Raw genomic sequence first — 509,985 nt, 5'->3', positions numbered from 1 at the left:
GGTAAACCTGTGAATGTTTTAAGTACTGGCAAATTAAAAACCAAAGCATCTGCTTGGTAAAATATTACCAGACATCCCTGTGCTTAACTGTCCTACTTCAAAATGTATGATTTTTGACAACTTCCAAGGAGGTCTGTGTAAATTATGGCATCAGGATTCTCAGACAACCACATTTTAAGATTCAACTTTAATAAGAAGATTTATATGTTAAAAAACTGTTCTAGTAGTTTCTAGGCATTTCAAAGTCTGTAATCACAGCTGGGTAACCTATGAGATGTCTCTGGTGGGCACAAGAGCACCACTTTGGTCCCTGGCCCAAACGACTCAGATACAATTCCTATCTCAAAAGTTTTGAATTTATTCTCTCGTCATTTTTCTATTTTTTTTTTTGTTCCCCAGCAAGCTTAGAGGCTAACGCTAAAGTAAAGTAACTACAGGGCAGAGAGTGCAATTGTTCATCTGAGTGTGAGTGGGGACAAAGGACACAGGCGGAGTTTCAAGGGACAGCCGCTGTCCAAAGCTAAATAAACCGAACCCCTGACAAGAGGCACAGGCGGATATGAATTACTAAAATGTGACATTCATTCAATGTGCTACCCAATGTGAAAGGCTCCAGCATGTTAAGGGGTCCCCACTGTCCACAAAAATCATATCATGTTTGTTTCTTTTTTGTCTGCCCAGCCTTCCATGTCAGAACACGGTTATTAAACTCAGCGCTGTGGGGGAGGCCAAGTCGGTCACAACAGCAAACGGCATACGGTGGGACCCACCAGTGAATAGGGGGCCACAGCAGGGCTGGAATTAGGCACAAGTCACACAAGATACAGCCTGAAGGGATCTCTCCAAACTTCAGATTTAGTTTTTAAGGTTACAGTTGTGTTCTTATCTTTAGAGTTCTACTGTCGCTCTTGGGGTGGTCCAATCGGGTTTTCTTTTTAGATACCGATCATTGATTTCATGTTTGTAGAATTGACCAATTTTCTTTATCCTTTTACAAATTTACAGAGGTCATGCATAACCGGATGTTGCAGTATGTATATTAAAGTGCTAACCTTGGTATTTTTACAATTAAAATGCAGATGACAGGTTTTACCTCTTCATTGTTAACAAAAAGAAATTCTGTAGGCTTTTTGTTCAGTGACCATAAAAAAAATCAAATAATAGTTTTCAACTAATACAATGTGTACACAACATATTTATCCATTAATACATATGACATAAAAGAAAATAAAATGCTTGTTATAATTACAAACTGCAGTTCTAACAAGATGTCTATCAAGAAGACACAAGGCTAACGTGCTTAACAGGTTCACATGTTAAACAGACACATTAACAAGCCCATCATCTACTAAGCAGCAAGGGCACATTGTTTCTTCTCCCTTCTTTTTGTAATTAATAACATGAGCCGCGCTACCAAAAACAAGCGCGCTCAACCGTCCACATTCCGACAAGGAGGATCCATTTTAATCAAGGCACAAAATGAAAAGGGCTAAACTCATTACTGCAGCTTCTCTTTTAACTTCTGCTAAAGACGCGCCTTGTCTTTCTTTCCACTCCAAGCTCAGCTGGACTGCTGTACATCTGCTGTTCCTCTCCATGCACAGGGTGACTCCTCAGATTCCTCTTTCTCAGTTTACTTTTCCACTTTCTTTAATGTGTAAACTAACATTCCAGCCTTCTCTCTCCTTATAGAAGGTTTTGGCAACAAAACTACATGCATTCTTTGTCAGGTATCATAATATTCCTGATAAAGGACCACTCTAACTAAATGACTATATGGCCTAGAAAAACAGATACTGAAACAACATTTTTAGGGATCAGGCAATTTATCAATCACTGATTGAGTCACTTGGGGTCAAAAAAATCAGGTGGCTCAGATCACAGCCAATTGAAAAGCTTCACCTACCGCCACGGACATTTTTTATGCATCCTGATGGCACTCTTATCAAGTTCACTTGTTCCATAAGCTTATTCTCTACTAACACTTGTCAAATTGGGTCTTTACAGTTTCCCATTGTTTAGGCCTTGGGTGCCACATCCATCCCAAAACCATCTAAAAGTGTCAATTAGTTTCACGCACTTATCTCTGGGATGTGAATGAAAAACCAGAGGAAACAAAAAAAAAAATAATCAACAGACACAGGGAGTCAAACGCAGGACTTCAGGAGCTGCGATGCTGCAGTGCTAAGCACTTAACAACATTATCCATTGGGATTTTCAACAAATTTGTTTTAAAAGGAAAAACAAAAGAACAAAAAAAATTAGATAATACAGCCAGAAACAATAATCACTGAAATGTACTAATTTTGACTTAAATATTTGATGTACTCATTATAACAAACAAAGTTTTAACTTCACAGCTGTTAACATAATATCAGAAGCCCTAAATAATACCTACTATCAGTATTCATGTTTGATATAACCCTTATACACTATAAATGTTAAAAAATGCTTTATAAGTTTCTGTATTAAAACTGTGAATATTGTATATGGAACCCCGTGTCAAGCAAAAAAAAATTATTAACTCATCCGAAACAAATACGTACCTTGTTCAAACAGACTATTTTTATTTTTTATCCCTGACTGTTATCTCAGTAGTACGGAGCCCCATTCTGTATTAATTTGATCGAGATTATTATTTTCCCACCTTGCACTCCAGTTCTTATTGCGGAGTTCCATACACTTTTCCTGGCACACAGTTCAGTGAAGTAAGGTGTGTGTTAAAAATGAGTGGACAAGAAACGGAACTAGTTGGAAAACCACCGCGGCTGAAACGGTTCTTTTGAGGAGTCCCGAAATGAGTTTGAAACGCAGGAGGATTTACGGAAGTTTCTCAAAAATCGTGATATTCTACAGTCATTGGTGAAAACGTAAATAGAAGAAAAGGTAAGATTAAAATCTAGTCGATAATGGCACTGAACAGACTGGCTGGCTGTACTCTGCCAGTTCACTAAACTGCATACCAGGAAAATTAAATCAAATAAAAAAAATGAAAATCTGTTTGAACGAGTTACAAAATTTGTTCAAACAGATTACTAAGCCATCCAAACTGACTTTTTTTTTTTGCCTGACACCTGTGGGGCTCCGTAATATTAAAGTACAATGGCGTTATTTTCATAAATTACAAAGAATAGACACTAACTTGTCAAAATACTCAAACCTTTTCAAAGAGGCAGACACTAGAGTGTGGAGTCAAATGATGAATGTAAACGATAATTCATGTGTTTCACTTTAACATTTCTAATGACAACTGTAGCCAATTTTTATTTTTTTTACTATTTTTCTTTGACTATGCAATTCTGCAACAGACTCCTGATAGGAAGAGGATGCAAGCCACACGTTATTCCCCAGTGCTTGCAAGATTTTGCAGGGTCTCAACTATGATGCATAGGTCTGAGTTGGTGACACTTTCCATTTAATAGTAAAACATGGAGTCCATAAGGGAGAGGTAAAGCCTACTTTATATACTACGGCTTCAGCCAAATATTCTATAACTTTATACAAAGTGTTATTTTGTGCCACGCAGGTCTTACCAATATATTACAATTTACTCACCATGTCTTCTGGCTGACAACACTGATCTGGGCCTTCTGTCTGTTTAAAGTGGAAATAATAATTAATGACCCAAATAAGTTAAAACTCTGTCTTTTTTAACTGATGATCATCATAATTAAGCGCATCTTAATAATTACTTACTTTTATGTTATTGAGCTTCATTCCACAGCGGTAAGTCATTGCTAATGTGGAGGTAAGGTTAATTTCCTTTGTTAGCTGTCGCCACTTTCCACAATCTGACTTTATACACCGTACCTGTCCATATAAAATTTAACAAATATTAGTCTTTTTTTCCCATAAATCAGCTGTCTGGAGTTCCAGACTGTGCTCCTTAAACCCCACAGACAAACGTCCAGGACACCAAGTAAAAGTACTAGAAATAATTTTAATTTCTTTGCTTTTGATATTGTGCCACAGTAGACACCACAATCACCCCAATAAACAATAAATCAATAATTACAAATCACAATAAAGATCTTCCTCTTCTCCCATCAGGTCCGTCCCACTACCTCTCAACTCCAGCTCTCCTTGCTGGGTCTCCCATAGTCCTTTATATAGTCCTTGACCCGGAAGTGCTCCTGTCTTTCAGACCATGTGATTCATTAGCACTTCCAGGTCAGATGAAGACATGCATTTTTCTTCAACCCAGAAGTTCTTCTGTTCTTCTGTCCCCGTGACTTGGGAGTAATTCCAGGCTATAGGCAAAATAAAAATCCCCGCGTCTTCCTGCAGCGTCACACGATGGCACCCACGGCACCCATCAGGGCTGTGAAGCCGAAACTCCATCTCCCATGGTGCCCTGCGGGAATCTGGGGTAACTCCATGCTGCAGGGAAGACGCCATCTAGTGCCTTGGATATGTCGGTCGGGATGAGCTGCTGGCCGTCCATCACAAGACTAATAATTTGCTTACATATTCTGTTTTTTTAAGCATGCCGCCTTCTTACTTCACTAAACATTTTTAGATTTCCTCATTGAGCTACGTCATTCATTAGCAGAAAAAAAAAAAAAAAAACATTCAAACTATAAAGACATTACACTTGAAAAACTTAAATTACACTAAAGATAATTTATATTATACTAAAGATAATTTTCTGTACTTTTACTAAAATAAATTCCAAAATTACAATTTCACATTTACCAGGTAAGTTGTCTTTAATAATGAAAGGCTTCAGAATCAAAAGCTGCAGGTACTTTTTCTGTCGCCTTGTATTGGTTGTGTGTTACTGTCGCTATTTGGAGTTGACACACCACTAAGAATTTCACTGAACTATAAACACGACAGGACGCTCGACTTTGAACCTGAAAACTCTGCTCCTGACAAACACTTGAGAGGTTTTCATTTCAGGTGTTGTTACTTGAAGCATTGGAATTTAATTAATCTAATAAACCGCAAACTGAAGTCTGATTACATCCATAATTTAAACCTTCATGAACTGTATTCAAGGAATACTCCACCCAAAAAATGTTTTTATGTTACGTACCCCTTAAACTTTGTAGTGATGCCAGAGAAAAATTTTTTACCTCATGTTTTCATGCAAGTGAATAAATTTGCAGTGTGATTTATGATGAGGCAAAAATGAATTATAAAGATTTATAGAGAAGATCGTTTGACATGCAGGAGCTTAAAGGAATATTTTTAAAAAAATATTTTACTTACACCATAAAGTTTGGAGCGAATGTTGAGAAAAATTTTTCATCTAATGTTTACATAAAGCACAGATCTAACAAAGTTTCAGGTTGAACAGACATCTGTGCTAACCAACGTTGAACAGCAGCAAATAATATTGAGAAAGAAATCTAGAGAAAATGGCTCGAATAACCTCCCTCATAGTAGAGTATGACTTGAGTGAATTTCTGCCAAAATACAGTATTAGTTAAAGAATTATCATCGTTCTGAGAAGGTCATCTTATCTGAAAACTAGGGCACAGCCTTAATAATGATGATATATTAATACAGCGCCTTTTCCATCTTCAAAGTGCTTCAGAAATATTCAAAAAGAACAGAAGCAGAAAGAAGCTCAGTCACGATCATCCAAAAAGTAAAACCACATAGCCGAACACCACAGCAGCAGTAGCCATACTTTTTGGTCAATTAAAATCTTACCCAATAAGGAAGCTGCTGGTCGGCCATAAAAGCTTTCAGGCTCGGTTCACTTTTCCCATTTCCTGTCCAAATTCTCTTCCAGCTGGTATACTTCTCATACCCATCTTTGTGACTGTAACAAACAGGTGAATGTACATATTGGGTTTATAAAGACAAGTAAACACCTATAGGGAAAAACAAGAGCTAAACCTGCAAATGTCTTTGGTGCAGTGACATTAAAGGGCAACACGCCATTAAACTGTCTATCCCTCTTCCCTCAGATTGTTTTAATTAGTACATTAAAAGCAATAAGTCTCACCGTTACCAGTAATGACATGTGCAGATGCTGCATGCATAAGATATAGGAAATACTGGGGAAAATCAGCCATCCAGTGAGAAACATCATGCGAATGCTGTCACAGTGGAACAATTTAGAGATTCCATAAGTTTTGACCTGAATCCACAGAGTTGTGGCGTAATGTTGGCCTCTCACCTCCCCTTTGCCAGAAACAATACCTGACAGCTGTGTCATATTTGGAATGACGTGTTGCCCATTTTTATTTCCTCTAAAAAAACATTCATTTTTAACTGCTTTTTGTTCAAGTCAATCAGCAAATCAACAGCAACTTTTTCTGCAAATGCAAGCAATAGAAAAAACTCGCAAGATAGCGACTTCTCAAATCAGTGGCGGATTTAGGCATGGGCAGGGGATTTGGAATGGTGATTACAGCCTGAGCCAGCCAATCCACTAGGGGCGCTGTTTATGAAAGTTAAGTGGCGTGCGCCCACTCTGTAAATTCTGCAGTATGTAAACAAGGGGGAGCCATTTATGTAACTGATGAGGCGTTCAGTCCGGACACCAAATACGACCGTCCCCCATGTCGAAGTCCAATACAGACCACCCACTATGGACACTGAGGGGAGCTGTCCCCAAACCCACCTATGGCTCCAAGTAAACTTCAACTGGCACTGTCACAAATAGTAACTCCAAAACTTTTCCCATTGCAAGTGAACACAACATTTTCTAATGCCAGTTATTTGTTTGAAAGATTTGCAGTTTAAATTTGGAACCCAAAGATAGTACTAGGGTGTTGTACCGTGTTAGCCATTATGAATGTAGAGAAAAGCCAAGCAAAATGACCCCTTTTATTGGCTAACTAAAAAGATTACAATATGCAAGCTTTCGAGGCAACTCAGGCCCCTTCTTCAAGCAAGATGTAATCATCGAAAGCTTGCATATTGTAATCTTTTTAGTTAGCCAATAAAAGGGGTCATTTTTGCTTGGCTTTTCTCTGAACCCAAAGATAAAAATCATTAACTGTGCAGCACCAGTGACCACCACTTTCATCCATGCACATGATTTTTGTTTCAAATCTTATTACATGTATGCAATACACAAAGTCACACATACTGCTGAACTACTGGAACCACAGAAAAACGCTTTGGATGGTAAAATAATGGAAGATTTTTTTATTTGCTTACTAATGCCAAATTGCCCCGTGTGTGTCCAGCATTGGTTCCTGCCTTGCGCCCAATGCTAGCTGGGTTAGGCTCCAAGCAGCCCCAAAGACCCTGTTCAGGACTAAGCGGGTTAGGAAATGACTGGCAGACTATTGTGTGTGTGTGTGTGTGTCATTAGGGCAATACGTCTTTTGAAGGTGTGCGGTTTTAATAATCATGTTTTTAGTCTTATGCGGTTAGAATTAAATTTAAGTTTGCAAAAAAATCCATAAATATTTTATAATAAAACAAAAAAAAAATGAATAAATCAGGCAAGTACCTTCTGTAATAATGATCGAAACACTCATTGCAGAAGTGCTCTCCACATGATAAATGATACCATCGTGATGTGTAGCCATTCTTTGCACACCTGATAACGGTTGAATAAATGGAAATGAATTACGCAGTTCAGTCCTTATATAAACACATTCATTTGGAACTCCAGATTCATACCCAACTGACCTTTCTGAAGCACTAGCAAAGCAAACTGGGTACGTGGCAGTGCATCCGGCCTTTTCACACTTTCTATACTTTTTCTCTGAAGTGTCATCCTCTTCTTCTGTTTCGTTGGCTTTCCTTTTTGCCTGTAAGCACACACACACACACACGAAAACGTTTTATTAAACAGTGCTCTACTGAAAATGTCCCCACTTTCTTCTCTCTTTTTAATGTAATTATAATAATGTATTTGATAAGGTTAACTCTTATAACTGACTATAAAAAATTCCATCTTAACAAAACTTTCAGTAGTAAGGTAGAAAAGTAATTAACACACAATCGCATTCAATATGAATGATATGTGGCACCAGATTCAAGAGTCCAGAAGTTACCCCATTTAAAGGACGAGTTTGGGGTTTCTTCAGTTATTTCCTCACAATCATGAGATATTTCTTAATTTGATACATAAAATGGTGTTCGTGGGCTTGTTGTCTTGCTGTAAAACAAATCCTATCCTATGGTGCTGGTTCTTGCACACCACATCAGGATTTCCCCCCATATGTTGCTGCACTCATTTACCCTCACAAGCCTTCCAGAGCCTGCTGCAGAGAAACACCCCCACACCCTGATGCTGCCACCAACATACTTTGGGCTGAGGATGTCACTAGTCAGGTGTCCAGAAAACTCCATTTTGACGTCATCAGACAACAGAGCCTTCTTCTAACTGATTTCAAAGTCTTCCGTAAGCATTACGGCAAATTCTTGCCGAGATGTCATGTGGCCAAAAGTTTTGAGAATGACGCAAGTATTGGTTTTCACCAAGTTTGCTGCTTCAGTGCGACGGGCCCTCATCACTCACATGCCAGCCTCTGTCTGAATTGGTCTCCCTGCCAGCACATTTTTCAGCATACCTTACCTCCACTTAGCTAGTTTATTGATTTTTAAAGTCTGTCCTGTTTCACTACTACGTGGGCGGAGTCGCAGGGGACAGTAATATAATACATGGTGCTCATAACATAACACATTGGCACATGTGCCACAGCAGATCAAGCAACAGCAAGGTGTCCTTCACAACATGCTGTAAGGGATGAACTGACGTTCATGCTGGAATGAAACCTGCTCCTTTACCTGGTCAGGTGGTCTTCATAATGGTAGGTCACAGAGGGAGTGACAATATCTACTTTCTGTGCCAGAAGGGGAACGTGTAAGGACATTACAGCGACTACATCAGGGCTGGTGTCCTAACAGCCCAGCATGGACTTGGGAACTGGAAAGGATAGAACAGCAGGTGACTGCCTGCTATGGGCAGAGAACTCCCCCTGTATTCTGGGTGGCGGCATCCCATCTGGCAAGCCCCAGTAAGGATGCTTGCAAGGGTGCATAGGAATTGTGGTCCCATGGGCCTGCCCCGTCAGATTTTGTGGGGGCTGCCAGTGGGAACTCTTGGATAATGATGACACAAGGACAGCTGTGGTCCTGACTGATGAGAAAGACAGAGGCACTGTCGACCCCTTGAACCCTCAGATCAGACATCACACACCAGATAAAAGTCCAATATGACTTTATTTTATAATAACGTGCACCAAGCACTCTACACTCCACTATACTCATATAATACACAATCACTACACAGTAATCCCTATAATAACCAATACAATAATCAATCCTCCACTCCCAGACGCATTGCCACCCTTCCACCCAGCTCAGCTCAGCTCACTCATCTGGGGTTTCCCACAGTCCTTTATAGTCCCTGACCCGGAACTGCTTCCAACCCTGCAGTCCATGACTTGTTAATCACTTCCAGGTCAGATTAAAAGTCCATTTCTTCATCCCGGAAGCACATCATTCCTTCTGGTCATGTGATCAGGACGTAATTCTGGGTTATAGGGCACGTACAAGTCCTTGAGCCTCCCTGCAGCGTCCTCTGGTGGCCCCACAGTGTCCAGCAGGGTCAGGAATAAAAACTCCATTGTCCATGATTCCCTGCTGGTCTTTGGGGCACTTCCACGCTACAGGGAGGGTTCCATCTAGTGACCTGGGGGTATTGGCCGGGATGAACGACCGGCCATCTCCCACACCGACCCAGAAGTGCTTCCCAGGGGCAACAGATTCGGCACCAGAGGAACTCCCGCGTCCGGAATTAAAAGAGAGTCCCCCACTCGGCTCAGGGAGTTGAAGTCTGGAGAGGAGACAGACAACACATGCCCAATGGTGGAGGAGTACTGAAGGAGCACGGGAGGGACTGACGTTACTTTACCCAGTACTGGAGTGTGAGGGAGTCTGTTTCCAGCTGGGGGCACTGGCTCCCTGGTTGGAATAAGTTCTTTTGCAATTGCAGCATCTTAAGTAACCCAAAACTATATAGATAAAATATTAAAAGGCAGTACCTCTCCCATAGTGATACGGCAGTAAGAAATCACATGACAGAAAACTTAGCTTTCTTTAATGATGATTTACGAGGCATTACAGACGAGGAAGACATAGCAAGACTTTTATTAAGGAGGGATCTCGACATATACAGTCTGCCATTTTCGTCACTGCACTGGAAGGGTTTTCAGGACCAGATGACAATATCACCCATCAGTCCGTTGGCTTCGAGGTGTTTGGCTGCTGTCCAAGTCTTTTCTACTGTTTTCTCCACGTGCAGGCCCTTACTTAGGTAAATCACGCCATTCCAAACAAGGCAAAGAGAGGTATGCTGACTCTTAACACAAAGAAATAGTGCGTGTTGCCCATTTGTTTGTCTATCTTGTCCTATGCTTGGTCTTGTACTAAATCTGGCTCAGGTGTGCATGTATAAAGAAAAGAAAAGCAGATTTAAAATATTCGCACAGAGCACGGTGACATTAACCTTTATTCTGCTTACAGAGTCACTATGGCACAGAGGGGAGGACACCTGCAAGTAACACACGGTATTGTGAATAAAAGCACAGTATCTGCACCCAGAACTGTGCATCTGTAGTCCTGTCAGGGGTTTGAGGCTCTACAGTGCCACCTGCTGGTCACAGCATACAATGCTCAAAGGTCAAAAAATAAAGAACAAAAATCAAAAAATATATATAATTAAAATAAAGCAGTGACACAAATAGCAAAACGATAGGATCATAAACCAGAGTGGAAACCCGAAAAAATTCGGATACAAATGTGTGCCAGCCCAGCCATGTTTTAAAAAAACATCTAAGTACTTCATTTATTCATTTACTAGCTGTCCTCCCGCAGCTCTGCCCACGTATGGCTAAGCTAAGTGGAAGCAGGGTACGCTCCAACACGTGCTCAGAGGTAGACTGACTCGAACGGAGGCTGACCGTGTAACTGAGGGGGGCCCCGCTTGACTCCCCACTCCTGACATCACACTTCCCCGTCCCTACAGCCTGCAGCCTCGGTCTTGGATTAGCGCAAATATATCGCTCCTGCAAACAAACTCTGATTCTTAGTGTGAGGAGAAAAGTTGCAAAATCAACCGGAATGTTCAAGCAAATTATAGAAAAAAAAAAAAAAAACAGATCTAAATTTGTTAAGTAGTGCTCTCGTGAAAAGTGGACAGATTTTATCTCTTTATATACACACACACACATACAGTATATACACATACATACATACATATATCTATATACATACAAATATCTGTATATACATATACACATGCATACATACATACACACACATATATACAGTCATCCCTCACCTATTGCGGGGGTTACATTCCAGAGCCCCCCACGACAGGTGAAAACCTACGAAGTAGAAACCATATGTTTATATGGTTATTTTTATATTGTCATGCTTGGGTCACAGATTTGCGCAGAAACACAGGAGGTTGTAGAGAGACAGGAACGTTATTCAAACACTGCAAACAAACATTTGTCTCTTTTTCAAAAGTTTAAACTGTGCTCCATGACAGACAGAGATGACAGTTCCGTCTCACAATTAAAAGAATGCAAACATATCTTCCTCTTCAAAGGAGTGCGCGTCAGGAGCAGATCATGTCAGAGAGAGAGAGAAAAATGCAAACAATCAAAAATCAATAGGGCTGTTTGGGCTTTTAAGTATGCGAAGCACCGGCGCGGGAAGCATATCACGCGACAAAGCAGCCGCAAGTAAGCCCAGCAAGGAAGGGAGCAATGTGAAGGTAGTCTTTCAATGTTTTTTAGAGGAGCGTCCGTATCCTCTAGGGGTGCAAACAGCCCCCCTACTTACAATATATTTTAAGCCCTTATAAACTCTCCCACACTCTTATAAACATTTCCCGCACAGTTATACAGCATAAATCCTTTATACTCTCTTAGATATTAGGTAAGATTAGTTGAAATTATGTATGTAAATACAGTTTACATACTATGCACACGCATACATATCATATATCATCAAGTTTTATTTAATATGTAATACGTGCTGTGATTGGGTAGCTTCTCAGCCATCTGCCAATAGAATCCCTTGTATGTAATCAACTGGGCAAACTAACTGAGGAAGCATGTACCAGAAATTAAAAGATCCACTGAAACCCACGAACCAGTGAAAACTCCACGATATATATTCAAATATGCTTACATATAAAATCTGTGATAGAGTGAAGCTGTAAAAGTCGAAATGCAATATAGCGAGGGATTTTATATATACAGAGAGTTGGCCGAGTCTTGGCTATCAGATGAAAATGCCATCAACAGACACTTGGACATAAACCCAGCATATGCCAACTTAAGGAGGACATATGCACTTTAATTTAACGATACCCCCCCCCCCCCTTTGATCATACTAACTTAGTCACCTCCACCCACCCCCCCCCCCTGAATGTGTTGCTATATATTGCCTTTGATTCTTGTAAGTCTAAGCATTATCCTCTGATGAAGACCCCTGACAGGGGTTGAAAGCTCAGGAATAAAACTATTTTATGATACGTGATTCATTTTTTCTCCCTTTGTGGATCTCCAACTGCAAATTTTATATTATATATATATATATATATATATATATATATATATATATATACACACACACACACAAAGCGATAATATGCCACCAATGTAAACTGAAAACCTGAGGCCATACTTGACCACGACTCAGCGATCATCCACACCTCCGTGCAGTGGTCAGCCCCTGTAAGACCAGACTGTCTCAGCGCGTACTCACCTGCCTTCCTGAAGATCTTAATGGTTGGTTTTCTAGGGGTTGTTCCAATGCCACTGGTTTCTTTTTCGCTCTGATCCTAACGGATAACATGGTGTTTGCACAATCTAAAAAAAAAAAAAGAAGAAGAATTTATTAACTGCTCCCCTTTAGTTGGGCTTCATTCTCGTTTGTGGCACTCACTCTGGATGCCGAGTTTCTTTTCAATTAAATTTTTAATCAGAGGGCAGTCTCTACTCTAACCCCCCCACCCCAGTCATAATATATTATTGATCCTGCAAAAAGTATTTGCACCCTTGGTAGTTTTTATATCTTATTGTTATAAAACATTAAATCAAAGTGGATTAAATTTGGCTTTTTGACTCTTTATTGTCAAAGTGAAAACAGGACTCTGCAAAGTGGTCTGCATCATCATTGGGGCAAACCCATTGGTTTTCAAGAGTCCCATCATTAGTTCAGTGCAGGTCCCATTGGAGGGTTTCAGTTGATTGTATCTGGATGGTCCAGGTTGTAATGAGTCGGTACGGTTGGCCTAACCCACACAATGAAGACAAAGCAACAAGCAACTCCACGATGGAAATGCGAGTCAAGTCACTGAATATCCACAGAAATCAATTGTGAAGAAATGGAAAGGGCAAGAGAGAGCTGTAGATTTGCTAGAGCAGAAAAACTGAAGACGACGAGTGAAGAAGGCCACTGAGAACTCTGAAGGAGTCACAAGCCACAGTAGCTGAGACTGTGCAGACAACAACTGTGCCCAAGTGCCTTACAATTCATGGATATATGGAAAAGTGGCAAAGGGAGAAAACACAGAGGACATCTTAACAATAGGACCATGGGAGACCCTGGAAGACGTTTCTGTGGCCTAATAAGACTTCAAGCTTTTTTTTTTTTTTTTTTTTTTTTAAACTATCAGACTAAACATCACGTTACGCTGCACATTATTAAAAGCATGCCATCCCCAGCGTGAAGCATGGCGGTGGCCTCATCAAGCTGGGAGGACACTTCTCTGCAGCAGGAGCTGCAAGGCTCATGAGGGAATGCAGCAAAATACGGGGAAATCCTGGAGGAAAGTCTGCAAGGACCCTGCACCTTGGAGGAAGATTTGTTTTTCCAGCGAGTCAAAGGCCCCAAGCGTAGTGGTGGTCTGTGACATGCGTCTGTCTAGCTGTCCATCTGTCTCCACTGCTGCAACACTCATTATAACGTACAAATTTCGGCTTCAGTTACCTTGTGCTACTGAGCTCCTGAATGGAGAACACCAATTTTAGCTTTTTATTTTTCTCACAGGTGTTGCATCTTTTGTTCTCTCCCTACAACCCCGGCAGCAGTTTAAAATGCACGGACTGGAAGAACTGGGGAGGCGGGTGTTTGGGGATGAGGCTCTGTGGGCGGAGCCTTTGCACTGCAGGGTTTCGCAGCTCTTCACTACACACTTTTTAACAGGTTGTCGCCAAACATGTCACACCTGGCCCCACGAGACTAGGGAACCACACACTGGTAGGCAGCCATGTGCTAAATACTGACCTGAAAGGGGTGAATAATTTATGTGATCAATTAGTGTTTTATGTGTACATAATTTGGACCACAATGCAGATATACATTACAAGTGTTTGGTTTTTTTTTTTGCTGCTGATTAGTGTAAAAAAAGCCAAATTCCAGCTGCTGTGGTATTCAAGCGCCTTCAGCATGGGAGAGGTTCTGGAGCATGAGCAGAACGTGACGAACCACCGAAGGATCCCAAATTAGGACCTGAGTACAGCGGTGCAATGGGTGACACCTCAGCACACAGTAGCTCGAATGGAGTGGAAGAAGGTTTTATTTATTTATTTATTTTTTACAGTGGGCTGGAGTGCCAATCTTGCCCACAACCCTCAGGTTTTCCCAGCAAGTTGGAGGACCTGCATGCAAGGCTGGAATCCGCTTAACGTCACACCCAGGACGGAGCAATTGCAGGTTAGAGGCCCAATAAAGTGCAATCACTTCTGGCATTTTCGGGATTCGAACCAGCAACCTTCCGATTACCGGCCCAGATCCCGAGCCTTAGGAGGAGGTTGGGAGCATGCGCAGAGAGCGCGCTGCCGCACCCACCACACCGCGAACCACCTGGACTGGGACCCGAGTGCAGCGGATGACACTTCAGCACCACGGCGCTATAGAAATAAAATGTATTATTAATATTAATGATGCTGTACAAACAAACAAAAATGGGAAGGCGTTCAAGGTTTTGAATACTTTTTAATTGTATAATGTGTGTGTTGATATATACTGCGTTGTTGTACTGTTGTATATATATATCTATATATACACACGCACGCGCAAACAAACCTACACATTCAATCTCGATGAAGGCTAACGCGTGTACTCCCCGGTTATCCATTCACTTACCCCGAGTCGCTGTAATGCAGATTAACAGGAACAGGCAGTTTAAGATTGAAAGTTCTTCTAAATTCCCCCCAAACTGTAAATAATAATGCCGTTCACCTTGTCACACTGACCCCGTTAGATGAAACACTGAGACGCGGCTCAACTTTCTCACACCTGCTTTAGTCCAAGCCACAGTCGTCTTTCGGCAAAAAGAAAAACAAAAGCCGACTCAGTAAACGAGAAAATGAGGAACTGAGTGAAGTGAATTTAACAGACAAACACGCTGAAGCTGAAAGGGATATCGCTGACACCTACACGGATATCTGTGAAGTTTATTTTAAATCCGTCTCGTCGAACTGTAACGTTAACCAACTCAATGTAAACACCGGAGAGAAGACAAAGTAGGTTAGCCGTGAATGTGACGGACAATGCATTCAAACCCTGAAGGCTGACAGCAACGTACACAAAAAAACAACGTGCACCGACCTGACTCGGAATGCATGACTGCCGCCTTCGTTTCTCGTTTCTCCCGCTGTAAATAAGCGCTCTTCGAAAGCGTCCTGAAGTTGCTGTTATAATTTTTTTTTTCTTCCAGTATGTAACAATACGCACGCGTTCTTTCTTTCCTTGAATACTAATTTGGTAGTGGAAATGAGGCACTTCCGCTTGTAAAGGAAGCCCGCCTAGAAACCATAGATATCGAAAAAGTCGTTAGAGTGGGGCCGCCGCCATCTTACCTGGGTAGTCTCACTGTAAACTTGTATCTCAAGCTGTTAGTGCTGAACCAGAATCACTTTTAGATAGATAGATAGATAGATAGATAGATAGATAGATAGATAGATAGATAGATAGATAGATAGATAGTCCTATATGGTATGATTAGCTACATAGATAGATAAGATACTTTATTAATCCCAAGGGGAAATTGACATACTCCAGCAGCAGCATACGGATACAAAAAACAATATTAAATTAAAGATTGATAATAATGCAGGTAAAAACAGACAATAACTTTGTATGATGTTAACATTTACAACCACCCCCCCAGGTGGAATTGAAGAGTTGCATAGTTTGGGGGAGGAAGGATCTCCTCAGTCTGCCAGTGGAGCAGGATGGTGACAGCAGTCTGTTTTACTCACCAGTACTAAATGTAAAGGAATTTAACTTTGTGGCGGATTATAACAGAACACAGCATCACATACAAACAACATACTGTGGCAGATTAACAGACGGAGAAGCTTTGGCAGAGCTGGCAGTCGCTCAGCTGCCTGTCACCCCAGTACTGATGCAGCAAGCAGCACTCAGGTTTCTCCAGCAACTTCACTAAAGAGTCAAGCAGGTCCATTGTGCAGCACTTGGGACTTGCTAAGTCAAACGGTTAGGACTTCTTGTCGTCCCACTTCAGACACCAATGTACCAACGACCCCGAGTACCAGAGTGGATGGTTTTGCTCCTTTCACAGGCTTGCTATCCTCTCCATTGCCACACTAATTGGAATTCTGTTTGTAGTTTTGTAGGCCTGCCATTCTTATTGGCTGGTGAATGCCAGCTCATACTATGGGCGACCCTGATTCAACTTATCAGCATTGTTACAGTTGCAGAATGGTCCAGTTATAAAAGTGATGTGCAAATGAAGGCTGGTGTTTGTATATTGTGTATGCACACACATACTGTACATATACTCATACATATATACTACACACACACTCATACAAAAGGGAGGCAGGTGAGGTCATCATGAAAAGTAAAAAAACTGATAACATAAAATACATTTGTCCACTGATTTGTGCTATAAATTTGTTTTCTGTATGATTCCAATAATTTTGATAATTCTTATAGTCAACATTGCTGAATTTGCACATTTCCCGTTCCAATACAGGGGAGAAACGTGAGGTGCGGCAGCGACGAGCCTCACCTCCCCTCGGACTGCGCTCTCCCTCACACACTGATGCCTGCGATTGGCGCGTGCCTGTTGCCAATATAAGGTGTGTAGACACGTTTATTATACACCCTGACTTTCCGCAGTCTGGCTAATATCTTTAATAACTGTGTGTGACATATTTAGTCTTGCTGATCGGACACAAAACCGCAGTGAAAAGGCACAAGGTGAGGCAGACAGTACCCTGCCGCCCTGTAGGGGGTGCATGTGAGCCAACAGGCGTGCGTTGCTGCTGAGGCGCCAACAAGTTAGCGACATCAGAAAGTCAAGGGCACTGCCGCTCTCCGTTTATTTTTATTTTTTCTTCTGACTGACTGCCAAAATGGAAGATTAAGATTCTTAAAACTAAAGGAAAATAAGGAGGACTTTTAGAAGAAAGTGACGGAGAAGGACAGGCGCATGGACTTCATTTACACAAAAAGGTAAGACCACAAACGGTTTTCAATTTTATTAAAAAATGGGATCAGACTAAGAAAAAAAACAATGCAATATTTAAAAACTAAATTTTGACCTTAAATAAAATATTCTTTTTTTTTTATTGTTATCCTTCCATTGGACAGTCTGTATTAAATTAATTAAAGCATCAGAATGAAAAGCTTTTAAAAAAACAACTAAATATTTCAATTAAGGTCAATACTGAAATCTGTTTTAGTACACCACCCTAACCTTTCATAGCGCTTTGAGTATTGAGAAAAGCGCTATATAAATGTAATGAATTATTATTATTATTATTATTTCATTTGTATTGAATGAGTAGGAATTGTGGACTTGCAACGGCAAATTGAGAACACATGGAGGGTGAGGAGCAAACGCGCTCTCTGTAAATGTCGCCTTCTTTCTTTGCCAAATATGCGCCTTACCTGTGTGTGTGTGTGAGAATGCTGATGAGATATGAAACAGAACCAGTAGTCAATGTGCCTACTGAATAGTGAACAAGCGACTCTTTGGGGTTCATCTGACTCTGAAGGAGTCACCAGCCATGAACCTCAGCGCACGTCACTGTCACACAGTACATGAAAGAACACACAAATAATGGAGGGTGAAGGGCTAACTACTGGTTTACAAAGACTGGCTGTGGGAGAGAAGCTAATTAGGGGACTGTCAGTTTTAGTTGTAATTGACTTAAAGCACTTAGTTTTTGAAACAAGTGGTGACCTGGTGAGATGAATGACCTGTGATCCTCTGGACACGCTCAGCAACAGATGCAACTGCAGACCTCACAACAAGCTGTCATTTGCTTTTGGAGCCGACTGTTGCTGAACCAAGCCAGACAATAATGGAGAATGTAATCACACTTTCGTTTATGGCTTTGTAGGACTGTACAACGAAGGGCTGGGAAATATTGAACTTCTTCACTTGGAAGTTGGAAGAATGGAGAAGGGATTTATTGAAGATAAAAAGGATGACGACGGTTTAATGACCATCACGATTCAGAAGTCAGCCTACAAGGTGAGCTACTGAAAAGACTGGAGAAGTTAGAGATGGAAAACGAGACACCCACAGAGTGCGGTGTGAATGGAAGAACGTTTCAGGAGTGCTGTGTGATCGAAGAATTAAGGCAAAGGTTAAAAGTCAGGTTTTGAAGTCCATCAATGCCGAGTCTTATTAAATCACACATTATAAAACGAGAAAAAAAATTCAGACGCGAGAGTCGGTAGGCTTTGTGTCATAAGAACCAAGTTGCCCAAACTATCCTACAACACTTCAGTCATTATTTACTGCTCTGATGATGATCTTTCTGATCATAAAATAGCTCATTACGATAGCAACTGATGAGAAGAATTCATAATTAATGGCAGAATTCTGGTATTTGACGGTTCCTCTAGAGTGCCTCTTTCTCTTTCACGCTTGGCTCAAAAACTAACCAGCACATCGTTATCTGATAACAGGCTTAAGTTTCGAGTTTGGCATTTTTCCCTCCAGCCATTTTAGCTCTAAACCATCCTCGAGAAACTGTGACACATACACACCCACCATTGAGATATCGATGTTTTCAGTATCAGGGGACCCTAAAACGTTGAGATCCGTCAAAAACCGGAGTTCAAAATTTTTGACAAATCTAAAGCTTTTGCTCCTCCTCTATAAATGACGGGTTATGGTGGTGGTTGAGGTGCAAAGCAAAATATTAACATTTGATCACTTGGTCCTCTCCTTCCATTTTCAGTTTTATTAAGTCCATCCATCCATTATCCAACCCGCTATATCTTAACTACAGGGTCACGGGGGTCTGCTGGAGCCAATCCCAGCCAACATAGGGTGCAAGGCAGGAAACAAACCCCGGGCAGGGTGCCAGCCCACCGCAGTTATTAAATCTCCATAGTATAAAACTACAGAACAAGTTTTAACATTTGCTCGCTTTGTCCAAACCTTCCACTTTCAATGTACTAAATCGCAAAGTATAAATCGAGAAGACAAGTTTTAATATTTGTTTCCTTGGTCTTCATATTCCGTTATCACTTTTATTAAAACCCAAAGTATAAAACTACAGGATAAGTTTTAACATTTGTTCGCTCTGTCCGCACCTTCCATATTCAGAGTATTAAATCCAACAGTGTAAAACGAGAAGATTCCGACGCGAGAAGCTCAGCCAAATTAATTTTCTCCAACAGAATTCCGTTAGTTGCCAGTCCGCGACTCCGGTTATGGGCCTTTGTCCAAACTGCTCCCGTTTTGCCCTCATTCGCTGCTTTTTAAACTAATAATACGGCAAATAAAAGTTAATAGAAGAATCGGCTCTTAGCGCGGTAAAACAAAAACAACCTTCGACCCACCGGCAATAACCCCAAACGTCCTCGGTATCCAATAACGTCCTTGAATGCAGCGAGGGTGCAACCACGCAGTCGTTTGGTTGGGGGATTTGACAAACAGCACGCCCACTTTTTCTTCTGCGCCAATCAAAGACCTCGGTGGAGTGGGCGGGGCCTGAACTCGCAATTGGCAGCGCCGCTGCGTTGAGACTCGCTGTCAGTGTGTCGTTTTCAAGTCTCTGGTGTTGTTTGAACCCGTGGCCACCAAATGTTTCGTGTGTTCTGTGACCGGATTTTGCTCTGCAGCCCTTGTCGCCAGCTCACCCAGGCTCTCAGACAGGCGCACACCCTTTCGATCGCCCAGGGTTTACTTCGCTCCCAAGCCTATGTTGACGGTCGCTGGGTATCGGCCCCCCGATCCTTTCCAGTACTCGACCCAGCCACTGGAGAGGAGCTAGCCAAGGTAGCGGACTGTGGAGCAAGTGAGGCCGGCGAGGCGATCGAGGCTGCTGCCTCGGCGTTTCAGACGTGGAAGGAGCGCTCTGGTAAGGTACGTGTCACCCTGGTCGCTCGTTTTTCAGCGTCTGAGGGGGCTTAGATGCTTACATGACTGACGAGGCTCACTTGCTATTTTAGCCAAGTCGGGCTCAGCAAATTGACGTTGAGAAGGGACGAAACAGTTCGGCTGATTGATTGATTACTCGTGGACTTTACTCGCTGCTCCTCTTGTAATACCTTTATGGTGGCTACAAAATACGGGAGGTGTTTTCTGCAAATAAGGAAATCAAAATTTAAAATGATAAATCGAAAATGTAATCTCGCTTTTGTCATTTACTTTTCAAAGTGGGGTTTCAAAGGTGTATTTTTCAAAAAAGAGATTGCATTTTCGTTTTATAATTTTAAATTTACATTTCCCTTTTTGCAGAAAATACCTTCCAAAGGTATATATTTTCAACAAAATCACACCTGCACTTCAGGCAGTTTCTCTGGATATTAAATTACGTAAAGGCAATAAAAAAAGATCAAAGCCTCCGAGCTTCGTAAACCGAGCAGAATTATGAACTGCAGCGCACTCGAAACTTCAAGGCCAGCGAGAACCAGCCCAACTTTCATCGATCTGTGTTTCTTTTATAGTGCCTTTCATCCAGCTTTCTGTTTAACCATTACATAATGCTTTTCATCTATTTTTTTATCTTTTATGCCTTTCATCTATTTTTAGCCTCTAATAGTGTTTTTCATCTGTCAGTTGTTCTCTTATAGTGCCTTTCATCTATGCATTTATATTATAAAGTGCCTTTCACATTTTATGCACCCTGTCTTTTATATGTTATATAGTGCCTTTCACGTCTATTTATTTTTCCGTCACTCTTACATAGTGCATTTCGCAAATATCTATCTTTCTTATAATGTGCCTTTTATGTCTATTTTATAGTTCCTTTCCTATCGATTTATTTTTTAACCAATCTTACATAGTAACTTTCATCTGGGTACCTGCCTTATATAGCACCTTTCACATGTATCTTTTTTATAAAGTGACTTTTTACCTGTCTGTTATTTAGTGCCTTTAATCTGTCTATCTTTGGGCATCCCATTCACAGGCCTTGGTAAATCTGAGCTGCAGTTCCACTGTTTTTAGACCACCGCCAATGTTCCAGTTTTAGCTGTCGTACGGTTTACTTTATGTATTCTTATGAGAGGAAATCACAAAAACCGGTGACTGCAATAAGATGATAGGAAATTTTTAAAGATGATTTTGGGTATCAGCAGAACAAAATCCTGAAGAGACTCACAAAAGTGTTCAGTGTAACGGATGAGTTAATGGACAAATGGCGATAAAACATTCACACATTGTGCAAGTACACTCCAACTTACTGAAAACTCTTCTGTTTTTGTCTAGGAAAGGGGACAACTCCTTCGAAAATGGTACGATTTGATGATCCAAAACAAAGACGACCTCGCCAAGTTAATAACAGCAGAATGCGTAAGTATTACAGTGACTGAGCGGCGCACTCTACCGAGGAGGTCTGTAATACCCAGGGTCCAAAGAGCACGTCCTACCGGGACACCCGTCACTCTTAGAACTCCCAAACACGGGCTGGCTCTGCTGAGGGGTCAAGTAGTCACCAAGTGTGGGCTGTGGTGCGCTCTTTAACTCTCTGAGGTAATGCATCATTACCAAAAACTGAAGGACGGGGTACTCCGCTCTGGTCCTGGAGGTCTGCAGTGGCTGCAGGTTTTCATATTAGTTTCATAATTAGAGGTCAGGCCTAGCAGGTAATGAAAACTGGTATTTAATTACGGTATTTGGCTTGTTAGTGCATTTCCTTCTTTATCACGTTGTAGACTTTTTGTTTTCTGAGAACATTAATTGTATGTTTTGTGGTCCTGAACAGATTTGTACCTCTTGGTCCTTCCCTTCTCTCTCACTTATTAACGCAAATACTATTAATGTAAGTACACTGGTTTAAATGGACGCCCATGAGCTGGAGAGCTGCTGGTTCCTTTGTCATTTGCACCTCATGATAGATAGATAGGCACTATGTAACAGACAGATAGATGTGAAAGGCACTATATAGATAGATAGGCACTATATAACAGACAGATACTATATAACAGATAGATAGATAGATAGATAGAGATACTGTAGATAGATACTGTAGATAGATAGATAGATAGATAGATAGATAGATAGATAGATAGATTTGTTATATAGTGCCTATCTATCTATATAGTGCCTTTCACATCTGTCTTTCAGATAGATAGATAGGCACTATATAACAGACAGATAGATAGATACTATATAATAGATAGATAGATAGGCACTATATAACACACAGATAGATAGATACTGTAGATAGATAGATAGATTTGTTATATAGTGCCTTTCACATCTCTCTTTCAGATAGATAGACAGGCACTATATAACAGAGACAGATAGATATTCACATTATCACTTTTACAAAGAAACAACAAAACTGAAGGTGCAGTTGACTGAATGTGAGGCATAAGAGTTAAAAAGACAAGAAGAGAGAAAACAAGCAACAATTAAATCTTAAATGCAGTTGTGTAAAACTAAAATAGACAATTAAGGGCTCTGAATTGTAACAAGCATGTTAATTAAAACTAAGCCCCCCAAAAATATACGCTTTAATAGTAAATAAATGGATTCTAATAAAAATCTGGTTATAGCAAAAAACCTGCAGCCACTCTGGACCTCCAGTTGAGTACCCCCCCCAGCTCCAGAGTCCACATCACTACACTGAAAAAAAAGGAAATGGCAGGTTATTACATTTACAAAAATGTATGTACTTTATATTACATGTATTGTTTCTGTTCCACTTTTGAACATAACTTGATCATGTTTAATTTATTGAATCTTGTGGGGTGTATAATATATTAATTTCAGTCATTTAGGTAGAAGTTGAGCAGCATGGTGGCACAGTGGGTAGCGCTGTTGCCTTGCAGTTGGGAGATCTGGGGACCTGCATTCACTTCCCGGGTCCTCCCTGCGTGGAGTTTGCATGTTCTCCCCGTGTCTGCGTGGGTTTCCTCCCACAGTCCAAAGACATGCAGGTTAGGTGGATTGGTGATTCTAAATTGTCCCGTGTGTGTGTGCTTGGTGTGTGTGTGCCCTGCCCGGGGTTTGTTTCCTACCTTGTGCCCTGTGTTAGCTGGGATTGGCTCCAGCAGACCCCCGTGACCCTGCAGTTAGGATATAGCAGGTTGGAAAATGGATGGATGGATAGGTAGAAGTCAAAATGGTTCCATTTAGTCCTCACCGGAAATTAATACGCACCAAGCGGATTCATCATCAGCGAGGTCGGATAGCCAAAGAAGCCGTGTTCTTGTACAACTGTTGTACATTTTCAGCTTTTGAATACTAATCTTTTGTATTTTTGTTGGTTTGTATTGTTTTTACCAAATAAAACTAGCTTTGGTATAAGCAAACCTGTTTATTTCTTATCAATAACTTTGAACATGAACTATAATAATAATGATATTTATTAAATAGTATGTGAATTTCTCTTTGGGATTAATAAAGTATCTATCTATCTATAAAATGATACTGGAACAAGTATAATTGACAGCCTAAGAAGGTTATAGCTGAGTGAGGGGCATTTTTTAAAACGTTTATAAACCAATTGTTAAATATTATGCTTTATTGACCTGAGTCGTGTGCATTTAACATAACAATTTAAAAGAGAATGAAAAATTTCATTCATTTTATATAAAAATATGTTGTTTCAGGAATTATTAATTTAGTGCATTAAGCATAATTAAATTATTTTTGATAAAACCATGTACTTATTTTTTTTATTTTAATGTGACATGCCATCTTTTTCAGTGTTGCAACAAGTATTTGAATCATGACGATTGAGACGGTGGCACCACTTGCTAAAGTTTAGGTGTTTTAGGCATATCCAGCCGGGGGATTTGGGGTTTACTGAGGTGTTCCCAAGCCAGCTGAGAGACGTCACCTGTCCAGCATGTCAGAGAGCTCCTCTCCATTGGACAAGCCCGGAAACACCACAGCAGGGGGGCGTCCAGGAGGCATCCTAATCTGATGCCCACGGGCTCCTTTCGACGCGGAGGAGCTGCAGCTCTACTCTGTGAATTCCCAGGGTCCAGCAGTATAAAATACCCCAGAAATGACCCCTTGATCATTTTTATACCACAAGGAAAGCCCAGGAAAAAAATTAAATAAAAACTAATTCCTAACAATTCCCAACCTCTGCGTTAACTGTCTTAAATATCCTTGTTCGCAATTTCTGAATTTCCTGAATTCAAGTTCTGACCAGTGACTGCAGCCTGTGTGGCGTTTACCCGTTGCTGTTACGGTTTGGTTTCAGAGTAGATGTATTTTCATCTGTCCAGCGTGTTTCGGTGTACTTGTTGTTTCCCATGCTAGGTTTTAGAACAGGGAGATTTTAACTTCATAGCGATTCATTTAAATATTTATTTATTATCATTTTAGTTTTGTATCATTCTGATGCTTTTTTGGTTTTTCACGGCTTCCACCAGTTTGGTGAGCGGTTGCTACCAAGTGGCTAAGCAAACGACCCAGAAGTGCACAGTTAGTGGCGTCACCCTCTAGACGGTATAAAGGTCACACTGCGCACTTCCTAAACATCCGAGGTTACGGAAACACAACAAACTTCTGTGCAAGTGTATTTTGGTAGTATTCTGTCAGAAGACTTAAGCAACGTTTATGTTCTTCATTCTTTTAATGGCACTTTTGGTACAAATTTGAACTCAGTTTGGGGGGGAATTTCTTTCCCAAGGATTTTAACAGTGACATTACTAATTTTTTTTTTTTGTTTATGACTTGGTTTCATTTTTATGAAATTTTTTTTATACTGTATCCACCGCCATTTTTCAGCTCCAATTGTTAGGGACCTGTCCTTGTAGGTCGTGAACCATCAGTCACAACACAAAGGGAGAAAAGGTCACCTCGTAAAGTTAGATCCAATTCACGGATTCAAAAAACAACAAGTCTTTATTTGCTATTACTGTTGTTGACGACACTTCTGGTGACAGATTTTGTACTTGTTTGTTTTTGTCTCGTGTTTTGGTTTTGGTAATTCTTGATCTGCTGGTATTTGACCATGTCTTTTTTCCCAATTCAGATTTTTAGGTTTTACTTTGCACTTGATCTCTCATTAACAAACCAGGTACAAATCTTACATTTGTCTCGTGTTCCTTCCTCATAAACACAGTCTCTCGTCTTTCAGTCAGGGGTTATCCGACCAAATCCCCAAAAGAACTGTATGTGCATGTGTGTGGCCTGCGATGGACTGGCAGCCTGTCCAAAATGGAGGTCTGCCTTCTGTTCCATGTCATCTACAATTTAACAGAATGGATAATGGGTGGAACATCACGCTAGGACCCATCTGATGGCAAATCAGATGTAATTTAATTTAAATGTCTTTCCTTTTCAGGGAAAACCTCTTAAAGAAGCACAAGGTGAAATCCTGTATGCTGCCGCTTTTTTGGAGTGGTTTTCAGAGGAATCTCGAAGAATTTATGGTGACATTATACCGTCCACCACAAGGGACAGAAGAATAGTTGTACTTAAGCAGCCCGTGGGAGTCACATCGATAATAACACCAGTAAGTATGTGTGATCTGCGAAAGGAGAGAAGAAAGAAAACTCTGACTTTTATAATAAAGCCATGATCTTGTTTTACCATATAGCTGGGGTGTTTGATGAACTTCTCACAGGCATGTTCAAATGGGGTCGAGCTTTTCAATTGAACACCCCATTCCTCCCCCCAGTTACGATGGACATGGAGTCTGATTATTATTGTAAGAAAAATGAATAATAGCCAGGAGATGAAGAACGTGAGATAAGAAATGTAACGAACGAGAGCTGGGGTCATAACTAAAATAGACAAACACTCGGGTGACTAAAATACGAGGGCAAGACAAACATCAGCAGTCGCAGGCAGAAAGGAGTTCAGAAAACCAGAAATGAAAGCCAAAATTAGTAGCTGCTTGATTTGAAGAGAACTGTTGCCAAAGAAATTCAAAGTGTTGTTTATTAAACTGAGGGACGGAGTGTCAGCAAATCATCTAATCGAGTCGCTGCTAGCCGAAGTACAATTAACCCTGCACTGTCTGATGTTTTTCTATTACACGCTTTTATCACTATTGTATTTGGAAAAACACGGCACAAATGTATTCATAGTTCTCGCTCATATCATAAATGTAAGAATTAACATGAAGAAATATCATCAGAATGTTATGAGTTTAGTACCTGTAAAAAATATTTTCCTAAAGTACCAGTGCTTTCTGTGAGGTCTATACATGGAAATATTAGCTTTGTGTCTAATTATTTATTAATTCCATTTTCCTGTTTTAATTTCGTTTATAGTTTTTTTTTTCCCATTCTCGTTTACAGTTCGGCAACGCTGTTTTTTATTTCAAGATTGCCGCCATTTCATGGGCTCCGTTACTAGGATGCTGTTCCTCGTTGCTGGAGCACGCGGTCCGACATGTCACAACGTTATTCTCCTTTTAGACAGCAGGGTGTTTTTTAAATGCGGTTGATTAGGATAAAAGATGTGGTCGGGTCGTAGCAAAAGTGGGAAACATGGAAATCATTAGCACAGGTGACAAAATCGAAACATTAGTCAAAAATTGAAGAGTAAGGTTGTCACCAAAAGAACACCAAAACAACATGTTTTTTAGTATAAGCACACTAAGAGTTTATATCCGTGAACTCGGACAACGAACCGCCTCAGGTGACCTTTCAGCCCGGTGATCTGTCAGCAAACTGGTAGATAAACGTTTAAACAAAAAAAAACAGATGTGCATAAAAAAACAAATCAAAAAAATGAAACCAAAGCCCAATACTAGTGGACAAGAGAACAGGAATGTCAAAACCAAAAATACATGCGAGAAAAGAGCACAAAAGATACACTTTGAATACTCCAGAGATTTGGCATCTGCAGATTGGATAAGGATTCTTTTATCCTATCATGTCGGTTACACATGGGTCCTGACCTTAGAGGACACGCCCCTAGCAACGCTGGCAGTGGACCGAATGATGGAAATAAAAAAGCTGGCGGCCTTTGAGAACCCAACGCCACACCAAATCATGACATCTGCCAATGAATTTGTTTTTAGGTCACAACTTCCATAAACCTGCCCACCACCTTCAAGGAATCCCACATGATGAAGACAAATGCGATAAATAAAATGACAAGGGAAACGATTCATAATAAAATTACAAAATTGAAACAAAGCACAGCAATTCTAACAAGAACAATGGAATCTTCAACCTCAAAAACAATGAAAATGAATGTCGATAGAAAGTCACCCCAGAAAAGAAGCAAATTGACAGATTTCCGACAACACCGAAGTGACCCTAATTTCACCGTCTGTGATTAGGACAAACAAAAACCTAAAAACCTTTGCGCACGTGTCTCTCAGCTGTTCTGTTTATGAGAATCTTAAAGTCCCTTTGACATCGATTCTGGTTAGCATTCTGGTGCTTCAGTTGTCGTTTCAGTAATGACCCTCTTTCTGACTTTGACATCGACTCATTTCTTGGTCCCGTGTACTCAAACCTTTTGTGCTTCTCAAGTCGCCGGCGGTACACTGAAGAGCTCACCAGCATTCTTCTCTTGTTCCAGTGGAATTTTCCCAGTGCAATGATCACGCGGAAGGTGGGAGCAGCGCTGGCAGCAGGATGCACTGTAGTGGTGAAGCCGGCTGAGGACACCCCGTTGTCTGCACTTGCTCTGGCTGAGGTAAGAGATTTCTGAGTTTATTATGAACAAAGCAAGCAAGTCCACGGCCCTTCATGTATATAGTGTCCTTGTATTGTACGCATGCAGACCTACACTTGCATACAAGTAAATGAGGTACGTGAAGAGTAGTGACGAGTACTGAATTCGCTTGTCCTCGACTTCGGCAAAAACACGTAAATGTTTTGCGAATTTTGTTGAACTCAATGAATTGCATTGAAGTAAACGGGGATGGAAGAACTGAACTAGTGTGGAGTGGATTATAATGGTGCTGTGGTCTTTTAAGTGTCCCCGAGGGCTACTGCCAACTATGCTGGCCCGATTTTTGCAGATAGTAAAATGTGACCTGAGCTGTGAGGCAGTACTGCTAGCCACCCTGAGATAAAATTATACTCCCGAGTCCTTTATCTCTCTCCGTGTCTCCAAAGCTCTGATCAGCTACGACAAACTAAAACTCCCAGAGCCTGTGATGCAAAGGATCAGCGTTACATACTTGGGAGTGGCTGTCCCTGTCACTACCTGATCTGTGCTACATATTGAGAAGTACAACAGGCTAAATCCAGCAGTGAAGACGCAATGTACGATGAATTTATGCAGAGCGACAAAGTGTTGTCCGAAGTTTCTCATTATCGTCACCTAATGTATTCCTCAATTGAAAATACCGGAAGTTTTGTTTTTCATTATTATGTTTATAAACCAGGGGCGGCACGGTGGCGCAGTGGGTAGCGCTGCTGCCTCGCAGTTGGGAGATCTGGGGACCTGGGTTCGATTCCCGGGTCCTCCCTGCGTGGAGTTTGCATGTTCTCCCCGTGTCTGCGTGGGTTTCCTCCGGGCGCTCCGGTTTCCTCCCACAGTCCAAAGACATGCAGGTTAGGTGGATTGGCGATTCTAAATTGGCCCAAGGGTGTGCTTGGTGTGTGTGTGGGTGTGTTTGTGTGTGTCCTGCGGTGGGTTGGCACCCTGCCCAGGATTGGTTCCTGCCTTGTGCCCTGTGTTGGCTGGGATTGGCTCCAGCAGACCCCCGTGACCCTGTGTTCGGATTCAGCGGGTTGGAAAATGGATGGATGGATGTTTATAAACCTGCGGTGGGTTGGCATCCTGCCCGGGATTGGTCCCTGCCTTGTGCCCTGTGTTGGCTGGGTTTGGCTCCAGCAGACCCCCGTGACCCTGTGTTCGGATTCAGCGGGTTGGAAAATGGATGGATGGTTGGATGTTTATAAACACTTGGGGTGCAAATCCAGCTGGCATACCAATCAAGCGGTGACAGCATGCATGCGTATACAGTATATCCCATAAATTATTCATGTACGTTTTTTTTGAATGATTATTTTCCAGGCGTTTTTTGTCCTTTTGTACTCTTTGTTAATACAGTATTGCTTAGTTTTTGATATTATTTAGTAATCATGTATTGTGTATCTGTGTTACTTTACTACATTCCTTTTGTTTTATGGGTAGAATTCCAAGGGGGGGGGGGGTCACAATGACATCACTGCTGAGGAGCCGCCCTCAGCCTTTACTTTCAAGTTGAGGAGAGGAGTCCCTCAGAGCAACATTGTCAGTTGTGCAGTGTATGTCCGCGTCGTAAGCATTGTCTTGGACTTTATGATCATTTTTTTGGTTTGTTTTTTGGATTATTGTTCTCTGGATTGTGGATGCGAGTTTTAGGCTAACCCTTGTTTGTCTTTTCTCTCTGCTTTGTCATTTTGTGGTTATTTTTGGCTATTTAATTAATTCTTTTGGTTTAAGAAACATTCTATCTTTGTCTTTTCTAGCCTGTAGTACTAGGGTGTTGTACCGTGTTAGCCATTATGAATGTAGAGAAAAGCCAAGCAAAATGACACCTTTTATTGGCTAACTAGAAAGATTACAATATGCAAGCTTTCGAGGCAACTCAGGCCCCTTCTTCAGGCAAGATGTAATCAACATCTGTAATTACATCTTGCCTGAAGAAGGGGCCTGAGTTGCCTCGAAAGCTTGCATATTGTAATCTTTCTAGTTAGCCAATAAAAGGTGTCATTTTGCTTGGCTTCTCTCTTTTCTAGCCTGTGATTTACGGTTATCCACTCTCTTGAAGGGTATTTTTGAATATTTTCAGGATTTTTAACATTTTAAAGCTTGAGTGCCATTTTGGCTCTGTGCAGGCATTGGAGTATGGGGCCAGGCTGCCTAGGGTGAAGTCCTGGTCAGGTTTTGGCTTATTTTGAGGCCTGTTCACCCCATTTTGTGTTGTGGGAATAGCAACACTCCTCATGGCTACATGGGTGTGTGGTGTGTTTCTCTGGGAGTCACCGATTTCCTTCAAAATTCAGAAAATGTGCTTTAGGTTGGCTGTCCTTATGGGAATCTGTGTGTGTGCCCTGTAGTGTATAGTCATCCCATCCAGGGCTTGTTCTTGCTTTGAGCCCATTGCTGGCTTCTAAGCAAGACTGGGTTGACAAACTAAATAACCAAAGTTCTAAACAACAGGAAGCATACACTGCATCTTTATGGTTTCCTTCTTCTTCATGTTGCAGGTGGCTTCTCAAGCAGGAATCCCACAGGGAGTCTATAATGTGGTTCCTTGTTCAAGAGAAAGAGCCCCCGCTGTCGGAGAGGTATTATGTACTGACCCGAGAGTTCGAAAAATATCATTTACAGGTTCCACTGCTACAGGAAAGGTAGGAAACTTTATCAGTCAGTAGGAAACTTTTACACAACAGAAGCAAATAAATCTTTTTCTATGTTTCACCATTTAAAGGGAAAGCCATCCCAGGATGCCTTATGTTAGGAGCGCATTAGACATCTGAGAAGTTTGATTTGTCTTGTTTCTAAATATTTTTCATTTCTATTGTCTTCATTTGATTGTTCTCTATATTCTTTAGTTGCTGCTGCCATTTGCACCTTCACAACACAATGTGTGGGCAGGCAACATGTCACTCTCCTGAACAGTGTGTTTTTAAAGGCGCCCTGCACACTGAAGTGTCTGAATGTTAGGACGAAATTTGTATTTCAAGTTGTGGGGAAAAAAAATGTTAGGGAACTTCTGGCGTGGAATTTTGTTTGGACTCTCGGGCTTAGACAAAAGGTCACGTGTGTCCTGTCGGCAAGGGCGTAGAGAAGGAAAGTGACCGGGAGAGAAACGTATTCAGAAACAGCCAGAAGTCAAAATACAGAGCAGAAGATGGGAGTCGGATGTTATGACGCTATGTCTTTAAAAAGAGGATGATTTGGAAAAAAATAAAAAAAACAAAAGCAAGGTTGAGTACCAAAGAAGAATTAGACATAAAGAGAATCCCATACCAACACTGTTAATATCCTAGTCTTGTGTACAGGAGAGATACGTGTGTGTGTGCCAACCTTTAAGTAGCCTTCTGGGAGTGAACTAAGTCCAGTCACTGGAAAATGATAAAAAATTATATCTTTTGCCAGAAGCTTTCAATGGAAAAACATCAAAAATGAATTCTCTGTCTAGAAATAATAATAACTGTATTTATATAGCAGCACCTAATCATACATTTACGTGTAACTTAAAGTGCTTTCCACAGGTCAATCAATAAAAACAGTAAAGATATTCCATATTATTTGGATATTCTAGAAACAACACCAAAAGGACTCTACAACCTCTACAAAAATTGAAAGTAAATTCCAGACGATAACAAATGAGGGTCTGCCTCTGTGTCTGCCTGAGGGCTGGCAAGTTAAAGGAATATTCCACCCTAAAATGATATTTTTTTATGTGTTACTTACCCCATTTAGTACGTAGTGACGGTTTAGCAAAACTTCATGTATTCACACAGACTGGAGATAACAAAGTTATCGATTAGGAGACCGTGGTGTCCAAACCCTGGACAACAGCTAACAATATCTAAAACGTCCATGAAAATCTCTCACATTACCTGTGTCACATGATCGTCGACCAGTCGCACGCTCACAACATCCCAAAACACACATATTTTTACTAAAATATTGTTAAATAAACCACCTGTGGAAAACACTCTCAGGAATGATAAGTGGAATTTATCTAAATGGAGAGGATGTAACGGACCTTATCATCACTCTATACTCACTTCTTTATGCTTTTTGTTATTATTATTAGAAATCAATGAAATGTTGCCCGGTCTTTTCAAGGTATTGTTGAAATACGCCGCTGGAACAGTAAAAAGGGTCTCGATGGAGCTGGGCGGACATGCGCCATTCATCGTGTTCGACAGTGCAGACGTTGACAAGGCTGTCGCCGGGGCGATGGGCAGCAAATTCAGAAATTCTGGCCAGGTATGTGGGACACGTAGTAACATTTTTCAAAAGAACCACGTAAAGTCGTTTCTAGCCTCAGTTTACATTTCTTTCTTTTTTTTGTGTGTCCTCTTTTCCTGTCACCTGTACATTTTGTTTTGTGTTCTTTCTTTCCTTCTGGTCCCTTGCGCTTTGCTATACACTTTGATTTTATGGAGGGTGGACTTGAATGCTGCGTTCACGTATTATCGGGCAAACAGTAAATGCGACTTTCCAACTCCAACATGTACTCCCTATGAACACCGAATACAAGTCAGACAATTCAAAAGAAAACAAGACATTCCAAATTCTCAGAGTTGTGACGTAACGCTGACCTTCCACTTTAGTCAATTGTATAAAATAAAAACAAATTTGCTAGAAATTCCATTTTTGTGATCAAATCGTATTTGGATTGAAGTGATATATATTTAATACTAGCTGATTACCCAGTGGCTTTGCTCACTGAGTGCAAGGGAAAAAAATAAAATGTATTTATAAAATAAGTTTGTTAATTGCCAATTTTATTTTTCAACAAATAAAGAGCATTTACAATAACAGAAATCAAAACAAACAACATTATCATATGAGAATATTAAGAAATGTATAAGAAGCATATAAATATAAATTATTAAACAGTAAAATATTAACATTTAAGAAGTAAAGATACATTGAGTACTACTGCAGTGCTTTCGGGTATACTACATTTTTTGTTTGCCCATTAGGTGCATAAATGTATACATTTTTTGGTGTACCTACCCGAGAACACGCGACATATAACTGACCGTGGGAGAAGCATGGATTTTAAACACGCGTGGAGTTCATCAGCTGGTGTCCCTTGTGGAATAACTGGTAATGTTTGACGAAAATCTCCAGCGAGTAAAACAACAGAACCTCCCATTATTTTGGTAGGATCTCTGAGACCTTATATTGTTCAGTTCAAGGCTCTTTTATGTGCCATGGTGCACTCATCCCAAACTATTATCTTTGAATGTTGCAAGACTTTTCCCTTTCCAGAGCCCTTGCGTATGTTGCAAATTGGATTTTCGTCGTGAGCGAGGTTTAATGGTAATTGCAATACCGAATGTGCTGTACGGCCTCCATCTAATAATGTACAGTAGAAGCGATTCCCGATGACGCTACAGCCAGAGCTATGTCACCGTTCGAATCAGGTTTATTAAGAATGTGTTTCCTCTTCCTCTGTGGTCATACGTAATTTCCGTTTCAAACGCTCATATATAATTTCCGTTTCAAACGTGAAAAGAATTTTATATATATATATATATAGATGATTAGTTTGCTCTTTACAGTTTATCTATAGAGTGACAAATCAACGGCAACCTGTTATTGCTCTGAAAAATTCACGTGAAAAGCACTGAAGTGGGAAAGTGAAACGTTACACCAATCGGAGCTCCGAAAACTCTACGGCTGCACGTGAACGCAGCATAATTGACTGGCAGCCCTCAAGTGCCGTGATCATTAGGCCCGCGGTCACCACAGGGCTACTTAAACACGCCTGCCGCCAGAGCCACTTTGCTGTGGCATTTATTGCTTTGCAGTTGTGCTCTTTGGCTTCTTTCGTGCTTTCCATTTAGGGAAGACTTGCCGTCATCTGACCATTTCTGTTTAAGAGTGGGGAGTTTAGGATTTTAGAGTTTCAGACATAAACGTTTATTCTATTTGCCATTAGGGTAATTTATTTCTGTTTTGCTTTATTTCTCACTAACGTTCTTTTTCTTTAATTTTCAAGAAGGGTTTTTCGTTCCTGATCATTCACTTTATGTTTCAATTTTATTCAATTATAGAGAATATTTCATAGCGTAACTTTTGTTTTTCCGCTTTCTTTTCATTGCTTTCAATGGGATCCATCAGACTTGTGTTTGTGCAAACCGTTTCTTGGTTCAGAAGGGAATCCATGATATATTTGTAAAGAAGTTATCAGAGGCCATGGAGAGAGAGCTCCACATCGGACATGGGTTTGAAGAAAAGACTACACAAGGGCCATTAATCAATGAGAGAGCAGTGGAGAAGGTAGGAGACTCGTAATGTTGACAGCATACTTAGCTTTGAAGCAGAAAGCAGGCGCTAAGCTGCAGTTTCTGTGAAGATTGTGATCTTCCTCCAGTTTGCTGTGAAGTTTTTGACTTGGCACTATGGTTGTTCTGGCCGTGGATTTTTAAATATTTTCTCCTGAGTTTCACAGAACATACAAATTTAGTCTTGTGTTCTAAAATTGGCCTTTATGCCCGACGTGAGTACTCAAAGAGGTTTAGCAAGACCACCACACAGATGCTTTCTGCTAGTCTTTTAATTCTCTGTTGCCCTTTTCAAACAGCCTGCTGACAAAATGAGAGAGGCAGCAACTAATAGATAATATTAACAAGAGACCAGGAGATTGTGTGGTTTTCAAGACAAAAACTAAAACAGGTTTCTAAATAGACTTTGGATTGCTAACAAAAACCAGTGGGCCAAACTGTTATCATAATCAAGCTAGAATTGGCAGAAGTAGTTAACAGAAATTCAACAGGAGCCAAAACGCTAAGGGTTCGAATTGAATCAAAATGTGGAAAGTATTGAGTCATGACCAGAAAAATCAGAACCCAAAGCACTAAACCAGCACTTATTGACAAGCAAAATCCGTAATCTCGGACAAACAGTGCTGTGCTAGAATTTGTCTTAATGACAACGCATTGGGGTGCGTCTTGTGGAGGCAAGTCTACAGCTTCTATTGACTGCCTGCGGAAATTCTAAAATGACAGCATGTCACACATAAGATGAAACAAAACAAAAAATGTAATCGTTCTCAAACAAAAATAAAAACGCACACATGAAAGTCTGTAAATGTGCCCCATGAATTGAAAAAAATGTAACTAAAAGGTGAAAAAAATGACTAACGAGAAGATGAATGTTTTCAAACTCCTAACAATAGTATTGTTTAAGCTTTGTTAATTTTATTATCCTTGTGTGTTTTAAATTACTATGCTGCTGATTTCTTTTAATGGGCGCCGCCTCTCATCCTTTCAGTGAAAGTACGACGGAGATTAAAAGGTAAACAGGAGAAAAGATGTGGCCAAAAGACAGAAACGGGTAAATAGCAGGAGATTAAAAATTACAGCAACTAAAACTAACGTGCAAGACAAGAATCAGAGTCGAGGCTACCGGGAGCAAAAGTATTTCACCAGAAAGATTGTTAACAGACGTATTGACAAAGAAAGAGTCGTTTTTTTGAATCCATTAACTTGGACGCTTTTACTCCCTTGAGATAGTGAACGTTTATCCCAAACAACAGGAGCTCAAAAATGGTGGCAGAATCAGCCCAAAAACTTTCAAAAAAGCAAAACTAAGCCATGAGGTGAAAAAATAAAATGTTCCCCCCAAATATCCTTGGGGAAGAAAACCCCCCAATTGAATGCAAATTCATATAAAAAGAGCCAGAGAAGGATGAAAAAAAAATAAACTAAGACCAAATACCCAACGCTGCCATTTTGATTAGTCATGTCACATGACATCTTCAGCGTAATGATATACAGTGGTGTGAAAAACTATTTGCCCCCTTCCTGATTTCTTATTCTTTTGCATGTTTGTCACACAAAATGTTTCTGATCATCAAACACATTTAACCATTAGTCAAATATAACACAAGTAAACACAAAATGCAGTTTGTAAATGGTGGTTTTTATTATTTAGGGAGAAAAAAAAATCCAAACCTACATGGCCCTGTGTGAAAAAGTAATTGCCCCCTGAACCTAATAACTGGTTGGGCCACCCTTAGCAGCAATAACTGCAATCAAGCGTTTGCGATAACTTGCAATGAGTCTTTTACAGCGCTCTGGAGGAATTTTGGCCCACTCATCTTTGCAAAATTGTTGTAATTCAGCTTTATTTGAGGGTTTTCTAGCATGAACCGCCTTTTTAAGGTCATGCCATAGCATCTCAATTGGATTCAGGTCAGGACTTTGACTAGGCCACTCCAAAGTCTTCATTTTGTTTTTCTTCAGCCATTCAGAGGTGGATTTGCTGGTGTGTTTTGGGTCATTGTCCTGTTGCAGCACCCAAGATCGCTTCAGCTTGAGTTGACGAACAGATGGCCGGACATTCTCCTTCAGGATTTTTTGGTAGACAGTAGAATTCATGGTTCCATCTATCACAGCAAGCCTTCCAGGTCCTGAAGCAGCAAAACAACCCCAGACCATCACACTACCACCACCATATTTTACTGTTGGTATGATGTTCTTTTTCTGAAATGCTGTGTTCCTTTTACACCAGATGTAACGGGACATTTGCCTTCCAAAAAGTTCAACTTTTGACTCATCAGTCCACAAGGTATTTTCCCAAAAGTCTTGGCAATCATTGAGATGTTTCTTAGCAAAATTGAGACGAGCCCTAATGTTCTTTTTGCTTAACAGTGGTTTGCGTCTTGGAAATCTGCCATGCAGGCCGTTTTTGCCCAGTCTCTTTCTTATGGTGGAGTCGTGAACACTGACCTTAATTGAGGCAAGTGAGGCCTGCAGTTCTTTAGACGTTGTCCTGGGGTCTTTTGTGACCTCTCGGATGAGTCGTCTCTGCGCTCTTGGGGTAATTTTGGTTGGCCGGCCACTCCTGGGAAGGTTCACCACTGTTCCATGTTTTTGCCATTTGTGGATAATGGCTCTCACTGTGGTTCGCTGGAGTCCCAAAGCTTTAGAAATGGCTTTATAACCTTTACCAGACTGATAGATCTCAATTACTTCTGTTCTCATTTGTTCCTGAATTTCTTTGGATATTGGCATGATGTCTAGCTTTTGAGGTGCTTTTGGTCTACTTCTCTGTGTCAGGCAGCTCCTATTTAAGTGATTTCTTGATTGAAACAGGTGTGGCAGTAATCAGGCCTGGGGGTGGCTACGGAAATTGAACTCAGGTGTGATACACCACCGTTAGGTTATTTTTTAACAAGGGGGCAATTACTTTTTCACACAGGGCCATGTAGGTTTGGATTTTTTTTCTCCCTAAATAATAAACACCATCATTTAAAAACTGCATTTTGTGTTTACTTGTGTTATATTTGACTAATGGTTAAATGTGTTTGATGATCAGAAACATTTTGTGTGACAAACATGCAAAAGAATAAGAAATCAGGAAGGGGGCAAATAGTTTTTCACACCACTGTATTCATTCAGCTCCACTTGTAATTCTCTGTCCAAGATTGTGGATAAAATAAAACAAATCTAGGCATCTGTATTCTGAAAGTATTCACAGCAAAGACTTTTTACTTCGTATTCTTAGAACTCTGGGGTTTGGAATAGTGGTTAGGTGTTGGTGTGCAATATTTTTAAAAACACGTCTGTGCTCTTCTGTCATGATGTGAACAAGGCTTATAGACAAATCTAAAATCGGTGAAAGAGTCCAGTGTGATGGCAGATTAAAAAGTTAACAGCTAATTATGAGTTACCTTATAGTAGAAGATCGACAGATGGATGCCCATTGTCTCGTAAACCGTCTTCAGGGATGTAGTGCCAAATGTGAGCATATTCACAGATCACTCATGTCAATAAAGGATAGTGGGCATCTGAAATAAGAATGAAACAAAATCAGCATGGCATCACAGTATGAATATTTCTCCTTCAGTTAGTCTATTCTTATAAGCTATATTTTGGATAACATTTATTTTTCATAAAAATATTTTATTACATATGTGTAACCATTAACACCTAACAATTAGTGTCTTTTACCACTTCAAAGTTCAAATGGACGTTGCAACATTCGATTGCAATGACTTGAAGATTGAACCCGTTTGACCCTACTACTACTGTGCACAAAGAATTTTCTGTCTGATGCGTCAACTGCAAGAAAATCAAAAAGATTTTTTTTTTTTATAAGAGAAAATGCATTTTTATAGTGAGTTTTGTCTAATAACAAATGCATCTGTATATTAAAATAGTATCCTGATTTTAAATTGACGTCAAAAGCAAATTTTCACTGTAGCAGTCAATGAAGTAATGCTCTAGTGATGTCATGTGATGGGACTTCCAGGGTGTGTGGCATAGCAGCTGGGATCCAAAATGTCATTGCAGGGATTCCAGCACTAAAATAAAGAAAAGCAGAAAATGGAGATACTACAGGACATCCCAGGTTTCAAAACCAACCATCCATTATCCAACCCGCTATATCCTAACTACAGGATCATGGGGGTCTGCTGGAGCCAATCCCAGCCAACACAGGGCACACACAAGGCAGGAAACAAACCCCGGGCAGGGCGCCAGCCCACCGCAGGGCACACACACACTAGGGATAATTTAGCATCACCAGTGCACCTCACCTGCATGTCTTTGGACTGTAGGAGGAAACCCACACAGACACGGGGAGAACATGCAAACTCCACACAGGGAGGACCCGGGAAGCGAGGCCCCTGCCAGGTCTCCTTACTGCGAGGCAGCAGCACTACCCACTGCGCCACCATGCTGCCCTCACTTAATGATGTCTCACTTAAATGTGTTCCAATGCGGTGTCTGTCCTGGTGTTTCTATAAACTTAGGGAACTCCAGTCTCTGTATTACAAACTGCCTGAAGAAGGGGCCCGAGTCGCCTCGAATGCCTGCATATTGTAATCTTTTTAGTTAGCCAATTAAAGGGGTCATTTGTCTCGACTTCTCTTTAAAACCAACCTAAAAAATGGAACAGAATAATGAAACTTAATGAAACAAAAGTTAACCCTTTTTTTTATTGGTCAGTTAATCGACTCCATAGGGTCTCTTGTATGCCTTGACATTCACTCCTCCTTTCTTCTACATTAGGTGGAGAAGCAGATTGCCGAAGCCATTTCTCATGGCGCCCGTGTAGTGAAGGGAGGTAAACGCCTGAAAGGATCATTCATGGAACCAACTCTCCTATCAAACGTCACCAAGGACATGCTCTGTGCTCGGGAGGAGACATTTGGACCCCTCGCACCAGTAATTAAGTGAGGCCTGTTGATTCTAACTGGTATTGAACTGATGTTAATGGTACAGTTTCTCAGGTATGGAGTGCACTTTGTAATTTAGAACTATGTAACGTACAGTCTCAGAATGAAACGTTCCTGAATCTTCAGTCCATCCAAAAAATGTGTGTTGCCTACAAATCCTGGAAACACAAACCTACCTTACCTTATTATTATATTTTGCCAGGTATCTCTTGTCATCCTTGACACTACAATGCTGGTATAGCACAGTGGCACAGTGGTAGCGCTGCAGTCACGAGACACGGGTTCTCATCCGGGGTCCTCCTTGTGTGGAGTTTGCATGTCCCCCAGCCAAAAAAAAAAAAAGTCCACAGACATGCCAGTCAGGTGAACTAGCGACACTAAATTTGCCCTGGTGTGTGTATGTTCACATTACAATGGAGTGGCACCCTGTCTGGGGTTTGTGCCCGCCTTGCACCCATCCCAAGACTGACCCTGGTCTGGATTAAATGAGTTAGGAAATGACATGACAGGACTAAAATGCTGCACTAGATCAGGTTCCCTTTTCTTCTTTAAAAAAAAACAAAAGGACAATTTTGATGCATTTTTATATTTAAATGCTCCATAAAGCATGTAAGAGTCACATAAAAATGTGAAGGACAGCCAAGTTCTTTTAAGTGTGCAAAAATGGAATTTGCAGTCAGGTGCTCACATACAGCGGAGTCAGAAAGCATCGAGACCCCTTCACTTTCTGCTGGCATGTGCTTTGCCTCCGCTTAACTAGCGATACCCGTTTGTTTATTGATTTGTAAAGTTGGTCCTGTGTCACTACGACATGGGCAGAGCCGCAGCGGACAGCTAGTTTCAAATTAAATCTACAGCACAATAGAGTGTGTAGGAAGTGAAGGGGCCTCAATACGCCCTGAATCTACTGTACATATACTGTACACTGGCACATATACTAAAGATTGTTTCTCTTTTTTCACAGGTTTGAAACTGAAGAAGAGGCCCTGACCATTGCCAATTCTGCCCGTGTGGGTCTAGCAGGTGTGATATTTTATTTACCTTAATAGTGCATTTGCAGAGGATGACACAGATTACATATTAAGAGTCCATATCTCGGTCATACGTGGTGCAAGTCACGTCTTTTTTAGGCATAGGAAACGTTATTCACGAACACGCAACAGGAACCAAGAAGAGCTCAGTGTTTTACGGCTGAGATTTGGACACCAGGCCATTTGTCCAATTTAATAACTTGACTCCTCCAATGAGGTCAGGCGCACAAGCTGCTATCTAACTGCGTGCAGTAGGTAATACTCCTCAGTATTATTTGTGACGTTAGCTTAACTTGGGGAACCCCCCCCCCGAGTGTAAAAATGTAGGAGATTTAAAATATTCCAAGACACGCTGCCATGTTTCAAATTTTTTCCTACAGTGAAATCAGGGGATTTCTTTTTCTGACCACTTTGAATTTCTGCCCTGGTAACGTATTTACATCTACCTTTCTTGACAGGGTACTTCTATTCCAGAGACCCAGCTCAAATCTGGCGTGTAGCCGAACAGCTTGAGGTGGGAATGGTTGGAGCAAACGAAGGACTGCTGTCAGCTGTGGAGGCCCCGTTTGGTGGTGTTAAGGAGTCTGGTTTGGGAAGAGAGGGGTCCAAATATGGCATTGATGAATACCTGGAGATTAAATACATGTGCTTTGGCGGCCTGTAGAGCCAAGAACACACATAGATGTTCGTCCAGTTGCTAAACTAGATGTTAGGAGTCAAACGGTGCCACAGTATCAAGACGTTCTGAGGACCTCACCCCAAGTGGCATTTCAGCCCTCGAGATCATTAGAAGTGTACAAGAAACGGAGATCAGCATTATCAGGAAACTCCCACAATGCTACAGACCAAGATGGCTCTTGCTTACGGTCCTAGAATTCCACCTTTTTCTATAGTATTGCTGAAGTTTCAGTCACGGAGGGGTCCTTTGCTGAAAAACTGGCAAGGTTGTTCTTGGTGCAGGGCATAATGTTTTGTATTTTGTTCTAAATCAACTTAAACGTAACAGTTCCTAAATTATAACTGCGTAATGTAACATTCTCAAAATCATGTAATCAAACTGCTAAGTTGGCAGGCCAGTAAGGCAATGGGAGAAGGACCAGAACATGAAAATGCAACACAAAGACTAGAGGGGTTGTTACCAGAACAGGTGACGAGCCCAACACATAACCAAGAATCATGGAACTTAGCCAGAAAGTCCAAATTCATATGGTTTTCCGGGCAGCTGAGTTTGTGTGTTGACACAGTTAGACAGTACTTGTGTGATAGTGTGACAGCATTGTGGTTTATTTTAGCTGCTACCAATAAGTGTGCCATTTTGGTTACAGTTGTCATAGCAAAGCTGCCCAATGAGAACCAGGAGTGTGCGCCATGTGGCATCTGTGACTGTATAGAGGTGGGCGAGTGCACTCCTTAATTATCTAAGATTAGATAAGCAGGTCGATAGGTAGATATGTAGACAGGTGGGACTTAATTTGTCCCAAGGGGGGAAAATAGATACAGTGACAATTAGCGAGTGTGTTTTAGTAAAGTTTCACTGGTAACACGACGCAGCACCACGTGGTCCTCGTTTTCATATGGGTGATGACCCTCAAGTTCAGGTTACACGTAAGCACACACAGCCAAGGCTATAAAGAACACTGCAGGGCCAATTGGCACAATCCTCAGGCTGGCTACATTTAACACAAAGACATTTCCATTGACTACAAGACTTTTTTAGACAAGTAATAACAACATTGAGCATATGATAGGAAACTGGGGGGCAAATGCTTAAAGGATAAGTTAAGTCAAAGTTATTTCTTCACAAATAAGCTATATATATGCATTTGCCATGCAAAATTGTGTTCTAAAGTTAGTCACTTTCTATGAATTTTTAAAAAATAGCTTGCTCACTCTGGCACTTTACATTGTAGTCTATGGGGCACTGAGGAAAAGCTTAAAAACTTACCAAATACAGTACTTCCATTTCTCATGTCAAGACTGCTGTCAAGTATCGATCTGTGCCTGGGAATTATAGACATATTGTAAAATAGTTTATACATATCATTTTTGAACATAAAAAAACCCCCAACATTATGAGATTTAGCAGTTGTAAAAGACGACCAGCCATGTGTGATAGCTCAACACTTAAGTCTTCCTACACAGGGTGCAGTTTTCCTCCAGGCAGACCAAATCACAGTAAGCATTTTGTTTGGATTTACTTCTGTATTTATGTGTGAATTTGCACAAACAAATAGAGATTGTATTCTTACCGCGAGAAATACAGCACCAGGAATATGCGATAAAACAATTATTTCCGGATCCCATTTGTCATCACACAGAAGGGCAGATCAGCACTTAAGAACTGTCTTAGCTTGAAAAATGGACGCATTTGGTAAGTTTGTTAAGCTTTTTTCTTGTGCCGCCATATCCTCCACTGTACAGCACCAGAGTCGGCAAGACATTGGTTAAATTTATAGAAAGCTTTAGAATACAACTTTGCATGACAAATGCAGGTACAGCATGCTTATCTTAATACATAATTCGCCTGCCTCCTCACTCACTCACTCACTCATGTCCGTCCAAAGCCGAATGCGCAGTCGCCTTCTGCGCAGCTGCCTGAAAAACCTTACGAGACCGACATCCAACCCCAACATCGCGGCAGGCGGTGGATTTATAGCCGCAAAAATTCAAAGAGAAAGGCGACTTCGATTAAAGCTCGAGGCCTAATTACGCATTCTGATTCAATTACGCATTCATTCAATACACCTATCTCAGGTTTGTGGTGCTTATACTTATTACTATTCCATATTGTACTGGAACATTCATCATTCAATATTATACTATAGGCCCCGAAAATTCATCAACTAACAGTACAAGCCTGTACAGTAATGAGTAAAGCGGACTACAGTAATCCCTCCTCCATCGCAGGGGTTGCGTTCCAGAGTCACCCGCGAAATAAGAAAATCCGCGAAGTACAAACCATATGTTCATGTGGTTATTTTTATATATTTTAAGCCCTTATAAACTCTCCCACACTATTATAAACATTTCACGCACAATTATACAGCATAAACCCTTTGTATTCTCTTAGATATTAGGTAAGATTCGTTGAAATTATGTATGTAAACACAGTAAAACCTAAATATTATTTTAACGATATCGAGCGTCTCCGATATCACATACGTTACAGCCATTACGACAGACAGGCCACCATCAATAAATACGTACAATGCAAGAAAAATTGTATACAATAAAATGTGTGTACAGTGACACTAAACTATGTACATGTAATAAGCACTGTACGTAAATAATTAATTATGGTTACTCACCAACAATGACACGACGACTTGTCCGATAACGATGAGTTTAATTTTACTGCACAACAAAGGATAGCGTTACAGCTCTTCTAAAGGAGCCTCTTCAGGCGACTGTTTAGCACCGCCGTTGTACTTCTTCCATCACTCTTCAATCCAAATCCCTAAAGCAGATTCCATCCAGACTACTGCCTTATCACGTCCACTTGCAACTCATTTTGTGCCCTGGTTAAAGGACACTGTGGCCATAGATCTTATATGCTTTTCCTCCTTTTTAAATAAAAAGAATCGTGGACTCATTGATGCCGTAATGGTGTCCTGCAGCGGTGTTGCTGTTCCCTTCCTTCAACATATCCAAAACTTTTACCTTTTCTGCAATCATTTGCATCTTCTGTTGGTGCTTGGACACGTTAATGCTGAATGAGTGAGATTAGTACTTCCTGGTTAATGCAGCACTCCGTCGCTAAGCCAATCAGCAGCACACAGGAACTTAACCGCATGCTCTGATTGGGTAGCTTCTCAGCCATCCACCAATAGCGTCCCTTGTTTCAATTCACATGCGTCCCTTGTTTGAATTCAAATGGGCAAATCAACTGAGGAAGCACACGCACTGTAGACCGCAGACATCCGCGAAGCAGTGAAAAATCTGCGATATATATTCACATATGCTTACATTTAAAATCCGCGATGGAGTGAAGCCGCGAAAGACGAAGCGCGATATAGCGAGGGATCACTGTACAATCATTACAAAACAACTTCTTTGTCACTTATCATTTGTTCTTCATACACTGCTGACACAAACTCGTGCCCGTTTCATCTTACGTTGTCGAAACGGGCTCTTTGTTTAGTGAATAAATAACTTTAGCTTGAAAAATATCAAACTTAGCCTTTAGGAAGAGAAGTTGAGTAAGATGACCCCCTTTACTGGCTAACTAAAAAGATTACAATATGCAGGATTTCGAGGAAGCTCAGGCCCCTTCTTCAGGCGAGATGTTATCAAAAGGCCCGAGTTGCCTCGGAAGCCTGCATATTGTAATCTTTTTAGTTGTCATCTTACTTGACCTGTCACCACATTCATAATGGCTAACATGGTACAACACCCTAGTCCTTCAAGAAGACAAAGTTGCCGGAAGTTTCAAACATTTTAATAGCAAGTTAAATGACTGAGGGAAACCTAGGACTTATTTTTACACAACATCTGGTGGGGCTGCACCCTCCTGGCCCTTAATGCAGAAATGCCAGTGTTCGTTATGCAAAATGTTTGGCACTGGAATCTCAATGGCTTTTAATCTAGCAGGGTGCCAGCCACATTGCTGAAACAGTTGATTTTGAATAAGCAGTTTTATTACATCTTCTAAAAAACTTCAATGCAAGGCCAATAGATTTTAAATAGCACACCTTAAAAACTGAAATTGTATTAATGTGACAGTCAGCTGTCAAATCAAGTAAATAGCTTTGCTTTTAAGCCCAATCCACAGCCACCTCAGTGCAACAAATAAATAAATGACCCCAAGTGAGACTCTTCTGAGTTAAACAAACAGGCCGTCCATCTAAGACTATTTTAAGTGTTCTTTGAAAGGAAACCAAGCATATCGAGTACATCGGGTTTTAGGAGAGAACGGCAGGGAGTTTCACTGAAGACACTGAACAGTCTTTCAGATGCAGAGCTTGCAGCCTCGTGGACAAGCTATCTACGCACAAGTTTGACTTGGATCACAAAGTGCTCTTGGTGCAGTTTCTATCAAATGAGTGGATTTTTGTCCCCATCTGTGACCTTTTCGCACAAGTGTGTGACAAATTCAGCCGTGACTTTCTTCTCAACAGGTCATCTTAATGCCGATGGGGCTCCTTTACATTTTCACTCCCTCCTTCAGTAGAAGGGGTTACAGTTTCTCTTAGAGACAAATGTCTGACTTCTGATGTTTTTGAAAAAGATTAGTAGATTTTTCTAGACAGCAGATGGGTGCTTACCAAGGTTGCAGCATGCAACTTACTTCATTTTAAGAAGCCAATTTTTTTTGGATAAAGAAGGAAAAATATTTTTAAATGTTGACATAATATAAGTACGAGTGTGCCAATCACATTAAAGAATCAATGTTGTTTTTTGGAATACACTTTGACAGCATTTATTATGTAGAGTGCTATCAAAATGGACAGCCTCTTTGATGGGAAAGTCAAAGCCGCCAGAGGTTCACTCAAGAGCACAGTTTTCCATGTCAAAGCCACTAGCAGTAAGTACTTATAAAGCAGATCAGAAGGGTGTTTGTGTCCCAACAGAGAACAGAAAAAATACGATAGGCCACAAAGACAGTGCAGAAAGGGACAAAGAGAGAAAACACGTGAAAAACTGAACCCAAAAGGTCAAAACTGGGAGAACAGAACAAAACCCAAAATTGCTAGACAGAATTGTACTAAAATACGAGAAACAAAGGAACAATCACCATAGACCAAAAACAAAAAGCATGCACAATGAATATTCACAGTCTTAGAAAAAGCATTACATGCAGCACAGGCATAAATACTGTTGACAGCACAAGTCACGTCAGTGAAACTCCTTCCTGGTAACCCACCGTCATGTCATAACAATGGATGCTGAAACTGGCGGATCCTGTTAAAAAAAAAAAAAAAAAAAAAATGGGACTGAAAAATGATGAACTTAGTCAAAAAAAAGTCTTAACAGAATTACATTCTCTAAAGCACAAATCCCTCCAATAATTAAAAAAAATCATACAAAATTAAAACAGGTGGAAGCTCAAACGAAATAAAAACCAGTTCTGCCAAAAGACAGAGAATGGCAGGCCACAAGGAGAGATCCAGGACCAAACAAACGTATGGCACCCCTTAAAAAATAAAAAGGTGCTGCAGTAACTCACAACGTTAAAAATAAAACAACTAGGCCAAATTTTACAATGTGCATGAAAAATAGAATTTTTAAATCTATTCTCCATTGAATAAAACAAAAATAAAAAATGAACACTGGCTAAAGAGAAATGTATAATGTTACATAAAAATGCTAAAGAAATCCTAACAGCAATATTTACAGTTTGAAGCACAGAGACTTTTTTTGTTTGATTTTCACTTTAATATTAATGCTCCGTTCCACTTTCGGTAGGTTAATGAAGCAAAATGTTTTATTGTTCCTCAATAGAAAAAAACTATATAAATTTACCGTTATAGAATATTTTTGCAAAACTGACTTTAATGTCTGTCTATAATTTGCATTATCTAATGAAATTCTTGTTTTCATTGTTTTATGTACATATACTTAATAATGTTCTATTAAAAAAAAAATAGTTTGTGCAACAATGTACTGTAATGTATATTCTTTTGTGGAATGGGATTTGTTCAATTTTAATCAAGTATGGCCACAGTTAGTGTAAGGAATGACAATGCTCATTGTGCACACCACCAGCCCCTTATAGAAACAAGATCACTCACCGACAACACTTTTGTCATTCCACTGTGCGAGTCTCGGACCTTTTTCTTAAAGTTCCAGGCAGGAAGATGTAGTCAAGGTCGATGAACAGAACACACATACACACAAATAAATAAATAAATAAACACAGTGCAAAGAGGAGATCAAAAAGGCCAACGTGGAGTGAAATGCATATGGAGAAGGGGAAGCTCAGTGGAATCTTCATAAGGCTGGTTATCTGGAGCTGAATGAACACCAAGGAAATTCAATTCAGTTTATTTTTGTATAGTACTCTACACTTCTTCCAGGCTCAGAGTGTTGTAAATTGAATTCTCCATTGGCCCAATTCCCAGGCAACAAGTCTTTGAAGTAACTGTATTATTGCTTTCATGTCAGGGTAATACCTCTGATCAGGGGGTTTAACTGCAGCACCCGAGCTCGGTCCATATGAGTTGCCTTCAGCCAGTTGCAATGTATAACACACATTTCATTTTAGTCTACTAAAAGACATTTCTCCATTTCCCATTTTCATTTCTGCACATAAAAAAAATAATCTGCTGTCTGAATTACATTAAATCTCAGGGACTTTCTGATCTTATAGATTATTGGTTCTCAGCTGTTCTTACTCTGAAAGTTCCCAATTTACTTCCCATTATCATGTACATGTAATAGCATAATATTTCTAAATTCTACTACGTATTGTTGACATTTGTCAAAGTCATTATTTACTATATTATGTGCCAGTTTTTATTGGTTATGTAGGTGTGTCTGGCACCACAGGTGTCAATTGTGGTTTCCAGAGCGTGCTATTCAGCCAAAGTCGAATACTGTCTGCGAGGCAAAAATAACTAAAAAAAAATAAATAAATAAAATAATTAATTCCCTTACACAAAAGTTTTATTGGGTCGGTAAGTTAAGTCTCACCGTTACTTCAGTATCAGATTCTACATGCATTCTGTGGGTTGCTAGCGTACTACTGCTTGGTGTACATTATTCATGCTGCATCTTGGGTCATGTCGCAATGTATATATTAATGTACAGTGAACTCTGGATGGTTGATCCATTAAACACGTTCATGCACTGAAGTGAATGTCAGCCCTGAAACATCCATTTGCATTAAATCAACCTGATGCTGCAGTCATGAGCAAAGTATATGGTGATGTTTAAAGGTCATGTTTTTATTATAGCCTTTACATGGTTTGGTAAGATGTGTTTTTTTTTTAATATTTATTTTTTATTTACCATGTTTATGCGTTTAATATATTTTTTTGATTTTATTCTGAAGTTTATGTACGGCACTTTGGTCAACATTTGTTGCGTTTAAATAAGCTTTATAATAAAATATTGCTATTCATACTGATTGAAGCCCCCCAACAGTCAGTCAGCAGTAATTACACAACAATAAATTCTGAAAGAAGCAACAGTCAAATAGTACCTCCACTACTTCAGGTCCAAGTCTCTGCTCTGGGCAACTGTTTGGAATTAGCCGACACTTCTGTAATATATAACTCTAGGATCAGCACACTTTATGCTCAACTTTTGTGCTTTTTTATTATACATTTGTATGCTTTTGTTATTATACAGTTTCATATTGATCAGACGTCAGTAGCAGTCACTTACTTGTCTTAATTCTACGTTCAGAGGCACATTTGCTGAAAAATACAATTTACAATATTTGCAATATTTTAGTTTTGTGTGACAGTTACCCGGTTCTAGATCTGGGTTTCACTTCCAGACTTTCTTCCCACCTATAAAATGATTGTTCTTATTTGCCGTCTCTATCCTTGTCACCCATTCTCTACAAAATGACAATAGTATATTTAGCAGCGTTTCTCAAGATTTCTGCAGCAGATTTTAATAAAACACCCACAAAATACTCCATAAAATTAAAAAAAACAATGGAATCCCTTACATAATATCAAATCATTTGAAATTAAAAATATCTTATAAAAGGCAAAGCTAAAAGATTTTATTAATACATTAAAAGAACAATTTTTTGTGAACTGAATACTAAATATTAAAGTTACAGATTATTCCCCAGTGATCACTAGGGAATCTGCCACAGTCTAGCTTATCAAGTCCAATGAGGTCCATATCATGTGGCGTCACCTGCATTCCACTTTGGGTTCTTCTGCAAAATATTCGATCAAAGCGTAGTCTGCACTTATACCTGGCCTGTTTATTGCTATTTGTAGTTGTGTCCCACGTGTATCTGCAGTGTTCAGGTTTTCCAACAAACTCCCATGCATCGCATATGTTGTCAGGCAATCCTCCAGTTTTTGTAACCTGAGAAGAAACAGGTTTTAAAATCCATAAGTATGGTTAACAGAAACACACATAGGGCTACTCCAATTTTAAAAATAGTACTTCTTTCTTTATCTTTATAAGAAAACTATATAAGGCAGACACTGGCCTAAAAACAAATCCACAACTCAATATTCAGTTCACACTTTCTAAATTCTTGCATTTTGTGTTTCTAATTTTAGTAGTGTATGACCATTCATATATATTATATTTCACAGAAGCCTGGGGGTGGTACCCAGCCGGACCGAAGGAGGGCTTACGCCTCCCCTGGAGCACATGGGGGCGACCACCCTGGTGGCTTTGGGGACCACGGGAACAGAGCTTTGAAACTCAACCCTTTAGGGGCCCATGGTTACCACCAGGGGGCGCCCCAATGCCTATGGAGGCTAGGCTCTCAGCACTTCCACCGCACCCGGAAGTGTAGGGGGTGGAGGGGTGGGGGGGAGTTGGTATTTGACCAGGGACACCCAGAGTGCTTCCGGGTGCGCAGCCATTCCCGCACACTGGGGAGTGCCAGCAGAAGCTAATCGGGAGGCACCTGGAGCACATCCGGGTGTGTATAAAAGGTGCCGCCTCCCTCCATTCGATGGCTGGAGTCGGGTGGAAGGGGATGGAGCTCGGAGGAGAGGCGGTCAGGAGAGAGAGAGAGAGAGAGAGGCATTTGGAGAAGCCAGGACTTTGTGGTGATTGATGGTGCGGCACTGTGGTGTGTGCTGTTTATTTGTAAATATTATTGTAAATAAACGTGTGTTGGGTGATAAAACGATGTCTACCTGTCTGTGTCCGGGTTGTTCCCCACAATAATATTTATAATATTTTTTTTTTTTTTGCATAAATAACCTATTGTTTACTCAGCACAAAGGAGAGTCTATATATTTTACAGCTAAACAGTAAACAGTTTTATAAGACTATCAACAATTATTTACTTTGACCAACACCTTAATAAGCCAAGGGCATTTGCAAGGATCTTGTTTGTGGACTTTAGCTCTGTTTTTAATACAAACATCCCAGAGCTCCTAGATAAGAAACTCAACTGGTTCAACCTGCCATTAGTTCACAGACTTTCTCACAGATAGGAAACAGTATGTGTGGTTGGACACACGTCTGACCCCTTAGTACTGGTGCACTGCAGGGATGTGTCCTTTCCCCACTACTCTTCTCACTTTATACAAATAACTGGATCTCTGGTGATTTGTCAGTCAAACTTCTTAAATCTGCAGATGACATAACACTAATAGGCCTCATTTTAAATAATGAGGAGTCCACATACAGACAAGAGGTAGAAAATCTGAAAATGATGCTGCAGCCGCCATAATAATTTGGACCTTAACATTCAAAACACTCAGGAGATAATCATAAATTTCAAGAAATAGTCACCTGCCTCCCAGTGTCTGCGTGGGTTTCCTCCGGGCGCTCCGGTTTCCTCCCACAGTCCAAAGACATGCAGTTTAGGTGGACTGGCGATTCTAAATTGGCCCTAATGTGTGCTTGGTGTGTGGGTGTGTCCTGCGGTGGGTTGGCACCCTGCCCAGGATTGTTTCCTGCCTTGTACCCTGTGTTGGCTGGGATTGGCTCCAGCAGACCCCCGTGACCCTGTGTTTGGATTCAGCGGGTTGGAAAATGGATGGATGGATAGTCACCTGCTCTCCTATCACTTGCTATAAATGACTCAACCATTGGGAAGAAAGAATCATTTAAGTTACTGGGCACTGTGATGTCAAAAATTAAATGGGATAACAACATCACATGCATTATTAAGAAAGCCCATCAGAGAATGTTCGTTTTCTGTCAGCTGATTAAATTTAATCTCCCATCAAAACTGGTCCAATTCTACACAACCATCTTCAAGACCATTCTGACTTCATCTATAACTAACTGTCTGGTTTGGTGCAGCCTCTAGTCAGGCAATGCATTATCAAATCCTGTGAAAGGATCATAGGCTGTAACTTACCACACACTGAAGTCATACATTAGTTCAGGGTAAGGAAGAGCTCTGATCCGACTCACACAGGACATCACCTCTTCCAAAGACTTCCTTTCGGCAAATGTTTTTGTACGGTGAAAGCTAAAGCAACCCATCACCTAAACAGTTGTTTTCCGCGTGCAGTTATTCTTACTAATCAGGTCTGAGCTTCCAATCACTATCTATGTATACCTGCAAACTGGATTGCCTGGACATTTTAATCCTACTAGCTCAATTTTTTTGTATTGCCCTTGTATGATATAAAATTATATATTTTATCATTTTATATTTTATCTCCTTGTATTTATCATTTGTATTCTGTGTGGTCCTTGTAAATAAAATAAATAAATTCTTTGCATTTATATAGCGCTTTTCTCACTACTCAAAGCGCTCAGCAATGACAGGTTAAGGGGGCCTTGCTCAAGGGCCCAACAGAGCAGAGTCCCTATTGGCATTTACGGGATTTGAACCGGCAACCTTCCCGATTGCCAGTGCAGATCCCTAGCCTCAGAGCCATATGTTGTATGTTGCACCAAAACTAACAAGACAAATTCCTAGTGCACATTAGTGTACCTGGCCAATTAAGTGAATTCTGATTCAGATTCTTATATGGTGGAGGGAGAGGCAGTTGGGATGAGATTCTCCTTTGTAAGATTTTTTCCATGAAAATGGTAGGGATAGGCGTTCCCTTTAAATGTACAAGTCCTAGAATATACTCAACATTGCCTTCTAAGATGAGGTGTTGCTAAATTAAAATATTAAGTATGCAAGAGACTAGGTGACCATACAGCCTGCTTAGCAATATAGATTTCCATCCTGAATGCCTTTTCTTGTTCTAGCTGCGTGTCTATAAAGATCACAGCTAATATTGTTCTGAGATTTTCAAGGCAAGGATGACAGAATTTGAATGATGGTAGTAAAAACGCACCGATTATGGTGCTGGAGAGTGGTAATGTTTTGTATTCCGATGAGCACATGCAAGGAATTTCACTGTGTTCTGTAAAAGGAGACAATACAGACCCTATAAACCTATAGTTTTGCACCAGCTCTGTTTGAATAACAAACTTTTCTCAAACATTATTGGAATTATTTTTTCCCCATTTCATTGTCCAGAGTGCATGCAAAGTGTAGCAATTGAAAATCCTAATAAAATTAAAAGTACACTGTGCTCTCAGTATTCTTTATAACTTACAGATGCTTGCTTGCGTTTTTTCCTTTATTATTTCTCACTTCAGAGGCTAAACCATTGTTCCAAAAAATCTAAAGTGTTCCGAATCAGTGGCCACTAGAGGGAGGGTTAATAAAGCCAATGTTCCATTTTGCAATGTTTAGTCACTGGGAATGTCAGACTTGTTGCCAGGAACTATGTCAAATTACACGACTGAAATCACTAGATATGTTGCATTCAGTGACTGCTTGTAGACCTTGCAGCACAGTCATGCTCTAAATTTTTCCTGACAGCCAATAGTGAGCCGCCTGATGGAGCCCATGCTACACGAAGGGTTAACTGGTTTTGAGAGTTCAGTAGCAGTCTCTGCCCTTTTTTTGCCCCCATTCTGTTGTGGTACGTAAAACACAAAACACATGCAAAACCTCCACGTTCTTTATTCCTCATCACTGCGTGTTCTTTATTCACTCCTCACACCCCATGCTTCTGGATGAGCATTCATTTAACTGTCAGCTTTCATGCACACTGTTGTGATAAATATTTTGTATGTCTTTATTTGTAACTTAGGCAAAGCATTGTAATTTAGTGTTACTTTGGTGAGAGGCATTCGTGTTTGCCCCCCTTTACGACAGTTTCTTTGAAATTTATGACAGAGTTGGGGGGTGTGCTTTAAACCAGTTTGGCGAGTGTTTCTCTGCTAAAGTCTTTCAACCCCCTGCAAAAGAAACCATGTTACTTTAACATATGGTCTTGGGGGGTGGCAGTTTTAAGATGTTGTATTTCCCCCCATTGGTCTGAAGTACGGCTGTTTGGAATTGGCTTGGATCAGAAGCTTTTAAGTACCATGATGTCCTATTGGCACTAGGGGTTGGACAGAGAATCTATAAATCTGCTTGCTCAACCACATTCTCTCTGTTACTAACATCTGAAAGAAGCATCTCTTACTAACCTCTGATGATGAAGACAACACAATGGAGACCACAGTTTAGCAGCCATATTGGAACAGGCATACGGCCTGTTCTGAAGAAAGCTGAGCACCAATGATGCCTTAACTAGAGACATTTTTAAATAACTACAAGTCTGTGTGCCGCCTGAAACTACACATCACCATTTAATCAGGTTGTATGGTTGCCAATATTCAAATGTACTTTGCATATTGTTATTATTTATGAATATTACCAATAATACATTGTTTTATGTGTAACTTAACTCCTGCTTGTGTTTTTACTACACCTAATTGCCTATAGATATAGAAGGGAAGGTGGGGATAAGTTATATACTATAATATCTTATAAACAGTGGTAAGTCTGTGAGATTAGGCATTTTGACAAAGGCTACTTATTAATAATACAATAGGATAAAGTAGAGCAACATGTATTACTCTATCAAGACAAAACACACACAGAGCCTGAACCTACGATTAAAGACAAAAGCAATGTAGGAGCGCGTCACGGACTAATGAAATGTTAATGGGCATGTCAGACTAGATGACTGACTTGAGGGGCCCACACCACGAAGTGTCTCTGACTCAATAAGATTATGGAACATAAAGCTATGATGGAAGAACTGCTGGAAAACTCCTCCAATATGACAGGAGCAGATTCTCATTTGAAAAAACAAAATAGTTGGAGGCAAGCTTAGGATGGTCTAGACCAGTGATTTTTAACCTTTTTGGTAAGATGATCTTTTTAAAAAGTTGAAACATTTTATGGACTGGTGGCCAATCCTATATAGCAAGGGGTGGGCGATCCTCTCTTAGAGATTCAAGTTGCTCATTTACTGTCAATCATTCAACCTTCCCTGGGATCCCCCATGAAGTTTAGAGTCGTTGTCACTTGTTTACTGACGATTTTTCATCTATCTTTATGGGTGGGGGTGGGTGTTCCCCCTTGGAGTTTTTAGCTGCTCATTTACTGCGACATTGATCGTCCTTTCATGGACCAGTGAATTTACAGACCGTAGACACACATTTATAGCATTCACATAATGGCCTGGCTTGGCCTGTCGTTTTACAGGCAGGCAAAAATTAGGGAGGCAGCAGTTAGGAGACCTGGGTTCACTTCCCGGGTCCTCCCTGCGTGGAGTTTGCATGTTCTCGTGTCTGCGTAGGTTTCCTCCGGGCGCTCCGGTTTCCTCCCACAGTCCAAACACATAAAGGTTAGGTGGATTGATGATTCTAAATTGGCCTTAGTGTGTGCTTAATGTGTTTGTGTGTGTCCTGCGGTGGGTTGGCACCCTGCCCGGGATTGGTTCCTGCCTTGTGCCCTGTGTTGGCTAGGATTGGCTCCAGCAGACCCCCATAACCCTGTGTTTGGATTCAGCAGGTTGGAAAATGGATGGATGGTCTAGACTAGCAATTAAACCAATAAGAACTGTACATAGCTTCACCTCTTGATCTCTCAGGTTGGTGTCTCCTCCAAAGATCACTATAGCAGAGTCAGGGATGTCGTTCATTTTCTTAAGGACGGTTTTAAGCTGTTTGATCCTTTCAGCAGAGTGGTCTTTAGTACTTTCCAAATGGGACGTCATCAGGTACAGCTCTCTGTCACCAAAGCTGGCCTAGAAAAAACATAAATTCTGTCATGACACATATATCACATTAGTACAAGGGTTAAAAATAGGACTTTACATTAGATGCTTTGCGCAGACTACAAATAAATTAGCTAAAGATAGCTAATGTCCAACACACTTGAAACAACATTGGTTGGGCGTAATTTTCTTTAGGGTTAATACAAAACAGCTTCCTGACTTTTGCTGAACACACTCATATATGTAAACTTTCTCTCATCAATGGCTACCCAAACAAAACGCAATTAATTTTGTGGCAGGAAAGTCAGCCATGAAATGGAATGGCTCTTAATGGATGACCAAGTTATCAAAATAAACATGGCTGGTAGATGATGATACATGGCACACCAGCTGTCACCTGAATCAGGAATTTTTTTTGTTATTTATAATTTTCACTTTTGATTCTGTATTTATTAACTGAGTGAGAGAAGGCATGGTGGAATCATACTAGGATACATATACATTACAGCATTTAATTGACAAAAGAATAACTTCCACAATGCAGGAACAGCATGGTTTATTACCACTATAGTCAAAACCTGCATTACAGTACAACACCAACTTTTCCAACATCAGCAGATATACTGTACAGTAGAAGAAGAAAGCATCTTTTAATACAATACATTTATGCTTACAACAAGCTGTTACAGTAAATAAAATAATTTTGCCGCCTTACTTTCACAGTAAGCAGATTCCTCAACATCTTTGTAGTTGGGTAATCTATGATTTCTGTATTAATGAGTTTTACACGGGATTTCTTCAACATAATTGCACTAAAATAAAATTCATCATTTCCTACAGAAAAAAAATAAACATAAAATTGAAACAAAGAGAATATATGCTAAAATCTCAAAGCAAATAAATGGTTTCTATAATAATAATTTATACAGTTTGTCAGCCACTTGCCAGTATTTCAAATTAAGATATTTGCATGCCTTAATTCAGAATGTGCTTTTCTTTGTCAACTTGTTACGTGATAAGAAAAATCTAATCCATAATCCCATAACACCATTACTTTGGCACACAAAATGGGTATTCTTATGAGCCAGATTTTGCCATTACAGGTTTGCTAGAAGCCAGATTTGAAGGCAGGAATCAACATGCATGTGATACCATCTGACCACAGTGTATGTCTGCAATCAGTCATGCCAGGTAAAGTACAGAGAGGCCAGATACTCTAATGTCAAGTCAAGTCACACATTTGGAATGTAGGAAGAAACTGAAGAACTACAGAAAAGCTATCTGAATATGAAGCTTTCATTATCCACATGGAAAACGTGTTCACAGGTGATCGAGATTTTTGAACTAAAGACAGGACTCTTGACCAATGAATGACAGTAAGAGGTAGATCTTCAATTCAAGATCTTAATCCTGTGTGAATGCATTTTCTTTGTGTGCACTAATATATTTAGTTAATATTTTTGGAAAACATTCATGCATTTTGCACATTGTAGGCATACAACTGGATGACTTGACGTATATTACACAAGTAATGGAGGAATTTTTTCATGGACATTTTTGATATTGTTTGTTGTTGTCCAGCATAGGTCCCCATAGAAACTTATTCTATCAGAATTTTTTTAATCAATTGTCTCCATGAAAATACAAGATGAAAAATGTTTCACAGCCATTATTAGTAACATATAAAAAAAATAATTTATTGTGGAGTATTCCTTTAAAACAGAAAAAAAGGAAATCTCAAAGAGAACAATACCAGTGTCTTTTTACACACAGAGTCTGGTTTATTCAACTGCTGTAAATATTTCTCTCTGAATTCATGATAAAGCACCCGCTCTTGTCCAGTCATGAACCATCCTTCCTTTGATCCAGTACCGCATAATTTGCAACCACTATTTTGTATACTAACTGTTTTAGGATTTTTTGTACTCAAATATATCCCATCCAGTCTTCAGTGCACTGTGCCGCTTAAGTAACATTCTCAGATCCACTCCAATCAGAAAAGCCCCCTATTATTACACAATGACCCAAAAAGTGATAAAACTAAAACAGATTTACCTGCTACTATTGTGTAACTGACTGCTCTTTTCCTCAGATATCCCAAATATGGAGGTATTACTTCTTGTAAAAATACAATGTCTGGTTCATACCTGTAAAAAAGCAATTTTATAAAGATAAGTCCTAGTCTCATGATTCAAGTACTAATGAAGGTTAATTCTATTTGATTATGCTAGACAGTAAAAAATATTCTGCTGGTTTATATATAAACTGTAATAATCCAAATGTGAGTAAAATTCCAGGTAAAAACCACTGAAAGATTCAAAAGCTCAAGCATTCCCGAGCCCAAAAGATAACTTAGTAAAGCAAATAACAGTACCTTTAAAAAATAAATAAATAAAAAACAACAATACAATTCTGGGGTACTTAATTAGGAAATCTGATTTGTGTGACTAGTTGGTGCATATGAAACATAGTAGCTAAGAAAAGAAATGCATTGCTACATTGGTACTACAGCAGCAAAGTGAGGAGAGGGGATTCCAAGTGAAACCTTCCACCAGAGATACTTACAGTACATACAACTACTTCAATCCAGGTTGTAACCCCAAATTGTTTCAATATACCTTTCCCATTACATTATATAAAATCAGAAAATCTCTGTGACAACAGCATATTGTGTAAACTTTGTATTTGAAAAGTATACATCTTGGAGTCTGATGTGTATTAATTTATAGCTATTTTCCCTGATTTACACAATACGGTCTATTTATCTTACAGGGGTCTTTGCAAAATATTGTTCAAATCAATAAAAACAAAGCTGTGTAGTATAAAGTACTATAAAATTGTTTTAGAAGATGGTTATGTCACACAACACAGCAGTAGAACTTTGGTAGGAATTTTGTCAAAAGCAAATTCAGCCACAACAATCCAGTTAAATTAGCATCACAACAGCATGCTAAGCTCCAAGTGCAGTTTTATATTGACTTTCATAATTACATACATAACATTCTCAAACCCATTTAATCCAAATGCTGGGTCACAAGAGGGCCAGAGCCAAACTGACATCATTAGATGCAGAGCAGGAAAACACCCTAAAGTGGGCATCAGTACAAAATATAAAACTTTACCATAGTTTTACTTTGGAAACTCTAACATCTATCTCAAATAATGCAGATATATGCAACAACCATGTATAATCCAAGCCTGGCAAAAAAAGAAATATGTAAAGTCCTATGTGGAATAGTGTGACTGACAGAGTCCTTTTTATATAGTGGTAGTATAAAAAAAATGGGTTAGATATGAACATAATGTGGACAGTAGCTGTTAAACCATGTTAAGAAGTAGTCTTACAATATAGTATTATGGATCAAATTAAAATTGTTAGATATCTGTAATTTTCGGAATATGAAGCAACTCTTTCATTGCTATTCTGCTGATAATGGACAGGGACATAACCTTCAGATTCTCCTGGGGTCAATAGGAGTTATTTTGTTTAGGGCATATTCAGAAGCCATGCTGTTATCGCTATACTGTGATCTCAAACCTTGCAGGTCATTCTACATGTAGTCTCACAGCAACTACTGACGAGCCCAATCATCATGGTGTTTTCAGCTATTTGACATGGCTGTTGTTACATTAGGCTATAGAATTGTGTTTAAAGAAAAGAAAAAAAAAAAAGGTACAATACAGGGCTGAAACAAAGGTCTTGAGGACATCATGATTTTACAATTGTAAAATTTACCTTGTGGACAATTTTCAATGACTTTATCTTCTTCAGATGTTACACTATTTCACAATAAAGATTTTATTAGTACTAATCAACAGCAGGAGTTCATCTTGGCAAGAAAACAATTTCACTGCACTCATTTAACTGTCAATTCTATAGAAAACTCACTTTACCAAAGCCTATTAAGAGATCTTAGAGTAAAGTAAGAAAACCTTAGTCATTTCCTTTATGTTATAGGAGGGAAAGTGTAGAATTTTGGTTTCATTTCAAATTCATTTTTTTTCCTAGATATACACTAAAATATTCAAATTATTCCATTTATTAAACAGTAAATTGTGAAAATGTCTTGATTGGAGGGGTGAACACTGTGTAGTGAATGAGTCTTGGAGCAAAGCATTTCAAATATACTGCTGTGTTATAAAGATACTGATACCATATACAAAAATACACCAAAATTTGATCTGAGAAGGAAAACATCTGGGGGAAAAAGCAAGTTTGTATTTTATTGTATACGTTAACTGTTGAACAGTAGGAAAAAAATGTATATCAAGAAATTGAAATACCTACAGAGCTATAAGAGAACATACACCTCGAGCACGTTCAATGATTTCACACTCATCAAGCCCATCAATATTCCAGGTTAACAGTGAAAAACTGCTGTTATCCTTGTTTCCCAGTTGCTCATTGGCATTGTTTGCATCACCACTGCTACTGCTGGCGCAGTCATTTGGTTCATCTTCAGTCAGATCAATACTGCAGAAAAGGATTAATAACATGCAAATTATTTCACAATAGAGTTGTTAAAAAAATCAAGTTGGTGCAAATCCCAACAAACCACTACATACACAAAAAAAAAATATCAAACATGACTTAATCTCTTTACTGTTGTAGAGAAAGCAAGCAAGAAAAGACTTTGAAGAAGAATCTACTGTCAGTGATGCTAAGGCTTTTAGGAAGATGCAGCAGATTGCCATGCATTACATGGAGCTTCATTTTATTTTGTTGCTAAATTATACTACCTTGTTAAATATTGCAACTCCACTAATAGGAATGAAATCTATATCTCTCTCTCTTTTATATATATATATATATATATATATATATATATATATATAGCAAACAGGTAAGTCTAAAGTTTTGTCACTAGTCCAGTAAGACCTGTTATACTCAATCTCTCTCCAGTATGGCAAAGAGAAATAAATAATAAAAAAAGAGATAGTCATCTTTTTGGCTGTAGCTGAATTCAAATATGTGGAACAAGAAAATCCTTTTTTGTCTGTAGCTTCCTAAAGTAGAGAATTTTCATGTTTTGGAGAGAAACTGATATTGATTTAAAAAAAAAAAAAGATTCATTAAGGTAACTTAAAAATACAGCTAAGACATAACCCAGTGTAATAAATGGTGATTACTGCTTAGAATTACAGACTTATTTTTTATTATTCACACATCACTGCAAAATCCCATTTTCAACAGCCATTCCTTCACTGTCCTAATAGTAAACTCCCTTAGCTTATCCTTGATCAATCAGGTTTAAATGCTAAACATTGGTCATGAGAGAAAAACTTTTCCATCCGCATTAGCACTGCTGAAATCTGTTATTCTGTTCAATTTGCAACATTAGTAATATCTAGGATGGATTTTTAAATCATTTTAATTGCATCTTGATAAAAAAGGATCCATTTCAATCCAAAACATTACAATCTGAGTGACTCTAAACTTTTGAATGTTATGTTACTTAACCCATTTAATTTCTAGTGATGGAGAAAAATAAATAAATCAAATAAATAAATAAATATCATGCTTGTCATGAACTTGACATTCCTGAGCACAATAATCCCAAAAATTGAATACAGTATGTCAATTCAATAAACTCAATTACTCAAAAACCCAGATTATTGATGAAAGGGCAAATGTGGAATCATTATAAATAAAATATTACACAAAAAATGCTTTGTAACACACACACGTTTGGAAGAGTGCAAAAAGCATAAGGAGTTGCCTAAAAGGGTAATCCGACAGCAAAACAAAAGTCCCAATACACAATACTAAGAACACTCAAAAACACAGAGAAAAGGGGTCAAAAATCTAGAAATCCACAAAAGTGAAAGGTTAATCAGAAATCCACGGCAATGGGCAGGTTGCCCTGCCTCCTGGGTAACAACTTGCAATACACATGGCATGTAGAAAATTTTATATTATATATATATAGCAACAGACACTTGGACATAAATCCAGCATATGCCAACCTAAGAAGGGTATTTACACAATAATTAAATGATACACCCCCTTGATCATACTGACTTAGTCAACTCCAACCCCCCCACGGAATGTATTGCTATATATTGCCTTGGATTCTTGTAAGTCTAAGCATTATCCTCTGATGAAGACCCCTAATAGGGGTTGAAAGCTCAGGAATAAAACTATTTTATGATACGTGATTCGTTTTTTCTCCCTTCGTGGATCTCCAACTGCAAATATATATATATATATATATATATATATATATATATATATATATATATATATACTGTATATATAAACACACACTGTAAACACACTGTGTATACATACATATACAAACTAAATGGCTGAAACACAACAATGTTCATGGAGAAAATAAATACATAATAATGCCAACAACATTTCCTAATCACAGAGACTGGATATAAGTTTTAATGTACAATGCATTTGGTTTGTAGTTTCTCTGAGTGCCATTTCCCTAATGTTTACTTGTTTAAGGTTCAATAGTGTATTTGTAGGCTTACCAGAATAGAATTCTGACATTTTTACTTTATCTTACCAAAGGCTGATGTAGGACATGTATATAGGCTGGTTGCAAAAGAAGACCCCACACATTTATTTTGGTTAAACTAAGGCTTGTTAAAAATCCAAATGACACTCATCACTCACTCACTCTCCCATCCCAAGTCCTATACCATACCACCTTGGCCAGCGGTGATAAACTACTACACCATCATACCTAACTAGTGCAACCACTTATAGCAGCGCTACGTAATTTTTTTTTTTTGTTCTTTATTTCGCCTTATACAATTTCTTGTATTAGGAATTTGTTAGTTTTCACATACCCCTTGGGGTCAGAGCGCAGGGTCAGCCATTGTACAGCACCCCTGGAGCAATTACAGGTTAAGGGTCTTGCTCAAGGGCCCAGCAGAGTTGGATCTCTTTTGGCAGTGACAGGGATTCGAACTGGCAACCTTCTGGAAACCAGCACAGATCCTTAGCCTCACCGCTACCACTCCGCCCTGAAATAAGAACTATATAACTCCTGGTGGTCCCTGGTGTGGCCCTGATTAGACATCTGCAAAGAACACATGGGCTGCTGGGGTGGGCCATTTAAAGAAAATCTGTAGACAGAGTTAATCCATCTGTCATGCCTTCAACATCACTGCCTTTGAAGTAACATTTGATCCTGGAATACTACCCCTGTATGATGTATAGAGTGTCTTGTGCCTGCCTGCCATGCTAGTACCAAGTTGGATTGCTTATTGTGTTTCAGTGAAAGGAGCTCTCACAACACCTCTCAACACATCAGGAATACCGGTAGGACTGTTTTTACATTACTTACAGTGAACCGTTCCCTGGATTTTCTCCTTCATTCCACATCATCAGTTGCCACTTAATTGGGACATTGTGTTGGACTTTGTGTTTATTGTGGTTGCCATTTTACTATATTTGTGGTCGCCATCAGGGAGCTGGGAAGGGATTGTTTTTGTTTATTGTTTAGTTAGTTTTCACCTTCTATTTTTGTTTAATATATTCATGTTGATAATTGTTTAACCCCTTTGTTTCCATGTCTCTGTGTGTGAATGGTGCGAGTTGGACCAAGGCTGGGTGCGTTCTTGAAATTCCTACTTAAAAAAATAAATAAATCACTATCCCTGTGGTGGTGTGAATTGTACTGTCTTCATGACCACTACATACTGTGTCACAATGATTTTGACCAGGGAAGCCACAGAATCCTAGTTTAGGGTGGACTGGCTAGATGCTCCGTTAATTAGAAATGTAGACAGCTCTAGATGAATTGAATTATAGAAGGTAGACAGGTAGTTCTTCAAAACAGATAATGGGTCTTCCATTTGGATGCAAACAGCAAAATAGCATCTACTGAGATCAAGGTCTGACGGGTCAAGAAAAAAAAATACATTTGCAGACAATGGGAATTAGCCGACAATGTCAAAGAAAGAAAACGAGAAATTACAAACCAATAAGCCAAAACCAGAGGACAAAAACAGTGCATATACAAGAAAAAAATAAAAAATTGTACTCAATGGCAATTATGCATTTACTAACTACTGACATTTAAACTACATTCCTCACAATCATATCAAGATGGGTGTGTAAACCTAAAGGTATTCTGAAATAATGGTGCAGGAATAAAATATTAACTAAACAAGCCAGCTGTCAATTTAATAACCTTTGAGCAAACCCATTTGTATTTATCTCCTTGTTGTGCAATAATGGCACAGTTTCGTTTTAAACGAAAAAGAAACAAAAATGTTTCACAAAAGAGTTCTCTGTTGGGTGGTTGGTTACGCTCAGCTGAAGATGTATGAAAACAAGGCTGGTAGATCAGTCTTACTGTGATTAACCAGTGTCAAATAGTTTTTTAATTAAAAAAATAAAAATGTTAAAAATCAGAAAAGGAAAAAGGGAAGAAAAGTCTGATTCATTTTCAGACACTGGTGAGAAGAGAAAAACTGACATTTTTTTTTACAAAACAAAGCGTTGGAAAGCAATGGAGAGATCATCCATAGTTACACACCTTCCCTGTTTTGAAATACTATAAGCAAGGGCAATGTAATATAGATAATGTATCATACAGTGAAATCAACAGGAAAATGAAATTCTTGATCATCAAACCTGTATGTAATTTTGTTAGTAATTTGTGCAAAATATAAATAGTACAACATTTATAAACCTTTACTAACATTCCTCTACACAGTATCTCGTTGCAGCACTTGGTGCCACAGCTCCACTGCCATGCTGTTCTCCTGCCTCAGGAAAGGGTTCTTTCATCAGATTGGATGGCCCAGCACAGAGACAATTACAGAAAGGCCAGGAGGAGATGCGCACCTAACTGGCCAAGATCTACAGGGCTTTGACCGTGTCTGACATTGTCTTTGATTGTCTTTCTTACAATTGACTGTGGACGCCCAGGTATTTATTTTCTCAAGGCATATTGCCGACTGGAGTTTAGTACTACAAATTGACACATATTTCTTGGTTTCCGTTTACCTTAATCAGTTTTAACTTTGTTTCTTGTGTATTCTAACAAATCTGTGCCTTTATGCGTACTAATTCCCTGCATGTATTTAGAAATTTGTAAAATCTATTCTTGCTTTTTTACCTTCATTCAGTGAAGATCTCTATATAAAAATACACTGAATTGAATTATATGTGGGATATAATCACTTTTAACGTTATTTTCATTGTGTGCTCTTTTACATATTTAATATAATATCCTGAACGTACCAAGCCACAGTCTCCAGTTCGTTCTTTACACTGTGCTCCTTACTTGTGTTTGGCTCAGCAGAGGGAATAAGCACCACATCAGTTTCAAAAAATGAATGAACTGCTCGCTGCAAAGACAAAAAGTCCATAGTTAGACACAATATTCCACATTTAAAGAATTAAATATAATGTTGACCACACCAATTACTTCAACATAATTACAGAAGACAGAGTAAAAAGAAAAAGCAAACCACCCTACTAAGGACAGGGACAAAAGGTCTTAGTGTACAAAATCAGAAGTTTTTAAATGACTAATTTTGAGGAAATCCAGTGAAGGATAATTTCTGCATTTTCAATTTCACCTCTGTTGCTGCACACTTTAAAAGTAATGTTTTCAGTATTCAAAATTTTCTTTTTTGTCGATACTTTTATTTTTAAATGTGCATTTAATTGTGTTGATAACAACCCCCACCACCACCAAAAAAGGTACAACTGTCAAGATTCAGGCCTTATAAAAACAAGCCAAATGGACGTTGTTCAGATACTTAAAAGATTAGTCGATACTTGAGCGTCTGCATTAGTTATGGGTCTTCCGCTTACCCAACAGTCTTTATGTTATTCTGTACTGTTCTTCACTGTGACTTTATATTTCACAGTTGTGAACCTGAAAAAGTGTTTGATGATGAAGATTTTGTAAGTAGCCAAAGATTAGCTCCTGTGTACTAAAATATGTGAAGTAGAAGAATTTGTGGTTGATGGCATATGTTTCTTATTTCAGTCTGAACTTTTAGCCTTAAAGAGCAATCCACCTTTGGATAATTATTCTCACCTAGTCAACATTTACCAGGACCAGTCCCCTTCACATGCCACTGTGAATAAATGGACTGCAGCATTCCATTGTGACAGGACCCCTTCTCAAAGCTGACACAAGATTTAGCCTTTTAACATCTCCGACAGAACAAAATGTCATCGAGTGGCAAATTATAATGATAGAACATAACAGCAATGGTGCAGGTGATAGCAGACACTATAGGAAAGGGGTATTCAACTCCTGTCCTGGAGGTCCACAGTGGCTGCAGGTTTTTGCTTTAACCAAAATTTCAACTAGAACCCATTTATTTACTACTACACATGAAATGTATTTTGGGGCTTGGTTTGAGTTAACTCGTTTGTTACAATTCAGAAGCCTTAATTGCCTATTTTAGTTTTAAACAGCTGCAGTAAGGTTTTTAATTGTTGCCGGTTTTCTTCAACAGCCATCAGTTAATAATGAGGAGCAAATGACAATCCAGGTAACATGACCATTTAAACCTAATTGCATGCATCATGAAGTATTTGTGTCAAAATAATGTTTTGAAATAAATGAGAAAGAAGGGAAAAACAAAAAAAGTTACAAATCTGTTCCAGACCACAACACGTAATGTTCTCAATAAACAAAAATCTACAATCAGATTAAGATTTGCCTTGGAAGAATTAAGGCACTAACAAGCCAATGCCATATAATTAAATATCAAGTTTCATTGCCTGCTAGCATGTCTTCCAATAATAAAACTGGTTGGAATGAAAATGTGCAACCACTACAGACCTCAAGGACTGGAGTCCAGTACCCCTGCTATATAGAGGTTTGCTGTGTGTCTGTTCAATTAATCCTTCAAGAACAATTTAACATTAGAATAGTTAGTACACTTTGGGTGCACATTATGTTGACAATAAAAAAGTGTTTCATAACTAGGAATGAAATCTGAATACATCACCACACCCTGGTGTCCAAACAACAACTGTAAGGAAGTATGAGACTTCTCCGAAACCAAAGAAATCCAAATTCCATACCAGTGCCAGCAACATATTGTGCACAACTGTTTAACCTTGAGGATGTAGTCTCTACTGAATACAGTCCTCAAAATGCCCACATAACCAACCAAAATTAACATAACTTGCTTTGGCATTTCCAGCAGTTAATGTACTTAAGAAAACTGCTGACCACTGCCCTATGATTCATAACGAAGTCTCTGCTCACACTACACAGGTTGAGAAAACCTTTCTGCAAAACTGTGGCGTAGACGACATACCACACCCATCCCAATCGTTGGACCTAGCAATGTGTAATGATAGAAGGTGTCACGTCAACATAAACAGGTGGTCGCATGATCAGTTCCAAGTAACAAAAGAAAAATTTGTGAACGTTACAAAAAGCGCAAAGGTTGAAAATTAATTGATTTTCCTTCGTATTATTTTCTGCTGGAGCAAATGTTTGCTCGTATAAAAGCCGATGAAATTTCGTCAGTCGTAAACGGGCTGACCACTTGCATGCATTTCGAACTTCTCCTAAAACCCTGACTTGGTCTGTGAGGGTTTAAAAATGTATGGACCGATTGTCGATTTATTTTTTCAACTAAATGACTAATGGTTTATTCTGCTATTTTTTGTAATAACAAAACGCGAAGCCAAAGATTAGTCGGAATGCTTACTGTTACACAAAGAGTGCAAGACTTCAATTCTTATTTGGGGGCATTCATTTTATCTGAAGATGCTGAAAAAGTTGTTCGCGCGCCATCATACGTCACACGGAAAAGAACGTCAAAATTAACAACACCTCTAAATTCCAGTCGTTTTCTGCAAGGAAGCACTGTGCAACCGCATCGTCGGTGCTTGTGACACTGGCGAACTGAGTGCAAAGACGGCGCCTCTCTTCAATCACCGAACCAGAGAGCTCCTCCATCCCCGCTTGTCTCCGTCTCCCAACTGCGAGCAAAATAAGGCGCGTGCGCTCCCAGTCTGCAGGCACAGTGTGCGCCACATGGCCCCGCCTGCGTGACGTCATAAGCACACGACTCTCAACAAACACCCGCTCATGGCAATTCAGCGAATGCCTACCACAGCGCTTTCCTGCGTTTTACAAAAAGGAGCTTTTCAAGGAAGCACAATTCTGTCTGCCGGAGGACGGGTTCATTCTCGAATAACCTCACAATTTCAATCCTGGAAACTGTTTATCGGGAAAAAGTTTCAGGAGGGAATAGTATCTTTACTGGACACGAACGTCCTTTTCAAAGTGTCACCTTTACTGGAATCCTAGCAGCCGTTCCAACTTGACAGACACGATGGGCTCTCTGACTCTGAACTCCCTGAGAAGCATCATGCGTGCTATGACTGATAGCCCCGGCTTTGATCGAGTGTTGTCCAAGGTAAAGTGCCGTCTCTGCAAAATTTACTTTGACCCGGTGGAAATCACCGAGGACTAAAATTATTATACATCCTGCGTTTTGCGAGCATTCAAACTGAGAGTCAGGATCGTAGGAGAGTGAGACTTTGGTGACGCAGAATTGCTTGTTAGGTTTAGGTTAGGTTTCTTTATTTAGTCATGTTTACACAGGAAAACATGAAATTTGCCTTCTCAGTTGCATCTAATAACAGGTAACAGACAGAATGAAATAAAACAGACAAATAGAAATAAGAAAGGTTAAGGTAAGGTAGTTAGATAAAACATATTTATACCAACAAAAAAAAATTTAAAAAAAAAGGTTACAGGATATATATAAAAACCTTAAACATTATCTCCGATATTTCTTATTGAAAAGTCGTATGGCACAAGGAAGAAAGGAGTTTCTGGAGCAATTTGTGTGGGTTTTCAAAGCAACTATCCTTAGTGCGTTAGTGTCCCATTGGATTCCAAAGGCGATAACGATCAAAAATAAGAAACTTTCGCAAATGTTGTTAAGCATTTTAAAGAAATAACTACTTGCAGACTAGTAAAAAGAAAATAAAAAGAAAACAATTTTACACAATTTAAGAACAAAAAAACAGGTACAAAACTCGGAGAGATGCACTGAGAGGTGCATCTTATTATATGCTAGACCTCCGGGATTACACTCCAGAATTAAAAATTCATAAAAGTATTTTCTCTTATGCTTTTGTACGGAAGTCATTTAAAAAGTCTAAATCAGTGGCGTAGCGTGGGTGTCGGCCGCCTGGGGCGGAGGAAAATTCCGCCGCCCCGTTATTTAGGCATGGTTCAAATTTTTACAAGATATTTTATTTTTATTGTGAAATTTTGCCGCCCCCTAAAAGTGCCGCCCCACTACGCTACGCCACTGGTCTAAATTAACGTAAGCCAAACTAATTTGGCTTGTTCATAAGAAACGTAATAGTTTACTTCGCGAGGTAGAAGTATATTATACACAAGAACAGTTGTGTCAAATGTTTGAAATATTAAAAAGCGTACTTCAATTTAAATATTTAAAGTCTAAATTTTCTCGACTGTAATCTAAATTTGTCACTTTTCTTCTCCAGATAGAGTAGAGCCCTAGTAAAGGATCAAAAATATCACATTCGTAATCACTGACCTTAAAATAGTCTAAAAAGATACCCCAGATGGCCTATGTTTGAAGTGTGTCTTGTTTAACCTCCTGAGTGGCTCTTAGGGAGCTAGGACCACCCGTGAAGAATCAAATATCAAACATAGGATCCATCCATCCATTTTCCAACCCGCTGAATCCGAACACAGGGTCACGGGGGTCTGCTGGAGCCAATACCAGCCAACACAGGGCGCCAACCCACTGCAGGACATACCCACACACCAAGCACACATACTAGGGCCAATTGATCATATTTGTGATTAGCAACCTCGAAATAGCATTAAATGACACTCTGTGTGTGAATATTGCCGACCCTCCATTTTTTCTAAGTTGTGTGACCCCCCCCCCCTCATAACCTATCAAGGGGTGAGACCCTGGAGGTGGTTGACGTGGCATGCACAACTTCTGATCATTTTTTGCTGAAGACACCACCGTAAAGTGTGTAATTTTCTGTTTAAAATATGGTATAAAATAAGTGTTTTTTGGGTCTAGGGGGCCAAAAAAAGGGGGGAACCCCAAAAAAGCCTGATGTCTTGCATAACTAGACATCAAGATGAGTTGAACGGTATATCATATGTGGACCCCCCCCCCTTCAACTCCCTCTTTCTTGCAACAGTGAGTCATTTTTATTCAATTTTCAGTATAAATTCAAGACAATTTCAATCCATGCTTTGTATCATTCAACTTACATTTAAGTGTGTGGCTGATTTGAATATTTCTATTCCAATTTCAGTGTAAATTCAATCCATGTTTCACCTTGTGTTTAAACATGCAGGTAAATCTCCTTACCGCAAGCCCTGGGAAGGTAGTCTGTGAAATGAAGGTGGAAGAGGAGCACACAAACCGGGCTGGCACCATGCATGGAGGACTCACAGCCACCCTGGTGGATATCATCTCAACAGCTGCTTTAATGTACACTGAAAGAGGGGCTCCAGGCGTCAGTGTTGACATGAACATAACGTGAGTTTGCTATTACCTTCTATTTAGATTTTTTGTCAAATATAGAATTGTGATGAAACAATCATCTACAGTATCTTCATTATTACCTGCCTCACGTGTTCGTTTTCATGTTTGCATGTGCATGTATTAGAATAGATATTTATTGATGCTGCATGACTGACTAAACATTATAGTTGTTTATGTTTTAAAGGAATAATTTGCTTAAACGTTTACCCTCTCAATGCGTGCACATTTACTTACACTCACTGATTTTTTTTACTTTCCAGCTATATGAATGCTGCAAAACTTGGTGATGACATCCTGATTACTGCCCAGGTTCTGAAACAAGGAAAGACACTGGCATATGCTGTGGTTGATGTGACAAACAAAGCTACAGGGAAGCCGATTGCTCAAGGAAGACACACCAAGTTTCTTTGAAGTTTATTAAACCGCTTCAATTCAGTCCATTTAACAGATACTGACATACTGTAGCCGTCTACGTTAAAACGGATACTTTTTACTGAAATAAGAATTTTCTACAAAGGTTCCTGTATCTTCTGTCTCATTATTGCAAAAATATTCCACTGTGTATTTTAGCGTTTACCGATTCACATAGCTGATCGTAGGTTAAAGTGATGGAGCTTCACGCTGGTTAGCTGTGACGCATCAGCGCCTTCAGGAGACGGGGTTCTAAATGCAGCCTGGTGTTGTGCAGTTTCTGTGTTCTTCCTGTGTCCATGTGTGACTTTTCCACTCACATTTCAAATATGTACCTGTTTGAATAATTTGTGATAGAACCAAATACACGTTGACTGTACACCGCAATATAAAAAACTGGGATATGAATGCAACATTGGAATACTAAACTTGCCCAACTATCGTTAAATGTAAAAAGACAGAAATAAATTTTACCGCTTTTCCACAGGCAATCAGATGGAACTACAGTGGTGTGAAAAACTATTTGCCCCCTTCCTGATTTCTTACTCTTTTGCATGTTTGTCACACAAAATGTTTCTGATCATCAAACACATTTAACCATTAGTCAAATATAACACAAGTAAACACAAAATGCAGTTTTTAAATGATGGTTTTTATTATTTAGGGAGAAAAAAAATCCAAACCTACATGGCCCTGTGTGAAAAAGTAATTGCCCCCTTGTTAAAAAAATAACCTAACTGTGGTGTATCACACCTGAGTTCAATTTCCGTAGCCACCCCCAGGCCTGATTACTGCCACACCTGTTTCAATCAAGAAATCACTTAAATAGGAGCTGCCTGACACAGAGAAGTAGACCAAAAGCACCTCAAAAGCTAGACATCATGCCAAGATCCAAAGAAATTCAGGAACAAATGAGAACAGAAGTAATTGAGATCTATCAGTCTGGTAAAGGTTATAAAGCCATTTCTAAAGCTTTGGGACTCCAGCGAACCACAGTGAGAGCCATTATCCACAAATGTCAAAAACATGGAACAGTGGTGAACCTTCCCAGGAGTGGCCGGCCGACCAAAATTACCCCAAGAGCGCAGAGACAACTCATCCGAGAGGTCACAAAAGACCCCAGGACAACGTCTAAAGAACTGCAGGCCTCACTTGCCTCAATTAAGGTCAGTGTTCACGACTCCACCATAAGAAAGAGACTGGGCAAAAACGGCCTGCATGGCAGATTTCCAAGACGCAAACCACTGTTAAGCAAAAAGAACATTAGAACTCGTCTCAATTTTGCTAAGAAACATCTCAATGATTGCCAAGACTTTTGGGAAAATACCTTGTGGACTGATGAGTCAAAAGTTGAACTTTTTGGAAGGCAAATGTCCCGTTACATCTGGCGTAAAAGGAACACAGCATTTCAGAAAAAGAACATCATACCAACAGTAAAATATGGTGGTGGTAGTGTGATGGTCTGGGGTTGTTTTGCTGCTTCAGGACCTGGAAGGCTTGCTGTGATAGATGGAACCATGAATTCTACTGTCTACCAAAAAATCCTGAAGGAGAATGTCCGGCCATCTGTTCATCAACTCAAGCTGAAGCGATCTTGGGTGCTACAACAGGACAATGACCCAAAACACACCAGCAAATCCACCTCTGAATGGCTGAAGAAAAACAAAATGAAGACTTTGGAGTGGCCTAGTCAAAGTCCTGACCTGAATCCAATTGAGATGCTATGGCATGACCTTAAAAAGGCGGTTCATGCTAGAAAACCCTCAAATAAAGCTGAATTACAACAATTTTGCAAAGATGAGTGGGCCAAAATTCCTCCAGAGCGCTGTAAAAGACTCATTGCAAGTTATCGCAAACGCTTGATTGCAGTTATTGCTGCTAAGGGTGGCCCAACCAGTTATTAGGTTCAGGGGGCAATTACTTTTTCACACAGGGCCATGTAGGTTTGGATTTTTTTTTCTCCCTAAATAATAAAAACCACCATTTACAAACTGCATTTTGTGTTTATTTATGTTATATTTGACTAATGGTTAAATGTGTTTGATGATCAGAAACATTTTGTGTGACAAACATGCAAAAGAATAAGAAATCAGGAAGGGGGCAAATAGTTTTTCACACCACTGTAGGCCAGGCACGGATCCTGTATTGTTTGCATTATGTTTTATTTGTCTGTGAAGTTCCTGGAAACATTACGTGAAATTTCTTGGCACCATTGGGTCCTGGTAAGCATGTGGAACCTGCATTGGCCTGGTCACGAGTAAATGAGGCCGGTGTCTCACTCACAAGGTGGACGGAGCATTTATCACCACCACGGCTTTACTACATTTAAACACTTTGGAGTAACACATTACTGCACCAAAAGAAAAAGTACTAGCACTTAACTGCCTTCAGTGTAAACAGGACTGGGCAATACAGTATATTGAATTTGCAATATCATTTGGTATATCTCTCTATTATAATAAAAAAAAAAACTAGGGGGCTTCGCTCGCCAACGTACGTATTAGAAATCATACAGCCAATAATGGATAGAAATCCATACGTAAAAGTATTGCACTTTACACAAAATTTATCTGCAAAGCACGGACAGAGAAATTCTTGGATTTCTATATGAATCCAAAAGATCACGCTCACATTTGTAATAAACCAGCATGTGACGAGTTGTCAGCGATAATAGTTTTGAAAGACGGAGATATGAAAGACAGTTGATATTCGTGTATATGCATAAGCAAAGCACAATTCAAAAGGAGATCTTGATATGCCAGTCATATTAAAACGTTTACAGTTTCCCGTGAGAATAGCTTTTGCTATGACAATTAACAAATCTCAGGGACAAACATTCACAAAAGTCGGTTTATTTATTAGAGAGAAAGGAATGATATTCACTCACGGGCAGTTATACGTGGCGTTGTTACGATGTAAGTCCAAACACGGAATCAAAATTCAATGCGATCTTGAAGAAAAGTTCATTTCAAATATTGTTTTTACTGACATTTTAAAGTAAAAGTGAAAATAATGCATATGTAACTGTAATAGGCTAGAACTCAGTATTCGAGAGAAATTGACATTTCTGTGTGTTGCTTAGTGTAATGGGCTATAAACCAGTGTTTTAAAGAAAAGGCAGAATTTCTGGAAAATTCTGCTGCAGGTTATTGTTGATGGCTATCTACAGGACATAAATATTTACCTGCCTAGCTAAATATTCAGACTGCTTTGATTTAGTATCTCATCTACACACGATGTGGGGATACAGAACTGCCTGCTTCCTTTGAAAATGAACGACTTCTGGGGACATTGGTTTCTAATCAAGCACTCAAAGTAAATGTGCTTACACTATTTGTTATGCAGAGGAAATTGGCTTGCACTATTGTTTCACTGATTGCCATGTTGATCTATGCAGAAATTGAAGCATTTATATATTTCTGGGTAAAGGAGAATAAAAAGAAAAGAGAAGTATGGTCTGGGACTTGTGACGGCTGCCTGTTTCTTTTATGCTTTTTCACCATATTGCTGTGGCTATACCCTGTAGCAACAATGGCTTATACCTGGCCCAGGTTCCCCTAGGCCTGAGGTCGGTAACATAACAATTCCCATGAAAATAACAATCTCTTTAAATTGTGTATCTGGTTAAACAAAACCAGGGGTGAGCGAGCAGGGGGCAGAGACCCCTAGTTTAATAAAAATCAATCGGCAAAGGCCTTAATGGTCAGCACTTTTTTTTGATTTTGCAGAACTTCTGAAAAAAAAAAAAATATATATATATATATATATATACAGTATATAAAATATGTATGTATGTGGCGGCACGGTGGCGCAGTGGGTAGCGCTGCTTCCTCGCAGTTGGGAGATCTGGGGACCTGGGTTCACTTCCCGGGTCCTCCCTGCGTGGAGTTTGCATGTTCTCCCCGTGTCTGCGTGGGTTTCCTCCCACAGTCCAAAGACATGCTGGTTAGGTGGATTGGCGATTCTAAATTGGCCTTAGTGTGTGCTTGGTGTGTGGGTGTGTTTGTGTGTGTCCTACGGTGGGTTGGCACCCTGCCCGGGATTGGTTCCTGCCTTGTGCCCTGTGTTGGCTGGGATTGGCTCCAGCAGACCCCCATGACCCTGTGTTCGGATTCAGCGGGTTGGAAAATGGATGGATGTATGTATGTGTGTATATATATATATATATAAATAATGTATGTATGTATGTATGTGTATATATAGTGTATATAATATAAAGTAAATGTATGTGTGTGTATGTATGTATCTTCCAGCATCACTTTTGAACGGCTGGAGCGATTTTCATGACACTTGGTACATGTCATACTGTAGTGTGAAATCAACCCTAACCCCCAAGTCCTTCTTTGATCTAGTGGTCTTGTATGTACGTTATCATCCAGTTGACACTTGGAATGACCACCAGAGGGCGGAGTGGTGGCTCTGAGGTTAGGGATCTGCACTGGCAATCGGAATGTTGCCGGTTCGAATCCCGTAAATGCCAAAAACGGACTCTGCTCTGTTGGGCCCTTAAGCAATTGCTGAGCGCTTTGAGTAGTGAGAAAAGTGCTATATAAATACAAAGAATTATTATTATTTTAATTAACTGGAGGTGACTGCCAGCATTCTTTATGTCTGAACGCCATCACCGCCCGTCTGTTGCTTTTGAAATTAAATCGAGTTGGCCGGTTCCGAGTGTCAACTGGATGATAACATACATACAAGACCGCAAGACAAGCACATTAGTGAGTCTTCATTGTTTGTTAATTTATTTTTATTTTTAAAGTTGTTTTTTTTTCTTTTCTCAAACAATAAAAAAAAAACACTTTATTTTCCTCCCGGGTAACGCCAGGTATTTCAGCTGTGTTAGCAAGTGTGGTGTAAAAAGTCCACAAAGTCTCCAGAGTTGTGAAAATGAACGAGAAGAAAAAACAGGAGGAGGATCGGAAGAGGAGAAGTTTAGAAGATGTAGGGTCAGCACTGCGGTTTGCAGATGGTTTGTTTTTACCCAGGATGTCAGTACAAGCAGAACAACATCTAGAGGATCAACATGTTACTGCATCTGAAGATGCCACTCAGGCGTGTGCACGCAGCGTGTAAGCCCCTCGTCGCATCCGTCCATGGAGAACACACGTTCTCCACTACTGAAACCTTACAAACGGGAATAAAAACAGCAGCCTTTGTAGTGTTACTTTACGTGTGTGTGTGAATGATTCCATGTTTGTGTATCAGTTAGAGTCAACTGCATTTTATTTTAATTTTGAGTTTGTATTTGTGTTTAGCTGGCTCCTAATGCCTGTAATAAAGTCTGCCCTACTTTGTGTCGTGGTGCTTCAAGAAACCGCCATTTGCTTCCTTGGGACATCCAACTTGTAATATCACAAGTTGTATTTACCAATGATCAAACATAAGGACTTAGAGTTATTAAAAATATATATATGTATACTGTATATAGTAGGATAAGAATAGGCATCCAAGCCCAGGAGGAGCATGGTTTATTACCTGGACGGGAGGGCCAAGAGGAGTAACGGATGAATTGGCTGGCTGGACAAAAGATAACTTTGTGCCCAGCCGTTATAAAATAATGGATGGACCAGTGGAAGCCAGAACTTGGGAGCAGTTCCATCCCCACATACAGCAAGTGGCAGCCCAGTGGGGACACCCATAGTGAGGTGCTTAGGAGTCGGGGTCCCTGGGTGTCAGTAGACGACACTGTCGGGGCGGGGGTTTGCCTCCCTACTTTCTTTACAGGCCAATAAGTACTTCCAGGGAGACTTGGCATAGCAGCGGAAGCATTCATAGGTTCAGCATAACAGGGAATCTATGCATTAAGAGTCCGGGGTCAGTGGGCAACATGCAGCTGGAGGAGTAACGAGGAAGAATTGTGTAATTATTGTGTATTTTGGCCGATTTCTGGAATGTGCTCTGGAGTGAATAAATATCCGTTATTTTATTCTATTAATGGGTGTTGTATTGCTGTGTCTGTGCTTTCGGACTCTGGCACCCCCTTGTGGTCACTATATCTGTACACACACTGCTCTAAAAGATCAGCTGATGTCTACAGCAGGGGTACCCAACTCCATTACTGGAGGGTCACAGTGGCTGCAGGTTTTCGTTCCAACCAACTTGGTGTCTAATGCTATAACTTGTTAGCGCTTTCATTCTTCCAAAACAAAATCTTTATCACGTTTTAGATTTTTTTTTTCCCTAAGAACATTATCCACATATTTTGTAGTCCTCTCTCATTTATTTCAAAACATTTTATTAACACACATACTTGGTGATGCCAGTACACTGATTTAAATGGAAACGCATTAGCTGGAGAGCGAGTCGTTCCTTTGTCATTTGCACCTCATTATTAACTGATGGCGAGTTAAGAAAACAGGCGACAATTAAAATATAAATGAGGTGGTAAGGGTTCTGAATTGTAAGGAGCGAGTTAACTAAAACTAAACCCATTAATAGTAAATAAATAGGATCCAATTTAAAATTTGGTTAAAGCAAAAACCTGCAGCCACTGCGACCCTCCAGGACCAACGTTACTCACCATGGATGTAAAAAATAACAAACTCGTGTAAATGCATTTCGATCCGTTTTTTGCGTGGTTAATAAATCACGAGCTTTGTCTTTCTGCAGACACACACCAACACGGCATTGGAAGACTCTCATACAAGTCGAGGACATATCAAGTACCGGGTGGCGCAGTGGTAGCGCTGCTGCCTCGCAGTAAGGTGACCCGGGTTCTCTTTCCCGGGTCCTACCTGCGTGGGTTTCCTCCGGATGCTCCGATTTCCTCCCAAAGTCCAAAGAGTTAGCCCTGCCCCGGGTTTCGTTTCCTGCCTTGTGCCCCGTGTTGGCTGAGATTGGCACCAGCAGACCCCCGTGACCCTGTAGTTAGGATATAGCGGGTTGGATAACGGATGGGTGGATATCAAATAACAGGCCTTTTCCAACTATTTTTATTTTATATTTTTGAGGCACATCAATAGAGTGTTAAATTTCCAGAAAAAAAGCAGTTTCCTTTGCTAACATTTTATATTGAGAAAAATGATGCCAGGTTATGGACTTTTTATAGAAAACAGGTCTTTACTCATCTATGTAAGGGCTGATCTTCAGGTCTTTACTGTGTTTTGAGATCGTACCGGGATAAATTATATCACATTTTGATTTAGATAGATAGATAGATAGATAGATAGATAGATAGATAGATAGATAGATAGAGTAATTTCAGTATCAATTGGGAGACAAGAGCAGCAAAAACAAGACTTGGATTTTGGGGGGTGGCAAGGGGAGGGGGGGGCGTGCCCATTCGAGCGGATTTGTCCAGTGATATTCTCCAGTTATATTTTGATAAAGTCCGCGTGTTATCTTGCAAAAAATTTAGCTGAATACTGTAATGAGAAAATAGGCGTATAAATGCACAACTCTCTCATGTTCGACGTACACTCCTCTATCATGAAGTTTCTTTTTAAACACCCGTGGACACATCTATTTAAACAGGATCTTTAACACAAACATCTTGCCACATTTACATGTTAACAGTCCATTGTATAACTGAAATAAAGTTGCTGCTGCTCCAGGTTGAGAGGAGCCAGTTGAGATGCTTTGGGCATGTCGTAAGGGTTACTCTGGCCACATCCCACCGGGCGGAGAACCTTCGGCTGACCCACAGTTCAACTGTCTCGGAATTGTCAAGGAAGAGCTGGAATCTGTAGCTGGGGACAGGAAGTCTGGGGCTGACCTGTTTGACCAGTTGCCACCATGACCTTCACCAGGGAAAGGAGTCAAGCACATGAGCCGATTGTGTCATTTCTCTAACCCTCTTAATCCTGAACAGGGTCATGCATAGTATGTGGAGCCTATCCTAGATACTGTAGTGTATGGCACAAGGGAGGAATAAATCCTGGACAGGGCACCAGCCCATCACAGGCCAAACACACACTAGAATTAAATTTAGTGTTGCCAATTCACCCAACCTAAATGTCTACAGACAGTGGAAACAAACCCACACAGACACAGGGAGGGCTCAGGACAGAAACCGTGGTCTCCTTACCACAAGGCTGCAGCTCTACCACAGTGCCACCCAGATGAAATGGTGATAACCTTTTTTTCACATGAGAAATTTGTATTTAAGTCCACCCCTCCCTGTAGCATTAACTCAAAATTAGAATCGGGAGCAAATATTAGATCATTAGAGAGGATCTTGTCTGAAGCTGTCCTATTTAAACCTTCGCCATGGGAGTCTGGTTTGTGTGTGTGTTATCACCATGCCTAGATCAAGGGAGCTTTGAGGCCTTCACAACAGAGTCTGTGAAAGGATTTCAAAAGACCTTCAAACAATTTAAAAAAAAAAAAAAATCAAATGGAGAAGACTCCACAAACATCTGCCAACTTGTTCAGGCCAGACCACCCGAGTATGTATAGCCTGAGAGCAGAATGCAAGATGCTGAAAGAAGCCTCTACCCCAGAACTTCACTGTGGGATGGGGAAGTGCACAAGTCTACCATTAAAGAGAGACTGACTGCACAGCAGAAAAAAAAAATATCAGGGTAAGACTAAAAAGTTTACACAACGCAAAGAGTAGGACCTCTGGTTAAATTGTGCTCTGGGTGGACAAGACAAGGAGAAGTTAGTTACTTATCCACAGTATCAGAAGGCCTGTATGGCAAAAAACCAACAACGGCATTTGACCAGAAGAACCCGACGGCAACTGTAAGGCACAGTGGTGGAAATGATTAGATCTGGAGTTGGGCTGCTGCAGCGGACCCCGAGAATCTCGCCATCATAGAATCCAATATGAATTCTTCACTGGAGTAGCACGAGACTATCCGAGAGAAGATTGAAGCTTAAACCCTACAACATTAATATCCAAAACATACCAGTAAAGCCACCAAGGAACGGCCAAGTCAAAGTGCAGATCTGAAGCCCATCGACGCACATCAGGGGTGCAGTTCAACGGGATGTGCATACAAGACACAACTCTGAAACAACTAAAAGACTTCTGCATGGGGGAAGTGGGAAAAACTCTCTCCCACCCAGTAATGGGAAACACCAACTTGAGTGGGCAGTATCATCTATTAGAGGCCAAGGGATGGACTTCCGTTTTTCAGCAGACTGAAATAGCACATCTGTTCATTTTGCGTTGTATAAATTACTGAAAAGTCAAATTAACAGCCCCAGGATACTATTTAAAATGAAGAGCAAATCTTGACATGTCCACATTCATTAAATAAAGAGAAAACATTTCATGGGGTGCACTTTTATTCTCCACAGGACAATAGAAGTTAACACCTTTGAAAGAAAGAAATAGCTGGAGCCAGGCCACCGATCTCCTGGTGCTTTGAAGACGACAGAAACTGGCAAGATAGACCTGTTTAATCCCTTATATGTGAGCAGTGTGGGGCTGGAGCCTGTCTCAGCGGCACTCAGGGTTAGGGCAGGAACCAACACTGACTGGAGAGCCATTTTACTGCAGGGTGGGATGCAAGATGACAAATAAAAATACAGTGTTTCTTTTTCACCCTTTTATTTTGTTTAATTTTTCAATTTTCAAAAAAAAAAAAAAAAAAGATGGCAAATAGATTTGCTATTGATTAAAGTCTGGTCATCAAGAACCATCTAACTGAACACAACAACACTCTTTAAGAGCTTTGCCTATTAAAAATATAATTCAACATAGACTGCCATTTTGTTTGCTTCCACCTTTAAATGACTAGGTACATTAATGTTTCTCTAAATTAACCATCCACCCCCCAAGAAACACACAAACGTATATATTTTAGTACCTAGAATTTATAGAACTTGCTTTCTTGGTAATAGATTTCACAACTATAAGCAATCAACACAATTTTGAATGAAGCGTAGTTCTGCAGCAAAACCATTTTACTGCACGTGAGTTACGAACTGCACTGCCCATTATCAAGCTGCTGAAATTACAAGGTTGCTTCTATGGTCTACCTTGCATTATTTTCGTATAATCCTAAAGTAACAAAACTTTTGAGCGCTTAACAGCAACGCAGGGAATGAAATCCTAAAAAGTACCAGCAAACTGAAAAATGGTTCAGCAAAAAAAAGGCATGAATGCCAAAAGTGAAATGAGAATCTTTGATTGAAGATTTCCCCTCCCCTTTTATTGCGCTCTTTTCTTTGCATTATGTGTTTTATTAGCTGTATTAAGACATGGATGTTACATTTTCTTTTTTGCAACATATTCCCTCATGTTATAACACGTCTAAAGACATTCTAAAATTCACTTGGCATTCTGTAACAATAGTGATTTTTAGACTACACGGTGAGTGTCAGGGGTTTATGACCAGCTCTATTTGAAAAGACCACCAGAGGATCAGACATTTGTTCCGGTTTGTATGTATACAGTTCCTTCATTTAACTCATATCCTGTGCATCACGATACTGCAACGTGCAACCCCTCAAACCACAATGTTTGTGCAAAACTGGAAACATGAAAAGTATTAAAAAAAAAAAAAAAAGTTCAGAAATAAAGTATGGGTTTGAAGAAAAAAAAAAAAAGGCAAATTAAGAGATTCAGGATGTATGAAATCATTAAACAAAAAAGAGTGCTCCAAGCACAAGTTCACTTGTCTTCTAAAAATCGCTGTAAAAAAAAAAAAAAAGAAAAAAAAGAAAAGACAGATGCTGCTGGTTTCATTTTCTGGGATCTTCCCTGTTTTGCTGGCCCAGACCTTAGTCTGGCAAGTAGGGACGGAGGTGGTCCTCAATATTTCCCATCCCCCAATGGGTTAGCTGGTCCTGCGGCAAATACAGGCAAATGCTGCATAACTTGAAAACTGTGGTCTTGGATTTTGGTGTCTGTATAGGAAAAAAAACAAACAAAAAAAAAACAAACACAAAATGTAATTATACACATATAGAAAATACATGAGCCTGACTTGTAAACAGAGGACATACAAAAATGTTACGATTTTTTTCAGTTAAGGAAGACTGATGTTTTGACGTTTCTTATACTCACTAATCATGGCATTGGACAAGTGTTCGCAGTATACAGGACAGGAATGACCCTATTATCACAGACACAGAAAATTATATATACAGCGACCTCAAATGTGTTACAGTAATCCCTCCTCCATCACGGGGGTTACGTTCCAGAGCCACCCGCAAAATAAGAAAATCCGCGAAGTAGAAACCATATGTTTATATGGTTATTTTTATATTGTCATGCTTGGGTCACAGATTTGCACAGAAACACAGGAGGTTGTAGAGAGACAGGAACGTTATTCAAACACTGCAAACAAACATTTGTCTCTTTTTCAAAAGTTTAAACTGTGCTCCATGATAAGACAGAGATGACAGTTCAGTCTCACAATTAAAAGAATGCAAACATATCTTCCTCTTCAAAGGAGTGCGTGTCAGGAGCAGTGACTGTCACAGAGATAGAGAGAAAAGCAAACAATAATAGTGATCCCTCGCTATATCGCGCTTCGCCTTTCGCGGCTTCACTCGATCGCGGATTTTATATGTAAGCATATTTAAATATATATCGCGGATTTTTTGCTGGTTCGCGGGTTTCTGCGGACAATGGGTCTTTTAATTTGTGGTACATGCTTCCTCAGTTGGTTTGCCCAGTTGATTTCATACAAGGGACGCTATTGGCAGATGGCTGAGAAGCTACCCAACTTACTTTTCTCTCTCTCTCTCTCTCTTGCGCTGACTTTTTATGATCCTGACGTAGGGGGATTGAGCAGGGGGGCTGTTCACACACCTAGACAATACGGACGCTCGTCTAAAAATGCTGAAAGATTAAATTGAAGTTGGTTACCTTCTGTGCAGCTGCTTCGTGAAGTGACATGCTGCACGGTGCTTCGCATACTTAAAAGTACAAAGGGCACGTATTGATTTTTTTATCTCTCTCTCTGCTCCTGACGGAGGGGGTGTGAGCTGCCGCTTTCAACAGCTTTGTGCCGCAGTGCTTCGCATACTTAAAAACCAAACAGCCCTATTGATTTGTTTGCTCCTTTGAAGAGGAAGATATGTTTGCATTCTTTTAATTGTGAGACTGAACTGTCATCTCTGTGTTGTCATGGAGCACAGTTTAAACTTTTGAAAAAGACAAATGTTTGTTTGCAGTGTTTGAATAACGTTCCTGTCTCTCTACAACCTCCTGTGTTTCTGCGCAAATCTGTGACCCAAGCATGACAATATAAAAACCACCATATAAACATATGGTTTGTACTTCGCGGATTTTCTTATTTCGTGGGTGGCTCTGGAACGCAACCCCCGCGATGGAGGAGGGATTACTGTAAATCAATAGGGCCGTTTGGCTTGTAAGTATGCGAGGCACCGCAGCACAAAGCTGTTGAATGCGGCAGCTCACACCCCCTCTGCCAGGAGAGAGAGAGAGAGAGAGAGACAGAGAGAGACAGAGAGAGAGAGAGAGAGAGAGAGAGTTTGTTTTTCAGTCAAAAATCAATACGTGCCCTTCGGGCTTTTAAGTAAGTATGCGAAGCACCGTGCAGCATGTCGTTTCAGGAAGCAGCTGCACAAAAGATAGCAACGTGAAGATAATCTTTCAGCATTTTTAGACGAGCGTCCGTATTGTCTAGGTGTGCGAACAGACCCCCTGCTCAATCCCCCTACGTCAGGATCAGAGAAAGTCAGCGCAAGAGAAAGTCAAGTCAAGTCAACTTTATTTATAAAGCACTTTACATACAACAGCCGCTGACCAAAGTGCTGTAGAAAGAGAAAAGTAAGCCAGGCAGCTTCTCAGCCATCTGCCAATAGCGTCCCTTGTATGAAATCAACTGGGCAAACCAACTGAGGAAGCAGGTACCAGAAATTAAAAGACCCATTGTCCGCAGAAACCCGTGAAGCAGCGAAAAATCCGCGATGGGAGTGAAGCCGCGAAAGGCGAAGCGCGATATAGCGAGGGATTACTGTACTCCACAAAGGAGGCTGGTTGTTTACTACTCATCAGATTTTTTGTAAATGTAGATACAAGTTCCGTACTCAGCTTGCATTATCAGAAGTGGACCTTCCACTTTTACAATTGCATTCAGGAGTGGAAAAGTTTCCTTTTTTCTGCATTTCTTTGTGTACCTCTATCCTAAAATAGCAAACTTCAAACACTAATGGCTTTTTTTTAAATGGCCATTAATGCTTAACTATCATTTTCACTTTCATCAGATAAAAATTAAAGTTGATTAACATGAGCAGACATCCAGATGTGGCTCACCATTTCTGTACCCAGGAGAGGAGGAATGAGAGACTCTCCCCCCAAAAAATTGGAATCCTTACTTCATAACTCAGCTACACACAAGAGAATTGTTTCAGAGCAGCACCAAAAAAAAAAAAAAGCCACTCCTACAGAGGAAAAATCCTTGAGGCCATACAACATTCTAAGTACGGCTGTGAAGCTACCATAAAAGTCAATAACTGACATATTTGGTACTAAGCACAAAACATTGCATCAAGATTAGACAAGATTCTTACAACAGCATGCACTACACCATATCCAAAGAATTTTAATGGAGCCCAGATTAGAAAAGATGGCTTCAGTGCATCAAAGACAACACTCTGAACTAAAGATCACCAAAATAGAAGCCAAAACACAGCTTCATGTGTCTGTTGCTGGTTTCACATTCCTGTACGATCGACAATGCTAAACTTTGTAAAAAGTGCCAGATAAGCTCATGTCTGCAGGCAAGAGAACACAAACTGAACAAAAGGATGGACTACAGATAGGGAGACAAATGGCTGTTATGCTGGCCACTCTCAAATTTTATGATGTATAATAATTTTTGCAGACAGACAGACACTTTATTAATCCCAAGGGGAAATTCATAAAATAAAAACAAAACGTAGTAAAAGTAAGTGTTTCCAGGGAACGAATCCACATAAAATAAAGTGATAGGAGTGATCAATAAATAAAAATAGAAAAATAAAAGTAGAAAAGTACACAGTGTCATACATGGAGCTGCTGAAAAGGCTGCCACTCTCGGCGGCGCCGGAACAGTTTGAACAGACATTTCTGAAGACCTTGGCAATGAATATTTGAAACTATTCAAGTTTATAATCAATATAGGTTTGAAACATATATATACTAATTATCAGGTATGCATTTCTGTTAACCAGGGCAAATATTCTGCCATCACTGAAGGTTTGCCACATTTCTCGAAGATCACAACAAGACAAACTAACAGACACTACCATAAAGTTCAAAGGTAACAGTCAACTGACAGTCACATTTTTAGCAATGTAGTACAATGATGCCATTAAAACAAGTACTATGGCAGGGGAGCAACATGTAAGCAACAAAAGTATAGATAATCAGGGTATACACCAAAGTGCCCATGGGGCACGTGAAGAACAAAGAATTCACATGGATAATATCCAGGTGCAAGATTCAAATCCAGAATGTTGGATTTTAGGCAAGAGCAGACAATGACCCTAGACTCAGAAAAAGTGGTTAATTCAAAGGACGGCCAATTAGTGGAAAGCTAAGCCAATCCTAAAGTGTCACAAGAAGAAATGTTTTAAAATGCACTCGTATACTAGGAAAGTTGAAACATTTCGGAAGGTAAAGGGTAGCAAAATCTTACATTCTCAAATCCACATAATCTAAGCAAGATTCGGGTTTATTTTCAAAAATGCAAGGACTGGACAAAGGGCAGTAGCTTGCCCTGCACAGAGCACTATTGCAGTATCCACTCATACATAACCAGTGTCTCACCAATTTGCTTAATTTGTACCTCTTTGTAGACGGGAGGGTTGGGGGGATGGAGTTGGTGGTTGTGTGCGAGTCAGGTAGACATGAGAATGAGCAAATTATATATTGACAACCAGACATAGAAATCCAAGCCCAGAGAAGGTTGAATCCATTAAGTAACAAAGCTAACCAGTACTGTGCTGCCTAGTAGCAATAAGTGAGAAAGAGAAATCCAAAGTGCAACTGCAGGGGATACAATAAGGAGGCAAAGTGTAGGCAGACCATAGCCTTATTATGCTAACATATGCAGAGACAAAAGCAGCAGAAGTGGTAAAAATAAAAGCGGTGCAGTAAGCTGTACTTCCGAAGGGCTCTGAACTACATTTTAGCAGTGAAAAGATCACAGCAAATGAGTGGAAAAGACTTGACACATGACAGCATTCTAAATTAAACAAAAAAAAAAAAAAAAAATGTATAAATGAGTTTAAGTTCTGAAAACTTGTACGTCACATTTTGCCTATTCTAAATCATCTCCAAACCCCAACCGATGGTCACTGAATCCCTGCTTGCATAATCGGCAGAGGAACAACAAGCCTAGATAGACACCTCTGCCTGACTGACATTTTGGATCAATTTTGCAAAATTCCTTTGCCAATCAGAATAATTATGTCTGTAAATTACCTGGGCACATCCCTTCCAGGTAGTAATACTCTTTATGGTGCAACTGTAAAATATCATGTACAGGAGTATAAACGCCAATGGCGTTCACTTTAGTAATGCATGGTTGGAACAAAAACTATCATTTTGTCAGCTGAGAAACAAAAAACAAGCCTCTAGTAGTAGAGATGAGGTCAAAACATGTACTTACACCTCAGCTAAGAGACTTTAAAACTCCATGTTTCACAACTCCACATATGTTGTGTTGCCATACGTTTCCTGTGTTAAGTCAATTAGAGTATCCATTTTATTTTGATTGTTAAAAATTAGTAACTATGAGAGACTTTTATTGTTCACTGTTTCAGATTTTCAGTAGGTCAAAAATTTCACTGGAAATTCACAGAAATCGATGTCATGACTTTTAGAAGCCTCCAACTGACCAGTGGCCTTAATCGGAGGTAATCAGGAATGAACCTGTGGCTGTGTTTAAGGCCCCACTTTTACAGCCAGTGTCACTAGTCAAGGTCCTGCTTAGGAGCAATTTCCAAACACCTGAAGGTACCACAAGCTTCTGTACAAAACATTTTGCACAAGTATCTAGTGACCACACAGACACTGAATCATTCTGAAAGAAGGCATGAATTAACTTCCAGGGAGGACTAAACTTTGTTGCTATAGGTTCAAATGAACCTCTGATCAACAAAAGGAACTGTCAGAAAAACTGGAGACTTCAGGTATCAAAGTTTCTAGATGCAACACTGCAGAGTCCTTCATCACCATGGCCTAAGCAGTTGTTCCACAAGGAAGAAGCCCCTACTCGAGTACCAACATAAAAAGTCACACTGACGTTTGTAGGTGATCTTTAGGACAAAAACCTGTTCAATGCTTGCATGGACTGGGTGTTGGAAAGGGTCAAGGGGTCCAGTGGCTGTGGGTGAAGAAACATTCACTGATCCTGACTTTGCCGACGATGCTTTGATTTTCAGAGTCAATGGAGGCTCTGATTGGGGCTCTTGAGAGACAGAATGTGGAGTCTGAGTGTCTGAGAGCTTGTAACAGACCTGGATAAAAACCAAGATCAAGGATTTTAAGGACTTCTTGGATACAGCCATCAGCAGTGTGCATCTACAGAGAGAGGTTTACTTACATCGGCACCGACATTTATGTCTCTGGTGGCTCTTCCTATGAGGTCAGTAGATGAATTGGGAGGACTTGGGGGTCACGAGGTCCCTGGAAAGGGGTGTGTGACGCTCCCAATATCTTTGCAAAAAGAACAAAGGTTCAAGTCTTCAGAGTCATGGCGCTTCCCGTATTGGTAAATGGCTGTGAAACATGGACGCTATCCAGTGACGTGTGATGAAGGCTGGACTCCTTCAGTGCTGTGTCTCTTCGGTGTATCCTTGGGCACCACTGGTTTGACTTTGTCTCAAACAAGTGGTTGCTCATGGAATCCCGAATGAGGCACATTGCCTGCGAGGGAGTGTCAGTTACGGCACTACGGTCATGTGGCACAATTCCCCCAAGGGTGATCAGGCTCACTGGGTCTTTACTGTTGAGGACTCGAGCAGCTGGACCAGGCCAAGGGGACACCCACATAACACCTGGCTGCATCAGATAGAGGGTCATTTCTGGAGGGTGGGATTGGGCCAAGTGTCTGCCCTGTGTCAAACAGGATCATGAGCCATTTAGTCGTGTGATGAGTGCGGCAATGCACTGTACCAGTACATGCTCGCCAAGCAGACTTGAATTAAACAGGGGCAACAATTAAGAACTTTACTTTTTGATATTTGCCTTGAGGTTCAGCCCTAGCAATTACTTACCTGCAAATGTTGCTTGTCAATAAAGAGGAACACCGTTTGGCTAGGGTTGTTCATAACAATTCCAGCCTTATCCTTCAGACTCAGTGCATGTAGAAATTGCTTCTCATAATCTCCATGATGAAACTCAAACTTGGCCTATGAAAGAAATGTTGTTGAAAAGTTTAACTTGCAATGAACTTCCAATTTCAACATAAAGAAATGACACTTGCAACACACTTCATTCTTAAAGAGGGGACTTGGAAACTATCATTAGTTGCGCTTTATGTAACATCTTATGCTTACGTCATGTTCTCTGAATGTTTCTAATGTGAACAGTTTATAATCAGTCACTTCATCCTCCTGCTTCTGGATAAATATAAACACATTACAATAACAGTCTACGGTAGATCCTATTCTAACCATATCATATACAGTATATACGAAAAAAATAGTCTAAAGTCTTTTCTGGTAATTTAATTTTATATTTCTGTGTTGAATGCAATAGTTGTTCCAAATCTATTATCCAAATGTCCAAATAGATCTTTTAACAGTAAAATGTAAATTAAAAGAAGCAGGCTCTCCACCAGATATACATACAGGTAATCCTTCAGTGTATTTCATAAGTTAACTACATTCAGAATACAGAAGAAATTAAACCTTAACACCTTACTGTGTGTTATAAACATGGTCAATAGCACTCCACTATACCCAACACCATGGTCCATTAACATAAAATAAAAATCATCCAATTTACTTTGAGCTATGTAGTGTATAAAGCCTGGTTACTAGGACTAGTGCAATGACGGTTCCGTTTTTCAAGCCAATTTTCTCATGTGAGGTCTATTCCTACTGTTCAACTTCTTGCTTGAATTAGGTTGACTAAAGGCCATGGCATATTACATGACTGTTATAGTAATCTGGAGTCGCAGACTTCATTTACATCATTTTAGTGACTGTGAGGCAGTCGCTGCGTATCCCCATGGCTGCCAGCTGTATAATCTGACATGCTCCGTGAAGATCAGCAGGCATAGTAGTTAAGGCAATGGACTTTAAACCCGAGGTTGTGAGTTCAAACCTTGTTGAGACTGTGTGAACATAGCATGTCACTTCACCTGCTTGTCCTGTAACTGCAAACACAAAAGACATGGAACCAATTGTATTGCAAATGTTGTAAGTCAGCTTGGCCCATTACTAAACATTTAGAAATTAGCAGTCCTGGGGCCTCATGTATAACGCCGTGCGTAGAACTCACACTATAACATGGCGTAAGCACAAAAGCGGGATTGTGCGTACGCACAGAAAAATCCAGATGCAGGAATCTGTGCGCACGCATACTTTCACGTTCTTCTACTACATAAATCCCGATTTGCGTGAAAAGTAACGCACGTGCACGCGCCTTCTGTCCCGCCCCAACTCCTCCCAGAATTACGCCTCTTTGAATATGCAAATCAATATAAATAGCCTTCTGTGAAAAGACAATGGGAAAAGCACGGGAGAAAATAAGAATTTCAGCGAATACCAAGTGGAGGCAAAGGAAAAACGTACTATTTGTTGGTTTAAACAGTGGTATAATCAACAAAAGAAAGCTGATCGAGTGACAGTGTGTCGGAGAAACTCGAAGGCTCAACTTCACAAAGTCGCACAGTGCCCGAAATAAAAAAGAAATCACATATCAAAGTCGCCGTGAAAAAGCGAGTCGTAGCCCACCGTCTGAGTGTCATATGAAAGCTTATTAGGGTACAGACAAAAAAAAAGGCACACAGTGGGGAAAAAAGCACGAAATGTCAACTTTAATCTCGAAATTTCCACTTTAATCACGTAGTTTATTTTGCCATTAAAGTAGAACATCATAAACTTCATCTTAAAATCGTTTAATTTACTAGTTTCTCAAATCCTATTGTAACTAAAGTGGCATGTTAAATGCTTTGTTCTGTATTTGATCTTCTATGTGCTCTATGTGTATGAATCACTACCTGCTTTTTAAACGGGCTTTCTCTTTCTCCGACAGGACACATACTCCATTACATTCTTGATATTACAGCTCTCTGAATAATTAAAATACTGAGATGTATACGTGATATCTTTTTCATGATGATAGGAATGAAAGCATGTTATTAAACATGGGAACACGGTGGCGCAGTGCTTGTTCATGTCTCACGCAAGAGGCTTGCTGCGCCATGCGCAACCTTCAGTTAAATAATTTATCACAGCAGTACTGTCTCTTTCAAACGTACTAACCTCCAATTCCTGTCCTTACTTTTCTTTCTCCAAAAACTCAATCGCCACACAATAAGCTATGTAATAGACGTGAAGCCATCTGTAAGCTTAGAACTTCGATTCTTCAAAACTTTTAAGGAACATTGAAATATCTTAGTAGTACATGTTTAATTATTATATCCGTCTATCTTTCCAGTGTCGCGTCAGCACCAGCAATAATACAGCGCAAGGCAGGAACAATTACTGAACTAGCTAGCGCTGCGGCACCGTGTCCTCACATGTTTAATTATTAACAATACAGATTATTTAAATGAAGTTAAAGTTTTATCTGTATAATATAATCAACATGTTTTGCTGCATTTCGTCTTAGAAATGAATACCGTCATCACATGTAAATACGCGCTTTATAAAGTGGCGCAGGTTGTGCAATATTATAACTGTAGTGCAAGTTTACAGTGAGGTGATTGTACTTATAAGTAAACAATTATATAAGGAGCAGTTGATGGACTGATTTAGTGCCTTTAGAGTTCTTGGGATGAAACTGTTTCTAAACCGCGAAGTCCGTACAGGGACTAAAGCGTTTGCTGTGGCTCAGGCAGCATCTGCTTCATGCTGTGTACCGATAATTCTCTTTCCAATCAGCTGCTGCTGTGATTTCCCACTCAGATACAGTAATATAAATACTCTGAGTAGTGCAGTGAGAGTAATGTGGAAAAAGATGATCTGCTGTGGCAACCCTTAACGGGAGCAGCTGAAAGAAGATGCAGTGAGAGTTACAACGCTAAAGCAGTTATGGTATTTGGAATACTATGGCTATTCCCTGGACCATTATATTGCTACAGGTTAATTACAATCAGATGCATTACACTAATAAACAATATGCAGTTAATTTCAGTGTATTTATAAAGCCACGCCAGGAATGTGGATTTAAGAAAGAAAGAGTGATCACACAGGAACAGTAGCACTGCTTTGACACTGGGTGCCGCCAGTCTGCAAAACCGGGCGGATAAATTGCGTACGCCAAGGAATGAGTTACCGTGGAAATGTGCGTGGCTTTACGCCAAGTTTAGGTTTTATACATCGCGATTTGAGCGTGGAAAGGTTCGTACGCAACATTTCTGTGCGTACGCACCGTTTATACATGAGGCCCCTGGACATCCAAAAAGCACTCCTTCACTTTGAAAGTGTTTTGTTTAATTTCAGCCCACTCTCTTTAAGGCTGCACCCCCCCATCCCCCTCATTAGCCAGTTGTACTTGTAGTTGAAAACTAACTTTTAAACCATTTGCACCTTCCTGTCATGGCAAATCCATTTTGTTTACGTATTCAAAATATACAAACAAAAGCTGAGCACAGAGAAATAAATACACTCTTGATTCACAGAAAATGTTTGTCTTTACTGGGAAATTATACAGATACACACAGTCAGGAATTTCTGAGGTGGCACAATGACTTCAAACTGACTGAATTCTGTATTTTAAACAGCAAGATATGTCTTCCGATTGAACGGACACACCTCACTAGCAAAAACTGAAATATCTCAGTTGTTAAAATACACTTAAACTACACAGAGCAAGTTCATGAAGTTCACCTATATTTTGTTTTATGAATAAGACTGCTTTCCAAATTACTTAAAATATTAAAACTCTGGATGGCACTCCTACATTAGAGAAGACTAAATATATCAGAAATATTCAGTGTTCGTAGTATTTGAAAATTATTTTGAGATTGTTACCTGTACAGGCCTAAATTGCTCATCATCAGATCCTTTCCACCTGGAAAACAGGAGACAGACTATTTTGTCTATATCATTTCGAGGCCAAAGAATGAAGTCCATCTCCTGAGTGCAACCTATGACATCCTGGAAAAAACATTGCATTTTAAATGTAAGTTATTATTTCAATTCCATTTACAAACATTCAAGCTTTTACACTTACAGTAGTTTAAATGTAATATCTAATACATTTACTTAGAATTTGATCTTATTCCTCATATGTGCGTAGACACACAAATCAACTCGGAGGGTGAATGAACTCGACAACTAAACGGTTTTGAGAAGATAAGGTAACAGGCACCAGACATGTTGGTACGAGCTTATCAGGGACAGCAAACCGCTTGGGGGGTTTTGGTGCACTGCAGTGTCCTGGGTGTATCAAGAATCAGTCAACACCCACGTCACATTATCAGCTTTACTGGAACCCAAGCAAATTACATTCAGCCAATTGTCAACCTGAAGCACATTGCTGATAGATGGGAGAGAATGACTTCTGCACAGTATAATGCTGCAGTTTATTAAAGGAAGTGCCACAGTGTTGCCAAAGTGGCACATGAGGACATGTTGTCTTGAAACTTGTCACAAAACGCACATAGCAGCTGACAAAGCTCCACTCTAGTTAATGAAGTGACAGTGGCACTCCTTGACAAATCATTAACTACTAAATGTACGACTCAAGTAAATTTGGCTAATTTGCATTGTGTAATACATTTTTACCAATGGTATAATGTAAAGAGCAAGGACAGTGTTTTTTTCATAAATAATTTTTTTAAGAATACAGCTGAAAAATCATGATACATCATTCAGTTTTCACTGTTAACTCAGATCCAGGGTAGGTTTAACTTACTATACAATATACAAAAAAAAAAATATTAGTACCCTCTACACAGTGCTGTTCAATTTTATGTACAAAAGCTAATCAGGGTTCAGCGCAAATTCTAAAGGGACCAATTCTACAAAAAATTATCTTATTACATCAAATTTTGACAAGGCAATTAGCGACTGAAGAGTTATGTAGAACTGTGCCAGTCCTGTGGTCCTATAAATACCACCCACAGATAGTTCTGCAAATTTCATACCTTCTGTCTGTTGTAATCTGTATAATGAAACATTTTCCTTACCCTGCGCATTGACTGGTAGCGAGGTGCATGAAGCTGCACAACATCCTTGTGCAGAAGCTCTAAAGAACTTTCCAAAGAGTAGCTAGAATCCCGTACACCTTTTAGAATATTCTCCTCATAATTATTTGTCATAACTGGTAACACTTCAGCCACTTCAAAAAGTGCAGACTTTTTCTTCTGCAAGAGAAATAGGTTTTATTGAAATATTAGAAAAGCAGTTATTTTTATTGCAACAGTAATTTATACAAACTGTTTTACAAAACAGTTAAAACAACTTATACAATTGACAACAGTAAGGTGGTCATATTTACAGTACAATAAACCTGAATACTGTCAATTGTGCTACTGTTTAAATACTCAAAATTAACTGAAAAGGCTCAAGTCATTATATGTAAATGTGTGCTACTCCAAATGCCATTGTGCAATATCTTATAATTTTTTCAGTTCAACTAACTAGGAATATTCATACAGCTTTTGTTTATGATGGATAGTTTGTTTTCTATTAAGTTGACAAGGGATTGATCAATAAGAAAAATCCGCTATTTTCTTTACAAATGTGGGCTACTCTACAGACCACCACTGTAGCTTGAGACCAATCTGCTCATCAGGTGAAGCAGCAAAACAAACGTAGCACAGCTTAAGAATTTATCAAGTAGAATTTCTACTTCCAGTGGACGTGAACCTCTAGTGCTAGTGTGGGCTAAGTGAAACACCACATCTGCAAACTGATAGCTTTTACAGTTCATGCACCTTTTGAAGAATGTGCCTGAACAGTGGTGAGGAGTCAAAATACTTAATATTACACTACCCAAAAACAAAAAAAAAAACTGTTGGTAAAATATGCAAATAGTTTTCCAACAATGTACCACTAGACTGTTAACTAAATTAATGAGACTTCACAACCAGAATTTCATGTATGGAACTTTCCAACCTGTATTTAGGAGGCATGGTCAGTATAAAGAAAGCAGAAATCAGAACCCAAACACATTTCTCCATCTACTGGTAAAACCACAGCAAAGTATTTACTAATTTGCTTTGTCATTAGCCAATAAATAAACACCCCCTCCCTCAAAAAACCTCCAGCAGCAAAAAGGGTGGAAAAGATGCAGAAAGCAGGAAACCAAGTAAATAAAGTCAAATTTAAAAAATACAAACCATCATAAAAACACACCACCCTTCATAGGAAGGCATTAAAAGGGAATGAACAAAACAGAAAATCCTAAAATGTAGTTCTTCATGTGGATGCAAGGCATAACCAATACAGTTTTTAGTGCTGCTGCCTCAGCTCAAAACAAGTTTGAGTTGTACCTGTCTCAAAGTGCCAGTTCTCCCTGTGCCTGCATTGGTTTCTCATGTAATCCAGATTAATCCCATATCCCAAAGACATCTAAAATGATCCCTTAACAAGTTTAAATGTGCACATTAATGGTCTTGCACTGAACTGTTACTCTATCCAGTGTCAGAGTCTATCCACATGGGCTGTAGCTCCCAACTCATATTTGCACTACAGACTTGGGTATTAAATAAATAAATGCCAATTTAGCCATCGCCAGATGTTTTAAAGAAACGCAAATCTAATCCGATTCCACCAACTATTCCAGCCAGATATTAATAGGTTTAAACCTCAATGTAACATAAGAGTTTTAAGCGTTTAATCTGGAGTCCAGTGCTTTGCACACTTCTAATGAGCCATTTTTGCCTGTTACATTTGCTTTAGCCCATTCAGGTTTTTAAACACGGCATATGTGATCTTTTATTATGTCACTATTTGTTAGTTAACAAACAGGTATGTAATGATTGCAGGATATCAGATCAGCCTGAAAACCAAAGAGAGGGGCTCAGTACTAGTGACCTAAAGCTTCAATGTGTCCACAGCTGACCTGATACACATGTCCATGGGTTTGTACACTGCCAGGTTAAGCTACGGCTCCCTGAAACCAATGAATTTTGACTAAATTAATTAACTAATCTTAATTTAGACTAAGCTTTACTTGTCAGATATCAGTAAGATGTGCAATTTTGTTGAGGCTGTTACCATGTAATCCAAACGTTGGGTCCTCAACAAAATTAAACTCAAATTCTTTTATAAATTTAAGCATCAGTTGTCCCACCAGTAATTCCTACAGAATCACACAAAATCCAATTCAGAAAAAGATTCTTGCACTTTCTACATGAAGTTGCGGTGAGGTGAGCATACACTAAGTAATTTTCTCATGTTACCTACGAGATTGGATGCCGTTTATAATTAACAGCTCATTCGTACAATGCTACCACAAAATTGTAGAATGTCTTTTGAAGACCCAGAACAATAGAAGTTTCAGAGACACGCGTGCGAAATCATAAACATGAAAGACGCTTCCTGATTGGTCAATGGGCCAAGAAAATTGGTTCATATGATTCTTCAAATTCATTTGAGCTTAAACCAACAATGTCTACATTTTATGACATGTTCCCAACAAAAAACACATTGAGAAATCCTAAACTAATCAGACTGCATCAGAACCTCTTATTATGTCAGTAGTTTACAACCTTCAAATACTTTCAGTTTTGTAAAAATCTGAAAAACCACTCACTCGGGAGCTCAAAAGTCAAGTTATACACGCAAAATGCACGTCCATCCTTATCCAGTTTGAGAACCAGCCTCTCATGGGGTGATGCATCAACAAATTTTAGTAAGTTAACCCCTCCCCCCCAAAAAAAAAAACACTGATGAAATTATTCCTTAAAATTTGGACTCTCCGTAATCCAAAGGCAACTACCACATTTGGTAATGAATGCTTTGTGCTATATCTTATGAAATTTCCACATTAGTTGAAAGTTCATATACACAACTTTTTTGTGGTCCAAATTTGTCCCGTTTCCCTGTTTCACCCGTTTGACTAGTTCTCACTAACAACCAGATTTGTGGCAGAAAGGTAACTCAGCCATTACAACCAAAGGTCTCCTGCTCCCAGTTTACATATTCAGATAATTAACCTTAGTTGGACCCAGTCATGTAGTGGATACCCAACCAGTCTGCAACTCGCCAGGATTGGTTTTGTCTTAAGATACAGGGACAGAATTCTGTGTACAAGGGTTCAGAACCAATGAGCACTCAGTTGGAAGTTCAATGCATACAAATACAGCAACTAGGACTAAGCAACCCAGGGGATGTTTAGCAACTCACAAACAAAAGACAACTCATCTATCTGGAGTCTCATTTTATGTACCAAGTCAGAATTCTAATTTTCCCTTAGGATCAAATAAACTATTGCTAATCTGACCTAATGGGGAAACAAAAAGGCTGCAACTGCAGCAGGACTCACAGTACCTGGAAAGCATTCATAGTAACATGCTGCTTGACAAAGCCAGGGCTCGGACAGTCAGTAAACAGAGCAAGATCTCAGCTCTTAGGAAAGTCAGCAGAGTTGGGCAATCTGTCATGCCCTTTGATTTCTAGTCATATAATGCGACATCCTTGGGTGTCATCAAGCTTGCACTCCCACAACTTGAAGTTGTGCAATATGTCACAGGCTTTAGATACATTTGTGTGACCTATCATGTGTTAAGGATCCAGTGCAATTTTTTGTATGTATTTAGTCAAGATTTTAACCATAAACTCGGCCTTCTCATTTTTTGTCAGAGAGGCTTTTAAAACTTGCACTATGTAATACAATAAGTTTCACCACCAACTTCCCCATTTCAAAACGAAAAAGAACCTCAGCTGTCCAAATGCAACAAAAATACCAAAAGGTGTTTTTGCACCACGATGTACATGCTTTGTTCAGTCTTATTGTACAACAGCAACTCTCTAAGGCACTTTTCAATGCAGAACTTTACATTTTTTACTAGTGAAAACCAGGAAGAATAAGTGGTTTGCTCAGAGTCAAGCAAGCAAGCAAGCAAGCCCTGGGCAATGGCCGATGCAGCGCCATTGGCCAATTTCAGAAACACCAACAAGTAACAGACTGGACTGGTAGTTCCCTCCATCACACACAAAGTAAATTTAAAACTCACCAATTAGCCTGATGCTGTGTTCATGTGATACATGGTGAATATGATTTTCTGTTCTGGAAATTCCATTTGAACACCGTAACAAGCTTGGAGCTAGAAGCTGGACAATTCAGAGAAAACAAAACCAGCCAAGTTGCAATGTGACACTGACCTTTTACCTCGGGCAATTTTATATATTAATAATCTGGTCAGTCAGGAAATGCCAATTTACATCTAATTGCACTTGGAGAAAAGAGATACATATTTTAAATACGTTTATTTTGCTTATTACTTTCACCAAAAGAAAAACATTTCTCTTTGCTTTTTTGCAGAGCAAGTAAAAGGCAACAGCAACCTCACATTTCTCAGAATAGTCCGTCCAGAAACACACATGACCACTGAACTGGGAAGGTGAAATGTCACATGTCAGAGCTCTGAATAGTCCAAATGCAGATAGATAGATAGAGATAGATAGATAGAGATAGATAGATACTTTATTAATCCCAATGGGAAATTCACATTCTTCAGCAGCATGAACACTGCATACATAACACACACAACTCGGAGATGAGGGAGGAACACTGAAGGAGCACAGAAAATCCACATGCACATGAGGAGATTGGGAAATGAGTCAAGTGACTCTGATTACACCATACAAGGCTTCAATTTAATCACCAGATTATGTACTTCTGACAGGGACAACATTCTGTAAAAGCATGTTTCACAACTCAGATCTTGAAAAATTGTTTGGATTTCAACCCACAGATTTGCTGTTATTTACCCACCTTGTCTTTGAACACAAAGGCGATGTACATCTTAAAGTCGAACTGATCGGCCAGACTCTCCTTTTTCTTCCTAAGCTGAGCTCGCAGGCGGTTCATAGTTTGTTTTCTTCGGGAGTTTGGGTCCCCCATTGTGAACTACTGGTGTCACCCTGCTTGTTTATGTCTATATATCGCATTTACATGGAATGGGGGCCAGGAAAAAAAAGAAGAACAAAAAAAAAAGCTGTCCTATCCTACCTGTGCTACCCTACTTGAAGATGGGGCTGCTCTTAATAGAAACTCAAGTCATTTTTTCCTATTGATGAAAGGATCATAGAGGTCTATTTAAATCTAAACGCTTGCTTCCCAGGAGATCATGCCGATTATACTAAGTGCTAACCCTATAGCTGTAGGTTACAACTCCGGCAAGGATGTCATTCGGGTGTCACAGCACAGACCCAAACAAAACGACGAGCTCTTTGAACTGCTAAAGAAAAAAAAAAATAAGAAAAAGCTCCGGCTAGGGTGCAACTTCTTTTCCTTCCATTTTGATCGCTAATGACACGAACTGAAAAGGTGTTGCCAGAGCCATACCTTACTACACAACTGCTACCGAATATTGAACGAAAAGGCACACGCACTCAACTCACTCATTCACCCGCCTCAAAGTCTGTCTTCTCTCAGCCTCATTCATGACCGATGTTGCTTTCTGAACAGACTTCACTTTTTGTTTTTTGTTTATTTTGTTTTTTTTTTTTTTTAATTATGTTTATGAGCGAGTGATTAAAGGAGGGGCCGAGACTAAGGCTGGCAGAAACACACACCACACATGCATGGCACCGTAGGGAGCGGAAAAACACGGCGAGGTCATCGTAGAGTTCGGCGGCGTCACTGGGAGCCGAGCAATCCCAATCATAATGGTGGTGGCGACGGCCTTCGAAGTAAAAGCCTGTTGAAGCAGACGGCTACACCGGCTCTCTCCTACTACCTACAAGGGCGACCGCGGCCTGCATTACGCTCTTCGACTCATCTGCTGCCTCGCTTGCTCTCGATCGTTCGATCTGTCGGTGGCTCCTTCCGATTCGCGCGGACAACAACACAAAAAGAAATAAATAAATAAAAGTTACATCGTGGCCTTTCTGGACGACCTGCGATTAGATTTGCATAGCTACACTGACCGCAGCTACTCGCTGACCATCGCACGCTCCCAATAAATTCTCTATTTTACTTTCGACGTTTGGATTTTGTTTCGTTAGGTTTTGTTTTTCACTTTTCCTCCGTGTTGAGCTCGGTCGCCTTTCTTAAACGTTAGCCCCCGCCCACCAGAAAGCCATGTCAAGATAAATTTACAAACCACCCGAAATCCTGCATCCTTTCGATAGACAGACGGCTGTTAAGACTCCCTAACGGACCCATAGTCGACGACGAAGGAAGTAAAAGACGTTTCTGTCCGCTGTTTGTCTCTTCTCACCACCGACGACACGCCTTTCTTTCCCAGCCGGAGAACGAGAGACCTCAGCAGAACAAACAAGCAGCCAAAATGGCCGGAGCGCGTCACTCTCGCCGACTACGTCATAATGCCAGAAATGGTCGCGGGGTTTTAGTGGTTATTTTTACTATTACTATTTACATCTCTTCCTGCCTGATTAACTTTACCACGAGTATTACATTATTTCCGAGTATTCTTATTTGCAATTAGTGTACTTAGGACTGACTTGTCAGTTACTCTTACCGTAATCCTTATAAATAAAACGCCTTAACTTTTATGCGCTTCTTTTAAGTATTGGATATTCCCCTTATCCAAACAGGAAATATGATTTCATATATAAGATGTGTAGTCTTTATATAAATAATAATTAACACTAGTATTTAAAGGGTTTGCAAACACCCAGAAACGTTCATGTTTCCGATTATAATTGATGCCTTTTTACAAAGATTCCATTAAATTGATATAAAAATACAAGAAAGACATTGCTAGCATTGCTAATGACTGTCACTGCCTGAAATGATCGATTTTTAATTTATTATTCACAAAAGGGTGCAATTTCTTTAGGGTTGGTGTTTTGTATAGCACTCTTCATACAAAAAAAGACGTCATAATTGTAATTTTAATTGTGTCCCGATGGGCAACTCTCTGAATTTATCTTTAATTAATGGTGGAGAAATGCTAATTGGTTATTAGATAGGCTGACCGGATTTTCATGGCACTTATGAATTTCCCCATGGGATTAATAAAATGTATCCAATCTAATCTAAAAGGGAACACAATTGATTGTTCCAGACTGGTAGACTCAAATTAGATTGAAGAGTGAGGAGTTTTAGGCAACTTGTAAAAATGTACATTGAAGAGTGGCGTTTTGGTCATTTCAGAACGGGAAAAAGAAAAGAACATTAGAACAATCTAGACAAGAACAGGCCATTCAGCCCAACCATGCTTGCCAGTCCTGTCCACGTAATTCTTCTGAAATGCCGTTGAGTTTTGAAGGTCCTACTGTCCACCACACCACTTGGCCGCTTATTCCATGTGCCTGTGGTTCTCTGGCTGAAGATGAACTTCCTAATGTTTGTGCAAAATTTACCCTTAACAAGTTTCCAGCTGTGACCCTGTGTCTTTGATGAACTCATTCTAAAGTCACTGTCTCAATCGACTGGACTGATTCCCCTTCATAATTTTAAGCACTTCAATCAGGTCTCCTCTTTATCTTCTTTATCTTAAACTGGGAAGGTTCAGCTCTTTTAATCTTTCTTCATAATATATCCCCTGTAGTCCAGGAATCACCTTAGTTGCTCTCCTCTGGACTGTTTCCAGCACTACTATCTGCACCCAGGACTCCAGATGAGGCCACACCAGTGCATTATAAAGCTTGAGCAGAACCTCCTGTGACTTGTACTGCACACATCAAGGCGCTATATAACCTGACATTCTGTTAGCTTTCTTGATGGCTTCTGAGCACTGTCTGGCAGATGAGAGTGACGAGTCCACTACGACTCCTAAATCCTTCTCATAAAGTGTATGTTCGATTTTCAGAGCTCCCACTGTGTATTTAAACTTAAAAACTGATGTTTTGTTAAATTCTGGGACCCTAAAACATAAAAACAGTAATGTCTGCTAATCCTAATATTAGAGAAACCTTTGTAATTGCATTAGCACTGATGAAACCTGTTGGGGTACAAGGTACTGGCATTCCTAAAGTTCAGCATTAGCCAAAATTAAACAGCTTACTCAAGAAACGTGTCAGTCTGTTGTTATTTTGCAAAATGAGGGTTATTCCATGTGACAGTTTGCCAAGAAAGTGAATTTCATGAAAGGTGTCTTAATATTGTCTTGAGAGAAGAGGCAGAACTGGATCAGACCTGGACAGAAAAAGAAGGAGAAGGTGTAGGTGATTAAGAGGAAAACGACATGAGAGTGTATGGTGTGAGAAACAAACGCCTCACCGGTCCTCAGTTGGCATCTTCCTTAAATACATTCCAAATACCAGTGCAATTTGCAACAGAGAAATGATGACTCCAGGATGCTGACCATAATATGCTTTCCCGGTCCTCTTCCATCCAAGGTCTGTGTTCTTTTGTCCATTTGATCTTCTTCTTTTGGTTTGCAAGTTTCAGATAGGTCTTTTTCTTTGAAACTCTGCCTCTAAATCCAGCATCCCAGAGTTGCCCTTTCTCGGTGGCAAATGACACTCGTATTTGGTGTGTGTGCTTGTAAGGCATTTGTTTCTCACACTACACACTCAGATGTCCTCATCCTCTTATGCAGTTGTGTATCTGGGCCTTCTCCTTCTTCATCTTCTATCCTGGTTGGATCCAATATATGCTCTTCACACATAAATGTTCAATAGGAAATATCTGGTAGCACTTCAATCATATCTGCATAGACATCTACAAATATTCAATACTCCTTTACATTTATCACGCCAAAATAATTTACCAGCAGCATTTCTTTAAGAGCTTGATCACATAACTTAAAATTAAGTGTGGGCTTTGTAAACCTCTTTGTGTTTTACCTACTGAGAGTTTAAAGCTCCAGCTATTAGCCCACTCTTTTACCTCGTTAAGATAGATAGATAGATAGATAGATAGATAGATAGATAGATAGATAGATAGATAGATAGATAGATACTTTATTAATCCCAAGGGGAAATTCACATACTCCAGCAGCAGCATACTGATACAATAAACAATATTAAATTAAAGATTGATAATAATGCAGGTAAAAAACAGACAATAACTATGTATAATGTTAAATGTTAACGTTTACGCCCCCGGGAGGAATTGAAGAGTCGCATAGTTTGGGGGAGGAACGATCTCCTCAATCTGTCAGTGGAGCAGGACGGTGACAGCAGTCTGTCGCTGAAGCTGCTCTTCTGTCTGGAGATGACACTATTTAGTGGATGCAGTGGATTCTCCATAATTGATAGGAGCCTGCTGAGTGCCCGTTGCTCTGCTACGGATGTCAAACTGTCCAGCTCTATGCCAACAATAGAGCCTGCCTTCCTCACCAGTTTGTCCAGGCGTGAGGCATCCTTCTTCTTAATGCTGCCTCCCCAGCACACCACTGCGTAGAAGAGGGCACTCGCCACAACCGTCTGATAGAACATCTGCAGCATCTTATTGCAGATGTTGAAGGACGCCAGCCTTCTAAGGAAGTATAGTCGGCTCTGTCCTTTCTTGCACAAAGCATCAGTATAGGCAGTCCAGTCTAATTTATCATCCAGCTGCACTCCCAGATATTTATAGGTCTGCACCATCTGCACATAGTCACCTCTGATGATCACGGGGTCCATGAGGGGTCTGGGCCTCCTAAAATCCACCACCAGCTCCTTAGTTTTGCTGGTGTTCAGGCATAGGTGGTTTGAGTCACACCATTTAACAAAGTCATTGATTAGGTCCCTATACTCCTCCTCCTGCCCACTCCTGATGCAGCCCACGATAGCAGTGTCATCAGCGAACTTTTGCACGTGGCAGGATTCCGAGTTGTATTGGAAGTCCGATGTATATAGGCTGAACAGGACCGGAGAAAGTACAGTCCCCTGTGGCGCTCCTGTGTTGCTGACCACAATGTCAGACGTGCAGTTCCCAAGATGCACATACTGAGGTCTGTCTTTAAGATAGTCCACGATCCATGCCACCAGGTATGAATCAACTCCCATCTCTGTCAGCTTGTCCCTAAGGAGCAGAGGTTAGATTGTGCTGTGTTGTTGTACTGAGGTCTGTTTGTAAGATAGTCCACGATCCATGCCACTAGGTATGAATCTACTCCCATTAAACACTAATTAATAATAATAATAAATTTTATTTATATAGTGCCATTCCCATGCTATTGAGTCATATTTCTGCCTCTGATGCATCTGTATTTTGTGATTTACCCATCCCATATATGAAGAAAAAATATTATTTAAACAATAGTAAATAACATGTCCCTGTTGACCACCATTCTCCAAATCTAAAAATCCACAATACACTGAAACCGACATTATCAACACCAAACGTTCTAATAATAATAAAAAACTCAAACAGAAATTGCATAACCCCCATTTCATTATCTCAGTTTAAAGTCCTTCCGTCCACTTCATATGATCTTTCAAACTGAAGGATACATCCATCACAACTTATTAACCTTTGCTATACTAATATCATATTTTAGATTTATTACTGAATCCAGTGTCATTCTCCCTTTTCGAAATCGTTTCTCAAACGCCTTATTATCAAACGTGCCATAAATTTAACGCTATCTGTCTATAGCTGTAGTACTAGGGTGTTGTACCATGTTAGCCATTGTGAATGTAGAGAAAAGCCAAGCAAAATGAAACCTTTTATTGGCTAACTAAAAAGATTACAATATGCAAGCTTTCGAGGCAACTCAGGCCCCTTCTTCAAGCAAGATGTTGTGGTGAGCGCCCTCTTCTACGCGGTGGTGTGCTGGGGAGGCAGCATTAAGAAGAAGGATGCCTCACGCCTGGACAAACTGGTGAGGAAAGCAGGCTCTATTGTAGGCATGGAGCTGGACAGTTCGACATCCGTGGCAGAGTTGCCTCGAAAGCTTGCATATTGTAATCTTTTTAGTTAGCCAATAAAAGGTGTAATTTTGCTTGGCTTTTCTCTGTTTATAGCTGGATGGACTTGACGGTTGTTTTTTAGTGCTCAAAATCCCCCGTCTCCGTTTAAGCCCCACCCACGACGGTGATTGGTGGAAACATTCGGAAGCACATGGCAAGCGAACGGCGACATGAACTTCCGTCTCCTCTACCTGCGCTTGTAGGTCACATGACTCCGTGACCGCGCACGCGCAGTATTTATATGGAAGCGCGCGTCTTGGATTGAATTCTCAGGTAAACGGGGTTCTGCAACGTGGGGATAAAGAGAAAGGAGAGACTTTTGAGTGAGTAAATGTGTTAGGAATGGCTCAGAAATGTTAATTCGTAGTGTATATGTGGATGTAGTGCTAATATGCTTTTTGGAAAGGAGGCACTTCCTAGTAGTTTATGTAGTAGTTCCAATGTGATCTTGGTGTGCAGAATATTCTTTTTTTTTTGAGCGCGGTGGGTTCGCTTCTTCAGTTTGTTTTTTTTTTCTTTAAAGTATGCATTAAAATTAAACGATGCTGTTAAAATAATGTGCAGGTAGCCGTTGAGTTCCAGGTGACGTCCCGGAGGTCTCCCTCTGCTTTTCCCGCTTACCTTTTGTTTATTACTTGACCGCGTCCCCGCCAATTTCCAGTCGAGATCCGGGCGGTGTTGGATGTAGATTTCTCATATGTACGTGTTTGTATTTGTAAGTTTAATTTTATTCGGGAGTGTTTATCCTTTTCTTCAGGTTGTTTTCTTTTTTGTTATGCTCAACGATGGCTAGGTAATATTGGATTTTAAAAGGTCACCTGTCGTAACCTCTAAAACTCGAAATTCTAAGGGGGCAAAGGGCAGGAGGTGGTGTGTTCTTGACGGACGCGGATTTTGTCACTAATAGTCCCTGTAATAGTCTTAAATAAACCTTTGCTGTTGGGCTCATATTCCAGGTAGATGCAGTTCGCTTGAGTTTTATCGATCTGGTCAAAGGACGGTATGTGCTCGTGTATTTTAAATTAGAAGGATCTTCAGAACAAATTACAGTGAGCATTAGAACTGCGTGTTTGGCAAAAAAAAATGATTGAAATAGCGCGAGATGCCAATTGAACTGATTGTATTTGTCGTAGAAATGCCAGAGTACTGGGTACAAAGAGCGCATGTGCGACAAATGTTCTAGTCGGGCTCGCACCAAGCGATGAAGAATAACTTTTTTTTTTCTTTCTTTAATTCTAGCACTACATTTTAAATGATGAATACTGACTTGAGAAATCGTATGGATGTTCGTGGCACAGCTGGGACAGTTAAAGTAAGTGCTTTCTGGTCTAATGCTGAAACCCTTTTGTTAAGCAAGTCCAGTTGTTAATTCCTGTGCTTTAACAATATATAGTACACAACTTTAACTGAAGTGCTTCTCTGTCATGCAGGAAACCTGGTGTGGGAAGCATTCATGTGTCCTAGTGATCATTTTATAATTGGGTTAACATCCTCAAACTAAGTCTGCAAAGAACAGCATGCTTGGTCTTGATTGTAAAATTAGTTAAATTCATTGGCATATTTTGTAGTACTAGGGTGTTGTACCGTGTTAGCCATTATGAATGTAGTGAAAAGTCAAGGAAAATGACACCTTTCATTGGCTAACTAAAAAGATTACAATATGCAAGCTTTGGGGCCTGAGTTGCCTCAAAAGCTTGCATATTGGGCTTAAAGGGGCTGCTCTTAACTGGTTCAGGTCATATCTAATTGGGAGGCACTTTACAGTGACTTTAAATTCCTCTTTTTAATCTACTGCTCCTCTTAAATGTGGTGTTCCTCGGGGATCCATTTTGGGTCCTATTTTATTCTCTATGTACCTTCACCCTATTGGGGCTATTTTCAGGAAATTTAACATTTCTTTTCACTGCTATGCTGATGATACAGGTTTATATTCCCGTCTGCAACTCTGCAATGAATCAACTACACAACTGTCTTTTTGAAATAAGATCCTGGATGGCTAATTTTCTTAATCAGAATCAAAATAAAACAGAGGCATTGTTCTATTGTATGTAAATCATTCTCCCAAGCAAACAAGTACCAAACAAATGTTTCAACTTTTTTGCAGTTCTTTTTGAACTGCAGTTAGATGGGTCTGACAATGTACCTAAAACATTTTTATTAAACTTTTTTTTCTTGTTTTTGTACAGAATGTCTTGAGCTATTTAAGTGTATTTTATAGTTGTATCCCTTTCCAGTTATGCATAGTATAAGTAACATAGCAGCAATTCATGATTAATACTGATATGGTGTGTATTGTGTCTTATCAATGGATTTAGTTTTAAGAGGTAATTATTCACAAAGTCTTTTCAGAGTTTTGGGTTGGTACACTTTTTAGTTCTAAACTTCAGCATTGGTTTGTTTTACTGTAGAGCTTTACAAAGGGAGTCGGTGGTGCCCCAATTCCTAGAAAGACCTTGCAAATGATCCAGCCGTCTGCCACAACAGGAAATCTAGTTGGGAGAAATGAGGTAAATCTTAAAACCTGCATTTTTTTTTTTCTTTTTCTGTAATCTTTTTCTTTCTGGCATTTGAGTAGGGATATGACATCAGTATGTATAGATGCATTCTTAAACATTAATTTGACATTAGTTCAAGAGAACTATATTATCCTTATGAAAATGCCATTGTGGTATGAAACCCATTTATCATTCTAGGAGGTTAAGCCATTTCCAAAAAGAAAGCTTTGGGCTGCAGAAAACTCTAGAAGTTCAAAAAGATCTAAAGCTGAAATTCCTTCTGTTCCATCTGGTACTGAAGACCAAGTCATGACCGATGAGGCTTATGAACTTATGGTTAAAGGTAAGTTTTAGTGTGGTCAATCTTGTCTTGTTAATGTGTGGTGTGTGTTTTGTAAACTTGGCTAATACGGTCTAACTTTTATTTTTTAAATTAATTCAAACTGCACTATCAAATTGTGATCTTTGTTAATTAAAACTTGTTTGTCAATTTATTAAGCAAAAGGGGGGGTGGGGGGTACTTGTTGGTCTACTACAGTGTTTAATAAAAAAAACTCGGAAAACATGAGACAGCAGGCCTGACTGCAGAAGTAACATTGAAAATGTTTTTGTGGCTGTTAAGTGCTTTACTGTACAGCTGCCTGGCATAATTTTGATTATGGCATAAAGATGCTTATGTTCCGAGAACATTAAGCTAATTATACTATGACTGGGGTTAGTTAACAATTTTTGATTATTCATCTAGCCCCTTTTGCAGTGATCAAATATTGTGTATTGTTTGGGCAGATCTCATTTTAAAAAAAAAAAAGCTCCACTTTAGTCTAGAGTGCAGTATCGGTTATCCCTCAGTTTGTGTAATAAACTTGACAACACTCCTTTTGGCATTCACAGTTCAGAACAGTAAAAGTACAATGTTTTTTAAAAAATCTTTTTTTCCTCCCACCCCTACCTAAAGAAACCCCAACAGCTGCATACTGGAAAGAAGTGGCAGAAGAGAGGAGGAAAGCCTTATTTAAAACTTTGCAAGAAAATGAAAAGGTAATTACTAGCTTATTTTGTTGTGGAATTGTAGTGCAATTGAGTTGTAACATCTCTTGTAATTTACATGTACAATATCCAGGGACTGAATTGAATTACTTTGCCCAGGGTTTGTTTCCTACCTTGCGCCCTGTGTTGGCTGGGATTGGCTCCAGCAGACCCCCGTGACCCTGTAGTTAGGATATAGCGGGTTGGATAATGGATGAATTGAATTATTTGAACATGTCCCAGTCCTTTAGTGAAGTCTACAAACGATCTGCAATTTTTATTTTCTATAATGTCTGTTTCTTCACTCTTATCACCCCTGTATGTAGTGATTATTTAGACTGTTCATTTTTACTAGATCTTATCGTGGAGTGTGTATGGATGTTGGTTTATATTGAGCTGAGATGAAGGGATAGACCTCAGCCAACTTTCACAATCAGTGCATTTTCTTCCATGCACTTAAAAAAAAAAAAAAAAAAAAAAAAAAAAAAATTGTTAGTCACAAACCTGTTTTCTAAAATGCCATGTAAACCCTTATTCCGGTTAGAGTAACTGAGTTTTTTGGTGTCCGATATTGGTTAATGCAGGTAAATTTCTCAAAGTAAACCCCCCCCCCCCCCTTTATTTAAAAAAAAAAAAAAAAAAAAAAGTGCGTAACCTAATGCAATTACTTTATTGAAGTTGTAATGTATTACCCCATCAGCACTGGGTATCGGGTAAGAAAGAAGCCCACATACTGGTATGCCGGTTCTTTGCATTGTTCAGTTGCACCACTGAGCAGAAAAGTGTGATATGAATCCGGTAGTTGTAAAGCACAATTTTATCACAGACGTCATGATTGTTTTATGGATTGTTTTGGTGCAATTAAGAACTCCAGAAGTGTACTTGTGCATGTAAATGAAGATTTATAGAAACCAGGTTTCTGCCTTAACAGAGTTACACTCCTTATTTTGGTTTTGTGTGTGCATGGAAAAATATTTATTGCATGGTCACTGCGCTGTTAATTTTGAAGAATTTAAAAGGGCTAGGAATGCAGTTGCATTTTAAGCCTTTTTTCTGGTTCCCATATATCTGTGGAATTTTGGTGTGGAGATTAATGTACATCACCAATGAGTTGAAACAACTAAATGGCTAGAGCAATAAGGTACATGGTAGTACATTTATTTTCCACCTATCAAGGTTGACTCGATTTCAGCAAAACATTTGAAAGTTCTTAATGGATGTTTGTTTTTGTTTTTTTTGTTTCTTCCCCTCCCCAGTTACATAAAGAAATAGAGTCAAAAAATGAGACCATATTGCATTTAAAGCAAGAAAATGAAGAGCTGCTAGAACTTGCTCAACATGTACAGTACATGACCAGTCTCATTGAGGTATGTGTGTGATATTCACCATTTTCTATCTTATTTATATGGAAACCATGTCCAACTATTTTAAATTGCAGTTGCTTATAAATATGCTAAATGTAAATCCTGTTCATTGGCAGGTTAGCTCTATAACCTCCAGAGTAGTTAAGGAAAAGTCACCAGTTATTTCCACACTACTCTGCTCAACCATCAGGTTTAATTGCTTGATCACATTTAATTGTTTTAACTAACCTACAGGATATTATATGCTGTAATATTTGTTGACTAGGAAATAAACTATTAATCTGGTCACAAAGTACTTCTTTACATATCAAGCTGGCACTCTGAACCTGGATAAAATATGTTATCACTGCAGTGTGAAGACGGCTGTGCTCTCTTGGAGCTAGCCAGGCCATAACATCTTTAATTTTGTCCCACACAGCTTGTACATCAAAGCTGTGGCAGTGGGTCAGTAGCAGTCCATTACAGGGTACACTCCTCACACTGTATGCAGGACCAGGTTAGAGTAATTCTTGACCCAACTGCACATCTTGTGTGTGAGAAACATTTTGAAGCATCTGGAGAGAACAAACACCACAGTAACTGGGCCAGCATTTTCAGCTAGGTTTCTGCTACCTCTTCTTGATCATGGATTTTAAAGTACCTTTCAAGGATCAGTTGTAGCATTGTACCCATGGAGGCTTTTACCAGTCCTCACCTTGCTAATTGGACTAGAACATTTAGAATGAATGTAATGTATCAAAAAAAAAAAAAAAAAAAAATTATCTAGCATCCTTGCATTGATTTTTTTTTTTTTTTTTTTTCTTTCCTTTCCTCTCTACTAGAGATTAACTGGGAAAAGTCCAGAGAACTTGGAAGCGGTGCAAGATCTTGTTTTGGAGGAGCCAGAAAATGTAGACACAATTTTAACTGATGCTGAATTTGTTCATGAGGATGCTTGTGATGAAAACTGTTAAAGCAATTTTTATTGAAGTTTGTTTTAGGTTTTTAATTCCCTAACAGCCCTTCAGATTTTTTTTTTTTTTCTTCCCCTTTACGTGAAAGGCTAAACTGTGTAGTAGTTATGTTGCAGCTAGGCTGCTGCTCAGTTTTTAATGGACTTTTAGTGCAGTTTTAATGCACATTTTGCCTAACGTTTTGTATATAAGTTTTTATCTGTACCTACTCCGTAATAAATGTCACAAACCACTTGTTTTCATTGCAAAGTTTTTGCAGTTAAAGAAGCAATTCATGCTTAAGTGTCATCTCTTTAAAGGGTAGTTTAAATTACAGATTTGGGGGAGGGGGGGGGACTGCTTTTAGCAAAGTTATTTAAAACAAATTTATTTTCTTAATCTAATGACTCCAGTTAAAGCACAGGCAACTGTTTGGGAAGACTTTGTTTTGGGAAGTTTTTTAGAATATACTTAATCCCCAAGGGGGAATTTCTTTTCACATGGCCTTTTGGAGGTCAATCATATACATACTGTACTTTTAGCAGAAGCATTAGGTCACTAATTTGTAATCCTTTTGAAGCCTAGAAATCTTGTGGTTTGTGGCTACATATGCCTTAACCTTTTTAACTTTTTTTTCTATCCTTATTGGTAGAGGACAATATACTTTGATTCCATCCAATATGAAATGCCCTCCTTTTGTGTATTATGAAGCCTGTAGATTGCATTGTTTTTGTGTGGGTTTTTTTTTTATGCTTTTCTGTTGTAACTGGCTTTCTAAACTTGCCAGTAAAGTGGGCTGAAGTTTTAACAGTCAGGCCTGCTGTCTGTTTTCTAGGGATGGGTATTGCTTACTGGTCTGGTTATGTGTTTGCACTCTCCAGACCAACAAACACACAATCCATTAACACCATTGGTCTTTTTAAATGTTAAACTTACAATGCTAAAAGGGCACGTGGTGAGTATCATTAGGTGCTTTCCTGCTGCAGGAACTAGGGACTTTTTAGAAACGGGAACTTTTGTAGCATTACGACCACAACAAATTTGGCCATTTATAAAAAAAACTGAACACCAACCGCACTATCAATGTCTGTGGAGTAAAACAAAAGGAACCTTGCTTTCTGAAGAAGTTCTGCTGTGGGCAAATGTCTACCTTTGCAATGACATGTTTCATTCAGGAGCGGGTTTCTGCCTTGTTCTGAAAACTAGGGCTGGCTTCTTGCCAAGTGCCTCTTCTTTTTTATTGGTAATATTCTATTTTAAAGGTGGGGATCTTTTATGTGAAGGTCACTTAGGATGACAACTTTTATTATCCTTTGTTTGAATTACCCAGCCCATTTAAAAACAACAAAAAAAGAGACCTACCACCAACAGCATCTGAATACCCCCACTGACTTTTATCAAGATCCTTCTATTAAAGGGCACTCCTCTGTCTGCCACCTTGATATCATTTGTTTTATTTGGCAACAAGGGGGCTTCGCTCGCCTACCCCCGGCGTTTTGAACCCGTGCCCGCTGGGCAGCCATAGTTTCAGACGCGCGTTGTAGGAGCTTGCGTTGTTTTGAATCCGTGCTTGCCCTGCTTCTGCGGTTTGAGACGCGCGTTGTAGGCGTATATCCATCAGTCGAGCTCGTTCGGTTTGAACCCGTGCCTGCTTTGCATTCGCAGTTTCAGATGGTGGGTCGCATTCGCCGTTTTGTACGATCCCAAGCAGCACATTATTCCTATGTTCACTCCACAGTAGTGCCACTCACAATATGGCGGCAACGCCTGCGCCTTCCGTATTATGTCAGGTTTTACCATGCTGTGTAGGCGCCTTTGCCTTTCGTACTTTCCCGCGCAATGTAGGCGCCTGCACCTTCCAGGTCTGCCTCCGCTGTGTGGTGTGGACGTTTAACTGTCGTGTTTTTCTGCTTTTTATATTCTGTATCTCACTGTGCATGTGTTTCGTGCCTAGGTTTTTTTTAAGCTGTTGCATTCCAGTTTTCATCATCTGTAACCTGCTCTCTGTGTTTGGCGCCGTTCTTTAACCTCTTTATGACGTTTTACTTTGTTTCCTACTCTGTCTTTTATTTCTGACCTCGCTTTATCCTGCTTGCGGCATGTCAGACGGTTTGTAGTCTCTCCCGTTTCGCTCTGGGGCAGGGGGCTTTGTGTGGCGCCTGCGCACTGTCTCCTGCGTCCACGGGCAGGTCCCTGCGTCCATATCCGGTTTACCATTCTCGGTTAGTAATATGGATCAGTTATTAGACCATCCCATGTGTGGTTTTACATGTGCCAAGATACAACTGTACCTGGTGAATTTGTACTTCAGATTTAATTTTCAAATGAGCTTTAGTGGCCCGTCTAGTAGAAGCTGCTTCTGTGTTGGTGGATTGAAGGAGGTTCAAGTAATGAGAATGTGAGGTGTACTGCAATAGCAAAATGATTGCAGTGCAACCATTTGCAATGGGGGAATTTGGATTACTCACTAACATACAGATGAGGATACACAAATGAAGGTTAATGTATTGTGGGCCTTGAGTTTTATGGTTGGGTCAATTGCTGGTTTAGAAGGATAACTGTGGTTGTAATTTGTTGCTGTGCGAGTGTCTGTCCTATAGTGTCTTCTCCATTTACTTTCTCCTTTAACTCGAAATTGGTGGAATATGAATGCCTGCTAATAGACCAACTGCCACTTAAGCCAGGATTGGCACTGTCCTTGAGTGTGTTGCTACTGAAATGGTCTTTAGTCTGGTGTTTGTAGGCTAATGTTCTCGCCCATTTGTCTCATAGCCTGGGGTATTTGCATCCAACAGTCGGGTTTGTGACAGGGGAAGTAGCCATTCTATTTTTTCCAAATAATATGACCGTTGTAGCCAAAAAACGTAAACAACTATCACATTTGACATTTTTATTGGAAAAAGCAACACTGTTCCTGTACAATTCAAATATAACAAAATAACAGTCCCACCCTTTGTATTAAAATAAGCTTGACATGAATTAGTATATAAAAATAATTGGTAATGATTACAATCACAGCACAATCACCATGGTATAAACAGATTTTTACATGTATTATTTAGCTTCAACCCTCAGCTAACTGCAGATCACAAACACTCGCAGTGGAGTCCATGCCTCTCGGGATGGGGCACTGGCAGCAGCAGAATGTTAAACACTGGATCTGAAATGACCTACGCGGTTTGACAGGGAGAACAGCAGCGAGAGAAGCAAGTCTCTCAGGACACTCATAATTGTGGTACAGCCTGAAGTGGCAGACCTGGGACTTCTTATATAGCACCTTTCATATTGAACCCCATTGTATGATAATTCACAGCTGTAGTATTAATTTTTTAAAAATTCCTTATTTTACTGCAAACACACAGAAGCAAAATTTCACACAGATCAGGTGCGGACTAAAGCAGACATCTTGGCATTTAAAATAGCATTTCTTCTGTCATAAGCTCCATCTCTTGAGGTGTGGATCCCAATGCGCCAGTGCAGTGACAATGATGTAAAGTAGAGGTCCTAACTCTCTATGGTCATTAAAGACCAGGGTGTATCCAGCTGTCCTGCCTAAATTGTCACCATGTGCTAGTCATTCTGTTCTCCTAATCATCCCCCGTCTTTTATTGTCTATCTCATTAAAGTTAATGTGTGATAAGTGCACTGGTGCAAAAATGGGTGCTGTCACATCATCCAGGTGCATGCTACACATTAGTGGTGGCTGAAGTGGCTCCCCACTCATTGAAGCGCTTTAGTAGTGAGAAAACACTACATAAATGTAATTAATAATTATGATTATTATCATACTTCTGTAAAAAGAACATTTATTTGGAACAAATACTGTACTATGTTTTAAACAACTGAAAGGCACCATATAACAAATAGACAGAAATGAAAAGCACTTTATAACCTAGAACTGAAAAATAGTATATAACAGATAAAATGCCTTTCAGTCTATTATATCTATTGTGTATTGCTTTTTGGTTCTGTCTGTCATATAGTGCCTTTGTTACACATATGGAACTTAAAGGTACAGTCTATAACTATCTGTTATGCACTGATTTGTTTTTGTTGATTTAATTTTACCTGAAATATTCCTCCATAGAATGAACTTGACCCAACAACATTCCGTCATTGAAGTAGTGACTTTGGTACTCAAGGACACACAGCGTAGACTAAGAGAAGTGAATTTAGGACAGAAGCCAGGAAGCAATTCTTTAAACAAAGGGTATAAATTAAACTAGCAAGGCATGTAGTTTGGAGCTTTTAGAAGACATACCTGGATGATGGTTTGGTACAAGAATTAGTAATAATAATAATACATTTTATTTATATATCGCCTTTCCCATGCTCAAGGCACTTAGTTAAACAAATGGACAACACATGCGCTAAACAGTGTCTGGATTGTCAGCCTTCCAATGTTCTAAAAAGTACCTGATGATAACTAATTGTGAAGAAAAGTGGTTAGTCAAGTAAACGAAACGAAAGTGAAATAAGAGTGACAATTGCTTCCCATAACCCTAAAGATATTCCTGCAGTTTCAGTCTACCGTTCAAGTTCTCCTTCGCTTTGTGAAAATCAGGGTCTTGATGTGCTCTACGAGAGACGGTATGACAGTCGGTCTAAGTCGTGGGCCTGTTAAGTTTGGTACATTTTATTAACTGGATTTTTTGGAGGTGTACGTTGCTAAGCTGAAAGTTTTATATCCAGGAGATCCGACATTTTGATGTTAGTTTCTTTCTATCTGCTTTCCTTTAAAACAATCATTTTTGACGTGTTCCTGCGACACCATTTAGGATTGCCCACGGGCACCGTTATTTTGTGGTAGTTGTATCGACTGTTGCCAACACAAATCTCCCAGAGTTCCACAGGACTGCACAACTCAGGTCCTCAAGTGTGTGTGACCTGTAAGTTCTGGCATGTGCGACTTTTAATTTATCCCATCCATCCATCCATTATCCAACCCACAGCTACATCCTAACCACAGGGCCACGGGGGTCCACTGGAGCCAACACAGGGCACAAGGCAGGAAACAAACCCCAGGCAGGGTGCCAGCCCACCGCAGGACTAATTTATCCCCGTTTTGGATAAAAAAAACTTTCTGATCCCGATATTTGGACTTTCTTCTCGTTCAACGGTTTTTAAATTCTTGTCTTGCGTTTCTAGCTTGGCGAAAGATTGCTTTGTCTTTTTGGTTTTGACCCCTGTTTGTAAAGTTTTGACCACGTTAAATCTTCCAATCCCGTATTTAAAATCTTTTTGACCGTTTCTTGTTGAAACAGAACAGGGCCATTCACTTGGAGACTCTGAAACACCCGTACATCCTTGCAGATATCTGATGTTCTGCATCTTCTTGCCTTTTAAGAACACCCTTCTGACCAAATTCCTTGTCTTCTTTCCAGAAATGATCACATACCTTGATCAAAAATATGAGTCAGAAGATCTTCAATATTGCGAACGTTATGTTTTTTAACATACGTATAAAACTGGAAGAGAGTTATCACTTCCTGAGGAGAACTGGAAGGAGAGAAGAGAGAGGAGGCCAGCTCGTTCCTCCCCACCATTTCCTTGACGATAGACCCAATGGCTGAAAAAGATTAAACAAAAAAAAAAAAAAAAAAAAAAAGAGTATAAAATTTTGTGACACCACTGTTAAACTTACTCAACCTCCTGTCAACGCTGCTGAAGGTCATGTAGTAGAGCCGAAACGGGCGTTCTATTGAAGCATGCTGTCAGTCAGGCGCTGGGGCTTCGAATTACTGCGCATGCCCACAACGCAGTTACGTCATGTATTCCCCTGTTTGTTGACACGCCCATTGAATCGGATAGGACTCCAGCTGTAGGCGGGGTTTGACAGCGCGTGTTCTCTGTCACTGCACGTAGAATGGAGCTGCCTTACCTTATAACGGTGTGTCCCGCATGTTCTCTGGAGGTTTTGTGTTTGAGCGCTTAACGGACTCTTTTAATAGTTTGGCCTCATTTCGTGGAAGTTGATCTTATCCGCTGTCTCACTCGGGGTTCACAATTGTGCCACGTTTTCTCCCCGCGATTGTTATTCCTTGCTGTTATTCACATTACCGGCTTGTTTTGTTTATTTGCTTTGTTTGTCTTATACAAAAATTCAGAACGTGATTATAACTGATTTGCGACATGCATGCACCTTTATACTTTCCAATGGATTGTAGCTGCGTTTGTCGAGGGTTTCCAAAATAATTAGAAATACATCAACTGAGTAGGTTCAGACATTTTGGGCTATACAAAATTAAATTGTATTAAGTTTGAAGTGCATACAAAGTATTCTACCTTTTTTTGGGGGGTCAAGCTAAAGTTATAAAATGGAACGAACCTTAACAAAACTGATGATGTCATTTCTCAATGTCGTCTCCACACTTGTCAATCAATACACTTGTGCCACCTGCCTGGAAGTGCCCGGATTATAAAAGGTTTGGTCTCGTCCTCGTGTACTGCTTTCTTCACGTCGTCATCTGTCTTGATGTTTTTCAGTGATCCAAAAAGGTGGAAGTCACACGATGCCAAATCTATGGCAATGCCTCAAAGTTCAGTTTCTCCAGACAAGCGTTGGTGTTCATAGCAGTGTGTCTGTCATTGTCTTGACAGCAGTACCCGCCGCTTGGATCGAATAGCAGGCTTCATGTCAGTCTCCAGCAAGTCACAGTAACTTGCACTAGTGACTGTGGTACCCCTCGGCTTGCAGTGTTCGACAATGACTCCGGTGCACGAGTGGTTGTGAGGACAAGACCAAACCTTTTATTCTGCTGGAATCTGGGCACTTTCAGGAAGGTGGCACAAGTACATTGAGAATGGTGAAGACTCCATTGAGAAATGCCATGATCAGTTTTGTTAAGGTGTGTTCCATTTTCTAATAAATCCCATTTTCTAACTTTAGCTTGACTCCCCCTCCTATAATCCAAGTGTCTTCATTTCAAACACACGAGTTTTGTTATTAACATTAACTTAAAGGCATCCATCCATTATCCAACCCGCTATATCCTAACTACAGGGTCACGGGGGTCTGCTGGAGCCAATCCCAGCCAACACAGGGTGCAAGGCAGGAAACAAACCCCGGGGCAGGGCGCCAGCCCACCACAGTAACGTAAAGGCATTCTAAGTTAAAGTAATTCATAGTTTCCTCTGTATTTTGTGTTGGGTATCTTTTAGCTGTTAAAGTTGCTGAAACTGCGTGCAGTATTGTAGATCTAAAGACCTACCGTAACTATCAAGGTGTGCTACGGTAATACAATTCGACAAAGCAGGATGAATCCGTGGAACGCTGGCATCACAGGTGTGAAGACACCTCATATGGGGCATCAGTCCATTGCATGGCACAGTTGTTCATACCTTGTAAAATTAAAGGCAATGTTCACACTGCAGCTAAATGCAACTCCATTCGGATCTTTGGTTCGTGGATGTGTTTGAATTTTGAAATAGAATTTTTCAGTATTGCACATAAGCACTGGGAGTGTCAAAACAGCTCTGTCACGGTAGGAAGGTCAACCACAAGGCAGGGAAGAAAGCCATCGCTAACCACCTCTTCCAAAGAGACCTGAGCACAAGTCCTGGGATGGACTGTAACGTCATTTGTGGTAATTCTCTAGACGTTTGGCTTTTCCACCTCCATAGCTACTGAAACTATGGAGGCACTGGAGGATGGCACCTTTTTGGAGTACAAAGTGTAATAAACTCTGCACCGGACAAGCATTTTACAACTAAAACTCACAAAGAGAGCTGCTTTTGTTTCCTTTTGATTTGATTGCCATTATTAGATTTTTTGAATGGACATTTCATATATTTCTTGTCCCTCCTTGGTCACCATTCAGACCCATTCTTTCAGAAACATCATTATGTTTGTTCTCCACGAAAACATGAAATTTAAATTTTTTTCTTGGCCACCACTACAAACTGCATGGAGTAGGAAACATAAAACATTATTATTTTAGGTGGCGCAGACACTTAGCAAAAGAAAGACAGGACTGAACGCTTACCTGCTCCAATACTGTCTGGGCACTTATGGCAGTGAGCAATGCAGTCGCTCATGTTCTTCCTCACTGTGGCTGCGCTGGTGTAGTAGACGTTGTTCGGTCCGGCACACTCTTCCCAGAATGATAGCAGGGCTGGTGTTTCATTAAGAGCTGGAATTACTTCAGATAAACAAAGCAAATCAAATCTCATTGCGTCACATATAAAACCACACTCATCTGCACAGCTGCCCGCACACCTCCTCATTTTTTGCCCATGAGGATTTTGCAGCTTTGAATATTGGATTTGCTGCAAATGAAACACACAAGCAAAATCGGACGTGACCAAGAAATGAGTGTGTGCAAAATGGACGGCAATTGATTTAGAAAGAAAGGGCAATCATCATGCCTTGTGTGTACGTGTGGGCATGAGTGCATCCTGTCTGCTAAAGTATGGCTGCACACGGTGACTGCTTGCCCATTGAATTAGCTGAAACAGCACAGAGGAAGGATGAATCACAACGGAGATGACAAAAGAATGGAGAAGGGATGACCCTGAATCTCTACTAAGGTCAAAGGGCCCTCTCAGGACACGGAACAGAAATGAGTGAGCAGACATGTCAACAATTAACCTCTGTTTAGTGCCTTTCACTCCATCTATCTATCAATCTTTTATATAGTGCCTTTCACACTATTTTTATATAGTGCTTTCACACTATCTCTCTATCTTTTATATACTGCCTTTCTCTTTTATATAGTGCCCTCTCTTTCTCTCTATCTATCAATCGTTTATTTAGTGCCTTTCTATCTTTTATATAGTGCCTTTCACACAATTTTTATATAGTGCCTTTCACACTAGCTATCTATCTTGTATATAGTGCCTTTCACACTATCTTTTCTATACTGCCTTTCTTTTATATAGTGCCCTCTCTTTCTCTCTATCAATCTTTTATTTATTGCCTTTCTATCTATCTTTTATATAGTGCTTTTCACACAATTTTTATATAGTGCTTTCACACTATCTTTTATATAGTTCCTTTCTCTTTTATATAGTGCCTTCTCTTTGTCTCTATCTATCAATCTTTTATTTAGTGCCATTCTATCTATCTATCTTTTATATACTGCCTTTCTCTTTTATATTGTGCCCTTTTCTCTCTTTCTCTCTATCAATCTTTTATATAGTGCATTTCACTATATTTATCTCTATCTATCTTTTATTTAGTGCCTTTCTATCTCTTTTATCTATCAATCTTTTATATAGTGCCTTTCACACAATTTTTATATAATGCCTTTCACAGTATCTATCTCTCTTTTATATGTAGCCTTTTTCTCTCTCTCTCTATGTCTTTTATATAGTGCCTGTCTGTCTGTCTGTCCTAAACACACTTATTCCAGTTAAGGGTTTCAAGAAGTCAGAGCCCATCATTATTTATATAATTCTGTGTCGGCCTGCTGGTAAATTTTCTGTTCGTGGGAAGCTCTACCGTAACATTCTGAAATGTGCTTAAATCATCGAGGGTTTGGGGAGCAGAGCCCATCCCAGTGGCACTGGGCACAAAGTAGAAGCCAGCCATGGATGGTGTGCCAGTCTATCACTAGGAATAATTAGTCTTTTAAAATTAATTAATTAATCATCATTATCATATTTTAAGGTAGTGATGAGGAAAAAGTAACGTAGAAGGGATATAAAGACTTTAATTTAGAAGAGGGCAGGAATTACTCTATCCACTGGTTTCATAACATGAAATATTCATTTTCACATTTGTATGAGCTTGTTTAATTGCATAATGTTTCATTTGATTTATTTATTTATTTATTGTTATAGTGAAGGAGATTCAAGTTACAAACCTTCTGCCGCCGAGGAGGCGATTCCAGTCCTTTCCATGCTAAATTCTCCGATGGTCCCCAACACCAGAGCTTGGTCGGTGATTTTCTCAAGGAAGATCTTCTGTAGAAGTGCATCTCCCTCGGAGGAGATCAGCTGCTGTCAGAGAGAACACTAAACACGGTGAGTCATTTAGACCCGAGAAGAGGGATTACTGAGTGACTGAAAGTTTTACTAAAAGTTAAAGGACACCAAATTTGTTTTTCTCTTCTGCTAAAAGATAGCAAGATGAAAATTGTAGTTTTGTATTCTAGTAAAGTTTAGTTTGAAAAAAAATGTGCTTTTGTTTTCCACTAAAAGTCAATAAGATGATCCACCGAGGATGTCAGGCCTTGTCAGATTTCTTATCCTGCTCACTTGTCTCCTGCTATTCGAGTTTCATTTTGGGTTCTCATTTGACTCTTTTTGGGGAACATTCACTCAGAACACATCCACCAAAGTGCACACAGCACCCCTCACTCTTCGTCACACCCGTCCAGCCCCCATGCTGATCCCACTCGGTGGTCTCCGGGGTGAGGGCTCAAGGACCGCGGCTGCTCATAAAACTACTAAGATGCGTTTTCAACAAGAGCTGTTTGTGTTTTTTTGTATGTTTTATTCTGTATTTAATATGCTAACACAACACTTTGATATTCCAGACATCTTTTTTGATTACATTTTTAGAAAAACTACACAAAATGTGTATATCTGATTTTTTTTTGATATATCCAATTTTTTCTTATACATTTTATCCTGTTTTTAAAATGTTAAAAACAACATTTTGATATCCAAGATGTCCTTTTCAATTTACATTAAAAAACTGAACAAATTGTGTATATCTGGTTATTATTATTATTATTATTATTGTATATCTTTCTTTTTCTTACCTCTAAGAGCTGGATGCAGTATTGTAAATGTGTGACAATGGCCAAGTCCAGGCTGTCACCTCCTGCTGTCAAAGGCGAGCAGGCGGCCCCTCCGCTTTGGCCAAACTCCGTGTTATCTGCCAGTGTGTCACTCAGGTGGCTCATAGTATCGTTGCTCTCTGAACTGTTTAAACATAAAAATGAAGAAACTCTTGAAAATCAGGAGTCGATGCTTTATGACTGCTGTCATGGAGGGCAAGCTGACAGTGTGAACGGTGACGGAGTGCGCATCTCCACACAGAACGACATGACCGGGGCTGGGATGCCATTGTTATGGTCACACCAGGGTTCCTCCATGTCTCTTGTTTAAAGTCCTTCTTAGTTCTGTTGCTTTGCACCCTCCCCCACCATAACCAATCATCTATGGGGGCGGAGCGAAAGCTTTAGATTCGTCAAAAATTTCGATCTGCAGTTTCCGCCGGATCTTGATGTTTTAGGGTCCCCTGATATCGAAAACATCAACATCTCAATGGTGGGTGTCTGTGTGTTTGTCACAGTTTCTTGAGGATGGTCTAGAGCAGGGGTAGGCAACGTCGGTCCTGGAGTGCCACAGTATGTGCAGGTTTTTGTTCCAACCCAGTTCCTTAACGAGAACTCAATTATTGCTGATGAAGCAGATATTGCTTAAGTGACATTTTAATGCTTCATTTTAGTGGTCTCGCTTGTTAAGGTTCTCCAACCTTAATTGCTTATTTCAATCTTAAACTGCTGCATTCGGTGTTTTAATTGCTCCTTATTAGCAATAAGATGTAAAACAGGGGTAGGCAATGTCGGTCCTGGTGGAGCCGCAGTGGCTAAAGGTTTTCATTCCAACCCAATTGCTTAATTAGAAACCAATCATTGCCAATCTCAGACCTTATTTAATTTTATGGCTTGTTAGTCTGTGCAATGTAAGGCTTTTATATCGTAGATTTTTTTCCTTTCCAAGGATATCATCCAAATGATTTGAAGCCTAAAACAGATATTTTCAGTCTGTCACATTTTTCTATTAAGTGTTTTATTAAATCAAACCGTGCATGATGAACACACACAGATGTAATTGGAAAAAAGCTAGCTGGAGAACTGCTGGCTGCTTTGTCTTTTACATCTTATTGCTAATAAGGAGCAATAAAACACTGAATGCAGCAGTTTAAGATTGAAATAAGCAATTAAGGTTGGAGAACCTTAACAAGCGAGACCACTAAAATGAAGCATTAAAATGTCACTTAAGCAATATGTGCTTCATCAGCAATAATTGAGTTCTCGTTAAGGAACTGGGTTGGAACAAAAACCTGCACATACTGTGGCACTCCAGGACCGACGTTGCCTACCCCTGGTCTAGAGCAAGAGTTCACAAACTTTTTTCGGCCACAGACCCCTTTACCAAAAACTTTTAAAACCGTCGACCCTCTAGTCATTTACTTTACTTACTCAAATTAATACATTTGTATAGTACTCGATATTAAATATTTCACTAGATATCAAACTTTTCATTTTAATCACTTGTAATTAATGATTGAAAAAGATATAAGGACTACGGAATATGGCATTATCTTGCGCAACATTTAATATCGAAACCTGCACTAACGAAAATTAAAGCAAAAAAATATGAGCAGAGTTTTTTTTTACATTTTTGACATTTATGAAATATATATGTAAATTCAAAATAATTTGTGAATTTCCCCTTGGGATTAATAAAGTATCTATCTATCTGTAAGTACAAATATTGAAATCACTTTATTAAACATAAAAATGAAGTGAAAAAGTCAACATATTCAGACAGAATTAAACAAAAATAGTCCAAGCTGTACTGTCTGCATTTCTTTTTTGGTTCAGTCATATTATTATCTGAAGAAATAAAAACTTTTATTAACAAACAATTTCGATAAAAAAAAAAATCTTGATTAGGTACCTATTGGAATCATAGATATTTTGAAGTAACAAACAAATAGCAGTAGTAAGGGGGTCTATTTTTGTTGTCATCAACTCCCACATTTTTTTATTGAAACTATCGACCCCTAGAAAGTTCAAATCGACCCCAGGGGATCGATATCGACCACTTTGGGAACTCTTGGTCTAGAGCTACAACAAACTTGAAACTTAAACCTGTTATGAGATGACGATGTCTTGATTCATTTTTCAGCCAAATCAGGCAACAGAAAGAGGCACTTTCTGTTGAGGAGCCCTCAAATGAATTTTTGATAATATCTCAAGAGTTATGGCAAGTACCGCAATTCTGCAATGAATTATGAATTCTTTTCGTTAATTGCTGTCACAATGAGCTATTTTAGGTTCAGAAAGATCAGCATCAGAACGGTTAATAATTATTGAAATGTTATGGAATAATTCTGGTAACTTGGTTCCTAGGGCGCAAAAGCCTGCTGACGCTCACATCCGAAATTTTTTCATTATTGTTCATTGTTTTTCAATATTGTTCATTTTATTTTTGTTTAATTACGTATTGTCTCTTACTTTTATTCTGTTTGGTTATTATATAGTATCTACAGTATATGCATGCTGCAATTTAGTCATGTTCCTTGTGGTTTGTGGGTGGACCCTCCAAGAGGAGGGGCCACCTGTCAGTCACTGTTAAGGGTCCGCCCCCAGCCCCATAAACACAGGCTGGGAATTGAAGTCCAGGGGGGTTCATTTCGATTGTCCTCTGGTGGCTTTTGGTGGTAATTGTGAATATTGTGATTTTATTTGATCTTTGCTCAGGTTCTCCACTTTTTGCTCCTGTTTCTTGGGTCACACTTGCAGATTTCAATTTTGATCATTTTTTTTTTTTGCTCTTTTGAATTTTTTGTAGTCATTTTCTTTTTTATTCAATAAATCCTCCTTCATGAAGATTTCTAGTGGCCAGGGCCCCCGATCAAATGTTAGTCAATCTGGAGTTATGATGCAAGAGTAAACGAGTTCATTGTATTTTCAACCTCCCTGGTCCATGAAGATTTTCTCATCTTCTGCTGGTCCACAAGTTAAAAACCACTGCTCTAAAACCATGAAAGGAAACTGTCTGGAGGCTACGGAAATGAGAATATTGAGATGGATTTGTGGAGTAAAACAAAGCTTGATGAGACCAGGAATGAGAGAATTAGAGGTGGGGCGCAGTTAAATTTGGGTAAATCTCTCAAATAAAATACAGGAAAGAAGTTTAAAGTGATACAGGTATGTCAGGAGAAGAGAGGGGAGAAGACTCATGGATACAGAGGTGAAGAGGATGACCAAAGAGAAAGTAAATGGACAATGAGAAGGGGAATCTAAGGTAGAAGGGGGTATATCAGGTGAGGAAGTGTATGACAGACGAGAATAGAGGAGTCTGGTCAAATATCGTGACCTCACATGAAAATTTGAAAAGCCTTAGTAGAAGAAGTTCTTGTTGGGTGGCCTTATCAGACCCCTTATTCACCCACTGAATAAGTCAGACCTCACTGAATGATTAAATGATTGCCAGATTTTGAATATGGTCTATCCAAAAATTGTTGTCTATGTGTCAAATTTACTGAATTGCCAAGCCCGAAAATATCAACTACATTTTTAGATAACCTTGTATTAAAAAAAAAAAAAATAGAAATTGCCGTGGCGCTTCACTACCAGAACACAGAAAGAACTCGGCCACGTTTGTCCTGCTTCCACTCCCTCCAGTGACTCACCAATCCTTTTCTATATCCATCTCAAGGTACACTGAGGGTGACATGGAACTTCTTTGAAACCCATCCTGATTATCACCATTTTCATCATCTTCAAAATCGGAGGTGTCGAGGAAGTCAAAACTTTCTAGGGCACTCTCCACGGTGAGGCTCAGACTGGAAGACCTGCTGCTCTGCCAGGATGCCTTGCACTGCGAAAAGAGACAACGACAGATTAAGCATCTCTCTCTATGAATGGTTGACCTTAATGCTTTATTAGTTTTAAATTGGCAGAATAGGATTAACAGAATATTCAAAGATAAGGTCCTCACTGTGGTCCAAGGAATGGGGCAGAGACAGACATCGTGCATTGGCGGCCATGCGCCAATTCTGTGAGGCCTGTAGCTCATGAGCAATATGTGAGTGTGTCGGTCCAGGTGGGCTCCACACTCCCTAGTCAAGTCTGGCAGCATCTTTAACCAGGTCTGTCACAAATGGTGGCAGCGGTGGGATTCAAACCCATGCCTCCTGAGAGATTGGAACCTTATTTATTTAAAACCTGTTCTGTGCTGTGGACCTCTTATCACAGTGAGACTGAGCAAGATCTGTGATGTCCTTTGATTTCCAGAGCCGTCTGCACACCAAAAGGAAAGGATGCGCCAACAGGCATGGGTGAAGCATTGATCTCCGTTTGTGATGGGGACTGCCGTTTGCAATTGTTCCCCACGAACAAGGAATTCCCAGTAAGTGCAGGTCATAAGCTTGCAGTGATTAAGTTTCTGCACTTTGCACATACTGGTCGTCGCAACTACCGACTGGGTGTTTTAGTGAGGTCCTCGGTTCAGCACCTCTGTGGTCGCCCACAGCCTCTGACGGAGCACCAATAGACCATTGAACTTGACTATTCAGGCAGTGAATGGCTTCTCAGGCTTTCTGTAAGGGAATCAGTGGGAGGATCATTACCGAGCCCCGAGGTCCACCTGACTCTGTCTCTCCCACCAGTCCTTCCCTTCCAAGGTAGGACCCACCAGACCCAACACGGAACTTAAAGTCGCTAAAAAAGGGTCCCTGATGTTAAGTCAGTGATTTTAGGCTAGAATTAATTTTAACAGATGTTTTAACCCTATTTATATGCCTAATATGAATTAATTGCTTTTAATCCCTAATCTTAAAATTCAGAACAACAGCCCTGATGTTAGGTCCGTAGAGTGGGGCATGTTTGTAACCCTATAAGTGATCCGTTGATTTTTAGATATTTATATAATTTGTAATTTATGGTGTATTTATTAATATTATTTATATTAATTACATATTTTTAAGGTAATGATTTTAGCATAATATAGGATGATATCCATTTTGGAATCCCTATTGTATGTGGAGATTTTATTTCTTTCTATGGGTTTTATAGTCTATATTTAAGTAATTTTAGATAGATAGATAGATACTTTACTAATCCCAAGGGGAAATTCACAAGTGTCCAGGGAACAAGTCTGTGGAAGAAAATTGTAGGAGTGAAATCGATAAAATAGATAAAAAGGTAGAAAGATAAAGTCGTACACGGAGCTGCTGGAAAGGCTGCCACTCGCGGTGGCGCCTGAGTCACAAGACCACTGACTAGTACGCCTGTTTTACAAATTAGTATGATTTAACTATTTATTTATTAGAGATTTCTTTGTCTGGGTACAAAAATTGTTTAAGATTAAAAATAATACTCTAATCTGTGTATCTGTACATTTCCCTTATAGGGGAGTATCCTCCACTACCCTAACCTAACCCAATTTCTCTCAGTGCTTCAATATCTGCATTTTCCACGTCCGCTGTCTTTTTTTTTTTTTTTAGGAACGTAACCCCTGTGGAAAACGAAAATTGACTGTGTAAAATTTCAGACAAACAGAAGCGATGAAGAATTTATACCATTGACAATTATTTAATGCTTATTTTGTGCGTTTTATTGGTTTTTAACTTAACCTGTTCATTTTATTTTTACATTTTTTCCATAAATAACACTATGTACTGTTTTATCCACAGTTCATGTGTCATGGGAGTATTGTATTATGAACCCTGCTCATGCATTAAGTGCACGGACTCAAGCCTAGTAAGTATCTGTATGGGGCGAGCAGAAATATGTCTTGCCTCAGGTTGCATTATCTAACATTCTGGTCCCGATGATCAGTGAGTCCTTGAAATTTCCATCACCCTTACCTGAAAAACCTCAACATAAATTTGTTATTGACAAGCAAATGTCGGTTTATAATCCATAATTCATTTTTTTTTTTTTTACCTTCAACAGATCCTCCAAGCGCATCACCTCCTGTTTCAGTGCCTGCAACTCCGGGTGCATTTCTTGTAGGGATTCTAGCAAGCGACAAACTTCATAAATGGACTCCTCTAACTTCCCCGAGAGAACACACCTGTGGCTTTGTGCCTGCTGGTTTGGCAGGCCGTCGTAATGTGTCCTGCTGGGGTCCACCAGAGTCTCATTGGAGGCCAGCCTCTGCACCAGCTGCTTGGTAATATTCCCCTCGTCGGTGTCCAGCTCCACAGGCTTCAGTTCAGACGTGTCATCCGTGTCTTGCAGGAGGCAATCAGAAACATTGGAGTCTGAATGAAGGTCGTGGCTCATGGGGTTAGACAACAGGGGACAGTGACCAAAAGTGAAAAGTGAAGTCTCATTGTGTCCAAATTCCCCAGATTTGGTGTCATCAATGTCCAACATGTCCTCTTGGATGATTAAACTAACCGTGGTTTCCTCTTCCTCTGTGGAGCATGATGTGGTGTCGTTGTCTGGAGGTGTAATGGTAATCTCAGGATTGCTCTGGTCAAAGTCCGAGGCTGTGCCTATGGACAACTGGATAGAGTGCCTTCTGGTGGGCTCATTGAAGACCATGGAAAAATCACTCAGACTGTTGGCTGCGATTCCGTTTTCTAATGAGTCATTAGGAGTAGAAGGCTGAAAAATACAAAGTCGTGTTAGAAATGCAAAGCTGAAGCCTAAGGGAGGTGTGACCAAGAACCCAACCGTCAATCTGACAGAACTTGAGAAGTCCTCAGCTGAGATGGGAGAACCTGTTGGGAGGAACATCCCAGTAGTACTCCATCAATCGGGCATAAAGGGTAGTTGCTAAATGGAAGCAACTCTTGAGTTAAAAGTGTTACGGATCTAAAATCATAGCGAAAAGGAGCCAAACTTGAAAGTACCCTGGACAGGATGGCAGCCCATTGCCAAGCACCCTCGCATACATTTGATCTAACCCACCCGACACTAAACCATGCAGACACTAAGCACGGTGTTGATCAAACATGGTGCCATTGTGCCAATCAAAAGTCAAAATTACTACCAGCACGTTCCTACAGTAGTCATGCATCTCTTATCTGAATTTTAATGGATCATTTACAGAATAAAATCTCATGTCAACATAGACAGTCTGCGGTAGGCTGGCACCCTGCCCGGGGTTTGTTTCCTGCCTGGCACCCTGTGTTGGCTGGGATTGGCTCCAGCAGACCCCCATGACCCTGTAGTTAGGATATAGCAGGTTGGATAATGGACGGATGGATAATATACAGTGGATTCGGAAAGCATTGAGACCCCTCCACTTTCTGCACACTTTATTGTGTTGTAGTTTCAAATTTCCAAATTTTGCCCTTCCATCTACCCTCAAGAATCCATAAGGACAAACGTGTTTTCAGAAAGGTTTTTAAAAGTTATTTTAAAAATCAGAAACTGAAATCTCTCCTTGCGTTCGGGAAGAAAAGAAAGGAGTGAAAGAAGTAAGTTACTGTCTAAAACAGTTAAAGCACTCTTTACAAAAGCTCCCTAATTTATCATAAAGAGCTTATAAAAATGTAACTTACAAAAAACGACATGTCGCTAAAAGTGGGTGACTCGGGGGTGACGTGGCTGTAGATGGAGATCCGTCGTTGCAGTGCACAGACTTTTTTCACATTCCCAGTGGGCAGACTGAACTCCTCCAAGTCAAATGGACTGAAACAAAAGAAATGTTTATTTATGGTACAAAATCTTGGAAAAAACATACAGTATGGTATTTACTGATAAAAAAAACAATAGTGGCAGTGGGCACACTTTCTTTCATTTCTCAGTCATTGAACACCAAAGGGTTTGCCTTCCAGAGCAAGTCAACAGCCTAAAAAAATTGACTTTTCCTGAATACAAAATGAATTTTAACAAGCTGTGCTACCATCTAAGATGGAGTGAAATTTAAGTAGTCATCAGAGACCTCAGCATTAACATTTGTAGTGCACCATATCATGCATATGTCTCTATTATATGCCATTTGGTATGGGATTCGTAAAAGCAGTGTTATTGTCCTCACAGGTGGAGCAGTGGTAGTGCTGCTGCTTTGCTGTAAGGAGACTGTGGAAGATTGTGGGTTTGCTTCCCGGTTCCTCTCTGTGCGGATAGCGCTTTGAGTACTGAGAAAAGCGCTATATAAATGTAATGAATTATCATTATTATTATTATTATTGTTTGTGATGCGCCATCTGTTGGAATGACAAATGCATTGTATGGCTACAAATTATTAAATTTTCGTTTCCCCTTTTTGGCACATAAAGTATTATCTATCTAAATGTTTGTGATGCACCATCTGTTGGAATGACAAATGCAATGCATATATTTCTGTTATATGCCACGAAGTAATGGATTCGTAAAAGTAGTGTTAAGGTTTGAGATGCACCATCTGTTGGATTTACAACAGCAATGCACATGTCTCTGTTATAATCCATTTTGTATGGGATTCGTAAAAGCAGTGTTAGTATCTGTGATGCGCCATCTGTTGGAATGACAAACACAATACATTTTGTGGCTACAAATTATAAAATTTTAGTTTCCCCTTGGGGACACAAAGTACAATCTGCCTAAATGTTTGTGATGTACCATCTATTGGAATGACAGATGCAATGCACATTTCTCTGTTATATGCCATTAGGTATAGGATTTACAAAAATATTGTTAAGGTTTGTGATGCACCATCTGTTGGAATGACAAAAGTAATGCACATGTCTCTGTTATATGCCATTTGGTTTGGATCCATACAAGACATAAGAACTTCCAGCTTGGACACTGGAGAGTTGCTACTTTCTGTATCTGGCTTGTAGATGGCAGTAGGATGGTCACAAGGCCAGATTAAGACCCCTTAGCAGACAGTTGATCATACTTTTAACAATGCAGCGCATGAACACTGGGTCATTTCAGTGGTATTTCTCACTCTTCATTTCAGCGCAAGACTCAATTGCCTCATTGCCCCATGGGGCAGGGGTAGTCTCATCTTGATCATTTCAATGCAGGGGTGGTCTCATCTTGATCATTTCAACTTGCAGATACTCAGTCCTTCATCGAGTGGTGGGGGAAGTCCCCTCTGGTTCACTCTGACAAATGGATATTCCATCATTTCATTGTCCGTTTGGCCGGGTATTCGTGAAAAGGCCCCTTTGCCTAATGGGCCCCTGGGCATATCAAGCACTACTTGATGGTACTTTATTTATAGAAAAGTAATACATTTTGCATTCAATGAGATTTTGAAAAATAACACATAAAAATGAATACTTACTACCATATGACTTCCAGGTTGAGTTTGATGGTGCCAAGGTCATTGATGTCCACCGCGACCGTCTGAGGCTGAGAAGTAAATAAGTTTTTGGTTTCACAAATGACACATCCCACCAAAACGTGGGCAGTAAGGCCCTTTGATTCAACCACCTGCAAAACAAAAACAGATTTCAAATCTGCGATAGACACACACAAAGACACATAAAATAGCATTCAAACTCGGAAAAGACAGACTTTAATCATTTATAAGGTGAAAGAGATGGTAGCATCAATGCACCTTTTCTATCTGTGTGTCCCTTTTGTGGTTTGGCATTTAGGGTCCTTGGATCTTTTGCAGGCTTTTTTTGCACATATTTCGCCATGTAGAAATTTTCTAAAGTTTGTGTTGATTGTTTTCGTGCGACCGTTTCGTGGTTTACTTTTGAGAACAGGAGTTGCCATTTTGTGCAACCCTGCAACCACCAAATGGCGTAAGTCATCATGTGGCAGTTTTTGGATCATTGTCACATATCAAAGCCCTCCGAATGGTTAGTTAAACTTTAAAATAATCGTTCAGCGTTTAGAACTTCTCGTGTGTTCCCTTTTGGTTAGCATTTTTGGTTTCGGCATTTCGATTTTTCAGCTTTCCGACTCTGGCTCATGTGAAGGCCTGTGCCTTTCTTCTCACGGTCCGAGTTCTCATGTAGACATGTCTGCTGGTAACATCTTAAATTTGATTTCTTGTCCTGCACGGGTAGTAATGACACGTTTCTATATGCGAGTTTTGTGTCTTTGTTCGTCTTTGTTAAGAAACTGATTTGTGGAGGTTTCTAACCATTTTTGTTTGTTCTCACAAACTTTAGCTTGTATTTCGTTTTTCTTATACGCCACATGACCATGATAGGTGTATTTGTGACATAAATGGTAGGTACTATATAAATATGTCATCAATTCCGTATTTCGTTATTCTTTGCTTGGATAAACTTGAAAAATCTTTAGCGGTCGTTTAGTTTAAGTAGGCCGAGTGCTCGGTTTTGTTTGGTCTTTTTCATCTTTTTTGACTTTTCTTGTGTTTTTGTCTTCTGATCTTCTGATTTCAAACAGGCCCAGTCCTAACTAGGACTCTTGGATGGTGTTATTATCTCTCGGTATTTTCTTGTCTCTCATAATAATCCCTGGAGACACTGTCTCGTAACTGAAGCAGTTGATCAATGAGAAGAGAAAAGCAAATGGCCAGAAAACAAACAGAAAGAAATCAAAGAAATGAAGAAAGGTACAAACCAGCACAAGACGGGTAACTAATCACTCTACGGCTTCTATGATTATTGCTTAGGCATAGAAACAGAAACCATAAGAAGCCCTGGCCACACAAAGTGTCGTGTCGTGTCTCAGCCCCAGTTCCTCCCCTGGTTAGGGTTCAGATTCATGTTTTGTGTCTCTTTTGATTCTGTAATTTCTATTGTGTCCCACACGTGTGACTAGGAAGGAGCTGAACGGATCAAGTGGAGGTACAGTTAGGTCCATAAATATTTGGACAGAGACCACTTTTTTCTCATTTTGGTTCTGTATATTACCACAATGAATTTGAAATGAAACAACTCCGATGCAGTGGAAGTGCAGACTTTCAGCTTTAATTCAGTGGGGTGAACAAAACAATTGCATAAAAATGGGAGGCAACTAAAGCATTTTTAACACAATCCCTTCATTTCGGGGGCTCAAAAGTAATTGGACAATTGACTCAAAGGCTATTTCATGGGTAGGTGTGGTCAAGTCCATTGTTATGTCCTTATCAATCAAGCAGATAAAAGGCCTGGAGTTGATTTGAGGTGTGGTGCTTGCATGTGGAAGATTTTGCTGTGAACAGACAACATGTGGTCAAAGGAGCTCTCCGTGCAGGTGAAAGAAGCCATCCTTAAGCTGCGAAAACAGAAAAAACCCATCTGAGAAATTGCTACAATATTACGAGTGGCAAAATCTACAGTTTGGTACATCCTGAGAAAGAAAGCAAGCACTGGTGAACTCAGCAACGCAAAAAGACCTGGACGTCCACAGAAGACAACAGTGGTGGATGATCTCAGAATCATTTCCATGGTGAAGAGAAACCCCTTCACAACAGCCAAGCAAGTGAACAACACTCTCCAGGGGGTAGGCGGGCGTATCGATATCCAAGTCTACCATAAAGAGAAGACTGCATGAAAGTAAATACAGAGGGTGCACTGCAAGGTACAAGCCACTCATAAGCCTCAAGAATAGAAAGGCGAGATTGGACTTTACTAAAGAACATCTAAAAAAGCCAGCACAGTTCTGGAAAAACATTCTTTGGACAGATGAAACCAAGATCAACCTCTACCAGAATGATGGCAAGAAAAAAGTCTGGAGAAGGCGTGGAACAGCTCATTATCCAAAGTATAGCACATCATCTGTAAAACACGGTGGAGGGAGGCAGTGTGATGGCTGCCAGTGGCACTGGGACACTAGTGTTTATTGATGATGTGACACAGGACAGAAGCAGCCGAATGAATTCTGAGGTGTTCAGAGACATACTGTCTGCTCAAATCCAGCTAAATCCAGCAGTCACATTGATTCATGATACAGATGGACAATGACCCAAAACATACAGCCAAAGCAACCCAGGAGTTTATTAAAGCAAAGAAGTGGACAATTCTTGAATGGCCAAGTCAGTCACCTGATCTTAACCCAATTGAGCAGGCATTTCACTTGTTGAAGACTAAACTTCAGACAGAAAGGCCCACAAACAAACAGCAACTGAAAGCCACTGCAGTAAAGGCCTGGCAGAGCATTCAAAAGGAGGAAACCCAACATCTGGTGATGTCCAGGAGTTCAAGACTTCAGGCTGTCATTGCCAGCAAAGGGTTTTCAACCAAGTATTAGAAATGAACATTTGATTTCCAGTTATTTAATTTGTCCAATTACTTTTGAGCCACTGAAATGAAGGGATTGTGTTCACAAATGCTTTAGTCGCCTCACATTTTTATGCAATCGTTTTGTTCACCCCACTGAATTAAAGCTGAAAGTCTGCACTTCAACGGCATCTGAGTTGTTTCATTTAAAATTCATTGTGGTAATGTACAGAACCAAAATTAGAAAAAAGTTGTCTCTGTCCAAATATTTATGGACCTAACTGTAGTTACTCTCCAGGCCAGGGGGCAGCAGGGTGCACTAAACCTACCTCTGTTATCTCTACAGACCAAATGCGGGAAAACCTGCCAGATTTAACATCACTTCTGGCACCCTGGCCGACGCCACTTCTGGTTCCGGTGCCCAGACTGACACCACGTCCGGTTCATGGCTTATAAAGCCGCCATTTTCCAAAACCTTGTCAGTTCAATGCTGAAACTCAACCTGACAACAGCTTGTTTTCTTTAAACCTTTTGCAGCCAGGGACAACATACGGGTGTCTGCCCCAAACCTTTCCTGTGTGTTGAGACTCATTCTTTCACAGTTGTGTACCTACATTATTCTTCACTTTTTTACATTCTGTATGCCTGTGTTAATGTCCCATGTGTTTTGCGGTGGTCTCTGAAGAGGAATCACAACTCCTTTTTATCTGGAGGTGCTCTAGCATTGTGCCTGCCGTTCACTATTTGAGCAGACCTTCTGGACTTGATTTATTAGGTGCTGTCGTGGTTCCTGCTCACTTTCAAATCATGGCTCCCTTTGATCGTCCCCTCCACTCATTTCACGGGACTGCTGCACAGGTTTTGTTAGCACAACTAGATGGGTGCCATCGAGGACAAGTGACACGGCAAAGGAGGGGTCAAGAGCACAATCCAGGATCCCACGTGATACCCAGCCTGCCAAATGTATGTCAAAGATCAAGGTGCAGAGACACCTGGGAAAGGGGAGGCTGCTATGAACTGGTGGTCCCAATGTTTTACAGGGAAACCTTCATTCTGACATTGGGGGATTTTGGTGGAATGATATCTTGTATATAAGCTGTGTCACACACGTGCGCATACGTGGACACTGAATGGACCGAGTGAAGGTATTTCCAGGTTTTGTGCACTAAATCTTTCTCTGTTGTCTCTGCAAACCAAATATGAGAAATTCTGCCTGATTCAACTTCGAAGACACTACTCCCGTTTCCGGCCCCAAGACTGACGTCATTTCTGGCTCCAGCCCTCGATGACATCACTTCCGGTTCCCTGCCTTAAATAACAGACCACTTCCTTCTCTGCTCAGTTCAGTCTTGAACTCTGTTCTATGTACAGTAGACCCCCACAAAGTTGTGGTTCAGGGTTCGCAGACTCAGTCGTTCGCGGATTTTTTCCTTAGAACCTAACTATTAATTGTTAGTGGAAAGCGCAAATATCCTCCGCAATTTTTTATGGCTTTTTTACTGTGTTGTAGAGAGAACAGGAAGCAACCACTGAGGGAAACGCGGTTTGGGATGGCGAAAGTAGCCAATCCGAGAGCGTTATTCATTTCTTGTTGCTGATGATTGATTGCTGCTTTGTGACGCGTCTCCAGCTGAGTGTCCTCGTGTTTTCCATTTTGTTATTGTTTTGTTATTCTTAAACACACAAGATGTCGGCAAAACACCCTGCACCTTCTAAGGCTTCTGACGCTGAGCCTAAGCACCAGAAGAAGTTTAAAACACTCCAGGAGAAGGTTGAACTACTGGATTTGCTCCGGAAACTAAAAAGTTATGCTGCAGTAACGAGCCACTATGGCATTAATGGAAGCACCGCATGCTACATAAAGAAGAACGAGGCAGCGATCCGGAGTACCGTATCTGTAAGTCTCTGTGATAGTGCCAAAAAGGTAATGACCGTAAGGAATAAAAATATCATCAGGATGGAATCTGCCTTGGCACTGTGGATCACCGACTGCAGGAAGAAGAACATGTCCTTGGATGGTAACATCATCTGTAAGAAAGCATGGAAATTGTACCAGCAGTTCGCTACAAGAGACAATGTAGCAACTTCCCATCACAATGTTCCTGAAATCTATAAAGAAAAGCCAACACGAAACCCCACCAGAAGAAGACCCGTCCAAAGATACGACTGAAGCACCTGAAGAAGAGGCACCACCCGAGGAGTTTTAAATCCTGTGCATTGTACTGCACAGCTACTTCATCATCATCATCATCAATATCATTCATCATTGGTGAGTACCCGTACATTTTAGCTGTATTTTAATTAAATGAAATTATTATGCATTTACTCTACTTATACCAAAGAAAACGTGCTTGCATGAATTACAGTACGTATAGCGGAAACATCGGGATTTTACATTCTAGCACCGCGGGAGACATAGCAGTACAGTACTGCACAGTAGATGGGTTTACCTTTTCATTCTGTTTTTAGGTAATGTATTAATGTATTAAGCTGAGTTTGTAACGAATTTAAAGTGCTTTGGGGGCATACTGTATTTAGGGTTGAAACTATAAAATTAGGTATTTTTTAACCACATCCAAAACTTGCAGTTTTTCACAATTCGCAGTTGCTCTAGGAATGTAACCCCCATGAATTTTGGGGGTGTACTGTACATCAGTGTGATTATTAATACCCTTTTGCAGCCAGGGACAATATACGGGTGGCTGCCCCAAACCTTCTTTTTTTGTGTGTGTCGAGGCTGGTTATTTCACAGTGGCGTAGTCGGCAGGATTTCCCATATTTGGTCTCCAGAGACAACAGAGAAAGGTTTAATCCTGGCCTGGTGTGGAAATACCTTCACTCGGTCCACCTATGCGCACCTTGTGTGACAGCTGATAAAAATTTTGTATGTCTTTATTTTTTGAATTTGCATTTTATTTTTTAGAAGGTTTAAAGAGCAAGGAAGATGGAGCAAGCAGTTTTCTTCTCTACCCCCAAAGCTTTAGGAATGCGAGTTTGTGTGACTGAATTGCTGGCCACCAGTGACAGAGAGGTCGAGTTTCATTGCTTAATGACTGGAATTTCCTTCCTTCATTGGTTGTTTGAAGGATGTGAACAAGAAACAGAAGGACTTGAGGCAAGGGGCTGTGCCTGAGCTGTTCCATTGGTGGATGGCCTAGGAAGGTGGGTGTGCGTGTGTGTGTGTGTCAGGGACAATAAAGAGAGAAGCTTGAAGAGGCCTACTCTCTCTGCCATGTTCAAACCAAGCAGACCAGAGGATGACCTGAAGAAAGCAGGCTGCCTGTGCCTGTGCAGATGATGAGCTGATCAGAAAGAACTGAAATGCGGCTGTAAGTTATTGTGTCACCTGAAATTACACATCTAGTCAGGTTGTATGGTCTCGGTTTACAAAGCCACATTCTATTTGCTTGTACTTCACTAGTTATAATAAAATGTATTACCCATAATTCATAATTCATAGTTCAAAGTGTAGCTCTTTCTCGTGCCTGTTCTTTCACTCTGTCCAGTTGCCTAAGGTTATAGGGGTAAAGAAGAGAAGTGGGGAGGAAGTGCTGAACTGAAGTGGTGTCTGACCACAGAGTGCTACGAGTGAGGCATTTTGGTTAAATCTACACAATAGACAAAATGAAAGGGGAAAATAGGGTCAGCGTAGGACCCTGGAAAACAAAACAGGGATGAAGGTAAAAGTCAACAAAATCATTCACCACATACCAGTCTGTGGCTACCCAGACGAGAGGACATTGACGGCGCAGTACCTTGATTGTGATGCGGTCCCGAATCATCGGTAGGAACACCATGTCTTCTCCGTCCCAGGTTTGCTTTGCATTAACTTCGATCTTCCCTTTCATTTTCCAACGCTGACGGCCATAGTGCATAAATATCTAAGAAAAATAAATTGGATTAATTTGCGTCGGCACATGAAATTAAGGCAGTGGGTTTCCAATTTATGGTCATTGCTGACTCATTCCAGTTGACAGCTCTACTTGTCACAGACGTTTGAATAAACTTTTTTAGTGAACTAAAGGCGGCACTTACTTCGTACTGATCTCCTGGGCAGAGACGAGCAAAGCCAGCAAGACCTGTGCATGGACACAATCGGAGAAAAGCAAGTAAATCCACATTTGAATGTATTTATTAACAGGCGCTACTTTGTTTTATTTTAAAGCCTATCAGTCCACAGTCAAACCCACTTAAACGTGGTGTAGGATTGCAGAGATGAGAGCCTATCCCAGCAACCCCAGTGCTCGACGAGCGTCTAAGCCTCACAGGGCACTCACACGCACACACACACACACACACACAAACAGTGCCACCCAAAAATTCACAGACGTCTGAATTAGAGTAAGCTGCCCAAATTCGGGGTGTTTATAAGAAATTAAATGGCTTAATTCAGTACAACATCAGAACACTTGAGACGAGAACAGGCCATTCAGCCCACCAGAGCTCGCCAGTCCTCTCCACTTATTTCTTCCAAAAAATATCAAGTCGGGTTTTGAAAGTCCCTAAAGTCTTACTGTCTACCACCCTACTTGGTTGCTTATTCCAAGTGTCTGTTGTTCTTTGTGTAAAGGAAAACTTCCTAATGTTTGTGTGAAATTTCCCTTTAACAAGTTTCCAACTGTGTCCCCGAGTACTTGATGAAGTCATTTTAAAGTCACCGTCTCAATCCACTGGGCTCATTACCTTCATAATTTTAAGCACTTCAGTCAGGTCTCCTCTTCATCTCTATAAAGGCTCAGCTCTTTTAATCTTTCCTCATAACTCATCCCCTGTAGCCCTGAATCAGCCCTGTCACTCTTCTCTGGACTTCTTCTTGTGCTGTTATGTCCTTTTTGTAGACCCAAACTGCCCACAGGACTCCAGATGAGGCCTCGCCAGTGTGTTATAAAGCTTGAGCAGAACCTCCTGTGACTTGGACTTCACACATCAAGGCGCTATATAACCTGACATTCTGTTAGCCTTCTTAATGGCTTCTGAACACTGTCTGGAAATTGATACCTTAGAGTCCACTGTGACTCCTAAATCCTTCCCATAAGGTGGACTCTCGATTTTCCGGCCGCCCATTGTGTATTCAAACCTCACATTTTTACTTCCTATGTGTAATTCTTTACATTTACTGACATTAAACTTCATCTGCCACAAATCTGCCCAAGCCTGTCTGCTGTCCAAGTCCTTCTGTGATGATATAATGGATTCCAAATTATCTGCTAATCCACCTATCTTGGTATCATCTGCAAACTTAACCAGCTGAGGTGATTAAGTGCATCATATACAAGAATAACAGATAATAAATAATCAGGTCATGTCATTTTCTATCCTGCTTAATCCAGACCAGGGTCTTGCAGGGGGCAAGCATATGGTGCAAGGCAGGAACAAACCCTACACAGTGTGCCAGTCCTTCACAACACACAGCAGCCACACACACAGAGTGGGCCAATTTAGTGCTGCCAATCCACCTGACCTGCACGTCTTTGGACAACAGGAAGAACTTGGAGCTCCTGGAGGAGACCCACACAGACATGGGGAGAACATGCAAGCTCCATGCGTGACGTGAACCCTAGTCTCCTTACTGCAAGGCACTAGGCCACCATGTCAGCCAATAAGAATATTAACAAAACATTTTATTTATTTAGCGCCTTTCCCATGCTCAAAGCGTGTCACAGAAATTCAGAAAGAACAACCAGGTATATACAACATAGGATACAAATAATATCTGTGTAAGACACTAAATAAAGATAGATAATAGCGCTGCCGCCTCGCAGTTAGGGGACCCGGGTTCGCTTTCTGGGTCCTCCTTGCGTGGAGTTTGCATGTTCTCCCCATGTTTGGGTGCTCCGGTTTCCTCCCAAAATCCAAAGACATGCAGGTTAGGTGCATTGGTGATTCCAAAATTGTCCCAATTGTGTGTGTGTATGTGTGTGTCCTGTGGTGGGTTGGCACCCTACCCTGGATTGGTTCCTGCCTTGTGCCCTGTGTTGGCTGGGATTGGCTCCAGCAGACCCCCGTGACTCTGGGTTCGGACTCAGCATATTGGAAAATGGATGGGCAGGACATATAAAACATTGGAATTGAGTAAGTTTGTCACCTTTGTCACCGATTCTGTTCATAACTTTTATGGACAGAATTTCTAGGCGCAGCCAGGGTGTTGAGGGGGTCCGGTTTGGTGGGCTCAGGATTGGGTCACTGCTTTTTGCAGATCATGTTGTCCTGTTTGCTTCATCAGGCCGTGATCTTCAGCTCTCTCTGGATCGGTTCGCAGCCGAGTGTGAAGCGGCTGGGATGAGAATCAGCACCTCCAAATCCGAGACCATGGTCCTCAGCCGGAAAAGGGTGGAGTGCCCTCTCAGGGTTGGTAGCGAGATCCTGCCCCAAGTGGAGGAGTTCAAGTATCTCGGGGTCTTGTTCACGAGTGAGGGAAGAATGGAGCGTGAGATCGACAGGCGGATCGGTGCGGCGTCCGCAGTAATGCGGGCTCTGCTTCGGTCTGTTGTGGTGAAAAAGGAGCTGAGCCGCAAGGCGAAGCTCTCAATTTACCAGTCGATCTATGTTCCTACCCTCACCTATGGTCATGAGCTATGGGTAGTGACCGAAAGAACGAGATCGCGAATACAAGCGGCTGAAATGAGTCGCTCCGCAGGGTGTCTGGGCTTTCCCTTAAAGATAGGGTGAGAAGCTCAGTCATCCGGGAGGGGCTCAGAGTAGAGCCGCTGCTCCTCCGCATCGAGAGGAGTCAGATGAGGTGGCTCGGGCATCTGATCAGGATGCCTCCTGGACGCCTCCCTGGTGAGGTGTTCCGGGCACGTCCAACCGGGAGGAGGCCCCGGGGAAGACCCAGGACACGCTGGAGGGCCTATGTCTCCCGGCTGGCCTGGGAACGCCTCGGGATTCTCCCGGAAGAGCTAGAAGTAGTGGCTGGGGAGAGGGAAGTCTGGGCATCTCTGCTCAAGCTGCTGCCCTCGTGACCCGACCTCGGATAAGCGGGAGACAATGCATGGATGGATGGATGGATGGAATTGAGTAAGGGACAATAAACCAGAATAAAAGGTAAAATATAAAATTTTAGAAAAGAAAAACCTGAATTGCTGATACAGATATGAATCATCGTGAGCGTCTAGACAGAGAAGGTAAACGTCACGAAGGGTCAAACACTCCGCGCAAGTTCAATGGCTTCCCGAAGAAATGCATTTGATGTTGTTGATTTTTTGAAAGAATGAAGCGAGTCGGCTGATCTCATTAATTTAAATCCTTTGTTTTTAGCTTGGTTTACGGAGGTGGGCATAATGCAAAGGTGGAGGTCTGTGGCAGCAAGAGGCGACTTGACCACTCCGTGCACCGAATGACCAGTCAGACCAGGACCAATGAAATGACTGAGTATCTGCGAGTTGACTAAGCGATTGAGTTTCTGGGAGTTGCCTAAATGATCAACCGTAAGTTGAAATGTCCCCCCAGCCCCCAAACCAAACAGTTGCTATCCCCTCCACTTGATGAAAGTCTTGGACTGAAATCAAAAGTGAAAAATGCAGCACTGTATAAAATGACCAGGTAGGTGTCTGTGTGCTGCATTGTCAAAAGTATAATTAACTCTCTTTTGAGGAGGTAAGTCACCCAGGGGCCGGTGGGGGGGTCTTAATCGGGCCTACAGTACATCGGGGTAATGTCAACATAGGCGTAGTTAGGGTTTTCAGCATCCGGGGACAACTGAAGATTTCGCACCCCCTCCTGTTTGCCAAAATGCAATGGGGAACATCATTTCGGCGCCCCCTGGATGCTGCGCCCGGGGACAGATGTCCCCCCCCTAGCTACACCACCTTACATTACCGTAATGATTATGGGATGGGACACCTTCATCTCTTCAACACAGTCAGCTACAAGATTAACCGGCAGACGTGCAGAGAGAAGGCGAAGCTCCCGCAGCTCGGGTCTTATTGCACTGTGGTGACACTAGAGGGCGCCAGAGTGCTATTGTTGCCTCGGTTTTCTTGTGACTCGATGAGCTGCCGTTTTACTCCACCTTGTGGGGTGTTAGTGCCAAATGAGGTTTGCGAACTCCTGGTGAATCGACCGCAATCTGTCATAACAGGAAGGGGGTGTGTGGTCCTCCTTCACGAATCAACGAGCACGACTGTCACAATGTCGAACCGCTGTGACCAACGGAACATTATATATATAAAAAAAAAACTCACGACCCATTGATTAAGAAACGCTAAATTAAGCGAGAGTTTCCGGCGGGAGCCCCAACTCGTATTTTATCTTTCCTTTACAACATAACAGAGGAGTAACACATGTTTATAAGTCAATATCAATAAAACAAAGAAGCGCCATCTCGTGCACAGATGATCCCGTTATGTCTTCTTTTCACAATAATGACAGCGAACGTGAAACGCGCTTCTCTGTCACCATAAACAAACATCACTTCAAGCAAACTCGTTAACTTCTAACAACGTCTCCAGCCCCACTCCAGCTGGCTCCACTTTGCCCCCCGCTTCCTCGAGGATGTCAGCCACTGTACGCCCACTTAATGACCATGTGCGGTGCCATTGTGAAGGGGGGAAAGTGAGGACATAATAACCGTTTGAGCGCTCGCTCGCTCGGCTCCTCTGCGGCTCTCGCTATCCAATTTGCGGTCGTTCATTTGTTCAAACATAAAAGAGACAGACAGGCCTCTGATGGTGCCGGGCGCCCTTAACATCGCTAAGCGGCTTTCGTCTGTCATTTCCTCCGTGACCATGAATATGCAATGAGCACCTGATTAGGACCCGAAGATTAGGCCCACTTACTTGTTGTCAAATAAAATGCAAGCGGCCGATTCAATTGCTGTAATCATTTTAAATTTGAACTCCGCTACTGGACATTTATTGTATTATCAGATGTCAGGCCAGTTCCAGATTCTTCCCCGCAGCCTGGGGTGGGTCCTCAGGTACTGGGACTGAGGATGGAGTGGTACTGAAAACTCATTTTTAAGAAATTTGCAAAAATGTCTAAATGTCGGTTTTTGATTCGTCATTCTGAATGTCACTTGATGAGTGAAAAAACGAACGGAAACGATTTTAGCAGGATGCCACGACATAAGAAAATGTGAGAAAAGCAAAAGTGGTCTGAAGACTTTCTGAAGGCGCTGTAGTTGCCTTACATAACCGAAAAAAACAATTACGTAAAAATGAAGTGAATGAAATACAAAACATAATTAATAGCAGAATATCTATCAATGGGGCGGCACGGTGGCGCAGTGGGTAGCGCTGCTGCCTCGCAGTTGGGAGATCTGGGGACCTGGGTTCGCTTCCCAGGTCCTCCCTGCGTGGAGTTTGCATGTTCTCCCCGTGTCTGCGTGGGTTTCCTCCGGGCGCTCCGGTTTCTTCCCACAGTCCAAAGACATGCAGGTTAGGTGGATTGGTGATTCTACATTGGCCCTAGTGTGTGCTTGGTGTGTGGGTGTGTTTGTGTGTGTCCTGCGGTGGGTTGGCACCCTGCCCAGGATTGTTTCCTGCCTTGTGCCCTGTGTTGGCTGGGATTGGCTCCAGCAGACCCCCGTGACCCTGTGTTCGGATTCAGCGGGATGGAAAATGGATGGATGGATGGATATCTATCGATCCATCTAATCCATATTAATAACCGAAGGTTGTAAACCGGATTTGGACGCCGGGCGCAGGGCGTATCGAGGCGCACGCGCACTGCCGCACTGGAACGAGCCCGCCACAGAGAAAACAAAAACGAGAGGATTCAGGCATATTTCAATCACATTACAGTATTACAGTACGGAAACCCCAGAGGTCCAGACTACACAGCATATTTGAATCACATTACAGTGTTACAGTTCGGCGTTCATGTGACGTTAAAGTTAAGGTTGTAAATACTCCATACCAAGGACAAGACACCATCTTTACTACAAATGTTGTATATACTGTAAAGAAGTTAAGCGCGATTATAATTCCTGACAGTAAACGCCGTATAGCTAACGGGAGTCACGGCTCCAAAAAGAAACAACTGACGGAAACACAGCGACTTCTCGCTGACGACACAGCCATAGAAAAACAAATATGTTTATTTAATTAAATGAACTTTCCCGGGACGCACCCACCCTCCATGATATTTCATCCCTTCAAGTATCAGAGGGAACAGAAAGTGATTGCCATTCTTGGATTTGCGATTCTTTCGAGAATCGCGGGCTTGCTGGTATATAATAAAACAGTAAAGTCTGTGCGGTCAGTACTAAGGAGCAATGTGATTGGTCACTTTGGCTTTGGTGCTGTCACGTGACGAAAGATGGCAACGCACGCAGAGCAGTTCAGGTGTGTGAGCCACGCAGAGAGAGTCGCCCGCAAAGACTGCAAGTGTTAAAAGCGGACATTTGGAGCCTCGAAAATGATGACAGAGCCTGACAAGAAAGTCCGACGGGATCGGGCTCGAGAAAAGGAGCGCCGCTGAAAAGACGTTCGCACATGCAAATAGAGAGGAAAGGCGCTGAGGGTACACGCATGATAAGTGATAGCAAATATTTTTTTAATTCTTCCGTTGTCTGTTTTTCGAAAGTTACAGCGGCTAGTAAAAATATTTAAACAACAAAAAGATTAAAAAAACAAGGCACAAAGTTGAGTCAGGGCAACGGCCAAGACTGTACCGTAACACTCGCAATGTGACATCTGAGCTAAAACAATGTTAAATAAATCACTTCTGGAAAATCCATGAAAGCGTCAGATTAAATCTTTTTCTCCGTCATCACAACAAACAACTCGGGGCAATTAACAGATGAAAAAAATTGCGTGGATAATTCATTTACTAATACTGTATGTTGGAACATTTCTTCTTCGGACAAAACGTAAAGTTGTAATTCCTCGAAGGGCCGGAAGAGGGCAGCCTGGTTCTTGGTACACATTCTCGAGTTTATCTGGAGGCCTGACGAGCTTCTTGTGTGTGGACAGACTTTAATAAATTAACACCTTTGAGAACGATGTGTTCTACACACATTTACGATGGTACTGAATATCTGCCAGTTCTGAAGTGACATACTTTGAAAGACCTGCGACAAGCCATAAAATAAGCCCGCCGGTGTGCTGCCATGGAGGATGGAAGCGAGACGCAATCAGTGAGGAAAGACGAGGAGCTGAAGATTAAACGGGTGTGTGGAACTGAGCCGAGACTGTCTGATTAATCCAAAAACTGCCACCAATAGTCAGAAATCGGAAACACTAAAGACTTAAACAGGAAATCACGTCACAAATTTTGAAAACGGACCCTGATCAATTAAAGGGTGGATGGTTTAAAAGTAAAAAAAAAATGCATGGGCCCGAAAGAAATATTCTGGAAGCCACACGTATTCACGATTTGGGAAAAAAAAAGTTGTAAAAGGTTATGTTTCCAGGACTACACTTTTACTGCAAGTCCTCATTTATTGCACAGTTGGGACCATCACATCACCTCGGCTGACATGTTAATTATTATGATTATTATTGCCTGCTTTCACAGTTAGTCTGTGATAAAGAGTCGCTATTAACGAAAACAAGCGCAGTCGACTGAGAATTGTTGACTCACCTTCTTCAAATGTTACAAAATTAAAGGTAATGGAGGCCACTTGAGTTTATGGACACAATCATTAGAGAGCGTTCAGCACGCGCCGCCAATCTAAAAGCATTTCTGAAGAGAAAAGGTTACCCGTCGTCATATCGACCTTTCATTTTAATGTGGAATTCTCCCAACAGGTTCTGGAGCTCCCCTTCAATGGTGCACATGTTCTGTGAAAAGAAAACGAGACACACGAGTCACCTGGGATTCATGAACTCAACACTTCTCTGATAGTCAGAAGGTGAAATTACATTCAGTCCATTTTAAAACATGCCCCCCACCCGTGAGACACATCAAGCATGAAATAATAGATTGTTCTAATAAAGCTTTATTAAGTGGTGGGGAAGATAATAACAGTAAGACCCCCACATCGAGATATCAAGTGTGCAGGGCCATCAGCCACGGAGACACCACCAGTCCCCCCAGCTCTGTGGACCCTGCTGCAACTGCCTATAGTTACGCCACTTGATTTACCTGTCTGTCTGCCTGCCTGGTCATTGTGACCTCCTAATCATCCCCTCAGTGTCTTCTGTCACCCCATCACCACCTAATAGCTAAGGTGTGCTGAATGTACTGCCGCAACAATGGCTGCCATCGCTTCATCTGGGTGGGAGCTGAAGACATTCAACAGTACGTAAAGACATACTGTAGCGAGGGTTAGAGAAATACTATATAAGCATAAATTATTATCATTATCATCTATTATATAGTGTTGCTTATATCTGTCCATTGTATGTTACCCGTTCTGTCTGTCCATCAATTACATAATGGTTTATTCTAACTATTTTATAATGTCTTTTCTATCTATCTGTGTAGTATATACAGCCTTTCCTATCTATCATGCTTCTGTCATATCACTATATAATTCCTTTCCTAGCTAACATATAGCACCTTTACATCAATCCAATGTAATATGTAATTTAATGTGTATCCACTATATAGTGCCCTTTCTGACAATCTTATTATATAGTGCCTTTTATATCTCTATTATTATATAGCACCATTCTTATCCACCTATTTATCTAATCCTGCCTACCACACTAAAATTAAATTCTATTTATCTAATCCTGCCTACCACACTAAAATTAAATTCTATCTAATCCTGCCTACTACACTAAAATTAAATTCTTTCTAATCCTCCCTACTACACTAAAATTAAATTCTATCTAATCCTCCCTACTACACTAAAATTAAATTATATCTATCTAATCCTGCCTACTACACTAAAATTAAATTCTATCTAATCCTGCCTACTACACTAAAATTAAATTCCGTCTATCTATCTATCTATCTATCTATCTATCTATCTATCTATCTATCTATCTATCTATCTATCTATCTAATCCTGCCTACTACACTAAAATTAAATTCTATTTATCTAATCCTGCCTACTACAATAAAATTAAATTCTGTCTATCTAATCCTGCCTACTACACTAAAATTAAATTCTATCTAATCCTGCCTACTACACTAAAATTAAATTCTATTTATCCAATTCTGCCTACTATACTAAAATTAAATTCCATCTATCTATTGATCTATCTAATTCTGCCTACTACACTAAAATTAAATTCTATCTATCTAATCCTGCCTACTACACTAAAATTAAATTGTCTATCTATCTATCTAATCCTGCCTACTACACTAAAATTAAATTCTATTTATCTAATCCTGTCTACTACAATAAAATTAAATTCTGTCTATCTAATCCTGCCTACTACACTAAAATTAAATTCTATCTATCTAATCCTGCCTACTACACTAAAATTAAATTCTATTTATCTAATCCTCCCTACTACACTAAAATTAAATTCTATCTATCTAATCCTGCCTACTACACTAAATTAAACTATCTAATCCTCCCTACCACACTAAAATTAAATTCTAACTATCTAATCCTGCCTACTACACTAAAATTAAATTCTATCTATCTAATCCTGCCTACTACACTAAATTAAACTATCTAATCCTCCCTACCACACTAAAATTAAATTCTAACTATCTAATCCTGCCTACTACACTAAAATTAAATTCTATTTATCTAATCCTGCCTACCACACTAAAATTAAATTCTATCTAATCCTGCCTACTACACTAAAATTAAATTCTTTCTAATCCTCCCTACTACACTAAAATTAAATTCTGTCTGTCTATCTATCTAATCCTGCCTACTACACTAAAATTAAATTCTATCTATCTAATCCTGCCTACTACACTAAAATTAAATTCTTGCTATCTACCTTTGTGTTCTTTGCATCTCTTTAACTTTCACTCAGACACCAAGGAAGTTGCTGATAAGCAGCCCTCTGGCACTCAGGATGTTCTTTTATTTTGTATGTCCCCAAGGTTAGTGTGAACTAAGGTGTACGGATGTGACGTGTCACTCTTCTCGCGTGAGGGTTTTGCAGTAGTGTGATTGGCACATCTGCTTTGGATCTTTACAACACTTGGTTTGAATCCCGGCCAGATCGTGGTCTTTGTGGAGCTGGCACTTTCTTCTTCACATGGCACATGCAAGTAAGAATGTCCCTGTCCCCCGTTTGTGTGACAGAAATGACGCTCTGCAGCTGTCTAAACCCAGGCCTCCATGACGTTTTCTCGGACTGCTCTGCTTTTCCACCTGTGGCTCTAACTTGTGTGTGTAAATGCAATCATCCAGTGTGCTTTGGCCAGGGCTGCATCTTCCTAGGATTCCAAATTGGATTAAGCGGGACTCGATAAACGAGTGGATGATCACTCGGGGTGGATGTCTAATCCCATTAGCTGCTTCCAGCTGACTTAAATTACCGGCACACCATTTCCAGGCTTGAGATGAGCCCATAAAACCAACTAACCGCCACTGGAAAAGCAGAAGCAGTCACTGAATAAGAAAATGGCTGGGATTTTGACCAGTGAAGTGTTTCTCTAGCGGAACGTGGTGTTGTGGCTGCTGCTGCTGCTACTTGAACCTTTGATTTGATTTTTTTTTCTTGCATACCTCCCTGTATTCCTTTTGAAGCCTGCTGATCTCCGCCAAACTCTCCCGGGCACGTTTGGTGCATGGCGAGACAGAAAAGGCGAGCTTCATCTTGCAGGCTCCATCGTAAAGTCGCTTCTGAATGCAGAAAGCTTCGTAGAGTTCATCCACCTGGAAATCAATAAGCACAGATCAGGAAACATGTGAGGAACGGGATATGGGAGTTGGGGCCGTCGTCGCTGCTGATCACTTCATCTCGACTCTGGTAAGCAGAATTACAAAACGGAAAACAATGGTGACTCCCGCTTAGCCAAAGCCTGTCATGGCAGCTCAAAATATCACGGAGATCGAGTGCCCACCCATTGAGCTCAGCAGCATGAAGCTTTGCATTAGCTGATAACATAAAGCCACAAGTTCATCGGAGATCGTGAAGGAGGGCTGCTTATCCTGGGCGTAAATGGGATGCCAGGCCTTGTTAGGCTTATGTAGAAGTGCGCTGGCCATGTTGGTGATGTGTCGTTTGTCACAGGGCACCAGCTTGCATGTCCTGTTCTGTGGGATGTGCTGAATAAAGAAACAAAAGGACCAGAATAGGACACGTGGTCTGTAATCAGAGCAGCCATCGTAACTGGAAATCCAAAGAACTGCCGTCTAACCTCCGATACGTAGCCCAGAAATCAAAAGTCCTAAAGAACGAAACACTATAAACTACCACAGATAAAAAAAAAAATGAATTCACCACCATTCAAAACCTCAGAGGGAGTGAAAAAAATTAGCGATAAAATATAACAATAAATCAATAATAAATTGTGATTCGTAATAAATAATTGACAACCAAACACTGTGAGTCGGTGCCATCTATCGCTGCTACTGCCGAGTGTGAAATGGCGGGAGTGAGGACTGGCACCTCCAAGTCCGAGGTCGTGGCTCTGTGGACTGCTCTCTCCGGATGGGACCACCGACCTTTGTGGAGAAGTTCAAGTATCTCAGGATTTTGTTCATGAGTGATGGAGAACAGGGAACATGAGCCGGACAAGGGAAATGGAGCGGTGGCAGTGTGTTCTGAAGATGCTCTACTGGTCTACGGCGGTGAAGCAGAGTCTTAAGGCCAAATCCTCGGTTTACCAGCCAATCCACATCCCTGTCCTCAGCTACGGCCAAGAGCTCCTGGTAATGAAGGTCAACTACGAGTGACAGAAATGAGGTTCTCCTCTCAGGGTGGCTGGGCTGACACTCCATGTTAGGGATGAGAAGCTCAGAGTAGAGTTGGTTCTCCTCCAGATCGAGGTGAGCCAGCTGAGGTGGTGTTGGCATATCGTAAGGATGCCCCCTTGGGTGGATCCCCCTGAAACTGCACCAGGCACTTCCTACCATGTGGAGACCCTGTGGCAGGACCAGGACACATGGCAGGGATTATATCTCTCAGCTGCCTTGGAAGAGCTGGAATCTTTATCTGTGGGGACGGGGAGGCCTGGCTTGCTGCCACCATGAACCTCACTGGATAAAGTGGATGAGGTGAGGTGAGACGGAAGGAAACTTGCAATAGAAACCCCTCTGCATTAAATCCAAAATTGTGTTCTTTTTAATCAAAAACTTTGATGTACAAAACGACTCCTACCTTACTAATGTGGAACTCGAGTCTCCTGATGCAGCGCTCAAGCGTTTTAATTTGCTGTAAAACAGAAGGCAAAAGTTAACGCGTCAGCATCCGCTCATTTGCTGAATCCTGCAAGGCAGGTTGCCCACCTTGGACGGGGTGCCAGTCTGCTGTGTGCTGCCCTCATTCTGTTATCACACCACCCATACAGGGCCTTGGAAGAGTATTCAGCCCCCACGCTATGTTACCATTGTCACATACGTGTGATTAGGGGGCAGCCAAAAGGACCAGTGGGGTGCTGAAACTCCCCAGACGGGGTTATAAGATGGCGCACCAACACTTCTCTCCTTTGTTCATCAGAAAGACGGAAGAACAGACAAATTCAGATACGTGAAGTCTCTGCTAATAAATAAACACGAACAAGGAAGACCCTTCCGCATTCCAGCCGTCCCCACGTGACGACTTCAACCCGGTCGCCCTCTGATGACATCATCTCCGTCCCATCCCATCCACGTCATCTCATTCCTGGTCCATCCGCCATAAAAACCAGCCGCCTTTCCGGTATGATTGCCCAAAGTGTTTGCTAATTCTCACACTCTGTACAAGAAGAAGCGAATATTCTGGTTCACCTACGGTGTAGGACGACGGCTCCCCAACCCTTAATCTGTCTCTCTGGTCTCTTTATCACACCATTTTGTCATCTCCAAACTTTTATTAAAGGAAGAAATTTTCCAGCTGATCCACCACACAGTGTCCATGATGCGAAATCCAGATAATCAAACTGGAAACCATTCAGTAATTTGATTTTAAAAAAACCAAATGATGAGGTTTCAAAAGTCTTCCTCCCCTTTGTTAGCCCCCCCCACCTCCTTTTGCATTACCCAGATTATTGGTGGTCTCCACCTGCTTGCTCATCACCCCGTCTGTCTGGTATGGTAGAGAAAACCAAAAATGAAGACCAAAGAGCATTTATAGCAAGTTGGGGATTGAGCTACAGGTCTGGAGAAGGAGACGAGACCACCTGAAAGGCACGGAGCAGACCACCATACAGAAGTGTCAAAAATGTGAAACTTTAGGCACACTGCCAGGTCAGACCAGTGAACAAGAATGCCACTTGTCGCCAGTGGTCGCCCAACTGGGAGGTGGACATCTGTGGCTCAACAATAAGGGGCCTTTATGGAGGATCCTGCAGAGAGGTGGCAGAAAGTCTGATGGGACTAAAATAGAACTTCGTGCATCCATTTTCTAAACCAGCTTTTATCCTGAGCAGGGTGGTGGGGGAGCTGGAGCCTATCCCAGCAAGCAGGAGGAACACTTGGACAAGTCCTCGGACCACCGCTAGGTGGACACACCCATCACACACACAAGGCCCAATTAGGCATTGCCAACGCTAAAGGGGGTGTGTGTGGCTTAAATCTAACATGGCACATCAGCCAGGTGCCACCATCAGCACTGTGGCAGCACCATGTTGTGGCACTGGTGGTGTGAAGATGAATGCTCCACACACACACACACACACACACAGACAAGCCAAGGAGGACAACCTGCTGCTCTCGGCCCGAAAGCTTCATCCGGGGAGAGAGAAGACCCTAACAATGGAGTGGCCTAACATGAAGAAAATGAAAATCCTGGAGTGGCCCCTGCAGTCCTGACCTTAACCCCATTGGTGGCGAGACCCCAAAACTGCTGCCCAACTACAAACGTACAGGCAAGGAATGGAAAAATCTCACGCCATCATGTTGTGCAAAATAATTGGAGAGTTATCAAAATTACGACTTGCTGAAAGGGGGGGGGGGGGGGGCCAGGTGAGTCCTAAACAGGGGGATGGAACTTCACAAACTGTCGACACTTCTGTTTTTAGGGCAACCTGGGAGAAAGAGAGTCTGATTTACAAATAAAAACTCCCAGTCTGACGGATCCCACTGCCAGGGCTAGAAGACGTGAAGAGAAAATTGGGGGGGGTTTGGGGAGGGGGCTGAAAACTTTTTCAAGGCACTGCATGTGAGGTGGAGACGGACACGTGGAGAACATGCAGACTCCACAGAGACGGTGACTGAGGTGGTCCTCGAGCTGTGAGGCAGCAATGCCATCCAGCGGTGCCAACGCTGGGATTACTGAATATTAATACAAAATCAAAATTAACATTTTAAAAGGGAAGTGGGGGGGGGGGGGTTACTGTATTAAGGCTTACCTTATGGAGATCGTAAAGGACACCCTGCAAAAGGAAAACGGAGAAAGAGTTCAGCAGGAGGCACTCATTGTGACGTACCATGCCAGTCACTCAACACGCATGTGAACACTGTCACACGTCACATGTGTCACACATTATGATGTTCAGAGGGAAGGCACTACCTGTTATTTATTATTTATTTCATCGATTTATAGTATACTGTAGTTCTTTACTGCTTCTGTTTATGTCGCACCACAGTCCTGTATGCTGCAATATGGTGCATGGATGAGCACTTGAACTGACGTCACTCAGAGGGTTCACTCACATCAGATTTCTACAACGTGCTGTGTAAGAGCCATTTTCCTAGTTCTAGAAGATTCATGAATATTTTACTAGATGACAATGCATAATCTATGGGAGGTTCCTATAACCATCCATCCATCCATTTTCCAACCCGCTGAATCCGAACACAGGGTCACGGGGGTCTGCTGGAGCCAATCCCAGCCAACACAGGGCACAAGGCAGGGTGCCAACCCACCGCAGGGTTCCTATAACCCCCGTAAGTAGAATCGTATTGGTATATTCTTGCCATTTCTAACAGCTTTGGGTAAACATTATTCTTCAGTTAGTGACCAGCCTTGCCATGTGTAAGGTGCGGAAGGCCAACCGGCCTACGGGCCTTTTGATTGTGTGAAGTAAATATGTAAGAAAACGGCACTTCATTTATGTGCTGTGCTGTACGTTTAAAGCGTACAGAAGAAGAAGCTAAGAGTCTTTAAGTATAGAAGAAGAAGTGAAGAACTTTTAAGTACAGAAATAACTAAAGTTTCTCAAGAAAAGCTAAGTTTAGAGAAGATACATTTTTTTTTTTTTTTGCCTTTTTATTCTATGTGTGTAACTATCCATCCATCCATTTCCCAACCCGCTGAATCCGAACACAGGGTCACGGGGGTCTGCCGGAGCAAATCCCAGCCAACACAGGGCACAAGGCAGGGTGCCAACCCACCGCAGGATACACACAAACACACCAAGCACACACTAGGGCCAATTTAGAATCGCCAATCCACCTAACCTGCACTGTGGGAGGAAACCCACGCAGACACGGGGAGAACATGCAAACTCCACGCAGGGAGGACCCGGGAAGCGAACCCGGGTCTTCTAACTGCGAGGCAGCAGCGCTACCACTGCGCCACCGTGCCGCCCTATTTTCTTTTAACTTTCACTAAATATTTTTAAAACGAACTTTTGGACTGAGAGGTTTCTTTCGACACGCGTTTTACCCGCGCTTGATCTCACCTTACGCTTTGGCAGCTACATGCTGAATTCATCCACTTCACACTTCCATTAAAGGGCCACAGCGGGTGGAGCCCATCCTGAACGTACTCAGCGTGAGAAAAGCGCCAACCCAGAAGGGGGGGGGGGCGCCAGATTACAGGGCACCATTCCACACAGCTCCACCGCGCTCACCCGTCACACATCAAGGTAAGAGGTTCAGGATTGGGATGTGGGGAACGAAACACGGAGAACACGGACAAAACCAATATGGCTGTAGTTAAGGCTTGGCATCAGGGCCAAGACTTGCTTGGACTTACTATCTAAGCACTCGTCCATCTTCTAACTTGTTCAACCAGCACACTAAGTGAAGAGTTGGGACAACACCAGAAGATTTGGCCTATCAGAGGTCTCACTCACACTCTCACACACACTTCGAAATCTGATACATTGCAGAGAGGTGCTTCTGGATAGCGTCCACCCAATGGAGTCCTTAGGAAGATGGCTTGCCTACCCACAGTAGCTGGAGTACATACAACTTTGGCAGGCTTGCCTTGTTATCAGCTGGCACCAGAGCTGCTCCATCCATTAGGCTACATGGGCCACTGTCATCTGAGGAGCACCATTTTTGTAAGCTGCAGCACACATCCATTGGGTCGTAGTAATAATGTCTGTGGTTTGTCCACAAAGGAGCGTCCACATGCACTCAGGGGACTTGGGGACCCCCCCCCATTGTCAAACTGTGATGATACTGAGTCATCACTGTTTATGACAGTAAAAGTGCACATTCTCTGTACAACAAGGGGCATACAGTCCTTAAAGTCCATAGTATATGCACAAAAGGGTGCTCGTTTGTGCTATTGAAGGGGCACATGCACCCCAGACCCCTCCAGGTCATCAGTAATACCAACTACCCACTATGGAGGTGTTCCGTCCATCAGCCCTGCCTAGGGTTCCAAATCGGGTCCGTCCAGCAGTGGCTGGCACTGAAAATGGAGTGGCAGCTCACCGCTGATGGCACCACCAGCTGGTGCAAGGGTCAACACTGTTAAACAGGCCCCCCTTCAGGAGGTCAGCTGACCCAGTTTCTACTTCATGCCCTTCCAAACAGCGCACAGAGTTGTCTTCTCGACTCCTGCGTTAGAGTGGACAGTGATGTGGCCTCTGCTGAATGCTCTGCTGTTCGGCAGCACTGACGGGTACTGTGCGGTCATGTGGCACAGCAGGGGGGTTTGACGCTGTATTCCTATGCATTAGCCTGAGAATTATATGTGGGCAGACGAGTCTCTTTGCGTGGAGCCGCAGTCTCTTGGCTGCCTTCCTTCCTGAACTGGCATTCCGGGTCTCAGATGTCAGATTCTCTGGCTTCTCTGTAGTGTTTGAGTTGGACCACAGATCTCCAACTTATCCCACTGCTAACACCAATGTTATACTACAGACTGAATTTATAAATCTCTTACGTTGTTTTTGGTCAATTTTGTCTTATTTTGTCATTTCAATTATGTTTGTAAATATGTTTCTGTGTGTTCACCACAAGCAAAGCCCGGGAAAAATGTAAGTAAAAGTTAATTCATAGCAGTTATAATATTCATTTTTGAGCTTTTAATTATCCACACGTTCTTACTCACCAATCTGGAATTCCTCTTCATGTCTTTCAGCTGCAGACTCAGCTTGTCTCGTTCCACCTGATTGTTTTCTAAGTATTCGCTGTAAATTAAAGGGCAAACATTTTAACTTTAAATCAGGTGACACTGACTAAATGGGTGAATTCATAAAGGGAGTGTGCAGTTGTTAAAACTCCCAATTACAGCAGGCGGCACTATAAGAACAGCCAATGGCTACAAGGCGACGCCTCTATAAGAAAACTGATTTGACACCTGAGGGTAGACACACAGAAATAAATCGGGCAATTCTTGAAAAAGCGATGAGCGATGACGGGGGTCATTATAATTAGACATATTGATTTAAATTTTGCACTTTTTTTTTTTTTTTGTTCTCATCGTTTTTTGAGATCTAGCACTCCTTTTAGGGATTTGGCGAGCCCTAGAATTTGCACTTAACACTAGTCGTTGGATCCAAAGCTTACTTCTGTTTTTGCTTAATTATGATAACCGCCATTTTGTCATCCTGTTTTTGAGGTAGCATCCTGCACGGAAGGTTGAAAGAACTTCCCCTGTCCGAGTTTACGGATTCAAACCCCATTTTACCGAAAGTCCTTTCTTTAAGAAGTTAATGCTTTGTTACTAAAGTACTTTCTGGTTTTTGACTTGTGTCCATATTTTTAATTTTGACTCTTGTTTTGGTTTTGCTATTTAGAAGAATTTTTTTTTTTTTTAGAATAAAGTCGCACAACAAATATGGATAATGCAATACGCCGCATGCTAAGGCTGATTTATAATTCTGCATTGTGCGTACTGCTCAGACAGGCTAAGCCGTCGAAAGAAATTCATACTTCTGCGTCACGCCGCACTCCTGGCACATGCCTGAATGATAGTTGGTACTGTTTGACTCCGTCTCTCTGTGCTTCACATGCGGTGCCAACTGGGAGAGAACAATCATAAAATGCTGGCAGTTTTTGTCCTCCAGGATCTTTTTCTTCCTCATCTGAACATATTTGATCCTCACATTATTTCAGTTTTTTTATACATTTGCTGACTTTCCAAACCAATGTTAGCCGATATTTGTGCCACAAATTGGCCGTCATCTGATTGCCTTTGTAGTGTTGCGATGAAGTATCGTATAAACGTGTATATTTTCTAACCTCTTCAACAAGTCCTTCTTCGATCTACTCCACGTTTGCTTTACGAATGGAAAAACGTAGTTACCAAACTGGCCATTCAGAGTCGTCAAGGTCTGTGTTGACGTGACACGTAGTCGCATTTTTGAGGAGTTGGGCGTCAGGCTATTCCATACTGGCTTGACACAGAAGTACATCGGCTTTAATGACGTCACATGTTGGGTCACATAAAAACACACTTGCGGCACCTGGAAGTAGCGTCTCGATGACCACTTCAAAAAATCGAATCACACACTAAATAACAAAATAGCGATGTAATAAATAAGGTGCCTAATGGAAAATAAAATACATCTTAAAGAGAGAAAATAATCACAGAACCTCAGTGCTGTCTGTCCATGAGGCACGTCAAGTAAATCAAGAATGTCTTACTTAAGTCCGTCTTTTAAAGCTTCATAGATCTCCTGCACTCTTTTAGGCTGATATTCTTGCAAGGTGTTGCTGCTTCGGTGACCCAGGACCAGAAGTTTCTTGGGTTTTGATTCTGTCTTCCTGTGAGCAGTAGAGATCCCAAGAAAAGAATGGCACCTAATGGAAGGGAGAAGTATGATAAACAATCGTTAAGGACAAGGCATAATGTTTTACAAAAAGCTTACAGCTCAATGTGAGCAAAGGGTGCTAAGGCAATAGACAGCGAGCCAGTGCAGGAGAGCGAGCCAGGAAATGTGAGATTTTACAGAGTGCCTCACCATGAGTTAAATAGTCCACGGAACTGTGCCATCTCAAGGAGGAAGCTAATTGAAACAACAGTGACCAGACGATGAAAGTCACAAAGTTTCAATCCTTCTAATCTTTACTCTAAATTCTAATGTAACCTTAAAAATTCTGAAATCGGGACCAAAGTAACCTTTCAACAAAGTGCATGCTAATGAAGGAAATTACTTTTTGTTTAATCCATAAAAACTCAGGTATGTTCTGCTCTCCATGAGAAATGGAGGATTCAATGGAAAAAGGACTGGAAGAAAGACGTGGTGAAAAACAAAAACGTCAAACCGATCGTAATCGTAATCGCTAACCAGAAAATTCAGGTAAATCAAAACACGGAGAGGTTCCGTAACCAGTGGCCGCAGGGTTTCCTCCAGCGATTTTCCTCAATTATATACCAATTAGCGCCGCTCATGAGACTTTTGTTGCTTTAATTTGAAATTATTTGTTTTTCAAGATTCAGAATTCTTAATTGTACTTTTGGCTCTGTGCCCTCCTCCACCATAACCTATCATCTATGGGGGAGGAGCAAAAGCTTTAGATTCGTCAAAAATTTCGATCTCCGGTTTTCGATGGATCTCAATGTTTTAAGGGAGGCCTGATAACAAAAACATTGATATCTCGAAGATGGGTGTGTGTGCCACAGTTTCTCGAGGACGGTCTAGAGGTAAAATAACTGGACGGAAAAATACCAAACTCAAAATTTAAGCCTGTTACGAGATGACGATGTGCTGCTTAAGTTTTGAGCCACATCGTGCAAGACAAAGAAGCACTCTAGAAGAACCCTCAAATGCCGTAATTCTGCAATGAATTATGAATTCCTCTCGTCAATTGCTATCGTAATGAGCTGTTTTATGATCAGAAAGATCAGCATCAGAGTGGTAAATAATGACTGAAATGGTACAGAATAGTTTGGGTAACTTGGTTCCCAGGGCACAAAGTCAACGGACGCTCATGTCTGAATTTTTTTTTTTTACTTTCTTTAGCCAAATGATAATGAGATGTCAAGTGGTGATCAGCTAACCTGGGGGTCACCTGCACTGATACCCCTGCATTTACCATTTTTTACTTTTGCATACGTTGACCATTGTTCAGGTTCATGATTGGCTCAAGAGCGCCCCCTACCTTGTACTGCATCAGTCAGGAATTAAACAACCTCAGAGTATTCTGATTGAAAATTTGAAATCTCCAGCTATGATTAAGTTCCCGGAGCCCCAGAAGTTTCTAATACATTGCTGGCTGGTGACATCACTACAGGAACTCCAACACGAAGTGACATTTAAATGTCATAAAACAAGAGAGACGTCCTTAAAATGAAGGCGTCCAGACATGTAACGTTTATCTAATCATTACAGCCAGAAATGGAACAGTCGAGATGAAGCTGTCAAGATGTGAGCCGGGAAATTGGACTGACATAGTTGGACCCCCTACCTCGACTTTTTCTCCTGCAGGGTACTGAAGCCGGAAAATGATTGACTGCGAATGATTTTGTCAGGACCTCCTGGGGAGTGCAGAGCCACCGATGTGATGTCGAAGTCTCTGGGCGACGCTTCTGAAAAGACAAAAAGACCAAGTCATGGAACGTGGAGACGGCAATCGCACCACACGCAAGTCACATCCTGCACTCTGATATCTTCAGATGAGATGGGAGTTTCTAGGAGGGGTAGTAAGAGCTGATGAATCGCAGCTCCAGAGCTCAGGGTTCAAATGCTCGTCCAGTGTGGAATTTACACTTTCTCACTGTGTCTGTCTGCAAACGTTTTCTGGGGTGGAGAATCAATTTCCAACTTTTGTTTTTACGTCAGATTTTGTTTTTAAATTGTTGAAAGTATTTCACGTCTTGTTCCAATTCTTATCCTGTGGGGACTGCCATTTTGGAGAGTTTGGGGATACGAACTTAAGAGTTAGCATCTGTGTTTTAAAGTTTGGGAATGGGACTAGCGATTTTGTTTGACGAGTACGAGTTAGGATTTCGTTTTCGGTTTGGACGTTAAGCTTTTCGACCTTTCCGGTTACGATGTCTTTCTCTGTCTCTCGACTTCTGTCTTTTTCCCCGATCCCTTTACTTGTTGCCCTCATAGAGTGCTGTTTTCATTTTCAGGCTCACATTTAACAACCTGAAGAATGGGTGAGGCCCTAACATCACCTCTGGGACGAGACCTTCTGCTTCTCCCCAAAGATGTGCGTGTCGGGTTAAACGGGCCCCGTGATGCTTTGGCTTTTTTATGAGTTTTGTTCTCAAATTAGGGATTTTGTTCAGTGCAGAATTCAATTCTCTCATTGGTTCTTATTTTCAGTTTTCTTTGAGAATCTGTACGCTGTCACACACGCACACCCTTAGGGGACAGCCAAAGGGTCCAACGCGGGGCGTACAAGACACCAGGAAAAGGGTTGGTAACGAGCATTAATGGCTTTTCTCTTTCAGAAACACGGAAGACTAAGCCAAAATTCGTCACTTCCCTTCCTTTACAAATGACCTCACTGCTGTCCCATCCTGATGACCTCACTGCTGTCCCATCCTGATGACATCATTTCCTGACCATACCGACGCCCTCTTTTCATTTCCTGCCGTTTTGTATAAAGCCGACCTGTTTGCCATATTCGCTTGTCTTTTGTTATTTTATAGATAGACCCGTATCGATCGCTATGGACTACTCAACGACAATAAATCCCCAAATCTTTGTTTTGTGTCGTCTCAAGTACTTCACGATTCTCAAAAGTTTTTTGGGGTACAGAATCCCTTTCTGACTTTTGCTTTTATGTCAGATCTTGTTTTAAAATCATCAGGAGTATTTTGCATCTTGTTCAAATGCCATTTTGGAGAGTCTGCGGATACGATCTTAAGAATTAGCGTGTGTGTTTAAATGTTTGGGGATGCGACTGGTGCTTTTGTTTCACGACCACGAGTTAGGATTTCGTTTTCGGTTTGGTCGCTACACCTTTTCGGTTATGATCCCATTTTTCTGGCTCTCGACTTCTGTCCTTTTCCCGATTCCCTTTTTTTGTTTTTTTCCTGTGTGCCATTTTCATGGTTAGGCTCCCCTTGGACATCCTGAAGAATGCGTGCGACCCGTAACGTCATCTCTGGGATAAGACCCTCCGCTTCCCCCCCAAAGATGTGCGTGTCGGGTTTAACGGGCCCTGTTAGGCTTGGGCTAGATTTTAATTTTTTGGACATTCCATGTTGCGAGTCTTTATTTGGTTTTTGACATTCTGTATCAGTCCCCCGAGGGGGAAAATTGTCCTTTCGCAGGACTTTTTTGTTTTTATGTGTTTTGTTCTCAAATTAGGGGTTTTGATTTGCGGAGATTGTTTGCTTCATCACTTCCACTAACGGCCTTGGAGGCTCCAGGTTCTTGCCCAGCCTTTCCGTGTGACAATGTGAGACGGAGCGGACGGTGTCTTGTTATAACATGGTTTCCCTCCCTGGCTCAAGTATTTGTTTCTTTTCATGGTTTTCTAAATATTATTTTGGGAATACTGTGTGACCACAAGGGGGCGCCACAGAGCCCCAAACAACAGACACAGTTCCAGGTTCAAATACATAACAGTACCTCAGTATAACAGTACCTCAGTCCAGTGCAGTTAATTATAACAAACCGATTGTCTCCGTCTCCCTCTACTCCTCCTCTGTAAGTTTTGTCCTCTTCCTCCCACCTCTGACTCACTGAGTCTGGTAACACAGCCCCCTGGCAGTACTTCCAGGGTCTTGGCATTACACGACTGAAGCTGCGGCAAACAGGCAGTACCCCCTAGCAGCACCCAAAGACCCTCTAAGGGGCTGTCCTTCTGAACTACAAGTGCCAGTTAACCCTACGTGTGTCATGACTGGGACCACTGCCACCTCTTGTGCTTGACGGAGTGTCTTCTCCAGTCCATCCTTTATCTTTTCACCCCGACCAGCATAAGAGGAACCACAAACCATCCTAGCCAGGTTGTACCGCCATTTATATACAGTGGTGTGAAAAACTATTTGCCCCCTTCCTGATTTCTTATTCTTTTGCATGTTGTCACACAAAATGTTTCTGATCATCAAACACATTTAACCATTAGTCAAATATAACACAAGTAAACACAAAATGCAGTTTTTAAATGATGGTGTTTATTATTTAGGGAGAAAAAAAATCCAAACCTACATGGCCCTGTGTGAAAAAGTAATTGCCCCCTTGTTAAAAAATAACCTAACTGTGGTGTATCACACCTGAGTTCAATTTCCGTAGCCACCCCCAGGCCTGATTACTGCCACACCTGTTTCAATCAAGAAATCACTTAAATAGGAGCTGCCTGACACAGAGAAGTAGACCAAAAGCACCTCAAAAGCTAGACATCGTGCCAAGATCCAAAGAAATTCAGGAACAAATGAGAACAGAAGTAATTGAGATCTATCAGTCTGGTAAAGGTTATAAAGCCATTTCTAAAGCTTTGGGACTCCAGCGAGCCACAGTGAGAGCCATTATCCACAAATGGCAAAAACATGGAACAGTGGTGAACCTTCCCAGGAGTGGCCGGCCGACCAAAATTACCCCAAGAGCGCAGAGACGACTCATCCGAGAGGTCACAAAAGACCCCAGGACAACATCTAAAGAACTGCAGGCCTCACTTGCCTCAATTAAGGTCAGTGTTCACGACTCCACCATAAGAAAGAGACTGGGCAAAAACGGGCTGCATGGCAGATTTCCAAGACGCAAACCACTGTTAAGCAAAAAGAACATTAGGGCTCGTCTCAATTTTGCTAAGAAACATCTCAATGATTGCCAAGACTTTTGGGAAAGTACCTTGTGGACTGATGAGTCAAAAGTTGAACTTTTTGGAAGGCAAATGTCCTGTTACATCTGGCGTAAAAGGAACACAGCATTTCAGAAAAAGAACATCATACCAACAGTAAAATATGGTGGTGGTAGTGTGATGGTCTGGGGTTGTTTTGCTGCTTCAGGACCTGGAAGGCTTGCTGTGATAGATGGAACCATGAATTCTACTGTCTACCAAAAAATCCTGAAGGAGAATGTCCGGCCATCTGTTCGTCAACTCAAGCTGAAGCGATCTTGGGTGCTGCAACAGGACAATGACCCAAAACACACCAGCAAATCCACCTCTGAATGGCTGAAGAAAAACAAAATGAAGACTTTGGAGTGGCCTAGTCAAAGTCCTGACCTGAATCCAATTGAGATGCTATGGCATGACCTTAAAAAGGCGGTTCATGCTAGAAAACCCTCAAATAAAGCTGAATTACAACAATTTTGCAAAGATGAGTGGGCCAAAATTCCTCCAGAGCGCTGTAAAAGACTCATTGCAAGTTATCGCAAACGCTTGATTGCAGTTATTGCTGCTAAGGGTGGCCCAACCAGTTATTAGGTTCAGGGGGCAATTACTTTTTCACACAGGGCCATGTAGGTTTGGATTTTTTTTTCTCCCTAAATAATAAAAAACCACCATTTAAAAACTGCATTTTGTGTTTATTTGTGTTATATTTGACTAATGGTTAAATGTGTTTGATGATCAGAAACATTTTGTGTGACAAACATGCAAAAGAATAAGAAATCAGGAAGGGGGCAAATAGTTTTTCACACCACTGTAGTCCTTCCATTATCCTCCATGGCACGCACAATTGTTATTAATTATGGCAGCTGCCACACACGTGTGTCTGATGACTCCCTTACAGGTTCTGCCGCGGTATGCAGTAACCCGCCCGGACGAGAGGGGGCGCTGCCGCTAACATGGTTTCCTTTTTCTTTCCCTACATTACCAAGAAGCTGTCTGGAGAAGGCAATTAGCTCCGCCCCTTCCAGTCCCACCAATATAAAACCCGGGCGTCCCGGAAGGAGGTGTCACTTTTGGCCTGAGCAACCACAAGATGGAGCTCTGCTAAGGCCAGGCCCCTCGTATTTCGAATTCCCGTTAGAGGGACACAGCGCCTACACGCGATAATTACGTTCTTTTCTTCATTATTTTTCTTTCTAATTCCCGGTAAGAATTAAAGGTACGACCTGATTGGTGTCCCAAAATTTCTTGGCCGTAATTTCTGCTCAACAAAATGTCATATACGTGACAGGTGACGAGTCTGGTGATTTGTTCTCCACTGGAGATCTTCATTTAAATATGAAATGCCAAGCAGACGCATGCGTGAAGACGACTGGCACAGTTTACTTTCGCTGGCTTTGTAAACTTTGAAAGACATTCAATTTTCTGTGAATTGTTTGACAAAGTGCCACATAACCTTCATCGCCACCCGACCAGGGCGTCGGGATTCACTAAAGCTGTCCTCGCGTTCCCCCAGAGAATTCCAAATTTTCCATTCGCGGTTTTTACATTTACAGAAGGAGCCTGTTGAGGGTCGGAGGTCAGGGTTTGTTTTCCGATTCTTGGCCGCCTCACACAAATGGTAACCCAAACTGGGCTGGCGAGCGGAGAAATGAGAGCATAAAATGGATGAAGAGGGCCGCCTGCCTCAGCCATTCGGGTAACACAGCTGGTATGTTGTGATCTCTTATGGTGACACTGGTGACAATGGGGGGTGGCTGCACAAGTCCGTTGAGTCAGCAGCTTTTGGCGACTGGCACAGTTAGCCCAGGTTGCCATAATGACCTCATGAGCTCATTCACGCACATCTCAAACTACCAGATGTGAAATAATTTTATGGGGGGGGAGGACAGATGGCACGTACTGAGCCCACATGGACGGTGACGGGGTTGGGAGGTGAACCCGAATTACTGGACTTGTGACATTTGTGCTACCACAGATTTAGTTATTACATTAGGAAAGCAACCAGCCATTATGTCCTGAGGTGGCACACTGGCGGTGCTGCCCAATGTTACAGGGCTCTGGGTTCAGATCCTGGGCTCATCCATTTAAATTCCAAACTGCTCCATTTGACTGACTATGGGCTGTCCCAGTAGACCTTAAAGGAGATGCCAGTGCCCACTCACAAGGCCAAACTGGAAGGCATGGTGCCACACTGCCAGTCAATGTCTGCTCAACTGTAAGCTGGTCTGGCATTAGCAAGGTCACCCTGCTGTGGACTGGCATCCAGTCCAAGGTGGGTTCCTGCCTTGTGCTGACCCCTTGCCACCCCCACACCTCAAAATCTGAATTTGAATTAAGCAGGCTAAAAAATAGAAGTTGTCCTATAGTTGACTGGCACCAAGGGTTGGTTCCCACCTTTCTCTGTATGCTACCAGGATGGACTCGGCCTCCAGGGTCTTATAATTGGATCAATGGAGTTTTGTTAATGGACGGAGGGAGCCCTCTGGTGGACAGGCACCCCACCTGCGGTTAGCTCCTGCCTTGCACCCAGGTCTGATGGGTTTCTATCTCCCTTAAATTAAAATAACGAACACCCAGTTTATTTGTTAAAATAAAATTTCAGGGTTAGTGGTGGGCAGAACGTCTCCAGACAACATCTGGAGCAATGCAGGAGCTGGGTGGGCCATACAAGACTGGAAACGCCTACTTAAACGGGACACTTTAGTGCCACAATGGCACCGAGTCGGGAAGCGGGCAGCACATGCTGAGCCCATGGGGACGGCACCTGGGCTGCAAGTCGACCACAAGTGCCTAGAAGATCTTTCATGGTGGCACCCTAGAGCTTTGGTTATGGATGGAGTGTGCCCTCTGATTGACTGGCATCCCATCTCTGGTGTCTTCCTGTCTTGCATCTAATCTAGCCATTTCATAAAAATAATTGGGTCCATAAAATGGCCTGCGAGACCCTCCTAATCAATGCATACGCCTTATGTGGAATAAGAGTTAGCCTCCACTTACATACAAATCCTTCATATTGTCTCAACCGATTCCAGTTTAAACTTACTGTTGATCTGCCGTTGAGTCACTCGGCTCCGACATGGCCTGTTTGTCACCCAGTAGAACTTCCCTAATAAATCCATGGCCTCCTCACGGCATCCGTCTTCTCAGAATTGACGTCCATTCGTCCCGTCATCGCCAAAGCATCTCTAGACGAGCCCAAAGCCCCGAGCCGACGGCTTTACTGTTTTTATTTTCCTTCTCGCCATTCGGCCTCCCGCTTGCTCCACACGCGTCTCTCGTTCTTTCTTCTCATCAATCTTTCATGTCTGAAGCAGGACGTCATTTCTTCCATCACAAAGCCTCATTTAGCTGACGGCCTCTCCGCCGAAGTCACAGTCTGAAGGATGTAACCTGAGCGCATTTGGAGCAGGAGGTCGAAATGGGATACCCCACCAGCACCACAACACCCCCCCCCCCCCCTCCCCAACCACCTGCCATTCCTCCTTCTTCTTTGGTTAAAATGGAAAAACAAGAAGATTGAAGCATCCTGCACACACACAAGCAGGGAGGTCCAGAAGCTTATTGGTCAACGTCTCACCTGGCAGGCGGCCCCCCGTTTGGTGGGACACAACAGACACGGAGTACTAATAAGGCTGGCCTAGGGGTTAAGGGTTTGGACCGCAAGGCACCTGCACACCAGTTCAGTTCTGGTGCTCCTGTGTGACACGGAGATGGCGACTTAACATGAAATGTCATCTGATGTAAGTAACTGCACTACAGCTCCCTGGCAATATGGTATGTGGCATCATTTATTAGTTACAGTGCATCCGGAAAGTATTCACAGCGCTTCATCACTTTTCCCACATTTTGTTATGTTACAGCCTTATTTCAAGATGGATTAAATTCATTTTTTTCCTCAGAATTCTACACACAACACCCCATAATGACAACGTGAAAAAAGTGTACTTGAGGTTTTTGCAAATTTATTAAAAATAAAAAAATTGAGAAAGCACATGTCCATAAGTATTCACAGCCTTTGCCATGAAGCTCCAAATTGAGCTCAGGTCCATCCTGTTTCCCCTGATCATCCTTGAGATGTTTCTGCAGCTTCATTGGAGTCCACCTGTGGTAAATTCAGTTGACTGGACATGATTTGGAAAGGCACACACCTGTCTATAGAAGGTCCCACAGTTGACAGTTCATCTCAGAGCACAAACCAAGCATGAAGTCAAAGGAATTGTCTGTAGACCTCCGAGACAGGATTGTCTCGAGGCACAAATCTGGGGAAGGTTACAGAAAAATTTCTGCTGCTTTGAAGGTCCCAATGAGCACAGTGGCCTCCATCATCCATAAGTGGAAGAAGTTCGAAACCACCAGGACTCTTCCTAGAGCTGGCCGCCCATCTAAACTGAGCGATCGGGGGAGAAGGGCCTTAGTCAGGGAGGTGACCAAGAACCCGATGGTCACTCTGTCAGAGCTCCAGATGTCCTCTGTGGAGAGAGGAGAACCTTCCAGAAGGACACCATCTCTGCAGCAATCCACCAATCAGGCCTGTATGGTAGAGTGTCCAGATGGAAGCCACTCCTTAGTAAAAGGCACATGGCAGCCCACCTGGAGTTTGCCAAAAGGCACCTGAAGGACTCTCAGACCATGAGAAAGAAAATTCTCTGGTCTGATGAGACAAAGATTGAACTCTTTGGTGTGAATGCCAGGCGTCACGTTTGGAGGAAACCAGGCACCGCTCATCACCAGGCCAATACCATCCCTACAGTGAAGCATGGTGGTGGCAGCATCATGCTGTGGGGATGTTTTTCAGTGGCAGGAACTGGGAGACTAGTCAGGATAAAGGGAAAGATGACTGCAGCAAAGTACAGAGACATCCTGGATGAAAACCTGCTCCAGAGCGCTCTTGACCTCAGACTGGGGCGACGGTTCACCTTTCAGCAGGACAACGACCCTAAGCACACAGCCAAGATATCAAAGGAGTGGCTTCAGGACAACTCTGTGAATGTCCTTGAGTGGCCCAGCCAGAGCCCAGACTTGAATCTGATTGAACATCTCTGGAGAGATCTTAAAATGGCTGTGCACCGACGCTTCCCATCCAACCTGATGGAGCTTGAGAGGTGCTGCAAAGAGGAATGGGCGAAACTGGCCAAGGATAGGTGTGCCAAGCTTGTGGCATCATATTCAAAAAGACTTGAGGCTGGAATTGCTGCCAAAGGGGCATCGACAAAGTATTGAGCAAAGGCTGTGAATACTTATGGACATGGGATTTCTCCGTTTTTTATTTTTAATAAATTTACAAAAACCTCAAGTAAACTTTTTTCACGTTGTCATTATGGGGTGTTGTGTGTAGAATTCTGAGGAAAAAAATGAATTTAATACATTTTGGAATAAGGCTGTGACATAACAAAATGTGGAAAAAGTGATGAAGCGCTGGGAATACTTTCTGGATGCACTGTATGTGTGGCAGCACAGCTTCAGGGGCCGGGGGGCACTTCCTGTGCAGAGCCTGCAGGTTCCTCCCGTGTCCGTCTGAGTCTTCTCTGGATACTTAGCTTTCCTCCAGCAAGCGAGTCTGGCCTGTGCTGGTCTGGACTGGCAGGGATGGAGGCTGATGAGGGGGGTCTGTGGGACCTTCTTCAAGATCTTCAAATGAAGGAGCCCGGCTTGGCAATTGTGATACATGGCCGGTAGTTTATCCCGGCCAATACCCCCAAGCCGCCAGATGGAGCCATCCTTGCAACATGGAGGGGCCCCAAATTCCAGCAGGGCATCATGGAACTTAGAGTCTTTCATTTCAGCCCTGCTGGATACCGTGGGGGCCGCCAGGGGACGCTGCAGGGAGGCTCAAGGACTTGCGTTTTCACTATAATCCGGAAGTACGTCGTAGTCACAGGGACAGAGGAAATGACGTACTTCCGGGCTGAAAAAAAGGAGTTTTTACCCGACCCGGAAGTGTTATAAAGTCACATGGACTGAGGGACAGAAACACTTCCGGGTCAAAGTCTTTAAAAGGACTGTGGGAAATCCCAGCAGTGAGCCAAGTTGGGAGGAAGGGTGACTGAGCTGCTGGGAGTGGAGGATTGTGATTATTGGTTATTTGATTGTGTATTGGAGAATTGTGGAGTGGAGGGTGCTTTGTGCACATTTATTACAATAAATTTAGTTATTGGACTTTTTATCTGGTGTCTGGTGTCTGGTCTGAGGGTTCAAGGGGATGACAGTTACACAATGTTATGTTGGAGAGCGGTAACGTGGTGCATGCTGATCAGCACATGCAAGTCAGAACTTCATTGGATGAGTAATAAAAATAGAAACCTGCTTACCCAGGACAGGGGCACCGGGAGGCCCAAGCCTATCCCAGCAAGCATCGGGTGGAAGGCGGCAACAATCCCTGGACAGGATGCCAGCCCAGCGTAAGGTGGACACAGATATCAGTCATAAATTTAACAACGGCAATCCACCTGACCCGCATGTCTGAGGAGTGTTGGAGGAAACTAACACAGAACACGAGGAGAACACGCAAACTACACACAGGGAGGACCCGGGATGTGAACTCTGGTCTCCTTACTACGAGGCAGCAGTGCCATCGTGCCACCACCGACTCGACAGAATGTTAGCGGAATTCTGTCTATCCAGAAACTCCAATTAGAGGAAGCAGAGCCGACGCTTCTGCACTTTGATTTAAGTACTCGGTCTAGTCAAAGAATATAATGTGGGCAGTGGTGCCACCGCACACCTCCAGGAGGCGCAGTTTGAACTCACTGCCAGTATGAAGTCTGCACTTTCTCTTCCTAAAATCTGTCATTGTGCTTACGGTGGGCTGCTGGCCCCCTCGCGGTTGGTTTTGGCCTCACACCTAATACTGCGAGTGAACACTTCAGCATCCCACCACCCTGTGTTGGAATAAATGGAATTGCAAAATGGATTGGTAATATATCATAAAATTCGCGGTGGGTTGGCACCCTGCCCAGGATTGGTTCCTGCCTTGTGCCCTGTGTTGGCTGGGATTGGCTCCAGCAGACCCCCATGACCCTGTGTTTGGATTCGGCAGGTTGGATAATGGATGGATGGAATATATCATAAAATAAAATAAAACGCTAAGGTCTGTATGTACGTGTCATTTCTCTCAGAGCGATCTGATTGGTCAGTTTGGCGTTGGTGATGCGATCAAAAAGGACGTGCGAATGGGAGGCAGAAGGAGGAATAAAAGAGTAGGAGGCACGCTGAGAGTCGTCTTCAAAGATGGGAAGTTTTAAACTGGACAGGAGGCGAGAAAGGAGACTCAAAAATAATGAGAGCGTCTGAGAGGCAGGCGTTACGGGAACGCTGGATAAAAGAGTTACGGCTACCAAGGAACAGCACAGTGAAGGTACACGTCGGGCAAGAGATAGCAGAATACATTTTAAAATATCTTTATTACCTGTTTTTGACAAGTAACACAGCTAATATAACGTGCGTCTATTCCCTCAGAGCATTCTGATTGGTCAGTTTGGCTTTGCTGATGTGATCAAAAGAGGAAGTGTGAGTGGGAGTCACAAGAAGGAGTAAAGGAGTAGGAGGCATGCTGAGAGTCGTCTCCAAAGACAGGAAATGTTAAAAGGAAAGGGAATTGAGAAAGGCACCTCGAAAATAACGAGGGAGTCTCAGGTTACTGGAATGAGATCGACAGAGGGAACATCCGGGCAAGAGGGGTTCAGAGACACGTGGATATCGAGGAAAGGCGCTGCAGGTGCACGTAGGCCAAGCATTAGCAAATATTTTAAAACTAATTCTATTCTCTCTCTTTGACAGATACGGTGGCTGTTAATATAAATCGAAAACAGATGATAAAATAATTGAAAACATTTTTGCTATCTCTTGCCCTATGTGCGCTTTTCCTCGGTATCCGTGTGTCAGCTAATCGGTGTGTTCCTTTAAGGCCTGCGTCATTATTTTCGAGGCGCCTTTCTCACCTCTCGTCCAGTCTTTGATGGCGCCTCTCAGCGTACCTCCTACACCTTTCTTAACGTCTCTTCGTGGGTCCTCCTCCCTCAGTCGAGTGCGATCCCGTAAAGCCTGCGTCTCAGACTGTGTGGTTATTTTTCGAGGTGCCTCTCTCTCACCTCCTGTCCGGTTTTACGCTTGCTGTCTTTGTGTGCGTCTCATCCACCGTCTCTCCTCCTAGTGCATCTCACCCTCACAGTTCCTCTTTCGTCACGACACCACAGCCAAACTGACCAATCAGATTGCTCAGAGGGACTGGACTGGACACACAGACCTTAGTGATTCATTATATAGCTGATATAATACGAGTGTAAACCAAAAAGTAAAGGCAAATGGAAGATTATGCGGTAACCATGACGGATAGAAGCTGACATAATACAAGACATTGTTCGTGATGGCTTATGGGTAGTTCAAAAATACACAGCACAGTGGCGCAGAGCTCTGCCATTCAGTCTACCTGAAGCTGAGGTCAAATGCACACGGTGAGATTTCTTTGGGCGGAGGGAGTGACACCTACTGAATTCATAGAAGGCAATTGAATACTCTGTGAAGGCGCTATATAATATAAAACAACATGTGACGTTTATCATTGCATAATCCAATCAAATTCTTAATTTCATTAATCTGATGAAACATGAACATAACATAATACCAAAAAAAAGACGCATTCACGCACTCACACATCTAATCTAAAGGGGTGCCCCAGTGGTCAGCTGGTCTCCCTTATGATCCGCCATCATCTAATGATGTTTAATGTTCTCGCCGGTCCTTTCCCCTTTTTCTTCTCGTCTCCATGTGAGGCTCATTGGCAGCTTTAACGGTCTATAGGTGAACATGTATGCCCTGTCCAGGTTCCTGCCATGACGCTCCTGCTCCCGTGATGTCGATACGAAAACAGACAAACTCGCTCACCATTTGTGCTTCTCTTCACTCCTCTGCCGATATCAGGCACATCGTGCTTTTGAGCTGAAATTCGGGGGACGAGTCGACGCTGTCAAATGAAGAGCCAGCTGCCCGAGTGAACGGCTCATTTGAAACTTGGAATGGTCAGCCGGGCCTGGGTGACACGTGTTCGGCCTGTCACAGAGGGCTCAGGCCCTTCATTTGTGTCGTATTCTCCTCTTCTCAAATGAGGCCCTGTCCGCCAGCTCTGCCTCCATAATTGAGGGCCAGCATGTAAATTACCGTTGGTCGTCTTCAGCGGCTCGGATCATTATCATTAGCCCATCAGCATTGTCATTTGTGTTTGGCTTTCAGATGACCTCTGCCCGGGATCGAGGGACTCTCTGACACCTCAGAGTTTAACATTTACAGATTGCCAATCCTTCCATCCATCCTGTTATAGAATCAAATTCGAAAGCAATAAACTGGATGCGGAAAATAATGAAGATCTGTAAAACAGCAGCACAAGCGGAAGAGATCTCACATTTAAAATAATTTACTTTAGAAACATTCAGGAGAGTTGTAATGAGTGAATGTTAGAGAACAGCAGAGGGCGCCCTCCATACCTGCAATAAACGCTTCACAGAACTCAACAATGGATGGGTGAGGCATTTGAAACAACATATCAAGAAACCTTTTGGACCTTCCTAAGCAGGTCTTGAACCCAGCTGTCAGTCAGCTGGGTGGCTCCCCCGTTTGCCCACCACTCCAATATCACACCAAACTCCCTTCTTCTCACCACCTGTTTCTTCCTTCCGGTCAGCTTTTGATGCCAACCTCTTCCCGACTCCAAGCTTGATGGTCCAATCCCCCTTATGAGGTCGCTTACCACCTGAGCTTCTGATTCACTTCTGGGTTACAGGGACACCAGTTTGGGAGCTCCCTCTAGTGGCTCCTGGTTTCTCTACACCACTGACCACCATGTAGACCTTGCAGGATTGATTCGGTCAGGTGGCATCTGTGCTGCCAGCCTTGGAAACGCAATCTGGTTCATCGCCTTCCATTCTGGGGCAGTTTGCTGCCACCTGATGCCAACCCTTCACTGACAGGGACCAACAAGACAGTTGTTGTGTTGCATCAGTTTCAGAACCAAATAAGCACATCAGCATGGCTGGTGTCTCGGACTACATTTGTAGCCTTGGGATCTTAGTCTACTAAGCGCCCTCTAGTGGCCACTGTGTCATCGATCAAACAAAGAACTCATTTAAAAGTGACAACTGGGACCCACGCTCCTCATTCCCTTCGGAATTTTATACACTTCATTCATATTCCCCTCTAAATCTCCAGTTGCTTAAACTGTAAAGGTTCATCTTCTTCAGTCGTTCCTCTTTGGTTGAGTTTCTGAATCAGTCCAGTCGCTCTGCTCTGGACCTTCTCTAGCACTTCAGTATCTTTATTTGTAATATGGAGACCCGAACTGCACAAAGTATTCCAGACGAGACCACACTAGGTCATACTTAATGTATAGTAGCTTCTGTCTGGACGTGAACACCGACCACTTCATTACGATACCCAAGTCCTGACCATCTGATCGCTTCTATCAATCATCTTGATGTAAATAATGAGTAGTCCCCTGTGTCTCCCAGGTCCTTCCCGTGCGGTGTATTCGAGGTACTTTCAAGCTTCAGCCCTCCTATTATGTACTCAAATCTAACTCATGTCAGTTGTCTCAGAGCGAGTCACAAAAACACACCCCTCCCCAGTATACCATCATTCTGTACTAACAGCCAATGAGATGGATTCACAGACCCATATTTTATGTCGTGATGCACCTATTGGCGTAGTCGGCAGGAACCATAATTCATCAGACCGGGTACTGCCATTCCACTGCTCCTGTGTGTAGTGTTTGTGTGCCCTTTTTTGTCAATGTTTCTCATTTTTCATTAAATGGAGTGAAAATCTGGGGTCTTGGGCCGCCACACTTCTTCACTGATGAGATGCCCTTACCGATATACCAGTTTTAAGATCAAATAAATATAAGAGAATGTCCGATTGCTTTTTAGTTTGGATTCTTGGTCTGCTAAGTGTCCCCTAGGAGTCATGTTATCCTAGAATGTCATAAACTCAAAGCTCCCACTTCAAAAGTCATTCATGTAAAATGTCCAACGGGGAAACTCATCATTTCCCATCTGCATGATAGCAACATCAAAGTTTTGGTTAAAATCTCTGAAAAAGAATTATTTTAGAGAGATTATGAATTTCTTCCTCTGTTTTATTTCCACTCTACAAATTTGGTTTGACAATCGCTTTCTCTTTTAGGTCCCATCGTTTCGGTTACTTTCCAACACTTGTGTGAAATTCCCCCTTCACAAGTTTCCATCTGTGTCACTGTGTTATTGATAAGAAACTGATTTTAAAGTAGCCATCTCGATTCACTGCACCAATTCCTATTATAATTGTAAACATTTCCATCATGTCTACTGTCGTTCCATCATGTCTTAATAAGTTAACATCCTATTAACCTTCTCGATTACATCAAGATTATCAACAGGTGCAGATAGCGATGAGTTCACTAAGACTCCTTAGTCCTTCTCATAAGGTGTAATTTCAAGTTTCAGACTTGCCAGTGTGTATTGAAATCTGGGGACCCAATAAGAGCCACAAAAACACACCACACCCCCCATCAGTAGGCCAGCGTTCTGCATTAACAGCTGACAGGATGGATTCACCCACCCACTGCGATGTTGTTATATTGTGATACTCCCCTTGGCGTAGTCGGCAAGGACTATAATGCATCAAACCTTTCTTCCAGCGTTGGATGTTTCTAGTTTTTCATTGATTGGAGTGGAACTTTATGATAGAGTTTGGCCTGGCACACCGCATAGCTGATCAGGACCAAATAAATGCCCAGGCTATTAAAGACCTTTTAGGAACAAATAAATATCTGTGTGCCTAGCTTGTCAGACTGCATCTGTAGTCCAGACTCCGTAAGTGCTAATCGCCCCCCTCGTGGCTGCAGTGTTTAAGTTTTATCAGTCTAAAATTGCTACTGATCCAACCGTTCATATTTAAAATAAATAAAAAATCTAAACATTTATATATTTGAAATATGAATTTAAATAAATCTTGAAATATATAATAAATATAAATGCCATGCCATTTTCTAAGCCTGCTTAATTCTAAGCAGGGACTTGGGCAAGCTGAAGCCTAACACAGCAAGCACAGGGCGTAAGGCAGGAACAATTGATAGACGGGGTGTCAGGCCTCCTCAGGGTGAACACACACACACACACACACACACACACACACACACACAATTTAGCATTGCCAATCCACATAACCTGCATGGTTTAGGATGCAAGAGGAAACCATGAAGACACGGGGAGAACATGCAAGCTCAATGCAGGGAAGACCAGGGACATGGACCCTGGTCTCATTACTGCACCACCGTGCTGCCCAATACATACATGTATTTATTTAAAACAATTTTTAAAAAATCTATAATTATATATTGAATATATTTAAATATTTCTGTAAAATATGAATTTTAAATAAATATACTGTAAATATAATAAATATGTACTTATTTAAAATATGAATGGTGGCTCACCAGTAGTTTTGTATCGACTTCTAATGAAATGTTACAAACCAGGTCCGTTAATTATATTTATATTATATATGTGCTGCTATACAGTATATCTATACTTATATCAGCAGGTCCATTTATTATATTTATATCATATGTGCTATACAGTATATCTATACTTATAGAAATATAATTAACGGACCTGCTGATATCAGTATAAATATACTGTATAATACATATATAGGGCGGCACGGTGGCGCAGTGGGTAGAGCTGCTGCACTCGCAGTTAGGAGACCTGGGTTCGCTTCCCGGGTCCTCCCTGTGTGGAGTTTGCATGTTCTCCCCGTGTCTGCGTGGGTTTCCTCCCACAGTCCAAAGACATGCAGGTTAGGTGCATTGGTGATTCTAAATTGGCCCTAGTGTGTGCTTGGTGTGTTTGTGTGTGTCCTGCGGTGGGTTGGCACCCTGCCCAGGATTGGTTCCTGCCTTGTGCCCTGTGTTGGCTGGGATTGGCTCCAGCAGACCCCCGTGACCCTGTGTTCGGATTCAGCGGGTTGGAAAATGGATGGATACATATATAAATATAATTAAAGGGCCTGCTGATCTCAGTATGAATATACTGCATAATACATATAGAAATATAATTAACGGGCCTGCTGATCTCAGTATTATACAGTATATTCATACTGAGATCAGCAGGCCCGTTAATTATATTTCTATATGTATTATACAGTATATCTATACTAATATCAGCAGGTCCGTTAATTATATTTATATATGTATTATACAGTATATTTATACTGATATCAGCAGGTTCGTTAATTATATTTACTGTATATTATATATGTATTATACAGTATACTTATACTAATATAAGCAGGTCTGTTAATTATATTTATATTATATATGAATTATACAGTATATCTATACTAATATCAGCAGGTCGGTTAATCATATTTATATATGTATTATACAGTATCCATATTACTAACTGAGAATGGTAAACCGGATGGCATGGACGATCCCAAGCAGCACATTATTCCTAACTTCACTCCGCAGTAGTGCCACTCACAATATGGCGGTGACGCCTGCTGCTATTTCCGTTAGTTGAGCTGTATGCACCTGCGCAGTACGTCTCATGGTCCCATCGCCGTGTACCTGCGTCCATGCCATCCGGTTTACCATTCTCGGTTAGTAATATGGATTATATGTGTATTATACAGTATATTTATACTTATATCAGCAGGCTTGGCTTGTAATATTTCATTAGAAGTCTGCTAAGCACCCCCTATTGGTCATAATGTCCCTCAATCTGTATTAATGCAAAAGTGCTGCAGTACTATGGAGGATACTTCGTACAAAAGTAAATAAATAAATATGCAAATAAATAAAGGTACAGTATTGTGAAATGTGATATTCTATGAATAAAAACAAAATAATATATGAGGAAAAATAAATATGTGATGAAACATATGTATCTTTTTGCTTATTTCTTTAGGCGTGTAACGTTTTCTTCCTGCTTTTATTTCAATTCCACCACATACAACATGAAACACGTATCAACGTGCGTATGCAGGCCGTTTCGGAGGACATTACAGTAAGACGCTGCAGCTCCCTTGCACTTACGCATGTGTCCCATCAAGACAGGCAAATCCAGTCTGAGCAAAAAATTGGAATTCAGCAGTGGGGCTTGTAATGTGAACGCAGCTAAAGCCTTGCATTGCAGTCCTGGTTTTTGGTTCACCAAGCGCCCCCTAGTGGTTACCCACTTCTCAATCGTTAAATGACCATAGCGTCCCCACTTGAGATAAATCGAGTAGCAGGCCTGGCTTATCAAACCGCATTTCTAGTCTCAGTTATTGGTCTACTAAGCGCCCCCTACTGGTCTTTTTAACCACAAAAAAAAAAAATCAACATTGAAACATTTTGGTTTGTTAAAACAAACACAAGTTACGCAACCAGAGAAGGCATGAAGACTGGCACTGTAATATTGTCGACTTAATGATGAAATGGAAGTAATCAATAAGAGCAAATATATTTATAGGCTTGTGTGATTTTAGCCACTTTAATCATTGAATATTAAAGCCTGTTGTTTGATTGACTTTATTAAAGAGTGCAAATACACAATGCTGTGTCTGTCATTATCCCTGCAGAAATTCAGGACCTGATTTGGTTACACTGGCACCCTAAGGTGGTCCGGTGCACGCCGCTGTGCCATACTTGTGACACACTTGAACTTGTGGACCACAGGGGTAAATTCAGCATTCAGTTTTATTGTTTCCTGAGAAATGATTACAATTCTGTGCTAAAACGTTTCGTTACACACCATACAGCAGCAAGTACATGATGGATTCAAGAGGATTCACCATTAAGTGTCATGCAAGGCTTCAGGAGACCGCAGGACCAAAAAAAACAAAAAACAAAACAAATAAAACACAAAGCAACAGAGGATACTCATCAATCACCGAAGGTTACAAGCATCCTTCACAAGACCCCCTTTTAGGGGTTTACTTTCAGCCCTAAGCACAAAGCTAATTCATTCTTCTGAATTTTTCCATCCTGGTTCACATCGCAATGTCGAAGAAGAATTTGGCGAAACTTATCCAAGTCTAATCCACTGATGCTGGGCTAAGAAAGAAACAAATAAAACAAAAAGAAGAAGATTAGTTGAGGCTTTGTGAATCTGGAATTACTTATCGACGTAGGATTAGGGTTAGGTACTTCTGGTGAACATATGGTTAAGGAAGAAGACCGCAAACAAATCAGCTGTTGCTGTTGTGAACTCATCGAGAGGGTTGCTGGAAAAAGAAAAAAAAAATACGATGAGAAGAACACCAGGAATGGAAGAGGGGCGAGAAATAAGGAGGGTCCAAACCAAGAAATAGACATCCAAAGGGAAAACGGCAAAAAAACGTCACCGTCGTTAGCAGTGATCAAAATGGTGGCGGTACGCATACGTTGCATTTGGATCAAATTTGAGGTACTGCGAAAGTATATAAGGGCCGAGAGTCCTAGTGCTCCATGCTTTATTTATTTGGTCAAATGTTTAAAATTTGACATTGAAAAAAATGTCAGGTTTACCGTTCTGCATAATATCGTGCATCATGGTTTAAAATTCTAAACAGAGAATTTCCAAAATTTCAACTGTAAATAATAAAGAGCTTTGCATTCTTCAACAATAGTTGTTACGCAGTCCCACAAAATAAATCAATGCGTACTTTTATTGAGTTTTAAAGAAAATTCCAAACTCTTTCCATGTTTTCATCAAATGCAGTTTTCTTTGCTTCAAGTGCCAATGGCTTCGTCCTTGTAACAGCCATGAAGTAACGTATTTCACAAGCGTGTGAGTGGAGGGCCAACCAATCGCGTGACAGCACCGCAACAAAAATAACAATGGCGGTGTGGTGACGTCACCATGGAATCATTAAGCAGGGATAGCAATTTAACAAAACCAAAAAAGGACCAACAAGGCCATTCAGCAACATAGACGAATGTAGAACACACCGGAACCAGCTAACGTAGAGTGCACAGTGAGGGGTAAAATATACAAACTTGGATGGCATACAATTGATTATTGAATCATTTAATATTTAGTCAATGCCACAACTAGTTGTCACGTCCGAGGTGCCAGTACACCATCGCAAATAAATCAAACTTCCCGCTGCCTAAAGATACTTTCCCTAATTATGTAAATGTAGGCGGAGTGGTGGCTCGGAGGCTACAGATCTGCACTGGCAATCGGAAGGTTGGAGGTTCGAATCCCGTAAAATGCCAAAAAAAGGGACTCTGCTCTGTTGTGCCCTTGAGCAAGGGTGCAATTGCTAAGTAAGTGCTTTGAGTAGTGAGAAAAGCGCTATATAAATGCAAAGAATTATAAATATCACAAACAAAAGATTTTCTTTTTTTTGAGTGAGAGTCTCTCCATAAACTTGGACATCGATATTACTGAGCCGTTATCTCTTGTTTTTTTACTTAAAAATGCTGACATTCATCTCCGTTTCTACCTATCGTCCACACTATCCTTGTGGTTTTAACCTCTGAAAACGGAGACTTTTGAAAACACCTCTCAGAGTCGTGAACTTCTGGAAATGCTGCCTTGAAATTGCAGCATAAACATGGGGGACAAACGCAGACACTAATCACATTCTGATTGGTTCGTGCCTGATATGTGGCCCTTCCCTGATTGGACCCTGCCTATTACATTTTCTAAGTCCCTTTGCACGCTTTACACTGACGACCACACAAAACAAACTCATTTTGTTGTTTTTCGTATTCACCCTCGATGTTCTCAATGTGTAAACGCAGACTGCAAATTATTGTGTGGCATGGAGGACAATTCCACCGATGTGCACATGCTCAGTGTCAGCGGACAGCTATGTCGTTCGGTCATTTACTGTGGGCGGAGATACGTTTGGAAATGGCGTGAAAACACCTCAGTGGACGGAAATTGTTCACATTTAAAAACTTTGCTAGTTTAAGTTGACATTGTACTGGCAGACAGTAATGACACATCATAAATAACTGATGTTCGTCGCTGTTTTGCAATTCATTTTTTGCATATATGATGCTAAAATAAACTCTGCATATGTTCCAGAATATACTGTATATACTCTCATATAAGTCGGGTCTTGAAACCCCGAAAAAGCAATCATAAAATCAGACCCCGACTTATACGGCTGTTCAAAAATGCAACACTTATTTATTCATTTTTTTTTTTTTTTTACATCTTCTTGCCTCCTCCAATCTCGCCCCAGTTTCTCAGACACATCGAGTTTTGTTGCAGGAGCGCAGTTACCGATTTCTTTCACCACTTCAACGACATTTAATTTAAAACCAACTTCATATTTTCTTCTGATCGAACGCTCCATCCCATCCCATAAGGGATGCTGTTACGATAAAGATGTGTGAGGGTGTGAGAGACAAAAAACACAAAACAGTGCAAACGTCGCTTTGGAATGATTTGGGTATTACCGTGTGGTCACGTGGGCACAATCCATAGAATTAAAAAAGGCCGTGTGCTCCGTGGTGACTCTCTCAGGTGGGCGTTAGCATATCGTAATCTCTTGGACCAATGGTGTGAGTTTTCCATATTCGACTTATACAACCGACATTATAAAATACCAGAAATTATACGGTAAAATCAAGTCCTGACTTATCCGCGGGAGAACTTAAACACGAGTATTAATATTAGGTGCTATTTTATTTTGTTTTTTCAAATCTGGCACTATAAATGAATGACGTCGCCTGTTGTTGGATTCAGATTTTGCACATCTGGCTCTATAAATAAATGATAGTGGTTGTTGTTTTATTTAATTTTTGGCATATCTGCCCTATACTAGTTTCATATTTAGTTCATTCTGTTTATTTTCAGGACTTTTTGTTCCCTTATGGGGTTTTTGAATATAATTCTGTTTATTACGATAGTTTTCACTTTTAACACTTCTTCAAGACTTGTGTATTCTTATTTTTATCATTTTGTTGCTATGTTGTTTGCTGTGTGGAGGAGAAAACGTAGCGTTTTGAAAAACGCAAACTCTAATCGCGCTCTGATTGGTTGGTGCCAATAACGTGGCCCTTCCCTGATCCTGCTCATTTACGGGTTTCCTTGGTAGCAATTCAGAAGCATTCAGACTGTGACGTCATTGACACGACAGGATAAAGGCCGTCCTTTAGGTCACAACACCATCCAAGATTACGGATAACAACCTTTTATTCTTACTGTATATTGTGATAAGATTTCATTTTACGTACCTCTGCTCGACTTTGATTTATGATACTTGTCTAATGGTTTTGGTGCGCGTATTTTTGATTACCTAGTTACAATCTCCACCAATCCCCCCCCACCCCCCACCATGACTACATCTCTTCTCCTGATCCTTTTTCTGATTTTGTGCGATACGTTTCTACCTTACCATGACGGTATGGTACCGTGAATTAAGACTATCAGAGATCGATTCTTTTGGATTTGTGCATACCTGGCAATCTAAATAAGTGAAACTGCTCACCGTTAATGTCTTGCAAATACGGTACAAGAAATTAACAATATTAGTCACTGACTTATTGCATCTTTCCATAAGTAACATCATAAATAAATGATATCGCTCACTCTTATTCATTTTTTGCATATCTCCCACTATAAATGTAAAACGCTCGACACTGTTTTTTGTTTTTTGATGATCTAGTAATATAAATGATTGCTGTCGCTCAGTGTTTTATGAATAATTTTGTACATCTTTTCTCCAAAAGCCTCAGGGTTTTAATTTCAATTGATTTTGTAAATCATTATACCTTGACCAGTTCCATCATGTCTTTAACAAATCCGTCCACTTCAGGTCCTTCCAGGGCCCCCGTCTTACTCTGTTAAAGGAAAAACAAACAAAGAATTTTACAAAATTGATTTTTTTTTGGTAGATTGCATGACCCTATAAATAAATTCAAATTTAAATTAATAGAAAGGCACTCACCTCATTCTATCTTCTAAATAAAAATCGGGAGTGGTCTCCCTTAGACTTTCTCGTATACTCAGATATGGGGATGGATATTTGAGGAGTAAACCGCAAGACAAGGATTATATTTTTATATTATGTACATTATATAACCTTCAACATAAAAAATCTAATCAAATTAATAATATATTGAACAATTATTATAAAATTAAAGCTGAATAAATCGAACTCTGCAGCTGCATGAATAAAAAGTAAAGTACCACTTCCGGTTAACGGAAATAACCCAAAAGTTGATAGAAATCTACATTTTTGTACCCGATACTTGTATGCAAAATTTGATTCACCTCAGTGAAAGTGTTCTCAAGTTATCGTACTTATACACACACACACACACACACACACAATTCCAAAAATGGTATGTTCATACTCAGGGAGGTGTAAAACGTTGAGATTCTTCAAAATCTCGACATTGAATCTTTGAACGATTAAAATTCTTTCCCTATAATTCATATACGAGAAAGTAAAAATATAATTCATTTCAATATTTCTTAGTGAAGTGACCCATATTGGTTTTTACGTCAGTCTCAGCCCTGGGTTTTCTTTTTTTTTTCTCTCATTTGCTTTCCTTATGGTTTTATTTGCCGTTTTTTAATCGTTAGTTATCTTTGTTTAGTTCTGTCTGTTACTTAATTAAAGTTCCATACAGCTGCCATCCATTTTATCCGAGTTTTCAGCTATCCAAGGCAACATCAGTTGACGTTACCTCGGATAATTGAAGCTCTACTGTAGTAATGATGAGTAGAGAAGCTGAAACGGGGAGGGCGAGTTTTATTTTGGCAATGGCCGGGACGAGAGACAAAATTGTATACTGAGAGATGAAACCAGAATATTTCACGTAAAACACATAAAAGTGAAAAGACAAGAAAATAAACATTTGTAGCCAGAGAGATCTTTAACAACGCTTTAAGTTTTGAGTTTGTCACAAACTCGAAAGGTGTGTATGACGCTGGCCTTCATACTGCCGCGATATTGAAATCACGTGTCACAGACTGCCAGACGTCTCCCCAATCCACAGCCGGGCGACCTTCGAATCACAAGCAGCAAACAATGGCAGAGCTGATTTGAAACTAACAACGAACTGGCACCTTGGGAAGACGTATTTAAAAATTTATGTCAAAATACAGGCCTTAACATTCCATGACCTCTAAAAACCCCAAAAACGCTACCCTCCATTATTTTTAGGAAAGGCCATAAAGAAAGAGAAATTAATAAAAATAAAAACACAAAGTCCAGATCCTCATGACATGGGCCTTGGGGCTATGCGGACGCTGCCCTTGAGCACATTACATTCAAACTGGATGCTACAGATGTGTCACTAATATTCCCGTTGTCCCCCACAGCTGCAGCTCTAAAAACAGCCAATAATTTTATATTTCAGATTCCTATGCAGCGGGGAGTCACGCCCCAGACAGGACACCTGGCTAATTGTTAGACGTCTTCTTGAAATTACAGGGCTGAGGTGTTCTCATCTGATGCTACAATTAAAGAATCTCTTATTCTTGAAAGCATTTTGAAGTTTAATGATGTCAGGCAATGCGTGGCTGAGACCCTGGATGTGCCCCCCCCCATTAGCCCGCAGCACCCCCTGTTGCTAGGTTACACCTTCTCTGAACTCTCCACTTAATCTCAGGACTGCCGGTCATTTCTGTCAGCTGTCGCTTGCACTTACTTGTCTGTTCTGCCATTTTCTTGACTCTTTGGCTCCCCTTTGTGGTGGGGCCGTCTAACCTGTGTGGCAAGCAGCTGGGGGCAGTACCCAGGGCGATTATGCCTCCTCCGGACCACAAGGGGGCGACCGTCCTGGTGGCTTTGGGGACCACGGGAAAGGAGCATGGAAGCTCAACCCTATAGGGGCCTGTGGTCACCACCAGGGAGTGCCCAAATGCCTGGAGAGCCCTGGTCCTCAGTACTTCTGCCACACCTGGAAGTGCTGGGGGGGGGGCGAAGACCAGGGACACCCAGAGTGCTTCCGGGTGCACAGCTGGCACTTCCGCCACATCAGGGAGTGCCGGCAGAAGCTCATCGGGAGGCACCAGGAGCACACCCGGGTGGGTATAAAAGGGGCTGCCTCCCTCCATTCGATGGCTGGAGTCGGGTGGAAGAGGACGGAGCTCGGAGGAGAGGAGTGGAGGCAGTCAAGAAGAGTAAAGGCATTTGGAGAGGCCAGGACTGAAGGGCGATTGGTGCAGGGGCACTGGGTTGTGTGTGCACTTGTAACATAGAAATGTACAATAAACATGTGTTGGTGCTTGAACCATCGGTGTCCGCCTGTCAGTATCCAGGCCAGCTCCCACACCTGCCATTTGTGCTTGTTAGGTGTTTATAAGCGTTCTGGCTGTCTGACGTTCTTCCTCATTTATTTAAATGCACCCAAACAAGTGTTGGTCTCCCTCTGTAGACAGCAAGGATGTCAACATTTGCCAACATTCATGCTTTTCCTGGAGGCGGGGATTTCCTGCAAATTGCGAGTGACGTAATTTAACAAGTTAGAAAATGTCAGCATGGCATAATATTCAGGGGTATTCGCTCACTGAAGGCTACGGCACATTAGACGACTTTTTCAGTGGTAGCCTTCATTTACATAATCCTAACCAGTCAGAGGTAGTTGGCAACCCCGTGAAGCTGATCATCTAATGTGACGTACCCAACAACTGGCACTAACTAGGGAGGGGCCCGGAGGGTCTTTATGTGTGAGAGTTGAGAACCAATGAGCATTCAGCTGGACGTACAATGCATAGAATGGAGCAACGAAGAATAAGGAACATGCAGCTTTTGAAATCTCACAAACAGAAGCGAAGCTCGTCTGTCTGATGTCTCGTGTTTTATGTACGTAAACAGAATGGAAGAAAGAAAACAAAGGGGCGAGACTGCGGCTGAACGTGACGCCGCTATTATTAACCCTTCACACGGCACTGCCTCCATCAGACAGCACGAGGGCTGTGGACCTCGCAAACAGAGGAGAAGCTCTTCGCTGTGATGTCTCGTATTTTACATTCCATAACAGAATGGAAAAAACAAAAAGATGAAGGGCAGAGATTGCTGGCGCACCCGCTGTTAAGGATGATGGCTTGTGCTGATCAGGAAGCTGTTTTGGGTGCCCACTTTGTGCAGTCTTATGATACAACAAGTTCTTATGCACCACTACAACATGTGCAGATCCATAGCTGAGGTCCAAATGTGCAGCAAGAGCAGACAGTGTAATTCATCGATCTTCTCTGATGAAAGCGATCACCGTGTCGATTTTAGGTTTGTGTGCGTGATGTTAATGATTGACCAGATCAGGCCTTGTCAGTTACACTCGTTCGTCCCACTTTAAACCTTTCTACATTTCTCGTTGAATCATGTGGTTTTCACTTCTGCAGTGAGCCAACATCCTTTGCTGAATCTCAGCAGGTTTCACTCCTTCTGTCCAAGTAAATCTCACGATGGCATGTTGTTCAACAACGACATCCCACCTCGGAGTGTCCATGTTCATCTGACCTTGGCTTCAATGAGACTAAACGGGAGAGCAGCACTGTGTGTGTTCTAATTACCCATAAGCCATCAGGAATGTGTTGTATTGTGTCAGTGTCTATCCATTTTGGTTAATGCATAATTTTCAGGTTGCCTTTACTTTTTGATTTATTGTTGTTTCTGCATTCATTTTGGAATTGGGGAATTGTGGTTATGATTAACGCTTCATCTTTTTAAAAGATATGTTTTACGTTTATAAAACCTTTACTTTGACTGGTTTAACGATTTTGATTGGGAATTTGCGTAGACGTGGGGTGAGACATTTAAAGGCGAGTAGAGTTTGGCGTGTCTCAGTCCAATTCAAGTGTAGCTTGCTGTCCGCCAAGTTTCAGCGAACAATAAGCCGACATTGTAATAACAAGCTAAAAATACCAAAAAGAAAGAAACACGCGCTTGAGAGTTTGGGTGCAGCCGTAGTCTCGGACAATCGGAAGGTGCACGGCACTAACCTTTACGCCAGCTTGATGGTGACGTCACACACCGCATGTTTCTGTGGTCTGCAATCTGAACATAAAATGGCAGAATGGAAATATGAGGACGTATTTTAGGATCTTTGCAACGAGGACTAAAGCGAGAACAAATAAAAAAAAAAAAAATCCTCTGAACTACTCCCCACCCAAAAAAGTTATAAGAAGCTCAGAAAATACAAAAGAAAAGCAGATCAGAGCACCTCTTTAGTTTTTGTCGTTTTGGTTTGGACTCCAAGTTTGTTTAACGATAAACATTTAATCTTTTGTTCCATCCTTCTCGTTCGGAACTCTCAAGGAGAAAGAAAATATTTTACGCGGGACGATGTGGAGACAGATGTAGTTAGAAAATCAGAAAATCGAGCAAAGTTTCAGTAACCACAGAGCCAGAAATGTAATTCCTTGAACCAAAGAATGAAACACTAAAGATCTGCCGACTCGTATGTCGTTCATTCAAACACACGGCAAACTTTATATGGTCACACACCCGGTTTGTGCCCCAATGCCTTCTGGGTAAAATCTCCATGGAAACCACGAGATTAACTTGCAGAAAATGGTGACGTCACCCTAAAACAAAAGGGTGACGCAATATAATGATGAATATCTTTTCCGGGAAAGAAATTCATGCAGAAAATTCATTCCTTGGGTCAAAAAAAAAAAAAAAAACCCTAAATAGACGCATATCGTGTGAAAAATCAATTTAAAGGAAAGGCACAAAAAATAGAAGAAAACACCAATTTAAATCACTTTGTGTCATTACAGTGCTCTGTGTAGGCCGCTATGAATCATAATTGTTATGTTTCTGCCCGAGTTTGTTCCCTGGCTTATGTTTATTTTCCATTTTTTATCTGTTTCTATTATTTTTGAATTACTATTTTCATGTGTTTTTATGTTGATAATATTTTATTGAAATTTTATTTCCTAGTTCTGTGTTGTTTGTTTTTTTTTTTTGCCTATTGTCCTTGTGCTCTGTGGGTGGGACTCCAAGAGCTAGGACCATCATCACTGCTGAGGGACCCACCCTCTGCCTTTATGTACTGATGGCGGGGTGTTAAGGCCCTTTGGGGTTCATTGTGGCTTGTGGAGTTAAAGATTTCTTTACGAGTATTGGATCAAATTTATTTTCGTTTTATCAGATTTGTTTTCTTCTGTCGTTGGTTTCCCCATTTTTGGAGGGCTGGTTTGGACTTCTCTTCTTCCTGCATTATTGTTGCCCTTTGTTTGACTTGATCTGTTTCTTTAAAAAAAATGGTTTACGGTTATCCTCTCTTTTGAAAGGCATTTGTAAGTACTTTGAGAGCTTTGAATTTTTAAAAAGCCTGAGCCCCATTTTGTGCCTTTGCAGGCCTGGAAGTCTTCCTTCAGAGTTTGGGGCCAGGGTGCCTGGGGTGAGGCCTGTTCCTGAAACGACGATGACGACAACAGAGACCGATTCTTGCATATTGTAGTCCATGCAGTGATTTGAGTCACTCCCTCTGTAAAGAGCACTTCTTAAAATTTAAAGTTGCTACACGAGTTATGAGCAAAAGTCCTTGACAGAACATATGGAACTGCTCAGACTTGAAATATTCATGTGCAGAGTTCTTCACATTTTACTTACAACATCATAGTGGGCAAAGATTTTCTCAAAGTCGCGTTTTCGTTCGTCCTTACTGCAAGCCTGAAAGTCAAGCAGAGAACAACCATTTATATTTTTAGTAGCAAAAGGATCCTCTGGTAAGACATACTTTAAGATTTTTTGGAGACTTTTGCTATTGCTTTGAATTGCACAGCCTGACCTCCCTATTCTGTGCTGCCAGAGCCATCAGGACTTCTACTGCTACTACTATTCAACCTTCAAACATCTCACAGAGCATTTCCAAAACCAAGACTCACATCCATTTTGAACTGCAGCAGGAAGTTTTCTTGCAGGGCAAGGATTCTGTAAAAGGGCATGAAAAGGGAGATTAGAAACTGAATGTGCGAGTTATCCGTGCAATGGAGTCTCAGCGACTACTTTAGTGATGTGAGCAGAGCCCACTGTTCAGCTCAATACCTCGCCAGATCATTCAAGTCCAGTCTTCCATCCTTATTTTTGTCAAAAATCTGCATCTAAAATGAAAAAAACAAACAGTCTGAATTAGTGTAAGCCACCCTAATTCATAAGAATTGTAACAATTTACTTCATGAGGAGCGGATCATCATAAAACAACAACATTTATTTCTAGAGCACATTTTCATACAAATGGTGCAGCTCAAGGTGGTTTACAAGATTATAAAAAAAAAAATAAAAATATAAAAAGAAAAGATTAGGCAATACTAAATAACAAAGAATAAAGTAAGGTCCGATGACCAGGAGGACAGGGGAGGGAAAAAAAAAAAAATCTGCAGGGGGTCCGAGGCCTCAACACCGCCCAGCCCCCACTGGGCAAATAAACAAGAATAATTGCATCAAATATTTGAAATATTAAAATATATGCTTCAATTTAAATGTTTAAATATTAATAATAATAATTCTTTGCATTTATATAGCGCTTTTCTCACTACTCAAAGCGCTCAGCAATTGCAGGTTACGGGCCTTCCTTGCTCAAGGGCCCAACAGAGCAGAGTCCCTATTGGCATTTACGGGATTCGAACTGGCAACCTTCCGATTGCCAGTGCAGATCCCTAGCCCCAGAAATTTGAAATCAAAATTTGTCTTTTTTTTTTTTACCCTCTGATGGAGGTCCATAGTGGGAACGCTTACCCTGAAGGTCCACGTGTGGACCCCAGTGCCGTGACAGGGACACTGTGCTATAAAAATGGTGCGATCTTTCAAATGAGGCATAGAAATCTGAGGTCCTGACTCTCTGTGGTCATAAAACATCCCTGGGCATCATTGGTAAAGAGTTGGGTGTATCTCTGTATGTATGTCCTAGCTAAATTGCCCACCATGGCCTAGTAATTCTGGCCCCTTAATTATGCCGCGTCTCTAATTGTCTCTTTCTCTTGCCACTTCACCACCTAACAGCTAATGTGTGGCAAGTGCACTGGCACAAAAATGGCTGCCGTCACATCATCCATGTGGGTGCTACACATTGGTGGTGGTAGAAGTGGCTCCCCACTCACTGAAGAGCTTTGAGTAGTGAGAAAAGCACAATATAAAAGTATCATCATCATCATCATCATCATCCAAATGAGCGGACAGCAAATCCAAATCATGGCACGTTCCATCATAAACTAAACTTTTTACACATAAATTCTTATATAGAACAAAATAAAAGGAACAAATTTCCATTATCTCCTTGTCTCCACAGTAAACGTGCTGGAAACAGAACGTCTTAGTTGCTCAGGTGGGCATCAAAGCAACAAAATGGTGATGCGGTATTTACAAAAAATATGTTTTTAAAATCTTTATATGTAAAATGCTAATATGTCTGCCTATCTGTCACTAATGAAGCTAAAACCTTCATCTTGGTCTTTATCGAAAGCTTATGACCTGATCCGTCGTGAGAATCCAAAAATTCAATTGGTAGCAGAAAAACCTGGTGGACACTTTACTGTTGGGCAAAACGTTTATTGTAATTAGGGCACAGTCCCCGGTACATTCAGTACATGTTCAGAATTCATGATCAACCGTAATTTGTTACATTTGTACACAATAGGCCAAGTGTTCTCTATTGTTTCGTCACCCAGCTCCCCCCCAAAGGCGCCTTATTTCTGCTATTTTAGGACCATAGCTAAATTTTCTTCACTAGTATAACCCACTTTCTGCGTGAAGTCCCAGAAGATTTCATTTTAGATTGTAACACCGAGTGAATAAAAACCACCCGAAAACTGACTAGGAACCCTTGAGCAAAACTTATAAGATGCAGAACATTACGGTCTACCAAATCGTAACGCCTGCCCAAGTCCACTGCTGCCAAAATGGGCTCAGGCTTCCCTCAGACACTGAATTGGAATAATCAGGTTCAATGAAACAACTCCAAAAGATAACCTTAACCTTACCATTGTGTCTGTGTACTCCTGAAGTTTCTTCGGTGAAATGACTTTCTTATGCTGGTGAAACAGATCCTTCAGAAAATCCTGTGGAAAGAACAGAAAATAAAACCGTTTGAACTGCAGAGGGCACTTGGTGAGCTGACAAGGAACCCTAAAGGAGGGTTAGGGTAAATGGGAAAAAAATAAGGGAACGGATCACCGATAAACAACAGCGAAAAACGTGATGTCCTATGGGGCTTGACGACGCCTTCCACTCGACTCCTTCTTCCTCAGACTTTATGCTCGACATCCTTCTCCTTCACTCCATGCAAGTCCTCTCTCTGTTCTCTTCTGATCCCGATTCCAAGGTCGTCTGATTGAAGGGTGGTTCAAGATCATGCCCACAGTCCTGCCCAAGTGACCCACACGTGTTTCAGGTTCATCTGTACCAGCATCAAGGGGTGTCTGTCATGGTTTAGCCAGAGTTTCATTCCTGGGCCAGGGACTCATCTTAAGCTTCTCTTCTTGTTATTCAATTAGCAGTGCTTACTAATTTTTGGTGGGTTCCTCTGAACAGTTTTAAGTGTACTGTATGTCTATTTAGGGATTTAGAAGACCAATGACTATGAAAACGATATTTCTTTCTTCCTACAAGATGTTTTGTACAAGATCTTCTTTAAGTATTTGAGTGACTCCATTTTGTGAGTCCAGTTGCCAAGAGGTGTGGTCACAGCCACCGACATCATCACCACAACAGGATAAAAGGTCATCTCTGGTATCCACGTCTCGTCCGAGTTTCCTGATAATCCCTATGTTACGATTATTTTGGTGATGATTAGCTTCATGGCTTTAGAACTTTACTGACATTTTCTGGTACCTCAATTTTTGGTTAGTGGTCTGATCCGCTTGATTTTTGGCTTATTCCCAGACTACGGCTATGTAGTCACTACTATGTTTCGTCTTAAAAATTCTGACATTAGTTTACGTTTCTCACTTTTTGTCCTCACTACCCCAGCATTTTCAGCTTTTCAAAACATTCTCCAGTGCCGCATATTTCTGAAAACAGCGACTCAGCGTTGTAGTGTGGACGGGTGAAAACGCAAACTCTCCGATTGGTTTGTACTTATTACATGGGTCTTCTCCGATTGGATCCTGGTCATCATGTATCATTCCCCGATTAGACGCCCGTCATGGGGGAACAAATACACCAACACAGCCGACACAGAGGAGTTGTTTTCCATGGCTCTTATTGTGTTTTCTATCTGCATGCATCTAAATCAGGGGTCCTCAATCACAGTCCTGGAGGGCCGCAGTGGCTACAGGTTTTCATTCCAGCCAGCGTCCCAATTAGAACTCAGTCGTTGCTGATGATGAAAGTTGGTGTTTATGCCCTGTTAGTGCCTTTATTCATCAAAGACAAATTTTAGTAACTTTGTGGATCCTGTCTGGTCGCTCCCAGAGGGTCAGGCTGGGTCTCCACACATCCACAGCTCTCAACCTCAATACCGGGACGCCGCAGTGTTGTGTGCTCAGCCCACTCCTCTACACATATGACTGCGTCCCTACTCACCATAGCAACAAGATTATAAAGTTTGTGGATGACACGACGGTGGTCGGGCAAGGAGGGTGAGCTGGCATACAGGGACGAGGTGGAGTGACTGTCAGAGTGGTGCACAGTCAATAACCTGCTCCTCAACACCAAAAAAATGAAGGAGCTTGTTATTGACTTTAAGAAAAACAAAACTGACATCCAGCCACTAATCATTGGTGGGGCCTGTGTGGAGAGAGTCCCGGTGTTCAGGTTTCTGGGCATTGAGCTGGAGGATGACCTGACCTGGAGTGCCAACACCAAGGAGCTGCTGAAGAATGTGCAGCAGAGACTGTATTTTCTGAGAATTCTCAGAAAGAACCATCTCCCAAAAAATCTGCTCCTTGCTTTTTATCACTGTTCCATCGAGAGTGTGCTCACGTACGGACTGTGTGTGTGGTACGGCAGCTGCACTTCCTCAGAAAGGAAAGAGCACCACAGGGTCGTCAGGACAGTGGAGAGAACAATTGGGTGTGCCCTCCTCACTCTGGAACAAATCTACACCTCCCAATGCCGCAAAAAAGCAATAGACATTTCACAGGATTCATCACATCCCGGTCATTGCCTCTTGCAGCTTTTGCCATCGGGGCGAGAGATACAGAGCAATGAAAACCAGGAGAGACCGCCTTAGAAACAGCTTTTATCCAAAAGCAATCACGGCCCTGAACTCAGAATAAAACTGCTCTGTATCATTATCCCAATGTGCAATATAGACCTTAAGTCAACCAATGCAATTTATATATTTATTACTATTTGGTTTGTTATTATTTTCTCTCCTTGTCTTTTTAACTCTTATTCCTCACACTGAGTCGACTGCACCTTCAATTGCGTTGTTCCTTTGTAAAAGTGACAATGACAATAAAGATCTATCTATCTATCTAATTACAGTCCTGGAGGTCTGCTATGGCTGCAGGTTTTCACTTTAACCAATTTCTTAATTAGAACCCTTTTATTTACTACTAAAGCAATACATTTTTTGGGCTTAATTTTAGTTCTCTTGCCTGTTAGCATTCAGGACCCGTAATTGCCTATTTTAGATTTTAGCAGCTGCATTCAAGTTTTAATTGCTGTATGTTTTCTTAATCAGACATTAGTTAATAATTAGATGCAGATAACCAATAAACCAGCAGCTCTCCAGCTAACATGCTTGCCATGAAGTATCTGTCAAAAAATGTTTAGAAGTGAATGAGAGGGGAATTGGAAGGAAAATTAAGTTTAAATTTATTCTGGTCAACAAAGCACAAGGATGATGTTCTGACAGAAGGAAACTCTACAGTGCAATTAAAATTGCTGTTGGATGAATACAAGCATTATCAAGCTAAACAGTTCAATACCAAGTTTCATTATCAGCGTGTGCTGCTTTCTAATTAGGAAACTACTTGGAATAAAAACCTGCAGCCACTGTGGCCCTCCAGGACTGTGATTGAGGACCCCTGATCTAAATTGTATTTTGTACAGTTTGAATGCTGAATACGTGTGCAAAAGGCAATTCATTTACCGGCTCGCCATTAGTTTGGTATTGAACCCCCTGGCCAGTGGCGTTACCATCTCTCCATGGAGGGCACTTCCTCTTCCAGTTTCTACCAATGTGTGTTTGCGGTCGTTTCAACGTGGACTTAGATACTTTTGTGTGTGTTTTTTTTATTTTTTTATATAAACATTATATTTTTTAAATAGTTTAGATGTGGCTTCAGTTTCCTTTCCTGATGCTGGTCATTGAAAACTTTTACTGTATTACTCCGAGTCAAGACAGTATTCTTGCATTTTAAATATAAATTTGAAAGTGTTTACTGAATACAGCATTTTTGTTTCTTTTGGTTTGTATTATTTCTTAGTGAATATTGTTTTGTATTTTATTATATATTACAATATTACATCGAGTATGTATTTATTGTTTTTTTGTCTTATGTTCCTTGTGAACTGTACATTGAATCCATAGGGGTAGGGCCCCCTAATGCTGCAGCTGAAGGACTACCCTGTAATGGGCATGATTCGAGTTTATTTGCTATAATTTTATTTTGTTTTGTTTTGCAATGTCCTGGACGCCATTTTGGGTCCTCAAGTGCCACCATTTTGAATTCCCAATTATTAGGTTTGTTAACCCCCTCATTTCTCGGGGGCTTGGCCTCTGAGGCCCACTTTGAGTTAATTTCCTTATCTGATCCACGGATCCAAAACCCTGTCCTCGTGTGTTACTTTCGGTTTTTACCTTTTTTTTTGTTCTTTTGACTTCGATTCCTGGTTCTCCTTTTGTGCTTTGGTTTAATTTTGCTCTCGTCCTTTTCAGTGGTTTTGTTTTCTTCGGCGTGTCTTCCAGTTGTGCTGTAAAGCTGATCTGTCAGTGTGCCGACATGACTTTGCGGAGGTGGTAGTTGGCTCTTGTCATTTTGTTGATTCTTTGTCTGTTATAACGGACTGTGGACCCCCAGAGGTTTATTTCCCCCCACTGGTGTTGTCGACTGGAGTTTTTGATTTCTTCTCTAGTTCAATGATGATGTTACTGGGCAGGCTTTGTTAGGCTCCATTTATGTTTATCAGTTTGGAACGCTTGTTTTCTTCCCGTGTGTTTCATAAGTCTGTTTCTTTCTAAGTATTTAAAATGTAGTTAACTAGGGGGCTTTGCTTCGCTCGCTACCCGCCACCAATCCCCCCCTGTCGCCAGCACTACACACTGTTGTGAAGTATTGAGCTGAGCGCACCCCAAGGAGACGCGGCCGCTCCTCCGAAACCCGTCTTAAATGGCGTTACAATGGGAAACAAGTACATTTTTGTTTAACTACTCTGCTCGATCAGCTGCTAGCTTGCTGCTGCTGTTCTGCCGCGTGATCTGCTCTTCGCTCGCCTACCCCGTCCCTCCCCTCACCTCGCCAGCGCTACAGAGGGAGGCTGAACGCACCCCAAGGAGACGCAGCCGCTCCTCCGAAACCCCCTCTTAAACGATGATACATTTTCCTATTTCCATTCTCTCTAACCTGCTCTGCATGTGCATCACAGGACTTGCTTCCAAAGGTTGTAAGTATGACGTGACTTGTCTGTCTCTCAGGACGTGTCTCTCTGTCTCTCTTCAAAAGATCATCTCATCGCCGGAAGTGTCTCATTGCAAGATTTTTTTATATAATAGAGAGATATTTTGTAAAGCCTGTGTTTGTATTTCACCTGCTAACGTGGCCCAGCACTAAAAAATAAACTTAATTTAAATTAAATCGTCTTGGCTCTTTTGGGATTCCTGTAAGTAATGGACGAGTTCTCCTCAGATTCTCCTGTTGTTTTGTTTTCTGATTCTTTATCTTGCATTTCTGCTTTCTGATTTATTAGATTGTGGACTCAACTTGTCATTTGTATCTTTTGTAGGCAAACCTTTTTGACCCTTTTGATTCAACACTCTCACCAATACACCACTGAACTATTCAGAAACTTTCATTTTGGGCCAGGGTTTTTCCCCAGTTTCCCTCTTCCTTTCAAATAAAATAATCTTTGGCTGCTTTTGGCCTGTACAGGGTGCAAAGCCTGGGCCTTGACTTTGGGTAGCCAGGGCTTATCTTTTCTGAGGCCTTGTTTTGGATATAAAGACTGTTATTTTGGAGGTTTGCTGGCCCAGTTCTCATTATAGTCAGATACCCATATCTCTAGAGGGAGCAGAACTGGATCCCACCTGCTGCTTCCGAGTACCCTGAAATTTAAAAAACACTTTACAGTAATCCCTCCTTCATCGTGGGGGTTGCGTTCCAGAGCCACCCGCGAAATAAGAAAATCCGCGAAGTAGAAGCCATATGTTTATATGGTTATTTTTATATTGTCATGCTTGGGTCACAGATTTGTGCAGAAACACAGGAGGTTGTAGAGAGACAGGAACGTTATTCAAACACTGCAAACAAACATTTGTCTCTTTTTCAAAAGTTTAAACTGTGCTCCATGACAAGACAGAGATGACAGTTCTGTCTCACAATTAAAAGAATGCAAACATATCTTCCTCTTCAAAGGAGTGCGCGTCAGGAGCACAGTTTGTCAGAAAGACAGAGGAAAGCAAACAAATCAATAGGGCTGTTTGGCTTTTAAGTATGCGAAGCACCGCCGGTACAAAGCTGTTGAAGGTGGCAGCTCACACCCCCTCCGTCAGGAGCAGAGAGAGAGAGAGAGAGAGAGAGAGACAGACAGTCAAAAATCAATACATGCCCTTCGAGCTTTTAAGTATGCGAAGCACCGTGCAGCATGTCGCTTCAGGAAGCAGCTGCACAGAAGATAGCAACGTGAAGATAATCTTTCAGCATTTTTAGACGAGCGTCCGTATCGTCTAGGTGTGCGAAGAGCCCCCCTGCTCAATCCCCCTACGTCAGGATCAGAGAAAGTCAGCGCAAGAGAGAGAGAAAAGTACGTTGGGTAGCTTCTCAGCCGTCTGCCAATAGCGTCCCTTGTATGAAATCAACTGGGCAAACCAACTGAGGAAGCATGTACCAGAAATTAAAAGACCCATTGTCCTCAGAAATCCGCGAACCAGCAAAAAATCTGCGATATATATTTAAATATGCTTACATATAAAATCTGCGATAGAGTGAAGCCGCGATAGAGTGAAGCCGCGATAGAGTGAAGCCGCGATATAGCGAGGGATCACTGTATAGACATTTTTATGGTTCTAATTGTAAACTCTCTCTCTATAATAAAAAAATCTTGGGAGGGAGATGAGACATGATCTTCTAAGAAGACAAGTTGACGTCCGCGGGACAAGGCAGTGAGACAACATTTGAAACAAGTTCACGGACATCTAACCTAGCAGTTGTTGGATTGCTTTTGGCAGACAGACATCATGTGCTCCCAGCTCCTAAAACGACAAGAGATAAGCAGAACATGCAGTTCGCCAGCAGCAGCAAGCCAGCAGATGATCCGACCGCTTCTCCTTAGCACGCGTTCAGCCAAACGCCGACTTCACAAAGCAGGCAGAAGAAACGCGAAGTGGCAAAAGGACAGCTGCTGTACAGGCTTTGAAATGAGCGACACGCAGTGCGGCAAAAACAACACGCAGCTCGCCAGCAGTAGCAGCAGAAAGACAGCAGATGATCCGACAGCATCTCCTTAGCGTGTGTTCAGCCGCCCCCCCTTCACAACACGAGCGGCTTTATACGTCCTCTGAGAAAGATGTCCTTTATTTCCAGGCCCAGGCGTGGTTACAAGTATTGTTTTTACAAAAGTTTTAAAGTAAAAGTGAAAATAATGCATACAGTATGTAACAATTCCCATGAAACTAACACTCTCTTTAAATTATATATCCAGTAAACCAAACCTGGGGGTGAGCGAGCGAAGTGAGCAGGGGGCCAGAGCCCCCTAGTTATTTTGAAATAAAATCATATTTTTTGACTGCTTTTGCGATTAAAACTTGGATAACCTTACCTTTGATGGTTTTTACAAGGCGAGGAATGAGCGAATTACCTTGAGCTCCAAGGCAGAAATGAATCCACTGCTGTCAGCATCATACGTGCGCCAGATCTGTGTTGAAAAGGATATAAAAAAAATAAAAGAATAAATAAGTATCCTGAAAGACAGCCTGAAGACGTCTTAACTGATTTCACTTTATCATCTATAGGCTCCCATTAGGTAAGATAATTCGTCATCCTGACTTTCTCTGCTGCTCTTTTTCCGTTTTTTTCAGCATTAACCACAGGTAGGCCAGCCTAGACGTGGCTCATCCCAGACCAGCTTGCCCCATAAATCTACCTGCAGGCTTCAGCCTGGTTAGGCCCTAAATGAGATGAACTGGCTTACTAGTTCAAAATATAAAGAAATGTCCCATAATGCGTCAAAATGCCCTACAATGCTCTAACTGCAGAACCCTGCCTTCTAACCAGAATACCAATAAATAATCTTTTGTGATATTTGCCCGGACACCACCAGTCGGAGACCACACCTTTATCCAAATGTATGCTTTATTTTCTTCTCCACACAACAACACTACTCAGTCCCGCACAACTCCCACAGTGCTTCTAGCCCCAGTCTCCCTTCTCCTGGGCCTTCCCACTCCTTGTCCCTGGGTCACCTGTCCTCTCTCTCCAGGAGCTTCGTCCTGCTCCTGCTCCCGACTCCAGCTCACTGACAGGAGGGAGGCGGCCCCCTTTATCCTCACCCAGATGAGCTCCAGGTGCTCTACCTGACGTCACGTCCTGGTGTGGCAGAAGCATCAGGAGAGCACCCAGAAGCACTCCGGGTGACCCTGGAAGGATCATCCTCCATGGGTGTGGCGGAAGTGAATAAGTCCCGGGCTCCATGAGGCTCGGGACGACCCCTGGCGGTGACCAGGGGCCCCAACGGTCTTGAGCCTCCCGGCTCCCCTTCCGTGGGCCTCTTCTACTCCAGGGCGGTTGCTCCTTCGTGGCCCGGAGGACAAACATGCCACGACCCAGTCCTTCCAGGCATCCCGGCTGGGTCTGACCCCCAGCCATGTACGACACTTTATAAATAAGAAATATTTAGTAACAAATGAGAAAAGTATAACAAAAAATGCTCAAAATGCATGGAAGCATAGTCTGCAATCCAGAGGTCTTTCAAGAGCTTGCTTCACCCATCTAACCTTACAAATGCTGGACATAAGTGCTGTGATGAACGGTCAGGTCCCATGCCCGGCCAGGACGCCCCTGCTGCTTATGTTCCGGGGGAGCAAGCATGGGCAGCTCAATACCTCCCCCGGGACACTTGGTGGCAGCCTCCCTGGCCGACGGGGATTCCCCAACCTCTTTCAGGACTCCATGGGAGATGGAGTCCTCCACAGCCTGGTTGGGATTCAGGGTGGCCGCTAGGGTGGGCTGTCTGGATTCAACAGCCGGGCTGGACGAGTCTTCAGCCCCACCCGGAAGTGCAATTGGGACCAGGTGGTCAAACACCTGGAACACTTCTGGGTGGGATATAAAAGGGGCCAGCCACCAATGCTGGAGAGCCAGAGTCGGGAGGAGGAGTGGTGGTAAAGGAGAAAACTGTTGTGGGAATACTGTGGTGTTTGGGACTGTGTATTGCCTGTGGGTCACGGGGAAGACGTGCGCCCACGGGTGAAGAAAAATAAAACCTTTGTTTATTTTATACATGCCTCTCTGTCCATCTGTGTCGGGTCAGGCGCCTATATAGCACCTTTGTTACAGTGCCTGCCTATGACAACTAACTCTTGGGCGGCCACCACCACCCGATCAGAGCACCGTGATGTCCCTCCATTGATGGATTAAAGGCCAGAAGTCCACATGACCGTCATCATCAAGTCCTTCCATGTGAACCCTGAATACCATGAGGACTGATTGTGGGGTCATTAATGTTAGGTAGAATGCCTAGAGGGGGCTGGGCGGGTGGTCTCGTGGCCCTTGCAGATTTTTTTTTTGTCTTTTCTGTCCTCCCTGGTCATCGGACCACTTTACTTTTATTCTGTTAATTAGTGTTCCCTAATTCTATTTTCTTACTTATTTTGTCTTTTTTTCCCCTCTTTCTTCATCCTGTAAAGACATTTTGAGCTCATCATTTGTATGAAAATGTGTGACAGAAATTAATGTGGTTGTTGTTGTTGCCTAAGCTTCCACTGCTATGCCGATGACACACAACTTTATAGAAGTGTCGATGCAACTACAACACCTTCACCTGCTGCAGTGAATGATTGCCTTCGGGAAATCGGTTCAGTGGCAACTGAGCGACAGTCAACTCGGCGAAAAGACAACCCGGTGACATCCTTTACCAGTTAGGTTCAAAGAGATTTTTTAATTATATTTATATGACAACGTGATTTAAAATGTTGAAAATCTCTATATATAATCTTCATTTGGATCTTGATCTTTGTTTGTCTGTGAATGGATTAGAAGAAGCACTAGATGGCAGTAGAGAGACAGCTAAAACATAGGCATTGCATTAAGAATCTCTTCCAGGCTTATACTACTGAAGACTGTAGTACTCCAGTCACACCTCAAAACACAGACATTCAAACTAAACAAATTGTTGTGCTTTAAATTAACTAATCTCTATATATAATCTTCATTTGGATCTTGATCTTTGTTTGTCCGCAAATTATTGCACCCCTGACACTGCCTTGGTTGTTACTTTTCTTTACAAACACTGTTGATACCACTCTGTGTGTTTAGATCTGGCGTCGACACCGTGCTTTGTGTTTAGATCTGGTGTCGACACCTGCTTCGTTGTCGAGACTGTGGTTTTTTCTGTTTCTATCAACCGTCGTTGGCAGCACTTCGTCCAAATCGAATGTTCACCCGCTTCTTGGAGTCGGCAGTCAGAGTATATAAGTTGGACACACTTCTGTGATTTTCCATCAGTCGGCGTTTGGAGTTCAAGAAAGAAACATTGGTTCTTCCTTACTCTTTGGATTGCCACAAAGCAACCTGTGAGATTGGAGAAAGGTTGAGAAGAGATCGTGAGAGGAAACGACAGCGTCGTGAAAACGAGACAGACTGTGAACGGAGAGAAGCAGAAATGCTCCTACACCACCACATAATTACTATTTGGACAGTGATTCCAAGTAGGCCGTTCCTATCAAATCAATGTCCAAAGGTGTTCTTTTGTAATTTTGTTTCCCTTATAAAAAAATCATATTGCTGTGCGACGAAGGGCCCAGTTCACGACTGGCAGCCGCGTTTAAACAGGGAGCCCTTCACAGACAACTTTAACATGCGCAACGTAGTTGGGCGCAGATGGCTAGTAAATGTATATAATTGACGAATGAACTTTATTCTGCAGATGGAACAAACTCTATCTTACATTATCTACTGCAACCAAAATTGCTAATCCTTTATATAAATTGCATTGATTGTAATCGTATGATAACGTTATTTAGAATACAAAAGGTGACCTGCGAGTACGACTTAAGGAATATCTTTACTCTCAATGTATTGGGACTCTCATAAAGCAGGTGATTCTGAGGATTTTCCGGCGTCCCACGTTGTCATTTAAATATCATTAAAAAATCTCTTTGAACCTAACTATCATGTAACTGGTAAAAAATGTCCAGTTGTCTTTTCGCCCAGGTGCCCTTGGATGACCACTCATTTTTTATGACTTAATCCTGATAAAACAGAAATCCTATTGGTTGGTACCAAATCTGTCCTCTCTACCTTTCGTGGGCTAAAAATTGATGTTGATGGGATCCTGGTTGAACCCTCAGCATCAGTCCGTAATTTGGGGGTCATCTTTGATCATCTCCTTACTTTCCAACCCCACATTAGCTCAGTAGTACAGACGACTTTTCTTCATCTTTGTAACTTTGCTCATCTGTATTCTTTCCTCAGTGTGAAGGATACGCTTTCACCACCACCCGTCTGGACTATTGCAATGCATTGTTTTATGGCCTCCCGACTAAATATATCAATAGATTACAGGATGTTCAGAATTCTGTTGCTGCTCGTCTACTTACACACAATAAAACATCTGCTCACATCACTCCAGTCCTCCATGATTTGCATTGGTTACCTTTTTTCTTCAAGAATCAAATAGAACATTATTATTCTCATCACCTTTAAAGCCTTTCATGGTTTATCTCCTCATTATCTGTCTGAGTTGCTGCTTCCTTACACTCCTGCCCGTGCATTAAGATCATCGGACGCTCACTTACTCACTGTACCTAAATACAGCTTAGTAACTACGGGTGGCACAGCTCTCAGGGTGATGGCTCCTAAAATTTGGAATGCTCTTCCTCTCAGCTTTCATGAGGAAAAATTTATCATTCATTCAAACAGCTAAAAACACATCTCTTCAATGAGTATTATTCATTTTCTTGTATGTAACTTCTACTGTCTTGTTAATGTGTTTATTGAATTGTAAAGTGTCATTGAGTGTATGAAAGGCGCAAAATAAATAAAACATTATTATTATTATTAGGGATTTATTGTACCACCACATAAATGAAAATCAAAAGATTATTTTAGAAAAGGATCAATAAATAAGACATGAAACTAGGGACAGGCAAGGAAGAAGGTGACATGATTGTCAAAACCAGAACCTGAAATCAAAATAAAACGTTGTTGCATTAGAATGATTAACCCACAAAACTCTCGCTAATCCCAGCTCATTCCATGATGTGACGTCAAACCCGAGGTTTTGACTCTCCTGACTCTCTGTGGGCATCTTTCGTGAAGAGCAGGGTGTACCCTGATGTCCTGGCTAAATTGCCCGTCATCCATTCTGCCCCCCTAATCATCCACCGTCTCTAACTGGCTATCTTCTCTCACCCCTTGATCACCTCACAGCGAACATATTTTGAGCATATTGGCACAAAATGTCTGCCAGGTGGGTGCTACACAATGGTGCTGGCTGAAGTGCCCACCACTAGCTTTGTAAAGCAGTGCGTAGCCAGAGAAGTTCTGTATAAATGTAAAGAATTGTACTTATTCAACGCTCTGAAGTCGCGAGAGTTGATTGTTCTTGTATCTTGTTTTAGCTCTGGACCTCCCTGGAACCTCGCCTCCTACAAATAAAACCCTTGAGATTAGACTGTGTGGTGTCTGTGGGTCCCTTTAAGTGAGGGGTTGACTCAAGAGTGTCCCCCAGTAGTCACAAAGGGAAAAACAGGATCACCCAGGATCACATGATAAAAGAAAACCGCTTAAAAACCTCCAAAATAAAACTCTTTGGTAATTTTTGGCAAATGAAACTTTTGTGTCTGAATCACAAAACTGAACAGGAATTGAACATTTTGCTCATCGCTACTCACCCTCATAAACTCCACACTGTTGTCCAGTGGTGTCTCCCGTCGAAAAAGCAGCAAGAAGTTTTCGTCTTCGGGAAGAATCATGTTAGCCAGCTGAAGAAAGAGAACACGACACAATGAGCGAACATCCACGAGCGCACACAGCTCTGTAATCGCTTGACGGATTGTCACACATGCACGTTGGAGGACCCCCCTTCACAGGCTTAGGGGAGGCATGTAATAAACCCACCGAGACAAGAGGTGGCGCTGTCTCTATCATCATCATCTCCTCTCTCCACACTTCCGAGAAGACGGCCAGGGAGGCCAACTGACCTCCCCATCACTCCCTTCCAGTCCTGCTGCTCGAAAGGAGGCGACATTTACTGGCTTGAGCGACCCACCAGACAGAGCTCCACTAGCAACAGGCCATCCATTTTAACATTCATTAGAGTTTTCCCACATAATGGGACGTACGCCGAAGAGCATGTTGCTTTTTTTTTTTTACTTTTGTCTCCGGACAATAAAATGAACGACCTAATTGGCGCCCTAAAATTTCCTGGAGACTTGGAGCACTCATTCCTGCACCCGGCCACAGGATACATGAAGCATAGAAATGTACAGTAAAGGGAGTTGTTCGATTGTTTTGTGAATTTTAGTCTGAAATAAACCAATTAATCATAATTAGCCAAAGCCACCCGATCAAAACCAAAGTAAGCTGAGCCGCTCAATTTGTTTTCTCCTAATTCAGGGGTCAATTTTCTTCCTAATGTCCTTCCTATCAGTCTCTGTGATCCTGACGTCTGCCCTAGAAGTGGGTTGCCATTTATATTTCAGAAATTACACCCCAAGCCTATGACATCGCAAGCTTGCCAGATGGATCAGGTTGGTCTTTGTGATTCTCCAGATCCATTACGAAGTCTAACCAATGAGAGGAGTCCATTCCATCCATTTGCCTTTCGTTTGGGGAGCTAAGAGCAGCAGGTCCTTCTAATATCCCTCCAAGATGCTTTTTAAAGGTGGGTCAAGGTTTCCACAACTTGAAAGTTTTTTCCAGAGTGCCACGATCCAGTGTATGATGATGTGCTCCATGGCTTCTGTCCTAAATCCATCATCATCACCACCACCATTGTTTTAATTCTGCTCAAAATGTTGAGGGTTGCGCTCTCACCTGGCCTGATTCAGCCTCCTTGTCCACAGGAGAGACCTCCACCTCTGCCTGGAGAACACCCAGACTCTTGTGGGCAAGTCAAGGGATATCCACTGGCTCAAGAAAGTTTGGAGACCACTTAACTCCTCTGCGCACTTTAGTAGTCAGACCATGTGCTCTCCAAAATGTGCTCGGGTGCTTCTTGAATTCTCTTTGAGATTCGATGAGAACTTGGTTGGAGCCCACTTGTGGCTACTGAACCGATTGGACGTCGTCTAGGAAGACACACGTGGGCCTGCATATAGGTGGTCCCACAACTCACACTGCATGTCAGGACAAAAACCGAGCCATGAAGTCCAAGGAATTCTTTATAGACCTCTGTGATCAAATTGTGGGGAGGCGCAAATCAGAGCAACGGGATGAAGTGGTAGAGTTCTCAGGTGCAAGAAGACGTTTGGAACCACCAGAACTCTTCCTAGCAGCCCCGCTGCCAGAAAATCTTGGGCCCCTGACAATTATGGCGGAGCCCCTAGGCCCCCCTGGCTCCGTACGATGATAATTGGCCACATAGATTGACGTGCCTAAACTACACTCCAGCTTAACGTCTATCACGTTGAAATTTCACCCAACCGTAATTACATTTATATAATATCGTATCACATGTCGTATCTCATGAATTAAAATTACCAACAGAGTTTTTATTCCTGTATGTGCATCTCATGATAAGATATCAACGATCACAGTGTCCACCTTAACATTTGTGGCACACATGTTCTCGACAATCTCATCTTTCAAATGATGTGACAGATCCTTTAAATATTTTGCATCTAAATTTGCACAAGAGGCTGAGATCTCCTCCATGCTTGTGCACCTAAAGTTTAAAATTGGACAAAAAAATGGCGACCCATGTTGTTTAGGCTTTCAAAACGCCCAGACAATTCTGAAATTCAGGAGTCCTTCGTCAAGTGGGCCTCTTCTGAATTTTAGTTTGTGGATCTTGGGATTCCTGATCATCTGCTTCTGCGTCAGATCTGTTGGACTCAAGAAGACATCTTGGTCTTTTGCGACGCTGACCTGATTTGAACTCTGTGGGGATTTCCATTTCATTTGCCGCAGCTTTCACCTCTCACTGCTCGGGACCCCTGACGGGTGTCATGGTTGCCTCCCCCTGGTGGTGGCTCTGTTCTTAGAGTTGGCCAATCAGTAGCCGGCAAGAAGGGCCTTGGTCAGTCAGCAAGGAGGCCAAGAATCCAATGGTCACCCCTCTGGTGAGATGGGAGAACTTCTATCCCAGCAGCACTCCATATGCCAGCAGTTCATGAGAGAGTGAATAGACGGGACCCTCGATTGAGTCAGACACATTACAAAGACCCCGAGAGCATGAGGAGAAAGATTCTCGGGTCTGATAAGACACAAATGGAACTCTTTGAGCAGAACTACTTCTGATGAAGGTCAGGAACTGCTCACCCCCTGCCAAATACCATCTCTACGGTAAAGCATGGCGCTATGGGGGCAGGCAGACTGGTCTGAATTGAGGGAAGGATGAATGCAGCCAAATACAAAAGGGGTCCTTGAAGAAAACCTGCACCAGAATGGGGTGGTGGTTCACCTTTCAGCACAGCAATGACCTGAAGAACACAGCCAAAACAAGGCCAGAGTGGCTTCCAGACAACTCTCCGAGTGTCCTTGAGTGGCCCAGCCAAAGCCCCAGAGAACATGTGTGGAGGCCCCCCGAAGATGGCAGTTGTCAGACCCTTCCCTTCCAATCTAATGGAGCCTGCCAAGAAAACAAATGGGATCAACTGCCCAAATCCAGGTGTGCAAAGGCGACTCGAAGCTGGAATTGCTGGCCAAAGGGGCTTCTACAACGGGGTGATTGAAGGGTCTGAATACCACTAGGATGGAGAGATTTCGGTTTATGATTTTTAATAAGTGTGCAAACTTTTCTGAGTGTACTGCATTAATGTTCTCGGTTTTAGCTCTTTTCATTACATTCTTGTTTCTGTTATAACAAAGATTACGTAACATATGGCATGAGAAGACCACCCACATTATTGTATGTGTAATACACTCATTGGCTGTTATGACACATACGGGTAAGGATGACAAGTGTTGCAGTCACGTTGCTCATCATGGTGCAAGCGAGATATAATTTCTAGAAGATCTGTTGATGAAGTCACCAATGTCCAAGGGGTGTCCTTACTTTCTCACACAACTGGATGAATTTTATCCAACAGCAATTCATGTAAATGGCATTTAATGAGCGTGATGTCCCAATCCGAGCCTATTTAATGGAGCAGCCATCTCTTTGTGGAGACATCTAATGTGACTCAGAGTGCGTCACCACTGCTCGTCTACAGGCAGCTAACCAAAATCCAGGATGGGCAGATGGAGATTGAACGGGACTGCGCCATGGAGACATCCTGGCGCCAGCGCCCCCCTCGACTACTGCGTCACGTCTTAGCAAGTCGGCACAAACACTTTGATAAAAGAGCGTGGAGGAGACCACGGGAGGCTGGCATCAGAGTGACTTCAGGCTAAAGTGCGCTGTTGTTAAATGGCAATAAAAAATAACAACATGCATAGAAAGTATTGAGACCCCTTCACTGCCAGCACGCATTATTGTGTGGTACCTTCAATATGAAATCAACACTCAAAAGGACAAAGTGAAAACATGTCTTGAGAAAGGCTTGAAAACTTATTAAGAAAATCAGAAACCGAAACCTCTCGTTCCTGAAACTATTCAGACCCTGTGGCAGCAATTCCAGCTCCGAGTCTTCTCAACGCCACAGCTGATGTTCACCAGAAACACGTCGAGTCGGAGAGCTGGGCACTCAGCTAATTCAATAAGGAGTCCATAAAACTATCACTGCTACTGTTCCATCCATTTAAAGACGATCAATTTCATTTTAAGTCTTTAACAAAAAAGGAGCTTCTCGATTTTGTACATCAACTTCCTGGAAAATTCACTTGAGTCATCTTATTTACTGGAAAGAAAGAGATAGACAGACAGACATACAGGGCACTATACAACAGATAGATGTGAAAATCATAGATGTTTGTGAAAGGCACTATATAGACAGACAGGACACTACATAAGAGAGAGATATTTTAGCGTAGTTGGCAGGATTAGACAGACAGAGAGACAGAGCATTATATAAGAGACAGACAGATAGACAGACATACAGGGCACTATACAACAGATAGATGTGAAAATCATAGATGTTTGTGAAAGGCACTATATAGACAAACAGACAGGACACTACATAAGAGAGAGAGATTTTAGCGTAGTTGGCAGGATTAGACAGACAGAGCATTATATAAGAGACAGACAGATAGACAGACAGACATACAGGGCACTATACAACAGATAGATGTGAAAATCATAGATGTTTGTGAAAGGCACTATATAGACAATCAGACAGGGCACTATATTAGATATTTTAGCATAGTTGGCAGGATTAGATCGACAGACAGACAGAGCACTATATAAGAGATAGACATACTTTATAGACAAACAGACCGGGCACTATATAAGAGATATTTTAGCGTAGTTGGCAGGATTAGATCGACAGACAAATAGACATATAGGCAGACAAGTCACTATATAATAGATAAACATACTATATAGACAAACAGACAGGGCACTATATAAGAGACAGAGATATTTTAGCGTAGATGGCAGGATTAGATCAACAGACAGACAGACATACAGGGCACTATATAATCAATAGACATATAGGCAGACAAGGCACTATATAATAGATAAACATACTATATAGACAAACAGACAGGGCACTATATAAGAGACAGAGATATTTTAGCGTAGATGGCAGGATTAGATCAACAGACAGACAGACATACAGGGCACTATATAATCAATAGACATATAGGCAGACAAGGCACTATATAATAGATAAACATACTATATAGACAAACAGACAGGGCACTATATAAGAGACAGAGATATTTTAGCGTAGATGGCAGGATTAGATCAACAGACAGACAGACATACAGGGCACTATATAATCAATAGACATATAGGCAGACAAGGCACTATATAATAGATAAACATACTATATAGACAAACAGACAGGGCACTATATAAGAGGACAGAGATATTTTAGCGTAGATGGCAGGATTAGATCAACAGACAGACAGACATACAGGGCACTATATAATCAATAGACATATAGGCAGACAAGGCACTATATAATAGATAAACATACTATATAGACAGACATGCAAACACATATTAACAATTGCAAGAAAAAAAATGAAAGGCCAGACGTTGACTTTTGTTGTGTCTTTCATTTCAGATTTGATCAAAGCAGAAAGCCAAGGACCAGCATGCCAGAGTTTCTTCCTTACCTCTTGGATTTGCAGGCGTCCATCTGCACGAGCGCCATATGCGGACATGAAGCGTTCTTTCAAATTCTGAACCCTCTCAGCGGTTATTTTATCCTGAATGTAAGAAAAGACAAAAAAAACAAAAACAAATCATGGATTCAAGCTTGGATTCGTTTCGTCGATGCAAGGGGACTTCACGTCATTCACATGTTGTTGTGTTGCAGCCTGATGCTAAAATCCACCCTTTTAGAATGACAAAGTGCAAGCAGCACTTTTTGCAAATTTGTTAAAAATTATAAACTGGAGTCTCCTCCTGCCACGAGTGTCCAGACCCCTCTTTCAGTTCTTCATTGTGGCAACCATCCCATCCCGAGTCTTCTTGGGTTTGGTGTCACAAGCTTCACACCCCTGCATTGGGGGCTTTTCCCGCCGTTCTTCTCGGGCTCGGTCAGGTCTCTCCAAGTGCGGCCCTGTCTGGACTACTCAAGAACATCCCCAGGGTTGCCCCTAATGCACTGCTGTGGTGTCTTGTCTTTATGAACCTTCAGCCCAGTCCGAGGTCCAGAGCTCTCTGAGCAGGTTTTTCTCTGAGGATTTCTCCGTATTTTCCTCCATTCAGCTTTTCCTCACACCTGTCCACTCACTCAGTCCCACCATGCTTTGCAGGTGAGGAGTGGTGCTCAGTTTCCAGTCAAGCCAGACACTTCAATCTTGGTTTCATTAGATCAGAGAATCTTGTTTCTCACACTCCAGGAGTCCTTAAGGTGCCTTTTTTTGCAAACAGCAGGTGGGTTTTTACCGAGGAGAGGCCGTTCTGTCATAAGGTGCCGATTGGTGGAGCGTTGGCAGTGGTGGTCGTCCTCCTGGACGTTATCTCCCATTTATTTTCACAAAGGTTTTCAAGAGCTCAGCCAGAGCCACCATTGACTTTTCGGTCACCTCTCCTTCCAAGGTCCTTCTCCTGATTGCTCTTGTTGGTCGAGCGGACAGCTGCAGGAAGAGTTGTGGTTGGTCCAAACTTGTTCTGTTTAAGAATTATGGAGGCCGCTGTGCTCCTGGGAACCTTTAATGCTCCACAAATGTTTCTGTAGCCAGATCTGCACCTCGACGCTGTCCCGTGTCTGTTCCTTTGACCACATGACTTGATTTGTTTCATCACCTGTGGACCTTCTAGAGACTTCTGAAGTCAATCCAATCAACTGAACTGACCACAGGTGGACTGCAAACATCTAAGCGATGATCAATAGAATGGGATGCACCCGAGCCAAGCAAAGGGTCTGAAGACTTGTGTCAGCAAGATATTTCAGATCTTTTATTTGTATTAAATTTGCAAATCTTAGCAAGAGTAGGGAGCAGCTTGCGGAGACCCTGGAGAGGCGGAGATAGGAGAGGAGAGGAATGAAGGTCAGTAGGACCATCAAGACAGAATACATGTGTGTGAATGAGAGGGAGGTCAGTGGAATGGTGAGGACGACAGGAGTTGGATGAGTTTAAATACTTGGGACCAACAGTACATGAGGATTGTGGAAGAGAAGTGAAGAAGAGAGTGCAGGCAGGGTGGAGAAGAGTGTCAGGAGTGATTTGTGACAGACGTGTATCAGCAAGAGTGAAAAGGAAGGTCTACAGGACGGTAGTGAGACCAGCTATGTTATATGGGTAGGAGACGGTGGCACAAGGGACAGAGCTGGAGGTGGCAGAGTCAAAGATGCTAAGATTTACATTGGGTGACGAGGATGGACAGGATTAGAAATGAGGACATTAGAGGGTCAGCTCAGGTGGGACGGGTGGGAGACAAAGTCAGAGAGGCGAGATTGCGTTGGTTTGGAGAGATGCTGGGTACAATGAGAGAAGGGTACTAAGGATAGAGCTGCCAGGTAAGAGGAGAAGAGGAAGGCCTAAGAGAAGGTTTATGGATTTGCTGAGTGAGGACATGCAGGTGATGGGTGTGACAGAGCAAGATGACGAGGACAGGAAGATATGGAACAAGATGATCCACTGTGGCAACTCCTAATGGGAGCAGCCAAAAGAAGAAGAAGAAAAAGATTATTAAATTGGTAAAACTTCTTAAAATTCCTGTTGATCACTTTTAGTGTTGCTTGATGTGGGGAAATAAAAAAATGAAGCGATTTTAGCAAAAGGCTGCAACAGGCCAAAATGTGACAGAAGGTAAAGGGTCTGAACGCTCACAAAAGGCGCTATATACTGTGAGGGAAGGCCGGCAGCCTTACTCGGGATGGAAGGACCATGGCAGAGAGTGTGTGTGCACCGGGCATTAACTTCCCCAGGCCACTAGATGGCAGCAGTACCTCAGATTCCCACAAAGCAGTATGGGACATGAAGTTCTTCAGCTTCAGCCCTGTTAGGTTCTGTGGGTGCCTTACTTTGTGTCGGGTGTTCTGTCCCACCCGGAAGTGCTTTCTGACCACGTCTACAGAGCAGCAGAAATGCTCCCAGCTGGGAGATAAAAGGAGCTGCCCGCCTCACGTGGGCGAGTCAGAGTTGGGGAGCAGTGGGCTGTGTACGCTCTTGGAGGCGAGAAGAGAGAAGGCTGCAGATGTAATTGCATGGAGCGGTTTGCACCTGGAGTTGTGTTGGGTTGTGTGTGTTTGGGGGCTCGTGGCGCCCCCTACTGTTCACCATACATACACCGACTCCTAACTGATTTTAGAATGAGGCGACTCCATTTCCAGTGAGTGGCCTTTCCCGTTTGTTTCAGCAGGGAATTCATGCAATTTGACAAACACAGCATTGGTCACATCCCTTAATGCCCGACCAGGTCCTCCTTAAAGAGGCTTTAGGTCACACCTGCCCAGTGTCCGGGACAGTCCATAACACTAATCGCTTTTGCGCTTCATTTCAAGCCTTCATGTAAAGCTGGCAGCCATCTTATTAGATATCAGACATCGATACTACGATGAGTGTTGGTTTTTTTCCCCCCAGTTGTCCCCCATGATTCACTGCCACAATTTAGATTTATGCTATGAGAAGGAGATGGTGTTGGCTCTTCCTCATTGCAGCTTTTTCTGTGTGTCATTTGTGTCCACTAAGCGGCAGACCCACCTGCTGAGGACCACAATAGACAGCCCTCAGTCCTATAAAGGCTTGGGAAGCCCACAGTCCCTTGCGGTTCATTGCAATGTGGTGTTTACGAGTTTCTCTTTCGATTATTCTGTGCCGTTTGTGATTTACTGGATTTTGAACCTCCTTACTCCATTTCAACCAGTCTTGGATTTCATATTGGGACTTGGTTTGCTATCGGGATTGCGTAGTTTGAAGGCAATGCCGTCTGAGCAACAGAGCTTCTCGGAAACGCAAACCTATCTGGAGATTCTTTGTTGCCCTTTGTGAGAATAGCCAGGGTTAGAGCCTCCTAAAATCTAGTGGACATTTTGAGTCATTATGTGCGCTTCGAAACTCTTTAGTTCATAACATCAACAGTCAGGGCCAAAAGTTCTCAGAATGACCCAAGTGTTGGTGTTCACAAAGTTTGCAGCTTCAGTGTTTTGAGATCTTTTCCTCAGATGTTTCTATGGTGTACTGAAGCAGAATTACAAGCAGTTCAGAAGTTTCAAAGGCTTTTATTGACAATGACATGACGTTTATGTAAAGAGTCAATATTTGTAGTGTTGGCCCTTCTTTCTTTTTCCACACCAATTCGCCCTGGCATGCTGGCAATCAACTTCTGGGCCAAATCCTGACTGATGGCAGCCCATTCTTGCAGAATCCAAATTGGTGGGTTTTTTATTTGTCCACCCGCCTCTCGAGGATTGACCACAAGTTCTCAATGGGATTAAAGATCTGCGGAGTTTCCTGGCCATGGACCCCTAATGTCAATGTTTGGTTCCCTGAGCCACTTAGTTCTCACTATTGCTTCATGGCCCGGTGCTCCATCATGTTGGTCACCAAGCTGTTGTTGGATGGTTGGTAGAAGTTGCTCTTGGAGGATATTGTGGTGTCATTCTTTATTCAGGGCTGTGTTCTTAGGCCAAATTGTGGGTGAGCCCTGCACTTCCATGGCTGACATGAATGGTCTCAGGATGCTTTACGGTTGGCCTGACACAGGACTGATGGTAGCACCACACACCTTTTCTTTTTTCTGGATGCCCCAAACAATCAGAAAGGGGATTCATCGGAGAAAATGACTTGACCCAGCAGTCTAATCCCAGAATGTCAGTCTGTCCCTGATGTTTTTCTTGGCTTCTTTGCTGCCCTTCTTGACACCCACCAGGCCATCCTCCAAAAGTCTTCACCTCACTCCCACCTGCCTGCTGCCATTCCTGAGCAACCTCTGCCCTGGTGGTGCCCGCAGCTGAATACACTTTAGGAGATGGCCCTGGTGCTTGCTGGACTTTCTTAAGCACCCTGAAGCCTTCTTCACCTCTGCTAATCTAATTTAATCAGCGTGACAGAGTGACCTCCAGCCTTGTCCTCATCGACACTCTCACCCGAATTAACGAGAAGATCACTGAAATGACATCAGCAGGTCCGGTTGTGGCAGGGCTGACATGCAGTGGTTTTTTATTGGGATGAAGTTCATTTTCATGGCAAAGAAGGACTTTGTAATTCATTCGATTCAAACTGCCATCATAAAAAACTGAGGCAGCAAACTTTGTGAAAAGTGAATATTTGTGTCATTCTCAAAACTTTGGGCCACGACTGTACAGCAGAGCCTTCCACATGATCCAGTCATCATAATGTAGTGCCTTTCACATCTATGTGCCTATTGTGTGGTGCCTTTCACGTCTGTCTCTTACATTATCTGTCACACAGAATATTTCACATCCATCTGTACCTCTAACTCTATTATATAGCATCTTTCACATATATCTGGTATATGACAATTTTCACATTTTTTTTTTATATTGCTTTTCTATATATATTATATAGCGCCTTTCACATCTGTCTGCCTGGTATATAGGGATTTTCACATTAAACTGCCTTACCATCTATAGTATAGTGTCTTTCACATCTATTTGATGTATAGCGATTTTTGCATTATCTTTTTATATTGCTTTCCTAAATATATAGCGCCTTTCACATCTGTCTGTTTGGTGTATACTATACACTGTATAGTGATTTTCACATTACCTATTTAAATTACTTTTCTATATATATTATATAGCACCTTTCACATCTGTTTATCTGGTGTATAGTGATTTTTAAAGTATCTTTATATTGCTTTTCTATATATATAATATAGCGCCTTTCACATCTGTCTATCTGGTGTATGGCGATTTTCATATTAGCTAATTATTTTGCTTTTCTATATGTATTTTATAGCGCCTTTCACATCTATTTGGTGTATAGCGAATTTCGCATTATCTTTTTATATTGCTGTTCTATATATATATTATATAGCGCCTTTCACATCTGTTTATCTGGTGTATAGTGATTTTTAAAGTATGTTTTTATATTACTTTTCTATATATATTATATAGCACCTTTCACATCTGTCTATTTGGTGTATAGCGATTTTCACATTACCTATTTAAATTGCTTTTCTATATATATATATATATATATATATATATATATATATATATATATATATATATATATATATATATATGTATATATAGAAAAGCATATATATATATATATATAGTGTCTTTCACATCTATTTGGTGTATAGCGATTTTTGCATTATCTTTTTATATTGCTTTCCTAAATATATTATATAGTGCCTTTCACATCTGTCTGTTTGGTGTATAGTGAATTTCACATTACCTAGTTATATTGCTTTTCTATTATCTGTGTGTGTATATATATATATATATATATATATATATATATATATATATATATATATATATATAGTGCCTTTCACATCACCTATTCCCATCTTTTAACGCAGTCCAGACTTATTTCAGTAGGCGAGTCGCTCCGTTCGGCTGCTGTCTGGAGGCTCCTAACTCGTCGCGGCTGGTACATGCGTTATTGTATTTATTTATTTTTAACATTAATTATTTTCCTTCGCTCTGCCTCATTGCCTCCTCTCTGATCTTTTCCATTTTTAATGGCGACTCAAAGGCGCTCGTACACACAAAACAAACAGCGCAGCTCCTCGTCGCACCGCGAGCTCCTCCATTAAGCGGGCCGCCAGGTGAGGGGGACGTGCGACATTCGGCAGCGCACTTTGTCCTTTTGTTGCTAGGAGATTAAAGAGCAGCCCAGCTGTCGCTTCATTTCTTTGTGTCGCCTTTTGTTTTGTTTTTTATCTGTCACCCTCATTACAGTCCTAACGTGCGACTTTTTATAAAACGAGCCCAAGTCTTTAGCAAAGAGTGAGATGAAAGTCACTTTACTTACCCCGCCATTCACTTTCTTGGCCAGGTGGTGGAAAAACGCATCCAGCTCGTTGCCTTCGATGTATCCATTATCTGAGAATCGCATACAATAGAGAAAAAATATCAATTAGTGTTATAATAATAATTTAAAAATTAAAAAAAAAAAAAAAAACACAACTCTGCGTGTGCTCCCAAACGGACTTCCTGGACTTCCACCGTTCTCATCAGCCAAAGGGGGCTCAGAGTAACCACCTAACAGTTACTGTCATTGTCACCCAAGACACAAACTCAGCCGTCCATCCGTTATCAGGGTCTTCTTAATAATTGACGCGGAGCTGGGAGCGCGGCGGGGCTTGGGAAGGAAAACCGACGTGGGCGGACAGGAACGTGAAACTCCTTGTAACGGCATGGTCTTTGTAAGACTTTCACATTTACTTGTTTAGCTGATGATTTTATCCAACGGGACTTACAAAAAGGTCAACATAATCGAGCAGACATCAGTCTGGGGGACACTTTGGGAACAAAGTAAGTGACAAGACAAGTCGACCAAAAAAAAAAAAAAAAAAAAAAAAAAAAAAAAAAAAAAAAAGCCATCACAAGTGAAGAGCTCTGAAGAGAAACACCAGCGACTTCAACATTTCTTGAATTACCAGAACTTGTCAAAGCCAAAGACAGAAGTTTGCCAAACAAGAGGGTCTTCAAACACTTCTTTGGATGGAGGTGGACAGCTCGTTCCACCAGCTAGGAGCTACACAAGCAGAGTCTGCATTGAGATTTGACACCCACGACGCAGAAGGAGAAGAGGAGGAGAAGAAACACAGGACCTCACCGGTGTCTCCTTATATGCAGGTGCAGACCCACAGACCACTCATGGGCAGGCATCAAGGATTTGAACTTAATGTGTCCTGCTACAGGTAGCCCATGAACGAGTGACATGTGCCCATCTTAGTTGGTTGAGCACCAGACATGCCACTGTACTTTGAATCATCTGCAGTGGCTTGGTGACACATGCCAGCAGAGAGTTGCAGTGGTCCATATGTGACACAAGACCAAAGCCTGTGCTGCACCCTCGGTCAGATACGTACTGATCTGATACAGAGTGGACCTGCAAGACCAGAGACTGCTGCATCATGGTCGGTGAAGGACAACTGGCCACCCATCACCACCTTAAGATCGTGTGCAATTTTGAGCCAAGGTGAACAGAGATGGGGTGCTGAATAGATGGACAAGCTGGGACCACAAGGAGGTCCATCTCAGCCAGGTGACCTGGAGAAGATAATTACAAGCTGGATGAAGAAACATCAGTGAGACATGCAGAGATTCTCTAGTGGGAAAGACAAGTACAGCTGTGGGTCACAAGCACAGCATTGATATGAGGAACCATAGGACTGCATGATGGGGGGCCAAGTGAGAAGGTGTAGAGAGAGAAGAGGAGAGAGGACCCAGCACCCACCCTTGGGGTACCCCACCACCACCCCGTGCTTGTCTGGTGTACCCTTGGCATCTCCCCTCTCCAGGACACACAGTAAGATCTGCCCAAGAGGTCGGACTTAAATCACCCAAGAGCAGTGCCACTGATGCCAGGGGCAGAGAGGGTGGTAGGGTGGTAGACCATGTCAAAGGCAGAGGAGAGATCTAGCAGGGCAAGGACAGATGACATGTTTGTAGCTCTGGCCAGCTGTTGGGGCTTCTAGCTGCTTTGGTGGAATGACCCCCTCTTGAGGCCTGACCGATTAGGAGTTACGAGTATGAAAGGCGCTATATTTTTTTTCCCCCAGTTTCTACCTCGCTTAATCCAGACCAGGACTGGCGTGGGGGTGCTGGAGCCTATCCCAGCTAGCATAGGACACAAGGCAGCAATACACCCTGAGGACCTGGCACCAGGCCATCGCAGGGCACACACACACACACACACACACACACACACACACACACACAGGCCAGTTAAGCACCACCAGCTCACCTAACCCGCATGTCTTTGTAGAGTGGGAGGAAACCGGAGCTGAAAGGCGCTAGATTTGTAACAAAATGGACTGACATTCTTGGACTGGATCTCTTGCATGAGACACCAAGTCCTTAATCCAGGCTCAGTGCTGCTTTCTCCTCAGATGAAGTGTCTACCATCCATCGTTATTTAAGGGACTCATTTCCAGGTCACAGAGAGCCAGCAGCTTCATGAATAAGACAGAGCGACGTCACATTCGGACCATTTTCTTTCATTAAGGCCTTGCGACTTTTAAAGCTTTGTCATCTTTACTAAATTGGAATGTAGTGTGCGAAAGGCGCTATATATAACCAAATGTTATTGTTTCTGACCGACAGTCGTCCTGTGCCAGTGAACATCCACGTGGGCCACATCAAGTGGCTTCTTTCAGACTGAATGATAGCCTGCACTGTCGCACTGGATCGGTTTAGGGTGGTCTGCTTCAAAAGATACAGCAAAGTTAATCGAGAGACACAACACGCACCGTCCAGCCGTCCATGTTGGAACCCACTGCTGCAGAGCCATCAGCATCAGGCGTCACAAAGACAGCACACCGGACGATGGCGTCTGCCGTGTCACCAACACTATAGACACGGGAATGCGGTTTACTTGGTGAAGTGTGTCATTATAAGGCGTGGTATGAAAGGCGCTATATACAGCAAAACGAAGTGTTCCTAAATGACAGATAGTCCATGTTGTTAGACTGGATTGGCTTAGGGCAGCCCCAAACTCAATGCAGCATCTTATTCAGGAGATGAATATGAAAGGCGCTATATACTGGATCTGTTCAGGGCGTCTTTGTTACTTTCACCACAGACGCAGTGTGTCTGACATTCATCCTTGTAAGGGACCCGTTTTTTTTAATTTCAGGGTCACTTCAGCTTAAGTAATAATTAAAAAAAAAAAAAAAAAAAAAAAGAAAAGCCTGACCTCGCATCACAAAAATGACGCGCCTTTCAAAAGTATCTTCCATATAAGACATGTTATTGTAGAGTGCAGTATGAAAGGCGCTATATAGTAAATGAAGTATTTCAATAAATAAAGCGCTACATACAATGAAGTGGATTATTTCAGTATAAAAGGCGCAATAAAGAATGAAATAGATTATTTCCATCTGACAGGTCTATTACGCTTTTAGACGGGATCTGTTCAGAGTGTCCCGTTTGAAACATACAGCAATTTAAAAGGTAAAAACCACATAACCCACCCATTTATTTATTTATTTTTGAACCCCATTTTATTTTATTATTATTATTATTTTTTTTTTTTAAAACAGTTTTGAAAAGCCAGCAGCGTCAGGTACCGGGAAATCACCAGTCTGGGACTGAACATCAGCGTGGCACGCACTATAAACCTGGTAGTGCTGTTTTCGTGGTAAAGCATTTTATTATAGTGCTCTGCTTGAAAGGCGCTATATATAGCAAATCTGATTATTTGTGACTGATAGTCACCTTGTGCGGTTTAAGCACCACCCAAAATCGGGAATCTGCTCGAAATACTATACAAAGAAACTGGTGATACTATTTTGTTTGCGAGGTGTTTAATTATTCTAATCCATTGGGAAGGCGCTATATAGCGTACACTAAATTATATCCTATGCTATTAGGTTGACGTCTTTCAGGACGAGGTGCTTAAAAGAGAGACATACACCACCTTGAATGGGAAAGCAATCACAAATACCATTCAGAGGAACACGAAATGCTGTTTTGCGTGCAATTCATGTAATTATTGAGCTCAGTATGAAAGGCGCTATATATAATAAATAATATTCTGGGCTGACGCCATTTTAGGCGATGGCTCGTCACCAACACTATACAAGGAACCTTGAAATGTTAATTTGTTTTGTAAAGTGTCTTATTCGAATGCTCTATTTCAAAGGAGCTATATATAATGAATATAACAAATCGAGCGCTGCGTTATTAGATTGAAGCCCACTTAGTTAAAAGACAGCCACACCCGTAAATAGAAAATCTGTTAATACTTTAGATGGAACCATTTATAATACCACTTTGACTGCAGTGCATTTTATTTTTGAGCTCAGTATGCAAGGCGCTATATACAATGAGCAACATCCTGTGCTGTTAGATTGACCCCCTTATGGAGTGTTTTCATAAAAAAAACCCGCACGTTCCTTCTCTCATCCGCCCCCCTCCGACTGTCCCAGTACATCCCAGTCCTTTTCCTTTACCACTCTTTAAACTCCCCGCTCCCTTACTGAAACCCCTTGGGAGGGACCCGAGACCCCCCCGGACTTACCGTCTGCGTCAAAGTGCTGCCAGATTTCCAGGAAGCCGGCCGCGTCCAGCTTGTCGAAGGTGCTGTCCATGTCCACTCGCCAAAGTTCAGTTCAAATCAGTCACCAGCTGAGATCTCCCTGGAGGTGCGGATCTCCCACGAGCGCTGCGCTCCGTTTCGTCTCCTCGACGCCCACTTCAGGCTGAAAGCCCCCAACTCGCCGCTGCCTGCTATTTAACCGCCGAGGCTCCGCCCTTGAGGTCTTGCCGTTGCTCTTGTTGCTCGAAAGAGACCTGAAGTCTGTGCCCGCATCGGTGATGTGCCCTGCCAACATGGAGCCCACTCGTGAGATATAATACACGTTAACTTTATTAACTTAACATGCGAATCAGTCAGGCTTTTAGCGGTGGACTCGTAATTTAATGGGCCACCCTGCACATGACATCAAGGAACCGGACAACTGGACAAACGCGGCAACTGCGTCTCTTTGTTTTAAGTTGATGCTGTTTGGAGCTTTTCAAACCAGATGTCCACTCACAACTGGTAACTAACACATTTACATGTATGTATTGTTGTAGAACTCTTTATATTATAAAATAAGTGCACCGGGGTTCAAGGTGACAGTAAATGGTGGCTCCTCAGTCCAATCTCAACGATCTGGACACGACTCCCACACGTTTAATTCCTGTCTCCATACACCGGAGCAAAACCACGCCTTCATGCATTAGGCATTGGCGCAAGACCACGCCCAGAGCTTGACAGCATGTATGCAGCCACTCATCTCACCTCATCAATAAGTACAGTAGTCGTCTCTCTATAATGTCACTCTCAGCTAGCCATCAGTCTCCTCAAATGACCATCCAGAACTTCACCCTACCTCCCCAAGTGGGATGGCCACTCTCACACCTCAAACACGGCCCAATTACCTGACCCGGTGTGCTTATCAATACAAACTCGGCACCATATCCAACCAATCCCAGAGTCATCAACTCCTGCAGACCACCTCACCTACATACCCCTGAAAACAAAGCCTGCTACCACAGAAATGAGAAGCAGCATAGCCACCTGGGAACTACACTCCACTGCCACCAACTGAGTGCCACCCTAAATGTTTGGTGACAACAGTTACCCTAACATCTAACCTGGGAATTTAGTTTATATTATTAATGGTGTTTATTATTGCGTGTGGTGGTTTACAAGCACCCTGCTGTGAAAAAGTATTATCCCCCTTCGGCTTATCCCATTTTTACATACCTTACATAAATGACTGGCAACATTAAAAAAGGGGAACCAGTGTGAACCCACAGATTTCAGACCACCACATTATTCAAACTGTCCAACACCACACCAGCCAAGTGAAAAAGTATCTGCCCCCTTCATTTCAATACTTGGTTTGCACACCTGAACACTTCCTTTCATTTGACATGGCTGGTGTGGACACAAAGCCCACCCTTCTTTGCTTTCATTTGCACACGTTGGTAGGTTTGTGAGCACTAACTGCTTGTTTTAGTATCTCTGATGGCTTCACGTCAGGACTTTGACAGGGCCACCAGTGTTCAGCTGTAGACTCGATTCTGTGACGACTGCATGACCCAAAGACACTTCAGGTGCAGGGAATGGGCTGGTTGCCATTTCTTAGCGGTTATAAAAAGGTGAATTTGTTTTTTTTTTTTGTTTTTTTTTTACTACAACCTTATTTTGTTTTGGGAGATATTTTTGTAGCTTAAGATTTTATTTGAGCGACATTTTTTCTGAATTTTAGTCTGATTTTTAATATAAATGTGTGTCCTTAGGCTTTTACCCTTGGGCATTGAATTATGATTTTATTGTTAATTCTGTTTTCATTTAGATTGTTTAACTCTACATTCTATTGCATCATTGTTGACAAAATTGAGCAAAAAACTTTTTTTTTTTTTTACTTTTTACTATAACTTTGTATGTGTCTGCTCACAGATAATCACAACTGGGACATTCGAGGACCACCACATCTTAGACGGTCATTCATAAGAGTCAGACAGACAAGAAAGGCACAATATAATGAATCTTAACAGACAATAAAGGCACAATATACGAATGAAACATGACAAACGGATTATAAAAAGTACTCCACCTCTTTATAGATTTTCTTGTTTAACAACATTGGATTTCATTTTTCTATTTCGACACTAATCAACAGAATACTCTAATGTAACACACTCAATGAACAAATTAGGAACACCTGCGTAATCATACAATTATCTTACCAGCCAATCACGTGGCAGCAGCACAACACATCAACATCCTGCAGATTCAGGTCAGGAGCTTCAGTTTATGTTTATTTCAAATACCAGAATGGGGAAAACAAAATGTAATAATCTCTGATTTTCACTGTGACATGACTGTTGGTGCCAGACTGGTCGAGTTTGATTATTTCTGTAACTGCTGTTCGGCTGGGATTTTCACAGACAACCCGCTCTATAATGAAGTTTACTCAGAATAATGCAAAAAGCATCCAGGGAGCAGTAGTTCAGCAGGAAGAAACACCTTGTGAGAGACAGAGAGGTGATAGGGGAATGGTCACAGTCACTCAATACAGCACACACCTCTGTTCAACTGTGGTGGGGAACAAGGCGTCTCAGGCTCATGTCGATGCGGATGGGCTACAACAGCAGGAGACCATATTGGGTTCCACTCCTGTCAGCCAAGAACAGAAAACTGAGGCTGCAGTGGGCACAGGCTCATAAAAACTAGACATTTGAAGACTAGAAAAACAGTCTGGTCTGAGGAATCTCAAATTCTGATGAGGTACACAGTTGGTGCAAACAGCAGAAATCCATCTACCCAGTCTGCCTTGAGTTATAACACTCCATGCTGGTGGTGGTGTAATGGTGTAGTGAAGGTTTTCTTGGCTTGAATGGATCATCGCTTGAATGCAATGGGGTCTAGTAAAGTATTGTTGCTGATAATGTCGCATCATTTCATTGCCAAAACATCTAGAGGCTACTTCTGGCATTCAAGTGCATGATGTCAGAAAGCAAACTGGTTTCCTGAACATGACAATGAGTTCAGCGTTCTTCAGTGGCCTTCCCAGGCACCAGACCGAGCATCCAGTAGAAACATTTTTGGGATGTGGCAGATGGGGGTTGGGGGATTTGCAGCATGAATGTGCAACTGACAAATCTGCAAATATTGTGTGAGGCAATCGTCAACATGGAGTAGAATCTCAAAGGAATGTTTCCAACATCTGGAGAAATCCATGCCACAAAGAATTGAGGCTCCTTTGAGAGCAAAAGGTGGCCCTTACCAGTATTAGCAGAGTAGCCTTAATCATTTGCTCAGTGAAGAGTATATTTAAAATACACACACACACAAATGAAGCATATACAATAGTAATTCACTTACACACACACTTCATATATTTACATGCTTAGCAGACATTTTTATCCAAAGCAACTTACAAAATAGCTCATTGAGTAATCAAGTAAACATCGGACTGGGGGGACAGTTTGGGAACAAGTGTTACAGGACAAACTGATCACCACAAGTGAAGAGCTCAGAACAGAAGACAAGTGTGTTAGGTCCTTGTAACACAGGAAGTGTAACGGCCAACATCAGTAACCAAACAAGAGAGGCTTCAAACACTTCTTAAAAACATTGAGGGAGTTAGAATTTTGAAAGGAGGTGGGCAGCTCGTCCTGCCAGCCAGGAGCTACCCATGAAGAGTCTGGACTGAGATTTCATGCCATGCAGAGGTGACATCACCAGACACTGCTCATCGGCAGAACTGGGTGGGAAAGGAGGAGCACAGGACCTCACAAGGTCTCCATATATGTAAGTGCAGATCCATTGCCTACTCTGTAGACAACAATCAAGGGTTTGAACATATAATAGAGTTAAGTAATCAACCAATACATATTAACGTATTTATACTTACCGAGTCGGTTTATTCACATTCCAGGTCACATGGAGGCTCAGGTCAATTCCAGTAACACTGAATGCCCAGCAAGTGCGAACTCTTGGATGGGACACCAGACCATCACAGGGCTCATTCACACTGCCACCCACACCGAGTTGTCAGCCATCCTAACATCTTCTGGGGGGCACAGAGAGAGGCATGTGGAGAGAGCATGCAAACTCCAAACAGAAAGTGGCCATGCTGGAACCTGAAAGGGCTACGGAGTGGTAACACTAATCGCTATTAACACAGTGCAATCTCCCATTATTTACAAACATGTATTAATTAAAACAATATCTAATGTGTTGCTATCAACATTTCTTTCCCTTAATATTGCTAAAAGCATTAAAATAATCTTTGGAGTTCTGTGCATGTAAAGAACACAAAAAAACCCACTGCCCTTCTGAATCAGCTGGAATGAAAAGAATCTTAGCAAGACTCTTTTATTCTACTCAAGGTAACTGCAACCTACACACGACAGGATTGTTATTTACAGGACGGCTGAACAGAGAGGAGCGCGTCTACAAACGACAATGAGCCTCTAGAGGCCTTGAGCGCCAGACGTCACACTACCGGCTCACATTGCTCCTCCACTCTGATTCAGTTCCCAGAGCTACCTGTAAAACTGATTGGAATTATTCTGTTACTCCAACCGGATCCTGAACTCATTTTTTATTTGTCATTTAAAGGAAAATAGGAGGGTATATTTTGGCCACATCAGCAGATATTTCCTTAAATTCTGCTTTACTTTGCTAAAATAAAGCTAATTTCCTTTGTGTACAGCCATTCCCCAAAAACAAACATAACTGAACCCTTCATTGAAACTCCACTGACCTGTACTGGCCACTGCTTCAGACATTCTTCTTTGGACTATAAAGTAAATGCTGATCAGTTTTAGACTTGAAAAATACAAAGAAAAACAAATTGTTCAAGCATCATAAAACAGAAACAAAAACCAACTTCTTTTGTTATTTCCAGTTAGAACAGACCTCAACATGTGAATGTGAACTTCACACTAATCTAGGGTTGGATTCAGTGTTTATTTTGTTTTATTAAATAAATAACAGTATGGAACTGGAGTTATAAGAACAGCACATTCTGGCCTCTGCACAGTCTACTTGGTAACGTAAAACAAAGCTTGAGATATGACTGAAAACAACATATTTGGACAGAATGCATTAGAGGCATTTCACAAAATAAAAAAAAAAAATCGCTATTTTAAATACTATATTTATAAGCAATTGATCCAAAGGCATTACACTAGACTTATAAAAAAAATTCTTTATTATTTTTTTTTTTTACAATTAAAAATACAAATTCATACAAAATATTTACGTAAAAATTTCCAGACACCGTCTCCTTAATAATATATTACACACTCAAACACAACATTCACCGGTAAGCTTGATTTGGATGTTCCTACACGTGTCACTTTCTATCTGGAGTACTTCTTCATACATCCCTGGGGACCTTGGATGGAAGTGCACAGGTAAATGGAGGTAGCGCCGTACACTGTAAAAGAAGAAAAAAAAAACATAAAACATGAGGGAAATTTCTAGTGGTGACCAAAGGCTTTCAACAAGTTTAAATTATTAATTACATACATCACTGATTGATTGATAATTGTACTCCTCAATCTCCATTTTAATCTCTTATAACACTGGACAATGAAGATTTTGCTTCCTAAACACATTTTGGTGTATCTGATGGCTTTTTGGCTGCAGATCACAAAAGCCACCTCTCCATTCTCCTGTCAGGCACTGCTTTATTGCATTCGCCGATTTGTTTCTCATATGTACACATTGTCAGACGTGTGCGTCAGAGGAACATCTTCCCAGGTATGCAATATCCCATTGGAGTGAGAGGGGGCGCTGTCGCCAACAGACTCATCTTTTTTCTCCTCCTCTGCAGGAGTGGGAAGACTCCCCTTAAGAGACAACAACCCCGCCCCTTCCAGCCGGAGGGCTATAAATGATTGACACCTGCTGATTTTGGCATCTCATTTGGACCGAGACTTGATGAAAGAATGGCGCTTCACACATACAGACCTGCTCTCAAAAGAGCAACCTTTACACAAAGCCAGGAAGGTTGCCTTATTTTAGTTTCTATTTTGCGCCCTCAGGCACCGATTTTGAGATCAGTCCATGGGCAACCCCACTGGCACTCTACCCACAAATATTCACCCGTCCACAACATATAAAGTACAACAACAACAACTGGAACATTCTTGGTGATCCAACACTAGTGGTATATCAAAACTGCAGTTCCAAGTACTGCAAATGGGACAGCCATGCTAAAGATTGTTACGTTAAAATTAATAAATAAATAAAAGGAAACCGGCCGCTTTATAAGCGGGGCAGAAAACAGAGGTACATCAATCATTTGTCGACCCAAAAAAGAGATTTATGCCTCCTTTTCATATATAACTTGGACTGATGAAAAATTGTTAAAGCAATAAACAAGTAAAGCAAACTATTTAAATGGAATCAAATGTTTCTATGAGTAACAGACACCAAGATTAAGGAAGGCATTTTTGTTGGTTCACAAATCAGACACGTTATCAGTAATAAGCGGTTTGAAGATCGGCTAGTGTGGATGGAGAAAATCGCAAGGAAGGCATTCAAGGATGTTGAGAATGTCTTTGGTAACTGCACAGCACCCAACTACGTCCATCCATCTGATTGGCAACAGGATTCAAGCATTGAAAACCATGAAGTGGAGAGATTCTTTTTCTGTATTCACACCCGATAATATTGGTGCAGCCAGTGATGAACACAGTTAAAAGGTTTTACTACGACATTGCAATGCTAGAAAAGCCGTATCAGGGCTAACAGAATCCTTCAGTAGTGGCCGACTACTGTTAAGTCACTGAAATGAGAAGGGCCCGATGCTAAGAAGAAATAAAAATCAGCAAGAAAATATTTTGCTCAATTGAACTAATGAAATGGGTCAGCATCATTAAGCAATTAAACATGCTATATTTCAATAAAAGTATATTTTTTATGTTTATACAGTTCATCTAAAATTATTTGTATATACCAATGAGAGAATTCAGTTTTTGATTTTTAATTCATTTAGAAACCTCTCTGAAAACAAGTTTTTACTTTTGCATTATGGGTTACTGAGCATAGATTGACATGGAAAATGGCAAATGTATCTACAGGGTGGGCCATAAGTTTCCATACATATGGTTTTTAACATTTTATTTTTTATATTTCAGATAGCCTAAAAATGCGTTTGAATAAAGAGCAACAAATTAAAATCATACTGATGGTCAGGTCAGGAAGCAGTCGCATGGTTACAATCGAATTTAACAGAAAACATGAAACGAATATCACACACGACACTGTGGCAAAGCTCATTAGAAAGTTTCAAAACACAAAGTGTTACAGATCAACCGAGATGTGTTCAAAGACGTACAGCCACCGATGAAGGCACAACAGCTACGATACTGTCAGCGCTTACATGGTGTCCCACAAAAAGTACACGACGGTTGTTTGCAGAAAGTGGTGTCAGCAGATCGAGTATCAGGCGCATTTTGAAAGCAAATAAATGGCATCCATACAAATTGCATATGGCACAGCATATGAGTGAAGACGACCCGGATAGACGGATGGAATTCTGTGAATGGGCATTAAGCAAATTGAACGAGGATGCAAACATTTCAACCAAGATCTTGTTTACTGAAGAAGTAAATTTTTACGTCAATGGAGAGGTTAATCGGTAAAACGTATGTTATTGGAGTAATTCTAACCCTCACTGGATGAGTCCGACGAAGATGCAAGGTGCCGGTAAATTGATGGTGTGGGCCGGGACATGGGGTGACAGAATTATTGGACCAGTTTTTGTTGATGGAAATCTTAATGCTGAAAAGTATCTTAATATGTTGCAAGAAGCGATTTTTCCATCCCTGCTAAACGAGGATGGTAACTTCCCAGTCTACTTCCAGCAAGATAGAGCTCCATCTCATTATGGTATTCACATGCGTCAATGGTTAGATCAGCAATTTCCGGATGCTTGGATTGGTCGCCATGGTCCTGTGGAGTGGCCTCCCGATCCCCAGATCTCACCCCATTTGATTTTTAATCTTTGGGGGCATTTGAAGGCCATGGTGTATCAGGAAAAGATACGAAACATAAATCATCTTAGGGAACATACAACCAACGGCATATAAGCATAACTCCAGCTGTGCTAATACGTGTTCATCATCAGTGGCGGACACGTGTTGAAATGCGTTTTCAAAACAATGGCAGTCATGCAGAGCATATTATATAAATAAAAATGGTTTTCATAAAAAATGTTTATTTTCCTATGTATGGAAACTTATGGCCCACCCTGTATTTGCAATTAAATTTACAACACAATAAAGTGTGCAGAAAGTGAAGGAGTATCAATACTTTCTGAATTCCCTGCAAATACAAAGAGGAAGGCAAATGCCAACTGATCTATCTGTAGATTACCTCCCACTTGACGACAGATGCAGAAAGTAATTGGATGATCCTGTGCTTTGTGTGTCTGCTCAGAGTACCGCATTGCATAAACTGTCTCTCCAGTATTTGCATTCACTATTGTTTTTAAGTATATGATATGAAAGGCAGCAATATTAATGTACAAAAACACATTTGTTAAAGTGCTATGGGCTGGCTAGGCTTTTTATTCTTTCCTATCCCCTAATCTCATTAAGTAATGGGCTGGTACTCTGTCCTGGATTGATTCCTGCTTTTCGTTTATTGCTAATGACCTCCACAAACCCTGAAAAGGAAAGACTTTGAGAATGCTGTTCTCATACTTTTATATCTTCATTTCCTCTATACACTATTAGACAAAGTACTCCCAATTTAGCTCTATGGTAATGTAGGTCTTAAGCTTCTGACTAATGGTGAAATCTTACGAAAGGCACTACTGTTTCAGACCTTGGGATTCTTTTTTTTTTTTTTTTTTTTAAATTAAAATGTTTTAACGTATGTTTCTTCAGCATTGTAATGACAGAATGGAAGCAGACAATCATCTGTGCCTGCAGCAATGTCACCCTGTGACTGCCAGCTGCCAAACAGGCAGAAGCAGTAGTTTACTGGAAATGGAGGAGTTTACAATATTGTGAAACAGAGATATGACCTCCATTCAGCTCTTTTTCTTTTACGACCTAATGACCGAGAAAGTGGCACTGGGTTAGCACAGAAAGCGAGTACAGTACAAGTAATGTGAACACATTGTGGCATAACATCATATAAAGAAACTTAAACTGCAGTAACACGCTTCTTTAATAAGGAGGGACAATCACAACAACTCGCCTGCCACAATATCATTTTGGTGGTGCACAGGTTTAAAGTTAGCCAAGATAATGTCTGTGGACCTTGGCTTGTGGTTTAAATGAGAGAATATAATTCACTTCAGTACCATTAAATGCATGTTGATTAGCACCACCATGTCATTCAAGCAGCAATTAAAGAAAAAAGAAATCAATGCACCATTTTGTATAGGTTATGCAAAGCCTAAAAGCATACTAATATTTTAATTATGAAATATTACCTACCACAGTACATACTCCGATAGCTTAATGCGAAACGGTCCTTTTGGAGGTTTAAATTTCAGCTGCAAATAAAAGAATTAAGCAGCATTAATTGACTTCCTTTGGTAGTATGCAGTACAGTGGAAGATGAAGCTAATTTAAGTTTCAGTACGGTGTATTATTTGAAAATCATTGTTGCTATAATACATATATGAACTGATGCATATTTTTAATGACTCTCTAGAAAAACAAACAACTATATTGGAGGATTTCCAAAACATAAACCATTTTTGTCCTTTGATATTATACTTAACATGTATTCTTAGACAACATACACCAAAACACATGCAATATCCCTATTAAATAAGAATTTAATTTGCAGAACACTCTCGGCCATTATGACCGACACATGGTCTTAAGGTAAAGAGTGCCATTCACCTTCTTAATGTCCCTCTGTCTTAAGATAAAACAACCGGCTACATCGACTCATTTTTGGGTAGTCCAGAGACCGTGGTTCCCTCTAAAGTGTAATATCATTGTGCTTTGAGATCATATTCACAATGAAACCAGCTATACATAATAAAATTGAGTAACACTGAAAAGCTGCTGGTATAAAATAAATTAAATTTCAAGAAGTAAAATTCAGCGACCTTCTGTATATTTTATCAATAATCATTTCCAGTCATCTTTCTGATTATGTTAATGCTTTTTTAGGGCAAATAAACAAACATAAAACACATCTTCAAGAATATAAGAGGGAATAAAATGACCTGTTTTTCCATCTGACGTTTCTTTATGTATTTTGTGTTGTGTATTAAGATATAATGAGATAAAGAAAAGTTACATTTGCTTACCATATGATCAGAAGAGGAAGCGTTCATCAAATTCACCTTTACAGAGCTAGAATGTCCAACACGGGTACAAGGAAATGTATAAACATCAACAGCTGCATGAACACCCTTTTGCTTTTTCATCTCCATGCTGCAGGGCAAATAAACAAACAAAACATGCTTTCTATTATTAAAATTCACCAAGCAATTTTATCATATTTATAGGATTTTGATATTAAAATAATACTATCAAACCCGCTTAATACAATTCAGGATTGTAGAGGTCTGAACCTATTGAAGCACCATCTGGTGATTGGCAGTAACAAACTGTAAATGCCAGTCCAACACAGGCACATACTAAATAAGTACTGCATGGGTGGGTGTATCGCCAATTAACCAAATACACACATCTCTAGTGATGTGAGAGAAAACCACCAGCATATTTAGAGATTACCAATGGATATATAAAGTATTTAAAAACATGAATGGACTGGTGTCTTGGTGCAGGATGGACTTTGTTTCCTTACCTGGACAGTACGCCAACAGAGGGAGACTGCCTGCCATGAGAAGATTGTGCCCCCTTACACTAGGTAGCAGATTGCTTTCTGGAGAGCCCTGGTTTGGACACCTGTAGGGCAGCATGGGAGTTGCAAGGCCATAGGTCTGCTCTGTTGGTTTACAGGGGAGCCACCAGGGGGAGATGTATTCAACATTAAAACAACTATCACATTGACACAAGTATTTTACTTAGTTCTTCACTGAAGCACCTTTGGCAGCGATTACAGCCTAAAGGTCTTCTTGGGTTTGACACTTCAAGCTATGCACACCAGGATTTGGGGAATTTCTGCCATTCTTCTCTGCAGATCCTCTCAAGCTGTGTCAGGTTGGAAGGAGACTATTAATAGACAGCTATTTTCTAATATCTTCAAACATGATTGATTAGGGTTCAATGCTGGGCTTTGGCTATTGGTCCAGTCATCTTTCCCTTGACCTGGTTAGTCCCCTTGTCCCTGATGCTGCTGCCACCACCATGCTTCATGGTTAGAATGGCATTGTGTGGATGATGAGCAGTGCCCGGACTCCTCTAGGTGTGACACTTACAATTGAAGGCAAACAATTTAATTTTGGTTTCATCAAACCAGATAATTTCGTTTCTCCCAGCCTGAGTCCTTTAGGCTCAACTTTTCCAGACTCGAAACTGATTTCAATTCATCTTTTAATGAGAAAAGATTCCAGCCTGGCACACTATGCCATAAAGCCTAAAATTGGTCAATTGCTACAGTGATTTTTGTGTTTGTGGAAGTTTCTTTCACCTCCACAAAGGTTTGCTAGAGTTCAGCCAGGATAACTATTGGACCCTTGATCACCTCTCTTACCATTCCTTGGAATTTCTCCTGCAATTGGTCAGTTAGGCAGAGGGGCCATTCTAAGAGTTCTAGATGTTCCAAAGTTCTTCCATTTACCAATTACAGTATGAGGGTAATTGTGCTCTTGTGAACCTTCAATGCTGCAGACATTTTTTGTATCCTTCCCCAGATCCGTGCCTCAACACAATCCTGTCTCTAAGCCCTACACTCAGTTTCTTCAACCTCATGGTTTGGTTTTTGCTCAACTGTGGGGATAGTCAGGTGTACGCCTTTCCCAATTATGACCAATACATTTAATTTAACACATTTGGACTCCAAATGAGGTGTATAAACATGATGATCAACAGAATAGGACTGTACCCAAGTCAGACTTCAAGTGTCAAAGCAAAGGGTTTGAATACTTGTATCAATGTGACATTTTGGCAATTTAACTTTAATAAATTGGCAAAAAATTCCTAAAATTTTGCTTTGTCATTCTGGGGTTTTCAGTGGTTGGGGATGGAGAAGAATGAATGTATACAATTGTAGCATAAAGTAGCAGCAAAAAATGTAACGGTATAAATTACAAAAAAAAAAAAAAAACATCTTTTCCAAAAGTGTTAGCTTTGTGTGATGAGCTGCATTTTATTACAATGAAAAAACAAGAATGTGTGAGACTGCAAACACACAAAAAGGGGTCTGTCTGAAGTCCCTTAAAAGCACAACAGAATCCAGCATGCCAAAAGTTTAAAACTTCAAACACAAGACAATTATTTTCTAATTTTTCCCTCTAATAAATGGTAGATTTAGAAAAGCAAACATTACTGTTATGTACAAACGTACTAGTCAAAACACAATTGTGATTCTGTGCATTGTTTAACAAATGGGTTAACACGGGTTAGCTCACCTGACGTTCTTAGTAGAAGTTTCAAAAGTGATCTTTTTTGTCTTCACTGCACTCTCTGTTTTCGTAGCAGTAAGTGATTTTTTTGTATTTTTGCATGCTGATGCTGCTGCTTCTTCATGTTTACCCTGTTAAAAAACCATTTGTAGATATTTCAAGCATCACTGAAACATTTCCATTCATTTAGTTTATTCATTTGTTCTGAAATGTGAATACATTCAGAGCACTGAAGTTCTAAACCCATCACTGGTTTCTCAACTAAATTGAAACAATAATTTGACCGAAAAAAAATTCTCCAATTTCTTTAACCAAGTGAAATCTGGGAGAAATTACTTCACTAAGTCATTTTCATTGAAATTGTACTGAAACTGTGCAATTAAAAAAAAACAGTTAAAATAAAGAGTCTTACCAGCTTCACAGCAAATAATCTGTGTTTAGATATTTGGTCAGAGGATGTCCCTGGCAGTTCTCCCATACCTACTGTATCTTACTGTCAAACACTGACTTTAAAATTTTTATTCAAACATGACAGACTATTCTAAAAAGGAATAAGTGATCATATAGATAGAGTAGTGAGACTGGGAGAAATTATGGCATAGCTGATCCTCCTGATGCTCCCTGTGTTGACTTGATTATGTTCTCACTGTGTATGCATAGGTTACCTCCGGGTAAAGTGCACTGGTATTGCGAAATTGACCTGTGCATGTGTGTTCACCATCTAATGGATTGTCCAGGCCTTGAAACCCATACAGTGCATCCGGAAAGTATTCACAGCGCATCACTTTTTCCACATTTTGTTATGTTACAGCCTTATTCCAAAATGGATTCAATTCATTTTTTTCCTCAGAATTCTACACACACCACCCCATAATGACAACGTGAAAAAAATTTACTTGAGATTTTTGCAAATTTATTAAAAATAAAAAAATTGAGAAAGCACATGTACATAAGTATTCACAGCCTTTGCCATGAAGCTCGAAATTGAGCTCAGGTGCATCCGGTTTCCCCTGATCATCCTTGAGATGTTTCTGCAGCTTAATTGGAGTCCACCTGTGGTAAATTCAGTTGATTGGACATGATTTGGAAAGGCACACACCTGTCTATATAAAGGTCCCACAGTTGACAGTTCATGTCAGAGCACACACCAAGCATGAAGTCAAAGGAATTGTCTGTAGACCTCCGAGACAGGATTGTCTCGAGGCACAAATCTGGGGAAGGTTACAGAAAAATTTCTGCAGCTTTGAAGGTCCCAATGAGCCCAGTGGCCTCCATCATCCGTAAGTGGAAGAAGTTCGAAACCACCAGGACTCTTCCTAGAGCTGGCCGGCCATCTAAACTGAGCAATCGGGGGAGAAGGGGCCTTAGTCAGAGAGGTGATCAAGAACCCGATGGTCACTCTGTCAGAGCTCCAGAGGTCCTCTGTGGAGAGGGGAGAACCTTCCAGAAAGACAACCATCTCTGCAGCAATCCACCAATCAGGCCTGTATGGTAGAGTGGCCAGACGGAAGCCACTCCTTAGTAAAAGGCACATGGAAGCCTGCCTGGAGTTTGCTAAAAGGCATCTGAAGGACTCTCAGACCATGAGAAAGAAAATTTTCTGGTCTGATGAGACAAAGATTGAACTCTTTGGTGTGAATGCCAGACGTCACGTTTGGTGGAAACCTGGCACCATCCCTACAGTGAAGCATGGTGGTGGCAGCATCATGATGTGGGGATGTTTTTCAGTGGCAGGAACTGGGAGACCAGTCAGGATAAAGGGAAAGATGACTGCAGCAATGTACAGAGACATCCTGGATGAAAACCTGCTCCAGAGCTCTCTTGACCTCAGACTGGGGCGACGGTTCATCTTTCAGCAGGACAACGACCCTAAGCACACAGTCAAGATATCAAAAGGAGTGGCTTCAGGACAACTCTGTGAATGTCCTTGAGTGGCCCAGCCAGAGCCCAGACTTGAATCCGATTGAACATCTCTGGAGAGATCTTAAAATGGCTTTGCACCGACGCTTCCCATCCAACCTGATGGAGCTTGAGAGGTGCTGCAAAGAGGAATGGGCGAAACTGGCCAAGGATAGGGGTGCCAAGCTTGTGGCATCATATTCAAAAAGACTTGAGGCTGGAATTGCTGCCAAAGGTGCATCAACAAAGTATTGAGCAAAGGCTGTGAAATACTTATGTACATGGGATTTCTCAGCTTTTTTACTTTTAATAAATTTGCAAAAACCTCAAGTAAACTTTTTTCACGTTGTCATTATGGGATGTTGTGTGTAGAATTCTGAGGAAAAAAATGAATTTAATCCATTTTGGAATAAGGCTGTAACATAACAAAATGTGAAAAAAGTGATGCGCTGTGAATACTTTCTGGATGCACTGTATGCTCCAACTGCCCTGGATGAGCAGGTTAATAAAATGGATAGATGGTAGCGATACAATAGATTTCATATTAAATGGTGACACCTCTCAAAAACTGAAAGAGCAAAATATCCTACCCTAACACAATGCATCTGTGAAGCTGCGGCATTAACTATGACCCCAGTGTGTCCCTGCCTGGGACAACAGATACAAGGATTTTCTGAAAACCTAGAACTGAATAGATGTGAATTTAATATTGCAACAGTAACAAACCTGTAAACCTGCATTGTGGTCTGAAAAATTAAAATATTGCCTTAACATCAATTTAATGTTTGTTTATAGCTCACGCTTTTCCAAGCTGACCTGAGGGCAAGTCGAGCCACTAGCTAATGACATTGAATTATTGTTTAGGTACGATCATCTGTCACGTGAAGACACGCAAGCCAGAGGGCACGGAACTACCAGACAAAACAGTGAGAGCTGGGCTTTTACAGACTCGATTAATGATTTTTAATGCTATAACAAAAAGTATACCAAATCCAGTAGAATGCTGACAAACTGGCTCAGAGATAAAGGAGTAAATCCACATTTCAGTAAAGCTGTGAGCAGTCATTGTTAATTACAGGTCATTTTGCACCACCCAGTGGAACTTATAATCATCACCCAGATGGTAGCCTGGCACTATTCCCAGAGCTCTTTAGGATAAATAAGGGCACACACAAGCATGGGCTTTGGCGATAAATTAGTTATACTTTATTCTTTATAAAAACCTGTTTAAAATTAATATCCCACAGAAACAATTTTGAATATACACTTCATTTTTGGCCAGTGGATGACCTTCAGAGTCACTGTAGAGTTTTACAGTATAAAAGTAAAACAAAATAAAATAAAGTCCTTAAGTACAATTTAAAAGTAAACTGTCAAGAATATGAAGATACAAACATGCTCAGAAAGAAATCATAAAAGAAGTGTAACACTATATTCAAACATTATTAAGAATATGTTTAACACTAATATGTATACTTCTAATGTGACTCGAGTTCTCAACAGGAGGTATAATGTTATGTCTGACCAAACCTATCTATGTTTTATGGCCAGATATGGGGACCTGGATAGCCTTCTCAGGAATGGATATTCAAGATTTACATGACTTACTGATCTGCCAGTAGTACTCTTTCCACCACAGTAGTACATGGTGCCCATATACACCTGACATTCTGATTGATTTTTAAATTTCTTTTTAAAAAGCTGGGTTTGGTGTGTGTGTGTGTCCTATCTGCTTAGTGAGCACATCTGAGCGCTACCTTTCTGGAACTTGTGGTTTATTCGAGAGGGCATCATTATTGCATGAAAGAGTATTTTTGATATAGGTAAATAAAACTGCCATCCAAGTTTATTATTTTGGAGGTACAGTTCTGATATCGTTCTGGTATTAACATTGATTATGTTCTGGTAATTCATTTTGATGGCTTTCATTGAATCTTGTCACAAAATAGTGTTTGATTATAGTGTTACATTTTTCCTTTATAAATCATCAGTAAAATACAGTACCAATAAAAATTATTCACTCCTTTAGAACATCTCTCATTTTATTTATTATTCAACATTGAATCATAATGGATTTAATTTAGCTTTTTGACACTGAAGAAAACAGAAAAACACTCCTTAAAGTCAAAGTGAAAGCAGATCTCTGAAAAGTGGTCTAAAATAATTACAAATAAAATATAAAATAATTGCTCTCAAAAATATTCACCCAACCTTTAAGTCTGTATTTAGATGATGTACCTTTGGAAGCCATGACAGTCTTGAGTCTGTGTGAACAGACATCTCTATCAGCTTTGCATATCTGGACACAGCCATTTTCTCCCATTCTTCTTTGGCAAACTGCTTAAGCCCTGTCAGGTGTCATGGTGATCCTGAGTGAACAGCCTTTGTCAAGTCCAACAACAAACTCTGGATTGGGATCTGGACTCTGACTCTGCCACTCCAGGACATTCACATTGCTGTTTCGAAGCCATTACTGTGTGGCTTTGGATTTATGCTTGGTGTTGTTGTCTAGGAGGAAAGCAAATCTTCTCCCAAGGCACCGACTCCCTTCAGACTGGTCATTGACTGGTTTTCCCCACAAGATTTCTACTTCCACAAACCTTATTATGTCTGCTACAGAGAAGCTGCACTGCTACAGCTTTATGCCGTCTCCACCATGCTTCACAGTGGGGATGGTGCGTTTTTGATAACGTGCAGTGTAATATGGCGTTTGATCTGAAGTCCAAAAAGCTCAATTTGGCTCCCATCAGACCATACAACCTTCTTTCTGCTAATGTCAGAGTTGACAATATGCCTTTAACAGGATACTCAGTGACTTGGATATTTTCTTGTCTCCATCCCCTGACGAGTGCTTTTCAAATCCCCTTTCAAAGAGTTGCTTGGAGTGTGTCTTCATTGTGTAGATTAAGCCACCATACCGACATACCACAAAGCCAAACCATTTAGACTGCAATCAACTAAAACCCCTTGACTACAGACACATGATCGCCATTAGACAAATTATGAGACTTCTAAACCCAATTCCCTGTGACAGTAATGATTTAGGTAATTCATATTAAAAAAAGGGTGAACACTTGCACAATTATTTTGTGCTTTATATTTTGAATTAATTTCGACCACTTAGAGATCTGTTTTCACTTTCACATTAAAAAAGTATTTTTTTTGGTAGATCAGTGTTTAAAGAGTCAAATTAAATCCACTGTGTTCTGAAACAATAAGATGTGAAAACTTCAATAGGGTTGAATATTTTTTTAGGCCCTGCATAAACAGTGTTAGGTTAATATTCACTGTTAAAAGTCATAAATGCTAGTGCTATAAAGTATAAATCAAAAACTAATGTATAAGCATGGTTACAGAATTCTCACAGAACACCATCAGAATAATTAGTAGATATTATTTAGGTGTAAATTTATTGTTGTGGAGAAGTATTTAAAAAAATAAAAAGAGACTACATTATCAGGCTCTCCCACTAGAATTATTACACTGAGGTGATGAAAGGGCTTCAGGAATGAATGGTTTCATCTAAGAGAACTGGGGCAGAGTCCTCAGGAGCATCATTGACGATGTTTTAACACTCATACTACATCTGCTTTGTGCTAAATCAGAAGATGATTGTTTAAACTGTTTTAATAGCGCTTTTCTCACTACTCAAAGAGCTCAGCAATTGCAGGTTAAGGGTCTTGCTCAAGGGCCCAACAGAGCAGAGTCCCTATTGGCATTCACGGGACTCAAACCGGCAACCTACCGATTGCCAGTGCAGATCCCTAGCCTCAGAGCCACCACTCCGCCACTTCAATCACCAATCACACAGCAAACTTTTCAAGCAAAGTACAGAAAAACATACGCACGCCCTGCAGATGTGTTATAGACCTCATTCATTGGATGGAAACAGTTCCGCAAGGGAAAAATCCTTGTAAAGATTCAATAAGAGCTGCCCTGGTGCTTTGACACATTTGTGATGATTGTGTGTGTGTGCGTGCGCGTTTTCCCCCCACAGACAGAGCTCTGTGAGTAGCAATGTTTGCTATCTGATAACTAGAGAGAGAACATTAAAATCCATTATTTTGCATGCTACAGGATGCATTTCCTTTAAGGCAAGCTCTGCTGAGGGCACAGAGTGATGTGTTTCAGTTTCATTTAGACAGTGGGCATATCAGATAAATTTAATTTCATCATATGATGTTGCGTATTTACTCTCCAATACCCTGAACATCATCTCTAAGTAGGTTATCTCAAATCTGTCTTTAGGCTGGTGAATATTTGTTAATAATATTCACTTGGGAATATTTCATTCACATTTACTATAATATCAAAGGAGACAAAGACTACAGATAAGAGGAGAACGTTCCACATGGAGTGAGGTCATCCGTGGAGCCCCATAGGAGTCTGTCCTTGGATTGTTACTTTTTCGGATTTATATTAATGATTCTGGTATTGTTAGTAAACTAGTGAAATCCACAGATTGACACTAAACTGGAGAAATGACAAACACTGAGGAGACAGCAAAAACAATACAAAAGACTTGGACAATCTTCATAACTGGGGGAACGATTGGAAAATGCAGAAAAATGCTAAATTCAACACGTGGGTCAATTATAAATACAAGAAGGGAGACATTGTCCTGCATGAAGCAACCTCGCAAAAGGATTTAGGGATTTATATTGACACATTTTTATCATCTAAACAATGTGAAGAAGCGATCGAAAAGGCAAATAAACTGCTAGGTTAAATCGTTAAAGCCGCTGAAAATAAATCAAGCAGCGTTATGCACAGACTGTAATGCACTAGTGAGACCACACCTCAAGTACTGTGTGTAGTTCGGGTCACCAGGCTCCAAGAGACACTTGAAGCTGTGCAGAGGTGAGCAATGAAGTGCAGCCCAGGACTTAACATGTCAAACTCCGACAGACTCGGAAAATTAAACCTGTTTAGTCTTGAGAAGAGGAGACTGCATGGGGACCTAATCCAGGTTTTCAAAATTCTCAAAGGCATTGATAAAGTAGATACTGCAGAATTCTTTCAACTTTAAAGGTGAAACGTGTTCCAAAGAGAACATTTAGGACTGAAGCCAGAAAGAAGAGTAAAGCTCCATTTGGAACACCAAAAGAGGAGAATATTTTCTACATGCTAAACGGACAAAAATCTAGATATACTGAAAGAGAAAATGTAAAATTGAATCTAGACTTTTCTTGGGTGAGCTGCACTTATTATTCTTTAAAATAAGATGGTGATCACAAAAATGAGGAGTCTAATACATGAGTGGTGATCAGTCAATTAAATTCATAGTGAAATCCTAGTATCTCATTTAAAAGCAGTTAATGTTTTTGCTTCAGCGCCTCAACATTCCTTGTGAAATACACAAAAATGTTAACAGGATGATTGCTTTTATCTATTTTTTAAATCAGATCATGAATATCAGGATGAGGTTTGCAAACAGCAAACCTTCACATACCCATGTGTTTAAATGAGAGAAACGAAAAAATAAAAGCATAAACTGTTTTAATCCATTACTTACCTGTCCCGAAAGCTGGATTTGAATCTTATGATTCTTATGTGACTCATTAACTGGACAGCATACCAGATGCCAAAACTGAACATAATTTCCTTTCGCCTGAGGGACGAATTTTACTACAACCTACAATAAACAAACATTATAGGCAGAGTGTATTGTGTTTACAAAATATTATAACATTTCTCATGATTAATTTTACTTTTGTTGTCAATCAAATCTACACATGCCTTCAAGGTCACCGACTGTGAAAACTGAAAAACGTAGCCTCAACAGTGAGTAAAGAATAAAATTGACCTTAACAGCTGTGGTGAAACATAACAGAAGTCAAAACTTTGGGTATGTTTTTGTTGATTTTTTTGGCAAATTATCAATTTCCAACTAAATAAATTCAACGGGGGAAAAAGTGAATCTTCTAGGTTTGATAAAAACATACAAAAAGACATGAAAACAAAAAATCTCTGGACAAAAGTTCCTCAGAGTATCTTAACATTCAAGCTTTTTAACCGATATTTCCAGTTTATTTCATTAGCTCACAATAACCTGAGGATGAGATCAACCAGAATGTTTTCCCATTCTTAGCCAAAATCAAAATGTCAGAAACAAAAAAAAAAAAAAAAAAAAAGTGCCAACTGTAGAGTACTTTTGGCTGAAACCATAGCTGGCAATCATAGACACGACACACAGTTTACTCCTACATAACAGATCTAAACAGAGCAACATTCGGCATGGTATTAGGTACACTCCATGTTAATTCATGACATAATAAAAAAAACCCACACACCTCTTAAGTATATACCAGAAAACATAAAAAAAAAAAAAAAAAAAAAAAAGAACAGGAAGAAAAAAATACTTCGGTCTTAGCAGTTACAGTCACAGTGAGGCATTTTGCAGTCATAGGAATGAAGAAGCCTTAGTCACATTTCTTGACACACTTGTGCAGAAAAATTTGTTAATTCCTGAGAGTGAGGATGTGCAGCATTGTTCATAATGGCACTCAATTCTGTTTTCATTCTCTCTTTTGCTGGTACCTCCAGGGTGTCCAGATTGCATCCTGTAACTGAGCTTTGTATCCAGTATAGGGTTACAGGGTGCTCCATTCTATACATGCTATGTGATGCATGTATGGATGGTTAATTGACTGGTGTTTTTCACGCTGCTTTACAGGTATACTATGCTTCACTAAACTCTTAACTACAAGGAATGGTGAAGGCTACATACTAAAATTGGTTTCAGTACTACTATCATTAAATTTCAGTTCTGCAGAATAGACAACCATGTACACAACCAATTAGTAATAGCAAATATGTATATACTAGCACACCACCTTACACCCTATACCTGATAATTATTTTATCTGAATGCATGTTCTGTCAGAGTAAAAGATTTATCATCTTCTAATTTAAATGCTTTAGAACTTACACCCACTTGATTTCAGTGCAATTTGTATCCTCGGATAATAAAGCTACTCAAAAGCTATTCACACTGACAAGTGCAGGAGCTTTTCTTGCATATACGCTACATTGGATATTCCCTTTAATGTATAACCTCATTGTCTGCTGCTTCTATTATACTACTGTCACTGCCTTGAAGGAGACATTCCATTAACAATTCCATCATAATATGTACATGACAGTAAATCCAATCTTGATCTTAACAAAACATGTTCCAAGAGCATGGTGTATAGAAAGAACTCATGTTTGGATCCTAAGAATCTACAGGCACCTCCTGCATGATCTGGTATAAATGTCAGGCATATGAAAAACACTGAATATTATGGTTACTGCAATGAAAAGCCTATAAGGAGCAAAGCATGTGGCCCAGCATGATTAACACTGGTTGGCCCATTCTGTTCATAACAATTACTTTTTTTTTTTGGTCTGGCACCTCCTGACTCATTGGTACAAGAAAACCCTGACATAGGATTTACCATTAGACACTCATCTTGACGTCTAGTTATGCAAAACTTTGAGCTTTTTGGGATTCCCCATTATTTTGGACCCTCATGAACCATAAAATACCCTGTTCCAAAAATGGCCTAAAAATGTGTAAGTGCAAGAAATTACACCCTTAATATAAAGAGTATACCAATGAGGTATCGTCTACAAAAATGATCAGAAGGACTTGAAAGTTCACCCCCTAAATTTTATACAAGGCATCAAAGTTACTCCTTTGCAGAAAACTTCAGAAAAATGGGGATCGATAATACTGTATAAGCATGTGGGGCGTCACTTTATGCTATTTCCAGGTTGCTATTGTGAATATATGTTTGGCATTAGATTCTTCACCGGTGGTCCTAGCCCCCTAAGAGCTATTCCAAGAAGGTAAAAAATTAAACATTTAATAAATAAGCCTGTAGGGTATCATTTTAGACTATTTCAAGGTCAGGATTATGAATATCAGGTCATTTTGTTTTGACCCATTACTAGGGATCTAGACCTTCTATGGACCTTTATCAGAGGATGAAAATGACATTTCTATTATAATGAAGAATATTTACACTTAAAGTCAATGTTTCAATTTAAATGTTTAAATATTTCAAATATGTGACCTACCCATTTCTTGTTTATGATGTACTTCTAACTTACGAAGTAAATCGTTACATTTCTTATGAACACCCTGAATTGGGGAGGCTTATGCCAATTCAGACTTTTTTGCTGCTGTAAACAGGGCAAAACATAAAGGGCTTTTTTGATAACCTTTACCAACTACTGTAAATGTATGCATGATACTTAAAATTACAAAGGTTGCAATATTACAGGTATTTTTAAGTATCTAAACAGGATATAAAGATATTCATTTACAGGGTGAAAAAAGGTGGTGACAGGGGACAAAAACAGTAAAACAAAGGGATTTCAGAAAAACAAATGAGTGTCACCGTAACAACAAATTATTTCAGCTTGGATCACATATTCACAACATTTATTCCAGCATCAGGTTTCACTGCTGAATAGGCCATTTATTTGGGTTTCTTGATATTTAAATGCATATATGTATGTGTAAGTAAATATAATAATATGGTTTTAAGCAAACTAATAAAATCATTCTTACCTCAGTTTTACCAAGAGGCTCTAGCGTCCCAGACAAATGAGACCAGTTAAAGGCCGAATAGTTAGCTCTATACACTTCCCCTTTATTGTCAACACCCTATAGAAAAAGATTGTTAAAAACAAGCACAAAGTGACATTTAGGAGTATTACTTTTGAGAAAACATTTAAGGATCAATGGTTCTTAGTTCTGCTAAAGAATACAATCCAAACATATCTAGTGTATTTTTTTAATTAATGTTTAAAGAACAAATGCCAGAAAAATAAAAAAGGAAAAAGTCTACGCTAAAAACCGAACTAGACAGATTGGAAAACTCAGATTTGCAATTGTTTCATTTCTAGATTTCATTGTGCAAACTGAAAAGAAAACATTTCATTTTATTTTGCCATTTACACTTTCTAATTGCTAGGGCAAAATTATTAAAACAGTTATTACACATACAAAAGCAGCAAGTCACAATTTTCTTACACACACATACATTGATCATCCACAACATTAAAATTACCTTTCTTATCTTGTGTAGGCCCCCCTTGTGTGGCCAAAGCAGCTCTAACCCAATGAGGCATAGAGTCCACAAGACCTCTGAAGGAGTCCTGTAGTATCTGGCATCAAAACATTAGCACTGATTCCCAAAGTGGGGCAATTTGATTTTTTAGGGGGGCAATTTGAGAATTTAGGTACGTTAATTTATAAAATGAAAAAACAGAAATTCACTGTTAAAAATGGTAGAAAAAAATAAACTAATTTTAATTTTTTTACAGAGACATTTATATATTTATATAAACATAGAAGGGATGGTGAAGAACCCTTTAATTTATGATTTTACAACCGGCTTGGGTTTTTCTACTTAGAAATCGTTTTTACCATTAAAATAATATGAATTGTAACAAGGATTATAAAATTTTGCAATATAACAAAAATCTAAAATGATCAAAATATTACAGAAAAAGCTGGAATTAAAGTTTTTATATTTATGAATATCACGTCTCTTGTTATATGTTTTCAAAACTCTATTTTCATGTTACTTCATATTACACATTTTTTAACAAATTCTTCGTGATTTCTTTGTCAGTACTTCAACTCTCCTTTCCCTCTTTTGTTCCCATGTTCTTGTTTAGACCAAATGAATGACATTATGGGCTTCCTCCAATTGAGTAGGAGTTCACATTTTGAATAGGTAATAAGAATAAAGTTTATGTTACAGTGGGGGCCATCATGATTTTAGAGAGGCCTATGGCCAAAAAAAGGTTGGGAACCACTGCATTAGCAGCAGATCCTTTAAGCCTAGAAAATTACAGACTTGTTTGATCTGGAAAATTTGGAGCCCAAGTCAACACCTTCAACTCTGTCATTTTCCTCAAACCATTCCTGAACAATTTTTGCAGTGTGGCAAGGCACATTGTCATGACGAAAGTGGCCACTGCTATCAGTGAATCCCATTGTCATGAAGGGGTGTGCATGGTCTGTAACAATGTTTAGGTAGGTGGTATGTGTCAAAGTAACATTCACATAAATTCCAGGACTGAAGGGGTTCAAGCAGAATATTGCCCAGAGCATCACACTGCCTCCCCTCCAGCTTGCCTTCCTCCCAATGTGCACTCTGCTGCCATTTTTACCCCATGAAAATGACGGAAAAGAAGAAAGAAGTCCATATGATCTAAAAGAAAACATGATTCATCAGACCAGGCTAGCTCCCTTCATTGGTCCATGGTCCTGTTTTGACACTCACAAACCAATCGTAGGTGCTTTTGGCAGTGGACAGAAGTCAGAGGCTATGCATCAAGTTGAGATGCATTGTGTGTTCCGACATCTTTCTTTCATGCCCAGAATTCAGGTTTTCAACAATTAGTGCTACAGTAGCTCTTCTGTGGGATCAGAGCAGGCGGGCTAAACTTCACTTCCTAAGCACATCAATGACACCGTTATCGATCCACTGGTTGTCTTTCCTTAGACCATTTTGGTTAGGTATTATCTACTACATGCTGGAACACACCACAAGACCTGCCATTCTGGAGATGATCTGACCCAGCTTCTAGCCATCACAGTTTGGCCCTTGTAAAAGTCACTCAGATCCTTATGCTTGTATATTTCTGCTACATCCAACACATCAAGTATATACTGTTCATTTGCTGCCGAACATATCCCACCCCTTTGAAAGGTGCCAATGTAACAAAATAATCAATGTTATTCACTTAAATTATTAGTGGTTTTAATGTTGTGAATGACCAGTGTGTGTATATTCATATATACTTATACACATACACACACACACACAACATTTTGTTTTAGATGTACACAAAAACACAGGCAGGCATGACACCTTTGGAGCAGGGAAACAGACATATGGTAACCACTTCTTCATTTTTACCGGTAGGGAGGACAGGTAAAAATGAAAAACACATTATATCATTTTGTGGTGCCATGGTGGACACACTGTCCATTTTAAATCTCAAACCTCAGAAGCAAGTTAAATGTATTATTCTGACACCACAAGGCCTTAACTCTTGTCTCAAGTGTTTTTTTTCCACTCTGTCTAATCATAACTAAATGGAGTTACGTACTGAAACCCCAAACATCACACGGTGTTGCTCCTTTTACTACACACACATGTATATATTGGACACTTTTTCTGCATCACACATGCTTTAATAATTTCAATATCAGTTGCATAAAAACAAACAGATGGAGTTATTTTAAAAGCTAGTAAGCACTTGATAAAAATATATTCACCTTGACATATGCTGGAGCAAGTGATGAGATGTGCCATGTAATTTCTTTTTCACCTGGATTTTCAATCTCTAGGACTGAAGCTATTTAAAAATAATGCATAAAAAATTGAAGACAGTTAAAACAGTACACTGCTAATAATTTATTTTTAATTATGATATATCTCACCAATTACAGTTTATAAATAAAGCTTTATATTATCCTCTACTAGGTAAGTTAAACTTGTTCTATTATTCTAGCATAGCACAATATAACTATCCCTACACCACTTAATCCAATGTTGGTTTCTGATCCTGACTTATGTTTACGGTCCTCCTTTATGCTACAGAGGATCTAGAAAACAAAATTGTCAGACTTCATTACTAATGTGTGCATTTTCATAATCGTATTTATGGTTTACAAGTAACTTCCAAATTTACAGAGTCAGAAGTTAAAATTAGATTCAAATGTGCAACTTATTTTATACACTATAAAAAGCAAACATTTTAACCGATTGTCAAACTATAAACATTTATATGTCATTATCCACATCCTCCCCACCCCCCCCCAAGAGAATCACTATTATATTATACCACTGAAAATCTAAAATGAGAAGTTACCTATATATAACTTGTTATAAAGACATTATCTACCTGAACAGGCACCAAAGGAAGTTACAGGAAATGTCAAACTCTCATTCCTGACTTTAACTTTGGTAGATGGAGATTTCTGGAGTGGTTTAGACATTTGCATTGCTGAAGTATCCGATACTGCTGGAAACAAGTTCAGAGTTGTTTGTGATGACAGTGAAACGGATCCATCAGCAGCAGGACTTTCCCTGATTTGGACTTTAACAGACTGAAAAAAAAAATAAATGTTACAATCTTTTAAAACACGAAAGAGAGAGTAATGATCTTCACAAAAAGAACGTTCAGTTTGCATACCTTCTGCTGTCCATCACACTGGATGTGTATGTTACCACTCCAGGGTAACTGTAAAGGTCTAGAAGTAACAGACAGACAAGAACTCACACGAATCTGCAACTGGCCTCTGTTGGAAGAAAAAAATGTGAACACTTCTATAGCCGTACAATTATTATTAATAATTAAGTGCGTACTTGAAAGTGCAGGCTAATAATTCACTGTTATTTGTTACAAAAATATCACTGTTTCTTTTACAGAAGCAGACCAAGTTATAATTTGAAAATATAAAAAACAAGAGTGCATAGAGCAACTATTCAGGTAATTAGGGTCCATTTCTTCCACTCTTGGTTTACTGTCTGAAGGGGACTGATGGACTGCAATCAATGTAGCAAAGAATTTCTTCAATAAAAAACAAAGTTTTACAAAACCAAAAAAGATAAAAAGATATGAGAGGTGACATACCCATCAACCTAAAGGGCCCATACAGTAAAATAAACTTTAAAAACTTCACTGCAAAAAAAAAAAAAAAAAACAAAAAAAAAAAAAGTCTTCAACAACTGCTAGCTAAATTAACTGGGAAGTCAGCATAGTAAAAGGGGTGGTTTGAAGAGAGAATGACACAATGAAGCTGCAAAAGCAACAGGTGCAGAGCAGGCCTTGTATAATCCAGAAATGTTTTTCACAAATACAGTGCTTGCATTTATAACAATGTGTGGTATTTCTAATGTCATACAGTTTTTAATCTAAAGCATCATGTAAACAATCAAAAATGTAACTCATAACGTGTACCATACATCATAAAACTCAAAGCAACAGCAGCTGGTGTTCATGCTGCCGTCTGGTGACCATCAGAGTTACAATTAACTATACAAAATACCAGACTTGCAAGCTAAGTGGGGAACTTTAAAAATTCTTGATATCTTTATAGTTAAACATTTAGAATATGTACCCTATGTTTCAATTTAAAAAATATTGTACTCTGTTATTTACGTTTTCATCTGTAAAGCTAATGGGCCATTTTAAACTGCCTAAAGGGCCACATTTCACATTTACATTTGTAATAGTCTCTTATGCTTTACAATTTTTTTGTGTAATTTAACACATTATATCAGGTTATGTGCCTCCAAAAAATACTAGTTGTCATATAGTATAAAGGAATGTAATTCACTCTTGTCATTTCAGATTTTACAATTTTCTTTAGTGTACTGATTCTTCACCTTTGTTATCTTACATGAGCTGATCATCAGTGCTTCCTCCTCCTACTCCTCGATCTGCTGTTTATTCTTTTCATGCCAAACAGACTTCAGCTAAAAGTGTATGTATAATTGTTTTATTAATTTTAATCAATTACTGGCTGTATTATTTTCTGTCTTGCAATTACTTCTCCTGGGTCATTGCCAACACGGTTACTAGTCTACCACCAAAATTTTCATCACAACGAAATTTTTTAGGTTCTTGTGAGTTCGTTGTAACGGAATATACTAAAATATAGTATATACTTACTTATACAGACCAGGCAGTTTTATCTGGGGATATATGGTTCCAGGATGCCCTGGAGATGTGCTAAGACAGTGATGCTCAGGACTTAGTAGCGTTAGCCTGCGCATGTTGTTCCTTGCGAGTATCTGACTGGTGGCACTACTCATGGGATATATATTCTGGATTATTATTATTATTATTTAATAATAATTCTGAACCGCGGTACGTCAAAACCACAGATGCCAAACCCCCAGATAAGGCGGGCTGACTGTACACATTTTAAAAGTCTTAAATGAATATCTTCAGGCTGTCCTTGAATCTACCATATAAGGTAATAGTTTCAGCACTTCAGTGTTTCACAACGAAAAATAAAATGAACGAATGAACTTGCACATAAAAAGGTCACACTACAAAAAACACACACAATGTATGCACAAATTATTATAGATGGAAAAAGGATCATCAAATTACTAACTTACTCTGGCTCAATATTCCCATGTTGTGGATTGATTGTTAAGCAGTGAGCAGGCCAAGACAGCTCAAAATTCAGATCTCTCAATGAATGGTTGACTATTGTTATGCGACCACCAACTGTAAAGGAAAAATAATAAAAATCATTAAAGTCTGAGTGGATTAAAATGCAACTATAAATGCAGGTAAGAAATTTTGCAGTTTCACCTTCTGCATATTAAAATTAGCAGCATGATAAAGGGATATAAACAAGCATTTTCATTGGGCAGGCAATAGAAACAACTATTGTTAAGTCTTAAGGAATTTACGATAACCTACCCATATAGTGAAGGATGACGCAGTAATCTGGTATAGTGCTTCAGCATTTTTCACCCCTTAACTATTTTTTATTATCACCGAGTTGCTTACCATCCTCCCTCACAATAGGTCTTTTAAGTTTATACACAATAAACATAATGGAGAATTTAAAAAAATAATGTTTATCTAGATAAATGTGAGTAAAATTCTCTTTCCCATAAAATCTTCTGCTTCCATGTCTAAATTTGAACACCTTTGTTTCACCACATCATGTAAAACTGCAAGAAAAAAAGTGTACCCTTTGAAAACTCCCTAAATGTCTGCATCAGTTACTAATAAAAAGTGGTCTGCTCTTCATCCGAGTCTCAATTACAGACAAACACAATCGGACTAAACTAATATCACACAAACAGCTGTACTTTTCATGTCTTTATCAAGCACAATGAGTAATTAAAATTGAGAATGTATAAAAGGGAATTCAAGTTGTAAACCTCTGAAACGGATGTATGTTTATAAACATGTTTATATTTAAAACAAAAATTATTTATATTTTAAGATAACTAAGGGAGGTATTGAACTACAATAGGATTTAATCCTGACAGTGTGGTAAGAGTATGAAATTTGGGGCATTCTGTTACAGTCTGTGTAATAAAGAGTATAAAAGGGTAGTCAAGTTATAAAAATTTGAAATGGATTTATGTTTAGAAGAAAAATGACTTATATTTTAGAAAAAAACGATCAATATTCAAGGACAGAAGACATAAGCAGCAAACATATGAACAAAACAAACAGTGCTTACTTGTGGATGAGTTATTCAAAACTAATTGTTCAGGCTGGACACTCCAGGAGTCTTTAATGGCAGATGAAGGTCTACACATTTTTTCAGGAATGTTTAATGCCAATGGCTCTCCCTGTGGTCCTTTCACCGGAAGCATATCTAGAAAACTGTTACCAATAAACTCATTTGAATTCTGACGATCACTAGAAGAAGAAAAAAAAAACATATTCAATACTCTAGTTAGACCATAATTATATGAACATTAGTTATATGAAACTATTATTTTTGCCATATTATCTCCAATTAAAGGATAAATTTTGGGATCAGTCTTCTGGCTGCAACTACAACAGCCGTTAATCCTGACAGTGTGGCAAGAGTATGTGATTTTGGGGCATTCTGTTATGGTCAATGTAATAAAGAGGATAAAAAGGGAATAGGGTCACCCTAGGGCCGTAACACTGCAACGCATTAATATATACAGTAAAACCTTGATTATTTGTCAGTCTCCATTAACCGTCAGGGCAAAAACAGCACATGCACACACCAGCATCTACCTATTACTACTGCTGTACCATATGCGGCGAGCTCAACACATTGAAACGACTCTCCCTTCTTCTAGCATGTAGTGAATGTTCTTCCCCAGCACCACAGGTCATGCTGCATTTTGAAATCAGTATCAGTTATATACCATCAGCTTTAAGAGCATTTCGTATCTTTTCTCGTTATAATGAAGCTACTATATACATTGTTATGGCCGATAAAAATGTGTGGTGTTGGAATTGTCACAGAAAACTGAAATTATTAAATGTTTATGAAATGCCAAAAGCGCTTCAAGTATTGCTTCAATTTACAGAGTAGGAAGAACACCAGTGAACGACAACTCTTGATGCCGACAAAATAGAAAAACGTGTTGAGAATGGAAACCACTGATGGTAATGCTATTCTGCATTACAATTTTCTTTCTAAATTCGGTTATATATATATATATATTTTTTTTTTTTTTACATATTGCGATGTGCAGGCAGCTTGTGATGTGCTGTACGGGAGCAGAAGGGGCGGACTGGTGTGTAAGTCATAGGACTGGGAGAAGGGCTTCTGCTCTGTGAGGGGTGGACACGCCTCTTAGGAGGTCAGTGAAAGGTGAAGTTAGGAGAAAAAAATGAAGGTGCGGCAGAAGGGAAGTTTTGAGTAGGCAGTCAGAAGATAAAAAGCATTAGTGTTTGCGGTATAGAAAAAGACAGAATGCAAGGGGCAGGAGATAATTATCAATAAGGAAAGCTTTCTTTTATTATTTTAGAGATGTGGTCCATAACCCAGATAACAGAGTATAAGAGAAGGTACCGTTTGTTACTGAATGAAGACTCCAAAAAAAAAAAAAAAAAAAAAAAACGTAGAAAACTCCAGTTGTATTTGCTAATTACGCTGGTCATTACAATATTATATAGATTAATTCTGTTAATACTACAGGGTTGAGTTTTTTTGTAAATAAATACAACTATTCATTAAACTAATCTGCTGTATATCATTTTAAAGTAGCTGATCTATTATCTGTCTTTTGTCTTATCCATTATATCCTCAATCCTGAAACCTGACAGATAATCGCTGTTTAACTACATCTGATTTGAGATATCTGCATGCAATATCTACAAATGTGTGTTCCTAGGATATCATTTTTCCATACGTCTAACACTATGAGAGGGGCTCTGTACAAAAGGTATGTTATTTTTGTCCACCACTTTATTATTTTTTACATAACGCACAAAACATTCTCAGAAAGCAGTCACACTTAAAGCAACTGGCTTCTGTGTGCAGAACAAGAAAGGGTGCCAGTCAATTACAAGATGCATTTTATGAAATGAATTAATTTGAAACCTGCTTGCACATGTTAAGTTAAGATGTTTTCCTTGGAGAAGTAACATATAACCTCTACACTTGTTTAGCAGGATTGTTCCAGATCCCAAAGTACAGAAGTAACACATTAAAGTAATTCTGTAGCTCAGAAAAAAGTATTAAGGGGACAAATTAGCTATAACTTAGGACTTTAAAAGCAGTTCATTATAAAAAGGACTGGAATAATTATACCTGTCTTGTTCAGTGTCATGGCTTGAGCAAGATTGATGGAGTGTAACACCACAGTTTTTCACGTCCACATTTTCAAAAACTGCAAGCATAGTCTTTGACATACTGCCAAAGAAGAGCTGAACATCACTTGGTCGAAGTGGCAGATCACACACTGCAAATAGGGGCACAGAGCAAAATAACTGGTCAACATTTCAAAGACTGACAAATGACTGATAAATGTATACTAAAAATTGTGCCTTGTTAAAACATTATTCTAACCATCCCGAAGAACACTCTATAGTTAACTATTCAAAAATATGAATGGGAGGTCAAATAACCAGAAAGATAATTATGATCTAATCAACTTTAGGAGAAATCAGCAATTCCTTCATTTTTCCAGTGACTTTCGTGGCTCACTTTAATAGGCTATTTTTTTTTTTAAAAGAAACACTAAGCTATTTAAATTTTTTAATGATAGCAATTCTGCCCATATCAGTAATTACAAGTGTGAAATCCCACAGCAGTGCTAATGCTTACAGTATGGGAGTGCTCTGACCCACACTCTCTCTTTAAAAATAAACGAACAAACAATTAGCCATTTAATTGGTCTAGACATACTGTATTCCAATACACAACACACAATGATTAGTCCAACTGAATCAGCTGCAGTTTATACAGTGTGGTTGTTTATAAAAAATAGACTAAAAGAGGATATCGCTATACTTAAACTCTTAAGTCAAACCATAGGTACACAAAGAAAAGAAAACCAGCAAAAGAAAATGTAAACAGAAAACTCCCAAGTCACATTTGTGCAGAATTAACCTTTATATAGAAGTTATTTCCAATAAGAGATGTATTGTAGTCTTAACTCATACAAAGAAGGATTTTGCACTCCTACTGTACAGCTGTCAAAAATAAGACTGGAACACATTTATAACAGCAGCACCATTTACAAGAATATGCTGAGCTAGGTTAAAACTTATGTGCCAAACATACAATGGACAATAAAATCTTTTTGATTGAGTAAAGAATAATTTTAAATAACACAGAACAGTTTGTGACCGCAAGTGAGGGGCGGGTTGCGAATTAGGAAACACATAAGAAAATCTGACAATAGAGGATTAAAGTCAAACTGAGAAGTAAATGTCAAAAACAGAGAGCAATCGTCCCTTCAGCACTTCCGCTAAATATGGTTATGGCTGACACCAAATGCCGTCACTATCCAAGTGGATGACTCCCTTTCAGCAATCAGCAGGTTCTGACAATGTGTAAAGTGGCAATAAAAAGAATACAAATCAACATAAAAGAAAGCAAAAGAATTCTGGTGGTAGCAGTACATTTGTGTTTTATTATTATTTAACGACCTACAATGAAGACATTTTGTTGCTTGTATCCCATTTAAATTCTATGCCTTTACACCAAGTGATAATAACCAGTGAGTGATTACTGAAAAACCTTCAATGCTAAGAACCAACAGACTCAGATAGGGTTTTATAGACTTTATACATTTAAATAGTTGTGTCTGAAGTTTACATCAAGATTATCCAGGAGGTGGTGGAAAACCCAATAGCCCACTGATCTCAAACCATCTTTCTTCATTCTCGTCAGCATCAACTCCTATGAAAGCAGCCCAGTAGTTAAGAAAGTGAAGAATAAAACCCTGTTGGTATCATAAAGGCAAGCTCTCAAAGATAACGATAAAATAAAGCTTCACTGAGAAAGTTACCATCGGACAACAGGCTCTTAAAAATGGGTCACATGTTGTCGGGACTTGTACTGTTGTGAAATGGCAAAGTCCGCGACCCAAGTATAGTATAGGACACACTCCAGTGGTGGAACGTCTTGCAATTCAAGATTTATACAAGATGGCAATATAAGCAAACGCCATTGATCCGCTATGATCTGCATTGGCGATGCTACAAGGGGGAAATGAAGACCGTTGGTAGTGATTTTTCCAAGGGGAAGATCCCACCAGGATGACAGTCGGTGACAAGTCAGGGTGTTACAAACATAAAAATGGCAAAATTAGGTTTTGAAAAAAAAAATTTAAAAGCCACTGCCCCTGATAAACAGGCTTTGCACTATGATACTCAGTGTATTTTAAAACTAGCTGTGCTAGCCATCTAAGACAGATTGAAGTCTAAGTAATCAATGTAGACCTTCGCGTTAACATTTTCAGTGCACCATGCAATGCATATGTCTCCATTATATGCAATTTAGTACGGAATTCATAGAAGCCGTGTTAATGTTTGTGATGCGCCATCTGTCAGAATGACAAATGCAATGCATTTCATTACTAAAAATACTTGTGAGGCTCCATCGTTTAGAATGATTGAGACATACCAACTGGATGGACACACAGACAGATATTTACCCTTTAAATAAAACTGATGTTGTATCTGTGATTTAAATATCAAAATGCATGGTACAATTCTAGAAGTACTTGTTTGTTTGAAACAAATATCCGAAAGTTAATGTGTTAATCAGCACTTTGTGTAGCACAAAAGACCAGATTCTTTTTATTTGCCTAGACCCTCAGAGTGTTGGCCATTTGTTTCCAATGACAACTTCTGAGACAGTTTTTAGCATATGCAAGGCAGAAAATTACTACATTCAATCTTCTAATTTTGTTTCAACTGGGCCATTACTTTCCCCAATTCACACTACAATGGCACACCACATTAAACAAATCTCAGTAATCAGACTGAAGCATGCTACACTCTAACCAGTCAACTGCAGTTTTATAACAAGCAGGATTAAACAGCTGTCAAACTCCACCAAATACATAAGTGAACTTATTACTTAAAAACCTAAATGCCATTAACTTTTCAATATTTAGTTTTGAATAAATGGATATAGATTACCTTCAGATATCAGCTCTTCACCATGGAATTTTACATCAAATTCAACATTTTTCAAAGTATTGAGAGGAATTAACGTTTTGTTTGTCTGATTTTTATTAGACAAACACCTAAAAGAAAAACAACAATTTATATATTGTTTACCAACAATAAACACAAAACAAATATTAATCACTTAAACATGTTCATCCACTTACGTAACCCAATACCACAGACAAAATTTAAAGAAACCAATTCAACTGAAAGGCACATCTTTGGGAAGTAGGAGCAAACATTTTAACTGGGGAATGTCCATGCTGATACAAATTAAATGTGCAAACGTTGTACAAAAGCCACTCATTGAAAAATTCATTTAATATATGTGTAGAGTGAACTATGTTTATGAACACAGAATTTTAACAAAACCTACAATTTACCATGACAGACATAACAAAGGTGGCAACTTCCCAGAATCTACGTCGGTTAAAACAGTGTCTATGATGAGGTGTCTCAAGTTTTAAGTGGTGTGCTTTACTGTATACATCATCCCTTAGAAAAGTTGTGTATCATGATTCATACACAAACCCAAGTGTGTACCTTCTGGTAGACTCATGTCAGGGGTCTGTTGGAAGTCTATTATGTAAGAGGGTTAGGAGCATTGCCGCACCCACCACATAACAAACCAACTCTGGATCCCAGATTGGGACCCAAGTGTAGCCATGCAACAGGTGACACCTCAGCATCACACAAGTTCAGATGGAACAGAACAAGTGTAAAGTGTTTATGGTGGCTGGACTGCCAATTCTACCACCGACCCCCAGGTTTTTCCCTGCAGGTTGAAGGGCCTACATGCAGGACTGGATGCAGATTAATGTCATACCCACGCCGGAGCAATTGCAGGTTAAGGGCCTTGCCCAACAAAGTAGAGTCACTTTTGGTGTTTACGGAATTTGAACCGACGACCTACCGATTACCAGTGGAGGTCCCTAGCCTCAGAGCCACCACTCCGCCCCTATTATGTGAGCAAGACTGTAATTGTGTAGCCACCTATTTGCACAATATCAATGGAATCAACAAGATGAAGATTGCTAAAGTAAATCGATGAAGGTGAGATGCCCCCATTGCAGTTATTGTTAAGCCATGATGCTATGTTGTGGTTCACAGCACAACTGTATTAAGATCGGCCTCAACAGTTTAGTAAGGTGTTGGGTTTTAGTAGGATGTGGAAAGGAACTTTCCATGGGAGTTCAAGAGAAAGTTTTCAAAGCTGTTTTTTAATATGGATAATATTAAAAAAGCATTTATTCTGATTATCTGTTAAGGACAAATATTTTCTGAGATTTTTTTAGGAAAGGAAGACAGAAGTAGTTTTACTTATTAATCATAGCACTGGAGAGTGGCAACATGCTGCATGTTGATAAGCATAAACAAGGAAGAATTTCACTTTATTCTGCAGATGTGACAATTATGACCCTATAAAACTAAACCTATAAATTATGCTGAGATGCAAAGTTGTTCTTCCGGAGCTGTACGGCATTAACTGCTGCACTAAGATGGACACATCATTCTGAATTTTCCGGACAAAGTTTTTGCACAAAATCTTTTTAATGCAGTTTCCAAAAGAGACACTGGAATTTTAATTCATTTTAATGAGGATACTAGAAATAAACTTGACCAATTAGAATTAAAAGTGAAGGCAGAAGTAAAGAATTTAGGTGTAATCATGCACTCGGACCTAAACTTTAAAATCACACATTAACTACGGCTGCATTTTTTCACTTAAGAAGCATTGTAAGAGTTAGACCACTTGTAACAATTCAAAATGCTGAGAAACCATTTCACGCTTTTGTTTTTAGTCGACTGAATTACTGTAATGAACTCCTAAAAGGACTACCTAGGGAAGACATCAATCGGTTGTACTTAGTTCAGAACGCAGCAGCAAGAATCTCAACCAACAAAAGAAAATCGCAGTACAGTACATCTCACCAGTTGACCTTATCATTGGAAAAATTTTAAAGACTTAAAATATGAAATTATACAGGGATGAGCAAAAGCAGGTTTACAGATGTGAGTACATGAAACAAGAGTTTATTCTTTTATTACTATTAATTATTGTATAATTTATTTCTTTTCTTCTTATTGCTACCATTTCAGATTCTTACTTAGCAAATAGACATACAAGAATGTGTAAATTATGAAGGCTGGTGATTGAGCACATACGAGATTGTACCTTAGTGCACTGTGCTGTTGTGACATTTCTTTGAGTTAATAAAGCTATTGCAGTAATCATAACCTGCGTGTCCTTTTCCATACCAACAACTGAAAACCTACTTTTGGCCACCCCTATCTATGATGACTCTACTTTTCCGCTAATTATAGATCTGTGTTATGTAAGCTCGTATAGATTTTTTATTACTTATTCAATATTATTCTTACCTAATGTCTCTTCTTGTAACTATTTCTTTGACGTGCTATAAAACACTGAGCTTCATTCTGTGTATGACGATGTACACTAGAAATAAACATCTTTAAAAATTTGTAACACCAAACGTCTATTTCATGTGTTGACCAAAATGCATCTTACCAACGTAGTTCATTATATTAATGAAGTATTAGATTAAAGCAATGTAATTTAATTTGTTGTAGTTAATATTACTATAAATACATTGACATGTAAAACAAAACACACACAAGCTTGGCTAACATATTCAGATCTTTTTCTCCCCAGGTGGAATGAGAATTTCAGCTTGTTTTATCCAACCATGAACACTTACTGAAAGCTTCAGGAGACTGAGATTAAGACGTTCTTATGCCATTAGTAGCATTAAGGAATCAATAAGAATAAAAGGTTACTTGTGTAATGGTTTTAAGTACATTTAGTTCAAATCAGAAGACACATATGGTTGTTTTGGACATAAATAATGACTATGTATAAGAATGCATATACTGTGAAGAATTTGACAGCAGCCCTGAGTCACTAATTGACAGGATGAACAGGTGGTCGAACTTTAAAATTTAAGCATGTGCACATTTGCATAAGGCACTGTCATTATCAGTTCAACAAAAGCTCTAATAAAAGCTGCTCAAGTGACACCCATTCTAGATAGCTGTTTGCATGGTATTATTATCAGGCAAAAAAAAAAAAAAACTGCTTAGAGAGACAATTGCTGTTAAAATGATGCAACAGCAAACTAAAGGACTCATATAAAGTATATTAAGCCACTTCATTAAATTGAATGATGTATTTCTTGATTCAAAAGATATTCATATTAATGCAATGCTAACTCTAAAAATGTGAACTAATGCTTTTGTCCACCTGGGGCATTGGCATCCCGAGGTATTTAGTGAAAGACCTTGAGGACGACGTATAGAAAATAAAAATCCAATGCGGTATTTTGCATAACTAGTGAGTTACTGAACAGAAACGCATTTTAAATGAATTCCACTATAATACTTTGAGTTGCTGTAAATGAAGTTAAGTTTTGATCTATATTGACATTTAACTTTTAAAATACTGCAAACTCAAAAAAAATGTATACAGTATTACACACACACACACACACACATATATATATATATATATATATATAACATTACTAGATGGCTTCACTCGCCAATCCCCCGCCGGGCGCTATGCACCAGCCACTTCACGTCTCTGCCGCTTGCATATGTGGAATTTCACTTTCACCAAACAACAAATCTTTTTAATTCTCATGGATAGGCCTCTTCATTGGGAAGAAACACTACTTTTTGCCTGATGAAAACACAAATTAGACAATGTACAAGTCTCCGACTTAAAGTTTAAAGCCAAACAATACCTACATACTTCTGTCGTATTACCAATGTCCATATATTCCATCTCTTCACTGTTCTGTTATTTCACCGAGTAATAATTTCCATTTGGTAGTGCTAATGCAAAAAAGCGCCTTGAGCATGGGAAAGGTGCTATATAAATAAAATGTATTATTATTAAGCTTTACTATCCGTTTTTTGAGGACTTTCAAATTTTAGTACTTTCATAATCTCTAACTTGCTCTGCATGTGTATCGCGCCAATGTTGTTAAACCTCTTTACAACATTCTACTTTGTCTTCTACTCTTTGTATTTTATTTCCGACCCCGCTTGGAGCAGAGAGTGCACGAACTGTGTCTGACAATAGCATTCACACAAATGAGAAGTGATTGGACCTTGGAAGTGGTTGTAAATGTTTGAGAGGAGGGCGGGACTTGTCAAAATCTCGTCTCGCGGGAGTTGAAATTACCTCCAAGAAAGTTCTGTCCCAGGGAGGGAGAAGGAGAACAAGAGAATGAGAGAAAGGGAAAGAAAAAAGATAAAGCAAGAAAGAAAGCAAGAAAAATAATTTTAGTATAGTCGGCAGGATGAGAGATAGTATGAGAAGCAGCCCAGACACAGATAGACAGACGTTTGGTCTCCCAACACACGTTTATTTACAATATTTACAAAAGGTTTAAGTGCACAACCCAGTGCCTCCAGCACCAATCCCCCAAAGTCCAGGCCTCTCTTTCCATTGCCTTCCCTCTTCAGGCCGCCTCCACTCCTCTCCAACACGACCCTTCTCCACTTCCGCCCAACTCCAGTCCTGAATGAAGGGAGGCGGCCCCTTTTATAATCACCCGGATGTGCTCCAGGTGGTTCCCGGCAATCTTCCACCGACACGCCCCAGTGTGGCGGAAGTGCCGGCTGCATCCCCGGAAGCACTCCGGGTGTCCCTGCTCCTCTTACCCCCAGCACTTCCTGGTGTGGCGGAAATGCTGAGGTCCAGGGCTTTCCAGGCATTGGGGTGCCCCCTGACGGTGACCACGGGCCCCTACAGGGTTGGGCTTCACAGCCCTGTACCCATGGTCCCCAACACAACCAGGGCAGACGCCCCCTTGTGGTCCGGAGGACGCGTGAGCCCTCCTCCGGCCCTCTTGGGCGTCCTGGCTGGGTACCACCCCCAGCCGCGTGCCACAATAGATAGATAGATAGATGTAAATAAAACGCACACGTATATGTACATATAAATAAATATTATACATATATATATTTTTTAGTTCTATATATCTCTAGATTTTATATTATATATATATATATATATATATATATATATATATATATATATATATATATATAGAGGGCGAGAGCATAGGTTTATCTGGACATAAGGATATTCTAAGTTAATAACAACGGTTAATGACAGTTAACTGTACTTGTCCAGACTAATACATGGACACAAAGGCTATGTCCAAACTACTACATTAAAAAAAACAAAAAAAAATAATATTATATATACAACATACACACCCACCCACCCCCTTGGGGGGCCCTATAAACCCATATACTGTACATAAGCAAATAAGGACATACCAACAATAAAGAATCTTACTTTTCTTTAAAATTTTCGCCTAAACAGCTACACTGTGCAGGTCCTACAAGTGAGTATTTATGGAAAACAGACTTCATATTAATTTGATTAGAATGCCTGCCTTGACACATTCAATGATCTGCCAAATAGAAATTGAGGATTTGTTAAGGCTTCTTTCTGAAGCACATAGCTAACCTTCTATAGTGCTGTCTTGAAATCTCATCTCCAGAGAAGAAACAGACTGTACACAAAAGAGATCTTTTGGTTTCACATAATGGTTTGCCTCTCCTTTTATTGAATACCAATGAAACCACCTAAAACGTGAAAAAAACAGCAGTGTTAAATACAACAGAAAAAAAAATCTAATATGCTTTAAGTAGTGTAGAATGCGTATTATGCAAGAGATAATTTCTTTTAGCAAAAAACACAAATGGAAAGAACTAAATAGAGAAAATGGATAGAAATCAGCACACGTCTTGATGTTATAGGAAAAAAAAAATCTTTTCAAATTTGGATTCATACATTTCAAAAATAGGTTGACATCTTTGAGTTTAAAAAATGAAAGCCTGTACACAGTTTTAACTAGTCAGTATTATTGCTGTCAGATGATTCAATAACAAAATGCGTAAAATAGTTAACAGTAAAAACCATCTTCCTTGAAGGGAACGTGTTCGAGTACTGATAAAAAGTAAAACTTCATACAAAAAAATTTTTAACACTAACTTTATCCAATCTGTTTGGCAGTATTTTGGAATCCAGAAAAAAACAACTGTCTTTAAATATAAAATAGATTCAATTACCACTTCTAATTTGAGCAGAACTTCACCAAAATGCACACAGTTTATTTTATTATAATATTATGAGGTTGAATATTCACTTAAAATAAAGGGATTGCTCTTTATTTAAATAATTTTGCCCTTTCTAAAAAAAATTACCAAATGTCCCCCCACCATGTGAAACTGTAAAAATGTCAGATCTGCAAAGAACACCCACAAAAATCATGCTTTTTCAGATGTTGACTTGAATCAAAGCAATAGTAATGCAAAACATTTAGGTCTTTAATACGTTAACATTAATGCGCCAATTAAACCAACACCACCACCACCCACAGTTTTCAGAACTGAACAATATCAGTGTTAAATACAGCTGTGGTGAAAGATTTCCGTCCACTCGCATAACAGACATGTATGACAGAGCAGTATTGGGTTTTCAGCGCTTTCTACACCTGCTCTTCTCCTGTGGCAGAAAGATTCTACAGCACACATCTTTTTTACCCAAAAAATAAAATCAGAAATATAGCACACAAGTTTTAATGTATTATGAGTTTTCTGAAACCATTACAGGATCAAAAGTATCCATACAACACTCTAAATATTTGGTTAAATGTTCCTTAACATGTTTCCCATTATTCAAATGCTTCTAACAGACACCAACAAGCTTCTGGCAGAATTCTGGTCCCATATTTGACCACTCTCCTGGCAGAGTCTAGGTTTGACATTAAGAACTTATTAAATACTAAACAAGGGTTAGAAAGAAACATGCTTACCTCATGTGCATCTTTCTTTAAAACAAACTCTTTTGGAATTACATGCATGACCTTGTGATCCATTAATGCTTTTCTCTGAACATCAACAAATGGAATAGCTTTCACATAAGCAGCACGTGATCCTACATTTCGAATACGAAAGTCAACTTTGATCATGTCTTTAGAAGTATCGTTATTCACTGTAATTGCATAGGAATCATATAACTTCTGGACTCCTTCCAGAATAATATGGCTTCTTCCACCATAGCCAGACAGTGGAATCTACAAAAAAAAAAGGTTTTTGTGGAGTTAAAATACTAAACGTTTAATATCTTGTTTCTATTGCAATTACAGTAAAGGTGCAGTACCCACCGTAAATTTAATTCCTGGTCGAGAAAAGCGCATTCCGGAGTGTTTGATGTCAAGTATGGCATGCATACAGGCTACACGGGTTGGAGTTAAGAGAAGGTAAATAGGTGCATCTTCTTTAGGTCCGATGGTAAGGTCTTGAGTACTGGATAACATTTTCTCTTCTCCAACTGTACTCTGGATCTGAAGAGCAATGCACCATTAAAGACACAACATTACAATAAGCTGATCAGGTTGATATAGACATTAACTCAGGTGCTTTTGTTTTGGCTTGGCAGCATTTCTGATCATCTTTTGACATGGTGCGAAGATTTCCTTTCACTATATCCGCAACAGGAACACAGATAAGGTCTCTTTTTTTAAAAGATGCCCACATACACACGCAAAACACTGCTATTTCTGTAAACTACTTATGGTCGTGGAAAGGTATTGAGGATTATAATTATGCCATACACACCGCTAGATTTTAAAGCAAACAAGTTATATTACAAAGCAATTCAGAAATACTGGCAAAAGTCTGGGGGGGGGTGGTTAGAGAGAAAACTAAAGGAATGTACAGTGGAAGTGGAATCAAAGTATTCAGAGCTCTTCACTTTCTGCATACTTTTAATTTTAAATGGATAAATTTGCCATTCTTGGCTACCAATTTGCACTCAATAATTGGCCCAAATCCAGGTATGCAAAGCTTGTAAAGAATTGCCTAAGACAACTTGAAACTAAAATTGGTACCAAAGGAGCTTCTACAAAAGGAGCAGTAGTAGTAATAATAATAATAATGATGATGAAGGATAAATTTTACTGCACCTTCCCATGCTCAACGGGCATGTACTAAAATACAAAATTAAGAGTCTTGAGTACTAAATGTAGAGATTTCAGTTGTTGATTTTTAATAAATTTGCAATCCTTTCTGAAAACACCTCTTCACTTTGTCATTATGGGATATGGAGTGTAGATTGATGGGCAAAAATGGCAAGTTTATTTGTTTAAAAATAAACTACAACACAGTAAAGTGAGCAAAAATTTAAGGGGTCTGGATACTCCCTGAATCCACTATATAGAGTATATGAGTAGAAGGACAGTTAGGATTAACACCTCCAGTAAAACATGCAAAGCAAAGAAGCAAATCACAACATAAAGCAAACACATGTCTAACCATCTAAAATGCTAAGTGCAAAGTTTATTACTATAATAAGAACGAACTGAACATGGCTTTTACCTTAAAACAATCCTGATCTTGACCCCTTATATGAAGGCGAAGCTGCTGAATACCGCTGTCACAATTATTTCTCAAGACAAGTTTCTTTTGCCTGAAAAGGAACGGTTACTGTTAACAAATGTTCTCCAGATTTTGTAACATAAATATTACTTAGAAAAAGGATTAGCCCACACATTTCTTTTACTACTAAACATACACTCACCGGCCACGTTATTAGGTACAACAGTTCAACTGCTTGTTAACACAAATATCTAATCAGAAAAATCACATGATAGCAACTCAATGCATTTAGGCCTGTAGATCTTGTCAAGGCGACCTGCTGAAGTTCAAACCGAGCATCAGAATGGGGAAGAAAGGTGACTGGAGTGCCTTTGAACGTGGCATGGTCATTGGTGCCAGAGGGGCTTCTCTGACTATTTAACAAACTGCTGATCTACTGAGATTTTCACACACAGCAATCTCTAGAGTTTACAGAGAACGGTCTGAAAAAAGGAAAATATCCAACGAGCAGCAGTTCTCTGGGCAAAAATGCCTTGTTGATGCCAGAGATCAGAGGAGAATGGTCAGACTGATTTAAGCAGATAGAAAGGCAAAAGGGGGTCCAACCCAATACTAGCAAGATGTACCTAATAAAGTGGCCAGTAATGGTATGCATCATACATGAGAGCATTTAAAACAGGAGTACTTTATTTACTGGAGGATCAGTAATACACGGTCCTGTAGAAAAGAAGTGATAGGAATTCATTTTTTGGAAAAAGAAAAATGAATAATAAAAATGTATGTTATACAACCTCATAACAATGCTATTGTAGGAATTACTTTAGGCAAGATTCTAGAAGATGTAGCTAAGGAACAGGTACTTAATTAGCACATTATCAAATGGGACTCTGAAATTTTAGTGACCAATAAACTGGTACATTTAAAGACAGTAACAATTACTTTTATAATTGAATAGAAAAACAAACCATAGTAGAATAAAAGATTCTACAATAATCAAGTATATCAAATCAAAAAACACTGAATGTAAATAATCATGAAAAACACATTCAGAACCATTTAAAGTTTAAATCAGAGTATCAAAGAATACTTACAAGGCTTCTCCAAGAGCTACTCCTTCCCATGCCACAAACTGTTTGTTGGAAAGAATAAGTGGCACTTTTACATCACCCTGCTCATCTGGTGGCAAACTAGGAAGTGGATTTTTAATGCTGTTGGACATTTCTCCTTTGGCAAACACTTCATACTGCGGGCCATTAGGAAGAACTAAAATTGTCACAATGCTGAAAGACAAATATTAACACTGAGAATAAATTCCATATTTATGTGATACAAAGCAGTAAAACTATTGGTATGCTTAAAGGAATGTTCTTTAAATTCTGCTTAATTCAAACATCTGTCTATCATATATATATATATTATATATATATATATATATATATATACACATACATATACACACACACACACACACACACACACACACACACACACACACACATATACAGTTATATGAAAAAGTTTGGGAACCCCTCTTAATTCTTTGGATTTTTGTTTCTCATTGGCTGAGCTTTCAAAGTACCAACTTTCTTTTAATATATGACATGCCTTATGGACACAGTAGTATTTCAGCAGTGACGTTAAGTTTATTGAAGTTGCCATTGAAGAAGTTTACAGAAAATATGCAATATGCATCATAAAATTATACAGGTGCATATATTTGGGCACCCCAACAGAGATATGACATCAATACTTAGTTAAGCCTCCTTTTGCTCTTTTGGCCTCTAGACGCTGTCCTCCTATAGCCTTTGAGGAGTGTCTGGATTCTGGATGGAGGTATTGTTGACCGTTCTTCCATCCAAAATCTCTCCACTTCAGTTCAATTTGATGGACAGCCTGCTTCAAATCATCCCATAGATTGTCAATGATATTCAAGTCAAGGGACTGTGACGGCCATTCCAGAACATTGTACTTCTTCCTCTGCATGAATGCCTTTGTAGATTTCAAACTGTGTTTTGGGTCATTGTCTTGTTGGAATATCCAACCCCTGCGTAACTAACTTTGTGACTGATGCTTGAACATTATCCTGAAGAATTTGTTGATATTGGGTTGAATTCATCCAACCCTCGACTTTAACAAGGGCCCCAAACTAGAATCTAGCCTAACCAACATTACTGACAACATTTTCTGATAATACTTCCAATAAGAAGAGCATATCAACCAGATTTAGTGACACCTCAAAGATCTATTCGTTAATGCTATTTCCAGGTACATTCAACATGCCTACTTTGTGCCAAAGGTTGCAAAAGTAATTCTTTGCAATAATTCCCCATTTTTGTTTTTTTGAGGGGGTACAGTACAGGCTTCTGCAAAACAAGGCGGGCACAAACCAAAACATAACTATGTAGCACTGCAACCCCATTAAAGCAAATCAAATTTTAAAAAGTCACACACTGTCCTACCTTTCTTTGATACCGTCACTGCAGTTGCAGATAAATGAAATGACAGCTTTTTTTTCATCCCCAGGAAGGAGGGAGAGATACTCCGGTTCTACTGAAAAACAATCCTTGGAATTCGAGATCTGTCAAAAAAGAAAAGGACAAAATAAACAAGTTTTTTTTTTGTTTTTTTTTTTTAAATTAAAAGGCATATTACTTGTAAGAGTGGAGTAATTTTTAAGGGTTGCCTAAAAGTAATAGTGTGATGGCTTAATCTATACATAAACAAAATAAGTAAATAATGCGTCAACACAATAAATAAATGTACACTTCTTAATTTTAAGGATCTGTTCATATCTTCCTTTTTGTTTTACACATAACAGAAAATGCCATCATGTGCCATTTAAAGAATGAACATTTACACTACACCATACCTAAAATTCATGGCAACCTTAATCTATATTACTAAACCACAGTTTTAATTTATGCACGGATGTACCGATACGCATGCACAGTGCGCCGCAGCGCCCCTGCTGAAATATCGGTTACATTGAGAAGGCTTGTCACGTTACTTGGCTAATGAAAACGTACCTTGTCTGTTAATGATCTGGGGTCTAAAAATTACCTGAATGTTTTGATAATTACTTTAAGTAGAAAGTAAAATAATCTCTGCTAAATTGTAAGTCTTCGGGATTGCATGGCTAGGTATGTTTTAGTTGATAGGAGATAAAATCGGTTTAAATCAAATGTATAACACAACACTGCTATCATAAGGCATGTACGGTTTCAAAAGCCATGTCTAAGTTAATCAAACATGCTGTGCTGTTGGCTCCCATTTATGATGCGAGAAGTGCAAGCTAAAACAGCCTGATTTTTGAAACTTTCTTAGTTTTATGAACATAGCATGATGGTACAAGATGCGCTTCTTATAATCCAAAATTCTAAGTTACACAAGCACACCTCACTATAACTTCAGGCTCTAATAGTTGAAGCACATGAGCCCTGAGAAGTACTTTTTAGAGACAAGAAAATTCATTTTTAAAAAAAAGGCAAAGTTTCCGTAGAGCCAAATCTAGGTATGGTGCTCATATCATGAATACACATCACGATGTGATCACCATACCTAGATTAGCGTTAGTGGGAGGAGAGAGAATCCAGGAATGCTCCGAGTTACTGCGGACACTTCAAGCAGCACAAGAAAGAGGCCACCGGGGAAAAAATATACTTCTAGCAGAATCAGATGTATGGTATCAATCTATTTGTATAATACTTAATAAACATGTAACTTTCTCTCTTGCCTGTTCTGGTGCTCCATCTAATCAACTGCTTGGCGCTACAGATGTAAACAGTAAGAACAAAGTATTGAACTATAATAGTAGTCAATCCTGACAGTGTGAGAAGAGTAATGGATTTGGGGCATTTTTGTTATGTTCTATATATATATAAAAAAAAAAAAAAAGTATACAAGGGGAATAGGGTCACCCTAGAACCAAAACACTACAAAACATTAACATACTAGACAAAGAGCCCGTTTCGACAACGCAAGATGAAATGGGCACGAGTGGAATAGTAATAAGTATAAGCATCACAAACCTGATAAAGGTGTATTGAATGAATGCGTAATTAGGCCTTGAGCTGTAGTCGAGATCGCCTTTCAGGCCTCTAGAGCTTTAATCAAAGTCGCCTTTCTCTTTGAATTTTCACAACCGTAAATTCGCCGCCTGCCGCAATGTCAGTCTCGTAAGGTTTTTAGGGCAGCTGCGCAGAAGGCGACTGCGCTTTTGGCTTCGGACGGACGTGAGTGAGTGAGATACCACATTTGAGGCATCTACGTGCAGTATCTAAAAAAGTGTATTTCTAGAATATACATTTTCCAGAAGCTGAACACTATGAGGGGTTCTGTGCAAAAAATGTGTTATTTTTAGCCCCCACGTTTTCACTCTTTACATAACAAAACACTCTCAGAAAGCAGTCACCCTAGGACCCTAACACAACAAAACAGTCGATTATACACTTTCTGCCGGTCTCTGCACAGGTTCTCTCTTGTACACCCCTACACACAAACCAAAACACCAAATACGTGTAACTTTAGTCAGTAGGAAACACTAAAGTTGTTCTCTGGACGTGTTACAATAAATTTTGAATATACTGTAAAAACGGGCACTTACTGCATATCAGAAAGGGTGGATGTTCCCTTATAATACCAGTATCCAGCACTGAACCCACTCTTAAATTAAGCACTTTTATATTTGTAAAACAATTCAACTAAGCTCGAAATGCTGAAACAAAAACTATCAATCTGCCACATGCTCTGAAAGAGACTTAAATTGCTTTCAATGTTTCGATGGAAAAATTTATTACAAAGTGAAATTTACCATTCACAAAAAGGCTTACCTTCAAACTTAAATGTACAGCAATATTGCCCGCATTTTTTAAAGGCAAAACCTGCTGGGCTCTAGTGCCAAAAGGGGCTGAAAGATGAAGGTTCTGAAAAAGGTACAAGTAAATTAGAATTATATCCATGCTACTTTAATTAGATACAATTGTTTTCCTGCACAAGCAAGACCACAACATCAACACTGAGGCCAATTAGGCAAATCTCTCTGCAGTGCACAGGGTTCTCTTTAATAAGACTGCAGTCCAGTTTTACCCCATTTTGTGCACTCTTGGAAGGTCTGCATTTGAAGAGAGAGAGAATACTACTTTTTTTTTTAAAAAAAAAACCATTATGCAGTATGAATTAATATGTATCAACAATGCAAACAAATACCTGCAGATCTTTAGGAGCATGTACTCTTGCCACTCCAGCTCTGGCATGGAGAGGTATGCTTTTAATAACATAGCTGCTCCCTGGGCTATCGAGTTCAATGTCAATTCTTGCAGTGTACTCATCTGCAGGTCCAAGATCACCTACATAAAAGGAAAATCTAAATCATTTGAATGGTTTTCACAATTTGTTAGATATAGCACAAAAAAGTACACTTAAAGAAATCATACTGTACACTACACACCCAGTGTATTTCAGATAACCAAAAACATAAATTATATAAATATGCAAATATTTAACTGCATTGATAATCTCTACAAAGTTGAACCATTTGAACTGAGCCCTACAAATTTTAGAAATTAACTTTACCTAAAGCAGACACAGTCTTTTGTGGAGCACAGAACTGGACCCGAGCCACAAAGGAATCAGCTTCCTAAGAAAGAAAGAAAAAATTATTTTAAGATATCAAGCCAAAGTTCATTAACCATAAATTGGAAACAACATCACAATTGCATTCAGTTAATGCCAAAATACTTCAATTCTCACACTATTTAGTCTTAGTATGCAAAGCAAATCTTTAAACCATAAATTTTTCACCCAATTTCCCAACATACAAAATTTAATAACTACTATACTCCAGGGCACGTACTGTGATTTAACATTTATAAGAAAGTAAAAAAAGTACAGGAGGATGATCCTTCACAGGGCTGCCAAACTCCAGAATGATTTACCCAACAATGTTGGAGAAGCCACATCAGTCTCAACATTTAAATCATAACCAAGTATTCACTGTTTGATGATACCTCACGTCTAATAGACCCCTGCTTAATTTGTCACATATTGCTTTCTTGTATTGCTAAAGTCGGCCTTGGACTAGATGCAAAGACACATACAGTACAATGAGTAGGCTTTTCCAGAGGTCTTCTACATTACATTTGCTTATTAGCTAATGTCTTTATCTAAGAGAACTTGCAACATTTAAGATATATATTTTTTTGCATTCCTTTTTTCCCCTGAATTTGAGAAAAGACAGGTGAAGTGATTTGCTCTTGGTCACACAGTATTAGTAGTGAGATTTAAATCCACAACCTCAGAGTTGAAGCCCAAAGCTGCAAGCACTATCCCACACTGCGTACCGACTGAAGTAGTTTTCCCAGTGGCCATTTGCTTACAGAATGATGATTAAATATGGAGTGGAGTTAGGCTAAGTGCATTAAATAAAGGATATATTTATATTCAATATTATGCTCTGTATTTATGTTGTCGTGCTTACTGCAAATTTCTAATTACTGTATAGCATGCTGTTTTTATTTTTATTTTTTTTTTTTAAATAGAAGTGTGCCTAATAAGAACAAAGTGAATTTCTCCTCATTAACATAAAGGATATACAATATAAGGCCAGAAAAAGGTTCAAAAGGCATCCATTCAATACAAAATGTCTGGTCTAAAATTTTTAATTCAGTTTTTTTTTTCTTGTCCATTGTAATGAAAAAAAAATCAAGACAAGCAAAAAATGTACTGTATTACAAAAGGGCAGAACAGAAATTAGATACTAAAGATCAAAACTTCAGAAATGATCCATAGACCATCTCCCAGTTTACACATGAATAACGAAAGCTTGCAGTAATGAAAATTTTCACAGAAAAAAAATTATGAGTAAGAAAAAACATATGAATATACTTACTTTACTACAAGTGCTACTAGGCATCACAAGATTAATTACAGATGGAGCTGCCAGGGAAGAATTTTTTTCAACCTGATTTGTAGTTGTGGTGGTCATCTCGCCAGATTTGGTAGAGAACGTGAAGCAGCGCCATGCAGCAGCAGTCTGAAACACAACATTTATTTCAAGGAGAAAAAGATTGCTTTGGCATTGATGATACTGAAAATAGAATTTAAAACATGCTTGAATGTTAGACTAGTTACAAACAATTTAATTTTGCTTGAAGTGTACAAATTACAAAACACTGATCTGCACCAAAATCCAACTGCATAGAAATAAATAAATAAATAAATAAATAAATCTGCGTTACTGGTGTGCCCAAACTACTTCTGAAACTGGAAATTCCATTACTAACAGTTTCCAATAGATAGATTCACTGAAAAAAAATCCATTTTGAAAGAAGTTAAAATAAGTTTTGTTCTGTTTATGGTATAAATATCTTTCATTCTCAAAATAGTATTTGAAGTATATTTTCAGCTGAAAAATGGCAGTCTCTCTCATTACCAACTCTGGTTGAGATGGAAATAGCTGAAAATTAAATATTTGCTACAAATTTTAGCTCTCAATAAGTATTTTTTCCTCTCTTATTCCCGTAAAATAGTCAGAAATTTATAATTAGAAGGTTATAATGATGCCTTTTATTGTCCAGGTTGTTTAAATGTTTTTTAAAGAAATATGCAAGGTCGGGTTGATCTATCAATTGTCTTGACCAGGTAATAAGTACACACATGCTTAAAAAAAAAAAAAAAAAAAAAAAAGAAAAAGATACACAGCCTTCCTTGATTAAAAGAAAATAATTTAAAAAGTAGTGTGTGCTACAATTTATATAGGAATACAAAGATGGAAAACTAGGTCTTTAAAAATCCATATCCTGCAGCAGACATCTGTTGATCATTCCACCATAAAATACTTTTAGAGGATTATAAGAGAACAAAACTGCCAAAAGGACTACTTTTTCTAAGTAGTTATTATTTTGTAAATAATATTCAAAACAATGAGTAATTTATTATTTTGTCAAGTCAAAATAATTTTAAAAATATTGCTTTTTCCTTTAAAATTGTTTTTTTTCCCCATTTTAAATATTCATCTCTCAAAATTTAGAAGTGATTGAGTAATTCTGTTGCCAGGTTTGGATTCAGCATCCTTAAAATCTATAAGGAACACCTAAAGTTTGTGGAGGGAGTGATTTTTTTTTTTTTTTGGCAGACCAGTGTAATTATATTCAGAAATACTTAATTCTGAAAAAGTGTACTTACTGCATCAACAACAAGTCTGATTGGAAACTGCATACATGAATGGTTAATAAGCTTCAGTGGAAGGACTTTCAAAGTGCCATTCACCACATCTCCAAATTCCATAATTTCGGACATTCCAAAGTCAACCTACATCAAGAAAGAGTGATGAAGAATGAAAAAAAAAAAAATCAAGATATAGACTGTTACTAATAAAGCCATTCCAATGTATTTTTATGTAAGAAAATTCCATAATTAAAATTTTACTAGAGGATATGGGTCAGTTTTATCAGCCCAACAAAAACAATCTTTTAAAAAAGGGCCCAAAGGAGTAGTCATTTCTGATGTTTACGGGATTCGAACTGGCAACTTTCTGATTGCTGGTGCAGATCCCTAGCCTCACAGCCACCACTCCAACAAAGGCTAGTTTTTAATAACTGAAAGTGTCCCCTAATCAAGACGGGATTACACAAATGAAAACAAAAATAATGGATTTCTAGTTTTTAAAGATTTGTGAAGTTGAGTAAAGCTACTTTTTTTAAAATATATAATGATACACAACACCTAAAAATGCAAATGCATACCTCCAAATTTGGATATTCTGCCTTTGCCAACATCAGCACTTTCTTCGCCAGCACTTGAGCCTGTGCAGCTACCTCTTTATCCGCACAGACTGGACAGGATGAAATGCTCAGTTCACACTTGTATACACCAGGCTGAGGAGGAATGAACAGCACCTTTTGTTCTTCAGTGGTCCGAGGTCCAATCACATTTATCTTTCTCACTGACAGCCACTGACAGGGAAAAAAATCAATCTAAAGAAAATAAAATAATCATGATTAAGAAATCTTACTCTCAATAAGCAAAACAGAAAAATGTTCAAGTGAAAATTAGCGTCAAACTGTAACAACACTGTAAGCTCAAGACTCGGCAGAGATGCCTTCTATATGAAGTTCTTTGGCATCCCATTCAGGTCACATTACAACTATATTCCCTATTACCACCAAGATGGGCATGGGTTCCATGTGACAATTTATAATTGGACTGACAAACAAATGGTTACATTTTTCAAAATCTAACATTTGTTTCAAATGTTTGTCACCCTCCTTTAAACTATCTACAAAACACCCAAATAAAACATCCCGCAATGGTCATTAAGCAGTCATAAAAAGTCAAGTCTGTGTACTTCACAAAGAAGATAAACAGGCACTAGTGATGCTCCGATCAATTGGTCGCCGATTCTCACTCCAAATGAATAGATCTGTGATTGGTAAACAGGCAGATCTCAAAAACTGGTGCTTTCTTAAGCATTACACTAAAGACATTTGTAGTACTTCTTTACACAAAGTATTCTAGTACTTGAGGAAATGCTTCCTATGAACAGAGCATACAGTATTTTAGAAGAGAGACAAGGTGGAAATATCGGCTTGAACATTAAAGGAAGCAGAGTAATACAAAAAGGAAAATGAATCTGAGGAGTCATAGTGTGCATGAAAGGAACAGTAGACACGTTGTCCATCTGAGTAGACAAAAAAGGCATCAACAGAGAGGCACGTCTTCATCAGAAATTAAAAGAGAAACTGCTTAAATGAGCTCAGACCTTTAACATTTCCTCCTTTATTTACATAAAATGGACATTGCTTACCAAAGCGTGGGTGGTGAATGAGCTTGTGTTTAGCATAGAAGCTCACATTTTGAATTAGAAGAAGAAAAATAAATTGACCTTAAGGGTCAGATTTATTCACATTACTTGTTAAGCAGGTTAGTTTTGTATTATCTTAATAGTCTTATACACTATTAGAATTGTGGCTTTTAATCATTACAAGCATTTTATTTTATTTTATGCCATATGTAATTATTTTTTATCAGGATGCTCCTGCTTGAGTATGTGAATTTCCCCTTGGGGATTAATAAAGTATCTATCTATATGGTTAATGTCTTGTGTACATGTTTTATTAGTTAAAAAAGTAAATATTTTAAGGGAATTTGTATTTTTGTATTGTTACTGAACAATAAGCCTACAGAATTTAATTTTATTAACAAAGAACAAACAGGTAACACTTGTGGTGTACAAATGAACTGTAAACATACCAAGGATGTTACCTTATTCTAGCACACAAGCCTTCTACACGGTTGATTACACAGAAGGTTAGCATCAAAGCATTTCTTAAAAATTCATAAAACTGTCCACTTCTAGTAATAAGAAATCGGTGATTAGTATCAGCCTAAAAAACCACTCGATGGGAGCTTCCCTAACAGTCACAAACGGTTAATTTAGAATCTACAACTGAACCTCCCCAGCATGTCTGTAAGGAGCTAGGAGGAAAAACAAAATGCCAGAAGGAAAACCCCACTAACTTGAGGAGAATTAGTTCTTTCACAATAAAACATCACTGCTTATTAAGTTTACAGAAGACCATTTCATTTTCTTTTTTCTACTCTTCCTGGTGGAGGTCACAATTGTAAGACAACAAGCTGAACAGACCCAATTGCCAAGAACATTCTTTAGTCTCTAAGGGAATGACTAGGCTGTCCCTACTACTGGTATGGTGGAGGAGCTAACGTGCCTCAGTGATTGTTAAGTTCTTAGAAACACATAGTCCAATTTACTTCGAGTGAGCCATTGAGGAGCTAAGGCAAGAGACAAGGCAAACAGCAACTGTGCCCTCCACCTTTCAGTTTGGCAAAAAACACGACACATTGACATTAAATACATAGACCCCTAATTTTAAGCAATGTGGAGGAAGAGTTGCAGTATGGGTCAATTTTTTGGCTCTAGACACTCCAACACTGACATAAGAAAAACTGAATTTAATAATTCAGTTAAAATTAAAATCTTAAGTAATGTACACACTCAATAATGATTATTATACTAAATTCCAACAAATCTACTCAAGATTGGATTATTTCATCTTTTGGAACAGCAAACACAATGCATGAACAGCAATCTTCACAAAGCAGCTAATACAGTTTTAGAAAGAAGACTAGCTATAAATGTCTTCAATCATTTGTTAGAGGACTATTATCCACTTCTGGAAGCATTTGATTATTATAGATGCTAAAATGATGCACCATAACTAAAAAGTACTACTGCTTACAGTATCAAAAGTTTAAGTTTGTTAAACATGACTGGTTCCTGCATTATACCCATTCATGCCAGGATAGGCTCTAGTGCTGGATTAAAAGAATACTCCACTAAACAATGATATTTTTACATATTACTTTCTGCATCTGGCTCATAGTTATGGTCAAAAAAAGTTTAATTTCACATTTTCATGAAGAACAGAGATAACATTTCTGATGGAATGAGAGCCTATGGTGACTAATGTTGAACAAAAGCTAACAAAATCAAAATGTTCATTGGCACCGGAGTGCGCTTTGATTGGAGTACAGGATTCTTGACCAATGAAACGGAGGAGAGGCGTGTCTTCATTTCAAAAGCATCCTCGCATGTGAGTGGGATTCTAGCTTTTGACTACTTTGATTTTTCCAGAGGTATTGAGCAACATTTTAGCAAAAATTACATGTGGCTTGCATATTGAGAGCATACTACTGTATGACTTTACATTTTGATTATGCAACAAGAACAACATTGGATTTTTTTCATGGATGGTTTTTATATTGTTTGCTTTTAGCAAGTGTTGGTCACTACAGGTTACCCATCTATCAGAAACATTATGTCTATCATCCATTAAAACAAGAGTTTAAACTTTTTCTCAGTCATCACTATAACCTCATGGGGTAAGTAACATTAAAAAAATATTTTTTTTGGGTCAAGTATTCCTTTAAACAGGATTAAGAATGTTCTCTTAACAATATAGAAATATTAGAAAAGAAAGTCTATTTGTTATCTGGCTTATTGTTATGAATGAAAAACAGACACCCATATAAACAAATTTAGATGAATGATTAATGTTTCACAAACTTTCAACTGTCTAAATGTTTAATACCGTAAATAAACTTTCTTTTAAAAAAAAATTTTTATATATGAACAAAATAAAATCACATTTCAGATGCATGCAGCATTTTTAATTTGGTTTTACTTATAAACTGATGCATTGTGGGGAGCATGGGATACTCTTGGGGGAAAAAGAATAAAAAAGCATTACTGAATATTTTATGTTGCTTAAACATTACTCACTTTTTTGCCATTAATCGATACACTGCTGATTACCGTGTTCACATTCAGCCAGAAATCAGTTGGATTATGAACAGAAAATGAGGTTTGAGAGGCAATGCCAACACAACAGTCACTTGGAAAATTCACTTCATCTGGCACAATGATGTTATCTGAAACAAAATTAGATAGAAACCAAACTGGTCACAAAATATACCACTTTTTACAATGTACAGCATATAATGAAATCAAATACAGAGATCCTAGATTTAGTGCTAAAATTTAGAAAAGCTGTATAGAAATTTATTAAAAAGCTTGAATGGTACAGTGGATGGATTAAAACAGTATCATCTCCAGACAGAGGAGCAGCTTCAGCGACAGACTGCTGTCATCATCCTGCTCCACTGACAGACTGAGGAGATTGTTCCTCCCCCACACTATGCGACTCTTCAATTCCACCCCCATGGACGTTAACATTATACAATGTCATTGACTGTTATACCTGCCTTGCACTCTCCACCTTGCATTTTTTAACTTGCACTGCATTTTTTTTTATCACCAATTAATACTGATTTTATCAGTATGCTGCTGCTGGAGTATGTGAATTTCCCCTTGGGGATTAATAAAGTATATGTCTGTCTAAAGGCCAGAAGTCCACATGACCTTCATCAAGTTCTTCCATGTGAACCCTTCATACCAAGAGGACCGATTGTGAAAAGTCACTGATTTTAGGTAGAATGCCTAGATGGGGCTGGGTGGTCTCATGGCCTCGGAACCCCTGCAGTTTTTTTTTTCTCCAGCCGTCTGGAGTTTTTTTTTTTTTTGTTTTTTCTGTCCTCCCTGGTCATCGGACTTTACTTTTATTCTATGTTAATTAGAATTCCCTAATTCTACTTTCGTATTTATTTTGTCTTTTTTCCTCTTTCTTCATCCTGTAAAGCACTTTGAGCTCATCATTTGTATGAAAATGTGCTATAGAAATAAATGTTGTTGTTGTTGTAGTAAAGGAAGAGCCAACATTTAAAAAAAAAAAAAAAAAAAAAAAAAAAAACACCAAACATGTGACTTGGATCCAACCAATTGTTTTGCCTTCAGACATTACCCTGGTTAACTGTGTTGTGCCAACCATGCATTAAACAAAGATCAATCTGGGCATTATAGATGATGAAAATTAAACCAACTGTAGAAACTTTGAGGGGTGTTTGACACATTAAATGTTATTTCCTAATTCCTAATTTAATCTACAGTCCTAAACAAAATTAAAAAACCATAGGTATTACTTACCATTTAAAATTCCTAGTCCGTTTCTTACATTAATCCCAAATCTTTCAGTTTGATCTGTGTTGTTGATATTCATGGGACGAAGATTATTTATATCTGTAACACAGGGATGGAAGCTACAGACCTGGGGCATATTAACAAGTCCTAAAGGAACACCATCGTTAGGAAGCACAGGGGGAACATTGTAAAAAGGTACAGATGCTTCAATAGCCAAAGGTACCTTGGATGTTAGTAACATGTTTTGTAGATACTGGTGAGCAGCTGAATTTGCATTGTTCATAAGGAAACCAGGAACAGAATTATGTCCTTCAGCGCCTGCAATCTGAGATTTTGGGCACATAAACTGATTAAATCTGGAATCGGATCCCTCACTAGCTGATAAACATTTTCTGTAGTCAATTTCTGTATCCAATCTGGGCACATCTTTTTGATGTTCACCCTTTTCATTCCTATTTAAGCTATTATAGTTTCCTTGTCCCAATTTTGGGTCACTGTTCCTGGAACACAGTTGATTGTTTTCAGCTGATACAGTTCCAAAAGCTGCAGAAGTAGATTCAATAGTCTTGCCATATTTTTTATATTCAGCAACTTGCAGTCTTTCAACGCTGCCTCCTTTAGCTTTGTCCATACTTTCTGAAGAGCTGCCATTCTTCTCCAATGTCTTAAAGTAATCTTTACTGCAACCGAGATTCTGTTCCACTGCAGAAGTTGGACTTGCACGGACAATGGTAGTGCTTAACTGAATTGTGTTATCACTCTGGAAAAAGAAATACAAAAGTTTCACATTATTTTTTCAAATGATACAAGAAATTCCACACAGTGAAAAGATGATATGCCTAAAAATCACAACAGCATTAGGATTACCTTTGTGCTGTCTAGGCTGTTTTGCAAGGTTGTATCGGCGACAGAAATGTAGGTCATTCTACTAAGACTCATATCAGAGTAATTTGAAGGATAGGATGTGTTTTTACAAATGTCTCTCTTCAGTGAAGCTGCACAATTATCGCTGGTGCTAAAACACAAAACACAAATTATGGTAATAAGACAAAAAGAGAACAAAAAACACTAAACCCATGATAGCAGTTCAGCTTGGATAGTCATCCTTTACTGCATGCACTAGCTACAAACTAGCATATACTGTTTCACAGAAACCGTGGCACTAATACTTGTACTATCGAGACTTGGCTAGGAGCTAAAACGTTTAAAAAAACTGAAGAGGAAAAGGACACAATATTTTTAGCATACGCCGTCATTGCACACTGCACAGCTCAACTTTGACTTCTAAATGTTACATTCTATGCAAAACATACAGTACAGTGTATGTCTGGGGATCAACAGATATGAAATGCAATGTACAGTATAATACAGATAGTGTAGGAAACTATAGAATTCAAACAGATACATCTATCAGTCTTTGACATTTTCATTCACAAGACCATAATACCTGAAGCGAACTGAACTGTACTTGATGAGAATGTACAAACCCTATAAACTAGGATTAGAATCCACTCTCAGGGAGTTGTTAGGCAGCAGTGCCCTCCATCAGGCAATCAGTTGTCATAAATATACAGCTACTGCCATTGATTGTAAAATAGAAGCCATGAACAATAATTTCAAATCAACAACAGTCAATAAAGGAAGAGATAACTTGGCCATCATTAACAATACCTTGAAACTCCTGTTCCCAATACTTGGCTTGGGGAAGACTGACTTAATGGAGATGTGGATGGTCTAAAACTGAAGAGACTCTCTTCATAACCCTGATTTTCCTCAGGGGACAAGGGTTTGCTTAAACCTGTTAAAAACAAAATATTTAAAAAGTAAAATATATGTTTCGAAAACAAAGTTTAAAAACCTTGTAAAGCTCTATGAGCAATAGAAACCTCAATCAACTTAAAATAGTATCATCTACACTTCGCTGGTAAACCATTTTAATTTAAGGGCTTGGGCGAGGCCATGAATAAATCAACTGTTTGATTTACCAGTGCTGAAGATGGGAAACATTCCATATTATGAAGGAAAATAAAAAAAAAAAAAAAAAAAAAGACAATACTGGACAATAGTGAGAAGTGTGATATTTTGTGTAAATCTGTCTTATCCCAAAAATTTGCATTAAACAGAACAACAAATTTACGGTAATCGAATCTAATGGCTTTTTTTGTCTTAATTCCTTAGTAGGGGTGTGTGCCCCTCTGGCTGCCTAAGGTGGTCCAGCTCCCCCATTGATAGCTTGCTTTGCTCTCTATCGGTGCACAGTGGAATGTTTTGTTAAATGAAAAGAAAAAAAAAAAAAAAAAAAAAACCAACCGTTTTACAATATTTCACAAATGGAGGACCTGGGACATGAACTCAGTCTCCTTATTTAGAGACAGCTGCGCTACCATTACATCCCGTGAGTGGCTTGTCGAGTGCTAACACACAGCTGAACCACTACTGTTCTTAGCAGAGCGCATGTATATCACATTGTTTTTTATGTATTTTATTTTAACTTGGTTGTATTGTCATGAGAGTATCATTGAATTCTACTAATGAAGAAAAAAAAATAGATGTAAAGAATATGATGTACGATTTTGAAGAAAATTAAAGTGTTACATGATAACACTGCACAATTTAGCTAATCTTTTTATATTATACATTCATACATACAAGTATACACATACGTATACACACACACACACACACACACACACACACACACACACGAGTAGATTTTTACGCTGACAGGTCAACACTACAAAAGTATATGGATATTGTGCAAGCAGATTTAAAAGGAATACTCCACCCACAAATACAATATTTTTATCTGTTACTTTAATCTGTGTTTGTAGTGAATGGTGAGAAATTTTTTAAATTTATGCTTTTATGGACAGTGGAGATCATAAAGGTTATGACAAAACCTGTGCCAGTGAGAGCCAACAGGGGCTCAATACTAAACAAAGGCAAATAAAAGCATCCAAGAAAAAATCTTAACTGACTCGTGCTGCTCACAAAGTCTAAAATATGTGAGTTTTTTGTTACAATATTGCTAAATAAAAACTTCCAGATGATAGCAGATCACAAACATGAACAAGATTTTTTTTTTTTTTTTTTTTGCTTCTCCCGGTTGAGTGCAGAATGTCATGGATTGGCTTTGGAACAGATTTGCTTTCTTTTCTGACTAAATTGTGTTTTGTTCTTTAAATAAAATGAAAAAAGAATGATGACTCAGAAATATTGTCACAGCATACTCTTACAGCTACCACAGCTGTTCAGTAATTGCCACCTTTTTAAAATGGTTTCCAAAAAAAAAAAAAAAAAAGTAACAGTGTAACAGGAGTATTAACTGCTGTAGAAAAATTCTTATACAGAAGAAAATGGCTCCATAAATAGTTATTAACAAAAAACATTTTATCAAGCAATATTTAAATACATACAGTATGTATTCATAAATGCTTTAAAACAAAAATGCAATGGAAAGATTCAGGTTTACATCCCAAGTTTACATACCTGACCTCTTTTGATTAGCATCAGTTTCTCCGGCTGAATTCTCATCTGTGGCAATGACACGCCGTGATTCGCTGCACTGGTTGGACTCCTTCTGTTTCTGTATCGCTGAAAGACCATCGGCTATAGCTTCCATGTTACCAACTGAGGGCTGTGAAGGAAGTAAATCTTCCTCTTTTGAATGGTTACTAAGTGAACTGCCAATACTGCTTCCATGTGAACGATCAGGTCTTCCAGAAGCAAACATCTGCTCTTTCTCCAAATGTCTTGATACTTGTTCAGTTTTATTAATGCCCTCAACAGAACCGCGTGACAAAAAATCTTCTTCAATTATGCTTTGCAGACAAGTGGGTTTAATGGAAATTTCTGATGTAACATTTCTGTTAACAGAAGGAGGAGGACAAAACTCTCTCGTGCTACTTACTGGTATTTGTGATTGCAAATAACTGGGGTCTGGACAGTTACCCTTTGCTTCTGTTGATAAACCGTCACTCAAATAACCTCCATCAGAGTTACTGGATTCTTCATTAGCAAAGCAATCCCTCCTGATGTCATCCAGATCAAAATTACACATAGTGGAATTCTGCTTTTTTAGAGTTGACACATCTTGCTGTGAATCAGGCATAATTTTTGGAGTGACTGGCAAATTCATTGAATGGAAAGTGTCAAAAGTGTAAGCTGACACAGAGGGACTATCCTTAAGGGCACATTCTGAGATTTTAAGGTATTTTTCAAAGTCAAATTTGCTGACTTCACCAGTCTTCTGCAAAAATTCAAGAATCTCACTGTGATCTCCATCTAATGCAGGTTCACAGTTTCCTTCATTAGAAAGCAGTCTACCTTGTTTTATGTTATACAAGTTGAGTATCATTTTAGCAAGGTCTACAGGATCAGAGCTCACTGAGGCATCGGCAATTGCACGTCCAATGGTACTTAAACTGAAAATGTCATTGCCTCCAGTAGATTTGATGCTGCTGGTAAGGTCCTTAATCTTAGAGGACAACTGTAAAAAAAAAAAAAAAAAAAAATTAAATTAAAAAAAAATTTAAAAAAACTTGTTGAACATGCGGATTCTTCTATTATACTGACAATTACTTTTAACATTAAAGTATTGTCCCAGTTGCAACATTTATCTCAGGGACTACAATCAAAATTTTCAAGTAAATTTAAACTTAAACAAAAAAGGTACTGTACAATTAGGTACTGCTATGTCTATCAACATATCAATGAGACATATTTAATATATGGGTGTTCATCCTGGTTTTCGCAATGTTAGAGAAATGAAAGAACTTTGCATGAAACATGCAGTTTGTAGGACTATTTTACATTTGCCAGTGCTTTCAATCTAAAAACTAGGACCGTTCCTTCTGTTAAAGGCTAGTTTATAATGAATACAGAATTCACAAAACTATCTAATCAAACAGAAAAATTGAGACACAAGTAACTACAGCTAAAACTGCTCCTTGCATTCACAAACGGTTGCAAATGTTGACTTGGACGTTGGAAGTAATCCACAGACTAAGGCCTAGGACCGTTTTTAAAAAAAGAATCTACATCATCAACCATGACAACAGTCACACAATATGGGTGGCACTCAAAAAAATTGAGATTTCAATTACAGTGTAAGGGTCCAAAATAAAAACCTTTTGCACACTTGTTAGTCTCATACTCCATGAAACTGAGACCATCTCAAAAATACAGGAGTAACATGGAGTAGAACTACTACTTCTCTGGAATGAGAGGCACCGGCTAAAGCAGGCTGGATGCCGTTTAAGCATTTTCCAAAAGACGAGTACGGAGATGCCATAGTCAGGAACAATGTAGTGCAGGGTGGAGGGTTATATTGTTTGATTTTTACATCCATTGTTAAATATAGTGTGTAGGAGGTCCCCAAAAGCACAGTACGTGACGATTACTTCTTACACAGCATTTAGTGGCACAAATGAATGCACAGTGAAGTGTGTTTTAAAAAAGTTCTTCAGTTAAGCCACAAATCCATTGGTGTAAAAACTGATAAATACCAAAATCAAATGAACATTTAAATTTTTAAACATAATAAAATTATTTTCAAGTTGCCAGTTGAACAACCTGCAGCTCTAATTCTGAAGCATCTTTATCACTTAGATCATCTTCTGCAACATTAAGAGGGTGCATTTCTTTATCTTCATCCTGATCCGTCAAATCCTCTGAAAAAACCAAGACAACCACCAATAAATCCATAGAAGCATGAAACCACAACACAATCACTTACAGGACAACATAATGCTATAGAGAAACACAAGTATTTTCAAAATAAGAGGTTAAAAACAATAAAATATAATAAACACCGCCTAATGAGCACCCCCATGAAATTACAATTAGTGGAAAGAAAAAATAGCATTTTAGCAGTATACAGAATAAAGTTAACAACTACAATGTTACAAATTCATAGTTGTAGTTAGGTGATAGATACGTGTGTGGGAAATAAAACAAAATAGAAAAGTTGTAATATATTTTCCAGCCTATTAGGTACAGTGATCCCTCGCTATATCGCGCTTCGTCTTTCGCGGCTTCACTCCATCGCGGATTTTAAATGTAAGCATATGTGAATATCGCGGATTTTTAACTGCTTCGCGGATGTCTGTGGTCTACAGTACGTGTGCTTCCTCAGTTGATTTGCCCATTTGAATTCAAACAAGGGACGCTATTGGCGGATGGCTGAGAAGCTACCCAATCAGAGCATGCGGTTAAGTTCCTGTGTGCTGCTGATTGGCTCAGCAACGGAGTGCTGCATTAACCAGGAAGTCTAATCTCACTCATTCAGAATTAATGCACGTTACTGCTAATGCTTCAGGATTGCAGAAAAGGTAAAAGTTTTGGATATGTTGAAGGAAGGAAACAGCTACACTGCTGCAGGACACAATTACAGCATCAATGAGTCCACGATTCTTTTTATTTAAAAAGGAGGAAAAGCATATAAGATCTATGGCCGCAGTGTCCTTTAATCAGGGCGCAAAACGAGTTGCAAGTGGACGTGATAAGGCAGTAGTCTGGATGGAATCTGCTTTAGGGATTTGGATTGAAGAGTGATGGAAGAAGTACAACGGCAGTGCTAAACAGTCGCCTGAAGAGGCTCCTTTAGAAGAGCTGTAGCGCTATCCTTTGTTGTGCAGTAAAATTAAACTCATCGTTATCGGACAAGTCGTCGTGTCATTGTTGGTGAGTAACCATAATTAATTAATTATTTACGTACAGTACTTATTACATGTACATAGTTTAGTGTCGCTGTACACACATTTTACTGTATACAATTTTTCTTGTATTGTACGTATTTATTGCTGGTGGCCTGTCTGTTGTAATGGCTGTAACGTATTGATATCAGAGACGCTCGATATCTTTAATATTTAGGTTTTACTGTATATAAAAACTGTGTTTACATACATAATTTCAACAAATCTTACCTAATATCTAAGAGAATACAAAGGGTTTATGCTGTATAACTGTGCGTGAAATGTTTATAATAGTGTGGGAGAGTTTATAAGGGCTTAAAATATATAAAAATAACCATATAAACATATGGTTTCTACTTCGCGGATTTTCTTATTTCGCGGGTGGCTCTGGAACGCAACCCTCGCGATGGAGGAGGGATTACTGTATATCACAATGGCAAGACCAACTATGTTATATGGGTTGGAGACGGTGGCACTGACCAGAAAGCTGGAGACAGAGCTGGAGGTGGCAGAGTTAAAGATGCTAAGATTTGCACTGGGTGTGACAAGGATGGATAAGATTAGAAATGAGGACATTAGAGGGTCAGCTCAAGTTGGACAGTTGGGATACAAAGTCAGAGAGGCGAGATTGCGTTGGTTTGGAAATGTGCAGAGGAGAGATGCTGGGTATATTGGGAGAAGGATGCTAAGGATAGAGCTGACAGGCAAGAGAAAAAGAGGAAGGCCTAAGAGAAGGTTTATGGATGTGGTGAGAGAGGACATGAAGGTGATGGGTGTGACAGAGCAAGATGATGAGGATAGAAAGATATGGAAGAAAATGATCTGCTGTGGCGACCCCTAACGGGAGAAGCTGAAAAAAGGAGAAGAAGAAAAGCAATACTCTGCGTTAAAATGACAAAAGTATTCACACTAGCAATAAGAGAATGCAAATAAAAAAAGGCTAAAATGTACAAAAAGTTTGCTGAAGGCAAAGAAGAACATATACATACCTGTTCTCAATTCACTGGCTGCATATGCAGAAAGTTTGGTATCATCAGGGTCCTGGCACTTGGGGCTAATTAAGGCAACTGGCTTCCTTTTTTCTGGAGATTTGATGTGATATCCAAATGACGGCTGATTATAAATAAAGAGATCATGTTTGGAATGCAAAGCAGGGAATACACATAAATATTTAAATATATTTCGTAGAACTCAAATATTCATAGCAATCACCTTATAACACATTATAAAGCAGCAGTGACCAGCAAGCATGCCTCAAATGTAGAAGATCTCAGCTCGCAGACACTCTATCCATTGTTTTCAGCTACATTTTTAGTAGAGTGATTTATTTAAAAGTGGGAATGACTAAATAATTAAATCAGTTTTTGTTACGACAGCCTACAACTGTATCTTACAGAGGCCGTTTTCAGTCAAGTCATAAAACTTTACAGGCAATGCTTTTCTTTGAAGAAGGAAATGGTCTGTAATTTAAAGGCTGCAATATTCAATCACCACCATTCATTTACCATGTGACATCCCCCCAACCCAAGTGTGGCTTTGAATTAATTAGTAACCAAATTTAAGAATAAGCGGGTACCTCAACTAAGTACTAAGTAAAGGGTCGGAATAATCCTGTCAATCTGTTATTTCAGTGTTATGTGTAATAAATCTGAAAACATTCCTAGAATCTTATTTTTGCTTTGTCATTCTGTGGTATCGAGGGTTGCTTGATGACGGGGGAAAAAAAAATGTAATGGATTTTAGCACAAAGCAGTAACATAAAATGTGTAAAAAATGAAGGGGTTCGAGCACTTTCTGAAGGCACTGTATATACAAACATGCATTGGGAAAATAAATCAGTTCACTGAGACTTTTCTAAATGCAATGATGTATACTATTCCTTAACACCTAAATATTTAAGCAAACTAATGAGATGTACAAACCCGTTTCACATCCTCATAATCACCAAGCAAACCAAGGGGTTCCGATTTTTTACTGAAGAAGTGCCCTAAAGATGTCTCAAAGCAGCTCTTGTCAAAATCAGATGAAGCCTGTGATGCCCTCAGATGAATATAACTTGAATTAGGTAACCTCCATGAAGTATCACCATATTGACTTGAACGTAAACCGTCCATCTTTTCTTCCTAGAAGAGATATGCCAAGGTTAAAGGCAGGTCAAGGGGGGGAAAAATACTGATCACAAAATAAAATCAACACATTTAAGAATCATGACTGATGTGCCCTTTATATAAACAATTTGCTTAGCCACATCTTTTTGGTGTAGCACTGCATTTAAATTCTTGTCCTTTTTCTTATGAGCTACAACTCTCCCCTATAAAAAATGTCAAGCAAGAATTTTCTTAAAGATATAAAGTAAAAATATTACCTAACTATCATGTGAAATATCCTAAACTAACTTTGTGCCAAATCCCAAGTTAATCAACTGTTCAGATGTCAGACATGTTCAAAATGGAAAGTGCAGCTAATGGCTGATATCTAAACAAATTAGACAAGCCAAAGAGAGTCATGAATTTGTTCATCACAAATTTATTCAGACCAGAAATGCTTAACATGTAACTTAAGAATGATTTACATGCAAGGCAAGAATTTTTTACCTGTATGAAACGGTGCTCTCTCTCAAACTCCTTCTGGTCCTCAATTAGCTGTTCTTTAAAATTAACTGCAGTACAGAAAGATGCAATACAGTATAGTCATATTTTAATAATATCAAACCAAACAAATGCTTATGATTAGCAATTCATCTGATACGGTTTCAAAAATATGTACTGGGAACAATTTGTACAGCCACTTTAAAAAGCCTGAGCAGACTGCACTTGTGATAGAAAAGTTGTGGTTATGTCTGCGCAGCTTAATAAACAAACATTAAGGCCTGCATTATTAGAACTATTGTTACCATACAGCAACAATGGGCAAGTGTATTTCTTGAGAACAGCATTGGTGTGATGTTTCTTTATCAGCTAAAAACTAATGACTATAAACTAAGTACTCGTAGGACTAAGAGAAGGCGTCACTACAGCATCCAAACAAATGAAAAGATTATTTTCATAACTTAGGATATTTACCTTAAAAGACCGACATTTTGAATAAATCACAAGCACTGACAATATATTGTGCTAGAGAGAGTAACAGTGCCCTAAAGTACTAAAAAGTCTGAATTAGTGTAAGCTGCCCTAATGAGGTGCAATGGACAGGAGGTATGGATTCTTCATCTATTGTATACTTCAGCACCTGCTGATTTGCCTTCTAGTTGTGGGTTACACCTTCACTAATGGCACTTAGCTTTTACAGTAAATGTTTCGGTTTTCAACACTGACAGATCATACACAACATTTGTGAAATGTTAAAATACTTCTACCTATTCTCCAAACACCTGCCACCAAATCATGTAAACAGTACATTTAATATCAGGTATAAGTACATGATTTGCTTCTGATGTTTCAATTAATGGAAAACCTAAACTCTTCTGAAAAATCTAGAGTTGATTATAATTGAACAGCACACAGCTTTTGGTACACTAAAATAGTATTACAAATCTTGTTTCTTAGTTATGCTATGAACACAATAATATATATCAAACCATATTTCCTTTGTTATCAATATGGGAAGCAAAGCAAAATACCATAAAAAAGTTACTTTACCGGCAGAAACAAATTCTTCTGAATCAAACCAGTAAGGAGTATTGTTAAATAAATTAGCCTCCATTTCATTATGAAAAGAATGATAGTATGCCAATTCATTGTCCCATGATCCATTCTTAGCTTCAAAAGTCACATTCTGTTGAAAACCACCTTGAAGAGACAAAAATTCAAAACAGAAATACACCTTAGCATGAACAATTAATAAAAAAGACGAAGAAAAAAAGCAGACACATAGCAGACAAGTCAACACCGCTACATAGCGCATTTCACATCATAACCCTTAGACAAAAGTCTAAATTTTACTAGTTTTTACAAAAATACTTTTGTAAAAGAGACTGATCCTGAAAACCAGAAGAAGTCCATTCTAAGACCCTTGATTCAAAAGTGCAAAAAATGTGAGATATTTTGATTAAAACACCTAATTCATTGCATGTAATGACTATTGCCAAAGCAAAAAAGAAAATTACTAAATTGCAGTTAACACTCCATGTAACATTTAACAATCAATTTTTTGACCACAACTTGCAAATTTATTAGAAAATAACGCTGTCTTGTTAAGATGAATTCCAGCAGCTGTAAGATTTCTGGGACTAACTGACTTAGAAAGCATTTTTAAAGATCTGTTCTTCACAAGAAGACGAGTTATTTTCTGCAGCTTCAAATCAGATCAAACTGTATCACTTGAATAGGACAGATGTCAGGGCTCCTAGTGGTCTATTCCAAAATATAGAATTTCCTATGTTTAAGACTCTTTGGCCATTGATTTACAAGTGTTTGGGATCACGGTCACGAGTCAGCTTCAGATCAAGGGCAAATGTTCAGTTCATCTTCTACAGAATTTCTGTATATGAATGTAAATCAAAAAGTAAAGGCAGTTTGTCAATCACGTGGTAATCATAACGGATAAGTCGATGCAATATAAGGGGTTTGCAATGGCATATTATGGGTCATTTCAACATGCACAGTACAGCACTCTACTGTTAGCCTTGTTTATGCTATGATCAAATGAACATTGACGCTCCACTGCAGGCTGACACCAAAGTTGAACACACCACCACAGGGAGATTTCTTTGGGCACAGGGAGTGAAAGCTGATGAAATTTACCAAAGGATGTGGGCTCAGTACGAAAGTGAAAAAACAGCAGGACTCAATAAGAAGGTGAGGAATGGGTAGAAAGGTTTAATGCAAGAAGAACAAGCAACAGAGCTCAAACTGGTTGACCATTAACATCGTGCACACACACACACACACACACACAAGCCCACAATGACATGAAGAGTGCCTTCATCAGAGAAGCTCATTACATTGTTTGCTGTTGCTGCACATTTGGATATCAGCTATGGATCTGCACATGCCATAAGTGAGCGATTGACTTCAGGGACCATAAAATTGTGGTTTAGTTTCTAACTGTATATGTTCACCAGACACAAAAGTGATAACCTTCCACTTTTAATTACATTTTCAACAGAAAGCAATGAAGGAAAACATTTTTTGCACTACCTTTCAGAGAGGAGCAATTTAATTGCTCAGCTGCAGTCCACTTTTCAAAGGCCGATGTGGAATTCCCAGTAACATTCATGTTCCCCATGGTATCCTAAAAGAAAAAGCCTGCATTAATCATCATTTCACATACTCTAGGTGCATCTTTAATCTTGCACACTGCTTATGTGCAATCTACTGAAATCTCTCTTGAAGACAACCACTGAATTTGAGAAAAATAAAAACAATTGTTTCAGCACTATCTTGGACTCTTTGCAAATCTCCCAGACAATGGAAACTCAGACCTTACTCTGAAATGTTGCATATTATAAAAAACGACAGAAACATTTCTCCCAATGTTACACCTGCACTGCTACCACTGCTTGTTCAGGTTGTACGACGGGTCGGGTTTGCTGGTAATTTTAGCAACATGAAAGTTAATCAACAGTGTTGTCATCTCACTGGTGGCATTTATGTAGGAGCCACTGGGTAAAAGTGACCTTTCATGACAAACACTATTTTAACTTATAATGCTCACTCATACTTCCTTCTGTTGCAAACTTTCATACAAAGATGCAGCTCAAAGTGCTTTACAAAATGTCAAAGAAAAGAAAAATCAGAATAAGGCAAGAACTACAGTAGCTGTGCTATCCATCTAAGACGGGTTGACCCTGGAGTAATCAATGATGACCGGAGTATACACAGCATTAAGGTTTGCAGTGCACCATCTTTTGCAATGTAATTTGTAATTCATGTAGTAATAAAATTCATTGCATTTTTCATTCCAACACATGGTGCATCACAAACATTAGCTCTGCTTCTATGAATCCCATTCCACATGGCAAATAACAGACATAGCTACCAGATGGGCACACAAACTTGTCCTTTTATTAAGGTTATTATTAAATACAATAAATAAATCAATATATACTTACACAAGACAGACATAACTATTAGAAAAGTTGAGACCTTACAAACAGAATCTTTAACTATCTAAGGAGGAGTCCAATAAAGTCAGATAGTCCGGGAGGGCAGAAAAATTTTTTAAAAATGCCAAATATGCTAGGGAAAGAAAAATTCTACAGAGCTTCAAAGGCCAAGATACCACCCAGTTCCCACTAAGCAATCTACCCATTATAAATGTTACTTATACTAACATATACCATGGTAAATGGTACATGGTAGATTTCTTTCTTAATGACATTCTTAATATGGTTCATAAAGCCTCTTTAAGTTCACCTCTTGATCTATACCTTTATTGTGAAAACCTACTGATAGCGTCTTATTGCTGAAAGATCACCACTTACTTTGTGCAACTCTGTTTATTTTAAAATAATATGAAGTACCACCGTTGAACACTGGTGGAGAAAATAGATGTGTCAAATTGTTAAGTTTTTTTCATTGGTATTTTGAAGGTTAGGACACTTAATCTAAACCTAATTAAAAAAAATTTGGAGCAGTTATTCAAGCAGATGGTACTATCAGAAGTTTATAAAAGTAATGGCTTAGATATTCAAGTATTAGAATTTCAGACTGACGGCCAAATATGGGGTGTGTGTTGCAATGTGCAAATTGAGATTTAAAAATGTATTATTCTTCTTGGTTTTCCAGCTTTCATCACCAATCAAATAGACTAACTCCCCTTAGAGTTTCATGCTTAATTAAAATTAATAAAATAACTAAAATAAAAATTATTGAAACAGGAGTTACCATTAAAGTATCCAATTCTGTTGTCCTGATAGGTAAAGCAATTGTTCCACAAACATTAGCTAGGGATAGAAGAAAAGAAAAGGAATTTAATAACAAAAAAAGAAATTCCACATCTCTCTTTATGGAGCTTTCAAAACTAGTGTGAATGGTTTACTTTGAATAAGGCAGGAATTGTGCTTTTGAAAATTGTATTTATTTTTTTTCTAACAGTTGAATAATGCATGTTTCTAAGAAAAATATGTTTGGAAATAATGCCACATACAAATAAATGTGTTCACAAGAACAAGCCATTCATTATAGCATAGATCTTTCCCAATTCACCTATCGGTCTTATCAGTTTATTACAGCTTGCTTCTTCCTCTCAGTTGTTCCTCTGTGTTATTTACCAAGTCTTGGAATCTTAAAATTTTAACATTACACAAAAATGTTTTGTATAATATATCATTCTGTAAAACTAATATTTCTTTGCACACAAAAGTAGCCTGTGGATACAGCTTTACCTCCACCATTTATGCATTTAAATTTATTTAGCTGATTCTTTTAAACAGTAGGCTTCACATGATCCAATACTGCAACACAACTGCTAAATAATTACAGTCAAATAGATGAACAGGACTCACACTGACTTTCATCAAGCATTTTTTCTTTAACTTTCATAAATATAATAATTCACAAGTTGCTGTAGCTGGTTACTTTTCAGGTGAACACAAACAACTCTTAAAAATATTCAATGTATGCAGTTATACTGCAGCAGCTTCCAACAATTATGGAAAAGAGTTAGACAGTAACCATCCATTTTTGCCACCTGCTTGTCCAGGGGGAGAGTTGTGGGGTCACAGGAGTCTATCCTAGCAATCACTAGGCATACAGCAGGAACACCACCTGGACAGGACATCAGTTTGTCCATCCGTCCAACTTTATTTGTCCCCTGGGGGAAATTTGGCTTTTTACATAAGCTTGTTAAATAAATACATAAATAGATAAATACATATACACACACACTATGGTCTGAACACGCACTGGAATGACTAAGAAAAATTTAAAAAGAAAGGAAACTTCTGACTTGGCATTCCCAGTGACGCACAACACAGGAGTACGTATGTTGGTATAAAATTAGTCCCAGTAGCATTTCTTGACACACTTCTGCTGAATAAGTTGTTGACTGAATGTCATCAGTGTTAGTGTATGAGAGAGGATGTGCAGTATTGTTCATAATGACACTAAAAGCTTTAATCCTCTCCTTTGCTGCTACCTGCAGGGAGTCCACAGTGCATCCCATAATTGAGTTTGCCCTTTTAATTAGCTTGTCTCTTGAGGTGAACACACACACACACACACTCCAGGGGCAATTTAGCAAAAGAGTAATATTTTAGAATTCAATTTTAGATTATTTAGAAATTTTAGAATAGGGTTGTAATAGAGCCTCAAAATAAATAAAAAAAAAAAAAAGAAAAAAGATCTGTATATCTATCTCTCTCATATAAATATCTCTATCTCTATATCTCTATATATCCTGTATGTTAGAACAACTTTATGCAAATGAAATCTGAGCCATTATCAAACCAGCAAGTAAATGCAAACCTTCTTTATGCTCATGCACTGGAAAAGGCAAGCTAGATTGACTATAATGGTTGACTGGAGTGTCAGCTCTGGGAGAAATATCTTCCTCCTCCTCAACCTGCTCCTCCCCTTCCTCCTCATCTTCTACTTGTTCCTGGACACCAAGCAGAAGATCATAAATGCTGCGAGCTGTAATAGCACCATCATCATCTCCCCTATTGAAGAATAAGGAGAGGGAAAAAGGAAAAAAAACTATGAAGCATATTAATGTATTTTATTCATAAACAATAGTCGCATAAAATAACCACATGCCACAGAGTAAGGGTGCGGTAAATTAATGTCAGTTAACCATCAAGGCCCATCAAAAAAAGCTTAAAGCTCCACACACTTCTTATGGTTGCAACTAACTATCACAAGGTAACTCATTATGATGAAATTTTAATTAGAAAATGTTAAGGTACACCAAGATAAAGTAACAATGATTATATACAGTCAAAGTAAAACGTATGTGAACCCCTAGAAATTCTCTATATGTCTAATTCCCATATAATACATGGTCGTATCTTCATGTCAGTCACAACAATGAACAAACACAGTCTCATATAACTAAAGATACACAGATTGTCAGAGAATTTTGACCATATTGAATAAATTATTCAAACTGTGAAACTGAAGGTTGGAAAAAGTAAGTGAACCCTAAGCTAATGACTTTTTAAAAAGCTAATTGCAGTCAGAATTTAGCACACCTGGAGTCCATTAAATAAAACGAGTTCAGAGGTGTGGCCTAGAATGACTTTAATTGATAAAAAACACTATAAAGTTTGAGCTTTTGACAAGAAGCATTTCCAGATGGGAATCATGCCTCGCACAAAAGACCTGTCTGAAGAGCTACGATCAAGAATTGTTAATCTACATGAGGCTGGAAAGGGTTACAAAGTCATCTCAAAGATTTTAGATATTCAGTAGTCTACTGTTAGGCAAGTTGTCTATAAATGGAGACAATTTAGTATTGTGGCTACTCTGCCTAGAAGTGGGTGCCCTGCCAATATGACCCCAAGAGCACAACACAAAGTCAGCAATGAGGTAAAGAAGAACCCTAGAGTGACAGCAAAGGACTTGAAGAAGTCATTAGAACTGGCTAACATCTCTGTTCATGAGCCAACTATACGCAAAACGTTGAACAAGAAAGGAGTCCATGGCAGGACACCAAGAAGGAAGCCACTGCTATCAAAAAAGAACATTGCTCAACGCCTGAAGTTTGCGAAAGACCACTTGGACACTCCACAACGGTACTGGGAAAATGTTTTGTGGAGTGATGAAACCAAAATTGAACTATTTGGGAGGAGCAAGCAGAACTTCATTTGGTGTAAAAAGGGCACAGCATCCCTACAGCAAAGTATGGTGGAGGGAACATCACAATTTGGGCCTGCTTTGCTGCATCACAGCCTGGACAGCTTGCTATCATTGAGGGGAAAATGAATTCACAAGTTTATCAACAAATTCTCCAGGATAATGTGAGGATGTCTGTCTGTCACCTTAAGCTCAGAAGAGGCTGGGTGATGCAACAGGACAATGACCCCAAACATCGCAACAAATCCACAGCACAATGGCTTCAGAAGAACAAACTCCTCCTTTTGGAGTGGCCCAGTCAGAGCCCAGATCTCAATCCTACTGAGATGCTGTGGAATGACTTGAAGAGAGCCATACACAGAACACAACCAAAGAATATGGAAGAGTTAAGGCAGTTCTGCAGGGAAGAATGGGCTCAAATTCCCCCCACACGATGTGCAGGTCTGATCTGCAGTTATAGGAAGTGCCTGGTTGAGCTCATTGCTGCCACAGGAGGGTCAACCAGTTATTAAATCCCAAGGTTCACTTTTTCCACTACCACTGTGAACGTTGAATGCATTTGTAAAATAAAGACATGAAAGAGTAGAATATTTTGTGTGTCACTGACTTAAGCTCATTGTGTATATCAATACCTGTGACTTTGATGAAGATCAGATCACTTTTTATGACCAATTCATGCAGTAAACCAGATAATTCCAAAGGGTTCACACACTTTTTACTTTGACTATATGCATTGACAAATGCAGGGTAACTTTGCTTGAGTTGTCAATAAAATATTAAATACCAATACACACATACACTATATACTGTATAATGTACACACACACACACATACTTACTGAGCAAATTCTTAGGACCACTATAATAATACTCAGTAGGGCCTTTTTTTGCTCTCAAAACAGCTTCAATTCTTTATGCAATGGATTCCACAAAATGTTTTGAGATTCTGGTCCATGTTGACACTACTGCATCCTACACAGATTTGTCAGCTGTACATTCATGTTGCAAACGTCCTGCTCTACCACATCCTAAATCACGTCACAGTGAAAATAACCGAGATCGCATTTTGTTTCCCTGTTCTGGCATTTGATGTGAACATTCATTAAGCCTCATGACCTGTATCTGCATGATTTTATTCAGTGCACTGCTGCCACATAATTGGCCGATTACAGAATTGCATGAATAAGCAGGATGACAGGAGTTCCTAATAATTAAATATATTTATATATATATGCAATATGTACATATGTATGATACACACACACACACACACACACACACACACATATATATAAATAAAATAGCATCAAGTACACACCCATTTTCAAATTCTCTCTCATCCCGAGCCAACAAGTAATCTGGAAATGGTTCAAGGGTGGCCACAGGTTTAAACAGATCAGTAACTTCACTGTCCTCTGAGTAAGAATAGTAGCTTGGAAAAGGCTCATCTTCAATGTCTTCATAGCTCTCCATTGCATAATATCAAAGACACAGTAAGTATGACTAAAACAGGGAGATAAAAAGAACAATAAAAACTAGTTAATAAAATTACCAGATTATTAAGTAGAAATGTATCTTAAAACATAAAAAAGATCAGTATGTTGGAAATGGCAAAACTATGAAAATAAATTGTTCAAATGCAAAGAGCTTAAGTCTAACAGAAATGTTTTACAGTATTTTAAGTTGCAATTGGATAAAACAAATTATACACACACTCAATATACAGTATACAATATCATATGAAAAAGTAATTACACCCCATGAAATGTTTCTTTTTTTAATATGTTGACCTATCAAGATAAAAGGTAATATTTTTTTGGAGAAAAAAAATGAAAATTTGTATTTGCAATAATTTATTCAACGAAAATGAACAGATATGCCACTTCTGCCTGTGGCATAAAAGTCAGTCTACCTTGGTTCTTAACAGCCAGTGATATCCATTCAAGTCAGCATTTCCTAGAACTGCCCTATCAGTCTCCAACATTGAATGGTAAAAAGATTGTCCCACTCCTCCATGAGGACATCTATCAGCTGTGTGATGTGTGATGAAAATTCCCTCACAGCATCTCCAAAGGATTTTAATCTGGGCTTGGACTTGGCCACTCCGGAGCCCTCCATTTTTTTCTTTTCAGCCATTCCTTAGTGGATTTACTGATATGCTTAGGGTTATTGTCATGCTGCTATGGCCCACACTCAGTTGGACAATGACAATGTTCTGACAGAGGGTCTCCCATTATCGTCAAGTGCCTTCTGGTATAATGAAGAATTTCTAGTGAATTCTATGAGGCCACAAAGCAGTCCCAAACCAAAACATTTCCATCACCATGGTTTACAGATGCTATCAGGTTCTTCTGGTCAAATACTTTCTTTGGTTTGCACCAGGCATGTCTCCTGACACTGTGTGGCCAAATAACTGTACACAGTATTTGCCCGGGCTGTCTAAAAAACATTGTTCTAGAAGGCCCAGTTCTTTCCCTAGGTGTCCATGCCGCAATGCTCTTTATCAACAGTAAAGGTTTCCTCCTGACACATCTCCTATGTAGATCTAACTTGTACAGCCTCTTTCTAATGGTAGACCCATGCACATTGACATCAGCTGTGGCAAATGCTACTTGGAGGTCCTGTAATGAAATTCTGGGCTTCTTAGGGAATTCCATTAGCAACTTGCATTCTGCTTTCAGGCTGAACCTTCCGGGACAGCCTGGCCAGGACACTGTCAATTGAAGTGATCTGATCAATTTCCAATTGTTTGGTTAATTTTTTTTAATCTCTTCCAGGACTCTCAAGTATCACGAACCTTCTTTCTGAAGGCCTCAGGGAGCTCTTTTGACATTGGCATGGTGATGACACAAACTTCAAAAACAAGCAAACCAAACTAAATGCTTGATGTTTAAATAAGAGGACTAGTTCAGACAAGATCTCCTCTCATGACGTTGTAATCATCTGTACTGGGCTCATATTTGAGGTAGTTTATATAAAAAAAAGGGTGTCTACTTATTTTATCCTAATGCAAAATTTGTATTTATGTTTATTTAAAATTCTACAATAGATTACAAATTGCAAGCGTTGTATGATTTTCATTATATCAACTTTATCTATAAAAGTTGAGAGCATGCGCCGATATGATAGCACCTTGCCGCACCCACCACACGACAAACCACCTGGATTGGGACCCGAGTGCAGCGGGTGACACCTTGGCTCTACAGATAATGTTTAAGACCAGACCAGATGCCGAGTAGGATCAGGGAGGCTGAGGCCTTTCCCAGAAAGCACAGGGCACACGGCAGGAATGATAACTAGACAGGGTGCCAGCAGAGCTATGAAGTAGGTACAGAAAACGTTCCACTCCAACTCCAACTGTTAACACCTGAATTTCTAGTACCACCGTCTTCAACTTCTCTATTTGTAATTAGACTAACATACAGTATCTACAGTGCGAACCGAAAGGACACAACATACGAGATATGTCATCACTGCCATCGTGAATCATTAAGCTACTTTTCAAGCATTAAAACCTGTTAAAGTTTGGGTTTAAAGGCGATGCTGCAGTTTTATAATCTTGTTCATTAAATACTTAAGGTTATATTTTTACCAGAAGACTAGAAAAAAAGTAGTTTAATTGATTTAGTATAGGTGAAATTGGACATTTTAACACAAGATTACAATTTACACTTCGTTTAGAATGTCCTTTGGTAATATCACAAGACCAGACTGGATTTATTAAAGGCAGACACTTCGCTTTGACGCCTGTTTAATGTAATATATTCACCCATAAAGTCCAACACTCCAGAGATGATATCATTAAATGCAGAAAAAGCATTTGATATGGTTGAATGGAACTAGCTCTTGACTAAATTGGAGAAATTTGAGTTTGGCCCGAACATATGTGCATGGATTAAACGCTGTATACCTGTCCAGAAGCTTCAGTTTGTATTAACAACATTATTTCAGACTACTGATGCTCCTTGTCACCACTGTTTTTTGCCATCGCCATTGAGCCACTGGCAGTTCACTTTCGAAATGCTTATGAAATAAAAGGAATGATCAGAGAAGTACTTGAACAGAAAATTTCACTATATACAGATGATATGGTACTAGAATCAGTACATTTTTATCGACCCCGACTCCTGCAACCCAACAATTTAATACTCCAACTCCACAGCCCTAGGTGCAAGTCCATCACAGGATAAACACATTCACAAACCACACACACACACACTTGGGTCAATTTAGTGCCCCCCCAATCCACCTTACCTGCATGTCTTTGAAATGTGGGAGGAAACTGAAGCACCTGGAAGAAACCCACAGAGACATAGGGATACGATACAAATGTCACACAGTGAGAACCCAGGATGGGAACCCTGGTCTCCATACTGTGAGGCAGCAGTGCTACTCCTGTGGCCCTGTGGTATGTAAATCAAAAAATTCACTGTGTCCAAGAAGTGATCCTTCACTGTGTTTTCTAAATGCAGACGAGTGGGTGTGGCACTCTAAAAGTAGCCAACAAACAAGGCTTTGTTTCCCACAGTGAAGCATTCTCATGTCTCCTTTATGGTGAAGAGTACATTTTCCTCACCTGGTCGAGGTCTGCTAAATTTTTAGGTAATGCCTATAGATTACTATATAAAGTAATTCAAATAAGCCATGCTCATCCTATTGTTAAACATTATTAACAAATACTTTCACTCCCACCTCTACCATGTACAGTAGTCCTCTGGTAAATTCTTCCCACGCTTTTTACAGGATTTGCCACAACTTTTATTTTGCTTGCTTTCTGTTCTTTTCCCTGAGCAAGTGATCCCATAAGGCCCTGAGATGAACACTCCGACACTGGTAGCATTCCATCAGCAGATTTCTGCTCAAAGCAGATCTTAACCTTGCCGAATGACGACATTTAGGCCAATAATTCTTTGTCCTAAAAGGACAACATGATAAATGAAAATTAGTTTCTATTTCCCAGCAGTCAGCATTGCTGCAATTTTGACCAGGTTCCCAACAATACTGGCAGAAATGCAAAACCAGACTATGACAGAGCTGCTACTGTGACTCCGAGAAGGCGGCACTCAGGGATCAGCGTACTTCTCGCCAAATCTTCTGACATACAGGCATCTTTAAAAAGCAAAAAAATTAAAAAACATAACTCGTCCAGGTCTGGCCAGGCCAGCAAATTCAGCACAAGAGATGACCGTTTGATACTAAAAGAAGTCTCCAAGAACCCCAAAATTTCACTTTTGGGATTTACAAGTAACTCTTGCAAAAGTTGGAGTCAAAGTGCAGGCTTCTATAATCAGAAACAGAATGGACAAATGTGACGTGCATGTGAGGCCTATGAGGTTGGTAAACGGCCCACCTATGCGTGACATCAAACATCTGCGGTAATCGAACAGCCATGACTGGCGGAGAATAAGCCAGTTAACACAAACCCAGCAAATTTAGACCTGAGAAAATGCCAATCACATCCGATAAAAACAATCATGAAACTAAACCAGGCACTCAAAAGAAATAAAAAGGGGCTCAATCAAGTTATGACTGTCACAGCCAGTGTCAGATTTTTTAACAATGTTGTATTGTATATCAAAGCAACCGGTGTCCCCAAGAACCCCAAAATTTCATTTTGGGATCTGCAAGTAACTCGTGCAAAAGTTGGAGTCAAAGTGCAGGCTTCAATAATCAGAAACAGAATGGACAAATGTGATGTGCACGTGAGGCACCTGTCTATGGATTAAAAGACTTCCTGACAGACCGCACACAAAGGGTTAGGGTGGGCCCTCACATCTCCTCAGCCATCAGCATCAGCTCTCCTCAGGGCTGTGTGCTGAGCCCCCTGCTCTTCACGCTGTACACACATGACTGCGCCCCACCCACCACAGCAACACCATCGTCAAATTTGCAGACGACACCACTGTGGTGGGGCTCATCTCTGGGGAGGAGGAGTCCGCCTACAGGGACAAAGTGGAGCAGCTGACAGCATGGTGCACTGACAACAACTTGCTCCTGAACACAATTAAGATCAAGGAGCTCGTTGTGGAATTCAGGAAAAAGAAAATGGACATCAAACCACTCTACGTCGGAGGGGACTGTGTAGAGAGGGTGTCAGACTTCCACTTCCTGGGAGTCCACATCATGGAAGACCTGTCCTGGGGTGTGAACACAGCGGAGCTGGTGAAGAAGGCTCAGCAGAGAGTCCTCAGAAAAAAATAACATCCCCCAAAAACTGCTGGTGTCCTTCTATCGCTGCTCTATTGAGAGTATCCTGTACTACTGCCTCTGCGTGGGGTTTACCAGCTGCACAATCGTGCAGAGGAAAACACTTGAGCGGATCGTAAAGACTGCCCAGCAGATCATCGGCTGTTCTTTGCCTTCTCTGGATGAACTGCACAGCTCTCGCTGCCTCAGGAAAGCAGAAAACATCTTGAAAGACTCCTCACACCCCGCTCATGACATGTTCCAACTATTGACATCAGGCAAAAGATATGAGAGCATCAAAACAAAGACAAATAGACTGAATAACAGTTTCTACCCTGTTGCTATTAACCCCTTAACCGCCCTCTGCCGGATATATCCGGCACCGTTGTTTTATTGCTAACGCCATACTGCCGGAATTATCCGGCACATTTGCCTGTGGTTATATGAATGCCTGGCAAGTAGTATAACTGACGGTTTGGCGTGGGTATTATTACTACGTTGTATTTCGACAAGTCTGTGGTTGTTTTGGCCGGTCATGTGACGTGATTCGCATGTAACAGCTGTGAATATGGAGAAACGTAAACTGACTTCAAGTGAGGCTTTGCAGGCGATTTTGGACAGTTCTGATCATGATTGTAGCAGTTCTGAAGAAGATTTTAGCGACAGTGATGAGCAGCAACGTGCTCTGCATGATACTGTGAATGAAGACGCATCGGATGACGGCGCCGAGTGGGTGTATCCCCAGCATCTCTGCTGGGCTGCTGCCCGTGGTGAACTACCTTTTCTGCATTCGTTTGAGGGAACGTGTGGCTTTATTGTTGATGTAAACAATTACACTGCTGAGCAGTTTTATGAGCTGTTTGTGTCACCTGATTTGATCAGACATTTTGTTCATCAGACAAATCTGTATGCAGCACAGTTTATTGAGAAAAATCCCAATTTACCTCCACATTCCCGTGTTTGTGCTTGGTTTGACACTGATGAAAACGAAATGAAAAAATTCATTGGGATTTTGATGTTGATGGGAATAATCAGAAAACCAGATATTGAGATGTACTGGTCTACAGATCCTATGTATGAAACACCTATTTTTGCAGCTGTCATGACACGTAACCGATTCTCTTTGCTGCTGAAATTCTTTCATTTGAATGACAACAGAAACGAGCCAGATAAGAAAGATCCAAACCGCGACCACTTGTTCAAGCTACGTCCTTTGATTGATCATTTATTTGAAGCATTTCAGTTGCCCTACATGCCAGGACCGTCAGTTGCAGTTGATGAAAGTTTATTGTCGTGGAAGGGCCGCTTACAGTTTCGACAGTATCTACCATTGAAAAGGGCACGGTTTGGTATCAAGATGTTTTGCTTAGCTGAGAATTCAGGTTACATTTATAGATTTCGTGTATACACTGGCAACTTGCACAACATTTAGTGGTCAATACTGCTTGAATAAATGTAAAAAATGTAAAAAAAATGTAAAAAAGTAAAAAAACGAAAATTGTTCAGATTTCGCCTGGCGTGGGGAATATTTAGGGAGTTGGCGGTTAAAGGGTTAATTAGGACACTGAATGCCACCTAATCACCTCCAATACAACAGTGCAATAGATGACATCTTGTGCAATAGTGTTCATGTGCAATTCAGGTCTTATGTTGAATGTTTGTGTTGTGCCTTATTTCTTCTTATCCTTTTGTAATTATATTTATTTATATTTTGATACCACAGGGACTGCACCTAATTTCACTGTATTTGTTACAATGACAATAAAGATATTCTAATAAAATTCTAATAAAAAAAGCCTTTCCTGTCCAAAAATAACATCAAAGCAAGACTACAGTTTTGTCATTGAACATCTAGTAAAAGACCAGGCCCTTCTGGAACAATGTGTTCTGAATAAAGGGAATCAAGAGTTATTTGGCCACAGTAAATATGGGCATGTTTAATGCAAACCGAAGGCAGCACTTCAGAAGCAGAAGCTTATAGCAACTGAAGCACGTGGTGGAAATGTTATGGTTTGGGGATGCTTTGCTGCTTCACGGCCCGGGCAGCTAACAGTCATCGAGTTAATTATGAATTGTGCATGATATGAAGTGTGCTTGACAAGAATGTGAGATGATCCATCGAAAGGCTCAAATTAAACCAGAAATTGGTCTTTTAACAACACAGTGATCCAAAGGACACTAGCAAATCCATCAAGGAATGGCTCAAAAAGTAGAAGTGGAGGATTATGGACAGGCCTACTGAAAGCCCTAATTTGCATCCTATTGAAATGCTGTGGAGATCTGGGGACCTGGGTTCACTTCCCGGGTCCTCCCTGCGTGGAGTTTGCATGTTCTCCCTGTGTCTGCGTGGGTTTCCTCCGGGCGCTCCGGTTTCCTCCCACAGTCCAAAGACATGCAGGTTAGGTGGATTGGCGATTCTAAATTGGCCCTAGCGTGTGCTTGGTGTGTGGGTGTGTTTGTGTGTGTCCTGCGGTGGGTTGGCACCCTGCCCGGGTTTGGTTCCCTGCCTTGTGCCCTGTGTTGGCTGGGATTGGCTCCAGCAGACCCCCGTGACCCTGTGTTCGGATTCAGCGGGTTGGAAAATGGATGGATGGATGAAATGCTGTGGGATAATTTGAAACTCACCCGCACATATCTTAAGGAACTTTGAATGGAGAAGTTTTCAAAAATTTCAGTAAGTAAAATGTCAGAAACTCTTACTAGAAGTCATTCCCGCCAAACGGGGTAAGAGAGGACTTACTGTTTTATCAGTATACCCTCTCACCTATTGATATTTTTGAATGAAATGAATGAATGAAAAAGGAAAGTTTCCTCATATTTTGTTCACGTATATCATCTTTAGGCACTGTTTGACAGTTCATTTTATATATTTATATACAATTTTATACATTTTAATAAATATACACACACACACATACATACATACATATACAGTATACATACATACACACACACACACACACACACACACATATATATATATTATAAACGTCTACGCGTGGAAGTGTGTGCGTCTGTCTGGCCCAGAAGTGAGAGGTGGAGTTGGGGTTAGGGCTCCACCTCCGAAGAAACAAAAAATCGCTTAAGGAAATACATAAGTGAGGCAAGCACGTTGGCAAAACGAAACCTTGGAAGAAACAGACAACTCGCTTAGCCACTTAATACACAAGCAAGGCAAGAACGTCGGCAAAATGAAAACCTCCTAGGAGAAAGACACCCAGAGTAGTTCCTTTAAATTACCTGACATCTCTACGTTTCTAGGACCCCAGGTTGCTTACACAGCTAGTAGAAGTGGTGCTTTGCTACAAGTACTTCAGTTCCACATAATGACAGGCTGGACTGGTCTCAGAACACCGATGAACTACATAAGAAAGTCAAAACAGACTGCATTCCTTTAATGTGGGAAATGACATCCATTACATACTCTACAACTGTGTGACAGCCAAGGCATTTTTTTTTTCACATTAAGACAGGCCCAACAAATCAAACAAATTAAAAAGGGCAGGCTTGGTTATGGGATGCACCCTGGACCCAATGGAAGCCACAGCAGAGCAGAGAATTAAAACAAAACTGAGTGCCACTATAAACAATGCTGTATATCACCTCTCACATTAACGCTGAGGACTTTCAGCCAATTAATTATTCAGCTGAAGTTGGTCAAGAGGCACTACTGGGGTTCCTTCTTCCCAACAGCAATACACCTTTATGATGCCTTAATGTGATCATAACTTCGGCTGTTGTTCAGAAAGCGGACGCCACTTGGTTGTTTCACAAAAATTAAGATTAGGTATACAAGTAGGTTTCACATTTCTGTTATCATTTTAGCCCTAAAATAGTGATTTAACATCAGGGACCTATTTTATTGACCTTAAGGTTAGGGCAAGGGGAAGGCCGTCTCAAGTGGCGTCCGCTTTCTGAACAAGACCCCAAAAATTCTCTTTTTAGTCATTCTGTTGTATATTTAATGGGTTTCTGTAAAAAAAGTTAAACTTCCCCAAATACAGTTCTACCTAAAATTTCCATAAATATTTATTACTAAAGTCATATTTGACCACACTTGTTCTGCTATTGGAATAAATCAGGGGTGGCAAACTCCAGTGCCGCAGTGGCTGCAGGTTTTCATTCTGACCCTTTTCCTAATCAGTGACCAGTTTTCACTACTAATTAACTTCTTTTTCCCTTCATTTTAATAGCCCTGTTTTTAAGGATTCAGTGCTCTGAATTAATCATTTTCTTCATTAAATGACAGCCAAACAGAAATCAAATGTGAAACAAGTCAATGGCTGACCAGCTAAATTGGGGCTTCAAACTCCAACTAATTTCACTCCAACCAGTTTCTTAATGAGAAGCCAATTCTTTCTGTTAATTAAACTCATTTAATTCTATGGCTTGTTGCTGCTCTCATTCTGACACAGTAAACATTCCCATAACTGTCGATTTTCTCTTTTTTCTAAGAACATTGTCAAAATGTTTTGGGGACCTCAGAGATCAACCTTACCGAGACCTTCACCCTTCTTTATTTTCAGATATTGTGTGATGGGCACGGGTGAGATGGTCATGTGGCATCTTGTTTTGTGTCTCATTAATGTTTAGCAGGGAATTAAAGAAACTAAGGGGCCTGAATCAAGTTAATTAAAATTAAGGCAAAAATAAGTTAATTAGCAGCAAACACTAATGAAGAAGATGGTTAGAACGAAAACCTGCAGCCACTGCAGCACTCTAGGACTGGAGTCTGCCACCCCTGGTATAGATATATACCAATGACAAAAAAAACGTTTTTAAATATATCCATCCATCTATTCATGTCAATCCTGCTTATCAAGCACAGGAGAACACTTATATTTGAAGATATTAATAAAGGCACACTGGTGTGTCACCAGCATTTAAACTTGCCATTTAATAAATGTTGTGGCTTGACTACAAACAAATACATGAATGGTTAGGACAAGTACAGTACTATTATACCGTTGTGCCAAAGTACACGACTCAATGTAATACCTGTGCAATATGGCCGCCATTAAGGCCTATGAGGATGTTAAATGGCCCACATACGCGTGACGTCAAATATCTATGGTACTCGAACAGCAGTGGCTGGCAGAGAATAAGCCAGTTAACGCAAACCCATCAAACTTAGACCTGAGAAAATGCCAGTCACGTCCGACAAAAACAAACAATCATCAAACTAAACCAGGCACTCAAAAGAAATAAAAAGGGTCTTGATCAAGTTATGACTGTCACAGCCAGTGTCAGATTTTTTAACAATGTTTTATCGTACTGTATATCAAAGCAAGCGGTGTTGTTGACTCCTAGTGAAAGGTAAACCGGACACCGGTGGGAAACGAAGAAACGACAGCCTGAGCCAAACAAATGTTTTTATCGGTTTATTCGACAGAGGTTCAGACGGGTTTTAAGGTTTCGATACAGACGAATAATAACTTCAGGGACCCGCCCACTCTCATGAAGTAAACGGCCATCCGTTACCAAAAGATTTTAAATGTGCAGAACCGCTGTAACGTAAAGCAGTGGTTGATGTCACGTCGACTTAATGAAAAGGCTTACCTCTGTGCTTGCGAACTCCGGCACTTCGTCGATCGGCCACGTTCATTCAAGAAATTTTCCAGCGAAAACCCTCAACACTGGACGATAACAGCGGCAACCAGGTCTAAATATTCGTTTTAGACCCCCAAATTGGAGAAAGGGTGTGTTACATCCTGAAAAAAAGGGTAAAAAGAACTCGGCGCCTCCAGCTCAGTAAGTTGTCTTTCGCGCACTAGACACGTTTAAACAAAACCTCCAATCGGCCGCTGTTAGGCGCCATTCGTTAGGGGCGGAGATGCGTCAGCTGGGAGCGCTCATTGGGTGCTGCAGAGGACGAACACGATTGGTTAGCTTTGCTGTCGCTCCAGAGAGAGTCGGTCTGTAGGGAAGATGCAATGTAAGAGGCGCTTTTATCGTTTCGTTTGCCGCTCCCTAGTGCAGTGATCAGAGCTGCTATTCTATGGGGTTCAATACCCAGCGTCTAGCGTTCAACACCCAGTATCTACACGTTCTTCTTGTAATGTTATGTTAGTTTTTTCCCCCTCGGGATATTCCACGTTTCATTCTACATCACATGGACGCGTGGGTGGATTTAGTTTATTGGAGATCCGAATCTGGTCCTGTGTGAATCTGTCTAAACACCGTTGGACTTGCACCCCATCCAGGTTTTTTTGATGCAGTTGTGACAGGATCGTGAACTACATCAGGATTAGTTGGGTTTGAGTATGTTATGTTAATAGTAAATGATTTCAAACTTCCCGTTTTGTGTTTTTATATTTTCAAATCTCTTTTAGATTACTTAAGTACAGTCGACCCGTCCAATTGCGGCTAATGCCACTCACTTTGATATGTTTTCCCTGCATCTTTATGACTATGTGGTTGGATGGATGGACTGGGTTGGAAATATGCACAATAATGATGTTTGTTGATTTCTCCACTGCCTTCAGTACCATCCAGCCATCCTTGTTAAGAGGTAGAGCAGGAGCTATGCAGGTGCATGCTGGATAATCGGCTGTCTTTAAGGCAGAGGTCAGTTTGTGAGACTCAAGGACTGTGTGTCTGATGTGGATGGGAACAACACTAGAGCACCACCAGGAACAGTCCTGTCTCAATTTCTCTTCATCCTGTACACCTCTCTGCCCTCCATTAAAAACATCTTTATAATGCAATGCATCCACAAAGCATTGTTAAGGACATCTCCCACCCTTCGTTTCCTTGAGATTCAAAAACTTCTGATCTGGGAATCTGTGGTTTTCTTATGCAGTACCATTTCTGATGTTTGTAATTTCATCATCAGCATCAATTGGCTGCATGTTTCATTTTGACTGTTGGCAGATTTCATGCAGTCAAGAACAAGCTTTCTGCACGTCTCCCAATCCTGTGCCACCTTTTTGTTCTCATGTGGGTAGAGTCGTACTACTTTACTGGTGATGTTGTCGATGTGCAGCCAGAATCGTATTGGGCGCCCTAGTTTTGGGAATTCCCATTCATTCTGATGGTTGTTAGAGGGCACATCTTCTGGTAAGTTCTGATGGGTCTCAGTATAGTATATGTCCTACTCATAAAAGTTGCCTTTTTGGTGAGAGTTTCTGAGCGTGGGTCTCAATTCAGTTGCTTGTAGATATGTTTGAAGTATGGTCGATATACCTTAATCCAAGCATGATTTTATAATAATTTGTTGCATAACTGTCTAGGATTCTTTTGACTTGATCATTAAGAGTCGATGTTTTGCTACCACATAGAAGGAGACTCGGACATGAGGTGTTGAAAATCCAGATCTTAAATTCACACGATATGTTCTTGGCTTGCTGGATGCATTTGAGCTTCCAGGAGGCTGTCCAGGCTTGAGCCTTTTCGAACTTTGATGTTGTTAACTGCATTGGCAAGCATTGATCTGAGTTATTTGAAGTCGTCTATGATCTCCTCCATTCAGAGTTAGCAGGAGCTGTGGGCTGAAATCGGGATTTATTAAGTTGTTAATAACTTTATTTTCAAAGCCATCTTGTTTTGGTAACGTTTGCCATCATTTTGAGGGCTTTCATTACCATTGCCTGGTAATACTCATTTCAAGCTCCAGGAGATGGCATAGATGACATCATTGCAAGACAAAGTGTAAAGGTCCCTTCTCAAAATCCCCAAAGTATCCAAGATTGGATAAAATTACTGCCGACTACATGTGAATCTCATTGTTATTTGGGTGTTAGATCCCTGTTTGATATGAGACTTCTTGTTTTGGTTTTGATGATCAGTTCTTGACTTCAGCTTTGTTTTGTTTTTTTTTGACCATTGCCATTCTCCCAGTTTCCCCTTTCAAATTTCCTACTTTCTCCTTCAAGATGGTACAGTAATCAACAAATTATGAAGTTTGTCTTCCTTTAGAAAGCTACACCAGGCTGCCTAAAACATCTTCATAGTCTCTTCAGACTTGTACCTGTCATCATCAAAGACAATAATTTAGAAGGATTCATCGTGTCGCAGCTTTCAGGAAACCAAAGTTCCATTTTTTTTTGTATGAATTTGTTTGGACATTTGCTGCTTTCCATACTCGTAGGTCTTTAATATGCAAATAAGAATATACACTTTTAGATAAATGTCTCTTATTCAATGTCATCTGCACTTTGGACATATGTATTACACAGCCTTAATAAAATATTAAACCTGGAATTGTTTCCATTCACAGCGATCAACATTCTGATAGAAACGAAGAAACGTAAATGTTACCTATTTTTTAATAAAAGAATAGAAAAAATTCAGAAATGACAGAAAAGGTTTACCAAAAAAGCATGTTTATTTAATGAATATCTGATCATGAAATATAGTTCATAAAACATCAATCTTGAGGGTTCCTTGGGACCAAGTTTGTGAACTAAGGCTGTCATGAAATATAGTTCATAAAACATCAATCTTGAGGGTTCCTTGGGACCAAGTTTGTGAACTAAGGCTGTCATTTACTGAAAAAAACACTAAGACCATGTCATAATTCAAGAAAACATATCCTGAAAATGCATTATGTTGAGATTTAAAAAGAGTTATTGGGTAGCCCGTCTTTTCATCATATACCACATATACATATACTCTGTCAGTGGTCCACCAAATGAGTGTTCTGAAACAAAACAAATTTCAAAATTTGGTATGCATAGAAGAAGCACCAACAAGACATGCAGTGTTTGTCGTTATACATGTTTACAGTGATGGGATTGTGTTTCAAACCTCTTGTTTACTAGGTAAGCACTTTGCTGAGAATGTCTGCCATTCTAGACTAGGAAAGCAAAGTGTATCCTTTCTTAAGTTTTTATCGCCACTCCATAATCCACTAATGAGGACTCCACAGCGATTACAAAAATGGAAAACAACGCATTGATAGCTCCAACGCAAATATGAAGAGACTTTCCAAAAAAACATTTCTTTGCCGATGACGTACAGGGTTATCCAAACTGAATTTTCTGAATCACCAAGCTGGCAGTCTGTAACTTCACTAACACATGGGAATATCAAATAGCTGCAGTCTTACTAATGTATCAGTAATTTGTACCAGCCACAATATGTGTAGACACATAAAAGTGAACATATATTGTGCACAATGATTATATCTCAAACAAAATGCAAACGTAATAAGGAAAAAAAATATAAAAACACCTGTCCTAGAACAGATTGTTTTTGCTCTTACTTTTGTACTGCTCAGTTGTATTTGTGCAATCAATATACCAGGAATTCCTTAAAAGAGCAGCCTTTATAATCATAATTCACTTGAGCATAAACCACAAATCAGTTGCTATTTAAAATAAATATTTGATTAATGTGGCACAAAATTCTATGATGTAAAGATATTAAAAAATATTATTTGAAGTAGTGGATCGTTGCAAAAGACAAAATCACAACATGGAGATTTGCCCATTATGTCTGCGGTAAAGCATTAAGTGCTCTGCCATCATCTGACTTTAACATACTTATTCTTTTTTTTTCCTAAATCCAACCTTGTTTTTAGTTTCCTGAAATCTTTCAGATAATTTTTCTTTGGTTTCAGAGATCTTGTCCTTGGTCTCTTCCATCTTTTCAGAAAATCGATCTTTGGTTTCCTCCATTTTCTCAGTAAATCGTTCTCGCGTTTCTTCCATTTTGTCCTGTATATAGTCTCTGACAGGTGGTGGTGTGGAGAAGTAGCCATGCTTCCGGAGATACTTAACTGTGTAGGAAGTTCCCCCTAGTGTTACGGTGTATCTGGCAGGTGTAGCAATCTATAAAAGAAAATAAAGTAGATCTGATTGTGACATGTTTAAGTAATCAGGTTTAATTTTTTAACCCAGTCTGCTTAGTAGCAGTCCTGAACAGCAAAGGCTTTCAGCAAATCTACAACAATGCTACACACAGTCTGTCTCAAAGTGGTTATGGCTTACATTATACAGTAAATGTAACACTTCTAATTCAGTATCATGTGATCTCAGCCCAACTAAGGGTAAACAAACCTACTAAATCAAATCTGCATTTCACAGATTTCAGAGATAACGTATAATGTGGGCATCTTTAAAGAGAGTATTTCAGAGGGCACAGGCTCAAACTGAGGTTTTGTTCTACACCTGTATACTCATAACAATTATCTGATCAATTTCTACGTTACAGTAACACACCTCTCAAATTTGACAGTCTTAGCAAGAAAGTCGTTACTCTAAAGCCCTATTTGAAATGCTAACTAGCGTCACAACAAACAAAATGGTCATAAAAAAATAGAAGTAAAACAATGAGATACAATAATAGAAATGAAAACAATTTAAAAATGATAATGAGTGAGACAGGGAAGGTGAAAAACATTTAGAAATTTGATTTAACTTGTGGTATAGCGGCTGCTGCCTAACAGCTCCTGGGGTTTGGATTTAAATCTCAGTAGTGGTCACTCTCTTTGTTTGGTTTGCACTTTCTTTCTGTATCTGTGTGTTTGTTTTCCTTCTGGTACTCCAGTATTTCACATGACTGATTGAAGACACTTAAAAGGAATATGCCACCCAAAAATGGAATAATTTTTTAAATTTATGTTACTTACCTCATATTATATTGCAGTGATGGCTGAGATTTTTTTTTTTTTAACCATTACCACGCTTATTTTAACTTCACCTGTTTGTTGTCTGGTACAAATCTTGTAATTGATATTTAACCCACTTCCTATTGTCCAAATGACTTGAAACTTTGTGCAATGACTCACTTCCAATGACAATACATGAATCAATAATCAGTTTCACTAATCGATCAATTAATCCATGTTAATTAAGAGATGAAATTTTCATATGAAAAATAGTTAAAGATTTCACCAATAGATGGCGCTAGTAACAGATAGAAATATTAAAGGAAGTGTTAAAATATTGATTACAAAATTATATTAAAACAAACCCAAGGCTAAAAAGTTAAAAATAATATATATATAAAAAATTATTTTTAACTTTTTAGTACACTTTTTAACTTAATATAAGCGTGGTTTTTAACAAGTAAGTCTCTCGTACATCACTCGTAAAATAAAAGCGTGGGCGCTTTTCATCAATCAACATTCAAAAAACACTTCTTAAAATCTTAGCAAAAGCGCCCACCTTTGATTTTACGAGTGATGTATGAGAGACTTATTTTTTACTTTTTAACAAGTTAGGAGACCTGGGTTCGCTTCCCGGGTCCACCCTGCGTGGAGTTTGCATGTTCTCCCCGTGTCTGCGTGGGTTTCCTCCGGGCGCTCCGGTTTCCTCCCACAGTCCAAAGACATGCTGGTTAGGTGGATTGGTGATTCTAAATTGGCCCTAGTGTGTGCTTGGTGTGTGGGTGTGTTTGTGTGTGTCCTGCGGTGGGTTGGCACCCTGCCCGGGATTGGTTCCCTGCCTTGTGCCCTGTGTTGGCTGGGATTGGCTCCAGCAGACCCCCGTGACCCTGTGTTCGGATTCAGCAGGTTGGAAAATGGATGGATGGATGGATAAGCATAGTTATTAAAAAGTATTGTATATGTATATTATATAAATATATCATATATATATGTATACAGTATATTATATATATATATATATATATTATATATATATATATATATATATATATATATATATATATATATATATATAATCTATATGTTTCCATGGAGAATGGAGATTAAAAAAAAAAAGTGTCTGATAGAATGGGAGCCTATGGTGACCAAAGCATGACAGCAGTATGCAATATCTAAAACGTCTATAAATAAAATCTCATGTTGCTTGTGTCACATACTGTATTCCACATGTCAAGTTACCTTGCTCACAGCATGCAAAATGCATGCATTTTGTGCTCAAATATTGTTAAATATATACCTCCAGAAAATGAATGCAGTCCACAAACAGGAAGTCAGTTTATACAGCATCAAGCTTTTGAATTAAGGGTCTTCAATTCAAAAGTGTGATCCAATGTAAATGAACTTCCTATTTGTGGTCTATTTTCATGCTCTGGAGCTTCATATTAAGAATATTTCTCTCTCTTATAATAAAAAAATCCTGGGATGGGACGAGACTTTTTAGCCTGGGACAAGACGTGAGTTTTTCAGAGAGGTACTTTCATGTCCCACGAGACGAGACTTTGTGCCAAGAGACTTAACCACAGCCAGGGCTGGAAATAAAAGACAAAGAGTAGATGACAAAGTAGAACATCGTAAAGAATTCAAAAACAGTGTGTTACACATGTAGAGCAGGTCAGAGATAATTAAAGTACAGAAATTTGAAAATCTCAAAAAAAAATGATAGTAAAGATTGCATTGGTGCTAATAAACAAATTATCACTTGGTGAAATAATGGAACAGCAAAAAGTGATTGAATATATTGTTCGGATTTAAACTTTAATTTGGAGACTTGTAGATTGTCTAATTCGTGTTGCCATCAGGGAAAAACAGTGTTTCTTCCCAATGAAGAGGCGTATCTGCGGGAATTAAAAGATTTGTTGTTTGGTAAAAGTGAAATCCACATACTCAAGCGGCAGAGACACAAAGCAGGCCGGTGGGGGGGGGTTTGGCAAGCAAAGCAAGCAGGGGTAATGCCCCCTAGTTAGTAAAAAAAAAAAAAATGACAGCATTTAGACTGGAAGCCTTGATTTTTTATGGTCATTATCCATATTGTTTGCTGTTGTCCAGTGTTGGTCACCTTAGGCTCCCATTCTATCAGAAACACACTCTCTGTTCCCCATGAAAAAGATTTCTCAACCATTACTACAAATCATATATAAAAAAATCATCTTTTGTTGGCGTATTCCCTTAAGAACGTCTTTTAACAGTGATTAGCTTATTTACTTTTTTCTCAATATTTATTTCTTCATTGGGACTTGACACTACCCTCCTAACAACTGTGATATTATACTAACAGAAGTGTATGTAAACTTGCACATACAATGCTTGTCTTTACATTAGCGCAGGGGTGGGCAATGATGGTCCAGGAGGGCCTCTGTGGCTACAGGTTTTCGTTCCAACCCAGTTTCTTCATGAGAAGTCAATTATTGCTGATGAAGAATTTACTGCTCAAGTGACATTTTGATGCTTCATTTTAGTGATCTCGCTTGTTAAGTTTTTCCACCCTTAATTGGTTATTTCAGTCTTACATAGCTACACTAACTGTTTTCAGTGGCTCCTTATTAGGAATAAGATGTAAATGACAAAGGAGCCAGCCATTCTCCATCTAACGTGTTTCCACTTACACCTGTGTGGATTCATCATGCACTATTTGGTTTAATAAAAACGCTTAAGAGAAAAATGTTACAGACTGAAAATGACCCGTTTTAGGCTACAAATCATTGGGATGATATCCTTGGAAGGTGAAAAAAATCTATGATATAAGAACCTAAACTTGCAGACTAACAAGCCATAAAATTAAATAAGCTCTGAGATTGGCAAGGACTGTTTTGTAATTAAGCGATGCCCACCACTGGATTAGCCTGTAGTACAAGGCTGCCCTCCTCTTCATCGGCTGTACTGCAGGTTAATAAGATGCAAGTATCTGAAATATGACAAGAGCTTCCCCACAGAGTTAGCAACTTTAATCCATTTATTCCGGTAATGACTGTTACATTTGAAGTGATGTAAATATTGTATTACTCAGAGTTAAGTGACTTTAATGGATGGTTTTTGGAAAGGAAAAAAAAGGTATGGAAAACTCACCTTATACATTGCATAAGCAGTAAGTGCATATCCACTTTGGGAGTCCCTCAGTAAATTTACTAAATTTTCAGGCATACCGATATACTCCAAAAATGGCACTAAATTTACACCTCTGAAATGCAAGAGGAACATAAAGTATCATTAATATATAATACAGAGTAATTGAAAGATGCAATTACTTTATTTTACACTATATTTATCCAAACCAATGTACATATCATAAGTTGACTGCTCAATTATTTTAATGTTTCAAGAACTGGCAGTTAAGTGACTTTGCTCATTGTCACAGTGTGTGGCAGTGGTGGCAACTGTGCGGGTCACTTTGAGGCCTACAGTTTAGGCTGTACTGTCTAAATTATAAACAACACACAAAGTAAAATGAGTTTAACATCAATGAAAAAGTACATGTCAGTTATCTCTGAAATGCTTTAGACTAAGGTTTTAAAAAACACATGCACAAGTTTGTTCTAAAACATTCACAACATATTTTTTTTCATCATTAAATACAGTCAAGTATAAAATTAAACTATAGTGTCCATTTATTGTGTATTTGTGATGGGGAGCCAAATAATAATCACATGCAAATTTATTTCCTATGACTGTGATAACTGTCTACAATACATTATTTAGTATACTGCCATAATTGTAATTTATGCAGCCCCATGGCCCTGCCCTGGATATGCGGGTTAAGAAGATGGATGGATGGATGGATGATTAGAAATAAGGACAGTGGTCACCCAGGGCTAACGTGATAGTAGATCTGTCAGCTTGAATTTCACTGTCTAAACCATAAAATGTTACACATGCCCTGCAAGGAAGTTGGGGGGAAAATTTGTTTTATAAATGTTAATACTGGATATTACAATATATCCCAGTAAAAATCTTTGTGTTATTAAATTACATCAAATGCAATGGCTCTTTGGTCCCTTTAACTTATGAGCACAGCCATCCTGCCCAGCTGCTTAGTTCTCACTTCTCTCCACTGGCACTTGCACTGGTAGATTCAGGGACAGCTTATACCCACCAAGTCTTAGGGTTGCTGAACAGTCAATTGTAAGAATTCTAATACTAAACACAGAACAAATGGGCCAAACTCGATATACTGTGGATAACAACTGAGGCCTTAATTCAAATCCAGTACAATGAATCTATGGAGCAGCAGTGCTAACCACTAAGCTATGCATGATTAACAGTGTCCAAGATAAGTTGCCAATGATATCCAAGTTATTAATGAAACATGAGGGTTAACAGCAGTGTATATTCAAAATGAGATTAAATAATACTCTCTGTACATTCAGTCCCACTGCAGTGAGCATGAAAGGTGCATTTACTGTCCTATCAAAACTGGCACATACCAATGCTTTGTCCCATTCCACCATACTCTATGGCTGGGATGAGGAATTGATTGACATGGAATGACAGTATTAAGGAACTGTCAAAACACAGATTGTTACCCACTCACAAGTATCCTTCAGTACAACGTTTTCATAATTTGCAAAATCCATAAAAGGCTTTTGTCACTGTGCAAGGTCAACCATAAAAAAAATAAAAATCCCCCAATGTACTGCCGAGGATGAATCAAGGAACGAATCTCTATTTATTTATTCTACAACTCTGTAAAGGTGAGTGTTACTTTCTACGCTGTTTTGTGTTGGGCTGGTAACGTCACCTCAAGAAAGGCCCACAGAATTAACAAGGCAGACAAAGTTCTGATCTGCTCTCTGAACATGCTGGAGCTATTAGTGGAGCAGAGAATGAAGACATTGTGAAGAATGCCACACATCCCCTCTAGGACACCCTAGCATTGGGGACTTTTAGCCAACAAATTAGTGAGCACAAGTGTGATAAAAGTGCGCTACTGGAGCTCCTTCCTACCTACAGCATTACACTTTTATAATTCCTCACTGTGACTGACCCTGATCTTTTTAATTTTCGCAAAGCCCAAACTTTTCTTTCTTTTTATTGATTTCTCGTGTGTTTGAAGGTTGTTGTTTCTTTTTATTTATTGAGCTTCGGTAAATAACAAAATTTCATCCACTGAGATGAATCCAGTATCATTCCTCGGTCTAAATGATGCTTTCCACGCTCAATTTTGTCCAATCCAAAAATACTGCCTGATGCAAATGCCAAGATTAGGATTTCACTTAATCCTTCTACCAGTGTATACAACATGAAACAGCAGGGCATGTTATGGGCTCGGCATTAGAAAATGTCCCAGGGCCGTGTCCACTTTATCCTTCCTTCATTTCTTTTTAAGGTTTGCAATGATGCTTTGATCAATAGTGAAACTATGCATATTTTTATGTATGTCTGTTATGTAACTTGGCCTCGTTATATAATTGAGATGGAATAAAAGATATGTCTTAGAATATTTTTGAAGAAAAAAAATTAAAGGATTCACATACTTTCAAATTGAACTGTAGTTATATATCAGGTATATCGTAGTGATTTATCCATCCATCAATTTTATTAGATAGATAGATAGATAGATAGATAGATAGATAGATAGATAGATAGATAGATAGATAGATAGATAGATAGATAGATAGATAGATAGATAGATAGATAGATACTTTATTAATCCCAAGGGGAAATTCACATTACGATTACAAGATGCCAGAATTAGAAGGATTAACACAGCAGCATGAAATACGAGGTATCGCCAACTCTGAATGGGGCATCAGTACTAACACATCCTTGGAAGTGTGTCCGCTTGTGTTCACATAGCCATGTGTTTTGCCTTCTACTATCAGTGTAGCAGTATATAAATGGTATATTACACACATGCTGCACATACTCAAACCCACTTAGTTCGATTCAGTCATGCACCCATCCTGGAAGCACAAGGTGGCAAGAAACCTACAGAGGGACTGGTCCATCACAGGACAGTCCCAAAATAACCAAACTCACATGTGTTTATGAAGACAAGAGAAAAACATGGCCACCCAGAGTAAAAACCATGCAGACATGATAGCCAGGAGTGGGATTCAGTTCCCAGATGCTAAACACTATTATGATACGTGTTTATAAAAAAATAAAATCAATTTTAGTAGCATTCACTGACATGTTTACTTACTTCATAGCAGCATAGTAAAATGAGCCAAACCACATAGTGGAAGTTAAAAGATGAACTGGTATCATCACCTTTCCATATTGCTTAAATGTTTTCTTAAACCTTTGAACGATGCCAATGGATTGGTCACTCAGTGGGTCTTTCTCAACATTTTCTTCTTGCAGCGAATCTGCCGGCGAATTTGGCTTTGCACTAGTGTTTACAAAATGTTTACTTTCTTTTGATTCATCTACATGATACGTTTCTTGATTAGAAGACCCAGTTTGGTCTTTAATACTTTTCTTCTGCTCTTCTGCAGCAGAGCGTGGTAAGGAGGTGGTCAACCACTGACAAGAAATTGAAGGGATGTTCTCAAAAGCATCAGGGGAGCTCTTACACAGCTTGTGTGGCACGAGGCAGCATAGCCCAGACCGTGTTACCCTGGCGTGGTGGAGCACAGTCTTAAGTAATAGACCCTGCATTTCAAGGGGTGAAAAAATATATCTGAATTCCTGTAATGAAAAACATAAAAATGACAAGAATCAGAGCTGCAAAATAAATAATTGAACACAAAGTCACTCTGCAACACTAAAATAACTATAAAAATATATATATTTAATAAATTCAAAAACACAGACAACGTATATCCAAAATATAATAACAGGCCTTACATTGCCATAATTTATGTTCTTCAGCCTGAAAAGTCTTTATTTCAATGCGTTTAATGCAGTTTGTGTGTATGTAAATGTTGATTTGTTTAGTAATTCACTGTTAATCCATTAATAATATACAGTTATCCATCCATCCATTTTCCAACCCGCTGAATCCGAACACAGGGTCACGGGGGTCTGCTGGAGCCAATCCCAGCCAACACAGGGCACATGGCAGGAACCAATCCCGGGCAGGGTGCCAACCCACCGCAGGACACACACAAACACACCCACACACCAAGCACACATTAGGGCCAATTTAGAATCGCCAATCCACCTAACCTGCATGTCTTTGGACTGTGGGAGGAAACCGGAGCGCCCGGAGGAAACCCACGCAGACACGGGGAGAACATGCAAACTCCACGCAGGGAGGACCCGGGAAGCGAACCCAGGTCCCCCAACTGCGAGGCAGCAGCGCTACCCACTGCGTCACCGTGCTGCCCATATACAGTTATATAAAGCCCAATGTTTGTTTGTCCTGTTTGGAAATCCACACCACCGACTCCATCTTGGACAAATTTAGCACATTTGTAAAGGGGAAGACCATAGGCTGTGTTTTGTTCCAAAGTGTTTCTCCTCGGGCAACCTCATTTAGTGACATCACAGTGAAAACTCCATCAAGGGTTCTGGCTTTCCTGAAGCTCACCTACTCTCTCTACATTCCTAAAACTGGGCCATGTACATTCTGAAAAAATACAAAATGGTTAGGCCATTGGGATAGAGACACTACAAAAAATAAACGTGCATGGTTCATACTTGCATCTCCTTTGGAGCTGCTGCTTATATTCTATTAAGGATTGTATTGCAGTTAGACATTCTGAAGAGAACTGCTTGTGACAGCAGAAAACCCACGAAACTTGTAATAAATTAAGTGGTCACACTTTAAAATTAATAATCTATAATGCTTGCTTAAACTAACAATTACATTCTTACATCCATCAAAATGTCAAATAGATCATAAAACCATATATCGTATACAACTGTTAAATATAAACTGAGACATGTTATGCTCAGACTATGTAATGCACTAGTGAGGCCACATCTGCAGTACTGTGTGCAGTTCTGGTCACCACAATACAAGAAAGACACAGCAATACTTGATTAATAAATAATATAAAAAGGCCACAACGGTGTCGCTACAGCCTTTAAATCCAAACTTTAACAGGGTAGGGTGCTAAAAAGTAGCCTGATTATTCACATTGGCAGTGATGAAATGCCTTATATCTTGTATGTTATGGGTTTTCAATCAACATCGTAAAGATATGAATTTAATTACAAATAGGAATAGATGGTAAAATAAATTGTGGAGTCCAAGTCTACAGTTTTTGTACTAACTCCACAGCCCAGATTAGGGGGGGGGGGGGGGAGCACCATTTACATCTTCACCTAGGGCATCAGAAATACTACAGCAGGGATCTTCACTCTCAGTCCTGTTGGGCCGCAGTGGCTGAAGGCTTCATTTCCCTCAAGTTCCTAATTAGAAAACAGTCTTTAATGACACTTGGTATTTAACTATGTTGCTTGTTATTGCTTTCATTCCTCGAAGACAAGTTCTAATTATATTGTAGTGTTTTTGTGGACCGGAACAGATTTGCTCTTTACAATCCTCCCCTTTTCTCTCTTATTGATTTCTAAACATTTTATTAACACAGAGACTTTATCATGCGTTGTCACCATTATAAAAGAAACCAAGTTAGCTGAAGAGCTGGTGATTTCTTTGTTATTTGAATTTCTTGGGGCTGGTTAAGAAAACAGGAAACAATTTAAATCCTAACAGGCAATTATGGGTTTTAATTCGTAAATAGTGAAGAAACTAAAATTAAGCCCAAAAATATATTACTTAAGCAGGAAATAAATGGGTTATAATTAAGAAATTGCTTGAATTTAAAACATGTAGCCACTGTGGCCATCCACAAACATGAGTGAGAATCCCTGCTCTACAGTGTAATTAAAATTTGGCTTGAATGAATGAAAGCACTAACAAGCAGTACAGTTACGAACCAAGTTTCGTTATCATCAAAGCTTGGCTTCAAATTAGGATACTGAAGGGAACGAAAACCTGCAGCCAGTAGGGCCCTCCAGGTCCATGACTGAAGATCCCTGTGCTAGAACACGTTGGTTAAGTTAAATGGCAACTCTGCAGTGTGTGGCTGCCAATTGCTACGTCGACAGGCTCCTGTCCCGCAACCCTTAACTTGATTAAGCAGGTTTAAGAATTACAGATGTATGATACGCATGATGTCCCGTACGCGCCCTCCTACAATACATCAAGTTAACATGCTAGGAACGGACGTGTGAACTGTCACGTCGGAGTGGGCGTGTCTTGTCGACACCGGCAATATGCTAAACGAAAACCACCGCATAATTAAAGAAACTTCTAGCACTTTCCGTGTTGCAGCTTTTCAAAGTTCTCCCCCCCAATCCCTCGCCCTACTAGGTTGGAGTCCATCTAGACAGCTCATTTTAGATAACGAAGTTTTTATCTTTACAATCCTGCAATAAACAAACACTTTACAATTTGAACCCAAGAGCGGAAGTTATAATAAGAGAAAATAAAGTACGCAAGTAAGTTAACTTTCAAGTTGTCTCATACTCACCGCTTGTTTGAGAAAGCCGACTCCAAGTCACGCCGGGCACAAGAGCTAGAAAGAATAAAGATACATTGATCAGAGAATAATTTTACATTTGTGCTTATTAGTTTTTATCTGGACGTATGTTTTACTGCCAGAAGCAAATCAAACCAACGATTGATCGGGTAGAATATTCCCGCGTCCTCTGAAGGACATTTCATTATAGATATTCAGAATAAGATCGTCTCACTTCTGGCTTGTCCTTTACAGTTTCTGTCCTAGTCTCTTAAGAATAACTGTAAAATTTATTTAAGGTCTACTTTGTTAAAATAATATATTATTCATAATGGACCGGTTGCATTTCGGCAATGAAAAATTAGTAGATAAGCAAACAATCTGAATACATACACGAGCAAATGCAAAAGGACTATGATATAAATACACCTAATTGACATGCAGCCATGCTCTTTCCGAATGCTTAGCATTGGCGACATGCGACGCTGGAGGGTTTTTTTTTTTTAGATTTGTCAATGATACTGGGAAGTGTAGTTTCTTAAATGTCAGCGGTCTGTATAAGACGTGGGGTATGAATCTTATTACACCACATTACCCATAATACTAAGCACCACGCGCCATAAACCTAGCGTTCATGGCAGAAACGCGAAAAATTCTACGGCAAGCCAGCTAGTTCAAAACAGCCCTTTTCCAGAAATCTAGTTGAAACACGGCGAGACAACGCCACAAAATACACGACAAAACTAATTTATTTTGCATTTGTCTTTCGACTTTGACACAATAAGTTTATAAACCAATAAAACAAAAAGACTAAAACATTAGCCTAAATGGGTATACAAGGTCATTATCAAACAAGTAAAACTGAAAAGATCGCTGTACTAGAAAATGTTAAAAACAGCCCAATAATTCTGACTTCGAAGAATACGGGACACTACAGCAAGAGATCAAAAAAGGCATTTGAATGGTCAAATGAGAAACTGAAAAAAAAATTTCTGGTAAAGACAAAATAAACAGCAAACAAATTTTTCAGTTCTAATCCAGTAAAATGAGAACAAATGAGAATTTAGAAAACCTTAAAAGACGCAAAAGGATAAATCTTTGAAAATGAGAAGAAAATACCAAAAGAACTGAAGGAATATTTCACCCAAGTATCTGTAAAGGAAGAAACAAATGGAATGCCCCCTGCAGAAGTACAGTAAAAACAAACTCTTAAGTTCATCAATTTTAAAATACAAGAGTCAGATGAGAATCAAGCCTTCAGTATACTGAAGACAAATAAACCCCCCAAACCTGATGGGATTTTACCAGTTGCAGGATTGGATTAACTATTAAGCAAAATAAACACCTGCTTAGGGCATCAAGCGAAGTGGGCACCATAGAAATTTTCCATTGCCAGATTTACCATGGACCATACGGTACAAAACTGTAAGTGGTGCAGCTGAACCAGGTTCCACAAAAAGGGTCTTCCAGACTAAATGAAAAAAGTGCATTCATATACAATGTATAGGCAATGATAAAAATAATAATACAATAGTAATAATAGAGGTTAATGATACATATTTACCTTGGGAATACAACAAAATTAGAATCTGCTAAGTGCCACACTGTCCACCGAGGCTTATGTGATCGTTCTTGTCTTGGTTGGGTCAGCAGTCCCATTCATCTTTCAAACTGAGAGAGAGGACAGCTCATATATATGGGGGCACCAAACTCTTTTAATTGCTTAGGGCCTCTAAACGTCTTAATCCAGCCCTGACCAGTTGTACTAAAACAAATGAAAGACGTCATCTATAAATTCTTATTAGGCATTTCTGAGCAACAGATTGAGGAAGGAGAAATACATGCAGACGGAAAATTTGCAAATATGACCACAATCTTCAAAAAGGGACACAAAATGCCATGTGTGGAATAAAAGGTTATGGTATATCATGAAAACTGTTGAATATAAATCAAGGGATGTTATGCTTAGACTATAATGTACTGGAGAGGCCACATCTGGAGTGCTGTGTGCAGTTCTGGTCACCACGCCATATAAAAGACATAGCAGCGTTTGAAACTTGAAACACACAACAAACGCTGTTTACAATGTACATGGTTCACCAAATCATTTAGTGAACACCTTTCATGCAATTTAAGTGTTGTGAGGAGCCAGAGCTAATTCTGATGGCATTGGATGCAAGGCAAAAACCAACCCAGAACTGGGTGCCAGCCCGTGACAGATTTAAACTCAGTGAGACTGCGCCAGCTTAGAGTTCCCATTTAACCTGATATGTACAGTGCATCTGGAAAGTATTCACAGCGCTTCATCACTTTTTAAACATTTTGTTATGTTACAGCCTTATTCCAAAATGGATTAAATTAATTTTTTTCCTCAGAATTCTACACACAACACCCCATAATGACAACGTGAAAAAAGTTTACTTGAGGTTTTTGCAAATTTATTAAAAATAAAAAATTGAGAAAGCACATGTACATACAGTGGTGTGAAAAACTATTTGCCCCCTTCCTGATTTCTTATTCTTTTGCATGTTTGTCACACAAAATGTTTCTGATCATCAAACACATTTAACCATTAGTCAAATATAACACAAGTAAACACAAAATGCAGTTTTTAAATGATGGTTTTTATTATTTAGGGAGAAAAAAAATCCAAACCTACATGGCCCTGTGTGAAAAAGTAATTGCCCCCTTGTTAAAAAATAACCTAACTGTGGTGTATCACACCTGAGTTCAATTTCCATAGCCACCCCCAGGCCTGATTACTGCCACACCTGTTTCAATCAAGAAATCACTTAAATAGGAGCTGCCTGACACAGAGAAGTAGACCAAAAGCACCTCAAAAGCTAGACATCATGCCAAGATCCAAAGAAATTCAGGAACAAATGAGAACAGAAGTAATTGAGATCTATCAGTCTGGTAAAGGTTATAAAGCCATTTCTAAAGCTTTGGGACTCCAGCGAACCACAGTGAGAGCCATTATCCACAAATGGCAAAAACATGGAACAGTGGTGAACCTTCCCAGGAGTGGCCGGCCGACCAAAATTACCCCAAGAGTGCAGAGACGACTCATCTGAGAGGTCACAAAAGACCCCAGGACAACGTCTAAAGAACTGCAGGCCTCACTTGCCTCAATTAAGGTCAGTGTTCACGACTCCACCATAAGAAAGAGACTGGCCAAAAACGGCCTGCATGGCAGATTTCCAAGACGCAAACCACTGTTAAGCAAAAAGAACATTAGGGCTCGTCTCAATTTTGCTAAGAAACATCTCAATGATTGCCAAGACTTTTGGGAAAATACCTTGTGGACTGATGAGTCAAAAGTTGAACTTTTTGGAAGGCAAATGTCCCGTTACATCTGGCGTAAAAGGAACACAGCATTTCAGAAAAAGAACCTCATACCAACAGTAAAATATGGTGGTGGTAGTGTGATGGTCTGGGGTTGTTTTGCTGCTTCAGGACCTGGAAGGCTTGCTGTGATAGATGGAACCATGAATTCTACTGTCTACCAAAAAATCCTGAAGGAGAATGTCCGGCCATCTGTTCGTCAACTCAAGCTGAAGCGATCTTGGGTGCTGCAACAGGACAATGACCCAAAACACACCAGCAAATCCACCTCTGAATGGCTGAAGAAAAACAAAATGAAGACTTTGGAGTGGCCTAGTCAAAGTCCTGACCTGAATCCAATTGAGATGCTATGGCATGACCTTAAAAAGGCGGTTCATGCTAGAAAACCCTCAAATAAAGCTGAATTACAACAATTTTGCAAAGATGAGTGGGCCAAAATTCCTCCAGAGCGCTGTAAAAGATTCATTGCAAGTTATCGTAAACGCTTGATTGCAGTTATTGCTGCTAAGGGTGGCCCAACCAGTTATTAGGTTCAGGGGGCAATTACTTTTTCACACAGGGCCATGTAGGTTTGGATTTTTTTTTCTCCCTAAATAATAAAAACCACCATTTACAAACTGCATTTTGTGTTTACTTGTGTTATATTTGACTAATGGTTAAATGTGTTTGATGATCAGAAACATTTTGTGTGACAAACATGCAAAAGAATAAGAAATCAGGAAGGGGGCAAATAGTTTTTCACACCACTGTAAGTATTCACAGCCTTTGCCATGAAGCTCAAAATTGAGCTTAGGTGCATCCTGTTTCCCGTGATCATCCTTGAGATGTTTCTGCAGCTTCATTGGAGTCCACCTGTGGTAAATTCAGTTGACTGGACCTGATTTGGAAAGGCACACACCTGTCTATAGAAGGTCCCACAGTTGACAGTTCATGTCAGAGCACAAACCAAGCATGAAGTCAAAGGAATTGTCTGTAGACCTCCGAGACAGGATTGTCTCGAGGCACAAATCTGGGGAAGGTTACAGAAAAATTTCTGCTGCTTTGAAGGTCACAATGAGCACAGTGACCTCCATCATCCGTAAGTGGAAGAAGTTCGAAACCACTAGGACTCTTCCTAGAGCTGGCCGGCCATCTAAACTGAGCGACCGGGGGAGAAGGGCCTTAGTCAGGGAGGTGACCAAGAACCCGATGGTCACTCTGTCAGACCTCCAGAGGTCCCCTGTGGAGAGAGGAGAACCTTCCAGAAGGACAACCATCTCTGCAGCAATCCACCTGTATAGTAGAGTGGCCAGACAGAAGCCACTCCTTAGTAAAAGGCACATGGCAGCCCGCCTGGAGTTTGCCAAAAGGCACCTGAAGGACTCTCAGACCATGAGAAAGAAAATTCTCTGGTTTGATGAGACAAAGATTGAACTCTTTGGTGTGAATGCCAGGCGTCACGTTTGGAGGAAACCAGGCACCGCTCATCACCAGGCCAATACCATCCCTACAGTGAAGCATGGTGGTGGCAGCATCATGCTGTGGGGACTGGGAGACTAGTCAGGATAAAGGGAAAGATGACTGCAGCAATGTACAGAGACATCCTGGATGAAAACCTGCTCCAGGGCGCTCTTGACTTCAGACTGGGGCGACGGTTCATCTTTCAGCAGGACAACGACCCTAAGCACACAGCCAAGATATCAAAGGAGTGGCTTCAGGACAACTCTGTGAATGTCCTTGAGTGGCCCAGCCAAAGCCCAGACTTGAATCCGATTGAACATCTCTGGAGAGATCTTAAAATGACTGTGCACTGACGCTTCCCATCCAACCTGATGGAGCTTGAGAGGTGCTACAAAGAGGAATGGGCGAAACTGGCCAAGGATAGGTGTGCCAAGCTTGTGGCATCATATTCAACAAGACTTGAGGCTGGAATTGCTGCCAAAGGGGCATCGACAAAGTATTGAGCAAAGGCTGTGAATACTTATGGACATGGGATTTCTCAGTTTTTTTATTTTTAATAAATTTGCAAAAACCTCAAGTAAACTTTTTCACGTTGTCATTATGGGGTGTTGTGTGTAGAATTCTGAGGAAAAAATGAAAATAATCCATTTTGGAATAAGGCTGTAAGATAACAAAATGTGGAAAAAGTGATGAGCTGTGAATACTTTCCAGATGCACTGTATGTCTTTGGGAGACATCCATGTATCCGGCAACCACCAGTAGTGGTTAAGGTTTTGCAAGTCAAACCCTGAGGTTGTAGGTTCAAATCCCACTACTGACACCTGTGTGACCCTGAGCAGATCACTTCACCTGCCTGTTTTCCAATGGGGGAAAAAAAAATTGTTACCAACTGTATCTGAAATGCTGTAAGTCGCCTCGGATAAAGGTTTTCAGACAAATAAGGAAATCTATGATCATAAATCTTCCCCTAAATCTCCCCCTAATTAATGAAACGATTGACAAAGGGAGACGACCCTCCTACTCGATGAAGCAAGTGAGTCTCTGTGTGCTGATCAACAGTGGGAAATACCATGCAGCATTAAACTACTGGCTGTGAGTGTGCTATATTGTTAAAAGTGTGATTGACTCTCTGTTAAGGAGTTAAGTCTCCCAGGGGCCTGTGTGGGTCTTAATCTGAGCTTTATTGGGGCCCATAAGGACTTACTACCTTAGACATGATTTGAGACTTTTGGGGGATCCAGTCAGATTTTTTGCAGAATCATGATCAGGATTTTCTAAAACATCACCAAGACAACTGAAAAGACATTTTCGAGATTTTAAGTTAGACGATCGCTGCGGCCGATCTCATTGCCTTTATTTTGATCCTCCCAAATACCCCAAGTAATTTTACTCCAATCAGCTGGCCAGCCTTTACAACCCTGCAGCCAGGAGCCTCCACACTGGAGCTCCAAGTAGGTGGAGCTGATTCCAATGGACACCAATAAGGTCTAGTTGCAGACCTCCAGTGCTCATCCTGGTTACACTATGGTTAAGATTAGGGTTGTAAATGACGGCTACCTGATTCAAATAATGACCATTGTCCATTGAGTAAACTCCTCTTCTTCTTCTTCGTTTTCTTCTTTCGGCTGCTCCCGTTAGGGATTGCCACAGCGGATCATCTTCTTCCATATCGTCCTGTCTTCTGCATCTTGCTCTGTTACACCTACCACCTTCATGTCCTCTCTTAACAAATCCATAGAGAGGAGACTCCGCGCTGCAATAATATCCCCTTGCGCATGGATTCATGGATTCCAGACTTAAACGTTTTGGATATCCCGCCATTAGGTGGCAGCAGCGACATCCCGTGCGCAGCGCCTAATGCGAGTACCGTCGACTCTTACCCAGAAGGCGCTCGTTAGTGTTCGAGTGGCGGTGTTGTCTGATTCGCAGGTCGGGAACCTTGTTGAGGACGTGCAGAGGCTGCAAAGGTATATTCTTGTTTACGATCATCTGTTTTATTTGAATATTAAAAATACAAGTTTTTGCATTCCATCCACTAGTAAGAAACGATAAGGCACTGCAAACCGATTCATTTGTATGTATCGAACTCGATCGTTCGCACATCCTTCTCTTGTTTTATTCTCGACAAAACGCACGTTGATTGCAGTGATGTTGGTGTTCAGTCATTTTCTTTTTAAATCTTATCTTTATAAAGATAAATCCCATTAACCTGTTTTGCAGTATGTATTATGTCTTTTGCATTATGACGTTTGCATTTGTCAAAATATGAAGATATGGCGCAGAAGTTCTTACTTTAGATTTCATAGGTCAAATCTTTTGTCATTTAAAGAGACTTTACGTGAATGTCAACTTTAAACAATTTATTACGGAGCAAATGACGTCGTTTTATAAGGTTAGAGACTACGTAATATTATTTGGATCAGCTGACGATGCAAAGGTCGCCAAATAAAATAAAACTAAAGTAAAATAATGGCAAGGAAATCCTGAAATCCCGGGGTGAAGACAATGGAAAGAGGCGTTCCTCGGTCCGGTTATAAGTGAATGAAAACGGTAGCAAGCATTAAAGATGCCGTTGAACGTCATCAGAAAAACATGGAGGCTCGAAAATGGGAAATGAACGAAATGATCTGTGTGCGCGTGTGTGTTGTTGTTGTTGTTATTATTATTTTGAGAACACATTATTGATTTAAGTCTTTCTGGTAATTCGGAGTCTCACATTCTCACCTGAGGCGTCAAAGTTCACTTTTCATTGTATTACGTAGTTGGGAGTAACGTTTTTATTTGCAACAAATATACAGTAAACTTACAGTACCTGGTAAACGTTGTGGGAACAACAAGAACGTTTCATGTTTTTGGTAGAAATTAATACTTTTATTTATCAAGATCCCTTTAAACTGATTTAGATATACAGGTGCTGCTCATAAAATTCGAATATCATGACAAAGTTGATTTATTTGAATAATTCCATTCAACAAGTGAAACTTGTATATTAGATTCATTCATTACACACAGACTGATGTATTTCAAATGTTTTTTTCTTTTAATGTTGATGATTATAACTGACAACTAATGAAAGTTCCAAATTCAGTATCTTGGAAAATTAGAATATCAATTAAGACCAATGCAAAAAAAGGATTTTTAGAAATGTTGGCCAACTGAAAGGTATGAACATGAAAAGTCTGAGCATGTACAGCACTCAATATTTAGTTGGGGCTCCTTAGGCCTGGATTACTGCAGCAATGCGGCGTGGCATGGAGTCGATCAGTCTGTGGCACTGCTCAGGTGTTATGAGAGCCCATGTTGCTCTGATAGTGGCCTTCAGCTCTTCTGAGTTGTTGGGTCTGGCGTATTGCATCTTCCTCTTCACAATACCCCATAGATTTTCTATGGGGTTAAGGTCAGGCGAGTTTGCTGGCCAATCAAGAACAGGGATACCATGGTCCTTAAACCAGGTACTGGTAGCTTTGGCACTGTGTGCAGGTGCCAGGTCCTGTTGGAAAATGAAATCTGCATCTCCATAAAGTTTGTCAGCAGCAGGAAGCATGAAGTGCTCTAAAACTTCCTGGTAGATGGCTGCGTTGACCTTGGACCTCAGAAAACACAATGAACCAACACCAGCAGATGACATGGCACCCCAAACCATCACTGACTGTGGAAACTTTACACTGAACCTCAAGCAATGTGGATTCTGTGCCTCTCCTCTCTTCCTCCAGACTCTGGGACCTTGATTTCCAAAGGAAATGCAAAATTTACTTTCATCAGAGAACATAACTTTGGACCACTCAGCAGCAGTCCAAAGGCGAGACGCTTCTGATGCTGTCTCTTGTTCAAGAGTGGCTTGACACAAGGAATGCGACAGCTGAAACCCATGTCTTGCATACGTCTGTGTGTGGTGGTTCTTGAAGCACTGACTCCAGCTGCAGTCCACTCTTTGTGAATCTCCCCCACATTTTTGAATGGGTTTTGTTTCCCAATCCTCTCCAGGGTGCGGTTATCCCTATTGCTTGTACACTTTTTTCTACCACATCTTGTCCTTCCCTTCGCCTCTCTATTAATGTGCTTGGACACAGAGCTCTGTGAACAGCCAGCCTCTTTAGCAATGACCTTTTGTGTCTTGCCCTCCTTGTGCAAGGTGTCAATGGTCGTCTTTTGGACAACTGTCAAGTCAGCAGTCTTCCCCATGATTGTGTAGCCTACAGAACTCGACTGAGAGACCATTTAAAGGCTTTTGAGTTAATTAGCTGATTAGAGTGTGGCACCAGGTGTCTTCAATATTGAACCTTTTCACAATATTCTGACTTTCCGAGATACTGAATTTGGGACTTTCATTAGTTGTCAGTTATCATCATCAACATTAAAAGAAATAAACATTTGATTAAACATCAGTCTGTGCGTAATGAATGAATCTAATATACAAGTTTCACTTTTTGAATGGAATTACTGAAATAAATCAACTTTGTCATGATATTCTAATTTTATGACCAGCACCTGTATAGGCAAGACGTTTTGAGTGTTTCTAATGGCTACTACTGCTTGAAATGGATAATTTTAAAATTTACTATAAAGATAGAACTACACAGCCCCATTTTCAGCAACCATTCCTTCAGTGTCCTAATGGTCAAATCCCCTATCTTATCCTTAATTAGTCAATTTTAAATGCCAGCTGGTTATTAGAGAAACCTTTGTAATTGCATTAGCATAGCTGTAGTCCTAGGGTGTTGTACCTTGTTACCCATTATGAATGTACTGAGAAGTCAAGCAAGATTAAACCTTTTATTGGCGAACTAAAAAATTACAATATGCCTGAAGAAAGGGCTTCAGTTGCCTCGAAAGCTTGCATATTGTAATTTTTTTAGTTAGCCAATACAAGGTGTCATTTTGTTTGACTTCTGACTATTAGCATAGCTGAAACCTATTATTCTGTTCACTTGGATTGCGAGGTATTTGCTTTCCTAAAATCCACTTTTGAGTTTTAAAATGGCTGAAATGAAACCACTTTCTTAAGAAACCTGTCAGTCTGTTGTGTTTTTGTTTTTGTTTTTATTATTCCATCATATGACAGATTGCCAGGAAACAAAGATTTCATACAAAGGTGTCAATGACTGTCTTGAGAGAAGGGGGCAAACAGGATCTGAGCAGAAGAGGAAAAGACTGCATTTGAGAATTAGGAATGTGAGAAACAAACACCTTACAGATCCTCAGTTGGCTTCTTTATTAAATAAACACCAAACACCAGTGTCCTCCGACGACTCCGCAATGCTGGCCCAAGAGGCAGAATTTCAAAGAAAGTGGCAAATACAAAGAAAAGATTAAAAGTGGCAAAAGAACACAGATGTCGATTGGATGGACGTTGACTGGAAAATTGTATTATGGTCAGCAGCCTGGAGTTTCGTTCTCCCTGTTGCAAACAATACTGGCATTTGGTGTGAATTTAAAGAAGAAGAAGCCAACTGAGGACCTATAAGGTGTTTGTTTCTCACACTCTGAATGAAGTACTTATCCTTTTGTGCAGTTAGGCATTTTGGATTCCCCTTCTTTATCCATCCTAGTTAGATTGAGTTCGCCCTCTTCTCTCAAGGCTATAATGGACATCCTTGTTTGAAATCTTCATTTATAATTCTATGGTTTTTGATCAAAATCTTTCCAATAGAGTTAAGTTTACAGGCATAATGATTTTTCAATTCATTTTATCGCAATTTGAACTTCGGTATTCATGGTTTCCGCAGATTTCATATGTTTCTTGTAGTAATGTGAAGCTTTGTATTTGTATATTTAAAAAAAAAAAAAAAAGAAAAGGATCCTGATTATGGGTTCGCTTCCCGGGTCCTCCCTGCGTAGAGTTTGCATGTTCTTCCCGTGTCTGCGTGGGTTTCCAAAGACATGCTGGTTAGGTGTATTGGCGATCCTAAATTGTTCCTAGTGTGTGCCCTGCGGTGGGCTGGTGCCCTGCCCGGGGGCTTGTTACTGCCTTGCGCCCTGTGCTGGCTGGGATTGGCTCCAGCAAACCCCCATGACCCTGTGTTAGGATATAGCGGGTTGTATAATGGATGGATGGATGGATGCTGATTTGATTTTTTTTTTTACTCCTCCCAGCGAAAGACAAAAGGCAACAATAATCAAGAAATTAGCTGAATGGCAAGTGAACAGGCCTTTGTGGACGATCATGGAGAGGCCACTCTGCTGGACCCAAGTGCTAGCAGTCCTGTGGGAGACAAATCCTCGTGTGTCTCTGAGAAAAAAGCAGTGAAGATGACTTGTGAAGGTAATGATAACGATCTTGCCGTTTGTGGTCAAGCCAGAACTTCAGATGGGAATGGAGATCACTGCCTTGCCCAGCGAACGTCTACAAAGAGAAAATTTGATTCGGAGGATGAACACACAGATTCAAAAGTTGTAAGTTGTTAATTTTGTTTGGCCTCTTTATATCAGTTTGCCTACATACAGTAAATACGTTACATTTTGCACTACTTCATTTTTTTAATTATTCGTTGTGGTTTCTGAGCAATGACATGTACATTATTAAGTGTTGGTAGCAAAGCAGTGAAGTAAATAAATTACAATTTGCAGTATTTCATTTTTTAATTATTTGTTGTGGGGTTTGAGCAGTGACATATGCATTATTAAGTGTTGGTAGCAAAGCAGTGAAATGACATTTCTGTGTGAATTCAATCAATTTGATCTCTCTGTAAACCTATTTTTTCGTTACAGTATTGAGAAGTTAGGTAAGGATGCCAGTCCGTGCTGGGCAGGCTCCTGTAGATGCCCCCACTTAGTTTTATAGTGCCATTAGCCTCGTTTCCTAAACTAAGACCCAGGTCATCCTGAGAAGCCCTACATAGTGTGTCGTGACTGTGGCAGGAAATCCACGAAGATCCCGAGATCTGACACTGCAGCACTGCTATCTGAAATCCACATTATCTTGTCCAGAGTTTTAGAGAGATTCTACTAATAATGGCATGATTAAATTATTATGTGCAGTAAGCACTGAATTAGGACCCATATATAATGCAGGATCATCAAGACACATTTCTTGGATTTCCTAATATCTTTTAAACAGATCACAACCTGTGCCTTTTTTTAAAAAAGTATGTAAGAAACTACTGTCAAACCTAAGTCTGTCAGAGTACCATTCAGGTGGTAATCTGTGTCCGTCCATGTGTGGTGATGAATTCCTCAGGCCTATGTGGCATAGTGGGTCCACAGCTCATGTCAAAGGCCACTTTTGACATTAATAATCGCCGCACTCGTGGCTTAGAAAGGGGGCATGATAGTGTGGCGGGATCGTTTGCCAGGGGAGTTTGTGATGCAGGCAGTCCTTGCTTAAGTGCACAGGTGAGGAGTCGTCCGCATCCACAATTGTTCCTGGGAGCTGCTGATTTGCCACGGCTGATCCACATCCCCGTAATATATAGTAGCGCGAGGCGGCTAGCGGGATGACAAAAAGTAAAAGGAGGTTGCAGGAATGAGAAAGCAGGAAGCAGTGTGGAGGAAGCCTGTGTGTGTGTGTGAGAGAGAGAGAGTGCGCGCAGGCCCGCAGGCAGCTGGACAGTTGAGTCCTAGCGGGGTGTTTGGCCAACACCGAGGGCAGTTGGTAGTGGTCGCTCCTGCTGAGCATTGGGAAGAGCGGGAGTGACCAGCAAGAAGGATGGCTTGCCATGGAAGAGCGTCCTGGTTGGGGGTGGTCTCGGTCTGGAGAGTGCTAAACCAAAGCCAGGGATCGGGAAGCCTCCAGACCAGATGAGCGGAGAGAAGGTCAGCTGCAGGAAGGGTGACTCCCCTGTTGAGAAGCCCGATGGGAGAAGCAGGGGAACCGCCAGGTAAAATAAGACACCGGGCTTTGTGTTTTTAAAGGACTGCTTCCAGCCGTTGTTTTAACCTACCTCATTTTAAAGGATTTATTTATTGTTTGTTTTTTTTACCTCCACGTTTCAATTTTTATGGGATTATTTATTTAAGGAAGAAACTGTGATGCACTGCATTTATTTGGACACTTTGTTTTTGATTGTTGTTTTGTCGTTGTTTTTAATAAAAGCACGTTACTCTTTTACACCATCCACTTGCTTTGTTGTGCTTCACTGCCAAGCTCATTGGTGACATTACCGAAGGTGTCGGGTTCAAGAGCAGAACCCGCATCGTCACAGCCTAGTGGAAAGGTTTCGAACAGATGCTTCAATTCAGCAGTTCACTCTGCTTGACGATTCAAATCATAGTGTGACCTTTATTTTTTTATTTTTTTTTGCCTTATATGGAAAGCACCCCAGTGGTGTTGTTAGACCAGGACTTCTCAGAGGTCCTGTTGTTGGTTCATATTTTTAAAATCCACTGATTTGGATTCACGCCTTTCAAAGCAAGGTGAACAGAAATACAGAATTTAAGCGCAACACCAGCTTGTTGGAAAAGTGGCATTTCATTTACAGACCTTTCCAGGTGGTAGTCTGAAGTCCCTTCCACACTATTTACTAGATTTATAACTGTAGTTTAAAGCTCTAGTCTTGTTTGAGTTAATGCAGTCTCTCGTATGTGGTTTGACCCTCTTCACGGATGTGCCAGTGCATGCTTGATTCTGTGAAAATAAGACTGTCGGCTCAGAGTCAGTTTTGGTTGAGTGAGTGTGTTCTTCTATAAAGTGTCCCTCTTTCCAGGTTTGTGCCTTGACTTGTGCTTAGTGCTGCTGACTTTGGCACATTTATACCAAGAATTGGACAAAATAAGCTCACAAAATTGATGAATGGACTCGCATAAATAGACGCCTGTATCTCACTTGATATGCAATAAGTCTCTCATATGGCCCAGTGTAGTCCATTACCTGGCTGTCTATGCGATATTACTATGGTGTTGGCTATGAGACATTGTTAATTAATTTAGAACTTTATACAGTTAGGTCCATAAATATTTGGACTGAGACAACTTTTTTCTAATTTTGGTTCTGTACATTACCACAATGAATTTGAAATGAAACAACTCGGATGCAGTTGAAGTGCAGACTTTCAGCTTTAATTCAGTGAGGTGAACAAAACGATTGCATAAAAATGGGAGGCAACTAAAGCATTTTTTGAACACAATCTCTTCATTTCAGGGGCTCAAAAGTAAATGGACAATTGACTCAAAGGCTATTTCATGGGCAGGTGTGGGCAAGTCCGTCGATATGTCATTATCAATTAAGAAGATAAAAGGCCTGGAGTTGATTTGAGGTGTGGTGCTTGCATGTGGAAGATTTTGCTGTGAACAGACAACATGCGGTCAAAGGAGCTCTCCATGCAGGTGAAAGAAGCCATCCTTAAGCTGAGAAAACAGAAAAAACCCATCTGAGAAATTGCTACAATATTACGAGTGGCAAAATCTACAGTTTGGTACATCCTAAGAAAGAAAGCAAGCACTGGTGAACTCAGCAACGCAAAAAGACCTGGACGTCCACGGAAGACAACAGTGGTGGATGATCGCAGAATCATTTCCATGGTGAAGAGAAACCCCTTCACAACAGCCAACCAAGTGAACGACACTCTCCAGGGGGTAGGCGTATCGATATCCAAGTCTACCATAAAGAGAAGATTGCATGAAAGTAAATACAGAGGGTGCACTGCAAGGTGCAAGCCTCTCATAAGCCTCAAGAATAGAAAGGCTAGATTGGACTTTGCTAAAGAACATCTAAAAAAGCCAGCACAGTTCTGGAAAAACATTCTTTGGACAAATGAAACCAAGATCAACATCTACCAGAATGATGGCAAGAAAAAAGTATGGAGAATTCGTGGAACAGCTCATTATCCAAAGCATAGCACATCATCTGTAAAACACGGTGGAGGCAATGTGATGGCTTGGGCGTGCATGGCTGCCAGTGGCACTGGGACACTAGTGTTTATTGATGATGTGACACAGGACAGAAGCAGCTGAATGAATTCTGAGGTGTTCAGAGACATACTGTCTGCTCAAATCAGCTAAATACAGCAGTCAAATTGATTCATGATACAGATGGACAATGACCCAAAACATACAGCCAAAGCAACCCAGGAGTTTATTAAAGCAAAGAAGTGGAAAATTCTGGAATGGCCAAGTCAGTCACCTGATCTTAACTCAATTGAGCAGGCATTTCACTTGTTGAAGACTAAACTTCGGACAGAAAGGCCCACAAACAGCAACTGAAAGCCGCTCCAGTAAAGGCCTGGCAGAGCATTAAAAAGGAGGAAACCCAACATCTGGTGATGTGCAGGAGTTCAAGACTTCAGGCCAGCAAAGGGTTTTCAACCAAGTATTAGAAATGAACATTTGATTTCCAGTTATTTAATTTGTCCAATTACTTTTGAGCCCCTGAAATGAAGGGATAGTGTTCAAAAAATGCTTTAGTTGCCTCCCATTTTTATGCAATTGTTTTGTTCACCCCACTGAATTAAAGCTAAAAGTCTGCACTTCAACTGCATCAGAGTTGTTTCATTTAAAATTCATTGTGGTAATGTACAGAACCAAAATTAGAAAAAAAAAGTTGTCTCTGTCCAAATATTTATGGACCCAACTGTATTTGTTATTGTAGCACAGAATGAGGTTCAGCAGGTCTTCATACCACATCACATTTTCTAAACTCTCTGCGGCTCCTTCTGTTTATAAGTTGGTCTGCTGTACATGAATGTGCGACGGACTGATAATCTTCCTTGAGCTTTTAACAGCTCAGGATGTCCACTCACTATGTAATACGTAATCTGGTTTCAGAAAAATAAATTGATATATCTTTGAAGGCTTTTTTATTTTAATCATTGTTCTTTTCATTTCTTTAAGTGTTTGTTAGAAAACCATGGAGAGAAAGTGGCTACACACTATAACGCTCTAAAGGAGTGTGGGCTTGAAGAAAGAAACCAGAGCCGAATCTTGTATCTCCGCAACTTTAATAACTGGCTCAAAAGTGTTATCATTGGTGAGTTTTTATTTGATATATGTAAGAACCATTTGCCAGATATTTAAGTTGTATTAAATGCTTGCCTAAATATTAGTGTATGGGAGGTTCTTATGACCCCACACAAGTTGAATTGAATGGGTATAGTCCAGGGGTGGGCAATGTCTATCCCTGGAGAGCCGCAGTGGCTGCAGGTTTTTGTTCCAACCCAGTTTCTTAATGAGAAGTCAATTATTGCTGATGAAGCATTTATTGCTTAAGTGACATTTTGATGCTTCATTTTAGTGGTCTCGCTTGTTAAGGTTTCCCACTTGGGGTAATGATCTCCAGCCAGTCTCCCCAGTTCACCCCAGTGGTCATTTCAACTGGCGGAGAGGCCGACAGCTGCGGTTGGGCTCTCATCCCATCAGCATTCACCAGCTTCTGCCGGGATGCACAGATCCAGTCCTCTGTCTTCCCTTACACTCCCTTGGCATCTAACAGATCCCTAGGAGGCCTCACCAGCATCCTCGCTCTTAAAGACTGCTCAATAGGGACACACATTCAAGTGTCACTTCTTTCGCTCCTTCAGGAAGCCTCCACTCATTCTGTCTCTTCTCCAACGAGCTTGCTTGCTCTCCCAATGCTGCCTTCTGATTTCATTTCTATTCTTCCTCTCTCACTGTCCAGCTCCTTTTAAATGGCCACAGGTGTTAATTATGCATCTCGGGAGTACTAATGAGGAAATTCGATAACCATACGGGTTCACCAACTCCCTCATAAACATCATAAACACCCCCACCACAGTGCTACACTCACCCCTCTCCCCCCACACTATTTTTCTAAAAACTTGTGCCACCACAGACCTTTTCCATTACGCAGTTCATCACGGTAATGGGACTTCATTCACCCATAGAGTTGTAAACATTGGTGAACAACCGAGTCATCACAAGATCATAAAACGGCCACCTGAGTGGTTTTATAGTCACATGACTGGAGATGTGAATTGGGTTGGGTAAAAGATACATAATACTTTAAATCAAGTAGAAGTTTTCTTACATTTCAGGGTGTAAAATGTGTAGTCTGACACAGTGACATTGTACGTTAAACTACGAGGTTGCTGGTTCAGGATGCATCTTGCTTTGTGAGCCAAAGCAAGTTAATGAATCCAAAGAGGGAGGGAAGAGTATATGTTGAGTAAAATTTTGTACCACACATGTAATAATAACTATTTACTACTATCATGTAGTAACCTTAATCAGAGCTGCAGACTTGCATGTAAAGGAGAACTGCTCAGTTCAGATCTCTTGATTAAAGAGGTTTTCTTCAATGAAAACCTGCAGCCAACACTGGAGTTGAGCTTCCACATGGAAACGGTACATTGCATGCACATGTCTGTTTATTTATCGATTTGACTGATTCTTTTCAGGAGAGATTCTGGAAAAAGTTAAGCAGAAGAAAAACAATATATGTGTCTTAGATTTGGGCTGTGGAAAAGGTGGAGATCTGCTGAAGTGGCGGAAAGGAAGAATCAGCAAAATTGTATGTGCAGGTAAAGTTCTGCAGTACTTAATTAGCTTTGAAAAGCCTTTTAACTCATCCTGCAATGTATTGTTATGTAATTCTTTTTTTTTTTGTTTTTGCAGCTTCTGAAAGTGTAATCAAATTTAAAGCAGTAGAAAATCCATTATCTGTGAAAATGTATTTTAATTATTTTGATGAGATCTTTATGGCTTTGACTACCAGTATGCTAACTTTATTAGATAGATAGATACTTTATTAAACCCATACAAAGCTTCATTAAACTTTTAACCATGTATGCTCTCAAAGACAAATCAAGGTTATTGTAATATTTTGTTTAGTAACCTATGGAATATCTATTATATGTGGCTTGTGCTTTAATAAGAAACAGGAGAAACGATACTGAATTTCTTTCTTAGCCTTGGCAGGCTTTACTATATCATGAAAGTCAAATGACATTAAAGGGATACTCAACATTAAAAAAAAAAATATATATATATATATATATTTTAGGTTAATTACCCCATATAGTTTGTACTGGTGTCAGAGAAAAATCTTTAAGTCTTTTATGTTTTTGTGGAGAATTTACATTTTTTTTTTTTTTATATTTTATTTTTGAAAACATAACAGTACAATGGCATTTTACTCAGTCAAACAACCCCCTTAATAAAAGAAAAAGTATCTATGTGTCCATCCGGTTAGTATGTCTCTGTCACTCCAACAGATGGCACATCACAATAACTTACGGTAATACAATGCATTGCATTTGGCATTCAAACAGGTGGCAGATCACAAACATTAACACTGCTTTTACAAATCCCATACTTGTCTTAGGGGTTGATTAAATTATATTTGCGTTGCTTCTGTCTTTACAACAGATGGCACATCACAAGCATATGTGGTAATGCATTTTATTAATCCAGGTGTTTTTGATGCACCATCTGTTGGAGTGACAAATACAGTGCATTTTTATTACTACATGCCTTACAAAATACATTGCAATAGATGATCCACAGTAAACATTAACACTGAGATCCACACTGATTACTCAGATTTCAACTCATCTTCGGCAATGTGGGCTATGATAACAATAAAATGTCCCGCATCAGTCTGTGGCTTGGTGTAATGTCCTGTGGTGTCCACAAGAGGATGGGAATGTCCAATGAACAAAGGTGACAAGACCCACAAAGAAAGAGAGATGAAATGGCTAGATATCAGATGAGCAAAGGCAACAAGAAGTGCCGTGGTTGAAACAGATGGACTTACCGTTGGACACCCATTTTAATAAACAGGTGTTGTGCTATGCTAGTATCATAATAATATAATAGATTCAGCTATTTTCTTTGAAAAGAGTGCAAAAATAACAAAGGAAAAATAGAAATGCAAAGGAAAAAAAATTGTGAGTGGTCTCCCCTAGACTTTCTAGTATACTCAGATATATGGGGATGGATATTTGAGGAGTAAACCGCAAGGCAATGACTGTTTTTATATTATGTACATTAAAGTAGTGCTAGGCGATATGACCAAAATTCTATATAACTGTATTTTTCTAAATTATCCCAGTTTCACTGTATTGGACAGTATTTTTTTCCCCATGCATGAGTGGATGTTAACCACATTTTCCACTACAATTACTGGCTAAGAATAACCTACTCCACTGTCATGAGAATTGTACAAAAAACATTTTAATGTGCACACACGTATTAATAAAGGTTTGCATGGCCCCATAAAGTGATAGTTTTCAAGGGGGTGGCACTAATGAAGAGAAGGAATCACATTGCATGACAAATGCAGTCAAAATATAGAGCCTTTTTATTGAACAATGTTTGCAAAAAACTTAACTTAAACTAAAATTTTGACAACATATTTTCAACCATCCAAAGAGGCATTTAGACTTAGTAAAATATTCAGAGGTGCTTGTCAAAGTTGTATTGCACTGAACATGTCTTAGAAAAGGAATAGTAAATATTTTTGTAAACCAACTACACTTTGTTAATGTTAACAATCTCTGTCCACTGACATGTTAGTGACTTGTTAAACAACTTTACCATCATTAAACTGCATAATATTTAAACTAATAAATAATAACAATAAAATAAATAATAGTGCAACTTCCAGTAATACTATTACTTCCAAGACTTCAAGCCTAGGTGCATTACACAGTATTCACCAAATAAAAATAAAATAAAACAAGTGCAAGTTGGTGATGACATCTTTACCAATTGGACCATCATTTAGGCAAACTGCATTAATATGGACCTTGCTTCAAGCTAAGCTATATACATTAATAATAAAACTGCAACTTGCATTTATAATGCTATTTGTGGTATAGCCCAATGGAATCGCATTAGGGCCACAGTGAAGGAAAAAAAAACTATGTCGAGATTAAAGTCGACATTTCCACTTTATTCTCATAGTTTATTATGTCATTAAAGTAGAATGTCATAAACTAAACTTCATCCTAAAATCAATGTTTAATTCACTAGATTTTCTCAAACCCCCGTCATAAATTATGCAGGTATGAAGTCAGTTTAATATGGCTCAGGGAACATAACACTATGAAGTCAGTTTAATATGGCTCAGGGAACATAACACAAAGCATTTAATGTGCTACATAACTTATGACGGGGTTTGAGAAAATCTAGTAAATTAAATATTCATTTTAAGGTGAAGTTTAGTTTACGATGTTCTACTTTAATAACAAACTAGCAAAATACCCGCGCTTCGCAGCGGAGAAGTAGTGTGTTAAAGAGGTTATGAAAAAGTAAAGGAAACATTTTAAAAATAACGTAACAAGATTGTCAATGTAATTGTGTTGTCATTGTTATGAGTGTTGCTGTCATATATATATACATATACACATATACACACACATATACACACATATACAGATATATTATATATACATATACACATATATTTTTTATATATATATTTTTATATATATATATATATATATATATATATATATATATATATACACACACACATACATACATACATACATATACACACATAGATGCACTTACAATAACATAGAAATCAATATAAACAACATTAACATCATTATCATATGAGAATATGAAGTAATATATAAGAAGCACATTTCATATAAATTATTAAACAGTAAAATCTTCTTCTATAATTTGCTACCGTGGCTTTTCGTTGGTCTGTCCAGGATTTTAAATCACCTGTAGCTTGCAAACCGTTTCACCTATTGACTTGAAATCTGGTACACATATAATACGTCACGTCTGCTATCCGCTTTATGGGTGATGATTGTATTACTCTTTTTATGTTTATTTTATTTTAGAATCAACTCCTATCTGCGCACACCAGGGCGGCCGTGGGCAGATGCGTATGGTGTATTCACTCCATGTTATCGTGCATTGCGCTGTCACTGGTATTTTGATAAAAGAATTTGAACAATATATAAGAAGCGTATAAATTATTAAACAGTAAAACATTAACATTTAAGAAGTAAAGTTACATTGAGTACTACTGCAGTGTTTTCGGGTATACCTCATTTTTTGTTTGCCCATTACATGCTTAAATGTATACATTTTTTGGTGTACCTACCCGAGAACACGCGACATATAACCGAGCGTGGGAGAAGCATGGATTTTAAACACGCGTTGAGTTCATCTGCTGGTCTCCCTCGTGGAATAACTGGTAATGTTTGACTAAAATGTACAGCGAGTAAAACGACATTACCTCCTTTTTTTTTTTTACGATCTCTGAGATCTTGCTTTTTTCGGTTCAAGGCTTCATAAGCTCTTTTATGTGCCATGGTGTACTTAATAAGTACTAATTATCCCAAACCATCATCTTTGAATGTTGCAAGACTTTCGCCTTGTATGTAGATCGGGGTAATTACATTCATTGCATTCCTAGTCTGAATCACAATCTGATTGTATGGGTGGTTACCTGGCACTGTAGGGTTGCCACCCGTCCTTTAAAATACGGAATCGTGCCGCGTTTGAGAATGAAATTGCGCGTCCCGTTTTGAATCAATACTGGACGGGATTTATCCCGTATTTTTTTTATCATTTTTTTTTTAAAGCAGCGTGTCATGCAAATCATCCCACACGCATTTTATGAAGATGCCTTCTTTCCTACTTTTGATTGGGTAATACTTGATGTCATCGTTAGTTTGATTGGTCTTTTTAACTGTCCAGTGAGGAGGGCGTGTCTTTTAAGTAGAGTCTGCAAAGTGTTGGCACTGAGATGTGGCGTCAGCGCCATAGTTGAAGCCCCTAACGTTGCGGTCAGCAAGTCGGCTAACATCCGCCATGTGCCGTCTTTCAGTTGCGAGAAGCAGATCATAGAATGGTTGAAACTGTTGCCCTTAACGTTGCGCCACGGCATGTGGTTCGTTTATACCTCGTGTCTTCTCATTAAACTTTTATCTCGCGAATATGTTATTGCAATCCGCAGCGGGAGCGTTTCTATAAACTTAATTTAAACTTACGTTTTACACCGTGCTTTGTTTCCCTTATGAACATGCTTGTATGCTTCACTCGCTCCGTTCTCAATTGTTTAATTAATTTTTTGCTCTTCGCTGTTTCCGGCTCTTCCTCCATTTCCCCCTACTTCGTTCTTTTATCTCGCGAATATGTTATTGCAATCCTTAACGGGAGCGTTTCAATAAACTGATTGAAAATAGTTTTGCATTTACCTTTTTAGTAAAAGGCGAGCTTTTAAGCCTGAGAAATCACCCTGTAAATGCACACGTTTAATTGCACGTGTTAATATGTATGGTTACACAGTATTAAAAGACAGTGAACAACGTCAGTTACCTTTGTTCCCGCGTTTGATAAAAGGTGAGCTTTTAAGCCTGAGAAATCACCCCGTAAATGCACACGTTTAATTGCACATGTGTTAATATGTATGCTTACACAGTATTAAAAGACAGTAAAAAATTAACGTCATTTACCTTCGTTCCCGCGTGTGACTCGTGCTGTAAATCTCTTCCTTGTTTTTAGTTCACGTGATTACGTAGGAGGCGTGATGACGCGATACGTGACTCTGCCTCCTCCATTACAGTGTATGGACAAAAAATATGTTCCAGTTATGACCATTACGCTTTGAATTTCGAAATGAAACCTGCCTAACTTTTGTAAGTAAGCTGTAAGGAATGAGCCTGCCAAATTTCAGCCTTCCACCTACACGGGAAGTTGGAGAATTAGTGATGAGTCAGTCAGTCAGTCAGTCAGTCAGTCAGTCAGTCAGTCAGTCAGTCAGTCAGTCAGTCAGTCAGTCAGTCAGTGAGTCAGTCAGTGAGGGCTTTGCCTTTTATTATTATAGATTACGAGAATAAAGTCAACATGTCGACTTTAATCTCGACAAACAGCGAGAATAAAGTAGAAATGTCGACTTTATTCTCGTCATAAGCGTCGACATTAAAGTGGAAATGTCGAGAATAAAGTCAATATGTCGTCACACTATTACACAGTACCCAGGTACATTACACAGTATTGAAAAAAAAAATACAACTTGGCTTGCAGTATTATCCAGTAGTATAGAAACAGTATTCACACATTTGAAAGTAATGGTCCACATCCGACCTTTTAAATCCAGAGTATCTCCAGACAACAGACGTGACTCCTTTTTCCAGAAAAAGTCATCATGTTCAACTTTATCGTCTGCCACAGCTTCAGTTTCAGAATGTTCTCTGTCCATTTTTACCACGCAATACCTCTACTAACGCATGTACTCCGGTGTATGCTTGTTTAGTGGTGTAGCAGTGAAAAAGAGCCCCCACGCAACACCTCTGTAGCATCATAGACTTATCTAGATAGACGCCGCATTCACTGTGTTGCCCAGTCGACACGATACGTCAGTGCGTGCGCCCTATTGCGAGTGGCAAAAGTGCCATTTAAACTAATACAGGTAGATGTAGAAACCGGGTTTTCTAATGAAAAAACAATAACGTTTAAAACAGTATCGTTTACATACAACCGATTTTGGCTAATCGTTTACATGTAATTATTTATATCCATTTATACACTCAAAATGGCAATTATTAAATAATAATAATAATAATTATTATTAAATAATTCCTCCCATATAAGTAACATTTTTCGGACTGCCTTCTTCCATCTCCGAAACATTTCTAGACGTCCTGTTCTTACACAACACAGTACTGAAGTATTGGTTAATGCCCGAGTCACCACACATATTACTGTAATGCTATTCTATCTGGCATCCCACAAAAACTTATCCATCACTTACAACTTCTTCAAAATTCTGCTGCCAGGATAATAACCTGCTGTTCTAAATCCACTGAACATATTAGACCTATTCTCTCTCAACGTGGCTCCCTGTTAACTACAGAATACAATGCAAAATACTGCTCTTAACATTTAAAGCTCTCCATAACCTCACTGATCTCCTACAGACTTACACTCCTCTTGTTCACTCAGATCCTCATCTGCAGTTCTACTTTCTGTACCGCACATCAAACTCAGTTCTATGGGAGCTCGAGCGTCTCTCATAGTGCTCCTCAACTCTGGAACTCTCTTCCCTCTCATATTTGTCAGCTCGATTCAAAACACAATAACACATTTTGAAACTGCCCTCAAAACTTATCTTTTCAAACTGGCATACCAATTGTGAATTTTGCACTGTTACTGCCAGTTATCTTTGTTTATTTGCTAATTATTGCATTTTGATTTATCATTCTCTTGTTTTAATTTTACTAATGTTTAATTTTATTATAAGGTGACCTTGAGTGCTAAGATTATAAAACGGGATTTTCTAATGGCCAAATATAACCAAAACAATTGTTCAGCCTTACCTATGAAATCCCCAGGGATCTGGTTTGGAGTGTACAGCGGTTTGTACAATCCCAAGCAGCACATTATTCATTACTTCACTCCGCAGCAGTGCCACACGCAATATGGCGGCGACGTTGACGTACGATGCTGCTGGTCATGCAGCGTCTAGTAAGTCTATGTCTATGTGTGGCATGTGTTTAGTGGTGTAGCAGTGAAAAAGGTCCCCCTTAAACAGTTTCCCGCTGTGCCATGTTCCGAATGTTGTTTAGGCAATTTAAACCGGGGTAGCGGTATAAAAAAATCCATATCATAACAAAAATAAAAAAAACTGTTTTCGGTATGAACCGGTATACCACCCAGCACTGCATTAAAGAACCATCAACAACAAATCAAATTATTATATAATGAACAATTATTATTATAAAAGTAAAGTACCACTTCCGGTTAGCGGAAATAGTCCAAAAGTAATAGAAGTCTACATTTTGTACCAAATACTTGTATGCAAAATTTGGCTGACCTAAGTGAAAGCGTACTCGTGTTATCATGTTTACATACACAGACACACAGACATAATTCCAAAATGGTATTTTTGGACTCGGCGAGGTCTAAAATGTTGATATTCATCAAGATCTTGAAATGGAATTTTTGCAGGATTCCACTACTTTCCCTATACTTTGTATATGAGAAATTCAGAGAGGTGTAAAATGTCGAGATTCATCTAAATCTTAACATAGAATTTTTGGATGATTACAATCCTTTCCCTATACTTTGTATATGAGAAAGTAAAAAAACAAGACTCAACCCTCCACCTCCCACACAGTAAAATGTTTCTGGGAAAACCGGACGCAATGGTGACCAACACTGGACAATAGGATACAATATAAAATGTCCATGAAATCTTGCATTACTTGTGCCGCATAATCCATATGTCAAGTCATCCAGTTGTATATTTGTGCAAAATGCATGTATTTTTTTTACTAAAATATTGTTAAATAATGAAAATGAAAGTAGTGCAAAACCAGGAATGCCCTTCTCACTGGGTCATGCTTTTAAATTGGAAACAGGACTCTTGACCAACGCATAGGGGGAGAAGCAGGTCTTCAATTCAAAAGTGCATTTACTCATTTACTAAGTGAACAACTCATACAGCCTCACCTCACTTTCATCTTCCCTTTTGTTTGTTTTGTAGATATTGCTGAGGTGTCCATAGAGCAGTGTAAGCAGCGTTACAGCGACATGAAGAACAGGGGGCGCGGTAATGATCATATATTTGAGGCTGAATTTATATCTGCTGATTGTACCAAGGTATGGTTTATTTTTTAATTTATAATTTACTTTTGCAACTGAATTTGGGGAGGATGCATTTAGATTTAGAAATAAAAACAAAACTAAAATGGAAGCACTCAACACATCCAATATATACATCCAAACGCGTGTGTGTTTGTGTGGTATGCACATTCACATCATTTGAACCCACCTCTGACAGATTCCACATTTTCACAGAATAAGGCTGTAGGCTATGTTTCATTCAACATTCTCATTTGTTCAGAGGAAGACTGCAGGCTGTGTTTTGTTGGGAAATTTTTCCTTGAGGGGAACCTAGATATTTCCCAGGAGGCGTTTTTGGGAAAAAGTTGCTTCCCACTGGGGGGTTTGCTCAGTGAAAGTTTGGTTTCAGGCCAAAATGTTTCCGCCAGGGAACTTTAGTGGCTGCACCTGCACTTTATTCTGCCCTGCTATGCCAGGTAACATTGTTAATTTACGATAAAAATAAAACCTGATGGAGAAATAGACTAAGCTATACTGTAATATTGAATAAAAATATTTTTTGAAGAATGCTAATTACAAGCATTGTTTTTCCATGTGATTTGTATGATAATTAAGTAGCAGTCATACTATGCAACAGTGTATTTGAGACAGATGCAACATCAGTTTAACTCAAATATAAAAACCTATTTGGAAAATCCATAGCTATATCCTAACTACAGGGTCACGGGGGTCTGCTGGAGCCAATCCCAGCCAGCACAGGGTGCAAGGCAGGAAACAAACCCCAGGCAGGGCGCCAGCCCACCGCAGGGCACACACACACACACACTAGGGACAATTTAGGATCGCCAATGCACATAACCTGCAGGTCTTTGGACTGTGGGAGGAAACCCATGCAGACACGGAGAGAACTTGCAAACTCCACGCAGGGAAGACCCGGGAAGCCATCCCAGGTCTCCTAACTGCGAGGCAGCAGCGCTACCCACTGCACCATCGTGCCGCCCCCTATTTGGAAAATATGACTGATATTCACTTCATTATGGTAACTAAGCATTTTTAATGGTCTTTAAATTTTATTGCAGTTTTCTATTATTTTGAGTATATCATTTCCACTTACACTTACTTACATTAAGATTAAAGTGCAGGAACAATGTCACAAGGTACTTAATCTTAGTGAGTGCTAAGCATATTCATGCCCTCCAATACTTCAATGGGAGACCATCTATGAAAACCTTGGGTTGCTGCAGAAAGAGATGTTGGTGAGACCAGCAGGGAGTGCATACCCTGTGGTCTGTATGTGGATTCCAATTCTCCACTGCAGTGTCAAAGACTCTGTGCTGTAAGAATGGTGCTGTCCTTTGGATGAGACCTAAAACCGAAGTCCTGTCTCTCTGTGATCATTAAAGATCCCTGGGCGTCTTTTGAAAAGAGTAGGGTTTATCCCGATGTCCTGGCTAAATTCCCCATCATAAGACTTATTTTGCTAAACTGTAAGAATCCTAATGCTCCTCTTCTAAGTCAGTGGGTAACTGATGTTTTATACCGTTTGAAATTGGAAAAATTCAAATATACAGTTAGAGGTTCTGTACAGAATTTTTTTAAAAACCTGGAAGGATATAATCAATAGAATTTTAGAATAAGCTCTTAAAGCACAGAGGAAGCAATTATCTCCGCATCTCTTCTTCCTCTCCATGCTTCTCTACTGGTCTATTAAACTCATAAATTTAGGTATGTCTACAAACCTTAAGTTTTACTCTGTTGGCCATGCTCTCTCTCTCTCACGGGCGGGGGTCTTTTTTTTTTTCTTCAATCCTATTATTTGTAAAAATTGATTGATTTGTATGAATGATTACAATAAAATTAATTAAATAAAAAAAATTAATTAAATAAATAAATTCTCCATCATAGCATAGTCTTTCTGGCCCCCAAATCATCCTCATTTTTAACTGAAATGTGAAAAAGCATCCATAAGGAAAAAAAAAAATAATAATTGTGTCACATAATTCACAAGTCGTATACACAAAGTATGCAAAACGCATGCTTTTTTACTAAAATATTGTTAAATAGATATTTCTGGAATAATCAGCGCATATCTCTCTATTATAATAAAAAAAACTTGGATAGAGACGGGATCTTCTCGGAAGACACTTTAACGTCCTGCAAGACAAGGCAGTGAGACAAAAGGACAGCTGCTGTACAGGCTTTTAAATGATCGACACGCAGTGCGACAAGCAGAACACGCAGCTTGGCACCAGCAAACCAGCAGCATCTCCTTAGTGTGTGTTCAGCCCCCCCCTTCACAACGTGAGCGGCAGAGACACGAAGTGGTTGGCGCAAAGCGTGACCCGGGGTGGGGTGAGTGAGCAAAGTGAGTGCCCCCTAGTTTTAAACAGAATTGACTCTTTGACATGAAGATCTGTCGCTGCACCTCATTTGCTTGCCAGGAGTTCTGTCTTCAGCTTAAAAAGTGACTCCTGTGAGGCTTTAGTTTTCTCTTTATAATGTGTACTGATTATTCCAGTAGTATAAATGTAACAATATTTTAGCAAAAAAACATGCATTTTATGTGTTCTGCATGTGTCTTGTATACAAAACATATGAATAACTGACATGTGGATTATGCGACACGAGCAATGTGAGATTTCTGCCATCACATGAATGTTTTTCATATTGTTTGTCGTTGTAGAGCGCTATCACTATTGGCTTCTCTTGCATCAAAAACTTTTTTTTTTTTTCCTCTCCATTCTGCATGCAAACATGAGTTTAAATTATTTGTTTCTCATCCATCACTACATTCAAAACACGGGGTAAGAAATATATATAAAAAAATAATCATTTTTGGGTAGAGCATTGCTTTAAGCGAATTGTAAAATGGTATATAATTGCTGCGAATTTTTCAATATCACAATAGTCTGTTTAAAGAAGTACTTGCTTCCAGTTCAGTGCATTAAAGAACATGTTCCCATGTTGGAGTTGTTCCTAAAATTTGAATTTCAGTGTTCTGTTTACCTCCATTCTTTTTAATGTAGTGTGACTGATTTTGCAGCTTCTAGGCTAAAAAAACACCTGAAAAAAACAAGATTTGTTATAGTCCTCAGGTTAAACTTGTGCAATTTCTTACAAAAAACAGAAAAAATGTTTATTCATTTTTTAATTGTAGGTTAATTTTCATATGATTAAGTACTGTAATAATTTTAAGAATTGTAAAATTTCTTATGCTCTTCTTATCATGTTGTATAGGAACTTTTGGCTGATAAATTCAAGGATCCTGAAACGTACTTCGACATCTGTAGCTGTCAATTTGTGTTGCATTACTCATTTGAGACACAAGAGCAGGCTGAGCAGATGCTACGCAATGCTTGTGAGAGACTGAGACCTGGCGGCTATTTCATTGGTACAACTCCCAATGCTTTTGAACTAGTGTGAGTATCTGTTTCAGTGTATGTGGACAGAAGTTGCCCATACTGGTGTTAGGAATGTTCTTCTAAAGCAGGGATCTCAAACTCCAGTCCTGGAGGGCGGTTTGCTCCGTGCTCCCATCTGACTTCTGGGAGCTCTTGAACCCAACACTGTCAGTAATGTCACCAATGAGCTGGACAGTGAGGCACAACAATGAAGCAAAGGGGATGGTGCAAAAGTGTAAAGTGCTTTTATTTAAATCAACAAACCAAAAACAAAGTAAAGTGCAGTGCTTCAAAATAAGACATTAAATAAATAATCCATAAAACAGGTGAAAGGTGGAGGTTAAAATCCAATAGAAAAAAAGAATCCTTTTAAAAACAACGAGATTAAATCAATTGCTGGAAGCAGTCTCTTTAAAAACACAAAGCACGGTTCCTCCTTTTACTGGCGACTCCCCTGCTTCTCCCATCCAGGCTATGCACCAGGGGAGTCACCTTCTTCACAGTACTGGTCTGGTGGCCTTCTGATCCCTGGCTCCGGTTCTGCTCACCCAGACCGAGACTTGGGCTCCCCAGCGACCAGGACGCTCACACTGGGACTTCCACTTCCCAAGTCCCCAACTCCTGCTGCCTTCGCCAACCTTCTCCCAGTCACTCCTGCTCTAAACAAGCGCTCAGCAGGAGCGACCACTACCGTCGGCCCTCAGGTGCCGGCCAAACACCCCACTCAGGCTCGCCTTTCCCAGCTGCCTGCAAATCAGTGTGAGCCTCCACTCTCTCGCTCTTGAATCCTACACTGGCTTTCTCCTTCCTGCTTTCTTCTCCATTAACCTCCCTTCACATTCTTTTTTTTTTTCTTTCTTTCCCAGCCGCCTCATTATTCTGTTATTTATCATGGGGACGTGGATCAGGTGTGGCAATTAGCAGCTCCCGGCATCATTTACGGATGCGGACGACTCCTCACCTGTGCACTTAAGTGAGGACCGTCCGCATCACCCAGGAACCGCTCCGGCCACACATACCATGCCCCCTCTCTAAACCGCGAGTGCGGCGACTATTTATTTAAAAAGTGGCCTGTTTGACTTGAGCTGTGGACTCGCTACACCGCACCGTAGTGGCTGCAGGTTTTCATTCTAACCCTTTTCTTAAGTAGTGACCTGTTTTTTGCTGCTAATTAACTTCTTTTGAATTAATATTAATTTTTAAGATTTGTTCCCTGGATTTTCTTCATCGTTCCTCTGAATTGCTTCATTTCTTTCCTTAAACAGAAATGAAATGTGAATTGAGTGAGCCAACAGAAAACCAATTAAGCCAGGGCCGCAAACTCCAACCAATTTCACTCCAAAAAGTTGCTCAATTAGCTGAGTCTTGTTGTTAATTAAGCCCATTCTTTAATTCCATGACTTGTTGCTGCTCTCCTTGTACAATAGCAGACATTTTCAAAGTTGTTGATTTTTTTTTTTTTGTCTTTTCTAAGAGCACTTGTTAAAATTTTTTGGGGACCTGAGCAAATCAGCATTCCTGAGACCTCCACCTTTTTATTTTCACATATTGTATGTTGGTCATTTTTTGGTTCATTTTGTATCTCATTATTGTTTGGCTGTTAATTAAGAACAAAGAAACAATTAAAGGGGTCTGAGTCTTCAAGAGCAAGTCAATTAAAATTAGTTCAAAAGAAGTTAATGAGGAGCAAAAACAGGTCAGTAATTAGGAAAAAGGTTAGAATGAAACCCTGCACCTACTGCGGCCCTCCAGGACCGGACTTTGAGAACCTTGCTCTAGAAAGCATCAAGCACTCATTTTATTAAATTAAAAGCCCTATTTTCAGTGATAACATCTGTTGTAGCTTGTGGGGCTCATTAGACGGAAGTGTGAAACTGATGTTAGTGTATTAAAATTAATTTGGATCAGCACTTGCAATTTGTTCAGTTTATCTACTAAATAATAAAACACTAAGACCCGTGTGTCCAGTACCTCTGGTCAATCTGATTGGTCAGTCTGGCTTTGGAAGTGCAAGAGTGAGATGTACAATGAGTGAAGGTGTATTAGGGATGCAGAGAGAGGGTCGCCATCAAAGACGAAGAGTATGAAACTAGTCAGGAGGTGAGAAAGATGACTCTTGGGGGAAATAAGCAGGTCTTTACAGGAATATGCTAGAACAGGAGTGTCAAACTCCATGCCTGGAGGGCCGCAGTGGCTACAGGTTTTCATTCTAACCCTTTTCCTAATCCGTGACCAGTTTTCACTGCTAATTAACCCCTTTTCTCTTCGTTTTAATAGCCTTGTTCATTTTAATAGCCTTGTTTTTAAGGATTCAGTCCTCTGAATTGATTCCTTTCTTCATTAAATGACAGCTGAACAGAAATGAGATGTGAAACGAACTGACAGATGACCAAACACCAACCAATTTCACTCCAATCACTTTCTTAATGAGAAGCCGATTCTGTCTGTTAATTAAACCCGTTATTTAATTTCATGGCTTGTTGCTACTCTCATCCTGCCACAGCACACATTTCCAAAACTGTTGCTTTTCTGCCTTTTCTAAGAACGCCAGCATAATGTTTTGGTGACCTCAGAAATCAGCCTCACTTAGACCTTCAACTTTATTTATTTTAAGGTATTGTGTGGTGGGCACAAGTGAGCTGGTCATATGGCGGCCTGCTTTGTGTCTCATTATTGTTTGGCTGCTAATTAAGGAAAAAGAAACAACTATGGGGCCTGAGTCAAGCTATTTAAAAGAGGTAATCTGCAGCAAAAAGTGGTCACTAATTAAGAAGATGGTAAGGATGAAAACCTGCAGCCACTGCGGCCCTCCAGGAATGGAGTTCGACACCCCTGCACTAGACAGATGGAGCGGCGGTGAAGAGACGTTCAGACATAACACGAATACTGAGAAAGGGCACAGACAGTACACGTTGGGCAAGAGAGAGCAAATATTTTAAAATTATTCTATTACCTGTCTTTGACAGTTACTGCGCCTAGTGCTTAATAACTGATGTATTTGTTGGAAAATGTAATGCAAATTTTATGTTGGAAAATATTTTAATACATTTGAGTAAGCTGAAATGGATTTTTTTTTCCTTTGGCTGTGACTGAATGCTTTATAAAAAGCAAACGTTTAGAAAGCAAATGACTGCACTGTCATGCTGAAGTGTATGTTCACATGCCAGTCTACATTCACTACAACTTAAAAATATAAAGTTTAAAGCACAATTTTTGCACATCCTTATAGCTGCAGGACTAGCAGTTGACAATGCCTTCTGTGTTTTACTCATTGGTGTTCCTAACCTGTTCATTTTATGAGGATGGAATTAATGTTGTGGTGGCAGTGCTGCCTTACAGCTTCCCCAGTCCAAATCCCAGTTAAGGGCGCTGTCTCCTTTGTAATGTATATTTGGTAAATAAGTAACTAAATGTGTCCAGCACAAGCGAATGTGAGTGTATATGGGATTATTTTCAGCATTATTGCTTATGTTTATATTTACTTTTTTCTTAGTTTATTTGTAAGTATTGTATGGTGCACACAGCTTGTACATTTTGTATACAATTAAAGTGTATTTTAATAAATATTAGTAGTGGAATAAAAAAGCATTTTTTGGTAACAAGTTTCTCTTTCTCTTTATAGAAAACGTCTTGAAAATTCTGACGGCAATTCGTTTGGAAATAAGGTGTATAGTGTTACATTTCAGAAGAAGGGAGACTTTCCATTGTTCGGATGTCAGTATGACTTTAACCTAGAAGGTGTAGTGAATGTCCCAGAGTTCCTTGTTTACTTCCCTTTACTTGAAATGTAAGTATTTCCTCCGCCATTTTTAATTAACTGCTTAAGTTTTTTTTTCTTAGGTGATTCTTGCCAAGGTAAGTGTTGCAGGCATTTGTGAATAGGTAGTCTCGTGGGGCCAAGTGCGATTGTCAAGCAATCACACATCTAGACAGCACTTGCTAAAATGTTTTTAGTGAGTAGCGGCAAAATCCGCAGCAGAAAAGGCTCCACCCACAGGGTTTCTTCCTAAAAACCCGCCTGCAATTTCCTCCAGTCCATGCACTTTCTATGTTCAGGGTTGCCATGTCCCAGTTTTCCTTGCATATTGGACAAATTCATAAAATAACTAGAGAGAAATGGAAATTAAATAGAAGATTTGACACTGAGAGAAAATAGAAGGTAAAATTTGTTGTTATATATTCAAGAGATCAGTAGCACAAGGTAACTGAAGCTTAATGATATTTAAATTTATCTTGCTTTCATTTTGACTGTTGCATCACTCTACGGTATAACAGCAGCAAGTAGGGTTAAGAGAAGCATTGTGGTCCATATATATATTATATATATATAAAGTTCAAATGCTGCAACTATATCAAGGTGTGGCGTGTTGGACAGTGAGATGTTGGGTGCTGGACAGCACTGTCTGTGGTTCTACTGGAGTCGTGTTAGTGTCATTAGGCACGCTGTTCACTGTTTTTGAGCGTATTGAGTACCACAGTCTGCATCTTCAGTGGCTCATCCTTAACAGCAGCTGTTTTTCGCCTCCTTTTAACTAGGTGGGACAGCACATTATTCAGCTTGAATGCATATTTTACATTTCTTTATGCTGACATAGCTACTATTTCTTATAACTTCACATTGACTGTGCCGGTATAATTGTAGTTGAGAGAAACAGACACCACATACAGCCAGTGGTACTTACCCCTAACAGAGTGATGTCTTTTAATTTTTGTGCTACCTTTGGCAGGTACTGCTCATCCATTAGTTTATTTTTGCTAGCTCTCGTGAAAGCAAGTCAATATGAGAATATTATAAGCTAGTATTACTGGTGTTTACTGTCAGGATTTATTCCAAGTAAACATAATCTCCAAGTATTTTGTGGCTGCAGTATAGATTTATATTTTTATTACATACTTCAATTCACAGGATGGCAAAGAAATATAAAATGAAGCTTTTGTTTAAGAAGACATTTCGAGAATTTTTTGAAGAAAAGATTAAAAATGAGGAACACAAAATGCTTCTGAAAAGAATGCAAGCTTTAGAGGTAAGTACAGTAGATACAAAATAAACACTGACAGGCCAGTGCAAGAACAGACTTGGCTCATTTTGTTTGACTGATTACTGGGAGCTAAAAACACGTTGTGTCTTACCTTACAAACTCACCCTCAAAAGTACATCTTATATATAATTCGCCAGCCTCCTCACTCACTCATGTCCGTCCGAAGCCAAATGCGTAGTCGCCTTCTGCGCAGCTGCCCGAAAAACCTTACGAGACCGACATCGCGGCAGGCGGCGGATTTACGGGCGCAAAAATTCAAAGAGAAAGGCGACTTCGATTAAAGCTCTAGAGGCCTGAAAGGCGATTTCGACTACAGCTCGAGGCCTAATTACGCATTCATTCAATACACCTATATCAGGTTTGTGGTGCTTATACTTATTACTGTTCCACTCGTGCCCATTTCATCTTACGTTGTCAAAACGGGCTCTTTGTCTAGTTGTAAAATAATGTGAGGATGGCGGGATCGGAGAATCTCCAGCTGCATCGTCCGTCATATGGCAGTGGAGGTGACGGGGCTCCATCCCAGCCCTGAGTGCCAAGGTGTGTTGTGTGAGAGATTGCTGCTCTGGGTGAAGGGACTGTGAGCATCTGTTTTCCCAAATGGTTGTAATTGTGTTTTACTTGTTTATTTATGTCACTTCTTTATTGCATTCCAGTAGACTGTACTGTATTTTACCCCCCATTTTTTTTGCACAGTGAAACTTTTTTTTTTTTTTTTTTTATTTATAAATATGCACATTTACACTTTTTTTCACCATAACCTCTGTTGTTATGTCCTCATATGTCGTAGTCTATCCTTACGTGTTAATGCTGAGAAAGGAGGACTTGTCACAATGTACCAAAATACAGATATTATATTGCTTGAGTCCTCTTTGTCTCATTTTGGGATTCTCTTCTATCCTCAGCCATGGTTTACTACAGCATCTCTCAACCTTTAAGTATTTGTGACCCGAGTTTTCATAACAGTTTTAATCGCGCCCCCCTAACATTTTTTTGAAACCCTTATAAATTTTATTCCTATATTTTTTGCTGCCAATACACCACTACAAGTTTAAAATTTTCCTACAAATAGTGAAATTACGCCACATATGGCAACATATGCAATACGTAGGTAGCAGACATGTGAATGCTGAAGGTTTAGTTGTTTACAGTACATATCGCCATTAATGTTGTAAGGCAGAGCAATCTGTGATTCTAACACGGACTAAAACAAAAATATGTACAGTAAATTAATGGAGACATTCTATTCAGAAGATAACAAAAATGATGTTAAGGCATTATTGATGTGTTTTTATCAAACATAAACGATTTTAACGTTTGCACTATGAGACATTCTTTATCTTCTTACTTGGAGTTTGTTCTCATGTTTTACTTAACAGTCTGTTGCCCAGGGCAGCTCGGTGGCACAGAAGTCTCTACTTTTGCCTCATGGATCCAGCATCCTAGGTTTGGATCCTTTACCCAAGTCTTGTGTTTGTAAAATACTCACAAACTCCATGTCTTTCTCTGTTTTTTTTTTTTCTTTTTTTTATTGCAGTCCCCCCAGCTCACCTCCTGCTCATCCCAAAGACATGCATGCTAGATTGGTTGGTAATTGTAAATTGGCCCTGTATGTGTGTGAGAGCCGGTCCTGGGATGGACTGATGAACTGTTGAGGAGTGATCCTGATTTGATTAGTCGGGTTTGGGAATGTTTGTAGGTAGCGTTATCTAGGCCAGCGTTTCTCAACCTTTAAGTATTTGCGACCCGAGTTTTCATAACAGTTTTAATCGCGCCCCCCTAACGTTTTTTTAAAACCCTAATAAATTTTATTGCTATATTTTTTTGCTGCCGATACACCGCTACAAGTTTAAAATTTTCCTACAAATAGCGAAATTACGCTACATATGGCAACATTCGCACCCCCTTATTTTGTTACTTCTGCACACCACAGTTTGAGAACCGCTGGTTTACTAGATGTCCTAACATGGAGTGGTGCCCATACCTGCGGGCAACGGAGTGTGACACTGTGCATTCTCGGAACATTCTGTTCATCATTTATTACCTTTATGTGTTGTAAAATCTTGTTTCTTGCTTGCTACAATACTTCTTTACTATATTTGGTCATTCCCAATGGGGTGACTTGTTTTACTTCATTTATTAAATATAGTATCATGTCTGTACTTATTTATGTATTTATTTTGCCGATTAAATAGTTTTCTCCACTTTTATGTCTGTCCACATTTACTTTTGCCATTTTGCACCCAAAAAACAAAAACATGTATATTTCTCTTCTCTGCCCTCTTGCTTTGGACATTTTCTGTCTTTTCCCAGTTATAACATTCTACTGTTTCTAGTAGCACTTCTTTTACTGAATGCTACACACTATCCTTTTGCTTATCTGTTAGTTGTTTATGTGCTATTGTGCTGCTTTAAAAATATTTTTGATTCCTGACATGGAAAGAATTGTGGTTGTCAATTGCTTGTAGCGTACCTATCAGGTTCATTTCGGCCAATAATGAATCACAAATTGCGATTGTTAGTTGTGGAGAAAGGTAGTTGGTGATGTTCTGCACTGTTAAGAGGTTTTCACTTACCGAATATATACTCACGTGTAAGTCGGGTCTTGAAACCCGAAAAATCGATCATAAAATCCAACCCCAACTTATACGCCCGTTCAAAAATACGACACTTAATTTTTTATTTTTTTTTTCCACATCTTCTTGCCTCCTCCAGTCTCACACCAGTTTCTCAGATACTTTGAATTTTGTTGCAGCTGCGCAGTTACCGATTTCTTTCACCACTTCAACGAATTTTCATTTAAAACCAACTTCATATTTTCTTCTGATCGAACGCTCCATCGTAGATAAAGGATGCTCCTATGATAAAGGTGTATGAGGGTGTGAGACACACAAAACAGTGCAAACATTGCTTTGGAATAGTTTGGGTATTCCCATGTGGTCATGTAAGCACAATAAATAGAATTCAAAAAAGGCCGTGTGCTCCGTGGTTACTCTCTCAGGTGGGCGTTAGCATCCATCCATCCATCCATTTTCCAACCCGCTGAATCCGAACACAGGGTCACAGGGGTCTACTGGAGCCAATCCCAGCCAACACAGGGCTCAAGACAGGAACCAATCCTGGGCAGGGTGCCAACCCACTGCAGGGGCGTTAGCATATCATACATAATCTCTTGGACCAATAGCGTGAATTTTCCGCATTCGACTTATACGAGCGACATTATAAATTACCAGAAATTATCAAGATGGTAAAATCAAGCCCCAACTTATCTGCGGGAAAACATATCCGCAAGTATATACAGTAATTGTTATTGTTAATAATAATAATTCTTTGCATTTATATAGCGCTTTTCTCACTACTCAAAGCGCTCAGCAATTGCAGGTTAAGGGCCTTGCTTAAGGGCCCAACAGAGCAGAGTCCCTTTTAGCATTTTATGGGATTCGAACCAGCAACCTTCCGATTGCCAGTGCAGATCCCTAGCCTCAGAGCCACCACTTTACATTGTTGCGTAAAGTTTCATTTAATTAATGTATTTTACTTGTTCTATAGATGTGCTTTTTTATATATGTGTTGTATGTGATAAAAGGAAATAAAAACACATCACTGTTGTTAATTTACTTTTTTTTTTTTGAAGGCATATTTTAACCAGTACAAACCCTTCAGTGTCTCTCTGACATTTTATAGATTGCTTAAACCTATGGATGCTGTAATTTTGTGAAGGTAAAATAAAGTTTGTGAAAGTTGTTACAGGGTGTAATAAAGCTGTTTTTTTCCTCCTTGATTTCTAAAGCCGTACTCTTCATATCAAAAAGCAAAATTGGGAGCCAATGCTGAGGAATACCAACATGCAGAGAAACACCTAACAAGTGGTAAAACAAGTGAAACTTTGGTAAGATTCATGTTCATGGTATGGAGCCTGTTTGGATGTGTTTTGTAGTGTGTTTTAAATTATTGAAGAGATTATTTAGATATGATAATATTCTATGCTCATCTTCAGTAATTTTAGATTGGATTAAAGAAAGGTGAACAGTGGTGCAGCGATCAGCTTTGCTGCTTCACAGTGCAAGGGACTGAAACCCACATCCAGTCGATGTTTGTTTGTGTGGCTTCTCCTTGTTCTGCCAACATGTTTGAGTCCTAATCCCCCCGTCCCATAACCCCCCCAAACTGGGACTCCTGGTTTCCTTTCTACATTCTCAAGACATGTGTTAGGATAGTTAGCAATTATAATTGGCCCTTTCATAAACTAGAAACTTTCTAAGCACCAAGTCCTAAAACTTGTAACAAAAAAACTCAAAAAAAAGAAGGATCCATCAGCCTTGGACTAGTAAAACATAAAGGGCACACAAAGAATCTTTATAAAATTAATTTATTTTCAAAAATAATCTGTAGCACAAGAAGCCACAAAGAGTACAAAAGGCCCAGAAGGAGTTGCCTAAACAACAAAGGCAATCCAAGGCAGACAAGTCCCAAAAACACAAATCCAGAAAGCAAAGTCTACAACAGAGCACAGAAGTAGATACAAGCTGCATTTGGCTTGTTGTGCAGGATAAAGTTCTGCTTGCTGACTGTAATCTGTTCCTTATACGCTCTGAGGCATATTTGTTGTGGATCAAAAATGTTGTGCTCTGTTATTTGGATTGTAATCACATATCGTCCACCCTGTGAAAACACAGTGCCCCCCTCCTAAATTTGTCTTGGCACCAACCTTGTCTTACAGTTGAGTTTATTACTGCCAGTGGTACATTGAGTACAAGTGTACAAAGAGTCTTGTTAGCTGCATATGTTTATTTGTGTTAATTAACGTAATATTTATTAGCAGACGTTCAAAAAACAGTGTCATGAATTCTGACTGAGTGTACACTTGCAAACGCCATGTTGAAATGAATGCCTCGTAGCGTTTTAGTGTATAGATTATTCATAAATGTATATTGTAGCAGTAGGGGGCGCTATTGCTCCCTTGATCCCTCAGGTACCACGCCAAACACCAGGTAAAAGTATAACTTTTCTTCTTTTTATTATAATACTGTGCACTAAGCACCCTCCACTCCACACTACACATACAAAGCTCACTAATCAATAATCAATACAATAGTCTCACTCCTCCTCTCCCAGACACTTAGCCACCCTTCCTCCCAGCTCAGCTCAGTGTCTGGGCTTTCCCACAGTCCTTCCTGACCCGGAAGTGGTTCCAGCCCAACAATCCATAAGTCCTCATCACTTCCGGGTCAGATTAAAAGTCCTTTTCTTCAACCCGGAAGCACGTCGTTCCTTCCGGTCATGTGATCATGACGCACTTCCGGGTTATAGGGCACGTAGCACTCTGTAAGCCTCCCTACAGCGGCTCCTGGTGGTCCCCATGGTATCCAGCAGGGTTCTTTATAAAAACTACAATGTCCATAATGCCCTGCTGGAATTTGGGGACCTTCCATGCTGCTGGGAGGGCTCCACCTGGGGGTGTGGACCGGAATATTTGGCCGGCCATCCCTCAAAATATGAACGTCTTTAAATTTGGTTCCATGAGGAGTTTTGACATGTCCGTTTTGAGCTTTTACGTTTCATATGGTTCATATTCCACCTTTGTTTATACCGCTTCTATCATACAGTATAAAAAATATTCAACTTATTTAGTTTTTTTTCTCTCCACTTTTAATTGGCTGAGATATGTCTTGTCTTTTCTTGTAGGGGACACTAAGCCAGTCCGAATGGGATGCTACAAGTAAGTAAATACGTAGGTAACAGACGTGTGAATGCTGAAGGTTTAGTTGTTTACAGTACATCTCGCTGTTAATGTTGTAAGGCAGAGCAATCTGTGATTCTAACACGGACTAAAACAAAAATATGTACAGTAAACTAATGGAGACATTCTATTCAGAAGATAACAAAAATGATGTTAAGGCATTGTCGATGTCTTTTTATCAAACATAAATGATTTTAACGTTTGCACTATGAGACATTCTTTATCTTCTTACTTGGAGTTTGTTTTCATGTTTTACTTAACAGTCTGTTGCCCAGGGCAGCTCGGTGGCACAGAAGTCTCTGCTTTTGCCTCATGGATCCAACATCCTAGGTTTAGATCCTTTACCCAAGTCTTGTGTTTGTAAAATACTCACATACTCCATGTCTTTCTGGGTTTTTTTTTTTTTTTTTTGCAGTCCCCCACCCCCCCCGCTCCCTTCCTGCTCATCCCAAAAGCATGCAGGTTAAATTGGTTGGCAATTGTACATTGGCCCTGTATAACTCTGTATGTGTGCGAGAGCCGGTTCTGGGATGGACTGATGAACCGTTGAGGAGTGATCCTGATTTGATTAGTCGGGTTTGGGAATGTGTGTAGGTAGCATTATCTAGGCCAGCGTTTCTCAACCTTTAAGTATTTGCGACCCGAGTTTTCATAACAGTTTTAATCGCGCCCCCCTAACGTTTTTTTGAAACCCTAATAAAATGTATTCCAATATTTTTTGCTGCCGATACACCGCTACAAGTGTAAAATTTCCCTACGAATAGCGAAATTACGCCACATATGGCAAGGGGTCGCGCCCCACAGTTTGAAAACCGCTGATCTAGGCATCCCTCGATGTGAGAGGCCACACTCTTCTGTCACTCTCTAGGAGAGCCACTGGCAGGGAGCTGGATTGGATTATCATGTAAGAGTGAAGCACTTTTCTGTTCTTGCACACGCATTTCAAAGGTTGCCAACCCTGTCTTGTATCGTATCTCTTGTAGACCTAAGGAAGGCTGGTGACTGTGTTCCCTGTATGCCGCTAAAGGCTAATAGGCCTGCTGCTTTAGCTCATCATTGCCAGCCCCCTGCATGTGTGATGCGTTGGCATTCTTGATGTTAACTTTAAAGTGAGTTTTAGGTTCCAACAAGACAGCTTCTTTTTGTTTTCTGTTTTCATAGACCGCGGGCTAGAAGGGTTGGAGAGAGTTGAGTGTCTTTTTGGATTTCTCCCCTCTTTTCACCATGATGTCTGTGGCTTTTGCCTGATATTTTCACATGGTTGGACCTTGAGGGTTCATTCAATAGAAGAATTATATCGGCTAAAAATAATGAGACAGGATCTTCATTTTTTGCTCACCCAAGGTTGGTGGGTTGGCAGTCAAAAGAGTGAGATCATGAATGTGAGTGATTGAAATGAGGGGGTTATAATAAGAATTGCACACTGTGCACACAACCATGTAGACGGCCATTGGAGTGGGTAGGGTTGAGCTTGGTGACGGGTGAGGATGTCCTCTTGTAGGATTTAAATCTGGCACAGCTCAGTGGGAGGAGACCAGGGGCACCCTAGTGAGGTCACATTTTAAGGTGGTCCAGTAGGGAAATCTAACAATGCGACCCTCTGTAACGGAAGTGGGTGGACAGTTTTCAAGTGCGTGGTAACAAGCAATGTAAGGATGTCCTCTTTCATGGCCATTTTTGTAACTTCACAAACTATCCTGAGTTTTTCTTTTTTTTTTTTTCCTTTCATTCTTTCTTGCAGGTATATACTTGGTGTTTGCCTTTGAAAAGATGGAATAATCACAGGTGGACAATGTATTTCTTGTAAAATTGTGTAATATTTTATTTGTGAAATCTTCATCTGTTATTTTCTTTAGTTTGGTATCATGCTTACAAATTTGCATATGTTGGATGCTAGTGAGCTCTATTAAAGATTTGGGGATAAAACAATTCAACATGAGTGTCTGTTTATTTTAACGCCAGTGTTCTGTGCATAAACATGTGTACACAAGTGAAAGAAAATGTGGTGCTTGAAGAGGAGGGCTGCTCAGCTTATTACTACTTATTAAAGACAGTAACAGCAGAGTGCACGATAACGTGCGGTGAATACACTTGACTTACAGTTTTCATGCTCTTTCTCTGTATGTTTAGCATTCATTTGCTCCAGAGGTTGATGCGCATGATGCTTAATGAGCATTAAAACTGATTAAGTCAGTGTTTGTGTTGCAATTACTTAGTATGTTTTTCTTAATTTTTTACTTAAGCTGCCATGTAAATTTTCAAACTGCCTCAAGAATGATGTCAGATATGAAGAGGTAGAGGAAGTGATGGCGAAGGTGGTAGGCTTGAGAACGGTGCCCGTACGCATGTGCCTCACGGCCGCCCTGCTTCCCGCTGCCAAGAGTTGATTCTACAATAAAAGAAAATAAAAAGTAATAAAAATGATCACACCAAAAGCTGACCGTAGACGTCACGTAGTATATGTGTACCAAATTTCAGGCCAATTGGTCAAACAGTTTGCGAGCTACAGGTGATTTAAAATCCTGGACAGACAAACAGACAGCCACGGGTAGCGTATTCTATAAGAAGATGCATCACTTTGGAACCCCTGCAGATTTTATTTTTTTCTCTAGCCATCTGGAGTTTTTTTTTTTTTTGTTTGTTTTTTCTGTTCTCCCTGGCCATCGGTCCTTACTGTTATTCTATGTTAACTAATGTTGTCTTATTTTAATTTCTTACTTTGTCTTTTATTTTTCTTTTCTTCATTATGTAAAGCACTTTGAGCTACTTTTTTGTAGGAAAATGTGCTATATAAATAAATGTTGTTGTTTGTAGTGGTCTGGTGCCACTAAGATTCACACCATCAAGATGAAGGTGATTTATTTATTTTTATAGTGGATCCCAGGGACGTTCCCAGCCTTGGCTCGACCCGCACACACTCACAAACACAGACAAAAAGCACACTGGGGAATAACAATTAAAGAATATAATGAAATTTAATAATATAAATGAAACCAATAAGATAGATTGATACATACTTTATTAATCCCAAGGGGAAATTCGCTTACTCCAGCAGCAGCATACTGATACAAAAAACAATATTAAATTAAAGAGTGATAACAATAAAGGTATACAGACAGACAATAACTTTGTATAATGTTAACGTTTACCCCCTCTGGTGGAACTGAAGAGTCGCATAGTGTGGCGGAGGAACGATCTCCTCAGTCTGTCAGTGGAGCAGGACGGTGACAGCAGTCTGTCGCTGAAGCTGCTCCTCTGTCTGGAGATGATCCTGTTTAGTGGATGCAGTGGATTCTCCATGATTGACAGGAGTCTGCTCTGCGCCCGTCACTCCGCCACAGATGTCAAACTGTCCAGCTCCGTGCCTACAATAGAGCCTGCCTTCCTCACCAGTTTGTCCAGGCGTGAGGCGTCCCTCTTCTTAATGCTGCCTCCCCAGCACACCACCGCGTAGAAGAGGGCGCTCACCACAACCGTCTGGTAGAACATCTGCGGCATCTTATTGCAGATGTTGAAGGATGCCAGCCTTCTAAGGCAGTATAGTCGGCTCTGTCCTCTCTTACACAGAGCATCAGTATTGACAGTCCAGTCCAATTTATCATCCAGCTGCACTCCCAGGTATTTCTAGGTCTGCACCCTCTGCACACAGTCACCTCTGATGATCACGGGGTCCAGGAGGGGCCTGGTCCTCCTAAAATCCACCACCAGCTCTTTGGTTTTGCTGGTGTTCAGGTGTAGGTGGTTTGAGTCGCACCATTTAACAAAGCCCTTGATTAGGTTCTTATACTCCTCCTCCTGCCCACTCCTGATGCAGCCCATGATAGCAGTGTCGTCAGCGAACTTTTGCACGTTGCAGGACTCCGAGTTGTATTGGAAGTCTGATGTATATCGGCTGAGCAGGACCAGTAAAAGCACAGTCCCCTGCGGCGCTCCTGTGTTGCTGACCAGAATGTCAGACCTGCAGTTCCTGAGACGCACATACTGAGGTCTGTCTGTAAGATAGTCCACGATCTATGCCACCAGGTATGAATCTACTCCCATCTCTGTCAGCTTGTCCCAAAGGAGCAGAGGTTGGATGGTGTTGAAGGTGCTAGAGAAGTCCAGAAACATAATTCTTACAGCACCACTGCCTCTGTCCAAGTGGGCATCCTCCGCTCCCACCACCCTTGTACCCCTATGGCGATATTACATTCAACAAATATACACAAACAACTCCACACAGCAAAGTCCATGGAAACAACACCAGATGCAATGAATGATGACGAAATTAGTCCAGAGATCTGCACGCAGCAAGCGAATGAAAAATAGTCCTACCGGTAGCCACTGTAAGGGTGAAGATGGATGGATGGTTCAGGAGTGCTCCTTTTTTTGCGGGGAAGCCAATGAATCCATAATCAATCCGCAGGACACAGGTAGACAGAAGACAAGCCAGACCCCAACAACGAATACAATCCAGGACACAGACTAATTACGGCTTAGCAGTCTCCAGGTAAACGGAACACAAAATAGAACAACAAAACACACTTCTCCTTTGGCCACCTGCCCTCCTTTTAAACTACTTTGACCCCAATAGCCCCTGCGGGGACTGCTGGGAGATGCAGTTCTCACTAATAGTAGCACTGCTACAACTTGATGGCTAACATGCTGTTTTCAGGTGCGCTGATCTTAATAATTGTATTACTCTTGGCTGTGAGATTCAAAGAGCTGGTGCCCAAGGTGACTGGAATCATCTAAGATGGCACAGACTGGGCATGTCACATTAGGTGACCGGCTTGGTGAAAGTGTGATTCTGACTGCCTCTGACTCGCTAAGGTTATGTAAATGAAGTCTACAGAAGCCTATTGAAAGATTCCATAAAGTGAAAGGAGCTTTACTGAGCTATGTAGCAGGACAATAAGCCAAAAAAAAAAGGAAGCTTACAGCCGAATGTGTCAGAAGAAACAAAATTCAAGTTTTGGAGTGGTCTAGTCAAAATCGTGACTTAACCCCATGAGAAATGCTGTGGTGGAACCTGAAACCAGCAGTTAACACTTGTAAACCTACTGATGTGACTGAACTAAAGCAAAGAAGAGTGAGGGAAAATTCCTGAACAGCAGTGTGATGGACTGACATCAGATTGTAAGAAGCTTTTAGTTGTGGGAAGGAAGCCTGGAAACTGTGGGGGCAATTATCTGAGGTGTATGGTAGCTTTGCTCCTTGAATAAAGGAATGATTTAAAAACTTTGTGGTGTGTTTTCTCAGGTTTTCACAAGGTCAAAGGCCATTCATTGTGTAAAAATTCTAAGGAAGTGGACGCAATGAGGAAGGAGGGCAAATACTTTTTTCACGGCAGTGTGGCTCTCCAGCTGTTTGACCTTTTCTTGTTTGACTGTCTTTTGCTTTTTGCCCATCTCCTGGTCAGATCCTTTTGACACAACTTTCTGGTTCTCTTCCAGTACCAAGTTGTGGACCAGATGCAGTTTCTGTCTTTTTCTTTCTCTCCTGTGTGAGCTCTGTAGCCATCCTGGGACACCCTGCACATTTGTCGCCCTTCTTCCTGCATTGTCATGACAACCTGTGTTGTCACCGTCCCCACACACTGCCCACTGTTTCTAATGTGGTCCTCTGTGAGCCCTGCCCATTTCCTGTGGCACCCTTTCTTGCCTGTAATTGTTGTGTTCTGAGTCCCCCAAAACTTGGAGTTCATGAGGTTGCCCAAAATCTGAACCTGACAGAAGAATGCATGCTTTGTGGACCAATGATTATAGAGCTCCCTCCATTTGAAGTTGCATTCCCAAATTTAACACCACTGTGTTGTTCCTATGGTGCGTCCACTGAAAGGGTGAAATTCTTCTTATGAACAGTCCTTGGATTGATTTGATTTATGAAGGTCTTCTGCAAAGCGTCTGTTGATACAATCCTTCCAAGGCTGTGCTAACAGGTCCAGACCTTCTGCTTGCTATTTATCTTTTTCTAGGACTTGGTGTAAAGGATCTGCTGATGGTGGTTTAGAATTGAGTGAGCTGTACTTCACTCTCCGATGAATTTGAAGCCCACCTTCTGAAGGTAGGTCCATTTTACTTGTAAGGAGCCGTATGTCCTTTGATATGGTATGTCTGTTAATCTGTTAGAGCTCATTTAGCTTCAGATAGTCCTGAAGTGTTCACTTTGGATCAGTCCAGCCATTATTTGAAATTTTGTTTTACAGTTGTGGTATTAAATATATTCAGGTGTTTGTTAACTGTTTAAAAATTTTGTAATTGCCCGTCCACCCTCTGCTTAATCTATTCAGAGGTTCAGGAGTGGACAGAGCAGATCTTGGTGGCATTGGGTGCAAGGTAGGAGCCATCCCTGAATGATCACTTCCTCCAATCACAAACCAGTTAGCTGCACACTAAAGATAAAGACAAACCAAATAATATCAAACTACTTTTAAGTGTTAACCTCTCCCTGAATGTCGTCAACACAAAGGAGGTCATTTCTGACTTTGGAAAGGACGTTTCTGTGTTTTTGGCAAATTTGGCTAATTGTGATGAAATTTGTGGGACTGTAAAAAATACTTTGTTTTACTGAAATTTTGTTATAACGAGTATGGAGAAAATATATATCTGCAAAAAATAATTTATTTTATAATGAAATATCTGTTACTTTTTTATAGAAATATGAATCCAAGAAAAAAAAAATGAAGTAATTTTTGACTGCACAGAATTTTTTAGCAGTGTACATAATCATATTTTCTATATCATATATATTTTTTAAAAACACTTTCCGTGACATGAGTACCAGACGATAAAAAATCCTGAATCTTTTTAAGTCCATTCATTAAAGAAAACCTTCGTAACAGGCAGCATATTATGTTCACCATCCTCTTCCTCGCTTTCCTGAGTAAAGACATTTGATTCAGGTGACTCTAAATTTTCAATAATGTCCTGATTAGCTCTTCGTCAATGTACTTCTAATAATTTGAACCATCAGAATGTACGGAGCTCCACATTTCTCTCACTTCATTTTCCACTTTTTTCCCCCGTATTTGTTCCAGTTATCTTTATTTCACCGTTGATTTCAATAACCGAGGTAGTAAGTTAATTTTACTACTGCACACCAATGCACACAACATAATTATATTCATGTGGATGTTCAGTGGACCACCGACTCAGATTTCCACTCCACTGTATGATGTCACACCTACACTCTCACCGAGATGGCCCGAGACCAGAAATTTTGCGATAAGAGTGTCTCTTTCTTTTGGACTAACAAAGAGACAGCCTGTTGCTGGGACCCTGAGACTCGGTGAAAGTGTAGGCGCAGCATTATATATTTTTTTTGCATCGCATTATTACCTTCAATGGTCATTTTTGGTTGATAAAAATTTCATTATACTAAAATTTACATTTTGTTAAAACGAAATTCATTAAACATGTTGTATGAACGTTTGTTCAGTCCAACCAAAAAAATGATTTTTCTGAAAATGTCATTACTTCCGTATTCGCTATAACAAAATTTGATCTGTATAAAAATGTCAGCTTCTCCCCCCCACCCCTCCCCTTGTGTTCTTACACAAGAAACTCTTCTTTGTTTAGTATTTGCAGAGTGACTTTCTTCTGATGGACTCGAACAGAAACACCTCCATCGGCGCCACCACCAGCGACTGTGAAGAAGTGAAAATCCCGGAGGAAATATTTTTCACAATCACCGTGATAAGCTTAAGTGAAAATCTGCTGATTGTTCTTGCTGTGATTAAGAACAAAAACCTGCACTCCCCCATGAACTGCTTTATTTGTAGCTTAGCATTTTCAAATCTAATTTCGACTGTGGCGAAAACCTGTGAGAACATCATGATCAGCCACTTGGATCCCAAGGGGGAAACTGAGAAGAAGGTGGACGATATTATCGACGCCCTGCTTTGTATGTCCTTCCTGGGTTCAATTTCAAATTTATTGGCTATTGCTGTAGATCGATATATTACGATTTTCCACGCCCTAAGGTACCACCACTTAATGACCATGAAGAGAGCGTCCGTGATTCTAGCCGGAATATGGCTCTTCTGTGCAGTCAATGGGATGGTGCTGGTGTTTTTTTTCCTACGTGACTTTTATTTTGATTTTCTTCATACTTCTATATGTGGTGTCTTTGCTACTCATTTTGGTTCTGTACGTTCGAATGTTTCTGTTGGCACAAGCTCATGCCAGGACAATTGCTTCTCTTCCAGGCCAAAGGGTTTATCAAACGATGAACGCAAAAGGAACCATAACGCTCACCATCCTTTTGGGCGTTTTCATTGTCTGCTGGTCTCCATTTTTCTTCCACCTAATTATTATGCTGGTGTGCCCGTTCAACCCATACTGTGAGTGCTACAGGTCGCTCTTTCAAGTGAATCTCCTGTTCATGATGTTGAATGCGGTAATTGACCCTCTCATATATGCCTTTCGAAGTGCTGAACTGAGGAGCACCTTCAGAAATATGTTGTGCCTGTCAAGAACGCGCTTGTGTCCATGAGTCGAATCTCATCACTACACCTGAAAGCTAATTTTTTTTTTTTTTTTGCAAAAATGTGTAGTACGTGCTAACGTCAATGCTAAAAGTCTTTGGGAGATATTTGTCACGTGAAATGCCTCCATAGAAACAACTGAGACTGATATGGAACTCGCAAACATAGCCTGGGAATTCGATATACATTTATTTGCTTAGCAGATGCATTTATCCAAAGCAACTTAGACAAAAGAGATCAAAGTAATCAGGTAAACATCAGTGTTATGGGACAAAGTGACAACATTTAGTCATCACAAGTGAAGATGTTGTTACAGCTCCTGCATTACAAAACCTGATACAGAAATTCACCAAACGAGTGTCTTCAAACACTTCTTTAACATGTTGAGGGGATCAGAATTCCAAATCGAGATGGGCAGCTTGTTCCACCAGCTTAGGAGCTACATGTGAAGAGAGTCTGGACTGAAATTTGATAGCATGTGGAATTATGGTTACATAGCATGAGAAATTTTAGAGAGGAGCTGGTGGAGCGCCTTAGTGCAGGTAACAGTTAAGTAGATCATGGACCATTCATTTCCAGTTGGTAACTAAAAGCCTCCTAGTCTCAGCTTCTGTGACACAATTTGGTAATTAGCTTGTGACCACTAGGGGGCATTTCAGTACCCCAGACACAAGTCCTGGTTTATTTGTGTAAATACCATAGAAGAAGCTTTTCAAAATCACAACACAACTCTTCTCTCTCTCTCTCTCTTTCTTCTTCTTCACACCTCCCAGGTGAGCTTTGCCCTTCTTCCACCCGACTCCAATGCACCTGGAAGAGTTCGACCGACTTCTTTTATCTTGCAAGGTGGGAAGTACTTCTGGGTCAAACGTAAAGCCCCACAAAGTAGGGATCATTAATACCAGCAGCTCCCTCTGGTGGCACCTATGGATCTCCAACAAGGCTGATGCTTTGAGACTCAAAGTCCCAACATGCCTTGTGGGTGTCAGTACAGGTTGTAGCAATGTCCTTCCAGCCGGGGGAGAATCATCGGTCTGTCCCTGCCAGGAAGCCAATATGCCCACCTGCAAATTGACATGCTTTATGAATCCTCTGGCAAGGGAAAGGTGGGGAGGCATTTTGTTCTTCTTTTAGCCCACTTTGTACCAAGGCCTCCTGGCCAGGTAAGGGATCGGGACCCATCCTGACAGGGACATGCATGCTGGCCATCACACCTTCATAATCTCTTCACCCTTACTGTGAGAAAAAAAGTACTTGGTTTCTATCGTAAATGGAGTTATTTGAAGGCTTTTTCACAATTGACATCCATTTGCTTTGTTTGGAATTTACGGGATGATTCATTCCTTTGTTTCAGTTCCCAGGTGGTTCTGTTGCATCTCCCACTGTGAAGTAAATAAAGTGTTATGGACTTATTTCATTGGGCAGAAACTTTATTTTTTCCTCCCGGAAAAAACAAATATCATGGAGTATCGACAATGGTTGTGTTTGCACGCCGTCGACATTTTCCATAATGTTTTGATTTATTTCTCAAAACGGCAATTGAACAACTGGAAGACAACTTAAAAATTTTGTGATGTGGTACAACATGGACACGTTTCAGATTGGTGAGTGCAGAAAAGATGGCAGGCGCTGCTGAGGGCACACACCGATGTGCTTCAGTTTTATGACATGCATCGGACTCGGTGAGTTTCATTTAACTGTATGATGATGCACATTTACATTCCAGTAAGCACAATATGAATGTAACTTCGATTTAGTTTAGTTTATCACATGTCTACACTTTAACGTTTGTAAATATTTGTTAATAATGTTCATTTTGGAGTGTTTTAACTTTTACTTGCTTTTAAAGTTAGAGTGCGCATCACTTTCATGGTGAAACATTAGAGGGTTTCCTCGTCGGCCTCACATGATGTTGCTATTTGTTTTTCAACACTATGCATGTTGATCGACCCGATCACAAGTGAATTTAAAACCACCTCTTGTTTTTAATGCTCCATGTTAACATTTGACTCATTTTGTTGTGAGTTTCCCTGATTACCGACCACAGCCACTTAGCATGAAGACCACAGCATGCATGCAAAGTATTTCATGTAGTTACAGTGCATCCAGAAAGTATTTACAGCGCTTCATCACTTTTTCCACATTTTGTTATTTTACAGCCTTATTCCAAAATGGATTAAATTCATTTTTTTCCTCAGAATTCTACACACAACACCCCATAATGACAACGTGAAAAAAGTTTACTTGAGGTTTTTGCAAATTTATTAAAAATAAAAAAACTGAGAAATCCCATGTCCATAAGTATTCACAGCCTTTGCTCAATACTTTGTCGATGCCCCTTTGGCAGCAATTCCAGCCTCAAGTCTTGTTGAATATGATGCCACAAGCTTGGCACACCTATCCTTGGCCAGTTTTGCCCATTCCTCTTTGCAGCACCTCTCAAGCTCCATCAGGTTGGATGGGAAGCGTCGGTGCTCAGCCATTTTAAGATCTCTCCAGAGATGTTCAATCAGATTCAAGTCTGGGCTCTGGCTGGGCCACTCAAGAACATTCACAGAGTTGTCCTGAAGCCACTCCTTTGATATCTTGGCTGTGTGCTTAGGGTCGTTGTACTGCTGAAAGATGAACCGTCACCCCAGCCTGTGGTCAAGAGCGCTCTGGAGCAGGTTTTCATCCAGGATGTCTCTGTACATTGCTGCAGTCATCTTTCCCTTTATCCTGACTAGTCTCCCAGTCCCTGCCGCTGAAAAACATCCCCACAGCATGATGCTGCCACCACCATGCTTCACTGTAGGGATGGTATTGGCCTGGTGATGAGCGGTGCCTGGTTTCCTCCAAATGTGACGCCTGGCATTCACACCAAAGAGTTCAATCTTTGTCTCATCAGACCAGAGAATTTTCTTTCTCATGGTCTGAGAGTCCTTCAGGTGCCTTTTGGCAAACTCCAGGTGGGCTGCCATGTGCCTTTTACTAAGGAGTGGCTTCCGTCTGGCCACTCAACCATTCAGGCCTGATTGGTGGATTGCTGCAGAGATGGTTGTCCTTCTGGAAGGTTCTCCTCTCTCCACAGAGGACATCTGGAGCTCTGACAGAGTGACCATCGGGTTCTTGGTCACCTCCCTGACTAAGGCCCTTCTCCCCTGATCGCTCAGTTTAGATGGCCGGCCAGCTCTAGGAAGAGTCCTGGTGGTTTCGAACTTCTTCCACTTACGGATGATGGAGGCCACTGTGCTCATTGGGACCTTCAAAGCAGCAGAAGTTTTTCTGTAACCTTCCCCAGATTTGTGCCTCAAGACAATCCTGTCTCGGAGGTCTACAGACAATTCCTTTGACATCATGCTTGGTTTGTGCTCTGACATGAACTGTTAACTGTGGGACCTTCTATAGACAGGTGTGTGCCTTTCCAAATCAGGTCCAGTCAACTGAATTTACCACAGGTGGACTCCAATGAAGCTGCAGAAACATCTCAAGGATGATCGGGGAAACAGGATGGACCTGAGCTCAATTTCGAGCTTCATGGCAAAGGCTGTGAATACTTATGTACATGTGCTTTCTCAATTTTTTTTATTTTTAATAAATTTGCAAAAATCTCAAGTAAACTTTTTTCACGTTGTCATTATGGGGTGTTGTGTGTAGAATTCTGAGGAAAAAAATGAATTTAATCCATTTTGGAATAAGGCTGTAACATAACAAAATGTGGAAAAAGTGATGAAGCGCTGGGAATACTTTCTGGATGCACTGTAAATTGGTCCTGTGTCAAATCACATTCCTGTCTCATGCCAACCAATCTTGGGTTCAGTTGGTATGGCACCGAAGCTATCCTTTTCAAAGGGATCTCACCACTGTCCGTTCACCACAGCACAAATGTTCATACGGAGATGCTTCGTGGTGCGATTCTGTGTTGGTTCAATTGGCAATAAGGGTGGGATTTGCACTATGAATGGGTGGAGTGTAGTAGTGACTCTCTGCAGAGAATGTCATAATTTGGTACGATTTTGGGTCCTCAGAGGCCACCAGTGTTTCTTTCCATCATTAGGTCTGCTTCCAGCATTGCTAGGGGGGTGGCCTCTGAGGTTGGGACCCATAAGTAATCAGTGGGATAAAAGAATGGCTATGAGTGCAAATCCTTAAACTAAATTTCTTCAGTATTTAAAGAACACACTGGTTCTCATGATTATAGTGTTCAGAGGCAGACGCTGGACAGCTGACGGATGGAGTTGTCCATTAGTTCACACCGCAAAGCGTGAATCGAAGAATGTGTGCTTGCATTTCTCACCGGCAATTCACCACAGCGGTTTGAGATGTATAAACACAAAAATCCAATGCGAAAACAACAGTAGAGCACGTGTGCATGGTCAACACTGACGACACACTGACAACCGCCATAGGGTGAGTGAGTCACGGCCACATTCCAACATTCGATTGATACAATTGGGGTTAAAAGTGTAGTATTTATGCACAATACGTACAATATTCACTGCAAAGCTTTTGTGAATTTCCCCTTGGGATTAATAAAGTATCTATCTATCTATCTATCTATCTATCTATCTATCTATCTATCTATCTATCTATCTATCTATCTATCTATCTATCTATCTATCTATCTATCTATCTCTATCTATCTATCTGAATTGCAAGAAAGTTGTGTATTACTCGAATAATGTAGATCTTCGGTAAATCAGGGCACAGATAATCGGGATCCTACTGTATCTTAGACTGAAATAATTTCAAACAAACCGTTTTAAAAAACTTTTGACTTTTTTGCAAAGACCGACAAATCCCATCTATTGTTTTATTAATGGATTGTTTCTCTGACCCATTTAATTCAGTTCCAGGGACGCAGGGGTCAGGAGCACCTAAAGTGAAAGAGAAGAACCAGCCCGTCAGACTATCACAATATCTGACACAGCACCAGTTTGGGATCACCAATTAAAGTAACTCCACATCTTTGGGGACTTAGAAGGAAGAACTGGATGAATGCCGAGTGAGCTCCAAATAGTTGCCATCGAGGTATGAGATTCAAACCTGGATGGTATTCTCCAGAAGCCCGGGTTTATACTTCACGTGACGCATGCCGCAGCGGACACTCCTGCTATGCAATCATTTTACTGTTTGTACTTGTGCGCGTACTTTACGTAAATCTGGAGGAATCCAGCAGGTGGCAGTGTGAGATATCATCACGGTGAGAACAGGTTCGGCTTCTCTGTGTTGTGAAGTGCCTGGAACACCCATTAAATTCCAATGACACCTTACCGCAGTATCTCTGAAAAGAATGTTTAATAATTAAATCCATCAATCCAGGGATGTGTCCATTCCAGCAAGCATTGGGCACGAGACAGAAACAATTACTAGATGAGGCATCAGCTCATCACAAGGTGAATACAAGCACTCACATACACACTGGCATCATTTTAGTGGCACCAAATCTGCATATCTTTGGAAGGAAACTGGAGCACAGTGTGGTATCCAAGCAGGGAATATCAGCGACGTGACTCCCTGTGAGACAGCAGCGCTACCGCACTGCCACTGTGTCACCCCCATGTGTGTAATTAACAACAGTATTCATTATTTAAACGAAATTACCAATTTATCTGTAAAATGTAACTTACATACTTTAATGCATTTCATCATGAAAGTGATATCAAGTATAAATTTAAGGATTCTAAATGTGCAGAGAGTTGGAGTACCATACATTTAATGTGCTCAGTGTGGCGATCTATTGTTGCTTGCCGTAGCGATTAAAAACTGGGATGACGTTTACGACGGTGTGCTTTAATGATAAAGTAAACTACGAGGTTAAAGTGGACATTTCGAGATTAAAGATGAAGTTTCCACTTTAATCACAAAATACACGTTTTCACCATGTCCTTCATTTTTTTTCTCAGTGGCTCAAATACAGCGCTGTACATTATGTTGCTGTTGTGAAGTTGCAAAAAAAAAAGAAAAGACGGTATGACAGACTTTTAAAATGTGTTGTGTCATTAAGATCGGGAATATGCACTGCTTGAATGTAAAAGCACCACAAATGCGTCTGTATGTTGGCATTTTGCTTCACCACATCGAACCATTCATCAAACATCGAACCAAATACATCGATCTCGTAGGATCTGCAGAGAGGCTTTCTGTCACATGTATATACAGTTAGGTCCATAAATATTTGGACAGAGACAACTTTTTTCTCATTTTGGTTCTGTACATTACCACAATGAATTTTAAATGAAACAACTCCGATGCAGTTGAAGTGCAGACTTTCAGCTTTAATTCAGTGGGGTGAACAAAATGACTGCATAAAAATGTGAGGGAACTAAAGCATTTTTTGAACACAATCCCTTCATTTCAGGGGCTCAAAAGTAATTGGACAAATTAAATAACTGGAAATCAAATGTTCATTTATAATACTTGGTTGAAAACCCTTTGCTGGCAATGACAGCCTGAAGTCTTGATCTCCTGGACATCACCAGATGTTGGGTTTCCTCCTTTTTAATGCTCTGCCAGGCCTTTACTGCAGCGGCTTTCAGTTGCTGTTTGTTTGTGGGCCTTTCTGTCTGAAGTTTAGTCTTCAACAAGTGAAATGCCTGCTCAATTGGGTTAAGATCAGGTGACTGACTTGGCCACTCAAGAATTGTCCACTTCTTTGCTTTAATAAACTCCTGGGTTGCTTTGGCTGTATGTTTTGGGTCATTGTCCATCTGTATCATGAATCAATTTGACTGCATTGAGCTGGATTTGAGCAGACAGTACGTCTCTGAACACCTCAGAATTCATTCGGCTGCTTCTGTCCTGTGTCACATCATCAATAAACACTAGTGTCCCAGTGCCACTGGCAGCCATCACACTGCCTCCCTCCGCCGTGTTTTACAGATGATGTGCTACGCTTTGGATAATGAGCTGTTCCACGCCTTCTCCATACTTTTTTCTTGCCATCATTCTGGTAGAAGTTGATCTTGGTTTCATCTGTCCAAAAAATGTTTTTCCAGACCTGTGCTGGCTTTTTTAGATGTTCTTTAGCAAAGTCCAATCTCGCCTTTATATTCTTGAGGCTTATGAGTAGCTTGCACCTTGCAGTGCACCCTCTGTATTTACTTTCATGCAGTCTTCTCTTTATGGTAGACTTGGATATCGATACGCCGACCTACCCCCTGGAGAGTGTTGTTCACTTGGTTGGCTGTTGTGAAGGGGTTTCTCTTCACCATGGAAATGATTTTGCGATCATCCACCACTGTTGTCTTCCATGGACGTCCAGGTCTTTTTGCGTTGCTGAGTTCACCAGTGCTTGCTTTCTTTCTTAGGATGTACCAAACTGTAGATTTTGCCACTCGTAATATTGTAGCAATTTCTCAGATGGGTTTTTTCTGTTTTCGCAGCTTAAGGATGGCTTCTTACACCTGCATGGAGAGCTCCTTTGACCTCATGTTGTCTGTTCACAGCAAAATCTTCCACATGCAAGCACCACACCTCAAATCAACTCCAGGCCTTTTATCTGCTTAATTGATAAGGACATAACGACGGATTTGCCCACACCTGCCCATGAAATAGCCTTTGAGTCAATTGTCCAATTAGTTTTGAGCCCCTGAAATGAAGGGATTGTGTTCACAAAATGCTTTAGTTGCCTCACATTTTTATGCAAAATCAAAAAACCAAAGAGCTGGTGGTGGATTTTAGGAGGCCCAGACCCCTCATAGACCCAGTGATCATCAAAGGTGACTGTGTGCAGATGGTGCAGACCTATAAATATCTGGGAGTGCAGCTGGATGATAAATTAGACTGGACTGCCAATACTGATGCGCTGTGCAAGAAAGGACAGAGCCGGTTATACTACCTTAGAAGGCTGGCGTCCTTCAACATCTGCAATAAGATGCTGCAGATGTTCTATCAGACAGTTGTGGCGAGCGCCCTCTTCTACGCAGTGGTGTGCTGGGGAGGCAGCATTAAGAGGAAAGACGCCTCATGTCTGGACAAACTGGTGAGGAAGGCAGGCTCTATTGTTGGCATGGAGCTGGACAGTTTGACATCTGTGGCAGAGCGAAGGGCGCTGAGCAGACTCCTATCAATTATGGAGAATCCACTGCATCCACTAAATAGTATCATCTCCAGACAGAAGAGCAGCTTCAGCGACAGACTGCTGTCACCGTCCTGCTCCACAGACAGATTGAGGAGATCGTTCCTCCCCCAAACTATGCGACTCTTCAATTCCACCCGGGGGGGTAAACGTTAACATTCAACATTATACAAAGTTATTGTCTGTTTTTCACCTACATTATTATCATTCTTTAATTTAATATTATTTATTGTATCAGTATGCTGCTGCTGAAGAATGTGAATTTCCCATTGGGATTAATAAAGTATCTATCTATCTATCTATCTGTTCACCCCACTGAAATAAAGCTGAAAGTCTGCACTTCAACTGCATCGGAGTTGTTTCATTTAAAATTCATTGTGGTAATGTACAGAACCAAAATGAGACAAAAGTTGTCTCTGCCCAAATATTTATGGACCTAACTGTAGTAAACAGAGACTCTGACGTCACGTTTCGACTCTTTGCTGGTACTGCAACTCGTGCACACGTCACGTTAATTTCTGAGGACCTGCTCAGAGGACACATCAAATGAACGCTGGGAACGCATGGCGGCCATGATGTGGGCGTGTACGCATTCTGAGCGTGAAGTATAAACGAGCCCTAAAGCAGCAGCAGCACTAACCCATTCATTCATGGTGTTGGGTCTACTATGTCAACCTCCATTCCACTCTAATTGTTTTAAAATAAGACAGAGAATAATAAAAATGGGCATCATAAAAAAAAAAAAAGGAAATTGGAGTCCAGCCTGGATCCTTCTTTTTTTTTTTTTTTTATTGTACAAAAGAATTACAAATGAAATCCAACAAAATTCCACAAGTGTAAAAACATTTAAATCAAATCCTGCACCTTATAAATTCACAACACTTCAGTATTTTCCATTGGTGGCCGTTTAGCGTGATGGTCATCCCCAGAATGGATTTAAAAAAAAAAAAAAGACCAAATATGGAACAAACGCACCAATTATTATCACGCGACTTTTCACATCAGATGCTTCTTATTGGCACCATTTGTGGAGAAAAAGGTCAAACTGGAGTTTCTTCACCGCCCACTCTCGGGAAAGCATGGACTCCGTGGTCGAAAACTTTGTACGGTAGTCTCCCCTTAGAGGACCAGCAGTCCGTTTTAGGATCATAGCAGTCTACACAGTCTGAATCCTGAATGACATTGAAACTGGTAACGAATCGTCCGCCAGTAATGTAGAGTTTGTTATCAATGACGGTGGCTCCATGATGCATCCGTCTCTCCTTCAGGCTGGCACAGTTTGTAAATGTGTTTGTCTTCGGGTCGTAGGCAATCATTCTCCTTGTGTAGCCTAGAGAGTGTGAGAGAACATTAAAGAGAAATGAACTACCAAAACCACTTACGACATAAAAATTTGACATGCTCTAACAAAAATGTTGCACTCTCATGCAATGGTCCAATCGAAATGAAAACCAGAATACACATCTGTGACTCCGATCCAGACTTGGCTAACGTAATGCTCCCTGGTCCTGTTTTGTATGTTTCATTAGGGGTGTACTCACACTGGGCACATTTGTTCCATACCGTGCGTGCCCAAGCACGATTGTCCCCATTCCCCCTAAAAATTGAGAAAGCACATGTACATAAGTATTCACAGCCTTTGCCATGAAGCTCAAACTTGAGCTCAGGTGCATCCTGTTTCCCCTGATCATCCTTGAGATGTTTCTGCAGCTTCATTGGAGTCCACCTGTGGTAAATTCAGTTGACTGGACATGATTTGGAAAGGCACACACCTGTCTATAGAAGGTCCCACAGTTGACAGTTCATGTCAGAGCACAAACCAAGCATGAAGTCAAAGGAATTGCCTGTAGACCTCCGAGACAGGATTGTCTCGAGGCACAAATCTGGGGAAGGTTACCGAAAAACTTCTGCTGCTTTGAAGGTCCCAATGAGCACAGTGGCCTCCATCATCCGTAAGTGGAAGAAGTTCGAAACCACCAGGAATCTTCCTAGTGCTGGCCAGCCATCTAAACTGAGCGATCAGGGGAGAAGGGCCTTAGTCAGGGAGGTGACCAAGAACCCGATGGTCACTCTGTCAGAGCTCCAGAGGTCCTCTGTGGAGAGAGGAGAACCTTCCAGAAGGACAACCATCTCTGCAGCCATCCACCAATCAGGCCTGTATGGTAGAGTGGCCAGACGGAAGCCACTCCTTAGTAAAAGGCACATGGCAGCCCGCCTGGACTTTGCCAAAAGGCACCTGAAGGACTCTCAGACCACGAGAAAGAAAATTCTCTGGTCTGATGAGGCAAAGATTGAACTCTTTGGTGTGAATGCCAGGCGTCACGTTTGGAGGAAACCAGGCACCGCTCATCACCAGGCCAATACCATCCCTACAGTGAAGTATGGTGGTGGCAGCATCATGCTGTGGGGATGTTTTTCAGCGGCAGGGACTGGGAGACTAGTCAGGATAAAGGGAAAGATGACTGCAGCATTGTACAGAGACATCCTGGATGAAAACCTGCTCCAGAGCGCTCTTGACCTCAGACTGGGGTGACGGTTCATCTTTCAGCAGGACAACGACCCTAAGCACACAGCCAAGATATCAAAGGAGTGGCTTCAGGACAACTCTGTGAATGTCCTTGAGTGGCCCAGCCAGAGCCCAGACTTGAATCCGATTGAACATCTCTGGAGAGATCTTAAAATGGCTGTGCACCGACGCTTCCCATCCAACCTGATGGAGCTTGAGAGGTCCTGCAAAGAGGAATGGGCGAAACTGGCCAAGGATAGGTGTGCCAAGCTTGTGGCATCATATTCAACAAGACTTGAGGCTGGAATTGCTGCCAAAGGGGCATCGACAAAGTATTGAGCAAAGGCTGTGAATACTTATGGACATGGGATTTCTCAGTTTTTTTATTTTTAATAAATTTGCAAAAACCTCAAACTTTTTTCACGTTGTCATTATGGGGTGTTGTGTGCAGAATTCTGAGGAAAAAAATTAATTTAATCCATTTTGGAATAAGGCTGTAACATAACAAAATGTGGAAAAAGTGATGCGCTGTGAATACTTTACAGATGCACTGTACGTGAAGATTTTTACGGTGACAGATGATGTTAAGGGAGGAATTTGCAGCTTTTCTTGCCAACTACAAGTCATGGCCATGTGTAAGGTGAAAATAAAAACCTGTTTTTAACTCGAATTGTATTGAATGAAATGAGAATTGGACTATCTGACTTGTCGCATCATTGACGTCTGTAATAAGAATATAAGTTTAATGTCACTGTTTTCTGTACAAAAATTATTTTAAAAATCCACTCACATGTACAGGCCGGGCCAAGCATAGGACAAGATAGACCAGGGGTAGGCAACGTCGGTCCTGGAGTGCCACAGTATGTGCAGGTTTTTGTTCCAACCCAGTTCCTTAACGAGAACTCAATTATTGCTGATGAAGCACATATTGCTTAAGTGACATTTTGATGCTTCATTTTAGTGGTCTCGCTTGTTAAGGTTCTCCAACCTTAATTGCTTATTTCAATCTTAAACTGCTGCATTCAGTGTTTTAATTGCTCCTTATTAGCAATAAGATGTAAAAGACAAAGCAGCCAGCAGTTCTCCAGCTAGCTTTTTTCCAATTACATCTGTGTGTGTTCATCATGCACTGTTTGATTTAATAAAACACTTAATAGAAAAATGTGACAGACTGAAAATGATCTGTTTTAGGCTTCAAATCATTTGGATGATATCCTTGAAAAGGAAAAAAATCTACGATATAAGAGCCTTACATTGCACAGACTAACAAGCCATAAAATTAAATAAGGTCTGAGATTGGCAATGATTGGTTTCTAATTAAGCAATTGGGTTGGAATGAAAACCTGTAGCCACTGCGGCTCACCAGGACCGACATTGCCTACCCCTGTTTTACATCTTATTGCTAATAAGGAGCAATTAAAACACTGAATGCAGCAGTTTAAGATTGAAATAAGCAATTAAGGTTGGAGAACCTTAACAAGCGAGACCACTAAAATGAAGCATTAAAATGTCACTTAAGCAATATGTGCTTCATCAGCAATAATTGAGTTCTCGTTAAGGAACTGGGTTGGAACAAAAACCTGCACATACTGTGGCACTCCAGGACCGACGTTGCCTACCCCTGAGATAGACAAAGACAGCTGGAGGAATGTGTAGTCCGCCTAAAGACAGATGTATACTATTTTGTCCTCTGTTAACAGTCAGCACAAAATCTTCTTTCATTGTTTGGAAATTGACTATTTGCCGATGTGGAGGCCTGCACGTGGAGGAACCAGTATAAAAGACTTGGACAGCAACCAAACACTTCGAAGCCGACGGACGGATGGGTGATATTGTCATCTGTCCTGAAAAGCCTTCCAGTGCAGCAATGAAAGATGGCAGACTGTATAGATCAAGATACCACCTTGGTATTGTCTTTGCCATAGGCTTCCCATCTGTAATGCAGCGTAAATCGTCAGTAAAGAAAGCTAAGTTATTTTCTCTTATGTGATTTTTACCGCCGTATCACTATGGGAGAGGTATCGCCTTTTAATATCGTATCTATATAGTTTTTGGTTACTTAAAACACCGCAATTACAAGAGAACTTACTTCAACTAGGGAGCTATATCGCCCCCTAAAGGTACAACGTCATGTCTGTTTTCCGTGGTTGGACACATTTAGCGATCAGTGTTCCTCGAATGCTACTGAATCGTGCTCAGGCACCAGGGCGTGCACTCGATACAGTTGGCCCGGCACCGAGCGATCACACTAGTCAAACCAACTATACTTTGCGGTGTTACATGTGGACAAACGTGCTCAGGCATGGAACAAATTGCTAGTGTGCGTACACCCCAAATCTTTTTTAATGTTATGTTTTGAATATGGTTTTCTTAGTGAATGATTTATCATGTAGGTGTTGTGTTTAGTTGTTTTCTGTGTAGTTATGTGACCTGTCCCCTTTGTGTAGAGTTCCAGGGGATGGAGCCACTGTGATGTTTCTGCTCAATGCTGTTGGGTTTATGAACTGAAGACACTAAGGTTGAGTTTTTCAGGAGGAACTCACAGCAGTATGTATGGCGTAAAAAGGGCACTGCATCCCAACAGTTGGGATGCCATCACTAAAGGGGAAATGAATTCCCAAGTTTATCAAGGTATCCTACAGGACTAGTAGTTGGGTGATGCAGTAAGACAGTGACCCTAAACATCGAAGCAGATCTACTGTGATCTGCTTTTTGGAGTGGCCCACTCTGAGCCCAGACCTTAACCTAATGGAGATGCTGTGTAATGACCTCAGGAGAGCCACTCATGCCAGACATCCTAAGAATATGGATGAGATGAACCAGCTCTGTAAGGAAGAAAGGTCCAAAAATTCCTCCTGAACGTTCGTTGTATATGTTGTATCCTCAGCTACCTGAAGTGCTTGTTTGAGGTCATGGCTGCCAGTTCATTTACTTTTACGACCGCACACTGTGAATGTTTGAGCGAAAAGACACAAAAGATTACAATTGTTTGTGCGTTATTAGGGTAAGCGTGTTGTGTTTGTCTATACTTGTGATTTGTGGAATGAAGATCAGAATGCGTTTTATGACCAATTTGTGCAGAAAACCTGGCAGTTGCAAAGGGCCGACACTGTGTGTGAGGTGGTTTGTGGATCGCTTGGTGCAGCTTAACTCTGTTGTATTACTGGTGTTCTTTACAGAAGAAACAATATGACTAACAGACTGTAAAGCAAATAATCATATTCCAATATATGACAACTAATATTTAACATCTTGTCACAAAATCCTTCAGTCCATCCAATAGTCCAATATAGGGTTGCAGGTAGCCAGGTCCTAACCTGGCACCAAGACAGGAACTAACCCTGGGCAGGTTGGCAGTCTTTCGTAGGGCAGGCCCACACTCTGCTAATTAAGACCACCCTACAAGTCTTTGGAATGTAGGGGAAACAATGGAAACAACACACAGGCATCGCCCAGGCTAGGATTTGAATCCCAGGACTATGGAGCTGTGAGACAGTGTTGTGAAATCCTTTCACCGTGAAGCACAAAGAGGAGAGCAGGCCTCTAATAAACTCATACAAAGTGCCAGTGCTCCCCTAATTTAAAGCCTGGGCCCACTAGATTGACCTTTTTCTCCCCAGGCAGGCAGGGCCTAAACTCAACAGGTAAGCTTCCCGGCCTGCCCAGGCCCAACAAAGGGGTTGTGTAGTATCACTTCCTTGAACCTGGGACATTGATAAATGTAACCAGGGGTGGGCTTGGCAATGTGGGCACACAACAGGCAAGGGTTGGTGCATCAGAAGTACTTAGTGCTTTTATTGAGCAAAGTGTTCCAAAAACAATAACGTGCAGAGCAGGCTTCTTCCATGATGAATAATCCGTAACAACAGTAATAAAAGTGAAGGTTGAAATACTAACAAATAAATAATTCAGACATGGTTAAAATCCGAGGTTAAAACTCAGTCAGGGTCAATCTTTTTTTTTTTTTTATTTTTAAACAAACATGAGTTCCTTTTTAAAGCCGATGTCGCCTCTGCTCACCCCTCCCGGTCCTCCGACCCTCAAACTGTGTCGTGTCCTCGCCGCCATCCCTCTGTGAATACGTTGGGAGGGACCCATGAGCCCTGCTCTCAGGGAGTGGCTCAAAGTGGTCGGGAGTGGTCCTGCCCCCGTGAGTGTCACCTGCTCACCCCAGCGGGGTCACAGTCCCGACCCACCGGCTCCGCTTTGATCCTGCTTTGACTTTTTATCTCTCTCTCTCTCTCCATGAAAACAAAATGGCATTGTGATAGAACCAGAGGTGGGCAGAGTAGCCAAAAATTGTACTCAAGTAAGAGTAGCGTTACCTCAAAATAATATTACTCAAGTAGACGTTAAAAGTAGTCATCCAAAAAATGACTCAAGTAAAAGAGTTAAAAAAAGTATTTGGTGAAAAGACAACTCAAGTACTGAGTAACTGTTTGATCATAATAAATGATTTATTTTTTAGAAATGTTGTAATAAGACAGACAAAAATATAAAATAATGTGCAAATTCTTCTATTTCCAAATAATAAAATAAAAAACGAGTAAAAAATAAATAACATCTTTACAAAACAAAGATGCACAAATAACACAAAGTTCCAAATCTTAGTTTTTCACCACAGAGCTTTTGAAGAAGATACCTACAGTAGGTGACATGTATGTTTGAACAGTGACAAGATCTACTGTACACGGACAATATAATACTGTATATTCAGCACAGCTGATAGAAAATAACAGTAGAACAGGGCAGCTTGTGCACGTCCAAGAAGTCTCACTTTACCTTGACTCTCTGTGTCTGTGCATGTTTGGTTAAAACCTGCTTGTTCTTCACTCAGTGACGTGATGGTTAAGCTTCAGCAGGAGTTGGCTCTCATTTTTCATGGATTCTTTCTTTCCCTGTCCGCTGTCTGTGAGGAGTTTGTGCCGCTATGCTGCCACAGTTTGTGTGTGGGCATGTGACTGCATGGCTACGTCTGATTGGTGAAACTGAGCCATGTGATTATTGCTACTGTGGTGCCCGGATAGGGGTGGTACCCACCCGGGACAACCGAAAAGACCGGAGGAGGGCTTGTGCCTCCTCCAGACCTCGAGGGGATGACCGCCCTGGTGGCCATGGGTACAGAGCTGGGAAGCTCGACCCTGTAGGGGCCCGTTATCACCTCCAGGGGGCACCCCAATACCTGGAGAACCCTGGACCCCAGCACTTCTGCCACACCAGGAAGTGCTGGGGGGAAGAGGAACAGGGACACCTGGAGTGCTTCCGTGGAGACAGCCGGCACTTCCGCCACACTGGGGCGTGTCGGTGGGAGATTGCCGGGAACACACCTGGAGCACATCTGGGTGCTTATTTAAAGGGGCCACCTCCCTTCAGAGATGGACTTGAGTCGGGTGGAAGAGTGGACAAGGTCTCTGGAGGAGAGAAGGAGGCAGTCTGAAGAAAAGAGAGAGAAGGCATTGTGTTGGCCTGGACTGAGGGTTATTGGGGTTGTGAGTAGTGAATTTGGGTAATGGAGACCCTAAATAAACATGTGTGAGGTAAATCTAACGTGTCTGCCTGTCTGTGTCCGGGTCATATTCCACACTATGTCTGATTGGTGAAACTGAGCCATGTGATTATTGTTGCTACGTCTGATTGGTGAAACTGAGCCATGTGATTATTGTTGCTAAATCTGATTGGTAAAACTGAGCCATGTGATTATTGTTGTTACATCTGATTGGTGAAACTGAGCCATGTGATTATTGTTGCTAAATCTGATTGGTAAAACTGAGCCATGTGATTATTGTTGTTACATCTGATTGGTGAAACTGAGCCATGTGATTATTGTTGCTACATCTGATTGGTGAAACTGAGCCATGTGATTATTGTTGCTAAATCTGATTGGTGAAACTGAGCCATGTGATTATTGTTGCTACGTCCGATTGGTGAAACTGAGCCATGTGATTATTGTTGCTAAATCTGATTGGTAAAACTGAGCCATGTGATTATTGTTGTTACATCTGATTGGTGAAACTGAGCCATGTGATTATTGTTGCTACATCTGATTGGTGAAACTGAGCCATGTGATTATTGTTGCTACGTCTGATTGGTGAAACTGAGCCATGTGATTATTGTTGCTACGTCTGATTGGTGAAACAGTCAAGCAGTAGATCCACTGGCGGCTTCTCTCTGGAAAAAATCTAGCGTATATAATGGTGTGATGGATTGCCGGCTTCATATTCCGGCCCTCACCCCCAGGCCGCCAGGAGGAGCTCTCCCGACAGCATGGACAGGCCCCGAATTCCAGCAGGGCCTTATGGACTATGTAGTTTTTATACACAGCCCTGCTGGATACCTTGGGGACCACTGGGAGTCTCTGTCGGGAGGCCCGTGGACTCATATATGCCCTATAACCCGGAAGTGCGTCATAATCCCGGGACAGGAAGAAACGATGTGCTTCCGGGGTGAAGATAAGGACTGTTTACCCTGACCTGGAAGGAATAAGGACTTGTGGACTGTTGGGCAGGGACACCTCCAGGTCAGGGAGTATAAAGGACTCTGGGAAAGCCCAGACACTGAGCTGAGCTGGGAGGTAGGGTGGCGAAGTGTCTGGGAGTGGAGGAGTGATTATTTGTGCTTTATTATAGAGAATTGATTTGTTATATGAGTAGTGTGGAGTGGAGGGTGCTTAGTGCACTGTATTATAACAAAATAAATTATTGTTATACTTTTACCTGCTGTTTGGAGTGGTACCTGAGGGTTCAAGAGGTGGATCGATACCTCTACTGCTACAATGGAAAAAAAGTAACGATTCGAGTGTTGCCCAATGTAGTGCAGTAAGAGTAGCATTTCTTCTTCACAAATGTACTCAAGTAAAAGTAAAAAAGTATGGTGCAGTAAAACTACTCTTAGAAGTACAATTTTTTTAAAAAGTTACTCAAGTAATTGTAATGGAGTAAATGTAACTCGTTACTACCCACCTCTGGATAGAACGCAAACAAAAATTTAACATGGAGAAAACACAAAAACACACCTAAAAAGCAGATCTTCTGTACTATAATAGAAATACAGTGGTGCCTCGTACTCCAGATTTAATTTGTTTTGGGAGGCCGTACAAACTGAGTCAGTTTTCCCCATTAGAAATAATGGAAGCCGAATTAAACCATTCCCAGACCCTAAACAATACCAATTTTGATCAACAGCAAATACACATAATTTAAGGTAAAAACACAAGTAAATGCCATAAATAAGAAATTAAAACATGAAAACAATAAATACACAAATACTGTGTAATAAATGAAATTATTGAAATAAAATGAAAATTGCATTTAGCGTATTTTAGTGGGGAGTGGTGGTGTCCCGTGTGGCTGGTTGGGAAGAGGAGTCGTCTTCCATTAAGACCCCCAATACCTGCACTCCTGGACCTCTTAGCACAACTGGTTGAGGGCCACCAGATCCACCACACGTGTCCCGCTTTCATGCTTCGTGAGAAGTTCCTTTTTCTCCACAATCATCGACACTACAACCTTCATCTTAGGCTTTGTTGCTTCCACACTCTTGTGGGATGCCATTGGTTAACAGATGGAGGTTTTATATACTGTATATAATCAAACACACCAAAAATAAAGCGAATAAAGCACTGAAAACATATGAGCGTAACGCAAGAGATCGAGAAGACGATTTGGGCGCACGTAAACATCATCACTTTACGCTTGCTGCTTAAACTCCATTGGTTGCGCACACAGTATGAACGAAGAAGCATCGGTTCAACTCCGGATCAAATTTCTCTCGAGTTTAGCGTTGGAACTCTGAAACGTTCAAAGTTAGAATCATTTGAAGTACGAAGCACTACGGTATAACAGTCCTGAAGAACTTTATACATATCAGATGTAGCAGGAGAATGGGCACCCCGGCCGGAACAGAGGATATTTCATTACCCAGATAGAAGGCCATTGAGATGACGCAAGTGAAATGGCTGCTGGGACAAGAAAAATACATTTGTACCCAGCTGATATGCTCTAATGAACAGACTGAGAGAAGCCGAGGGTCGGTTCCATCCCCCATACAGTAGGTGGCAATGATCCTCGCATGGTAACCCAATCTGAACACCCGCGGGGGTGCTTGGGAGTCCGAGCTGCAAGGCAGCAGGCAACACTCAGCAAAGTTAGAGAGGAGGGAGAATTGTGTGTGTGTTTTGTGTAATTGATGGATTTATTGTGGCTGATTCTGGAGGGGAGATTCTGAAGAAGTGCGTTGAGAGAATAAAAATCCTTTGTTTTATTCTAACAACGTGTTCTGTATTACTGTGTCTTGGGTTTGGGGCTCAGTGGAGCCTCCTTGTGGCCACACAAAGATCACAAGAGTCATCACACCACCCGTAGGTCACCTCAAAAGGGAACGTATTTCACACGTCCTGTAAATAAGCAGTCCAAAAACACCAGCACCTTTATCAAAAGAACACTGGGTCTCGAACCCATTGATCGTTCACATGATGCCAAAATTGGGTTAAGCAGGTTTGAGATTGGACAGGTGGGTGGACAGATGGATTGTGTCAGGATAATTCTTCATCCTCGGCCACGGTGACATGTAAGCTTACCTCCAACAATGAAGATTCGGTCATCGAGGACAGCTGCTGGTGCATACACGTTCTTCACCGTTCTTGTTTCTAAGCGGTGCCACAGATTTCGAGTCATGTGGTAAACCTGAAAAGAAGAGATCATCTGTTAGTTTTTCCATTTGCCTTTCCACCCTTAGAACAGGGTAGCCATTTTACGTTTATGTCTTATAATAAGAGCACAGGTGGGTCACCTGGAACGAGAAGTGAGATTTTGGGCCAAAGGTTATTCTTGGAAAGCTGGTTGGACCTCCTGAAACAGAAGGTCCTTTGCCCTTCCTGCCCGTTTTTGTAGATCATCTCCCAGAGGGAAGTTTGACGTGTTTATCGATATGTCACTACTGTATAAAGGAGTCTGTCATTGGACAAAGATATGGAGGGTCTATGTGAAGCTAATGCTTCTTGTCTACAAGAGTTACAAGGGAGTCTATCTGGAAAGAGACCACTGTCCAGGTGCTGGGCACCCTCTGGTATGGGTTATTTAAACAGGAGCACTCTGTGGGTTAGGTGGTCCGGTGTCTGTGCCAGAAGAAGGTGACATTGAGGAGCAGCTTTGAGTGAGAAGGACCTTGGGTGGATCATAGGAGCAAGATGGAGGAGCCAAAGTAATGCATTGCAGCAGAGCAGACAACTAGTCAGGAGCCCTGATAATACACGGACGGGGATCACAAGGTGACGGCAACAAGTCGGCAGGTGAACAACCCAGCCACGATCTCCCATTTCCTTCAGGTGTGCACGTTATTATATTTAATGTTTAAATGCTGTGACCACAAGGGGGTGCCACTGAGCTCAAAAGCCCAAGACACAGCAATACAGCACACGTTACAGGAATAAAATAAAGGACTTTTATTAATAAATCTTCCTAGAGCACATCTTTGCAATCACCTCTTCAACACCAAAATCATCAGTGCAATAAATCCAACTATTATACACAAATCAAACAATTCTCCCTCCTTCTCTATCTCTGTTGAGTGTTGCCTGCCGCCTCCTGACTCTGACTCTCCAATGACAGGCAGCGGACTCCTTTTATGTCGGACCCGGGAATATTTCCGGTGTCATGCTGTGTCCTTGAGGAAGCACTTCCAGGCCATAGAACAAGGATAAGACAGCGCCCTCTATCGATCACTTCTGGACTGCAAGTCCCAAGCATCCCTGCGGGTTGCCATACAAGGACCGCTGCCCCAGCGTGAATGGGGGTTGGAACCAATCCCCCATCCTCGGCTCTTCTCAGTCCGTCCATTAAAACACACCGGCTGGGTACAAATTTATTTCCTTGTCCCGCCAGCCAATCCGCTTGTGTCATTGCAATGCCCTCCTGCCTGCATTAAATACAACGTTAATTCGCTCGTGACCGATCGGCGGCGATGTTTAACTCTTTCAGGGCTGATGTTGTGAAAGATGAATGTTCTCTTCGTTCCCTTGTACTAATCCTTGTCTAAGCAGTTAAGCAGAAGTAAGCTTTAAAAACATGCTTTGCTGAGCAAACAGAAAAATATTTGTCCAAAGGACTCAAGGTCTAAGCATTCCACACATGAGACTGCCTTATCACGTTTTCCCTTAGTTTACATCTGAACGCCATAACAAAGGGGCCAAGAAATCAAGTTGCACAAGGGGCGTTGAAGGGGCTCAAGGATTGTGTATGTCTATCTATCTATCTATCTATCTAATAAAAGTGTCAATTGTTGCATTTCATAATGATATTAAATCATGCATTCTAGGGGTATAAAAACTTTGCCCCACCCAACAGACGGGGTTCAGAAGAGCCCTGATGCTGTCATGTAATATCGATTGCCTGCTTTTCTGAAACTCTGCTCACTGTGACACTGAAGAATAAAAGCTGCTATTTAACCACACCTGCTGTCTTGTCTGGTGTCTTTGTCCACAATGTCGACTTTTGTCAAAATTCAGGGGTATAGGACGGTAATCAGCTGTAAACTGTAACAAAATCACCGTTACGTTTTAGTTTGACTCTCTTTGCTAGAAGGAAAGTTACATAGCTTTGTTGATTTAACCTCGATTCCCTGTGCGTGCATGAGTAGTGAAGAGCAAACAACCTCTAAATTGGCACCGACATCTGGCGAGAGACCAAAGCAGATGTGCAAAGCAAAATACTCCATGGACATTTTACGTAATTTCGTTGAATAGGACTCTGACTTGTCAGACTCCAAGTTTGATGCAAGTGATTTGGAGATGGATATCAAAAACGAAAGAGAGGTACCAGCATCATCTGATAGGTCCACAGCTGATCGCGGTGCTGAACACTTTCATGTAGCTGATGCGCCTACAGCGGCTTTCACCTCGGAGGACCACCACTTATGATGACAAGAGGTACAAACCATATTGCATCACCTTGTGACCGCCACCCACTTACTGTGTGAAGACAGCCAGGCACCCGGCCCACCGTGCGTTCCTGCTGACAATCGAGGTGCCCCCACGCAACTACTGCCACCAGAGATCCCGAACATGCGCCAACAGCAGCCATGGCACATAGCAACAGACATTTTATGTTGGTTTATGTGTGAAACCATTGCTTTGTGTGCTTTTCAGAAAACTGAGTTTTTTGGAAAAAAAATATTCAGCCTCTCAAAGAGTTAAGAAGCCCCGCCGTAAAATGTTCGTTTCTTTTTACCTGAATGAGCCTGACCGGGTATTGCTTTGCATCCTCCCCTCCAAAAACGTAGATTCTTTGATCTTTAACGGCAACAGCCGGATGAAGGACAGCTACTGGCATCGGGGCCATGGCTTCCCAAAGGTTGTAGACGATGTTATATCTTTCCACGTCATTGGAGACTTGCTTCGCCAGCCCGAGACCCCCAAGGACAAAGATGTAGTTCATCGAAGCGATGCTCGTGTGAGCGTAATGCGGCTCGAGCATGGGGTCCGCTCGCCTCCACTGATGCGATTTGAAAGAGAACGTGTACACGTTGGAAGTGACTTCCGCCTTCCTTCCGTTCATGACCAGGCCCCCCAAAATATAGAGGACGCCGTGAACGAGCACCGAAGAAGACTTGTAAAGGCGCAGCGGCAACTTTGAGAGCCACTGCCACTTCTGAGAGGCTTCTTCGTAGAGTAAGACATCTCTGGCGGTTTGCTGGTTGTTCTTTCTCCCTCCGACCAGGACCAGGCTTTCATGACTTGCGCACCGTCGTGGGGCTTTGGGGAGACTGAGTGCCGTTGTGCGTCGTAAAGCTTCTATCAAACCGGTGCAGACGGCGGAACGCTTAATCAGCGGTTCGTTGGCTATGAATTGGAACAGATACGTTGGGTGGACGTGCTGCAGTCTGACGTTTCTGAAGAGATCAAGGATCGAGTCCTTCCTGCTTTGCAGGTCACAGTGAATCCATGCCATTAACACCTCAAAGACCTGCTCCTCCTGGAGACACAGCTGATCGTCGCCCAGATAATCAATCAGATCTCTCAAAGAGAGCTCCCTGAACTCTTCCGATGCAGCCACGTCAGAAAATCTGCGCAACGCAATGTCTTTGGCCTTCTGGCCGAGCTTACTGCAGCCAAATGCTTCGGAGAGCCGGATCATGCTCAGGCAGTTCTTGGGATTTAGAAGTCCCAGGAGGAAGGAAGAACAGGCCTCAAAGAGACGGGAGTACTGCAAAAGTGCTGCCGTTTCCATCAAGGGCAGCACGCCTTCTGTTGTTATTGTGATCGTCCCAGTATAAACGTAATCCAAAAGTTGACTTAGGGCATCGGACGAAATCCCTGGCAATGTGATTTTTGATAGAAAACGTTCTCGGAAGTTGCTGCAGAACATCGCTTTGAAGTAAGGGCTGCTTGAAACGAGAACATTGCGATGACAGGAAAACTCCCTGTCGCCCGTGCAGAGCATGACATCAGTAAAGACCTCATCTTGTCGAAGAGAGTTGAGCTGCGCGAGGAGGTCTGATGAAAATTCTCTGTCAAAGAAGGTGAGGCCTTTTGGGGACTCTTCATTCATTCTGTAAAACACAACAAGGTATCAGTTAGACCTGGAAATTGTATGATTCCTTACGTTTCATGCCACTGACAAAAACAAATATGACAAGATCTTAACCAGCAGTGTCCTAATATATTTGTATCGTTTTTAGATGTCTTTGTTTTATTTCTCTTCTTATATATTGTAACCACCAGGGGGTGCTACCGAGTCCCAAACCCAAGACACAGTAACACCCAACACACTCGTAGGTTTAAGTTAAAAATATTTATTAAACCTTGGCATGTTTTCAGATCATCTTTCCAAAGATGTGTTGCACAATCACAGTAACCCAAACAAATTCTTCTTCCTCTCATCCTGCCGTTGAGTGTTGCCTCCTGACTCTGACTCCCTGATGTGAGATGGCAGCCGGGTGTAGGAATGCTTCTGGGGCTCTGCTGTGTCTCCCTGGAAGCATTTTGGGGTCATAAAGAAAGAAGGGAGGTAATTTCCTTGACATCGCCCACTATTGGCACCCAGGGACCCCAATAGAGCTGCCATACTCCCAAGCACCCCTGTGATAGTCCAAACTGGGCTGTCATACAAGGACCGCTGCCACCTGGTGTATGGGGGATGGAACAGCTCCCAACTCTTGGCTTCCACTGGTCCATCTACTACATTATACTGGACAGGCGCAACGTTATTTTTCCATCCTGCTGGCCAATCTGTCTCTCATTCCATTCTGGCCTCCCGTCCTGGTAAGAAACCATCATCCTTCCCGACTGGAATGTTTTGTAACACCATTATATTACCACTAGCTGTGCTACCCATCTAAGGCAGGCTGAAATTTAAGTCATCAACATAGACCTCAGCGTTAACGTTTGTTATACACCATTGAATACCTCTGTGCCTCTGTTATATGCCATTCGGTATGGGATTCATAAGAGCAGTGTTAATATTTGTGATGCACCATCTGTTGGAATGACAGATATAATTAATTTTATTACATGTTTGTGATTCACCATCTGTTGGAATGACAGATGCACTGCATTTTATTACTAAAAATGTTTGTGATGCACCATCTGTTGGAATGACACATACAATGCATTTTTTTATTACTAAAAACGTTTGTGATTCACCATCTGTTGGAATGACACATGAAAGGCATTTTATTGCTAAAAACGCTTCTGATGCACCATCTGTTGGAATGACACATGCAATGCATTTTATTACTAAAAATGTTTGTGATGCACTATTTATTACTAAAAATGTTTGTGATTCACCATCTGTTGGAATGACACATGAAATGCATTTTATTGCTAAAAACATTTCTGATGCACCATCTCTTGGAATGACACATGCAATGCATTTTATTACTAAAAATGTTTGTGATGCACCATCTGTTGGAATGACAAATGATGTTTGTGATGCACCATCTGTTGGAATGACACATACAATGCATTTTTTATTACTAAAAACGTTTGTGATGCACCGTCTGTTGCAATGACACATGCAATGCATTTTATTGCTAAAAATGTTTGTGATGCACTATTTATTACAAAAAATTTTTGTGATTCACCATCTGTTGGAATGACACATGAAATGCATTTTATTGCTAAAAACATTTCTGATGCACCATCTCTTGGAATGACACATGCAATGCAATTTATTACTAAAAATGTTTGTGATGCACCATCTGTTGGAATGACAAATGATGTTTGTGATGCACCATCTGTTGGAATGACACATACAATGCATTTTATTGCTAAAAATGTTTGTGATGCACTATTTATTACTAAAAACATTTCTGATGCACCATCTGTTGGAATGACACATGCAATGCATTTTATTACTAAAAATGTTTGTGATGTGCCATCTGTTGGAATGACACATGCAATGTATTTTATCACTAAAAATGTTTATGATGTGCCATCTGTTGGAATGACAGGGACATAGCAACTGGATGGACACACAGACACTTATCCTTTTAGTAAGGTGGACATTGTGCGTTGTCTCTTTGGTGAGCATTGCTGAGGAGTTTCTGGGACATCTTGGTAATTATCCTGGGGTTGAGGAATGTAAATTCAACAATTTATTTTGTCCTCTCCTGGATTTGTTACAAAGTTGCATAATTTTTTTTGTGTGTGTCTTATCACAGTAACATTTTGAATATTGACTGGTGGCACCATTTTGGGGTTTTGTGTCAGCTGTTGCCAAGACATCCTTGCAGAGGCCCACCAGAGTGTGCTCACGTGATGTCATCTGTGCAGCCCCATAGAAGGTCATATTATGCACTGTTGTGGTATTCGTGTTTGGATAAAACTAAAAGTCTTAACATACACTTCCTGGTATTTTCTTTCTCGGTTTTCTGATTTATACTTTCAGTGTTAAGGTTTTGATTCTTGTCTCACATTCTTGGCTTGGTGAAAGATCTCTTTGTCTCTCTGGTTTTGATCTCTCTGGTGAATTCTCTTTTTTGTTTTCACTTCATCGCCTGATCCAGAGTTAAATATTCAGTCAGCTTCAGCAGAGCAAGTGTCAGCACTCTCTGCACTATTTTCATGGGTGCAGCCATATTGTTGATATTAATGATGCCTGTTGCCATCACCTGATCAAACGTCATAACCAGTGCCAGAGGTGGAGACAAGCTGAACCCGCTTAATCCAGACCAGGGGCACATGGTGGACTGGAGCCAATCCCAGCTAGCACAAGGCAGGAACAAAGCCTGGACAGGTGACCACACACACACACCCCATATGGGCAATTTAGAGTCGCCAGTTCACCTAACCTATATGCCTTTGAGTTATGGGAGGATACCAGAGAACCCAGTGGGTACCCACGCAGCCATGGAGAGAATATGCCAACTCCACGCAGGGAGGTCCGGGGATGTGAACGCTGGTGTCCTTACTGTGAGGCAGCAGCTCTCCCCTCATTCATATCTGCTTCTTATAAGTTCGACATGACATAACATAACAGTCTTTAACCTGCCTTATCGCATTCAGGATTGAGGAGGCCAAGATAAGAACGAGTCCCAGACGCGGCACCAGTTTGGAGTCAGTAAGTAAACAAACTGGAATAACAGGATGAAACCCACACAGGCAGGACAGAATATGCAGACTTCACACAGATGAGATGTAAAACCAAGCCCCTGACTCTCTCATCTTTCATAAAGAGTAGGGTGGTCCCTGACATCCTGGCTAAATTGTCAGTCATGACCTGGTCATTCTGCCCCCCCCATCACCCCCTAACTATCTCTCTCCCTCCTTCAACACCCAACTAACCAATCGGTGGTGAGCTCACTGGTGTGAAATGGTTGCCATTGGATGCTGCACATTAGTGGTGGGTGAAGTGCCACCATGTAATTTGCCATATAAGTGTTTTCTTCTGTACCCTAGAACACCGAATATGCAAGGCAGCTAACTGCTGCACCACCATGCCATCCCCGGTCCACATCATGCAAGATCATTTATAGTACACATACTATTAAAACAGACCAAAACACTGTCATCTCAAAAAGCAGGACAGACATATTTTTTATAGCGTGCCTTCTTTCTCTTACACACACAGAATCTTTACCCACCTGTTGTTTTTCCAACTAACGGGTTTTCTCTTCGGTCTTTATGTTGTGTCCTTCAAATGGAAATAAGGATCCTTTCTGTTAACTCGCTCTGCTATGCTTTCGACGTCTGTTGTTGTTTAAAACTCCGCTAGATTGCAGCCGCTTGCCATGGGGACATTCTGTAAATTCCAGGTCTATAAATAGGGCATCAAGGACTTTCAAAACTGGTCACATGCAAAAAAGCCGCTGTGTTTTCATGGCACAGACACGACATCTTTCTTTCTATCTGATTGAGTAAGCTTCTGTTTTTCAAGACTCTGTGTTCTTAACCAAGCAGAAAGGTGTCTCCTCTGCTGTCAATATGGACGGCTACCACTGGCACTGACGAGGCTGAGGATGGTCCCATACAGAAGCTGGGTTTTGTGTGCCCCACAGTGTGGCATGGTGGCTTGTACTGCTGCCTCACAGAGCTGGCATAATGGATTCAGAACCCATGTCTAGTTGCTATCTGGGCAGTTCCCCCTATTTTATTGCGGGATTGTATCAGTATTGCAATGTAGTGCCAGGCGTGGCCCGCTTGTTTTAAGCAAAAAGACTTACCAGCTGGGCAAAAGCAGACCGAAAAGTTATCTTCAGACCTGACCGCAAAATGTGAAAACTTCCAAAGGGGTGAAGACTTTTTACAGGCCCCGTATGCGCAGATCTTTCCATTAAATGCCGTTTAGCCCCTCACGTTAATATTAACAACAAGGGGTGCTTTACTGTGGAAGACAGCGATGTGGTGTAAATCACTACATAGATACGATACTAACTACTGTAGAACATCAGGTTCAGGCCTGGGGACCCCCAGTGGTCGCAGATTTCTGCTCCAACCAGTTTCACAATCAGGGATTCATTTGACCTCAAACCGATCTGGTCAACTGGAGCGGCCGATTGGCTGCTGAGGCGAGTAGGCGGGGCTGGGTTTGGGGGAGACTTTAGGGGAAACGGCGGAAGGTGGGCGGAGTTTAGGCGCGGCGGGTAGTGGCAGTTAAATAGAAGCCGGCGCAAGAAGAGATGCTTTTCTTCTGAAGGAGTGAGGTGTGAAGAAGGGCCAGATTGGTGAAGGCGTTTATGAGGCGTTTCCTGAGGGGAAAAAAATGATGTGCGAAGACCAGGGTCATGAGTCCTGGTCCTGGCAGAAAGCGAAGTTGAAGCGGCTGTGCTTTACTGTCACACGTGGGCGACGCACAGGTAGCTAGGAAGCCACCTGTCGTATGAGATGCTTGGCACGCTGCCTGCATGAGTGTATTCAACGGCGGACAGATTGTGCCGTGCATAGTGCAAACGCTACAGAGGCGGACATCATAAACATTTGTTTGTGCTCCGGTCCGGACACATTTTTCTAAACTTAAATAAAGATAGAAATCTCTACTGTGTGCTGCAGTAATGAGCCCTGACCACTAGAGGGCACAGTGGACGCTTGCATACACCGTCTATGCCCAGAAACGGCCCTGAGGTCGAAGAACGAATGCCTCCTGTGCTCCGCCGAAACAGAACTGCAGCCATCAGCAACCCGCAATGAAGAACTGAACTGTACCAACGACTTCTCTTCGATCTGGTTTTGTATAGAATGAGTCATGCAAAAAATGAACTGGCATTACAGTACATCATCCATAGCAGGAGCGCCTATAAGAACGGCAACTCTGCTCAGTCCAACTAGTGCGGCAATAGGCAATAGGCATGTAAGGAGTAGAGAATCCATCCATTGTGGCGCTATATATATGGTTTAATGTTTCTTTATTTAGTCATGTTTACACAAGAAAACATGAAATTTGCCTTCTCAGTTGCATCTAATAACAGACGGAATGAAATAAAACAGACAAATAGAAACAAGAAAGGTTACGGTAAGGCAGTTAGATAATAAATATTTACACCAAAAAAAATGAAAAAAAAGGTTACAGGAGTATCAAAACCTTAATCATTATCTCCGATATTTCTTATTGAAAAGTCGTATGGCACTAGGAAGAAAGGAGTTTCTGGAGCGATTTGTGTGGGTTTTCAAAGCGACTATCCTTCCTGATTTATATACTTATATATATACTGTGTATATCCATTTATAATACATTTCTCTTGTGTATATATATTTCCTCTATCTATCTTCAATTTCAACTATGTGCTGCATTTCGAATAAAATGACACATTCACAGGGATCAAGCGCCCCCTGCTGGTCACATACCAAGAAAAGAAAAGCGCATACCTGTGCTGATTCACCCAGCAAAAAAACGTGTTAAAGCCCACCCTTTTCAGCTTTGACAAGTGAAAGTGACAGTTATCATTTTAGGGCTTAGTTCATGTTACAAATAAATGCATGAAGAAATAAATAAACACATAAAGAACTAAACAATATATGATCAATTTAATTATTTATAATTATTTGTGTTGTAATTATTTATTTATTGTCATGTTTCACAGCACTTTTATTTATTTGCATACGTATTTAATTTTGTCCGAAACTTTCCTCCATATTTTATCAGTATTAATTCCAAACGACAATGAAGGGCGTCTGAAATTTGGCCGCCAAAACACCCGGCATATGAACACCAAATCCCACCAACCAGCGCGAAGCGGAAACAACGTCACATTTGAACGTCAACTTCCGTCTTTAACAAAATAGGAAGTGAAAAGACAAAGTAGCGGAGAATCCAAGAAAGACAGCGAGAGATATGAAAGTGTGAATTGAGTTTCACGTGTAATGTTCGTTGCGCTGCTCTCGTTATCTTGTCAGCGCTAAGTTGTGGACGCTGTCATTACTTCAGCATGAACACAGATGTGGAGTTTCATATCAGGCAGAACTACCCTTGGACCAAACTACCGGCTAACGTGAAACAGGTAAAGAGATTCTTCATTTTTTTTTTTTACTTGTCTCCTTACTCGCCACAGATATTCAATTTTTGTGTCGGTCGTCTGCTGCTTGAGACAAGTCGATGTCTTTAGTTTTGCATGAAGTAGAAATGCCTCGGATAATTTCGTGCCGGTCCGGATTCAGAATGTCCCGGTTGATGCCTCTTGTTTAACGCTCTTTCCGTACATTCTTGTTTTCGCCATTTAGAATTATTTGACTGTATATTTGGATTATGTTGAGAATTGAGCTTTATTAATTTCTTATTGTCACCCTTTAACTTTCACACATAACATATGTGGAAGGATGAAACTGTCGTGGATTTATTCTCTCCATCCAGCCGCATTACTCCATTTTGGAGTTGTGGAAATTTGAAACTTCACACCAATAACCCCGGAGAGCCACCACTGAATGATATGCCAGGTCTTTCAAGGGCTAGTTGCCACACTCGCGTGTAATGGCAACGGAATCCTCTCCATGTCTCCAGCTCCCAGTATCCGCTCATTCTGTTAGGAGCTTACTGAATTGTAGAGACTATCCCAGCATTGTGTCATTTACATTTACTTACTGGCGGACGCCTTTATCCAAAGTGACCTGCAACATCTGAGCTGCAGTTCCATTTCTTTTTCCAATTGGAGTGCAGGCAGGTGAAGTGACTCGCTCAGGGCCACACAGTGTCTGTAGCAGGACTTGAATGAACAAACTTGGGGTAGATAGATAGATACTTTATTAATCCCAAGGGGAAATTCACATACTCCAGCACCAGCATACTGATAAAAAACAATATTATATTAAAGAGTGATAAACGTGCAGGTATAACAGTCAATAACTTTGTATAATGTTAACGTTTACCCCCCCGGGTGGAATTGAAGAGTCACATAGTGTGGCGGAGGAACGATCTCCTCAGTCTGTCAGTGGAGCAGGACGGTGACAGCAGTCTGTCTCTGAAGCTGCTCTTCTGTCTGGAGATGATCCTGTTCAGTGGATGCAGTGGATTCTCCATGATTGACAGGAGTCTGCTCAGCGCCCGTCGCTCTGCCACAGATATCAGACTGTCCAGCTCCGTGCCTACAATAGAGCCTGCCTTCCTCACCAGTTTGTCCAGGCATGAGGCGTCCATCTTCTTTATGCTGCCTCCCCAGCACACCACCGCGTAGAAGAGGGCGCTCACCACAACCGTCTAATAGAACATCTGCAGCGTCTTCTTGCAGATGTTGAAGGACGCCAGCCTTCTAAGGAAGTATAGCCGGCTCTGTCCTCTCTTGCACAAAGAATCGGTATTGACAGTCCAGTCCAGTTTATCATCCAGCTGCACTCCCAGGTATTTTTAGGTCTGTACCCTCTGCTCACAGTCACCTCTGATGATCACGGGGTCCAGGAGGGGCCTGGTCCTCCTAAAATCCACCACCAGCTCCTTGGTTTTGCTGGTGTTCAGGTGTAGGTGGTTTGAGTCGCACCATTTAAATTGGGGTCTGAAGTCCAAAGCCTTAACTATCCACTGGCTGAGATGAGGTCAAATCTGATTCCATGCATATAAAATGCTTTTTTATATTATGTATACAGCGGGGAAAATAAGTATTGAACACATCAACGTTTTTGTCAGTAAATATACAGGGAGAGTCAGAATTATGTTAACATTTGAATGGTCGAAACAATTTCTTCACAAAACATGTTTTACAGGAAGTCTCAACTTGTTCGCCATCATGTTCAACATATGTGGCACACATAGCAGTACCATTAGTGTTAACATCATTTGTGTTTCTAATGGGGCTGTTGATGTGAAATTTTCACCAGACATCGGTAACAACCCAAGTAATCCACACATGCAGTATCTCACAAAAGTGAGTACACCCCTCACATTTTTGTAAATATTTTATGATATCTTTTCATGGGACAGCACTGAAGATATGACACTTTGATACAATGTAAAGTAGTCCGTGTACAGCTTGTATCACAGTGTACATTTGCTGGCCCCTCAAAATTACTCAACACACGGCCATTAATGTCAAAAACGCTGGCAAGAAAAGTGAGTACACCCTTAAGTGCAAAATGTCCAAATTGTGCCCAAAGTGTCAATATTTTGTGTGGCCACCATTATTTTCCAGCACTGCCTTAACTCTCTTGGGCATGGAGCTTCACAGGTGGCCACTGGAATCCTCTTCCACTCCTCCATGACGACATGATGGAGCTGGTGGATGTTAGAGACCTTGCGCTCCTCCACCTTCCCCACAGATGCTCAATAGGGTTTAGGTCTGGAGACATGCTTGGCCAGTCCAGCACCTTTACTCTCGGTTTCTTTAGCAAGGCAGTGGTCATCTTGGAGGTGTGTTTGGGGTCGTTATCATGTTCAGTTTCCGAAGGGAGGGGGAATCATGCTGTGCTTCAGTATATCACAGTACATGTTGGCATTCATGGTTCCCTCAGTGAACTGTAGCTCCCCAGTGCCAGCAGCACTCATGCATCCCCAAACCATGACACTCCCACCACCATGCTTGACTGTAGGCAAGACGCCCTTGTTTTTGTACTCCTCAACTGGTTGCCGACACACGCTTGACATCATCTGAACCAAATAAGTTGATCTTGGTCTCATCAGACCACAGGATGGTTTCAGTAATCCATGTCCTTAGTCTGCTTATCTTCACCAGACTGTTTGCGGGCTTTCTTGTGCATCATCTTTAGAAGAGGCTTCCTTCTGGGACGACAGCCATGCAGACCAATTTGATGCCGTGTGCGGCGGGCATATGGTCTGAGCACTGGCAGGCTGACCTCTGCAGCACTCATACGTCGATTTTCAAAAGACCACCTCTGGATATGACGCTGAGCACGTGGCACTCAACTTCTTTGGTCGACATGGCGAGGCCTGTTCTGAGTGGAACCTGTCCTGTTAAACCGCTGTATGGTCTTGGCCACCGTGCTGCAGCTCAGTTTCAGGGTGTTGGTAATCTTCTTATACCCGAGGCCATCTTTATGTAGAGTGGCAATTCTTGTTTTCAGATCCTCTGAGAGTTCTGTGCCATGTTGAACTTCCAGTGACCAGTATGAGGATGACACCAAATTTAACACACCTGAGACCCTGTAACACTAATGCGTCGCATGACACCAGGAGGGAAAATGGCTAATTGGGCACAATTTGTTCACTTGGGGGTGTACTCACTTTTGTTGCCAGTGGTTTAGACATTAATGGCTGTGTGTTGAGTTATTTTGAGGGGACAGCAAATTTACACCATTGTACAAGCTGTACACGGACTACTTTACATCATATCAGGTGTTGTCACATTTAAAGATAAAATATTTACAAAAATGTGAGGGGTGTACTCGCTTGTGTGAGATACTGTACAAAGACATCAAAACAAGTAAGTCCATAAATTAAGTGTAATAAAGTGGAATGACACAGGGAATAAGTATTGAACACGCGTACTGAAGTTTATTTCATACTTGGTAGAAAAAGCCTTTGTTGGTAATGACAGCCTCAAGTCGCCTCCTGTATGGAGAAACGAGTCGCATGCACTTCTCAGATGGGATTTTGGCCCATTCTTCCGCACAAATTGTCATCAAATCTTGAAGGTTCCAGGGGTCTGATCTTCAGTTCTTTCCATCGATTTTCAATTGGATTCAAGTCGGGTGATAGACTGGGCCATTCTAGCAGCTTGATTTTCTTTATTCTCTGAAACCATTTGAGAGTTTCCTTAGCTGTGTGGTTGGCATCCTTGTCTTGCTGAAATGTCCAGCATTCTGGTAGATGGCAGCAGATTTCTTATCAAGAATGCCCCGCTACATTTCTCCATTCATCCTTCCTTCAAGTATATGAAGTCCGCCAGTACCATATTCTGAAAATCGGCCCCACACTATGATGTTTCCACCTCCAAACCTCACTGTTTGTGTGGTGTTCCTGGGGTGATGTGCAGTGCCATTTCTCCTCCAAACATGGTGTGTGCAATGACATCCAAAGAGTTCCATTTCGCTCTCCTCTGACCAGACTCTCTTCTACTCGTATTTCATTGGCTGGTCCAAAATGTTGTGCGGCAAACTTTAAACGAGCTGCAACGTGCTTTGTCTTCAGCAGTGGAGTCTTGCATAGAGGAGGCCATGGCAGTGGAGTGCATCACTTACTGGACCTGCTAGGCCTCTCGGCGAGTCCTTGGTCCTTGGCTCTCGGACAACTCTTTTGATTCCATTGGTCTACAAAAAAATATTTTTTGTTTGCTACTGGGAACTTCAGAGCAGCTCTTTATTAAGTTTTTTACATTGATTTCATCCATCCATCCATTATCCAACCCACTATATCCTAACTACAGGGTCACGGGGGGTCTGCTGGAGCCAATCCCAGCTAACACAGGGTGCAAGGCAGGAAACAAACCCTGGGCAGGACGCCAACCCACCACAGGATTTCATACATGAAATCAGAACTAAGCTAGCACGTCAGATTTTTGAGATACACATCATTGACGTTTTGACACTTTTTGAATATCAATATAATATTTCGACACATTATCTGGAGTTTGGCCTCTGTCCCACCAAAATTGTTTTGATGTGTTTATTCTGAAAACAAACCAGTAGACGATACCTGAGATACTTTAAAACAACTTGATGTCAATTTACCTCAATATACAGTAAAAGTGAGTTCGGCAAGCCCAACAATTTTTGAGGCAATTGCTCTTGTACCTGTACTGCACTGTCTCCTTGCAAGACCCAACAGCAGTCACCCATCATGCTCGGAGTAAATTTTCCCCGATATCGGTTTTCCATCACCGTTACATCTTGATGAAATCTTTCTCAGTGCTCATTGCTGACATCGCTTAGATTTGGTGGAAAAAAGTTGAGATGAGAATGTAAAAAATGCGTCTTCAGTGACATTCGGGCTCCCATAAACACTTTCAGCAGGTTCTCCACAACCTCAGTATAATTCTCTGCTCTGTGACTGTCAAGAAAATTCTGGACAACCTGCACGAACGAGGTTGCTGATTCAGTTGGCTTCAGTTTCCTTTTGAACTCATCGTCAAGCATCAGTTCACGGATTTCAGGGCCAACAGAAACACCTTCCTTAATTTTGACTTCACTTTTCTTGAGACCAAACTTATTTCTTAAATGCTGAAACGCATCACTTTTACTGTCCAGTCACCCTAGTTGTCCAAGACCTGGAACATCATAACTAAAAAACAGGACCTGCTGGACGAAAACGGTCTTCAGATTTGGAGTCGACAAGTGAAATTTGTTAAAGTACAGGTGAAGGACTCCCAGTAGCAAAATGCTTGTTGACCAGTGTTATTCTTTTGACTCCTTTGTCTGAAATCTTACGAGGAGCACCTGGTCGTGGCCGATTTATGGGGAAATGATGTTCTTTCCACTTCCGGATTACGGCCCCAACGGTGCTCACTGGAACATTCAGAAGTTTAGAAGTACATCTGTCACCGATGCCATCGGTGGGTTTGCGAAGGTCTTGAGAGAGCTCTTTGCTTTCACCCATCATGAGAGACACCTTGGTAATGAGAAACCTTTTTATAGGCCATCAATTCAGACTAAAGCAGCTGATATTCGTTTGCACTGACAGGGGGCTATCGGGATTGACAGATTTCTGCTGCTTCTTTGGCTTTCCAGGCCTTTTTGTGTTCAATACTCACTCCACTTTATTACACATAACTTAACTGATGGACTTATTTATTTTGATTTCTTTGTATGTGTGGATTACTTGGGTTGTTCCCGATGTCTGGTGAAAATGTCACGTCAATAGCCACATTAGAAATCTATTTACTGAGAAAAACATTGACATGTTCAATACTTTCATGTATAAATACAGCAGGGAAAATACTGTAAGTCCTCCATTCCTCCTTTGCACAATTAGTTTACAAACTGGTTTACCTAAACATTTCCTCAATGTTCAATTTGAAAATTTGTAGTATTTATAAGTTAAGCAACAACATCAGATTAAAAAAATGGAAACATTTTTTGAATCCTGTACATGATTTTTAATATTTTGCCATTTCAGGCTTCAATGTCCCATAAGGAGCAAAAGAAAACTTGACAATTGTGAAGTTTAGGCAGTGTCAGAAGATTCTCACACACACACACACACACACACACACACACACACTCCAAATTCCTGTTTTTGTTGGTTCTGTTATTGTCAGAGACACAACACACCCAGGCCATCATCTATTTAAACCTGTTACCACAAGGGGGCTTCGCCCTGCTCGCTTCGCTCACCTACCCCCGGCGTTTTGAACCCGTGCCCGCTGGGTAGCCACGTGTGAGGATGATGCACGTTTAGTACGGAGCGCTCGCCCGTGTCACTCTGGGGCTCTCCACTGTTAATATGGAGCCCCGTCCGTACAATTATGCGGTGCATAGTGGAGTACTGCGGACCCCGTAGTGTTTCCCGTTTCAGTTTGTATCTCGGTCAGTCGAGTTTTTGTTTTTGAAGCTTTTGAATTCTGGTCTTCATTATCTGTAACCTGCTGTCCATGTGTTTGGCCCACTCGTTTAACCTGTTTATGATGTTTTACTTTGCTTTCAATTCTGTCTTTCGTTTGTGACCTCGCTTTATTCTGCTTTTGTTATAATGACACGGGTCCGTGATGATTATATTTTCCCTCTTTCAAGTAATAATTTTTATTTGTTTGCGATACTGTGATGTTTATCGTACTGTTAATAATGCATCACTGTAATGTGATTCACCTATGCCGTGTAGTTTGGACGTGTGAGGATGACGTATGTTTAATACAGAGCGTTTGCCCGTGTCACTGTGGGTCTCTCCACTGTTAATACGAAGCTTTTTCCGAACTATTATGCGGTGCATTGTGGAGCACTGCGGACTCTGTAGTGTTTCCCGTTTCACTTCGTATCTCGTTTAGTCGAGCTCTTTCTTTTTGGAGCAGTGCCTGTCTGGTCTGCGGCATTTCAGACGCACGTTGTAGGTGCCTGCGTTCATTAATTATATCCAGGCAGGCGCGTGTTTGTATCTCGGTCACTCGAGCTGTGTCGTGTTGAACCCGTGCCTGCTTAGCTTATGCAGTTTGACACGCGCGTTGTAGGAGTCCACATTCATTAGATCTACGCATTAGTGCCACTCGCAATATGGCGGCGACGCCTGCGCCTTCCGTATTATGTCGGTTTTTACCATGCTATGTAGGCGCCTTTGCCTTTTGTACTTCACTGCGCGTTCTAACGCCCGATGTAGGCGCCTGAACCTTCAGGGTCCGCCTCCGCTTATCTGTAACACGCTCTCCATGTGTTCGTCCCCGTTCTTTAATCCCTTTATAACGTTTTACTTTGTTTCCTACTGTGATGGTTTGTAGTTTCTCCCGTTTTGCTGTGGTGTGGGGGGGGGGGAGGGGGGGCTTTGTGTGGCGCCTGCTCATGTGCGTAGTCTCTCCCGTTTCACGATGGGGGGGGGGGGGCTTTGTGTGGTGCTTGCGCACAATGTCTTTTGCGTCCACGGGCATGTCCCTGCGTCCATATCCGGTTTACCATTCTCGTTTAGTAATATGGAATATGGATCAGAAACGTGGCACTGTCATGTCTCAGCCAGGATTCCTACCCTGTCTGGGGTTCAGATGCTTCTTTTGTGTCTCTTTTGTTCATTTTTGATTCATTGATTTTTGTTGACTGCATGCATCATTCATTTTAAGGACTGATCAACATTGTTACTGACGTAGATGCTGCAATTTTAGTGAATACGGTTTATTTATTATCTGACTTCTGGGCATTACATCATACTCATTTCAAACTGTTCAACATGCTGCCTTTTATTAAATATTGTATATACTGTACAAGTAAGTAGGCTACCTTTATTATACACATAATGTTACTTACACATTGTGAATATAATGTATGCTGCTCTTTCCAAGAGCCATCTCATTGGAGTCTCTGCGTAGTTGTTTGCCGTGCCTTTGTCTATTTTGTTGTCGATTTTTATGTGTACTGTTTTCGTATACTTGGCTGTAAAGGCATTTCATCGTACGGTGGTATCGTAACAGTAAAGCTGGCACACTCTCTCTCTATGTCTCCCGCCCTCCTACTTTGACCAGGCTTTAACTGATTTATGACCCGAGAGTCCTTGCCCACTCTCCTGCCAAACGTGACGCCTCTCAGTTGTATTTGGAAGGTCTTGTTACAGTTGTGATCTCATTTCTCTTTTTAATGGTGATCATATTCTTGGAGAAGAATAGGTGGGTTGGTTTCCGGTTGCCGTTCCTCACCAGTTGTGACTGAAATTTTTCCTCCTCCTAGATCAGGGGTGTCCAACTCCAGTCCTGGTGGGCCGCAGTGGCTGCAGGTTTTCATTCTAACCCTTTTCCTAATCAGTGACCAGTTTTCTCTGCTAATTAACTATTTTTTCCTTTCATTTTCATAGCCCTGCTTTTAAGGATTCAGTCCTCTGAATTGATTCCTTTCTTCATTAAATGGCAGCCAAACAGAAATGAGACCTGAAACGAGCCGACAGATGACCAGCTAAATTAGAACGTCAAACTCCAGCCAATTTCACTCCAACCAGTTTCTTAATGAGAAGCCGATTCTTGCTGTTAATTAAAGCCGTTATTGAATATCAGGACTTGTTGCTGCCCTCACTCTGCCCCAGCTGACTGTTGATTTTCTGTTTTTATTAACAATGACAACAACATTTATTTCTGGAGCACATTTTCATACAAATGATGTCGCTCAAAGTGCTTTACAGGATGAAGAAAGAGAAAAAAGACAAATAAGAATGAAAATTAGGGAACACTAATTAACATAGCATAAAAGTAAGGTGGTCCGATGGCCAGGGAGGACAGAAAAAACAAAAAAAAAACTCTGCTGGAGAAAAAAAATAAAATCTGCAGGGGGTCCGAGGCCATGAGACCACCCGCCCAGCCCCCCCCCCCCCCCAGGCATTCTACTTAACATCAATGAACTCAATCAGTCCTCATGGTATTCAGGGTTCTCATGGAAGAACTTGATGATGACGGTCATGTGAACCTCTGGCCTTTAATCCATCAGTGTAGGGACATCACAGTGCTTTGGTCGGGTGGTGGTGGCGCAGATCTCCAAGACAGAAAAAACGGAAAAAGAACAGCAGAGAGAGTAGGGGTTAGTACGGATTTTGGAGCCACCATGAATAATAATGATAATGAATTGAATATGCAGAGCATCAGGATTAAACTAAAATGAAGTTATGAGAAAGCCATATTAAAGTAATGAGTTTTCAGCAGTGTTTTTAAAGTGCTCCACTGTATTAGCCTGGCAAATTCCTATTGGAAAGCTATTCCAGATTTTAGGTGCATAACAGCAGAAGGCCACCCGCCTCACCACTTCTTTTAAGTTTAGCTCTTGGAATTCTAATCTATTTGAAGATCTAAGGTTATGATTTGGACTGTCAGGTGTAAGACATTCCAAAATATAAGCTGGAGCAGATTATTGAAGGCTTTATAAACCATAAGCAGTATTTTAACGTCAATTCTAAATGACACAGGTAACCAGTGTAGTGACGCTAAGACTGGGATGAAGTGCTCGGATTTTCTTTTCCTAGTTAGATTCTAGCAGCTCCATTCTGCACTAGTTGCAATCGATTGGTGACTTGTTTGGTGGTCCTGAGAGGAGTGTGTTACAGTAATCTAGTCAACTGAAAACAACTAATTTTTCTGCATCTTGCCAAGTTATAAGAGGTCTAACTTTTGCTATTAAAACCACTGTCAAGATGTTTTGGTGACCTGAGCAGGCCAACATGACTGAGACCTTCACCTTTCTTTATTTTCAGGTTTAGCTGGTCATGTGGCGGCTTGTTTTGTGTCTCATTAAGGAAAAAAAGAAACAACTCTGGGGTCTGAGTCACGTCAATTAAAATGAAGGCAAAACAAGTTAATTAGAAGCAAAAACAGCTCACTAATTAAGAAGATAGTTAGAATGAAAACCTGCAGCCACTGCGGCCCACCAGGACCGGAGCTGGACACACCTGTCCTCCCAGGTTGAGTGAGCTCCATCTGCCCCAGTTTAAAGTCAAGAGTTTTCCTTCTCCTAGATATGTTAGTTTACGTCCCCTTATTCTGTATTATTTGGTACAGCCCCTCCATAGAAGGGTCTTTTCCATCCACCACCCAGGGGATGCGCCTGTATGCCACCATACCTCAGCATGAGTGGTGGAAGATTATACTTTAAATATAATTAAGAGATGCTCTGTTTGTTCATTTGTCCTGAGCACAGTTACCTTTTGTGTGAATTTGCGAAACATGAATCATTAAGGACTTGTGTGTTTCTTTAAGTAAAAATACCTCCTTTTCTAAATCATTACAGTCATTATCATAATTATTTGTTTTGCATCAAGGGATAGATGTTTCTTTGGAAATAAAAATGAAGTTTGAAGACATTTTGGATGTTTTTAATTTTTCTCCGTACTGTACATGAAAACTCAACAAATAAAAACGTTCCTTTAATTTGTGTATTCAAGTCCTCATATAATAAAGAGGTAGCAATGGGTTGAATTTCAATTCCACCCATCACATTACAGTTTTCTTTGGATTTATGTTAATCGTTTTGTGCCTGCGTGTTCCTGTGGTTTCGTCTGGTTTAGAAAATGTCCTTGTCTGGGGAGCGCTCCCAGCTTCTACAAATCTTCACTTACATCTTCATCAGGGTAGGACAAAACTTGACATAACTTTCAGGAGGCTGATTACAGGGGATTGCACTTCATCAGTACACCACCAGCATCTGCAAAACTGAATTTATGTCGGGAATGTTTTATCGTTTTGTACGTAGGGTTTTGTCTGATTTCTTTTAGTAATAATTAATTAGTAAGTAATTACTAATAAATAATTAGTAATATTAATCAGTTGTGTCAGTAACTACCATAAGAAGTTAAAATTTTGTTAAACAGTAGTGAAACAGGACAAACTTTAAAAATCAATGAACAAACAGGTACTGCTAGCTAAACAAGGCAAGGTCCGCTCGAAAATGTGGCCAGCGCCACCAGACGGAACGGAGGCTGGCGCGTGAGTGAGGAGGACCCCACCCGGCTCCCCACCCCTGACGTGTCACTTGCCCCTCCCCTCAGCCCTCAGCCTTTGTCTCGGAATTAGCGCAAATAAATTGCTCCTGTAACCGAATTATGATACTTAGTACAATGAGAAAAGTTGCAAAATCAACTGGAATGTTCAAGCAAATTCTGGAAAACAACCCGCTCTAAATCCATTAAGTAGTTCTCTTGTGAAATGCAGACAGACAGATGTTGGAATATATATATATATATATATATATATATATATATATATATATATATATATATATATATATATATATACACATAAAATATATAGAGAGAAAGATAATGTTACTTACACATTGTAAATATAATGTATGCTGCGCTCTCCAATAGCCATCTTGGAATCTCTGTGTAGTTGTTTGCAATGCCTGTGTCTATTTTGTTGTCGACAGTCATTATTATAGTTTTTTGTTTTGCATAAGCTGTTGCTTTGGAAATAAAAATGAAGTTTGATGAAATTTTTGATGTGTTTAATTTTTCTCCTTACTGTACATGAATACACAAAAGAACTGAAGAACTGCTGAACTATGCCCTTTGTCTGGGGGTGGCACTCATCTTTGTCACGGCAGACAGCCTCACACACGTAATTTGCTTGAGCAGGAATTGTTCTGTCTCGCATTTCTTGCAAGTTTTTGCATCTTATTTAGTGCAATAAACTTAAAGTATACTGTAATTATAGGCCCAAAACGTATTAGGCAATTTATGTATTTGCTGAGGTCCTGTGCCCCAACCCCTATGAATCATAAGGGATAACTGTATTTGGAATATCCAAGTAAAAAGATATTAGTGAAGGAGCAAAATGATATGCATTATTCTTAACTGACATATTTCTACCAAAAACAGATTTGTAGTAAGCAAAGTGTCATTAAGCGAGCTTCTATGTAATTCAGTTTGTGTTCTGTTGCCTTATATGGGTAGCCTTTTTGCAATATTTTAAGTATTAAGTGGAATTTAATAACTATGCATGTGGACTGGTTACTTACTAATCTGTCGTTTTTTCTTTTTCCTCTCTCCCCAGAGCCTTGGTAATTCTCAACGAGAGTATGACAAACAAGTCCTGCTTTACAGTATTCAAAATCAGTTACGATTCCGTAACAACCTGGGTAAGTATTTTAGAAAATAATAAATCGAATAAAGCTGAAGTTTGGTCTTTGTTTCTTTATTTTAATGGGCACGCACTCTTTGACTTCAAAGTTTAATTCTTTTCTAAAAATACGCAGATGGGTTTGGTTCATGACAAGTTGGCTCTTGATTATTCACTGGTACGGTTGTCCGTTAATTCATTTCCCAAATTTGACGAGGGCAGCATCTGGCACATGTTAGGAACCAACCTATGGTGAGATACCAGTCCATTGTAGTGACAATCCAATCATGCAGTGCCAATTTAAATGGCTAGAGAGCCAGTCTTGCACCCTGCAACAACCTGAGATCCGGAACAACTCACAATATTTTGGACTAATTATACCCCTTCTAAATCCTGGACTTTACTATAATCTTAATTTGCTTAATTACTTAATCTTAATTACTGAATTAATTAGTCTCCTTAATATTTTATTGAAATTACAAGAAGTAGTACTGAATCAAGGGTTGTAACACAACAATACATGAGCAGAGACACTCAAGGAGGGCTGCTTACATTCCCAGCCATGGGATTTATTGCAAAACTGTAGTAGATGGTAAATTATGTACCTTTTTCACATGTAGGCAGCATTCAAACAATACAAAATTACATTTAGAATTTATCAACACAACAAGCTCCATGGGCAACATTTTATCAACTTTTTATTGTTCTTTTCCTATTGGCATATGGGATGTGTGTATATGCAGTTGAATTTAGCTCAAAAACATCCATCCATCCATCCATCCATTTTCCAACCCGCTGAATCTGAAGACAAGGTCACGGGGGTCTGCTGGAGCCAATCCCAGCCAGCACAGGGCACAAGGCAGGAACCAATCCCAGGCAGGGTGCCAACCCACCGCAGAGCTCAAAAACACAAATTAGTAAATCTTAAATGATTCCTCTAGTTTAGTGGCTCTCCAAGGTAAAAATTGTTTGTTTATTTACAATTAGTACTTTATTAATTTGCTTTACATTTTATTTTCCATTGATACAGATAACATGAGCATTAGAGATCACCCACAATATGGAGATTTTTCTGTTTCTCATATCATCTGGGTGTATTTAAGTATACTTTTATTAACAGAAATGTGCTAAATTTCTACTTGTTGCTCATTATAACGCTTTACCAATTTTCAGAGATGCTCTGGCATATCTTCTTTTAAGGCATAGCCTCATGACATTCACCAGTTTCTTTATTATTTTTCATTTCTCTCACATCCTTTGTTTGAAAGAAAATTTACTGATTCACTGATCCTGTTTTGTCCAACTCCCCAGTTGTGGCTTGTTTTCCAGCCATTATGAAGTTCATTGTAACAGTAAATGTGTGTTCTCTTTAACAGTGAGGCATGTCAAAAAAGATGAGCGAAAATATTATGAAGAGCTGCTGAAGTACAGCAGGGAACACCTAATGTTGTACCCTTATCACCTTTCTGATATCATGGTGAAAGGATTAAGAGTTACACCATTTTTATACTACATTGGAATAATGGAGGTAGGTTTGTGTTTCATCTGTATTGTCTGTTATGCACACTTTAATTGCAAGTTGTGTTACCTAATTGTCCGGATCTGTGAAGATCTGTGGTTTTTACTCACACTGTATATAGACCAATGTGTACTAATTTGTAGTGTGTATGTGTATATATGTACAAAATAAATATATATATATATATATATATATATATTACACACACACACATACATACTAGGGTGCTCCGCTCGCCAACCTCCCTGGCCTGCGCTGTGTGCCAGCCACTTCATGTCTCTGCTGTTCGCGTATGTAGATTTCACTTTCACCAAACAACAAATCTTTTAATTCTCGTGGATACACCTCTTCATTGGGAAGAAACACTACTTTTCCCGGATGGAAGTACAAATTAGACGATCTACAAGTCTCCGACTTAAAGTTTAAATCTGAACAATATATTTGATCTCTTTTCGCTGTTCCCTTATTTCACCAAGTAATAATTTCCATTTGTTTGCGCTAATGCGATCTTTACCATCATTTTTTTGAGAATTTTGAATTTCAGTACTTTTATTATCTCTAACCTGCTCTACATGTGTATCATGCCAACATTTTCGAATTCTTTGACGTTCTGCTTTGTCATCTACTGTTTGTCTTTTATTTCCAGCCCCGGCCATGGTTAAATCTCTTGGCACAAAGTACCATCTCTCGCGACATGAACGTATCTCTCTGAAAAAGTCACGTCTCGTCCCAGGATTTTTTTTATTTTTATATATATATATATATATATATATATATATATATATATATATATATATATATATATATATATATATATAATATAATATAAAGCCACGTGGGACTGAGTTTTTGAATTGAAGATTTGCCTCTAGCCCTTATTCATTGGCTTACAGTCTGATCTTCAATTGAAGGTTAATTCTATGTGAGTTGCATTTCCTGGAAGCATTTAACAATATTTTACCCAAAAATGCATGTGTTTTGCATGTTATGACCAAGCAACTGGATAACTGGATTATGCAACATTAATAGTGTGAGATTTTTATTTTTCTCCACATGGATGCCTTTTGAAGCACCTGTCATTGTACAGCCTTGGTCACCATTGGTTTGTATTACATGATAATTTTTTAAAACCTTTATTCCTCATGCAAATGTTAGATAAAAAAATGTTTCACACTCATCACTACAAATCACATGGGGTAAATAAGATATACCCTAGGTTCTTGTCTATAAGCCGGACTCATGTATAAGCCGGAGACCATAAATCATACGAATTTTTAAAATAAAATCGTATCATAGATAAGATGGACTCATGGATAAGCCGAACGTACTATAACCTATAACTAATAGAAGGGAGGGAGGTCAGTGGTCTCACTCGCACCCATTTAATTTCTTTAAGGGGGGAGAGAGTGTGAGATATTGGCGTCTCTCTCACTCCCTGCATGGCGCGGTTGGAGCGGCCGGAGCGCGTTCTTTCTGCTCTGGGCGTCGCCGAGTCAACACGCGCGCGTAGCGGTCATTTAAATTGTGATTTTATATGTAAGCATATTTAAATATATATCGCGGATTTTTTGCTGGTTCGCGGATTTCTGCGGACAATGGGTCTTTTAATTTCTGGTACATGCTTCCTCAGTTGGTTTGCCCAGTTGATTTCATACAAGGGACGCTATTGGCAGATGGCTGAGAAGCTAGATTGCTTACTTTTCTCTCACTCTTGCGCTGACTATCTGTGATCCTGACGTATGGGGATTGAGCAGGGGGGCTGTTTGCACACCTAGACGATACGGACGCTCGTCTAAAAATGCTGAAAGATTATCTTCACGTTGCTATCTTTTGTAAAGCTGATTCCTGAAAAGACATGCTGCACAGTGCTTCGCATACTTAAAAGCTCGAAGGGCACGTATTGATTTTTGACTGAAAAACAAACTCTGTCTCTCTCTCTCTCTTCCTGCTCCTGACGGAGGGGGTGTGAGCTGCCGCCTTCAACAGCTTTGTGCCGCGGTGCTTCGCATACTTAAAAGCCAAACAGCCCTATTGATTTATTATTGTTTGCTTTTCTCTCTATCTCTGTGACAGTCACTGCTCCTGACACGCACTCCTTTGAAGAGGAAGATATGTTTGCATTCTTTTAATTGTGAGACGGAAATATCATCTCTGTCTTGTCATGGAGCACAGTTTAAACTTTTGAAAAAGAGACAAATGTTTGTTTGCAGTGTTTGAATAATGTTCCTGTCTCTCTACAACCTCCTGTGTTTCTGCGCAAATTTGTGACCCAAGCATGACAATATAAAAATAACCATATAAATATATGGTTTCTACTTCGCGGATTTTCTTATTTCGCGGGTGGCTCTGGAACGCAACCCCCGCGATGGAGGAGGGATTACTGTATAAGCCGGACTTATGTATAAGCCGATATTCTATTTTTTCATTTTCACAACTTTTTTCCTTAGATAAGCCGCGGCTTATAGACAAGAACTTAGGGTAAAATAAAATATCACTGTTGGCTGGAGTATTCCTTTAAACTGGAAAGAGAGAACTTCTTCAGTCTTTCCTCATAGCCCACGTCCCTCAAGCACCCTTTTTCAATGTTTCACTTATGTAGCTTATACTACACATTTTTGGAGACCTCTGCAGTTTTCATTTTCAGGATTCTGTGGATTTTATTCTATAGCTCTCACTTTCCAAAATGACTATACTTGACATTTGTTTACATCAGAACATCGGCAACGTTTTTTTAAACCAAGTTTTGTAAGCTGTACTTAATTACAGTAAATCAGTAATTTCAATAATAAATGTTTGTTGTACATTGTTTTATTTGAATTATGTATGACAGAACTGTGAAGTGTGAGTTTTTGGATGTTATTCTAATAATCTTAATAATCTTTGTTAATTGTATGTTAGTTTGGCCTTCTTAGTATGTTTTTGTTTTCTTTTAAAGTTTAAATTTGTGTATGAACAACTATCAGATAAGTGCACAAACTTCAATTGTTATAGCATATTTTTTTTGTTTTTCAGGATATAATGAACAGTGAAAAAAGTTATGACTCTTTACCAAACTTCACTGCTGCTGACTGTGAGTGATTTTTTTTTTTTGTGGTTTATTTATTTTTATAATATGTATATTTTTATAGATTTACATGTCCAAAGGGGGAATTTAGCTTCTTAAAGAACCTCAAGAAATATTTCTTTACCAGTCGCGGCGCACTGCACATTAATGTGCAGTGAATACACTTGACTTATAGTTGTCCTCCTCTTTCTCTATACGTTTACCATTCGTTTGCTCAGAGGTTGATGCATTTGCTGTTTCCTGAGCAGCTCTTCGTTCCTCCACCCTAGCGTCCCACTTCTTCTCTTATTTTGTCGGCATCTTTTCGTATTAAAACTGATTAAGTCAGTGTTTATGTTGCAGTTACTTAGTACATTTTCCTTAATTTTTCACTTAAGCTGGCACTTAAGTGTTCAATCTGCCTCAAGAATGATGTAAGATATGAAGAGGTAAGGTAAGTGACGGCGAAGGTGGTAGGTATAAGAACGGCCCCCGTACACACGTGCCACACGGCTGCCCTGCTGGCCACTACCAAGAGTTGATTCTACAATAAAATAAAAACAAAAAGAGGAATAACTTTGGAGGTCAACCATCACCTGCGAAAGCGGATAGTAGACGTCACGCAGTATATGTGTACCACAATTCAGGTCAATAGTTCAAACGGTTTGCAAGCTATAGGTGACTTAAAATCCTGGATAGACAAATGGACAGCCACGGTAGCATATTATATATAAAGAAGGTAGGTAGCAACATCCCATACATCTTCTATACCTTTATGATAGTCAGTTTGATGCGCTGCGTCAGTAACATTATGTCAAAGGAGGCCCACCAAATCAGCAGGCTGATTGAGAAGGCAGGCTCAACTGTGGGATGCAGTAGTGGAGGAGAGGATAAAGAAAAAACTGATGGCCATTATGAACAATGCTATACATGCTCTCTGTTACACACTAGTAGTGAGGACTTTTTGCCAATGAAATACTCAACAAAGGCGTGTCAAGGAACACTACTGGAGCTCCTTTATACCTACGACAATACACCTTTATAATGCGTCTTATATGTACTGGAACTTCATTTAGTTGAGTTGAATTTTGTTTTTACCAAGACTATTATTATATTGTCAAAATATCTTATAAATTCAAAACATTGTACAGAATGCAGAAATTGTGTATCAAAATTTTTTGGGGAATAACATTTAAACAGTGGACACAAATATAAACTGTTGACAACCAATGAGACTTTTTTGTACTTTATTCAATGGTCAAAAAGTTATAGAATACACAGACTGGTTCATAGCTGCATGTTTTTGTGATTTTTAAACCACTGAGGGAGGAAATGTGTGTGTTTTATTGATTTGACTCTCATGATTGTCTTACAGCCCTCCTGTAACAGTCATACTATATACAACAGGAACAGAAAAGAGAGTGTCTAATGATTTAACATTGTATATGATATTGTGATTGTAGGCAATAGGAACATTATCTTCCAAAATTTTCAAGTGTTTTTGGCTTTTCATTTCATAGATCTCTTGTACTTGAAGGTAACAAACATATTTCTGTTTTAGGCCTTAGACTCCTAGGAATAGGGAGGAACCAGTACATTGACCTTATGAATCAATGCCGTTCTTCAAAGGTAAGAATGTTTTGTATGACATGGACAGTGTGGTGGTTACTGTTGTGGAATTGCAGATCTCACATCCTGGGTTCAAATCCTGCCCTTGGTCATTGTCTGTGTGGGTTTTGCATGTTCTTCCTTGGTCTGCATAGGTTTTTCTCGTATATATCCCCAAAGTCATTTAGGTTGGGTTAATTGATGTTTTTAAATTGGTGCTGTCTGCATAGGTTGGCCCTGAGATTGACTGTCATCCTGTCCAGGGTTGGTTCCTGCCTTGTATTTAGTGTTGCTTTGGGCTATGGCCCCTCATAACCCTGAATTAGATTAAGCACATTTGAGGATATTATGTTATAATAAAACATTTCTTGCCCATCTTTTACATAGCTGCCAGCCCCTGGCTCATTATATCACTTATGTTAAGCAAGTAATTGAGAATTAGGGTAATCCTGTTACTTGTAACTGTTGGTCATCATACTAATCAGCCTGCCAAAATGTTATCATTTCTTTATTCTACACTATTTTATTCTACTTACTTTGGGTGGGTGAAGCACAGAAATTTGAATTATTCTAAAATTTTAAAGCACATTTGTTCGGAAATACTTCCAACATATGATTCATTTCATTTAAAAATCTAAACTTTTTACATAATTGGAATTTGAATTTCATTGTTTCACTATGACCAGCAGGCATTCTGTTACACCTCACACCTCAGTGTTTGCCCACGTTAAATTTGTCGCAGTGTACTCGTTTAGTTCTTCTTAAACGTATGTAGCTTCTAGGTGAATGAAATTAATGTGGCTAATTTTTTTTTTTATTTTTATGAAACACGTGAACGTTCTATCAAAATAAATGGCACAAGTAAAAATAAATGGTCTTTTCCTATTCATTGTCAAAGTTGTCATTTTTCTTGTTCTTGACTAGGAAGTTGCACGAAGTTTACAATCCAATAGGTTTAAACGAGAGTACATTTTGGTACATTGTTTATATTTAGAGTGGCGCAGTGGTAGCGCTGCTGCCTCACAGTAAGGAGACCTGGGTTCGCTTCCCAGGTCCTCCCTGCGTGGAGTCTCTCCCTGTGTCTGCGTGGGTTTCCTCCGGGCGCTCTGGTTTCCTCCCACAGTCCAAAGACATGCAGGTTAGGTGGATTGGCGATTCTAAATTGTCCCTAGTGTGTACTTAGTGTGTGTGTGTGTGTGTGTGCGCCCTGCCCGGGATTTGTTCCTGCCTTGCACCCTGTGTTGGCTGGGATTGGCTCCAGCAGACCCCCGTGACCCTGTGTTAGGATATAGCGGGTTGGATAATGGATAGATGGACGTTTATATTTAGTTGCATTCAATATTTTGCAGGGATCATCCAATAAAAAAACTTTTTTTTTCTTGTCTTTAAAGAAATTCTTCAGGAGGAAAAGTGCCCGGGACCTCCTTCCTTTGAAGCCAGTAGATATATCTGTTGAGCCGTGGTGGGTTGTGCAAGCTGGATTCATTACAGAGGATGATATTAGAGTAAGCATTGGCCTGTGCGTCTATGTGTTTGATAATCTATGATAGCAAAGGTTTTATAGGAACAGTACCACTTAAAATGATACTTTTTAAAAATTTTTTATGTTACTTACTTCATGTAGTGATGGCCGCAAAAAAAAAAAATGTAATCTGGTGTTTTAATGGAGAACAGACATGTTAAAGTTTTCTTTTTTTGTTTTTTTCCTCAGGGGCACAATTAATAATTTTTGTGTTTTCTCGTATGTTTTAAGATATGTTCCCCTACAGAAAAAAGTGCTGTTGATAAGCTCATAGATTCTGGTCCCCAGTTGGCTGGATTAATTGAATACAATGTTGTGCTCAGTGAGTATGTTTTAAACATTTTTCCCCCCTGTAGTGAATATTATTTTGTTTCTGTTTTTCTTTTTTCAGTCTTGTAAATTTTTCTTCTCATTCCAGCAAGCATACTTCATGGACCATTAATCTTTCAATAATCTGTTTGTGTTTAGTGACAAACAACTCTTGGTAGGATATGATAATAATGACATTTCATAGTTTAGTAAAATCATAAAATCCTATACTCTGTTTTGTAAATGAAACAAACACTTTGTCATTTACACAGTATTATGAGGATGAAAGTAGCAGAAACAAGCAAGTATAATACAGGGAGTGGGGTCCATTATTAAAGATCTCATCTTGAGCCATTAATAGTGGTTAAGACTTTTGACTTCAAACCTAGAGGTTGTGGGTTCAAATCCTGCTACTGTCACCGTGTGAGCCTAAGCAAGTCACCTCACCTGCCTGTGCTCAATTGGAAAGGGAAAAAAAAGGAAATATAACCAATTGTATCTCTCAGATGTTGTAGGTCACCTTGGATCAGGGGTCCTCAGTCACGGTCCTGGAGGGCTGCAGTGGCTGCAGGTTTTTGTTCCCACCCAATTGCTTCATAAGAAGCACTTATTGCTCAAGTAACACTTCTGTTTCACTTTAGTTGTCTCGCTCGTTAAGATTTTGAACCCTTATTGCTTATTTTAGTCTTAAACAGCCATATTCTTGGCTTTTAATTGCCCCTAATTAGCAATAACATGCAAATGACAGAAGAGACCAGCATTTCCCCATTTAGCTTATTACCATTTACACCTGTGTGTATTTATCATGCACTATTGGGTTAAACTAAATACTTGGATGGAAATTGAAGAGGAAAAAGTGAAGGACTGAGAACTACTCATCCATTTTAGCCTTCAAATCATTTGGATAATATCCTTAGAAAGGGAAAGAAAATCCAGGAAATGAGAATGACCTGACATAGCAGAGTTAAAGCACTAACAAGCCATGAAATTAAATTATTGGCAAGAATTGCTTTCTAATTAAGCAACCAGGTTAGAACAAAAACCTGCAGCCACTGCGACCCTCCAGGTCTGTGATTGAGGACCCCTGCCTTGGATGATGACGTCGTAGTAAGTAATGATATTTTCAGGTTAAACATGCCCACTTTGATTTCTGAATTCCTAGATGACAATTTTTCAACAATGTCAAGCCACAGTACAAAAGTATATTTTTATATTCTGTAGACAGACTAAAACAATAGTTTGGAGAATAGTCATGAACAATTATTTGGCTAAAATAAGTAGACATGCAGTCCTGGGAAAGCAATATTTTTCAGTGCTGTTCTGCCTGTTCAAAACCTGGTGTCAAGCATCTATACCATTCTGTGTTTTGAAATGTATATAAATAACAAACTCCTTAGTATATTACCAGCTTAATCCTCATAATTGTATTTTTACAGTACGACGATACCTTTTTTCCTCCCAACAGAAAAGGCCTTGCTATTTTTACTGTGTCCTCATCTGGTTATGTCTACTCAGACTTCAGCCTCAATGATCTTCGCTAGGACTCCATTTATTTATTTTCCATTATTGTATACATCATTGGAGTTAGACTATTTCTTCCAAATTTGTTAATCAAATAGAAAGCCTTAAAGAGCTTGTCTCTAATACCTGTTAATTGCTACATTTGAGGGCGTTCCCTAATGTCTCAAGACAACAGCTGCCTTACAGCCCCTTGTGTTTTTTGAGAGCTAAAATATCCTGTGCCTACTGCTGGTCTATGGCATTCTATATATGCGTGGCTTGGTGAAATTTGTAATTAGAGTAAGGTCTTTGTTTAATGAATTTCTTTCTACTGAAAGGTGTCTCTCAGCGGTCCTTTTATTTGCATAAAACAGTAGTCTGACATTATCTTAGTGTGCGTGATCCTTGAATAAAGCAGATAAAGCTAATGTTATGAGAGTGCGGTTGTCATCTCGGTATAAATGACAGTTGAATTGACTATAAATGAATATCTACTCCCTTTCACATTGCTGACCCTTCATTTATTAGTATCCTTTTTTTGATATGCAATAAAAAATACTGTATAGTTTTGTTCTGTGAATGAAAACATCTTTGTTAAGAAAAACTTATTCGAAGGAGAGAAGATATTTTCTTCATTTGTTTTGCTTTTATTTTTGTTACATCCTCAATAAAATGTATTTCCTCCTCCTCCTTCTTACACTTCTATGTGGGGTCAATGTGCTTGATCACCTTCTCCATAAAGCTCGGTCCTGCGTAATCGGACCCCTTTCCTTTTTTTTACTTTGACCATCCACCTCCATGTTGGCCTTCCTAGCTTTCTCTTCCCCTGTACTTCCCTTCCCATTACTCTTTTGCCCACATATTCATTGTCTTTTCCTCATCACTGGTCTATACCACCTAAAAATGCTTTTTTGTTAGCATATAAAGTTATAGTTAATACAAAGTGGTACTATTTTTAAAATGTATATTAAAAAAATTATGTCAAAAAACATGCATTTCAATACAGCAGTTGAACAAAGGCAGAAATCAGCAATCAGCCTGGGCAGGACGTTAGTCTACTGTGCTGCACACACATTACTTACTGCAGGACCAATTTAGAGGGTCATATTAATGAAACTCGCTTCTAAGGAGATGGAAATTATCTGTCTGGTCTTTTTTGTTTTTTGGAACTTGCATGTCAAGCTACTGATTTTAGTAATCTATGAGAAAAAAAAACAAAAAAAAAACTTTATAATTGGAACCTCAAAAAAATTGCATTTCAGAGCATTTTCCTCCAGCACAGGATCACCGGAAGCCAAAGACATTATAGGCAGAAGGTGTGCCAGTCCAGCGTATGACATACCGTTGTCCATATCTGCACTCACTGCGTCTGCGCCAATCCAGATGCACCAACTGATCTCAAGCGCACATTATAGGAATGTTAGATGAGAGAGAACATACGCCATATTGTTTTCAGTTTTCCCTTCAATCAAATCCTGTCCAATGGAACTGTGAGGCAGCACTATTAGTTACTTTGCCACCATGCCATCTTTTTATGAAAACCATTGTTTTTCATTTCTGTTTCTGGTGTATGAAATAGTGCTTTCATTTTTCAAAGTTCATTTTTTATGGTTAAGGTAATTTTTTAGCATTCATAATAAAACGAGGAAATTTTCATTCATATTCACATTCATAATACTAAAATAATAATGTCATTCCATGTTTTTTTTTTTTTTCATTTAAGGTTTATATAATAAAGGCTTCATTTATTTGGATGTTCCAATTTCTGATGATAGCTGTATCGCTGGTGAGTTTATTTCAGAAACAATCGTTTGATTGGATGTTCTTTATTTTAGAAACATGTTATTTGTTTGCTTTTATTTGCTTATTATTGATAATATGAGGTGGGTTTCAAAGTAGCACAACTTCTTATCTCTTGCAGCACTGGCATCAAGGTTCAGTTTCAGGTTCTCCTATCAAGTGTGCGTGTTGCCCTCATGAATTCATGAGAGCCCAAAGATGCTCAGGTTCCACATTTTCCTGAAGCATGCTGTTAATTTATTTCCTAAATTTCCCTCAGTTCAGATAGGTTAGAGTACACATTTGTCACTTTGATCTTTGTTGGACTGACTCCATCCAAAGCAGAATCCGCTGCAGGGCTGTAAAACCCGCCATCGTTGGACTCTGGAGCAGCAGAAAGGTGTTCCCTGGAGTGATGAATTATGCTACGCCAGGAGAACACTACCTTCTGAACTGCATAGTGCTCACTGTAAATTTTGATAGAAGAGATATGATGGTTTGAGGCTGTTTTTCAGAGTTGGTTCCAGTGAAGGGTACTGTTAATGCTACAGCATACAAAGAGATTTTAGACTGTTGTGCTCTTCCAGTCTGTTCCAGGATGACTGTGCTGCTGTGCACAAAGCCAGGTCCATAAAGTCAATGAGGAATTGAAGTGGCCTTCATTGAGCCCTGACCTCGACTGTACTGAACACCTTTGGGATGAATTGGAACGCCAATTGTGAGCCAAGTCTTCTCATCCAACATCAGTACTTGACAGCACAAATGCTCCTTTAGCAGAATGAGCACAAATTCCTCCCGGCACATTCCAGAATCTTGAGGAAAGAAGAGTGAAGGCTGTTACAAGGATGGAGCAACTCCATATTAGTTCAAATTTTGCAATGGGATGTCCAAAAAGTGAACATATTAGTGAAATAATAAATAATAATAATGCATTTTATTTATATAGCACATGTCCCATGCTGAAGGTGAAGGGGCATTATGTTTTAACAACAGAATTGTGAGCAAGATATGTTTTAGTATGTCCATAAGCAACTCAGCTCAGTTTAAATGTACTTTTTTATTAAACAAGTAACCTTTGCAGTATCAGCGACTGTAGTTATTTCATAAATAAATGGTCGTCATGTGAGTGGGCTGTAATTATCATTGCCAAAGAAGTGTAAATGATGTTTTGACAAAAAATGTGCAATGTGTCTATAGTTATAGTACAAACAATATTTACAACCAATACCAATTATTTGGATTATGATATGTTTTATAGAGTAATGATTTCATTTTTATGGGTAGATCATTTTAAACCATGTACTGATTTTTATCTTTCTCCTTCTAGTGCCACCTTTAGAAGGATTTGTAATGAATCGCGTCCAAGGTGACTACTTTGAAACACTGCTCTACAAAATATTTGTCTCTATCGACGAGCATACTAATGTTTCTGAGGTAAGATAATAAATGTTATTTTTGTTTATCTTGCTCAAAGTACAAACCTTAATTTTTTTTTGTTGTTGTTTTTCAAATTTATTTCCAGTAAATCTTTTGTATTACTTTTCAGCTTTCAAATGTACTTGAAATCGATTTGAGTCTTGTGAAGGTATGTAATCATTTGTTTAAAAACTTTTTTAGGTGTTCATTCTCCTGCTTTAGTCATCTACATTTCCCCTTTGCTATTGATAAAGTTTTTCTAATCAAATCTAATTAATTATCATTTCTTGACATTTTGAACATTGTAGAATCAGAATTTGATGTTACCTCAATAGCAAATTTTTTCACCCTATCACTAAACTTCTATTTACATAGAAGTAAAATGACAATCTGAACATAGTCTTAATTACATCTAGCAGCAAACAAGTGCAGTGCAGTGCAGGTTGAGCTCAAAATGTAGAAATGACTGCGAAATTAAAAGAATATCTTAAAAAAAATTAGTAAAGAATTAAAGTTTATTCTGGAGCAGCTATATAACATACCCATGTCAAGTACCTATCAGTAAATGCAGGGCATTTAATCATATGAGAGCGCTAATGAAAAAGAAAGCAGAAATGCCAAAAGGCAGTTAGAAAAGAATATTGCTAAAAATTCAAGTCAACACCAGAAAGGTTTGTCAATATTAAGAGCAGTAAATGTGAAGGCAAATAAATGATTGAGTGTAGCGTGAAATTACTAAAGGCTGGCAACTAGCAAACCTGAACGCATTATATAGAAATGTTCTAGTAACTGTTAGTCAGATAGTGGAATGTGTATTGTAGGACTATTGGTGGAAACAATTATTAAATACATCATTGAGCAACACATGTCACAATGCATTGTATTAGTTAACAGTCGGGGAGATCATGTTTCATGAAGGTGTTCAGATTACTTGAGGAAGCAAGAAAAAGTTTTTATCTGAGAGGCACATATAATATGGTTTATCTTGATTTTGACAAGAAACTGCATGAGGAGGTAATGATAATTATAACACAAGCTGGAACTTGAAGCATATTGTACAGATGGGTGCATTATTGGTTTAAAGACGGGAAATGACAGGTGATGGTCTAGGTAAAATGTGATTGTTTCTGTTCAGTTGTTGTTCAGATTCATCCTGAATAAACATGTATAAAAAGTACATTGTCTCATTGAACAAAGCTAGTAGGTTTGTATCCTAATGGACAAATGGTAATAATTTCTATCAAAAGCATCTCTGTGGTACAGTGGATCCACAGCTCATGTCAAAAGGGCCAGTTTTAAAATAAATAATCTGCGGCGGTTTAGCAAGTGGATGTGGTAAGTGTGGCAGATTGGTTCCTGGGGTGATTCGTGATGCGGGCGATTCTCGCTTAAGTGCACAGGTGAGGAGTCGTCCGCAACCGTCATTGTTCCTGGGAGGTGCTAATTGCCACAGCTGATCCACGTCCCTGTAATATATAGTAGGGCGAGGCGGCTAGCGGGAGGAAGAAAAAGTAAAAGAAAAGAAAGACGGAGGTTGCAGAGGAAGAAAGCAGGAAGCAGTGTGGAGAAAGCCAGTGTGTGTGTGTGTGTGTGTGTGTTTGTGAGAGAGAGCAAGCGAGTGAGCGAGCAGGCAGCTGGACAGTTGAGCCCTAGCGAGGTGTTTGGCCGACACATAGGGCAGTCAATTGTGGTTGCTCCCGCTGAGCATTGTGTGAGGAGCGGGAGTGACCAGCAACAAGGATGGCTCGCCGCGAAAGATAGTGAGAGTCGTAAGGCTTGGGAGATGGATCCCCCAGCGTGAGCGTCCTGGCTGTTGGGGAACCTAAGTAAACTGAAGCAAGGGATCGGGAAGCCTCCAGATCAGGAGTGGAAAGAAGGTCAGCTGCAGGTAGGGGCGACTCTCCTGTTGCAAAGCCCGATGGGAGAAGCCGGGGAGCCGCCAGGTAAAAAGAAGACACCGGGCTTTGTGTTTTTGAAGGACTGTTTTCAGCCATTGTTTTAACCTCGTTTTAAAGGATTTATTTATTGTTTTTACCTCCACTATTTCACTTCTGTTTTTATTGGATTATTTATTTAAAAGATTTTGGAGACACTGCACTTATTTATTTGGACACTTTGTTTTTTTTGTTCGTTTTTAATAAAAGCACTTGACACTTTTGCACCATCCCCTTGCTCCATTTGTTATGCCTCACTGCCAAGCTCATCGGTGACATTACTGATGGTGTCGGGTTCAAGGAGTCCCGAAAGCAAGATGGGAGCGTGGAGCAGAACCCGCATTGTCACAATCTCTACTTAATATATGCTCTAGTTGGGCAAATAGGCTTATAGGGTCAGTATTGTCACGCATGCTAATTAACTTGGAACACTTTCTCTCTCTAAATAATGAAAGAATCAGTCATTTTCATTTAAAACTAATTTAAGAGGAACTATAGTGCTATGTTTTCTGCTTTGCATTAGAGAGTTTTATAAGTTGAACATTGGCAATAAAATGTAATGTTTAATATGTTAAGATTCTTTATTATCATATGATAATATGTAAGCATATCCAAGTATGAGAGGGAATGCTTATATACATTGAAGAAACTGTTTTGATCCTTTGGGTTTATGTTTTGCAGAATGCAGTTTCAATGTACTGCCGACTTGGCTTTGCTGTGAAGAAGGGTCAGATAACAAATGCAGATCAGTTTCATCCATCATGGAGGAGCATTCAGTCTTTAAATCGATTAAAGTACTTATTTCATTCTTTGTAATATTGTAAAGTTAACTTATTCTTTTTTTATTTTGGGATAGGACAGTTACATAACATAACTTTCTCAAGCACATGTCATTCAGTTCTCAATCTGGAGGCCAGAGGCCATCCTAGAAGCCCTGCATAGGACACCAGTCCATTGCTGTGCCACTTGCACACACCCACACCCACATTCACATTCATGCATGGCAAATTAGGAGATGCCAGTTAACCTAACACACATATCTTTGGTTTTGTGGAAAGAAAATGAGTTTTGTGGAAGGAAAATGAGCAACTTGAGGAAAAACCGTCGTAAGTACATGGATAGTGACCAGTCATACAATTCAAATACAGGATTGTGCTAAATTGGTCTTTATCAAAATAGTTATTGGAAACTTAATGGTCATTAGGAAGCCATTTTTTTTTTTAAATCACATTAAGAGATTTTATAACCGTATTTTTGTTAACAGTCGTTTGTCTGAAAAAGTAATTTTCTGAGATTATATCAAGGCTCTCTTTAAAGAAATTATTTTAATAGGGCTTCTAATATCAACTTACTACATACTCATTCATGTAAATTATTTATACAAATAATTAGTTCCAGCCAAGCAATACAAATTCAGAAGATTTCTTCAACGGCGATGCAAGTGTCATTCATGTGTGATCCTGCACTTACCGTTCTAAAGCATTCTAGATTTGAGTCAAATTTAAACATTTTCAAAGATATTTGATTCTTGAGCAGAAGACCTATTACTTTCTAAATATGCTTTTGTGACTTTTTTTTTTATTTATATGTATGCATTATCAACTGTGAACAATCTCTGTTCATATCTGGTTGCCCAGTGGGTATTGCTCCCAAATCTCATTCACCCCCTTGCCCTAATTGAAGCCCAATAGATTGTCCTCTCAGACTATGACTCCAGGATTGAATCCTGGCCCTCTTGTTTTTCTTTCAGCCAATGCTGAGAGTCAGTGTTAGGTGGCTCATTGTTTGGTCCCTCCTGTTAGGTCAGTTTGCTATGGACATGCACCAAGAGCACCTCACAGTCTGAGGATCTCGGGGGCACACATGTCCTTTGACTGCTCTGTGCTTATAATCCTAAGAGGTTTTGGAGAATGCCTGCAGTTAAGGAATTGCAGTCCTTTTATATTTCTAGCCTCCAAGTGTAAAAAAGTATAATTCAGTGCAAAACATTTTTATGTACTTCACATATTTTAACTATTTTTAAGTATTAATGAGTGAAGGTATTTTTTCAACAAATAGGGTTGTAGCATAAATGCTATAAACTTTAACTTTTAAAGAGAACGGTAAAAATCAATGCATTTTCTGTTTCCTATTATCCTGTTTGATTTTAAAGACATTTCTTAAAAGTAAGTTTTTTAACATATTTAACTGAGTAACCCTAAAAAGCATAATGGTATATTAAGAATAAAGCAAGATGTGAAATCCAATTGTAGTATCTTATTTTATGTGTAATAAATCATTACAAAAAAAGTTTTTGACTTAGTGAATTGTAGATATTTTGACGTACTGCTTTCAAGAAACCACTATGCACTTTTTCTAACAGAAGTACTATGGATTCTCAGAAGATGCTGTTATCCTGGGAAGGAGGAAATCCTGTTGTAGAATGTTCTTCATCGGCTTCTGATACTAACAGCCAAGAAGATCAAGGTTAGGCAATCAATTTGATATGATTTATTCATTTTTTGACACAAGAATGATCATTTATTAGCACTGCCAAACCTTTTCTGTGTCTCTACATACTGTATAATGCAAGTATGCATGTATGGTTGTGTCTGTGTATTATCAAGCTCAAATTTATTGTCAAGTATACAGAGCAATTCCTACGTGATATATTGAACAACATGCAACACATCACCCTTATTTGGGGGTTATGATCATCAAGTGTTAATGTATTGATGTTTTTGTGTGTGTGCGTGAGTGTGTGTGTATATATGTATATATATATATATATATATATATATATATATATATATATATATATATATATATATATATATATATATATATATATATATATATATATGTAGGGGTGTGCAAGAGCAGGTTTATTATTATTATTGTGAATTTCCCCTTGGGATTAATAAAGTTATCTATCTATCTATCTATCTATCTATCTATCTATCTATCTATCTATCTATCTATCTATCTATCTATCTATCTATCTATCTATCTATCTATCTATCTATCAATCACATGGAAAAAGACATGCAAGCTATGATTATTACAATACCTTTATTAACTCAATAGCTTTATTAACTCAAAAGAGTGTGACAGTGGCCTAATGTACTTAGGTACAATCTCGTAAGTGCTCAAATTGCCGGCCTTCATTATTTGCACATTCTTGTAGTCTACTTGCTAATGGCAATGATAATAAGACAAATAAGAAGATAATACAAATAAATAATGCAGTAAGTAATATATTATTAAGACAAGAATAAACTCTGTGTTTCACATACTCATAACTGTAAACCTTCTCTTGCCCACCTCTGTATATATAATATGGGTGTACATATAAATAATACATTACCAGTCAAAAGTCTGAACACACCCTGACATTTTCATATTTTTGATAGAAATGTGCTCCTTTTTTCTAAGTTCCATTAAATTGATTTAAAAATATAGCCATCCTAGTAGTGTTGCTAATGATTAGTGTCATCTGTAACAGAGAAAGGACAATTCTGGGATGCTGACCTTAGAAGCAGAGTTTAAAAGGAAAAAAACAAAAATATTAGAGTATGTGTGTATGAATGTGCTGTATGTGTGTACTTTTATGTGTGCATTTTAATATCTAACGCTCTCTTCAGTTACTTGAAATCTTCATTTTCTACGTCATGTTACATTCAGTATATTCAGGTTGTCTTTTTTTTTATTATATTTCTGACAGAAACATCTAGTCTTTGCAGTTTGAGCATATCAAGTGGTCATACAAAAAGGATTGCTTTTCTTTTTGATTCAACACTCACTGCATTTTTAATGATGGGAAATCTGTCTCCAGTAAGTTACCAAAAAAAAAAGAAAAATATAAATATATCGTATATCAATTAAATGCATTTTCTGTTCAAAAATAACCTTAAAACATTCTTAGAATAAGTATAAAGATGGCAAGATAGCCTAGTGAGATTGAGACTCTTACCAGTTGTTAGCTTTGTTGATTGCAAATGCTGTAACAGTACTTATCCAAAATTATGTCTGGTGAACTCTGTGTGTGTGTGTGTGTGTGTGTGTATATATATATATATATATATATATATATATATATATATATATATAATATACAGTATATGTGTAAAAGTGCATTTATTATATGTAAAGAATAGAAGAGACAGAAATGACTATTAAGAGACTAAGATACACACTGTATATACTGCTTATGACAGTATTTACCATGTAATAAATATAAAATATGGGGTTGCTCTTACAGTATATTTTATTTTTATTCATTTTATTTTACAGAATTTGAAAAGTCATGCTGTCACAATGTTTGAGGTGGGCAAGCTGTCTGATGAATCTCTTGATAGTTTTTTGGTTGAGCTTGAAAAGGTAAGGTGAAAATGTTATGACTTTATCATGTATATTAGTTTTATATGAATAAAGACTTTAAACATATAATTGTTGTTTCTTGTGTTTAAGTTAGCTGGCTGATGAGAGAAGTGTTTGTATTTTGTTGTGTATCGTGTCTCCTTGTTTTAAATTTACCACCAGTAGTGAGGTGTCATTTCTATACTACTTAAATGCTTTTTGTTTTTTTACAATTATCTGTTGTGATAATTGTACTTTAAATCACTTTGTATTTTCATTTTAAAAAGCATTCATCAATTGATATGTTGATATAAGCCTGAGATGTGAATATTTTGTTTCTCAAAGTGTTGAATGGTTTGTTTTAAAGGTTCAGAGCACTGCTGAAGGTGAAGCCCAGAGATACTTTGAGCATGCAGTCACTCTCAGAAACACCATACTGTTTCTAAGGCACAATAAGGACTTAACTTCAGACCCTGAACAACCAAGCAGTGGTAGGACAACTGTTAACAGATTAACACACTGTCTTAATGTTTTAATCCTACTTTTCCCCCTGCTCGCTTCGATCGCCAACCCCCGGGCGGACGCTACGTGTTAGCCACTTCGCGGAGCTGCTGTTCGCGTATGGGGAAGTGGATGTACAGTTTAAACAGATTATTTTCATGGGAATTGTTACATATGCATAATAGAACTATTTTACATTACAGCAAGTAATTAACCATAGTAAAAATAGTAAAATGTAATAAATTTAATGAAAATTATGTTTCATGTTGTGTTAGAGGTATTCGTTGTGTTATACGTTTTTTCGTTCTGTTTGGATTTGAAATTAACACACACATACTTTTTTAACTTACACTTTTACTGTAAAACTTCAGTAAAAACAATTTTTTGAATTAACTATTCATCAATATCACTTTGAATTCCGTGTTTGGACTTGCATCGTGACAATGCAACATATAACTGTCCGTGAGTGAATATCGTTTCTTTCTCTCTAATAAATAAACTGACTTTTTTGATGTTTGTCCCTGTGATTTGTTAATTGTCATAGCAAAAGCTATTCTAATGGGAAACTATAAACATTTTAATATGAATGGCATATCAAGATCTCCTTTGATGTCTAATGTTATCCGTGGAAGATGTACTACATTACCTTTGTTGTCTCCTGTTCAAATTTTACATGTCGTCGCCGCGTAACCGATCAACAATTTTTGCATTATTTTGTTTGACTTCATTGTTCTTCTTGGTGCTAGGATTGCCTGTATACAAATTTCTTCTGTTGGTAACCCTTCGGGATGAAATTCTTCAATACAATTTGGACATAATACGTCTTCTTTTATTGGGAACTTAAAGTGAAGAAAACATAAAAATTTATAAGAGCTGAGAGCGTAAGGAAATGTGTCTGACAAAAGCATTCACAAAAATGAGAGTGAGAGGACCGTGGGCGTGTTTGAAAATGGTTGAGAGGAGGGCGGGACTTGAAAAAATCTCTTGGCAATAGTCTCGTCTTTAGGTCTCTCTATTATAAAATAAAATCTTAACAGAAGAACAAAGTGTTAAGATAGCACAGTAAACTCTGTTGTTTTTCTAAAGGACTCTTTTGGACAGCATCATGGTGCGGCAATAACACTATGTCAGGGTATTTGGATGCCAAGTTCACTATCTGAGCTGGGATATTTAAAAGTGTGTGTGACGTTCTTACAATGTCTTTTATCTCCTCCTTAAACCCACATGTTCTCTATGACAAGGAGTTTTTGTCTACAGAGCTACTGCTTACTTTTGCCATAAACAGTTTCCTCCACAGCAAAATTGATGAGGCCTCCAAAACAAGCTAGGGAGCAGACCAGAATATTACCTGTTCTGCCCAGTATCTAAAAATTAAGGCAGAAAGGCAGTATTGCTAAAACTCCAATAAACGAGAAATGGTTTCCACTTCTAGGTCTTCTCGACTCATTTATATAGTCAGAGGGAGTGAAGATGTTAGGGTGGTCCCATCTCTTAGGGTTTTGTCTAGTAAGAAGGTGGAACATAAGAACATTTAAAGGGAGAGTACACAGTAATAAACATAACAAAAAATATGTAAAAAGTAAACACATAATTACTCAAGAACAAAAATAAAATACACAAGCACACATAGTACCATAGCAACTGGATTTGTTTGTTTGTCCCACACTTCCCTGAGTAATTTCTTGAGATATCAGTGCATGAAAATTCCAGGAGGTCGTGTACATGATTCCCCTTGACCATTCTAAATGTTTGGTCAAAGAACAGCTAAACCTGTTGATTATGTCGCTGTTCTTCTTTCTCTTTCTGCCATGTTGCCTAATCGATTAGTTTGTCGATGTAGTTTTATGTAAGAAAGATGTGAATCCTGATAAATATGCAGAGGTCACCGCTTGCCACATACCATGTCATAAGATCAAGGTTCAAACCCTAGTGGTTCATGAGTAATCGTGTGGCAGATAGGCACAACCCTTTATATATATATATATATATATATATATATATATATATATATATATATATATATAATATTTCTCTTCTGGTTCGTCTTGCTTCCACTTCAGAAACGGTCCCACCCACACGCAGCTGGCACAGCATTTCTCGATTCCTATTCGTCCTCTTCCATGTCACGCACTATACTGGCCTGCTGAGTGTAATCCATCCAACAAGTACTCGAGGTGCTTACACAACGGTAAAGTAGCTTTACCACCTTTGCGGGAGCCACCTGTGTCTTTACAACAGCTTCTTACACAGCAAACATCAGAAGCTAAAAATTATCGTGAACACATTCGAGAAGACAACTCTTCTCTAGCGTTTGCTTCCATGGGTGCACAGATAACTCACCCTCCTGGCCACAGACCATACTATTTTAAAATACACGGGTAAATTTATCACCAAATCTCTCCACTATACGCTAACACTTCTACCTCTCCAGGATATGGACAGTTGTATGTTTTTGACACAGCGCAAGCTACTGAAGTACGCTTACAAAATAAAGTAAACTCTGCATGCAGCGAAAATTTACTTCTCCAGCTAGATTCCATGCTCAGAACCATCAACCCCTTCGCTAAATCATACAAACACATGCATGAAAGTGCTCAGTCCAATCCAACAGCATCTGTACGAATGATTTTCAAGGAAAACCCTAGGCAGGATTTACGACGATACAAAGCCCCGACATGTCACAGCGATTTTCGTTGAAGAAGATGGCGAAACGCCTGCTGAAAGGAACATTTGCATCTATCCCATAGGCAACTCCTGCAAATAGATTTCCACGCTCAATATGAAATGCGATCCTATAGTGTACCCACTTTTATTCTCTTAAGGAGACATTGGCTGGTACAAAGATTTACAACATGTTCCCGATAAAAGAACCGCCAAGCGAGTAATGCTTACTCAGTGCCAGTTTTACACGTACAGATTAGCAATGAGGAATACATTTAGAATTTTGCACTCCAGTGGCAAACTATTCAAACAGTACGTCGTAGATGCGTATGTTAAAACAGAGGGTGCGCATCTCAACTATCTCAGATTACATCAACAAGATTTGTGCGTGGAACTATCAGACGCACTGCAAGCAAACGCTGAAAATAACAACGTGCGTGTAGGCAAAATGATTATATTACCGTCCACATTTCCAGGAAGTCCAAGATACATGCAACAAAACTATGAGGATGCCATGGCCATAGTACGTATATTTGGAAAGCCTGATTTATTTATCACTTTCACATGTAATCCTGCTTGGCCGGAAATTCTACATGGACACTGCGTCTTTCAATTATTTATTTCTTCTTGATTTCTGAATTCCTTTCTCACCATTTTCTGTTCCTATTCTTACACCGCCGTATGTTATGGCGGGCGTCGGCTAGTATATATATATATATATACTAGCAAAATACCCGCGCTTCGCAGCGGAGAAGTAGTGTGTTAAAGAGGTTATGAAAAAGTAAAGGAAACATTTTAAAAATAACGTAACATGATTGTCAATGTAATTGTTTTGTCATTGTTGTGAGTGTTGCTGTCATATATATATATACATATACACACACATATACACACATATAGAGATATATTATATATACATATACACATATATTTTTTATATATATATTTTTTTTATATATATATATATATATATATATATATATATATATATATATATATATATATATATATATATATATATATATATATATATATATACACATACATACATACATATACACACATAGATGCACTTACAATAACATAGAAATCAATATAAACAACATTAACATCATTATCATATGAGAATATGAAGTAATATATAAGAAGCACATTTCATATAAATATAAATTATTAAACAGTAAAATCTTCTTCTATAATTTGCTACCGTGGCTTTTCGTTGGTCTGTCCAGGATTTTAAATCACCTGTAGCTTGCAAACCGTTTCACCTATTGACTTGAAATCTGGTACACATATAATACGTCACGTCCGCTATCCGCTTTATGGGTGATGATTGTATTACTCTTTTTATGTTTATTTTATTTTAGAATCAACTCCTATCTGCGCACACCAGGGCGGCCGTGGGCAGATGCGTATGGTGTATTCACTCCATGTTATCGTGCATTGCGCTGTCACTGGTATTTTGATAAAAGAATTTGAACAATATATAAGAAGCGTATAAATTATTAAACAGTAAAACATTAACATTTAAGAATTAAAGTTACATTGAGTACTACTGCAGTGCCTTCGAGTATACCTAATTTTTTCTTTGCCCATTACATGCTTAAATGTATACATTTTTTGGTGTACCTACCCGAGAACACGCGACATATAACCGACCGTGGGAGAAGCATGGATTTTAAACACGCGTTGAGTTCATCTGCTGGTCTCCCTCGTGGAATAACTGGTAATGTTTGAGTAAAATCTACAGCGAGTAAAACGACATTACCTCCTTTTTTTTTTTTTTACGATCTCTGAGATCTTGCTTTTTTCGGATCAAGGCTTCATAAGCTCTTTTATGTTCAATGTTGTACTTAATAAGTACTAATTATCCCAAACCATCATCTTTGAATGTTGCAAGACTTTCGCCTTGTATGTAGATCGGGGGTAATTACATTCATTGCATTCCTAGTCTGAATCACAATCTGATTGTATGGGTGGTTACCTGGCACTGTAGGGTTGCCACCCGTCCTTTAAAATACGGAATCGTGCCGCGTTTGAGAATGAAATTGCGCGTCCCGTTTTGAATCAATACTGGACGGGATTTATCCCGTATTTTTTTTATCATTTTTTTTTTAAAGCAGCGTCTCATGCAAATCATCCCACACGCATTTTATGAAGATGCCTCCTTTCCTACTTTTGATTGGGTAATACTTGATGTCATCGTTAGTTTGATTGGTGTTTTTAACTGTCCAGTGAGGAGGGGCGTGTCTTTTAAGTACAGTCTGCAAAGTGTTGGCACTGAGATGTGGCGTCAGCGCCATAGTTGAAGCCCCTAACGTTGCGGTCAGCAAGTCGGCTAACATCCGCCATGTGCCGTCTTTCAGTTGCGAGAAGCAGATCATAGAATGGTTGAAACTGTTGCCCCTAACGTTGCGCCACGGCGTGTGGTTCGTTTATACCTCGTGTGTTCTCATTAAACTTTTATCTCGCGAATATGTTATTGCAATCCGCAGCGGGAGCGTTTCTATAAACTTAATTTAAACTTACGTTTTACACCGTGCTTCTTTCCCTTATGAACATGCTTGTATGCTTAACTCGCTCCGTTCTCAATTGTTTAATTAATTTTTTGCTCTTAGCTGTTCGCGGCTCTTCCTCCATTTCCCCCTACTTCGTTCTTTTATCTCGCGAATATGTTATTGCAATCCTTAACGGGAGCGTTTCAATAAACTGATTGAAAATAGTTTTGCATTTACCTTTTTAGTAAAAGGCGAGCTTTTAAGCCTGAGAAATTACCCCGTAAATGCACACGTTTAATTGCACATGTGTTAATATGTATGGTTACACAGTATTAAAAGACAGTGAACAACGTCAGTTACCTTTGTTCCCGCGTTTGATAAAAGGTGAGCTTTTAAGCCTGAGAAATCACCCCGTAAATGCACACGTTTAATTGCATATGTGTTAATATGTATGCTTACACAGTATTAAATGACAGTCAAAAATTAACGTCATTTACCTTCGTTCCCGCGTGTGACTCGTGCTGTAAATCTCTTCCTTGTTTTTAGTTCACGTGATTACGTAGGAGGCGTGATGACGCGATACGTGACTCCGCCTCCTCCATTACAGTGTATGGACAAAAAATATGTTCCAGTTATGACCATTACGCTTTGAATTTCGAAATGAAACCTGCCTAACTTTTGTAAGTAAGCTGTAAGGAATGAGCCTGCCAAATTTCAGCCTTCCACCTACACGGGAAGTTGGAGAATTAGTGATGAGTGAGTCAGTGAGTCAGTCAGTCAGTCAGTGAGGGCTTTGCCTTTTATTATTATAGATATATATATATATATATACAGTATATATATATATATATATATATATATATATATATATATATATATATATATATATATATATATATAAAAAAAAACTTGGGTCGAGATGTGATCTTCTCAGAAGACACTTTGATGTCCTGTGATACAAAAGGACAGCTGCTGTACAGGCTTTTACATGATCGACGCGCACCACGAAAAGCAGAACACGCTGCTCGGCAGCAGCAAGCCAGCAGCTGATCCATCCGCATCTCCTTATCGTGCTTTCAGCCCCGCCCCTTCACAACGTGAGTGGCAGAGATGCAAAGAGGCTGGCACGTAGCGAGGGGGTGGGGGTGGCCGAGCGAAGCGAGCAGGAGGCTTTGCCCCCTAACATGTATGTAGATAGATATGTAGATATAGAGAGACAGAGTTGCATGCATAATAAAACAACTACAGAACTTCAGTTTTTTAAATTGGTTTTGTGTTTTTTAATGTGCTTGCCAGATTTGTCAGTTTCTCAGATGTGACTGACATTGTAATGTTGACTATATAACGATGCTACTTATGTTCTCTGTCATCACACACTACTTTGACTGTGGTCATGTGCTGTGTTTTCATGTAAACATTCCCTAGAGCTTCGTGATTAGCTTCTATAAAAGCAGCTCAATACCAGAACATGTTAAAACATCTCTGGAGAATTCATTTGATATTTCTTTTGGAAAATGGGATGAAATAATAAGTATAATAACAAGGTAACAAAAACAACAGACTTGGCTACTTTTGATCTGTAATTACCTACATTCACATACCTTCATTATAAGCAGTAATTATCAAGTAATTTTATTCTTTCAGCATTGTTTTCAAATCACTCCTTCATTATCGTGTTGAATCTATTATGTGTTTATGGAAGTTCAATGCATAGATTTGTTGTTTATAGGCTTTGCTCTGGATCTTCTCCGTTGCGAGAGCTTACTTGGATTAGATTCTGCAACGTGTAGCCGAGTGTTGAACAAGAACTACAAGATCCTGGTTTCCATGGCACCACTTAGTAACGAAATACGGCCAATCAGTAGCTGTACACCCCAGGTAAATATAACCACATAATTTAAGTCATCATCATTGTAATTATTGGCAAAATTAATGTTTAATTGTATATGTTTTGTTAGTCTTTATCTGTGTGGTATTCATCATCTGTCACAGAGTGCTATCACTGTGTTATGTAAAAAATATCACAAGGTCTTACACTACAGCACGTTTCATGTTCAAACTCCAAAAACTACATCCATCCACTTCTTGAATCTCTTTTTTAATGTAGCAATGCAGAGCCTATCGTAATAGCAAAGGGTACAAGACAGGAACCCTAACCCACTGTGGCTGCAGGTTTTTGTTCCAACCAAATTCTGTTTTTAATTGGACTCCTAGCCCAAATAAGTAGGCTGTTATTTCCCAGTTTCTGTGTTTTGGAGTCAGTAGAGAAATAACAAAAGTAAATTTTTATTAAAATGTGCTAAGCACATATAAGGGGATAGTTGTTTTTTTTTTTGTTAATCATTTTAACAATTTTCAGCCTGATTTTTTTCATTCTGCTTTTCCAGGTGTACTGCTAAGAGTAAGAAAGTCTGAAGTTGACTGGCCTCCCGTTCTCTTATATGGCCTTCAGACGCATTTCATCATGTAAAATCCATACTTTTAGAAACAGTATCTCCAATTGTTTTTTTATAATGTAGACTTGCTTAGATTGGATTGCTGTTCACTCACAGAACTGAAAAGGTTATGATTTTTAACACTGCAAATTATTTTTTTTAAATGTACGTGCTTTGAAGAATTCACCTTCCCACTTCCAAATGTTGCTTATATCCTTTGACCAATACAGCCGTAGAGTCTAGAAACACCATTATTTTTACTTTTTTAACACCACACTAACTCTGTTATCTGGTCCGTTATATAATTTAATTTAAAGGGATTTACCTATCAGTTCTGTTTGTTTTAATTATCATTATTAGGATACAATGAAGGGTGCACACTGCACAAAAAAATAACAAAACAATAGGACAACAACAAAAGAGTGGTAAGTGCTTAAAGCAAAAGTAGAAATATTTCTAAATGTCTTATAAATGTAAAAGTCATACTGCTGGGCTTTTCTAAAGGCAGAATAAGAGAAGGGAAAATAGACCTAAATAAATGAGATCAGTTATTATCACTAATTGTGAATTTAGTTGGAACAAAAACCTGCAGCCACAGTGGGACCTCAGGACCGAGTTGGAAACCACTGGCCTAGAGCATAGGCTGCTTATAAAACAGGTCAACAAAAGATGGCAGATAGAGGTAAGTTATTTTTAATGGCAAACATGAAAAGCAAATGTGACTTTATAAAATGCAGTGGAGAAAAATAAATAAATCTTCTAACACTGGGTGGTATATTTAAACACTAAATCACAATGCCAGCCAAGGTGAAGTTCATTAATGGATAAATAAAATATCATTAGATAAGAGGGCTGTAGTTTAAACTTTTTTTTTCAGGTACTTTATTTACGTACACAGTTACAACTCTGCCAGTTCTGTGTATAGTTTAAATGAACTATTTTAAATTAAGCCTCTCTGTTGCTTAGAGTACTATGAGAACAGTTTTTCTGAGTATTATATTTTCTGCCTTTTTTGTTAAGTACAAAATTGTACTTATTCATGACATAAAATGCAGTACCTGTGATTGCAACCTGGCTTATCATTTATGAAAGAAAGTACTGAAAATTTTGGCCAGGTGTAGTAAGTGTCCCTGTTCAGGCTCTTGGTTTGTATTCACATTATATATGCATGTTGTATTTTTCAGCATATTGGACCTGCAATTCCTGAAATCAGTTCAATATGGTTTAAATTATATCTGTACCATATTTGTGGAAAAGGACCCCCATCACTACTACTGTCAAAAGGTGTAAGGCTTCGAAAACTTCCTGGCATATTTCAGGTATGATTGATGATTTTATATACATATATCTCATACACACACTCTTGGTGCCTGTTTGATTGGGAACGCCTATCTAGCTCGAGGTAGGAACCCCTTTTTGTTTCCAGAACAGTCTGGATTCTTGAACCATGTAAGTCCAAGCTGACTTTGTAGCGCAACACAATTCTCTAGGACTTGGTTCATCTATAAATGTCCTACTAAAACTCATTCCAGTGTGTTTTTCTGGTTTGCGACCTCGGCATCTTGCAGGTCACGGATATAAACTGAAGCCAATGTTGTGCTCAGGAAACCAGCTTGAGGTCATACATTCTTTAGTACATGACACATTTTCAAATTGATAAACTGTAGACATGGATCCATAAAGGGGTGCATGTGATCAGCAACAATATCTAGGTATGCTGCGACGTGCAAATGATACTCCTTTTGCAGTAAAAGTTCTAATGTGTCAAGAAAACATGACCCAGATGATTGCCCTACCATCAACTTGTACAGTTGACCACAGGAAAAATGGGCCCTTTGGTTGATGCTGAGTGTTTCAGCAGAAATTAAAATTCATCACCCCCAGGGGAAGTTTTCTGAATTTTCAAGTGTCTAGTATTTGTGGGCAGAGGTCCTCTTTAGCCGTACTGACAGGAGTGGAAGCTGGTATGTTCTACTGCTGTAGCCCATTAACTTTAAGATCTGGTGCATTGTGCGTTCAGAGATGCCCTTCTACATATCACTGTTATAAAAAATAGTAATCTTTGTATTTTGTGTCCTTTTTGTTAGCTTGAACAAGTCTGGCGATTATCCTGCAACCTGTCGCTCCTGTCTGCCATGTTCTCTGTAAATTCTGGATACTCCAGTGCCTGAAAATCCCATATGAGTAGCTAAATCTGAGATTATGGAACAATGACATTTAGCACCAACAGTCAACATTGTCAGAGTTGTTTAGCCCATATGTCTTGCCCAATTTAATGTTTGGTCAAACTGCTACTAGACTTCTAAAACTCTGTGTTTTGTTCAGTGTTAACGATATACTGACCGATGACCTGCTCTCCCTTTTTTCCTGATTTGGGTAATTAGCAAGTGGATCTGCAAGTGTCCACTGTTCTATTGTGTATATAGCTAGCTTTGCTACCTGTCTAAGACAGGTTGAAATTTAGATAAGCAACATAGACCCCATCATTAATTTTTGTCAGTGTCATTTGGTAAGAGATTCATAAAAGCAGTGTTAATATTTATGATGCGCTTATCTATTGGAATGACAAATGCAATGCATTTTATTACTACAGATGTTTTGGCCTGACAGAGACGTAGCAGCCAGATGGACACACAGACAGTTCTCCTTTTATTAACCTCCTTAGCGTTCATGTTTTGCACATTTTAAATTAGAAAGATGAGATTTAATAAAAATGTCTTTTCAAACCAACAAATGCAACACTTTTTTGCATGTTTTTTGAGATAAAGTGTAACGCTAAGGATATTTTCTTTAAACATTATTTTGTCTTATTAGATATTGAAGTATTTTACACAGTGACCAGTTTAATTTGCCTTCTTTATTCTGTTTTTTTTTTTTTTTTTGTTTCTCGTTAAACTTTTCCAACAAGGAATACAGCAAGCTGCTAGTTACATCTTGGGGTCACGATCCTGGCATTGTTCTGACGTCCAATGTTCTCACCATGTTAAATGATGCTCTTACCCATTCGGCTGTGTTAATACAGGTAAATGCAAGGTGCATGGATAATTTGAAAGCAAAAAAACAGGAACCTTTCAGATGCATTTTGTAAATTCATTATAAAAGTACATTGATGTGTATTTTAAGGAATGGCACGCCACATAGAAGTCTTTTTATTGACTTATGATATTCTGAGTTGAGTGTTCACCACATCTGCAGATTGGGTGTTGTACAGTGCATCCAGAAAGTATTCACAGCGCATCACTTTTTCCACATTTTGTTATGTTATAGCCTTATTCCAAAATGGATTAAATTCATTTTTTTCCTCAGAATTCTGCACACAACACCCCATAATGACAACGTGAAAAAAGTTTACTTGAGGTTTTTGCAAATTTATTAAAAATAAAAAAACTGATAAATCCCATGTCCATAAGTATTCACAGCCTTTGCTCAATACTTTGTCGATGCACCTTTGGCAGCAATTACAGCCTCAAGTCTTGTTGAATATGATGCCACAAGCTTGGCACACCTATCCTTGGCCAGTTTGGCCCATTCCTCTTTGCAGCACCTCTCAAGCTCCATCAGGTTGGATGGGAAGCGTCGGTGCACAGCCATTTTAAGATCTCTCCAGAGATGTTCAATCGGATTCAAGTCTGGGCTCTGGCTGGGCCACTCAAGGACATTCACAGAGTTGTCCTGAAGCCACTCCTTTGATATCTTGGCTGTGTGCTTAGGGTCGTTGTCCTGCTGAAAGATGAACCGTCGTCCCAGTCTGAGGTCAAGAGCGCTCTGGAGCAGGTTTTCATCCAGGATGTGTCTGTACATTGCTGCAGTCATCTTTCCCTTTATCCTGACTAGTCTCCCAGTCCCTGCCGCTGAAAAACATCCCCACAGCATGATGCTGCCACCACCATGCTTCACTGTAGGGATGGTATTGGCCTGGTGATGAGCGGTGCCTGGTTTCCTCCAAACGTGTTGCCTGGCATTCACACCAAAGAGTTCAATCTTTGTCTCAGCAGACCAGAGAATTTTCTTTCTGATGGTCTGAGAGTCCTTCAGGTGCCTTTTGGTAAACTCCAGGCGGGCTGCCATGTGCCTTTTACAAAGGAGTGGCTTCCGTCTGGCCACTCTACCATACAGGCCTGATTGGTGGATTGCTGCAGAGATGGTTGTCCTTCTGGAAGGTTCTCCTCTCTCCACAGAGGACCTCTGGAGCTCTGACAGAGTGACCATTGGGTTCTTGGTCACCTCCCTGACTAAGGCCCTTGTCCCCTAATCGCTCAGTTTAGATGGCCAGCCAGCTCTAGGAAGAGTCCTGGTGGTTTCGAACTTCTTCCACTTACGGATGATGGAGGCCACTGTGCTCATTGGGACCTTCAAAGCAGCAGAAGTTTTTCTGTAACCTTCCTCAGATTTGTGCCTCGAGACAATCCTGTCTCGGAGGTCTACAGACAATTCCTTTGGCTTCATGCTTGGTTTGTGCTCTGACATGAGCTGTCAACTGTGGGACCTTCTATAGACAGGTGTGTGCCTTTCCAAATCATGTCCAGTCAACTGAATTTACCACAAGTGGACTCCAGTGAAGCTGCAGAAACATCTCAAGGATGATCAGGGGAAACAGGATGCACCTGAGCTCAATTTGGAGCTTCATTGCAAAGGCTGTGAATACTTATGTACATGGGCTTTCTCAATTGTTTTTATTTTTAATAAATTTGCAAAAATCTCAAGTAAACTTTCTTCATGTTGTCATTATGGGGTGTTGTGTGTAGAATTCTGAGGAAAAAAATGAATTGAATCCATTTTGGAATAAGGCTGTAACATAACAAAATGTGGAAAAAGTGATGAAGCACTGGGAATACTTTCCGGATGCACTGTCTATTCTCCCACGCTTCTATTCTATCTGGTTTGAGAGTCACTTATAAGTATGATTTTCAATGTCTTGCCACAGATATAGTAGAATCATATCAGGCCACTCAAGGACATCCATTTCTACTTCTTCTTAGATATTTGGCCTCCAAATTTATTATTTTGGAAGTACACATGTATAAGGTTTATCTGTAACTGAATACTTTTCAGGCAAAAACTGGTGTTTTAATGGTGTTAATGTAAAATTCGGAGTTCAACTCCTAACTTCTGCAGCCCCTTTTATATACCAAAAAAATTTATATTTGCCTCATTCAAGCTTGAGTAAAATAAGTGTAGATGTTGAGAATTAGGAATTTTTAGCTTTTTTTTTAGTCTTGGGTTCATTTAAGATTTTGTACCCCATATTTTGCATTCCTGTTCAGGAACTTAAAGGAGCTTCTCCTTCTAGCATCACTCATATGGGTCAGACAGCTTAACACACACTATTTTGTTGATGTGGATGGAACACCAGAGTATCCAGAGAAAGTCCACAGTGACTGGGATGGGAATGCTGAAACAGACAGAAAGCACATGCAGGATCTGAACCCAGGACACTGCATTCATAAGGCAACCACAGCAATCAATACACCATTGTGTTAATGTTCTTTTAAAGTAGAATAAGTAGTCCATATCAGTCTTCCATGGATTTAAAAACTTGTTAACTAAAGATACATTTATACATAGATACATGTTTTGGAAACCACAGTGACTGAAGTTATCACATTAGATCACTTTGCCTAATGAAGATAAATTTGTCATATAAATAAACCCTTTGCTTCAGTGTCCTGCTTATTTTAGTATATCTCTCTCCCTATTATTTCTCTGAGTGTCTTCAGAGAGGTGGTGATAATGGTAAATGTGGTGACAATACAGTAACCGATGCATTGATGATGCTGGATAATAATGGGTGCCACATGGTAAACGATATCCCTTTCTTAAGTTGCTTTGTAATGAAATGAAAATGATTTCACATGGATCTCTATCCTGGACCTTCTCACTTATTGAGAATCCGAGTAGTTGGTGGGGTGCAACTTCACTTCCTGAGTGTATTACTTTTCCTTTTACCTGGGATACAATGTAGAAAACAATTTTTAATCAGACGATCAAAGGGGATGTATGAAGGAAGTAAAAGGTTTTGAAACGAGCACAGACTATTAATTTAATAAAGAGGTGGAAACCATTGGAGCGCTAAACAAATTCCAGAAGCTGCTTTCTGAAGGAGAATCCATGCTTCCTTGTGCAGGTCAAGTACATGTTCCAGTTTTATGTGATGTTTAGTGTAGTGTTTGAGAATGAATAGGTCAAATACTATTTACTTGAAGTACTCGTTATCCAAGTAACTTAATGTCAACATTGTTGTATCTAACATTTTATTGTTCAATTTGTTTATAGGGACACACCATTCATGGCGGTGGAGAAACTGTGTATGTACCATTCCCATTTGATGAAGAAGAGCTAAAAGGAGGTACAGACAAGTTGTACTTTAATCAGTGAAATTTTATATATTAACAGACATTTCCAAGACGTTGTGTTTAATACTCTAGTAAACAGAAACACCCTAGTTCTTTCAATGATTCTAAAGTGTCGTACGTATCAAAATGACATTGCAAATGTTGGACGTACTATCCTCGGCAACACCACAGACCTGATTTTTTTTGTGGTTTCTTCAAAAAAGAGAACATGTGCTAGGATTTTAAATATAACCGAAGCATGCCCAGAAGCCTAATTTTGGTTGTTCTTGCAATTGTATGCTTTCATTTTTCCAATCATTGTCCAAAGCTTGTGAAGAAATAGCTTGATTGATTGATTGAAGGACTTGACTCCCATTTTGCCAACAGTGTTCGCTTCTTCAGTTGTCTTTTTTCTAATTTCATAATCACGTTCACCATCACTTGTAAACGAGAGGTACTTGAACTCCTCCACTTAGGGCAGGTGCACTCCTGAAATGTACAGAAAACAAACCACTGTCTTCTGTGGAGCTGATCACAGTGTAAGATGGGATTGTACTAATTATCATCCCAGCTTCAGCAGACTCATTTGAGAGCTACTCCAGTGCATTTTGGATATGAGGCCAAAAGACATACACCCCTGTAGCCCCTAAACTTTAATAGTTCCTGGGTCTTTCCAGCGCCAAGTTTCCCATTACAGTAACACTTTATCCACACAATTGTACTCTTTTCCTTCTGTCCCAGGCTAACTTCCATTCAAATGTACTGTGTTGACCATGTGGTTCTATGTTGACCATTTGGCCCCTTCTGTCTTGGAGGAGGTTTGTTCATCGGAGCCTGCAGTGGTCCTTGTTAGGCTGTATTCTTTGTAAGGTGACTAAAAGAACCACTGTCAGCATTTGCACATCAAGAATGAAACGAACACTGGCCATCCTGCTTAAAATGTTTTTCTTTGCTAATGTACAGCACCCCTTTAGCATTCTGTCCATGAAAATCACAAACTGGACAAGAGACACGGTACCCCCTTGGCAGTTTCCCACATCAGCGTTAAATGGGCTCAATTTTCCATGCAGTTCAATTCAGTTTATTTTTGTATAGTGCACTTCACTGAGTGGAGATGCAGAAAGGTGGGACACTTTCTCTGGTAAAACGCAAGCACTGTATAAATTTTGCAAATTACTAATTGCATAATGAGTGCACATTAAGAGACAGATCTGTTTAAGCAGACAGGAAAACAAAGTACTTTAAAACCAATTAATACAAATGGAACCCAACATTTGACCATTACTGTAATTAGTTTTTGAAGTATGTACTGTCAACAGTGAAGGAGTGGAAAACACAAACTCCAGTCAGCTGCCTCCCTGGAGAAAATAAAAAATAAACTTTGGGTTTGGGATATGGCGGGTCCACACTCAGTTTTAACAGAGAAAGTCGGAGACAACGTTAAAGATAGTCACAGTCTTAGAGACTCACCCTTTCCTGGGCATTCTTCAGCAGTCAGTGTTGAGGTGATGGCGGGATCTTTCATCCAATAATTCCAAGGCTCCAAGTATCTCACCTTGGCAAGTTAATGCCAAGTATGCCAACACAGTTCTTGCTCCACAAGGGTACACATTCCACCACATGCCATGGGGTACACGATGAAATGTTTTTCCAAAGCCACCTATCCTATGTATAAAAGATGGTCAAACTCGGATGAACCCTTAAATACCTGTAAAAAGAAAAAAGAGGTGGTCCACTATTCCACAGCCAGGATTAAATCCACCCTTTTTCCCCTGTAAATCCGAGGTTCATCTGTCTGGCAAGATCTTTGTTGCTTGGGCTGTCCAATGTCACATCTTCCCAGTGTCCTTAGCACCTACACTACGCACTGCGTGCACCTCACATCCAGTTTATTCTGCTATATGACCAAATTGACCATCCTACTTTGTGAAGGCCCACCGTAGAACCCTGCTTAAACTCCATTAATTGCATGAACAGTCCACAATGGCATCTATTAAGCATGAAGAATACGTCACAAGGTACTGTTATAGCATGTGGTAACACAAACCGCTGTTTGCTATGAGTACCACCTATTGATATCGGATTGTGTGATCTTTGCCATACTCTGTGTCCCTTCTTACCTGTTCACTGATCATCATATGTCCTCTGTCTTTACCATATTGTATGACAATATTCCCAACTGGATTCCTTCTGGGTGTTCCCTTTTGCACTCTCCATTGTTGTATATATGAGGGAACGTATTGTGACAGGATCAAATTTTGATTCAGAGTAGTCAATGGGTTTGCATAATTTAGGCAACCTGCTTACTTTTGGAGTGATATTTTGCTATGTCTCGGGATGTGACTACAGTGGGTACGGAAAGTATTCAGACCCCCTCTTTGTCATATTGCAGCCATTTGCTAAAATCATTTAAATTAATTTTTTTCCTCATTAATGTACACACAGCACCCCATATTGACAGACAAAAAAAAGAATTTTTGAAATTGTTGCAGATTTATTAAAAAAGAAAAACTGAAATATCACATGGTCCTAAGTATTCAGACCCTTTGCTCAGTATTTAGTAGAAGCCCCCTTTTGAGCTAATACAGCCATGAGTCTTCTTGGGAAAGATGTAACAAGTTTTTCACACCTGGATTTGGGGATCCTCTGCCATTCCTCCTTGCAGATCCTCTCCAGTTCTGTCAGGTTGGATGGTAAACGTTGGTGGACAGCCATTTTTAGGTCTCTCCAGAGATGCTCAATTGGGTTTAAGTCAGGGCTGTGGCTGGGCCATTCAAGAACAGTCACAGAGTTGTTGTGAAGCCACTCCTTTGATAGATAGATGTTATTTTAGCTGTGTGCTTAGGGTCATTGTCTTGTTGGAAGGTAAACCTTCGGCCCTGTCTGAGGTCCTTAGCACTCTGGAGAAGGTTTTTGTCCAGGATATCCCTGTACTTGGCCGCATTCATCTTTCCCTCGATTGAAAAACACCCCCACAGCATGATGCTGCCACCGCCATGCTTCACTGTGGGGACTGTATTGGACAAGTGATGAGCAGTGCCTGGTTGTCTCCACACATACCGCTTAGAATTAAGGCCAAAAAGTTCTATCTTGGTCTCATCAGACCAGAGAATCTTATTTCTCACCATCTCAGAGTCCTTCAGGTGTCTTTTAGCAAACTCCATGCGGGCTGTCATGTGTCTTGCACTGAGATATGTGTGGAGACAAAATTATTATTATTTTCATATATTATTATTTATGTAAAGAATCAGTATAAACATACTTAACTCAGGTATACAAGTAGTAGAATCCTAATTTGAAGATAAGATTTTTTTTTAAGTCCATTAAGATAATTCCGATCCTATGGTCAGATGGCCAGGAAGGACAGAAAAACACAAACCTTGGCTCATCTCACTGCCGTATGGTGTGCTAAGCTCACAGAATTTGTTTCCAAATCTTTGTCACTTCGTGATGCACTGAAAAGGGTCGGCACTTGCATGTAAAGGGTCTTGTTCTGTGTCTGATTGTGCAAAAATAACAGTGGATGGAGGCAGCAATCCTCGATATCTCTTAAGATGGGTTTTCCGAGGAAGAACACAACTAACTGGCTTGTCTTGATGTAATTTCTCATGTGATTTGTTGTCATTTAGTTTAGTTCTTAAGGGCGGAGACGTTTGTGAGAGATTCAACAGAAGAATGATGCCGGCAGAAGCTTACATTTTAAACAGGATTTTTATCTTACTCCAAGAGATAACAGACATCTTTTGATGGTCACCTTTACGCTATTCCACAATCTTGCTGTGTCACATTCGTCAGACCCTTTTTATTTTCCTTTTATATATCCCTTAAATTGTCGGAGCTGTCTTCTTTATTTTCTGCCAGAAACTTGGCTTTTGTGCGGGAGACACTCAGACAGAGATGGTCTGCTTCACCGTATTGTTGAAGTGTCAGTAACAGAAACTTTTGGTTTTCATGTGCTTTCAAAGTTTCGTCACAAAAAGGGCAATATTAGCATTTTGTGTGTGGCAGAACTATAATGACGGAAATAATGCAAAACAAAACATTTTATGAAATAATATGAATTCCTTCTTGTTTACATTTTATCATTTCTTTATATTTGAAGGTTTTGCTTCATGACATTACAGGTGTATCCCAGTACTCTTTAGGAGTATGGTTAATTTTCTCATTCTACCTCTTACTATATTTTTATATTCTTTTGTAACCCCTTGTGTTTAGATTTCTCCCAAGAAAACATGGCTGTCCACAAGGCATTAAAAGTGCTACGAAAGAATCTGGATTTGGAGCATACATCTGGGTACATTACTATGTTAAATCCTAGGAGTAAGAGAGCAAGGAGGCACAGTGACTCCCTCGAGGAAAAAGGTTTGTGGGAAGTTGTGTTTTGAGTAGAATTCTTATATATTCTAATATAATTGAACAAATATGCTTTATCTATAACAAAATTAATTTGAATAGAAAGAGAGTGGAGCTCATACACTGCATCCGGAAAGTATTCACAGCGCTTCATCACTTTTTCCACATTTTGTTATGTTACAGCCTTATTCCAAAATGGATTCAATTCATTTTTTTCCTCAGAATTCTACACACAACACCCCATAATGACAACGTGAAAAAAGTTTACTTGAGGTTTTTGCAAATTTATTAAAATTAAAAACAATTGAGAAAGCACATGTACATAAGTATTCACAGCCTTTGCCATGAAGCTCCAAATTGAGCTCAGGTGCCTCCTGTTTCCCCTGATCATCCTTGAGATGTTTCTGCAGCTTCATTGGAGTCCACCTGTGGTAAATTGAGTTGACTGGACATGATTTGGAAAGGCACACACCTGTCTATAGAAGGTCCCACAGTTGACAGTTCATGTCAGAGCACAAACCAAGCATGAAGTCAAAGGAATTGTCTGTACACCTCCGAGACAGGATTGTCTCGAGGCACAAATCTGGGGAAGGTTACAGAAAAATTTCTGCTGCTTTGAAGGTCCCAATGAGCACAGTGGCCTCCATCACCTGTAAGTGGAAGAACTTCGAAACCACCAGGACTTTTCCTAGAGCTGGCCGGCCATCTAAACTGAGCGATCGGGGGAGAAGGGCCTTAGTCAGGGAGGTGACCAAGAACCTGATGGTCACTCTGTCAGAGCTCCAGAGGTCCTCTGTGGAGAGAGGAGAACCTTCCAGAAGGACAACCATCTCTGCAGCAATCCACCAATCAGGCCAGTATGGTAGAGTGGCCAGACAGAAGCCACTCCTTAGTAAAAGGCACATGGCAGCCCGCCTGGAGTTTGCCAAAAGGCACCTGAAGGACTCTCAGACCATGAGAAAGAAAATTCTCTGGTCTGATGAGACAAAGATTGAACTCTTTGGTGTGAATGCCAGGTGTCACATTTGGAGGAAACCAGGCACCGCTCATCACCAGGCCAATACCATCCCTACAGTGAAGCATGGTGGTGGCAGCATCATGCTGTGGGGAACTGGGAGAATAGTCAGGATAAAAGGAAAGATGTCTGCAGCAATGTACAGAGACATCCTGGATGAAAACCTGCTCCAGAGCGCTCTTGACCTCAGACTGGGGCGACGGTTCATCTTTCAGCAGGACAACGACCCTAAGCACACAGCCAAGATATCAAAGGAGTGGCTTCAGGACAATTCTGTGAATGTCCTTGAGTGGCCCAGCCAGAGCCCAGACTTGAATCCGATTGAACATCTCTAGAGAGATCTTAAAATGGCTGTGCACCGACGCTTCCCATCCAACCTGATGGAGCTTGAGAGGTGCTGCAAAGAGGAATGGGCCAAACTGGCCAAGGACAGGTGTGCCAAGCTTGTGGCATCATATTCAAAAAGACTTGAGGCTGGAATTGCTGCCAAAGGGGCATCAACAAAGTATTGAGCAAAGGCTGTGAATACTTATGGACATGTGATATCTCAGTTTTTTTATTTTTAATAAATTTGCAAAAACTTCAAGTAAACTTTTTTCACGTTGTCATTATGGGGTGTTGTGTGTAGAATTCTGAGGAAAAAAATGAATTTAATCCATTTTGGAATAAGGCTGTAACATAACAAAATGTGGAAAAAGGGATGAAGCGCTGTGAATACTTTCTGGATGCACTGTACATCACTACAAATATACAGCACTACGGCACCATTACTCCTCTTTCCCCAGCAGCCCACAACACACAGTTTAAGCCAAACACACTTCATATTAAATCAGATTAATGTAGAAGACTCGTAACATCAAGTCCTTGCATTGCAGACCTTGTTGGTGAGTGCTGTTTTGAAGTCCACTAATTCTGGCTTTTATTAACGTGAGCTGTTTGCCACACTAAAAGAGTTTTAAAAATGTTCATCATCATGATTTTCATTTGGCTTATTTCCTCATGAGCTAACCAGGGGGTCTGACACTAAAGTAGCTGCAGGCTTTCAGTAGTCAGTGCTGTTTGCTTTCGTGTCTACTCTGCTCATCTTTAATTGTCATTATTAGGATGCAATTAAGGTGGAAGCCTTCCCAGCAAGAAGTTGATTTAATAGGAAAACCTCAAAAGAGTTCAGCATTTAAGGCAATGGCAAAATACACTCATTCCTCAGTTCCTTATAAAGGGAAATCTGACACTACTATGCTTTTATGAACATGGAATAAGAGAAGAAAACAAGACAAGCTTATTAAACTTTGAGATTAACCCCATGTGAGAGTGACTAATGGATTGTGAAACAGGTTGGAACCAAAATCTGTAGGCACGGGAGCCCCCAGAACTGAACTTGAGAAGTACATATACATGTGTCAAGTGTGCACATTATTCATGGGTTTAATTCCAATTCCGCAAGTTTTCCTATCCCACCACATGGTCCTAGGTGAGTGTGAGTTTAGATGTGTTTCAGTCCAAGGTCTGGTCCAACTCTGAAGCTGCCAGGATAGGCACCACCCTTCTGTGACCCAGAATTGGGATTAAACATGCTTAAGAATATTATGTGTTTTAGGTTACATTCCCATATGGATGAGTCAGACATGCAACTTGATAAAAGATAACAGTAGATTAAAGGAAAAGTGACGTGAATGGAGTCTCACAACAGACTTAGTACAATTTTTACTTCTATATTTTCCACTACTAGGCGATTCTGAGCATTCCAATAGTTCTGATGTGAATGGCAGCACTGAGTCCTTCGAGCTGGTTGTTCAAGAACCAAATTCAGCAGAATTGAGCAAAAGGCAAGGAGTGGAAGGTAAATAAAATGCTTTAACTAGATTGTAACAGAGGTCTTGTAATTTTTTTGTAATGAAAAAGATGTTCACATACAATGTAACTGCATCTGAAACTTGGATTCTACTATGAGTGGTGACGTGTTGCATGCTGTTTAGTACATGCAACTAAGAATTTCGTGGTCCTCTGTACATGTGACAATAATGACCCCAAAAACTTTCCTAGTTAGAATTTCATGAATCTTTGGAAACTGAAAGATGCAGAATGAAACAATGAAACGTTTTTTTTTAGCTGTTTGTTCTTGAATGCCAATCGGAGTAGAAGGTTAAATTTGCCTAATGTCTTCCAAGCACGTTTATACAGTAACACATCTTTAATACAAATATATCTTGAAGAGATTTTATTAATGGGAAAGCACTGTGTCTGCGTGGGTTTCCTCCGGGCGCTCCGGTTTCCTCCCACAGTCCAAAGACATGCAGGTTAGGTGGATTGACGATTCTAAATTGGCCCTAGTGTGTGCTTGGTGCGTGTTTGTGTGTGTCCTGCGGTGGGTTGGCACCCTGCCCGGGATTGGTTCCCTGCCTTGTGCCCTGTGTTGGCTGGGTTTGGCTCCAGCAGACCCCCGTGACCCTGTGTTTGGCTTCAGCGGGTTGGAAAATGGATGGATGGATGGAAGGCACTGTGGTTAGAACTGCCGGCTCACTGTGTCCCAGGTTTGAGTCTTACACCTGGTTGTTCCTGTGCAGAGTTTGCATGGGTTTTTCACCAGGCACACTGCTCTTCCTCCCACATCAGTTTTTACAGGGGTGGGCAGATTCAGTCCTGGAGGGCCGCAGTGGCTGCAGGTTTTTGTTCCAACCCAGTTGCTTAATAAGAAACTCTTATTGCTCAAGTAACAGTTCTGCTTCACTTTAGTTGTCTCGCTCATTAAGATTTTGAACCCTTATTGCTTGTTTTAGTCTTAAACAGCTGTAGTCTTGGTTTTTAATGTTTTAAATTACAAAAGAAACCAGCATTTCTCCATTTAGCTTGTTTCCATTTACACCTCTGTGTGTATTTATCATGCACTATTGGGTTTAATTAAATACTTGGATGGAAAGTGAAGAGATAAAAAAAGTGAAGCACTGAGAATAACTCGTCTGTTTTGGACTTCAGATCATTTGGATGATATCCTTAGAAAGGAAAAAAAATCTAGGATATGAGAATTACCTGATATAGCAGAGTTAAAGCACTAACACGCAATGAAATTAAATAATTAGCAAGGATTGGTTTTTAATTAAACAACTGGGTTGGAACAAAAACCTGCAACCACTGCGGCCCTCCAGGACTGAATCTGCCCACCCCTGGTTTAAGATGATAATTCCTGATTAGTCTTCAGTGAATGTGAGAGTATGACCTCCGACAGAGTGGCACCCTGTCCAGGCTTGGTTCCTGCCTTTCAAGTCAAAGTGGAGCACTGCTGTTGAGCCACCGTAGTCTTCAGAACGTTTGTATTGCTCCTGTTCTGAGTAATAACATTAGAGGGCAGCATTGTCTTTCAAACTCGACAGTAACAGTTTTATTTTGTTTCATCCATGACAGACGAGAGTGCAGAAGAGGAATGGGTCCCTTTGGATGTATCCTTTGGGATTCCCTTATTTAACTCTGAATTGAATGGTAAAGTTTGCCAGAAAATCGTTACCCATGGGCTCTGCGGCAAAGAAAGGTAAGCATCTCTTATACAGGGTGTCCCTAAAGTCTGGACATATAGGCAAAATGCATATTTTCAAGAAAAAAAAAAGAACATTTTATTTAATTGAAATATTAATTAATAACATTTTCAATCTGATTTCCACCATTTGTGATGCAAAGTTCAATGCGCTTTTGCGAGATTCACATGAACCCGATGCATTGTCGTCCAAAACGGGGTTTGTCATCCATTTTTTGTATTTACATATATATATCATCAATCAAGACACTATATAAAAGTGTTTGGGATTGGACTTCCGTCCCGTGAGTGCAAAGCTTAGCGGTATTCCGCTTATCACAGACTTACTACTTGCAGCGTGTGGTACGAAGCGACGCGAGGTGAGCAGAGTTTTGGTGCTCCCATCGTTCCCTTGCTTTTATGCGCGTTCTTGGAGATTAGGTAGGCTATTTGTAGATTTGTATACAAAGAAATTTTGTCCTGCCTTACTTCTTCTAACTTGGTCACTTTATTAGCAGTCATTCATTGACTTTTGCGACACGACATTGTTTTTGTGCTGATTCTCCGTGGAATATTTACACTATCCGTGGAATTTCGTACAAAAGCCCCCGTGGTGACCGTGCTGAGTTTACGTGTATGTGTGAAAATTCGTGCACAAGGTGCGGGTAAGTGTTGCAGTTGCATTTATCCGATTTTATACATTGTAGAGAGTTACAAAGTGATTCTAATCATTTATTTTTTATTAGTATAATTAATTATTTGTCAAAATAAATTTTAAAATAAAATTGTTCTTCAAAGAAGACAGTTTCCAGTAAAGGTGGCATTTGCAATGACAATAAATAAATCGCAAGGACAAACTGCTGATAAAGTTGGAATATATCTTCCACGACCAGTATTCGGTCGTGTTCAGCTCTGTGTAGCATTTTCAAGAGCAAAGTGCCCTGAGGACGTAGTTGTCCATGTACTGGACACTCCACAACAGGGAAAACTCATAAAAGGCACTAATAGAGTTTTCACACTGAATATAGTATTCAAGGAAGTTTTTGAAATTATATAGAACAAAAGTTTAAATTTCGTCGCAAAAATAACAGAAACTACAAGTATTAAAGTAATGCGGCTCAGATTCAATGTAACCAAATTAATGAGTTGTGGTACATGAATTTTATTTTTCACTATATAAAATATCAAATTGATCTACATATTGAATTGCCTTAAGAAGTGGTCGACTTAAAAGGCGGTCGCCTTAAAAGGCAGGTGAGCCTATATATATAATATATATATATATATAATGTACAGTATATATAAAAAAACTGGTAGTAATGTAAAAAAAAATGTTAATGGGATTTCACTCTTTGATTTAATTTGTAATATGTTTTTTTTTTCTTTACTGTAATGTTAAGTGTTTTAATGTTATTGTTTATTTTATTTCAGCCTTAAAAAATTGCTACATTCCAGCAGGAAACTGTCTCTAAAAGTTCTCAGTTTTGTACAGTCATTTCAGGTAAAGTATTTTCCCATTTTATTTCAGAATTTAGTGAACAAAAATTTAGTCCTGAGCATATTAAAGGAATAATCTGCCTAAAAATGATATTTCAATCCTTACCTATCTCATATACTTTGTAGTGCTGCCCAAGATATATTTTTAATTTCATATTTTAATGCATAATGGAGAGAAAAAATAATTATGACGTAATAGAAGCCAATGCTGTGGCAAACAATGTGAACAACAACAATGATTTGGGGGGGGTCGACAGTCAGTTTGCTTGTGTCAGTCACAGAGTCTACATTTCAGTAATCGAGTTGCAGGCTCACAACATGCTTTGTTGCTAAAATATTATTAAGATAGTTACTTTTGGAATTAAAGGAGCCCCTACCCGGTATTATTGTAGTGGTCCTAAGAATTTTCTCCGTGATCTCAGCCCTGTGATTCTGATTTTATGAATTGTTTTTCAGAACATATTAAAGTAGAGAGAGTTTAAAATATTCCTTAGTGATGGATGAAGCAGTTTACACCTCATGTATGGTTACTTACTTGTAAATCACTGGTTTGTTTCTTTTTTCTTTCCCCAAGGAGTGCACATCACTTACAGATTCCGGTTCCGAATACAATGCATCCTATTTGATGAACCCGTCATCGCTACTCTCCGATGTGGGAGTTCCTCTCCCATCTAAAAGTTTGGTCTTCAAAGACGGAGTTCTGTCAGAGTGGAGTGAAGGAGCACTTCCTGCTTTGAAGATCTCGGCACTGCAAAAAGAGAGCTCATCATAAATGTCTGAGAATGCACAAAGGGTCTATATTAAAAAAATGAAACATTAGGAAGTAGAAAGAAAGTGCAAAGATAATTTCAAATATTTGATCATCACAGGATTATTGCTTTATAACCCTGACACACACAGCGTAAATGGTGGGGGGTTGTATACATATATACCTGTACATGAGTACGACATGACGCCGTGTGGCATTTCTTTCTACTTTCAATGGTTTATAGTGTAGATTTTTTTTTTTGCTGAAGCAAATTAAATTTGGACCTTTTTAAAGTGACATTTCAGTGATTTTTTGCTGCACTACTCTGGACCAGGAGAGGCCTAGTTTGACCAATCAGGTTACGCAGGCCTTGAGATTTTATCATGGATTTTTGTTTCTCTTAATAATCAACTGTTAAATAAAGAGAGTTTATAACAAATTCTGTATTGTAGATAGTAAAAAATGAATGTGATCATTTGTTGTACATGCAGTATTTTACAGTTTAAAATGCATTTCATTGCATCTGTGGTCACATGTGATCACAAAGGTAATGAGTTACTGGTTATAAACTGAATATTTTCACCAAGGAAGAAAACCGTTTGATTCCTGATTTGACCAAAAATGTGTATTAGTGTGCAGTGCTCTTACATTGAAAATGTATTTTGGATCCTTATTAATTATGCTTTGAAGACTGCAGTCCTGTAACAACATTGAACACAATCTGTTTTTCTTTTACCTTCGTAAAACATGAATTTTCAAATTTAGTTACAAATCTATAATGTCCTGTTGATTACATATTGAATATGTAAGTTAATAATGTGAAAATGTAATTATAACAAAATTTCAGAATATCGGTGTAGTATCCTCACTGCTCACGTTACTCAAGTTCTCAGGCATAAAGCCTTTACAGTTCTTATATTTTTCATCACTTTTTTTTAATTATAAAAAAATAATTTAAATACTTGGCATATGTGAAATATGGGTGGCACGGTGGTAAATTGGCCCAGCCTGTTTGTTTGGTGGGGTGGGGTGGGGGTCCTGTGGCATCCTGATCAGTGTTGTTTCTTACCTTGTTCCTGATGCTGCCAGGCTCATTCAACTCTGGCTTGGATTAAGTGAGTTTGAAAATGTATGTACAATATACAGTATGTCTAATAAATTAGGATGTTTATATTCTGATTTCTGACCTGCAATATCTTGGCTCAGATTTTAGCTAGAATGTCTACTGGGTAGAATTTGCATGTCTTTCTTTTGGTCTTCAGGTTTTTCTCCAGATGTTCCAGTTTCTTCCCACCAAGGATGTGCTGTCGGGTCGACTGCAGTCATTTAACGGCCTGTGAGGAACGATGGATTTGATTGGGCGGATGTTTTCTGTCATCATTGCTGTTCCTGTTGGGATAGGCTTCAGCAGACCACGGGCCAAAATGTGATTCAACAGGTACTGAAAATATGTAATTATTAGATTGGAATAAAAAAAATGTTTAGCACATCATCATATTTAATATCGAATGGTGTCGAGAACGCCATTTTGAATACACTATTGTACCTTAATGTGTGTTGTTCTGATGGCATTTAGACCATCTGTTTGAGAATCTTCTGGAGAGGTCTCATCATTGTATAAACACAAAACTCTTAAGTGAGTGAAACAGTAGAGCATGTGTACACGTTCAACTCTGGCAAGACACTGACAGTAGCCGAAGGGTGCAGTTGGAGAGGCCCACAGTCCCACCATCACCAACTCCTTGACCTCTCGCTTGGTACATTTGAGATTAAAAGTATTGTATTTACTTGCTCGGAACAGCAGTCACATTATAACTCTTATGTGGTATATGACAAGTAAGTTTGCCTTGGATAATCGATACTTGTATTACAATTGAAGACTTGACCTGAAACTTGAAGGTCTCGATACTAGAATATGCAGGACTTAGTCCCATCTCCGGTGGGATCTACTACTTCTCTTTATGTTGATTACTTAAAACTGTTTGTTAGAATGCTAACTAGGACTAACATGTGCTGATCACATACAATACCATACATGGTCTCCTGACAAAATATGACACGTCTGTGTGCAGGAATGAGCTAACAGAACTGGTCAGGTTGTGCAGTGTAAATATTCCAGATTTAAATGTGAAAAAATCCCAAGAACTGGTGATAGACTTTAAGCAAGATGAATCATCAGTCTCACCTTTATACCTGCATGGCCAGGTTGTAGAGAGAGTGGATGCGTATGGAATTTACCAACACAACTTGACTTGATGCTGTTTTGTAGAAATAAGGTGAATAGGATTAATGAGCTTTGTTGGACTGAATGGCCTGTTCTCGTCCAGGTTGTTATAACGTACTAATGTGTTATGGCTATTAAAACCTACCAGGTGTCCAGGGTGTCATGGGACGCATTTTGTACAGGTCAGTTCCTGTAAGCATTTTGACCTTCTCAGTCACAGTTGCCAGAAAGTGGCTAAGGAATGGTGTGCATCACGTCAGACATGAATGGTCACCAACTGTATATTGCATTTAGTCCGCTTTTGAACAAAAGTCTATTAAAGTCTACTGTGAACCGTTACCCTCTCTGTTTACTCTCCTTAGGATCAGCCTAGACCAGCAGTACCAGATATTGTAACAGTACTGGCCTACAAGCTGCGAGATGCCTGAACGTAGCATTTTGATCTTGATCTAGTTTTCTACATTAATCCAATGAATATGTAAATGTGTTTGTTAAATGAATTGTTGGATAATGATGTTTACTGTTTTTACTGAGCTTCACCAAATCAAAATCCATGCATTTGACACCTTTATTATTATATTACAGTTGTCGATGAGGTTGAAGAACAAACATGTGCAAGGTTAACATATCCTGTAAGCTTCAACTTTAGCTTCTCCAGAGGAGTATGACAGTCTTGAATTTTGGTAGGTGCTGCTGGAGTACAATCAGGCACCCTAATTTGAGTTCAGCTCATAAGGTAATATGATTTAAGTATTTATTCATTATGTAAAGGCATATCTGGTATGTTAATGTCAAATCCAAATTGGCCCAATATGAGTGAGTGTGCCCTGTGATGGACTGGTGCCCTGCCTTGAGCCCAATGCTGCTGTGATAGCCACTGGCTGCTATGACCCAGAACTGGTTAAGCAGGTTCGAAACAAGTGAATAGATCTTTGCCTGTTATGAATATGTAAACAAAATGTAGACTTGAAGCAGAAATGTTTTGTCATTTATAACTTGCAAAACAAAATGGACGATGTACATGAAGAAACTACAGTCATCTTTAATGTGCCTATTTACTGTATGCTGTTAGATGCTGCTTGAAGTCCACTTCGTGTTAGAAGTGTCTTCATGTCCTCCCTCTTCATGTGACCTTCCACCCACAGCCACAGTACCTGCTGTTGTGCTGACTGGCTGCTTCTACTTGACCCATTAGTCAGGCAGGGCATCACAACCTGGCCTTGGCTCATTTCTTACTTGAAGTTGCTCCATGGACAGATGCCATTTCTTGATTGACTCTGAAAATGGCGAGGTGGATGGGTTCTTCTGTATAATTTCCAGCACTCTGGTACCCCTGAGGGCACCCTGGGTATCAATAGTGTCATACACCAATCAGCCGCAACAGTAAACCCACTGATGTGTGAAGTGAATAAGATACAAGCACACCTGGGATATGTTAGGCATAAGTGAACAGTCAGTCCTTAAAAGTGATGTGTAAAATGGGCAAGTGTGAGGATCTGAGTGATTTTGACAAAAGGACAAATTGTAATGGCTAGACGACTGGGTAAGAGCATCTCCAAAATGGCAGGTCTTATAGGATGTTCCCATAATGCAATGGTTAGTACCTACCAAAAGTGGCACAAGGAAGGACAACCGGTGAACTGGTTGCAGAGCCATGGGCACCCAAGGCTCGGTACGTGCTGGCCCATCTGGTCCGATACCGGACAAGAACCACTGTGGAACAAGTTGCTGAAAAACTGAATGCTGGCCATGAGAGAAAAGTGTAGGAGCACACAGTGCATCACAGCTTACTGCATAGCCACAGACCAGTCAGAGTGCCCATGCTGACCCCTGTCCATTTCCTGAAAGTGTGTACAATGGGTGTGCTAGTGTCAGAACTGGACTATGGAGCAGTGGAAGAAGGTGGTCACGTTTTCTTTTTGATCATGTGGACGGTTGTTTACCAAGGGAAGAGATGGCAGCAGGATGCACTATAGGAAGAAAGCAAGCCAGCAGCGGTAGTGTGATGCTCTGGGTAAAGTTCTGCTGGGAAACCTTGGGTCCTGGCATTCATGTGAATTTTACCTTGACACGTACTATCTGCCTAAAGAATGTTGCCAACCACATACACCTCTTCATGGCAATGGTATTCCCTGATGGCAGTGGCCTTTTTCAGCAGGGCAATGCCCTCTGCAAAAATTATTCAGGAACGGTGTGAGGAACATGACCAAGTATTCCTTGATATCAAAATTTCTCAGGTCTCAGAGCATCTGTGGAATGTGCTGGAAAAACGCGTCTGATCCATGGAGTCCCCCAACTTAGGAGGACTTAAAGGATTTTCTGCTAACGTCTTCATGCCAGATACCACTGGACACCTTCAGAGGTCTTGTGGAGTCCATGCCTTGACGGGTCAGAGTTGTTTTGGTGGCACAAAGTGTACCTACACAATATTTGGCAGATGGTTTTAATGTGCCTGCTCGGTTTTATGCTGGTAGTTGACTTTAGACCCGCAAAACACAGTTATCAGGTCTGTCTTAGAAAACACCACTAGGGGGCATAGCTTACTTTAAATACCACCTAACAACACAGGAAATCAACACTCAACAGTCCAGCAGATTAAAGCTAAATGTGAGCCTGTGGACATCTTGGTTGGAGTAGCACTGCTAAATGTGAGAGTAATAAAGAAAAGTAAACTTTGATGTGAGTGCTGCACTAGCCTCATTGATTGCATGCTCAAGTGACACTTACACATTTAACGCTTAACATTTGCTTATATCCATTCTCTTGCACCCCGATAGCAGCAGTCCACTTTAAATAGCAGCTCGTCTCGTGTTCAACCAGCACATGTCACTCCTCTTTTCAGGTCACTCCACTGGCTCCCTGTTGCAGCACATATTAAGTTCAAATCTTGGATGCCATCCTCCAGAGTAGTCGAAGGGTCAGCACCAATATATACACACAGACACTTGTGGGGTCCTACAGTCATGTGAAAAAGTAAGGACACCCCATGAAATGTGTTTTTCTTTTTTAAATACGTGGACAAGTTAGGGTTTGATCTTCATTTAAACAGTATCTGTACATTAAGGCAATTTAAGAAATATCCAGCCACCTTTTTCATTTTGTAGTATCTTAAATATAAACGTCTACGTGTGGATGTGTGTGTGTGTCTGTCTGTCTGTCTGACCAGCCCGGAAGTGAGAGGTGGAGTCGGGGTAAGGGCTCTAACCTCCAAGGAAACAGAAACTCACTTAGCCGCTCGTAACTGTGAACTCTGAAGTCGAAAAACAATGGGATTAACACCAATTTAAAAATAAAAAGCAATTTCTGTAGTCTTGGTGCTTTAAAAAGACTGAGATACTGCCCCCCCCACCCAGCTCAGTCAACTGATTAGGGTTCAGACAGACTGCCCTAAAAGAAAAAAAAATCTCTTTTATTACCTAGCTTGTTCAGTAGCCAAAGTGAGAACAGAAAGAAAACCTAGCAGCTCATTTTCTAGTCATACCTGGATTGCTGTAAATTACGGTTACATCCTGATTTATTACACCCAGGAGTGTCCTAAAACAAAGAGCCACCAGGCACTCACATTCCTAAGGAATACGCCCTTCCCAGTATACACACACGAGACCAATTTAAGCAGTTTCTTATAGTTCATTACATTAGTTATAAAGAGATTACATTCTTCTAGTTTTAATATCTTCATTAGATTATATTTGTTTGGTTAGATTAATAATCCTTATTTATTAATTCATAAGTGACATGTTTTCTTATATTTTTAAACACGAGTAAAGAAACGATCACATTGATTTATAATATCACAGGGTGTTCTGTTAGTATCAAGAGGTCAGCATTTTCTCATAAAAGAATAAGTTAATCATATAAATCTGTGCACAAGCTTAATTCTTTTTCTACCTAAATGAAGAACAAATTCATATAGAAGTAATAAATCATATAGCTCTCTGCCGCATGATTAATTCAAAATACAGTCATTGGTATTTGTGAGTTAAATACTTATAATAATCTGTGGTGGGTTGGCGCCCTGTCCGGGGTTTGTTTCCTGCCTTGCGCCCTGTGTTACCTGGGATTGGCTCCAGCAGACCCCTGTGACCCTGTAGTTAGGATATAGCAGGTTGGATAATGGATGGATGGATACTTATAATCATTACAGCTAATAATGTTTTTGCTTCTTTCTCATAACACAAGCGAGGCCAGCACGTCGGCAAAACGGAACCTCAGAAGAAAGACAAATGTCACTTAGCCGCTAATGCATAAGCTATGTGGGCCTGTCGGCAAAACGAAACCTCCGAAGAGGGAGTCACTCGCTTAGCCGCTAATACACAAGCGAGTCTAGCACATCGGCAGAACGTTATCCCTTTTACTTTTCCTCCTGTCGCTAATACACAAGTGATGCAAGCTCATCGGCAAAACGAATCCTCCTAGGAGAGAGACGCCCAGAGTAGTTCCTTTCAATTACCCGACATCTCTACATTGAAATTTTTTTTCTGACGATTTCAGTAGTTTCTAGGACCCCGGGCTTTTTACAGCATGGGCTTACACAGCTAGTATTATATAATTTAAATATATAAAAAATTCACACATGGAAAATGTAAGTCCACCCCTCCATTTTTCACTCCCTCAAGTTAGAATCTGGAGCAAAATGATTTGAACATCATTAGAGAGGATTGATCTTGTCCGAAGCTGTCTTATTTAAACCTCGGACATTTAGTTTGCTTTGCTCCTTGATGTCGAAGATGTTTGTTATCACCAAGCCTAGAGTGAAACAGCTCCCTGAAGCCTTCAGAAAGAAAGTTCTAGATGCATTGGAGCCTGGGAAGAGATTTTAAAAGATTGGAAATCAATCATTCCACTGTCTGGAATACCGTCTACAAGGGGAGAAGATTTTGGACAACTGCCAACTTATCCAGACTGAAATTAGTCTCCAAGAGACCCAGAATTTTATCACGGGATCTCCAGGTAGCTCTTACTGCTGTTGATTTCAAAGTGCATGAGTCAACCATTAGAAAGGGACTGCAGAAATTAATCCGATCTATGTGTACATGGGAAGTCTACCAGGAAGATAACATCAGGGCAAGACTAACAGCTAGGCAAAGACTAGGACTTTTGGAACAATGTATATTTATTTGGCCACAGTACCAGAAAACATGTTTGACAAAACAAAGTCTGCATTTGACCAGGCTGACACTGGTTGTAAAGCTTGGTGGTGGAAATGTTCTGGTTTGGGACTGCTTTGCTGTGTCAGGGCCTGGGCAGCTCACCATTTGTCATTGTACCAGAGAGTAATTGAGGATGATGTGAGAACGTCTGTCAGAAAATTGAAACTCGAGTGAAAGTGGACCTTGCAACAAATCAAAGAAAAGGAAAGTTCTGGACTTGGCCAAGACAGAAGCCCAGATCTGAATCCCATGGAGAAGCTGTGTTTGGATTTGAAATGGGCTGTGTGCATAAGACACCCCTCAAACATCACACAGCTGAAAGAATTCTGCATGAAGGAGTGGGAGAAATTTTCTTCCATTCAATTTCAGAAACTGATAAGAAAATGGTAAGTTGGGGGGGGGGGGGGGGGTATTGGGCAGTGCTAGCTACTGCAGCCAAGGGTGGACTTTATATATAGTGTGAAGTCAACCCTGACACAGACCGGCGCAGGAGGCACAAGTGCAAGCACACACTTTATTTTTTCTTTCTCCCTCGTGGAAAACGCCGTTCCCCGCAAACTCAACACAGTCCCAAAACACAGCACACAATACACAACTCTTCCTTCTTCTTTTTCTATTTTTCTTTTCCTCATCCTCCAGGGAAGCTTTGTCTCCCTCCTCCCTTCTCTGGCTCCTTGAATGGAGTGAGGCGGCCTCATTTATTTTGCACCTGGAAGTGCTCCAGGTGCTCTCAACTTCCGGCAACACTCCCGGGTGTGGTGGAAGTGCTGCAGGTGCACCCGGATCCTCTTCTGGCAGCACCTCCAAGTGTGGCGGAAGTGCTACATTCCAGGGTTCCAGTACTGTCCAGGCACCCCCTGGCTGTGGCCACGGGCCCCAGCATGGTTGATCTTTCAAGCTCCAAGCTCGTGGGTCCAATGCAATCCAGGGGGGTTGCCCACTCGTGTTCCAGGGAAGATTTGCTTCTCTCCCGGTCCTTCCATAATATAGGCATCCCTAATGGTGGTCACGGCAGTAGCACAAGATCGAGCCAGCTGGAAGCAAAGTCTGTGGGATGTCCAAAATTTGTGAATTTCTCATTGGGATTATCTATCTATCCATCCATCCATCCATCCAACCAACCTTAGCATCATCATTAGCGTATTGTGAGGGCAGCCTCGTCCAGATCCCCGCTAATGAACTGATAATGACGACTGTTTAAATGATGTCCATATATCAAAAAGTGATGGTAACTGCAATGGATAGAAGCTGATGCAATACAACTTCTTCTTCTGAAGAAGATCCAAGTGTTTTGGAGCGGATACACACTGGAGATGGAGCACGGGTCCATCACCATGAGCTGGAAAGCAGGACACAAAAGCGTGGAGTCTAAGCACCTGTCTTCTCCGGTAAAGAAAAAATTCAAATGATAGCCTTCTGCCCAGAAAATGATGATGGCCTTCTTTTGGGACTTGAAGGGTCCTATTCTGGCACATTTTTGGGAACGCAGACGATCGGTGATCAGTGCAACAAAGAGAGAAACTGAAACCTGTAATTTACGATAAAAGAAAAGGAATGCTGTCAGAAACAGTCTGTCACTATCAAGTCTTTGGTCTACACGGTTGCAGGTTCCACCTCTCATGATGAGGTTAAGAAAACGGTAGAGAATTGGATTTGGGAGCAGCCGAAAATCATCTTCACCCAAGGAGTGCATCGACCTGCAGGGTGACAATGTTGGGGAAGTGATAGAACTGTTATGTTCATCTGCTCACAGTTCTTGGTATTAAAGGGTAAATTGCCTTTTACTTTCTGATTCTCCCTCCTGTGTTAAAAAATATCATGGGGTGTACTTACTTTTCCACACTTGCTCCTTTTTGCCCACTCACACCTGCTGGTGATACCACCTGTGCGTGGCATCCGATTTCAGTGCAGACTCTTTCATGTGGAGGTCTTAGCTGGTGGAATGAGCTGCCCACCTCCTCCCTACGTGTGTTTAAGAAGCCTTGTTCTGGCTGATTGCTAAGGGCTTTGATAGGTTCTTGGCACTAAAGAAAGATGAACTAGTTTTGTTTTCCATTTTGCTTAAAGCTCTTCACTTGTGTTGGTCAATTTTGTAACCTTGCCCCATAACACTTGTGTTGAGATTGATGTTTACTCCATTAATGTTGACCTCTTTTGTGATTCACTTTTGGATCTTCTATGTGAATAAATGTAAACGAATGGCCTCAGTATTTCCATGTTCCAACTGACAGCTAATTAGGTGGCCACGTAAGTTTCTTGAACGCAGACTTGGGGACCACCCACCCGGAGGTGGACAGCCGCCTCGTCAACGCTTGATCACAGAGCAGCTGCATCTTACAAATAGGAAGGAAAACGGCGTGTAGGATTTCAGTGCAGCCTGTGAAATGACACCAGGGCGTCGAGCAGCGAGTGACTAAACTTGCCGCCCAGTAACAAGCTTTTTTTTTCTTCACCAGAGCCTGCTGGCCGTCTAAGGTTACCGGAAACTGGAGCTCATTAAGTGCCGATGAACCATGAACAGCCGACATGTCACCTCCACACTGAACAGTGTGACATGTGCCGCACAGTGGACAAAGCAGGGGTCAGGCTAGAGGTCATTGTGCTCTGTCCGTAGGTCCCTTATTGCGTTTCAGTTTTTAAGAGCCAAGCTATCAAGGGAGAGGAGTCTTAATTCTCGGGGACTGTCATGGAAAATTGAAGATGGCACTGATCAGTTCAAGCCATACAGGAGCAGTTTGGTGTCGTCTTCTCCATTCAGGGACTGAAGGATTAAATACTTTATGAATCTTCAACACCTCTCAAGTAGTAGCTGCCAATATTTAAGTTGCTTGCTTTGTCTCCCCATAACTTATATAGCGCCTTAAATGTGAAAGTAGAGTACAGAATCCACACACCTTACGGTTCACTTTTGAGCTTCTTGTGATAATTGGGCGTGTGAGAGTGAGTGCGTCCTGCCCAGCAATGGACCCTAGAACAGATACTGCCATCCTGTAACCCTGAACTGGATAGGTGATCTAGGAAATGGAAAGGTGGAACATCTGCTTGGTCTCCTCTAGCTGCTTTATTTAGGTCTTACCTGAAATGTGAAATGCCATAGGCCGCTGACATCTTATTTTTATATTTTTCTTTTTTCTGTCCTCATCTTGTAAAGCACTTTGAACTTACATAATTTGCATGAAAACGTGCTATAGAAATAACATTTATTTCTATAGCAAATTTTCATACAAAAAAAGTAGCTCAAAGTGCTTTACATAATGAGGAAAATAAAAATAAAAGACAAAATAAGAAATTAAAATAAGACAACGTTAGTTAACATAGAAAAAGAGTAAGGTCGGATGGCCAGGGGGGACAGAAAAAACAAAAAAAAACTCCAGACGGCTGGAGAAAAAAAAATAAAATCTACAGGGGTTCCAGGCCATGAGACTACCCAGTTCCCTCTGGGCATTCTACCTAACATAAATAGTTGTCACACGTCATAGCCAATGTGTAGAGTACCGCCATGACAAGATTTTCATTTATTACCATCTATCTCCTCAGCCCTCTCTTCTCATGACAAGTGTCAAGGACCTTCCCTTCATTGCGCGTTGCAGACCACACTCTCGCTCTACCGGTTAAATATCATCAAGTCAAGCTAATCTGCATGTCTTTTGGGGAATGTGGGACGAAGACCCATGTGGACACAGGCAAGAACAGTGCAAACTCCATAACTGTTAAAACGCAATACATTCTAGGAAGTAGGAAGTTAATTAACATCAGTTAAGCATGCTTACAGTAAATGACTGGCAGGGTGTGAAAGCAGTGCATTCTGGGAGGTCTAACTTTTAGCTGAAAATCAGCCAGTTTGGAATGAAACGTCACAAGTGGCCTAAACTTTTCTTAACTATTGAGTTTCTTTCAATGTCTTAGAGAGAGAGGACTAGTAACACTTTAGCCATCAAGAAAACTTGCATTTTAATTTTGTTTTTATTAGCGATTTTTTTGTTGCAGGACCTCCCTGCGTGGAGTTTGCATGCTCTCCCCATGTCCGAGTGGGTTTTCTCCCACAGTCCAAAATGTCTGAAGGCACTGTGAATGTGTATACCATAACACATCATACTTTTTTCTAAGCCCACTTAAACCTGAGCAGGGTTGTGGGGTCAGCTGGAGGGCACAGGGTAGGATTAATCCCTGGACAGGGTGCCAGTCCATCGCAGGGTAAAAACACACACACACGTGCACCAGGGCCTACTTAGCAATCTCAATCTACCTACCTTGCATGTTTTTCGACTGTGGGAGGAAACCCACCCTGACACGGGGAGAACATGCAAAGTCCACGTAGGGAGGAGCCAGGGATGTGAACCCCGGTCTCCTTACAGCAACCACTGTGCCTCTGTGCTGTCCATGCAAATGTCTATTGTGGTCATCCTAGGGAATAACAGGCTCAAAAAGAGAGTTTTTGGGGCGCCAGTTCAGCTGCCATCCGTTTATTTCTGTGTTCAAAATAAAACAAACGCACAATGGCAACAAAAATGAAAGTAATCTCCGTGCAAATAAAGTGGCTGCAGTTAATCAGACCCTCTGGTCTGCCTGTGGATATTCCTTGAGCTCCTCGGCTCTGGTCATTTTGGGTAGAAGTGACTCCTCCTTCTTATAGCCCAGGCACCAGAAGGGGCGGAGTCAGTTGTCCCACTGGGTGGTTTCTGTGTATTACAGAGGAAGAAAAAGTTAGCGATAGCGCCCCCTCTCTACCTGGGATGGTATCACATACTTGGTGTGAACAAACGACCACTATAAAGATTTGGGGACTCCACCCCATGTCCTGTAGGTAACATAAAAGACTAAAGAGTCCGGGAAGAGGAGGCTTGGGATTTTATAGGTAGGCAGACAGGAAGAGGCGGGCTTCAGACGGAAATGACATCGGCTGGAGGACGTGATGAAGAGGAGGAAGTGGGAGGAGTCTCAGTTGGCGCTTCCTTCTGGTGGTCTGTGAAGGAGGAAGAAAAGGCATTGGTACCACATGTCAACCTCTGCCTCTGTGCTTTATTACCAATTAAGTTGCCCCCGATGCGCACGTGTGTGACATTAGGAAGAACTTGGAGGGCTGTCTTCTTGACACGCATGTGTGACGATTTGTATTTGTCTTATTATTTTGTAATGTTAGGCTTTTAATTTCTACTGCGTGTGTTCTTTTAGGATGAAAAATGCTAAACTGCTGAAAAATGTTTTGCATACCGAGTGTCGGTGTTGAGAGTGATCTATACAGTCGTGTTTGTCGTCCTCATTGATTACAGTAAACCGTTATTTTATGTACTCATTTATAGCGTAATATTTACGGTGCTTTCTGACTACACTGCTGCCAGTTGTTTCCTCTACAGTCTTGTGACTTTTTTTGCAGTGTATGCTTGTCTGGTGGTCTTCCATTCACGGTGGCCCAGTATAACTGAATGTGGATGCCATTGTTCTCCAGCAGGCTTTCCTTGGTCACAACCCTCTGACAGAATAAAGAAATGAATGTATGGATATAAAAATGGTACAAATTACCTGCTATTATATGTCATAAATGCAAAGTAAATGATACCTTGTGTGACATGCTGTTTTTAGAAGCCCAGCCACCAACTATTCTGCGGTGCCACTCCCATGCTCACTGGCGTGCAGGGAATAGGCGATGAGCAGCTGTCCCGTCCAGAGTGGGTTCCTGCCTGGATTCACATAACCGCAGCGACCCTGAATCGGATTAAGACGACACGAGAATGTTAATGATGGGGTCGGGTGGTGGCTGATCAGCAGTTCCCCCGAGTCATTTTCTTTTGGCAGTGCATTTTGTTCACTCCGTGTGGCAGCGGCCTGACCACAGAGTGATTGGCACATATCGGGTGGCCGGATGCGGAGTTGAGCAGCGCGCTGAGGAAGCCGGCGGCTCCCCCGGTTGACACAGTAAGCCGAGACGGCCCTCGTGTCAGATTGACAGCGGCGGTGCACAAAGCGCACACAGGCTGTGAGAGAGCGCTGGCTGAGCGTCGCTCACACGGAGATTGAATTACAGCTGAATTGGATCAGAGCTGTGGGAAACGGCACCTCTGTGGCACACACACGGAGTCACAGGGGGGGCGGTTAAAGACAGGGGTGGGACTGAGTGCCGAGGAGAAAAAAAAAGCAAAAATAATAATAAGAAGAAAAATAATTCATAATGAGCACGTACGCCATGTCTGTCCAGACTGGTGGCCTCAGGCCTTAGGGGTTTAAATTCAGCAGCCATTTGAACTGCGGATTGTGCCCCGTAAAGTGTTGGCATCTCATCCAAGGGGTAGACTCCACCTTGGCTTGTGCGTTCCTGCATTCAGTAAAGTTCAAATGGCCTATTTTGAAGTAGACATACTTCTCGTCTTTTATAAGAATTCTGAGAAAGTTTGTATTAATGCAGAATTCAGCGGATGGCACGATAATCAGGCAAACGAACAGATAAGAGTAAAAGATGGTGGGATAGACAGGCAAGTGACTTAGATGGAACGATGGATGGAGGAATAGAAAGATAAGAAGGATAAGTTAATGGATGGGCCGATGGACAGCGCTGCCCGCTGTCCTCATCTGCCATATGTCTGAATGAATTAGGAGAATTGGCCACTAATTTTAAAAATGTGTCCTTGAATGGCACGCCTTCTCTTAATAACTCCCAGGTCATGACGGAAATAACGCAAACTCACATAGTCACATAAAACTTGAGCTGAATGGAGGAACAAAGTCAAAAGTCTGACTGCAAGACCTGCTTGCTGATAAAAGGATGGATCAGGAGATGAAATATGTTGTTAAGTGGACGAGTCTTCACAAACGGCAGTTTTATTGTAACACTTCATTCATATCAGCCTGTGGTCCAGATGCCTTACTTGTATGTGACTCTCACACTGGGAGCTTTCTTTCACTTTTCTGTGCCCCGGCTTGAGGAGGCGATAGCTAGAAGATGGTGCTCTGCACATTGCAGGACAAAGAGGGAGCTGTGATCAGCGTGGGCTGGAGTTTTTACTGTATGCATGTCACTTTGTATCATTATTAATCCAGCCTTCCAGTTTCTCAATTGCTGTATGTATTGCAAAGCCAAGGGGAGTCGAAGCCTGTTAGCTGAAAAGCACAAAGAAACTCGATGGGATGGCAGCCTACAATAAGGCCGAGTGACTTAGAAATGCCAGCGAACACGACATAGAGGGCAGGCCAGTGCACAGACACCTCGGGAGAACACGAAGACACGACTCGGGCCAGACCAGGATGGACCATGGCAGTGTGTACAAAAAAATAAATAAATAAGGAGAATGAACGTGTTTATATACTGTAGGTCGTTCATACACGACACTGATGTCAGCGTACAGTACTTTACTGAAATCACAGTTTACCTAAAATACATCAAATTATAAAGATAAGGCAAAGGCTTCATAAATGTCACAGTAAAAGATGTTTCTGAAGGTCTAATAATGCATGTATATACTGTACAATAGTTCATGAGGGCAATGCAAAGAGCTTTAGAGAAAGCACAAGTGGCACAAAAAGTTTGTCCATTTATAAAGATAAAATGTGCTACTTTAGTAATAGTAGTAGTAATAATTCTAATACTAAATGTATTTATATAAGGCATACATGGTACAATAATCTAAAGCTAAAACATACTCTTAAAAAATACTACTTGAAATATAATAATAATAACCGGGCAGCACGGTGGCGCAGTGGGTAGCGCTGCTGCCTCGCAGTTAGGAGACCTGGGTTCGCTTCCCGGGTCCTCCCTGCGTGTAGTTTGCATGTTCTCCCCATGTCTGCGTGGGTTTCCTCCCACAATCCAAAGATATGCTGGTTAGGTGGATTGGCGATTCGAAATTGGCCGTAGTGTGTGCTTGGTGTGTTTGTGTGTGTCCTGCGGTGGGTTGGCACCTTGCCCGGGATTGATTCCTGCCTTGTGCTCTGTGTTGACTGGGATTGGCTCCAGCAGACCCCCGTGAACCTGTGTTCGGATTCAGCGGGTTGGAAAATGGATGGATGGATGGATAATAATAACCTTGAACTTAATGTTGACAGGAACGGCTCCAGCAATGCAGCAGCAGCAGGTTCTATTAATGGCTCGAATGGATGGCTGGGTGTGCCTACTGTGTGTGTTACACTCAAAAGGGCACACTGGGCATTGATTTCACAGTTGGTCTGGAGGTAGTTAGCACTTTCTTATAGTTCTGTGTCCGATTTATTTTTCCACATCTTGAAGACATTGATGTTGCTTTGTTGGCTGACTTTTCTGAAGTGGATAGACACGTTCTTTTGAAAATGACACAGTTCAATTTTGCTATATACTATATATATATATATATATATATATATATATATATATATATATATATATATATTCACGGCATTCGAACCACCCATACAATCAGATTGTGACACAGACTTCGAATGCCGTGAATGTAATTACCCCGATCTACATGCTGTCAAATAAACGAACCACACGCCGTGGCGCAACGTTAGGGGCATCGCCTCTGACGTTGACGTCCGAGGTTCGATTCCCGAGAGGGAGTGCAGTGGAGTGTGTACGCCTGATGAGCCCAGAATGAGGGCGAAACACGTGTCGCGTACTCTTTGCATTTATTTGACAGTAAACTATTTCAACCATATATATATATTGTGGTACCCGGATGGGGGTGGTACACCCAGGAGGAACGGAGGAGGGCTTCTGCCTCTTCCAGACCACAAGGGGGCGACTGCCCTGGTTGCTTTGGGGGCCATGGGTACAAAGCTGGGAAGCTCAACCCTGTAGGGGCCCGTGGTCACTGCTAGGGGGCGCCCCAGTGCCTAGAGAGCCCTAGAGAGGAAGTGCTGGGGGGAAGAGGAGCAGGGACACCCGGAGTGCTTCCAGGGATACAGCCGGCACTTCCGCCACACAGGGGAGTGTCGGTGGAGGAGTGTCGGGAAGCACCTGAAGACTGGAGTCGGTTGAAAGTGGACGAGAGTTGTCTTGGAGAGGAGTGGAGGCGGCCTGAAGAGTGAGGCCTGGACTTTGAGGGATTGGTGCTGGAGGCACTGGGTTTGTGCATACTGGACCTTGTAAATAGTGTAAATAAATGTGTGTTGGGTGATATAATGATGTCCGTCTGTCTGTGTCCGGGCTGCTCTGCACTATATATATAATATATATATAAAAAATATAGTGTCACCAGCTGCAGTTGGGTCCCAATCCGGGTTGTTCATTGTGTGGTGGGTGCATATAATTTATTGACATGCACCTGTATTATGTGTGTGTGTGTGTGTGTGTGTGTGTGTGTGTGTGTGTATATATACAGTATAGATAGATTATACATACACACACACACAGACTTCTGGACTTCTGTGCTCAGAAGTTAAGCCTAAAAGTTGCCAATTAAACTAACAGACATGCCTATGGCAAGCAAGGCTGGCCTCACATGGTGACCAGGCCAAGATCTGAACCCACATTCCTGTTGCAGGGGAGACAGCTGTGCCACCAATTACCTAAAAGCGCAGTTTGTCACTCAGATTCCCCTGTGGCACCAACTATATAAGCTTCTCTTCCAGCTCTCCACTAATCAAGCCCGTGTTTTCTGGCCACTCCGGCAATTCACAGGTGCCAAGACCCCGGCAGCCCGGCGAGCTTCAAAAGCAGAAATGACTGTCGCGTTGCGTCTCCGCTTCCCTCATTCAAAGGGAATGGCAGTGCATTCACTGGGTATAAAAGTGGCACTGATGAATGGGCACAGAGGTTACGGTACTGTCACAGAGTGACAGCTAACAGGCAATGCGAGCTTGTGCTGCCATTCAAGGGAGAGCCTTTCTTTGTCTGCCCCTGTGAATGTGCTTCTGTGATTTTTAATTGAATTAAAATGGGGAAGAAAAAGTGGCCACTTTGTTTAAGCAAGATAAAAAAGAAGCCCCCCCCCCCCCCCCCCCACCAAGGCAAATTTAAAAAAAAAAAAAGATCAAACTGTTGAAAATGTCCAGTCGGGGTCCCTGACAGTCTTTCACAGTGACGGCTTTTGGGTCGTTTTGCTTAAATGTTCGCACGTCCCGCCGCCTCAATACTTCATTCACTCACTTTGAGTCTGCCATCAAAGTGCCCCCTGATTTCAAGTGTCAGCTGCTGGTCACGCCAAGTTACATGTGACTCCATACTTGATCAAAGTGCATTTCAAAAGGCTAAGACCCTCAGTCCTGATCGGGAAGGCCTAGTGATGATGCCTGGACCTGCGAGGGCACAGATTAGATTGCCCCACGGGTCACACATGAATGAGTCTTCTGCAGGACAATTCTGGTTAATTCAGATTGTCATCTGTTTACAAGGTATGTCATCTGTGATATGGGGATCAACTATGGTGGACAACGAGCAATTTTGTGCTGTGTGTCCCGTACTTCTTATGCATGTATTGATTGGACACATAATAGTGATAAAAGCATTAGAAAACGTTATTTTATCGTCAGTGTAAACCCACCCAAAGCAGTTGGACCAGACGGCATACCAGGCTGAGTGCTCAGTAAATGTGCACACCAGCTGATGGATATCTTTACTGACATCTTCAGACAGGTGCTCATCTCTAAGGTCTTCAGAACCAGCACCCATCACACCTTCGCCAAAGCAGTCCTCTGCCTTCTGCCTCAGTGACTGTCTCCCTATAGCAGTCACACCAGTCATCATGACGTACTTCAAGCGGCAAGTCTTGAGCAGACCACCCTCCTCAAGTGACCCAGACCCCACACTGAAGTCGCTGTATCATCGACTCTTCATGTGGCCCTGTCCCATCTGAACAAATGAAGAGGCACACGTGCTAGAATGCTGTTCATAGACTTCAGTTCAGCATTCAATCCCATCATCCCTCAGGATAAGAAAGTTGAGTCTGCTAGGCTACAACACTTCGCTATGCAAATGCATCCTGGACTTCCTGACCGAGAGACCCCAGACAGCTCACACCAGAAACAGGCTAATTGGGGGGTGAGGGGGGGGGGGGCAGGGAATAAGGCCTCAGTTTGCTAAGGAGCATCAAGATTGGACGCTGGGGCAATGGATAAAGGTCATGTGGTCTGAGGAGTCCAAATTTACCGTGTTCCACAGTGATGGGCAGGGTAAGAATTGAGGCAGATAACGTGATGTACCCATAATGCCTAGTGCCTACTGTATAACCCGGGGGGGTTTTGGGTGCAGGCTCATGACATATGGGGTTACTTCAGTTGATCAGGTTTTGGGTTCAGCAACGTTATGTGCCATAAAAATGAGGACAACTGACTGCCTGAATATACCAGCTTGTTCCATCAATGGACTTTTTTCTTTCCTGATGGCACAGGCATATTCCAAGATGACCATGCCAGGATTCATTGGGCTCAAATTGTGGTTTAGTAAGCATGAGATAATCGTTTTCACACCACAGAATCCAGACATTAACCCCATGGAGAATCTTTGCGATGTGCTGGAGAAGACTTGACACTGCAGCCCAACTCTCCCATTATCAATACATCATCTTAGCGAAAGATTGGATGGAAATCGATGTTGTGACTTTGCATAAGCTCATTGAAACGATATCACAGCGAATGTGTGCCGTAATCGGAGCTGAAGGTGGTCCAATGAAATATTAGAGTGTGTAGTATGCTATAGTGTGGCTCTTTGCTTGTCTTGCTCTTGTCCTGCGTTTATGTGTAGGTTGCACCGCAGGCCTGTTATTTCATACCACTGTATGCTGCAATATGCTGTATGTGCATTATGACGACAACCTGACTTAAATGATTCTAGAATATTCTAGGGACAACCTGCTATTGGCGGCAGTAGGACTGGATGTGGAAGATGTGCCCAGAATGTTAGTCCAGTGGGAGTCGTTGCTATCTGATGGGGACCGGCCGGGCCTAAAAGAGAAGCCTTCACAACCCTCATAGTGCCAGGAGGAATCGACAACTGAGAGGTGAGTCCTAACCGACTGCAGCGTGTCCTCCGTCTTAAGTCACGTTAAAAAGATGACAGGCACATGCATGAGACGCAGGTTTTTTTTTTCTCAGAGATCTAACATGTGGTCAGCTTGTCTGTCATTAGTGACATTTGAGAGGGCTGTGCTTGTCCGACAGCTGCTATCACAAATCAAGATAATGGCTGCTCAGAATTTGGGAGAATTATAATTGATTAGATGCTGTGGTCAACTTAGTCATCTGTCAGATAGCGAGCATACATGTGGTCACTTCTTGGCATTTCTATCAAAGTAAACTGCTGCCCTCTTTAATTACGCGGGCAGTAAGGCGGCAGATGTCGTATTAAGGCTATTAGGAATTATCTGTAGGAGATGCAAAGTACGGGCAGAGCATGGCTGTCATTCATTGAAAATTCTAATAAATCACACAAACACGGTGCAGGCTCAAACCGGCTTAATCCAGATCAGTGAGCCGGGCAGAGTAGGAGCCTTGTGTAAACGGGGCGCCAACCTGTCACAGGGCACACACTCGCACCAGGGCCAGGCCTCTTACCACACGTGTGTACAGGAGGACTGGGAGAGAAACCCACACAGACGATGGCCGAGCGCAGGACTCCAACCCAGGAACCAGCAACCGCCGGGCCAGGCTATTGAAAAGCAACACGGTGCCCTCTCCGCTGCCATGATGAGGGAGATCAGATCTTGAAACGTCTGCCTTCCTTACTTGAGAAATGTTGTAGGAGTAATGTTTAATAAGGAGAGAGAGATTTTAAGAGCATTATATAACAGATAAATATGAAAGGCACTATATGATAGATACTATATAATAAAGGGTCATATTTGTAGGGTCCTTACTGTCACATGTACAACCACCAGTGAATTATTTTGTGTGTGTGCTAATCAACATGTCACACGTCGCCACTCTCCTGCACCACGATGAGCGAGTAGAACGGCTTTAGACATGTGGATGTGAAAGGCGCAATATACGAGATAGACAGATAGAAAAAGAGAGAAATGTGAAAGACTCTATACGATAGACAGATAGATATGAAAGGCGCTATATAACATATAAACACAATTATGAAAGGCACTATACAGCAGATAATTATGAAAGTCACTGTATAACAGATACATGCATAGCTAGAAAAGGCACTATATAATAGATAGATGGATACACAGATGTGAATGCCAAAATATGAGAGATAGAAAAATATAAAAGGCACTGTTGGATGAAGAGATGTGAAAGGCACTGCATAACAGATAAGGAAAGGCACAATAAAATAGATAGATACACAGATATATGTGAATAGAGAGACATTAAAGCCACTATACAGTGCATCCGGAAAGTATTCACAGCGCTTCATCACTTTTCCCACATTTTGTTATGTTACAGCCTTATTCCAAAATGGATTAAATTCATTTTTTTCCTCAGAATTCTGCACACAACACCCCATAATGACAACGTGAAAAAAGTTTACTTGAGGTTTTTGCAAATTTATTAAAAATAAAAAAAATTGAGAAAGCACATGTCCATAAGTATTCACAGCCTTTGCCATGAAGCTCCAAATTGAGCTCAGGTCCATCCTGTTTCCCCTGATCATCCTTGAGATGTTTCTGCAGCTTCACTGGAGTCCACCTGTGGTAAATTCAGTTGACTGGACATGATTTGGAAAGGCACACACCTGTCTATAGAAGGTCCCACAGTTGACAGCTCATGTCAGAGCACAAACCAAGCATGAAGTCAAAGGAATTGTCTGTAGACCTCCGAGACAGGATTGTGTCGAGGCACAAATCTGAGGAAGGTTACAGAAAAATTTCTGCTGCTTTGAAGGTCCCAATGAGCACAGTGGCCTCCATCATCCTTAAGTGGAAGAAGTTCGAAACCACCAGGACTCTTCCTAGAGCTGGCCGGCCATCTAAACTGAGCGATCGGGGGAGAAGGGCCTTAGTCAGGGAGGTGACCAAGAACCCGATGGTCACTCTGTCAGAGCTCCAGAGATCCCCTGTGGAGAGAGAAGAACCTTCCAGAAGGACAACCATCTCTGCAGCAATCCACCAATCAGGCCTGTATGGTAGAGTGGCCAGACGGAAGCCACTCCTTAGTAAAAGGCACATGGCAGCCCGCCTGGAGTTTGCCAAAAGGCACCTGAAGGACTCTCAGACCATGAGAGAGAAAATTCTCTGGTCTGATGAGACAAAGATTGAACTCTTTGGTGTGAATGCCAGGCGTCATGTTTGGAGGAAACCAGGCACCACTCATCACCAGGCCAATACCATCCCTACAGTGAAGCATGGTGGTGGCAGCATCATGCTGTGGGGATGTTTTTCAGTGGCAGGGACTGGGAGACCAGTCAGGATAAAGGGAAAGATGATTGCAGCAATATACAGAGACATCCTGGATGAAAACCTGCTCCAGAGCGCTCTTGACCTCAGACTGGGGCGACGGTTCATCTTTCAGCAGGACAACGACCCTAAGCACACAGCCAAGATATCAAAGGAGTGGCTTCAGGACAACTCTGTGAATGTCCTTGAGTGGCCCAGCCAGAGCCCAGACTTGAATCCGATTGAACATCTCTGGAGAGATCTTAAAATGGCTGTGCACCGACGCTTCCCATCCAACCTGATGGAGCTTGAGAGGTGCTGCAAAGAGGAATGGGCCAAACTGGCCAAGGATAGGTGTGCCAAGCTTGTGGCATCATATTCAACAAGACTTGAGGCTGGAATTGCTGCCAAAGGGGCATCGACAAAGTATTGAGCAAAGGCTGTGAATACTTATGGACATGGGATTTCTCAGTTTTTTTGGAAAAACCTCAAGTAAACTTTTTTCACGTTGTCATTATGGGGTGTTGTGTGCAGAATTCTGAGGAAAAAAATGAATTTAATCCATTTTGGAATAAGGCTGTAACATAACAAAATGTGGAAAAAGTGATGAAGTGCTGGGAATACTTTCTGGATGTACTGTATAATAGATTGATACACAGACATGAAAGCCTATATATATATGTGTGTGTGTGTGTGTGTGTATATATAAATATAATATAAATATATAAGAGAGAGAGAGGTGAGAGGCATTATGTAGTAGACACTATATAATAAAGGGTTCATATTTATTGGGTCCTTATTGTCCCATGAACAGAGTCCAGTGAAATTGTTCCTCACATACTTGCAACCTATTGCCACTCTGCTGAGCCATAATTGGTGATATAGCTGTGAAAGGCACTATATAATAGATGGATAGGTAGAAAGGCGCTATATAGTATAGGGTCCTTCTTGTCATGTATACAAAGCACAGTGAAATTCTTAGTTGCGTGTGCTCATCAACAAGCAGCACATCACCCCTCTCCATAGCCGTATTTAGTGAGCGTTGCCTCAAATCCTCCACAACTGCTGTCTTCCTTATGTAAAATCTCCCAAGCGTGTTTGTCATAACAGTCACATTATTAAATAAATAATTTAGCATTAAAATAATCAGCCTTCTGTGCCATAATCATTCGGTGGCAAGACGGCAGCAGAGCCCTACGGGTCTGACGGAGTTTGTGTTCACTGGCAATCTTGAGTGGCAGACCTGCTAAAAATACCAGCTGTGCCACTCTGCCTGGCCCCGTGGGTGCACCTCCGCAGCTGACCTGGCACAGATGCCCAACTCGCTGAGGGTGTAATAGCTCAAGTGACGGATGACATGCACATGTGCCTGCTCCGCACTACTATTAAGTCATGTCTGCGTTTGTCGTGTTTTAATTATAATAATTACGAGTGTATATTAAGAAAGAAGGAAATCCCGCGGGGAGCACAGAGCATTCAGTGCATTGAGGTGGAGCCCAAAACGGGTGAAGTGCCTGAACGTGCCAGTGACTCCCTCGCTGCTCATTTGCTAAATGTATTTTTTGCATTTACGTTTTTTGTTTGGTTGTGTGGTGTTAGTGCCGGTGCCTTGCAACTCCAGGGACTTGGGTACAAATTCTGGCCATTTACAGTGGATTCAGGAAATACTCAGGCCCCTTCAAAGTTTTGCACTTTATTTTAATTTTAAATGGATACGTGTGCCATCTTTGCCCATCAGTCTACACTCGATAACCAAAAATTTCAAAGTGAGTACACATTTTCAGAAATGTTTGCAAATTTATTAAAAATCCAAAGCTGTAATCTCTCCTTCACGTGAGGGGCACTCCACATTGTGCTCAAGGGCATCCACAAACTTGTCTAAAATGTCTTTGTACGCGGTGGCATCAACATTACCCTTCACTGGAACCAACCTTGTCATTGTCCCTCCGCCACCCACTATGCAGTCGGGACACTGGCACTCTCCTGCCATCTGCCAAACCCAGACTGGTGAATCAGACTGCCAGCTAGTTAAGTGGGATTCACCACTCTGGAGGGCAGGTGGGGTAGGCGGGTAGCGTGCTTTACCTACAATACGCCACACAAGCCGATGCTTGGCATTGCGCAAACTGCTCTTAGGATCAGCCATGGACAGCTAATTCATGAAGCTCCTGACACACACTTCTTGTGCTGATGTTGCTTCCAGAGGCAATATGGCACTCTGTTGTGAGTGATGCCACAGATAAGAAGCCATTGTATGGCACTTGGCCACCCCACTCTGTGACTTGGCGTGGTCTACCGCTGCATGGCTCCATGACACTTCCACTTCACAATAACAGCACTTACAGCTGACCAGAGCAGAATGTGGCAAGTGTGACACCCGGTGACAGTGCAGATTTGGAGGACGCAGGGGTTGCTGGGAAGAAGATTGATAAATCGGGCACTTTAAAAAGGAGCCAAAGAGATGCCAAGGGGGTTGCGATCATCTTTCTGGCTTTTGTTTCTACCCCTCACGCACGCCATTAGATTACAACTATAATTTGGTCTGAGTGTTTGTGCTTGTCCTGTGCCCGATTGTACGTGTAATCTCGTCTTGGTTGGATGCGTCCTCGTCTGTCAGTCACGGCAAATCTTCACGCAGCAACTGGTAGGACAAAACTTTGTTTCATTCAGATGGCGGTTCACAGGGGCAGTGCCACACATCATTGTGATCTGCTGCTGCTGTCCTGACCGTGTTGGACTTTATTGTGAATGTTAATAGTTTACTAAGCAGCCTCTGTTGTTTCGTTCGTTTAGTGTATGTAGATAATTATTACCGGCAGGGAATTGGAAGGACTTTTATAAAGGTGTGTTTTGTTTAATTTTGTTCTTCTCTTCATTATTTGATTAATATATATACTTTTATTACCTTTATTATTGATCAAAGCATTGTGCTGCTTATCTGTGTCTGTGTGTGGGGTCCTTTCCTGGGGTCGCCACAATAAAATGAACAAATCACCATCTTCAACCACCACTAATAGGCAACGCCAACCTGGATGAAGCGATGGCAGCAATTGTGTGCCAGTACGCTCGCTGCACTCGAGCTGTTTGAGATGTTGAAGTGGGGAGAGAGACACAAATAGAGACGGGGGATGATTAGGGGGCCGTGGAGGACAGTTTAGCCTGGACTTTGGGGGTACACCCTGCTCTTTACGAAGGATGACCACAGAGAGTCAGGACCTCGGTTTTACGTGTCATCTGAAGGACAGTGCCATTATTTATTTATTTATTTATTTTTTAACAACATAAGTGTCCCAGTCACTGCACTGGACCAATGGGATCCACACACACAGACCACAGGGTAAGTGTGGCAGCTTTATACAGCTAGGCATGTTATTTACCACAACCTCAATGACTACAAAGGGGTCAGACATGTTGGGCGACTTTACTCTGCTGTGTGCCTTGCCTTGACATTATAGAGCGAAGAGTTCAGGATGGGACGATCTTAGCTTTATTTTAGAGGCCTACTCATTGTTTGCTAATTGTTTCATCAGTTGAGAGGATCACCAATCCCCCCCCCCGGCCCCCTATGCCCCTAATTAGGAGAAGACATGTGGCAGTTAGCAGTGCGTAAGGGCAGCTGAGTGGCAACCTTTATTGAAAACAGAGCTGCAGCCCGGGGACGTCAGTTCACATTGATGAGAGGTGAAGCTTTGTTGGAGGGGGATGGCGTGGCGTCTTGGAATGCCCAGCTGCAAAGGGTATAAAGACGGAGAAGGGTCAGCGAAGCTCTTGAGAGGTCAGAGACAACATGGCCCGTACACATCTTAAGAGGGGGCCGACGGACAAGCCAGGGATTCTGCTCCACAAGTCTTGCAGCTTCAGCCATTTTAAGTTTGTCGTTAACACAAATCAACAACAATACAGAGACGAAACCAAACTTAAGATGGCAAGCTGACATCCCAGTGCAGCTGGGCGTGTTGGATACGGTGGATTCGGGACGTGCTCAGATGTCTGCATACTTTATGGTGTTGTACGTTTAATTTCAAATGGACAAGTTTGCCATTTTGCCCACCAATGTACACTCCATAACCAGGGCCATCTTTAACAGCATTATAGGCCCCCGGGCAAAGCAGTGCACTGGGGCCCCCTACCTACACAACCACTCGGCAAGTCACAACATACATAGATTAGCACGGGACCCCTATGCTCATAGGGCCCCCAGGCAACTGCCCAGGGTGCCCATGCATTAAGACGGCCCTGTCCATAACCCAGAATGACAAAGTGAAATCATGTGACCAGAAAGGCTGGCAGATTTATTCACAATCAAACACTGAACTCCCTCCTTCATTTATGTATTCTGACCTTTGCCAATACATCCAGCTCTGAGTCTTCTGGGGGTACGTCTCCACAAACTTTACACGCCTGCTCTCCAGCTCCATTAGACCGGATTTGAAGCATCTGTAAGCTGCAATCTTCGGGTCTCTTCAGACATGTTCTCCAGGGCTTTGGCTGGGCCACTCGAGGACACTCAGAGACTCGTCCTGAAGTCACTCCAGAATGGTTCAGGTCACTGAACTGTCATCCCATGCTCTCTGGAAGGCAAGTTAACTTTCAAGGACCTCTCGGTATGTGGCTGTATTCATCAAACTCTGACTAGTTTCCCTCATAACGTGATGCTGCCACCACCACCAGGCAGATGATGACTTTTCCAGACATAATTCTCCACAAAGAGGTCGAGTTCTGCCTCATCAGAACAGAATCTTCTCTTCATGCCCACAGAGTCCTTTAAATGCCACTGTATGCCTTTTACTCATGAATGGCTTCTGTCTACCCACTCTGCCATGTAAACGCCTGATTGATGAAGAGCTGCTGAGATGGTCATTCTTCGGTCACGTTCTTCCATCTCCATATGGAACGTCTGAAGCTATGTTAGATTAACCATTGGATTCTTGCTCACCTGTCTGACAAAGACACTTCTTGGCCCACTTACCAACTCTTGGAAGAGTCCTGGGGGTTCCAAACCAATTCTTGAGACCATTGTTCTTCTCAAAGCTTTAGAAATGGTTTGATCCCTTTGGACTGATCTCTGCCGCACCACAATTTGATGGCGGAGATCTGCAGAGAGTTCCTCAGACTTCATGGTTTGATTTTTGTCCTGACCTGCATTGTGAGTTGTGGGACCTTCTAAATAACGTCCATTCAGATCAGTTTGGCGGAGGTGGAGTCCAATCAGGTTCTAGAAACATCTCAAGGAGAATTAAAGCAAACAGGATGAGCCCGAGCACAAGCTGCTACAGCAGAAGGTCTGAATACCTCTAGGAATAAGAGATTTCAATTTTTGATTTTAAATAAATTTGCAAACCTTTTCGAAGTCCTCTCTTCACTTTGGCAGGCATGATGGGTTATTGAGTGCAGAGTGATGGGTAAAAATGTCAATTACAATTAAATCTACAACACCATAAAGAGTGCAGAGAATGAATTCTTTCTGAATTGACTCTCCAAAACATTATGGTGCCCACAAAAGGGGGAGTGACTGTGCTAACAGGTTAAACCAAAATATGTATAAATAACGGCCTTTAATAAAATCTGAGAACACGCACTTTAATCACGCGTGAACTGTTTGATTACAAATTTAAAGCCGTGTCTTTGTCCCACATGTTATGGTGGGCACTGTAAATGGATGTTAGCTTTGCACTGTTGGTTCTAAGGGTCCTGGTCCAGGGTAACGACGTCTATCCATCAGAGACAAATACAAATAAATCGGGGCAGGACAATTCACGTAACCTGCCTGGTTGGGGGAAATGCCTGAAAGTGGCACACACTGGCACAGTGTGTGTGTGTGTCGGGGTTGGAGGGAGTAGAAGCCGTGTAGCACAGGGTGTCAGAGTGTTCCCAGTTTAGTGTTACCAAATTCTGCCTCGACAGATCTGACATAACTCTCATATGCCCTGGCTGGTGCCCTTTACCCTGTGAACTGCCCACACTTCACTGGCGACCTCTTGTGAAAGCTGCTTCTCTAGGACGCCACCACGGCCTTCAGTAATGCCGGCGCTAAAGGTACGATGTGCGTCTTTCCCACTAACCCTCACTTTGAGAGTCTTTCATGCAGCAGATGGCAGATGTTGCTGATCGTTTGTCAGTTTCATTGCAGCTGCTGCATGCGTTGCACGTACGGCCCACGCTGGTGAGGTTTTATTACATTTAAGGAGCGGGCACAAGAGTTCAAAGCTGACTTGCTAAATGTTTTTAATGTCAGCTGCGTGTTGTTTTCTCAACGGTCAGACACAATGGCACACTGTGGGGCGAATACCAAACCATAACAGATACCCGAGTCCTAACATATTAACCAGGCGGGCACCACCTACTTGACACTTTCACAATGTTTACTTCTATTTTCAAAAGTTTTGTGATTATAGTAATTACTAATGTTACAACAACAGTTTTGTAAATCTGGTATTTTTTATTGCTATCTAATAATTGTATTAATCTCCTTTGGTATCATTTTCAACTCTGAGTCCTTTCTTATTTGCAATGGTGATGGACAGGTTGACAGACGAGATTAGACGGGAGTCCCCGTGGACTGTGATGTTTGCTGATGACATTGTGATCTGTAGAGATAGTAGGGAGCAGGCTGAGGAGACCCTGGAGAGGTGGAGATCTGCTCTAGAGAGGAGAGGAATGAAGGTCAGTAGGAACAAGACAGAATACATGTGTGTGAATGAGAGGGAGGTCAGTGGAATGGTGAGGATGAGGAGAGTAGAGTTGGTGAAGGTGGATGAGTTTAAATACGTGGGATCAACAAGTGTGGAAGAGAGGTGAAAAAGAGTGCAGACAGGGTGGAGAAGAGTGTCAGGAGTGATTTGTGACAGATGGGTACCAGCAAGAGTAAAAAGGGAAGGTCTACAGGACGGTAGTGAGACCAGCTATGTTATATGGGTTGGAGACGATGGCACAGCAGACGTAGCTGGAGGTGGTAGAGCTAAAGATGTTAAGATTTGCATTAGGTGTGACAAGGATGGACAGGATTAGAAATGAGGACATTAGAGGGTCAGCTCAGGTGGGACGGTTCGGAGACAAAGTCAGAGAGGCGAGATTGCGTTGGCTTGGACATGTGCAGAGGACAGATGTTGGGTATAATGAGAGAAGGGTGATAGGGATAGAGCTGTGAGATAAGAGGAGAAGAGGAAGGCCTAAGAGAAGATGTATGGATGTGGTGAGAGAGGACATGCATGTGATGGGTGTGACAGAGCAAGATGACGAGGACAGAAAGATATGGAACAAGATGATCTGTTGTGGCAACCCCTAATGGGAGCAGCCGAAAGAAGTAGTAGTTATCATTTTCAACTCATCAGTTGACAAAAGCACCTCATTATTATATCATCATCTTCTTCATCTTTTCCTGCATCTATGTGGGGGTTGATGAGCCTGATCAACCTTCTCCATACCACTTGGTCCTGCATCTCCTCACCAGTCAGACCTTTTCCTTCAGATTTTCTTTTACCTCATCCATCCATCTCCACTTTGGCCTCCTTTGCTTTCTCTTCCCCTGCAATTCCATCTTCATTACTTTTTGACCCACATATACATTGCTTTTCCTCATCACATGTTTATACCACTTCAACCTCCTTTCCTGTCTACTCCCACTTTTGTTGTCCCTTGTAAAACCTTTTATTCTGCTGGCACTACACAGGTTTGTTCTGTTTTCTAATAAATCCCATTTTCTAACTTTAGCTTGACTCCCCCTTCGTAGTTCTTCATTTGGGACTCCATCCCCAAATTGGATCCCCTTAGATTTTCTTCATTCAACAGTTTTTCAGAATGTCTCTTCCATCTCTCCTTGGCCCTCCCATGCACACTCAAGACCACAACTTGCTCATCTTTCATCTGCTTTATCCAACTGAAATCCTTGCCAGCTTTGTTCCTTTGTCTTTGCTCTTCTGAAACTCATTCTCTGTCCCTTTTGTGTCTCCAGTTTCTCCTCCACCTCCCTCTTTGCCTCTTTGTTTGTCTGACTAGACATTTCTCCATCTCCTTCCCTCCCTCACTAATTGGTTCCATGTTATCTTGGCCTCCTCCTTAGCCTCTCTGTTCCACCATCATGTCTCTTTGCCCCTAAGTGATGTCCTCTTGGTCATCCTTCATGTTTTTAGTATCTGTCCTCTTGGCCATCTGACCTTACTTTATTCTGTTACTTAGTATTGCCTAATCTTATTTTTGTTTCACATAAACTTTTCTTTCTTCATCTCATAAAACTTTGAGCTACACCATTTGTGTGAAAATGTGCTATAGAAATAAATGTTGTATCGTCAAACCAGTTGTTTTCTAAATTGCTGTGTTTTTTAATTAGTAGTAATCCACCATCTTCCGAGTTTTCTTTTACCAGTGCAGGGCTGTTCATCACAAGGGGACTATCTGAGTAGCAATGGGAGCAACTGACACTGATATGAATGTCTTAGAACAGCGACGGTAAGATCATTTATGGAGTCCTTCTTTGTGACTCATCATCACATATGACATACAGGACCTATAAAAAGTCCACAGCCATTTCAAGGGTTTACAAAGAATGATGGGAAAAGCAAAACAAACTACGAGTGATCGGTGGACCAGAGGGGTAACCAAGGAGAATGGGGTGAATCATAAGAGCAAACTGATGGACGGCAGTCGCACAAATCCCATCCCAAGTCAAATTTGCTGTGCAGAATGTCCTCTTTGGAATGCACCACTTGTCAGACTTTGTCTTGAATTTTCCAGGTTCCTTTTGCATCTTCCTGATGGAAAAGATCAGAATGTGGCCCAAGCTACATGAGTCCATGGAGAACCTCCTGTTTGGTGTCAGCAGTACAGGCCCGGTGGTGGTAGTGAGATGATGTGGCACACATTAGCATCGCTAGCACCCACTGAAGAACCTGTGAATGGTAAGGTACCTTATATATAAATGTATGTGTATGGAAGTGTGTGTGTCTGTCTGTCCGGCCCAGAAGTGCGAAGCTACAGCATGAAGCTCAAAGAAAGCGACTCTGTTGCCAAAGTGAAACCACCGCCGCTAATACACAAGCGCAGCAAGCACATCGGCAAAACGAAACCGATGAGGAGAGAAAAACTCGCTTAGTCGCTTATAGACAACGGAGGCAAGCATGTAGGCAAAATGAAACCGATGAGTTGCTAATGCACAACCGATGCGATTGATTGATTGATTAAAGTACTAGAATCCATGGTGTCTGGGTGCCCAGGCTTTGTACAGCTAGTATCTAAATATTGTTCATGCCTTCACGGACTTCAATTTATCCACACTCAGACACTTCCATCATGGCGATAGTGCAACATGTCACAAGATGAATCATCGTCAAATGGTTCCAGGCATATGTTGGCTACACAGTCCCTATTGAGCGTTTTTGGGGTGAGGTGGAAAGGGCTGTTTGAACCTAGACTGGGATGTCATCAAGTTTGATTAATTGATTGATAGATGGATGGAATGAAATAACAAGCTAACTTATTTTGTCCCCAAGTGGAAATTTACCAGTTTGCAGAAACCGCACAACACAATGATTTCCACAAGATTTTAGAAAACACATCCAGCATCTCAAAGACTTCAAGCCCAAACTAATCCATGCTCTTCCGAAGGCCAAAGGCAGGACAACACACTTCCAGATACAGTTATGGTGGTAGCAGGCCAAGCTCTTTCTAGAAAGTTCCCAAGCTAGCCTTCTAGCATGTCCTGGTCCTGGTCCAAGTCGGGCGTGCTCAGAGCAGCTCTAGGGTTAGGGTTAGGAGGGAATCCTTACGACATACCAAACCTCCTTGGTTCCTCGTGGTCTGGAGGAGCAGAGACTCCACTCTGAGGCTCGCCCGGATTGCTGAACTTCTCAATCTATCATGGAGCGTCAGCCCAGCCACTCAGTGACGAAGCCTCATTTGTGCCGCTTGTACTCGTAATCTCGTTTTTTCAGTTATCACATTTTATTGTTATTGTAATCCCAGTGAATCGAATTTGTCTTTTGTGACTCTCATCAGCGTCGAAATGCAAACGGAGCTCTGCAAAGTGGGCTAAATGACAAATACAAAGCACAAAATGACTGATTATGAGTAGTCACCCCCTTCAAGTCCGTATTTTGCAGGAGTCGGCCATGACCACCTTGAGTCTGTGTGCACAGGCCTCTCTCTCCGTCCTCTTTTGACATTTTTTCCCCCCATTCTGTTCTACCTCTGTCAGGTGGTGCCATGGTATTCATGAGTGAACAGCCTTAGTCAAAACCGGCCATACTGAGAACTGGACTCTGACTCGGCCTCTCCAGGACATTCACGTTGTTGCTTTGAAGCCATTCCTGTGTAGCTTTGGCTTTCTGCTTCGGCTCGTTTTTTTGCTGGTCTTCTTCCAAGGTGCAGATGTCTTGCAGACTCCCATCAGGTTTTCCTCTGGCATTTGTATATTCCTCCTCGGGCGGACGTGGAGTCAGCGAGTGACATCATCCATTCTGCTGTTGCTAAGTTACAAACGCAGCACCCTGAGGCACTTGTGCTAATCGCTGGAGACTTTAACCATGTGACGCTGGACAAAACATTACCTGCATTCTCCCAGTATGTGGACTGTAACACCCGGGGAAATAAGACTATTGATTTACTGTATGCAAACGTTAAAGACGCATACAGCGCCACCCCGCTGCCTGCACTTGGGAAAGCAGATCATAACCTGGTTCTGCTTCAGCCTCACTACAAACCAAAAGTGAGAGTCCTACCTGTAACCACACGATCATTCAGGAAGTGGACCCCGGAGGCTGAGAATGCTCTGAGAGAATGTTTTGGAACTACGGCCTGGGATATCCTGCAGGGATCACATAGTGAGAACACTGAGGAGGTTGTTGACTGCACTACTGACTACATCAACTTCTGTATGGACATTGTAGTTCCAGTAAGAACTGTACGCTGCTATGCTAACAACAAGCCATGGATTACAAGTGACATCAAGGGCCTTTTGAACCAGAAGAAAAGGGTTTTTAAAGACGGTGATCAGCATGAGCTCAAGCGCGTGCAGAAGGAACTCCGAGTCCAGCTCAGGGCAGCGAAGGAGCAGTACAGGAGAAAGCTGGAGCAGAAGTTGCAGAACAACAGCATGAAGGAAGTGTGGGATGGGATGAAGATCATCACTGGCTGCAGCTCGAAGCGGGGTACCACCATCGAGAGAGACGTGAAGAGAGCAAACCAAATGAACATCTTCTTTAACAGGTTTGACCACCCTAACCCACTCTCACCTCGGAGTACTGCACTCTCTACACATCCTTCTGCTGATACCAACATAGGAGAGACATCCCCACCCACAATTACAGCAGCGCAAGTGAGCAGAGAGCTGAGGAGACTTCGTGCCAGCAAAGCAGCAGGTCCAGATGGAGTATCGCCACGACTGCTGAAGGTCTGTGCATCAGAGCTGGGGAGTCCTCTACAGCGCATCTTCAACCTGAGCCTGGAACAGGGGAGAGTCCCGAGGCTTTGTAAAACATCTTGCATCACCCCAGTCCCAAAGGTATCACGTCCTGGTCAGCTGAATGACTTCCGGCCTGTTGCTCACATGTGATGAAGACCATGGAGCGGCTGCTGCTTCACCACCTGAGGCCACAGGTACGCCACGCCCTCGACCCTCTGCAGTTCGCATACCAGGAGAAGGTGGGAGCGGAAGATGCCATCATCTATATGCTACACCGATCCCTCTCCCACTTGGACAGAGGCAGTGGCGCTGTAAGAATTATGTTTCTAGACTTCTCTAGCGCCTTCAACACCATCCAACCTCTGCTCCTTAGGGACAAGCTGACAGAGATGGGATTAGATTCATACCTGGTGGCATGGATCGTGGACTATCTTACAAACAGACCTCAGTATGTGCGTCTCGGGAATTGCAGATCTGACATTGTGGTCAGCAACACAGGAGCGCCGCAGGGGACTGTACTTTCTCCGGTCCTGTTCAGCCTATATACATCGGACTTCCAATACAACTCGGAGTCCTGCCATGTGCAAAAGTTTGCTGACGACACTGCTATCGTGGGCTGCATCAGGAGTGGGCAGGAGGAGGAGTATAGAAACCTCATCAAGGACTTTGTTAAATGGTGCAACTTAAACCACCTACACCTGAACACCAGCAAAACCAAGGAACTGGTGGTGGATTTTAGGAGACCCAGGCCCCTCATGGACCCCGTGATCATCAGAGGTGACTGTGTGCAGAGGGTGCAGACCTATAAATACCTGGGAGTGCAGCTGGACGATAAATTAGACTGGACTGCCAATACTGATTCTCTGTGCAAGAAAGGACAGAGCCGCCTGTACTTCCTTAGAAGACTGGCATCCTTCATTGGATGGATTCTGTCAGATGGTTGTGGCGAGTGCCCTCTTCTACGCAGTGGTGTGCTGGGGAGGCAGCATTAAGAAGAAGGATGCCTCACGCCTGGACAAACTGGTGAGGAAGGCAGGCTCTATTGTTGGCATAGAGCTGGACGGTTTGACATCCGTAGCAGAGCAACGGGCGCTCAGCAGGCTCCTATCAATTATGGAGAATCCACTACATCCATTAAACAGTGTCATCTCCAGACAGAGGAGCAGTTTCAGCGACAGACTGCTGTCACTGTCCTGCTCCACTGACAGACTGAGAAGATCATTCCTCCCCCAAACTATGCGACTCTTCAATTCCACCAGAGGGGGTAAACGTTAACATTATTCAAGTTATTGTCTGTTTTTTACCTGCATTTTTTATTACTCTTTAATATTTTTTGCTGCTGGAGAATGTGAATTTCCCCCTGGGATTAATAAAGTATCTATCTTTACCCGTATTTTGCTGCATCCATTTTCCTCTCAGGAGACCTTCCCACACCTGCGGCTGAAAAGCATCCACACATCCGCCTGGATGCTGGACACCATGACCTAAAGCTTAGATTGCCATTGGAGACTGACTTTGTCTCATCCAGCAATGTCTGACAACGCCTAAAAGTCACCGTCTACAAGACCACTGCAGAAGTCTTAGGACAATGCACTCCCTGACCTAACAACTGGTACGATGGCGGGGATTCTGTCCACTCAGTTGGTGTTAAACATGACACAGGCAGGCTCTGAAATGCATTCACTAAACAAAAGAGTGACACTGAAGATCAGGTAATGAAGAAGGCAGAAGATCAGCCGGATTCAAGGAATTTCTGCAAGGGTCACAAGTCAGTGGCCATGCCACATGACGATGGCACAATACTTTCAGCAGATGGCCTGACCTGGACTACGGGTCAGATCGGGATTCTGTAGTGCTGGCTACTCAAGCAAACATCCACCTTCGACCTCTCTGTGCTGGCAGGACTTCCCACAGTGTACTTGAATCGCCCACCAACTCAGGATGAGGTCATCAAGGCTATTAGACAGATGTCATCTGGGACGGCGCCTGGGGAAGAGAGTTTCCCACCAGCGAGTTTTCATTGTGGCAGCTGTCGTTTTGTAGAGCAACTGACTGACGTGTTTGGCCTAAATTAGAAGGAGGAAGCAGCCACCCTAGAATTTAGGGGATCTCCTGATCATCTGCTACCCCGCGCTCGGGGGCAATCGAGACATCTGCAGTGATCACCGTTGTGTGTGAACCCAGTAAGATGTTGGCTGTAGTAGTCAAATGTGCAAATCCTGAAATCCAATGTAATGGACACGGGTTTAAGACCACAGCAAAGAGTGGATTCAGAAAGGCTTCAGACCCCTTCACCTCCTGCATACTTCACTGGTTTGTAGATTTAATTTTGAAATGGAGACATTTGCCATTTTTGCCCATCAATCTACACTCAATAACCCATAATGACCAAGTGATAGCACATTTTCGAGAAGGTTTGCAAATTTATGGAAAAAAAAATAAACTGAAATCTCTCCTCATTAGAAGTATTCAGACCCTTCATTCAGTACTACGTAGAATCCCCTTTAGCAACAATTCCACAGGAAGTGTCTACAAGCGTTGCAAATCTTGATTTTAGGTGCATTATCCCATTGTCCCTGGCAGGTCCCCTCAAGCGCCATTGAATTGGATGGGAAGTGTCCGTGAACTGCCATCTTTAGGTCTCTCCACACATGTTCGTTGGGGTTTAAGGTTGGTCAAGGAGAGTCAAGAGACTTAGCCTGAAGCCACTCCAGTGTTGTCTTGGCAGTATGCCTCCGGTCATTGTCATACTGAAAGGTCAACCGTCACCCCAATCTGAGCAGGTTTTCCTCAACGACCTGTCTGTCTCCCTGCCCCCCATATATGATGCTCCCACCACTATGATTCACCAAAAGGATGGTATTAGACAGGTGATGAGCAGTGCCCGCTTTTCACCAGACATTGTTCTTGGACTTCTACCTAGAGAGTTCATTGTTTGTCTCGACAGACCAGAGAATCTTTTGTCTCTGCTCTCAGAGTCCTTTAAACACCTCTTCCTCAAGACTGGCCTCTCTCTACTCACTCCACCATAAATGCCTGACTGGAGTACTGCTGAGATGGTTGATTTCCATCTCAGCAGAGGATTTGTGAAACTCTGTTCAAGTGACTACTGGGTCCTCGGTCACCTTCATGACTAAGGCTCTTCTTAAAAGGTTAACCAGCTTGGCTGGACATCCAACTCAATTACTGATGTCACACAAAGCTTTAGAAATGGTTTGATCCCCTTGGTCTGATCTCTGTCTCCTCACAATTTGATGACCGAGGTCTACAAAGAATTCCTTGGACTTAAAGGCTTGGATTATGCCCTGACATGCATGGGGATTTGTATGACCTTCTACATGATGTCCAGTCACTTCAGTTTGGCGGAGGTAGAGTCCAGTCAGATTCTAGAAACATTCAGGGGAATTAAAGCAAACAAGCATCCACAGCAAAAGGTCCGAACAGTTCTAGGTATGAGAGATTTCAATTTTTGATTTTTAATAACTTTGCAAACCAATCTGAAAACGTGTTGTCACTTTGTCATTGCCGAGTACAGATGGATGGGCAGACATGGCAACTTTATCCATTTAAAATGAAATTTACAACGCTGTAAAGTGGACAGAAAGTGAAGGGGGTCGGAATTCTTTCCGAATCCACTGTAGGTATTGAGATGGTGAGGCTTTAACAGATTCAGACCGGGCGTCCAGATGGATTTGTCTATAATATATATATATAATATATTCCATTCGGCAAACATCCGCCATGGTGCCCTCTTCAGTTGCGAGAAGCAGATCATGGAATGTTGCATAGTTTACTGTCAAATAATGCAAAGAGTACGCGACACATGTTTCGCCGTGATTTGGGCACATCAGGCGTACACACACTATATATATATATATATATATATATATATATATATATGAGAGAGAGAGAGAGATAGATAGATATATCACCCACTATCTCACGATGAAGTGATTCACTGGGATTTCCTGCGGCACCAGTAAGGCCGTGAGTGGCTACTGAGTATTTTCAGCCCTTAATTCTCAACGTTGTCTTTAAGGGCTGTGGGCAGTCATCCGGTTGCACCGTCATTTCGTGGAACAATTGAATTTAAGACATTTAAGAGATTTCAGTCCATCAACATCTGGTATCAGCTGGGAGATACAAGGCTAGCTGCAACCTAACATATCGGGGAGGGTACCCCAAAAATTCCGGTATTTCTTAGAAAACATTATTATAAAACTTACAGTAAGTCCACTTTAGTCACAGTTACAATCTTCTCCTTCAGATGCAACCCACTTGTCCCTGGCACTTCTTCCATTTCTGCTCACATTTCGTGTGCTCTTCTGCGATTTTTTATTTTCTTCTCTGGGTTTCCTTCTCAGTGATAAATTTTCTTCCCTTCACTCTTGATTTTAACTTTGGGAACAAAAAGAAGTGAGATCTGGCGATTTCAGGGGTTGCAGAATATCAACCCCATTGTTTTTTGGTCAACAGCTCTTTTGACTGACATGTCGTGTGCAGGTGGGCTGCCAACGATGCAAAATCCAGTTTTCCTGGCACCATTTCCTCAGATGTTTTTTATTGCTTGATGCTTTTCTACAGACGCCTCAGCAGTTCTGTGTAATGTCGTTAACGAAACTCTTTATTAACAAGTTAGTCAGCATCGAAAAAAATCGTAGATTTCCTGTTCAATATCACACAATGTGCCTTTTTTCAGTTCAGTGAAAAAAAAAAATCACCGAAATCACACACATGACTGTAGAATAAATTCACAAATGTGCAACTCGATCAACTCGGCATGATGCCACTCGGCGGACTGATTAACAAGACTGTAGGCACCTGATACTGTGAGGCCCTGGGCGACCGCAGCCACAGGTGTCTGACAGTTCTCAGGAAACATGCGTTATCAGGTTGGAGTTAAGCCTTGGTGGAAGGATGTGAGGGGTCATGGAATCCCCTACTAGCTAAGATGTTCCAGCAGCAGATCAACCAGTGTTGATTTCATTTTTTTTTTTGGTGGAGCAGGGATGACCATGAGCTCCACCGGTCCTACTGGACAATAGGATGGTGTAAGGATGAAGGAGGGAGGCTCTGAGGGCCCCAGTTGGTGGGAGTTGGGATTGTGGACCATGTGTGCGGTTTCAGCCCTGCTGATCAGGGGCTAATATCATAGAAGGCTCCCAGTTAAGTTTAGGGCAGATTTCAAAATCCTTCTTTTAACATATAAAGCATTAAATGGCGGAGGTCCGGCTTACTTGTCTGAACTTATCATGACTTACAAACCAGAGCGCACATTAAGATGTCAAGATGCTGGTCTGCTTATGGTTCCAAGGATTAATAAAATAACAGTGGAAGGTCGAGCTTTTAGTTACAGGGCCTCTAAACTGTGGAATGGTCTGCCTGCTACTATAAGAGATGCCCCTTCGGTCTCAGCTTTTAAATCCCGGCTGAAGACTCACAACTTCAGTTTAGCACACCCTGACTAGAGCTGCTGATTAACTGTACAGACTTCATCTCTGTTGTTAGTCATTAGCACTAAAACATAAGTAACATGATAGTTAGAATTGGATACTAACCCTCACTTATTCTGTTTTTCTTCTCGGTACTCAAATGTGGCACTTGGTGCCACGGCCCACCTGTCAAGTTGTTTTGCCTGCCTAAGGTAAAGTCATCCCTGATGGAGGATCACAGGAATCGTGAGAAAGAGGGGTCCTTTCATCGGATTGGCTGGCCCAACACTGTTTCAGCCATAGAGTGGCCAAATGGGGGAGGCAGCTTGATGGATGAGGTCTCCAGGAGTCTAAAATTATCCAAATCTTATTATGTGATATCATCTACTGTTAAATTCTGCTCCGTACTTCTAAAAATTTTTTATTTTTTATATTTTATTGAGGCATTGTGTATTGTATTGTATTGACCCCCATTTTTTGACACCCACTGCACGCCCAACCTACCAGGTAAGGCGTCTCTCTTTGAACTGCCTTTCCTAAGGTTTCTTCCATTTTTCCCTACTAGGTTTTTTTTGGGAGTTTTTCCCTCGTCTTTGTAGAGAGTCAAGGCTGGGGGGCTGTCAAGAGGCAGGGCCTGTTAAAGCCCATTGCGGCACTCCCTGTGTGATTTTGGACTATACATAAATAAACTGTATTGTATTGTATTGTATAGATGGGAAAGGCACTACATGATAGCGTGACGGATAGAAAGACAGCCAGTTAACCCTCAAGCAATGCATGTATTAGAAAACCCGGCTCCCTATGTGTCTCAGACTACACAGGATAAAGATGACAACTTTATAGATTTGATTTATCCTGTTGACATAATGCAGAATTGTTGTTTATCAAAGCTATTTTAAAACAAGTCTCTGGAACTGGCATTCCGTCAGACCCCTAAAGGAAGATGAATGTTAACTAATCGAGTTTGTTTAAATTGTCCTTTTTTTTTTTTTTTTTAAATAGAGCTGTTCACGTCATTTCAAACCAGTTTAATTACGTGGGGCCAACTCGTGTGCAAGTTTGAGGCCATTTGCATGCACACGTATTATTTATTCTTTTAATTTGGGTATTGAAAGCGGCACTGCGATATGTTAGACGGTAACGCGAATCGTCGCGCTGTTTGCCTCCCCTGCTGTCGTCTGAACACAAGTGACCACAACAGTGGCGCTCGAGCGGCTTTACCAGGCGTACAATTACAGGCTGTTCCCGAGTCCACTCCTCTCCGCCGGCTGAGTTCGTATTCGATTACAGGTTCACACGCTCGCTCGCAGACCGCCCGTCGCCCAGGCCAATTGCCCCATTCATTCCGGAGACGAAGGCAGGCGCGTCTTCTGATTGGCTCGCCGCGCTCCGCGGAGGCGCTTTCCCACGGCCCGCGCGTGCTGACAGCCGGCCAGGCGCGTCACTATGGGTACAGACAGGACAGGCCGGGCTGGGCTGAGCTCGGGCCGTGTGTCGGCTTGTGAAACACGGGGGCGGCTCCGTCGAAGTCTCCGCTCCTTCCTCAACGGTTTCACGCCGACCTCACCCCGCCTCGCCTCGGGGCCGCTGTGACGATTTTTAGGGAAAAAAGGCGTGTCAGTAAATGGAAAAGCGCTGCCGATAGGCTGCTTCCTCTCTCCTCTTCCCGCCCTCACAGCCTTAACCCCGCCCACTCCCTTGCGCACACTGTACCGTGAGAAATAAAACAGTCGTGTGAGGCGGGTGGCCAAAGAAGGTCAGCTGACAGATTAGCGAGGGCAGCGACAGGTAAAGAGGACAACGCAGTGAACGGGACCGCCGCAGACATGAAGCGCTCTCACGAGTACAGCTCTTCGGACAGCGAGATGGATGAAAATCCAGAGTTTGAGAAGTACAGCACCGACGAAAATGGGTAAGTGCGCTCTACCCGAAAAACGCGTGTCGTCTGCTGGAGGAGACGAAATCTGCAGCCGCGAGGGGAAAGAAGTACGTGATGGCTGCAGACCCGGAGACAAAAGTCCGTTACAAACAGGTGGAGGTGGAAACGGCTGCAAAACGGGGCCATTCAGAGTAGCTGGAGGCGTTTTAACTGGCGTGTCCAGAAACACAAGTGACTGGGCACTGCTGCATGGGGAAGAAACTTGGCATGCAGCAAGCATTTTGTTCAAGACAAAAAAAATAAAGAAAGAAAGGAAAGCTTAGCTGTAAACGTTTGCGGTACTTAAAGATTAAACTCGGGACCCTAAAATGTATTTTGTGTTTTTGATTGAAGCTCACCAGAAGGCTCGATGTCACCTACTTCTTCGTCTCAGGCTCAAGCCAGGAAAAGGCGTCGAGGGGTAAGACGAGTTGCTCATTATGTTCTCCCTCATTTTTAACTGTCTGCAATTTTTAATCGGTGTATCTAATAGCCCCTATAAAACTTTCAAGTGAATTATTATTTATGAAATAATTTCAAATATACATATCCGTATTTCATATTATGCCTTTAACATAACAATCCTTAACAATACAGCCAAATGCACATCTTACTATTTCATATTGTGCAATTAACATAACATTTCTTAACAGTAAAACCAAATATTGATATTTGATATAATGCAAATTAATATACCAGTTTTTAGTAATAAAGCCAAATATACTGTACACCTTAATACTGAATAGCATGCTATTGACCTAACAATCCCAAACCATAAAGTTAAATATACCATCTTAATATTTCATATACCGTCCTTAATGTCATTCTTAACAATAAAGCCAACTATACATCCTAGTATTTCATATAGTGCCAATAACATAACATTTCTAAACAATAAAACCAAATAATGCAGATTGGTATTTAATATAATTTAAATTAACATACTAACCCTTTGTAATAAAACCAAATATACTGTACAATGTGATACTGAATAACATGCCATTAACCTAACAATCCTTGACCATAAAGTCAAATACACTGTCTTAATATTTCATATAGTGCCTTTATCATAGTTCTTAACAGTAAAGCCAAATATACTGCACATCATAGTATTGTGTATAGTCCCTTTAACATAATGATCCTTAACAGTGAAGCCAAATATATGTAACAGTATTTAATATAGCACCTTTAACATAACAGTTCTTAACAAGGCATACATTAGTCACCATGTTTGTGTATATAATTTACTTAATAAGATAATGAAGAGGTGTATTAAAGTGCATGGCACCTACCCGTTATTCGGTGTGGTAACTAAAGATCAAAATGTGGGGTCACCAGCAATGTTGAGGGCATTTTTCTGTAGAATTCCAAGCAGACCCCCAGGTATTGTGCAGAAAGTCCTCTGGCCGTAGTCTTCAGCGCCGTTCATTGATTAATCGGCTGTAGAAGATGAATGGCTTTGGACTAAGTGGTTGACAGAATATTGAGTTCTGTGAAATACTTGAATTAAAAGTTCACTAAACAGGAAGTTACACTATTAAATGAGCTGGAATTGATTTAAGGTACATGCCTGTCAATCTGTCCATTATCAAACCTGCTTAATCCAGTTCAGGGTGGGCATGGAGCCCAGAACAGGAATCTGGTTATTCTGTAAAATAACTGAAGTGTTAAACCTCATTTTTATATAAAATAACTGGAGTGTTGTAATTTTTTAAATATATTTGATTCTGAAACAGACGTTTAATGTGTAGACCACCAGAATGAAAATTTCCAGCACAGGGAGGCATACCTGAACGTGGAGTTTTGTGGAATTGAAACCCATCAATCTTTTGCCACCCTGCCTAACCTGCAGGAGAATGGAGCCTGTTCTGCCGACATCATGCCTGACTGAGGAACCTTAACACTGAAGTTTTAGATTTCATTTTATTATAAAATGCCTTGTTATTACACTCAATAGTTGAATTAAAGGATTCAAAGATGCAGCAGTATGGTGGTGCGCAGTGGATAAGATAGTGTTTGTGCAGGTAGATTTCCCCAACTTGACTCCAAACACATAGAAGGTTAGATTTATTTGTAATTCCAAAATGACCTGAAAAGTTAATAGGAATTACTTTATACAAATACCATTGCAACGTTCTACCTCTGATAAGTAGTCTGCTCAGCCTTGCTGGACTCCCATCACCTCCTGTGTCAAATTGTTTTTATTTTTCCAGTATTCCTTCTTTTCCAGCCCCCACCTAGTGTGTGTTGGTCCTGTTTTTGTTTCCACACACACTCCCGATCTGCTTATATGTAATCAATACGGTGCCTTGTGATGGCATGTGGTGATCACACTGCCACCTTATAAGACTGATATCCATTCTGCAAACCTGTAAATCCTACCGTTGCACATTTGTGACCAGACGTCACTGTCACTACCTTCTGTGCCAATCAGCACCCTCCGATTGTCGGCACTAGCCAGTCCAGTGGAGTAGACGAGTGTCGGGGGTCCTGAGGCCCCCTCCACATCACTAGTGCTCACTCCTTCAACCCAGGAAGACACAGTGATGGTGCATTTGTAGCTCTTGCCAGTATCCCTTACATATAGTAAATCTGTTTATATCACCTTTACAGTTATTTATTTGGCTGACGCCTTTATGCCAGACAACTTACAATATCTGAAATGCAGTTGCTTCCATTTTGTTTGTTTTTTCTAATTGCAGCGGGCAGGTGAAGTGAGTTGCTCAGAGTCACACGGTGCCAGTTGCAGGATTTGAACCCACATCCTCAGGGTTTGAAATCCACTGCGCCACACTGCCAACTTGCATTCTTCAGTCCTGTTTTGTATTAAAATGTACTTTTATTCTAGTGGGCTGATGGTTTTTTCCCCCCTAAGTGACTTCTGTTCGTACAGCGAGCCCACTGGCTAGTTAAGAGACCTGCGCAGGGTCTCACAAGTCAGTGGTGAGAATTAATCTGGCATGTATGTGGCTTACAGTCGAGCACAATAGCCAGTAGGCCACACCGCTGCCGCCAAGTCTTTGGGTGAAGTGTGCCATCTGTGTTCTCATACATTATGAAGAAAAGAAAAAACACCGCCAAAGAGAGACCACTACAAATAAATCATTGAAGAAGAAAACGTGGATATTTGTACAAAATCCAAGTTCATTCACTTCACAATCTTTTTGTTTTCCCCTTTTTTTGGGGGGTGGGGGACATTATGTTGCAATCTTTTATTTATCATTGAGATTTGTTTAAGAATACATAAGAGAGTAAGGGGAATTCACCGGGAAAACCCCAGTATGCATAGCAATGCGTCAGCATGTGCCTACAGACAAGACTCTCCACTGCACTGTTCCTCTTTATCCTCAAGTTTAGTGGCCTTCTCCAACTAATTTTTTTTTGTAAACTTATCACTTGACATTGAAGTTATGGATTTTATCGGATTTTTATTTTTCACGCTGCCAGAGACTCCTCACTCTGGAGAATTTCACTGTGAACATTTGATAGTCTTCCTCCTCCTCCTCCTACTATTACTGTCACCACGACTGCTTCAGTGAGTCGGCCCAGTGGTCTCCAGTAGCTTAGCACTGCTGCCTCACAGACCGACTGTCGTGGGTTTGAATCCCATGGGCAGTTGCTTTCTGCACACAGTTTGCATAACCTCCATGTCTTTGTTGGTTTTCCTCCCAAAGGCCTGCAGGTTAAGTTAATCGGCAATTTTAAATTGGACCCTTCTTTAAGTATGGGTGTGTGCCAGAGTGGGCTTTTACAGTGGATCGATGCACCCTGCAGCTGTTACTACTGAGGGGGTCAGGTCCACAACGCAGGGCCATGGAGTTGGTGCACAGAACCTTTGACTCCTACTTATCTGTTTGCAGTTACATTAATATATTTACTTTGTCGAAGGACAACACACAACTTACAAGGTACTAGGCCCTTCATCACTGCCAATGAGAATCATCAGTCTACGTTTTAGCACCCTTTTTTTTTGTGTTCTTTATTTCGCCTTATACAATTTCTTGTATTAGGAATTTGTTCGTTTTCGCATACCCCTTGGGGTCAGAGCGCAGGGTCAGCCATTGTACAGCACCCCTGGAGCAATTGAAGGTTAAGGGCCTTGCTCAAGGGCCCAGCAGAGTAGGATCTCTTTTGGCAGTGACGGGGATTCGAACCAGAAACCTTCTGGATACCAGCACAGATCCTTAGCCTCAGAGCCACCACTCCGTAGTGATGCCGTTGTAGCTGAAGAAGTGACTGATGCTGAATAACAGCCACCTTAATAAAAGGGCACATGTCTGTCTGTGTGTCTGTCCGATTGCTATGTCTATATCATTCCAAAAGATGGAACATCACAAACATTTTTAATAATAGAATGCATTGCATTTGTCATTCCAACAGGTGGTGCATCAAAAAAAACTAATAGAATACATTGCATTTGAAATTCCAACAGGTGGCGCATCAAAAAAAACTAATAGAATGCATTGCATCTGTTATTCCAACAGGTGGCAGGCACATCAAAAAAAAAAACCTAATGGAATGCATTGCATTTGTCATTCCAACAGGTGGCGCATCAAAAAAAAACAACTCATAGAATGCATTGCATTTGTCATTCCAACAGGTGGCGCATCAAAAAAAACTCATAGAATGCATTGCATTTGTCATTCCAACAGGTGGCGCATTAAAAAAAAAATAGAATGCATTGCATTTGTCATTCCAACAGGTGGCGCATTAAAAAAAAAAAAGTGCATTGCATTTCTCATTCCAACAGGTGGCACATCAAAAAAAATTAATAGAATGCATTGCATTTCTCATTCCAACAGGTGGCACATCAAAAAAAATTAATAGAATGCATTGCATTTGTCATTCCAACAGGTGGCGCATCAGACATTTTTACCCCTGCTTTTACAGATCCCATGCCAAATAGCACATAACAGAGACATATGCATATCCAAAGTTAATGCTGACATCTATGTTGATTACATAGATTTTAATGCAGGCAGCGCCGCTAGTTAAACATCATAAGATAAAACTTACTAAATTAAAAGAAAAGTCTATATTTTATCAAAAGACCAGAAGGAAAACTGTAATCAAATCAGTAAATGTGAAATTGTACATTTTAGCACATTATATTAAATATTACATTTAGTCAGAGTTAGGTTATTTTTACCAACTCCAACTTCAGTAACCCAATGATTGTTTCTGACTCCAACTCCCCAGCCCTGCTTCTGAGCTGATTAGAGGGTCCATCCCTTCTTCATCAGAGTGTGTTATGTGTTAACTAACATTCGTCTGCTTCTTACTTTAACAGCCATACTTCTTTTTCCCTTTTTGTTCTTGAAGATAATAGAAAAACGTCGCCGGGATCGGATTAACAACAGTTTATCAGAACTAAGAAGACTCATTCCCAGTGCCTTTGAAAAACAGGTGAATGTTTAAACTGTATGCATGCCTTTAATGTTTGTTGATTAGGCCGCATGTACTCCTGCTCTGGTCAAATCCTTCAGTGATGATGCTGAGGGTGTTAGAGAATCGTTTTAAGTTTTTTTTTGTTTGCTTAGTGCTTTATTTTTGTATTTCTGTTTATAAGTCAGATGTACAGTTGAGGCACTTGTGATTTGTATCCAGTGGTAAATGAGGCTGAATGCCAGTAGCCAGTGCAGTCTGCAAACCTGTCATCACGAGAGTGCAAAGAGGAGTAGAAAATCTGTGGAATTTTAATTTATGTACTTGGGAGTTTTAAATTGCCTTCTGAATAAAACGCGTTAGACGTGTGAATGAATATAAAACAAAGCGGCGGACGTAGAAATAGCGACGCTTCGGGTTTCTTAAGGGACATTGGGAATGTCCTCAGTTTAAAATTACAGAATTCAGAAGGTGACAATGGAGAGTTCAGAGGAAATCTAAAGGCGTTGTTTCCAGAGTATACAGGAATATAAAAATAAATGCACATCTTGTAGAGACAGAAATAGTGAATAGTTTCAATATCTTACATTTTATAAACCAGTGCTATTTTTTCTGTCATCCATCCATTTTCCAACCCGCTGAATCTGAATACAGGGTCACGGGGGTCTGCTGGAGCCAATCCCAGCCAACACAGGGCACAAGGCAGGAAACAATCCTGGGCAGGGTGCCAACCCACAGCAGGACACACACAAACACACCAAGCACACACTAGGGCCAATTTAGAATCGCCAATCCACCTAACCTGCATGTTTTTGGACTGTGGGAGGAAACCCACGCAGACACGGGGAGAACACGCATCTCTACATATATAAAATCCAACATCTGTCTGCTTTTCACGAGAGAACTACTTCACGGATTTAGATCGGGTTTTATTTCTAGAATTTGCTTGAACATTCCGGCTGATTTTGCGACTTTTCTCATTGCGCTATGTATGATAGTTCGCTTGCAGGAGCGATTTATTCACGCAAATCCAAGTGACATAGCAGGCCGAAGGGAGAGGGGAAGTTTGAGAAGTGGGGAGTCGCTCTACCTCTGGTCATGTTTTAGAGTGCACCTCGCCTCCACTTAGCTAGCGATACCTTTTTGTTTATTGATTTTGAAAGTTTGTCCTGTGTCACTACTATAATTAATAATAATAATTCTTTGCATTTATATAGCGCTTTTCTCACTACTGAATGCACTCAGCAATTGCAGGTTAAGGGCCTTCCTTGCTCAAGGGCCCAACAGAGCAGAGTCCCTTTTGGCATTTACAGGATTCGAACCAGCAACCTTCTGATTGTCAGTGCAGATCCCTAACCTCAGAGCCACCACTCTGCCAGTGGGCTGAGCTGTGAGGGACGGCTACTAAGAGATCATTTTGTAGTGATAAACAGTTGATTTTGAATGTGACGTACTCTCTCTGTTGATGATTATTCCTGTGTATCTTTTTTTGCATAAGTCGAGTGTCCTTCCATCTACGCTATTCTGCAGCTGCCTTAGGCCAGCACTGTGATTGATTGGCTATTCAATTATCAAATATGAAACATCATTGCAGTTTTTCTAATTGTTTGTTTTTTTCACAATTAAATGAGCTTTTCAGTTAGTTTCAAATTTTGTAGGCCTTAGGGCCATGAGATCAATGTCATCATCTGAAGACCTCCTCTTCTTCATAAAGCTACCCCCTTAGCCTCCCCCAGCTGGACACCCTCACTTCACGGGCTGCTCCTCGACATCCCGACCATGGGAACCACAATCAGGAGGGGTGACCAGTCACAGCCTGACAACACCGTTGGTGAACAACGCCGTGCTTAATGGCGTGTGTTCGGACACAACACTCACTCTGCTCATTTAGGAAACGAACCACGTACAAGAGCGGCCCCCAGTCCCGCAGCACCTCCCGCAACTCACCATCTGTTCGTTATTCAAGAACCGTTTTTTCCTCCGGCTGTCGTCAGTTGGACAGTAAGGGACAAATCCAATCAAACGTCCTTTTTCCGCATACAGTTATACACACGGTGCAATTGGTCGTGAAATATTTCGGTATTAGAAGCTCAAGAAAAACATAAATATTCTAATAAACAACCACCGCCTCTGGATAATAATTGAGCAGGCGGCAGTAAGATGAGGACGGACCTGCGCTGATGTGACACTCAGACCATGAGAAATAAAATTCTCTGGTCTGATGAGACAAAGATTGAACTCACGTTTGGAGGAAACCTGGCACCGCTCATCACCAGGCCAATACCATCCCTACAGTGAAGCATGGTGGTGGCAGCATCATGCTGTGGGGATGTTTTTCAGCAGCAAGAACTGGGAGACTAGTCAGGATAAAGAGAAAGATGACTGCAGCAACGTACAGAGACATCCTGGATGAAAACCTGCTCCAGAGTGCTCTTGACTTCAGACTGGGGCGACGGTTCATCTTTCAGCAGGACAACGACCCTAAGCACACAGCCAAGATATCAAAGGAGTGGCTTCAGGACAACTCTGTGAATGTCCTTGAGTGGCCCAGCCAGAGCCCAGACTTGAATCCGATTGAACATCTCTGGAGAGATCTTAAAATGGCTGTGCACCGACGCTTCCCATCCAACCTGATGGAGCTTGAGAGGTGCTGCAAAGAGGAATGGGCGAAACTGGCCAAGGATAGGTGTGCCAAGCTTGTGGCATCATATTCAACAAGACTTGAGGCTGGAATTGCTGCCAGAGGTGCATTGACAAAGTATTGAGCAAAGGCTGTGAATACTTATGGACATGGGATTTCTCAGTTTTTTATTTTTAGTAAATTTGCAAAAACCTCAAGCAAACTTTTTTCACGTTGTCATTATGGGATGTTGTGTGTAGAATTCTGAGGGAAAAAATGAATTTAATCCATTTTGGAATAAGGCTGTAACATAACAAAATGTGGAAAAAGTGATGCACTGTGAATCCTTTCCGGATGCACTGTAAAACGTCTGTTGCTGCATGCTGCGGCTGCTAGTTTGACAAGAATGGGCGGCAGACTTGCTGCCAGGCTGTCTTCACGAGGCTGGGGTGGTCACGGTCACAGTGCATTGCAATCTGGTTTGTACCTCTTATCATTGTTAAGTGATGCCGTAGGGGTGTCGGCACTACGATTAGCTGGGGACCAGTCAGCTGAAGCTGGAACCTTGCATTCGTTTTCGATCACTTGTATCAAAATCGGAGTCCGGCAAGTCATAGTCCAGTTCAGAGATAACGGGTAAAATTTCGTCCACAGAGTATTTTGCTTTACGCATTTGCTTTGATCTCTCGCCATTATGTCAGGGCCCTTTTTGCCGTGGTTTGCGCCGTGCTGCTCACACGAGCCCAGGAAGTCTCGGTCAAACCAATGAAGCTAACTGTCCTTCTAGCAACGAGAGTCCAACTAAAACATAACGGTTGGTACTTGTCACACTTTACAGTTGAGTACCATCGTCAACACCTCCTTTTGACAAAAGTCGACATCAGAGTTAAACAATCACACACGGCGTGTCTGCCCAGCCGCTCACCCACCCGCACAGCCCTAGTCGTACGCTCTTCAGCTTGTACTGAAACGGACCCTCGTGTTTCATCGCAGTGTCCACAAGTGCAATGTGCTGATGGGAGTTTGTGGGGTCAGAATGATTCATCCTTAGAGTGTTGGTAACGGAGTTAATCGTTTGTGTTGCTGGGCAGGGTGATGCGACTGAGAGGCAGCGAGCATTTTTAATGTCTGACGTCGTATTTTTATTTCTCTGCAGGGTTCAGCCAAATTGGAAAAGGCAGAGATTTTGCAGATGACAGTGGATCACTTGAAAATGCTTCATGCAGCTGGAGGCAAAGGTAATTATTGATAAAACCAAACCTCGTCTTTTGTTATGTGATCCACGTATCATTTTAGTGCATTAGGAAACAGTTCTGGGAGGGATGGCGTCACAGAGGGTGACAGCGCCAGTCAGTGGTGTTAAATGGATTGTAACTGTTATTCATGTTTATATAGCTCCTTTCTCGTTACCCAAAGCGCTTTATATAAAACTTTGGGCACTTCAGCCACCACCAATGTGTAGCACCCACCAGGATGGTGTGACAGTGTGCTTATTAGGTGAAGAGGGACAACCAGTTAGTGATAGGGGATGATTAGGGGGGCCAGAATAGACGAGGCCATGATGGGCAATTTAGCCAGGACATGAGGGCACATCCTACTCTTTCTTAAAAGATGCCCACAGTGAGTCAGGACATCAGGTTTTATGTCACAGCCAGAGGACGGCCATTTTTATAGCACAGTGTCCCTGTCACTGCACTTGCGGGGGGGCATTGGGATCCACACACAGACCACAAGGATTAACACCCCCATACCCCCCCCCCCCCCCACCTGCTAGATTGCAACTCCATACAGACAGTGACTGACTGACTGGGCTGTGGAAGTTCTCTGGGTGGCCATGTGGGCTTCTCCCCAGCCTTCCTCCCACATCCCAGAGTGCTGAATTTGCACACTACGAGTGGGTCCGGCGCTAGGGGGGCACACACACACACACGCACTGATGGCCCATCCCAGGTCAGTTCCTGCCATGTCCCCTTCTGTTGTCCTCGTTCTGTAAGTAGTGACTTGTAAAGCTTGTATTTTCATTTAACCTGAGAGGCTGTCACAGCCCCCTGTACCCGCACTCAGTGAAGGGCGCTATATGGAAGTACACTGAACTGAACGTGTGCCCGCTGGTGCTGGGATGGGCTCTTAAGTGGAAAAGCGTTATTTAGAAAATGCTTCTTGTGAAATATTCCATCCATGCTTGTAATTTTTTTTATTCAAGTTCATACTAGGATAGTTACCATGCCGTTGAAATAATAAATTCTAAACTTGAGGAATTTGCAAATTTACATTTGGCCCAGTTACTGTCTCGTAGCTCTGGGGACCTGTAGTGCGGCTCCTGCCTTGGGGTGGTTAATGCTGACAGCCCCTAATGTCCACTGAGATGCATGTGTTGGGGTGACTGGAGTGTCCTACTTGACCTGGTGTGTGTGTGAGTGCTGACAAAGATGACACAAGAGCCACAAAAATAGAGTTGGCGCAGCCACCCGCATCATTTTTCATGGCTGCAAATGGATGAATCTTTAGTACAGATGTGTACAGAACTGGTGGTGGGTTTTTAAAGTGCAGCAGAGGAAGTGAGGGTCGTTAGGACCGGAACCGGAAGTGATGTCGTGGGGCTCCGGACTGGAAGTGACGTCATCGGGCTTGTGACGGGAAGGGGCCAGAAGTGACGTCATGGCGGTCAGGTGGAATTTCCCGTAATGGGTCTGCAGTGGGAAAAGAGAGAGGGTGAGTGCACCTCGCCACCCCCTGGTCAGGAGTGGAAATTACCTTAGGGTGGAGTGGTGGCTCTGAGGCTAGGGATTGGCACTGGCAAGCGGAAGTTTTGAGTAGTGAGAAAAGCGCTATATAAATGCAAAGAATTATTATTATTATTGCCTTCCTTGGAGCCCTTCAGCTGCCTCCCATGTATTCGTGTGTGACGGTGCACAAGGGGTTTACCCTGCTGTGGGTTGGCACTCTGGCAAGAGTTGGCTCATTTATTACAGGTGTTGACTTTGGGCGTGTGGTATTGGGGATTGGCGGTAATGCAATGGAAAAAGCAACACACACGTTTATAAAACTTTTTCTTTTTTTGCTTTTCTAACAGGCTATTTTAACGCTCACGCACTCGCTATGGATTATCGATGCCTGGGATTTCGGGAGTGTTTGGCCGAGACCGCACGTTATCTCAGCATCATCGAGGGACTCGACAATACCGACCCGTTAAGAATCCGCCTTGTGTCTCACCTTAACAACTATGCGTCCCAGAGAGAAACCCAGTCTGGAAATGGACCCTCGCCTTGGACCTCTGCGTTTGGAAACCCCTCCTATCAGAGAGGACCCCTGTTCATAAATCAGAGCGGCCGCACAGGCCCCGTGAGTCCCTCGGCACGAGAGCTGCGTCCCCAGCACCGCCTGATGCCCACCTCCCACACGGATGCCGCCTCGCTGAGGGTACCCCCTAACGGATGTTTGCCAGCCGTCCTCCCGGTTGTGACTTCGGCCTCCAAACTCTCTCCGCCGCTGCTCTCCACCATCTCGTCGCTCTCTGCCTTTCCCTTCCCTTTCACTGCTTTTCCGTTGCTTTCGTCCAGCGCACTGACCCCACCGGGCTCGACGCAGGCCGCCATCAGTCTGGTAAATCCTTACCCAGCCTCGACAGCAGAGATTGGCGCGTTCTGAGAACTCATTTTAATCGAGCCGCGAGGCCGGCTGCACTGGGCTGTTATTAATCTTTTGGGTGAAGAGGGTCCATCTTACTGGAAACGCTGCAGGGTTTAGATTTCTTTCTAAAATGGAATTCCGGACGCCAGTCACTGCTGTCTAGTTTAATGTCCGCCAGTACTACTTGCTATTTAAATGTCGGTGTAATGTCTTTTAACAAATGTCAGGCGTCCCCAACCCTGCTGCTCCTGTAGAAATGCTGGTGACAAATACATTGTTTGTGCTCTCCGAGGTGTCTGGAAATTAGAAACGTTCGCCTCTGACTGAAGGCCTCAAGATGTCGGCGCTTCCGATTTACAAGTCATGAAAAGCGGCCAATCCCGAAACAGAGTATACGCAGTCAAATTATTCCAAAATCGCACACCTCGAGACTTAACGTATAAAGGGGCGTGGCTCTCAGATTTACCGTAAATGACCGTACATTACATTCACGGTTAATCTTCCAGAAAGGATAGCAAATGTGTTCACAGTAAGTTTGGAAATATCGAAAAACGGTTCATAACTGTCAGTGTTGCCCAATTACGTCGGCGCTTGTGCGTGGAGTAGGTGGAGTCGAACAGCTCTTGGGTGCTCATCGACGTCGTCCTACAATCAAAGTACGCTCGTCTTCTATTCTGTCCGAACGTTGACAAATCGGACTTTTTGAGCTTCGTTTCCAGGATCTCAACAAAGTCGTCTTTTTTTTTGGTTCAACAATAAGCCGCATTTCAGTGTTGTGTACCAAAATGTTTCTGCTAATAAACGAGGAAATCAAACGTGGTCAGGATGTACTTTTCTGTTTAACGACTTTCTATTTTTCTACATGATTTCTTGGTCACGTGGAGTACACGGACATCAATGGCGGCCAAACCCCACGCTGCCCAGAGCCTTTGGGGTGGGATCTGACATCCTGAACGTTGTAATAATTCTATCTACAGATGATTTTGATTTGTTCATTGTATGCGTTCAGTACATAAAAAGCAACAGGCTCAAGGTTTGTTATGTTAATTAGCAGCCGTCACACACACACGCGCTTCAGAACAGGTCATCCACCTGAGGCCCGGCCAGCACTTGGAGGGGAGACCATCTGAAAAGCTGGAGGCGACGTTGGTGAGGCCAGCAGGGGGCACTTACCCCGTGGTTGGTGTGTGGATGCCAAAGCCTCAGTGCAGTGACGAGGACAACGCCCTTCAGATGAGACACCGGACTCTGGGTGGCCACTAAATGTCCCTGGACGTCCTTCACAAAGATTAGGGTGTACCCTGATGTCCTGGCTCAATAGCCCACCACAGCCAGGTCATTCCGGCCCCCTTATCATCTCTCGTCTCTAATTGGCTCTCTCACCCCACTTCACCACCTGACAAGTAACATGTGGCGAGCGTACTGGTGATAAATGGGCATCATCCAGGTGGGTGCTGCACGACGGTAGTGGTGGTTGAAGGGGCTCCCCACTCACTATATCCAGTAAATGTCAAGAATTATTATTAAAGGCACTATATGAAATATGAATGTAGATATATTTGGCTTTATTGGTAAAGATTGTGGGTTAGGAGTGTGTCACGCCAGTAGCACTGATGGAGACCGACCATCGTTCAAGTCCCAGGCACTCCCCACGGCCGTATGGGGTTGGCTCCTGCAGTCCTTAGACCTGCTGGGTGGGTGGACTGGTGCTGGCACCCCGTGTGTGTGTTCACCCTGTGGTGTGATGGCCGCCCGTCAGAGTTGGTCCCACCTTGTGTCCAGTGCTGGCTGGGAGATGTCTGGCTTCCCTATGTTCTTCATCGGGATACGTGGGATGGAGTGACAACTAGACGATCCCAGGTAAGTCAGAATACTCACTAATGGTGGACTGGTACTAAAAGATGGATGTTGGGATTGAGACCAGCGTTCAGACCTCCGTACCAAAATAACGTCTCCCTCCAAAACTCTTTCTCGTGTTCCCCATACGACTGCAGTGAGAGTCAGGCCTGAACATTTGCCACAAACTTGAATTTGTTCATGGCGGGTGTCAGGTTCCATCAAGGTGGTCTTTTCACCGCTCCAGTTTGTGGTTTTTAAGGACATGAGGGGGTCCGGTTGGGGTAGCAGCGCGGCTTGATGCCGATGTTCTCTTTGCCTCGTCTGACTGCGACCTTTGCTGCCGAGTGTGGAGCGGCTGGGATGGCGGAGGTTGTCATCGTGGACTCCTCTCACCGGGTGGGGATGGAACTGCCACCCTAGTGGCGCACGTCAAGTATCCCGAGCTTGACAAGTGGTGGCCACTGTACAGATGAGGGGGGAAGCAGAATCTAAAGACATAACTCTTAGATTGCTGGGTGGTCTACATCCCTGTCCTCTCCTGTGGTCATGAGTGGTGGATGATGACCAAAAGAATGAGCGCACAAGCCACAGACCTGACGTTTCTTTCCAGGGTGGCTGGTCATCAGGAAGAGTCTCGACTGGAGCCAACTGAGCTGCTCCAAAGCTGGAGACCGCGCTGCAGACCCAGGACACGCTTGTGCAATTCTCTCTCACTCTCTCTCTCTCTGCTGGCTTAGGACCACCTGGGAATCCCCCCCCCAAGAAGAACTGAAAGCTGTAGCTGGTGACAGGGACATCGCTGTTGACCTGCTGCCACCCAACCTCTACCAGGAAAAGCGGTTTCAGGAGGTACTGATGAAATCAGAGCTGCTTTGAGTTTAGCAGGACTTAACTGTCTCAACTTTCCTTGGAAATGGGGGGTGGGGGTCACCCGAAGGACAGAAAACGAGGCTTTGAAGTTCTCGCAGCTTTGGCCAGAACTGGAATTTGTAAACAGGTGTGAAGAAGGAGATCGGCTGCTGGTGTTTGGTGCTTTGACTTCTTTTCATTTGCGCTGCCTGCTGCTGCCCAGGCGTGTGCTTGGTATCTCAGAGTGCAAAGCTTGTGGTGATCCCCCCCCCCCCCCCCCAAATAAAAAGACCCGGGGAATCCCACTCCCTCTAGTCATGTGGATCCGGCTGAGCCAAGAGACCGCGCCAACCTGCCTGCACCAAATCAAGAGATTATTAAACGAAACCACACACCGCCAACAAACAACCTCGGCTTTCTCTAAATTTGGAAACGGAATGACCTCACCCACCAGGCCTGGGAAGAAATGAACGTGTGGCTCTGCGGAGGGCGGAAACGAAGCCCACCCTCATCTAAACAAGTGGAGTGCTAAGGAAGTATCTGAAGAGATGAGCTCCATTATGGATCGAGACCTCATGTAACGCAATGGGGGGGAGGGGGGCTTGTAACACCAAAAAATGAAACCTGCACATCTCAGCATTTGGGTGGGTTGGGGATAGATGAGCCAAGAATTTTCAAGAGTCAGGCCTTAGAAAACAGCCTGTGGGGGACGCACAACCCAAATGGCAAAGCCACCGACTCAAGTGCGTGGCACGGTGACAGTGACATTCTTACTTAAATGTCAGACTGCATGTTCAGCATCACGAGCTGCGAGTGTCACCAGCACAACCTGAGCCTTACCGGGAAAACCTTGACCACCCAATTCCAAGATCCCATAACCCCAAACCCCCCAAACTGGCACAATGGGTACCTCGGGGATTTAAAGGAGTAAGGAGTTGAGGCCTGTTGCACCGGTAGGAGTGTTTAGTAAAGTGTGTGTGTGTTTCGGGGTGTTATTTAGGACAGTTGGGAGTTCACCTCCAATCAGAAATGCAAGTCGCATCATTCCCCTTAAATACGGGAAGCGGTGACGCATTTCACAGGGTTGTGAATTTTATGATTTGATTGGCAGACTGACTGAAGTAACTGGGGTGGCAGGGCGAGACAAAGACGTGGCATTCAACACCCAGGCTGGCACCCTTGGATGAGGCTGGGAAATGGTTACCCCAATTAGTTGAGATGAAAGCACCGTACCTGTGCTCGTACCGGATGTCCCACATTGACTGCTTCCAGTTGTTTTTTGTGCCTCCCATCAGCCCCAGTGCACTCCTGCTGCCTCATGGGAAGTGTAGTCTCCGTGTCAGCACTGAGCCCAGCAGCAGCAATGCACTTGCAAAACTTCGTGAAAATGAGTTCTGCCATTTTTGTTATTTTTGCGTGATTGGTGTACAAACAAACCACCAATGACTTTATTTATATGGATTGGGGGGGGGCTAGGGTGGGCGGAGTTCTGTAATAGACTTGGTCTTACTGGTCCCCCAAACCCTTCTCATTCCCAGCTGTTTGCCTTTCCTGAGGTGACACCCCCTCGCCCCCCCTTTCAGTGACAATCAGAGCCGAAGTGAAGGGGGCAAACAGGCCACATGTTCATTTATCTTAAAGACCCTAAAGTCCTGTTTTTGATTTGAGATTCTGGGGCATTAAGCGTTGACTGATGAGGAAAAATAAATTGAAACGATTTTGGAAAAAAAGTCATCAACTTAACAACGTGGGAAAAAAACGAAGGGGTCTGAAGGCGGCGCACATCGCGGCAGAAGTGGTGGGAGTGAAGTCGAGGATTTTCAAGTTCCGAAGCCCAACTCCATCGGCACAACCACAAAGGCAGCAGACCCTTCAACGTCGTGGCACACGAACAGAACACGTCAGATTAGATCAAATAAAACTTCATTAAGCTCAAAGGGAAACTCAAATTCATACAGCGGCAGAAACAGAAGACTAAGAAAACAGGACAAATAATAAAGTCAATCAGCTGATAAAGTTATTAAATAAAAGAAAACAGGACCATGAAAACCTTTGTGAACGTTTGACTGCTAATCTTCAGCATCACGACTGGCTTTGGGGCAACACGAGCCGCCTGGAGACCACCTCCTCAGTATCCCCCCATCCTATTAGATCGTTACATTTATATGGTGCTTTACACAGACGACGGGGGGGGCACTTCAAGTATCTCATTAGGGTGACACGACGGGCAGCCGTCATCATGCCAGTCCACACGCCACACTTCAGACTTTCTTAGGTGGCGAAGGGGTGAGAGAGATAGCCAGCCAGCCAATCAGAGATGGGGGGGGGGGGGGGACTAAGGGAGCAGAATGGACAAGGGGGGGGGGGGGGGGGGAATCTAGCTAAGACGTTGAGGGCATTGGGATTCACACACAGACCCCAGGGTGGGCGCCCCCCACTGGCCTCTTTTAGCAGCAAGCAACACAGACCCTCGCCATTCTGTCAGGTTAGATGTTTGCAGGATTGCTGTGAGGGGGTCTGGTTATGATGTTTTCTGCTGTTATGGTCCTGGGCCACTGGTAGGAAGAAGTGCATCAAGGGGCACCAGTGCCTCACCCAATGCCCACCACCCCTGATCTAGAATAACCAGTTCTCCTAATATACACATCGTTAGGACTTGAAAAAAATAACTGGAGGACCGAGAGGAAAGTCCACACGATTTTCTTGATTTAAAAGAAATGGGATGGAAGAAAACCTGTCAACCTTACAGGGGTCTCCAGGGCAGTAATTGAGAACAGCTGGAATTGACCAGAAACTTAACCAAATTCGCCTTTAACTGGAATTCAGTGCACAAGGCGGCCACCGGAGAGGAGCGTTAGAGTTTAGAGGGGGCAGTAATGATGTGATCAGGCGCCATCTTGTGGCACAAAACTGAAACTGCAACTCAGAGCAGCGATGGAGATGAAAGGCCACAATGGCTAGAAATCGAATTATGAGCAGCACTGGCAACTCGTTTTAAATTCAGTGGCCTCACAAAGGACTCGGACCCCCTTTACTTTCTGCACATTTTGTTCTGTTGCTGCCTTGTGATTGAAATTCTTGTCAAGGGCTGACTCGACACCCCAGAATGACAAAAACAAAAAGATAGGATTTTTAGGGAATCTTTACAAATGTATTAAAAAAAAATGAAAATGTCACATTGCCACAAATGTTCATTCAGACCCTTCAGCCTCGAGGGTCCGACTTGACGAGCTTCACACCCCTGGATTTGCAGGTTTTCCACCCTTCGTCTCTGCAGATCCTCTCAAGCTCTGTCAGGATGGATGGAGCCCATCGGTGGACGGCTGAGCTCAGGCCTGTCCGGAGAGGTGTGTTTGAGTTCAAGTCCGGACTCTGGCCGAGCCCCTCGAGGACATTCCCACTCTCAGAGTTGTCCCCAAGCCCCTCCTGTGATGTGAACGTCTGGGTCAGTTGGAGGTCCAGAGTGCTCTGAGGAGGTTTTCATGAAGGATCTCTTTGTAGTTTGGCCTGTTCAGTTTTCTCTCAACCCCGTCTAGCCCCCCCGATGCTTAACCTCATCCCCTCTCACCTGACCGTTGGCATGGCATTGTGCAAGTGACAAGCGGTGGCTCGTTATCTCCACACACGATTGTTAGAACTGATGTCAAACAGTTCAGCCTTGGCTTCTTCAGACCGGAAAATTTTGTTTGTCACATTTGGGGTCCTTTTTTTGCAAACTCCAAGTGGGCTTTCATGCATCTTCTTGGCCACTCTTGCCATAAAGCCCAAATTGTCTGGTGTACTGGCTGCCCTTCAGGAAGTTTCTTCCATCTCTCTTACCAGGCCCTTTCTCCCCTGATTGCTCAGTTTATCCAGGTGGGCAGCTCCAGGAACAGTCATGGTTGCTCCAAAGTTCTTCCCAGTCAAGGATCATGGAGGCCGCTGTGCTCTTGGGACCCAAGTCTCCAGTGCTGCACCCCCCGCCAGATCCGCACCTCAACCATCCCGTCCCTAAGCTTTGCAATTCCTTGGACCTCGTGGCTTGGTTTCTGTCAACTGGTGGACCTTTCCTAAGCAGCACAGTCACTTGAGGAGACCGCAGGTGGACTCCAAACATCTCAATGATCATCAAAAGAATGAACACTAAAGCAAGGGGTCTGAATGGTTGGGGTCAAGGTGACATTTTCATTTTCTTAAAGACCCGTTTTTGATGTGTCATTCTGGGGCAATTGATGAGGACTAAATTGAAACGATTTTGGAAAAAGTTGGGTCAGGTCAGGTTGGGGACAGCAAGCACTGGTACAGCGTGTTGGTGCCCCCACCACACAACGAAATAGCTTGGGGTCCTGACTGGCATCAGGTAGACATGTGGTCCCAATTCCCACCATCTTTCTGCCACAGCCACGTTACATGGGCATCCCCTTGGTCTGGTCCAGCCGCTCGGGTCCTCAACAATGAGCAGGTTCACCCTCAGGTAATGGCGCCACATGGCTGTAGTGCCGTAACTGAGGCTCCCTCACAATGCAGGTCATGTGCCTAATTTGGGACCCTGTGAGCAACACAAAGTCAAACCAGCGGGACCCACGGACCCTCTGAAGAGACACAGGAGTCCAGTCTTCATCTCAGGTCACCAAAACAGGAAGCACCAGGACTCCAAAGACTTGGACCTTTGTCCTTGTACAGAGACATCAGGAGCGCCACACACCCCTTTCCAGCGACCCCATGACCCCTCCAATCCGTCTACTGACTTCATAGGAAAAGTCACCAGACATATGAATGGCACTGCCCAGGTAAGTAAACCTCTCAAATGACGAGGTCGCCACTCTCTCTGCTGATGGCCGTGCCCAAGAGGTCATTAAAGAACTGGACCTTCGGTTTTTATCAAGTTAGCAAAGGGGTCTAACGGTGCTATGCTGTACACAGCACCCCCCAATTAACTTGGACTGAGCAGTAAGATCTGCCAACCAAGCAGCAACAAAATGAGAAGTTTAGAGGGTCCTTACTGTCGCGGGTGCAGAGGACGGTGAAGTTCAACACGCACCTCGAACTGAACGAGCAGCGCTTCCTCGCCTGGAAACGTCTTAAATGAAGCATTAAAAGCTCTACTGGAAGTTTACTGGTGACCCAAAGTCCGTCCAGTCGATCGTAGGGTCTGTCGCTATCCAATCTCATGGTTTTCACGCAGGGGTACGTGCCGCTGCTCGGTCCACGCCATTACACGGTAAGCTTGTCGCACATTCAGCCGCGTACGGAGGGCACCTTTGTGTTTATTACATTACTTGAAAGTTGAGAATTTTTGCCTTTTTGCAATGCGTTGAAAGAACAGACGAGGACGATCATGAGATTGAGAGAGCTGAACATCGCCATTTCTCCGTGAGCGTCACAAGTTAGTTACGTTAGTAGTTTTGGTCCACGTGGCCTACAGTTCTTTAATCAGAGAACTTGAAAACTATTTGATCGGGGGGTACTTTGTTATTACAAATCAAAACACTTAAAAAGGTGACGTACTGTTGGGGTTAACCAGACGTCCCTGATTTCCGGGGCAGTCACGTAGTTCTTGCCAAATTTTGGTGTCCCTATTATAACAAATCCCCATTTGTCCCGTATTGTACGCACGACTCACTTCTCAGTCCATCGACAAAACGGCATGCATTGAAAATCCTCAATCATATCAACTCGATTCAAAACTCGCAAGATTAGACCAATCAGATATTCTGGATTTAGCTAACAAACTGCCATCTCACCTACCTGATTAACAAGCCGCGCTTCACGCCTTTCTGGGACTTCCAGTCTTGAGGAATTGAGCATCGGCACACATTTTCTCCCCCCTTCTTCAAATTTCCACGGATTAAAATAAAATCATTTTGTTTACTTTCTGAAACATAAGAAGTAATGAAAATTCAATAAACTACTTCAGCTTGCATTCTATCTATCTACTTTGAACAGAATAAACCCGGTGGGTTGCACTTTGGCAGTGTAGTTTGGTTTCTTTTCTCGTCGCGTCCTTTTGTCGTTTCTTTCACCCTCAGATAAACCTGTCACATGACACAACTTATTTCCATAATCATAGCGAGTCTGAGGCATTTGCTACGCGCTCTCGTGACCGCCAGTCGTGTCATGTGACCTACCCGGTGACCCAGACTGGGTCTGCGACTTACTCCGATAAAATCAAACAGGCCTTAAATTGTAAGGCCGGGCAGAGCAGAGGAGCAATGAACAGCCACCTGAAGGTGCCATGCGTGTAATAAGGAACGCCTGGACCTCGAAAATGGAAGGGAGGCTCGTCCGTCTGAGGTCTCGCGTTTGAAGAGCAGCGCTTACGGCTGAACTCGCCAGACGGTGTCAGGCAGCACGCTATTTTTTGATCTAATATACAGTATTAATCCCAGGGGGCGATGTCAGCCATTGTACAGCACCCCAGAGTAGGATCCCTTCTGGCAGTAACGGGATATGAACCGGCAACATTCCAGATATTGGCAGCCAATAAAAAGGGGCAAACGTGAAATTAAAAGGCAAAAAAAAAAAAACGTGCAGGCAACTCGCTACGGAGTTCATCACCACCTGTGTCTTTTGGTCGTGTGATCGGATATCTTCAAGCGACAAGACTAGCAACTGCAGTCGTGACGTCCATCGTCTCCCACGACTTCAAGTTTGTAAAGTGTCACCCATCATTAAAACGTAATGCAGACATTCCCCGTGCTGTAAATAAAACAACAAACTGGAGATTTTCAGCGTATTTTGCTCCACTTTGAAGTAAAACTCCAAAAACACTCAAAAGTGTACAAAAATGATTTAGGGTATCAACAGACTTCCTGATTTTATAAAGCAGCCCACCCTCAAAAATGATCGATTTAAGCAACTCTTTATACAGGACACACGAGAACCGACTACATCTTTGGATAAGAACATATGGAGAAGGCCCCTTCACACTCGGCAGACTTATCACGTTGTAGGATTTAATATGAAAACGAGAAATTTGCCATTTTTGCCTGTCAGGCTACACTCAATAACCCCTAATGACAAAGCGAACACATTTTCAAAAAGCTGTGCAAATTTATTACGAATCATAAACTGAAATCTCTCATTCCCAGAAGTATTCGGACCCTTGTGGTGGGCCTTCAAATTATGCTCAGGCCCATCCAGTTTGCTTTAATTCTCCTTGAGATGTGTCGAGAGGATGACTGGAATCCACCTGCAGCAAAATTAACTGACCAGACATCATTTAGGCCAGCGTTTCTCAACCTTTAAGTATTTGTGACCCGAGTTTTCGTAACAGTTTTAATCGCGCCCCCCTAACATTTTTTTGAAAACCTAATAAAATTTACTCCTACAGTGGGGCAAAAAAGTATTTAGTCAGCCACCAATTGTGCAAGTTCTCCCACTTAAAAAGACGAGAGAGGCCTGTAATTTTCATCATAGGTATACCTCAACTATGAGAGACAAAATGAGAAATAAAAATCCAGAAAATCACATTGTCTGATTTTTAAAGAATTTATTTGCAAATTATGGTGGAAAATAAGTATTTGGTTACCTACAAACAAGCAAGATTTCTGGCTCTCACAGACCTGTAACTTCTTCTGTAAGATGCTCCTCTGTCCTCCACTCGTTACCTGTATTAATGGCATCTGTTTGAACTCGTTATCAATATAAAAGACACCTGTCCACAACCTCAAACACTCACACTCCAAACTCCACTATGGCCAAGACCAAAGAGCTGTCAAAGGACACCAGAAACAAAACTGTAGACCTGCACCAGGCTGGGAAGACTGAATCTGCAATAGGTAAGCAGCTTGGTGTGAAGAAATCAACTGTGGGAGCAATTATTAGAAAATGGAAGACATACAAGACCAC

The 509,985-nt window shown here is 40.7% G+C and overlaps 15 protein-coding genes and 2 long non-coding RNA genes across 25 annotated transcripts in view; 9 read left to right on the top strand and 8 right to left on the bottom strand.

The window, feature by feature from the left end:
* LOC114663667 (lysine-specific histone demethylase 2) overlaps window positions 1-38,013 on the bottom strand; it is an 82,075-nt gene extending 44,062 nt beyond the window's left edge. For 2 of the 4 annotated variants that reach the window (XM_028817562.2, XM_028817565.2), the window contains exons 1-7: window positions 15,553-15,718; window positions 12,703-12,806; window positions 7,603-7,724; window positions 7,421-7,510; window positions 5,662-5,773; window positions 3,697-3,810; window positions 3,556-3,594 (exon numbers count right to left, since the gene is read on the bottom strand). In XM_028817562.2, the coding sequence (XP_028673395.1) occupies window positions 3,556-3,594; window positions 3,697-3,810; window positions 5,662-5,773; window positions 7,421-7,510; window positions 7,603-7,724; window positions 12,703-12,806; window positions 15,553-15,568 (597 nt within the window). In that variant the 5' untranslated portion in view covers window positions 15,569-15,718. Of the gene's footprint in view, window positions 1-3,555; window positions 3,595-3,696; window positions 3,811-5,661; window positions 5,774-7,420; window positions 7,511-7,602; window positions 7,725-12,702; window positions 12,807-15,381; window positions 15,491-15,552; window positions 15,719-37,679; window positions 37,797-37,959 lie in introns of those variants that run through there. The other 2 variants (XM_051935980.1, XM_028817564.2) reach the window with 2 other exon arrangements.
* On the top strand, window positions 19,957-46,253 carry aldh5a1 (aldehyde dehydrogenase 5 family, member A1 (succinate-semialdehyde dehydrogenase)). The gene is made up of 10 exons (XM_028817566.2): window positions 19,957-20,302; window positions 21,650-21,733; window positions 25,692-25,862; window positions 27,890-28,006; window positions 30,517-30,660; window positions 32,111-32,254; window positions 34,124-34,282; window positions 39,022-39,185; window positions 40,153-40,211; window positions 40,678-46,253. Exons 1-10 carry the CDS (start codon window positions 20,021-20,023, stop codon window positions 40,881-40,883), a joined length of 1,530 nt encoding a protein of 509 aa, XP_028673399.1. The 5' UTR covers window positions 19,957-20,020; the 3' UTR covers window positions 40,884-46,253.
* A 2,513-nt stretch (window positions 46,254-48,766) lies between these two features.
* On the bottom strand, window positions 48,767-66,847 carry tdp2b (tyrosyl-DNA phosphodiesterase 2b). The gene is made up of 7 exons (XM_028817567.2): window positions 66,678-66,847; window positions 64,106-64,212; window positions 59,180-59,365; window positions 56,947-57,038; window positions 55,607-55,725; window positions 54,751-54,921; window positions 48,767-49,213 (listed from the first exon to the last, which is right to left on the bottom strand). Exons 1-7 carry the CDS (start codon window positions 66,801-66,803, stop codon window positions 48,938-48,940), a joined length of 1,077 nt encoding a protein of 358 aa, XP_028673400.2. The 5' UTR covers window positions 66,804-66,847; the 3' UTR covers window positions 48,767-48,937.
* On the top strand, window positions 51,465-52,381 carry LOC127530099 (uncharacterized). The gene is made up of 2 exons (XR_007936630.1): window positions 51,465-51,516; window positions 51,708-52,381. It is a non-coding gene; the product is annotated as an uncharacterized LOC127530099 (long non-coding RNA).
* An 80-nt stretch (window positions 66,848-66,927) lies between the features above and the next one.
* On the top strand, window positions 66,928-69,918 carry acot13 (acyl-CoA thioesterase 13). The gene is made up of 3 exons (XM_028817569.2): window positions 66,928-67,266; window positions 69,212-69,396; window positions 69,663-69,918. The coding sequence occupies exons 1-3, from the start codon at window positions 67,183-67,185 to the stop codon at window positions 69,811-69,813; spliced, it is 420 nt and encodes a 139-aa protein (XP_028673402.1). The 5' UTR covers window positions 66,928-67,182; the 3' UTR covers window positions 69,814-69,918.
* A 9,380-nt stretch (window positions 69,919-79,298) lies between these two features.
* c13h6orf62 (chromosome 13 C6orf62 homolog) lies at window positions 79,299-98,320 on the bottom strand. Its single transcript, XM_028817568.2, has 5 exons — window positions 96,794-98,320; window positions 92,037-92,213; window positions 90,877-91,002; window positions 86,947-87,081; window positions 79,299-80,616 (listed from the first exon to the last, which is right to left on the bottom strand). Exons 1-5 carry the CDS (start codon window positions 96,920-96,922, stop codon window positions 80,491-80,493), a joined length of 693 nt encoding a protein of 230 aa, XP_028673401.1. The 5' UTR covers window positions 96,923-98,320; the 3' UTR covers window positions 79,299-80,490.
* A 4,696-nt stretch (window positions 98,321-103,016) lies between these two features.
* gmnn (geminin DNA replication inhibitor) lies at window positions 103,017-108,901 on the top strand. 2 transcript variants are annotated; one of them, XM_028817571.2, is made up of 7 exons: window positions 103,017-103,104; window positions 104,071-104,143; window positions 105,240-105,338; window positions 105,525-105,669; window positions 106,282-106,364; window positions 107,609-107,719; window positions 108,538-108,901. In XM_028817571.2, the coding sequence occupies exons 2-7, from the start codon at window positions 104,084-104,086 to the stop codon at window positions 108,667-108,669; spliced, it is 630 nt and encodes a 209-aa protein (XP_028673404.1). In that variant the 5' UTR covers window positions 103,017-103,104; window positions 104,071-104,083; the 3' UTR covers window positions 108,670-108,901. The 2 variants fall into 2 exon arrangements, with proteins under 2 accessions (XP_028673404.1, XP_028673403.1); XM_028817570.2 differs by having other exon boundaries at window positions 103,066-103,154.
* Window positions 108,902-113,644: 4,743 nt separating this feature from the next.
* On the bottom strand, window positions 113,645-162,340 carry ripor2 (RHO family interacting cell polarization regulator 2). The gene is made up of 19 exons (XM_051935584.1): window positions 162,265-162,340; window positions 155,892-156,012; window positions 154,128-154,283; window positions 152,590-152,668; window positions 149,711-149,734; window positions 147,541-147,594; window positions 145,944-146,093; window positions 143,073-143,136; window positions 135,446-135,489; window positions 135,166-135,291; window positions 128,572-128,720; window positions 126,857-126,986; window positions 126,161-126,164; window positions 125,286-126,070; window positions 123,029-123,216; window positions 119,358-119,520; window positions 118,455-118,590; window positions 116,628-116,789; window positions 113,645-114,217 (listed from the first exon to the last, which is right to left on the bottom strand). Exons 1-19 carry the CDS (start codon window positions 162,338-162,340, stop codon window positions 114,039-114,041), a joined length of 2,790 nt encoding a protein of 929 aa, XP_051791544.1. The 3' UTR covers window positions 113,645-114,038.
* Window positions 162,341-173,910: 11,570 nt separating this feature from the next.
* scgn (secretagogin, EF-hand calcium binding protein) lies at window positions 173,911-214,562 on the bottom strand. The gene is made up of 11 exons (XM_028817573.2): window positions 214,346-214,562; window positions 210,128-210,198; window positions 203,840-203,932; window positions 198,346-198,435; window positions 193,092-193,148; window positions 186,110-186,187; window positions 184,179-184,234; window positions 184,019-184,064; window positions 183,744-183,803; window positions 177,946-178,014; window positions 173,911-174,285 (listed from the first exon to the last, which is right to left on the bottom strand). Exons 1-11 carry the CDS (start codon window positions 214,413-214,415, stop codon window positions 174,157-174,159), a joined length of 819 nt encoding a protein of 272 aa, XP_028673406.1. The 5' UTR covers window positions 214,416-214,562; the 3' UTR covers window positions 173,911-174,156.
* Window positions 214,563-219,519: 4,957 nt separating this feature from the next.
* cep192 (centrosomal protein 192) lies at window positions 219,520-299,315 on the bottom strand. The gene is made up of 40 exons (XM_051935976.1): window positions 299,060-299,315; window positions 288,633-288,817; window positions 285,986-286,179; window positions 284,405-284,463; window positions 282,716-282,809; window positions 281,216-281,365; window positions 280,172-280,236; window positions 279,500-279,700; window positions 278,567-278,690; window positions 276,457-276,554; window positions 274,372-275,371; window positions 272,554-272,680; window positions 271,750-271,897; window positions 270,889-271,642; window positions 269,629-269,777; window positions 266,072-266,302; window positions 265,512-265,637; window positions 264,217-264,360; window positions 262,902-262,965; window positions 262,536-262,675; window positions 262,160-262,252; window positions 259,790-259,908; window positions 258,422-258,610; window positions 257,331-257,421; window positions 256,118-256,297; window positions 255,767-256,027; window positions 254,416-254,534; window positions 248,880-248,986; window positions 246,037-246,187; window positions 243,976-244,157; window positions 242,888-242,999; window positions 240,951-241,056; window positions 240,660-240,864; window positions 240,031-240,110; window positions 237,304-237,399; window positions 234,259-234,378; window positions 226,851-226,975; window positions 224,622-224,748; window positions 223,792-223,850; window positions 219,520-219,770 (listed from the first exon to the last, which is right to left on the bottom strand). The coding sequence occupies exons 2-40, from the start codon at window positions 288,785-288,787 to the stop codon at window positions 219,638-219,640; spliced, it is 6,678 nt and encodes a 2,225-aa protein (XP_051791936.1). The 5' UTR covers window positions 288,788-288,817; window positions 299,060-299,315; the 3' UTR covers window positions 219,520-219,637.
* A 2,684-nt stretch (window positions 299,316-301,999) lies between these two features.
* fam210aa (family with sequence similarity 210 member Aa) lies at window positions 302,000-314,031 on the bottom strand. Of its 4 annotated transcripts, none has more exons than XM_028817575.2 (5): window positions 313,916-314,031; window positions 313,535-313,579; window positions 310,252-310,739; window positions 307,176-307,287; window positions 302,000-303,273 (listed from the first exon to the last, which is right to left on the bottom strand). In XM_028817575.2, the coding sequence occupies exons 3-5, from the start codon at window positions 310,707-310,709 to the stop codon at window positions 302,986-302,988; spliced, it is 858 nt and encodes a 285-aa protein (XP_028673408.1). In that variant the 5' UTR covers window positions 310,710-310,739; window positions 313,535-313,579; window positions 313,916-314,031; the 3' UTR covers window positions 302,000-302,985. The 4 variants fall into 4 exon arrangements, with proteins under 4 accessions (XP_028673408.1, XP_051791555.1, XP_028673409.1 ...); XM_051935595.1 differs by having other exon boundaries at window positions 313,952-313,972; XM_028817576.2 differs by lacking the exon at window positions 313,916-314,031 and adding an exon at window positions 313,683-313,883.
* Window positions 314,032-320,155: 6,124 nt separating this feature from the next.
* Window positions 320,156-354,843, top strand: rnmt (RNA (guanine-7-) methyltransferase). 2 transcript variants are annotated; one of them, XM_028817577.2, is made up of 11 exons: window positions 320,156-320,274; window positions 324,401-324,700; window positions 329,072-329,207; window positions 330,595-330,717; window positions 338,655-338,770; window positions 341,972-342,153; window positions 345,758-345,922; window positions 347,042-347,159; window positions 350,965-351,063; window positions 352,860-352,893; window positions 354,656-354,843. In XM_028817577.2, exons 2-11 carry the CDS (start codon window positions 324,440-324,442, stop codon window positions 354,691-354,693), a joined length of 1,272 nt encoding a protein of 423 aa, XP_028673410.1. In that variant the 5' UTR covers window positions 320,156-320,274; window positions 324,401-324,439; the 3' UTR covers window positions 354,694-354,843. The 2 variants fall into 2 exon arrangements, with proteins under 2 accessions (XP_028673410.1, XP_028673411.1); XM_028817578.2 differs by having other exon boundaries at window positions 320,199-320,274; window positions 324,407-324,700.
* Window positions 354,844-360,481: 5,638 nt separating this feature from the next.
* Window positions 360,482-361,929, top strand: LOC114663817 (adrenocorticotropic hormone receptor-like). The gene is given in 2 exon segments (XM_028817738.2): window positions 360,482-360,965; window positions 360,967-361,929. Coding segments are annotated over 2 exon segments (891 nt in total). The 5' UTR covers window positions 360,482-360,497; the 3' UTR covers window positions 361,390-361,929.
* An 8,276-nt stretch (window positions 361,930-370,205) lies between these two features.
* klhl38a (kelch-like family member 38a) lies at window positions 370,206-384,511 on the bottom strand. Its single transcript, XM_028817580.2, has 3 exons — window positions 383,169-384,511; window positions 380,522-380,627; window positions 370,206-370,770 (listed from the first exon to the last, which is right to left on the bottom strand). The coding sequence occupies exons 1-3, from the start codon at window positions 384,486-384,488 to the stop codon at window positions 370,481-370,483; spliced, it is 1,716 nt and encodes a 571-aa protein (XP_028673413.1). The 5' UTR covers window positions 384,489-384,511; the 3' UTR covers window positions 370,206-370,480.
* Window positions 384,512-390,627: 6,116 nt separating this feature from the next.
* Window positions 390,628-448,667, top strand: fam91a1 (family with sequence similarity 91 member A1). Its single transcript, XM_028817581.2, has 24 exons — window positions 390,628-390,873; window positions 402,910-402,994; window positions 404,352-404,503; window positions 407,507-407,564; window positions 409,099-409,166; window positions 410,537-410,650; window positions 410,899-410,989; window positions 414,200-414,262; window positions 415,583-415,689; window positions 415,802-415,840; window positions 418,287-418,399; window positions 419,968-420,071; window positions 421,309-421,418; window positions 421,878-421,964; window positions 422,311-422,434; window positions 429,333-429,481; window positions 431,223-431,357; window positions 432,947-433,060; window positions 436,312-436,384; window positions 440,586-440,732; window positions 443,468-443,578; window positions 445,138-445,261; window positions 446,675-446,744; window positions 447,315-448,667. The coding sequence occupies exons 1-24, from the start codon at window positions 390,802-390,804 to the stop codon at window positions 447,510-447,512; spliced, it is 2,508 nt and encodes an 835-aa protein (XP_028673414.2). The 5' UTR covers window positions 390,628-390,801; the 3' UTR covers window positions 447,513-448,667.
* A 38,620-nt stretch (window positions 448,668-487,287) lies between these two features.
* Window positions 487,288-500,285, top strand: hey1 (hes-related family bHLH transcription factor with YRPW motif 1). Its single transcript, XM_028817582.2, has 5 exons — window positions 487,288-487,826; window positions 488,187-488,253; window positions 493,155-493,238; window positions 496,994-497,075; window positions 498,911-500,285. Exons 1-5 carry the CDS (start codon window positions 487,741-487,743, stop codon window positions 499,483-499,485), a joined length of 894 nt encoding a protein of 297 aa, XP_028673415.1. The 5' UTR covers window positions 487,288-487,740; the 3' UTR covers window positions 499,486-500,285.
* LOC127530091 (uncharacterized) lies at window positions 492,200-492,697 on the top strand. The gene is made up of 2 exons (XR_007936626.1): window positions 492,200-492,484; window positions 492,583-492,697. It is a non-coding gene; the product is annotated as an uncharacterized LOC127530091 (long non-coding RNA).
* Window positions 500,286-509,985: the final 9,700 nt, after the last annotated feature.

The sequence above is a fragment of the Erpetoichthys calabaricus genome, chromosome 13 (assembly GCF_900747795.2).
Source record: "Erpetoichthys calabaricus chromosome 13, fErpCal1.3, whole genome shotgun sequence".
NCBI lineage: Eukaryota > Metazoa > Chordata > Cladistia > Polypteriformes > Polypteridae > Erpetoichthys > Erpetoichthys calabaricus.
This window is presented reverse-complemented; position numbering and strand designations above follow the sequence as displayed.

Coding starts and splice junctions, on each gene's coding strand:
- aldh5a1 (XM_028817566.2), top strand. CDS start 20,021: ATGTTTCGTGTGTTCTGTGACCGGATTTTGCTCTGCAGCCCTTGTCGC. Junction 32,255..34,123: donor AATTCAGAAATTCTGGCCAG/GTATGTGGGACA, acceptor GGGATCCATCAG/ACTTGTGTTTGTGCAAACCG. Junction 34,283..39,021: donor ATGAGAGAGCAGTGGAGAAG/GTAGGAGACTCG, acceptor CTTCTACATTAG/GTGGAGAAGCAGATTGCCGA.
- tdp2b (XM_028817567.2), bottom strand. CDS start 66,803: ATGGAGGAGCTCTCTGGTTCGGTGATTGAAGAGAGGCGCCGTCTTTGC. Junction 59,366..64,105: donor GAACTGGAGACTGTGGCTTG/GTACGTTCAGGA, acceptor CCTTTTCTGCAG/TATTGATCTGACTGAAGATG. Junction 55,726..56,946: donor CAGTTACACAATAGTAGCAG/GTAAATCTGTTT, acceptor TTTTTTCTGTAG/GAAATGATGAATTTTATTTT.
- acot13 (XM_028817569.2), top strand. CDS start 67,183: ATGGGCTCTCTGACTCTGAACTCCCTGAGAAGCATCATGCGTGCTATG. Junction 67,267..69,211: donor TTGATCGAGTGTTGTCCAAG/GTAAAGTGCCGT, acceptor TTAAACATGCAG/GTAAATCTCCTTACCGCAAG. Junction 69,397..69,662: donor AGTGTTGACATGAACATAAC/GTGAGTTTGCTA, acceptor TTTACTTTCCAG/CTATATGAATGCTGCAAAAC.
- c13h6orf62 (XM_028817568.2), bottom strand. CDS start 96,922: ATGGGGGACCCAAACTCCCGAAGAAAACAAACTATGAACCGCCTGCGA. Junction 92,214..96,793: donor CCTTTGTGTTCAAAGACAAG/GTGGGTAAATAA, acceptor TTTCTCTTGCAG/AAGAAAAAGTCTGCACTTTT. Junction 91,003..92,036: donor GCTACCAGTCAATGCGCAGG/GTAAGGAAAATG, acceptor TGTTTTTTCCAG/GATGTCATAGGTTGCACTCA.
- gmnn (XM_028817571.2), top strand. CDS start 104,084: ATGATGAATACTGACTTGAGAAATCGTATGGATGTTCGTGGCACAGCT. Junction 104,144..105,239: donor GCACAGCTGGGACAGTTAAA/GTAAGTGCTTTC, acceptor GTTTTACTGTAG/AGCTTTACAAAGGGAGTCGG. Junction 105,670..106,281: donor TTATGAACTTATGGTTAAAG/GTAAGTTTTAGT, acceptor CCCTACCTAAAG/AAACCCCAACAGCTGCATAC.
- ripor2 (XM_051935584.1), bottom strand. CDS start 162,340: ATGGATTTATTAGGGAAGTTCTACTGGGTGACAAACAGGCCATGTCGG. Junction 152,669..154,127: donor GCTTTAAAAGACGGACTTAA/GTAAGACATTCT, acceptor TTTAATTTACAG/CGAATACTTAGAAAACAATC. Junction 126,987..128,571: donor AACCTGGAAGTCATATGGTA/GTAAGTATTCAT, acceptor CTTTTGTTTCAG/TCCATTTGACTTGGAGGAGT.
- scgn (XM_028817573.2), bottom strand. CDS start 214,415: ATGGACAGCACCTTCGACAAGCTGGACGCGGCCGGCTTCCTGGAAATC. Junction 203,933..210,127: donor CCAAGAAAGTGAATGGCGGG/GTAAGTAAAGTG, acceptor TCTTACATTCAG/GATAAAATAACCGCTGAGAG. Junction 178,015..183,743: donor TCTTTGCCCACTATGATGTT/GTAAGTAAAATG, acceptor TTCCTTTAACAG/AGTAAGACGGGGGCCCTGGA.
- cep192 (XM_051935976.1), bottom strand. CDS start 288,787: ATGGAGAGCTATGAAGACATTGAAGATGAGCCTTTTCCAAGCTACTAT. Junction 271,643..271,749: donor ACAGCCTAGACAGCACAAAG/GTAATCCTAATG, acceptor TTCTTTTTCCAG/AGTGATAACACAATTCAGTT. Junction 224,749..226,850: donor ACTTCTACTAAGAACGTCAG/GTGAGCTAACCC, acceptor TTTGCCCTGCAG/CATGGAGATGAAAAAGCAAA.
- fam210aa (XM_028817575.2), bottom strand. CDS start 310,709: ATGCAGGGTCTATTACTTAAGACTGTGCTCCACCACGCCAGGGTAACA. Junction 307,288..310,251: donor TTTTACTATGCTGCTATGAA/GTAAGTAAACAT, acceptor CTTGCATTTCAG/AGGTGTAAATTTAGTGCCAT. Junction 303,274..307,175: donor CTGCTTATGCAATGTATAAG/GTGAGTTTTCCA, acceptor TTTCTTTTATAG/ATTGCTACACCTGCCAGATA.
- rnmt (XM_028817577.2), top strand. CDS start 324,440: ATGGCAAGTGAACAGGCCTTTGTGGACGATCATGGAGAGGCCACTCTG. Junction 324,701..329,071: donor AACACACAGATTCAAAAGTT/GTAAGTTGTTAA, acceptor CATTTCTTTAAG/TGTTTGTTAGAAAACCATGG. Junction 345,923..347,041: donor TACTTCCCTTTACTTGAAAT/GTAAGTATTTCC, acceptor TTCAATTCACAG/GATGGCAAAGAAATATAAAA.
- klhl38a (XM_028817580.2), bottom strand. CDS start 384,488: ATGAATGAAGAGTCCCCAAAAGGCCTCACCTTCTTTGACAGAGAATTT. Junction 380,628..383,168: donor ACCCGGTCAGGCTCATTCAG/GTAAAAAGAAAC, acceptor TCTTCTTTTCAG/GTTTACCACATGACTCGAAA. Junction 370,771..380,521: donor CCGAATCTTCATTGTTGGAG/GTAAGCTTACAT, acceptor CACACTCTCTAG/GCTACACAAGGAGAATGATT.
- fam91a1 (XM_028817581.2), top strand. CDS start 390,802: ATGAACACAGATGTGGAGTTTCATATCAGGCAGAACTACCCTTGGACC. Junction 421,419..421,877: donor TGATGGGAAATCTGTCTCCA/GTAAGTTACCAA, acceptor TTTATTTTACAG/AATTTGAAAAGTCATGCTGT. Junction 436,385..440,585: donor TGAAGAAGAGCTAAAAGGAG/GTACAGACAAGT, acceptor CCTTGTGTTTAG/ATTTCTCCCAAGAAAACATG.
- hey1 (XM_028817582.2), top strand. CDS start 487,741: ATGAAGCGCTCTCACGAGTACAGCTCTTCGGACAGCGAGATGGATGAA. Junction 493,239..496,993: donor CCAGTGCCTTTGAAAAACAG/GTGAATGTTTAA, acceptor ATTTCTCTGCAG/GGTTCAGCCAAATTGGAAAA. Junction 497,076..498,910: donor TCATGCAGCTGGAGGCAAAG/GTAATTATTGAT, acceptor CTTTTCTAACAG/GCTATTTTAACGCTCACGCA.